At 40.2% G+C, this 576,716-nt stretch overlaps 7 protein-coding genes and 1 pseudogene across 42 annotated transcripts; 5 read left to right on the top strand and 3 right to left on the bottom strand.

Annotated features, from left to right (window-relative positions):
- Nucleotides 1–98,874: 98,874 nt before the first annotated feature.
- NRCAM (neuronal cell adhesion molecule) lies at nucleotides 98,875–170,782 on the top strand (the record flags this gene model as incomplete). Of its 32 annotated transcripts, none has more annotated exons than XM_084229935.1 (30): nucleotides 98,875–98,980; nucleotides 101,067–101,084; nucleotides 104,072–104,177; nucleotides 105,985–106,181; nucleotides 107,253–107,375; nucleotides 112,438–112,608; nucleotides 113,106–113,162; nucleotides 114,959–115,070; nucleotides 118,688–118,872; nucleotides 120,181–120,312; nucleotides 128,193–128,336; nucleotides 129,715–129,826; nucleotides 131,149–131,315; nucleotides 131,410–131,557; nucleotides 133,510–133,634; nucleotides 134,075–134,104; nucleotides 135,888–135,989; nucleotides 137,940–138,137; nucleotides 138,226–138,296; nucleotides 139,635–139,860; nucleotides 140,312–140,427; nucleotides 142,028–142,232; nucleotides 145,293–145,415; nucleotides 146,434–146,610; nucleotides 147,609–147,644; nucleotides 153,669–153,785; nucleotides 155,059–155,211; nucleotides 160,422–160,553; nucleotides 161,392–161,470; nucleotides 170,545–170,782. In XM_084229935.1, 30 exons carry the CDS (start codon nucleotides 98,875–98,877, stop codon nucleotides 170,780–170,782), a joined length of 3,906 nt encoding a protein of 1,301 aa, XP_084086061.1. The 32 variants fall into 32 exon arrangements, with proteins under 32 accessions (XP_084086061.1, XP_084086050.1, XP_084086077.1 ...); XM_084229924.1 differs by having other exon boundaries at nucleotides 146,434–146,619; XM_084229951.1 differs by lacking the exon at nucleotides 113,106–113,162.
- Nucleotides 170,783–188,681: 17,899 nt separating this feature from the next.
- Nucleotides 188,682–275,457, top strand: LAMB4 (laminin subunit beta 4; the record flags this gene model as incomplete). Its single annotated transcript, XM_084230617.1, has 35 exons — nucleotides 188,682–188,816; nucleotides 191,695–191,749; nucleotides 203,852–204,009; nucleotides 207,326–207,461; nucleotides 210,677–210,750; nucleotides 212,011–212,199; nucleotides 213,014–213,077; nucleotides 213,253–213,467; nucleotides 214,820–214,940; nucleotides 216,672–216,860; nucleotides 221,082–221,261; nucleotides 225,210–225,319; nucleotides 227,166–227,245; nucleotides 227,809–227,959; nucleotides 230,905–231,036; nucleotides 235,683–235,868; nucleotides 237,317–237,432; nucleotides 238,228–238,348; nucleotides 241,177–241,354; nucleotides 242,400–242,543; nucleotides 243,949–244,180; nucleotides 244,586–244,743; nucleotides 246,234–246,458; nucleotides 247,226–247,446; nucleotides 250,673–250,769; nucleotides 252,198–252,573; nucleotides 255,503–255,663; nucleotides 258,040–258,245; nucleotides 258,853–259,014; nucleotides 262,499–262,643; nucleotides 264,316–264,523; nucleotides 266,842–266,980; nucleotides 267,966–268,139; nucleotides 270,248–270,401; nucleotides 275,318–275,457. 35 exons carry the CDS (start codon nucleotides 188,682–188,684, stop codon nucleotides 275,455–275,457), a joined length of 5,532 nt encoding a protein of 1,843 aa, XP_084086743.1.
- A 14,181-nt stretch (nucleotides 275,458–289,638) lies between these two features.
- LAMB1 (laminin subunit beta 1) lies at nucleotides 289,639–359,539 on the top strand (the record flags this gene model as incomplete). The annotated part of the gene is made up of 33 exons (XM_084229979.1): nucleotides 289,639–289,675; nucleotides 290,755–290,930; nucleotides 293,394–293,529; nucleotides 296,770–296,843; nucleotides 302,908–303,096; nucleotides 303,195–303,258; nucleotides 305,975–306,177; nucleotides 308,011–308,131; nucleotides 309,928–310,116; nucleotides 310,612–310,791; nucleotides 310,926–311,038; nucleotides 312,423–312,502; nucleotides 320,579–320,714; nucleotides 322,342–322,500; nucleotides 324,473–324,600; nucleotides 324,811–324,934; nucleotides 325,358–325,562; nucleotides 326,260–326,403; nucleotides 326,614–326,845; nucleotides 329,626–329,789; nucleotides 330,776–331,000; nucleotides 331,944–332,158; nucleotides 332,898–332,994; nucleotides 342,025–342,394; nucleotides 348,192–348,376; nucleotides 349,077–349,318; nucleotides 351,568–351,771; nucleotides 352,232–352,376; nucleotides 354,302–354,509; nucleotides 354,680–354,821; nucleotides 357,954–358,130; nucleotides 359,090–359,249; nucleotides 359,403–359,539. 33 exons carry the CDS (start codon nucleotides 289,639–289,641, stop codon nucleotides 359,537–359,539), a joined length of 5,361 nt encoding a protein of 1,786 aa, XP_084086105.1.
- A 2,247-nt stretch (nucleotides 359,540–361,786) lies between these two features.
- On the bottom strand, nucleotides 361,787–379,976 carry DLD (dihydrolipoamide dehydrogenase; the record flags this gene model as incomplete). 3 transcript variants are annotated; one of them, XM_084229921.1, is made up of 14 exons in its annotated part: nucleotides 379,345–379,976; nucleotides 377,822–377,900; nucleotides 373,594–373,673; nucleotides 373,029–373,097; nucleotides 372,469–372,538; nucleotides 370,958–371,058; nucleotides 370,523–370,666; nucleotides 370,013–370,114; nucleotides 364,683–364,873; nucleotides 363,907–364,077; nucleotides 363,081–363,270; nucleotides 362,641–362,778; nucleotides 361,946–362,035; nucleotides 361,787–361,852 (listed from the first exon to the last, which is right to left on the bottom strand). In XM_084229921.1, the coding sequence occupies exons 1-14, from the start codon at nucleotides 379,381–379,383 to the stop codon at nucleotides 361,787–361,789; spliced, it is 1,530 nt and encodes a 509-aa protein (XP_084086047.1). In that variant the 5' UTR covers nucleotides 379,384–379,976. The 3 variants fall into 3 exon arrangements, with proteins under 3 accessions (XP_084086047.1, XP_084086049.1, XP_084086048.1); XM_084229923.1 differs by lacking the exon at nucleotides 370,523–370,666; XM_084229922.1 differs by lacking the exon at nucleotides 373,029–373,097.
- Nucleotides 379,977–453,223: 73,247 nt separating this feature from the next.
- On the top strand, nucleotides 453,224–484,302 carry SLC26A3 (solute carrier family 26 member 3; the record flags this gene model as incomplete). The annotated part of the gene is made up of 20 exons (XM_084229978.1): nucleotides 453,224–453,354; nucleotides 453,862–454,001; nucleotides 455,488–455,598; nucleotides 455,841–456,013; nucleotides 457,611–457,775; nucleotides 459,268–459,420; nucleotides 459,878–459,960; nucleotides 461,717–461,864; nucleotides 461,977–462,090; nucleotides 462,213–462,290; nucleotides 465,143–465,238; nucleotides 466,204–466,310; nucleotides 467,957–468,026; nucleotides 468,118–468,210; nucleotides 469,824–469,919; nucleotides 470,559–470,792; nucleotides 478,888–478,942; nucleotides 482,219–482,361; nucleotides 482,482–482,547; nucleotides 484,279–484,302. 20 exons carry the CDS (start codon nucleotides 453,224–453,226, stop codon nucleotides 484,300–484,302), a joined length of 2,280 nt encoding a protein of 759 aa, XP_084086104.1.
- An 8,071-nt stretch (nucleotides 484,303–492,373) lies between these two features.
- Nucleotides 492,374–506,543, bottom strand: CBLL1 (Cbl proto-oncogene like 1; the record flags this gene model as incomplete). 2 transcript variants are annotated; one of them, XM_084229976.1, is made up of 6 exons in its annotated part: nucleotides 492,374–493,409; nucleotides 495,972–496,045; nucleotides 497,119–497,202; nucleotides 497,571–497,671; nucleotides 500,806–500,973; nucleotides 506,483–506,543. In XM_084229976.1, 6 exons carry the CDS (start codon nucleotides 506,541–506,543, stop codon nucleotides 492,374–492,376), a joined length of 1,524 nt encoding a protein of 507 aa, XP_084086102.1. The 2 variants fall into 2 exon arrangements, with proteins under 2 accessions (XP_084086102.1, XP_084086103.1); XM_084229977.1 differs by having other exon boundaries at nucleotides 497,571–497,668.
- A 24,245-nt stretch (nucleotides 506,544–530,788) lies between these two features.
- Nucleotides 530,789–575,625, bottom strand: SLC26A4 (solute carrier family 26 member 4; the record flags this gene model as incomplete). The annotated part of the gene is made up of 20 exons (XM_084230177.1): nucleotides 575,415–575,625; nucleotides 573,557–573,696; nucleotides 566,130–566,240; nucleotides 564,395–564,579; nucleotides 563,606–563,770; nucleotides 558,472–558,624; nucleotides 558,292–558,374; nucleotides 553,122–553,269; nucleotides 552,158–552,271; nucleotides 547,427–547,504; nucleotides 547,190–547,285; nucleotides 545,498–545,604; nucleotides 543,151–543,220; nucleotides 540,869–540,961; nucleotides 539,997–540,092; nucleotides 538,944–539,174; nucleotides 536,397–536,451; nucleotides 535,178–535,323; nucleotides 532,907–532,990; nucleotides 530,789–530,812 (listed from the first exon to the last, which is right to left on the bottom strand). The coding sequence occupies exons 1-20, from the start codon at nucleotides 575,573–575,575 to the stop codon at nucleotides 530,789–530,791; spliced, it is 2,340 nt and encodes a 779-aa protein (XP_084086303.1). The 5' UTR covers nucleotides 575,576–575,625.
- On the top strand, nucleotides 547,824–548,439 carry LOC311168244 (large ribosomal subunit protein eL15-like; annotated as a pseudogene). Its single transcript has one exon. The product of its transcript is annotated as a large ribosomal subunit protein eL15-like (transcript).
- Nucleotides 575,626–576,716: the final 1,091 nt, after the last annotated feature.

Raw genomic sequence — 576,716 nt, 5'->3', positions numbered from 1 at the left:
TTCTGTGTGTCCTGTGTGTCTCTACTTTTCACTCAGACAGAAATGTCTTCCAATCTGTCATTTCCAATCACCTTGTGTCAAAATGATCGTCCTTCAGGGCGTCCCCGGTGGCACAGTGGTTGAGCGCTGGGTTGCGAAGCTGCCTGCAGCCTCTGCAGCGCCGGTTCGATACCCAGCTGCTCCCCAGCCACTGGAGGAGGGTCCCGCATGGCCCGCAGACCTCTCCTGCCGCCCGCTGCTCCCCTCAGCAGTGTACTTCGGTCCTTCTGCCTGCTCTGCTCCCCGCTCTGGCTCTGGTGAATTCTCTCACCCTCCCGTGCTTTTGACTGTACCCAGTGCTTGTCTGTCTGTCTGTCTGTATGTATGTATAAATAAATAAATCTTTAAAAAAATGATCTTCCTTCAAATTTCATATCAAAGGCCATCCGCCTTCTCTAAACACATCTTTATAGGGTAGCATTTTGTATTTTTCTTATGGCATTCCTGACTTTTCCCTGATTTTATTGTATTATTTGTATGCTGTAATTGTAGAGCATTTACAATGTACTTAGCTCTGATTATTAATACCCTATTCCCATTTCAGCCTCTAAGTTCCATTAAAGGCAAGACACAGTTGCTTCATTCCTGCCATCCACAGGACCTAGCACGTGTTAAATGAATAGATGTATAAATGGAGATGGATGGACTGACAGAGGTGGTTTGATGAATGACTTGATTAGAGGACATGGAGCTATAGAGGAGAGGTAGTCATTCAGCATCTTTCGAAACCTCTAACTTTCTCTCACTCATAAGGTATACAGAACAGTGGATGAGATGAATTGTAATAGAGAATAAATAAAATTTTGCTGTCCAACAGCCAAATCCTGAGCTTACAAACATGTCTCTGTAAGCCTGAAAAACCTGACAGCTTCTGGAATAATTTTTAAACAGTTTTGTGCATTCTATTAAGTCATTTCCCCCATTATAATCCTCCAGCTCCTGGGGTTTTATTATGTCCTCATCCTGGCAGTACTTTCAGACTTTGTCCTTAGGCAGTAATTCCTAACAAAGGCATCTGGCACATTGATGTACCCAGAGGCAGTACTCAGTTGGTTTTGCTAAAAGGGTAAACAAACTCCCCTTGACAGGAGGGAGTGACTTGCAATGTTCAGGGAGTATGCTGATACTGAGGCAAGAGAGGATCTGGCGGTTGTGCAGTCATTGGACATGAAAGCCTGTCTCAGGCTCAAAAGATGAAAGCTTTCAGGAGGGGCTGGGGCATTGTGTTGTGCACAGATTCAAGTGGAATCTATGTGAATATGGATTCAGCATCACCCAATGCTGACGAAGCTTCCATAAGAAACTTACCAACTAAAGCCAACATTTCCCTCGTATCCCTGTTAAAATGTTCTTTTATAAAGGAATACTGGGAAGGTGGATGGCAGTTTTTAAGCCTTTAATAAGAAATGCAGCCAAAGATTGTTTGTCATGGACAAAGGAGTATTTGTGCCTTTCATCCTTTGCTTCATAAGATTTCATATAGAAGATTATTTCCTGAGATTTTGCACAAGTCCATTGGGATGAGCCAGTTCCAATTGATGATGGGATTTCTCCACCCATTCTGCTACAACACTCTCTTCAAGGGGTAGGGGAAACTTGAAAACCAAAGAAATAATGTTTTAGCTTCTTTTTCCCCATTCTCAAATAGGCCACCTTGCAGGGTGAGGAGAAATTACAACTAGAAAAATTTGAATGTTTGTTCAAAATCTCAGAAGTATTTAGATCAAAATACTTAGTGTGTCTGATTTAAACAATAGAAGGTGAGTGATTATTGAATTATATTGGGTATTTTCTGCACTGAATTAAATGAGCATATGATTTTTTTCATGTTTTGATAACATGAATTGGTTTAACATGCCTTCCAGTGTTAAGCCATTTATATATTCCTTGGAAAACCTATTTTATATTTACACATTTTTATGCATTGTTCGATATTTCAGTTCAGCAATATCTATTATCACTGGGAACTAGACTACAGACTGTCTAAAGTAGCTTGTGTCTTGATGGTTCTGTGATCTGTTTCCAAGGATTACCTGATTTATTCTAGACTTTGGGAAGATGTACATGGTACTTTTCCTCAGGGAGGGAAACTTGAACCTGAAATGCTAAGTGACCGCTATTGAATCATACACTGCAAATAGAGTTATGTGAAGTGAGTGTACTTACCTAATGGTTTATGAACCCAGTATTTCTCTGTATAATGGAGATCATACTAATGTATGATGTAGTTATTGGAGATTAAAGGCAATATTGGTTATAAAATACTTTCCTCAGCGCCTAGCATGTGCTGAAGAACTCTTTCATTCATTCATTCAAAAATAATTGTTGTGCACTTGACATGTGTCCTAGAAGCTAGGGAAATACTAAAGAATACGACAGAAGTGGTGCTTGTTTTCAGGAATTTATCTTCTAGTGGTGAGGGACAAAATAAATCCAGGCAAAATAAAAATGAAAATGACTGAAAGACTTGCAGATGGGAGTGCCACGATGTGGCTTTTATTTTAAGGGGGTCACTCTGGTAATCTCTGGAGAGTAGAGAGTGGGGGCCAACGGGGAGGCCCGTTATAGTTACCATGGCAGGAGAGGATGATGTACTGGATAGAGGTGAGCTTGCGCACAGATGAGTAGATTTGGGTTTTATTTAGGAGGCATAATTGACAGAACTTGTTGATGGATTCACCGTATGGGTCAGTGTTAAGGCTTTTTAAGCTTATATTTTATAGTTGTTTGTGGCTATGGAGAAATGGGTACGGGGGAAAAAGAATAATTTATGATGACTCCTGCTTTTTTGTTTTTTAATTGAAAAATTGAGTCATGCTCTTTACTGAAATCAAAATGTTCAGGAGAGGAACAGATTTTTCTCCTCCAAGAGGGAACAAGTGTTGACCTTCAATAAAAATTGGCCACTATTATTCTCAATCTTCAGATTAAATTCTGTACTGCATTGCTTGCTTCTCTTTTGATGAGCCAAACTATTTATAGTTTCATAAAGGATAAAAATCAAATTTGTTTTGGTTAAAAATATAGAATGCAAGTGGAGAGATATTTTTGACAAGATTATATTCTTTATTTTCAATCACATTTTCATAAATGTGCAATATTTTTATAGTGTGTGGGGTTTGCAAAGTGTATAAGTATTTTCACTAAAACAAAATGTTATGTTGGAAACATGTGCCTTTTATAAATTGCTATTTCTTTACCAGGGCATTGCTCCCAAGTGTGACTTATATTCAATGTTGGCACCTGTCAAAAAAAAAAAAATCATTAAATTTTTTTCAAAGTATATAAAAAATTTCTATATATGGTTATTTTTTAGTAATTTCAAGGATGTCACATGAAAATTATATTTCTTTCATAGAACTGTAAATATGAAAACACGACACAAGCAGAACATTCTTTCTGAAGTCCGTACGAACCTGATCATCTTGTATTTACTTACTGTAAGTGGTTCCTCCGATGCAGGCAGGCCAAGTGTCACCTTTGAAGGGAAATTCTCTTTGACTGTAACATGGTACTGTTCAGTAGTTCTGTTATTGGATTATGCATAAAATTTATATGTATGCTACTCACTGGAGATTAAGTAATTAAGATGCTGTTAATATTGCAGGGGAAACATTACATTTCTCATTATTTTAATGGACTGGTGGACTCCAGGGGTTTGATAATAGTATGTAGGATCTTGTATTCCAAGTTAACAAAATTCACAATTTTCACTGTTTGGCAACCTAAATTTAGAAACTTTTGATGATTTGTGTCAAAAGAAGTAGCCTCTGATCCATTCTCAGAGGACAGGCCATTCTTACAAATAATAATAATCCCTGTCATTGTGGCGTTATTTTTAGTGCCACTCAAGCACTAATGACTCCATAGCCAGGGACTGAGTGGTCTTTTAATCTCTGCCTTGAGAGGGGTCCCTGAGGCATTCTTAGGGCAGCAGCCCAGCTGTCTCTGCTTTATGTGAGATTGTGTTTTCGGCACCTCGCTATGGGCAACTAACGGGTTGTACAGTCCACAGAATTGCTCTGCAGTGTATGTACTTGAAATCCAGAAAGACGGATATTTTTCTTTGTGAAACTTATGTTTCCTCTTGTTCCAAATTATCTTAACTTGCTTGTTAAAAACAAAGTGTCACTTGCTCTATAGTCTTGAGGCACAATTTCTGTTTCATCTCTATCAGTCTTTGGTTGATTGCTTATGCCTGTCATTTTAGCAGTCAATCCCTCTGTGGGTTCTCCCCCCACCCTGCCAGTGTCAAAAACTAAAGAGGAAAAAATAGGAGCTATTAGATACTCAATTCTTAAAGTCTACCCAAGATTCGGTACTCAGGGGAGAGATGGCTGATCCACGCAATCCAGTAATGCTGTTGGTTTCTTTCTGGTAGTGAGGAGAACATGCTCTGGCAAGGATTTCCTTCTTCCATCTCCTGAAGAGGAGAAAAGGAAATATAAGAATAAGTACCTGGTGCAGAGCCCATGTCCCGTGTCATGGATGTGAAATGTTCAGGAGGCTATGAAATCACTATTTTTAGCCAGCACAGAAGACAGCTTTGTGTATTGACCACACAAAACTGTCCCCTGTCAGGCTACAGGAGGAAAATCAAGGCTTACAGAAGGCGCTGCCTTCAAACAGATGCAGCACTGAAAGCACCCTGAATCAAGAGGAATAGGAAACCATCCCAATAAATACATTTTGGATAAGAAACAAAACTGTGCTGTTGCTTCTTGCAGCACTGCCCCTTGGCCCTCCACAGTCCGCGATGAAGCTAGTCTACTCTCTAATGACTCCCTTAGGGAGGGAGTAGTGGCTCTTAAAGGGAGTGATACTGTTCCTTCAATGCCATACTTGATTAGGAGTTTTAATTAGCATCTATTCTATGCTGGGCACTGATAAGTATACCAGGAATATAGTGGTGAATTACAAGCAACCCAGACCAGCTTCTGCAGCTAGCATATATCCTATGGGAAGTCACGGTCCACAAGCCAACAGGTAATCTACATAAAGATAACTTAAAAAGAAAGATACTACCATCTAAAGATGGACCAGTCAGCTATTGGAAGGTGATTATAATATCAAATATTTTAAATATAATAAAAAGAGAAAAAGAAAAAAAATTGTTATGTCAAAAGCAGAGTCTGAGCCCAGGATTTGAATACAAGTACTTTATTTGGGAGCTGGTCCCAGGAAACACTAATAAGTGTGGCTGTGTGAACTGGGAAAGAGAGAAAATGAGTCAGGGTGTGATAATGAGCAGCTCACTTCTGTGGGCAACTGAAACCAAATCCCACTGTGTGCTTTAGAAGAGGGTGTGGTCTATGCCTTAGTGTTGTCCCACCAAATGATAAAGAGCCTGGGACATTTATCTTGCAGCTTCCACTGGTCAGTGGCAAAGGTACCAGCTCAGCTAATGTGTGGGCTTTCAGCTCTTCCCATAAGCTGAGTTGCAGATCCTCACTGTAGGAGGCTATCCGTTTGCTTGAAAGGTTGAATGTGAAGAGGATACTGGAGGAATATCAACAGTGCCTGGTATAGTGAACATCTTAGCAATGTTGAACAGTAATTTTAGATGATAAATAACATGAAGGAAGCAAAGTGGTGTAAGGGTCTGGAGGTTGGGGAGGAATGCCATTTTGAAGAGAGGATGGGCATTTGAGAAAGTGGTGTTTGAGCAGAAACATGAATATTAAGGATTGAAGCTTAGGAATACCAAGAGAAGCTGACATAAAGGTCCTGAGATGACAGGGAGCTTGGTGGCCACTGCGGGTGAAACACAGTCAGCAATGGAGTAGTGGTAGGGAGTGCCTTTTGTCAGGTGGATACGACACAATCATGTAGAACCTCAGAGTGATGCTGAGGAATTTGGGTTTCATTTTGAATATGATGAGAAGCTCTTACAGAGTTTTGAGCAGTAAGTATGATCTATTTTTATTTAAACGATTACTGTGACCTCTGTATGGGATTAAGAGTAAAAACAGGAGATTGGTAAGGAGGATATTTTAACAATCCAGGTCAGAGTCTGCTGTGGCATAGAGCAGAGAAATATTTTAAGAGGAAATGTTTCTTCTTCCTCTTCCTAGAGGGAACAGGGGTTGATTTGAAGGAAAATGGGGCCTCAGTGGGCTATAAATGGAAGATTGTTGGTGCTTTTGTGCTGGGGGTACTGTGATAACATACATTTATAGAGGTGTGAAATGATAACCCTAAAACATATAGTTTTGTAAGTCAATGTTATTTCAGTAAACTTACTTCTAAGAAAGAGATGTTTTCATTGTGAGGGGAGTACTACTGTTCATGCAAAATTAGTATCCAATGATTAATAATAAGTAGATGAAATATGTAGCATTGACCTAAAAAATCCATTAGGTCATTGACTAAGGACATGATTTAAAGGCTGGTAAGTACAAATTTAAAGAGCAGTATCAGGGCAGTGACTGAAATGTGCAAAAAGTCAGAAGAGCCAAGAGGCTTAGAGCATCAATAGAAATAAAATACGATCAACCTAAAACCTGATGGATGGGCCAGTGCTGTCCTTGGCCAGTCTCTCGTTCATAGAGTAGCACTTCATTATCCATCAGTCCATTGAAGCTTATGAAAAATAGTACAGGCTGTACTTAGGTTTTTGTGCACGGAGATGCTGCATTACTCTCTCAGTAAACCTTCCCCATGTTGTTTTTTTGCCAGTGCACCCCACCCCCCAACAGATAATTCACACAGCAGGTAACTTCCTTCCCAGTTCTAAACTTCTATGAAGTGTAATTCAAAAATCAAGCTTGAGAAGAATTCCCTCATTTATTATCCCTCGAGACTTCTTGATTACTGTTTTGATCTTTGATCCTCTTCCTCACACTGCCCCTAAAGTGCTCCTGTCCTCTCAGTCCCCCAAATAAAACCTTTCTGACGCTCTTTTTCCTTGCCCATTGATAATAACCAATCTCTTTAGTTGCTTGGTAAGGCTTATTTCCTACTCCTTTCTCAAACCCTGAACCTCAGTTTAACAGTTTGTCATGCTGTGAACATACATTGTTCCTTCTCTTCTCCTCCTCTGGAATTTGACACATACCCACACACCTGCCCTCAAAAAATTACACCTCGGGCCTTCCCTGGTGGCGCAGCAGTTGAGCACTGGGCTGCGAAGCTGTCTGCAGCCTCTGCAGTGCTGGTTTGGTCCCCGGCCGCAGGCGAGGGTCCCACATGGCACACCGACCTCTCCTGCCGCGCCCGCTGCTCCCTTCAGCAGTGTATTTCGTCAGTCTGCCTGCTGTGTTCCCCACTCTGGCTCTGGTGAATTCTGTCACCCTCCTGTGCTTCTGACTGTACCCAGTGCTTATATATATAAAAAAAATTACACCTAAAATCTTATTCTTAAAGCCCAGTAAAGCAAATATAGTAGATCATAAAGTAGTACAGTTACAAGTATTAGCTAAACATTTGAGTGCCTATTACATATTAACCTCTGACCTTGGGGTTCAAAGATGAATAAAGAAGCTGTTGCTGCCTCAGCTTAGTACAGTGGGAGAAATGAATGCATACATATACCCTTGGAGAGTGTGGTGAGTGTAGTGATGGTGGTGTGAACAGGGTATGGGGCTGGGCATGTTGAGGCAGAGCAAATAAGTCAGAAGAAGGCAGAGAGCTGCAACTTACAAGCACAGAAAGCAAAACTGAGCTCCCAGAATGAAGAGATCTCAGTACCAAGGAGAGCGCTTCATGCTCTGACTTTGCATTTCTCACATTTTTGAAAGCAGCTCAAAACTTTGCAAGGCCCTGTCCTGACAAGCAAGAATTTCTTCTGGCTTAAAGGAACTGTCTTCAGATATCTCCTGGATTCCTTTGAGTTAGGAAAATACTACTTCAGTTTACAAACTTGCAGGATTTGAGCACTGAAGATTAGTTGAGGAATTTATATCCTTAGAAGCTCTCTGGGATCAAATCCTCAGGGGATAGTTCTCATTCTGAAATTTGAGACAGACTTTATTTTATTGGGATTTTTTTTCTTAGGCCTGGGGGGATTGGAAACAGATTCCTGGCTAGTTAAGCAGAATTTATCTCCCTGACTTGTTATACCATACACCTGGCAGCTGTGGTGTTATTTATGAATGCCTTACTTCCTCAAATATGTTGTAAGTTTCTAGAGTGACAAAGTCCAATAAAAATAGAAAATAAGCCACATATGTCATTTTAAGCATTCTAGCAGCCACATTAAAAAGTAAAAATAAACAGGTAAGATTACTTTTTAATAATATTTAGCCCAGTAAATATAAAATGTTATTTTAACATGCAGTAAATATTGAATAATTAATTAGACATCCCACATTATGCGTTTTCCATTAAATCTTCAGAATCCAGCATGTGTTCTCAGTAAGCGTGCCTCCTTGCAGAGTAGACACATTTCAGGCGCTTGCTGGTCACCTGGGGCTGGTGGCTGAGTGCTGGGCAGCACAGCTCTCGTGTCACAGAGACTGACTGTGTCTGTGCTGCAACCTTTCTGCTACTTTGTCTTTCCAGCTCTCCTATCTGTTGGCCAGGAAACCATCATCACTCAAAGGAGATAGGAAACCCAGCACCTTTTGTTCTCTAAATGTAATTGAGTAGGAGGTAGGAGGAAAAAAAGTTTGTTTCCTGACAAATTTGTGTATTAAAAAAAAACAACCTAATGGAATTAACCAACTCTGTGTAGTGAGTAGAAAAATAGATTAAGGTATGATGACAAAGTTTTTAGTCTGTACAGAATTGTTTCATAATGAGAAAAATGAATGAGAATAATGTTTCTTTCCCATGAAAAACACTTTAAAGTAAAAAAAAAAGTATCATCTGCTGGGGGAGAGGAAAGGGTTGGAGCCCAGGAAACTTAAATTTTAGTTTTAGTTCTGCCACTAGTTACATTTAGATTCTTTAGCAAGCAAATTAATCCATCTAGATCTCAGTTTCCTCATCCATAAAATAAAGGGATTGGCTTGGATGCCTCTAAATTCCTTCCAATTCTAAGTCATGTTGATGTTGCCTCTTAAGTAAATTCCACAATTGCTGTTTCCTCTCAACTCCACCCCACTGCATAATTTCTTACCTGAACTACCACAGTTAGTGGTAGCTGAGAAGTTAGCAATTCTCAAATCTGTCCTGTCTCCACACTGCCACCAAAGCTTTCTGAGCAAAAATCTCATCATCACATGATTAATGTCCGTCAGTGGTTCCTACAGTCCGTAGCATTGATGTTATTTGCTTTTATTTGACTACTGGCTCCTGCACACACACTCCCTGTTCCAGCTTTATTATACTGGTATAACTGCCAGCATATGACATTGCCTTGGGACTGTCTTTTGTCAGCTATAAGTGACATAGACTCAGCGATTAAACAACAGAAATTTATTTCTCACAGTCTGAATGCTGGGAAGTCAAGATTCATGGATGCTGCTTTCTTTTTTCTTTTTTTTTTTTGTGGGACCCTCGCCGGCGGCCAGGGAACAAACCGGCACTGCAGAAGCCTTGGGCAGCCTCGCAGCCCAGTGCTCAACCGCTGTGCCACCAGGGGAAGCCCGATGCTGCTTTCTTGCTGTATCCTTCTCTTCATCTATCTCATGTCAGTCCTTGTAAGGCTACTAGTCCCGTTCTTGAGGGTGCTCGTGATGACCTAATTACCACCAAAAATCCCCTGAATTGGGGATTATGTCTTCAACATGTGAATTTGAGGAGGATTCAAGCATTCTGTTTTTAGCAGGGAGTCAGTGGATCAATGTGGATGAAAATTTGGGTAATAATTAGAACAACCTCATGGTATCAGTTGCTCACAGGAAAACTGAAACATAATTCACTGTTTTGTAAAGATATGCATGTGATTTTGAAGGGCTTCAATACTTAAGCAAGTTTTTCTTATTTTGAGACAAAACTCCATGGAATTTTGGGAATTTTGTCTTAGATTTAATCTTGGTAATTACTTAAACAGCTCCCTGAATACTGAGGTGACTGTGACCCAGAAAGGAAACTTAGCAGCATCACACAGCTCACTAAGGTGGTAGCTGAACCTGGCTCCCAGGCTTTCATTCTCTCATTCCAGTCGTCTTTTATGTCTTTATAGACTGTAGACAGTAAAATGTTTGGTTTTCCAATTTGGTTTCTCCTCTTTATTCCATTTTTTCCCACCTTATAAAACACCCAATTTATCCGGGAACCCTAAGCTTCACTGCCGTTTCATCAGGGACTGTTAAATTGTTCATTAAAACTCCACTAGATTGAGTCTTATCTATTCAGTCTAATCACCAGATAGAGTCAAAATCAGCCTCCCCTCTCGGCTTCTCCCTCTTTTATCCTTGACTTCATTTTTTTTTTTAATAATAAATTTTATTTTTATATTCCCCATACAATTGCAACCCCCCCATTCTGATCCCAATCCTTCCCCTCCCGCCCCCACCCCCCCAAAAGTGTCTCTGTTTCATAGTTTTTTGTTGATTCTGATTTTCACTTTCTTATAGTTATTCATTTTCCTGGTCCCTATTTAAGTTTTCTAGATTCCTGCTATGAGTGAGACCATCCGGTATTTTTCTTTTTCTTTTTGGCTTATTTCGCTGAGCATGATCCCTTCCAGCGCCTTCCATGTTGCTGCAAATTGCATGTGTTTATCTTTTTTGAATGCTGAGTAATATTCCATGGTGTATATGTACCACATCTTCTTGATCCAGTCATCTATTTTTGGGCATTTGGGTTGTTTCCAAAGCTTAGCTATTGTAAACAGTGCTGCTATAAACATAGGGGTGCAGGTGTTCTTTGGAATTGATGTTTCTGTGTCCTTTGGGTAAATACCTAGGAGTGGAATTGCTGGATCATATGGAAGCTCTATGTTTAGTAGGTCCAGAAATCTCCACACAGCTCTCCATAGTGGTTGGACCAGTTTGCACTCCCACCAACAGTGTAGAAGAGTTCCTTTTTCTCCACACCCTCGCCAACATTTGTTGTTGCTAGTTTTTTTAATATGTGCCATTCTCACTGGTGTAAGATGGTATCTCATGGTAGTTTTGATTTGCATTTCCCTGATGACAAGTGATGTTGAACATTTTTTCATATGCCTGTTGGCCATTTGCATTTCCTCTTCAGAGAAGTTTCTTTTTAGCTCTTCTGCCCATTTTTTGACTGGATTATTTTCTCTGTTTTTGTTGAGTCTCATCAGCTCTTTGCAGATTTTTGTGATCAGTCCTTTATCATTAGTGTTGGGTGCAAAAATGTTCTCCCAGTTGGTGGGGTTTCTCTTTGTTTTTGTTATTGTCTCTTTTGCTGTGCAGAAGCTCTTTAATTTGATGTAGTCCCAGCTGTTTATCTTTGCCTTCACTATCACTGCTTTGGGTGATGTGTCTGTAAAGATGTCTTTGATGTGCAAATCACGTAGTGTTTCACCTATATTTCCTTCTATATATTTCATGGTTTCAGGTCTTATGTCTAGTTCTTTAATCCATTTTGAGTTGATTTTTGTGTGGTGTGAGGTAGTGGTCAAGCTTCATTCTTTTGCATGTAGCGACCTAGTTTTCCCAGCACCATTTATTGAACAAACTTTCTTTGCTCCAATGCATAGTCTTTGCTCCTTTGTCAAAGATTAGTTGACCATAAATCTGTGGGTTTATTTCTGGATTTTCTATTCGATTCCATTGGTCTGTATGTCTGTTCTTGTTCCAATACCATGCAGTTTTGATGATTATGGCTTTGTAGTATAGTTTGAAGTCTGGGAGTGTGATGCCTCCATTCCCTTCTTTTTTTCTTCAGGAGAGCTTTGGCTATTCGGGGTTTTTTGTGATTCCATATGAATTTCATCAATAATTGTTCTATTTCTTTGAAGAATGACATTGAAATTTTGATTGGAATAGCATTGAATCTGTATGTTGCTTTTGGTAGGATGGCCATTTTAATAATGTTTATTCTTCCAATCCATGAGCAGGGGATGTCTTTCCATTTCTTTGTGTCTTCTATTTCTTTTAACAGTGTTTTATAGTTTTCTTTGTATAGGTCCTTTACCTCTTTTGTTAGATTTATTCCCAAATATTTGATTTTTTTTGTTTCAATAATAAAAGGGATGGTTTTTTTGATTTCTTCTTCTTCAGATTTATTGTTTGTGTATAGGAAGGCTACTGACTTTTGCGTGTTGATTTTGTATCCTGCCACTTTACTGAACTGATTGATTAGTTGAATTAGTTTTTCTGTGGAGTTTTTGGGGTTCTCTATGTATATTATCATATCATCTGAAAATAGTGATAGTTTGACTTCTTCTTTTCCTATTTGGATTCCTTGGATGTCTTTCTCTTGTCTTATTGCTCTGGCTTATCCTTGACTTCATTTAATTAAAGACAGCAAGAATGATGGCCTGATTTCTGGCATGTATTTGTATTTAGAAACAAGCCCTTATTACCCATTCTCAGTTTCTGATTGCATCTACTTATATTTTCCTCAATAAGACAAGAAATGTAAGCTGAATAATTTCTGTAGCTTCTCCAACTATAAAATTTCTGTCTGCATCCTATAGCTCCTAAAATGGTGCCTAAAATGGTATACACAATAGTCATTCAAAAACTATTTAGGGAATTGGTATTTAATGGGACAAATTGTCAGTAATAGTAAAGAGCATGAATATTTCCTTGAATTTTACTACTAACTGGTCAGAGCCTCTGCCCCTTTAGAAGAGCAATATGAGTTACGGCTTTCCATGCAGCAAAGAGTCATGAAAACATCAGATGTGTTACTCAGTTTTCCACTATAATATAAAATTTTTAATATTTACTGTTACTTTTTATTAATAATTTATTGGAAAGGCCTTTTAAAAATTGTGTCTTATCTAATTAAACTAAATTAACTAAACTTGCTTCTTAATTTAGAGCAGGATCTATTTGTAGTTATTTAAGAGATATGAAAGTTTTTTTTTTTGATGAATCTAAGTCCATTTCTTCACTTGTGTTTTACAACGTATCTGGAAATTTTAAAAAATGTATCAGGATGATGAGAGTGCTTAAGTTCAGTGGGTCATACATAAGTTCATAAAATCTTTTAGAACACTTCACACTTCTAGTGAACCCTAGAAGGATCTAACAAACTGACTAGCTAGCACATTACTAAGCGCAGATAAGGGCAATTGGGAGTGTTTAGCAACTTAGTATATTTGCAGTCAACATGCAGAATTTTAAAAAATTTCAATCTTTAATATTAATTGGAAGGCAGTTAGTTTTAGTTGTTAATTCCTAAATATGACTGAATCAGCAATTATCTGGTTTGCATCCTTTTAAAAGCCTTCTGTGCTTTTCATTATATTTTTGTAAACACTGCATCCATTCTTCTGGCCACATACAAATGGATATAAACATACCAAATAACAGAAGCTCCGCCATAAAAAGCTTCAAATTGGATTAGACAGCATGGAAGGGGCACTTGGCGAGTGGAAAAAGCTTAAGGTCCTGTCATGGATTTGCCTGCCTCAGTTATGCAAATGAGTTGGGTAGTATTAGACAACCATTTAAATATGAGTAATTAACTATAGAAAATAAAGGAATAAATCTTGAACTAAAGAGAAATTGTTTGAATGAAGCAGAAGCTCACGGACTGCAAACAATTTATATAGACCAAAGCAAAATAGGTCTTGGGGTTGTACTTATATCTAAGTTCATTTCCAGTCAAATCAGTGAAGAGGCATTTCTAGAATTAAGGGTTTTGATTTTAAGGCAGGTAATTAAAAATATGTTTTTGTTCTTGGTGTAAATCCCCATCAATGCTAGCTTTTGTGCTGCTTGAGGAATAAGAATGGGATAAATAAAAATAAAAGGGAAATAGTGGGAGATTAATAGAAAGATATTGGGTCATACAGTCTCCTATGTTTGAACTATAGACTGACACTGTCCAGTTTATAGCAATACTAAGATTTCTGTGTTTCAGCTGGAGACGAAAAAAATTTGAAAAGCCACTAAAATTTATTTTTCAGTCTACAATGTGGCAATTAATTTAAATCTCCAGGTCTTTGGGGATTTCTTTGTGAGATAAGCAGCACAAAACACTTCCCACATCTCAAAGATGGAGGAGAGATCAAAATAGTTAAATCTGAGCTTTCCTGAGCATTCTCAAAATTACTTTTCCTTACTTGGCACTCAGCCAGCAAGTCCCTTGTCTTTGCAGTGAAAGAAAAAAAAAAAAGCTGAGAAAACAGTCATAGGACTTGAACCAGCCAGGTGAGGAACTGAAAGGGGAATTTCTACTTCCTTGCCTTCCATTTATGTTATGAGTGGGAAAAATAGAGACTGTCTTATTGGCCCTGTGAAGGATAATATATCAGTGGTAGAAAGCATTTATTGCTCTAAAGCCAGTTGTGAGTTATGATTTGAATAACATGGTCAACTTGAGGTTAAATACGAATTGATGTAATGACACCGGTGGTTTGAAGGAGTGCACAGTGAACACTAACAGCAAGGTGTGTAACTCACAAATTCCAGTTCCATAGTTCTCTTGCAGTATGACTTGAGTAAAGTTACTTAATTGCTCTAATTCTCTGTGTCCTCTTCTATAAAATGGCAGTAGTAACTGTAAATACATAACTGTGTTATAGTGACGATTGGATTTGTTCATAGATGGACGTATGCCTAAAACAGTGATAGAAGGACTGCATAAATCCCACCGTTTATTACATAACTATATCTTAGTACATAAACAGCAACTCTCCCATTTTCTAATTTGACTTTTCATTTCTCATTCCTTATTTTATATAAAATGTTAAATATATCAGGAGCGTCTCATTTTATCATTCCTTAATTACTCGATGCAATTATATTTTTAAATGGTTGAAAGAAATCTAGTGGGAAAGGTGATGTTTGGTAGTAAATCCCTCATTCAGGTGAGTGTGAGTCACTCACAGGGAGAGCATGTCAGGTGGCTCATGCATCCCTGTCAGTGTCCTCACCTCAGGCAGAACTGGGATCTGACTGTACCTGCTACATCCCAGGCTGATTGTGGATGGTCAGTATCGTAACCATCTCTCTTTCCTGGTCAAACCAAATCATCCCTCCCTTCACTTTGCTGATCCTGTCGTTTGCATCTGGAAGGACCTCTGCTAGTCTTCCCCTGAGATGACCAGCATCTCATCATTTTCCTATTTGTTGTATGGCTATTTCATTATTTTAAAAAGTAGTGGGTTTTAGGGCCTCCCTGGTGGCGCAGATGTTGAGCGCTGGGTTGCGAAGCTGCCCGCAGACTCTGCAGCGCCGGTTGGTTCCCTGGCCGCCAGGCGAGGGTCCCACAAGGAGGCAGACCTTTCCTGCCCCCCCCCCCCCCCCCCCCCCGCTGTTCCCCTCAGAAGTGTGCTTGTCAGTCTGCCTGCTCTGCTCTCCTCTCTGGCTCTGGTGGATTCTCTCACCCTCCCCCACGCTTCTGACTGTACCCAGTGCAGTGCTTGTATAAATAAATAAATAAATCTTAAAAAAAAAAAAGTGGGTTTTAGAAGTGCCAGCTACAACAATCCAGCTTTATATTTGGAGATACGGTAGGAAATTATGGAATCAAGAGAGTGTGTAAGCTTTGCAGGCTTACACATACATATTCAATATATATCTTAGAAGGTATGCGATGAACTTGGAAAGAAAAAAGCTAATGAGTCCTATATAAAGAAAATGCAGGTTTGCAAAATTCCTTCCAGTTTTTTTTTCTAGTCTCTTTATAATTTTATAGTACTGTTTTTCTTTACTAAATAATTATGCCTCCTTTCTATTTTAAATAATAATGAAAAAAGAGAATATGAGGTGGAGAGGTCTTGTAAGTAGAAAGCTCAAGTGATTGTGAAGACACATAATTTTAAAGAATTTGCGGGATATGTAGATTGAGACATAAAGTGGTTGTTAATAGTTAACATTATTATTTATTAATAAATAAGATAATGTTTTTGCTTGTGTTGTAATTTTTCTCCTTGAGAATTTATGAGGTAACTACTATTAGGGCCACTTACAAATGGAAAAAATGAAGTTTGAAAAGGCAAAAAGACCTAAGGGGACAGCATTTGAACTCAGTACTATTTGACCCCGGGGCTCCTGTGAACCCAGAACAAATGAGCTGGAGAAGAAATGGAAATGTGACTGAATAACTGGGAAAGAGGAACTTTCTGTGAGGGAAGAAAAACAATGACAGATGAATTGGTGGAAATGCTGGAATGACTGAGAGACTATTAAAGGAAAGGCAGGAGGTGTAGCAGAACAAGATGTGACAACATGGAAGGAACGGCGTGTAGCCAAGAACTAATTATTGTTGCTAATCAATATGTGAGGAGGTGAAGATGTTTCTATTTATATTTAATGATAATTTTTTCTTGAATTATGTCCAAGTTCTTATATAGAATCTTATGTAGGAGAAAACAGACACTCCTGATTGGTCTAATAGTCAATAAATGCCTACTCTGTGCAAGGTGTAGTACTTGGCATTAAAGTTAACAGAAATCATTTATAATTCATTTATAATCATTTCAACTTGGGAAGAAGCGACAAATCACACTGATAAAAGCTAAGTTGCAAAAAATGTTAATAAGTATGAAATACATGCTAGATGATGATGTTTAAGGGCAGTTCTCTGATGACAGTCCTAAGTTAAATCATCATGATGGCAGGTACACCTGATCTTGTTGATGATGGAAGGGAGAGATTTAAACAAAGGGTGATGTGTGAGGTGCACATTCCAAGAGCGGTATCTGGAAACAGTCAACAGAGCTGCAGAGTTGAAATGGCTCTGTCATGTTTGGAACAAAGATCGTAAACTGGTTCAGATGAAAGAACCTGTGTGGTTTTAAGACTCATGGAACATCAGATTGGAATCATAGGTAGGGGCAGGTTTGTCAAGGAGGTTTGAATAATAGATTAAGGGTTTTAGTCCTTAGGCAATGGAAATCTTTTAACATGTGGAAATCTTTTAGCATGTTAAAAACATGTGATTTTTAACATGCTAAAAATCTTTTAACATCTTTTAACACATGCTAATTGGTGTTTGGAAAGAGTAACATGTCTTACCTCTATTGTCTGGCTGAAATATTTTAAGAAAAAATATTTTAAGAAAAAATTTCCAGTACCACATCACGTAAAGGTTACCAAATTCATTCCTGGTTACAGTGAATGGCACATCCATTTCTATTTATTATAAATGTTTTTTCAAAAATCCTTGGTGTTTTGTGATAAAAATGGGAGCACAGCCTTCAGTGCAAGAGTATGCATTCCCGGGCCTCCCCGGTGGCGCAGCGGTTGAGCGCTGGGTTGCGAGACTGCGCGCGGCCTCTGCGGCGCCGGTTCGATCCCCGGCTGCCCCCCGGCCACCAGAGGAGGGTCCCACATGGCGCGCAGACCTCTCCTGCCGCCCGCTGCTCCCCTCAGCAGTGTACTTCGGTCCTTCTGCCTGCTCTGCTCCCCGCTCTGGCTCTGGTGAATTCTCTCACCCTCCCGCGCTTCTAACTGTACCCAGTGCATGTATAAACAAAACAAACAAACAAACCAGCAAACAAATAAATAAAAGCATGCCTCTATAAAAAAAAAAAAAAAAAGAGTATGCATTCCCTTGAAATTATAATTCTGAATACTGTTACCAATGTGGCATACTGTTAGCTTCAAAAATTAAAAATTTCAATGTAGCAAATTTGCTGAAATTACATACACATACACAAATTCAGACAAGAAGTGTTGTAAGGAAACCCTGATTCACTGAAGATGGGGCGCACTGAAGAATTTTATTATTTTCTATAGTTTTGTCTAAGAAAAGAAAGACAAATGATTAGTAGAATTACCTACTAATCAATTACGTTGAAAGAGGTAAAAATCAGTTAAAAGAGCTGCATTCATCTTTTAGGGACTCTTAACCTGGGTTCTGAACCTCAGATTGAATTTTCTTAGGTTAGCATTCCATAATTTCCACCAGATTCTTAAGGTCAAGGCTTGAACTATTCAAAAAAATGTAAGGAAATTTCATTTTAATTTGTCCCACAAACATCATTATACTAGTAATGAAAGATACTTTATTAAGAAGTATCTTTGTTAAGAATTTTTAAAGAAGAGGTTGTACATTTTTGAATTCAGAAAATATTTGAAGAGTGATTAAAAATATCTCTTCCAAGTAGGGAGATTTGGGTTAATTTTGTTAGCATAGAATTATCAGACTTCTTCTATTTTGGTTTTAAGATTGAATTGCTTCTGCATTATTTAATAGGTTTTAGACGTTGGAAGTCAAGTCATTTTGAAATAAGAACTTGCATTTATTATATTCTTATACAGACATATAGTTAGGGGAGATTGATTACAGAAAAAGTAAGGGTGCGTGTGTGTGTGAAGGGATATGTGAGTGTCTCTGTGTGTGTGTGTGCGTGTGTTTAAAAATCTAATTAAGAAGAGGTAGGAAAAATTAGCTTGATACTCAAAAAACACACCTTAGCAATGTGTGCAACTGTTTGGAAGGGCCTTGCTTATAGCAACTGAAACTTCCAGAAAATGGCAGTAAATTTTGTTTTACAACCAGTGATAGAAATGGAAAATATTTACTCTGAAAACGTTAACTGTATTTCTGTTAAATTTGAATGCTATTGGAGTGGGAAGTCACAAGGAAGTAGTTAGGTTGAGCCATATGAAATTACTGATGTTTGACCAATTATGACCTACAACATGGTAATGTCATAATCCCTCATATGTTTGCTATTCCTTAAAAATGCCTCTTTTTCTCTTTTCATTTCTATCTTTTGTTATATTCTGCCAAATTTTAGTTATGATTACAATGTTGCTACATCATTCTTTGAATTTTCTGATAGACTATCATGTAAATGAAAATTTTCACTAAAACTTTAAATACAAAGAAATTAGATATAAGTTTTAAAAATGCATATTGTGTAATATCTTGACACTACAGCGGAGTAACTATGTAAAAGTGCTGCAAGGATACAGTGTAGGAAAAATTTTGGCCCATTGTAGTACTCATGTTAAAGATGTCTTTTGTTTTGACATTTTTCATTTGCATACTCTTTTCTAACAGAATAATTCTAAGTTGTAACAATACTGGAGTTGTGTTTTTAAAGCAGTGGTTTGTAAAATCAATATATACTCTCAGGTGGGGCAGGAGTAGGAAAGAGATGGGGATTGAGAGAAAAAGAAAGCTGCGAATTAATGGCTGTTTTAGTGTTTTGTTGGTACACAGATTGGGAAGGAAAATAATCTCTACTATTCTCTTGAAATATTTTAAGGTATACCAATTTACCTAACAAATATTTTCTTTCCATCTCAGCATCACAATGCCTATCTAGAATCTTGGCATTTTGTCTATCAGTAAGTTTTGAAAAAGCAGTGAAATGCCAACCTGCTGTGCCATCAAATTATCTGTGGGGTTCTGGGGACCCTGGACTGTATTTACATAAATAGATGGCTTTTGTGACGCTTGCACCAAATGACATGGCACAAAGCTAGTCCCTACCACAGCTCTGAGAGACCTGCCTGTTGATGCCTATGAGCTCGTGGAAGAGCAGAGCCTTTCAGGGAGTAGGAAGAAACGCTTGCTTAGTTCATTTACTCATTAGCAAAATTCTCATTTAGCAAAATTCTCTATCTCACTTTCAACTAGAGAGTTGACATCCTTTTTTCTTCCTATAAAAAATTCAAAAGGAAAGGATTCATTTCTGCACTGGTAAAACCTGTGAAATGTTTCAGGAAAGTGGCAGTGAATATGGCCTTGGACAGATATAAAAGCTTGTGAAATAGGGACAAAATTAAGATCATGAAGGGAAACTGATATAGATCAGGGTGGAATTCTTCCATTCTGGAAGAATGCCTGGATAATTTGCTTATTTTCTCATTCATAGATGATACTTGATTTATTTATTACAAATACTCATAGCCTCACTATGCACTAGGCACTATCCTAAATGATTTACAAATATTGATTCATTTAATCCTCACGAAGCTGTGTGAAGGAAGCATTATATACTTCATTTTATTGAGGCATGGAGGTTGAATATTCCATACATCTATTATGATATTTAGAAATAGAAAATTTGGATAGCTGGTACTTTGAAAATCTAAAAATTTATGATTGTACCCATCTTAACCAAAAATTTGGACCCATAATTTTAGGTTAAATGAAGAAGTATTTCTGTAAAAAAGCATATCTAATATTCTTACGTACTTAAAATGGTATCATGTCATAGCTTGCAGAAAATCACTTTCACACCAAAAGTATATGCCCGGACGACCTGAGAAACTGAACTTGGAAGACAGAAAGCAGATTGTACATTTTGGTGCCTTAAGTTGCCCCACTTGACCTCCAAAGCGAAACTATGTGTTTGAACAGGATGGGTTAAATAAACAGGATGACAAGAGTTAATAACCTGATGTGTTACCATGAAGTAACCAACATTACTTTTCTGAAGACAAGAGTTGCTTTTGTGGAAGAAGTAATAGCCAGTGACTTCAACTTTTCTTCATCAAAATACATTGCAAGGTGGAAGAGTGACTTCAGTGGGCCACTTCTGCCTCACAGTTCCAGTGGCCCTGATTTAAAGTGGGACAAGTACCATTTCTTGCCATAAAATGACAGAATTGATGATGGATTTTGAGGAGCCATTAAACCTACTACTTCTGTTTACTGAAAAATGTTTTGAGTAGCCCACTGAGTAACCACTGTTGAAAAGTAACAGGTCACAGTAGGAGACAGAGCAAGAAATGGGCCTCAGAAGCATTTAGCGTTTAATGGGCCTGTGGCTGTAGTGAAGCAGTGCACTGGAATAATTCTGATTAGGCTCGGTCAGTCAAGCTGCATCATCCGACTCGTCTCTCCTCCATTCAGCACTCACTGTTCAGAACACAATCCCAGTTTAAAGCGCCATTTAAGCAGGCTTTACATTGTTCTTTAAAATACAACCTTTCAGATTGGTGCATGAGCCTGTTGTATGTGGGAATAGCTAATTAGGAATAGCTAACTAGGAAGAGAAAAGTTTATGTTAACATGCTGATTAGAAAAGCAGGCAGATTCAGCTTTCCAATGGGAATGTTTAGAGTTTTAGATTAATTTTTTTTTTTTAAATTCACTCCAAAGGAATGATTGGAAAATACCGAAAGGAATACCAGTGTATATCATGCTTGAGCCTGGTTGGTCGTCACTTCAGACTGGAATGGGTGACCCGGCAACCCAGTGTTTTCTGTTTCCTGTCAGCTGGTACTATGAATAACACAAGTACAGAGCAGGAGATGTCTCATCAGGAGGAGATAACTGTAAAGCCTTTCCTCCTTTACTTCTTTAAAAAGGGCAAAAAAAAGTCAGTAAATTATTTTCTAATTTTTGAAGTTTTTATGAGTGTAGTTCAAAGCTAATTAGCACATAGTAAGCAGGAAATCAGATGTGCAGAGGTAGGACCCAGCCAGAATTGTCTGATGTCTCTACATTTTTGGGCTTGGGCAGGGGGGATCACTTGGCTGTGGTTATTGTTGATCTCCTTCACAATATGCTTTGAAGGAGATTGTGTTACATGTTGGCTGTGCTTTTGTGAAGAAAAGCATTGTTCTAAGCAGGTCTTAAGAAGCGCTGAAAAGAACTTCAAAGCAGTATCCCATCCATTGTTCTTGACAGTCACTAATAAATGAACAGATTTTTAGGTTTGTTCTTAGGAAGTGAATAGCTGTAATTGAAAATATAGTAAATGAAGGCTTTCTAATCTTAAATTATAGCTGGTGAATGACATACAAATCTGCTTCCCTTGAACTTTTTCCAGAAAACCTTGAAGGTTGAAAATAATTTAAAGTTTGAACAAAAGCAAGTAAAGGCTTTGTGACAACTTCCACAATGAGGTGCTACATACATACACACACACACACACACACACACACGTTAGGACACCCTCTATTGCTGTCTTTAGGTCTTCTTCACATGAAATATAACCCTGATGTATTTTATTCTCTAATGAAAATACTATTATTTTTACTTGTGCATTTGTATGCCAATAGTATCTTACAATAGTAATAACAACCAACATTTAAAAGTACAGATTGAACAGGTAAATACTAAATACAATGGGTATTAGGGAAGGTTAAAAAGAAATGAAGTTTAGAAATAAAAATGTAAGGGGAAAGAAACAAAGAAAAACAGTTATGATATTTATTTTTTATAATTTTTCACATTAAATTAATTGAAGCAAATAAGAGTTTCCATGAAAGGAAAAGGCAGAAATGATGCTGGTGAGTCATATGGGCAGGAGATATATATGCTAGTGAAGTAGGTTTCCACGCTGAAACAAACAATCTAGTCCCAAGAGTTACTGTGTTCTGTAAAGAACATTCAAACAGATAGGAATTCTAAAATGCTATTTTGAGTTAATGCCAGGCCCCCAAAAAAATTTAAAAAGAAGAAATTATTTAACATCCTTACATTGCCCACCATGGGTGAAAAAAATGGCACTTTTTTGCAAACAATGATGTTACCAAACCATAACCTATTGTGTGTTTTGCTATATAATTTTGAGCAACTAAATGGATTTTTCTTGCCTCTAAATGGATACGAGGAAATGTTTAACCCCCATTGTATTGCCACAAAGCCAGGGAGGCCCAGGAGAGGCTTGAGCAGCTTTGGATTGGCTGTCCCAGAGGACTTTAACATTTTACAGCACATGGTCCAGCCACAGCAGGCTTCAGCTGCCAGTGCAGTATCTGCAGAAATGTGCTGGGGTAGACCCCTTAAGATGTTCCTTTTGTTACTGGAAGGAGATGGGGAGCTGTAAGATAACTTCATTTGTAAGTTATCTGTACTAACTTCTGTGCAGAGGGAAGTGATGTTTACCACCTCACGAGGGCCAATAGAGTTTTGTTCTACCTCTCAGGTATCATTTTAATGATTTGTTTAAAGCTGAAGCCAAAATTAGAATTGTAATGGTCTGTGGCCTTTGCAATTGCAAAGGCTTGCTGAAGCTTTATGTTCACTGTTCATTGATTTGTTTTTACTTTGTGTGCTAATCTAGTTAGTGGAATTTATATAAAAAATCAGATTCTTTCACATAGCTTGTTAAACATTTAAAAAGAGACTTGGATGGGTAATGACAGTAAAATTTAGTTCAAATAGTTTTATTTATCAAAAGTGAATACTCTAAAGAAAATAAATGCTAGTAGGTTTATGTTTGCTGTAAGGGTACACTAACAGAATGTGTTAACATGTCCTTTCAATACATTTTGTCATTCTCTGTAGAGATATTTGGTATGTATAGTCTCATGGGCTATTTTTATATTAATTTAGAACAACTTCCCAGCCAGGACTTATTCTCCCTTACCTGCTGCATTCCTGTTGTTTTTTGGGAATGCAATGCAGTACTTTTCTGTGTACAGTGTGGTACCTTTTGCCTTTGTTATTAAATGGAGGATTGTATTGTCTAACTTAAGAGTTTCTCCTACATGTTCTGTATTAATTTTGTCTTTTAGAGAGTTCAGTGGTCAAGAGATTGATAAAACCTAGATTAGGGGACATTTTATTCAATGCTATAATTGGATTTGTTATCTTGAGCTCAGGAAGTATCTTCAAAGGCCACCTGTAAGATTATAGTCAATGTTTCTCAGTTTTTGAACTCTTGAAATGAAACATGGTGTGATTAAACTAAAGCAATGATGTTTTTGCATCCCTGAAAAAAAAACATTATCTCAGTTTTATTAGAGCTGGACATAAAGTAAGTGTCTTGAAAGACTGCTATTTTTCCTAGGCAGTTTTATCTTTTGTTCATATCTTCCTTTGACAACAAAATAGCATAAAAATCACCATAAAAATAACTTGTCACATTTCTAATATAGAGCTTTTCAGTTTGCATTATCTAGTTTGGCCCTGTTAACCTCTGTAGGAAGAGCAGGTCTTGTTATTCCTGTTTAAAGGATGAGAAAAGTAAGATTCACCAGAGTCAGTGGTAAACCTAAGCCAGCCAGCTAGGAACTTGCAGAGCTGAATTTTTACTCAGGCCATGGACTAGTGCTCTTTGGAAAACACCCTGTTAGCTCCATGTGCTTGATATTTGCTTTAATGATCAGACTATTTGAACTAAGTTCTTTAATTGAAGACTGGCAACAGCTGGTGTCAGGTTGATTAAAAATAAAATCAAAGCCCTTGGTTCGAAGTTGGAATAATCAAGAGGATAGAAAAGGGAGAAAAGATACTGAAATAACAGTAATGTTAGACAAATTCTATGAGAAGGACGACGTGATTCATGAGTCTTCCTGCTTCCTTCCTTTTCTCTCTTTCAGAACAATACTCTATCCCTTAAGTGCTGCTCTCCCTTCTCCCTGTTTTCTTCTGAGAAGTTTGCTGGGCCTCATCCCCATAGGCCCCTGTCAATTATAAATAGGAATATAGAGCATCTTTCCCAGATTCAACATTACATTTCACTTCCTGAAAATGAACAGTCATATCTATAAATCTTCCCTCTGTATTACATATGACCTATATAATAGGTCTCATGCTTATCTGAAGGATACTGAGAATATTTATTTTTGCTTTTAACAAGTTGCATTCTCTTGCCATGTCTGCCTTCTCTTCATTCTCAATTTCCTTACTGTTTCAATAATCCTGTGCTTAGTTTTTGACTCAGCTGAAATCCTTGCTACCATGTGGTTAGTATAAATAAAATTAGAAGAAAACACTCTAATCTGCCAGCTTTGTCAGTATTCTAAGTGTCCTGATTTTTGGAAAGTCCTTGTTAGCTGCAGATATGTTGGTGCCAACATGCCACTCAAACCACATCTGTTAATCCTGTTATGTATGAGATCTTTAACCATTTAAAATGTAGAATAGGGTCTCCCTGGTGGTGCCAGGGGTTAAGACACAACCTATGAAGCTATCTGCAGTCACTGAAGCACGAGTTCAGTCCCCCACCAGGGAGCTACCCACATGGCACAGCAGACCTCTCCCGTCTCGCCCATTGCTCTCCTCAGCAGTGTATTTCAGTCAGTCTGCCTGTTCTATTCCCCACTCTGTCTCTGGTGAATCCTCTCAACCCCCACACCTCTGTCCTGTACCCCAGTTTTTGTATGCATAAATAAATAAATCTTAAAAAAATGTAGAATAGTTATGTGATACAACTTTTATGCCGACTTTGTATGTTTCACCAAATACATTGTATTTGTGTCATTTTTCACACATTATGTAGTTAATTATTTTGTTTCCTATGTCGTATTTTTAAATTTTTTATTGGTTTATAAATATATAGGTTTCTAGTGCATGAGACAGTAAACAAGGTGAATCAAGAAAATTTGTAATATTGCGTGGTGATTAGTGCTGAGATTCTTATGTAGAAGAGCATGTTCACTGATAAACCTAGAAATGGGTGAGACCCTCAGACTGCATTCTGCTAGGTCATAAAGAGGGGAGCAGTGATTATTTCTCTGATTAGGAAAAAGGCAGAATTTAGGGCATGATGATCTTTTCTTTGATTAGGGAAGGGTTTGAGCAAGGTGTCTCCTCAGCCTCCAGGACTGTCACTATTCGCATGCAAAATAACCTGCATTCTTTTAATAATGGCGACATACCTCCCAGGGCTCACAGGGCCTTGGTTGACTTCTCACTTCCATACTAAGGTGACAAGAGGCCTACTGTGGGCCTATTCAGAAAAGTTTATCTGATCCTTTTGGGGGGACAGACCCTATACCATCATATTTTAAATTGTATCCCCTCATCTTTCCATAATCTCATCCTTTTCCCATACTTAATTTTTTTTCACTCTAACATTTATTTCCTTATTCTTTTTGTTTACTATTCACTCACTAACATATCAGCTACATGACTGCTAAATGACAGCAGGGATTTCTGCTTGTTTCAGTCACTGCCATTTCCAGCACCTAGGACAGTGGCTTGTACACACTTGGCATTCAGTAACTATTTGTCAAATAAATGAACGAACTCTGGAAATTTAATAGGGAAAAGAGAACTTATTTTTCTCTAAAAGTAATGAAATTCTGGGGGTGACACAATAAAAAAACCTTAAAATGAAAGGAGTTTGGTGTCTACACAGCCCATGTCTACTGACAGGCATGTTTCCTGGGTGTGCAAAGTAGTTGATTCAGAAAAAAAGGTCTTGGATGCTTCCAATGTCATATTTTAATGCAAATGATGCTGGGGATAGTAATGAGAATAATGAAAAAGAGAAAGGAGGTGGAAATTGAAAATGGTTGTTTTGCTTCCAAAGTAATGATTTTCAAAGCAAAAGAATTGAATAGGAAATAAATTAACAAAAACTGTCTCTGAAAATGTGAACTTCATTTACATTCTGATCTGTGCTATTTTTCAAGCTCAGTGATCCAAGGTCAGAGGGCACTTGTATTAGCATAGACCTTGCTTTGTTAATTCACCTCTGTCTAAACCTCTGAATTCCTTTTTATGATGGTGGTGCTCCGATGACAATAAAACCAAGCTCTCATAACAGCAGTAACATTTATACAGCACTTAGACAATTCCTAAATGAATTGTCCCCAGAGACCTTAAAAGATAGGTCAGGATTATTAACCCCATTTTGTACACAGGGAGGAAGTAATTTGCCTAATGTCACCTGGTAAGCTATTGAATTCATAATTTGATTGCTTTATTTAGAAATAATGGTTCACTTAATACAGGTCATGTTGCATTAAAAATGACCTCTTTTTTTAAATGGGCAACTTCATATTTGGACTTAACTATAGTCAGTGACCTGGAACTAATGCTATTTATTTTTCTCTAAGACCAGTGTCTCAAAATCTAAAATTGGGAGACTGAGACTGATTTAGAGAGCCGAACTTCCCTCAACCATTTTTGTATTGACTGGGATTAGCCTACTCTGCTCAGATACTATTTAAAGCCATAATTTAAATCCTGTTAGAATTCCTTTGCTTTTCATTTTTTTATGCTCAGAAATTTCCATTTGGTTAAAAAAATCAGTGTAACTAAAATTCAAAGTCAGTGCTTGCATAGACAATTAAAAAATGATGACAAGATCTTAGGAGTTTCTGAATGCCAATCTGTTACGGCAAGTGCAAGATAAATATCACTGAAACTACATCAAAGTTGTATTTGAAGCCCATTTTATCTTCTTTCTGTTATACTTCATTCCATTTTTCCTTCCAGAAAAGTATTATGAAAAGACCTCAAATTCAGCTCAATGAACATGGCAACTACTCAGGAAGCTGGGAAAAAAAATAAAAGTGAGGGGACTACTTGTGAGTTTATGTCAATAACAAGAAGAGGCTAGAAAACCAAAGCATCTCAAAAGAATTTTGAAACAAATATAAGTTGCCAGCTTTAAAAATTGATAGTAAAAAAAAAAGGAAAGAATTGTCTAGTCTTTATTCAAATGTTTGAGTTTTTCAAAACCTCTTCTCATTTCATCTTTATAATGAGGTTTGTTTGCTGCCAATAAAACATGCACAACTTGTACTTTTAATTTTTTTCTGTTCTTCCTTTTATGGGAAATGAATTCACACTCCTTTACTGTGCCTAAATCTGATTTACTTCATTTTTATCCCTTACCTTATAATCTGACATTATTTGTAATTCTGCTAGGAATATGAACTACAGTCTTGATAACAATGGACAATTTAGTTGGGCATTGAAAACTGCTTTAAAAAAAGAAGAATTTTGCACATGAAATTCAAACCATTTTTGTACCCAAGTGTACTAAAATTGGTCATACTAAAGTATAAATTGATAGAACAGTAAAATTAATAGGTTTTAAATTATTAGCATACACTTCTAAATTAAGATACTTATGACTGTCTTTCAAAATGTAGTGATGGTCGAGATTTTGCAAATAAACCATAGTTACAAAACCTATAAAATTAAGGAAGATATGGTAGTTTTTAGTAAAATGCAACTAAATATCCTTTCATGCATCTCTGGCTTTGCATCGTTAAGGTAAATTAAAAAGGAAAATGAATTGACAGGCCTGAATTATGTATAAACAACAATTTGGTAAGAATCATGGGGTTAAGTCTACAAATTTTCTAAACTTGGAGAGCGACTTTAGAAAGTATTGTGTTGTTGTGAGGTCAGATTAGTTCTCTACACAATTAGAAGTTTGTGCTTCCTATTACAGAATTTGAAATGAAGAAATGTTGTCAATTACTGAATGTCTGCATAAATTAAAATAGTGAGCATTTGGCTAACCTGATTATATACAAAATGTGTTTTTTTTTTTTTCTTGTTACTGTATATATCTGCTCTAAGCCCACAGCTTTATACTGAAATTTTTCCTCATTCAACAGGATATGATAAATATGGCAATAACCATATTTTAGGGAAGAAATGATGTATATGTATGCTTGATTCTTTGTTCAGATTCTTAAATATTAATCAAATTAGTGCAGTATTAGTTAGGAGTCCCATTGCCACTGCCACCTATGTGTCAACAAATGATGCTTAAATAAACACATTTGTGAAGTTTAATGCAATTCATTACTTTGATCAAATAATTTCACTGTTTGTCCCCCCTCAAAGTATCCGTTTTAAACAATATTAGTTGTGGATACCTAAATCTACCAGACTTGAAAATTCAGGTACCTCACTTTTAATCAAATTCAGCTTCATCAGTACATTATATAATAGACTGTTTTGATCATCACTAAAGAATTAAAAATCAGAGTGCCATTTATAATTTCTTATCTGATCATGACAATCCTCTGATATGGTAAACATTCCCTTTCATCTGAGAGCTTCAAAGGGTTTCACCTATTTTTATAACTGTTTAGGATTTTGTAGTCCCTTGCCCTCATTTCCAGTTGGTAGTTTCTGAATTGTTAATGCAGCAAAATTAGTTCTGCTGCCCCCCCCCCATCTCATTAAGTTATATCAATGGCTTCCCTTTGCCCTTAAGATAATTACTAGAAGACCTAGAGGACTCTGGTTGGCTGACATTTGTCTGCTTTCCCAGCCTCATTGGGACCAGCCAGCCTTCCCTCTGTTCTGATCTGTCTCTTCCCCAGCCCAGTTCAGTGCAGTTCGGTCAGAGCTTCCTTCTGAACAGTTGAACTCTTTGACTAAGCCAGTGAACCCACCACACACTCTAGGAGTTCCACACATCTCCGCTTTAGTAGTTTTTAAAGTTGAGTTGTAGACCAGAGATGCAGAGGGGTGAGAGGATTCACCAGAAACAGAATGGGGAGCAGAATAGGCAGATCTACTAAAATACGCTGCTGAGGGGAGCAGTAGGTAAGACAGGAGAGGTTTGCTGCGCTATATGTGGGTTAGTTCCCTGGCCGGGGATCCAACTCAGTCCATCATGATGATAATGCTGAGACTTAACCCATAGGCCATTAGGGAGACCCTGAGATTTTAGATTCATTTCTGCCATTATTTGATCAGTATCTGACTCCTTAATTTGATTATAAGCTTCATGAGGACAGGGGAGGGTCAGGTTTGCTGTATTTTCATTATTATTTTTTCACCATTGTATTTCTGATATCTGACATAGAGCTTGGCATAAAAAGTTAATGAATGTTTGTTGAATGTATTAGGGGATGAATAAATAAATGGTCTACAAGCGTATGATTTTTTTTCTATTTTGTTAGCTGCTGTATCTTCAGAACCAAGAACAATCCCCAGGCCATAATACTTCTTTTTTTTTTTTTTAATTTTTTTTTTTTAATAGAGGCATGCTTTATTTATTTGTTTGCTGGTTTGTTTGTTTGTTTTGTTTATACATGCACTGGGTACAGTCAGAAGTGCGGGAGGGAGGGTGAGAGAATTCACCAGAGCCAGAGCGGGGAGCAGAGCAGGCAGAAGGACCGAAGTACACTGCTGAGGGGAGCAGCGGGCGGCAGGAGAGGTCTGCGCGCCATGTGGGACCCTCCTCCGGTGGCCGGGGAGCAGCCGGGGATCAAACCGGCGCCGCAGAGGCCGCGCGCAGTTTCGCAACCCAGCGCTCAACCGCTGCGCCACCGGGGAGGCCCCCATAATACTTCTTCATTAAATATTTGTTGAATAATTTTTTTTAACTTCTGTTACTTTTTTTTTTTAAGATTTATTTTTATTTATTTATTTATGCAAGCACTGGGTACAGTCAGAAGCGGGGGAGGGTGAGAGAATTCACCAGAGCCAGAGCGGGGAGCAGAGCAGGCAGAAGGACCGAGGTACACTGCTGAGGGGAGCAGCTGGTGGCAGGAGAGGTCTGTGCACCATGTGGGACCCTCCTCCGGGGGCCGGGGAGCACCAGGGGATCTAACCGGCGTTGCAGAGGCTGCGGGCAGCTTCGCAACCCAGCGCTCAACAGCTGTGCCACCGGGGAGGCCCATTTGTTGAATAAATTAATTAATGGTTTTCTGACTTTTCAAGTCCACAGAAGGTATTGACGGGAAAGTGTAAATTGAATTTCTCCCGTTAATATCCTATTATATTCATTAACCTCCAAATAAGAAGGAGTCTATAACAGCTTCTAAAAATTGTGGTAAAATATATGTAACATAAAATTTACCATTTTAACTATTTTCAGGAGTTCAGGTCAGTGGTATGACGTATGTCCATAGTGTTGTATAACAATCACCATCATCTATCTCCAGAAATTCCTCTTCATCCCAGACTGAAACTACCCATTAAACAGTAACTCCCTGTTTAGCCATGCGGTTGCATAAAACTTTTTCTTTGCTTGCCTTAGAATCTCTTCTTTGAGCATTTTACTTGGAAGTTCTATATAGAAATAGGTAAATTTGGACTGCTTTTGCTTCTTGAATAGTTTTGTGCTTCTCCTTCCTCTGTGTTGTTCTGTGTCTTGGTTGATGTTAACATTATCTGGAAACCATGTTCATCAACAAGAGTACCTGGGGGAGATCAGGGTACCTGGGGCCACACTGGGATTGATATGCTGACCCCAGGATGGGATCTCATCTCCCCTGTTCAAATCTGGTGGTCATCTTTGTTTCCCCTTCCTCATCACCTCATCCTTGGGTACACATGCACACACACATACGGACACACTTTCATTCTCTTAAGACAGTTGCTTAACAATTTGGGTCATTTCTTCCTTTTCCAGATTCCCAGAGTTTTGTAATGTTAATTAAAAGAGTGTGTTTTACACCCTACAGATGAGAAAGTTTGCTAATTTTACTTTCTTCAAGAAAGAAAATTTAACAACTTGACAAAATAGCATGTCCAGCATTATCCTAGAGACACTATTCACCATGTTGCTTGTGGGTTGGGACCCATGTGGCTGGGACCACCTGCGCCAGAAACCCCTGGGACTACCTGTTAGAAAGTGGACTTCCAGGCCACCTACATCTGTGGCATAGATTTTTTCAGAAATTCTAGTTTCAACTTTCCTCATGTTCTAGATATGTTATTTTATATGCCATTATGTAAACTTTCTGCCTTTGTTTGGTTTAAATTTAATGAAGTTGAAAATTAGTTTCTCACTACTTGCTGCATAAAATTCTTAGGACCTTCATATATTCATTGACAGTATAAGTGCCTTTAAGCTTTTATTTCCTTAGAAGAAGTAAACACTTACTTTAATCTACTATCACTTAATATCCTTCAATTGGGCCTCCCCTGGTGGTGCAGCAGTTGAGCGTTGAGCGCTGGGTTGTGAAGCTGCCCGCAGCCTCTGCAGCGCTGGTTCGATCCCTGGCCACCAGTGAGGGTCCCACATGGCGCGACAGACCTCTCCTGTCTTGCCTGCTGCTCCCCTCAGCAGTGTCTTTCTTCAGTCTGTCTGTTCTGTTCCCTGCTCTGACTCTGGTGAATCCTCTCACCCTTCTGCGCTTCTGACTGTACCCAGAGCTTTTGGAAATAAATAAATAAATAAATAAATAAATAAATAAATAAATAAATAAATCTTGAAAAAAAATTGTAAAAAAAAATCCTTTAATCACTTTTGCTCTACTGCTCTGAATACAATATTTTTTAATTAAATCTATTCCTCTTAGATTATAGACATAGAAAAAGGAAGACAAGATTTAAATGTATAATCTCTGTTATGTTCATGACTTTATTAGCTAGGGCAGAGCTAGCAGTTATAACCCCCAAATTGTTAGAAATTCACCCCGTTAGAATTCCTTTCCCGCTGATCTAACAGTTCAGTGCTGATAATGTAGACCAGTTGTGTGCAAGGAAGGATCTCAGTTTATTGCCTGTCAGGGATCAATGCTGACAGAGGCCATGCTGTGTCACTCCCAGAGTTGCATTGGAAATTGACATCTAGCTAGCAGTAGAGACATAAGAGGTGTGGGAAAGACAGATTTGTTTCTTAAACATCCAAGGCAAAGAAGTGGTATTTATTAGCTCCCTTACATCCCACAGTCTCACACATATCCAAAGGGAATTTGAAATATAGACCCTGGACAGGATGGTTTTCCCCACAGCCACTCTACGAGTTCAAAGCAGGCATGACATTGTGGTTGGCAGCTAGGCATTATTAGTATACACTGGATTTCTAGGTTTCTATTATAGTTATAGTTATTCCTCCTAAGAAACCATGCAACATGTCATGTACTGTGTGCCATGAAATGTTGCAATAACGTATGGATGTGATGACCTCATTGCAGAGAGATGGCATCTATCCAGTGTGCCATAAAGCAATATAAATTACTCATCATTGGATGTTTGCTCTCTAGTCTATAAGGTAGCAAATGATGATATCACTTGAGTTAGTCAAAAGCTTCTGGGAGTGATCATTCTTCAATTAGTTTAATTTCATTTATCAAGGGATCCTTGATTTCATTTCTCTGAAAAGCAAAGCATGATGTACTTTTGTTCAGCTGCGAATTTCTTATCAGAATGGATCTATGCCTTGCTTCCTCCCTGCTTTTTTAAATTGGGTATATCTTATGGTTAGTGTCAAGTCCCAACAAGTTTACTGGTCTGGCAAGAACAGAGTGCATTTGGTGCTAAACTTGATGCCAAAAGCGACGACTCAGTCTCCCCAGACCTAAACCCTCCAGGTGGTGATTGAGGTAGACTCGAAGGTCCCCTTTGGGGGAGTTACTCAGAGAACCTGCTGCTTTCAGACTCTGCTTCCTCCTTCTGGGGAAACACCGTGTTTCATAGGCTGGTGAAGTAGGAAGAACTGGTTTCAAGATGATTTTGGCTTTTTGCCATGCCAAACTGAATTAGGCTGCTAGTTGACAGACATACCCCTGAGAAACCAATGATAAATGCCAATTTTAATAGAGTTGTTTGTTTATCCTTTTCTCTCCAGTTAATAAGTTTGACTGGACTCCAAATTCAGTCCAAGGATCAGGTCAAAGGCAGGAAGTCAAGAAAACTTTATATACATGTAAAGAAGAGTTGGTGATTTTGATATTACTAAAATTCTGTTAAGGCCAAAGATTAAAAATAAATTAAATTTATCTCATTTAAAAAATATTTATTTATGCATACAAGGGCTGGGGTATAGGCCAGAGGCATAGTGGGGAGGATGAGAGGATTCACCAGATATAGAGTGGGGAACAGAACAGGCAGAATGACTGAAATACACTGCTGAGGGGAGCAGTGGGAGAGTCAGGAAAGTTCTGCTGCACCATGTGGGTAGCTCCCTAGCCTGGGATCAAACTCGTGCTGCAGTGGCTGCAGATAGCTTTGTAGGTTGCGTCTTAACCCCTTGCACCACCAGGGAGGCCCAAATTTATCTCATTTTTATAGTGATTAAAAAAGCAAAAACAAACAAACAAAAAAAAGCAAAAACAATTTTCATGCCATACAAATATGTAATAGTTGCAGGTATTAATACATTGTTGCCTGTGAGAATTTAAAAATTAATGTTGTGAGAAGTATTTCTAAGCTATATTTATTTTCAAGAGTGTAAACAGGAAATACAGTTATCACAGTTGAGAACACAATTAACTTGAGGGTTCAAATGTTTGCTGTTTGAATGTAATCTACCATTTGCTATATTGTCAATAAGACCAGTTTTTAAAAATTGGCTTCACAGAAACAGAGTAAGCATTTTTAATGTCCTCACAATCATACCAGAAAATGTAATCCAAATAAGACATTGAATGTTTTTGCTTGCTGATAATTTTTATCTAATAGTGTTTGCAGCAACAGATTTTTCAGTTGTACTGAATATTATGGATTCCCATTTAAAAAAAAAACCTGCAAAAAATTTTTAAAAGATTTATTTATGCAGAACTCTATGGGGACTACACCTGAAGGGGTAGGAGGAAGCATATACTGTTTAAAAATGAACAATGATGTAAAAAATAAAAAATAATGAAGGATTTATTTATGTATGCAAGAACTGGGGTACAGGCCAGAGGTGTGTGGGGGTGAGAGGATTCACTAGAGACAGAGTGGGTAACAGAACAGGCAGACTGACTGAAATGCACTGTTGAGGGGAACAGCAGGTAGGACAGGAGAGGTCTGCTGCACCACGTGGGTTAGCTCCCTGGCCAGGTATCGAACTCATGTTGCAGTGGCAGCCAATAGCTTCATAATGCTGAGACTTAACCCCTTGTACCACCAGGGAGCCCCCCCCAATTTTTTATATCAATCAATAGTTCAGTTTATTTCATAGTGATTAAGAAGTTCATTATTAAATTGTTTTTCCATCAGTGATTAAGGCAAGTGTTCACTTTTTTTAATTATTAAAATTTTTAATGTTATGCTTCTGCACAACTGAATTCCTTTTATTGTTATTGATTTATTGTGTGTGTGTGTACTGTGGCCTTTGGCTTTCTTATATATTTCACCTAGATGTTATTCATCTTTTCTTAAGGCTACTTTTAAATTATACCAGATCTCACCTTGACCTTTTGACTCAGGACTGGTTTTATTTGATAGGATAAGTTGATTGTAGTTTAGTAAAAAAAAAATAAATTGTTACTTTGTTATTGGAAAAATAATTCTTAGCAGTGATGTATTACCCTATTCTGTCGACCTAAATGTGTTTCAGGGTGGTGAAAGCCCATTGACACAGTTGTCAAAGCAAGAGTAATGAATGTAACAAAACTGCATTCCCTGGAAATGCTTGGCATAATTGCTAACATGGTAGTACAATTAATACATAGTCTTTTGGTGGTCCTTGCAAAGGCTTGAGGATTTAAATCATCACAGAGAGGTTAAAAATGTGGCAGTGCCCTATGAATATTATATGTAAGCAAGGATGAAATAATATTCCCACACAATGCCTGTGAAAACCCATACCTAGCCAAAATTATGTATGTGCTCTTTTCAGAGTATTTTTCCCTAAAATTGAATTATACTGAAAATATTTCAAATTTATCAAGTCCTTTCACACATCTTTAAAATTTATGTTGAAAAATCTTTTTATACCATAGTTTTTTTGTACCATACCATACTTTTTTATACCATATATTTCATACCTGTTCCTTATGTGAAACATTATTAATAATAAAACATGCATGGCAAGAGACATAGAAAGATAGTGCAGAAGCTGTCACTGAAAGCTGGGAACTGTGTCCATGGGGATGTGGGTTAGTCTCAGCTCAGGACTGTAGGGCCTCCCTATTGACAGCTGCTGAGTTCTCCATTTGCATCCTTCCTGCGGGTTTGACTCTGTGGACCCCCCTCCTCCTTCCTGACCCCTTTTTCTGTGATTTCCAGCATGCCTCCCTCCTGATCTGACCACTCTTTCTGACATCATCCTCTTCTGTTGTCCTCCTCTTAAATCTCAGTAGCAATCCCACTGCATGTCTGTCCTTGTCCTCTCTGAAAAGCCATAGGGTAATTTAAAAAAAGTACCAGTTTGGAATTAAGACCAGATTATATTCCACATGTATTACTTGCTAGCTTTGTGACTAAGGTCATTTACTTAACCTCTCTTTTTGTACCTGCCTTTGTATCAAAGGAATTGCTGTGTCACCTGTAAAATACATTTTTATTTTTATTTATTTTTATTTTTTTATTTAATTTTTTAAAAAGATTTATTTTATTTATACAAGAGCTGGGATATAGGTCAGATGTGCGGGAGGGTGAGAGGATTCACCAGAGACAGAGTGGGGAACAGAACAGGCAGACTGAGTGAAACACACTGCTGAAGGGAGCAGCAGGCGAGACAGGAGAGGTCTGCTCACCATGTGGGTTGTTCCGAGGCCGGTGGGGATTGAACCGGCACTGCAGAGGCTGCAGACAGCTTCACAGCACTGCGCTCAACCGCCTGCACCACCCGGAGGCCCAAAATACATTTTTATATATAGGGTCTGGGACATAGTAGTAGTCTAGTAAAATATTATCTTACCTCTTCTAGGTAAAAATTACAGTAACATTTAACTTATTTGATGAGTCCTTAGTTGGTTTATGCCCCAGTACTTAATTGTAGCCTCCAGTCATCTGTGATGTACATTTTCAGCAATAGCTTCATAGCAATGTCTTACAGGTGCTTCAGACACAGTGAAGAATGCCAAATAGTTGGGGTTGAATTCTCCTAAAGTACTTGAGCAAACTAAAGCACTCTTAAGGTTTCTGTTGATTTTATTGCACACAGAAATTTCTTTTTTTTTTTAAGATTTATTTATGCATACAAGAACTGAGGTACAGGCCAGAGATGTGGAGGTAAGAGGATTCACCAGAGGCGGAGTGGGAAACAGAACAGGCAGATCAACTGAAATACACTGCTGAGGGGAGCTGTGGGTGAGTCAGGAGAGGTCTGCTGCAACATGTATGTTGGCTCCCTGGTGGGGGATCGAACTCATGTTGCAGTGGCTGTGGATAGCTTCATAGGTTGTGTCTTAACCCCTTGCGCCACCAGAGAGGCTCCAGAAATTTCTTTTAGAAGATACTTTACCAATGAAGGAACAGCTACCCCTTTTGGGTTGTATGTCTGCCTTACTGTGATTATTTAGAGGTAAGGGAATGTGGTATGTTTGACCAGGGAATCCAAGAATGCTTACCTTATGCTCTGCCTTTGAAGTCCTCAAAGGAAATACATGCAAGCAAGTATTCATCCTTTGCCCAAGTGAGTGAGGTTGGTTTGAATGGCCTAGAAGCAAAGTATTCTGTTAGGCAGAGTTCAGTTTCCTTAAACCCCAAACAGGCAGACCTTAACACTGCAATGCAAAGGGAAAAGCTGACCCAAGGCTGTTACTGGATATGTCCAGTAACAGAGGAAGGCATTTCCCTGGTGTCAGTACAACACCAGGCTAAGTAAATTTGCCTCAGGTCCTGAGCAGCGTCAGAAGCACAAAGCTTCTGGGCACAGAGCTTCCCTTGGCAGAGAAATGGCGGAAAGATGTAGAGGGCTAGGTGGAGAAGAGAACAAAAAAGCCTCTTCCACCTGCTGCTTTATCTAGTTCTACTTGTAAAAATTCACTCCCATACTAGGATGACAAAAATTTACAAAATTATTCCATGAATAAAATAAAACATTATGCAATAATATTAGGTATCATGGTTCAGTCTGTGTTCTCAACCCTAAATCAGTGTTCAGCTGCATATCTATATTCATCCTGGGGACACTCAAATGGGTGCTTGCTGCATATGGGCTTTGGGGGGAGGCAGGGGATACCCCTAGAAGCAAGAATCTTGTGTGTTAGTTACTAAAACACCCCTAAGTGGTCCCCTTTCCAATCTCTGTCTTCCCATACTGAATAACTCACACTACTGTTAAGTGTTCTTTCTGCTTGCCTAGAAATTTCAGTAGGACCACATTGTTCTCACAAGTTCAAGTCTAGACACAACAGTTAATTCGTGCTCAGGGACATTTGCTCTTTGGTTCCAGATGACCCCTGTAGCGTCTCCTCTTTGCCTGCCATCATCACTGTACCTATCACTGCTTTGCTTTCCTAGTGGGGACACACCACTCGCTTTGTCATTGCCCCTTCTTTGCTCCTGCCCTTCCCTCAATTCAGAATGCCCTTCCTACCTGCTGTTAACATTCACCTCAAGTATTGTCTTTGTTGATGCTGCCTTGTAGATTAAATTATCCCTTCTTCTATGCTCTCCTAATACTCTGTAAATACTCCGTTTTATAGTGGTTGATGGTAGTTCTGACTTTTTCCCATCGGCATGTGGACTGAGATGCCTTATGATAGGAAACACATCTTGTTTATTTTTATTCTTTTTTTCCTTACTTACATTTATTCAGTATTGACAGATGTATATTAAATGTTTGATATAAATTAGTTGAATTAAGTTATTATAGCTATAGTTTCAAATTCTTGCTCTTTCCTACATAGACCTCTAGAGAATTTTTCAAAAGTAGGAACCAAATGACAAGGAAAGAAAACATTTTAACTTCAAAATTGGCTTCAATTCCAAGGAAAAATTACTAACCTATACAACATTAACATTTTGTCCTGATAAAATGTCATTGCATCAGATTAATAAAAAAATCTATTGAGTCATTTTACATGTAATTAAGATAAAAAGCTTTTTGAAGTTTAGTACAGAAAATATTTTGTAATGCATGTATAAAGATAACATCTGAGATGATTGCATACCATTTTACTAATGGAATGATTTTGTGATTCATAGTTGTCTTAATATTTGAGTGCAGCCGGGATTCTCTGAATTGATGATTGTTTCTCTTCTCTGAAAGGTTTTTCAGAGGTTGATAGTGTGACTTCTGTTTCAAAAAATCCAGAGTCCAAAAAGCCAGAAATCCCCCCTTAGAAAACTGTGGCATCACTGTACTGGTTGTCTAAAAAACCTAATGTTCTCAACTCTGGATTGTTCACTCCCCATTATACCCTCTTTTTCTGGCTGACTTTCAGCTGGAATATTTGCAAAGGAAACACTGAGGCTGAGCAGAGGCGAGTTGGAGACGATCAGACTCTGAGCTGTCCATAGTCTTTGTCAAGCCTTTCACACATGATCAGAAGAATTTCCCCTTTACTTACTAAAATATTAGAATGAGAATTAAGTAATAATATTAATAACTTCAGTGCATGGAAGTATGTCAGCCACACTGTTGTGTGCATTACAAAAAACTCTTCTATTCCCTTTAACTGAAAAGAAGACAGACTTGTCTCTTTTGTTTGGGATTGTGATGGCCACCAGTGTTCTAGTCACCTCTCTGCTGTCACATTTGATTGAAACCAGCAGAGATATGTTTTGGCAAATCTATTCATAATTTGTCTTTCCTTGCAGGGCTCCCCCTGTAATTGTGTTTCCCATCAGGGAGTCAGTGGAGTTAATGTATTGACAATCTGCTGTGATTGAGGACAAATGTCTTGTTAACATTTCCCCCTACTCTTCAACCCACAGAGCAATGCTAAGAAGTTTGGTTTAAAGAATTAAAAGGAAGAGTACTTCTCCAGACAAGACCTTCTTCAGCTTGTCGTTTAAGCTTGTCGTCTTAAACAGTTTGAATTAGTAAGTAGTTAAAGAAGGAAGTTCTACCAAAAGTGATGTGATTATACTATATTATTATCATACTTAATACTTTTCAATCATGAGAGTATGATAAAATGGAGCAGGAGTAGAGATGCAAAAACAGTAATCATTTCATATTGGTTGTCAAAGAGTATAGATCAAATGCATAGGGAAGAAAACGGGCCCTTCATATCCTTTCATAGTAATAAGAATTTTGTTTTCCTAAATTGTGAATTAATAAAGCTCAGAAAATGCACAGTAACATAAAAGCATTGCTAGTAAACTATAAGTTTCTGAAAGAATTAAAGGTTTGAAATTGTAGAGCAATTTATAAAAAAAAGTGTTTTTTTCAATTAATCATGCATCAAAAATCTCCTGAGAACATACCATTTAGACATGATTTTTTTGTCTTGAAAGTCAACATAATACAAAAGGCTATTTGGAAAGTTAAAATATTACTTTGATATGTGATTTCTGCTTTGAAAGTCCCTTTCCTACCCCTCACTTCCCACCCTTACTACCCACCCCGTTCCCATTCATGTGTTTTAGGATTATCAGCTCTAGAATGAACTCTGCCAGGCCTATGATGCCTTCTGAAAGGCCATCTATTATAGTATTGAACTTGATAAAAAATATCTTACTTGGAGATCTGGAACACAGTTCAGAGGATTCTATCTCAACAAATAATGGGTTTCTTAAGGAATTTATGAGAGCGTGATTGTTCAGACATTCAGTCCTCTACCTCTTAGGCTTTACTGAACAAATAAACTGTGAATTTTAATTATGAAAAAAGAACAACAGATTTTATACAAGATTTTGAGGTCATAAACTCCTTCAAGCATATTGTCCCTTGTCCTTGAGAATTCTTAAGTTGATACATTCAGATGTCATTTTGTATTTATCAGGACATGATTCATGCCTCAGTTGAATCTGCTTCCATTGTATTGTATTGAAAATGATTTCATATGACTAACTAGTTATTATGGTGTTTCAGAATACCATCAGAAACCCCCAGACCAGTAGCCTGAAAACTAAAAGTTTGCTTTGTACATCAAATTTTGTTCTGCTTGAGGCGTTCCTTGAAAAGTGAAAATAAGTAAAAACTAGCAAAATGACTGAACTAGGTAATTATGACCAATACCAGAAAAGCTTTAATTTTGTATAAATGGTGGTTTGAATGAAAGCTCCCTTAGATAGTGTAAGCTGGATTATTTTTTAAAGTGTTAATATGCCTATACATAACCCCCCCAACAAGTGCATATTTCATAAAATAAGTAATGTAAGATTAACTTTCATCCATTCCTGCAGGTCTGTAATTACCCATTGTAATTGTTAGGAATTAAGAATTAGTAATGGTGTCAGGTAAGATGGTCCATCAATAAAACATAAGTATCAGCTATATGTTATGCTAAGGTCTTCTGTGGATTATATATTCTGTGAAACCCAGGAAAGATAGAGAGACAGTTAATGGTAGTTCAAGTGAAAGAAGAAAATACATGACAACAAGGCAAGTGACAGGACCGCCAAGAAGGAATGCATGGTGCCCTGTTAAGTCGACAGCAATGGCCAATATGTAGTAGGTTCTTTACACTTTGCTTTTAAAGATTTATTTTTATTTATTTATGCATCCAAGCACTGGGGTGTAGGCCAGAAGTGTGGTGGGTAGGTGAGAGGATTTACCAGAGACCGAGTGGGGAGCGGAGCAGGCAGATCTACTGAAATACACTGCTAAGGGGAGCAGCAGGCGAGACAGGCGAGGTCTGCTGTGCCATATGTGGGTCACCTCCCTGACCATGGGTTGAACTTAGGTTGCAGTGGCTGCTGATAGCTCGATAGCCCTGAGACTTTAACCCCTGTACCACCAGGGAGGCCCCAGTCACTTTCACTTTTAAGGGACACTCAGGTGGTCTCTGAGTGAGATTTCATGACTGGTTGCATTATTTTCCTTTTCTTTCATTGCAAGAGAAGCTTTTGATTTTAAATCTCTTCTGGAGAAACAAGAAAAAAGGTGCCATTCCACCTTTCTCAAAACATACTTCTCATTGATCTTTTTGGCTAGCTTTTTTGTTAAGTGACTAAAGTGAACTTTTCATTTGCCATTCACTGTTAAGCCACTAAAATGTCTCATTTTATCTTTGTGAATTGTTTAATCTGGTTGAAACTAAATACTGAGTGTCTTCCCCGTTTCTTTTCCTTGCTTTACAAAGACTCCCTGAAACTTCCCCAAATTCTAAAGCATACTTGTATTCAGAATGTCCCCAGGCTAATCAAAGAATTCAGCCTCTGACATTAGAATAAGAAAGTTTTTTTGTAGCTCCTTAGAGTTTTCAGTGCTTTTTCCCACGTTCACTAGCATGCTGTGTTTCCAAAAGATGTGAGCAGCTAGAACTTTGGTTGGCAACCCCCACCTCCACCCCCATATCCTTTTCTGTGGATGAAACTGTCCACATTCATCATTAACACTCAAGTGAATGCCCTCCAAAGAAAATACACCCTCTACCTGGTTTGGATATCTTGAGCTTAAAATGTGGTACTGCTGAAGGTGGAATTTCACTAAGCAACCATAGTGAGGAGGGACAGACACTCTCCCCTGAACAACTCTCTGTAGCTAGAGTTCTGCTCTGGCTACAATTGTGTAAGTTTGGTCCATAAGAGTCTGGAGAGAATAAGGGACATGCTACACCTTAAAATGTGTTTCCATTTGGCAAGCTATGTGAAAAGAAAAATCTGGTTATCAGAGTTATTTATTGATGGGTTTTGGTAGTTCTTTCCCTTGGATTTATAACTCTAACTTTAAAAATTATATGCATAGCTTAGGGGAATGACAGTGATATTCTGAGTAGGTATTACGAAGCTGACAACAGTAAAAAAGGTTTTATCTTACACTTATGTTCATTTTTTAATGTGAATTACCATTTTATTACAAAACCCAAATAGGACTACTGTTTTCAATACTACTTGACAGTGAAGAGAGCTATCAAAGTTTTGTTTTAGAGGATCATTTTGAAGCTTGGAAATTTCATCTCATGTTACCTGACAACAGTCAGATCTAGGTGGTGCAAACCATCACAAAAGGAATACTCACATCTCCAAACTAGAGATGAAACACTCATGAATAAAACAGTTATCCAGGAAAGCCTACAACTTTCAGAAATTAAGACAGGAATCTAAATCTAAGGAAAGCATATTCATATCTTTGTTTTATACTAGTTAAGCTGACTAGCTGTTTAGTCAGCAAGAAAACCAGAATAATCTTCTGTTATTAACTTGTTCCCTCTCACCCTGACACATCCCCAAGGTAAGCTCCAGATTTCTGCTCAGAGACATCTCTTGCAAAGTCCCTGCATTGTGATTGTGACAAACCTCTTCACGGAATGACTACTCACCACCCAAGTGCAGCATTCCTGGAAGAGAGTGACAGAGGGACAAGGAACATGTTCTTCCATCACAGTGGCCCAATTTTCCTTTTTGTGTGGAGTCTGTGTTACACCCTAGCCTGAGGGCCAGGCGGAAGCACATCAGACCTCACATGCTATGTCTCTGGAGGGAGGGCGAATTATAATACATTTCCTGATATTATCTCCAAATTATTTTGGCATCTATGATTGAGCTGCCTTTATTGATTAAGCCCTTTCTGTCCCTTGTATTGTGTCCTTGTAATTCTTAGGGAACACAACCATTTTGCTTTGGAAACCACCCTACCCCTCTCCCACGACTCTGGAATGCCCAATGTGGTGGCTGTTTCTGAAATCTTAGAAAGAGCAGTTGAGAGGCATCTAAAGAAGGACATCAACTTCCTTCCCAGAGAGACAGCAGAAGGAGTGAGAGTGATGAGGGTGTTGGCATTACGATTTTGTGGTAGCAACAGTTAGCGCAGAGTCAGAATAAGGAATCCTGAAACTTCCGCATGTCCTCCCCTTTCCTCCCACCATGCTCTAGTGGGAAGAAATACCTGCTTTGAAATTAGAGACAGAAAATTGCCTGAGTCACCCTAGTATAGGAACTGTGTAGCAACTTAGCATTTATACACCGGAGGGCTGATTCAGTGACCTTTGTGGGTACTTAACTAGATATTTCCCCTGTGCTTTTGCCTTGTAGTTTTTAAATGTTTTCTAGAGTCACAGGAATGAGAGCTAGTGATGAGATAAGGCTAAATCGGTGGGCCATGGACTTTAATTTGTAGGTTCATTGAAATGACTACAGTTGTGCCACCGGAGAGGGAAGCCCCTGCTTTGCAACCCTCGCTCCCAGCAAATACAGCCTCTGCTGGAATAAACCCCCCTGAGATGAAGCTTATTTAAAATGACAACTATAAATGATAACCCTTATTCATTCAGAATGATGTTTTTTATGTTCAGCATTCCCATGATCAAAGGCAACACTGATGGAACTTTAATTGTGTACTGTAACTTACTGAGTGAGATACTCTGAATGATGATAACACTGCAAAGCTCAAGTGTTCAGGTCCATGTATACAGGCCCAGAGGTAGAAATGTGTGCCTAGGTTCTAGGGGAGCTTTATCAGATCCTTGCCTTCCAGCATCTGGACATTTCATCCCTGGCTGCTTTTGGAGGGAGTCAAATCCTGACAGGAGGGTTATGTAGGGAACTACCCGGGAGGAAAATGAAACCCTGTGTGGAGCAGGAGGCCAGGCCCAGGCCCCTGCTGGTAATGCAGTATGTCGCTGTCACATCTGACTGCATACACAAATAGATGCTTGGACTTTTTCCCCCTGCTTTATTTTGTTTTGTTTTATTTTGCCTTTCACAACAGCATTCGTTTTGTAAGGCAAAGAAAAATCTCTTGGAAGGATTCAAGTTTTCATATCTGCAGAAGGCATTTCTACAGCTTTTGTCAAACTGAGCTGTTCTATAAAGCGTCTTTGTTTCTGCTTGACTGTTGCAGAAAGCAAGTCCATAAACTAGCACGAATACAGGAGAGAATGATTTCTATTCAGAGAGTCGAGTAGGATATGGTGCATGGGGCCCGTCCTGAAAAGGGTTTTGTTTCTTGCTGCATGGTGGAAATTCACATTCATATTGCTGCCTCATGTTCTTTAGCATGCATGGTTAAACAATGGGACTTGCCAGCCTATGTGGCAGTGTTGATTAATGCATGCTTTGAATGTGTTGATTAATGTGTTCCTGCGATGCCTCCTTGAGCCGAGACTGCACCTGAGGTGTGTAGCATGTGCCTCCTCACTGCTGCTGCGCGGCTCACACGGGCACATTTGCTCACAGGTCTTCTGTGTGTCTATTTCACACCATTGCCTCCATAAATAAAACTACAGATGTAGCAGATGTTTTTCAGAATTTCCTCTCACAAAAGAGTTTTACACTGTAATCTAGCAGGGACCCCTTGAACTATGAAGTTTGTAGAAAGGATGCTCTCTGGCTCTCCAGAAACCCTTGGTGCCATCTGTCCAGGGGAGGATGCTGTCCTGACTTGCATTTCTGTTCTTCTCAAAAAAAAATTTTTTTTTTAAATCTAAAATAAAAGGCTGTAAATACCTATGGAGTTCAGAGTTTACTTGAATAATAAAGGGAGAGAGATGCAAATCGACTGTCTTCTAGCTAGACCCCTGGTGAACTTGGCTTCTTCAGTTGGAAACCCACTCTTCACAGAGCTGGAGGTTCCCAGCAGCTCACCCAGGGTGATTCTGTTTCCAGTCAACTTTATTCAGGCTTGTGACTTTTCTTGCTATTATGAATCCCATTAAACCACACATTTTTTCATAGCCTATTTCCAAAAAGGCTTATCTTGACGTAGGTCTGCCTGGCTAATGGTTTGAAAATGACAAGTGCTTGAGAGTTTTTCTTTGTTCAGTATCTTTTTTGCTTGTTGATTGAGATATAAGAAATTCTACTGCTATGCTTAAAGCTTTCTGAACTTAGGATTCTTAGCAAGAATGCAAAAATGAATGAGAAAGTCATGTTCTCAATAGGTGAAAGAGGGTTTGAGTGTAGAAGAAATGGTTCAGTGTTGCTGGGGTCCTGGGTTATTTGTCCACTGTGCTTTGAGACTCCAGTGATAGCAATTTAACAGAGAAGACCGTCTTATTAGTCCTAATAAGAAAAACTTCTAATGTTGGGAAAAGCAAAGAAAACAAATTTATCCTGAGCAAGAGGAATTACTATATGAAACTATTAAGTCAAGAAGTGGTGAAGTCACCAATATTTATCCCATTTAATTGTTGACATAAAATTAATGGTAAATGATGATATTCTGATATTTTCTAGAATATGGCTTCAGTGAAGAGTTTTATTCCATTTAGACATCAATGTAAAGACAATTCAAAGCTCTACTTTGGAGATTCATAGAATACGTGACTCTTATTAATGATATCTTCCCTCAAACATATTATTTTTAAATGCTTAGTTATGTCTGTCTCACAATATTTAAGAAAAATTGAAAAGTATTGAATTAGTTCTTGGCACTTGGATTTACATAAGCCTCTCTTTTAGAATTCAAAGTACACAGAAAAAGTGTTTAAATCATTATAACACACACTTGATGTGGAAGAAATTTGGGGAAACTAATCTTATTGGATTTTTCAGAGAATCATTAGTTATAGGATATGTTTAGAAGAGAATTGCATCGAAATAACTAGAGGGCGTTCCCATTTGTGATTAGACATGCATTTCCTTGGTTTGCTTGAATTCTGTAAGAATTGAAGGGTAAACAAAGAGAAGCAGTGTACATGATAAATCCATTTTTCCACAAAGCTTTTGCTACTGTACTGAATAAAAGCCTCACTGCAGAAGCCGCTAGCCTGGTAAAGGAAGGGCTGTAGGAACAGGTTACGAAAGGAGGAAAGGGAAGGCAGAGAACAATCCAACATGGAGAAATGGTATCTGATAGTTTCTATTTATTTATTTTTTGTCAATAAACACAGAGAGAATGTAGTTAATGTAGTTTCCTAAATGGCTTTGTTCCCTAGGGCAAAAAAACAACCAAACAACAACAACCAAACCAGAGAATTGGATAAATATACCCAGGCAAAATTATACTTAAATAATTCAAGTGACCTGGAAAATATATCTAAGTTCCAAGTGTCTTGTAAGATATTTCTGCATTATTTCCCCTTTATAGAGAATCTAGCTACAGCTATGCCTTAATAAAATAAAGTCTTTGAATTGATTTGTTGTACAAAATAATAAATTATTGGCTGGAATATGTTTTTACAGATACTTGGAAAACTTTCTTGCCATAGAGGAGTAGGAAAATTAAATAGGCTTTTAGCTGACTTCTTGCACCATCCTGGGCACTTAGTTCATGCTCTATAAATATTTGTTGAATTACATGAATGTTCATTATGTACAAAAGTCAAAAGTCATTCCCAGGGAAAACTTTCCTGCTACATTTTTTTCTGGATCATCCTATGTGCTGCTGACACTTGTCAGCTACCCAGAGTAGCTTTATAATAAACTGATGGATTTGTTTTTGAAAACAGACCTTTGAGCAAAAGGACTTTTCTTCTGTAGGGCAAATCCCCAAGTTCAGTGAGGAAGTGTAGGTATTGAATGCCTACATTACAATGGACTTGCTGAATCTTTGTAGTTTATTTTCATTAATGAAAGTAGCTATTTGACCCAGTAAGTGATCCAGTGGATGCAAAGACCTTTGTTATAAAGAGCAAATAATTGAATTTCTTTTGTAAAGCAGGTTTTCCCTGGCTGTGGGGTCAAACTTGGTTCTTCACAGGTAGAGTGTTCAGCGATCACTGAATGACTGGTAGAGCTATTGCCCATACTTGAACCTAGAACTCACAACTCTGTTGATAACAAATCCATCTTTTTTTCTGGAGTTGTTTGAGTTCTATCAATACAAATAAAATACTAACCTATGGATGTATATATATATAGTGCCTATTGGCGGCCATCCTCATTAATTAATATTATTACTTCTTATCTATGGGGAACTGTAAGAGGTTCATATTCAGTAATTCATATTCAGTAATTCATATTCAGTAATTCATATTCTTTAATTAAGCACATATAAATTGTTTATATACACATGTCTGTAGTAGGTATACACATAAAAGGAAAGCACAGAGCAGCATTATCAAGTGTGAGATGTGTGCTGTGGCCTAAAAGTTCTCCACGACCACTAGGCAGATGATGTGAGACTGACGAAAGATTGATGACTGATTTCAAAGACTTGAACTGGTCACTTAGGAAGATTAATAATAAGCTGGTTCAGAAAAAATTAATTTTTCTGAAATTACAGTGTATTTAATGTGTTACAGTGAAAATATGGAATAGAAGTTACAGAGGGGGATGGCAAACTCTTGAGGGAGGAGGAAAGTAAGTGTGGTGTTTGCATGGCAAAGGAAAAATAAGTAAGCCATTTTAGATAGAATGTAGACCTAAAAAATGGTTGGAAGTAACTTTGGAGAGGTGTTGGTTTGTTCCTTTTTTCATGAATGAATACATACTCATTTATGAATGAGCTGCTACAATTCAGACTTCTTCAAGAGTAGCAAGCAAGCTGTACATAAAATGTGTATGGCACAATAATTACAATATGGTGCAATTAGTTAAAAAAAGTAAAATAATATATGTCAGTATAATATATATGTAATATATATATATATTACACCATATGTAATATGGTGTAATGTGATGTAAAGGCAAATGTGACAATTCCACGTAGTGGCATGAGGGAAACCCTTGAAAAAGAACATCAGAGATGAGTAGGCATCATCCAGGCCAACTTGGAGGATACTTAGCTGTGGGAGAAGGTACTGTTGATTCCATCGGAAGCCTTGCAGTACTTTGAGTACTTTGTGATGACCTAAGGTGGAGACATTGTAGTGTTGTGAAGGCAGCCTGGAGAGTGTTGTCTGTGCCAGGAGTTTCGGGTAGGTTACAGCGTTCCAGTTAAGGTTTTGCGTATGGGAGTCACATGATCAGATCTGAGTTTAAAACAAACACCCTGGGGCCTCCACGTTGGCGCAGTGGTTGAGCGCTGGGCTGCGAGGCTGCCCGTAGCCTCTGCAGTGCTGGTTTGATCCCTGGCCAACGGCGAGGGTCCCACATGGCACGCGGACCTCTCCTGCCACGCCCGCTGCTCCCCTAAGCAGTGTATTTCGTCAGTCTGTCTGTTCTGCTCCCTTCTCTGGCTCTGGTGAGTCCTCTCACCCTCCTGTGCTTGTGACTATACCCAGTGCTTGTATAAATAAATAAATCTTAAAAAAACAACAACACCCTGGAAGATTGGAATATAGCTGAAATGGGAAACTGTAAACTAGTCGAAAGCTAGACTTGACAAGAAAGACCACCCAATACTTGACTTAGGGGTAAGAAAGTTCCTAACAGCGGGACCATGGAGAAGGAGCTCTTTACACTATATTTGAGTGAACCAATTGGGAATAAAGAATGAGGAAAAGCAAGGCTTAACCTCTGCCATTAGAGACTGGTAGGATGGTGATGCTATGGACCAGCATAGAAAATGCAGACAGAGGGCTGCTTTTGAGAGGAAGATATAGATTGTCAAGAATATGTTGAATTTGAAGTATGTCTGACTCTGAATATACTGGACTGAGTTTGAGTTATGTTCAGTTATGAACACACTGAGTTCTTGGGCAAAAGTGTTGTGTGTCCACCAATGTTTTGAGGTTAATTGAATGTCAATATTTTAGCAATGTTCAGTGAAAGCATATTGAAGATGAGAAGGGCCATTAAGAAACTATCATTTAGATAAATGTATGAGTACCGAGAACCCAGAACTAGGCAGAGAATGTGGAATTGGTATGGAGACATGCCAGGAGACAAACAAGCTGCCGCTGGAGAAGACCACCTTTGGTTTTCATCATTATGTTTACATTTAGCCAGAATGTTTGTCCCATCCTGTGAGTATAATCTTGTTTGAGACTTTTGTGTTTTAGTTGAGTTTCATCTCTGGAGCTCAGAGAACAGGGTTAGCAGCAGTGATAACTGGTTATCACAAGTTACCTTTAGAATTAATGCATTTTTTTTAGTCAATGGGATGGTTTCCCAGAGACCACATGCAAGGAGAATGAATGCCATCAATCATATCCAAGAGAAGAGCTGGTCATAGAAACCTAAAGGTCAAAAACTCTTATTAACTGAGGGGCCTAGAATGTACACAGTTCAGACTGAAGTGGCTTCTCAAAGTCATCTGAAAGAACAAAAAGGAAATTTTGCCAAGGGCAAAAATGAAGAAAAACAGTACACAGCTTTCCAAAGGGTCACTGGAAACATTTTTAAAGCAATAACATGGAACAATGTGGCATTATTACTAAGCAGACAAATTTGAGTCTAATGTGAGGGGAAAGAGCTGTCTGTTATATTCATGGTGTTTTCCCCATCCCCTTCCTTGGTCATTATTTGAGAGAGGTGACTAGTAAGATATATATCAAATAATTGAGGTGATACTTCCAGTTTAATAATTTTTTCAGATTTCTAGATGAAAGTCAGCTTAATCCAGGGCATGTGCTAAAATGTCTCACCAGTCTCAATATTGTCCTAAAGTGATGTGTTCACTACAGAGGGAATTCATGTGCAGTTATGGATGAATTCTGGCATAATTAATGCCACCAAATCATAACTTTAAATGCTCAAATTCATAAATTTTTTATTTTGTGCTCCTAGGTATCTCTTAATCAAAACTCATACCGCTGTCCATTCTTATTTTATTCAATCAAATGGCAAAGAACTGTAGTTTTTAAAAAAAATTATCTAATTTTCCTTCTGTATACATAGAGTAAACAGGCAGAGGGGGAATTCCCAATCTAATTTGGTTCTTCTATGGATGGGCTACCAAGGCTAGGTGGGATGGGATAGTAAGCAGTCCTGTGAGTCCATGTGGGCCACTGGAACCTATTTTTTGGAAAATCATCTAATACTTATTTTAATTTCGATAGTTTTTATCTGGTTGGTTTTCCATGTTTTACTTGCATTGTTCTGAATAGGGTTGACATATAACATACTTTGGCATCTCTAATAAAATATTTTTCCTCTGTCAGTAATTTACTTCCTAGAAAACCAAATGGAAATTGTTTATTAGACTATAAAATTGCACTATTTTTAAATTGTTGAAATTATTTTGAATTCTTCATGGATGATGTTAGAGAGTTCATTATAATTTAACATGTTTTTTTAAAAAATCAAGATCATCCTCTCTTGGCATTATGTAGCTGTGCCTTGTATATATTTCATTGTCATAAACTGTTTTACCTCTATGTATCGAATATGGGGAATCCTGTACACTTTCCTTTGTTTTTACAAAGAATAATTTTTTATAGGAATTCATGAGTTAGGGCCTCCCCGGTGGCGCAGTGGTTGAGCGCTGGGTTGCAAAGCTGCCCGCAGCCTCCGCAGCGCCGGTTCCATCCCCGGCTGCTCCCCGGCCACCGGAGGAGGATCTCACATGGCGCGTAGACCCCTCCTGCTGCCCGCTGCTCCCCTCAGCAGTGTGCTTCGGTCCTTCTGCCTGTTCTGCTTCCTGCTCTGGCTCTGGTGAATTCTCTCACCTTCCTGCGCTTCTGACTGTACCCAGTGCTTGTATAAAGAAATAAATCTTAAAAAAAAAAAAAAGCTACACTCATTTAAAAAAAAAAAAGAATTCATGAGTTAGTGAAATCTAATTCTATAGAAACATACATTCAATGTAATATTCCTGAATAAAAAGTAAATCAGAACTTATTTAAAAAAAAATATTTATGCATACAAGAACTGTAGTAGAGGCCAGAGGTGCAAGGGTTGAGAGGATTCATCAGAGAAAGAGTGGGGAACAGAACAGGCAGACTGACTGAAATACACTGCTGAGGGGAGCTGCTGGAGAGACAGGAGAGGTCTGCCCCGCCATGTGGGTTTCTCCCTGGCTGGGGATCAAACTTGTGCTGCAGAGGCTGCGGATAGCTTCAAAGTGCTGTGCTTAACCCCTTGCGCCACCAGGGAGGCCCAGATAAAAAGATTTTCTGTAACTAGTTTGATAGTACTATACTTTGATCAAAAGGATTTGAATTTCAAAACAATCTTTTTCATGAATTAGCTTCTGTTATTTATTTAACACCACAAAATCGGCATCTTGATTTCAATCTTAGAATAAATTATAAACAAAAATGAAGAAGTTCTAGACTGTAAAGGAAATTTTGCCTGATTCTGTTATTAGTATTATTAATTATTAATAACTTACATTTCCTCCTGACCTATGTGCCTCAACCACAGCCATTTTCTTTGGAATTGGGCAATTGGCCCACCCCAGTTGCAGACTTGCCCCTAGTTTGGCACAACATGGAGGCAAGTTAGTTTCTTAAAGGGCCCCAGCTTACCCAGGGATGCATTTATGTAATGCTTCTATGTATTGTTGACTTGTACATATGACATGATGGCCTTTTTTAGAAAACAGGTGTTTATTATCACAAGAGCATCTGGGATCCTCTATGGTTATACTCCATAAAGACAGATTAGTTTAATTTCACATATTTTAATGTCTTCCCATTGGTGATGGCCCTTCTTCAATATTTAATAAGGTAAAATTAACACAGTACTACAATAACAATTGAGAATAATCAAAATATGCCCTAAGCAGTATCTTTTTAATATAAGAGTTTTTTCTCCATTTCTTTTATTAGTCTATGTCTATCAAAAATGTCATCAGCAGTTTGGGGAAGGATTAAACTTGTATGTAGGCAGTAATACTTTAGTAGTGCAATTGACTATTCCCAGAGATATCTATTTTGAAAACCATTACGTCCTCTTGTAATAGCAGCCAACATTTTTGAGGCTTATTACCTTGCAGACATGTTTTAACATTTTATATTTTTATCTCACGTTATCCTCACAATAATCTGTCATTTCCCTCACTTTATAGATGAAGAAACTGAGATACAGAGGTAAATCTATTGCCCATGGACACACAGCTAAGGAAATGATAAGTCAGGGATTCAAACCAAGTTAGTTTTCAGAGGGCATTCCCTTCACTGCCACACCTCTTCGAGTAAAGAACTTGGCCTTGGGAGTTCTGGTCATTGTGCTATATGTACATGATAAATAAGGTCTCATATGGAAGTCAAAGCTATTACCCTGCTGCCTAGTCACATTGCATAATAAATCTAAAAGCTGTCGAGGCTGTTACTCTGCACCTGTGCTTCTAAATATCCACTACACATTTGTGTACATTGTGTACATTCATGGGTGCTCCCAAAGAGGAAAAAGAATTTCTAAGCCAAGCGATATAATATAGTTAGGACTGCCTGCTTGCTGCAAGTGGTATTATGTAGTGTAGAGCATCCTTTTCTCTTGTGTGTTTGATGATACCTGAAAAAAAAAAGTTGGAATTTAGTGACAGCTTGTTTTGCTCACAGGTGCCACCTTTGTCCATATTAAATAGAAATAGTCATCATTAAAACTTCATTTTTTACCTTGTCAGTACCCCCCTCTTCAGCACCATTCTGCTTCTTCCCTCCTAGAACTCTTGCCAAATTTCATTCCCACAGAATTCCCATGATGGTAGCTGCTTCTCAGAAAAAAATAAACCGACCACTGCTTTGGTTGTGACTTTCTACTCTTTCCCAGCCCCTTCCCTATTTTAACCCAGTGTTTGTGCTTTAATAGAGGAATCTGGAAAATAAGTGGTCTTAAAGATCTAAAGAAAGGAAAAATTAAATCCAATCATTAGATTGAAGTAATAGAATTCCACTCAAAGGGTTTATTTGTTTGGGGCCAGTGAGCCCTGACCTCCAAGTCCCTTAAATCACCACATAGTAAAACTCTCTTCTCATAAACCCCTCACTACTTAGATTATAATAATTTCAGTGATGCCTTATAGACAGTTATCATGATAAATATGTATTTTTTTCTTTGATTACATATTTTCATTAGTAGTAGGTATGGTTTTACAGCATGAATTTTATTTAAATGTGTATTTAGTTTTAACAAATCTCTCCATATTACCAAGTGTTTCATTCTGGATATATTACTTTTTCATTATCCTAACTAAGTTTGTATAAAGCCAACCCCTTAGCCTAACCTTACTTTTATTCCTCTCCCCTCACTCTGCGCTTCATATGCTGTCCCCTTGATGTCCTGTAAATAAGCCGGGTACACTTCTGGGACTCACGGCTTTTCCACTGTGCTTCCCTCTGTGAGGAACACTCCTCCTGCATATGTCCCCACAGCTTGTTGCCTGTTCTTCAGGTCTCAAATATCAGTTTTTGGTGAATTCATTCTTGATCCCGTGGTGAATAAACAATGTGTGGGTATACCCACCTTAAAACCCCCATCTCTCTTATTTTATCTCCATAGTTCTTGCGACCTAATAAACAATATAATTTACTATTTATTTTGTTATTATCTCTCTCTGTCTACTAGAATATAAGGTCTATGAGGGCAGGAACTTTTGTCTATTTTGTTCATTAGTGTATCCCAGCACCAAGAGTATTGCCTGGCTTATTTACAGTAGGTGCTTGGTTTTCTTGATGAATGACTGAATGAATGTAGACTTAAAAAAATTTAATGTTTCAATTCTTTGTTAGATATTGTCCTCCCCAAATAAATCTGCCTTACTTTGGTGTAGCATTTTGACTCCCCAGGGTTTAGAACTGTCATACTTTAGAACTCTGCTTACAAGTTCTGCCAGCAGGAGAAAGGGGTTGTGACTTTCCATTGTTAAAAGTGGAGGTGGAGTTGGAAAGCAATCAAAAGAAATAGCGCTCTCATTTTTTGAAGCAAATGCACAAATCTAGCATTTGTTTTTGAGAGAGAACAAATGCTCTTCACAAAGATCAGAAACTGTTTTCCAAATGTTTGAAGTAAGTCACTGATCTTTTAACTAGTAACTGGAAAAGCAAGTGTTTTGGTGACAAATAAGGGCTTTGTTGTGTTGAGGCAAATTGTAAGTTTATAAAGACTGATTGGATTTGGCTTGTGACTAATTCTGACAGTGATAAGGGGAGACTCTCATCTGGCCTAGATACATATATTTAAAGTAAAGGTCCTTGTCCTCAAAGAAATTAGATTTTTTTTTAAACATAGTGCTCTCTTTTGGGTTACCACAATGCATGGCTTGAAATATAACATTAAGAATCTGCCCAAGTTACAACAGTTCTGTAATGGTGTAGGGAAACAGATTATGTGGGGAGAGAGAACATTGTTACTTGCTTTTTAGATAGTTTATTTTTCAATAATTTACTTACTTTTCTAGTTGTAAAACCACCAGAGACCATAAGAAACAGAACAATATTCCTAATGGCTTCCCAATTACTGGTCTCTGCTTTGTGTTATGAAATTGAAGCCAGTGTATTTGCTATCCGTACAATAAAAGTCTTTATCAACCTCTAAGACCTGCCCTTGATGTTACATTCATGTTTGATTTCAGGATTCTGGGATCCCTCCACAGTCCCCCTTCCTAAAACCTAACTCAAGCTATTAGCTAAAACTTAAAATTGTTAGAACTTAGTTTCTTTAATTCAAGTCTTGTATTTATTGAGCTGCTACTGTTTCAATCACATCTTAGACATGGGATTAGCTCCCCTGAGTAGCTTATATACTCTCCTGCATGCCAGGAACTTTAAGCTTTGGTTCCTGTCTAAATGACACTTCCAACATCTCATCTGTAGGAAATACTTGAGTAGCTCCATATTCCCGCTCTTTCCAGGAAAGATGTCAGGATGCTGAATAGAGGAGAAAGGCTAGCTCTTGTGTAAGACAAGGAGCTCAACTGGATAGTACAAAAGAGAAGTTTTCCCAACTTTCAAATTTTACAGTAGCCCAGCCTTGTCTAGATGTCAATTGCTTGAAAGTCTGGCTTTTGTATCCTTCTTAAAACCTTGACGTGTGTGAAAATGTATCAGGTAGAAGTGCAGACTTCTGTCTAAAACCATGTGAAAATAGCCTTTGCTTCTTATTGACAACCTCTGGGCACCCTCCCTGCTCAGGTGCTCCTCTGGCAGGTTCAGTGGAGCTCTTTTCAAATGGCTTCATGTGTAGGAGCTCAGCAGATATGACAGAAGAGAGAAGTTGCTCTGGCGCTCTTCTTCTTGAGCCTCTTCTCAGCCCCTTGAAGAGGTCCTGTCTCACGGTACTCTCCACTGGCTGATCACAGAGGTACTTTGGTGGTTGTCTCAAGTGCTGCTTTCCACTGATGGCAAAAGAGGTGTAAGAACCTTGTTTTTAAGTGCATCAATTCAGGAATGAGCCTCATCAGACAATGTGAGTCCTGGCTTTGCCAATAACAAGGAACATGGAGTAGTAAACTAACCACTGTGGGCCTCATTTTCCTCATCTGTGAAATGGGAAAGCATTCAGTTTTGCAGAGGTGTAAAAAAATTAACATGCAAAGAACCAGGTTCAGAATAAACCCTCAATAAAGAGTAGTTGCTGTTTTTTGTGTTTTTTTTTGTTTGTTTTGTTTTTTAAAGCAAATACAACTCAATCCCAAATGATACTGGGGAGGAAAAGAGAAAATCTGTAGATTTAGTAAGAGCTGAAAAAATTTGACAGTCTAACAATCATTTAATCTCTTTTTTCTCCTACTCTTAACCCCTTTTGTAACAAATAGTTCTGCCCAAATTATGTATGTATAATAATTATGCCCCTTTTTGCTATAGACAAAAGGCTTCTTATGTATGGTGATGCAAATGTGGGTTTAAGGGATGCTAATGTTTTAATGAGCCTGAAATTAATGAACAGGAAACTGAACAAGAATGGGGTAGACAACTTGGCACCAGAGATGGCTTCAGGGCAGGAAGTAAAAACCAACCCTATCCAGAAAAGGGGAAGTAATTCGGAAGACCAGAAGGTGGGCTGGTGGAGGGGCTGCTTCTGGACTGACTGAGAACAGACTAAACAGGGTGCTGAAGGGAAAACACAGGTGCCAATTCCACCCTTACACCAGGCAAGTGATCTTTGTGATGAAGTACTTTCCAGTAACACAGATAGTTTGAGTGCCTTTTACCTCAGCCCTTGGATATATCTATTTTGCCTTGTTCACTATTGTTTCCTAATTCACTGTGAATTAGTTCTATCACCCAATATATTATAAATTTCTTCAGGGCAGGGATAATGTTTTCTATTTTATATCCTTCTTCCAAAGGGTTGCCACATCGCAGGTATGCTTATGTAAGGCAAGAAAATGGAAGCCACTTTAGTTATTTTAAATAAGAGAATATATTGGAAAGGCTGGAGCTACAAACAGAACAGGGAGAAGTGTTGGAAGAGCAAAAAAAAGAAGAGGTGACAACTAAGTAAGAAGAACCTAACATGGGATGAATCCCATGAACTTGCTCCAGATGGTGCAAGAGGTTTGGAGACTCTTATATTTGATTCTGGATCTACTTAGAGGTGCTGTGTCAACTGGGGTTGAAACAAATAAAAAAAGTGCTGACCCTTTCTGGTCTCTTTGTAGTCCAGACTCCAACTAGCCCGACTACTACTGTAGCAACTACTATTAACTGCATCAGTAAGAGTTAGAACTGAGGGTCTCTTTATCATGCTTTCATATTGCTCACTATACCTCCAATTAGCAGAACTAGATGGAAAGACAATTACTAGAGAGGCATGTAAAATTTAGTTTGCAAATTCTTAGCCCCTACAGTACAAAGTACAGTGGGATAGGTATGGGACTGAAAGATAATAGATGGATAATTGGCACCCATTTATAATGGAGAAAGTACTTGATTCAAAATCAGCAGACCTGAAATCAAGCCCATATCTTGTAATCGTGTGATCTACTAGAAGTTTACTTGATTTTTCTGAACCTCAACTTTGTTGTTTGTAAGATGAGAATAATAATAGAACAACCCCACAGAGTTATTGAGAGAACTAAATGAGATAATGCATATGGAAACCATATAGAAACAAAGAGCTGTGTGAATATTAGTTACTTTACATGGACTTGTTAGCAGTTACCAAATTCACTGCTTAGAAGGCAATCATAAAGGCTTTTTTATAAATTAGAAAAGATTTCTGCAAGTCTCGCAATTTACTACATGCACTTAGACATCCTTTATGATACAGGAAAACATTACTAAGTGGGAAGAGTTGTGAAATCAGTAGTATTTGTCAATTTAACAGATTAAAAACATTTTTTTAAGTGTTTGCTTCGGCAGCACATATACTAAAATTGGAACGATACAGAGAAGATTAGCATGGCCCCTGCGCAAGGATGACACGCAAATTCGTGAAGCGTTCCATATTTAAAAAAAAAAAAAATTTAAAATTCTCTTTTGATGGGTCACATCCAAAGATAAGCAGCTGAGCCCTTTTAGCAGCAGGAAGGAAGGGCAGCTAGCCTTGGATTACACAAATGAACTTATTAAGGGGATTTATAAAGCCATCTAGTTAATCAGAAAGGAGGGGAGTGAAAAGAGCCTTTCTTAGCCAAGTCATGATCACCCGCTGGACAATTAGAAGCTCAGTTTTCATTATACTGTTGTAGTCCTCGGTTGGGGTCAGGCATGTGAGCTAGGATACAGCTGGTGGGTGGATGCAGTAAAGCTGTTAATTAATCACAAGGGGGTGGAAATTGAGGATGAGGTGTTCACACCCTTTGATTTCCAATGGTCCTTGTTCCACTGCATTGACCCTCCTTTCCTGAGTTGACCTCTGTTAGATTTCGGTAAATTGTAGCATGTTAGGTCCTCATTTACAAGTTTCCAATGGAGTTGTTTTAGCAAACCATTGATTTTGGTTTTCATTGGATAAATACTGGGTTTAATTTCTTTTAGATATTTTAGAGTAAAATGCTAGTTCAATCAATGTAGGAGATTTGGTGGATTTAGCTAATAACACATCTTACACAAGTAATAATACATCTAATTCTTTTCTGATGTTTTCTCTGTGTTAGATACTGCACTAAGCCCTTTACACCAACTCACTTAACTTTCATAATAAACCTGTGAGGTAGGAACTGTGATTCTTATATTTGCAGATGAAGAAATCGAGGCACTCAACCTTAAGGAATTTGCATAGGGCTGCAGTTAACAAATAGGGAACTGGGCTTTGAACCCAAGCCAAACTGGGGCCAGTGTGTGATCTTGCCATGAGGAGGCAGTACTTTTCAAAATCAAAACTTCTTTCATGTCTCTACTTGTTGGGTGATTGTTCACCTAGTTAGACATGGCATATTTAACAAGATGAACTTCTGTAAATGCATCATACTCCTGTATTGGCAATCAGATCTCAAAAACTTAGATTGCATCAGCATTTTGAGATTACCCTTTCCGACTTTTGCATTATTTCAGCACTGTGATCTACTTGGAATTATAGTTTCTAAGCAACTCCTTCACAAATGAAGAAATTTATTACATAAGCATACTAGAATAGCCAACTGTTGCTAAGGGAGACTTGGACTTGTGTTTTTTTAGGTAAGGAACCAGTCTAGGAGACATCCACAGCTGCTTAGTCACAGAACAAGGTCTAGACGGCAGGTAACCCTTGATGGGTTTCTTTAGCTCCAGGGCCTTGGAACAGCCTAGCCCTTTTAAATTGGTTGCTACCATTTTAAAAACAATTGCTTTCATAGGAATTTGTATTTCTGGCTGCAAAAAATCAATCAATCAATCAATCAATCAATCAATAAATCAGGCTTTCTGGCGGTACTGAACAGCTGCCCAGTAAGCAGGGCCAGCAACTCTGGGCTTCACTGGGCAGATTTTGTTCTTTAACCTCTTGTCTCCCTCAAGTATTGTAGGTTGAGACTACTAATTCACAAGAAAGTCTTCCTAGTTCCAATTAAATCTTTTTTATACCACCACATTATTTTTTTTAGAAATATTATAGCTATAATTCACCTGCTTTAAAAAATGTTTAACATTATAGTCAGATTCCAACCCTTCTTTTTTATATTTTGTATATTTTACATCATTTTTCATTTTTGTACAATGTATGCATTTTCATCTTGGTTATAGTCCCCATACACTTCCCACCCCCCTTGTTTTGATCCTACTCTCTCTTCCCTCTGCTCCCCGTAGTGTGCCTCTGGTTGATTTTGATTTTTACTTCATTATAATTAGTTTTTTTCCTGATCCCTTATTTGGGTCTTCTAAATTCCTGCTATGAGTGAGACCATCCAGTATTTTTCTTTTTCTTTTTGGCTTATTTCACTGAGCATGGTCTAACTCTTCTTAAAGGATGATGATATTGTGTGTCTTTATCACCTTCTCTTTCCTCTCATTTCATTCCTTCTCTCTCCAAGAATTTGTGATGCTATATTACTTCCAGGCAAGGGCAAAAGTAACTGATCACTCTCCTCATGTACATGCAATTAATGCATTCATATATAACAAATACATTTAAAAGCTTGTGATGTGCCACATACAGATGAAAATAAACCTATGAAAAGATGCTCAGCAGCATGCATCATAATGGACATGCAAATTAAAACAGCAGTGAGATACCCCTACTCAACTCTCAGAATGGCAGGACTATAGAACCCCAACAGCACAAATGCAGATAAGGATGTGGAATGAAAAGGTTTCATACATTGCTAGTGGAAATGCAAAAGTGGAAGACAGTTTCGTGGTTTCTTACAAAACTAAACATACTCTTACATATGATTCAGCAATCGTGCTTCTTGATATTTTAGCTAAAGGAGTTGAAAATTTATGTCTACACAGAAACTTGCACAAGGATGTTTATAGCAATTGTATTCACCCAAGATGCCCTTCAATAGGTGAATGTTTAAATAAACTGTGGTATATCAGACAACTGAATGTTAGAGCTAAAAAGAAATGAACTATCAAACCATGAAAACATACAGCAACCTTAAATGCGTATTACTAAGTAAATGAAACCAATCTGAAAATGCTATGTATACTTTTTGATTCCAACTATATTTCATTCTGGAAAAGATAAAATTACGGAGATGGTAAAATATTAGTGGCTTCCACAGGTTGGGATGGGAACGGGATGAATAGGCAGAGCACTGAAAAATTGTAGGGCAGTGAAAATAATCTGAGTATTGTAATGTTGGATACATGTCACTATACATTAGTTCAAACCTATCTACTATACGTTGAGAGTGAACCCTAAGGCGAAATACGGACTTTGGGGGATTATGATGTGTCAGTGTAGGTTCATCAGTTATAATATATGAACCACTCTGTGGGAGATGTTGATAATGGGGGAAACCCATGATATATGGGGCAGGGAGATACAGGAAATATTTGCACCTTCCTCTCAATTTTGCTTTGAACCTAAAACTAGTCTAAAAATTATCTTTAAAAACAATTTTGTAAAACAAAATCCACTGTTACTAGCCAGTCCTTGTGACCCATGTTTAACTGTCAAGAAAGACATATTTGAGAAAGAACAAACTCTTTGGAATCAATCTGTCTTCCTCTATATTGTTTTGCCAGACCTTAAATTGTATTAATCTCTAAGTTTCCAATTATGTACCATCAGGCCTCTGACCTTTAACCATTTTCTTGTTTTCTGGCTTTTTTGAATTAAAAAAAAAATTGCATAATGAAACTAATTCTATTTTCCCTTGAGATAATACCTTTTTAATTACTCAGAAGGGAGTCAAATTAAGTAGTATTTACCCAAAGTAAATGCAGGAGATAAAGTATTTCCATGGCATGTTTAATTCAAAACACTCATGTATACAAATTAATTTGATGTTGGGCTAGTGGTATGTGGAGGAAGGGGTTGCCCAGAATCACAGCTCTTTTCTTGTGAGCTTATGTATTTCATCTGCCAGCAGCTAAGCAGCCAGACTCTGCATTTGCCAGTTTTTTCTGTGGAACCATTGGAAATGTGACTAGTCCCAGGTGGTTTTGTTCCTGTTCATGTACAGACTGCTCACTGAAAGTGCCCAGATGTGAACACTGTAACTCCAGCTTTATAATGCTGTTTATCTGGCAACAGAAGCCCTATTTGCAGGAGTTAGCTATCTTTTCCACATTTACCATGGTCCAGTGAGTGGTAGTGTGGAGCTTTGTGCCTTCACTAGCTCATTGATGACAATCAGCAGATTCTAAAGCCTTTTTAGAACCCTTAAAGAATAGATAATGATGGTGCACAATGCTGAAATGAGGAAAGGAATAATGGATATTCAAATGTTGATGCAATTTAGCCTCCCAAAACCGATTACAGTTCATTTTCTTTGATTAGCTTTTTCAAGTTTTGACTTTAATTCTTTATTGTTTAGCTTCTGTAAGATGACACCCAGGAAAACATCACCATGTGAAATCTGTCAGAAATGTTTAGACAGTTTTAATCACAAAGAGTAGAAATGCCTGCTTTGTTCTGGACTGGCGACCCTGCTCTATCCTGTGCTGATAGTTGCTGATTCGACTTTTTAAGAATATAAATGATTCCTTTTTAGATGTTTGAGGGAAATGGTTTTCAGTTTTTGTATCAGATAGGAATGGTGTACAGCTGGCAGAAACTTGAAGAAAAATGAGTTAAATGTAGTACTATCATTTTGACTCAAAGAAGTCCGTCAGCCTGAGACACTCCACAGATTATAACCAGGAGCAAGATCTTTCTTCCTTTCTGCTCTTCCTTACTTAAGGTGTGGCACTAGTCCTCATTCTTTCAGTTTGCCTGCTGGCGATGCCCATATTCGGGGCAGTAAGATAGGGAAGGACAAAAAGGGTGCATACCTCATGATATATTTTTTCCATCTGAAAAATTGGATTTACTGTTAATCATTTAGACCTTAAGGTGAGGGCCTCCCTGATGGCACAGGGGTTAAGACACAGTGCTATCAAGCTATTGCCAGCTACTGCAACATGAGTTCGATCCCCACCCAGGGAGCAGACCCACATGGCACAGCAGACCTCTCCTGTGGTGCCCATTGCCTCCCTCAGCAGTGTATTTCAGTACATCTGCCTGTTCTGCTCCCCACTCTGTCTCTGGTGAATCTTCCCCCATACCACCACCTCTGGCCTATCGCCCTGTTCTTATATGCATAAATAAATAAATCTTTAAAAAAAAAAGACTTTAAGGTGAAAAAGACCTTTCAGAGTTTGACAGGATCAGTGTGTAAAGCTACCTATTACATTACCTTCCAAGTTTATATTCAGCAACACCATAGACTTGTCCCAATGCAGGGAAATACATCTCTTCCTCTTCATGGGTTTCCTTTTGGGAAAGGAGGAGCCCCCTAATATCATTTTTAGTTATATTTCAATAGGTCTCTGTTGCGAGCCAGCCGCAGCAGTCTGGGTGTCAGGGGTTCCTGAAGGATGGGAAGGCGTCCGCGCAATTGTAGAGAAAATGATAAGGGAAGGGGGAGAGGGAATGAGGAGACGCAGACACTTGATCAGGGTGCTGACATCATACTACTGAGGGTCTCAGCAGTCCTTTATTTATACTAAGCAAATCATGAGTACACAAGCATAAGGTAGGAAGATAACAATTATCACATGTCCTTTTTCAGGAGCCACCAAGGGTCTGTTTGCCTTCCGGCAGAGGTGTAACATTTATTATTCTTTGTCTTAAAGAAGGCACAGTTGCTAAACAAATGTTTTCAAAATAGTTATTTACTTTAAACAATCTAACAGTTATTTTATTACTAGCAAAAAGCGTATGTGTCTACAATTAACATTTCTAAGTTTGCCATGGTGAAGGATTAACTATGGGCTGAGGGAAACAAAGGGCAGGAAGTTACCTGGGGGAAGGGAGACAAAGGAATTTTTTCTAACTAACCTACAAAGTTTAGACCAACTTATAACTAATTGATTAAAGTAAAAAACAGAAGGCTTTTATTTAGAAATTATTATCTATATTGTTTTAGCTCTACCAGTCATAAAATTGCTGTTGACTTATTCTTGAATGCATACTCTAACAGCTGCCATACCAATTGTCACCTCCAGGGGAATCAGCCCTAAACAAACAGGAAGAATTTAGCAGGAGTTAGCTATGGCGCCTCCTGGCTCATCAGGAATTTTCTTACACTTGGAGAATGGATCAAGTCTGCCACCCAACTGCTATCTTTAAAGTAATGGAATTTCCTTATCCAATTAGCTCTTGCCTCAAAGGACCACATCTCCATATTAAAGACTTGGCCAAGGGATGTTTACAGCCTTTAGTTCCCAGAAGTTTTTTCACTTGTTAATGTAAGGCCAAATGTTGACTGCCTTTTGGCAGAGAAAGACTAATTTTATAAAAAATGTAATAATTGTATTATGCAGTGCCATTTGCCATCAAATTGGTTATTGAGTAATTGATCAGTATTTGCAGTTTTACTTTTAAATGCATATTTTTAGCAATGGTAGAAACTAGCCATAAACAAATGAGGAGAATCTTGGAGTCAGCTAACGAGATTCCTGATTTTTCAGAAATCTGCCCCATGCCCGGACTTTTGTCAGACAACATGAGTAGTGTGGCTCCCATTAGGTCTCAAAGTTCATAGTGTATCAGAATCACCTGACTTTTTTGTGGTACAGACTCTAGTCCTGCCCCACAGATTTTTCGGTTCAGTGGGTCTAGGAAAGAACCCAAAACTTTGTGTTTCTAACAGGTTCCTAGGTGATGCTGATACTGGAGGTCTGGAGACCACACTTTGAAAACTACCAGGTTTAGAAGAATTTTATCTACCGCAGGTCAAAATTCCTGCTAGTGAGGAATCTCCAGATAAGGCTCTGAAGCTTTAACTTCTGTGATATATTAGTTGATTGTTTGATTCAACAACCCTTTTTTTAGGGGGGGGAGAAGGGGCTTGTTTGCTGTGTGTGTGCCTGATTCTGACAGACACTGCTAGTCATGAGAAGAGAAAGATGAGTCAGACAAAGTCTTAAAAAGGTTACCAACATTCATCAAGTTCCTAAACACCTAGTTAACTGCACTGAGACAGCAGAGCATCTGTGCTCTCTCTGTTTCTATTGTTTATACTGTTGGTAGTATACATAGGATTTTTAATAGAATGTCAGATTTTTAAAAAATGATACTATTCTGTCAGTTATTCTTCAGTTTTACTTGAAACAAGGGGTTATGTCCTGTGACCTCCCTGAGTCCTAGATACCTTTCGTTTCTGGCAAGTCTCAGCCCAATTCATCTGAAGTATTATTCCAGGCAGACTGATCGTCTCCATCCCTCATCATGCCCCCCAAAAAAACACAAATGAAGGAAAGTCACTGCAATCAGTAGCAGAGACCCAAAGTCTAAATCATTGGCTTTTGAATGACTCGTGTCTCTTTCTGCAGAAGGCAAATAATACACCTGTATCATAGATAAAAATAAGCAAATTCAGTAGTGATGCCCCATATGGTTAGTGTGGCATTTTTTCAGTAAGGGAAAACATTTCCCCTCCTGTTACTGGAAAGACTAATGAAGAACTCCCCCTGGCTCCTGCTGATCCTAATTTATCCTGAGAACATTTAAAGACTGGAGGTTGGATTAGGGACAGGTGTTAATGTAATTTAAACTGCCTGGCAACCTGAGAAAGGATTCATGTATCTATAAAATATACTGTAAAGTCAAGATAGGGGAATACAATAAATGTGTGAATCCATGTAGAGAATTCTAAAAATAGAAGTTTCTTATGAATCTAAACTAATTGGCATGTAGGACACATTCACATTAGCTTACTTACGGCTCTCAAAATGCTGTCCTGATAGGCATTTTCCATGTGCTTTTGTGTAACCAGTGCTGATACATGCATTTTAGTGTGAGAAGTGCACTCGGGATATAAAGCTTGAGTGAACACAATTCTTTTGAATGACTACAAATATTTTTTATTTGGAATTAACTTAGGTTTAAAAACTCACTGTCCTGCAACTTCATTATATAAATAATATATTTATTATATATTATATAACATAATTATGTATAAATAAAATATACATTATTTTATTATACTAAAATAATAAAAATGATTTATCTGATTCATTAGACACCAAAGTAGAGTAGATAGAGTATGGGCCACAGAGCAACACAGACCTGGCTTCAAACGGTGGTGCTGCCATTTCGTAACTGTAGAATGGGGTAAGTAATGCCTCCCGAGGATTTGGGAGGACCGACTAAAATAAGGTCTTAGAAATACACTTGATACATATTAATCACTCAGTAAATACTTTCTTCTACCTTCAATCTTTCCTTTTTTACCCCTTTCTCTCCCTCCTCCTCTTTATCCTTTCCTAACTCTTCCTGCCCATTTTCCTCTTTTTCATTCATTTCCTTTTCCTCTCATTTTTCCTTCCTTCTCTTTCCTTCACCTCCTACCTTTATTTATCATCATTGCTTTACCTCAATGAGTATCATCTTGCTCAAAAGAAGTGCCTCATTGGATTTCTAGTGTCATTTTCACCTATTGAGATTGAATTTGATTTCTGAAATGGCCAGATGTCTTTGGCAACAAACACAGTATCTGTGGATAAGACAGGTGAGTGATGCTCTAGACAGGGGTCTATAAACTCCTGCATGAAAATAATATGAAAGTCAAATTTCAATGTCCATACATATAGTTTTATTGGAGAACAGCCACACGCATTTGTTCAGTTTTGACCGTGGTCACATTCACACAGTAATGCCAGAGTTGAATAGTTGGCCCCAAAGCCTAAACTATATTCTATCTGACCTTTTACAGAAAAAGATTGCTGACCCATGTTCAAAGGAATGGAAAATCTGTGAATTTTAATTTGGTTCTGCAGCCAGTTCTGAAAGGCGAACTCTGTGGTAGGAGCTGCAGTAGCCGGGTTAGAATGAATACTGAGGACCCCACAAGGTGGCTGTGTGGACAAGAACACTGAGGGAGATACATGATCGAGTTCCTGATAAAATTGTCTATACACAGAGACAAAAATCCATCTCTGTTTTCTCTCATCATGCCATTAACTCCATTCACAAAATTTAGTGATTGATAACTATATCCAAAGGAGTTTTGTTACTTGCCTCTGGATGCTTTTAGACCATTTTGTCTCTGAAGCAATCAACACTGATCTGTGAGAGACTGGTACAGTGAGGTTTCACTGAAACAATCCTTGAACAGTCTGGAAGATATCTAAAAACAATGTAACCTCCCCCTCCAACACCTCTCCACCCTCTGCTCCTCCCTGCCCCCCCCATCCCAATTAATCTATTATCCTTGGAAAGTCTGCTGTCTCCCCTGAGCAAGCTGGGGATTCTGTTGTATCTCTTTAGGAGGACTAACCTGATCAGATATCCACCTTAAAACCCATTGTAAAGCTTTTTTTTAGAAACAGATTGAAACTGATCACATATGCCTTGATAATACCCCCTGATGGAGCCAGTGCTGGCATTTGTGAACAAATGCATATTGTTTTTTCAATTAAATGCAAACAGCTATTCCCGGCAGGATTCATAGCGTAGTGTTTTGCTCTAAAGGAATAGAACTGGGTGAATAATAGGGAAGGGTGGGAGGTCGGTTTTTTTCCTGCAGTCATGTGGAAGACACGATGTGATCTAGTTTCTAGTGACCGAGACAGACCGAGGAAGAAAACCATTAGGTGGACTTAAAGCTCAGATGGTCAAGCTTGACAAGCCAGTGAATTTAATGTTAATGAACACCATCTGTCAATTGCAGTAGCGCTCCTGACTCTGCACTATAGCATCTATTCCTCTCTCCTCTCAGAGTCCCACCCAGTCTGTTGTCAAATTGCTGCTTCCTCATTCAATAAGGAGATGAATGAGCCCTTCTTCCACACAACTCTGATTAGCCAGTCACTCATTCAGTTGAGTGCTAATTATGTGCCAGGCGCCGTGCTCAGTGTGTGAGATACAAAACAGAACAAGAAGACAAGAAGTGTTTCCTGCCCTCCCCAGCGAGGCGCTTACAAGTTCCCAGCAGAGACAGGCATGTAAACAAGTGTAGTGAAGTATGGTCGGCTCCTAATCAATGTGTCTCTGAGAGTGAAAATCTCGTCCTGGGGACAGACAAGTGAACTAACAGTTTCAGCTCATTGTAAACCATGAGCTGGGCACAGAGAAAGAGCATCTGACTTGGAGCAGGGAGTCTTGAAAGGCTTCCAGGAAGCAGACTGAGACTTAAGGAATTAGACAGGAGGAGTGCGAACCATGCAGGAGAAGTAATATTTAGGAAGGTATGAATCTTTTTTTTAAAGATTTATTCATTTATTTATGCATATAAGAACTGGGGTACAGGCCAGAGTTGTGGGGGCTGAGAGGATTCACCAGAGACAGAGTGGGGAACAGAACAGGCAGATTGACCGAAATATACTGCTGAGGGGAGCAGAGGGCGAGACAGGAGAGGTCTGCTGCACCATGTGGGTAGCTCCCTGGCCGGGGATTGAACTCATGCTGCAGTGGCTGTGGGTAACTTCATAGTGCTGCGTCTTAACTCCTTGTGCCACCAGGGAGGCCCCAGAAGGTATAAATCTTAAAACAAGTGCAGGTGGGTTGAGATGGCTAGATTCGCAAATATATGTGGGAGAGGATCTAATGAACAGTTAACAGTGAGCAAGTGTCAAGTCATAAGGCCATATGTACTGAGTCTGAATGTTAACTTGGGAATTGTGGAGACGGGAGCCACAGGATCAGAATTTTCTAACGATGCTCTGGAAGCCATGTAGAAGGTATCCATACTAGAGGCGGGAGACCTAGTTAGAGCTAACAGGGTATCCTATTCGTATCCAGATATCCAGGTGGATGGATGCTACCACCTAGAGAAGGTGAAAGAGGTTGGGGAGACTCAACTCAATGGCTTAAGTTAGAGGAGAAAGAGACAGGAAAGTGGATGGCATATAACTTCTAGTTTGGATTCCAAGCACGTGAAAGTTCAAATCTAACATATTTGTAATAGGAAAAATGAAGATAATAGAGTAGAATTCTGGGCCAAGAGATTTTTAAGAAATGTGATAGAATATTTCTTAATGTTCTTAATGTTCGCCTCTCTGGTGGCGCAGGGGTTAAAGATAGTGATGTCAAGCTATTTGCAGCCACTGCAGCACAAGTTTGATCCCCAGCCAGGTTGCTAACCTACATGGCACAGCAGATCTCTCCTGTCTTGCCTGCTGCTTCCCACAGCAGTATATTTCAGTAGTTCCTCCTGTTCTACTCTCCACTCTCTCTGGTGAATCCTCTCACCCCCCTGCACCTCTGGCCTGTGCCCCAGCTCTTGTATGCATAAATGAATAAATCTTAATAAAAAAAAAACACCTCAGTCAGTGGGAAATATATTAAAACAAAACAAAACAAAATAAAAAAAGTGTCACACACAGAAGGGTCAAATGAGATCATGACAAATGTTATCATTCCAGGGCCCAAGAGCTTCCCAGAAGTGATGACTAACACCGCCCTATCCAAATGTATCTCCTTTTTGCTTTCTTTTGCTTCTGCCAAATTGAACCTTGTCCTGTGTATATCCCTCAGTTTGCATCTCCTGCTCCTTTTCCTTAGTGGAATGAAAGCTTCAAAGTCCACTTCAGTTCCATCACCTTCAATTTTGACCATATTGCTACAATTTTTCTCCCTTTTCTTGGCACATATAGTATTTTATCTCTGAGTCTATGTGTCACCTTCCTTCTTCTACCTAATATTATAATTATTCATTTAATTGACCTTTTTATGCTATGTTGCAAGCACACATACCACATCCATAGAATATCTTGAAATTCAAGTATTCAGGTCATACTAAAGACATGCAGTCATCTTTTGTTCATGATTTAAAGAATCCTAGCACAAATCCCCCCAAATTTAGCTCTTAGCAGAAATTTAATGAGTTATGATGCTGTTGCTGGCTGCAACCAGTGGGCCTTGAGTATCTCACTCAAGAATGTAGTGAGGACTTGAGACACCACGTGGAGACAAGAGCATTAGAGTTTATTGGGAGTAATAGAGCAAGAGACAGAGCTCTAGGGAGACTCCCCTACAAGGAAGCTCCCTGGCTAAAGCCTTAACTTGGCTCATATAGTGTTCAAGACCTTTTAGCAAGAAGCATACAAAGCATCACAAACTGGGAGGTTTTCTTCCCAATAATTTTTGGGGCGGAGTTTCTCTGGCACCTGCACAGTTGCTATGCATGCCTCATCATACTTCCAGTATTCAGAAAACAGAAGGCAGACCCCATGCAGAGGCAGGGATTTTAGGTTTGTGATGAGTCCATGGCTATGGGGGGGTTACTTTTGGTCGTTGTTCACATACCTCATAATCTGACTGTCCAGTTTGGGCCCAGACTGCTGCAGCTTCTTCCTTTTGAAAGGGGATCTTAGCTGTAAACATAGTGCAGGAATGCATATATTGCCCCCTCGCAAAAAAAAGTTATTGGTAGTAACAGTGGATCAGAGAAATTCATGATAGGGGCTTTCCTTGCACTGAGCTCCCCCCTGAGAGAAAAGTCACTCTGTGCTTGAGAGGATTTGGGCCAAGGTCTCCTCCTCTGTAACTTCCTCCTGCTGGTAAGGGGCATAGGCCCTGTCTACAGGTATGAGAAGTGATGTTCTGTCTCAACTTGAGAGAGAGAAAGCTGCGGTCTGGGACAGGTTGAAACCCCTGTAATATTATCATTTTTTACCTGTAGTTGTTAAATACATGACACAAAGAGTTTTAAGAGATAAGGTCTCACCACTGGGAGGATAAGAATAACTACCAGTGCCCCCATGAGTGAGAAGACCTAAGCTTGCCATCCTGTAAATCAGCTCCATGGGTTTGTCATCTCTATTTATTTATTTATTTATTTATTTATTTATTTGTTTGTTTGTTTGTTTGTTTGTTTGTTTGTTTTTTACACATGCACTGGGTACAGTCAGAAGCATGGGAGGGTGAGAGAATTCACCAGAGCCAGAGTGGGGAGCAGAGCAGGCAGAAGGACCGAAGTACACTGCTGAGGGGAGCAGTGGGTGGCAGGATAGGTCTGCGCGCCATGTGGGACCCTCCTCCGGTGGCCGGGGAGCAGCTGGGGATCAAACCGGCTCCTCGGGCGCGGGCAGTTTCGCAACCCAGCGCTCAACCGCTGCGCCACCGGGGAGGCCCGGGTTTGTCATCTCTTGAATTACAAGTTCTTGGAAGTTTGATGTCTCTAGCCTTTGGGCAACAAAGGGAACTAAGTAATATAGGAGACAAGGGCCAAAGATCAAAAGAAGAATGGCTGTAACACCAAAAAAGGGTCCCCTCCACGTAAGCCCATTAGAAATGACTTTGTTTATAAGAATCTAGGGCCAAGATTTGGGGCGGGGGGCGAGGTGTGTGTGTGTGTGTGTGTGTCTAAGGTGCCCTGTCTCTCTCTATGTGACCCTTATTCTTCCTCTGTCTTCAGTTTCTAGCCATCCTGGGAGCTCAGCTCAAATCAAATTTAAATTTGATTACAAAAGGTTAGTATTCTAGAGAACCATTTTCAAAGATCAGTTCTCAAACTTGGCTGCCCCTATGGAATCACCTGGGGAGTTTCAAAAACACCGATACTGTGGAATTTTCATACCATCCTAAGAGGCTCTAAGAAACAATAAGGGGTGCAGGTGCCCTTTGGAATTACTGTTTCTGTGTCATTTGGGTAAATACTTAGGAGTGGAATTGCTGGATCATATGGAAGCTCTATGTTTAATAGTTCAAGAAATCTCCACACAGCTCTCCATAGCGGTTGGACCAGTTTGCACTCCCACCAGCAGTATAGGAGAGTTCCTTTTTCTTCACATCCTCGCCAACATTTGTTGTTGCTAGTTTTTTTTTTTTTAAAGATTTATTTATTTATACAAGCACTGGGTACAGTCAGAAGCGCGGGAGGGTGAGAGAATTCACCAGAGCCAGAGCGGGGAGCAGAGCAGGCAGAAGGACCAAAGGACACTGCTGAGGGGAGCAGCGGGCAGCAGGAGAGGTCTGCGCGCCATGTGGGACCCTCCTCCAGTGGCCGGGGAGCAGCCGGGGATCGAACCGGCACTGCAGAGGCTGCGGGCAGCTTCGCAACCCAGCGCTCAACCGCTGCGCCCCCGGGGAGGCCCTGTTGCTAGTTTTTTTAATATGTGCCATTCTCACTGGTGTGAGATGGTATCTCATTGTAGTTTTCATTTGCATTTCTCTGATTACAAGTGATGTTGAACATTTTTTCATATGCCTGTTGGCCATTTGCATTTCTTCTTCAGAGAAGTTTCTTTTTAGCTCTTATAGCAGCACTATTTACAATAGCTAAGCTGTGGAAGCAACGCAAATGCCCAAAAATAGATGACTGGATCAAGAAGATGTGGTACATATACACAATGGAATATTACTCAGCAATCAAAAAAGATAAACACATGCAGTTTGCAGCAACATGGATGGAGCTAGAAGGGATCATACTCAGTGAAATAAGTCAGAAAGAAAAAGAAAAATACCGGATGGTCTCACTCATAGCAGGAATTTAGAAAACCTAAATAAGAGACCAGGAAAAAGACTAATCAATTCAAAGTAAAAATCAAAATCAACAAGCAACTATAAACCAGAGACACACTATGGGGGGAAGGGGCGGGGAAAGGAAGGACTAGAGTCAAAATAAGGGGGGAGGTGTAATTGTATGGTGAATATAACCAAAACGAAAATGCATACATTGTGCAAAGATGAAAAAAGATGTAAGAATTATATAAAATAAAATATTTAAATAAAAACAAAAGAAACAGTAAGGTTTGAGAACTACTGTTTTCAAACTGATTTGCATTTGAAGATTAGATCTGTTATCTGGTGGTGGTTTATTGTTTCTACAGTGAAATTTGTATGGAGTTATAAAGCAGAAATTTCATTAAGTGTACTATGTTCTCTTTCTCTCTGCTCGTAGCCTATGAGATAACAATCCTCAAAAGAAGATTGTGCTTCTCTCTGCAAGGAAAATAATCATCAATTTTGTTTATAAATGTCTTGCTCTGGCCAGTTGCCAACAAGCAACAAAACCTTGAATGTATAAATAATTTCTCTGTCTAACTTGATAGAAAATATATTTATTTGATTTTATGCTGAAATTTTGAGGTGCATTAATATTGTTAGTGGTCAAAAGAGTTTCATGATGCTTACCAGTAACACTTGTTAAACTGGGAAAAAACAACTAGAAAAACAATTTTTGATATTTTGGTGTTTTAATTTATGAAAGATGTATGCAAAGCATAAATATTATGTAGAGAAGTACTCTAAATATACATTTTGAAAAAGACAAAGGAAACTACTTTTCCATTCAATAGTACAGGTTTTAAATTAGAAAATGATGAAAAATATATATAGTTAATGGTATTAAGACCCCCTATTAGCTTTGTTCTTCATAAGTTCCAGCTAAATAGAAATTCCTAATAAAAATGGGTTGATGAATGCTCCTGTCTACATATTAAACATTTCCAGTAATCATGTCTCCAAGGGGAATAAAAAGAGCATTAAGAAAGTTCTTTCTTTAAAGAGAAATGAAAGCGCGTGAACAAGCAGCACTCGGGTATTGATCAGCTCATCCCAGACATTAGTAAAGTAAGCCGGTGTGTTTCAAGGGAGGAATAATTTCCTGTTTATTTCTCTGTTGAAAATTTTAACTGTCATTTCATTGGAAATAATACAGTGATCTCTTTTGTTCTTTATACTATGCCTTGTTCTATTTCTGTGTTTGTGTGTGTATATACTCTTTATAAAAAGAGCCAGCTGTTTAAGAGTACTCAGCAATCACCTTACATGGCTACTTGGTATTTAACATATTTCCATATTTATGTAACCGTGATGTTGAAGAGGCAGGCCGGCAGTGACCAAGCACCTGTAATCCGCCCCCTCCCCTCACCCTGAGCCCTTGCACTTCTGCTCTGTGGAGCCAGTTCTGCTCCTGGAATAAAAGTCCAGATTTATCCACTCACTTTTGTTGAATCAAAAGTCTTCCAGACACTTGTATCCCTGCAACTCTCTCAGTTTGGTCATTTCCTCCCATTTAACTTTATTTGTCAAAACTGCTGACTTCACTTAAAGCCAAAGCTTTGCCCTTTCCCAGCTCCTGCCTACTAGTGTGGGCAGGGTAGCCCCCAAGCCAAGCAGCTGTTTCCTGCTGATCTCCCCAGATTCTCTAGAGACTCCCTCCCTCCCACCGCACAACTGCCAGTGAGGTTCTTACCTGCATTTTCTGGTGGGTGTATCATAGCCCCCTCCCTCAGCCCGTGGGCAGCTAGCTGCACACTTCCCGCATCCTTTCAAATCTTTACCCAGATCCAATTCAAGTATTTCCTGCCCCATGAAACCTTTTTGATTCACAATCTCAAGATGGCTTGCCTTTCCCTGAACTCTCTTGACCTGTGCTATTGCTGTGCCTCTTATCCCTTTATTCCTTGCATTGCAATTATTTATGGTACAGACTCTCTTATCTCCTCTGCAATACTCAAAGTTCCTTGAGAACTCTCATTGTTCGTTTTTTGCGTTGCCCACACACAGTATAGGAAAAACACAGAAACTATTAAAATAAAAATAAAGGCATTTATAAAATGTGTGATTAGGTTATTGTCATATATAAAGTTAATATATGGGTAAGCAAGTACTTAACTGAAGATGTGAGGACATTGCTCAAGGATTTAACTTTGTTCATTTTATCAGGTTTAAGGGGAAGAAACGGACTTACACTTTTATAGTCTTTCACATATTTTAAAATGGAAACACATGCAATCATTTAAATAATTTACCTAAAACAATTGAAGTTGTCCCATGAAGTAATTGTCATATTTATTATGTTACCCAAAGAGTAAACAGTAAATTGTTTATGTCCTTTTGTAAGAAACCCATTTCTAAAGACTGTCAGAATTTTAGAAGGTCAGGTTTTTTTTAAAATCATTTTTAGTTTTTTGTATATTTAATGCCTCTTATGTGAGAGCTTTTAGCACAACAGCCCATTGCTTCCCTGTCTACCGTCCCTGCCTTCAATGCAGAGTGTATATCATTATTTGGTTATCTTTTGACCTGGTATCCAGACCAGACTAAAATGCAACTTATTAAATATTTAAGAAATCATATTAAGGTGGCATTTGTGTCTTCTTTATAACAGCTGCTGACTATATGGTCAGATCTTTTTTATTTCATCATGTAAAATAAAAGAGCATTGTTATTCCCATCGATTTAGTTAAAAATGGACAAAGGTCAAATTATTTCTAAGAGCACCAAAGGGACTAAATATAGGGGTTCTAGATTAATCTCCGTGTGATTTTTTGAGACAATTCAACTTGTGATCTAGAGTTGTGGGCGTTTGTTATTGTTTGGTGGGAGATTTCCCATCCTTTATTTCATTGTGTTTTTTAACTGATTTAATACTAGTTTGCAATACTATTCAAGTTTAAGAGTACAGCTTCACACCATGACAAAAGCATAGACCACATTGTGCCTACCACCATTCAGTCAATGCCCCCTACCCATTCCTCCCACTCCTCACTCCTTACCCCTCTGGTCATTGCCATCCTGTTGTCAGAGTCTCAGGGTTTGTTTTCAGTGGTTCTTTCAAAAAGATAGCGGTAGCACCATTGACTAGGACATTCTGACATGCTGGATGTGCTAGGTGGCCCCTTGGGCATCCCATCAACTCTCCTTGGTTAAAAACGAGCTTTAACACCATATACTAAATGTCTCATTATAGGGCCTCCCCAGTGGCACAGCAGTTGAGCGCTGGGTTGCGAAGCTACCTGCAGCCTCTGCAGTGCCAGTTTGATCCCCAGCTGGCCGACGGGCGAGGGTCCCACACGGCACACAGACCTCTCCTGTGGCCTGCTGCTCCCCTCAGCAGTGTACTTTGTCGGTCTGCCTGTTCTGTTCTCCGCTCTGGCTCTGGTGAATTCTCTCACCCTCCCGCACTTCTCACTGTACCCAGTGCTTGTATAAATAAACAAACAAACAAATAAATAAATAAATAAATAAATAAATAAATAAATAAATAAATAAATCTTTTTAAATAAATGTCTCTATATATCTCTCAGATGAAGCTCTGACCTCTTCCTTGCATATTGCCTGTTTTGGTAAAAGGAGTCAGAATTGCTAAAACTTGAAGGCTCATTAGCTCAGTGGAAAGATAATTTTGTTTTGTACTAGCAAAGGAAAGATAATGTTGCATCTATTGATGTTAAAAGAAGGCCAGTTTTTCAGAGGATGCCATTAGTGTCTTTTCATTCTGTTTTATTATTATTATTATATTTACCATTAAGTTGTTTGGATATAAACAATACCTGTCTTTTGGTGTTGATAGTAAATGTTGGTACTGTTGCTGTAAAGCTGAGCATACAACTGAAAATGTGAGACACCAGTGTCCCATTCTGTCTCAGTGCTCAGGTTACCTACTTCTCCACCCCCTGCTCCACAGTTATCCTGCCGCTAAAGTACAAATAAAACTTTTCTCCTTTAAAAGCATGAAAATGGTGGTTACATAAGTCTTCCCTATCCCCAGTCCCGCAGATCAGATAGAAAAAAAAAAAATTATATATTTACATGTATATACATAGGTATTGTACATTTTAAGATAATTGTTTGAAAGTATATGAAACAAAGCTTAGTAATTGTGAAACATAAGCTATTTGATTTGTAAGTGTAGAAAAATCTCATATTTCGTCCATGTAAGAAATAAAAACAGAATAAAGTTGATTCAAACTATGTTTGACCTCAAGGAGAAACCTACCATATTCACACCTAATTAGTGTTTATCCACTTTTTTTTTTTAAGTCCTGCCACAGTTATTCCAGGAAACCTACACAGGTTAACACCATGTATTATATTACATGGTGTTATATAACACCATGTATTATATTATATGTATTATACTGCACAGGCATTGTGAGTAGATAATTCTCTTCCAAGGTCTTTGCCTCTTGCTTTTATGGCCTTGGTAAAATACCACCACCCTAAACCTTAGTTTCTTCATCTGTAAAATAGGGATGCAAATTCATGGGTCCTTTTCGGAATCTTGGGGCCAGATGAGTTTTAGAATTCAGGATTTTTAAAAATAATTTTTATTTTGGAAACGTAATATAGTGTATATATATATATATTATATGAAAGCAGAATCCTCTAATCAAGCACATCGGTAATTCTGCAGTAAAACATACAAATATTCACATAGTGGAATTAAATGTATAATGAGAACAGATTTGTCACCAGAACTTGCATTTTTCAGAAAGTTTAGATAAAGTTTGAGGATATACTTTGGATATGCTTTGAGGAGGTACATGTTCAACGAATAACAGTTGTTCTACCAATAGCGGCTGTTGTTTTGGTTAATGGCAGGTGATGTGGTTCTCATCTCCTACACAAATTGCAATGTGAATAAAGGAATTCTACTCAACAGACACCTGATTCCCACTGGATTTTATAAAAGGCCATTATAGGATTTTGAAAAATGACAGTGAACCTCACTCCTCAAGAAAATATTCACAAGAGAGCATAAATCCCTTTTTGGATAATTTTAGATCCAGATATGTTACTCTGCTCTGGGATGATTGATAAGATCAGAATTATAGATTTAGAACAGGAAATGAGATTTCCATTACATATAGCTAAAATTAGGACCAAGACATTTTTAGCTTTTTTTTTTTTGCCATAATTCATACATGAGGGGATAAAAATCAATCACTTTACTAGTTCAGCTGGTGTCTGAATACTCTCAAGTGATTTATGTTTTATCTATGCTAAATTTTACCTGCCAGCTTGTTCTTGATGTGACCTTAGCCTGCACACACTGGGGTGCTAGGATCAGCGTGAGGTAACTCACATGAAGTTTTACCACTAATAAAGTGCCATAAACTAATGAAGACTTTGTAAATTATTTAATTCAAACTTAAACAAGTAACAATTTCAGGTTGCCCTGTGGCAATAGCCCTCTCACTTTCTTAGGTTCCAATATATCTTAAGAGAGACAGGGAGGGCCTTGAGTAGGAGTATGTATTAAGTAAATTTTTCCGTCTTTACAGACTGGAGATTTTTTTTTCTTTTAAGAACCTTTTTTCTTTCTTTAATTTTGTGCCGAGTTTTTCTTTCTTTCTTTTTTTTCTTTTCTTTTTAAAGATTTATTTATTTATATAAGAACCGGGGTACAGGCCAGATGCTTGGGAGGGTGAGAGGATTCACCAGAGACAGAGCAAGGAACAGAACAGGCAGATTGATGAAATACTCTGCTGATGGGAGCAGCAGGCAAGACAGGAGAGGTCTGCTGTGCCATGGGGCATTCTTGCCGGCCAGAGGGGATTGAACCTGTGCTGCAGAGGCTGCGGACAGCTTCACATTGCAGTGCTCAACTGCCTGCACCACCAGGGAGGCCCTTAAGAACCTTTTTTCTATCCTGTTAAACTTTTCGCCTAAGAAGAGTTCCTCTCTCTCCTCATCCTACTCCAAAACCTTGCTGCAAAGCCAAACTACGTGAGCTCAGGTCCTGGTGTTGCTACTGACTAACTGTGTGCCACTGGGCAAGTTGCTTATTCTTGCCTCAGTTGCCTCATCTGTAAAGTGGGGCTAAATCAATAATAATACTAGATAAGATTCTTACAAGGACTAAAGTCAACTACTATTTGAAAACCAGTAGAGCAGTGCTGTATGTATTTAAAAGGCGAAAGATTTATACGATCTGAAGAGAAACCAGAGTATAGTGCTGTATGTATTTAAGAAGCAGCATAAAGGAAGATGTGGCTAGATTAGTTCAAGTACTGAATGATTCATCATGGATTGGATTCCAATGTCTGAATTCACCAGATGCCATCAACTAGTTTTTCTCCCATCCACTGTTTTTGCTAAATTTATACTCCTCAGGACAGTCTTACAGCTAATGTGGGTACATGTTTTAAAGGTGAAGGACTTTGCACTTACTTTCTCGTTTCCTTCTCTTGCTCTCTCCTTTTTTTTTTTTTTTTTTTTTTTACTATGATTGCTAGGAAGTTGGTGGAGAATTACGGTCTATAATCAGTCTCAAGTAACTTCATCTTTTAGGCTTTTTGCTCTAGAATGAAACACTTTTTCTGCCCTGCAACACTTTGGGTTGTTTTTTTTTGTGTGCCCCAATGTTGTGCCAACCATCCCTGCATGATGACAGAGTGGCATATGTGTTGCTGAGGCAAGCATAACCTTTTGATTCTCCCCCATTTACTAACTAAGCATAACCTTTTGATTCTCCCCCATTTACTAACAAGTTCTTAGGTAGCCATTCACACACACAGATGATAGGCCTGTCTGTCATTTATATATCTGTCGTCACCAGGATCCCCATTTGTGAGATCCACTGCTGCTTTTCTTGTCTGTGGAGAAACTCATAGCTTTCTGCTAGCATGTACCTGCTATTTTAAATTCCATTCCTAGTGAGTCTACAAAATTTATTGTAGTCTAATCTGGTCTTTATTCATGCCAAAGCACTTTTCTGAAGAGAATTTGTCCCTTCATCTCTGATGGCAAGAGTGTTGTATTTACACATTAAAGGCACAAAGAATAAACAGGAATATTGCTAATTCAAACAGTGAGGAAATACAGTATAAATAAATTTTACTTATTCACGTTATTAATGTGAAAATGGCTAGATAGAAATTTCAATTTTAAAAAGCCTTGATGTGCACTAATTTATTCCCTAAGACTAGGGGCAAATGTGTGAGATAAGCAGGAATTTAATTACCCATATAGATTTCTGGTTAAACAGGTAATATTTTTGCTAAATTTCTATGTATGAAAATAATAACTGCTTTAGGGAAAGTAATGTAACACCATGGAAGAAGTGAGCTTTATCTCCGACTAAATAAATGAATTCTTTCCTAATTTACCCTCCAGCTTTGAATTAGCAATTTTTAGAAAGCGGGCCACTGGAATGCAATTAAGTATTTTCCTTTGATGAGTTCTTTTCATATTTAGTCTGAGATTATATGTAAATGTATGTATCTTTCTGTCTCTGATAAAGAACTCAAATAAGCTAAAATTTAAATGCACTATTCCATCTCAAATAATTAAGTGTAAGAAATGAAAGTGTTTCTCTTTAGGGATGTATGTTTTTTGGTCATACATTAAGATAAAAATTTTGTTAAAATTAGAGCATTTGTACTAAAGCACTAAAATCTTTTTTAAAGTAGGATTCCTGTATGTGGAAAACTATACCTCATAATCTTCATCTTTGGAAGCCATGAGAATCTCAGGGCCCAGAGCCCTGACTGAAAGCATATATGGCTGCCACTTGAGGGAGTGTCGCTGTACTGTGTGGTCACAGGCAGTGTGCCTTTCTGCCACTGCAAGCCACAGCAAAATGTGGCTTTTGTGCTACCACTCCCCCATTCCATGACCATGGCAGCCATGGCTGATCCTTCCTGGCCTTCTCTCTGGAAACACCAGACAACATGCCCAGCCCTGCATGAGGCCACTGCCAACTGGTTCATGATGGCCTGGGGGTCCAAACATATTTGTTTTCTCTCTTTAAATATTTGTGATGATTCACTTGGTTTCAGAATCATAAATCCCACTGAAAAACAAATAATGAGAAGCCTTATAAAGAGTACTTTAAAGTAGCACTTCTCTTACGAAGGAGGAAATATTTGAAAACACATATAGTACATTAATAATTGAAAAATGGAAACTTGCATGAAAACCAGAGTAGATGTATGACAAAGAATTACTTGGATAATTTAAGTAATTCAGAACTATTCTGGTACTTTCACAACCACTGTTTTTCCAATTCACCCGTATTCCCCTCCAACAGATATGCTTTTATTGACTAAACATTGATGATGTGTTCTACTATAAAAAATACTGCAGAGGGCCTCCCTGGTGGTACAAGGGGTTAAGTTTCAGCACTATGAAGCTATCTGTAGCCACTGCAGCATGAGTTCGATCCCCAGCCATGGACCTAACTCACATGGCTGCAGCAGACGTCTCCTATCTCGCCTGCTGCTCCCCTCAGCAGTGTATTTCAGTCAGTCTGAATCTGCCTATTCTGTTCCCCACTCTGTCTCTGGTGAAATCCTCTCACCTCTTACCTCTGGCCTATACCCCAGCTTTTGTGTGCATAAATACAAATAAAATAAATCTTAAAAAAAGATATTGCAAATAAGAAAGGCATAACATAAAGAGAACTTATGTGATCAGCATGCAAATTATGCGTACATATAAATTCTTGAAGAAACTGAGTGCAGTTTTTGTGACGTGTTTGAGAGTTTATATTAACAAAAATTTACTTGTAAGAGGTAGTACCAACTCAGCTGTGAAGATCAAATAAGATCATACATACAAGTTTCTTAGCAGAGACAGAGCCTGACACATAGTAAATGTTGGCTGTCATTATAGAGAGGGAACAGGTTAAAACATGAGTATTTTGAACATTAGTTTTCAGAAGAAAGCCAAATTATACTGTATAATTAGAAAGCATAAAATAGAGGTCAGGTATGAGCCTATTTTTAGGAGGTGATGGGAAAAAGTAAGGGATCCTCTGCTTACTTTTAAGTTGGATGGAATTAGGATAGGTCTCCACAGAGATGTGCTGTGAAATCATCTATGTCTTGCAGAGGTACATTGGAACACATCTACAAAGTGGCCTGCCGTCACCACTGAATCAAGGATGAGGGCACTGGTGAGACCTTCCACCAGGGGCAGGAATATTCCAGTATCCTATATCCCAAAACTCTAGTGTTTACTACAGGGTCCTGGAGAACTATGAAAAGCACCAAGATTCTGCCAATAATAAAAGAAGGGACAAGTGAGAGTCATATAGGTTTACTTTACAAATGCAGGTCTGGCCCTAAAGCTCTGTGTGAGCCTTGACTGCTTTGAGCACCTTTCCAAAGGTGGGCCTGAGGTGAATCTTGCACTGTCAGAGGCTCCACAGTGCTGCCATTGCTCCTGGGACCACCTGATAGAGCTTCAGCCCCAGGTGTCCCAGCTCCTTTTGAGCAAATGAAAGGTTGATGCTTGTTCTGTGTCTGAGAGTAGCCCCTCATTGTTTATGTGCTGTTGGAAATGTTGCTTTTCCATCATAGCTTGCCCAGAGAAGAGAAAACAACTTCCCCCTAAAACCTTGTAGAATTAGAAACCTAGGAACTGAATGAAGTCTTGGTCAGTTATAAAGACTGGAAACAGACTCTGATTTTTGATTAGGAAAGAACCACCCAGGAAAAAAAAGAGGTAAACATGTTTGTTATGGATCAGAGAAATGGCCTTTGTTTTTAGCCCTAACTCTGGAGAGAAGACTATCAGAAGCAGTGGGTATAAAAAATACTATAAAAAATACTGCAGAGGGCCTCCCTGGTGGTACAAGGGGTTAAGTTTCAGCACTATGAAGCTATCTGTAGCCACTGCAGCATGAGTTCAATCCCCAGCCATGGACCTAACTCACATGGCTGCAGCAGACGTCTCCTATCTCGCCTGCTGCTCCCCTCAGCAGTGTATTTCAGTCAGTCTGAATCTGCCTATTCTGTTCCCCACTCTGTCTCTGGTGAAATCCTCTCACCTCTGGCCTATACCCCAGCTTTTGTGTGCATAAATACAAATAAAATAAATCTTAAAAAAAGATATTGCAAATAAGAAAGGCATAACATAAAGAGAACTTATGTGATCAGCATGCAAATTATGCGTACATATAAATTCTTGAAGAAACTGAGTGCAGTTTTGGTGACATTCGAAGGCTGATAAGGATGACTATTGTATGAACAGTTGGAGCCTGTTACAGTTAAATGCTGCATCAGTCTGTATGGAGAATGAACATGTGTCTGAAATCAGTTTGTTACAGTGATTGGGCCAATTTTGGAGTGATCATCTCAACTAAAGACAGAAGAATAATGCTGGCTTTGGTGACACCGAGTGGCCTTAAAGTCCTTATGTTCCCAGTTGTGCATTATCTTTTTTAATTAAGCTAAAAATCATGTGGTTCCATTTTTTAGAAAATGTAAGTGTAACATGAAATAAAGCAGCATTCGGTGTCTTCAGTGAAAAATGAAAAGAGAGCTTTCCAAAGAAGTAGTGAAAAAGATGTTAAGTCATATTATGTTTTCATACACATAGAATTACTCAGTAGTACTATTATGGTATGTTTTAGAAGCAACAGGCAAAGCAATATGGAAAGGCTTCTAGGAAGATCTGCATATATTAAGGTAAATAATACATGCAGGTAAGGTATATAATATATATAATAATATATATCCCTGGATGGTTCTTAAATAAATTTCAGGAATCCTTCAGGCTGCTGGGATCATCTGAAGTCTGGCTCAGGCTGTTTCTGGCTGTCTAATATGTATTCCTCACCGACGGCATCCACCCAACATGAAAATGAGCTTTTCTGATAAAGTCATCCCCACGCCTCCGAGCCCAGCTCTCTGGAGTGGGTCACTTATGAAGATGCACGACATCTAGTTTCCTACATGGTTTCTGGGTGATGTGCTCATGGCTGGGGTGAAGTCTTCAGAGAAAGGTCCCATGACTTGAAGCAGTGACACAGTCTGGTTCATGGGTGGGAAGTGCCTTCACTTGCCAGATGGTGCTGGTGGAAAGAGGCTCTCGGGGGCCCTGTTTCTGCCCTGCCTGATGAGGAAGCTCAGAGGTGAGCAAAGCTGTGCAATCGGCTCTTCTGCTGCTTTGCACCTGTTAGTGGAGAGGCCAGGCTATGTGAGTCACTCGTGCACAGAGGGATTCTTTTAACCTTTGGAGTTGGTGTCACTCTCATCCTCACAGATGGGAAGAAAGGGCATTAGTTCTCATTTCTATCAAAAAAAAAAAGGAAGGAAAGTAATGAAATTCTCTTCTGTGAAGCTGTTCAATGAACAAAGTGAAATGAGGCAAACACATAGAGTAATATTATTCAGTTATTCTTCCCGAAGTCTAGTGTTTGAGAGGAAATTAAGGTTTCTGGCCACAGGGCATCAAAGTAGTTCCTGAGAGAGTGAGAGTGCTTATACCATTTGGAAGATGAGGGTCTGCATGGGCTGTGATATTCACACTGCCTTCCAGTGTGTGTTCACAAGTCAACCTGGTAGCCAAACTTGAGAAGTTGAAGATGTTTAAGAAATGCATCTGTAAACGGTGATGTAAAAACTTCTGCATAGAATGAAAAAATTGCGCCAAAGGAGTCAGTCTGTAGTTGTGTTTCCAGTGAGGCAAAGGAAAATAAAAACTGACCTGAAAGGATTTATGATGAAAGAATATGACCCAGAAGAAGCAGAGAAGAGGAAAAAATTCTAGGCAATGAAATATAAAGAATTTTTACATGTGAGGGTCAATATGAGCCGCCAGGTATCTTGTGTTCCCAAAGTAGAAAAGCCCAGCAAAAGAGAGAAAGTACATTAATAGAGATACACTTCTTGCTTGAAACTTGTCCTATCAGTCTTCACAGAGGATTAGGCACTCCAGGCTTGAAGTAATAAGACTTACGTATTCTTGAAAGAGTGCTAAAGAAAGATTATGGACTTGGAACCCATAGGACTGGGTTCAAATCCTAGTTTGAATTCTCCATGTGAGACCTTGAATGAGTTATCTGGCTTCTGTGAACCTGTTTCCTCATTGTATAAAATTAGAATGAGAAAATTAAAGCAAGCCTAGGCACATGGTGCAAGGGAGTACTGGTTTCTGTTTTCCTTGGCCTAGGGTTGAAGAGTGAGTCAAATCACAGCAGGAGAGAGGTCCCTAATAGGGGTTGAGGGTTAGGTATACCCAGGAGCCAGTCATGGGTGTTACTATACTTGTGGAGCATAAATTCAACCTGTGAGACTTTGGAAATCCAATCTAAGACTGCCTCCCACTTGTCTTATCTTAGAGTTCCCCAGAAGTTGAGCCAGAGACCCAAACTTGTGCAAACATAGTTTAGTTGGAAATGTCATTTCAGAGAGGAGAAATGTAGGACTGGGTGGGAGGTTGCGAAACAAAGAGGTAAAGCCAACAAAAGGATGCATGATGATATTGTTGGATCCCACCCCAGGCCCCTACGGGGCATATGAAATACATTTCAGGACTACTTTACAGGTTGCAAAACAGGGATGTATTCATTCTTGGGCTCCAGATCCCCATTGGTCAAGAGTGGCCCCACAGCCTTGTTGGGTTGCACATATCTGAGTATAGATTCATGGGCTATTGAGCCACAGATTAGGTATCCAGTACAGGGAGCATGGGATCCTTATGAGGGTCAAGGTGAGGTCAGCATCTAGGTGTACCTGTGCAAAGGTACTCAAAGCCTGCAGGGAAACAGGCCCCTAACAGTTTTGGCTGAAATATGAGAAGCAACTGAGAGGAGTTTGAAGTGGTACTTAAAAGAGCTCCAATACCTTTTGGAGATAATTTTTGGTCCTTCTTCCTGGTGCAGTTTGTTTTCAATCTGTTGTCCACTAGTCCACACTTACTCCTTCTGCATCGCAGTCACCCATTGGCAACTTAGTGCCCCACTGGACGGCTCAGATACTTCTGTCAATCAGTTCATTTTTATTAATGTTTATCATGTACTCAGAAACTTGTCAGCAGTTGAGTGTGTGAACACCCCAGATTGTAAAGCTTCCCCAAATGTCTTTTTCTGTGGTTTCCAAGTTCCACCCACGATTGCTACATAATTTGAAAGATTAATTTATTTAATTGTGCCTGATATCTTTCATGCCTCACTTCAGAGCCTCTTGTCTGCCCCATATCTTGTTCCAGCCCTGTGTGGACTCTGACCAGCTTTGCACCAGTTCACCTCTCACCTCCCACCCAAGTCTCCTGTGTTGACTCCATTAGTGCCCATGCCTTGGAGTGCACCATCCAGAGATGCAGGGGCACACTTTTGACCAAGCAGAGCCTGAGACATCTTTTTCTTCCTTTCACCACCCCATCCTAGGGCTGGTTCTGAGTTGCAGTTGATATAGCTTCTTGGTAGTGTGGCCTGTGAATTGAAGAGACTGTCATAGTCAGCAGCTTAGTAGACTTTCCAGTCCTGGATCTTCTCAGTTTCACCCACCTTGTACCTCATTCTTCCCTAAGATTCTATTTCTCGATAAAATAATAGCTCACTCATTTCTTCAACAGATATTTGGACAGCACACACTATGCACCTCAGTTGCTACAAATAGAGAGGTATTTTATAGCTAAGATTCAATGGTTTATCCAGCATCAAATATTTTCCCAGAACTAATATTGTATAATTCCCTTTCTTGGAATGCAAGAAATCCTGGCCACATGATCTGAGCTGGGTTTGCCTGAATGGGTTAAGGACACAGAGGAATCAGAAGCAAATGTAATCCCACAAAAGAACGCAATGACAAGTAGAGGAGGGAAGCCAGGGACAGCCCCGCAGGAGCAGGGTACATGCAGTAGCCCATCTGGGGAAACATGTATCAGAGAGGCAGGAGGTCAGGAGCCAAGGAAGTTGGGAACTGAATTAAGAAGGATTAGGAGTGGACTGAGAAATGGAGTAGGAGACAAAACAAGGCAAAAATAGTCAGGACCTACTCCTGAAAACAAGAATACCAGGAGCTTCTTCATGGGTCTGTATCTTGGGTACTTAGTGCCCCACTGGATGGCTTAGATATTGCTGTTCTGTCAGTCATATTTCAAATTCAGTTAATTTTTATTCAATTTATTAATGTAACTTATTATTGCAGATAATTAGAAAGATTTTTCAAGGCATTTCAACCGATCACCCAATAACCCATTTGTCAAATTCTCAGCTCGTTGGGGTGCTACTTCAGAAGGAAGTAGAGGAAAATAATCAGCAATCACAGCACAAAGTGATGAGTGCTTTTATAAAAGTGTGTGTAGGTTCTTTGGGAGACTTTTTCTGCAGATCTGCCTTGGGCAGTCGAGCTTTCTGTGCCAATGAATGTATTCTGTTCTGCGCTGTCCAACACAGGGGCCACCGGCCGGCCACATGTAGCTAGTGGGCACTCAAAATGTGGTTAGTGTCACTGAGGAACTGAATTTTTAAAAATTAATTTTAATTCATTCTAACTTAGTCACATATGGTTAGTGACTACTGGGTAGGCAGCATAGTCCTAGAGGATGACATCTTAGCTGAGTCTCCAGGAATAAGTCAGTGTTCTCCAGGCCAGGAGGAAGCCGGGATCAAAGAGGGTGAGTGGAAAGTGCTGCAGGCACAGGGAGCATCCGTGGAAGGCGTGGGAAGAGTGTGTCTGTCCACTGGTCTAGAGACGGAGCAAGTGATGAGAAAGGAGGCTGGGAGAGTGCCCACAGGCGCAGTGTGTGACAGGCCTTGGAATTTTAACAGTCACCATGTATGGGACCCACTAAGCTCCTGAAATGTTCCTGTGCACATTACTTATTTATATCACTATCCTTTCTACGGCCCTGGAGGTAGGTAAATTAGCCCCATTTACCAGTGAGAAGACTTGACACAAAAAGTTTTATTTTACATGACCAATGCAGCATAGCTTCTAAGTGGCACAGCTGGGATTTGAACTAGGGTCTCACTGCATAGCCCATTTTTCTTTCCACCCCATCACTTTGCCCTACAGTGTGTCCCACATGGGGAGCTTGGACTTTGCGTCATTATAGCGAAGACTGTTGGGGTTTTTCCTTGATGGGCATGAGTCTAAAATTAAGGAGCAAAAGGAGTTGAGAGGACTGAAAAGTAAGAGTGGTCTGTGAGATAAAGGCTGGAAAGAGAAGGAAAAAGAGATTAGGGAATTCTTGAAGAGTGGGAGAAATATGAGGCTGAAGAGCGGGGACTGGAAATAAGAAAAAGACCTTCAGGGAGGGACTTTGTGGTCAGAGGGGATTATTGCCATTTTAGCAGATTTTCAGACGAAGGACTACCAGTGGGTATTCTCAACCCTGGAGCTGAGGGTGTTAATTGGTGAAGACAGCTTTGGCCAACTGCCCATTCACCACACAGATTAACTCCTTCTCCAGGTCAAAGCTCAGCTTCCTCTTCTATGTGGGGGCACAGATTCCCCAAAAATGAGTCTGAGTTTAATTATTTTAATATTTACTTTTGGTGCTTTTTTTTTTTTTTAGCTCAGTGAGATAGAAATAAATAGCATTTTACTTTTAAAAATGTTTATAACCACAGCATGCTAAGCTACATAGAGGTGAGGAGGCTACATTGTGTATGTAAAAAGGGGGCATATGCCCTTACCTGAGATTCTTGACAAAATAGATCCTCTCTTCCTGACTTGGATTTTTGTATGTTATATGCCTTAATGACATACTAAAGCGAATATGAGGTTTAAAATGATTTTGATTGAAATTGGGGTTACATAGACATGAGTCAGCATACCATAAAAATCATTTTGAGAAATGCTGAAATTTTTCCTAAACTAATTGGCACATGGTGCTAGAAATACTTCTTCATGAAAATTAAAATGTGACTTATTTTCGTTGGCATATTGATTTTAGTTAGACTAGGTTCCTAGCTACATGTCTCCTCTCAAAATTACTCCTTCAATAATTCAGTTAGACTTATAAATGAACATATTATTTGCCATTTCTCTCAGTTATGTTTAACTTTTAAGAAGTTACCAAACTGTTTCCAAAGAGGCTATAACTTTTTGCATTTCCATAGCAGTGTATGAGATTCCAGTTTCTCCCATCTTCACAAACACTTGATATCATTTTTTTTTTTAATGTGGCTATTTGAGTGGATCTGAACTGGTATCTCATTGTGGGGTTTTGACTGCATTTCCCTAATGATTACTTTACAGTATATATTTGAAATTATATTATTGATACAAATTTTATTGAATAGCATTTCATGTATTTATTAGTCATTTCTATGTCTTCTTTGGGAAAGTATCCAAATCTTTTACCCATTTTTTTGTATTGAGTTGTGTTATTTTTTCAGTTGTAAGAGTTTTTCTATATGGCTATGAATATGTCTTTCATTAGCTAAATGATTTATAAATATCCTTCTTTTAGTCTGTGACCTGTCTGAATTTTCTTACTGGTATCTTAAAAAAAATGTTAAAGTAAAATTGATGTATAGCACAGAGGTTTCAAATAGATCATTATAAACTAACGCCTCCATATACTGTGTTATGCTCCCCACAGAAAGTCTAATTCCACCCTTTACAGTATCACTGACCCCTTTTACCTGACTTCCTATCCCCTTTCCCCTTGATTGCTGGTAATGAATTGGTTTTATAATCGAAAGCTTATTTTTGTTATATTTAATTCAATTGTGTATTTTGTTTCTTTATGTACCACTTATGAGTGAAATCATGTGTGTTTCTCTCTATCAGACTAATTTCTCTAAGCATAATTTCCTCTAGGTCTGTCCATGTTCTTGCAGATGGCAGGATTTTGTCTTCAAAAAATATATGGCTCAGCCATATATATATATATATGCTCTCTCTCTCTCTCTCTCTATATATATATATATATATATATATATATAGTAGTGTTGAGTAGTGTTTCATTGTGTACATACACAGCATCTTCTTTGTCCAATCATGGTGATAACCCTTAGATTGTTTCCAGCTCTTGGCTCTTGTGAATAATGTTGCAATGTAGACAGAGATGTATATATTTCTTTGAATTAGTATTTTTATATTCTTTGGGTAAATACCCAGAAGTGGGACAACAAGATCATATGGAATTTCTATTTTTATTTTTTTGAGAAATTTCCATACTGATTTCCATAGCTGCACCAATTTACATTCTCAGCTTATTGGTGAATTTTGAAGAACATGTTTTTAATTTTGACGATGTTCAATTTATCATTTTTTTCTTTTATGGGTCATAGTCTTAGTATCGTATCTACAAAATCCTCCTAATCCGAGGCCACAGAGCTATTCTTTTACACTTTATGTCAAAGGTGAAAATATTATTGACATTCATTCCTTTAAAAATGGCCAGGAGTGATCTGGATGCCACAAGAGTAATTTGGCAATCTCTGCTGGTTTTATGGTTTAGTGGTTGTGGTCATAATAGGGGTCAGGAAACCAGGTGTACTGTTGTTATTTTACATAATTATAACTTGGCTCCAGCAGCCTTATATTTTCTCTTCTGCTGAGCACTACACTCAAAAATTCCCTTCTACCTAGTTTCAGCCTGTCTTCTCTCTGACCACCCCCAGCATCAGGCAATCATTGATCTGTACATAATTGATTCTCAGATGATTGAGTTAAATTTAATTGAATCCTCTAAAATTCCCTGCACATTTTACTCTTTGCAAGAGTAGGCTCTTGATACTTCTTTTGAGAGAAAAGCACTTCTCTCAAGTGTACCCAGCTTAGTACTTTGAAACTCATCAAATATCATAATAAAATCAAAACTCAATAACACCGCATTTAAGTTCATTCAGCCTGGCACCAACTTGCTGTTCCTCCCTCTCCCCTCCCCCAGATGTTGTCCTTCAACCTCACCTGGGCATTTGCCAGACACATGATGTCATTCCCTTGGTGCCTCAGTGACTTGGCTCCAGCTTCCCTCTTCTCCACCTGGAGTAAGCATTCTTGTTACCTTTCCAAGCAGCATTACCATCTCACCTCCTGAAGTCTCTCTTCTTCCCTTACAAGCAGAGTTGGTTGTCCTTGGTGCACCCATTTGGCTTGGGTCCTGCTGCTGCTGCAGCATTTACTACATTGTTTTTACAATTAGTACTTATAATAGAGTTCATTTCCCTCTCCCAAATTCGTATTTGAGCAATTCAGGGGCACCAACTATGTTGAATTCACCTTTGAATTTTTCCCCAGAGTAGCTGAAATTTAATGGGTATGCGATGAATGCTTTATTAAAATGTTTACAACCAATCCTACAAAAGAATATCAAAGTGCACTTAGAGCTCTAATGCTGCAGTTTTAAAGCTTCTAGGTAAAAGTGAGTACTCTCCCATTTAAGCTCCTTTAAGTAAGTACTCTCCCATTTAAAATGCCCAGCCTGGCAGACTTCTTTGGGCATCATTGCCTCTGTGCCACTAGCGTGAGCTTTGTTTTCAATTTTATAGACTTATCCTCCAGTTAGAATTTTTAGCATCCAAGTGTAGATTACTATCTCTTATGTCCTCATCTTGAGCAAAATATACTCAGAAATGCAGCTGGGAGGAAGGCAGAAGAGGTGGCTGCACCTACACAGCCTTACCCCACTCCATCATCCTGCAGAATGCCACTTCTGAAAGCCTTTCCAGAAAAAACACCTTCATATTTACAGTAAATTAGAGCATACTCTTTTGCAGAGGTAATCATGCCCAGTAAATATCCCATAGGCACCTGGCATTTCCCAGACTCCCTTATGGGTAGAGTCATTGCTTCTGGTCAATGGGATGTAAGCAAATGATGTGTGTGTTGCCTCTGGCTGGAGACAGTTAAGAGCAGATCATGGGGCAATGGGGAGTCATATATTCAGATGGTAACATCGCAAAACGGTGGAGCCTCTGTCTTTCGGAAGCAGAGCCCCCTGCCTACCCACCTTGGACATTAATGTGAGTGAGGTATAAACTGTATTGTGCTAAGCAGTAAGATCTCTGGGTTAATTTCTTGCTGCAATATAGGCTAATTTTCTTTCCTGCCCCCCTTTTTTTAAATTTTTTTTAAAGATTTATTTATTTATACAAGCACTGGGCACAGTCAGAAGTGCGGGAAGATGAGAAAATTCACCAGAGCCAGAGCGGGGAACAGAACAGGCAGACTGATGAAGTACACTGCTGAGGAGAGCAGCGGGCGTGGCAGGAGAGGTCTGCGCGCCATGTGGGACCCTCGCTGGCAGCCGGGGATCGAACCTGCACTGCAGATGCTGGCGGGCAGCTTCGCAGCCTAGTGCTCAACCACTGTGCCACCAGGGGAGGCCCCTTCTGCCCCTGCTTATCCCTGAACCCCATCTTCCCCATTTCATCACCATTAGGAGAAGACCACACACTGAGATTTTAATCCATGCCCTGCCTCTCCACCTTTTATAGTTTTTACCATTTAGCCAGAATGAGAGTTTGTAAATCCTGGATTCTTATCTTTGAAATGTGACCCAACGATTTTTGTTCTTTTTTTTAAGGGAGTAGTCTGCCAGGCATTCCAAAATACTACTATCTGCCATTAAATGACTGCCGTTAGCCATGTGTTGTTTACTTGACAAATGGAAAAGGTGTACCGCATTTACAAACCACTAATCTCCCCTATGTTTTTTTTTCCTCCAGTAGGTCTTAATAAACAATTTCTGATCCTTAGATATTTTTAGTGATATTTGTAGTTATCTCAGCTTGCAAGAGAATAAATAGAGCCAGAGCTTATTTCAGTGACTCTACAAATGTTCCTGAAGGTTACTATTATGGCCATATTCAGAATTAAATTTCCATTTCTCAGACTTTACCTTTAAAGATTTTATTTTATTTTATTTTTTTACTTTTATTTTTTTAAATTGAGCTTTGTTTCTTTTTTATAATCAGAAAGAAATCAACCGGGAAGTAATCCTTGTAATGAAGACCTAGACCAGTTTTTATTCCTTGGCTTCTGCCTTCTTCTCCTCTTCTTCTGATTCCCTGTTTGGTACGTGAGTGAATGGATCTAACTAGAAGCCAGGGCTGAGCTCAGTTAGAATTTTGGTCTGTTTCATATACATGTGAGGAAGGAGAGAATAGACAGACAACCAGACAGACAACTTAGTGGAAGGTTTGTATTTGCTTCTTTGCATTAGAAATAAATTGGTGTTGATGCTTAAGATTCTAAATTAGGGCTACTCCACAATTATTTTAGTGTAAACAAATTTGTTTGACACCAGTTGTAACCATGTTCTATTCATTCATTGTGTTAGAAATGTAACAGTGTGCCCTGAGGCTGCACTAAAACATGGTGGAAGAAATGTGTCTAGAAGAAAACAAAACGATAAATCATTTTTTAGGGGAAATTCACATACCAGACAGCATTAAGAATTTCTCTATTTCTAACCATGCTTTCTTAAGGAAATCTGTGTATTTGAACCATCCTCTTTTTAAAAATATTTTCCTAATTCTTTTCTTTAATATTATTTTTAAATTTTTTTCATCATTGTTCATTTTTAAACAATATTTGCTTCCCCCCACCCCCTCAGGTGTAGTCCTCATAGAGTTTCCTTCACCAGTGCACCCGTGTACCATCACCTCAGTCCCCTGTGCTCCTCCCTCCTTACCTCCCTCTCATTCATTTCCCTCCTCCTCCCCTGCAGCATGTCTCTGATTTATAATTGTCCATTTTTGCTTTGTTGTGTTTTGTACTGTTACTTTTTTACACTGATATCTTATTGGGTTCCCCTATATTCTTGCTATAAGTGAAACCATCCAATATTTTTCTTTTTCCTTCTGGATTATTTCACTGAGCATAATTCCTTCAAGTTCCATCCACATTGCTGCAAATGTCATGAGTTTATCTTTTTTGATTGCTGAATAATATTCCATTGTGTATATGTGCCACATCTTCTTGATCCAGTCATCTGTTTTTGGGCATTTGGGTTGTTTCCAGGTTTTACCTGTTGTAAATAGTGCTGCAATAAACATAGGGGTACAGGTGTTCTTTTGAATCAATGTTTTTGTGTCCTTTGGGTAGATAGATCCCTAGTAGTGGAATTGCTGGGTCATATGGTAGCTCCATTTTTAGCAGGTTAAGGAATCTCCACACAGCTTTCCACAGTGTGAACCATTCTCTTAAATGTGCATATTTGGGTCTTTCTGGTTGGTTATAAGCCAATCTCTATTTTAATTAATTGTTTCACATATCTGTGTAACAGATCACAACCAAATTTTGTAGACTGAAAACAACAATATTTTTCAAAATGGTCACCCTCAAGTTAACCATGCGAGGATAACTCAGAGTGACTCTCTGTTTCTACTGCTCCTAGTGCTGTCTACCAGCTTCCCTCTACCCTTGACACCTCACAGCCTCTGCGTTCTCATGGTTTCCCATGCTCCTTACATCTTTGTGACCTTTGGCCTTTGATCCTGCTCCAAATTGTTGACCTACTAGCCTCTGCCTCTTATTCACCCTCCACAGGGGAAAGGAATGTGTTACTACTTCATTGGTGACTCTTCAGTTCTCTTCAACAGCCAGTCCTTTCTGAAGCTCTGCATGATGCTGCCTTAGATCAAACACTCACCCTTGATTCTTCCTGCCTTGTTCAAGGTGTTGGAGTCAATGCCAAGAAACAGATCATGAGCATAGCAGACATTCAGAGTGGAATGGTCTCTCTCCATTCTCTTTAGCCAATTGAGGCTGCATTTGAAAGTGGGAGTGAAGAAGGTTTTTTCCTTCCTTTAAAAACCACTATTCTTTCTCTCTTACTCTACTCATTCTTCCTTTTTCAATTAGTTCTCTCACCCCTGAAGCTGATCCTGATTACTGTCATTGGGTAACTGGACAAGTGTGGAACAGATGACATCCTTGGTCAGTGTCACTACCAGTCTCACCCATAGAGACTTTTCATTAACCATTCGTAAATCATTTGTTTTAGATCTCTTAATTATATCATTGTCTCATATTATCCTACTTCCTTTCTTGCAGTTGCTGTACTAAATAAAAGAAGTGTGAAAAGCCAATATCCAAATAATTTAATGAGACATTGGTATTTTTGATGATCAGATTTCAATTTCAAAAAGATCTAACCTTTCTAAATAGAAGAGGTTCTTAAAATATAATATGTATTTGGGGGAGGGGAAATATAGATATTATAATATACATGTTTATATACAATATACTTTGCATATATTATATATATTAAATATACTTCTCTACGAGTGAAACATCCCTAGAAGGATTCACAAAACTTGGTAATAATAACCCTCTCAAAGGAGAAACTAGGTTGCTTACTTTTTAATTATGTTCTTTTGTACCTTACACTACATAAGGTACATATATTGCCTACTTTTAAAGTTAACATTTTAAAATATGTCTTGTCTACACTGACCTAATTGGCAGTTCCTTTGCAAGGCCAGGGCCAGCATGTGGTACATTTTAGGCTGGCACCACTCACATGGAACCCAACGTGAACAGGCCCTTGAAATTGTGCTGTGGGCAACACTGTCAGGACCTTCTGCAGACATTTTAGAACACATTAGCTTCTCACTTTTTTAATATCAGTGACTGAATTTGGTAATTCTGTTTGCTTATTGGCTAAGTGCAAAATGAGGAGATGTCATATGGAGGCAGTGTGAGGAGACCAGAAGCGCAACACTTTTCTTAACTGGGGCTGTCAATCTGTCCTTGAGCCAGTGACTGCCATCCTGCATCTTGGAATCCTTATAAGTGAATTTGGAAATGTAGTAGAATTTACCTTTTAAGATTAATAATAAGACAGATGACCTAAGTTAATGCATGGAGGAAACTCACTAGGATCCCTGGCACATGGTAGGTACTCAATGAACAGTATTAATGATTTTTTTTCCTCATCTGTTAAATAGATGTAATACCTTTTTTCCTGTTTTCTTGGATTTTTATGAATCTCAAATAAGATGACCAGTTATTGTCTATGAGGAATGGAGATTTGAGCTATTATCAATGTGCTAACATTTGAGCTAGTATCTGTTATTTAGGTAAAAGCCACAGGTTAGTTACCATTCCCGAGGTTCTATTACAAGTTCTGACTCCAAGATTCCTTAGAGAAACCCTGGTATAGAACTTCTTTGAACCAAGATAAATCATAAAGTTTGCCTTGTTATTTGAAGAGATTGTTAGAATCTTTACAGTCACATACCCCAGACTACATTTTTCTGCAGTTGTTGCTGCTTGCTGGAGTTGTGTGTTTGCATCAGCTGTGATGGTGTTGAAATCCAGTCTCCATTTCTTTTAAACCTTCTTCCTGGAGTCTCAGACTTAAGTTTTGTGGTTGAAAAACACAGGCATGGACAAGAAATTAATTAATATTCTTAAACTTTATGATAGATATTTTAAAAACTATAAAAAGTGACCATCGCTGAGTTGAAAAACCCCTTTCGCAGCCAAGGTGGTTTTTATGCTGGGTTAGCTATCAGTCAGTGAGGCCAGCCACATGGGTCCACTGAGCAGTAATTAGTGTGTCAAAGGGCATCCAGACACATAAGCATATTTGTTTAATGACTTAGAGAGTAGATCATGTTACATTGTGCCATCAGCAAAGGACCACTTGAGCTGGGATGCCAAAAAGCACAGAGTAGAATCAGGTGGTAAGTAATGCATGACCTTCCAGTTCTGGCAGAGCTGATAAAAATTTTTAAATTAAAATAATTTCATCTTTTACTTGAGAGTAAAACATAGATTTTATATTCTTTCTAATGAGAAGAATTTTAAAGTAAGTCATCAGAGAGCTTAATTTCTCAGAGTTAATGTAAATCTTTTTTCAAATTTTAGATTTTGCTTTGAAATAATATGGTAAATAATGCAGGGAAATGTTTGCTCTATGATTAAAATCAATTTTAGGCCAAAAACGAAAGTGAAGGAGCCTTGAATTTTTCCTTTCCTGTTTCAGAGATGCTGTTGGAATATTTGAAAAGTTGTTTTGGATGGAGTTAAATGAACTAAAATATTAAAAGACTTTATAGTGTCTCACTGCTCTGAGTCATTCTAACAGTATGTGTACTTTTGGATACCGGGGTGATTCATACTGGAAAGGTGAAGCTGCTATCTGTCTTGCTCAAACCTGCTTTGAAATGGCTGTGGCAAATATTTTTGCAAACTACAAACCATATTGCACTAACATGCTTTTTAGCCTTGCCTAATTGTGATGCTGTTACTTCAACTTGGGGCTTTATTCGTTTAAGTGTAATTGTATAAACACTTTTCAGCTTAGTCATGATCCTCTCTTACAAGTGAATGACCATCATTTTTGAGGGTAAACTGCAAGGCAGGATGTTCATTCGATATTGAGTGCAGCGGTGGTTTTTCTTTGTGAGATGTGCAGAACACATTGCTCTTCCTGAAAGAAAGCTCAGTTTTCTGTAGCTGTATTGGATCTTCCAGTTGGACTAGGTACAGGGATCTGATGCTGTATTGGGTGGTTCACCTGTGATGGCACACGAAGGAGGAGAGGGTGATTTTCCACAGGCAGGATTCGAGGATAGGCCGGACCTTGGTTTTGTCCTCGCAAACAGAACCCATGCTAGAGACAGTTTTGTAGCAGCTAGCTTACAATTTCTGAGAAGAGGCTACATCTTCAATTGTAGTTCATGACCTCTGCTCACTTTGAAGATTTACTAGTGTCTCATTAAGTAAGGGCTTTCTCAGTTTTTCTTCAAATCTTTAATTTTTATCTACATCAAACACTGCTAAAATGTGTAGTATTTTATTCCTTATACTCTGAAAAGGTAAGCAAGTTGAATGGTGCTTTCTTGTACATGAAGTTGTTCAACAGCTTTCTCTATTTTAAATAGTTGAGGCATCCAGGCAAAACAAATAATAAATGAAGAGCTAACAGAAATTGTATGTGTGTGTTTAAGATCTTATAGACATTACAATTTATTAGTATATGTTTTAGAAAGTTTATTAGTTCTCAAGTACCTATTCAGAGAGCTAGGCACTTAAATCAAATAAACTCAATTAGCTTGACACATAGAACAGTCAAACAGCCATTTGTTTTCTCAATGATTGTGGCTGTAGGGTATAACATCTCAATGATTTGTAGTATGTAACATCAACTTGTTTCAATGTCATTTGTTTTTATTTTCTCTGAAGTTTATTTGTAAATTCAGAATTTAGACTTCTCAACAGAGAAATCATGAGGGACCCAAGTAAATTTAATTAAATGGTGTAGGTATGTTTTGTACTCAAAGTCAGTCTGATTTACATTTTAGTTAGAAATTTTATGTGCTTCTATACCTGCCGCTCCATGTTTAATGGACATGATAGTTTATGTGTTAGAATATAGAGGGACAAATTTCCTGCCTCTTAAATGAAACCATGTAGTATGGATGTTTCATTTGCAAACAATAAATTTATATACCTATAAGGTCTATGTTTAACATACTGAGTCCTTTCTTTATATTTGTTTAGCAGTAATTGTCCAATTACAGCTTTAATTGGGTTTAAATCAGCACTTAATTGTTAGTGAAACACATTAGCAGCATTGTTTCATTTTCCTTTTATATATTTAAATTCTAATCCACTTACAGATATTACAACTAATTTAACCCTACTGATTAGAGTTAGCTTTTTTGAACCAAGTCTACTATAAATAGTCTTAAAATAGACTATGCCTATCTGAATGCATCTACATCCTCAAAGATTTTTTTTTTAAAGATAGATTTATTTATTTTTTTATTTTATTTATACAAGCACTGGGTATAGTTAGAAGCGCAGGAGGGTGAGAGAATTCACCAGAGCCAGAGCGGGGAGCAGAGCAGGCAGAAGGACCAAAGTACACTGCTGAGGGGAGCAGCGGGTGGCAGGAGAGGTCTTAGCGCCATGTGGGCCCCTCCTCCAGTGGCCGGGGAGCAGCCAGGGATTGAACCAGCACTGCAGAGGCTACGGGTAGCTTCACAACCCAGCGCTCAACCGCTGCGCCACTGGGGAGGTCCCTACATCCTCAAAGATTTTAAGTCTCCATTTCTTTTCCCTTCCCTCACTTCATTTTTTCCCCTACCAATATTTATTTATTCCCTACCATGTGCCAGGCACCATGATGGACTCTGAGGACACACTGAAAAAAATGAAAAACACAGCCCTTACCCTGAGGATATTTTCATTTAGTGAGAAACACACAAATGATAAAATTTACACAAATAATTTAGTGATCAATCTGTGGGAGCTACCTGTATTTGTAATAATAGCATCCTGCCACCTTCTTGAGAGAGCCATTGATCACCTGCACCTCTCTGCATTAATGAGAAGTCTTGTTTATATCTATCATTCCAAGTAGGAGGTTTCACTGGGATACAGGTCTATTTTCTGTTTGTGTCCATGCTTTCCTATGTACAGAAAACACTTCATGTTTTGCATGCCATGCAAAGCAAGGCATACTATACATAGGTGATGGAGATGACACAATCTTTGCCAGGAGGAGAAGACATGCATACCAAAAAAAAAAAAAATCCCATCTACTTATCCATGTATCAAGGTACATAGTATATTGGATTAAAACAAAGAATTTCAGAAATTCTTAGGGCATGGAATGAGTACTAGCTTGGACTTATAGCAACTGTTTTGATTTTGAATGACCTATAAAGAAATAAATTGAACTTTGCTGAGAAAATATGATAGAGAAGGAATTCCAGGTAAAAGAATAAAAAAGGGCAGGAAAAGTACAAGAAATATTTATATGGATATAAAAGATAAGGTCAATAGGCTAAATTGAGGCCAGAGCATGGGGAATTTTTTAATACCTGTTTGAGGATATATTGGGCTTTATTTGGTAGAGACCACCCATATAACTACTCCCAATATTTAATCAAAGAAGACCCAGTAGAAAAAAATAATCAGTACTATTCAGGAAGGTAATTGCAGTGAGGAAGGCCTGCAACTCCATGCCCTGGCATGTCTGTTGCCAGCGTCAAGGTAAATCAGTATTTGGGTTTGAAGCAAATTTGGAATAATCTCCTGAACTTTCCCAGAGATAATCTGTAGAATGGAGACACCATTACATCTCCCCATTAAAGTCACATTCTACCATTTTATAAGTCAAGTTTTCCTGAGCTATTAGGAAAGACCCTAGTAACCTCTGATATAAATGCAGATATTTGAAATGGAAAAAATCATAAGGATGGTAAAGTAGGTGGAATTTTCTTGACATCACTACAAATATTCCTGACCTGATTTTAGCTGATTTATGAATAAGTGATTATCCCAGCCTTGAGAGTTAAATATTTAAAAGTCAGCTTCAATTTAGAGTTCATGTATAATACAGAACTGATTTTCTGTACTGCAGACTTCCACTCTTCATTTCCTCCCTTCTAATGTGCTATCATTCTTATTCTGTCCTTTTTCAGTTCCCTGTGTGAAAATTATTTAAACATTGCACGCAAAGCTTTTGTGGAAGAAGAAAAGGAAATTCAGTTTGTGGGTCTCAGCAGGAGTTAAGCTAATGCAGCTTAAAATAATGCCGAAAAAGAAGTGCTTATCTGCAGGCAGAGTGCCCCTGGTTCTTTTCCTGTGCCAGATGATTAGTGCACTGGAAGTACCCCTTGATCGTAAGTATTAACATTTAAAAGCTATTAGGACCGGGATTCAAGCCTCCCTGGCAGTTACCATCACTCCGAACTGTGTGAATGGAAGGTGTCTGTGTGATACTGAAAAGCTAATCAAAATTAATTTGGGTTTTACCTTTAGCACCTGGTGTTTATAAAGCATCACACCCTAGAAAATGTCCATTGAAATGGTCAGACACATTATCCTCCCTATCATTATCTTCCCACCAGATGCCTTTTGTGAACCATGGAAAAGATTCCCTGAGAGGGACTTGTGGACTGCCCTGATCCTCCCAACAGGGGACTCTTTACAAAGCTGGCCTACAAGAAAACGATATGAATCCCACTTTACAACAGTCAGGGAGACTTCCCCACTGGTCCCTCTTTGTTTCTCCATTCTCTCCCTTCACAAGCTGAGTGCCCTTGAAATGATGGGGGATGGTCTCTCAGCCAACCCTCTGTATCCCCAAATACCCATAATTTATTTCTCATGATACAGACAAGGCAATTGACTCTCAAATTTTGAATCTTAAATATGCATCTGAATCTAGGAAAGGTATTTCATGTAAAGCCTACTGAGTGGTCTTTGTTTGTTTAAAAAGCACAAAGATCAAGATATAAACTTGCAAGAGAGCTATTTAAAAGGTACCACGTAACTGCCTATGTTAGCCCACTTATTTGCTGATAGAAAAGCTTATGCTGTGCTCGCCCAGGTCTGAATGGCCCATTTGTGAAAAGTAAAGATAATGCTAGATTCCAACTTGTCTCTTCTTCCTGCAATGGAAAGCAGAATATCAAATCTGGACAATTACTGTACTTCAGAATTGATTTATCCTTTATCCCTAATCTGCATGACCTCTTTAAATCCATTAGCTTCCTGAATAGAACATCTGTTTGGCAGGCTTTCCAAGGTGCAAAGAAGATAGCACTTTCTCTGGGCTGTTCAGTTGTTGAGATGTCAGTTTTTGCCAAGGAAGTTGCAACTACCAGTAGGGTGACATTAAGAAGAGATGTGGTTTGCACCACACTTTGTTGATTCCAGTCTAAAGCACACAAAAAAACAATTTATTTCCTTATTTAAAAAAATATTCAGTGACCTTAATTTCAGCTTTCAGAAAGAAGATAGGATTGCTTTAGCCAGTAGAGTGAAAAGGTCTACGTAAGCATTTGCCTTAAGATATACAAAAGAGAGAAAAGCACTTGAGAGAAATGTTATTGTTCTCTCTTGTGTTAAATATATTCCCCCTTAATCTGACTGCTCAATCTAACAATCAGAGGAAAACAGTCACCTACGGCTAACTCAATTATCGCTGCTAATGGAGAAGAGGCATAACCATGATGAAAAGAAAGTCACGAATAACCCAGGCACTTCTGCATTAACCTTTGCAAGTAGTAATGGCAAGCAGCACTGCAGAATCCTTTGAACTACATGCTAATGTAATTTCTTCCCTGCCCTTTTTCCTCTTACCCCTTCTATATGAATTGCTCCTTGGTGTGGGTACTAGCAACCCTGGGTAATTGAGGAATTTTGCACCAGAAATATGCTAACAGTCTGAAAAATTCAATTGCTGACTTGGGGATTAACTGTGGAAATATAAAAACCAAAAACCAATGTTGGACTTGCCTTGTGTGGAGCCTTGTCATTGTAGCAGTGTCCTATTTTAGGTGTTATTACCATGGGCATTGTGATGTCTGGGATAATAGCATCAGACATGACACAGAATGTGACAACTCAGATTAATTGCAGATTTCAGCTATTTTTCAAATTGAACATAATTACTTGTCCGGCACAACTCATATGGAATGGAATTATTCATTCCTGTTCCCGAGGAATCATTTTTTGCCTACAGCATTCCTTTTGTTCTTCCATATGCTCATGTGGGGTAGGTGCTACAGGAATAAACAAAACCAATAATGGGACATTCTCTTGCAACTTCACAATTTCAGTCTTTGCTATAATGTATTTTTAGGGCAAATGAAATAGAAAAATGCCCCTTTTATCTTCAGGGTTCTAGCGTTCTTATTACTAACATCTGGTTTTCTTTAATCCTGTTTGCCCACTCACCTGCTGATATTGATGGGGGAAAAGCAAAACTTCTTGAAGACTGTAAGTGTCTTTCTGTACTTACTAGGCGGTGTGAGCATTTGACTGTGTCTTTGTTTTTGAATTAATACTATGACTTAAATGCATAATGTTATGTTTTGTGACTAATGTCTTTTTAAGCATGTGTAACATTCCTGTGACTAAACAGTACATTTAAATTCCAAGAAGAACATATAATATATTCCCTGCATGCATTCTGGAGACTTGGGTGTTAGTCTTTTTCTTTACCAATATTCTGCTCTACTAACTTCTAAGCTTGATTCACATCTGATGTAACTCAATGAGAAAATTCACAAAATTTGGAGAGAATCACTAAATGCTATTAAATGCTTGCTGGAATGAAGACACCTCTTTCCGTGTTTTTAAGCAGGTGGGTGGTTGGCAGCTATATGCCGTCTTACTCCCATTCAGCCTGCCGGACTATGCAGACTAATGTTTCTAGGTGTCACCACTGTAATGGCCTAGCAGATCTGAGCACTGTTAAAGTGTGCCAAAAAACAAGTCAGCAGCCCCACTCACATCTTTTCTGAGTGGTTTGCTCTCAGTGGAAACTTCAGCTGCCTCTCACAGTTGGGCAGCTTCTGCTGTCTAACAAAAACAGTTTCCAGGCATTAGATTGTTCAGGGAATTTGTGTGAAATACCCTTGTTCTAGATTACATCAAATTATTTGTTAGTTGCCAGGTGACCTAAGCACTGTTCAAAGAGGTGTGGATGTACAGTGAATCCGAGCAGTTAGGAGGGGCAGGTGCTCTGTTGCAGACACATGAAAGAGAGATCTTTGGGTTCTGTCTCTGAAACCTCCAGACTTGCATCTCTTTCACTTGCAGAAAAGCAGAAGGAAATAGACTGAATCAGTCCTAAGAATCCCCTCGCCCATCACCTGTGTCCACCATGTGTCCACCATGTGTCCACCATTACCTGGATATGGAATTCCATATCTGGGCTTTTCTCCCTTCACCCCAAACTCTATACTCCCGGAGTCTAAAGGATCACTCAGAGGTGAAGGTGGCCTAAATATAAATGAATATGATATTAATTAAAAACAGCTAACATCTGTGAACCATTGTGGCATTGCAATGTATAGGAATTTTACGTAAATTGTTTTTAGCTAACCTTTCTAGTGATGTTAGGTGGTAGATAACTACTTGTTAATCCCGAAAGTAGGGTTCACAGAAGTCAAGAAATGTGCTAAAATCTTCCAGCTGGTAAGAAAAAAAATAAACAGACTAGTTCTTAACCATTATACCAAACTGCCAGCTAGCACTGGGAACTGACAGGGCTGGAACCAAGGATGAGGTTCTCTGTATGTGGTGGGAACTGGGGGGGGTGTATCTTGCTGAAGTAGGGCAGTTGCTACTGTCCAATATCATTGTATGTGACAGGTGCACCATAAGTGATGAAAATAATGTATTTAGTTTTTGATCTATATTTTAGGTGTTACTTGGATGTTAGTAAGAGATGTCTGGTGGACACCAATAAGACTGGAGACAAGGCAAGAGAACAAGCCATGTTTGCAGATGTATAAAACACTGGACATGGAAGTGGTAAATTTAGTATCAGCAATGAACTAGAGTAAAGAAAGACAAGCTCAGAGGGCAAATATTAAACTTTGGAAAGGCTTGGCTGGCAGGTATAAGAGGTTTCACAAAGAAAGCACGTGGGAGAAGAGCAAAGGGAAGATCCAAAAGATGAAACCCTTAACTAATCCAGAGCAGGAAAGAGCAAGAAAGGGAAGTGAGAGTCTAAGAGAAACTTGGGGTCAGTTGCATGATGCAGACAGAGCAAAGCACCTGAGCAGGGCTACTGCCTTGCACTACTCTAGGGTACCATTCACATCAATTCTGGGCCAGGTTTCTCAGCTTCAGTGCTGCACATTTGGGCCCAGTTCAGTGTTTGGGGAGCTGTCCTGTACATTGTAAGATAGTTAGCAGCATCTTCAGCCTCTACCTATTGGACACCAGCACCACCCCCCACCCTCAGTGGTGACAATCAAAATCTTTTCTAGATACGGTCAGATGTCCCCTAAGGGGTGGGAGCAAATTGCCCCTGGTTGAGAGCTACCCATCTACCTGGGCAGCTTTCTCTGGAGTTGTACAAGGCAATGGCTTCTACCAGGCAGTTTAGTTCTCCTCTTTGCCTTCTTCCTCCCTCGTCAAGCCATTTTGCTGCCCTGAGTAAGAAAAGGAGACCCTTTCTCTTATGTACAACCCTATGATTCTGTGATTCTGATTTCACAGGAAGAACATGGTGATCTTAGAATGATTGAACCTTGCATGTTCAGCTGTTCCGATTAAATTGTTCTTCTTCAGACAGTTTCTCCACATAATTTAATAATAAATGGTCAGACACTATTTTGAAGAGTGTCTCCTTTAGTAGAAAACTTCCCAATTCTACTTATCTTCTAAATAAGATGGTTTTATCTGTTCCTACTAGCTACCCACCTCCTGGCTCTACTAAGACATGTTAAATCTCTGTCTTTTAGAAATAAGTTTTTCAGATTTATTTGTTCTCTTTCTCTCTCTCTCTCTCTCTCTCTCTCTATATATATATATATATATATATATATACACAATTATATGAGCACACTCATCCTATAAGTCAGTTACTCTCACATATTTAGCTCATAATTTTAATTTCATTGAAAGGCTCATTTGAATCAAAGGAATCCAAGAAATTTCTCATTGTTACATCAGAAAAGAAGCTCTCTTTATATTAGACTTACAATAGTAATTATTTTCCCAAACTTGTAGTGCGGGAAAATTGGCTTTGTGAGTGCATATAAAGGCACCAAAAGGAAATTGTATCTCAATTTTGAATTTTTAGAAAAATTTTAGTTAAAAATCTACTGAGGTATGTACAGCCACAATAGAAATTACTGAAAGTATTTGGAGCATATTTAGTTTAGGGTCAGGTATTTTGACATAGAAAAAATGATTGCTATTATGATATAAATTATTTATTTCTTTACATTCTTCTTTCTACAATGAAGTGGTACAACCTCCAACCATTACTCAACAGTCTCCAAAAGATTATATTATTGACCCCCGGGAGAATATTGTCATTCAGTGTGAGGCCAAAGGGAAACCTCCTCCAAGGTGGGTGTGCTTTCTGTTTTGTTACAGGACTAAAAGTAATCACTGATACTAATTTTGAAATTAATTTCAGGTCCCACATATCTCTTTTTGTCTTTCTGCTTGATTAAAGTGCATTTGTGCTTCTCGAAGCCAACATTCTTGCATTTCTGTACTCCGACCCTTCTGTGAAATGCTCAAACATTGTAGAGGAATATGAAAAAAAGCCTTCTAATGGTCTGTGATATGGGAAAATTCCTTTTCTCAATTTCTCTATCTGTAAAATAAAGAAGTTGAATTTGATGACATCCAAGATCCCTACTGGCTCTAGAGAAGTGTAAGAGTCCTACCTAAATGCTTTTCCAAACTTGGCAGACTTCAGTACTAAGGGGTCTTCATATGGATCTTGGCAGCACATTAGAGATTAACTGGTCCAGCCAATTTATGTTAGAGGTGAACACCTGGTGCCCAGCAGCGCTGCTTTCCAAGTTTCCACAGCTAATTACATGACCTGTCACATGTCCAGTAATAGAAGGGTGTTTGGGAGAGTTGGATTTTTATTAAAATCCATAATGTGGACTTTTAAGGAATAAAGAAGTGAGAGTTCCTACATAGTTTATTTCTCAGTTTATCTATTAGTAGCCTATTCAAACTGTCACAGACTGGTACCTCAGAAAAAAAAAAGTACTAAATCCAGTATGTCAGACATTTCCATCAAAGGTTTGAATCAAAACATTATTAGAAACACTGTTTCTAGTAGAGTTTCCACTAGGGTTTCCACTCAAACACTTTGGTGCTTTCCTCTGATGGAATTTCCCTTAAGTTTTACCCTTAAATACTACTGAACACTCTGTAAGGCAGGGTTTCTCTACCCCACCACAATTGATATTTTTGAGCGGGGTAATTTTTTGTGTGTGGACAGGAGTTGTCTTATGCATTGTAAGATAGTCAGCAACATCCCTGGTTTCTACCTATTATGTGCCAGTAGCACCAACTACTACCTCTCACCGTAGCAGTTGTGAACAACCACCGCTGTAAGGCCACAGAGTGGGAAGAAATATCTAACCGGGTCTAAACACAGTACAGTTTGGAGATCCCTGCCATTGTATGAGCATGGTCCTTGTTGACTTGGGACCAGTTTTAAAGTATTTAATTATACGAGCCCTATGACTTTTATAGAATTCAATCTTTTGTATAAATAAAACAGAGCATTTCAGTTGAGATTTTGAAATATTTCCTAGGAAATTCATAACTCTAGAATTAAAAATTTAAAAAATATATTTCATATGAAATTACTACTTTTAATAACCAACATTTAAAACACCTTTGAACTCACATTTCTTCCCTTCCTCCTGGCATACACTTTGCATTTTGATAATTTGAAACTTGCCTGATCGCTTGTAAACATAAACTTACATAGTACTCTTGGGGAATTTTCTTGTCATATTTTAGTCCAGAGCAGATTTTTATAGACAGGTTTTCAACTCTTTGGACAATGGAGTTCACAATAAAAATGCTAATCAGTCTCCAAGAGTATGTGACTGGGAGATCACTTCCTGTGTTTTCCTAGAAATATGATGGGCAATCGGTTTGCCAAGTTGATTTCATATCTTGACTTGTTCCCATAAAGGCTTGTACCTTAAGATGTATGACTTTTCTAAGTCATGACTCAATGACCCTTTTAGGTATGGTGCCTACTACTTTTTTACTGAATATTAAAATCTAACAACTATTTCTAGAAACCCATAAAACTGCTGGGAATTTGTTAAAGAGTAAGCCATCTTGTTCTTCTGAACCTTCAACAAATTTAATTCTTAATTGTGTTGCGCAGTTTCTCATGGACCCGAAATGGGACCCATTTTGACATAGATAAAGACCCTCTTGTCACGATGAAGCCTGGCTCAGGAACCCTCATAATAAACATCATGAGTGAAGGGAAAGCAGAGGCCTATGAAGGGGTCTATCAGTGTACAGCCAGGAATGAACGCGGAGCTGCAATTTCCAACAACATTGTTGTCCGACCATCTAGTAAGTAGGACTCGTCGGCCAAACAAAAATCCTTTTTCAGATTTTGCTCCAAGACTCAGCATCTATTAATTATCCAAATGCTATTACAAAAAAGCAATGACATTGGTTCCAATACTCTTTGTTTTGCATGAAAATTAATGATCCTTTCCACTTTACCAAACATGTTTGTCAGCCTAATGGTTTTCCAATCCGATGTGTCTTTTATACAAGTCTGTAATAATTGATCTAATTATTTCTCACCATCTTGTATACAAATGAACATTCTATAGCCAGATAATTGAGGTGTAAGTATTGTTTTAAACATTTTTGTTTAAAAATTTCACTGGTGATACAGTGACCTCACCACCTTGTTGTTAATGACTCTCTTTGCAGTGGTCAGCACCCAAATCTTCTCGATGACTTCCAGAGTATGTCCTTAAAGAAAAGTGATTATTTACAGCTCTGGTCATTGTTAAAAATGTTTTTTTTACTTGTATAACATGTTCATTATAGAAAAAATTATTTAAAAATAAACAAAATCGAAATATAAAAATTACTTGTGAACTCTTCTATTCAAAGAAATAAGTACTGCCCAGATACTCGTTCCATTTTTTTCTAGGTAGATCTGTATCTATGTAAGTATGTGCTTAAAACAAGCTTATTCTGAATTACAATTTTATAATCTTTCCTGACTTATCAACATGTCGTGTTTTCTGTCTTCTTAGTCTTATAAATAAGTATACATATATGTAATACTCTGCTATTCAAAGCTATAGGCATACATTTATTTGTTTATTTTCCATTATTTTATGAAGAACATACTTGTAAAAATACTATGTCTCTTCTTAATTATCTGTTTAACATTAGTTCTTAGACATGGTTCACTGACTCTGAATTTATGCTATTACTGTCAGTGCATGAAAGTTGCCATTTTTTTTAATTTCACACTGTATTTAAGAATTATTTTCTCATTATTTTAACATACACATGTCCTGAGTTACCATTTGCCCCAAAGCTGTTTGCCTTTCTTTCTAGTGCTTTCAGTTTTTTTTAATACGGCATTAACTTAGAAGATACTGTTTTATATCACAGGATCACCATTGTGGACCAAAGAAAAACTTGAACCAATAATACTTCAAAATGGCCACTCTTTAGTACTTCCTTGCAGACCCCCAATTGGATTACCACCACCTATAATATTCTGGATGGATAATTGTAAGTTTTGAAAGTATAAACTTTCTTTCTTCATAAGTCTTATGTTATTTGCCATCATAATAACATTACTTCTTGTGATTCAAGAAATGTTTGTGAAATGTTTTACACATGCCTGGGGAAATGAATGCTTACTGAATGAAATAACATTTACTTTCATTAATTCACTTGATTTAATTGAGCACCTGCAATGTACCAGGCACTGGTCTAAATGAACCAAATCCCCCTTCTCATTGAACTTACATTCTTTGCAGTCAAGTAAATAGGGGTGGAGGATGAGGTGAGGAAGATTAAGTGAATTTGGAAAATAGGTGTCCATTGGCAAAAGTGCTATGAAAAAAAATAAAGCAGAGTTTTGAGCAGAGTCCTAAAGGAATAAGAGAGTAAGGCATGCCCCTAAATATCTGGGGGCAAGAGAACACTGGTGCCTTCACACATGGCAGGAACACCCTGGTGTGTGCACAGACCTGCAGGGAGACCATGTGTGCAGACCAGGTAAACCTGGTTTGACCTTTGCTCTGAGACATTAAACAGTGACTTTACTGGAAATTTAGTGGATAGTATAACATCACTTCAGTTCTTGTGAGTACACTCTAGAGAAGAAGGGGATGAAGACCCAGTAGGAAGCTACTGCTATGCAAGAGTTGATGGTCATTCGAACTTGGCAAGTGGGTAAAAAATGCCCAGATTCCACATCTATCTTGAAAGCAGATTCTCCAGAATTTTTTGGAGTAGGGATGGTGGTGGGAGGGTGAGGGGGGGGGGGCGGAATGAAACAGAGGAATTACAGAGAATTATGAATTATAAGTCTGGAGAATAAACAAGTGGTAAAATGAAATTTCTGTTTTCTGAAACAGCAGAAACTCCATAGAAGGGAGGACTCCAAGTGTTTTGAAGGTGTTATATTTTTCCATGCTGATTTTTTTATTTTTTAATCTCAACAACAGGTAACATTTATTGGACATTTGCTAAGTGCTAGTCTCTTTGCAGAGGACTTTGTATAGGTTATGCCATTAGTTTTTAACAGCAAGCCTCTGAAGCATGCCCAACTGCCCCTTCCACATTTTAGATAAGGAAACCAAAGCACAGGGAACTGATACATTAGCTATTGTGCCATTTGTCCACACTGTCCCCATTCTTTTTTTTTTTTTTTTTTAAGATTTATTTATTTATACAAGAACTGGGATATAGGCCAGACCAGACGCAGGGGAGAATGAGAGGATTCACCAGAGACAGAGCAGGGAACAGAACAGGCAGACTGACGAAATACACTGCTGAGGGGAGCAGCAGGCGCAACAGGAGAGGTCTGCCACGCCATGTGGGACCCTCTCCGGCGGCCGGGGATTGAACCAGAGCCGCAGAGGCTGTGGACAGCTCCACAGTGCTATGCTCAACTGCCTGCACCGCCAGGGGAGGCCCCCGTCCCCATTCTTGAGGGAAGTGTTTCTCTGCCTCTTCCACCCTGCATTTGTTCCCCCAAAGCTCCTGGGCTAGTAGGTTAGCATGTTTCCTTAGAAGTAGCACATGGTTCTGCTTAGAGACGAGGAAACTGGGGGCTTGGGTGTGAGAGGGCTGTGGACGTTGATGTGGAGTTCCCAGCAGGCGTCAGAGCTGTATTAAGGCAGACTCTGGGCTCTGTCAGCACTGATGAGTATCTGTGCTTAGATGCTTTTGAGAGGCAGGATGAGGGAGTGGAGAAAGAGAGTACAAGAGGAAAGAAGCAGAGCCTGGGGAGCTGAGGCCAGGATTTCTGGAGACTCAGCACTTAGGGAGAAAACAGCTAAGGATGTGAGAAGGAACAGGCCCTGAGGTAAGAAAAGAACAAATTGAGAGGGGTGCCCCCGGGAGGAAGTGAATAGAGTGTCAAAAGGACAGAACAATCAAGTGTTTCAAATGCTGCTGAGAGGTCAGACAACTTGAAAATTAGAAATGACATGGAATTTGGCCACATGGAAGTCACATGTGGCCACATGGAATGGTGGTAATGAATGCAAAATATTTGTAGGGAATGTATTCTATTCTCGGTGATACATATTTCTCTAAAATCACAGGCTATACTTACTATTAAACATAAAATTTATCTGTAATGTTTAATTTCCATTTTTGACATTTGTATGAAAGTATTCAGAGAAAATATCACAATATAGAAAATAAATATGTAAATGAATAAAGGCACAAGCCTATTTTCCTATGATTACATCACAGCTTTTGCAGAATCTGTAAGAATAAGTAACAAAATGTAAATGAGTACAAGTAAAATGTATGGCTTCAAAAATAACAATCTGCAAATGTCACTGCTAAAATGAGACCCAGTTTGGTTCTTTGTTCTTACTCAGAAATGATTACCTTTCCACTTAATAAAGAGACGTCTACATATAAAAATCTCAAAATCATCCGATATGTGATTTTTCCCACATTGCACTGCTGGCTATGCCATTTACATAATTGGAGGCTGTTGACAAAGCATCTGGACCTTTTGAATAATATTGCATCTGGAATATGAGAAAAAATTCAAATCTCTAACTCTGAAGTCATTTTCTTCTTGCAAAATGATTTTTATAAAGTTATTACTATCTGCATATATTATTTTTACAAATATACAAAGGAACTCAGAGAGCAAAGCATTATCATCCTCGTGAAGTCCCATTCACTTTCATTTGCTCTCCTATCACCCATCAATAATAAAATACAACGGGGGCCTCCCTGGTGGCCTAGGGTGTTGAGTCTCAGCCTTGTCACCACTATATCTTGAGTTCGATATCCAGCTAGGGAGCTAACCCACATGGTGCAGCAGACCTCTCCTGCCTTGCCCACTGCTCCCTTCAGCAGTGTAAATCTACCTGTTCTGCTCTGTCCCTGGTGAATCCTCTCACTCCATATCTCTGGCCTACATCCTAATTCTTCTACACATACAAACATAATAATAATAGTAATAATAAAATGCAACAGATGAAATGGGAGAAATAAATGTATGCTTATCTTTAACCTCTTGTAGTCATTAAATAAATGTACATTATTTTTTGAGCTGGTTTTTAAAACGACCTTTGTCCCAGGCATTACCAGCTTAAAACCACAAATTTACAACTGCCAACCAAACCCCCATCTTGATTAAGAACTTGGTAACATGTCTAAGCAATGGTCTTTCAAGCTCTGGCTCCATATTTCCTGACCTTTTCTTGCGTTAGGGAGCTACTAGCTTTTACCTATAGTCTTGCATCTTGTGACATGGTAGCTAAGACACCTTCTGTAGAAGGAGCACAATGCAGACCTCCAGGAGACAAAGGCCCCTGTGATGGTTACTTTTCCTAGCTTTCACTTCAGAGCTGAAGAACTCTCCCAGGGTAGACTCTGTGAACTGAGTCAGAAGCTTCACCATGGGTGTTCAACAGCCCAGGGGAAATCCACCATACATCGGTGGTCCCCCCACCCCACCCTTGCTCCCTGTGTAGAAAATCCTCTCTCCATCCCTGAACTGGACCCAAGAGGAAGTAAATTGTCAGGCATAAAACTGGAAAGTGAGAGCATAATTATCAAGGAAAAAGGAGAAAAGAGATCAAGAGAGAACAAAGCATAAGTGAACGTATATTTGATAAAATAGCTTCTAAAATAAGACATGCTGAAAATATAAAGAGGTAGAAAATTGGAAATCATTCTGAAAAACTGAAGATATTAGTAGTGGAATATGATAACATGATATAGTGTTTCCTTAAAGTCTTCCTTCCATGTGTCTTTATAATTCAAGTTTTATAGTGGTGTTTGTTATTTTATTTACACAGACCCAACATAGCGCTATTTGTATTATCTTTAAGGTGCTACTGAGATCTGTAAAAAGATCTTCAAGACTCTATGTCTTGAAGTTTTGTCAAGAACTTTTGAACGTATTTACCTTTTATGATGTTTTATGGCTGTATATTAACCTTCAATACAATGCACAAATCCTTAATAAAAAAAAGAAACTGGAAGTTCAGTGTGCTGATAATTATTCATTTAATCTTCCAATGAATATTTATGGAGCTCCTGGTAAGGGCCTAGTGTGGCTCCAGTGCCACAACAGTAGAGAAAGCAGGTGTCACTCTTCTGTCCTCCTGGAACTTGAATTCTAGTCAGTGTGGCATAGAAAATACATTGCATAGTAGAAGGTGACAACTCAGAAAAGAAAAGCCTGGGTGGTGAGGGAGGCCTCTGCGGGACACGTCGCAGCACTCTGTAGCTCTGCCCTGTCACTGTGTCACTGTGCCTTGTCCACATAGAACACTTGCTGCCTGGTTCTTCAGTTAGATCATGAACTGAGCTCGACAGGGACCCTCAATGCCCTATGCCTAGCACAGGCCTCAGCTGACTGTTAGGTACTCCCAGGTATTTGGTTTCTGACCACATGTGTAGAGGCAGCCTGCATTAACATGTTTCCTTAACACAGTTTCTGAGAGGAGGGATCTGTGAGTGATTAACAATTGGAGGCTAATTTAAATTGTTGGAAAATAGCGCTGCAATAAACAAGGGATCAGGAAAAAAATAATTATAATAAATTAAAAAACAATTAACAAGCAATTATAAATCAGAGACATTCTGCAGGGGAGGGGGAGGAAGAGGGATCAAAACAGGGCAGGAAAGAGCACAAGGGACTATGGTGGTGGTGCAAAGGCAAATTGGTGGTGGGAATTGTATGGGAACTACACCTGAGAGGAGAAAGCATGCATTGTACAAAAAGGAAGAATGATGTAAAATAAAATAAATTCTAGGAAAAGTCACAAATTGAGATTGAATTCATGTGTAGCATTTTTTGGATTATACTTGCTTAATAAAACTTTTCACTGCACAACACACCAATCTCATCTCTTTCCCCACCCCAGAGAAATTGGGTTCAGGGCAGGCTCACTTGGCGTTTTAATGTGTTGTTTTTTGTTTTTTTTTTTTTTTCCTTTCAGTTGTTTGCTTTTGCTGAGAGAATTTTATAGAGAAAAAAAGTGCATCTCACACAACTATTCATAGATGCATTTGTCTTGCTAAGTTAGAAAGTGGCCATTCTATGCTGGAATGACCTAGATATCTTTCTGCCTTTCTCTAGCCTTTCAAAGACTCCCACAAAGTGAGAGGGTTTCCCAAGGTCTGAATGGAGACTTATATTTTTCCAATGTTCTCCCAGAGGACACCCGTGAAGACTATATCTGTTATGCCAGATTTAATCACACCCAAACCATACAGCAGAAGCAACCTATTTCTGTGAAGGTGATTTCAGGTAAGAGTTCAGCTTCCTGAATCTCTCTTTCAGTGATGTTTAGAAATATGTGCAAGATATGTTACCTATTAAATACTGTTCACTTTGAAGTAAACAGGTTTATTGATCTGGAAACTACCTGTGAATAGTTGCTAATGTGTTGGCATGTGTTATAAAGAACACACACACCTTAAATGCATTATTTTACCTTTTTTGCTGTTAGTGCCCTTACTGTTTTCATGATAATTTTCTGAATCTGCTTGGTGTTCTGAGCATTTGCCTGTGTTTTATGCCGTCATTGGTAGTTCTGCAGCTTGAGTTTATATGCTCACATCTTACTGGTTGGGGGTGGCTGCGTGAATTATGAGTTAGGCAAGTACAATGTAAAGCACTGTTTTTTACTTGATCAGGTTGACAATTGGTCAGCCTTGCTGTATACGTTTGCTTTTGTTGCCCAGTACTTTTTGATCTTTCTCCCCTACTTTTGTGCATTCTTCATATTATTCTGTTTATTTCAGTGGATGAATTGAATGACACTATAGCTGCTAATTTGAGTGACACTGAGTTTTATGGTGGTGAGTTATGGTGATTGTAACTGATATTTCCTTCCTCATTGTAGAATTTAGTTCACTAACTTCACCTCCATGGCTATTTAACCTTATTTCCTTATGAAATTCCTAATTATATGTTTAATACCATGAAAATAAATGTATGTTTCTTATAAAATTTGAGACTTCAAATATGTCACTAAACATTTATATGTTGTGTGTATAATAATAAAAATTATATAAGAACTGTTCTCATGTATAGAATCATCTCACATAGTTTGGAATAATCTTTTATGTATGTTCAGAATTGTATATTTCATTATTTTGTCTTGTTCATAAACTTGTCTCATGAACTAAATAAGAATTGGCAAGATACATTAAGCTGCTGTAATGCTAATTCATCAAAGCTTTAGTAGCGTTTAGCAACTAACATTAAGTGAATTTTGATAGTAAATCATCACACTTCCCATTTATTTTCACATGACATTATCTATATAATTAATAATAGTATTTTTCCTAGTTTTGTTAAAAATTGAGTCACTATCTTAAATGGGGGTAATCTTTTTAAAACTAGAGCATTTAACATCAATTTTTTAAAAAGAAAAGAATTTGATTTCCTTAAGGAAAATATGGCTCTCAATATAGAATCTATCAATGCATGTAATGGGTTCTGGATATGGGGTGCTCTTAATTATCTCTAATGCAGAATTTTGCTCTATTAATTTTTCACCCTTGAGATATGAAATAAAAATTTTAAGGTTCCATCAAGAATCTGGGTAGACAGCCACAGCCCCTGCCCCTATTTATTTTACCTTAATATAATCTTGAGGAATATGGACCTCAAAGCCATTCCTTAAGTGATTTCAGAGAGGTAAGCTTCCTTCCCCATCTCTATAATCTTAGGAAAATTCTAGTTTCTCTTAAGTAATACCTTGTCTGGTATTTTTCTTCTAATAAGTGAAAATAATTCATGCCTTACCTTTTCAGTCAGTTTTTGTGAGCATCCAATAGGTAATGCATTGAAGTACTGAAAGCAGCCAGCCTATTGAACCTTGGACAGTATCATTTCTACTTAAGCTTTTTGAGAGGCCAAGAAGATAAGGGCACATTTTGGAAAGGTTTCTATAAAAAAAGAAGCTTGCCTGTGTAAATTTCCCTAGATCTTTGACTTGAGCCCTCTTTATTTTTTCACTGAGGAAACCAATTTCAACTTATTTAACTCCACCATTATTCTTCATTTGTGGCCTATAATTGGGCAACCTGTGTCAGTAACTCTCTTGTGTTTTCCATAAACCTTGCATTTGGGTATCTTGAGGTGTTAGCCATGCACCTCAGATTTACTTACATGATTAATCAATGGAATTGGCTTGATGTGTAAACCTAGTATAAACCAAAGTACCCCTTTCATAATCATATCTTTCAGAAAACCTTAACGTCTTCCAGAAGATAGCTAATTTTGGCTTTGACCTGAGCACTAATCTTAAAGGATGGGTAGTTTGATAAAATGATTTTTCTTTCTCTATCTGCATTTTGAAATCATGCCAACATACTGAACATTCATGAAAACCTAATCCAAATTAAGGAAATGTGCAAAAAGCAAACTCACCCTCCCTTTTAGTGCTTATGTGACCAAAATTGTTTCTGTTCCTGGCTAATGGAGTGAATGATGGCTGTGTGTGAGACAAAGTGTGTATGTGTAGTTTGACAAATTTCACAATCAATGTTAAATGGTTTTGAAAAGGGATTAGATTTTTAGACAGTAAACTGTGTTCTAGAAATGCATATTCATAATGTTTAATGCATATTGATTTTCTTATTTGCAGCTAAATCAAATAGAGAACGGCCACCAACATTTTTAACTCCAGAAGGCAATGCAAGTAACAAAGAGGAATTAAGAGGAAATGTCCTTTCACTCGAGTGCATTGCAGAAGGACTGTGAGTCAACACTTACTGTCATGATATATGTTTCTTACAAAGACATAGTAGATTGGTAGAGAGGCATGAGTATCATAGGAAGAGTCATTGTCTTACACTGGTTCCATCAAGCATTAAGAAAAAGTTTATAATTATTTCCAAAATAGGCCATATGACTCTCATATTATTGTTAAATATTTTGTTAATGTAATGTGTTCATTTTGAAATAAGTATCAGTATTAACAAGGATGTAAAACAATGGCACCTCATTAATAAAAAAATTTAAAACAAATAAGTATTAGTAATCATCTTATGATTTGCTGTGATTATACTTAGGATGCATTATGTTGCTACTATTGTGTAACAAGTATACCTCAAAACTTAGCAGCTTAAACACAGCACAAGTGCCCATTTATTGACAAATGAATAAAGATGTGGGATAGATATGCACATAAATACACTCACATGGAATGGAGTGGAATACTATTCAGCTATAAAAAAGATGACTCGTGTTATTTGCAACAACATGGGTGGACCTGGAGGAAATTATGCTTAATGAAATAAGCCAGAGAAAGAGAAACACCATATGATTTCACTCCTGTGTGATATACAGAGAAAACAAACATGAACTATATAAATAAAAAATAACTATTTAGGGCCTCCCCAGTGGCGCAGCGGTTGAGCGTTGGGTTGCGAAGCTGCCCGCAGCCTCTGCGGCGCCGCTTCGATCCCCGGCTGCTCCCCGGCCACCGGAGGAGGGTCCCACATGGCGCACAGACCTCTCCTGCCGCCCGCTGTTCCCCTCAGCAGTGTACTTCGGTCCTTCTGCCTGCTCTGCTCCCCGCTCTGGCTCTGGTGAATTCTCTCACCCTCCCGCGCTTCTGACTGTACCCAGTGCATGTAAAAACAAAACAAACAAACAAATAAAATAAATAAATAAAACATGCCTCTATTAAAAATATATATATATATATATATAAAAAAAACAAAACTATGTAGACTGTAAGACCAGTTAGGGTTATAAGAAGGACAGCGGAAGATGGTGGACAAATTGGGAAAAAGGGAACTATGGTGATAAAGATTTGAACTTTCAGTGGTAATATACATACATTAAAGTAATATATGTACATGTTCATTCTCAATGATTGATACCATTATATTTAACCTACATAATGTTTTACTGCAATGTTATTTCAATAAAGGGGAGAAAGAATTTAGAATAACACAGTCATATGGTAAAGATAAAAAATAAACTTAGCAGCTTAAAAACAACAACTATTATCAATCAGTTGTCCATAGGTCTGCAAGGCAGTTGTGCTATCGTGGACTCATTCCAGTTGCACTGCCAGGGGCCTCAGTTGTGGGTTCACAGTGTGACATCCGTTGTGTTAGCTGGGCAGATCATGAGCTCTCATATCCTTCTAGTGATCTAATTCTGGCCTTTCTCCTAGCATCAGAAGCAAACATGGCCTCTGAGGGCCTACACTTAGCCATGGAGCTGACACTGTCCCTTACATTACTTCCTATTGGAAAGTCACATGGCCAAGTCCCTCTTCTTTGCAGATATCTCCTATGTGCACATATCCAAATGGATGTCATCCCCAGCAGCCCTGTGCCCTTGACAGGAGTTTTAGGAATGCCTGGCTCAGATACAAGAACAACTATTACGTTAGTTACCCATGAGAGGCAAGCTTCTACTTAGTTCCCTCTTATGCCTGGCACAGAACAAGTACTATTGGTACTTTTCCTCTGCTGCAAACATTGAATGACATCTCAGAAACACTTTGCCTCTTAAGTTGTGATCTGTGCTACCCTTGCCATGGTTACTCACATTCCTTCTCAGAATTAGCCTCAAGGAGTATCTTTGTCTCAAGAGGCAACTGGAGCCCTCTCTTGGCCATGTTGGGAAATCACACTACATGCCCTTGAGTTTACCAAGTAACTGAAAATGAGCAAAATCTCCTTAAAGACTTTTTAAATATCCATCTCCCCCACCAGAAAATATAACACCACCAACAAAAAAACACCTGCAACTTTCACCTTCATTGTATGGAAAACTGGCTTACTCTACTAACTTCTAACCTTTTTGAAAGTAAAGATATTTGTTCTCACAATTAGTGATTCCCTCTCCACGAATGACATATTAGATAAAAAATTAAAATATGGTTGGTGTTTGAAAATTGCATAAATATTGTAAAACTAAGAATGAGGCTCTATCACATACGAGGCAATAAGTATGAGACTCGTAGAATCAGTGTATTTCTAATCCTTAACTACTGCTCAGTGGATTAGTCAGCCTCCCAAACAATTTATGACTTAGTCATTTGTAAGCAATGATGTTAAGTTCCTATCCCCACTCACCTTCAGAGCCTATGAGGTGTGGATTTATCTGACTGTAAGGAAGCACTATATCATGCTATCATGGTCCGCTGATAATATCTTTAGTTTTTTGAAATGATTTCACATTTTCTATTTTTTTTCTCAGCATTTTTTGTTTTAGAAGGTTTTCATCAAATATATGTTCACTTATTTTAATGCAATCAAAGAAATCAAAGAATTCCACAATTACTTAATCCCACTTGCATTTCTAATGGCAAATATTGTGATTTCTTGAGCGCCTGGGCCATTCTTTTTTCATTTATCCCTTCCCAATCCACAACTCAGTGCTTGGTTTATATTCAGTGCTTGATAAATGTTTGCACTGAATCGATATTTATTACCCTCAGGAAAATATTCTAAAGTCATTAGATCAAGACAAACATTATTATCCCTATTAAGTCTGCTAAGGAAACTGAGGTCCACAGAGGTCAGGGAGCCAAGGTCAGAGAGCAAACAGGTTCAGTACAGGGCTGGGAATTTGAAGCAGTTCTTTTCACTACAAGTCTTTTCACTTCTAGTTTTTCATCTGGCTCTTTATGTTATAATTTAATAAGAAAAACAAGTAGGTAAGAAATGGTATGAGTAACACATGAGTTTTATCTATTCTTATCAACTAGTATAATATTTTAAGATATTATTAATAATACAATTTTAAAAAGAATGCTATTCCTTTCAGTTATTTCATTCTCATTGTCAAATGCCCTGTTATAAAATAGAAAAAAACTTCCAGTTAATATGGAAATGTGATTAGTGTTAAATTTCACCGGCACAAATATATACATATATATACACATACAAACATATATGTATTAGCTCCTTTTCTATACATTTTTAACTCTAGCCAATAAAAATTAACTATCATTCATTTCAGGGTAATTCTTTTGATTGACATAGTGCCTTCTTGTAGAATTCCCAAAAATTCCCCATAGATAACAACTTTGAAGAAAATATTAGGTCCCGTTGGCAAAGTAACTCATGCCAGAATTTTCACTGCATCTCACTACAGTTCTCACATCTCTGAAGTCAGTGTTTATGGTGTAGTATGAATTAGTGCAATTCTGATGATGTGAAAATGGTAGCTTACCAATTTAAATATAAGATTCTGAGCTTTGAAATAAAAGTCTGATGCTAGTTAACGTATCTATGTTTCTCATGATCTTTATATAAAGAATTGTTATAAATTTGCATAAAATTCACCCTTAATAGCAGTCACACAGAAACTTTTTTTAGGTAATATCATTTTTTATTTATCCTATCAGGCCTACCCCTATTATTTACTGGATAAAAGAAGATGGAACGCTGCCAGCCAACCGAACATTTTATAGGAACTTTAAGAAAACTCTGCAGATCACTCAGGTTTCAGAAGCAGACTCTGGAAATTACCAGTGTATAGCAAAAAATGCATTAGGAGCCATCCATCATACCATTTCTGTCACAGTTAAAGGTATATCATTGTTTAAAGTGCATTGTTCTTGGCTTAATGAGCAATTTAACTAAATCTTCAGTTAAATATGCTTTTGATGATATTGTTCGATAATAATAAATGTCAATTTATGTCAACATTCAAGGAACCTTTATTCTGTTCTCTTTGCTATTTGTAATATATCTAAATTAGGCTGAAAATTTGCTCCCTTAAATCTTCTGTGTAGAATCTCAAAACATATAGAAGGAATGCGGGAAATAGAAAATCACCTTTTGACTCCCTGGCTGCTGTAGGAAAGATCCACTATGAATGCTAAAATTAGTGGGTGAAACTTTAAGAAAGAATAGGATATTTGCATAGTCTCAAAGAACCCCTCTCCCAAGAAAATTAGTGGGGCAGTTTTAATATAAATTCACAAATTCTTCCTACCCCTCCTTCATAGAGATGGAACTTGACTATGGGCTGGACTTAGTAACTCACTTCTAATGACTATATTATGGAGACAGGAAATAGTGACTTTGCAGTGAAGAATTTTGGCAGATAGCACCTTAACCAAGTGATTGAGGTTAACATAACCAGTAATAAGTCATATGATACCATGTAATCCCTGATATGATGCAATCAGAAAGGTCCATCACTCAAAACCTCAGTCTAACCATGAGAAAACATCAAATAAACTGAACCTGAAAGATATTCTACCTATTGGGCAATACTCTTTAAAAATTTCAAAGTCATGAAAGACAAGAGAACAGAAAGAAACTACAAGATTGGAGGAAACTTAGGAAGGAGACTTGACACATAAACACAGTGTGGTCATGGGGCAGAAATAAGAGAGTGGGAAAATGGGGAAATTCAAATAATGTATGTTGCAAATTTAATGTTAACTTCTTGTTTTGCTAACTGTGTATCATGGTGAAGATGTTAATATTAGAAAAGTTTGGGTGAAAGGGCTTAGGGGACACTATACTAACTTTGCAACCTTTCACAAATGAAGCTTTTTAAAAATGCTTCCTAATTTTATAATTGTATGTGTTCTATGGGGTTGAGATTTTAAATGCATGTTTGTTAACCCTATCTATACCTGTAAATTACTCTAAACCTCAGATACACCTGTTATTTTTTTGCTGTCTGATTAATTTTATGTAAAACAAGACAAATTTAAGGGTCTAAAAAATACACATGTATGTCAACTAGTCTTTTTAAACATCCTTTTGCAAATATAAAGCAAATGTTCTACAAAATATTATTTTTATTTTTAAAATAACTTGATATATGAAATTAGCTAGAATACTTAATTTTGATTCAGATTGTTTTCTTTCCTCAATTAAGCGGCCCCATACTGGATCATGGCACCTCAAAATCTTGTGCTGTCCCCAGGAGAGGATGGGACACTGATCTGCAGAGCTAATGGCAACCCCAAGCCCAGAATTAGCTGGTTATCGAATGGAGTCCCAATAGAAAGTAAGTTTCTGTGATTGGCTTTGTTACAGTATATTTTTAGAATATAGCTACATGGGAGCGCAGTGGGGAAACTTGCCTATCCCTCGGGGTTCTTCTTGGGCTGATCAAGCAAACAAATTGACAAAAATTAATAGAAAAAAAGACCAATTTAAATGGCATTTATGAAGAATTTACATAACTTTAAATTCCCAATTCAGTAGACAGACCGAGGGTTTATGTCCTGAACTAAAGAGTAAGATAGCTGCCTGGTGCAAGAGGAGAGGGGGCGTCTCACATGATGAAGAGAAGGTAACTCATGACAAAACCTTAGATGATCTAGATGTTTGTCCTGTCATAAGATAGATTTTTCCATATAGAAATGAACCTAAATCTGGGTACTCTTCATTCTCAAAGGTAATGATAGCAGTTTGTCTCAGAGCCCAGGGGACCTGCATTTGCCTTAGTTCCACAAGAGACACAGGTGTCTGCCAAGGAGACACAGGTTTCTGCTCTGGACATGTTAGGAAAAGCTTCTCTGACTATTTTGGGAAGGCATATCCTGCAGCTATAGCTCAACAGGGATCAAATGGTGATAACATAATTTGGGTTAAGGAAGGAAGTAGTATATAAGCTAAACAGAGACACCAAATTCCCTGTAGATTTCTATTTTATTGCCTTAGGTATTTATTATGACTGAATAGTTGATGCTGTTAACCTAATGGTATGTGTTGACTGGGAGCTGGCAATATTTTCTGCATCTATTACAGAAAGAATGACAAGCAGGGTGAGAAATAAACATCACTGAAAAGTTTAGACTATCTTCATTGTTTGAAATGTCAAGAGATTTATGGAAACATCATAGCAGACAGAGGAGATGGGTGGGAAGATTAGTGAGGGAACCAGCAAATATGACAAGAATAAGAAACAGCATTGTTTCAATGTAAAGAGTTTTTTCATTTCTAAGCACAGCCCAACTGTTCCCAAGTTTTCCAGTCTTCAGAGAGCATGGCCCCATTTAATACCCAAATAAGAATGTGTCCCCTTACTGGGGTCTTATCAGGACACTCAGTCTAGCCTGTTTTCCCTCCCCGCGTATAGCTGAGATCATCCTTGAGCAATGCTGACAAAGCCCACTCTGCCTGTGTCACTTCATCCAGCCACCTCCCTAACCCACTCCTGGCTCCCTCTTTCAGTCTGCTTCTCCATGCTGCCCAGAACACATGCCCAAACTGTGGCCATGGACCCTTCCGTTAATCTTCTAAATCACAGCAAAGACCATTTTCACAAAGCTTGGTTAAAAGTTTGGGAATAATAGAAGGGAATTACAACAAAGCAAAGAATAAAACCTTAAGATGGATAACACACCCCCTGCTCCCAGATGCCTAAGCCATGGCCACCCACAGAGGACCTGCTAGCTCTCATTTTTCTCAATTCATCCCTCCACCAGCTGCTGCCCACAGCAAATGGAACAATTTCCCTTTCTTGGGGCTCAGAGCTTCTGGTAGACCAGAGAGAGAAAATCAATTTCTCTTTAAAACCCAGCCTCAGGGTCACACTCCAGTCAATACCATAATAATCTGCAAAGATAGTCTTTACTCACAATAAAGATGACCTGTAAGCTCATGATGTAGAGCAGCTTGGCTTCTTATTGCCTCCAAGCCAGAATCAAATATTGGTTCTACGTTTGAATAACTAAAAGGCCCATTAAACTGGCTTCCCCAAAACAATCTTCTCCTAAAATGGACCTGAAAACTGCTGGCACATTTAAAATGGTACCTGCCCCCACTTCTCACCATATCATGGGTCTAGACAGAGAACTAGTGTCCTGTTCCCTGAGTATTTATTAAGTATTAGTTTGTGTCGCACACACAGTAGTTATCAGATACTTGAAACAGACAGCCTGTATTTACTGGAAAAGGGAATGTATTCCTGGGAGAAAATACTGTAAAGCAAATGGAGTTTGGATATTTCCCCTCCCAGCCTTAACCATGATTGGATCAGGAAGAACTGCAGAGTACTTAGAGGCTGTGCGGGAAGCTGCTGCCATCCTCAGAGGCATAGGAATAAAAACAGAGAAAAAAGTGGAAGAAAGCCTAGAACTAAAGAAAGTTTTATGCTACAACATCTGATTTTCTCAGGAATGCAAACAGCATGGGAATGAAGGGTGGTGCCCAGCACTTTGGCACTGTATTTTACAGCTCAGAGGTGCTGTGCCCATTTAAAGAAGGCTGAACAGTGGAAGACTGCATGTACCTGAGATGATGACAGCGAAACTGACAAGTGGGAGGAATCACCAGTTGACCTACTCAGCAGAAGAACCCAGGAGCCAGGGCTTGTTGAAAAGAGAAATCCTTTAACTCTGCAGCCAGAGCACAATCATAAGCAGGGAAAATTGAGATGTAGTTGAGGGGTACAAGAACCAGGGGAGATTAAATAATGAAGCTGATCTTTCCTCCTTGTTTGTTGGCTTATTGTCCTTCCCAACCTGGCCGGCAGTGCCTCTTGGGGAATCTCCTAACTACAGTTGTATTAAGAGCTTTGAAAATGCACTCATAGATGCTCTCCTTTTGGTGATATTTTGGAAGGATGGTCACTGAAAGAGGCCTGTTTGAATAGGGGGCTGCTGAAGAATGGTTCTGGAAAACAAGTTAGGCCCTTCTACTCTAACTCCTAACCATCTGATTAGGTCCAGAGCAGAAAGAGTTAGAACAAAATCTCTCAATTACGTTTCCAAATCAATTCATTGCCTTCATCCCAAAAGTATTAGTTAAGTCCCCACTGAAAGGAAAAAAGGAGGCTGAGCAAAGGTAGACTCTGGATTCTACAATGCCTACAGGTCCAGGGTGGCTCACCTCTGGCATATCTTAGAACAGCCCCACCAGCAATTTCTCTCCAGGAGAGAAACACTGCAGCCTGCCAGCAAAGCAGAGGGGGCCCGGCCTGCCAGGCTGCCCCATGATGCTGGTGCTGTGTGTTTACACCACAATGCTGTGAAGTGGCCAAGATAAACGTTCACTGATCACTGAGGGGATATACTTGAGGCACCTGGCAGGCACCCTCATGGCTCCCTGCAGGGTGATACTGCAAGGGCACAGCTGTTCTCCACCCCTGCCCTCAGCAGCTGGCTCATCTACAGCTTCTGCCGAGAGACTCTTGGCTAAACACTCAGTCTAAATAGCTAAGTTCAAAGTGAACCAGACACATCTGCAGCTTGTGTTAAACTCCCCTGATCCAACGTAAAGAGTAAATGAGGAAGAAAACTGTCAGAAAAGAAAAAAAAAAAAAAACAACAGTAAAAGCAGGAGGAGTCTCGTGCCTCATGCCTCTCCCCTTTCTTCCCTGTTTGATAGTTGCCTCATGAATTCATGGGCCCTTAAGCATAACTGCCCTTGAGATTTGGGGACCACTCTGGAATTTGGACTGGAATTTGTTTCTCATCTGCAGTTTGCTGAGTTGTGTGCCCCACAGATGCTTCCAGCAGTGATAGGGGCGGGGGGTGGGGTGGGTGGGAGAATGGCACAGTGGCAGAGGGAGGCACAAGAGAGCAAGAAGTATAGCATCCAGCAGCACAGAATTGGCTAGGTCAGGGTTCCTAAGCTCAAGGGGCCGGGAGGAGGTCCCAGAAGCTAGCTAGCTGCAGGCATGAACTGGCTAGCTGGCCGTGCCACCATACAAGGAGCTCCTGAGGGGAGGGCTGGGGAACAACTGTGCTTCTGTGGCATAACTGTGCAGGGAACTGGACAGCACCCCCACCAGGTGCCACACGACAGAGATGGTACCAGGGAATCGTTGCCAGATACCCAGCCTCCTCACTCCTAACTTGTTGGAGATCACCTAAGGACAGGGATGCATCCTTCTGCCTCTGCAGCCACTGTGCCAAGTGCACATAAAACCTGTAAAATGAGAAGCAGCGTCAGGGAGAAGGGCGGGGCAAGATGGATTTTGTCAGCAAAATACAGTCATTGATATGTGGCTGTGTATTTCAGATCTGGAACCTACTGTTTCACAAAACTAGAAAAAGTAACTCAAAAAGTGTCTGGGCTCCCATCTCAAGGTCTTCCAAAGCTCTGTTCTCCCAGGACTGGCCAGGTTACTTTAAATTTTCCTTGAAGCAAAACCAGTTTGTATTAAATGTGGAATTTTCCCAAAACCACATAAAATATTTTAAACACAACCTACAGAAGTCAGGTAAAAGAACACAGCTTCAGAGAGCTGGTGCCAGAATAGAACTTTAGCTTTATCATGTTACCTGCAACATTTGAGAGTGTGTGGGGGTAGAATGAAAATGGCTAAGGTCAAGGTCATGGGTATTGTGATTACTGGCTCTGTCTTAGAAGACCTCTTGTCATCCTTTAATTGTCCCACATGTGAATGGCTGTAGAGCTCTCAGATTCTTCCACAAGGAGCACATGTGCAACCATTACTATGTTAAGGGAGATGAGGTGAATGGAGGCAGAAGACAGCCTCCTGTCTCGGTTATATATTCACTCTCATTGGAGGGAGAGATTGGCACATGATAAACAGCCAGGAGGATGGAGTCATCATCCAGGATAGTCCCAAGATTCTAAGGCATCTCTTTCCTTTTCTCAAAAATGAAGGACTCTGTTAGCATTCCCTTAGAGAAGATTGAAGATGAAGCCCTTCATCCAGAGATTTGTTGTATATTATTGCCCAAATGTCCAGATTTCAGCAGATGTTTAGAAGTCAACTAACTCAGAAAATCCAAGCATCAATCTCATGCACTGTGAAGTGCTCCAGTCTCTAGTGTCTCATCTCAGCATGCATATACACTATTTCACAAAGTCTTTTTTAAAATAAAATGGTGCAATACATTTAAATTTTTTTAAACATTCAATAGGACTCTTTTCATGTCAGGTAGCACTAGTTATTATTATTACTGTTCTCATTATTTAAATGCTGAAAATATTTGTAGTTTTATCCAACCATATGTCAGGAGAGTTAGGTAGAAAGAAAGTCTTGTCAGAAAGCTGTCATTCCAGTTCTGGACCTCACCTTTGGGGCTTTACTTTGTCTGTGGCGAGTGTATGTTCTTGAATTTTTCTTTCTTCAGTGCTCATTTATAGCAAATGAAGATGATTGGTCTCAGAATTATTATTCTTTTGGATAATGTGGATGCTGGAGTTACTCTCACCCAGCAACCAGTGTGGAGTCCAAAGGCTTCGAGTATCTACACTGCTGATTCCATTCTCTGTCCAGGCACCAACTGAGCTCCATATGTCACCATGACTGACCCAGGGCTTGTTTGAGCTTCCTTAGTAAGTGCTTGAGGAAAATGTAGCCCTAGCCCCCATGAGAGAGATCTGCTTATTCTCTACTCTTCCTTAAAGGTTTTATTTTACTTCTAAATATCTTGCCAAAAGTAATATTTGAAAACTGCTCCAGTTAACAGAAAAATGGCAGATACAATCAGATGCCTTTTGGGTAAAGAATAACATTGAAGGGTCTCCCCTGGCGGCACAGCGGTTGAGTGCTGGGCTGCGAAGCTGCCCACAGCCTCTGCAGCACCAGTTCGATCCCCGGCCGCCGGCGAGGGTCCCACATGGCGTGACAGACCTCTCCTGCCACGCCTGCTGCTCCCCTCAGCAGTGTACTTCTTCAGTCTGCCTGTTCTGCTCCCCGCTCTGGCTCTGGTGAATTCTCTCACCCTCCCATACTCCTGACTGTACCCAGTGCTTGTATAAATTAATAAATCTTTAAAAAAAAAAAAAAGAATAACATTGAAGAGTAGAGAACAAAGGAAAATGCAACCGTGAGAGACATAAAGGTGTTTTTTTTTTTTAATGATTTGTGTTGTGATTAATGAGTCCTCACTAGGGTAGGATTATCTTAGTAATTTTGTTAATCGCACTGGACTTCCATAGTCATGGTGATGACACTTGTTTTTATTATGGTTAAAAACATATCATAAAATTCACCATTCTAACCATTTTTAAATGTACAGTTCAGTGGAGTTAACTATGGTCACATAGTTATGAAATCAGAATATTTTAATCTTGCAACACTGAAACTCTATACCCACTTAACAGCACAAAGTGGTGTCATTTTTAAGAGCTCAATGCAGTTAAGGAATTTGAGGAGCTTTTTTGCATAGTCAACTCCCACCCAGGGAGATTGAACCCAGATCTCTGCCTATGCTCTATACTTATGGCCATCTCCTGCCTGGCATGTCCACAGAGGCAGAGTGGACTCCTGGTGGACACTGAGAGTCCTCTGTGGGGTCTTAACACTGAGCACCCATGTGCTGGTCCACAAGTGCTGAGAACAGTAACAGGAAAGGAGACTCCGGAAAATGTGGCTCTTTCATGCTTTGCCGAGGCAGTGGGTGGGGGTTACTGAGAGCAGGTGAGTCACAGAGGTCCTGTGATCCTAGACTTGGGATCTGAGGCCAGGAACATGGGGAGCCCTGAGGTACATCACATTCCCAGGGAGCTGGCTGCCTGTCACAGCTGTGCTTTACTTCCTATGCCAGGTTGACATTTCTGTCCTCTGCTGTCATTCATGGTTGAAGTGTATAACCTGCTAATGTAATTAGAAATTATTTTTGTCTTCTTGTTAGAAGAATAAGTTCCTTAAGGCAATTTTGACATTATTAGAGTCATAAAGAGCAGGGATGAGCCCAGGTGCCAAATCGATATCTCAGCACGCCCCTACCTCTAGTTAAACTCGCTGGAATATCTCTGCTGATTTAATAAATTAGCTATTGATTGTGGTTGAACAACTACATGCAGAATTGTGTGATAGTAAATTTGTGTGGTCTCAAGCCACTCAGATTGTAATGACTTATTGCAGCAGTTTTGAAAATTAACACAGGATGAGTGTGCATGATACTTTGAATATGTGTAATAAAACAAGGATAGATAACTATGGTTTGGCTTATTTTTTATTGTAATGAATTGATAATTCGCAGGTGAATTAACTATTTCATATTTTAAAGTGATAAGGGAATCTGAATGAAGTGATAAGTCTTACATGCATTTCCTGTTATGAAAGAGATAGAATGGTTTAGAATGAAAGCAAAGGTTACTTAACGTGGTTCAAGTTGCAAGAGTAGTTTAAGAGAAAGGGTGCTGTTATTTAACTTTGATTTTGATCAACATGCTGAGACAGATACCTATTACCTCCTTTAGTGTACTTTTAAAACTACATTAAGGTCACAGCCTAATCTCTAGCATTCACTAAAGGGAATTTATCTCTAATAGCACAGCAGTTTCAAATTCTCACATTTATTACCCAACCAGTTCCATTCTGCTTTCTAAGGGGACAATCCTGGCTTTAACATGTTTTTAAGTGCTTGAGAGAGTTAGTTGAAAACACTGCCTTAAAGGAAAATTTCCACAGTTTATGTCTACTTTAACCTCAGGAGTTTTTAGAGCTGGAAAATAAATACTGTCACGTTTGCTTGTTAACTCTATATTTACATATGCACTTATTTATGTACCTGTTCAATAAGAGATTTTTAAAAGATGCCCTGTTTGAATATTTTTGGACTAGCTTTTGCTCTCTCCTCTTGATAATTAACTTGCCTCCTCAAAAGTAACCACAGCTTCTTTGTGAACAAGACAATGTTTTCCTGAATTTGTTGCAGCATTTTCAACTAACTTGTGCTTTTGTTTAGTGCATTTCTCAAAATAATACTTAGTCTTATAAGAATCAATCCACTTAAAGCTAAATGAATATTGAGCACATATCCATGCAACTGGTAACCAGACTCTGAGGAAGAAAAACTGTCACCACCTAGGTGCTTCATATATTCTACTATATTCATAAACTTCATATATTTTACTTCTTTTTGTACCTTAGAGCTCAGACTTCACAAGTTTAATATACATTTTTAAACAAAAAGGAATAAATATGTATTTTTCATTTTTACAACCAAACAGTTGCCCCTGATGACCCCAGCAGGAAAATTGATGGCGATACCATTATTTTTTCAAATGTTCAAGAAAGATCAAGTGCGGTCTATCAGTGCAATGCCTCCAATGAATATGGATATTTACTGGCAAATGCATTTGTAAATGTGCTGGGTAAGCTCTCCTTTCTCTAAAGACATGGCAAATGAAATCAATGAGTGCCTGAAAGATTTCCCATTCGGCAGATGTGTATTGAACATCTCTTGTGTGCAGCGTGCTGTACTGGGAGCTGTTAGGATATACAGAAATGGGTAAGATACAGACTTTGTCCTAAAGGGGATTACACTCTGGTCACAATGTTCTTTCATCAAATTTTTATAATCACAAATTCTTCCAGAAATAATCTAGTAGACGGCTCCATTTGTGGATGGTGAGAGTATCAAACCCCTCTGATGGATAATAGTGTTTTCTGCTATTGGTAATTGAATATTGCTGTGGTACAACCTTAGAAACTGAGAAGTTGAATAAGAATTTCATAATTCTGATATTTTGAAAATAATTCATTAATTATAATGTTTGACCTCCATTCAAGTCACTTGTTCTTATTAACTCACAATATGTTTAGAGAACTATGATTTACTCAAGCATATTTTTTTTGAGGTGACTTCAGGAAGTGAAGTCTGCTTATGCTGCTGGTGTAGTATCAGCATTTACTAAACTCTTACTATGCTGAACACTTGACATAATGTAAACTTTATGTTCACCTTAATTTTAGAGGTGACATTTTTGTCAAGCATATTCTCAAGTGGTTGGTCTTTGGGGATGTATTTTTGTATTGGACAAAACTACCTGGTTGCCAAATTTGTTAACTTACGTGAGAATTGTTTTTATGGTGCCAAGGAATTTTGTTTCCATTCTTGAGGTGTAATAGGCTCTCTTTTCAAGCAAAATTAAAGTCAAGGAGCCAACAAATACTTGGCATTTTTTTTTCATGCTTGAAATGACAAGAAATCACATGAGGAGTTGAAAAGTTTAGATCTTAATGGATGTTTAGAAAACAGTTTTGAGTTCTTGTTCTGCTTTTTAGTCATTAGCCCTCTGCTATATTCTACTGACTTGTGTGTTCCCCATAATTCCCACTTACCCTCCCCCATGATACCCCTGATTATGATGGACCAGTCATTCAACAAAAATATACTTGACCATTATTTTTGTGGCAGATACTATGCTAGTTTCTGGGGAGAAAACCATCAAATTTCCCATTCCCTGCCTATAAGAACTCACAATGTAGTAGGAAATATAGGCAAATAAATCATTTGTTAAAATACTGTTCCTGGGAGAGATGGGGTCCTGAGACAAAGGATACAAGCTTGCATTTTTTTCTACATTGAGTGACTGGTAGTGCGGTCTGATAGAGAATATATGGGAAGAGCCATATTGGTTGTGGTTTATCGTAAACTCTAATGGCCTTAAAACAACATGCAGTAAAATAAAGGGTAGGCCTAAATGTTTATTTTACCTTAATATTTACTTTTCTCTAAAATGTTTTTAGCTGAGCCACCACGAATCCTTACTGCAACAAACACTCTCTATCAGGTCATTGCAAACAGGCCTGCTTTACTAGATTGTGCCTTCTTTGGGTCTCCCCTGCCTACCATTGAGTGGTAAGTAATGGCTGTATTTGTTCTGAATATTTACCTTCAATAAAGCCTTCAAATTTCTCAATATATTGGGTTTTAGTCAGAGAACAGAGAGGGAAAAGGTAGGGCAGAGACCATCATACTATAAATCATTAAATTCATTCAGTTATTTATTAGCTACTATTTTCACAAGTATAATCTATTTAGCAGCACACTTCATCAATCTCAGAAGTATATGTGAATATTTTTTAAACTTCAGGTTGCTGTATTTGTGCTGTCGTTATCACCTGGGACTTCATGCGTGGTGGTCAGAGAGATGAGTTGGGGGATATTCTTGGATAATAAAACATCATTTGGGGTGGGGGAGAACTTCTGTAAGCTCAAAACCAAAACCTGTTATTACCAGTATCCATCTCTGTTACCTCTCCCACCTGAGCTAAATGCAGGCTTAGACCCAGCCTGCCTCTGCGTTTTCACCTGCCACGTTAGTCCATGCCTTCTCCTGTCCCACTCCTACTGATATACCCTCCTAATATAAATCCTGTTCATCTTCCTAGCTTGTTTACCTCAGCATGAGCTGGAGCAAGGCTAGGAGAGGCAGAGGCTTAAAACAAATGAGTGAAAGAAAATCAGAACACTCATTTATGAATGAATGACACCACCAGGTGTCAGACACTGTGCGGGGCTCATGTGAAATTAAAGCTAGTTTTAGGATAAAGAACAATATTGCAGGTCTCCATCTTTACCACAGAGAAGAGAAACGCTGGTGCTAGTGCAAATGACTTCTTGTGAAGGGGTTAACTCTTAGTCTAGGTTGACTTTGCCTCACCACTTCTAATCCATCCTTACTTTTTTTGTCTGACACATGACATACATGCTTTAATTTTACTCTTTCCTGAATATTTTCCTATTGATACTTTCAAAAATAAAACCCTTTAACCTTGAAATCAAAATCTCTTTAGCATTGTAGCTTGCAGTTATAAATACATCACACTAGAAGGAAATGTCAAAAAAGTAGTTTCATTTTACTTACTTTAATAATTTATTTAGTGACAGCATATGTAATTATTGTGTTTTTAGTTTTAAATTGCTAATAATGAAAACTGCAATTTAAGTATTTGTACTGCCACCCTAATTCTCAAGCACCATTTATATTTGAATTCTCTGGTTTTACAATCTGTCTTTATGGACTCCCCTAACTTAAAAACTTGTGCAGATACCAAATGGCTGTGAACTTGATGCTATAATGCCAGGTCAGTAGTTGTGTTGACTTTGAGCATGGCATTTTATGTCTGACTTCAAATTCTGATGTTTTTGTTCTCGTTGTAATCATTTCTATAATGAAGGTTTAAAGGAGCTAAAGATAGTGCTCTTCATGAAGATATTTATGTTTTACATGAAAATGGAACTTTGGAAATTCCTGTGGCTCAGAAGGACAGTACAGGAACGTATATGTGTATTGCAACGAACAAGTTAGGAATGGCAAAGAATGAAGTCCACTTAGAAATCAAAGGTAAGGTAGAGGTGACAAAATATTTTTAAGTATGGTGTGACTTGGAGCAAATTCTCAGGATTTGGTAGTGGATAACAATAACTTTACCATTCAGATCCAACGAGGATCATAAAACAGCCTGAATATGCAGTTGTGCAAAGAGGGAGCACAGTGTCCTTTGAATGCAAAGTGAAGCACGACCACACCTTGATCCCCACTGTCACGTGGCTGAAGGACAGCAGCGAGCTGCTCAGTGATGGACGGTATGGAAGCCGATGTCTTTCTTGTCTCTTCCTTCTCTCTTTAAGCAGCTGTTGAACTGAAGGTTTATCGTATAGTGATTTAATGGCAATGTTTTTAACTTCTCTGACTGACATCTGCTGTCCCCAAAATATAGACATGCATTTTCTCCTTCCTGTAAAATACTCAGACCTAAAAAGGTATTGAGCTACTGAAATCAGACCCTGAGAATGTTTGTGTATCTTTGTGTGTCAGTCTCCCATGTAATTCAGGACAGGAAAAACCTTTCAGGCCTTGGCTATTGTCCATTGTTTTTTACCTTGTACAGTGACATCTCAAAAGATGTTTTCATTATCATTCTACAAATAAGCAGAAATATGATCTCTTTAATCGCCAGAGTGCACCTGAATCTTTGTCATTATTTTAAAGAACACTGGTATTTATTTGGACAGGGACTTTTCTTTTGATTTTACCTAACACTGATAGAAAGGGAAGGAAAGCTAGACCAGGTAAAGCATTTATAAGCTTTCTGTATGCGCTTATGCTGACTTGTAACTAGCACAGCACTGGGGTATGCCTGCATGGTTCCATGTGTCTCTGAGCATGTTGTAGTCCTTTAGTTTAAAATGCAAAAGCAGTCAAATCAATATCCCAGATGACACCCTCAGTGTAACAAAGTCCAGAGTTGAGTGTGTGACTTTTAGCTACATGGCTGCAAGCGTCATCACCTATGGAAGGAATGCTGTGTGCTGGTGAAAATCATTCCTGTTGTTGATGGCCATGGTGCCTACAGTGGCGCCCTGTTGCTTGTTCATAGCTCCCAAAAGCACTGTGTGGCCTTCCCTTCTATATGCACAGTTTCCCTGTAGGTCTGGGCTTGAACTGGTCAGTTTTATTGTGGGATCTGAGTTGATAAAGATGAGAAGGAACTATGAAGAAATGACTGTCAGGTTAAGTTAGCTAAAGCTTTAGCTTGGAAATTCTAGTGAAGACAGTGATTTATGCAACCTCATTAAAACCTTACATGAATCCTATTTACATGGATTTTTGACCCACTGAGTAATTTTTCAAGCCCACAAGCTACATCATAAAAACTCTTTGTGATGATTGCGGATCTAAATTTCCTGTTTCTACTGATAAACCCGATTACTATTCTCATTTACTTTCTGCTGAGAGTTCAATTGCAAGTGACAAAAATGGCACACAATTTTGCAGTCAGTGAGAAATTGTTTTAAAATACACACTTTGTTATAAAGTGAGTTGAAGCAGAAGCCTGAGGAAACTCCTCTAGACAGGCTAACTGGAGCTGCCTCCTCCTCACCTCAGATGCTCCTGATCTGTACGGAAGCACCTGAAGCTCCAGAGGATGGTAGAGGCTCACTGGACCAGATGATGATGGCCCTTCTCACCCCAGTTTCTAATTCAGTCTAATTGTTTTCCAACTTTAATCATTATCAAAGAAATACACATTCTTAATCATTTTAGCTCTATGTGAAATTAAGGGAAGAGGGGGCCCAATGGACTATGTTGGAGGATGATGGGTGTGTGGCATGGTCACATGCATCTGAAGAGGTGTGAACACCTCTCCATACAATGCTGTAAACCAACATTACTTAAAAAAAGAAAGGTTACACTATAAACCAGAGACATACTACGGGAGGGTGGGGAGAAGGAGGGAGTAGAATCAAAACAGGGGGAGGGGGGTGGGAATTGTATGGGGACTATAACCAAGATGAAAATGCATACATTGTGCAAAAATGAAAAATGATGTAAAAAATACGTAAAATTAAAAAAATTATAAAAAAGGTTACAAAATAAGTAGTAATTAAATCACTAATCTCTGAAAAAAAAATCATATGCAAAAGCCCTGAAAGAAAAATTTAGTTCTAATATGCTACAAATCTTTATCATCTTTCCCTTTTGTCAGTTTGGTTAGATGTGCATTGCAGCTGCTCTGAATGTGTTGCATTCACAGGTTCACTGTTGACAAGGACCATTTGGCGATAGTGGATGTGAACGATGATGATGGTGGGACTTACACCTGCGTGGCCAACACGACCCTGGACATGGTCTCTGCCAGTGCCGTGCTTAGCGTCGTGGGTAAGGACGAGAATGCATACTGCAAAAGTGGCTGCTCCGGATTAGGTTGAAAAGAAACTGTCCATATTAAATGTTTGCTTGTTATATATAGTTTTACCATTTTATAGGTGAATCTAACACCCAGGCTTTTCTTCTTTAAAAGCTGCTTCGAGGCAGTCATTTCTGTGTAGGTGTATTCTGTAGCAACCCTGGGGAAAAATGGAAGTTATAGATATTAGTGATATTTTTATAAGAAAATCAGGGGAAATAATCTCCTTTTACTCAAAGTTGAAGTTTTTTTCCCCTAAATTGTTACTGCATGTTTATCAATGCTGTGCCTCACAGCTAAGTATAAGGCTTAGTTTTATAATCTTAGTCATGTTCAATCTGTCTTCTTGTGCATCTTATATCTTTCCATTACTAATTTTGATTAAAATCCTTTATATTAATGTTCTTTCTAGCTCCTACTCCAACTCCAGCTCCCATTTACGGTAAACTAATATGAGTCTTCTTTTCTATTGTCTGTCAAATAATTCCATGCTTGCAGAAAAAAATGTCTTTCTTTTCTCTATCACATCATTTTCCTTACCAAAAAAAGCTTTGTCAAATGTTCTGTTTTGTTGCCCATTTACTGCTGTAAATCATGTCTTCATCACAACCCTGGACCATCTCACTGAATATATTACCATTCATTTCTAAATATTTCATGTGTTACATAAATTCCTTTCATTTGATAAAAGTCCCTCTTTCAAAAACCATCATCCACATTTTACAAAACGAAAACACTATTTATACCAGCATTCTACAAATTAGGGGTGTTTTTTTTTTTGGTCTATTAGTTGTTTGCAAAAACAAATACTGTTTTGGGATTCCATTTTTAAGAAATTTACACAGGAAAACTGCAGTTTTAGAACATTTGACCTTTATATCAGGGAAAACCGACTCACTGTGTGTTAACAAAAACAAGTCACTAAAGAAAGACCAAAATGGGACACTCCAATTTGTCTGATTTTTCTGAGTTTGGAAAATAAATCAGAAATTAGATCAGAAATCATTTTGATTACAGAACCCTCATGTTTATTCATTACATAAATACAAAAATTAATTTTACGGCATAAACTTGGCTTGATTTCACAAAATATCATTAATTATGCTGTAAAATGCCAGTCCTTTGTAGACTTTTACTGCTTCTTTACTGATAAGAAGGAAGTGTCCATATTTTTATATGGCCTCTGGTTTCCCAAGAACCAGAGTTACCCCCAGCAGCAAAGTCAGGAAAAGGCTCAGGGGGAACACTGAGTCTCTGAATCTCAGAAGGACCATTAGAAGGGACAGACAGGCTTCTGGGATCCCTTTGTCCCCAGAAGTGTCTGGGCCCTGGTGCCACATGGGAGTAAACATACCTCCCCATTTGCCTGTCTTACTTCGCATCTGCTTAAGGTGTGCATGATTGAGGGCAACCTAAACGTCACCAAGTTTCGAATTCCCTTAAAATTATAAACATCCTTCAGAAGGCTCCAAATCTATAAGTTAGCATGTTTCATAAAAAAAAAAATTTGAGGGCCTCCCCGGTGGCACAGCGGTTGAGCGCTGGGTTGCGAAGCTGCCCGCGGCCTCTGTGGCGTCGGTTCGATCCCCGGCTGCTCCCCGGCCACCAGAGGAGGGTCCCACGTGGTGCGCAGACCTCTCCTGCCGCCCGCTGCTCCCCTCAGCAGTGTACTTCGGTCCTTCTGCCTGTTCTGGTCCCCGCTCTGGCTCTGGTGAATTCTCTCACCCTCCCGCGCTTCTGACTGTACCCAGTGCATGTATAAACAAAACAAACAAACAAACAAATAAAAAAAAAAAAAAGTATTTAAAAAAAAAAAAATTTGAGTCTTCTTGCAACAGTATATTTTTTTATCTTTATTTGTTTTTCAATGTTTGCTATTCTGTTTCCCACTTATTAGATACTATTTTTTCTGTTTGTGCTCATTTATGTTTCTGAGAAGATACTGAGAGTGCTGGTGAACCAATTATGCCCACTTCACTGGTTTGGTTATGAATGATTTAGTTTCCCTTGAAAAAAAGACAGCAGCACTCATTGATGGGTTACCTGGGGTGTGCCTGTGTGTTCCCAGCACTCTCACTTGACACCTTGTCCTTTCAGTTGCATGCTCATTGGCCACTAAGTGTACAGTGTCTTTAATTTGCCTCATCTTCTGCAAATAGCATCAGAGTAAAGGAGAGCCTCATAAGGATGGATGGTTAATTATGATGTGTGTGTTTCCTCTGCAGATGTCCCGAATCCACCCTTTGATTTAGAATTGACAGATCAGCTTGATAAAAGTGTTCAGTTGTCATGGACCCCAGGCGATGACAACAATAGCCCTATTACAAGTACGTGGTGTCACTTGCTTTATCGCTTATAAACTTCATGACCATTTTGAAGCACCTTATCATATGCAATTGAAACTCCTCACTGAGGTATTTGCTGGCATTCTCCCCTTTGTTACTGATATAACAAAACTATTTGGGGCTCACTGCAGTGCTGGAGTTATTTCTGGTTATAGATTCTTTTGTGGGATATTCCTACGTGATTGCTAAAAATGTTAATTAAGCAAGTACACTATCATTTTGTGCTCAAGATCTATAAGAATCACTTTAAATATCCACCACATGGTAGAATGCATGATAGATTAGTTTTTTTTTGTTTTGCCCACTAAGATAGGAGAGAAGGATGGTGAATCAAGTGCTGGAATACCCAGTCTGTATATTAGATAGTTGAGACTTGGTGAGTAGATTGGATTTTCAAACCCACAGTTGGTAACAGAATTAGGTGCAGATGTCAGGGCTGTGAAGTTCCAATTCAGGTCTCTTTCTTCCAATAGTTCCTAATGGTTCTTCTATTGAAAAGTCTGTAGAAACACAAGAAGTGAAGTAGAAGGGAGCACATAGCATCACTTCTCAAAATGTGCATTGAAATACTTTGTGGAACTTCAGAAAACTCACTGTGATTTTTTTTTTAATTTTTTGACCTTTAAACTTGATACTTAAAAAACAGTGATATCTGGGAGATACCACATGAAATATTAGCTTGAGGTGGTGTACATTTCAAGGTGTTATTACTATGTATTTTGTGACGATGTCATATCTCTGCAAAACCTTTCCTGTGATAAAAAGCAATATCATGTGAAACTCAGAGAGAAAAAGGAAGTTAGGACTGTGGTATCTAATCTGTTTACAAAGTTTGAGAAGTACAGGATTTCAGTTGTTAAAACATTGAATACTCATTACGTTGTAGAGATTTAACTACTTACATGGAAATGGCAAATATTCCTTTTGCCCATAGGGAGCCATGAAAAAAAATAACTCAGACAGTAAGTAGACTATGAACTGAGAAAAATTGCAGAACCTGTGTATTAGTTTATGCATGAATTCTTACAAAATATCATGATGGCTTGGAATAAGCTGAGAAGGATGAGGTGCTGAGAAAGGTCAGATTTGTATATATTTTAAAGCTACAGCCGACAAGACCTTTGAAGGTATGAAAGGAAAGAAGCCAAGATCAACTTTGAGGTTTTGACCTGAGTTATCACTATCAGCTAGGGAGGAAGTCAGGGGTCAGTCTTGGTCATACCCAGAATGAGATTGACAAGTGAGAGATAGCTGACTGTCCAAGTCTGCCCTGCAAGGAAGAGTTAGCAGGCTCAGACATCACCATGAGCATTTAGAACCGGAGGTCACCAGCAAATTAATATAGACTGAAAGAGAACTGTGAGTATTTAACACTGGAGAACTGCAACACATAATACTTCTACTTCCTTTGTTTCTATAATTCATACAAATTCATGGCACAAACTAGGCAATTAATAAGTATCTAAATACCAATTTTTTACAAGAGTAAAACATGTACATACTACATTTCAGTAGAGATAGGAGTAGTATGCACTGAAAAGTAAATCTTTCTCCCACCCCTGACTTGCAGTTCTTCTGGCAACACCAATATTATCAGTGTATCTCCTTCGAGAGGGAATGCATGTCTATTTAACTGTATAAGTTATCTCTGTGTTGTAGTAAATCTTTCTACATTTACATAAGTGTAGTATCAAGTAACTAAGCATGCTAGAGAGAGAATACCAATATTACTGCTTGTGCTTAAGTATTGAGGATGATGATAGAACTCTGAAATGAAAATATTCTAGTGAAATTTTTTGAAAGTGAAATAATTCATGTTTAACTACTCTTATTAGATTATTCTATTATTGACCTAGCAACTTTCCCCTTGGGTGACTGAATTCACTGTTTTGGGGTCTTTATTGTGTGTGTGTATGTGTATGTTATGGCCAGAATTCATCATTGAATATGAAGATGCAATGCACGAGGCTGGGCTTTGGCATTACCAAACGGAAGTTTCTGGAACACAGACCACAGCCCAGTTGAAGCTGTCCCCTTACGTGAACTACTCCTTCAGAGTGATGGCAGTGAACAGCCTGGGGAGGAGCTTGCCCAGCGAGGCATCTGAACAGTATTTGACTAAAGCTGCAGGTAAAGTGACTCTTTATTCACAGTTCTATGAATGAAATAAATCAGAAAAGGGTCCCAAACTTACAGTATGTGACTGCTTAATTTCTAGAACCAGATAAAAATCCCACGACTATCGAAGGACTAGGATCAGAACCTGATAATTTGGTGATTACATGGAAGGTAAGCTATATATGAAATCTTCAATTTTAGACTGGGAAAAAAAGTTATTTTTAAATAATACCTATGTTAAAATATTATTTTATCCATTTTATGGGAAAATAGATATTATTTATCTTAAATTAAAAGGCAATATTAGGTAGTAGTGAGAAGCTTGAGACTTGGAACCAAAATGAATGGGAGCAAACCCCAACTTTGTACTTAGTGACTGTGGAACTTTAAGCCAGTTATTTAACATCACTATTGTGAAATACCTCTGTGAGGGAAATAATAACAGAACTGACCTCATAGGATTAAAAAAGTTAATATATGTATATGTTCAGTGAGTGCTGGCTAGTATTATCATTATCCTAGAGAACCATCCCAAGCACACTCCATGTGATTCCCAGCTACTACTACATCTGCTTCTTCTCTTCTCTTCCTTCCTGTCCCTTCTTCCTCCACCACCTCTTTTTTGGCTTATCTATATTTTCTGGGCTTGGAAAATTAACGTGTATTTACTTACATAATTTAAAGTCAATTTTTTTTTTTAAGATTTTTTTATTTATGTAAGAACTGGGGTACAGGCCAGATGTGTGGGGGGAGAGGGTGAGAAGATTCATCAGAGACAGTGGGGAAGAGAACAGACAGACTGACTGAAATACACTGCTGAGGGGAGCAGCGGGCCTGACAGGAGAGGTCTGCCTCGCCATGTGGGTTGCTCCGCGGCCAGCGGGGATTGAACCGGCACTGCAGAGCCTGTGCACAGCTTCACAGCACTGCGCTCCACTGCCTGCGCCACTAGGAAGGCCCTAAAGTCAATTTTAGATAGATCTATATGGCCATATTTAGATGCTTACATATTTCTATATACTTAAATACATTTGCACATGTAGAAACAAGATAGAGAAACAAGCCAGCTTTTTTTTTTTTTTAAGAAACACAGCACAGCTTTCACTCCAAGTAAAAATTGATAATGAGGTACCAGCACACAAATGGGAATATATATATATATACATACATATATATATATATATATATATATATATAAAGGAAACTATATGACTGAAAAGTTTTAAGAGTCTCCTACCTCCCACCCTTCATTGTGAGGCCAGGGTTTGAGGGACTTCTGTGGCATTTACAACTTCAAAGGAGAAATTAACAACCTATGAAATGTTGATCCCAAACTAGCTTTGACTCATACCATAAATGAAAAAAGATCTTGTCCACTGGAGAAATGTTAAAAGCTTGCATTTTAGTTTCAGTGTTCACTTTCTTTAAGTCCGGGAATTGAATTTGCTGTTCCAATGACAGGTTGTCCAATCTGTTTTATAAGCTCTGATTATTTGGCTTTTCTTGTAGCCCTTGAATGGTTTCCAATCAAATGGGCCAGGCCTTCAATACAAAGTCAGCTGGCGCCAGAAAGATGGTGACGATGAATGGACGTCAGTGGTGGTGGCAAATGTGTCCAAATACATTGTCTCAGGCACTCCAACCTTTGTTCCCTACTTGATCAAAGTTCAAGCCCTGAACGATGTGGGGTTTGCTCCAGAGCCAGCCGTAGTCATGGGGCACTCTGGAGAAGACCGTAAGTGTCTGATGCTGTTTCTTTGTATTTTATCTTATACAGAATAAACTTTATTCTATACTATATTCTCTATACTAAAGTTTATATTTTTCCCCAGCAAAACAAACTTACTTACTCAAGCCAAAGGCTGTCTCCAGAGGTGCTAAGATTGAGAGGAAGGTAGATCAATCATTTTGTTCAGCATTTCCAAATTTAAACAGCCTACTCTGTAACTTGTAGGTTCAGAATGTTAAACATTATTATAAATGTCATGCTTTAAAAAAAAAAAGATATATTGTTCTCACAAAATCAAGTAAACAAAATCTATCCCCCCAAATCTCCTCTCAATCTTTGATATCCCCTAGAAGAAAGCTAGGACATTCTTAAGTCAAAAGTATTGACAGTAACATTATTGCATAAAATTCAAAATAGTGTTGATGTTTCTTCCCCCACCCACTCTGTTTTCCCCTAGTTCCAATGGTGGCTCCTGGGAATGTTCGAGTGAGTGTGGTGAACAGCACGTTGGCAGAGGTGCACTGGGACTCTGTGCCCCTGAAGAGCATCCGAGGACACCTGCAAGGCTATCGGGCAAGTGAAGGGAACTTTCAGCTTCTTCCATTAGTGAGAGCCCATCAGCCAATGCCAGGGACTCGTCCTTTGGTTAGAGCAGGCCTTGACCTCCCTCATCCTGTCTGGTTTATCACCTTAGGCAAGCCACTGATAAAAATCTCAGCTAGAAGTAAATCAGAACCTCTCTGCATCCAGAGTGAGGGGGAAACACACACACACACCCTGACATATTTTCATTCTCAATTCTTCCCACAGATTTCCATTTGACATTTACAGTTAACATTCTTCCAGTGAAACAGTTCACATATGCATAAAATGGAGGGAAATAATGTTTAAAAGCTGAGAATATAACAAAATGCACCTAGTTTTAAAGTGATACTGATCACAGTGTAAAACACGCACAATTATCCTAAAAATAATTTAGACATTTAAAATTTGAATTCAGATTATACTTGGAAAAAGCACTAAAATGAGCTTTTCAAGATTGTTTAGATACAACCTACCTATTTTTAAGAACATCAATTAACTTGGTTATTAGGAGGCACACAAAGAAGTGATTCATAGAGATTTTTGATAGGAGTGCTAAGAACTGTTTTGTGCCCACAAAAGTCACTACTCTGATTTGTTAAGCCTGACCCCTAGAGGTCAGGTTTTTACACTGCATCATGTTCAATTCCACCTCCCACCCCCCCCACCTCATCTTTGCCAGATTGTGTATATTAGTTAATTCCTTTTAAAACTGACTTTAAATTCCTAAAAGGAGTTTTAAAAGGATTTAACAAACAATTCTGGATTTTTAACCAAAGCTAATCATTTTGCTTTTATCCATGCTATAACTTAATACAAAAAAATAAGTATGCCTTACTAAGTGATACAGTTTAACTTAGTGCAAAAGCCCTAGACTTGAGTGGAGGGTCCCATCCACTATACAGCAGCCACTCCATAGCCCAGGGAGTCATATATGCTTTAAAAGTAATAATAACAAAAACTTCATTGCTTTAAGAGTAAATTGTAATATATTGTACATGAAGATGTATTAACTCTGGAAAAGTTTGTAAATTATAAGTAGTAATTTTTTACTTGAGAATAATTTATTCACATAAAAGACACTTAATCTCTCCTATAGTTTCCACTTCCTGGTGTTCTGGAGAAAACTTTATGGCTCTCATGCTATTCCATATATTTTACTCACACAGTAAGTCCTCATTTAACACTGACTCCAGGATTAGATTCTTGGAAAATTTGACTTTAGGTGCCACAGTGTATAACAAAAACAGGTCATTGAATAAGGTCATTTTGTTCAACATCAGCTTGGATTTTTCTTCTCATCAACTTCATATGAAGACGATGCTGAACAAAATGACCTTATTAGAGGATCTGCTCTACTTCTTCAACAAAGTAGCTAGTACTGCTCATCACACATTCATAATTTAATGTCGTTATTTGTCTGCTTCTACTCTCTTGCCATAGAAATCAGTATTTATCAGTTTTGCCAGTAATCTTCTAAACTGTACCAAGGGAATGTTCTGGTAATAAACAACAAAACTTTAATATTGGGAGTGTGAGGAATCTAGTTTACTAGCTCTTATGTCCCTGACTTTCATTCTTGCCATTTCAGATTTACTACTGGAAGGAACAGGAGTCATCTAAAAGAAACAGACGCCACATTGAGAAAAAGATCCTCACTTTCCAGGGCAGCAGGACCCATGGCATGTTGCCCGGGCTGGAGCCCTTTAGCCACTATGCACTGAATGTCCGAGTGGTCAATGGCAAAGGGGAGGGCCCCGCCAGCCCCGACAGAGTCTTCAACACTCCGGAAGGAGGTATGGGACAACTGGGTCTCCAAGTCTTAGGAACTCATGGCCCAGCCTTGAATGAATGCTTTGTATGAAGCCAGATGAGATTGCCCCATAGACAAACACAGGACACACTAAGTGGCAAAGCATCAGCTCATATTAAGCCCAAGACTTCAGAATATTAAATATTGCCCTAAACCCCCTCTCTTTTAACATTTTTTCCCCACACTTTAGTCACACTGTCACAAACCTTGAGAATTTGATGCTTGATACATTAATTTTCTGACCTGAAACAAGTTGTATCACTTCTCTAAGCCTCAGCTGCCTCATCAGAAAAGCATGAAAGCTGAATGTGATTAGCTTAAGACAAACACCTGCAAAGGAATCTATTTCTCTAAGTTGTAGTTTACTTCTATGGCTGTGTTCTGTGTGTGCCTTCATAGTTGAAGTTGCACTGAGTTAGAAGATTGGAAGTCTTGATGAAAGGGTTTGGAAAGAGTTATTGGAAGTATCGCTTCAAGAGGAATCTAGAGGGGGGACCAGTATGACACTGATAAGGAGGAGCAGGTTGGTTAGAGCAAAGGGACATGGGAGCTGAACAGGGGAGGGAGACAGGAGCCAAATAGCCAGAAAGACTGGGATTTGAAAAAGCATGAAAATGGGCTTTACTTATTTTGAATTTTGCATCAAGCCAGTATTAAAGATTAACTGGTTACCTTCTATGGATTCCTTAGATCTTTTTGATAAAAGGACTTCAAAGATGAACATTGTCCTTGCTCCTGTTTGAAAGGCTCATGATCTTGTTAGCTGCCCAGCAGCCTCTGGGAGTCACCCCAGGCTCCAATTCCCGCCTCTCAGCAATTGCTTATCCTCAGTTTCACTGACCTTTAGACATGAAGGACTCCTTCCACTGAGGCTTGCTCTACTGAGATGCCACACTGGTCCTTTAGGTGGCTCAGGGGATGGTGTCATAAAAGAGATGATCAAGGGATGCAAGGAAGAATTAGTAGGTCTGAAGGTACAAAGGTGTGGAACAGCATGGCTCCTTTAGGGAACTGCAAGTCACATAATCAGGAATAGTGAGAAAAGATAGAAAGGTCAGCTGGGGGGACCTTGAATGGCCTTGAGCGCTGTGGATATTAACCTGTAGGAAGACTTTTAATCTGGGGACTATAGTCTGTTAAAGGATCAGTAAGTGGGTTTAAGAAGTTCTATGAACTCCCTAAGATTATGTCAAATGTGTACATTTTTCTGGGGAGAGTTTATGGCTCTCATCAGGTTTTCAGAGGGGTTTGTAATCTCCAAAAGTCAGAAACCACTTATTGGCTTGGGGAAGTTTACAAATATAAGCCAGGACTGTTGTAGGCCCAGGCAAAGGCCCCTGAGGTGTTGAGGTGGGCGGTGGCTGAGGGAGAGAAAGGAATGGATATGGTTGAGATTAGCAAAGTGTCCCAGCAAATGGTACTTCTGAGGCATATCATCAGAAAATGAAGCAGACATTGACACCCTGGTTTCTCTCTAGAGCAACAGAGGAAACTGTTGCTATCACTGAGTGCAGGGGGCACAACAGGATGGTAGAGGCAGCAACCACCATGAGGGAGCTGCCACAACCTTCATTTTCATGAGGAAGTAACTAGAAGAAGACCAGGCATGTTTCCTCTGGTACTTGGCCAGCCTCTGCCATAGAGAGCCTGATACCCACAGGCCTTCCCCAGAGCCAGGGATTGCCAACACTGGGGCTTTTGTCCACCGCTGCGATCTGGGCCTCTCTCAGCTCTCTGGATAAGAAGCGCTCTGCACCTGGACAGGCTGGCTCAGGCCCAGAGCCCAGCAGGCAGGGCGTTCTGACTGGAGACGCCTGGTTTGTTGGGGGAAAACAGTCCTGAATAACCTAGAACACAGCCTCTTCTATTCAAAGGTCTGGTTAGAATGGTTTCCCTTAGTCACTGGTTTGTTTTTTTTTTTTTTTTTTTTTTTTTTAGTTACCATGACATACGTATTCTGTCTCTTTTTAAGTTTGGTTTGCCAGTCAACATCTTGAGGGCCTGAGATTAGGAGGAAGGGGAGGGACAGAAACAAGGAACACAAGGGACAGTGGTGGGGAAAAAATAAGATACAAAAAAAATATAATGATGTGCACCTGAGAAAGAACATCTAATGTGTTGTTATAAAACAGTTATTTTTTAATAGCTCACACACAGAGCTTCTAAAAAATCATGAACTTTTCAATATAGATGGCCGTCATATATATTTTTACCCTGAATTATTTTGATCTGAAGTCACATAATGTGTGTTATTTGACTTAGAGCATCCAAAATGTAAGTTTATATTTGCACTTTTACTAAATAAGAGATTAAAAAGAACCAGCTAGTGTTAACACACTTCTCTGAGATCCCCAGGAAGCCATATGATTCTCTGAGTTTGTTTTATCTCCAGAGTAAAGCTTGCCTGCCTGGGCCAGCTGAACTTCAAGTGTAAAGAGACACCATTCTCATTATTATCATAAGGATAAATACATGTAATAGAAATAAATATTATTACCATCATTCTTATTAAGATTCTGGATTTTTAATCTTTTACTGAAACATAAATCCTCAGTTTGGCATTCAAAGTCTTCCATACACACTCCTAACCCATGTTTCTAGTCGTTTCCCACCACCCCCCTTACCCATAACCTGTAATGGGCAAATCTCCACACCAGCCTTACCTTATCCTTATCCCATGCCCATCCTTTTTTCCTGCCATGTCTTTGCCCATGCCTTTCTGCTCAGAATCCCTCTCTATGCCTCATCATTGCCCGTTCACATCCCCCCAAATACACACACACACACACACACACACACACACAGAGGTTTGGGTCCTTATAAAGGCAGAAACTTCATGTATTTTGGTTCTACATGGAAATGGTAGAAAGAAAATAGCTGAACATATCTATCACAGACTTCTATTAATGAGTTTTCAGCTGAATTATAAGTTACAGAAAACAAAAATCTCAATGAATTGTGCAAACATCATGAAATATGTCATTTTTGTAATTTTTGAAACTTTCAAAAGCCTTTATGTTGACTCTGTGTTCTTGTTAACAAGTCCCCAGTGCTCCTTCCTCTTTGAAGATTGTTAACCCAACACTGGATTCTCTCACATTGGAATGGGATCCACCAATCCATCCAAATGGCATTTTGACGGAATACACCTTAAAATATCAGCCAAGTGAGTTCTTGGGAGAAGGGGTGAGGGAGTGGAAATATGGCTTTAAAGGGAAAAAAAAAAACTATATTCTTAAAATACAAAATGAATATTTCTTTTTTTTAAGATTTATTTATTTATGCGTACAAGAACTGGGGTACAGGCCAGAGGTGTGGGGGGGGGGATGAGAGGATTCACCAGAGACAGAGTGGGGAACAGAACAGGCAGATCAACTGAAATACACTGCTGAGGGGAGCAGCGGCGAGACAGGAGAGGTCTGCTGCGCCGTGTAGGTTGCTCCCTGGCCAGGGATCCAACTCATGATGCAGTGGCTGCGGACAGCTCCATAGGTTGTGTCTTACCCCTTGTGCCACCAAGGAGGCCCACAAACTGATTATTTCCTATAGCCATAGAATATATGCATTTACTTTCAAGCATTATTCTAGAAGGAACTTCAATGATACTTTTTAAAGGAAAATGACATTTGAAAATAAAGCTATCTGTAGAATAATACAGACATCTGAGCAGCAGGTTTGTAGTGTGCTGTGGTGATTAGGTAGACATCTTCTATAACTCGAAACTGGAAAAGAGGAGTTCCTTTGGCACAAAGTTTCTGAAGACAGGGTTTGTGATTAGTTAACAATATATGACTCCACCTGCAAACACTGAGACAAATGCTTCTGTGATTCAGTATAACAATCTCCTAATTTATGGGCCCATGGAGAATACATTTCCCCTTGTTATGCTATATTATAGAAGCTGTAATATTATGTCAGGTAAAAAATGAGTAGGGTTAGGGCCTCCCTGCTGGTGCAAGAGGTTAAGACGCAACCTATGAAGCTTACCACAGCCACTGCAGCTCGAGTTCAATCCCCAGCTAGGGAGCAACCCACACGGCACAGCAGACCTCTCCTGAGGTCTTAAAAAGAAAAGAGCAGGGTTACAAAAGCCAGTGTAATCTGAGTTTGACTTTTTTGGTTGACACATTTATTTATAATAATATTCTGTAGCAACTAATGGGGAATTAATTTTTTCTTCACAGTTAACAATACACATGAATTAGGTCCGCTGGTAGATTTAAAAATTCCTGCCAATAAGACACGCTGGACTTTAAAAAATTTAAATTTCAGCACTCGATATAAGTTTTACTTCTATGCACAAACATCAGCAGGATCAGGAAGTCAAATAACGGAGGAAGCAATAACAACAGTGGATGAAGGTAAGATGGGTATGTATAAAATCCATCTAAATATGAGTATCCTGGAACACAAATCTTAAGTGTGTGCTTTCTCTTTTCTTCTTACAATGGAATTTCCATCTAACCCAATTAATGCAAATGCTTATTTGTAATTTCTCATTCTGATATATATAATATATAATATGAATAATTTAATTCATATTAGAATAAGTATTTGATATTTTTTCATGTCCATTTAAATTTTGCAACATATTGACATACTGAGGTGAGAGTGGAAAATTAGAATATTTTACCACTCTAGAGTATGAAGTTCAAGACAATGTTTTTTTCTACCAACAAATACAAACATACATACATAAATATATTTATACACACAGAGACGTACATACATAAATAAACATGTAATTCCAGTTTTGATATAAAGCAGAAAATAATGTGCTAATCCACATACTGATTTAGGTTTTCTAGTAAGAAAATTGAAACTGTTATTAAATAGTGTGTTTACATTGTGTATTGAAATGGGACTTCGTATTTTGGTATGCCATCTGCTGCAGAAAAAAGCAAAATAGCCCCATTAAAGTATCTAAGAAGGATTTAGCACTTTCTTTCATACTCTTAAAAATAATTTTGAAAATGTTTGAGTCAATGAAAATGATCTAATATGCTGTAGAAGATTTTCTGTGTTTGCATGTCTATACATTGTAGAATTACTTAAGAGTTATTTATTGGTTATCTGCCATAGCATAAGAAGTTGACATTTCTACCTAAAAGTTGATTTGAAATATCTTAAGGCTTCCTACTTTGTAGCTAGTTATGTATAATACACCTTAAGTAATGTGTGGATTTGATTACTAGGTAAGTGTGGGGACAGCAACAAACGTTGTCCCCTGTACCTGATATGGAACACTTCATTCTTGCATGCTTTAGCATGTTAATAAGTGTTTTTTATCGCTTAACATGCTCATGGGTGTGTTACATCTAACTATATAGTGTCCTATTTCTGTTTCCCTTCATTAAAGCTGGTATTCTTCCACCTGATGTAGGTGCAGGCAAAGGTAAAATAATTCATCTGCATGATTTTATACCTGTGTGAAATTTGCAATGTTAAACATGGGGAAGTGCAGCATGGGTTAAAAAAAAAAAAAAAAGACGGAAAAGAAGCCTTGAAACACCAAAAGAAAGAGAAGATCTTCAAAGATCTTGGCTTTAAAATTAATTTCTAGTCTTTTTTTTTTTTTGCAAGTAGAAAGCCACATATAGAATTCTCCCAAAACTTTTCCTCAAGATTATATTCCTTGTCCAAATACTAATCTTAGCTTTTAATGATATGATTGTGGCTGGATCAGGCAGGACCGAAACCGTGGATTTGTCACAGACCCTCTCTGTGGCCATGCCACTTTTTAAGGGTTCAGTAATACTCATCCTGTGATGAAAACATCCTGTGAAAAAGTGGATCAATCAAGCTCCTCATTCTAATCTGATTTAGCTATGCTCCTGGTAGATACAGCACACACTTTGCTGGCATCACACCACATGTCCATGTGGAATCCCAACTTAGCAGTACCCTCCAGCTAGCCTGGACTAGAAGCATCCTCAGAGGGAACCCCTCCAAGCAAGTCAGCCTGCATGCTGTGCTCAGTTGTGTTATTCCATCCTGTCTTCACCAAACAGCTCAAGTCTCCTTCTCCTGGATAGCCAACAATCCACAATGGATTACTTTTTCATCCTCCTTTATTTTTCACAGTTCTCTGAGTGAGAAAGCTTTGCTGGGAGAATGATGCTTGAATAAATTGTGATATGTCTTCCTCCTGAAATCCCCCAGTCTTTGGCCCTTGGCTAATGGTTAATCTGTTAACTTTGTAGAGAGAGAATCCCTGCCACAGAGCACTGTTTTCATATGGGGTACCCATGACCAGGGGTTTTCTTGGAGTTAGACTAAATGAGTACAAGTGGGAATGAAGAAAAAGAAGACCAAGAGAAATATGTTTTGCCCTAAATTATTCTAATTTTGTCAACTTAATCTTAATACATATCTTCTGCTTTTTAGAAATCTGTTTATATTTAAAGCCTTGATAAGTTATAGAATGTAGATCTGATTTTGCACTAACTGAATAAGAACCATAGCCACTTTCAGTTATCTTAACCATGGCATGTGTGTGTTTTTAGACTTCAAAAAATGAATTGTGACTATTCCAAAATTCTACATACAATATTGTAGGAAGATGGAAACCTCTTTTTGATATATACCCCCTTTTCTAGGATAATGAGACATCAGTTACAATTCTTGGTTGTTTTACAATTATTTACTGCTGTGTTCCACTCTTACCATTTACATGAAGCATTGTAGGGAAAGCCTGGCCTGGACCTGTGCAGTAACACATCCCTGTGGCCCTGTCTCCTCAGTAGCAGAATAATTTGGCTGCAGGGTGGGCATTCAAGTGTCCCATTGGCTGGTTGTGGTAGAACAGGACATGCATTCTGCTTCGCACATCACCCCCTGTTTGTAATGAATTAAAACCAGAAGAAATTAAGTGGCAGGATAACTTAGTGAATAAAACTAAAAGAAATTGTTATTAAAAGCCTTTAGGTCTTTCCATTTAATGTTTCTAAATTGAATTTTGAATTCCTTATGATTATGGAGTTAAGCAAAAATGAAATGACAGAAGGTGCATGGCCTCCCCCATCTGTGTCAAAAACTGATGGATCTCAGATAAGAAGGGAAATTGTGTTTAGAAATTTTCAAGCTAAATAATGTAGCTTAAATAATAATTCCTAATTTCTATATTTTTTCTCTTAACAGGGCAGCAATAATTAAACATTGCTTGCATAAAATATTTTACCATAAAACTTTAAGCTGCTTAAGAATAATTTATTATTCCTTGAAATACTTTTTTTTATCTAAGAATTAATACTATCCTCTTTTATATTTTTCCTTCTCCATGTGAAGTTTAGATAGTCTCTGAAAGGTAGAAAAATAATTCTCCACAATCCTTCCAATTTTGATATTTTATCTATCCTTATATATTTTAGTTTAGAACAAGATGAAAGAAAATAAAAATATAAGAATCATTGTGAGAAAGTTTGTGTGATACCCTTAGCTATAGAAGCACCAGCCTCTACTGATTTTAATTTACCTCTGATCACAGGAGGGAGAAAGTGATATAACTAAGCTTACATCTTTAAATTTTCTTAAGATTTTAAGAAATGTTAATGAAACCCAAGCTTTCAAATATATAATTACAAAAGGGTTATTTAAACCATGAAGTAGAAACCAGGATAATTCAATTAAGTTTATTATAACCTACCAAGCCTTTTCCTTATCATCCTCATCAATATAACTAAGATGGGCATGGAAATAATCTTGTTATTTTTAAGGAGTCACTTATTTTGATTCATGCCCTTGTTTAGTTAAAACCCTCCATATCTATGTAATTGTTATAGTTGTTTGACTACATTTGTTCAGTTTCTATGCTTCTTTAGATATTTCTTGGGTCTGAATTCTGGAAAATAGGCCAATGAAGGCTTTTATAGAAATGAACCCAAAACATGAAGATGATAGCCCCAGTGTTGCTGATGGATCAATACTCCTTTTTCTCTAGTATTTTACTGCCTTGTCCTTGGGACCAACCATCAGAACACTTCTGTGAGGGGACGAGCTGGTGTATAGGAGCAGGGAGGAACTAAAGTAGTAAGGCAGGCACTGAACCTGGCTCTTGCTGATCGTGGTCAACCAATTATAACTGAGTGCCCTGAAATGGCACTGAGAAATGGTGACAAATCCCCTACGGTCACACTCTCACTATTATAACTATTGTTATACTGGAGTCAGGCCCACTGCTGCCCAATTAGGTCAAGAAACATGGAAAAGCTAAAGACCCAGTAAGTAAAAATCAGCTTTATTTGGTTTGAATGACAATGAGGTTGTTAAACAGAAGATTCAGTCAGTTCAACAGTGAATATCTATCTGCTCATAAAATACATGGCCATTTTTTAAAATTTTATTTTATATATTTTTTACATTTTTCATTTTTGCACAGTGTATGCGTTTTCATCTTGGTCATAGTACCCATGCAATTCTCACCCCTCTTATTTTGACCCTAATCCCTCCTCCCCCCCATCATAGTGTATCTCTGGTTTATAGTTGCTTATTGATTTTGATTTTTACTTTATTATAATTAGTCTTTTTCCTGGTCCCTTATTTTGTTTTTCTAAATTCCTGGTATGAGTGAGACCATCCAGTATTTTTCTTTTTCTTTCTGGCTTATTTCGCTGAGCATGATCCCTTCCAGCTTCATCAAAAATACATGGCCATTTTTAAGGCACAAAGTGCCAACATAGTAAGATGGACCTTGCCTTTGATATAGTTAATATCTGGGAGGTAATTTTAAAAAAGGAGTAAAAAGAGATATTACCCTAGTAATTTGAGCAGAGCAGAGGAGCAAACTTTTTATTTTTCCAAATAGGATCAGGAAAAACTTCACAAAGAAAGTAATTGGGCCTTAAAGAACAAATAGAATTTTTGCCCTCTGAGTCAGAGGGTTGAGGTGTGTGAATCTTTGGTAGGGGGCATTAGCAGAGGCATGGGATTCGAAACTCCAAAGGATATTTGGGCTATACCTGGCAGTTCAGTTTGGCAGAAATGTAGAGTGTGGGAGCGAAGAGTACCTGAACCGCAAATGACCCAGAGGCAGATGAAGCCAGAGGTGAGCAATCCTTAATGTCCATGAGTGCCTTGCTAAGGAATTTGCGTTTACCTGTGGGCAGAGGTAAGCCCTCCCAGTTTTAAACAGTGAAGTTACAAGATCAGATATTTAATCTCGGGAGCTAATATGTAGGTAGCTACACTGGTGGAATCTACAGACAAGACTTACGGTTGCAGGTTGACAGCTGAGAATGCCCATATGAGAAATAGCACTGCAGTTCCCTTGTCTGGCATATCACGGGTACTCAGTGGGTGTTTAAATTTTCTTAAGGGCCTCCCTGGTGGCGCAGCGGTTGAGCGCTGGGTTGCGAAGCTGCCCACGGCCTCTGCAGCGCCGGTTCGATCCCCGGCTGCTCCGGCCACCAGAGGAGGGTCCCACATGGCGCGCAGACCTCTCCTGCCGCCTGCTGCTCCCCTCAGCAGTGTACTTTGGTCCTTCTGCCTGCTCTGCTCCCCGCTCTGGCTCTGGTGAATTCTGTCACCCTCCCGCGCTTCTGACTGTACCCAGTGCTTGTGTAAATAAATAAAGATAAATCTTTAAAAAAATAAATAAATAAATTTTCTTAAGATTTTAAGAAATGTTAATGAAACCCAAGTTTTCAAATATATAATTACAAAAGGCACTGAGAAATGGTGACAAATCCCCCATGGTCACACTCTCACTATTATAACTATTGTTATACTGGAGTCAGGTCCACTGCTGCCCAATTAGGTCAAGAAACATGGAAAGAGTGAGAAAGTGAACATGGATGAGTGGGGAGTAAAAGGAAGGAGAATTAAAATTTGTATGATAAAATGGAGAAATAGTAACCTTGGGGAAATTGTAATATCTTCTCTTGATGTCTTTAAGAATAAGCTGAAGGCCCCTGTTGGAAGTATTTCACTTTGGTTCTGCCTGAAACATCTTCCATAATTACTCCCAGGCCAAATTTCTCAGTTCCATAATTCTGAAGTCTTTTAAAGAAAGTTAATGTTTTACCTCAGTTCTTTTCACTGATGTTCTACACACAGGTACATATTTGCTCTCTCTGTTGATTGATCATATTCCTATCATTGCCTATTCCCTTAAGAGGAGAATATCAGACAGCTAACATTATTGTCTCTTCACAATTCAATAGTCAGGTTTGCTGCCCTTGTCAACAGAGAGGACCACAACACACAGGTGATTGGGAATTATATCTCAGCGGTCAAATGCCTTACTTATTTCATTTACTTCTTTATTTGATCCTTAAAATACCACATTTCATTAAATTTGTTTCAGTGAAAAAAATTTAGCTTCTAAATTTGTTAACAAATTAGCTGTTAGCTTCTAAATTATATAACATTTTAGAATTCAATCTTAGAGTCTGAGTAAACCCATTGGCACTTTCTGTTTTAATCTAAGAAGATTTCTCTGTGGTCATCTATTGATCTTATCATTTTTCAACTATTCAAGTTAATGTATCTGTAAATATCTCATGTTCAGTTAGTCTGCTGAGGTAAGGCTGATAGAATTGTCAGCCTCGGAGAATAAATAACATCATTGAATGCCTGTAGATGTCCTCGGGACTCAAGTGTAGAGCTTTATGTGGTCTCTATAGTTAGGTGCCTTAAGAAACTATTCAAATTGCTCTATGATTGTTCAGAACAGTATATATAGCAAACACACAGCAGGTAAGATTGTCTCCCTCTCTGGAGCTTGTCAAGTGAAGTAGTTCTCATTGTTTTTATTTTTCTTTCTTAACTTCTGATAAGCATATTTTGCGATTCTTTTTTGCAGCTTCTCTTCCAGATACCTTAATCATTTACTGTTCTCCAAAGCAGTGTTCCTCACCTGGGTTCCCTGAAATCCCCAGAGGCACATTCTTCTCAAGGAAGTTTTTGACTCAAAACAGGTCAAAAACCACTATTCTAAGGACCATTCTTTCTCATCATAATACAAATTCTTTAAAGACCCACATGAGATGATAAACAGAATTGAAAAGCAGCTGCCTGCAAGTTACCTTGCAGTCTCTGATGTTCTGTAATCTCTGCCCACGGCATTGCTTATCAGTCCCTCACCCCACTGATAGAAATAAATTAAGACTGATGTTTCCTGAGTCTGTATTTAATGGACAACAGTTTCCATTATTCAGGACCCATACAATAGAATGCATATATTGTAATATTCTGCCTCAGTATTTCTGATTGTTAATTTATTTTCATAGTGCAGTTTCATAAGTGAAAAACCTTTCTGTAATGAAAGGAAAGTCTGAATGAACCCTAACATTCTGCAGTAAATTCTAATTTTATTTGCACAATTTCAGAGTACTTAAATCTATTTTATATCTGTGTGTTTGGTGCTGTAATGTGATTGTTTGTTTGTTTGATTTTTCTATTATATATTTATTTCAAGCAGTAAATCCCAGGATCAGCAATCTTACTACTGCAGCTGCTGAGACCTATGCCAATATCAGTTGGGAATATGAGGGACCAGAGCTTGTGAACTTTTATATTGAATATGGTGTAGCTGGCAGTAAGAAACAATTTCATTACCTGGTTTTTAATTTGGGGGATACATTTTAAGAGCTTAAGAACATTTTGAAAGATTTAGTTTGGATCATCTTGAAAAAAACAAAAAACTTGATCCAATTAAATGAATCAGATTTATCCAAAAACTGTAAGTGAATAGTCAGCCTTTCTATTTTACATATAAATAGAAATTTCTATTTTTATGTTGCTAATAACAGAAGACATTAGAGATTCCATGGCATATGTTATTTTCATATCATGGACTTAAAACTGTTCTGTACCCACCTATGTAAGCAAGAGTAATAATGAATGATTGTATTTGTTAGTATAAGTGGAAAGAAGAAAAGTTTCTTCAAATTGGACTTTGAAATAGCAGAAATCAAATTGACTTGAAAATACTCATTTTGCCTGTACTAGACAACAGAATTTTATCAGAAGTTGTGGAAAATTAACACTTAGAGGGGACATCCATTGTGTTTCCATGTTTAATGTATTCCCAAATCAGATGTTCTGTTTACGTCGTAGCTGATGTTACTGGGAGATGAAGCAACTTTAATTATCAGTAGTTTGTGAAGACTGCTCACTCCCTCCTCAGCGCAGTGTGCCCTGCACGGATTAAACTGGGTGGCCAGTAAATGTTTGTAAGAAAATGTTGGACATAGACTAGCTTCCTGTTAAGGCCTTTATCATGCAAACAAATATTTTTTAGAAATAACTATTTCTTTAGGGAAACCAGTGCTCTATAACTTGAATAAATTTGAATCTGTAGGAAATAGGGAAAGGTTGAATCTGTAATTTGGATAAATTTGAAGACATTTAAGTTTACCAAAAGATTCTGATTGTGACTCTCATGGAATATTTCACTTAAGCTATTTAATGTGTAGCAGTTCTTTTTATAAACATCATCAGAGAAACTCAATAGTTTCACAAGCAAGGAACAGATAAGAAGCTTCTTTTATTGAGAAAATGTACACCTGAAGTCTACACAGTGTTCTTAATGTTACCTAAAAAAAAGAAACAAATATTTAATACAATGGGAATATAAATATGCAATCTGGATATCACTCAATTTTTCTTTGAGTACATTGTCATGTAGTTCTTTTAACTGATTTATTTGACATGGCTTGACTTACGATAATCTGAAGTGATAAACCCTGTGAATCCTAGATTTTGTCTTTAGCTTATTAACTTATAAATAATTTTCCTTTCTTAAAGCATTGAGTGATTTCTGGCCCCATGAAATATTTAAATGTGTTGTTTTTACAAAATTTCCATAGGCAAAGAAGAATGGAGGAAAGAAATTGTAAATGGTTCTCGGAGCTTCTTTGGGTTAAAGGGTCTAATGCCAGGAACAGCATACAAAGTTCGAGTTGGTGCTGAGGGGGACTCTGGTTTTGTGAGTTCAGAGGATGTGTTTGAGACAGGCCCAGGTGAGGCACACACCACACCAGTTCTGACTCACCCCAGAGGTGAAGCCACCGTGTGCTCCAGTCGAGACCGGGGCTGGTGGAGCTGTGTGATGGGTAGGGCCCTCGATTCTTTCTGTGGGAACCAGTGGGCATGGAGTTTGAATTTTTTATTGTTCTTGACTTTATATCAAATGAAGTACAGAATTGAGTAAATCGTCTAACTGGGGCTACTGCCCATGGCCATTACAAAAACTGATGAAAATTATTCCCAACCTACGTAAATGATGTAATTTAATTTTTCACATCATTTACATTTATGAAATCTCCTTCAGAGTTAGAATGGAGCTTTTGAAATGTTTTTGAAGCTGCAATAACCTACTTTTTATAAGTAAGGTCTGAAACTTTTTATATCCAAATGTCTGCACCCAGTAGAACCCTGCAGTTTGGTTAGACAACTGTTGTAAATATTATTAAACTCCTATAGAACAACACGTTGTTATCACACCAAATTTGACTGCTAGCATATGTTTTCGTTATTTTAACATCAGAATATACAATAAAAATTAATGTTTCTAAAACAAAGAAAAATGTTCATATAAAATGCATTCATATTCGTTTAAACTGGAGAAATGAAAAACAACCCCTTGCTTAAATTTAAAGAAGGGTTTTGTGGTATGTGTTCATGTTGTGAGTCATACATCCATGTCATGTTCAGTCACTTCATGGATTTTTGAGGAAATCTTGCATTTCCTGTAAGCAAAGTATCTTTTGTGTCTTGTACACAAACATTATGATTTTTAGTCATTTCTTATTATTTAGAAAAACATATTCATGATTTTTAAAAAATATATACCAAAGGTAATATTCAATAACTTACTTAATTGTATTTTTAAGCATCCATGTGCTGAAATCATAATGTTTAAAGAAGCAAATTTTTTTCTGTTATTCTGTTTGTTGTATTTCCATAGTCATTTATGTAGAATTTTAGGAAAATGCTGTATTAATATCTAATATCTAGAGATAGAATGCTAATAATAGTAACAACACTGGTATTTAATCTTCCTTATACTGGGAGAATAGCTTTCCTGGCTTTTCTCATTCAGCCCTCACAACAATCCTGTGAAGTAGGCACTGTTATTACCCACTTACACATCATGTCGATACTCTGAGAGGGGGATCGCCTACCCAAATTACCCAGCCAGAATGTTGTAGAGCTGTAGTGAGAGGCTCAGCTTCCCAACACTGGAAGAGAGGCTCTCCTTATACCCACCGTAGAGCCACTGGGGCCCATACTTGGAAGGGGAACAGGATGTCCCAGAAATGACCACTTTATTTAGAATTTGCTATGTCTTTCCAGATATTCTGGACTCCTCAGTGCTCCTTATAGTCCCAGGTCTAGGTAGAATTAGGTTCCATGCACAGAAATTGAGTTACGGCATTTTTTTTACTCCTTTTATGGGACAAAAGGCAAACCCTTTAGGAAAAAATTATTTTTCTTCAGTTTTGATATACCTGCAACTGGTAGGTAATTCCAGGTGAGCTATGGTTATGGGTCAGCCATTTTTGTGTGCCACGGATAGATAATGATGATGAAGATGATAGGTAGGTAGGTAGGTAGACAAATACATTAATCATGGCAATGACCAGTTTTTGCCACCTCTTACATGTAAATATAACTATTACAAAGAATAAATATTGAGTCAACTGTGATGCCTTTAGTTAGCATATTACCTCTAGGAGCAAATGCTGATCAATCCAGCTCTCTTGTTCTCCCAGTTTACAGAATTGTCCTTTGGGGTACCAGATTGACTCCAGTTTGGAAGCATTTTTTTTTGCTTCTGCTTCCTGTTGCTAGGCTTTGAGATGTGACTGTCAGTAATAGACATGGAAACATACCATTCCGGCTAATGTTTTAAATTCTCTGTGTTAAGGAGTTGCTTTTCTCTGAGTACTTCTCATTTTAGGAACCTAGACTAACTTTCATCTCTTTGTTTCATAAACTTCTTAACTTCACACAATGTCTGTTTTTTATAGTCAGGATTCTTAAGGTATATTTCTTAGTTTTTTGTCCTATGGCATAAACTGAAAATCAAGTAAGACTATAGATGGTATCCCAATGGTGAGCTTCTCATCAACACTTTTGTTGGTACCTCACATTAAGACCATCCACCTCCTTCTCTTCCTTTCTCGGCTCTTACCCTCAATTACCAAGTTTCTTCTCTCATTTTGCGAAAGATAAAAAGCAGATTTGCTTTACTGAATCCAACACTTTTTTCATCAGCTCTCTCCAAACTTTGCACAAGGTAATTTTTTCCCCTCTCTTTAAATGTTTTAAATTCTCTTTATTGAACAGGACATTTTGATACATAATGGATAATACTAGTACACAACAAATAGCCATTTATCTCACCCTGTCTCTTCTACATTTAATCTATCATCCTAAGTACTGAAGATCATTTTCCTCCAAGACCAACTACCACAGAGCACACATTACCTATGACCAAACAAGCAATGTGATATAGAGGACTGTTGCTAAAACTAACTTCCAGGAAACAAAGTAAATTTTATCACTCTGGCTTATTTTGTTTTTCCATATTCTTTGTATTAGTTTGATTGATTATTGCTTTCGGTATTACTCAAGTACTACATGACTATAATTTTACTGTAAACATTTCCGATAAGGTGAAAATTCTTTTTCACTTTCCTGCCCAATCCTGCTAACACCCATCCACTGAAACGTGGATTCAGGAAGCCCACAGGGTGACATGAAGCATGAGGGTGGCTCTGACTTGGGTTTATATGCTATAGTTAGAATGATATTAGAGGGTCCTGAAAGACTTGAAACCCCTCATAGTTATTCAGGCCTTTAAGCCCTTATTATAAGGACAGAAAGTCAACATACATTATTTTCACTTACAAAATTTTTGTTTTGTAAAACTTCTGATGCACTTGTGTGTGTGTTTGTGTATGTGTATGTGTGAGAGAACATGCCCACACATGCACCTGTTCGCATATTGTGTTGCCTAATCTTAATGGATGTGAAATATCTGCTACTTTTTCTTTATTTATATATATAGGCAACAAATTCAAAGTAAACTTGGATATTTGTTTATCATATGTCAAAAAAAAGGTCCACTTTTTGCATAATTGCACAGTTGCAAGCTGCCAGCTTATGGCTCAGTCATGGCACTTACCATCGTTGTAAGACATCTGTGCTAGGACTTGCATAACTTATTGCATTTTTCTTTTATGTGTTTAACTAGATGAACTATAAATGGAGATACTAATTATGACAAGGCTATGAATCATTAAGCAATCTAAAAATGATGAAGACTCATTACTTTCAATCAAATGTTCCAAGGACCATTTAGTTTCTGGTTTTGAAGAAAAAGCCCATAAAGACCACATATAAATTGATAGAAATATATTGCCAGAGTATGAACTTTTTACCTGTCTCAGAGTGGAAATTCCCCCATAACATTTTATTCTTTGTAAAAACCTCTGTGGATTTAATACTGTCTGGACATATTTTCAAGAATGCATTATAACAGCAGAGCATAACAATAGCAGATCTTTGGAATCAGACAGCAGTGAGTCAAATTCCAACTCTTGGGCAAGATCTTTACCCTCTCTGGTCTACCCTCCTGGTGTCTACTTCAAAGGATTGTTTTGAAAATAAAATGAGATTTTGCCCTCAGCACAGTAAAGGTTTGAACAATGGTTATAGGGGTTAGTCTCAATATCCTTGTCTTCATCTTCATCATTTTCACGGTGACTGTGGTACATGTTTGGAAGGGGACACTACCTGTTCTCATGTGTCAGTTGTGTCTAGGTACCATGTCAGTCAAAACCCCTATAACCAGTGAGGCACAAAGTGCTGTTGGGAAAAGACTACTGGCACTTGATTTATATTCCAGATAGTGCATTTCCACTTCTTGCTTTATTTCCTAAACACACAGCCACATAATTTTCATATTCTTCTTCATGTTTAGTTTTAAACATTTCATTTTTATCCCTAGAGTTCATGTGGAGAAAAAAAGCCAATGAGGTTCTATTTTTGCAACATTTAACAGAACCTGGCCTATGTGTAGTCATGCTTATTTCTGCATCCTGAGATCACATACACCTAACCCAGTCATGTTAAATATACTCAGAAGAAATTTTAAAAAATTAAAAGCGTGATAGAGGTATGCTCATAAAGTCAAAAGAAGAAAACCTTGTTTTTGGACAAAAGTGAAAAAAATTAAGGTCTTTTAAAAAAGGATTCATACCAATTTATTTAAATAAATCCTCATGGGCGTGTCTGAATAGCCGTTAATGCTGCACTTTGTCCCATTTGACTGACACTTTGAGTAATACCAGAAATGCTAATTATTCTGTGATTTTTCTTAGGAGATTTGCATACTGTGACTATTTGGATTGAGGCCTTCACATTTATTTAATGAAACAGATTAAAACGAAAAGAATACGTATACATGTGAATGAGTATTTTCTCTTTAAAATGGCCAGTTATTTCAGTAATGATTCCACTGTTCAAGAAGTATTTCAAAGTCTTTTGAATAGATCTGAAATAGTATTGAATATTATATTGAATTTTTTGGAAATTTTTAAAAATCATTCAGAACAAACGCTTCCAAATGAGATGAATAACAAATCTAAGTGTATTTAGGGGGCAAATTGAGGTGTTATACAAAATAATAAAATTGGTTATCTTACGTGGAAGGTTTCTTATGTGGGAAGTTTTCTTTCTTGGCAGAGATATAAAAAAAATTTTAATGGCAGCATTATTTCAATTTTCCATTTTAGTCTCCAAAAATGGTTTATTTGAAGGAAAAATACTCCATTAGATGTATACATTCTGTTCTATTTAAAATTCAGTCTTATATTTGTATCATTGGACTTGATATACAACTTATAAATAGTAATTATTTTTCTAATTGGTTTGGGACTATGTTTATTTTGGGAATATGCAGTTAAAATAATTTTGAATATAATGTTCAACAGGTTTTGTTAGCAATAATGGTATTAGCTCTCAGACTTCTCTAGTTAAATTTTTTTAGTTAAGATTTTTCAAAGTTAACGCCTGATTGATAATCATCAGATTACAATTTGGGGGTCATGTGTAAAATATACAAAAGCCCATAACTGTGGAAAATGTTTAATGTAAGAGACTGCAACAGTGCTCCTCTCTCCTTAACCCACCCCACCGACACCGCTGATTTGTCTTCCAGCAATGGCAAGTCGGCAGGTGGATATCGCCACTCAGGGCTGGTTCATTGGGCTGATGTGTGCTGTTGCTCTCCTTATCTTGATTTTACTGATCGTTTGCTTCATCAGAAGGAACAAGGGTGGTAAATACCCAGGTAAGAAAGAAAAATTAAAATTGCTTTGTGACTCTGCATAATTATTCATTAAACTAACAAGAATTCAGGAGGATGATCATGTAGAATGCAGTAAAGATATCTTCCCAGAGCCATAAATTTGGATTTCCTGATCAAACAATTTTTGATCCCTTTTTATATAATGGCAAACTAACTGCTGTCAAGGATCAGAAGGCATTTGGGGAAATAAATCAGTTCTCTGAAGACAGTAGTGACTTTTCCTTTAGGCTACAAATAAATCATGGTTGCAGAAATAGCATCTGAAGCCAACGAGCAGAGGGAAGGATCTGTGGGGTTTCCGAAGCAAGTAAGGCCATGAAACATTGTTTTCTCTGTATAGTTAATGTTTTGTTCAATTTAGTGGGCCCAGTGGCATGGGGTTGGGTGGGAAATATGTATGTCTGTGAGCCTGGAAGTTTACTCTTCAGTGACAAGTAAAAAATCTGCAGAAGAATAGATTTACAAAAACAGCTTGTAGGTATGAATATAGTTAATAAACAGATTGGTAAATTAAGGAAGACCATTCAGAAGCTTAAAACTTATTCTATCAAGTGAGTAAGACACTTGTTACACAAAATGCTTCCATGAAGTCAACTTAATGTGTTAATATGTTCATTCCATAAGGTTATTAGGTTGTCTCAAAGTCACTAAAACTTCAGAATATATATACATGACCACATCATGCATCTATGTGGTTGTATCACACCACAATGTGTAGAATTATTTTCTACTGTTACGTATCTGAAAGGTTGCTCTTTTACAAGCTTTGAATAAAGAAACATAGGATCAATAGATAATAATGTCATTTTGTAATTTGTAGTTAAAGAAAAGGAAGATGCTCATGCTGACCCTGAGATCCAGCCCATGAAGGAGGACGATGGCACTTTTGGAGAATACAGGTGAGCCTCTGCTCCTCATGAGCCCCTTGCCTTCCTGCCCTGCACACACACTGAGCTCTGTCTCCTGAGAATAAGAGTCTGCCTGGTATTTCATGTTTCCCTCAAATATTAGTTTAGAAGCACTTTTTTTGTCTAAATGTTCATACATCCCTCACTATGAAATAATTTCATTTTCATCAAAAAATAAATTTCCATTTTAGTCATAGGTTTGTCTTGCACTCTATCATATTTTCCAAAAGACTTCGCTATATTGATCAACTTAGCAAAGCTGGTGTTTTACAAAAAGAGTTAAAACAACATTAAAGACCTGAACTTTCTCAGTCTTGCTTTTGTAAAGCCAGTGTTACTCTTCTTAATCTTGGATTTGAAGCTAGTTTTTCTAAACAAATATCTATACCCTTTCTCATTAATCATGATGTTGTTTTAGCAGCTATTAATTATTAAGGGTTATCACATAACTTTGATAATATATTCTTGGCATGGCTCCATTATTAAGGACAAATTTTAACATAATCTGTATGCTAAATACTAAAGTTTTAATATATGTAAATAGTTATTCCAGCCTAGGTTTAGTAGGTCTTTCTAAAGGAGAGAAAGGATTATTTCAGATATGTTTAAAAAACAAAAAAAAATATTCATCTAAAAGATTTGATTTTGGTGTTCTGTTTATAAAATGCTTTTATCTTGGTATTTTTCTGCAAGTCTCTTGATTATATAAAAAATAATCTTTTAAATATGCACTGAACCCATTTTATGATTTTTTTTTTTTGCCAGAAGAACAGACTATTAGGTGAAGTGAAATATTTCACAATTGTGATTATCAGATAATTTTTGTAGATATTTGTATCATTTTTGGTATTTCCATGTTAGTATCATAAGGAGAAAATTAATTTGAATTACTAAGAAATCTAGAACTAACTGATAAAAGCCATATGTTTTTGACAAAATTGGTTTCATACTACTTTCCATGCAGACACAAGTACCTCCCTTCCCAGCATCTAAGCTGTCATATTCTGATCTCTTCAACAGAGATAACAGTAGTTTCTAAAACTTGCCAGAAATTATGTATCTTATGATACAGAAAAATGCCTAGTGAGGGTTGTGTTTGATGTTAAAAGTTGACTCTGGACTGAAAGTATGAAAACCTCATTCAGCATCCACACCCAATCTACCCAAGAGGTTTTCCCAACACCTTAGAACAGCCTGCAAACCACCCCAGCCCAGGGCAGCCAAGTCATACCTGCATCAGTCGAAATCTTTAACTCACTTTCAACACATTTATTCAGTAAAGCAGGTGAGCTGATCATTACTACATAACTTATTTTTAGAGTTCTTATCTCTGGAATTCTACACAGGATATGCATACCACTCCTTATTTTTTGTGATGAAGCTAAATCTTCAATATAGCCTGAAAAAAAATTATGTATTTGCATGAGTTGAAAATAAACTGTCGCACTTCATACATTCTTCACATGGTGATGGATTCCTGTTCTACATTATCACACTTAAATGAATCTATCGATGTACTGTTCACCTTGTGGGTCTTCAATGTCAACTTGCTATTACAGTGATGTGAAACCATGATCTGATGTAATGTGACTTTTGTAATAACTATGCTGATTACTTTATTATAACATGATTGAAATTGAAGTTGAATGTGAACTAACTTGGAATCAAGAGACTGTTAGTTTTGGGGTCAATTCAACCATTACCCTTGATTCCTGTAGATATGTCACTTAATTTGTCTATATTTCCATTTTTTTCCACTTATAATATGATACAGTTGTTCAGGTAGTAGATGATCTCCATAAGTTTCTAGTTCTATGGTTTCTCAGTTCACATATGAGCTATCTACTAACAACTTGTTAAATATGATTTTGGGTTCCAGAGCAGTATATAGCAAGTATATATTAGCCTCATTGTCACAGTATTTACATTTATTTGATCATATTTCTTTGTCTTGGTGTTATTATATGTGATATGTTTGTGAAACGTTTTCAAATGACTGTCTTTAGTTTATTTCTTGAGTTTCTTAGAGGAGAAAGACTTTTCCTTGGATCTATTTTGTACAAATTCATTGGTTCCTGGGTAAAGACAAAAACATTTGTCATACATGTAATTATGGTGATTGGAGAGTCCAAGGGAGATAAAGTTCTGATGGGTGTCTTAAACTTGAAACACAACTCAGAGATTTTTTTTTAATTGAATTTGAAAATTCACAGGACAATCTCACATGTGAGATCTCTTCCCCAAACACTCAACACCCTTCGCTAGAGATGTGGCATTGTCCTGTGACTTCCTGACACTACCTCAGAATTTTTCCCTTCGGTTTCTTTTTTACAGAAAAAAAGAAAACAAACAAAAGATCTTTAGTTCCTTAGATGTCACAATTAATGAAAACGGTTCCAACTGTTTATTAGAGTTTTTTTTTTTTTAAATAATACATCTAAGTGTCATTCTCCTCCCCAGATCACTAGGGTCCCTTCTCTGCTTTGCACATTCTGGACTTTTGAGCTCTATATTACTTACTAATTTTTCCTAAAATTAAATGATGATGCTAATCAGATAGAGACATGCAAAATTAGGGCTATTGCCTAACTGTAAATTAATTCTGCTTATGATTTGCTCATTCTCCAGCTTAAAGATGAAACAGTTTCCGTATGGTCGGCTCTGAGCCAGAGGATATTTCCTAGTGCAAAGAGGGATGGAACTTTAATGGCCAAACTTGATTTTTTTTCCATTTGCCCCATGCCCTCACTCCAGTACCCACCCCCCAAGCAATTACCCTCTGGTGGAAGCCTGCAAGCTTTGTTTGTTTGTTTCTTTAATTATACAGACAGTAGGATCTGCATCCTTACTAGCATATAGAAAAATCAGAGAAACAATGCAACCAACTGTGTAAGTATTTTTTTTTATTCTTTAGATTCATCTTTTAAAACCAGAATGAACCTAGGTCGTAAACTATATGACCATGGTACTTGAACGCATAGATAAGCAGAGACTCATGGCACAGGAAACTTGTCATTTGTGTGAACATAGTCCTGTTGCAAGCATACTAACCCATGCTTATGAACTTGAATGATGTGAAGATATGTCGCATTTGCTATATTCTTTAGATTCACTCTGCTCACACACAAAATCTTGTTTGGGAGCAGATTAACAATGATTAATTAATAATGATGGACTATTAGAGAGAGTATTTGGAAAGAGTGTTTGGGTCATGAGTGTCTATAGCGTTCTAAACTACATCATTGTACAGCATCATTCTAAATTATAGCATGGTTTAACCATGGTAGATTGTGATCACTGGAAAATTAGACCAGGGATCACTAGTTTTTCTGTTGTTGCTAACTTGTGCTGAGTAGGCAAATAAAAGGTACCTTGTGAATGCACAACCCTGAATGAACTGCTGTTGAAAAAAATTGAACTCCTGAAATTCATTCTTTGAGTAAAAGAAAGGAAAGACTATATTTCAGTGCTTTGTCTGACACCATAAAATTAAGAAAGAATGAAAACATTTTCATGTTAGGAGAGTTTGTAAATTGAACACTGTCTCCTCTATTATTATTTTACAGTGAGTTCATGCAGCTAGTATTTATTAGAAGCGTGCTATATACCATGCAGTGGGATATTAAAACCAATAGAGTGTGATCCCACTAGCATATAATCTAGTGAAGGATGCAGTCAAGTAAAAGAACAATTTAAGTCTAGTGTGAAAAGTGCTATGAAAGGGATGTAGCTAAGGTATAAAGGAAGCAGGGACAGGAAGCCAACACCTTGTAGGGGGCATAAATAAGGATAGTACAAGAGACTTCTCAGAGAAAGTAACACAAGAACTGAATTATGATATTGTGATGCAAACATTTCTTTCCATTGTACAACTTTTGTATTCATGGATATAAGTTTCAAAAATATATTTTGCAACTGTATATGCTGTGCCTATTTGATCACTGAACTTAAAATTTAATCTTTGACATTCTAGGCTGAGTTAACACCTCATATCTTCTGTATTTAAAAGTTCTCTTTAAAAAGTGGATGATTATGTTAAGCTTTGAATACTGTGTAGGTATATGGCTACATGACTTATAAATCACCTGCTGTAACTTATATTCCTCTAATTTGGGAAACCACCCATTTACACTTAACTTGATAAAGCAGCTTCACTGCGTACAATGTCAAAAGCAGTTTATTTACTATTTCATTGTTGAATTCATCATTGTGCTGAGAAGGCAGGCATTAATACAGTAGTTCAACACAGACTCATAACACCTGTCACATCTAAAAAGTTCTAAGTGTGAGTGTTACTCAAGGTATTTCTTAGAAAAAAAATCTTTCTGATATTGGCCAACATCTGTGCTGGTGTCTTATGTAACTTTTTCCCATTTAACCAGACTGTTTACGGTTAGACCATCCCTCTTCCTTCTTTCCTTTCAAGCACAGCCTGTGTTGCTGTAGATTTTCTCTCACCCACTAGGACTATTAATCTGGGATGGGTGCTCCCAGGCGCCCTCTCTTGGCTCATCATTATTCATAACTCATGATTGTGTGTGTAAAAATCCAAATGAATTTGCAGAAAGATAATAGAATTAATAAGATTACGTAGTAACACCACTTGACACAAAATTAACAGTCAATTCTGTCTGTGTAATGGCAAATAGTTGGAAAATAGGATTTAAAAAATTATTCCATTATGAGGGAGCATAAAAATTTAGTGTAGGAGGGCCTCCCTACAGTGCAGCAGGTTGAGCACAGTGCCATGGATCTGTTCGCAGCCTCTGCAGCACGGGTTCGATTCCCAGCCGGCCAGGGCGATGCCCACATGGTGTGGCAGACCTCTCTTGTTATGGCTGCTGCTCCCCTCAGCAGTGTCTTTGGTCTGTCTGCCTGTTCTGTTCTCTAACTCTGGTAAATTCTCTCACACCCGCACCTCTGGCCTATACCCCAGTTCTTGTATAAATAAATAAATCTTTAAAAAAAATTAGTGTAGGAATTAAGCCAACAAAGAGATGTCCCAACTATTTTAAGATCTAGTATTCTATTCCACTGACCCATTTGTCTATCTGAGCACCAACTGTCTTACTAATATAGCATTAAATAAATTTTGATAGCTACTAAGTCAGCCCTCCAACTTTGTTAATATTCAAGAGTTTTTAGATTCTCTTTGCCCTTTTCATTTACATATACATGTTAGAATAAGCTTGCCAAGAGCTACATAAAAATCTGCTGGATTTTTTTTTTAAATTAAATCGAAAGAACAATATGTAGATTAATGTTTACTGTATTTGAGTCTTCCTGTTCATAGTATGGTGTGTTTCTCTATTTATTGAGTTCTTCCTTAATAACTCTGAATAAAGGTTTCATTTTCTTCAGAGAGATAAACAATTTTTGTTGCATTTGTTCTTATATACTTAAATTTTTATGGTAAAAATTGAATCATTTAAAAATTTTATTTTCCAATTGTTTGCAATTACATATGTAAAAAGTAGTTTTATGCTAACAAACTCATTATACATTCTCTTTTTATTCTGTTTACCTGTAAATTCTTCTGGAATTTTATTTTTTTTACATTTTAAAATGACAGGTTTATTAGGAAAAGGAGAAAGAAAAAGGTTCCTGCATAGTTATAGGCAGATAGGAAAGTCTTTTGGATTTCTTTTTTAAAGATTTACTTATTTATACAAGAACCAGGGTACAGGCCAGATGTGTGGGAGGGTGAGAGGATTTGCAAGAGACAGAGCGGGGAACAGAACAGGCAGACTCGAAACACACTGCTTAGGAGCAGCGGGCGAGACAGGACAGGTCTGCTTCACCACGTGGGATTCTCGCCGGCTGGCCGGGATCAAACCCACACTACAGAGGCTGCAGACAGCTTCAGAGTGCGGGGCTCAACTGCCTGTTCCGTCAGGGAAGCCCCTTTTGGATTTTTTACATATAATCATATCAGTTATGAATAACATTTTCCTTTCTTAATACATATGCCTTCTCTTTCTGTCATCATTTTGCTTAGTATTTCGAATGCAGATTTGATGAGACATGATAATAGCAGGCATCTCTACTGTTATTTGGATGTCAAACAGAAGTTTTCAACAATCACCATAAAGGATTACATTTACTGTAGGTTTCTTATAGATGTCCTTAATTGCATTATTGAGGATTCTTTCTGTTTGAAGTGTATTAATTTTGGAATATTGAATGTCTCTTGAATTTAACCATAAATCTTCTAAATCTACTGAAATGATCATAGATCTTTTTCTTTTCTTATGCTACAATAGTGAATTATTATAAATTGTTGTCTTAATGCTAAAATGAACATGCATTCCTAGAATAAACCAAACCTGGTCATGATAGATTATCTTTTAATGGGCTGATAAATCTGTTCATGATTTATTTGGGATTTTTATCATCTGTGTTCACAAATTAGATTATCCTGTGTTGTTTCTTTTTAAGATTCATTTTTATTTATGCATGCAAAGCTGGGGTACAGGCCAGAGGTGCAGAGGGTGAGAGGATTCACCAGAGACAGAGCGGGGAACAGAACAGGCAGACTGACTAAAGTACACTGCTAAGGGGAGCAGCGGGTGAGTCAGGAGAGGTCTGCTGCACCATGTGGGCAGCTCCCTGGCTGGGGGTTGAACTCGTGCTGCAGTGGCTGCGGATATCTTCATAGGCTGCATCCTAACCCTTTGCGCCACCAGGGAGGCCCTATCCTGTGGTTTTTACTTTCTCAAAGTATTTGTGGTGGTTTAGCTATCATTATTATAGTAGACTTATGAAATGATTAAAAGATAGGTTCCTCTGACATTCAAAACTTTAACAAAACTGAAGTGCTGATATTCCACCCCAAATATACTAGATGCCATAGCAAGGGTAATTCCATTGTTCCTGTTGCTCAAACTGAAAAATGATGGAGTCACTTTTTTCTCTATTCTTCCATATCCAATCCTTCCAGAGAATCCTATTGATGCTACCTTCAAAATATGTCTATAATCTGACTCTCTGTGCCCCCCTCGATGTTCCACTCTGGCCCAAGTCATAGTAATCTCACTCCAGGTTATTGCAATAATTCCCCTGACTCCCTAAAGCAGGCATTGGCAAACTTTTTCTGGAAAGGAAATTTTGTACTTTACAGACTGTATGATGTCTGGTGCAGCTTTGTAGTTCTGCTATTAAAGAGCAAGAGCAGGCATAGATAATACATAGATCAGGGTTTTATTATATTTTGTTCATCCTGTGTCTTCAATGGCTAGATTAGTATCTGTCCTAGAGTAGGTACTCAATAAATGTTTATTAAACATGTGAGTGGCTGGCTGGATGGATTGATGGTTATGTGGATGGATGTCTATGTGGGTGGATGGATGGATGGATGGATGGTCAAAGAACAAGCTAGAGTTTCTTGTAGTGCATTCATTGGAAGACTAGTTCTATAAAGCAAAATAAGACTAAAAGTTGGAATCCAGGTAACAGAATTCTGCTCATGATGGAACTCTTCAATGAAATTAAGTGTCTCACCAATCCATGAGCAATCCAAGGATTAAATCCCAAATATATGCAAGTTATTCTTACAGCAGATTGAAGACTGGATGCTGTGTCCCCTGCCTCTAACATAGGCTACTGCAAGGTCTGTGACACTTCCCAGTGTTTATTAGCAATGACAATAGTCGTTTATGAAGTTTGTGACCAGAACATGAAGGTTGTTGAAGCAAATAATTTTCAATAGCACATTCCACTGTCCTTTTAAGATAGTATTGTTTTCTGGTCTTGAGATATTCCTTTTTTGGCGAGAAATTGAAACCCCTAGTAGGAATTGTTGGCCAAAGAGACAGAATATTAGTGTATCTTGTTAATATTTGTATGTTGGCTAGAAAAATGTCACTCTCAGAAACAAGGAGCAATAAAGCACTAGCACCAACTGCTAGAGGAAACACTGCAGCTAATGAGACCTTTATGTTTAAGTCTTTTTATTTTTTGCTGATACTGTGTTTCCTATTTTGCCTTGCATTTTTGTTCTTTGAAAGAAAAAAGATGCCATTGCCCTTTTTTCCCTAGTTTTTAACCACATTACCTACTAAGCTATAGGTCAGTTTACATACCTAGTTACATAACCACATGGGTAGATGTAAAATATGATTACTTCAGATATTGTAGCTAGGGGCTCGACAGAGAAATAAGAAAGAAAATGTATCCTATAAAGTTTTATTAAATTATATTTCTTACATTCCCACCCAACATGGAGTAGAGTGCATAATACATGTGAGAAGGGAGGAGAGGGGTAAAGATGGGTATAGGAAATGTTTGCTTTTGCGGTTTTGGAATCACTCACACTCCTCAGAATATATTTAACTGCTATTAATGTACAAACATAGTGAGTTTAAGTTAAATTGTGTCTTTCCAAATTAATAAGTTTTTACCCATTAATTAAAATTCTTGCCAAAAAAAAAATACTGTATACTATCAGTATAAGGATTTTGCTTTTCTTCTTAGGCTATTTTCATTTGTTTCTTCTGCATCCTTTTAATGGGATTTGTAGGTCTCTTGAAAGGTAAGGTTAAAGTTTTCAAATCTGACCTGCACTTAAAAACACAATTATTTGAAATGCAGGATTTTGCTTTCTCCCTCTTGCGCAGGAAAAAAATCCATATTTCACACTTAACCCAAGTCATTCTCCATTCATATCCAAGGAATCAGAGATATTACGCAGTTTAACATACTAACTCCTTTACTTGCCATCAGCTTTTACCCCCTCTTGATTCAAAATGGTGATGATTTTCAACTTTTCTCCACTCTTCCTTTTTTTAATGCTTGTGATTATTTCTGAATTGTTTCCAAGTCAGGAGTCAGAATCTGTCATTGATATTGACATACAATAAGAAGCCATTCTGTTGAAGACTTCATGATTAAACCATTTCTGCACCTGATTTTCATTCCAACTACATCCCAGTCCGTGGAGTCAACCTGAAGAGTAGACTGATAGAAGCTCAGGACTCCATTTACTTAATCTTAGTTTGCATGCATGATCTTACAGAACATTTCACGTAAATGCCAGTCTTGATGAAAGTATTTTTTTTTTTCCCCAGTGATGCAGAAGACCACAAGCCTTTGAAAAAAGGCAGTCGAACACCTTCAGACAGGACTGTGAAAAAAGAAGATAGTGATGATAGCCTAGTTGACTATGGAGAGGGAGTGAATGGCCAGTTCAATGAGGACGGCTCCTTTATTGGACAATACAGTGGTAAGAAAGAGAAAGAGCCGGCTGAAGGAAATGAAAGCTCAGAGGCACCTTCTCCTGTCAACGCCATGAATTCCTTTGTTTAATTTTAAGTTCTTTGCCAATAGCCCATTTCTCTAGAAACTGTAAGTACTTGCTTGCCAGCCTTCTCATACTATGAACATAAAGGCAGAAAGTCTATTTTCTGCTGCGTGTTAATATTATGAGAACAGTTAGAGCAAGATCATAACTCAGTCAAATGATATATGTTGATATGAACTGCAGTGCGAAGTTCTGCATCCTTTGTCATCCAAACTAGGTATTCTTGATTTGTTCAGAACTGATAAAAAAAAATGTAACCTCATCAACAGATCATGTTATTTCCTCTTCAAGATACAGTTTAATATGATGCATGAAAATGCTACACATTTAAAGGACATACCTGTGTATGTTATTAAAACATGATTTGATACCTTGTTTATACTGTCTTCAGCTGAACCCCTAAATATGAATTCTGTTTTCATTGTCAAGAGTGTTACTGTAGTATTCTCTAGGACTTCAATGTCTTTGTGGACATTGTTGTGAAATTGGTGACTCTATGTCTAGCTGTTGTTAGTCTTTTTGGGAGACTGTTAGGAACAGTATGTACAGTATATACTTGCTTAAATGAGTTCATTATGACAGTTGCATTTGCTGATGCTTACTGAGACTCTGTCACCTGCTCTTCGCTCCTGTTACTTCACAACCTTCTTAATCTTCCAGGTATTACAGCAGTACAGTGTTCTACTTTTTGCATCACCTCTATGTTCAGTTGTTTTTAGGCATAAATGATGTGTATTGCTATGCATTTGGACACTTGTGCCATCCTGAAAGAATTAAAAACAAATGATTCAAATGAAATTTAAAACATTATTCCGGAAAGCACAGGGCAAGACACATGCAGTGCCTTCAGCTGATCGGCATTCCATAACACACTGCCTTCCGCAGTCGGTGTGGTCAACACAGAGTCTACATTACTGTCATTGTCTAAAAGTAACTTTTAAAAAGCAGAGATAAGGAAAACTGCAATGCTGAAAAAAAAAGGAAATGTGAAAATAAAATTAATAAGACATTTCACTTTAAGGAGCATTTTTCCCATATGTATAAAAAGAAAAGCTTTATCACCAATTGAAGTGCATGATGATTTTGTGGTCTCTTAAGGTTTCTGTTAAAATAAGTTACAATAAATAAGAAAGATGTCAACTTGATAGAAAATTTTTTTCAAGAAACAAATTATTCTAAAACAAAAAACATGTAAAAGCATGCCAATTTATTCTCAAAGTCTTTACTTATGTGGCAGCTTTTGAAACTCTGCAGCATTAAATAATGTATATGCACATTGCTATATACCCATTTCAGAATCTAAGAAATCTGACAAGTGCTAACAAGGCCAACAGTTGAAGGGTTATATCTGCAGTTCCAAAAATAAACACATATATTCTATTATATTCGTAAACAATATCTAACATGGTTTACCTCCAAGTATGAAATTCTATAACAACCTATGGTTGAAGGAATGCTCAGTTTCATTTGCCAATAAATTGGTTTCTCATAACTTGCATCAAGTTTAATTTTAAGTAAAGCCTTTTATATGTAGATATTTTGTTGAATTTGTAAATATACTTAAAGTGTAGATGCTATATGCTTATAGGTGTTACATACGAATAAACATGCAGTGTGTATGTTGTACCGTATAAGAAGTAAGCTAATTACTGCAGTGCACGGGATTGGGAAGTGTCTGCTTAACTACCTTTTGAATATTTTCCCCCTTTTTGCTGTGAAACTGAAATAGTGAACTATTCTACATATTGATGCAGGTTTCTAGATGAACTCTTCTGAGATTTGCCTATTCAGCACAAGGGCCTAGTCATTAGGTCATTTCGATACAGTAGGTAAAGCACGGTGTGAAGTAATCCCAAGTAAAGATGGCCCTCAATCCTTTCATGTCTCCGTATTTGCTTCTCACAGGTCAACCTTTCTGTTGGAATAGAAATATACAAAACAGGCTTGCCTTGGCGTCAGAGAGCACAGAGATAAAAGTTACTTTATATTTGCCAGTGTTTTAGGGTAACAATAAAACCACAGTTTTACTCTTCCATATGGTAGATGCTAAATTATCTGTGCATGAAGGGGTCACTTCGGTAATAGTGCAACAGATTTTGTATTAAAATTAAATGTGGTTTCAAAATCCCTCATTCTTTTGTATTTATCATGCCCTGGTGGAGTGTGAATGTCCAGGTAATGGTATATGTAATAGTGCAGGCAGATGGCATGGGATTTCCATCAAAAAGTGACTATTAATCTTGATATCTTTGATTTTTAACTTTTTCAAACATATTTCCTAATGTTTTAAAATAGCTTTTAAAACCACAAAACTGTATACACCTCAGCTTTGATTTTTGCTTTTAAAGGCTTTTATATGCAGAGAAAAAAACCCACAAAACTTAGTGTGATTAAAACAGCTAATAAAATAAGGGCATATCAAAAAATTTTCATTAAAAAAAAAACAGGAATAGATATTAACCTTTGAGGAAAAAAAAAGTTCAAGGAATCAGGTCCTGTTTCCTTTGTTGGAGCTTGAGCTGCTCAGCTCTGGGTCCCTGGAGCCTGCTGTCAGCCTCTCTTCTGCTTACCTGGCCTCCACCCTCCCACCACCAGTGACTCCAAGTGCTTAGCCTCTCCTGCTTGACAAGACAGTCTGGGCATTTGCAAGTGCTCTAGGTATGTCCTCCACTCTCACTCACCAGCCCTGCTCTTCTAACGATTGTCTCAAACCCAACTGGTCTGCAAACACCCAAGGCCCAGCTTGTGCCTCTGTTCCACCACCTTCCCTTCTTCACTTGCCTGGTCTCAGCTTTCCACCTGCCACAGATTATGCTGGCACAGAGCTCACACCTGTCCCTTACCCTACTATTATACACACACACTCTCTCTCTCTCTCTCTCTCTCTTATCTGGATAACAACATACCATATAAGTCAATTGCAAAATACTATATACACCTCAGCATTTCTACCACAGAGAGTACCTGCTTCTGAACAGCAAATGAGGATGGCCCGGTGGCACACCTCAGGCCAGATTCATAGGCTACAGCCTCAGGCCGCATCGTCAGTCACAGTGATATAGCAAGAAGGGCCAGCAAATCTTAAGCCTGACCACAGAGCGCACTGATGCATTACAGCCTTCTTTTTCCAATGGTTTATAGTCTCCCTGGTTTACACTGAATGGCTGATTCTGGAAATGGCTTGTGGACACAAGGGAAAGAAATACCAAGCACTGAGAATTCTCACCACAAGCAAATTTCTCCCTCTCCAGGGATTTTTTTCCTAATGACCACCAGGGGGCTCCCGCACAAAAGAAACATTTCCTCAGGAAGAAAAAGCCTCTGGAGAAAAGGAGTAAGCCACTTGTGATCATCAGACTGTGGTCTAAGTGCAGAAAATGATTGCCTTCTGCAGTCGGGGAAAGTGGGGTTCGCAACTTGGAAGAGTTCACAGCTCCCAGGGAGTAAGTTTGTGTTAATCTTCCTCTTACTGATTGTGGGCAGGTGGCTGATTAGGAGACAGGGAAGCAAGGGGACCATGATGCCACCAGGCACTAACCACTGCTGCAAGTTGATGGGGGTGAGGAGGAGCATGTCTTTAACATTATCCCCCCCCCCTTTTCTCTATCTGCGCCATTTCATCTGCCACCAATGGTTTAATGTTTTGTGATTGGATGACTCAGAAAGGACAGCAAGCTTTTATTTTTCACTTTAAGAAAGCAGCAGGACAGAATAATAGCAGAGTATTTATATTAAATGAACAAACAAATAGTTTGAGGGAGAAAGAGACTGGGACTTAAGCACTCGAGGTCTTCCTGTGTGACCATGCGTAATGGAACCCCTCTGACCTCCCACCTCCCCAGGCCTCCATTTCCTTACTAAAGTGACAGAAAGCAGATGGCTTCTAAATATCCCTTTCTGCTGAAATCCTGTGGTTCCTATTCCTATGGTTCCCAATTTTTTTTGAGCACTCACAACCATTTATTTTGTCAGGTGGAGAGGGAAGAAGGAGAGCAAAACCAGATGTAGTTCCTGTTCTCATGGTGCCTGGAATCTGGTGTGAGATGATAGGTTTTAATCCAATGGCCACTGATAATGAACACCAAATCTAAACTGAGATCGCTGAGAAGGGAAGGCATGCCCAGCTCTGAGAGCAAATAATAGAGCTGACCTGGGTCCAGTGGTCGAGAAGGCTTCCCAGATGAAGTGTCACTGAGAGCTGGGAATTGGGGCATGGGGGTGCTGGGGGTAGGTGGGACCAAGGAGGGCAAGAGAAGATCACAGCTGCTGCAGAGTGAAGGTCAGGGTGCCTAGGGTAGATGTTGGTGGGGGGGGGGCAGGCCAAGCTGGGTCTTGAAGAGTTTATTAAAGGAGCAATGCAAAGTGGGGAGCAATTGAAGTGGTTGAAGCAAAGGATTGTATGACCAGTTTGTGTTTAGGGAGGGGAAGAATTCACAGAATTTAGTATGAGGAAAGGAGGCGAGAAGGACCAGAGAGGTTGCTGAGAAGGCACTGGGATGCCTGCAGCAGTTTACACAAGAAATGATAGAAGTTGGGTCTGTAATTATGCCACTGGAGATGGAGAAAAGTAGCTGGATTCTAAAGATACTTCAGAAGCAATGGAGTAATGGACTAGATATGAGAGGTAGAGAGAAAGGGAGATATGTCAAAGATGGCTTTCAGATTTCTGACTTGTCTGATCAAACTTGAGGTTCAATTAAGTGGGAACACCAGGAATGAACCAGATTTGGGGGTAAGTTGTGCCCCAAATCACTCAAGGTAATGAGTGATTTTGACAAGCCTCTGAGACATCTGAGTGTAGAGGGACTGGCCATTTGGGCTTAAAATTTAGGTGTGGTGAGTGCAGCCCCGTGGAGATGCCACTTCAGCTCCTGATTGCTCAAGAAGTCACCCCCAGACCAGTGGTTCTCAGGGTGGTCCCCAGAACAGCAGCATCAGCATGACTTGTTAGAAGTGCAAATTCTTGACCCAACCCAGTTTACTGAATCAGATACTCTGAAGGTTGATAGCAGCTTCTGCGCTTCATAAGCGCTCGTGAGCGTTCTGACGACACATGTGGGAAACACTGCGCTCTGTCCATAGCCAGCCCTCTGCTCCCCGCCCGTAAGAGCAGGTGGGTTTGGTCTATTGAGATTAAAAGCAAAAACTAGACAGGCTAAAACACTTGCAATAACCCGAATGCCCGTGTACAGATAAGTGGATGAGCAAATCTTGGTGTAAATCAACAATAAAAAGTAAAACTATTGATATCGGTAACGTTCTACCAAATAAAGAGATTTTATTTATATGAAACACTAGAACTGAATGAAGTTAGGAACAGTGCACCCTAAGCCCGGTTATCAATCTAAACAATTAGTGGGAGCCAGGAGGGCGCCCCACCTGAGACCAGGAGTCCTAAACCCATCTATTACAGAGAAACAACCGATGGAAGTTGGGGTGTCTCCCCCAACCCAGTAAAGAGTGGAATGTTCAGAACATCAACACAGTAACACAGTGTTAAAGCAACAGACCACAGCTAGCTTGGGAAAGGCAAGTCCAGCAACGTGGGACACTCAGTGGGCCTCAGTAACCTAGGAGATGCCGATCAGCACCTGACCGCTGAACCCCACTTCTTGCCCACAATACCTCTATAAACTACTGCTTTTTGGCCCCTTAGCAGTACCCACTTGGGACCCTTCTCTGTTCAGAGAGCTTTCCTGTCCTTCTGCTTATCTGTCAATAAACCTCTTACTTTTCTGTAACCTTGGTCTCGACGTTGAATTCTTTCCTTCCCAAAGACCAGAACCAAGAAAGAGCCAACCCGGGTTCCTCGGGCTCCAGGCCTGCTTCCAAAACCCCAATTCAGAACAGGCTAAACTCAGGTAACGTGACAGAAATCCTATCAGCGACTGCCTGGCACTGGGGGTGGGGATGTGAGGACTCTCCCACAAAGACACCGAGGGAACTTGTAGGGAGAACAGGAATGGTCAATGTCTTCGTTATGGTGGTGTTTATAGCAGTGTGTTCATTTTTCAGGACTCAAAACTATCCTTAAAATGATTAAGTTTTATTGTATGTAAGTTATCTCTCAATAAAGTTGGTATTAAAAGAAAAAACTGGGCATAAATGACTCCTCTTGTTGGTTTTTTCTCTCTGGTCTAATTGCCCAAAGAGGGGGCATGGGACCGTTTCACTCTGGGGACATTTCACTCTGCTCCTCTTCCATGTGAACACAGGGGTCAGGACCCAGGCCTGCCTTTAAGGAAAAGTCCCCCACCCTCTGGGGTCATGGGGTTGGCGACTATAAGGCATCTGTATATGTGCGTCACTTGTAACACACGCCTCGACCTCCTCGGTGAGTCTGAGTCAGTCCTTCCTGAGTTACGTCCTGGGACAAGTCCTCATTTGGGGCCTTTCTGAAAGCTTAGCTTCAGTGTCTCCAACTTGGCATCCCCAGCTGAGCCCCTTATGCCATCCCGCTTCGCCCTTTTCTCTCTCGGGCTTTCAGATACCTCCTTCCTGGTATCTCTCACTTCTGCTCTCCTTGGCCTAAGCAGCCAGTTTCCCAGCTTTCAGTTCTCCATCCTAATGAGGTCTAATTAACATCTCAGAGTCACACTGTTCAAAATACAGACCTTGATATGTTCGCCCTTTGTAACGCTTGGCTTCCCAGTGCATCCAGGCTCAGTAATGATGCCAGTTTGGCTCAAGGCAAAGCCCTGGGAGTCATTGCTCTGCCACTTCTCATCTTAGTGAAGGGATCTGTCACTTTGTGGAAAATGGCTCCTGTGTAAGGTGTTTAGTATCGGTGGACACGTGAGTAACAACAGTAGGAATTGGGGATTTTGCTATTTTCCCTGTGTGGGCGCTCCAGATAGCCTTGCCTTGTCTGAGAAAATTGTTCCTTAGCCACTGCCCAGACCAAGCTACCGGGTCTTGAGCAGTGGCCCAGCAGTCTGTGAATATGTGGATCTGTGCAATTGTCGAGGCTGGAAGGGGCACAGTGCAGGATCTCCATGACCCAAGCAAACGGGTAAAGGAGGAGTCCTGGAGGCCTTGTGTAGGGTATGGTAAAAATGTATCAGGCATTTCTGCCCTCCCGCCATCAGGATGGATGATGGATCCTTGTGGTCCTGAATGCATGCCTGATGGCGGGCACCTGTGCTGGGAGACTGGGCATGCGTAAGTGGGTACACCTGGGCGAAGGCTGGGCTTACAAGGGCGGTGTCACGGGGACACCAGTAGAGCAGAGAAGCAGAACGAGAGCCAAAGAGAGAGCAAAAGAGAAGCAGAGATCACCGAGAATGGTAGAGAGCCTGGAAAGAGTGAAGACTCGCTGGGGGTTGGGAGGCCTGCTAGCCTTTCGGCCCCCCAGCACCCCTGCCTGCCCTGTACCTGATCAATCCCAGTAAAAGCCTGCAAAAGCCCCTGAGGGCTCCAGGACTCTCCTCCTTTACCCCGTCTGCTCGGGTCATAGAGAATCTGCACTGTGCCCATTCCCGCCACTACACCTTTTGCAGGCTTTTGCAGGCTTTTATTGGGATTTACCAGGTACACGGGAGGCAGGGGTGCTGGGGGCCGGGAGGCTGGCAGGCCTCCCAGCCCCTGGCAAGTCTTCACTCTCTGGGCTCTCCGGCCTTCTCTCATGGCCTCTGCCTCTTTTGCTCTGCTGTTCTGTTCTCTCTCTTCTGAATCTGTTATAGGACAGGGAGAGGGGCAGCCCAAACCCCGCAAACCTGCCTATTCTACATGGGTTCTGCCATCCGCCGCATCAACACAAAACATAGGAGACTTTAATGGGAAGGAACTTTAATAAAACTAGGAAACAATACAGGTAAGGCAAAGAGTCTAGTTTCTAAATGAAGCATCCAGAGTTACCCGTCCCCTCGTGGGTAAAAGTCCATCCAAATGGGATTGGCCCAGAACAAGGCCCCAAAGCCTGCCATGAGTCTAAAGCATCTTCCAGTGGGGACCCACAGAAAAGGGTCACAAACAACTGGACAAGCCCGGAAGGAAAAGAGCAAAATCAACATCAAGATAAAAGCTGCCATTGTCACCTCCCCACGGGTCTCACCCACATCTGTGTCACCCAGTCCACGACCAAAAGACAAGCGCAGTTTCTTCACGTGTCTCTAGGTTCCATGCGCCTCCTCCAGGTCTCCTTCTGGCTCCATCCTGCTCCTTCCTTCCTCAGTCTCTTCTTCAGCTTCTCCTCTTCCTGCTCAGCTCCACCCTCCCTTGGGTGGGGCAGGGAACCTCCCCCTTTCCTGGGGACCACCCTGTTACAGTTCTGCTGGCGTCCCCGTGACGCCACCCCTATAATCCCAGTCTCTCAGCCCAGGTGTACCCACTAACGCATGCCCACACCCCACTCCAGATGGATCAGGACCGCGGGGATCCATCATCCGTCCTGATGGCGGGAGGGCAGAAAAGCCTGACGCTTTACGTACCCTCAGCAAGGCCCTGCGTTCTGACTTTCTCAGGGGCCAGGGGAACAGCTATTTGTTCTCCCGTTTGGGCCAAGCCAGAACTGGAGAGGAGCCCGAGGCGGGGAGGGCTGCTGGCCCCCAAGCTCGCTGCTCTGGGTACTAAGGTGGTGCTGCCAGCGGGGAAGAGCCGGGACTCCCCGTCCGTCAGAGGCTGTTGGTCCCAAGCTGCTCCCTGCTTTGCAGCCCTCCCAGCCGGTGTCCTCTTCACCGGCTCTACAGTGCCAGAGGACACAAGCCAGCAGGGAGCCAGCAGCTTGCGCCCCCTCCCCCAGGGTGACTCTGCCCTTTGAGCCCCTCCTGTCCGGGCACAGGTGTGCACACTTGCACATGCGCACACACCCGTGCTCCAGGTGTCCACAATCAGGCACGTGTGCCCCACACCCACGCGACCCGAGGCCATAGGTGATACCACAGAGGCTCGCAGTGTAAACACCCTGATTAACTCATTTACCCTGCACAGCGCAAATAGCCTGAGGGGGAAGAAGGCTGCTGCTCTCGCTTCCTTAAGACTCTGCCAAGGAGCGTGGTGGAGGCCATATTTTCTGTTTGGAAAGGCCTTGAACAGCAGGCGCAGCTCCCTCCAGAAGGCAGCGTTGGCATCTCACCCAAGGGATGTCAGTGACCCTGCAGCTGTGCTGAGGCATCTGTAACTGAGGGCGTTACGGGGACTTGGGTGTGGAGTAGGACCAGGTCGGGACACATCAGGATCTTGGTTTCTGAAACAGCGCGACAAGAGGCCAAAAGCCGGAGCTCAAGGAGAATAGATCAGGTTGCCCCTGGGGGATTGGTGCTTAGTGCAAAACCCCAGGGAAAGCCAGGAAGACCCAAGTTTGGTCCAAGCCTGCAGGAGGCGTGGTCAGGTGTGGCCAAGGACTCCACTCCAAACACGGAGCCAGAGGGGACGAAAGGTAATGCTTGTTGGTGCCCGCTGGGCAGCTTCCAGGCGCGCTGTTGGGCTTCACCCCCATGACCTGCTTGTGATTGCAGGTAGAGGGCAAAGAATCCGTGAGAGAGGATGATGTGTTGCATTTTCCATGAAAGACCTAGTGTGTGTTATGCCTGTATCAGGCCGAGTGTGGCCGGCTTAGAGGGCGGTTTAATGGTGAGTAATTGATGTTAGACTATGAGGAATTTCGTGGTCCTTAGAGAATCAGATGCTGACCGGACACTTGAGAGCTGAGGCTGGACATTGGACCTTGAAAGGGTAGCCGCCCAGCCAATTGGGGTAGGTGGTCTGTGAGGGTGTGCAGAGGTGAGCAGCTGCTGCCAGTGGTGCTGAGGCTGGAGTGCCGCGCTTGACTAGAGGCTGCCCAAGGCCATGCCCACATTGATGTAAGAGCAGAGACCACGTCTAACTCCTTTCAGATTTGAGCATCTAGAGCACAGCGTCAGGACCCCCAGTTTTCAAGAATCATCTGGCTCTGCTGGCTGTGAGACTGCCAGATGCTCTGGAAGGCAGAACCAAAACTTGTTCCATGTCCCCCATGCTTGCAGGTGCTTCGTAAAATGCCTTAAACTCTGTTGGGACTTGTTGGATGTTGTCAGGCATGTGTCATGATTGTTATTTTCCATGGAGACTGGAAGGACACAGTGAGAATAGGAGAGACATGCCTAACTGCTCAGCAGCTCTGGTCTGGGGAGCAGGCTCATGGGCACCAATAACTTTGGAATCCAGTTCTGCTCAGCCAAGCTCACTCTTACCTCTGTCTCAAGTGAGCAAAGAGGGAGAAAAAAGGGCAAATTTGAAGGTCTGGGTTCACTGCTCTGCCTCACCAGTATCCACTCCCTGTAAGAATGAATCCTTCCATCAGCAATTTTTACGTCTTTGGGTGTATGAACAGAACCAAGTGTTTTAGGAGAACTGAGGGGTGTTAACAGTGGTCTCTGTACTCAAGGCACCTTCAGAGCAATTGGAGAAACTAGGTGGCTTCATGTCCAGACGTGCAATAGTATCCAGACTGTAATTACAAAGACAGATGTCACTATGGGCTGAAGATGGAGGAGTCCCAGAGGAGGATCATGAAAGGAGAATGGAATTCAGACAGGATGCCGCAGAGAGGCTTGGTAGTCAGAATAATGACCCTCTAAAGATGTCCACACCCTGATCCCTAAAACCTGTAAATATGTTACGTGACAAGTTAAAAATGATTTTGCAAATATGATTAAGGATCTTGAGATGGGGCGCTGAACCCTGGATTATCCGGGTGGGTGCAATCTAATTGCACAGCTCCTTAGGGGAGGGAGGGAGTTCGGAGTGTCAGGGTTAGCAGTAAGAGATGTGACAATGGAAATGAGATTGAGTGGTGCAAGGAAGGGCTTGCGGCAGGGAGTATCCTCCCAAAACTGACAAAGGCAAGGAAATGGCATTTGCCCTCAGAGCCTCAAGAACCTTGAACTTTAGGCTGAGACTGATTCTGACCTTCTGATGTAAAATGGCAAATTTGTGTTGACGGAAGTCTCTCCATTTGTGGTAATTTGTTGTAGCAGCAAGAGAAAACTAATACGGAGAAGCATTCAATTTGGAAAAGCAACAATATTCACAAGTTCAAAAGGCAGGGACTGCTAAGTGACAGTAAACTCACAACCCCCATATTGGGGTTAGGGAGAGAGATGAAAGGGTGATGCCATGAGACATTAGTTTGCTAGGGCTCCACCGCAAAGCCCCACAAGCTGAGTGGCTTAAATAACAAAATTATTTTCTTAAAGTTCTGGAGGCTAAAAGCCTAAGATCAAGTTGCTGGGAGGGCTGTGCTCCCTCTGAAGGGGTAAGGGGCGGAGCAGCCGCAAGCCTGTCTCCTGGCTTCTGGTGGTTTCTTGGCATGTGGCAGCAAACTCCAGCTTTCCCGTGGTTTTTCTGTTCAAGCATAACTCTCTATGTCCAGACTCCCTGCTTAATAAAACACCAGTCAGATTGGATTCGGGCACCTACCCTACTCCAACATGACCTCATCTCAACAATTACTTCCGCAGTGACCCCACTCCCAAATGTGGTCAAATGCCGAAGTCCTAGGGGTGAGGACTTCAACATAGGAATCTGCAGAAAGAGAAGGGACACAATTCAGCCTGTAACACACATGTGAATGGGAAGTTCCTTCCGCCAGTGCCAACCGCTCATGGGGCTTCCACAATACGGGACGTACTGAGTGGTGCCCAGTTCCACCTTGTCTCAGCAGGTAGAGAATTCCTAGGTCAACTGGGTGATGACAAATCCTGTAATAGGACAAGGTGACACATCCACACTGGAAGAATGAGAATCAACAGATTCTGGAAAGTCTCTGCCAGGGTTGGGGTCACTTAGAACAGTGCAACACTGAGCTCTTGGGCAAAGCCTAGACTTTTCTGCAAATCTTGTCCTCATCCATATTTTCATCCTTGAAACTGTTTTAGTGACTTAACTCCTGTAGTCATTATTGAACATGACCCGTTAGTTCTTATCACTAATAGTGCCACCAGGAATTGAAAATTCAGAGCAGGAAGAGGTGGGAGAAAAAAAAAATTAGTATTGAACTCTGTGGAGTGTTTAGCTCAGACACATCGAATAATCCAGGATGCCCTAGGGAAAAGCTCCTTGACAAGGCAAGAAGAAGCAGTAAAACCAAAGAGCTGGTGCAGTTGAAAGGACTAGTTGGAGGAGCTTTGAGACACATGGATAAGTAGATAAGTGGAAGACATGGAGCCATCCCGACAGAAGTGGTGCAACCCTGCTGGTCCTGCCCGAGCCAGCAGTGAGCTGCAGCTGCCCACTTTCCAAAGACTCCGTAAACCCGTGCTCTCACTGGGCTGTCCCACCTTCTCAGCTCAGCCACCGGTGTTAGGCCACAAGCTGGTCTTCACTGCTTCTGCCTCCCCTGCCTCCTTGATGCATCTATCATTTCATTTCAGAATTGAAAGAAATGCTGATTTCTGTCATTTTATTTTCAAAAATAGGTTGAGAGCCACGTGTGACATACTTGTTCAGAAAATTTAGGATGGAGGCATCACAAGACCAGAAACTGGAGGTGGGGGTAGGAATGATTAACATAGTTGTTAAACCAGCTATAGAAATGGAAACTCCATAGGTGCCAACTGCTACCACAAGTATCAGATTCTATAGAAAGTATCAGGAGGCACAGACCAGAGGTGGGGATATGGAGACTGAGGACCATTCTAGACAATCATTGGTCCTTACAAATCAACCTCTTCACACCTTAAAAGTGATTAACTTAACAATAGATCACAATTCCAGGAAGGAATGAGCCCCTCCCAAATAGAGCACTGTATCAGGACAATTTTTGCTCTTAAAACGCAGCTCCCTGCCGGCCTGGGACTCTGCCACTCTGGCATTCCAATGCTCTTGTTATTCAGGACAGGGGGAGAGAATGATTACCTGAGCAAATATTGAGTGCCCATCATGTGCTAGACACTATTTAAGGCATTGGGGAGGGCAGGTGTGGACAAGATGCTATCCGTGTCCTCAGGGGGTTTACACACTAGGAATGAAGGCAAGTGAACCAGACAAGAGAGTCAAAGATCACGGTTTATGACTGCTAGTGTAGACACAGGGTGGTAGGTTCCCAGCATGGGGGAGCCAACCCAGGCAAGTGTTAGGAAGTGTCCCGGGGATATGCTGAGACAGTGGTGGCATTAAGCAGATCACAGGAGTCTTAGACCATTTGGGCTGCTAGAATCAAGTTCTATGGGCCGGGTGACTTACGAACAACACAACTGTACTTTGCACAATTCTAAGGTTGGGAGTCCAAGATCAGGGTGCCAGCCTGGTTGGGTTCTGGTGCCGGCCCTCTTCCTGGCTGCAGCTGCCCTCTTCTCCTTACGTCCTCACAGAGGAAGGATCTGGGGAGCTCTGTGGGGATCTCTCTTCTAGGGGCCAATAATCCTGTGAGGGCGCCACCCTCATGACCTAGCACATCCCGAAGACCCCACCCCCTAATACCACCATCTTTTGTGGTGGGAGCAGAAGGCCTGCACAAATGTTCAGACCATAGTAAGGGGTTAACAAACTTTTTTCTATAAAGGCGTGATAATTAATATTGAAAAGGCGTGATAGTTAATATTGTTTGACTTTTCAGGTGGTATTGATGTCGGTTTCATGAGGTGTGGGGTTTGGTGAGTGGGGTCCTTGGGTTACCTCTGAGAAAAGTTTTGCAGAGTTCCCCTTTCAGCACCACATGCTGAGTTTACCCAGGAGACAGAGCTGTTTGCACAGGCAAAAGGACAAGTTTATTAGGGAAAGGAGAAAGAAAAATTGCTCCACCGGCAGAGTCCCAGGCCGGCAGGGAGCTGCGTTTTAAGAGCAAAAATTGTCCTGATACAGTGCTCTATTTGGGAGGGGCTCATTCCTTCGTGGAATTGTGATCAATTGTTAAGTTAATCACTTTTAAGGTGTGAAGAGGTTGATTCGTAAGGACCAATGATTGTCTAGAATGGTCCTCAGTCTCCATATCCCCACCTCTGGTCTGTGCCTCCTGATACTTTCTATAGAATCTGATACTTGTGGTAGCAGTTGGCACCTATGGAGTTTCCATTTCTATAGCTGGTTTAACAACTATGTTAATCATTCCTACCCCCACCTCCAGTTTCTGGTCTTGTGATGCCTCCATCCTAAATTTTCTACTCTTAGCCTTCATCATTATGACCTCTCACAACTCCTCATCCCTGTCTTGGTGTATGTAGACTCTGAAACCAGAGGCAACAGATAAACAAATGAATTTGTCCTTAAGTAATGCATTTAACCAATTGTGAGCACTTAAACATTTCATTTTTTTTCTTTTTTTAAAAAAGATTTATTTATTTATGCATACAAGAACTGGGGTGTAAGCCAGAGGTGCCAGAGGTAAGAGGAATTCATCAGAGAGAATGGGGAACAAAACAGGCAGATCTACTGAAATACACTGCTGAGGGGAGCAGCGGGCGAGACAGGAGAAATCTGCTGAGCCATGTGGGTTGCTCCCTGGCCGGCCGGGAATTGAATTTGTGCTGCAGTGGCTGGCGATAGCTTGATAGTGCTGTCTTTAACCTCTGCGCCACCAGGGAGGCCCCTAAACATTTCATTTTTTTTTTCTTTTTGAATTTAACAGCTCAAGGGTAATGAAATTTTTTTTTTTAAGATTTATTTTATTTATACAAGTGCTGAGGTACAGGCCAGATGTGCGGGAGGGTGAGAGGATTCACCAGAGACAGAGTGGGGAGCAGATCAGGCAGAGTGATGAAACACACTGCTGAGGGGAGCAGTGGGCGAGACAGGAGAGGTCAGCCACGCCATGTGGGATTCTCCCCTGGCCGGCCGGGATTGAACCCGCGCTGCAGAGGCTGTGGACAGCTTCACAGCGCGGCGCTCAACCGCCTGCACCACCAGGGAGGCCCCCTAAACATTTCATTTTTAAAACAACAACAATGTCATTTTATTTCATAATCATATACTTCATATCATTGTCACGTGTCATAAAATATAGCTGGTTGCAGACTGCTGACCACTGAACTAGATCTAAAGAAGGGAGCAAATATATGACATGAAGCGCAAATGGCACAAGAGAGGCACACAGGCCATCAGGATCAACAAGCAGTTGTGAAAGATTAAATTTTAAAAGATGAAATGACAGCTTCCTTATGCATATAAAACAAACCTCTGCAAAGATTTTACTTAATGAGAGAACCAGTAAAATGTTATAACCAGCTCAAAGGGGGAAACATCTAGACACACATATAAAAGCCATCAGAAATGCTGAAATCAACTGGTCATTATCATCAGCTGTATCTTCACAGGACACAGTTTACATCTTTATGAGCAAAAGTCATTTGCATTCTCAGTACTACTCTATGAGCTACAAAGTTATAAATAGCTCAAAGACCAGTAGTCCAAGTAATCAGGAAGGATGCTCTATTCAGGACACCAGAAATTGTTTGGCTCATTTCAAAGATTTTCACAATTTCTCCAGCACAATTGAGTATGATTGGAGGGAAGGGCTTTCAGGGGTCAGTGCTGTCACTGATACCGCCCATGGTGGTCCCAAGGCCTGGTCTTCATTATTTCTGCTTCTCCTGCTCCCTTGCTATATCATTGCATTTCAGGGAAAATTAAAAGAAATGTTGAATCTGTGTAACCATAGCCAAGTGACTTAACTTCTTTGTGCCTCAGTTTCCTCATCTGTAAAATGAGAATAACTACCTAACTCACAGGGGTGATGTGGGAATTAAATGACTCACCATTTAATGAGGCGTACGCCCCATCTCCCTACAAAACACTTCCATTTCTGGGGACTCACCGAAACTTTCAGTTGTGCTAGTGTGACTCTTTGCCACAAATTCATCACACCAAAGAAAAAATCAGAGAAACCTGGCCATCCACGAAGGCTGTTAGAGTGGAAAAGATGACTATGGGCTAGTGTGGCTTTAGCTGAGTCACTTAACTCTCAAGATGTTAGTTCTTCGTCTTGAGGGCAAAGAGTTCTAACTATAACTATTTATGACTGTTTAAAAATTTTACATAGAAATGTCATCACTCTCATACAGTTGTCAACAACTTAAAACTGGGTGCATTTTAAACTTTTTATAAGGATTGAGGTACATTTTAAAATTCTGATAAGAATTACAAAAATTCATCAATGCACTTGAGCCCCCGGCTCCCTCTTAAATGCCCTGTGAGCTCCTTTTACCTCACTCTGGTCAGTAGGGCTCCAAGCAGGTCTGAGGTGGTAGGAGGCAGGATCGCCTGAGGCACAGGTCACAAAGGGTCCTATGGATCCTCTAGTCTTCCTCTGTAAGGGGAGGAACTTATAAAATTGCTTATAAAAGAAACCAAAGGGTAAATCTAAGAGGGTTCTTTGCGGTTGTCAACAGATTCTCTGCCTGGGGTTACTCTGAGGTAACACTGGAAGGTTGACATCAGCCCCGCCAGGGGAGGATTTTAGCTTCCTTACAGCCTGAGGACTTTGTAGGCAGGCCCACGCCCTTGTCCTTTCAGAGCTTGGCAGCCTGTGTCAGCTCCATTAAGCATTGTGAGCTCAGCTTCATTCAGGTTCACTGAATCTTATTAAAGGCTGATTAGCTGTCTCAGCATTTCTGAGACTTAATAATCCTCCACACACCCTGTCAGGACTTGTAAGTCTCCTTGGGCCGAAAGAAGACTCCTTAGCCCTTGAATGTCCCTGAGTCTAGGCAAGTCTCCCTAGGTGCCGCTTCGTCAGCTGGGGGCCACACCCCACTCATGAGCAATTCAGGCTGAGATAAGAGGAGTTCTTCTTCCCAGGCCACCTTCTGAGGAAATGCTCTGTCTTAGGGATATGAAATGTTTGTTCTACTTTTGTGCTCAAATAAATGCACTGAATTGTGCACTTAAAATAAATGAATTTTTTACAGTTTGTGAATTATACCTAATAGGAGCTGTCAGTTTTGAAGGTTTTGTGACTAAAGAAATAGCAGGATTCCACACTTCTAAGGCTGGAGACTTGGCCCTGACCTGCGGCCTGTCTGTCTCTAGTTCTGAGCAGTGAACATGCACAGAGAGCACAAATGGAGACTGGAAATATGTTCAGCAAAAGATTGTCGGCTGTCAGGTGATTTTTATTTTCATCAGACTTTTTATAATGTCTGGTTTCGGTAAATAAGCATGTTATTATTTTTTCAGGAAAAAAATAAATATTTTTCTGTTGGAAATGAGAAAAGCTGAGACCCTGGTTTAAGAAGAGCTGTGCAGAGAGATGGCGAACAATGAACTGGGGACTCAAACTTTTGCTCAACAGGTAAATTATTTTTCTTGAAAATGCCTCCTGTCTGATAATAACCCAGGCCTTACTCCTAGGAAGCAGTCTCCTGATACGGGGCGAGGCTGCCAGAAAGGACCCCTGGACCGTGCTGCAGAATGGGCCAATGGAAGGGAATAGAAAGTCTGAGCGGCGGCGGAGGTATGCTGCCCCCTGGTGGGCACTGTAATACCCTGTGCTAGTCCTGCAAGCACCAGCCCTTGAGTCTGGGGATAAAGAATAAGAGCCGAGAGGACACAGTTCACCTGTTGGAACTTACATGTTGGCATCTAGGCACAGGAGACATAAGTAGCCCTGCTTCTGAGTCAGAGGAAGAGAGGTAAAGATGGGCTTTCTCTGTGGGCCTTGCGTCACGTTGCCCGGAGTAGAGGGAGGGAGGCTGACACCAGCATGTCACTGCACTAGAAAACCTGTCACCCCGTCTCCGTACTTCTAAAGAACAGGAACAGCCAACTCTGCCTGCAGAGTTCAAAGAAAGCATGGTGAAAGGAGGGTGCTACAGGGAATGGAGAACAGCGCCCAGAGAGGAATGCCCTGTGCTAAGGACTGAGTCGCAACAGGGCAAGAAGTGTCTGGGCGGAGAGTGAGAAGGACAAGGCTCTCAGCACTGTGAACACGTTGGTGCCGCACTGAGAGGCTTTAATCTTGTAGGTAAAAGGGAGCCAGCGAGGTTTGTAAGCATGGGCATGACCAGCGCAAATCTGGGATCTCTGAAGACAGGGAGAATGAGAGCTCAGAAGGAGCTAGAAGGAGATTTAGGAAGTAACCTAGTGACTGTGTTGGAAAAGATGACAGCCCCAGCTAGACCATGGGTGGTAAGGCTACGGAGAATAAATGGAGTAGAAACCAACGACAGCCTTTGGAATCCGGGGGATTTCCTTCTTAGTAATGTTTAATGATCTCATCTTGGGAAAAGCTTCCACAAAACACTAAAGTTAGCCTTCCTAACCTAAATAAAGCAGTTTAGTCAATCTCATTTAGCCTTTCTCTCCAGCACGCCTCTAAGATCACACTGTCCTGAATGGATTGTAGGAGTGAGCGAGCCGGTGAAAGGTAAGACTCCATGAGCAATGTTGCGGAGAAGAGGCGAGACACAGGTGCTGCTTCAAAAGATCAGGAACATTTTCATATGCCTGTTGGCCATTTGCATTTCCTCTTCAGAGAAGTTTCTTTTTAGCTCTTCTGCCCATTTTTTGACAGGATTATTTTCTTTGTTTTTGTTGTGTCTCATCTGCTCTTTGCAGATTTTTGTGATCAGTCCTTTATCATTAGTGTTGTGTGCAAAAATGTTCTCCCAGTTGGTGGGGTTTCTCTTTGTTTTTGTTATTGTCTCTTTTGCTGTGCTGAAGCTCTTTAATTTGATGTAGTCCCAGCACCCCTATGTTTATAGCAGCACTGTTTACAATAGCTAAGCTTTGGAAACAACCCAAATGCCCAAAAATAGATGACTCGATCAAGAAGATGTGGTACATATACACAATGGAATATTATTCAGCAATCAAAAAAGATAAACACATGCAATTTGCAGCAACGTGGATGGCGCTGGAAGGGATCATGCTCAGCGAAATAAGCCAGAAAGAAAAAGAAAAATACCCGATGGTCTCACTCATAGCAGGAATCTAGAAAACTTAAATAAGGGACCAGGAAAATGAATAACTATAAGAAAGTAAAAATCAAAATCAACAAACAACTATGAACCAGAGACACTCTATGGGGGATAGGGGCCGGGGAGGGGAGGGATTGGGGTCAAAATAAGCGGGTTGCAATTATATGGGGAATATAAAAATAAAATTATATATATATATATACATATAAAAGATCAGGAACATGGAAGGAACACTGAGGAAGGAGCGTTTAGGTCTGCCCCTTGGGTGGTGCTCGGAGACTCAGTCTGAGCCCTGAAACTTCCCTCTGAAAGGATGGGGGTGGTGTCCCTGTCCGGCAAATGAAGACCCAAGGGAAGCCACCAGCCTCATCCATGCCGAGGGCAAGGGCAGCATCCCCCGGGAGGCAGCAGAGAAACAGCCAACGCCACTCCCTCTTCGTCCCTGGACCCCATCGGTGGTTCAGGGAGGCGGGGCTCAGCGATTTTGATTGTATGTCTCAGGGGAACGGAAGAGGAAGAAAGAAATTAAGCATAACTGGGATCCCTGGCTTGAATGAATAAGTGAATAAAGATGCCAATAACCGAGGTGGGATGGAAATGAGGACAATGAACAGGTTTGAACAAAAACAGAGTTCACCTGCGGACGCAGTGTGTTTGAGGTGCTGGTGACTCATCCACATGGAGGTGCCAGCAGATAGCTGAGCTATGGAGCCAATCTCAGGTGGGGTTGGAGAAAGGGGAAGAAGTGGTTTAAGTCATTTAACTATCTGGGTTTGCCTGAGGAATATGCACAGAGAGAGACAGGGAGTGCCGAGGCATAACGCCCGGAGGAGACACCAATGTTGGAGGGGAGGATCGAAGAATAGAATATTTTCCATTTCATCCTTTCGGTCTGTGAAAACTGGACATGTTGCTTGGTGACTTCCTGATATATTCTGATGCAATTCAACAATGGAGCAGTAAGTCTATGGCTCCCCATCTAGAAGGTACTTCATAGCACTCCTGGAGCTATTCTATTCAAGCCCCCACCACCAGAGCCTCTGAGTAGGGGAACAACGGAGAGAAGTTTTTCAGCTTCTGAGGCTGAACACATTGAGTGTGGGCGGCGGTGACAGGCACGGACTGCAAAGTCCACAGCTCAGCCCCGAGCTTGCCGCCAGCACTTCTTTTTAATTGTACGTTATTTCACTGCGGTAACGTTGGTTGCGACACTGCATATGATTCAGAGGGGTAGGTCAGGCCTCTTCAGATGTACGTCACCACACCACACCCACCACCTCAAATCCTGGACCATAGTCCATTGGGAGTCCTCTCCCTCCTGGATCTTTAATTGATTGTTTTTGGAGTTCAGAATGAGCCATGTCTTCTCATTGACAGATGTCAATAGAAATCAGTGAAATGGGTTAGTTTACTTTGTGTTAGTGTTTTATTTATAAAGACGTTTACCACACAAATTCTAGGAGTCAGCACATTCCACAGACACGGATTCTTTTTCTCTTTACCACCTGAATCTTGGTTTCCTGAAGGCAAAGTTGGATGCTCAAGCTAGAAGACTCTACAGGTTAGTGAATAACAAAAAGGTCTGTGTGCCAACCGCTCTTTTCCAGGTCGTAAAGCACTGTTATTGCAAGTCATAAGGAAAAATTCTTTGAACATGTCCTGATCATTTATTCAAGCAAACTTCCAACATCTCCCCCAACTAACATTATGTTCAAGCATAATGTTCAAGGGTGTAGACCTGAGCTGCCCTTGTGCGCACAGAGCAAACCCTAGGTTCTTTGCAAGTCTTCCTCCAAAGGTCACACTCTTGCGCCAGCTGCAAGTATGAATTGGAGGGGAATGTTGCAGTTCATTGCTGCAGCCCTGATCTCAACTCATCGTCAATGCCTTCAGAAACTTGGCGCGTAAGTGAACATGTGTTGTAGAATCCAACTCTCTTTGCAAGTGTTTGTGTAAGTCAAAACCTAAAGCAAGCAACCTCACAAATCACCTTTTGGGACAGGTTTTGGAACACCTCTCATCTTTTTTTCCTACCCTTAGGTGCCTCGGGGAAAACATTTTCTACTTAAATTGACTCTCACTTTCAGGTGTGCCTTTACACGCCCTGTGTGCGGCTGCACCTCTCCACAGACTCCCATGCAGGTAAGCCTCTCCTCGCTCTCACGGGCAAGTTTGCATTTTTTAAATGAGGTAAAAGTATCAGCAAGTCCAGAATTTTTGGTACGTGGGACCCAGTCTAGAGTATAATTACTTTTACAAAACTATAAATAACCGGGCAACATTTATACATGAGACGTGTACACACCACTCAGTATCCGACAGGAAAAACTGATGCTTAGTGCCAATGACTTGGGCTTTTCTGTACCTTGAAGGAAGTTTCAAATGATGTAGTCCTGAAAGACATGCTTTTTAATTGTCTATAAGGTGAAAACTGAACTTATTAAGTGAAACAATTTGTGACAAGTTAGAAAACGTTAACAATTTGATAGAATTCTCTAATCCTCCAAATGCTTCTGTGAGCATCCTAGGTATGTGTACTTACTAAGGTTGCAGGAAAACACGATGCCTGCTGTATTGGAAGGAAAAGTCCGCTTTCTAGCTTTGCATTCTGCATGCATTGTGATGCAATTTAGGCAGAACAGTTGAAATGTCTGATTCCTGATGTCATGTAAAAAAAATCCTTAGACAAATAAAGGTAAGTTAGAGAAAAATTTCTATGGGAACTGTCATTTTCACATGTATACAATTTCCCATGAGAAGTGTGCCAGGAAAAGAATGAAGGGCTACTGTAGTGTATTGATTCTCATGAGCCCCTGTGCTAGCACTACTACACAGTTTGCAGTAGAAAGAGCAAGGGTGTGAGCCTCAGTGGGCCACATCCCCTCCTACAGCGAGACTCTCTATCAAACTTGCCTGCACCTGTGGGGCTAGGCGCTGGGTGACTTGGCATCCTATCGTGCCCTCATGTGTTTCATCCAAATTGTCTTGACACAAAAGAAATTATGACAAAAGCTGGCATAAGCTCTGTCTTTCAGTGAGAGCAAGTGGGGCGATATTAGTGTGCAGGCAGTAAGTTAAAATCGATTAGCAATGCCAGTTTAATGTATTTTACTGCAACACTTCTGTTTAACACGTATATTTATTGCAACACTTAATACCCTTAAGACCAGCAGCTTAGCTCACAGTATTCATAAGCAACTTCCAAAATGCAGCCAGGGACTTTATTAAATCCATTTACATGCTTTTCACCCAAAAAAGGAGTTATTTTATGTTTATTAGTCCCAATTAATTTTAATAAATCACTTAAAGTCACCTTAAAGTCACCGATAATTCAGCAAGAAAACAATTTCACGTGCCCCCCCCCCACCCCCCACCCCGTAAGGCTTTGCAAATGTCAGCGCTGGTCAACCAGCCAGAACAGACGCCAGTTGACTGTACAGCTTCAGGGGAAAGGTCCGAGCATGGTTTCCACAGCTCCTGCAATGGGCTGTCTGTGCTGCTGTAGCTTTCACAGTGCCTGCGGAGGATTTCAGCTCAGAGCACATCTAAAAAGTCTAAAAGCTGCCAGACTTACTGTAACACTCACCTAAGCAGCTTAACTCAGCAAAAATGTGAAACAGAAGAGTGAGACTGGACTGAAGCAACTTCTGGAGCCCCAGGTTGGGACACGAGGCCCCCGCTAAGAGCCCAGAAGCCACTGTGGATATTTTGGGCTGAATCATTCTTCGTTTGGGGTTGGAGGCCGACCTGTGCATTGCAGAATGATTAGCAGCATTCCTGGCCGCACCCACTAGATGCCAGCAGCATCCCCCTCCAGGCTGCAATGGCGAGAAAAGTCTGCAGGCATTGCTAGATGTTCTCCGGGGGTAAACTCCAGCCATTGAGAACCACCGCTGAGTGAGAAGCAGGAAAGCTGATATGTGCCTCAGCATTTCAGCGTTATGACAGGGATCAGCTATAATCCATCTTCACTGCAAAGGAAAATTTTATTTCAGGAGGAAGAATTGAGTGAAGGGAGATATAAGAAATTAATTGGTAATAGAAAGTCAAGAGTCCATCTGCAAGATGACAGAGAAGAAAATTTGGGATGATTTAAGTTCATTTCTAACATTGTATTGGATCATTTCAGAGAGAATATATTTTTAGTTATCTGGTATAGCCAGAATCAGTTCATCTCTTCATTCCCTCTGCCTCTGGGCTGCTTGAAGGATTTTAAATCCGAAGGTTGGCCATCTTTTGGCGCTACTTCCTTTAATTGGGTAGAGGAAAGGAATCAGGGGACCCCAGCCTGTTTTCCACATCTTGGGCCCTGAACAGCCCATAGTAGCTGCTTTCGGCCACAGGCCACTTCTTCCACCTAAAAACTGTAATGCCTTCACAGAGCAAGACCCAGAATAGGTGTGTTTCACAAGGCGTGGCTCCAAGAACAGTTTTCAAATATTGACAGGGACTGAGAATAAATGGCCTCAAGTAGAGTTTCTTCCAGCTCTGACATGAGCAGATGTAGGCCTGCTGGTGAGTGCTCACATCCAGGGCCCGCTCTACCTCCCAGGGGCCTCCTGTGACCATGGTTCAGCCTTCGGGTTTAAAGACAGCGCTAGGTTTACACTGGGCTTGGGCAGGGAAGACTTTCTGGAGATGGGAGGAAGGTCAGGACAAGGGAGTCACAGGATGTAAGAATAAGCAACCCAGACAAGACTGCGGTGGGGGCAGAGAAAGGGAAAGATCGGGGTTGGCACAGGAAACCAGGATCTTGAAACCGAGGCCAGAACAGCCCCCGCACCAGCCAGGCCTTTAAGGGAGGGCAGGTGAGGTGATGTTGATGGAATAACCAGTAAATAAAAATCAAGCCTGAATGCTGTGCCGAGAATCAGTGCGAAGGCCAGACACGGAAGTATTTTAACACAAAAACTGCAAACCACACCGAAGTCGACAAATGTTTTTGATATTTTTCTAAGTACTTCCAAAGCCAAAAGATGAGTTTGCTTCCAGTGTTTACCATGTGTTCGGAAGATTTAGATGAGGTTGTAAAGATTTTCTTTTTAAGTTGCATGTTTCCACTTCCAAGCATCTACCCAAAAGAAATGAAAATTACTCTTCCATATAAAACTTTTTACCTCCGTGTTCAGAACAGCAATATTTCTAATAACCAGAAAATGGGGTGGGAGTGGGAAGACCAGAAAACAATGTGTTCTGTCCTTACAATAGGAAGCTATCAATAAAAGGGAAGCAGGCTGGGCCTCTCTGGTGGTCTAGGGGTAAAGTCTCAGCACTCTCACCTCTATAGCCTGAGTTCGATCCCTGGCCAGGGAGCTAACCTACATAGGACATGACAGACCTCTCCTGTCTCGCCTGCTGCTCCCCTCAGCAGTGTATTTCAGTGGATCCACCTGTTCTGCTCCCTACTCTGTCTCTGGTGAATCCTCTCACCCCCTGCACCTCTGGCCTGCACCCCAATTCTTCTACACAAAAATAAATAAAATCCTTAAAAGAAAAAAAAAAGAGGTAATAAGAGCTGTGGAGATGAGAAATCCCCCCTTCAGCAAGATGAGAAGTTTTAGGAGAGCGCTCATAGATAAAAGAAAGAAAGCTCTTTTTTTTCCATTCCCCCCTCCCAGATATTTATTAATAAATACTTCTAAGCTAATGGGAACTTCACTTTTGGATGCCGAGGAGCCAGAAAAAGAAGCCCTTTACTGAGCGAGTTCTAAGAAGAATATGCACACCCAGACATGGGTCTGTGTAAAACCGAGCTCAAAAGGGTGCCCCCTGCACTCTGCTCACCCCACATCACAACCCAGACCTGCAGGGTGTAACTGGGGGTCACACAGACAGCAAGGATGCAACACAGGATAAGTTCCCCTTAGGTGGCAGCTGCCGTCCCCGGGAGCAGCTGCAGCTCCGACCATTACAGTGGACGTGGGGCTGCTCAGGACAGTGCCTGGAGTCCACACCACAGTCGCCTGGAAAGCTTGTGATGCAGAGTGCTGGGCCCAACCTCTAGATTTCCTCACTCAATAGGTTCTAAGCTGGGACCTGATAATTTGCATTTTTAGCCAGTTCCCAAGGGATATTGAGGATGCTGGTCCAGTAGGGTGACCCCAGATTCATGGGGCTTCCCAGGACCTCAGGATTTTCTGTGCTAAACCAGAAAATTCCCTGGCAAATCAGGATGAATTAAGCCCATGGGTCATACTCCAAGGACCACTCTTTAAGGAGATAACCTCAAATTTATATTTGAAGAGTGAAAGAAGAAGAAATCTAGGATGGCCCTCGTGTTTCTGGCTACACAAATTGGTCCATGGTTATGTCAGTGAGCCCCAAACTTTGCTCCACATAGAATTGCATGGAATAGTTTTTTTTTTAAGCCTATACCAGGACTCCCTGCCCCAAATATTCTGATTTAATTGGTATGAAATATCATATAGGAAGCATGATTAAAAAAACAAATAACTCCCCAGGTGATTTTAATGTGCAGCAAAGATTAGGAACCATTGGGTTATGCCCTTAGAAGGGAATCCAGGATGAGAGTGGGTATATGGGGCGAATTGGTGAGTCTAGGTGTTTGCAGGTCGTCAGTATTAATACCCTGGTTACATGTTACAATTCTCTGGAACATCTTAAACACACTGACACCTGAGTCCCACCCCCAGGGATTCTGATCGAATTGGTCTAGGTTGGGTCTGAGCACTAGTGGTTTTAAAACCTCTCCTGGCCCATGCAATATGACTCAATCTCGGGAGGGAAGAACATTCTGATGCATGCTACATGAACCTTGAAGACATTCTATTAAATGAAGCCAGTCACAAAGACAAATATTGGAGAATTTCAATTAAGTACCTGGAGTAGTCAGATTCATAGAGACAAAGTCTCAAACTCGCTCTAAGAAATAAAGCACATTTTCAGACGGAGGTGCTGCAGGAGGGAACTGCTTCTCAGTGAGTCTGTTTCTCACAATGCAGGTTGTGTCAAGAGCTTGGATCGCAGGGCGGGAAATTTGCTGAAACCCTGGCATTTCAAAACACTCTAGAAAGACTTCATAAGGAGGTTGGCATTTGAATTTAGGGGTGGGGAAATGGCAATCAAGGCAAAGGGAAGAGCATGAGAAGCAGGTTCTGAAAGCAGGAAATGGTGTGCAGGGAATGTAAGATTAGAGGGATTAGGCTGTGGGATTAGTAGGACAAACAAAGAATTCGGTAGGAAAAATCTTGAAGGAGAGAAGATCAAGAATAATACTTATCTGTAAATACATGAAAAATATTTTATACTCACTGCTATTCAAATAAAAGCATTAAACAAATAACGATGCGGTGTCAATTTTTTCACTTTTTAAGTTGATAAATCTTCAAAACTGAATAATACTTAATGTTGACAAGTGCTCAGGTCAACAGTTGTTCCCATAAGCTGTTGATGAGATTGTAAATTAGGACAGATGTTTCTTTGCATGGTAATTTGACAATAACATCAAACACACACACACACACACACACGCATACACACAGAGTGTGTGTGCTTGTATATGTGCTCTATATACAAGTCTGTATGTCTGTACGTACACATATGCACATTTCTTCTTTGATCCACTACTTCCACATCTCATTTAATATATCCTGAGGAGGGCCTTCCTGGTGGTGCAAGGGGTTAAGATGCAACCCATGAAACTCCACAGCCACTGCAGCACGAGTTCAATCCCCAGCCAGGGAGCTACCCACATGGAGCAGCAGACTCTCCTGACTCACCCGCTGCTCCCTGCAGCAGTGTATTTCAGTCAGTTTGCCTGTTTTGTCCCCCACTCTGTCTCTGGTGAATCCTCTCACCCCCCACAACTCTGTACCCCAATTCTTGTATGTATAAATAAATAAATAAATAAACCTTAAAAAAAATATCCTGAGGAGTAATTTATAATATGAACAAAGATTTAGAAACAATACTTGCAACGGGAAAATATATGAAACAAAAAGCACATCAACCAATAGGGGATTTGTTGAATAAATTCTGGTTCTTGCATTCAGAGGAATACTATCTAGCAATTAAAAATACAAGACAGCGGGCCTCCCCTGGTGGTGCAGCGGTTGAGCGCTGGGCTGCGAGGCTGCCTGCAGCCTCTGCAGCGCTGGTTCATTCCTGGCCTCCGGCAAGGGTCCCACACACAAAAAAAAAAAATACAACAAAGCATTTCCCTTCGCTCCTCCCAACCTACTGAGCTGCATGTATCTGCCCATCTATATAAAAGCTCCCCCAAAGAGTAACTGGGTGTCCTTAACTAGAGAGCATAGCAAAATCCACAAAGGGGACAAAGGTGCTGAGACTTAAGTCCTTGTGCCACCAGCGAGGCCCCCTATACAAATTTTATACACTATTTTTTAAAAGAAATTGGACAGGGAGGGTATATCTATGTCCCTTTAAGAAACATCAGACAGATTTTTAAATCACTGAAAATTGATGGCAGTTATTGACTTTATTGGTGATTGACTTTAACCTTTTGTTTGTCCTAGCAAAATTGATTTTAATCATTTCCTGATAAAAGAATGCACTTCCAACTGATCCTATTTTGGAACCTTGGTGAGTATTCAAAATTCATTTTCTACTTCTAAAGAATTGTTTTAAAGTAATTAGTAGAAGAAGTTTTAAAATATACTTCTGTCTTTTTTCTATGCTACTCTCTTTGATCCTGATTTTGCAAGACTCTTCTGTTACATAATTGTATCAGGCAACTAGAAAATTCTACCCAACATGTTTATTTTCCACCCCATAATTATTTGTCACTCTTTAGTGGGATGTTAGCAGCAGATAGGTAATAGAGAAAGTAGAATACTTTCAGATTCCTAATTTACAAATATGATGCATTTTCTTTTTTTTTTAAAGATTTATTTATTCATACAAGAGCTGGGGTACAGGCCAGAGATGTGGGGGGTGAGAGGATTCACCAGAGACAGAGTGGGGAACAGAACAGGCAGATTGACCAAAGTACACTGCTGAGGGGAGCAGCGGGCAAGTCAGGAGAGGTCTGCTGCGCCATGTGTGTTGCTCCCTGGCAGGCTGGGGATTGATCTCGGGCTGCAGAGGCTGCATGTTGCTTCATAGTGCAGTGCTTAACATCTTGAGCCACCAGGGAGGCCTGATGCATTTTCATTTTTAAAAATAGCTCAGCATTGAATGTAGCACTCATCCCAGTGATGGGGTCTTGTGAAGAATTTATAGACAAAATTCCCACTATTAAGGAAGCAGCAGCTCTGAGCAAACAGGCCAAATTCTCCATATCTCTGCTGTCTTTAATAAGCTGCTATCAATAATAATTTGCTTTAGTCATAGAGAAAATATTTCCAATAATTACTCTCTTTGATCCTGATTTTGCTCTAGCAGCTCTGCTTTTGCTTACTGAGTGCTAACCAAATTGTTCAGAATCTTCTCTTCTGACATTCATGCCGAATTTCTTCATGGCAGCAAACTCTTACACTCTCATCTTTTCCTTTTGCACTTCTCAAACCCTGAGGTAATTTCCCAGTTAGATTTGATTATAATGAAGGAAAGAAAAATGTCTCTAGATGGTAAGCGCTCACCAGTTCTCTGTGGAAAACTGTGTGCCTCAGACAGGTGAACTTCAAACGAGGGAGCTTGAGACTCTTTGTACTGCACCCCCAGGACTATGAAGCATAGAAGTGACCTCCGATAGTCAGAGATGAATTATTTTAATCTACATCTCCCTGGAATGCTCTCTTTGGGACTAACCCAGTACTAACAACGAGAAGCAACGATTAAGGATCGCGGCGCCTTTTCCACACCTCTTGGTTTTGCAAGAACCAGACCCTGCTAAAGTTCTGAATAACACCACGGTTACTCAGAGGGTCCTGCTTAATCAGGACACCATTCTCTTTGGAGGAAAGATCTTCAAAACTAACTTAGCCTGGGCAGAGAAGACCTCACTGCTATAGATCCAGATTTCTAAAACTAAGCTTTTCCTGATCATACTTAAAACTACAGGGCTGCCTACGGCCGAACCACATTAACCACTTCATCAGCTTGGACATTTTCTAGTTTGTAGTTCAACCACTGGCATTTTCATAAATACCATAGCCTTTAAAAATATTTTATCTTGTATTCTGACAAAGGAAAATGAGGAAAAAGCATCAAAAAACACATTGACCCCAGGTTTTGGGAACAGGATCTTAAGTACAAATCTTATCTAATGTGTATTTCCTTGTATGTTTTCCCACCCATAATCAATACTGTGTGGGAGCATATAAATGTGTTTATAGCCTTTAAACTGTGAAGTGGCCTCTAAAGTATATAAAGGTGTTTCACATGCTTAAGTGAATTATAACATACAAGAATATTAGAGAAATCGTATAAGCTATTCTTCAAAATGATCCTTCACTTTATAGAAAATTTGGTGAGCATTTTCTTTAAATCACCAGGTCTCCTGAAGTTCATTTTGAGTGAGATTCTATCTTCAAGTTGTATGTCATGTTTGAGGAACACATTAATTGTCTAAAGACATGAACATTTGAATTCTCTGAATCAATTCCAAACCATTGCTGTGTTAAGCTGGCAGTTGAAGTCTTCAACCAAGGAAGGATATTGCTGAATTTATGTTCAGACATGAAGCTTTTACTTATGTTTCTAGTCACTTTTTTGCCAAATATTTGAGACCAGAAGTTCATATTGCACTTATACTATTACCTGAAAAGTAGTTCAATTTCCTAAGTCCTGGAATACTTTTATTTCTGAAAAACTCATCTGATCAAAACAAGTTTGGCCAAGCCAGGTTATAAAACATGTTAGATCGCTAAGGCAACAATTCCAATAAAAGAAATCATGATGGAACTTGTCTAAAAGAGTAAATCCCTGGAAGGGAAGTCTTAATCTACATACAGCATTAGCAGAGATTTTATATCTGACTTTATTTTTAGAAACCTCTGTCTATTGGAGTCCAAACTTATGATTGGTTATTTATCATAGGTGCCCATTCTAGGTAATAAAAAGAGATCTGGATTTATTGGGAGAATAAAAAGAAAAATTAATTTTAACCAATCTAGGATTATGATATAATGAGTTAATGAGTATGTGATGAAGATAATTTCTTCATATAGCTACCTCAAAGAAAAAAGAAATGTTGTATTTTAGAATAGTAATATTTGCAGTGAGGATGATGATAGAAAATTCCCTGTTTAAATTGACGTTTGATAACCAGTGAGAAAGGAAACATTATGTATAATATACTTAGCTGTAGAATTTCACTAATTTATGTTTAACACCTGATGATGATTGGAAAAGGACCAGGTACATGGAATAGTTCTTGTGGGGAATGTGTACATAGGAGAAATAACATTATTTTTCAATAGACTAAAAAAGTCTTTGTATATATACAATTGAAAAAAACTAAGGATTAACCCAGCTCATTTCATAGAATGACAATTTTTCATTAGAGACCCATCCCTTTCACTCCTGTCTGCTGAAATCAGGGTACAAATTTTCATGTCTCAGGGGAAAAGTATCTAAGAGAAGTTGGAACTTGTCCTGTGTGTATTATTTACAATATGGAATTTGCTTGACTCACCATCCTAAAACTAATGGCATGATTTGGAAAGGAGAGAATTGTTTAGGTTTTTTATTTTGTATTTTGAGATCATTACAGTTTTTCTGCAGTTGTAAGAAATAATACAGAAAGTTCCCATATATCCTTGACTGAATTTCCCCTGGTGTCATCTAGTATGACTATCCCATCATATCACAACCTGGAAATTGACATTGATATAATTCACTGGCCTTATTCAAATTTCACCAATTTTACATGTACTCATTTCTGTGTGTGTATTTAATTCATGCAGTTGTCCACCTGTAAAGATTCATGTGACCTTTGCCACAGACAAAGATACAGACTAGTTGTATCACCTCAGTGAGCCCTAGTGCTTTTCATACTTAATCCCCCTAATGCTGCTTCCTGCCTCTCTAGCCCCTGACAGCTACTAATCAGTTCTCCATTTCTAAAATTCTGTCATTCCAAAACTGGAATTATGCAGAATATGACCTTTTGAGATTGACTTTTCTTTTACTCAGTATGATCCTTCTCAGATTCATCCAAGTTGCTGCATGTGTCAATGATCTGTTCCTTTTAATTGCTAAAGACTGCTCCCTGGAGTGGATGTACCATACGTGGTTAAGCGTTCACCCACTGAAGGGTATTTAGGTTGTCCCCAGTTTTGGCCTATTATAAATAAAGAGCTATGGACATTTGTGTACAGGTTTTTGGTGTAAATCAAAGTTGTAATTCTCTGGGATAAATGCCTGAGAGTCAATTGCTGGATTGTATGGTAAGAGCATGCTTAGTTTTGTAGGAAACTACCGTGGTTTCCCAGAGTGGCTGTGCCATTTGGATTCCCACCAGCAGTGAATTGGTGATCCAGTTACTCACACCATGTCCAACACCTGGTGTGGTCACTATGTTTTGTCTTAGCCATTCAGCTGGGTATGCAGTGCTGTCTCTTGATTTTGATTTGCATTGCCCTAATGGCTTAGGATGTTTTGTTTTTATTTTTGCTGTACAATAATTTCTGTTTTTTATTTTTTATTATTTTTTAATGTTATATATTTTTTACATAATTTTTCATTTTTGCACAATGTATGCATTTTCATCTTGGTTATAATCCCCATATAATTCCCACCCCCCTTGTTTTGATCCTTTTCCCTCTTCTCCCCCCCATAGTGTATCTCTGGTTTATAGTTGCTTATTGATTTTGATTTTTACTTTATTATAATTAGTCTTTTTCCTGGTCCCTTATTTAGGTTTTCTAAATTCCTGCTATGAGTGAGACCATCTGGAATTTTTCTTTTTCTTTCTGGCTTATTTTGCTGAGCACGATCCCTTCCAGCTCCATCCATGTTGCTGCAAATTGCATGTGTTTATCTTTTTTGAATGCTGAGTAATATTCCATGGTGTATATGTACCACATCTTCTTGATCCAGTAATCTATTTTTGGGCATTTGGGTTGTTTCCGTAGCTTAGCTATTGTAAATAGTGCTGCTATAAACATAGGAGTGCAGGTGCCCTTTTGAATGAACGTTTCTGTGTCTTTTGGGTAAATACCTAGGAGTGGAATTGCTGGATCATATGGAAGCTCCAATTTTAGCAGGTTGAGGAATCTCCACACAGCCTTCCATAGTGGTTGGACAAGTTTGCACTCCCACCAGCAGTGCAGGAAAGTTCCTTTTTCTCCAATTGGCTTAAGATGCTGAACATCTTTTCAGGAGCTTATTTGCATCTGCCTGTCTTCCTCAGTGAAATATCTGTTTGTGCCATTGTCATTTGAATGTTGAGTTTTGAGAGTTCATTGTATGTCTTAGATCAGGATTTTTGTCAGCTCTGTGATTTGCAACTGTATTCTTCCAGTCTGTGGCTTGCTGTTTCACCTACCTCTTCACAAGCCTTTTCTTGGAACAAAAGTTTTAAATTTTGTTAAGATTCAATTTACCAGTTTTTCTTTTTATGGGTCATATTCTCGTCAATCCTTAAAATCCTTCACTTAGCCCTAAAATGCAAAGATTTTCTCCTGTGTTTTCTAGCTATGTAACTTCTTACATAATATTTAATATTCAAGATCCATTTTGGTTAATATTTGTATAAGGTTTAAGATTTTGGTTATTACATTTTTTTTCTTTTGCCTACGGATAACCAATTGCTCCAGCACATTTTACAGAGAAGGCTACCCTTACCTCCACTGAGGTAACACAGCCTTGGTGTTTCAAAAATCAATTGAGTGTATGGACGGGGTTTATTTCTGGATTCTCTACTCTGTTCTGTTGATCCTTCCACCAAGATTACTCTCTCGTGATTGCTTTATGTCCCTCCATGTAGGGACATAAACACATGTGCCTTGCCTCCCAGGGTAAAAGATCTCCTTCAAGTTGGGGGTGCTAACAGCATCTGCCACTGGATAATATGATCAAAAGAACTGGCATTAAAATTAAAAGGACTGGGCAGCAGCTCCCCTGCCTGCCTATGACAGGGCAAGTGTCTCTTTTAACAAACCTGTCCCTTTCAGGGGCAACTCTTACTGCCTGCTTGTGCCAGCATGCTTTCCTTCCCTTCTCCTCCCTTTTTATAATAAACCTGCCCTCTTGGATAGTAAATAAATAAATAAATAAATAAATAGGCTGGTAGCCTTCCAGTTTAAAGAACCACAGGCTTCTTTAGGCCTGTGCTGTTCTTAAGCTCCCTCCAATGGAGCTGTTTCTATTGTTTTCAAGGGCTGCTCAGTTGCATAAAAGCTCAGGATGGATGCAGCAGCGGTGTCTGCCACCCCACCACTGGCAACCTCCTAGTGGGCCGCAATGCACAGCTGTCAGCTTCCTCTACCTGTGGGCTGAATGGAGCCCAGAAATATTGCATCCTCAGCTACCTCGAGGTGGGTTGATTCTTTGTTTACTTGTTGGGACATTATTTAATCAATTCTTTAGATATATCCAATACATCTGGGTGGAGGGAGAGGGTGTCCAGTGAACACTAAAGAAGGAGACACCATTCCTTCCTCAACATTGGAGACATCAATGACACAATTAAAATCTAGGAAACCTTGACTGATAAGAAAACAGGGTGAGCTGTTTCATCTGTTTCTTCTTACCTTTAGTATTAGACATTAAAAGCTTTTTGGTTCAGTCTTTGAAAGGAATTGCTCTAAAATGTGCTGTTCTACTTAGTTGACTTAGTGATTCCCATAGAGTGGACATAATTGATTTGTTCAGAGATCAAAGGTCCCGCAGGGCCTCTAGGGCATTATACTAAACATGAGTTCTCACTGTTTTACCTTAGACAAAAGAAGAGGGGGTGTGGAACTTTGCATTGATCATATACCAGCCTCATGATGGCATTTGGAAATTGCATTGTCTGAAAACCATAAAATTCAACATGATCATGTTTTTGTGTCCATTTTCCTAAAGACTGATTTTATAAAATGACCCATTGCTTTACTGTTTTTCCTCCCCTGAGCTCTGGAAGCAGAACAAGGTCATCTAAATATCATACCTGCTGAAACCAATGCAATCACACCAGCCCCTTAAATGAGAGGATGTGCAGCTTTGAAGGAAGTTGGACATAAGCCCAATATTAGTGGTCCAGGCTTTTCCATGTATTGTTCATCTAAAGCAACCCCTGGAGGTCTCTGGGAAATGCTTTGTATTCTATTTGATTTCTAGTAAAAGAGGATGATTATAAATAAGTGGAGACAATACTTGGGTGCTTAGCAGCTTAACATGGTTCTGGTTTGGGAAATACAAATTCCTACATACATAAGAATGCAAATTCCTACATATGTAAGGAAATTACACAGGAGAAGTTTTGTTCAACTCTTAAATCAGATGGGTAGATATCCCTTCAAGTGACTTTACAAAGCCCAAGTCCTCTGGACAAAGAAGTGTTTCTCAACTCTAATACTAGAATTTTCCAACACTTATATAATCTACCTTGCTCTTCAACCTCTGACATTTACTTACATGTTAGAATGAGTCAACATACTCTGACAATAATAAGAAATTTATGTTCCTGTATCTCAAAGCGACACCACTAAATATAGAAGTAAATCAAACCTTGGAGTCTTCTTTGGTCTAGAAAGTGACAGAAATCTTAAAAATTGTAGAGCTGGGGCAAAAAGTTCTCAAAATATCTTCAGGTAGGTAAAGTATTACAGGCAGTGCTAAAGAAATAATTTACATGAACATTGAATAGTATGGGGGATGATTATTCTGCCATCCAGCATCTAACAAAGATCTACCAAGCAAAAACATTCTTTTCAAAAGATTCAAGTCAACAGTGGCCTGTAATGTTTAGACTTCCCCATCTGTCTGCCACAACTAAATATCTTCTGTGGCCAACCCCACCAAAAAGTGTGATTCTAAAATGTTTATAGAAAAAGAGCCCATAAGCCCTGAAGTTACTCTTTAAAAAAAAAAAAAAAAAGATTATTCATGCATACAAGAACCGGGGTACAGGCCAGATATGCGGGAGGGTGAGAGGATTCACCAGAGACAGAGTGGGGAGCAGAACAGGCAGACTGACTGAAATACACTGTTGAGGGGAGCAGCGGGAAAGACAGGAGAGGTCTGCTGTACCATGTGGGTATCTCGCCAGCTGGCCGGGCTCAAACCCGCACTGCAGAGGCTGCCAACAGCTTCACAGCGCTGCGCTCAACAACTGCCTGCACCACCAGGGGAGGCCCTGAAGTGGCTCTTCTTCCCTGATAATTTCCATAGCATTATTGGAAATACTTTGAAGTCTTGAACTCTTCTGGGGGAATCATAGAGCTTCTGCTGGTAGTGTAGGAAAGGTCTAGGGCAAGCTTCTCCAATTGCAGAATTGATCAAACTGATTCAAAGGGAATCTTGGTTGTTTGTTTTTTTCCCAAGTAACACTTATGGTGAACATCAAGTATAAAAAGATTATACAGATCTCTTGAAAGAGGTTTTCTTTGACTGATTATTGCTGAGAAAATCATTATAATCATCGTTCATTCACTCAACAAATTTTATGGAGCATCCATGACAATAATAAACAAAGTCCATGCACTTATTCAGTTGAAGTCTAATGATGGACACTGACAAGAATCCAATAACGCATGGTGTCATCTTAAATAGTGATGAGAGCTTAGAAAATGTACAAAGCAGAATAAAAGATGAGAGTGGTAGAAGCCTGTAAGGGTGGAGAAGTGGTAGTTGAGATGGTAGCTGAAAGAATGCATGGTGAGGGGACAACTTTCATCAACACTCCAGGTATTCTTGGTGAGCTCAAGTAACAGCAAGGATGAAATACGATTAGTGCTGAGTTACTCCAGGGAAGACAGGTAGAGCAGGCCCGGGTAAGCCATGGTCAGGCGATAGTGATATTCATTGAATATCCACTAGTGTATTTGCTGTCGCAGGTAATTTCACCACAGAGGATTGTGATAAACAGCCCCTGTTTTCTGAAAGCCTTGCAAAATGTTTCCTTCAAAGTCCTGCAAGTGCTAAGCAGGAACAACTGTACAGGCCGTTGCAGTCCTTTGGAAATCTTGGCAATTTCCTTAGATGTGTTCAGTACAGATATATGTGGATATTAAGCAAACTCGAAAGCCAACTTGACTGTTGTAACCTTTGAAAATCCATCCTAGGAAAAGCTACTTCTAATTCACTAATAAGAATGTCTAGTCTATAAGACAAGAGGATATGTCTTTCTGCTCTGAGTTTAATGAAAATCAAAATAATTCTCATGTGCGACATAAAGGTTTTGGTCATGAAAACTTTTCTACCAAAAATTATGTCTAAGAGAGAAAAGATAATGGTTGCAGATAGCCTAGTGGCCAATTGTTTCATTAATTTCTTGCCAAATATTTTTTTTCACTAAGGAAGTCATACCAACACAATACAACACAAAGAATACATTCTAATTATTGCTCTATAACTTAAAATCATTTTTAAGTCAGCTGACTCTTATATGAGAAAGAAATTGCAGTTAAGTTTGCATTTTTTGTCCAAATGCATATATTTTTAAAACTTATAAGTCGTATTTTAGTTTATTTGCTATTGTATTTAAGCACCTATTGATGGAAAAATTGATGTCTTGTTATTTCCTCTGCTTTTTATTTTTAGCCAGATTGAAATACAAATATAGTAAGTACAGCTTGTTTTTAAATTCACATCAACAATAACTAATTACCATTCTTTATTTTTAATGTTAATGATGGTGTTGTCCAGGGGGAACAAAAATGCTTCATCTGTGACTCCAGATTTCCATATGACCCATATACCCAGCCCAACAGCCATGCCATTGAGAATGTAATTACAAGGTTTGAACCAGACAGAGAAAAGAAATGGTGGCAATCTGAAAATGGTATGATTATGTTTATTTCCAACTTTTTTTCTTCACATTTCTAATAAGGCAACTTTTTCTCTGTCACTGCAAGGAAATATATGGGAACAAAATGGTATCTGCCAAGAATATGGAGCCCCTCTTACGAATAAAATCATTTTCATTTTTTTAAAGATTTATTTATTTATGCATACAAGAACTGGGGTACAGGCCAGAGGTATGAGGGTAAGAGGATTCACCAGAGACAGTGTAGGGAACAGAACAAGCAGATTGACTGAAACACACTGCTGAGGGGAGCAGCAGGCGAGTCAGGAAAGGTCTGCTGCGCCATGTGGGTTGCTCCCAGGCCAGGGATCAAACTTGTGCTGCAGTGGCTGCAGATTGCTTCATAGGTTGCGTCTTAACCCCTTGCGCCACCAGGGAGTTCCTAAAACCATTTTCATTTTTAAAAAAGATTATTTTTCTCTAGAGAAACTATAGTATATCTTAAGCATATAACTCAGAATATTTCATTCTTCAACCCTGTGGGGGAAGAAAACAGCTTTGCATCATTTCATTCTTTGTAAAAAAAAAATAACATTAATGAGGTGTTGGTAAATTAAGCCTAATATAAAACATATTGATATAAACTGACCTAATAATGCCAGTGGAAGTCTGGCATTATTAGTTAGCACTATGTGCTTTTTCTTTCTTCGGTACATGAAGGGGATGAACAAAAGTTCATTTTGTTTCATGCTGCAAGCCAGGGATTTTAACATAAAAATTGAGTGGAAAGGCTAGTTGGCTATTGACTGAAGTTCTTTCCTTCCTGGAGCTGTGCCCTTCTCTGTTTAGGAACAATTGTGACATTGAAGCTCACACTGGCCCTGGCCAACCATATTTCCTAGCTGCCCTGATTGGTTTGGAACTGACCAGGGATTGCACGTGTCCCAGCCCCAACCCTGTGCCTTATGTGCCTAAGTATATTTTCATCCATCCTGGGGCTCCCCAGTGTAGGCTGAATCACGCCCAGCGACCCCTCCCCCGCACTGCTCTGGAATCCCTTCATTTCACCTTAGACCACCTGCCCCCCAAACAAACTGATTCTGCTGGCCACATCTTAGTATGTAGCTACAACCCCTCGATTCTCTCTGGACATCTACATGTATTTCCTTGTGGGACTCCTTGTCCATTCGAGGGGAGTGTGGAAATGAGTGTACCACAGAAAAATAGTTTAGGGCGAGAATAATGTCAGGCTATATTTCTATGTCATCCATTGGACAAGCACATGATTGGTGTCTACTAAATGCCAATTTCCTTTGAATACTAATTTGTAATCTCTAGTTGATCTCTTCCTAATGAATGTACAGTGGTTTTCACTGCAGTTATTTGTGTTGACTGATAAGGCGGTGCCATGTTTGCTTACTAGCTGCATGGCCCACCTTTGTCCCACCTATCCTCACAGAAGGGCTTTCCCTCTGTTAAAGCTGATTACACGGAACAAATGCTCTCAACCAAAAACTGTAGAGAGGGGAGGGTGGCTCTTCTTTCTAGAAAGGGTTAGCCGTCCTTGACAGAGAGCCTGGGGTGTGGCTGCCCTCTCAGCAGCAAGCCCTTCCCTGAGCCTTTCACCCAAGAACTCCAAACTGAATCCATTCACTGCGTCCAGCCACTGTTCTCTCCAGTTCCGTGTGCACTATTGGAGCTTCTTACAACATGTGGCTACTCAGCACTTAAAACATGCCTAATCCAAACTGAGATGTGCTGTAAGTGTGAAAGCGTCTGGATTTCTCAGACTTTCTTGGGTGGGGGATGTGTAATAAAGCATCATTGATTATATGCTGAAATGAGAAATGATACTTGGATTAAATATATTAAAATCAAGTTCAGCTGTTTTTACTTTTTAAAAGGTGGCTACTAAAAAATTGTGAATCACATGCGTGACTCATATTTCTATTGGACATCTAGAGAGAGCAGGGCTTCCCTCATAACCAGACAGGGCCAATCCTCCACATCCACACGAGATGGTCATCGGCTAATCACTCAGTGCGACACCCTGGTCAGGACGTTTATCTTTGTCACAGAGGAGCCCATGGATCTTCACTCTGGGGGAAATATTCCAAGTTGTGTCTAATTTTGACTGAAATTTATTGAATTATAAAATAATACTATACATTCACATAAGAACTATTATAAAATCATTACCACTGTGAAGAAAAGTCGAAGTTTCGTAGGGAAGAAACCTATTAAAATGGTTATTCAGAGCGAAACTGAGGGTACAGGGCCAGGAGACCAACATCTGAATCACAGTTCCCACCCCCATCCTTGGGTTTTGGGCCTTGGTTTATGCCATAAGTTACACACTGATAAAGAATATGTGATTGGTTTTTTTCCTTCACGAAGGAAAGAAGACATCTACTAAATTCCTAACATTTTTTGTTAACTAAAGGCGGTTGATTTCTAACAGACTTGGTTAATTGATAAAGGAGGAACACTCTCCATAACTTCTGAGCAGTCCTTTGACCTTACACAGCTCATTTAGCCAGAGCTGTGTTTGGGAAGATGTAAGCCGCAAAGGTTGTCCCAGCCTCTTATCCTAAAGATAACTCCAGAGATGTGAGAGCTTTTGTCTCCTGCTGCTCCTTCCAGCAATTTGTAACCGTGAGTGGGAGGGCGGCTCCGACTCCTGGGACGTCACCTTTGCTTTTCACCGCGAGGTTCTTCACAGCAAGACAAAAACTATTGTCCTGTTGGCTTCAGCCACTCCCAAGGCCACCCTGCCAGCGCAGAGATTGACATTTTCCAGCAGATCCAAACAGAATTTTCTTTTTTGGTCCACATAATAGAATTCTAGTTCAAATAATTGTTAGCAGCTGCTGGGAGAAAAGGGTGTGTTGATTTTAACCAATTTCTGACTTGCTAGCTTGTGTGTAGTCAAGATTTCAGTTCAAGGAAATGAACCCTCTCTCCCCACCCGTGGGAAATGCCCGGATACCCTTGGTGGTATGAACACCCCCACGCAGTGGCCATCTGTGCTGCCACCAAAGCGTGGCTGTGGGCACAGGCAGGATAAAGCCTATCTTGTTCCCACACAGGCCTTCTCCTTGGCACGGAAAACCATCCCAACCCACCAGGAAAGTGTATTGATAACCAGTTATGTGACTTTAAAGGTTTTATTATAAGCAAGACACAATGAGGGGTTAATGTACTGGAAGTCTCTTAAAATCACTGATTTTCTTTTCTGAATTTTTCTTTAGGTCTTCACCATGTCAGCATCAGACTGGACCTAGAGACATTATTTCAGTTCAGCCATCTTATTCTGACCTTTAAGGTACAGACCTATAGATTTCCTGCGCCCTTTATCCTCTTCAGAATTCCCGGATTCCCTGGAATTTCACTTTCTTTGCAGAGAACAAAGAACTTTATAAATCCACACTCTAATTTTGTCATCTTGGTTTTGTTTACAAAAAATACCATAGCTCATCAATGACTTATGTGGTGAAAAGCAACAAAAAAATTCTTAGAAGACACAGCAAAAAAAAAAAAAAAACCTTAAGTGATAGGAACCACAAAAACTAGAAAGATACTTTTCAGAAGAAAAGTGGCAAGTATTTAAGGGAATATGGATAGATTGTGATCAAGAGAGAAATAAAAATTAAAGAGTCTTTACTAAGGTTAGTTGGATGCCAGAGCAAATCATGTACTACAGTCTTTCTTTTATCATTCATCAAAGTTCTTATTTTTTTAAAGATTTATTTATTTATACAAGAACCGGGGTATAGGCCAGATGTGCAGGAGGATGAGAGGCTTCACCAGAGACAGAACGGGGATCAGAACAGGCAGACTGACTGAAACACACTGCTGAGGGGAGCAGCAGGTGAGCCAGGAGAGGTCTGCTCTCCATGTGGGTATCTCCCCCGCCAGCTGGGGATCGAGCCAGCACTGCAGAGGCTGCAGACAGCTTCACAGCGCTGCGCTCAACGGCCTGTGCCACCAGGGAGGACCAAAATTCTAAGTTTGATGGGAAGCCTGGTACTAAGCTTTGGTAATAAAAAATGAACAGGAGACCAGTCTTTACCCTCAAAAGAGCTCACGGTCTAGCTTTACAAATTTATATAGAAATAAATTCTAATACCAAGTGATAAGTGCAGAAATAAGCATATAAATAGACTGCTGGGGAGTTAGGTGGGAGGTGAAATCTGCCTTGGGGTCTCAGGGAAGACTTCATGGGAGATTTTGAAGAATGTACGAGGGTTACCATAGACAAGCATTCTAGGGAAAGAAAGACACATGCAAATTGCTATAAAATACTAGTTACATTAGCTTTTAAAATTACATGTCATCTTTTTTTCAATTAATCCACACAGCCATAACATTTTAAAAACTGATTTAGATTCTGAGGACAAAGTATGTGTCATAAATACTGGCCGACTTACTAGAAGAAGATTTTAGCTTGTTCGTTGTATAGTAGATATTAAAAGATGCACATAAATTTTGAAAAAATAGAATTCAGAAAATAATATATATTCCATTGGAAGTGGGCAATAAAATCTACCTCTGTAATGATTACCAGTTTAACTCATTTTCCTAGACTTTTCGACCTGCTGCCATGCTAATCGAGCGCTCCTCAGACTATGGGCACACCTGGAGAGTGTTCAGATACTTCGCCGAAGACTGTGCTGCCTCCTTCCCCGGGGTCGAATCCGGCCAGGCCCAGGGAGTGGGAGATATTGTCTGTGACTCCAAATATTCAGATATTGAACCCTCAACTGGTGGTGAGGTAGCATTTCCTTTCTTGGATTTCTCTGATATAAATTAAACCTTTTTTAAAAAATGTGGTCAACTGAGATGAAAACAGTTCAGGTAGCACTCGCCCAACTATACGTTTTGTTGTTGGTTGCTTAAGAATGAAAGTGTCTAAACTGAAATGAGTCCTGAATTCATCTCAAATTTAGGTGAATGATAATAATCCTATACAGAAGTGCCTGTGGAAGGTGAGTGGGGGCTAACATCTGGGCTGGGCTCTGTGACATCAGGTACCCGGAGGACCTTTGACCTGTGCCTCAAAGGAACTATCTAAGCTAACGGCAGCCCTGGAATTGCTGTTTCACTTCCATGCTCTGTAAACCACCACCCTGGTGGAATCTTCCAGGAAGTTCCTCAGGGCGAAGCTGATGACTGGCAGCAGTCAGAGTAGGATGGGCTCAGGAGGGATTATTTGACTAGGTAGAGTAGTAAGGATTGGTGACAGAGGACACATCAAAGTCTGCTAGATCCATGTTGATGCTGACTCACTAACTGTGACCCCATCACTCCACCCCACCCATAACAGGTGCCCTTTCCAGGGATGCTGTCACCACTTCCATCTGTATGGACCACTTGCGCACAAGGAGCCAGAATGATCATTTAGTGTTATTCCTTTTCATTCTTAGCACTTTCATTCAAATGAGAACCTAAATGATAATTTGTATCCTACACCAACTGAGAAGCAATGGCTTAGCTTTCCTGTAAGGGCAGGATCGTTCTTTAAATGTATATTTGGCAATGATGTTTTTGGTTAAAATAATATAAATTTACCTACTTTTGCTTTACAGGTTGTCTTTAAAGTTTTGGATCCCAGCTTTGAAATAGAAAACCCCTATAGCCCCTACATCCAAGGTAGGAAGGCCTTTATATTTGTCACAACAGCTCCATTTTTCAAAATGTCACTTAGGGGTATTCCTTGTTGCATTTCTATAGTACCTTAAGGGGGTGCCGGTGAATCAGCATGCCTTGAACAGATGCAACATAAATGTACTTGGATTGGTAGTTTTTATTGTTTTCCTTTCTCCAGATCTGGTGACATTAACAAATTTGAGGATAAACTTTACCAAGCTCCACACCCTCGGGGATACGTTGTTTGGGAGCAGGCAAAACGGTTCCCTCGACAAATACTACTATGCTCTGTATGAGATGGTGGTTCGGGGAAGCTGTTTTTGTAACGGCCATGCCAGTGGATGTGGCCCGAAGCACTCAGGGCGGGGGGATGTTTTCAGCCCTCCTGGAATGGTGAGTTTCTAATCCAAAAGAGTAGCCAGCTCTCCACGTTTCCTTCCCCGTCCTGGTGTTGATGTAGATTAGCCTCTTTGGGGGGATCAACCACTGAACTTCCAGCTTTGTGTAGGGGATAGGTTTCATTCCACCAGTCTTACAGGTATCTGGGGAGCCTTCAGGTGTCTAGCTAGAGGTTCTCGTTGGTTCTGCCACACACACACACGCCACATAATTTCAAGATAGCTCATTTTGCTCTCTTGTTGTTTATTTTTTAGGGAATGGAGATTTGGTGGGAAGGGCCTATAATTTCACATGCATTTCCCCTCACGTGATTAAGGAAGGTCCCCTGTGTGAGAGAGCCCCTGCTCGTGTCTCAGTGATGCGATACTGTAGATACCCCCTCCACGGCCCCTCTCTGATGGCTGTAACTTCAAAGTGCAGAACTTTTTTATTCTGGGGGCCAGTCTTAAAAGAGTGATGTGGTAAAACTGTATTCTTATGCAGAGTCCAGAGATCCACCCTGGGGCGTGTCTAGTAAATAATTTTAAACTGTTCATTATCCTACCAGGCTGAATGTTGAGGTTCTTATGCCTTTCCTTTCAGCTCCCTCTGTGTTTCACTGCAAGTAGAGCTTTTCTTTTTAAACTTGGGCATTTGGGGCATTTTGGATAACACCAATAAAATCACATCCCTTTCTCTAGTTTCTTTGTTTTCTATTTCCCTATTTTTCTTTATGCTCTTCATGCTCCCACCTCCCCCACCATATACACACAAAACGCACCACATACACACTCGTCTTACCCCTTAATGCACCGTGGGCTACCCTGTGTTGCCCTGAAACTAGAATTCAGAAATCCCAAATAATTTATTGTAACTATTCACTGAACACCTTAAATTTAAAAAAAATGTAGAAGCCAGTTAAGCTAATACCGAAAGGTAGTCAGGATCGGTGCCATAACTCACTCGTGGGCCTGAGGACGCAGGGGCTGTCTGGTGAGTGTTGTATTTTCTGGCCAAAGAAAGTCCTCTTTTAAAAATACTGGATGGTCACTCATAGCAGGTATTTAGAAAACCTAAATAAGGGACCAGGAAAAAGACTAATTATAATAAAGAAAAAATCAAAATCAACAAGCAACTATAAACCAGAGACACACTACTGGGGGTGTCTCTACCGGGGGTACGGGAGGAGGAGAGGAGGGATTAGGGTTAAAATAAGGGGGGGTGGGAATTGTGGGGAATATAACCAAAATGAAAATGCATACATTGTGCAAAAATGAAAAATGATGTAAGAATTATATAAAAAATTTTTAAAAAGTGAAAAAAAAGAAAGCCCTCTTTTAACACTGTCCACATATCCCTCATTGCAGGTTCATGGCCATTGCGTCTGTCAGCACAACACAGATGGTCCAAACTGTGAGAGGTGCAAGGACTTCTTCCACGATGTTCCTTGGAGGCCAGCTGCAGGCCTCGGGGACAGCGGTTGCAGAGGTGGGTGAAGAGAAGTTCTGAGCATTCCCGAGTGTGTTCAGATTTCCTTATGGTGAAAAATATTTAGTTCATTTCTGTGGAGTTGTCGACACCAAAGGTGGTGAACCTCACCTTCCAGTTTCAGCTGTGGGTTATCCAGATACCTCCCTTTATCCCAGCAACTTCTCAAACCCTCACAGCAAAAAATTAACATTAATTGAACAAATGCAGCAATACGCGTGTTGCACAGTCCTTTCCCTGAGGAGAGGCTGAGCCAATGCAAGAACATTGGGGGCAGAGCCACCCTGGGAAATAGGGGAGCACTAGATTTGGTAGAGATCCCAACCATTTTCCTGAACATGACCTTCAACCCAAGAGTTGGGTAATAAGAGAAATGAGGTCTAAAATAGAGTTTGGCAGGCTATTGTATTTTTATTAAATATTTAGGCTAATAGGATGGGGTGGGTTGTAATTTGTTTGCTGCCTCCAAAGTTTGATGAACTTCCAAACAAACTTGTTACTCAGTTTTTTCCCCAAACTTGGAAAAAGAAGAATTTGACAGTGTGAAAAGTCACTTAGAAGAACTTCGAGAAAGCCCCAACTCTAAGCATCACAGTGTCCAAGACGCAGCAAAATTCAGTCTAAACTTATGCTGTTTACAGGGGAAACCAACAGGACCAAAAGCCAAGATTTACTACCAAGACAAACAAATTCCTCCAAACAGATTATCTTCCCTCTGTTGCTCTCACTGAGGTCCAGATGGGTAACAATGAACTGCAGCCCATAGGGCAGAAGAGGGACACAGGGTGGGGGGCTGAAGGATGGGGAGCAGCTCCAGCCTCTTAGCAGAGAAGTCTTGGTATATATAGAACATTGGATGGCAAAAACTCAAATGTCAAAGTCAGGAAAAGTATTCTTTTTAACCCCAAAACTGTATATTTAAAATTACTGTGAAAGAGACCACACCAGAAATGATCAAACCAAAAGGACCCCCAACAGAACAACCAGACCCCCAAAAATTAATGCCCCAATGTTAGGAAATTGCTATAAAACATGATTCATGTTTTTCTTTTTTTTTTTTTTTTTGGTTTTTTAAAATATTTATTTTTATACAAGAACTGGGGTACAGGCTAGAGGCTCAGGAGGTGAGAGGATTCACCAGAGACAGAGTGGGGAACAGAACAGGCAGATGGACCGAAGTACACTGCCGAGGGGAGCAGCGGGTGAGACAGGAGAGGTCTACTGCACCATGTGGGTATCTCCCTGACCGGCTGGGAATAGAACTGGTGCTGCAGAGGCTGCAGACAGCTTCACAGTGCAGCGCTCAATCTGCTGCGCCACCGGGGAGGCCCAGATTCATGTTTTTCAACAACATTTTTTATAACCTTGCTAACTCAATTATTCATACTGACTCAGTAAACTGTGGGGTGCTTTCAGACTAGATGAGTCAGTAAACACATCTTTACTGAACAACATGAAGATGACACCACTGGGGTCAAGATCACCCCAATGGTTTTGTTTTATTTATTTCACTTAAAAATTCTAGATATTAATAGTTTGGGGAACACGTTCTGTAAAGAATATATTATAGAATCAGGATGCTGGAAAGATCCTTTGAAAGCACCTAATGTTTTGTATACTTGGTGTATCTGTAGCTCTAAAAACGGCCAAAGGGAGCAAGGAAGCCCGCGTGCAGGGGTGGGTAGGCGCTGCCCCACCTTCCTGTGCCCAGTGCCTCCTCTCTTCCTGCAGCTTGTCACTGTAACAGCCACTCAGACCGCTGTCACTTTGACATGACGGTGTACCTGGCCAGCGGCGGCCTCAGCGGGGGCGTGTGTGAAGACTGCCAGCACAACACCGAGGGGCAGCACTGTGATCGCTGCAGCCCCCTCTTCTACCGGAATCCGCTCAAGGCCATCTCAGATCCCTATGCCTGCCTGCGTGAGTACCAGCCTCTGACCCGTCACTTCCACCTATTTGAGCCAATGCTGATGGATCCCTGGCTGCCCACTGGTGAATCTGAAATGGTCTGGGTTCAACCAGGAGGGGGCAGTAAAATTGGCTACAACATTTGCCCAGTGGTAGACAATTCAACTTTGCTACTAAGGCACAGGGGCTGTTCTTACCTTACTTCGTTTTTCTTATAGTAGCCCTCAGAATTCGTTCATCCTATTTTTATTCTCAACTTTTTAAGAAGAAATATTTCGAGCATTTACAAAAGAGCAGAGAATCATATAAACAATCTGATACCCACCACCAGATTTGTCAAAACTATTATCTTATCCTATCACCTTCTGGAGTTCCATTAATAAAACATTTCAGATGTTATTATTGTCCCAGGTGCACATCTGCCTACCCTCTTCTCTCTTCCACATGTGTTTATCATTTATAAACATATACATATATATATTTATCATGATATCATTTATCATTACCATGTTTGTTTTTATACTTTCACACGCTTTTGATCTACAAACAATATGGCGTGCTTTCAGACTTGATAAATATGTTGCCCAGTATCCTTGAGTATTTTGGTCAGCATTATATTTTTGAGTTTTGTCTATATCAGTGGCCTTAGTCCTCCACTTTTAATAGATTTCCTTCCTATAAATATGACAAAATCTGTTTGTCCATTTCTTTCTGGATGCTGCAGTAAACATTCTCATTTATGTGACCTTGTGCACTGGAGCAAAGGCCACCCCTACACCCCACACCTAGGAGTGAAACTAAAGGGCCATGGAGTGTGAGCTGCTTCAAATTGATTAGGTGATAGTGAACTGTGTCCTCAGTCGCAGAGAGTGCCTGCGCTCTACCCTACTCTCTGGCCAACACTTGGTGTTGTCATACTTGAATTTAAATTTGAATTTCCCTGTAGGAGTGAGACTTGAGTGAGGCAAACAATTCATGTAGCTCCCCAAATTTAAGGAAACAGTCACTCTCAGGGTCATGCAAGCCAGGTTGACATCTGCCCTTGCAGTAACCTGGCAGGAAGTACTCCTTAAGCTTTGCATTTTAACCACCTTGCTTACCTCACTCATCCAGCACCGCTGTTGGTTATTTCCTAGATAAATATTCCAACCCAGCTTCAAATACCCAGTGCTGGGAACTGGGTCTTAAGTCATGCACTACTTCAAACTATCAAGTTAGGTTGTTCTTGTTTCATGGATGCTGGCAGGAGATTTGAAACTCCTGGGTCAAAGATGAATGACTATTATTCATGGGACAGCAAATAACCAGATGTTGTTGGTGGTGTGTGTTCCCAGGTGTCTGAGCCCCAACACCCACTGGAGCAACACAAAGGATACCAGATGCATCCTGTAATGATTAATGGGTTTAGGTCACAGCCAAAGAATATGGAGCTTGAGGATTCATTGATTTTATCAGTGGAAGCAAGCCTCCTTTCTGTCCAGGGGAAGATGCCACCTCATTCCCAAAGGTGGCTTGCTGTTACCACAGTCCCAAAGAAACAGCCTGGGTAAAGAGTAACTGGGACCTTGCAATGTTGTCACACTCAGAAAAAAATGTTCCAATTCCCAGGGCCCATGGGATAGCTTCTCCCAGTACCCAGAAATCCAGCTTCTTTGGCTGTCACAAAATATTTCACATTATATTTCAAAAGGACCTACTATGACACTAGAATCTCAAACTCTGTCTAATCAGAATACAGAAAAATGAAGTCTTCTGCACATGTAATTCACTGGCCACCTGAATGTATACTGTATCTTAGATTTCAAACTTTAAATCAATACAATGTAGAATAAGCATAAATGAAGATTTTTTGCTCAGGTAGGCACTTGATACGTAGAATTTTACCAACATGATTTCTTTATTATTGATACAAAGAACTGGATTCCCAGGAAATATATTTTATTAAATCAGTGCCCCACTAGAATTGGCAAATGCCTACATGCAAATTTTATTAAGGTTTTAAAAGCTATGTATTTATAAAAGAAGATGAAATTGCTCTCCTGGAAAATACTGTGTTTTCAAACAAATAGCCTAGGAATCTGGAAAGAGATCTGGAAATAACTAAACCAAATGTTTTGAAGCCAGAGTCTTATTCCTTAAGAACCACTTAACAGGATCTTGATGTTGCATTTAAAGGAAACCATGGAAAGAAAACTAATACCCCTGATAGGAAGTTAAGAAGACATTATCTGTAAATAAGGAGAGATGAGGAGCTGGTCAAAACCACCATTACGAGGCTCCCAGTTCCTCCCAGCTTACCTACCCTGTGTGTGTGTGTATGTGTGTGCGCGCGTGCATGCGTGCGTGCGTGTACACAAATGACGTGTGTTAAGATCGACTAACTTTCTAGTGCAAATGTTCTCTAAGTTGTCCTGGTTTGATCATAAATATTTACATAAACAGATTCTAGGCATAAGAGTTAACTAATTTTAAGTTTTCTATTGATTAAAACTCAGAGGTACTACAGGAAAAACCAAGATTTGGTAGACTCAACCTCTGTGCTGAATTAAATTGTGTGATACCAAGAAATTTTATTGAACATCTAGACTAAAGGACATGACATAGGGTTATTTCAAAGTAAAGTTACTATCTGCTGTCACCCACCTCTCTTTCCCAAAGGCTACTTCCTAACATAATTAAATTATACCCTGGAACTCAGTACTAAACCTTTGGAGAGCCTCCCAAAAAAGTTGAACTTTTTTCTTTTGACTTATAAAATGAATCCAGTCTGTTCCTTCCTTTCCAGAAACAACTGACTTTAATAAGAAGAAAATTGTGTTTATTCCAATCGAAACAGAACCCAATCCTGTTTTTCCAAAATAAGATTTTATCGAGAGTCACAACCCAATAACAAACCATCAAAAACTGAAAAAAACTCTGTCAGACAGGCAAGTGTTTGCTTCAATGACACCAAACAACTGGTTTAACTGGATTTGTTCCACTAAACTCACTAACCTTAATGGTTATTTATTAGAGTTGAGGGTTGTTTTTCTCAATCCACAACAAAGATGTATAAATGTGAACATAGTTGTTTCTCAGAACCAGGGGAATCATTTTTTATTTTTACTTGCCTCCTGCACAGTGAAATCCCTGGGAAACACAGCACCACAGAACAAGAGATGGGGTGGTCAGCTCGCGAATACCAACACTTGTTCTCTCTACCCACACCTCAGTAGTGCCGTTCCAGCCTCTGCCTCTGCACCCTAATAAATAGGGGGTCACACGTCTATGGGGCAGAGAGTCCTTTCCGCACTCAAGCAAGCTCTGGCTTTTCTAACGTCTACCCTCTGGAATTATTCAGGCTGTCAGCTTCCTTTTCTACGGGACACTCCTTCCTTGACTTGTTCAAGTTTCTGCTGAGAAGGAGAGGCAGGGAGGAGGTTGTTAGCTTTGTTGTTCCTTTGCTGCAGGTGACTACCTCGTTTCCCGGAATCTCTTCATCCAAGCTTTTGCTCCACCAGCATACTTTCAAAAGGAAAGCAAGGACATGAGTATTTCTTGCTTTCCCCTTCTTTTCTCATATGTGCTCCTTCCAGGAAGAGTCAAAAAGAATAATAGTCCTCATCCTTGCAACATATTTTCTAAGATGGGGAAGAACAGGCTGATTTTCTTAACCACATTTCAGAAATTTGGTAAACATTTTATGTAATTCCCCATCTTTCTGATGTCCCTTGATTCTTTAATATATAGATATACACATACATATATGTATATATATATATATATATATATATATATATATTCACTGCAATACCCCACCTCTATAATATTTGTAACTATCTATTGAGGTGAAATTCACATCATATATAAAAGTAACCATTTTCAAGTGAACAATAATTCGTGGGCAAAATGTTGTGTAACCCCTGCTACATAGCTCCAAAACATTTTCATCTCCCTCCCAAATAATCTGTTCTTCTAGTTTCCATGATAGCAGTTTTCCTCTGGCCCTTTGACTTCAAATTCATTTAAAAGTGTTTGTAAAAGCAAAACGTATGGAGTTACTCAACATTTCCCAAGACCAGAGACTGTCAGATAGTTCCATGCAGCCTTTGGCCAACTGTCTAATCATGTCAACATATTTAATGATTGGAAACAATAGCTATTAAAGAGTTAAAGTGGGGGGGAAATGCTTTATTTACAGTTCAGTTTTCCCATGACTTGCATGAACTGACATCGTGGTGTCTGTGTCTCCAGCTTGTGAATGTGACCCTGACGGGTCCATATCAGGTGGCATTTGTGTGAGCCACTCAGACCCCGCCGTGGGCTCTGTGGCGGGCCAGTGCCTGTGCAAGGAGAACGTGGAAGGAGCCAAGTGTGACCAGTGCAAACCCAACCACTATGGACTCAGCGCCTCTGATCCCCTGGGCTGTCAGCGTAAGTCAACGGCGGCTGGGCTGCCAGCTTGCGTATTTTAAAGTTTGGGACTATCTTCATCAGCCATAACGTTCGGTGATTGTAAATACGTGAGTCCTGCCAGCCTCCGAGTTTTTAAAAAACAATACAAATCCTCTCCCAGCTATTAGCAGAGAGCTTTTCTCAGAGGCCTGATGAGTTTGTCATAAAGGACCAGCAGGGGGCGCTCGTATTTTCCCCGCTGGAGCAAACTCCAGGGCAGGTCCAACAAATGTAATTCCAAGTTGTGAAACTAAAAATAAGTAAAATTGTATGGGGAATATAAAAATAAAATTTAAATTAAAAAATAAAAATAAAATAAAAATAAATAAAAATAAGAATAAGTAAATGCATAAGTAAACGAATGAATGTCTCCAGAAGGACTCTTCTGCACACATTCATGAAATTATATTATACATTTATGATAGATTTATGACCGAGAAGGCAATTTTCTAGTGTGGGTTTCTTTTTTCAAATTCCTTTCTCCCTTTCTCCTCACACTCCTCCTAGCCTTGCTCCTCTGTTCTCTGAGACAGAGAAGGAAAAAATTGAAGAACCAAGGGAGGGATTGTAAGGAAATAGAAAGGACCTGGGAGTTTTCTGTGGTCAAATGGGGAGGCCCTTGGCTCTAAGATCACAGAAATTTAGAGCCTCCTGTGGTCTCATAAAGCTGCAGATTCCTCAGGGAATCTGGGTAAATAATTGTTCTTTTGTCACAGTGTTGTGTTCTATATTTTTGCCCATATAAGGGAGTGTGAATTATTTGCATGTTTAGAGAGCTGCATGCTGTATTTTTCTGTAGAAAAATGCTCTTTTTCTTGGACTTGATGGCACAATTAAATTTCAGGATAATGAATTACAGTCTAGCCAGTTTCCCATCACACTGTTCAGTACTCCTGGTTCACTAACTAAACCTTGTTTTTTGTCTTGGGTGTTTGCTCTTTTGTAACAACTTTACTAAGATATAGTTCACATACTGTATAACTCACCCTGTATTGTGTAAATTTTTTTTAAGATTTATTTATGTATACAAGAACTGGGGTGCAGGCCAGAGGTGTGGGGGTGAGAGGATCCACCAGAGACAAAGTGGGGAACAGAACAGGCAGACTGACTGAAATACACTGCTGAGGGGAGCAGCGGGCGAGTCAGGAGAGGTCTGCTGCGCCACGTGGGCAGCTCCCTGGCCAGGGATCGAACTCCTTCAGTGGCTGTGGACAGCCCCATAAGTTGCGTCCCAACCCCTTGAGCCACCAGGGAGGCCCACAATTTAATATTTTTAGTATATGTGTTGTGTAACTAGCACTGCGATCAATTTTAAAACATTTTCATCACCCCACCTAGAAACCCCATTCCCCGCATCCGAGAATACACCCAAAATACTGCAAGCTGGATCATAGCATCAGTCTTCATGGTGGCCAAAAAGGCGGAAGCCATGCAAATGTCCAGCGACAGATGAATGGAGAAGCAAAATGTGACACACACAATGGGCCATTATCCAGACTTGAAAAGGGAGGAAATTCTGACACATGCTGAACTTGAATGATCTTGAAAATATTGTGCTAACTGAAATAAGTCAGACATAAAAGGGCAAATATTGTATGATTCCTTTTAAAACAAGTACTGAGCATAGTTATTCCATAAAAACCAAAAGGTGGTTGTCACCCTTCACCAGCGGGGGAGGGTGAAGATTAAAGGGAGGGATCTTGCTTAATGGATATAGAGTTTAATTTTTTCAGATGAAAATAATCCTGGAGATTGGATGCACAACATTGGGAGTGTAATTCAACCCTAAATTATCCCTTTAAAATGATTAAGATGGTAACTTTTATGTTGTATGTATTTTACTGCAAAAGAGAATGGAAACCCATGCACTTTTTTAAATGCATTTTCATTCTGAGGTTACATTTCTGCTTCTCCACATGTGCACATTTTCCACTCAGCCTCCACCAAACCACCCGTGCCAACGCCACGTCTGCCTTCCTCCTCCACCCCTCTGCCCTCCCCCTTGTTTCCTCTGGTAACCATTAATTTCTTTCATTTTGTCCAAGATTTATTACTTCTGTATTTTTCCTGTGTATATTTTTGGGTTATTTATATTCCACAGATGAGTGAAACCATCTGATATCTTTCACTTTGTGATTTACTTCATTGAACATGTCTTGAGGTCCATCCCTTTTGTCCCTAAGGACACTGCTTTATCTTTCCAAACAGCTGTGTGGTGTTCCATTGAAGATATAGTCTATATGTTCTTTATCCATTCATCTGCTGAATGGCACGCAGGGTGATCCCTTGATTTGGCAATTGTGGACAGTGCTGCTATGAACACGGGCAACGTGAAATCTCTCCATGTTGGGTTTTCATATTTTTACTAGAAATATCTTATAAAGGTATTGCTGGATCATACAGAATTTCCATTTTTATTTATTTAAGAAACTTTCAGACCGTTTTCCATAGAAGCTGCACCAATTTATGTTCTCAACAGTGGATGAGAGAACACTTTCACCACATCCTCACCAACATTTATTGTTTCCATTCTTTTTGATTCTCACACGGTGAAGTGATATCTCAGGGTGGTTTGGATTTGCATTCTCCATAAAAAGAGATGTTGAACAATTTTTCATGTCTGTAGGCTGTCTAAGCATCTTTAGAAAAGTGTCTACTTAGGGCTTGTGCCAATTTTTGATTGGGTGGTCTTTTTTTGTTGGTGGTTTGTATGAGTACTTTGTATATTTTGGAAATTAGCCCCTTGTCAGATGTGTGATATGCAAATATTTTTTCCCATTCTCTAGGTTGCCTTTTGTTTTTGTGATGGTTTCTTCTGAGGCAGAAAAAAAATGTTAGTTTGATGCAGTCCCACTTGTTAATTTTTGCTTCAGTTTTGGTCCTTGCCATTAGTGTTGAGTCCCCAAATATATCTTGTGATAGCTGTTCTGCAGTGTGTCCCCTATGTTTTCTTTCAAGTATTTTATAGTTTCCCTTCTTATATCCAGATCTTTAATTCATTTTGAATTAATTTTTATGTGTGCACTTAAATATGGGTCCAGTTTTCTGTTTTTACATGTAGCTCTCCATGTTTCCCACCCCATACCCTCTCTTTAGCTCCTATTCCCCCAGCCCTAGGCAAATACTAATCTACTTCCTGCTCCTATAGATCTGCCTAATCCATACAAATGGAATCATGGACATGGTCTTGCATGACTGACTGCTTTCACTTAGCATAATTGTTTCAATTTGATGAAATAATATTCATGTATAGCATGTATCAGCACTTCATTTCTTTTTATTGCTGAATAATATTCCATTGTATAGTTATACCATATTTTATTTATGTGTTCACTAGCTGGTGGACATATGGATTGTTTCCATGAACAATGGTTATTCCTGCTGGGGAGTAACTGGGGATAATATATATCTTGCTTTGGAGGCATCATTTGTTCACCTTCACAATATAGGAAAGACTCAGAAATGTCTATGGGTAGAAGAAAAAGAGGAGGGAGAAAATAAAAAGCAGAAATAACAAGGCAGCAAGAAAAAGAGTGGAGAGAAGGGGAAATGATAGATACCTCTTCCAGAGAAGGGGCTGTCATAATCACCATGTCACCCAAGAATCCTTGTCCCTGGTCACCCAGCCTAGCCAGCATCTTTGAGATTACTGTGCAGCATTCAAGCTTGCATGAATCCTCCACTTTGTTGTCCCTTCCTGCTTGCCATCCAGTAGAACTGCACAAGGGCTCTGGGAGTGCAGGCACTGGATTTCTGGGGCAGGCTGCATGCAGCACAGTGATCGTGCAGCCAGCCAGCCAGTGCACTGGCCAGAGCAGTCTGCTCTATGTCCTCGTGGCCAGGCATCTTATTCAGTGTGAGCTATTAAGGACATTTATAGGAATGGGGAAATAAAAGTAAGAATGACTGTGTATGCTATGCTTTTAGCCTGCAACTGTAACCCCTTCGGGAGCCTGCCACTCTCAGCCTGCGATGTGGACACAGGCCAGTGCTTGTGCAGACCTTCGGTCACCGGACCACACTGTGAAAAATGTGCTGTATGTATTGTCCACACCTTCCCTTTCACATAAGGGTGCAGATCCCTACTGCCATTGCCTAGAAAAGACTAGGTCTTATTCATTGTTTTCCTTATCCTGTTGTATTGCAATACTCCTGTTGTATTGCCATCCCTACCATTTCTTGCCAAGAAATATTTTGGATAAGCTCATTTAAAATTGAAAAAAAAACAAACCTTAGGTTTAAAGGTACTGTGGGAAATAAACTCTTGGACTTTTCACTAACTCCACTAAATATATGAGCATGTATGTCATGACAGTAAAATAAGAAATGTGTCGTACAGTTCAGGAGTTCCAACCCAACTCTTACTTTTTTTGTTCTCCAGTCTTGGCAGTCCACGATGACATTTTAGAAAGAAAAAACAAAATCTTAACCTAATAAAAGAACAGTGACCTTGATGTGTCTGAAGAAATGTCGCTGATAAATAAGAAACATATGCCTATTGGGACATAGTTTTGTACTAATATTTTAGGTCATTTTACTGAAAACATATGAGGATGAGGCGGGGGAGAAGAAGCCAGAAATTTCGAAGCAGGAACTCTCTGTCCCATATGTCAGGGCAGCTAGAAGTTTTACGCGTGAGGGTGGGTCACCCCAGCTCAGCAGCCACGCATGAGCATCACGAATGAGCGCGCTTTGCGAAGCACTCCATCAGCTCATTCCAGACAAACCTTGGATTCAGGCTGACCTTTTTACTGGCAGGTTAATTGCCATTGTCCAGTTAACTTGATTTGTTGAGCAGGGACCTGCCCATGGGGAAATTGTCCAGTGTGGCTGAGCCAACACACCCACCAGATGGGTCTCCCCATCCATCTGATGTCCCCAAGACCTCTGCTGAGATGGCCAACGCGAGAGCATGACCTGGCGGGAGGGAGTTTTTGCAACCACATTCTGAATGAAACAGCTCATTTTGCATTGTTTTCCTAAATTGAAATTTAGTTTTTGGGGAATACAGCAAAAGTGCCTTGCCATGTCTTGTAACAAATTATGTCGACTTTGAATTTAAAATAGATCTTTTTGAGTGAAATCAGGTGTAAAATTTCACCCAGATAACAACAAAAAAATCCTTAATACACACATTTCAAACAAGAGTCTCATGCCTGTAAGATATAAATTTTATCTCAGCATGCTAAATTGAGATTTGAGAGGGAAGATTTTTTTCTGACCATTTCATAGTAAATACTATTAGATTTAGGAAATAGTTGTTTGTAGCTCACCAGCTGTTTATAGTGAATAAAGGTCAAGATGTTGTAATGATGAAAAAGTCTAGTACAGCAGAGCTGACTCTTGCACAGGCCCTTCCTTATGCCAAGACAACTTATTTGAAAATGAATGACTGCTAAACTGGGATATTCGCATAAGATCTCAAAATTAGCTTGATAGAGGTTTTTTTTTTTTTCCCAAAACATTTCAATATTGTGTAAGTAAAATCTTTAGGGATTTGCTGGAAAGGAAAGCTATTGGCTTTATAAAAGCAGTTGCAACTCGACTTGCAGAGGAGCTTCTCAGACTAGCCTTAAACAACGCAGCTTGAGGTTAAATTGGTGCTGCCCAAGGCCCTGAGTGCTGCCCAAGACCCATTGCATTTCCACTTGAGGAATACTCTAACAACCCTCCTGTTCCCTCCACTTCAAGTCCTGGGGATGAGGAGTTATGTGTCCATCTGAGATCATTCCCAAGTACACAGGGAAGAAAGGCTTCTGTATGATTGTTTGGGCTCTCTGGCTATTTGATCTGCATCCATTAAATTATAGTGATTTTATTATTATGCTTCGGAGCAGCAAATATCCTCCTAGCTGGAATCCACTGAACATTTTCTCTTTATAGGTTGGATACTGGGGATTGGAAAATTATCTCCATGAATGTTCGCCCTGTGACTGTGATATTGGAGGTGCTTATGCAAATGTGTAAGTCAGTAAAATGAATGACAATGTTGTGTCAAAATTCCTCACTCATATCCACTTTATAAAAACACCTTTTATTCTGATCTGCTCATGGTCACAGGTGAAGGATTTTATTTCATGACAAGCAAAGGACATTGAAAAGCAGTGCTCTTGAGACTTTAACTGCAGCCCAACTGACTAATTATACTTCAAATATTTCCAAGAGTGAGAAAAACAATTCTCTTGACTGGATATCCCAAGAGGCGGCGGGGTAGATGCCTAGAAATGTGCAATCTGAACTGCCTCAGACGTCAACTCTTTGCCATACTGTAAAGGTCCTATACACTGCTTCTACCAACTGTTAGGGCAGCTGAGGAGAGAGCAGCTCCCTGGGTTTCATGGCTGTGCATTGGCTTTTCAGGACAGGACAGGAGGATCCATAGCGACTCACATCCCCCACAAGACAGCTGATCCATGGATTTAGACATTTGGAACAAACTCAGAGATCACTTGGCCCAGTATCCCCTGGCCTGCATTCTGCACTCACCCGCTCTGTGCTTCTTCACAATGGGTTGGTTTCTCCCTAGGTGCTCACCCGCAGATGGGCAGTGTGAATGTCGCCCGCACGTCACTGGCCGCAGCTGCACTGCACCAGCCCCTGGCTACTTCTTTGCGCCTTTGAATTTTTATCTCTATGAAGCAGAGGAGGCCACACCACTCCAGGGACTTGTGCCTTTGGTTGGTATTTTATTTACTCTTTTCTTAGATTTCATCTGATGCGGTGTCTGTAGCTACACACAGAATGCCCTTGAGATCTTGGTTAAGGTCTCTGGAAAATAATGATTTTGCCTACAAATGCATGTAGAGTTTTATGCTATCATGGAACTAAGGATCATTTTGTTTACCTTTGTATCCTGATTCGAGCAGAGCTTGGCACATAAGTATAAGCGGTACAGCACTGTGATGAAATGGACTTGACTTTTGCCTTTTCAATGCACCAATCAGACAGAATGTGTTAATTGAGCAGCTTAATGGCTTGTCTGTCTCCACCAGGATGCTCCAAACCATGAGCAGGAAGGGAGATCTTATGCCATCCACTAGTGTTCCAGGACATAGCCACGTACCAGACGTGTAGTGGGAACTTCACTCATCTCTGATAATGAGCGAATTCGGTGCATTACAGAGTGTAAGCCGTGCTCTCTGGCCTCCTGAGACTGAGCTTAGATTAGCAGTTCTCGCTGACGGCAGGGATGTGGAAGGAGTGCGTGATTACAAGTGCCGCTTGCACTCTACTTCATTTCCGAGGAGTCATAGTCCTGCAGGCTGTTTTCCCTAAAAATGTGTTCTGAAGACTTGTCAGAAGAGCAGACACAGATGTGTCATGACCAGAGGACATACAAGTTAGACTCCTGTAACCTTCTCCAGCGTTACAGCAGCCTTAGACAGCGATAGGACAGAGGAGAGGCAAAGTAAGGCCAAAGTCTTGAAGGGGAGCAGCATGTGGAGGCCAGTGCTGAAGACAGGATTTGATTAGAAAACAGGGGACTCATGCCAGCTTCCCAGGACTAAGTCAGTCCCGGATATCTTTTCCTTTTCTGGATTCTGTTGGTAGGAGGGGCAAAACTTGCTCTTTCACTGATTGGATTTGGTAGGGGAGATTTTCACTGTCTGTACTCAGACTTACAACTGTGGTAGGTAGAATAAAAATGAAATAGTCCTATGTCTAGATTCTTCTTCATGGAATTTAATATTGATGGTGACTTAAAAAAATTTTTTGAAAGGAATACTGCAACTTATGCTATAACAATTATAAATTATCTATATATATGTGCACATGTGCACTCATTGTCTTGTCCCCTGGTTCCTGGAGTAGAGCCATTAAAATCTTTCTACGTTTCTAAGTGATAAGAGCATTAGGTGCATATTTTGTTTTAATATGTGGTCTTTGACCCTGGTTCCTGACACAGAGCACCTAAATCCCTTGGAATTTCCTGAGTGATAGCAGTGTCTTTTGTTCTAATAAGGCAATGTTTGGTGGGCTCCTCATGGGAGCTGGTCACCAGGAAGACCAAGGCATGATTGTAAGCTTGAAGTTTCACCCCTACCCTCACCTCTCATTCCATAAGAAGTAGAGATGGGCTAGAGATTGAGATAATAGTCAATCAGACCAAGATGATGAATGCACCATAAAAATTCCAAAAGTGTGCCATAAAAATCTCAAAAGCTCAGGGTACAGGGAGCTTCCAGATTGCTGAACTCATCCATGTGACAGGAGAGTGGTGCACTCTAACTCTTCAGGACCAGAAGTTCTACTTAGAGAGCCTCCCAGTTATCACCCTATGTGTCTCTTCATTTGATTGTTAATATCCTGTATTATATACTTTACCACTAAACATAACTTTCCCTGAGTTGTCGGAACCATTCTAGCAAATGGAACCCAAATATGTGATCATGGGAACCCCAATGTATAGCCACTCCATCATGACTACAGAACCTGGACTTCTGATTGGTTGGGAGATGGGCACAATCTTTCAGGGCTCAGCTCTTTGCATCAGATCCCACAGTGTAACTGCAGACAAAGAGCATCACCTGGGAATTTATTAGACTTGGAGAATCTCAGCCCTCCCCATACCTGCAGAATCTGATAGGCACGGTGATTGCTATGCAGTTTGGAAAACACTGATTTGTTTAGAAGTTACCTATGGTCACAAGAAATTAATATTGATTTAATTTTGCATAGTATAGGTTTTAAAATGGTATAAAGTTAATTCCATAATATGTTTTCTGTATAAAATTAGTTAAATAGTTTATAATTTTGTGTTAGAAGATGAACATAATTGGCAAGGGGGAATAAAGAACAACTAAACATCACTCCAGTGTGGCCTGTCTAAAAGGTTCTCATCACAGAGAGGTCAGGGGGCAGGTCAGAAAGCTTGACTGAGAATCTGAATAGTAAACACCAGAATAAAGGGGATCACCAAAGGAGGTCACAGCTGACCGCAGGGCTGAGTGCTCAAGATGAACAAGGACTGTGAAATTGACAACCTTGTTTGTTAAACTAGCAATAAAACACCAACTAAGCAAACATCTATGACCAGGGTAAAGTGAAAATTTAGAAACAGGAGTAATTGGAGATTATAACTCCAATTTGGATCCAATTAAATGACTAAGAAGACAATGTTATAAAAGCCCATGAAAATCAGGACTCTAAAGAAACTGGATTCATGTAAATGTGGTTCCTCTACTTTAGTTTGACTGGTAGAATTTGTCTATACTGGCAGAGCCTCTTGTAGGAACTTGTCAGACCAACTCCTATAAACTGAGAGCTAAGAGAAATGGATCTGGAACCTATCAAAAATTACAATTATTCCATACCTATTACTGAATTTCTGCCAATTTCTCCTTGAAATTTCACACTAAAACATAGCATTTGTATTTTTTAATGCCATAAAATCAACCGGTAAGAGCAAATGTTTGGCCAGTTTAGAATTTCACCAATATAGCATCCTTTAAAAAGTTAATCGAATACACGGTCTTATAGCCACCATTTCATAGAGAAACAAAAATACAAACCATCTCTATGAGTTCTTCCTGAGGTTATTAAATGAGGATCATGTTAACTTTTAATCTATGGTACAACTGGAACTTCTTTTAATAACTTACAATAATGTTTCTTTTTTAAGATGTTAACAACAGCTTTGCCTTCATGTGATGTGTATTTCCAGCAACAAGGAAATGATTTCATAATTGACAAGGGAAATATACTGCTGAAGAGAAATCAGAAGCAAAGCTTACAAGTTGACCAGCAGAGCAAGGTAAACCATTTCTTAACCACCATGTTCTGCCCTGCCATCAATGAATAATCTGGGTAATGCATTCAGAACCATGCCTGGCCTGTGTAAACACTCAGTGTAAGCTCTTATTCTCAAGAATGAAATGGAGGAAAGGAAGAACTAAGCTCAAAGTAATTAGAGCCCTTGAGGGAAACTTCAATTGCTTTATTTCTTTTTAAAATGAAAATTTCTGGGAAACTGCATTCCAGAGAGCTGTAGAGTCAAACACTTGTTTTTAAAAAAAATTTCTTGGGGGCCTCCCCAGTGGCGCAGCGTTTGAGCGCTGGGTTGCGAGGCTGCCTGCAGCCTCTGCAGTGCAGGTTCGATCCCAGGCTGCATCCCGGCCACTGGAGGAGGATCCCACATGGTGTGCAGACCTCTCCTGCCACCCGCTGCTCCCCTCAGCAGTGTACTTCGGTCCTTCTGCCTGCTCTGCTCCCCGCTCTGGTGAATTTTCTCACCCTCCCGTGCTTCTGACTGTACCCAGTGCTTGTATAAATAAATAAAAAATAAATCTAAAAAAAAAAAAATTTCTTGGGCCTCCCCTGGTGGCGCAGCGGTTGAGCACTGGGTTGCGAGGCTGCCCACAGCCTCTGCAGCGCCAGTTCAATCCCCGGCCACCAGCGAGGGTCCCACAAAAAAAAAAAAAAAAAAAAATTCTTGAAGTCCCATTGGTTTACATCATTGTTAGTATTTGGAGGTAAGGATCTCACCCTTCAGGTGGAGCCATCTTAGTGCACCCACTACCAAAACACCCATAGTCCTCCACCATAGGAAAGCCATCATTATTTGCAGATGGCACCATAATATACATAGGGAACCCTAAAGACTCCACTGAAAAACTAGTTAAAACAATAAGCAGTTCAGCATACTGGCAGGTTAGAGTCTGACACTTTGAATTCTTGTTACTTTAGTAACAATTTAGTATTTAGTAACAATTTCTTATTACTTTAGTAAGGAAAGATACAGTACTTATTACTTTAGTTTATTTCTTATTACTTTAGTAAGGAAAGATTGGAGAAAAAAGGACACGTGAGTATCGCTCGGGATGGTGCATGGCTATTCCCTCATTTCTGAAGCAGAGCTAGGTCAGTGCCAGGCAAGTGCCAGAATGGTACTGATCCCCCATGGTCCTCTGCCCAATAACTCTGGAAAGCTGGAGAAGACCCAAAGGTGTTGTAGCCATCCAACCAGCATTCATTAGAAGTCACGGCCACTTTTGGCCTGCTTGTTCATTCATTCTTTACCCTGGGGTCTTTATTCAGTGTACCTGAGTGCCTGTGCATGGACGGGCATGTTGGAAAAGCAAATGAAAGCAGATGTCGGCTGTCTGTTCACAAACCCAGCCCCTGAAAAACTGTTCCTTGCATATAAAAGGCTTTCTTAAGTGAATGAATGGTTGAATGAATGACAACAGAAATAATTAGACATATGTGCTGCCCTTAAGACTATGGTGGGGGAAAGAACCATGTACACAGAGAAGGACCACCTGACAGGATGGGCAGGAATCAGGAAAGAGGTGCAAGGGATGTACGATGGACTTCAGATAAAAAACCTACCACTGGTTGAGGGGGTCAGAAGAGACTTTGCAGCAGCATTTCTCCTTGTGTGCCAGTCATGAGGCTTTTGGCTTTCTCTTCCGCTGATTTCTGTTCCCGCACCACGTGCCCATGAAACCTCTGCTTCTCCAGCCTTCTCGGTCTGAAACCCACCTGAAAAAGAAGAGCAGGAGAATGAGTCACTGTTCCTTCCTCTCCCTCCTGGTAGCATAGGCAAATTTTACCATATGTGGTATTGCCCAAGGAGTTCATGCAGAATGCAGATTCCAGGACCTTCCCTTCCAGATGCTGTGGCAGGGGTTCCAGAGCTACCAGAAATCTGCCTGCTTGCCAACTACCTTGAGGTGATTCTCATTTGGGTGGTCCAGGACAGCACTTTGAGAAACACTGCTCTAAGCCTCCAAGCTGAGGGGCAAACTGAGTATACCCTTCTCACTCCTATCCTGCCTAAAAACATGCCTCTGTCTTATTGAATCACTGAACTTCTACTCATCCTTTAAGACCCAGTTCTGATTTATCTTTCTCTGACAATTCCTGCACTGACAGATGGACCTAATTAGTCACTTCCATCTCTGGGGGTCCCATAGATTAGTATTTTTTTTTAAGATTTATTTTTATTTATTTACTTATTTATACAAGCACTGGGTACAGTCAGAAGCGCGGGAGGGTGAGAGAATTCACCAGAGCCAGAGCGGGAAGCAGAGCAGGCAGAGGGACCGAAATACACTGCTGAGGGGAGCAGCGGGCGGCAGGAGAGGTCTGCGCGCCATGTGGGACCCTCCTCCGGTGGCCGGGGAGCAGCCGGGGATCGAACCGGCGCTACAGAGGCTGCTAGCAGCTTCGCAACCCAGCGCTCAACCGCTGCGCCACCGGGGAGGCCCTAGATTAGTATTTTTCAAGTTGCAGGTCATGCCTGTTGGTAAGTAGGGCATGCTATCAATTTACTGGGTCAGCATAGTGCATGGAATACAAAATAAGGGTATATATTTTTGGTGAAAATTTTGTTTCAGTGTTATATAAATGTGTGTGTATGTGTGTGTGAGCATGCACATGCATGCTTAGCCAGTGTTTTAGGGTGGGTTTCCTGGAAGCAGGCATTATAAGAGTGATTCCGTTTATTGGCTTTGTTAGGGTTCATCAGGAGGAAACTGTCAAGGAACCTTGGTAGAGCTGGGAGGAAAAGTGAGGCGAGGATGAGCTCTGGGAGGTGCCTAGCTGTGATCTAATCCCCCGAAAACTCTGAGGCATAATTTGTCCATCAGGTTGTCCCCTGCAGACTCAAGGGTCAGCCTCTTGTAGTCCCGTGTTGGTCAGTCCAGGCTGTAGCTGCCAGGGCAGGTGCCGATAACTCCCTGGCAATGTGACTCCCCTCATCCAAGGCAATTCCCAGTGGAGAGCCACAGCAGCTGCCAGTCACCGGAGCTGCAGGCTGACTGGCACAGCTGGCAAAGGAGGGCTGACAATACACCAACAGTATCCTCCAGAGTCCGCTCCCTGTGAGCTCAGGCCAACACACAGGTCCAGGGCAAAATAGAAGTACCAGGGCCCCTTGCTCAAAAATTAGGGGAAGTAGACACTGAAGGTACTAAGACATAAAACATTTAACTTTCTTCTGTAGTCTCTCTCCCAGAGTGCCAAAGAGTTTTTATTTGCTATTTAACATCATATAGTCTAGCTACTGGGGGCCTTGCATCACATCATGCTCTTCAGAAAAACTTTAAGACAAGAGGAAAGAGTAGAATAGGGTGAGGTCTCAGGTAAAACAAACCCCGGCTGGATCCACAGAGGAACCCAGAAGCCTGAGCTGCAACAAAGTTGTCCCGCCTGGTATCAGGCTGGTCATTGGCCGTGAGCTGGAGGGCTGGGGTGGGGTAGGAAGGCAACTCTCTGGAGAGGGGAGGCAACTGTGAGCTGCTGGAAGCCATACAGCAACTGGGAGTAAAAAAGGGGGGGGGGGCGGGCACCAGCCTGGAAAAGACGAGCTGGGAGGGGCATGTGTGGTTTCTACTGCAGTTGGAAGAGCATTTTTACATGTTTGTAAAACATTTCCTACAGAGGAGCTTACATCTCCTCTAGCTATTGAAACCTCCTCTGGCAAGATGGTTTCTTCCTTACATTTCTATCTTCTGTGCGGGACTCCAAAGGCCAGTGTGGCAGGGGCTCTGTCCTAGTCATCTTTGCGTTCTAGTTCCCAAGCTGGCTCTGAGTTACTACTAAGTAAACAGTCTTCAAATGAAGAGCATTTGGGGGTAGATCACAAAGTAACTTGAACTGCAGGCTAAGTAATTTGGGTGTGATTCTGTTGGCAGCCGAAAAGAGCTTGAAATACTTGTTGGCGGCAGCAGCATGCAATGTGTGCTGCGCTAGGGAGACAACGGAGGGAACAGCCAGAGGCCTGTGGCAGCAATACAGGCGAGAGGCAACAAGAGGGAAAATTCCGGGGGAGGCTGTGAGTGTGGAGAGGCAGATGCAAAAAAGTCATCAAGGAAGTGTTATCTGCAGGGTCCAGATGGTGCCAGTTGACATGCTGTATAGACTGCAGGGATCCTAACTAAGTGTGTGAAGAATTTTGTCCTCTGTGCTCCCCGAGCAGATGGAAGAAGAGCATTTCTCTGATTTGCATGGAAGAAATAGCTGAAAAATAAATCCATATGGATTTTCTCATTGTCATGCACATTTAGGCAAAACCCATGATGTAGGCATGGGAATATTTTCTTTTCCTCCATATTCTGGCCAGAAGTCCACAGGCATATCAGAGAAAACCCGAGGTCATCAAAATGGAATTTGCTTAGTTCATTAGCACATGGGGTACTTAAAATTAAAGTGGTTTCCAGAGACAGAGCTTTCAAATCAATCATTCTCTTCAGTAATACAGGTCCCAAGGCTGCAGATTCAGCACATTATTGCCCCTGTATTCTGGACTGCATCCTGGTAGAATAATCACCCCTGCCGCAGATGGCTCATACACAGCAGGAAATACGTATCATTGGGGGCGAGGGTGGGGGCTGTTCTGTAAAGTCTAGGTTTTGACTGTAAGGCAAAGCTATGTATGTTTTTCTCCAATTTTAGGGCTCTGTGGGTTTGGGCCAGACGCCCACCGTTCACATTGTTTTCCGAGAGCCAGTCCCTGGGACCCCGGTTACATGGACTGGACCTGGGTTTGCCCAGCTTCTCCCAGGGGCTGGCCTGAGATTTGCTGTCAACAACATTCCCTTTCCCATGGACTTCGCCATTGCCCTCCGCTATGAAACTCAGGTACTTTAGCTTCCTCTACTCTAACTTCGTCGGTGGTAAAAAGCTGAAATGCGTTCTCCAACCGAGTGTTTCCATTCCACTCTTGCTAGATAGCTTCATCGTAAACTGATTTGCAAAAAGTAGAACATCTGGAGAGCATTATAAACCAATGGGTCTTCCAAAGAGATTAAAGCAGCACAAGTGAGCCTCACACACACACGCTTTATTCCACAGACAGAAGCTCAAGGCGCAGTTATAGATTTAAGTTAGTAGATTTAAGGAAGTGGTGATGGAATGTTTGTATAAGAACAATAAATAACTGAAACAACACAAATCCTGTTCTCCTGGGAATTTGTTTGCCCTGAATATTTATAAACTAACAGATTTAGACTCACAGAGATGCAAAAGAGACATCTATTACATTTGGATTTTTCCTTGAAATGAGAAAAACTAAAAGCAGACTGCAACTCCTGCCACCCACAGCCTGGCTACCCCTCCCCCACCTTTTGAGAAAAATCCAAGACAGGAAACAAATTAGAAAATATTTCATCTAGTGCGGTAGTTCCTCGCCCTTTCTTTGCATGACATTAAAAAAAACATATAATCTGAAATCTCACAGACGGTCTCTTCTGAAAATATTTTACACAGCTGGGGGTGAGAGGGGCCTGTCTTAGAGCCCCTGGCGTCCCTCCAGGGAGCACATTCTGGAAGCACTCCCTGTGTATTGCATGACCGTAGCTGCCCTGAAACTCTTGATATGACATAATTCTCCATTTTTCACTAACAAATGAAAGCTTAGGGACTTCAGTGAACTTTGACCTGGTGAGGGTGATAAGAAAGCCATCAAAATAGATTTATATACATATTGATTCCTCCACAGAAAAGACATGTCTCTGAAAGCTTTAAAAAGCTTTTCCAAATTGTAAGCTTTTTAGAATATATCTAATTAGAATATTCTGTAATTTTTTTTAAATATGAAAGTATTTATGGAAAAATAACAAATTTTAAATGATTCAACAAATTGTTAAATAATACTCAATATAATTTATATGATATCTTTAACACTATAGAAAAAGTATATATCCTATTCTAAAGGATTCCAATTTTTTTCTTTGTTCTGTAATCCAGGAACACAAAGCATTGTTTCTTTGGGAGACAGGGATTGAAGACAAGATGTGTCAGGAATGCTAGGGAGTTTCCAGGCCTATGAGCTATAGTGGTAACTAGAAACAATATTCTTCCTACCTGGACCACAAATCAGACACCAAAAAGTTGGGCCTCTTCTTCCCCTTGAGGGAAGAACCTCTAGGAAGAACCTCTAAGACTTCTTTCAGTTCCCAAATTCTGGTTTCTGAGAGGACCTTGGGATCTAAATTTGGTCACATATTGCCCATGAGGTGCATGTTTGTGTGTGTGAAACAGATCCCCACGTGCTCACAGTGACATGCTGTTCTGTCATGCTTGTCTAGTCCACAGGTGACTGGGCCGTCCAGACTGTGGTCAACCCCCCTGGAGGGAGGGAGCACTGCACACACAGGACCCCACAGCCAAAGCCTCAATCTTTTGCCTTGCCAGCGGCATCCAGGTATGCATGGGAACTGTCTTGAACACTGAAGATCTCTTAGAATTTCATTCCTATATCAACAATTTGTATCCAGGAGCTAAGGGGAAGAAGAGGTATATTGAAGGAGACTATAATATTTATTAAGTGCTTTCTGTGTGATGGACTATGTTTTACATTTAATATATTTTTAATCTTCCCAGCAACTCAGTGAGGTATAATTTATTATCAGATGACTAGGAAATTGAGAACGAGAATGCTTGGTGGATTTGCCCAAGTCTCATAACTAGTGTGAAGTAGAACCAGGATTCCAGTCCTGACTCTAAATCTTGAGAATGTTCCTTTCCATTGCCCATATGGCCTTGGGATGTGGGCAAATGAAATGCTACAAGAATAAGAGTAAAATATTCAGCTTGAGTGATCTCAACAGCTGAGCAAAGACCTACTAATTGGGAGGCCACAAATTTTGCTTCATCAGAGATTTGTGGAAAAATTAAACAGGGATCTTGTTGATCTCTGTTTAAGGTCCCATGGGATGGGAAGACCTTTGTTCCATCCTTTCCCCAAAGCCAACCCATAGCCGGTAGTTTCTAAGGCTTTGCTATTTGGCACAATCTGACGGAAAAGCCATGGGGACCCCAAGTGTGGTTTACTGTCCACTCTGTACCCACCCACCTGAGCTGGTCTAGACCAAGTGCTTGCCTTACCCCATGCAGGACCCACTTCACGGCATGGATGGGACACTACCAAAACGATGGCCATCAGGTTAAATAACTCTACTTTTGCCACTGAATTTTTGCTTTATTTCTCATAATACAGAATCGTGCTGCTTCCCACACCCATCTGCTTAGAACCAGACGTACAATATTCCATAGATGTCTATTTTTCTCAGCCTTTGGAAGGAGGGTCCCACGCTCATTCACACATCCTGGTTGATTCTGTAAGTATCACAGAACTTTGTGGGTGCTTCCTTGTAACTGAGCTCCATTACAATTCTATTTTTAGAATCTCTGGTAAAATGTTTCTTGAGAAGTATAAATGTGCTTGCTTCATTATAAAAGTCACCTAATAGCAATTGCAAATCTTCTAGAAGAGTATGTGCCAGTCACGGTTTGGGGTGTTTTGCATGTTCTGTTATTTGGTCAATAAGCTTTTGAGGTAGTACTGTCATTATCCCCATCTTAACAGACAGCAGAACTGAGGCACAGGGTTGCAATGCTAGTGAGTGAGGAATGGGGAATTGGCAGACTTCCTGATTCCAGAGTCCTGCTCTGAGCCACTGCAGCATACTGGCTTTTCAGAAAGTTTGGGGAGAAATGCCACCACTTTTTATACTATCATCTTGCTAGTTGCTGTTTTCTATATACTTAAACTTGCATGTCATTGTAAGCAGAATGCTCATCCAAGTCTGTGTGTGGATTTTTTCCTCATATGCCTTTTCTTGTGGTGCTTATGTAGTCTTCTTATAATTTTTAGAAGTAATGCATATTATTTCCATAAGTGATTTTGCAGGCTCTTTCCCTCAGCTTGAGCCATAGTTGTAGCTTCCAAAGCTGTCACTGCACAAATTCAGGTCCAGGCTTCTTACTGGGTAGAGTTTGGACACTGAGCGAATTCACTTGTACGCTTGTCTCTTTTTTTTTTTTTAAATATTTATTTATTTATTTTAATAGAGGCATGTTTTATTTATTTATTTATTTGTTTGTTTGTTTATACATGCACTGGGTACAGTCAGAAGCGCGGGAGGGTGAGAGAATTCACCAGAGCCAGAGTGGGGAGCAGAGCAGGCAGAAGGACCGAAGTACACTGCTGAGGGGAGCAGCGGGCGGCAGGAGAGGTCTGCGCGCCATGTGGGACCCTCCTCCGGTGGCCGGGGAGCAGCCGGGGATTGAACCGGCACCGCAGAGGCTGCGGGCAGCTTCGCAACCCAGCGCTCAACCGCTGCGCCACCTGGGAGGCCCTGTACGCTTGTCTCTTGCCCTACCTCAGAGTCATCTCAATTGTTTCTCTTTTTCTTTTTCTTTTTTTTTTTTAAGATTTATTTATTTCTTATTTATACAAGCACTGGGTACAGTCAGAAGCGTGGGAAGGTAAGAGAATTCACCAGAGCCAGAGCGGGGAGCAGAGCAGGCAGAAGGACCGAAGTACACTGCTGAGGGGGAGCAGCGGGCGGCAGGAGAGGTCTGCGCGCCATGTGGGACCCTCCTCCGGTGGCTGGGGAGCAGCCAGGGATCGAACCGGTGCTGCAGAGGCTGAGGGCAGCTTCGCAACCCAGCGCTCAACCACTGTGCCACCGGGGAGGCCCTTGTTTCTCTTTTTCACTATGTATACTTGGTACTTATTTTTTAAGTGTTTTACAATATAGTCCTATATAAGGTGTTGTGGCTCTTGAAATAATTTGTCAAGTTATTTTCTGGAAAGTATCCTCCCATTCATTTTCAGGATCATCAGTAATGAACCAGTTCTATCCCACCTTCAATGGAATTGTGTGGGATTTTTATCTTTCACTTATTTTTTTCTGTTTGCTCAATGTGCACTTATTTTTTAGTAACATGTTATTGATTTATGAAAGTGTATAAATGTGGGGGTACATCTTCACCTCAGTGTGAGTGTAAGCCTCACCTCTCCCACCACCAAAGTTCTAGGGGAACTTCCTCCTATCAGGTTCTGTGAGATTATTAAAAAGTGGCTTTGTGGATAACAACCAAATGTTCTGTTAAAATTCCATTTTTAATTTGTGAGTATCTTCTAGTATCATGGTTGAATTTCAAACTACAGCTCTGCAAAGTTTTGTTAGAATACAGTCATGCCCGTTTGTTTACATACTTTCAAAGTACAAAGGCAGAGCTCTTAGTTGCTGCAGAGACCTATGGCCACAAAGCCAGAAATATTTACCATCTGGCCTTGTACAGAAAATTTAATTGACCCCTGATTTAATCAGATGTATATCTGTATTCAGAATTGTGTCTTCACAAAGTTCAATTTTTAACCATCAGTACATTTTAAAGGTATGCCCTGGAATTTTGTGATTTCATTATATGCTATATAATTCCATTTGAGGCAGACAGACCTAGGATTTTATTCAGCAAATTCAGCTCCTGTAACAGCAAAGAAAAGTCATAGGTTATGTTTCCTATAGTAGGATTACATGATTTAGCAGAAGGGAAAGTAAGAAAAAGAAGGGAGAGAGAGAGGAAGAGAAGGAAGAATAGAAGGGGATACCCAGTTAAGTTGGAATTTCAGAAAACCAATGAATATCTTATTACACTTAATATAATCATTAACTGGAAACACTTTCTTAAAAAGATTTATTTATTTATACAAGCACTGGGGTATAGGCCAGAGGCGCGGGAGGGTGAGAGAATTCACCAGAGACGGAGCAGGGAGCTGAACAGGCAGAAGGACTGAAATACACTGCTGAGGGGAGCAGCAGACGGCAGGAGAGGTCTGCCCTGCCATGTGGGAATCTCCCCGGCTGGCTGGGAAAGAACTGGTGCCACGGAGGCTGCGGACAGCTTCAGAGCACTGTGCTGAGCTCAACCCGCTCTGCCCCTGGGGAGGCCCATTAACTGTAAATATTTAAAGATTTCTTAAGTAAATTGAAAGCCTTAAAATCTTCATTCCTTCCAAGGCAATTTAAAGGGATTGAATTAAATCTCTTTTTAACATTAGTCTCATAGATCTATTTTTTTTTTTTTTTTTGGTAACTAGAATCTAGAACAGGAAACAGTAATGAACATAAATTTTCTTTTCTCATTATTTCAAAAGCTTGGTCTTATTCCCCAAATCAATTCATTGGAGAATTTCTTCAGCAAGCAGGACTTAGATGAATATCAGCTGAACAATTGTGTTGAAATCGCCTTGGGAGTAAGCCCTGAGGTGCTCCCCAGCGTGTGTGAGAAGCTCCTGGTCAGCATGTCCGCCAGGCTGCACAACGGGGCAGTGCGTGAGTATCTGTGTAATGGGCTCCACTGAAGCACCGCTCTCGCCAAGTGCGTTTTGGAATGTAAGTGCTTCTGTTTAATTGATCTTAACATCTACTCCAAACAACCTGATGGGAATGCCAGTCACCCAGTGAGTAGATCCACACAGCAGCCTGTGATGTGTTGGAATCATAATGTAGTACAGTAAGTGGACAACAGAGAAGCCTTGCAGTGACTTTGCAGTGCTACACTACAGGAACAGTGGTCCTAAAACACTTATTTGAAGTTCTGGAATTTTAAGGCTGGGATGAACTCAAAACAACGTTTTCATCCCCAAATCTTCAGTCAATAAATGAAACTATGGGAGTCCAAAGACTCGGTAACTTGTCCATTTCACCTAGCCATAGAGCAGAGTTTCTTAGCCTCAGCACTGCTGAAATTCAGGGCTGGATAATATGTTATTGGGGCAGGTGAGGTTGTCCTGTTCATTATAGGATGTTAGTAGCACCCCTACCTCTGCCCACCTGATACCAGTAGCTCCCTCCCTCCCCCAAGTCTCCAAACTTTGTCAAATATCTCATGGGGATAGAAGGACAGCTACAATGAGAGCCAGGCTCCCTGACTTCTGGGCAAGTGCTTTTCCCATTATATTGCGGGACTGTGAATTTAGGGTGCCCTCAATCTCATGAAAGATAGTAGAGAGGAAAACTCAAAGATAGAGTCCAGCACCAAAACAGTTCATGAGGAATTAAATAATAATGCTCATAATAATAGCTACATTAGATGAGTAATTAAAACGGTTTATTGAAATATTTCATTTTTTGTGGTGTTTGCAAAGTAATTTTTATTGAGCACACACTATGTACCAAATAGCATTCTGAGTTCTTCACTGGCATTGTCTGTAATCCCTGTAATCACATGAGGTGAATCCTGTGTTGTCCCCATTTAGCAGATGAGGTAATTAAGGATCAGAGCGGAGCCTAATGAAAGAGATGAGCCAAAGTCACTAACAGGACAAGACACGCCTCTCACTTCCTTCTCCTGTCTTCCTTCTTTTGTTCCCTGCAGCCTGCCAGTGCCACCCCCAGGGCTCGGTGGGCCCCAGCTGCAGCCCTCTGAGAGGCCAGTGTCCGTGCAAACCGCGGGTGACCGGGCGCTGCTGTGACAGGTGCTCCGCGGGAAGCTACGGTCTGGGTCCCCACGGCTGTCACTGTGAGTCGTCAAGAGCAAATGGGGGGCTCACTTGGTCACTGCCTTGGAGATTTGAAGGCAGGAAAGTGGATGTGGGGGGCTGAAAGGGGGGAGGGGTAAGGAATTTGACACCGCCATTCACACTTCTATGTGGGCAAATGTCTATGAGATTTCTACTGTATTTCATTCAGCCATTCAATGGGCACCAGCTTTTACAGGGACTCTTGAGGAAGTGTGAGCGATGGTAAAGGTGTGGTCCTTGCTTTGGGGGTTTTCAGTCTGTGTCAAATAGATGTCATCTAGGTAGGACATGGGAAGGTCATGAGGACTGGCACACTGTGAGGCTGACGCGCTTGCCCAGGGGCTAGAGACACAGCGTTGAGGAAGTGGGTGACGCTGACCCCAGGTTGTTGCCCTTCCTGATGCTGGGGTCACAAACAGCTCAGAACTCATTTTTTCAAGCTGTGCATTCATAGTTCATTCACAGATAGTAAGTCAGTCCTAAGCCTGTCATGTTCAGGATACAGAGTTGTTTGTCCACAATGTAAGCCGTTAGTGAAAATACTGTTCTCCGCGGAACCTGCCTGAGGAGGAACCAGGCAGGAATCACCTGAGGAATCACCTCCAAGCAGACTAATTCTTCTTTCAGGTCGGGGAACGTATCTAGCCAGTCAGTGGTCAGAGACATGGGCATCTTCCTGGTCATTGCCTGCCTGGTACACCATGCTTAGGTCTGTCATTACCTGTTTTTCCTTTTCCTTAAAAAAAATTTTGATGTGGGCCTCCCCTGGTGGCGCAGCGGTTGAGTGCTGGGTTGCGAGGCTGCCTGCAGCCTCTGCAGCACCAGTTCGATCCCCGGTCACCGGCGAGGGTCCCACAAAAAAAAAAAAAAAAAAAAAAAAAAAAAAAAAAAAAAAAATTTGATGTGCTTGAGATTGCAAAGGAAGACACATCAAAAGAACAAACATTTGTTTCTTGAATCACCCTGTCAAAGAACAATGCCATATTTTTGTGTGGGGAAGATTAGCTCAAAGGATTCAACAACTTATCAGAAAAGGATTGATTCTCTACTGTCTCAGTGAGGACAAAGAACAATCTAACCATCTTGAGAAGGGTCTTATCTTCTTTATTGTCTCAAAGTTTGATGCCCAAGATATATGGAGCCAGTTCAAAAAACATTACTTGTTCAGTCATAAACATTTACAAGACCAGTTGTCTAAAACAAACGGTTCATTGATTGAATGCATGGATTGTTTCTTAACAGACATTTGTCTGGCTCAGAACACACCAGGCTCACTTCACACATGCGCTTTCTCCACCCTGACTGGGAGGCTGGGGCAGGTTAGGGAGGACAAAAGCAGAACAGGGACTTTTTCACCACCTGACCACTTGCCCCCTCCCCAACTTGCTTCTCTGCTTCATCTAGCATGTCACTGCCACCCTCGCGGCTCAAAGAACACTGTATGTGACCAAATAACAGGACAGTGCCCCTGCCATGGAGAGGTGGCTGGCCAACACTGTGACCAGTGCCTGCCGGGCTATTTTGGATTTCCTGACTGTCATCCTTGCCTTTGTAATGGGTTCTCTGAACGTTGTGACCCAGAGACAGGGTCCTGCTTCAATTGCAGAGGTTTCACAACAGGAAGAAACTGTGAAAGGTATGCCGTTCTTGTGCACTTTTATTTGTAATTTCTTTCTTGTGTTCTGATCTCACAACATTCCCTGAAGGGCCGCTGAGTAGAGACTCAACAATATTTAAACGCAGAAAGATTGCTATGGGTGGGGGACACACAGCATCATTCCACCATCCTTCAGCATCTTTTTACGAACCAGACAGTGTCTGATTAAATCAACAACGGGCACAGTTGCCCGGCAACTTATTTTTCTTGTTCCTGAAATTTGACATGTAAATTCAGTTCTCTTATTCTGAGTACAGAACAAATGAGCATCTTGTAAAATATTGAGATTTGAAATGTGCAATGTCCTAAAGCACAGCATATCCGCATTGGCTAATGTGAGCTTTTCCCAGGAACATTTTAGTAAAAAAGAAATTGCCTTGACAGATGCATCGATGGTTACTATGGAAATCCTTCTTCAGGACAGTCCTGCCGTCCTTGTCAGTGTCCAGATGTTCCCTCAAGCAATCAGTATTTTGCCCACTCCTGTCATCAGAATCCTTGGGGCTCAGATGTAATCTGCAATTGTCTTCAGGGTTACACAGGTATGAAGTATAGTTCACGATGGTTTTGTCTTCTACCCCACACTGCTATCTGAAAAATGACCACATGTTCATAATGTATCTGCCTTGGGCAAATGCATTGTGCAGAATCTAATCTAATGTCCTTTAAGAAGACAGAGTTTGATAAATTGCTGTTTTACCTAACAAAGTTAAACAAAAACCAATGATAATTAAAATTTTGTTCCACTGAGCTATAACTATTTTTTTTTTATAGAGGCATGTTTTTTTTTATTTATTTATTTTATTTGTTTGTTTGTTTTTGTTTTTACATGCACTGGGTACAGTCAGAAGCGCGGGAGGGTGAGAGAACTCACCAGAGCCAGAGTGGGGAGCAGAGCAGGCAGAAGGACCGAAGTACACTGCTGAGGGGAGCAGCGGGCGGCAGGAGAGGTCTGCGCGCCATGTGGGACCCTCCTCCGGTGGCCGGGGAACAGCCGGGGATTGAACCGGCACCGCAGAGGCCGCGGGCAGCCTCGCAACCCAGCGCTCAACCGCTGCGCCACCGGGGAGGCCCTGAGCTATAACTATTTTTAAATAATGGTCTGGGAAACTAAATGACCAAGTGAATTCAAATCAAATTAATTTATTTAAAGTAAAATCATCACACGTTACATAAGATCTATATGTGATTAAGTAACACAGATAAAATAAGCAATTAAAAAGTAAAAATTTTTATGAGTCAAATGGCTTTCTTGGTGCAATTCCAGGCAATTAATTTAACTAGAATTTCACAGATATAACTAATTTTGGAGTTGTCTTGAAGTCCGGATCTGAACGTTGTACAGAGACTGCATAAATCAATTCAGTATTTGTGGCTCAATCAAAAAATTTTATTTTGAAGAATTTAGGCATGAATACAAACATATAGAATGCAAGCAAGGAAAAGTTTATGAAGTCTACTTGATTTAGTCACACTTAGAATACATGGGTCTATTGTCATGACGATAATAAATTACATGACTAACTTTTTTCATCATCGTTACCTCTGAGGTCACTTATGTTTCTGGTTAATTCTCCTCTCTTCCTTTCAACCTTTTCTTGATTTACTTAGTGGCTTGGTTGGTCAGTTTTGAAGAACTAAGACCATGATTGAACAAGAAGAGTATTTCTCAGTGGGAGGAGCCCAGATGCAGAGGGGATCCACAGTTTGGCACTTAAGCAACTGCAGCACATGGTGTAAATGAGGACCCAGAAATCCTGTACTCACCGCTGCACTGTTTTAAAGGAAAGATTAGAATCCATTCTTCACCAAGGTCTTATTATGCTCAGAATAATCTTTTCCCTCTCTGAATGGAGAATACATTTTAATGAGAGTTTTGTTTTCGCTCGGAACACTTTTCCTTATTCATTCCCCGTGCGTGACCTCTCATTACCCCTAGAGGAGCCTGGTTATTCTCTAGTTACATCGGTCTCCATGTCCCGTCCCCCACCTGCACCCCCTCTAGTCTCCCTTTTCCTCTCCCTTCTTTCAGGTGTGCATTGTGGAGAATGCGCTCCTGGTTTCTATGGAGATCCCAGGATTTCGGGAGCGCCTTGCCGGCCCTGCGCCTGCAACAACAATATCGATGCGAGGGACCCGGGGTCCTGCAGCCGGCGCACAGGGGAATGTCTGAGATGCCTGCACAACACGCAGGGGCCCCACTGCCAGTTCTGCAAACCTGGTTACTTTGGCTCAGCCCTCAATCAGACCTGCAGGAGTAAGTTCACTGGCTCCTCTTGGGGGCGGGGGGAGGGCGAACCTGGGCCGGTGGAGGTCAGCTTGGAAACATGACAGCCCCCGTGATCATTTCAGTTAGGCCAGAAACGGCAGCTCCACTGGGTGATAAGGCTGTTGCACTGAACTCAGCGGCAGAAATGGGCACAGTGTCACTGCAGGTATTTCAGATGCAGCCACAGTGGATTTCCTGGTGGTGTGAGTTTGCCTCTAACACCTGCCCTGATGTATTTGGAGACTTCACGGCTGCTCAGAATGTGGTCCACAGGCAATGTGCCACAATCACCTGGGAGCAGGCATGGGTGTGGGCATGCAGATTCCCGGGCCGTGCCTCAGAGCCCAGGAATTGAATCTCTGGGAGTGAGGCCCAAGAATGTGCATTGTGTTGAGCACACCAAGTGACTTTAACATAAATATAAGAACTGCTGATGTAGAAGATGAGGGCTTGACTCCATGATGAGGACTTTTCAGAATGGCATGAGATAAAGATGAGACTTCCAGTCATTCTAGTTGTGAGCTTTTCGGACATAGTCGGCACAACCATATGTACTTGCTCTTTGAAAAGATCAGAATGGGTCAAATGGGTTTGACCTACTCAGCTTTTTTGATAAATCCTGTACTTCTGTAAAGTGTTGCTTTCTTGGGCCCTTGGAGAAATGATGCACCCAGGTCTAGAAAGCTCTCTGTGTGGTTTGTTGAATGCCAGTATTGTCACTGAATTTACCTCCTGCTGCGGCTCTGTTATCCCAGGATGCTCCTGCCATCCTTCTGGTGTGAGTCCGGCTGAATGTCCCCCAGACGAGGGAGCTTGCAGCTGTGACCCTGTCACTGGCACGTGCCCTTGTCTGCCGAATGTCACAGGTCAGACCTGTGACCGGTGTGCTGAAGGATCCTGGAATCTGGTCCCCGGCAGAGGATGTGAGCCATGTGATTGCAACCCCCGGACCTCCCACAGCAGCCACTGTGACCAGGCAAGGCACCTGCCTCATGTACTAGTGAGAAATGGCGACTGGGAGTTCCCAAATATGTGAAATTGTCTATTATGTCCTGTTATGTAGTGGTAGTGGAGTCAGCATTTATCAAGGAATGAAAACTCCGAGAGATAGCGAAAGAGAGAGAGAGAATATTTCAGTTTTCTCTAACCTTCTCTGTGTATGACTAGAAAGGTTGAATTCACACACAGCCTTCTCTTTCCCTACTTTATACATAACATGTAGAGAATACTCAAATCAGCCATCATTAATTAAATTCAATTATGAGTCAAAGCCTTCAGAAACCACAATTCCTTTTTTTGAAAAATTGGGCTGTCATTCCTAGTGTTCATATGGTGTCTTTATAACATACCAGCCTCAGCTGTTTCTAAAGAATGTCCATAATTCATTATTTCCTTGTTTTTTAATCTGATATCCTTTATCTGTTCCAAGGCTCCACCGCAATATCACATTACTTTTGTCATCATGTAGCCTTAGGTTGGTCTCGTTTGTGATCATTTCTCAGACTTCCCTCATTTTTGATGACCTTATCTGTTTTGAGGGTTTTTTTTTATAAAATGTCCCTCAATGCAAATTTTTCTGGTGTTGTTCTGAAGATAAACTTGAATTCTGGTTTTAAAAGAGTCATGGAGGTATTCTCATCATATATTAGAGTCTATAATATTTGTATGACTTATCACTGTTGACATGAATCTTGAGTCTATAATATTTGTATGACTTATCACTGTTGACATGAATCTTGATCACTCAGCTGAAATCATGTTTGTTGGGTTTCTACTCTACAAAGTTGTTTTTCTTCCTCCTTCCCATTCTGTACTCTTTGGAGAAAATTACTATGTACACTCTACCTGAAAGGAGTGGGAGCAATGCTCTACCTTCTTGAGGGCAAAATATCTCCATAAATTGTTGGAATTCTTTGGTATTGCAGATTTATTTGTCTGTTCTACCCCCATTTATTCACTTGTTTAGATCAGTCTGGACTTATGGATCCTTTATTGAGTTATGATCTAATACTACTTTATTTTGTTGTTCAAATTGTTCCAGCTTTGGTCACTGGGAGCTCTTTTGGTTGGTCTCTATGTCCCTTTAACCTTCCAGTATTTTGGGTATTTTTTAAAGTACTCTTGCCCTCTTGGTCCTACAAGATGCTCTAAGATCATCTTGTGTTTCCTGCCACCATCCTAGAATCCGCCATTTCTTCAAGGAGCTCTGGTTAACATTATTGGAGAATTTCATTAGAAACCAAGATCTGGGCTTGAGATTACTTTGAATGTTTCGGATGCTCCCTCCAGTCCTCATCTGCAGCCACCAGCCATGGGGCACATGACTACTTGTTTCATAACTCATGAGAGATTCCTAATGTTTGTGATATCATGGGCTGACATGCTTCTGAGAGCTTTAAGAAAACTTATTTGTGCAGCACTCAGCAAAGACGTGGTGGCTAAGGGCAACCTATGAACATGAAAATCAAATGGTATTGTTTAGCCGAAGAGCCCTCATGACAAGGTTTTGGGGGTTCTCTGGTCCGTAGGGAATTCCTGAGGAAGTGTACTCTTTACAATTAGGGTACACTTTTACTGGAGTACAGAGGAGACATATGGATATTAGATTCCCCTCTGTTTAAACAACAGCTGATAAATGTCTCTATGTCAGCCAGCAGGTGGTCCCTAGTGCCTTTTTACAGAGATAGACATATGCTGGCCAGTGTTCTCATCAACAGTGAGATGGAGTTGGAGAAACATGCTAATCAAATTTGCAGATATTAAAAAGTTGTAAGGTGATATGGTAAAGGAAGCACAAGAGACAAGATATCCTCATAGGCTGTCTTATTGGTTGGAAACAAGAAGATGAAATGTTAAAAGTGTGAAAGTAAAGTCTTACAATTGGATTTTAAAAATCCACTGCTTAAATACAGGTTGGGAAATAACTTGGCACCAGCTCACGTGAAAAACATCTGAGGATTTTTGTTGTATTCTTCAAGTGGGCCAGCTGTGTGTCTGGGCAGCCAAAGAGGTAATACCCATTCAGCTAGAATAGGGGAGTGCCCCTGCAAGCTTCAGCACAGTCGTTGTCCTACTGTCCACTGTGCTGCTCAGGTAACTTCAGGAGCATTATTGTCATTTCTGAGTGCCATAGTTAAACACAAACTAACCTGTGTCCAATAGATAGTGGGCAGAACTGACGATGCTTTTCTTTGACGAAGACAAAAGAATGACATAGGAGTGGCCAATTTAAAGAAGGGAGCAAACATGAGTTGAGATGGCCATCTCTAGCTGGGAGAGGGACTAGAGAAAGAAGGGAAGCTACCTGTCTTTTTCATACCATAAAAGGACAGTGGGAACAAGTTACAAGGAGCAGTATCAATGCAAGAAAGCACCACCTAACGATCAAGGACAAAAAGCAACATGATAGATGTCAGGAGTGACAGGTTCCATATAATCCCCTGCATTTGAACAGAAACTAGAGGGAACTCCAAAGCTGGGTAGGAGTTCTGTAGAGCCATCTCTATATGAACCCAGCTATTTCGTTGCTGGAAGCATACTTATGAAGTTATTGTTTAGGCACATTTCGTTAAGTATAACCTACAACCACAACACTGGTTTGCTTTTATATTTTTCTTCTGTTAATTTTCCAACCTCCTTGGATTTCAGAAAAGCTGGTCAGGAATCTAATTGGTAGGATATAGAAAAGCTCAACTCTACCCCCACAACAGTTAAATAACTGTCATTAAATGGTAAATCCTCAAATACAAAAGAAAAAATGTTCTGTTGAGCAAAGCACAAGCTCAATTGGATGAAACACCATCACGCATTCCATAGCGAAAATATTATTTGCCAGATTAATTGATGAATGCTAGTCCACTGTCTATTACAGGCAAACTCCCATAACTGTGGAGGAAAAGAATGTGGCCCATTTCCTAATATGTGTTTTGTTTTCATTTATATCTGTGTATGTTTCCCAGTTTGGGGCCACCTGTCTCTGAACAGCTGGAAGCAGGCGGTATAGTCAAGAGCCTTAACCCAAAACACATTAACTCCGGATCCCGAGTATTGTCAGGGGTGGCCAGTGCCGTGGGAATCATCCTGCCCTGTCTTCGCACAGCTGTATGTTCTAAATCACTGGACAGAAAATGGTTTTGTATTAAAATGCATTCTTTTTTCAGATCATAAAGCTTGTTGATTTCTCACCCTGACTGTTCTCACAGCTTACAGGCCAGTGTCCGTGTAAATTAGGCTATGGTGGGAAACGCTGCAATGAGTGCAAGGAAAATTACTATGGCGATCCACACAGGCAATGCACACGTAAGTGTTAACAACTAAAAAACATGAGTACAGTCAGCCCGGCCCTACCTCAGCCATGCTATGTACCAATGGAACTTTGAACTCCTTTATTTTATTTGGTTGTTACTTTTAACAATGTGGACTTAATTAGAAAATTCAATAATTCCAGTTTTGGAAGAAAATCTTTATCATCCTATTAAAAATTTTTGTTCTTCTATATAAAAACTTTGGGCTACATTAAATGTTATCAATATTATTAATAAAATGTAGTTTATGTTAAAATTCCTTAATCATGACAAGGTCATGACTGGTAGCCATGTTCCTCGCTTAGGTGCAGAACCCACATGTAAACTCAAACGGTAAAAATGACATATGAGGGCCTCCCTGGTGGCGCAGCGGTTGAGAGCTGGGTTGCGAAGCTGCCCGCAGCCTCAGCAGCGCCGGTTCAATCCCTGGCTGCTCCCCGGCCACCGGAGGAGGGTCCCACATGGCGCGCAGACCTCTTCTGCCGCCCGCTGCTCCCCTCAGCAGTGTACTTCGGTCCTTCTGCCTGCTCTGCTCCCTGCTCTGGCTCTGGTGAATTCTCTCACCTTCCAGCGCTTCTGACTGTGCCCAGTGCTTATATAAATAAATAAATAAATCTTTAAAAAAAAAAAAAAGAACTCTTGGGCCTCCCTGGTGGCACAGGGGTTAAAGTCTCAGGGCTATCAAGCTATCTGCAGCCACTGCTGCCTGACTGTGATCCCCAGCCAGGAAGCTAACTCTTCTGCAGCCCTCTTCTGTCTCACCGACTGCTCCCCTCAGCAGTGTATTTCAATGGATCTGCATGTTCTGGTTCCCACTCTGTCTCTGGTGAATCCTCTCACCCCCTGCACCTCTGGTCTGGACCCCAGTTCTTGAATGCATAAATAAATAAACATAAATCTTTAAAAACATGAACTCTTTCCATTCACAACAGCATGGAGCCGGAGGGGTTATGTTAAGTACAATGAACCAGAAGGAGAGAGACTAATGACCTTGAACATATTTGTTCTTATTTGGAATATAGAGAAACAAAGAGTCAGAGAAAGCCAAATCAGAAACAAACCCTAGAGATCTGACCGTAAAACTGAGGCCTCCAGTGAGGGTGGGGGGTGGGGTAAAAGAGGGAGCAGCCCAGTGGACCGTGGAAGAGGAGATGGTGCCTTGGTGGTGGGTGTGTTGTGGTAACACTTGAAGGATGGGTTCCTGGATTTCTGAATCCTATGCAGTGTAGCAAACCAGTATTAGCTTCATAAAAATTGTCAACATCAAGCAATTAAAATCACCAGACCATTAAAAAAAAATGTTGATCTTAGAAGTGAGAGTTGGGGAGATTCTCAGCAGAGGAGCGAGGACTTTATCCTGAGCTAGTTATAAGCGAAGAACCAGGTGACTGACTTTCTGTGCTCCTTCTCTCTTCCTCTTTAGCATGTGACTGCAGCAGGGAAGGTACCCAGACGCCCATCTGTGACCAGGACACAGGCATGTGTCGCTGTCGCGAGGGTGTCAGCGGCCCACGATGTGACCGCTGTGCCCGGGGTCATGGCCAGCAGTTCCCTGCTTGTCTTCGGTGCCACTTGTGCTTTGATCAGTGGGACCACGCGGTCTCGTCCCTCTCCAAAGCGGTGCAAGGGTTAATGAGGCTGGCTGCTAACATGGAAGATGAAAGAGAGACCCTGCCTATCTGTGAGGCCGACTTCAAAGGCCTCAGAGAGAACATGTCTGAAATAGAAAGGATTTTGAAACATCCTGTTTTCTCATCTGGGGAATTCTTAAAAGTCAAGGATTATCAAGACTCTGTTCGGTAAGATTCGTGCTCAAGTAATAGATAGCTAATATCGTGGCTTACCTTAACTCCTACTGACCTTTACCAGCCTTCCTTTTAGAAATGTACCTACGCTAATATTAGGAAAAATGATCATTATTCAGATAATCCTGTTTGTCTCTGTCCTAGTTAGGATTCCATGAGATTTTTTCACATGTCCCTATTATAACAAAAATGTGATCATCAGGAGGTTAATTGGGAAGTACAAACCCAGCTGAAAAATTGGAAGCATTCCAGTAATTTCTACTGCAAATAATATACATGTTTCAACCATGCATTCAGAGAATATTTGCTAAATCTTCTCAAACTCATCAATTATTTATAAGCCTATACATTCAGTGTGAAGTCTTAAAACAAGTACGATAATTCCTTCAAAATGCAATGTCATTTTTATTAAATATTATTGAATCCTTTTTCATTTGTCATGCATTTTGAGAGATTTTGTTTGTGCCACACCACTCATCAGCAAACCACAGCCTACAGGTAAAACCCGACACAGCACCTGTTTCTGTAAATAAAGTCTCCCTGGAACACAACCATGCCCATTTATTTACATACTCTTTGTGACTGCTTTCCCTCTAGAAAGGCAGGTTGAGTAGTTGTGACAAAGACTCTGGCCCAGACCTAATGTGGTTACTGTCTTGCCTTTTACAGAAAAAGTGTGCCAGCTGCTCTGATTTACCTTTACTCCTACTGAGCTGTAACCGCCTTCCAGATAGCAGTGCCACAGTGCCAGGGCAGTGATAATCATTCCATTGTTAAGCAGAACTGGTTATTAACTATGAAAGACCAGAATAAGTTCTGTATAGTTTTCACCCTCCGAGGTGTACCCAGGCTACTACGAAACCAAAAAGATTGTGGTTATATAGCAAAGCATACTCCTGTCCCCAATAAAAAGATCCTGCCAAGGAATAGTTAAAGCTGAAGTTTTTTTTTGTTATACATAACACAAGTGTAAATATAAGTAATTCATTATCTGTAAGCCGATACACCAGAAGTGGATAGTAATTGCTTCAAAGTTACACAAGGAAGAAAATGCAAGCTGCCTGCATGGTTCAGAGGCAGAGCCACCCACATCACAAACAGAGCTGCAGGGCCCAGGGAGTCACGTGGTCGAGGCCAGTTGGCCAGCAAGAACAGGCACATCTGTGCCCTGGTGGGGACTGTTGCCGTGCAGGATTGGAGCCCTGTGTTCCCAGATCTCACCAATTTCAAGGGATGGGAGACATCCAGATTTTTTTGAAAATGCTCCCCCACTTTCAAATATAAGAAGCTAATCCAGTAAATGCTTTTAAACTGCATTTATACCAAAGAAAACATGTCTGGATATGAGCTTTGGCCCATGGCTCCTGGACTGTAGTTGTAGAAAATGGCAGGTAAAATGGAGCTGAAAAAGCAGGATGAGCCCACAGTGGATGTTCTAGACAAAGATACTGCAAGAACCTCAAGCAGAGCCAGAGAGAAGAGAGTAAGAGATGAAGAGCCCCAGGGCCAGAGCTGAAGTGATGAGGAAAGTAGGGGCTACCTAGCCTTCTTCAACCAGAAGCCAAAGTGCCTAATCTTCTCCCCGCTGACCCCCATCTACCTGATGGACTCCCGTTCCTCTGTAACAGCACCCACACACCCCCTCCTCTCTGAAGCCTCCTCTGACCTCAGAGAAAGGCAGTTGTTACCTTCTCCATCTGCGCACTTTTTCGTGCTAATTACTCGCACCTCGCTGCAGGACCCCTTGGGCAGGGACACCTGTATAGTGCTTGGATTCCCTGGGCCTGGTGTGACTAGATAATAAACATCGGCTGGGTGGATTACAAGTCGACGGGGAGAAGGAAAACAAAAAACCCAGGATGTGATGAGCATAGATGTGAAGTCAAACAACCTTGGTTCAAATCTACTTATAACTGTGTGGCCTTGGGAAAGTCATTTAGCTTCCCCACACTTCCGTTTTTTCATCATTAAGGGTGATCTTTATTTCATTGGATTCTTATGAGAATTACTTGAGACAAGCTATTGAGCATAGTAAGTGCTCAAAGAGTACCAATTATAATAATAGTAATTGCTAGTATTGTTGTTGTTATTATTATTAGCCTGAAGAATTATAGCCCTGACAGATGGGGCCTGCAGCAAAAGTCTAGATTAGAAGAGAGAGTTAGAGCAGAAAATGTTAGCAAACATTAGTGAATGCTTTGCACTGGTGCCAAGAGAAATTAGTCCCATAATTTCACATTCTAATTTCCCTCAACTGTACTCTTCAAGCTTTCCACCCAATTTCCCCATCATGAGGGACATACTAATTACTCACTTGAATCCACCGTGTGTGCTAAAACCCAGCAAACTGAAGCAGAACAAAGGTGTGCCCCATCAAAGAAGAAAGTGGTAGAAATGAATGCCCCTAGGAATACACTTGCCAATCAGGAAACCTTGGTGTCACTTGCGGAAATTCAAAGTGAAGACCCTCTACAGCAGTGGCTCTAAAAGAACCTTACTAGAAGCAGATGTATTCTAAAGAAAGAACTGATTTTTACCTTCGTTCTGTGTTGAAAACCCCAGATAGACCAGCTCTCTTTAAATGAACCATGTCTGAGTACAGATTTTTGAAAACCCAAAGCAGAAGGAGACAGAGAAAACACAAACAATTGAAATAGATATTTGAAAGCCTTTATTCTACTAGACTTTGTATACTGATCACATTTGAAGTAAATACAAAATATTCCAGGAAACTTAATGAGAAAGAGATAAGACAAAGAATTATAAACTGTCAAATGAAAATTGGGAAGCGGGACACTGTCCTAATGTTTAGGAAATGTAATAATGAGTGTAAGTGTGAGTGAGTGTGAGAGAGTGTGAGTGTGTTTGCACCAGTCCAATGTAATACAAGCTAGACTCCTTTTACTCTCACTTTCCCCCACAGGAAACAAATTCTGCAGCTAAATGAGCAACTGAAAACAGTGTATGAGTTTCAAAATCTGACCAAAACAATAGTACAAATGAGCAAGACAGCAAACGCCTTAGTTGAAAGTCTTCAGGAAGAAATTGATTTGCACTCCACAGCCCGTAATACAAGCATCATGGGTAAGAGAAAATGCATTTCAACTGTGTTTCCATACAAAGGTTGATGAAATGCACAGGGCATTCCATGAATGAGTCACCCTGTTCTCACCTCCTTAGCGCACAAGCACTTTGAACATGAAAACACTCCCATTCAAGGTATTATTTGTACATGAATATTTCAACTTTTACGCATTGAAGAACCTGAATAGCATTTACTCAAAATAACACATAAAGTTAACAATGTCTCATACAAAATAAATATAAAAACCAAAACAATCTTCTAATTCTAAACCATGCAAGGGATCAACAACTTAGAAATTCTAATATGACCATGAGGAATTGAGACACATTTCTAGGCCTGAGTATCAGCCACTATATTTCTAACCACCATAAATGCAAAGGAATGTGAGACAAAAGGATTTGAACACATTTCTCATAACAACCAGGTAGGGATTTGGAGTCATGTAACATAGTAGTAGCCTTTAATCCATATTACATAATTCCTAAAAATAAATAGGAGCCAGGTCCCACTTCCCAAATTTCATTCAAAGCCAAGGTCAACTTGCAGGAGAAATGGAACACTAAGCAAAATGTCAGTTAGCTCACTGAGATGAGCTCACTGAGATGCCAGTTACCTTTGCAAAGAGACTATTTGTTACTCTCAGGAGAGGCAGCACTGAGCTGATTCACATCTACCATTCATTCTAAGCGAGAGGTAGAGAGGAAATACGAATGAAATCCACTTCAAGATTAAATATTGTCTGCTTTTCCTTATCCTGTGTTTATACTTCAAGTTTTTATCTAATCTGGACCTAAAAGAGGGGGAAAAAAATGATCCTAATGGAACAGCTAAATTGATAAAATAACTTGATCATACTCAATACATGCTATGTAAAATTAGGGGAGTTACTCTGATTCCTAATCTGGAAGTAGGCACCCCCAGAATAAAACAGAAAATCCATCAGGGGTCACCTAAGCCAGGTAGAAGAAAGTAAAACTGGCCCATACTAATCCTCAAACTTTGCAGTGCAACAGTAGTTTTCTTCAAGGGCTGACATTGTGCTGGCCACCAGAGAGGGGGAAATGAACACAGTGAGTCCTTACCTGAGGTTATTTCAGTCCGGTGGGGGAGACAGACATATAAAAAACCCCCAAGCAAGAAACAGACTGTGTTAGAGCATCTTTAAGCTGCTTCCGGGAATAGAGAAGCAGGTAAAGAATTCCCCTTGGGTTTATTAAGAAAGGCTGAGAGGCGTAGGTGACGATTGAATTGGGCTTCATGGGATAAATATAAATTTGCCAGATAAAGACAAAAAAATCATTCCAAGCAGTAGGAATGTGTATGTGTGTTTCTACAATAAATTAAAGCCATGATATATCAAGAGTATGTCAGTGTAAGAACCAGGAAGTTATAAAAGATAAGGTATGGTTGTCTCATGCTTGGATTATGGTTAAGAAAAATCAGGACCCTTGGCCTCTGGTTCCTAAGATGTGGAGTTACAGTTTAAAGCCTTGATATGCTATCACTGATGTGAAAACATGACATTATTTTATGCATTTATATTTTAATTAAAATATGGAAAATACAGAAAAGTGCTAGAGAACACAGGCTCGAGAGTCAAACTACTGGGGTTCAGTGAACCTCAGTGGCAGATATTTGTCAAGCCTCACTGGCAGATATTTGTAAAATGAAGGTGATCACACGAGTGTGCACCTCACAGCATTTGTGAAGATTAAGGAAGGAAACAGATGGGGCACACAGATACACAGAAAAGTCAGGATGTCAGCTGTGTCCTCAGCCTCAAATCAAGGGCCTGCACACTACACCCCCACAGTGTTTTTGCAATAAAGTCTCACCTGTTTATGTCTGTATGTGTTCCTGGGGACTGCTTTCACTCTACAATGGCAGCATTGATTGCTGTGATGGAAATGCTAAGGCCCACAAAGCCTAAAATATTTATTCTCTGGCTCTTTGCAGAAAGAGCTGTCAACTTCCCAGTTAGCTGGATGTAGTTGATGTGTCCTATCAGGGTCCATTTAAGTAGGTCGCAATTTGCACCTTCCATGTGTGGGATATTTTACAGAGCATTTTTATATTGTCTCTCTTAATCCTCACACATTAGTGTCACCAATTTACAGATAAGGAAACACAGTCTAAGAGATTAATTGATTTGCTCAAGCTTATACCCAGACAGTAAAGACTTATATCTCAAAACTCTGTCTCTCTTATATTACCTCTAATCCTTCCCCATTAACTTCAAATTCAAAGAGGACATTAAATGTTTCTATTAACCACTGAGATTAAGAGAGTAGTCAAAGAATCACATTACCTTGATTGCTGATACATTATTTCATTTGTTTTCACAAAATTTATCTTCTCAATTTGTGTCAACATAGATTTCGTAAAGAACATCAGGAACTATTATCAGAGATCATCATCTACTGAAAAAAAAACTAATGATGCCATTTCCATCATCAATAACTCTCAAGAAACAAGGAATGACTTACTTACCATCTTTGATGCACTATCCTCAAGAGGAAACTTGTCATTGGAAAAATTAAAGCAGATTCAGATACCAGATATCCAAATATTGAATGAAAAGGTAAATTATCTTGATGATGTAGCGTCTGTAGTTCCTACGTGCCATGCAGACCTCCTCATCTGCATTTCCCTCTCTTACATGTTCTTTCTTTGTGATTATATGTAATATATAATATATATATAAATATATATAATACATATAAGATACAAAGAACAGACATATCTCCATATTTTACTTTAGAAGTTATAGTTTGACAGAAAACAAAAAAGTAAAAATTATGACTTGATTTTATTATTTTATATTATTTCCTGTTTCCAAAATGGTACATCTTGGAATAATGCTCCCCCTGCCTCACTCTAGGTGAGAGCTAAACTCTATATTTAAAAAGCAAAAATAACATGAGGCTTCTGCACATATGAGCATTTTTCCCCAAAAAAACCTATAAATATAAAAATGGCTTTGGTTGGCACACTGCTGATAACAAATAATTTAGTTATTTATTCAATTACCTGGAAACTTAGAATGTGTCACCCGTGTGTACTAAACACCAACAGCCACTGGGACGCACGTATGCATGGTGCATTGAGCTGTGCCTCATGAGTCTGATAAATTAGAGAAAAGTCTGCCAACAAGTTGCTTTTTTGAGACAAATCTTTTCTCCTGTAAGGTGTGCGGAGGAGGAGGGGACATGCCATGCGTGACCCCGTCCTGCCGAGGCCGGGGCTGCCAGGGCTCCCTGACCCTCTCCAGGAATGCCCTCCAGAAAGCCCAAGAAGCAGAAACCTTGGTTCATAACTTCAACCGCCACGTTCAAGGGTTAAAGAATCAGGTAAATATCTTCTCTTGTTTTATTTGTAAAGTTGTTGGAAATCTTAAGAATTGCCATGTAACATGTGGATAGATTCTAGATAGTAGGTGTTCTTATGCCTAAAATACAAGATGGAAGTATAGATTTGGATATAAATCTAGATTTAGAAGTAAATGTGGATACTGATATGTTTTCTGTTATACATTACATATTGTGTCGTGTGTGCATCGAAGGAAAGAGAGAAAGATCTCAAAATATCTGTATGGACATGTTTCACTTATAGCTAACACTACATAGAAATGTGAAGACTTCTAGCCTTGAAAACTATAGATCTCTCAAAGTAATGAATAATTTTTCATAAATTCTGGGGTATATTTGGAATTCTACTAAGCATATAATTTTTAGTGTCAGGATTTAATTTTAGAAAATATTTTAATGGTAATATAGCTTTATGCCTTGAATTCCTTCCTATGTTGATAGACATGACAAGGCAGTTGTAATATTTAAGCACCTGATCACAGAATCTCTAATAATTTTATTATTTTTTTAAAAGATTTATTTATTTATGTATGCAAGAACTGGGATAGAGGCCAGTGGGGGGTGAGAGGATACAGGTGTAGGGGGTGAGAGGATTCACCAGAGACAGAGTGGGGAACAGAGCAGGCAGATTGACCGAAGTACACTGCTGAGGAGAGCAGCAGGAGACAGGAAGGGTCTGCCACGCCATGTGGGTACCTCCCCTGGCCTGGGATTGAACCCGCGCTGCAGAGGCTGCAGACAGCTTCACAGGTTGTGTCTTAAACCCTTGCGCCACCAGGGAGGCCCTCTAATAATTTTAAATGATTTCATTTACATCTCTGGTCATATTGATAAATGAGTATAATGTTTAATCACATCATTTTCTGTAGGATTTTTGCTGAATAACTCACATCCATCTTGAAAACAGATGATAATGTGCTCCCTAGTTTGTTCCTTTTTTTTTTTAAATGAAACTCTTTTTTTTTAAAAGGTTTATTTATTTATACAAGAACTGGGGTACAGGCCAGATGTGCAGGAGGGTGAGAGGATTCATCAGAGACAGAGTGGGGAACAGAACAGGCAGACTGATGAAATAATACACTGCTGAGGGGAGCAGCAGGCGAGACAGGAGAGGTCTGCTGTGCCATGTGGGATTCTTGCCTGCTGGCCGGGATCGAACCCATGCTGCAGATGCTGCAGACAACTTCACAGTGCAGGGCTCAACCCACTGCGCCACCAGGGAGGCCCTAGTTTGTTCCTTTTTTGACAATATTCATAGGGCCTTTGGTGAAGAAGGAAAAGCTTTTAAACATTTGGGTTTTTTGTTTTTGTTTTTGTTTTGTTTTTTACTAATGTAAGTTAAATATTGTTTTTTTTTTTGTAAGTTAAATATTGTATCAGTCAAAATTACTGTTTATAAGCATCAGAGACCAACTTCTGAGCAGAGAAAATGTATGCAAAGAATTTGGGTCTCAGAATTGAGGTAAGTGAGGTAGGGGGCCAGACTTGGGCAGAACATGAGAACCACAGCTAGAACACAATATGCACACACAGACACACAGCAACAGTCTGATCCCTGAACCTCACCTCCTTGGTCCTGTCCCCTGCCACACTCTGTCCTTGTTCCATTTTGCTCCAGGGGAATCCCAGTTCGGGGGTAAACCTCGGATTAATAAAGCTGGAGAATATTCATATTCATGCAGAATGGTGAAAATTTTTTATTTATGTAGTCTAAATTCTATATTGCTTCCCTATACATTATTCTTCACTGCTTTAACAAAAATTCATTGAGTACCCACGGTGTGCCAGACATTTATCTAACTGTTGGTCCTACAACAGCGAATATAACAAATGCAAATCCTGATCTTCCATCCCAGTAGTTAACACAATTCTTAATTCTTTAATGTCATTTTAAACTATTAGATCGCCCTTCCTCCACCAAGAAAAAATGTATACCACTTAAATAAGCAATATGTTAAGCTCTTACTTTCAAAAAATGACCCTTGAAGTACATGTTAGCAGAATCTGGTTTAATCGGATCATAAATGGAGAAGTGGTAAGGGATGAAGGGCAGGTTGCGATGTGGATAAAGTGGTGTGCTATTTTCCTCTCGATTAGGAGGAGGAAGAGTGCCAGGAGAGATTGTGAGAGAATTTTCAGGAGTCACTTGTGACAGAGGATGGATTACAGAGGGATGTTTTCAGAGTGAAGTAATTGAGCAATCTCTTGCTCTCCGAATATGGCCTCCACTAACCTACACTGAGATTTCATTTGTGTCTTTTGGTGCTTTCCTGTCCCGAGGGTTTATATCTGGATTTCTCATTTTATTGCTATGCATTTCTTACTACTCCTACTTCCCATTTTATTTTTTGATGGAATATCCACAATGTTCATTTTACGTGTGCAGTGTAATGATTACATATGTATGTACGTCATGTGTGTATATTGCAAAATTGTGGATTACCACAATCCATTCATAAAAGGTTCATCACTATAGTCAGTTTTTTTCCCTTGAAATGAAAACTTTTCAGGTCTCTTATCTTAGCAACTGCTACCCATTTTAAAGTTTAAAAAGTTCTAGAGACTTATGAAACAACTCTCAAAATTAATATACATGTTTTCAATCATGTAAATATTTCCCTTTTGTTTCATTTGCCAATGACTAGAGTTAAATCCTTCCCCACAGAATCTATATACCTCAAATTCAAAAGCTTCCTTTAGTGGGGAAATAAAAGATCCCCTCCCAATTATGTTTACTCCTAATTAGCCCTACGTCTGTGACAATTAGTTTATTTAATACTGTTTAGTATGGGAGTGACATTGTCCTGTTTGCAGTTTTTTTTCTTTCTCTAATTTGTCGAAATCCGAAGGAAAAGTCCATGGCCTTTCTCAAGTCACGCAATTAAGAACTTGCTCTTCTAGGTTGCAAGCTTTTCAGTCCTATCATTCCTGCACCAGGAGCACAATGTGCTTGGAATTTATCTTTGCTGTCTGCTTGCAATTCAAACCCATTTATTAAAAGGAAGAATGCTTCCTTTTTAGTTTCAAAGAAAGTACATCACTTGAATGTGAGGAATGTTCAGAAGGGTAACTATTTTAATTCATATAAAAGCAAATGTTCTCATCCTATTAAACATGACCACCACTATAAGTAAATAGTCCTAAGTAATTTCTGTGGAAGTTGGTGGTTTAATAGAATGCTAAAGTTACATTGAAATTTATGTTATAGATTTGTATCTGGAAATTTGCAGTATTATTTTCAAACAATAATTTTGATCACTCATAATGTTTTAAAAGATAAATTCAAGGTATTATAATACATGATAATGAAGCAAATAATCATCTTTTAAGAATCCTTTAAATGAATCTATTGTTTAGTTATCTAGACCTCTGTTTTGAGACAGTCTTATTTAGTTATGCTATGTAATTAAATATCGCAGAATGTGCCTAATTGTCTGTATCCCTTGTTGTTTCTTTCTTATTCTAGGTCAAAAATATAAGTGAACTGGCAGAAGTCTCCAAAAATAATGCCTTTCAAATAAGGGAGAAACTGAAGAATATGAAAAACCAAAGTCAATCTCAAGAAGAAAATATGAATCTTTTAATCAAAATAATAAAAAAGTTTTTGTTAGGTAATTTTCTTTAATATCAGAACTAGTTTTCTCCCCTTTTAAATGTATAATCAAATATCATAACTGATTCCAAGCATCATTAATTGAAAATGACATGCATTAGCCAGAAGTGTGATGTACCCTTTGATTTAATATTTCTTAATGACAACAATCCCCAAATATGAACTCTGTGGCCAAAAAAAAAAAAAATCTCTCTGAGATTAATTTAGTGATAAATCTTAGAATTTAATTAAAATTCTGAACAGATGAATCCAGCATAAGAGTCAAATCAAAACTAAACTAATAACAAACTCAAGAGATTTGAGAGTAGAATTGAGGTTTCAGGGGAGGGTGGAAAGCAAAGTGTGGAGGGAGCCCAAAAACATCCAGAAAAAAAAATATTCCCTTTATATTCAAAATAGCTAAAGCAAAAGTGATCACCAAAAGATATGTATTTATGTCGGGTCACTCGGATGCCAAAATCCGTCTGCAGCTCCACTGCCTCTGGAGCAAAGTCCAGATTCCTCAGTCTCACCCTTATGGGCTGCCCGATCCTCGCCCAGCCTTTCTGGATGAATCTGGCTCCTTCCAGCACTTCTCTCCCACCAAAAGGGATCCCTGCACTCTTTGTATTTCACCTTGAGCCCTTGCTTCAGTGGTTCCTTCATTTTAAAATACCTTATACTTACCCTTTCATCCCACATCTCCACAAATTTCATCTCTGCTGTCCTCCAAAGCCCAGTTGTGATGCTTTTGTAAAAGTTTTTCCAAAAATATTTTCTCCTCCCTCTGAACACCTTATTTTACCTTATGTTTGCTCTTTCTGTTCTTATGTAAGTTATTCATATAGGGTGACTTATTTTTCCCTCCTTGATGGTAAAACCCATGAATATCAGCTCTGTTGTCTAATTCAGCTCTGGCTTCTCCCATGACTTAGCATCCTGCCTCAGTAGGTATCACTTCCCCAAATGCTAACACTGCATCTTCCACTTTAGATATCAAGAAGGACAATTTTATTTTTCTGAGTATCCGGGCATAGATGTGTTTTAAAGTTTCTTTGTAATAGTCATACAGTTCTTAACCCTGTTTTGTTGCATTTCCTTCTCTAAATAGGTCTTTAAGTGGTACTATTAGGTACAGTCACCCATTATGCAGATAAGCATAGTGAACCTTTTTAATGTCATGGAGTTTTAGCTTCAAGTTTCGTTGAGTCCAAATCCAGTGCTTTCTCATTGTCTTATTCATTGTGTTGTCTTACTTACTGTAATGTTATTTGTCTAACTGTTATTTGTCAGTTAATTTAATTGTCTAAATTTACTATAGTGAGGAATACATTGTCTTAGTGATGGGCCTTTAGCAATTGTAATTGCCCTTTGAATTTATTTTATAATTAATAGTTCTAGGGAGGATATTTGGTAGAACATCCAGAGTATTCCAATCTGTGGCTTCCCATTTTTCCAACAAGCATCTGTGCAGCATGTGTTCAGAATGATGTGAGCAATATTTCTTTCAGAGAGAAGAAAGAAATTGAGCATGAAGAACAATCTATGAGACATCTGTAATCTAATCCCTGTATTCTAGGGACACATAATCAAATGCAAATGCATTTGACTTAGAATTTATTGTGGTCATACGTACCAGATAATGTGTTTCATTGAGACACAATTACCTGAGACCCATTTTCTTATTTAAGAGGAAAATGTGCCTCCAGAGGACATAGAGAAAGTTGCAAATCGTGTACTGGACATCCACCTACCAATAACATCACAAAATCTAACCCATGAATTTGACAAAATATGGAAACTTACACAACTCTGTGAGGACTTCAGGACAGATGAGAGCAAGCTAAATAAAGCAGCAGGTGAAGCCCAAAAGATTTTGATGATGGCAGAAGTAACTGAGTAAGTACAGTGTTAATAGTCTTGCTGCTCTAAAAGGCCATCTGCTAGAAGGTCATCTGAAAAATATTGGCCGAAGGGGCTATGATGTCCACGTGAAATCACCCTCCAATAGTTCAGTGCCTAACTGAGGGCTAATCTGTCTTTGGAAGAAGACCTTGCCCTGAGAAGCTGGGAAATTGGGAGACAGTGTGCAGGGACCCTTGTTTCCCAGTTTTCCTCAGATTCAAGATGCCTTCCTAGGGGCCTCTTTCCTCTTCTTACTAATATATACCAACAAATGCCATAAACTAACTCATATGCCAATGTCTTGATAAGTAGTGGAGATATTGATATTTTTCCTTTGTACTGTTTTTAGTAATTTCTAAATGTACCATAATAAGCAGAACTAAAAATCTAAATTAACAAAAAAGACTACACAAAAAGATATGATGAGGAGGAATAGGAGAAATGAACACTAGTATCTCAGGAATAATGCAAGAGTGTAATAATATATGGTTCACAGAGTTACCCCTTGCTTCCTTTTATCCTTGATGACTTTGTCAAGATAAAAGGAAATACCAGAATGATGTTTTTAAGACCTCAGGGTATTGTGGGTCAAGGTCATGGGATCCACTGGATGGTGGTGACATCATCAAAATCCATCACTATTTTGGATGGATAAGAGTTGAGACCCAAGCTATCCTCACTGTTTCTTCATTCACTTACTCAACTGAAAGCCCAGCCCCTTTCAGTTTTGACATTTAACATTAAATTAACTGCAGTATAATCATAGCTATTAAAAATGTTGATGAAGAATTTTAATAACATGCAGAGATTCTTAACAATGTAATGTTAATGTTTCTAAAACAAGATTTTACATGGAGGATCTCAATCATGAAAAATATTTTTAGGATGAAATTGCTAGAATATATCAATATCTTAAATTATGTGATTATTGGTAACTTTCCCCTACCTTATATTTTTCTCTTTTATTTTTGTGCTTTCTAAATTTGCTGTCATGAGTAGTATATCAAAAAATCTAAAGGAAAGAATACAGTAAAAAGATCTGATAGAGGGGAGGTGATGTGAGGAGGGAAGTCTCCCAGACCCTCACTGCAACTCCAGGAAAGGAACATATAGAGAATGCCATATACTGTATGATCCCAACTATAGGAAATTCTGGAACAGACAAAAGTAAGGAGAAAGTAAAAAAGAGCAGTGGTTTCCAGAGGTCGAGGGGAGGGATGACTAGGCCAAGCTTAGAGGAATTTTAAGATGGTGAGAATATTCTATACGGTACCATAATGATGGATACATGTCGTCACACATTTGTCAGACCTGCAATAGCAAGAGTGAGCCATAATATACACTGTAGACTTTGGGGGATTATGATGTGTCAGTGTGGGTTCATCAGAGGTAACCAGTGAGCTGCTCTGGTGGGTGATGCTGATGACGGGGTGAGGGAGTGGAGGAGGGTATGTACCATGGGGCTGGGGATAATTCTCTATCTTCCTCTTAATTTTGCTGTGAACCTAAAATGGCTTTTTAAAAATTGAAAGAGGGGGGAATGAATATGGGCTGGATGACTCGATGCGGACTGGGATGTATTGAAAGTGAGCTATTGTTCTAGGCACAAGCATTTCTAATTTTATGCCTACAAATGTGTCTGATATTTCATTTACTTGACACATTCTTCCAAAGATAGTTTTAAGCCCATAGATCTAAATATTTGGTAAATGTTGACTTGAGGTGAGCTCATTTCTGTAAAATTGACCATATCACTTGGAATGCTTGTGATTTTAACCTCTGACTGGGCCCCTGAGTGACTGGAATGTCAGTGAGGCTTAAATAAACCTGAATAAACACTGTCTGAAAAAGCAGGGTGAGAGAATATTCTCACCGTCTTAGTCTCTCTTTGCTCTCTGGGGAACCTCTTCATCTCTGACCCCTCCTCCAATAAGGGTTAAGAGAGTGTTACTTAAGTTTTAAAGTTAGGCAACTGGAATGGACAGAGGTTAGTTTTTGTTGTTGTTGTTGTTCAAAGACTGGTAGTTATATCTGCCAAATCTCTGTCCAAGACAAATTAAGAAGAAGCAAGACCTGTAGCTTTGATTTCCATATCTGACCAAATCTTTACCTACCAGATGTGTGTTGGGAGAGCACGTGCATATACCTGTTTCTCAAACTGAAGACTTCAGCACTCGACCTTGCTTAGAAGCAATTCAATTTCCTTTATAAGTTATTTGGTGAAGTTTTTGGTTGGGCTGAGTGACCTCTCAAGGTGAAATAAATGAATAATTTGTCTTTATCTAATCTGATATGTTAATATCTTACCTTAGAAAAGCAGCAAATGTTCTACCAAATCTTGACAAGATGTTGAAAAAGTTGCAACAAGTTCAGATCACTCAAGGACGGGCAAATTCTACCATCACAAAGCTGACTGCCAAGATAACAAAAATTAAAATGAATGTTCTGCAGGTATTTCTTTATCTTTTTTGAAACTAACCTTAAATAGGATTTGAGTGTGGAAACCATCCGAATTTATGTATGCCAGTGTCATGCTTGCCTTACCTGCCTGAGAGGATTGCTACAAGGATAAAAATAAGATGATGGCTGCAGTGAGCATTTAATTCATGTTCTACAGAGCTCTCCCAACATCATTTCATTTCATTGTTGATGAATCCTGGGATGGAAAACTGCTACCATTGCTAGTTTATAAATGAAGAAGTAAAGACTCAGGGAGGTTAAATGAGTTGTGGCCTATTGCCACACAGCTAATTAATGGTCAATTTGAGGCCAGAGTTTATCTTTTATGATACCAGGGCCATTAATAGATTTTTTGAAGCTCACAAATGAAAAAAATAAAGTCATCATTGCAAGATATTTGTAACTAAATTTGCATGAAATCTCATTAGAATATCCTCAAAAGAATGCTTTCCCCAAAAGAAAGTGTTCCAGTCAGAGTTTGGCAGGAATAAGGGCCTGTGGGCTCAGGAGAAAGGAGCCAGGTAATTATAGGACAGGTCAGGACCAATTTGGAGGATGTATGAAGTGTCTTCCTCCAAAGCTCTGTCCTGTAGCTCATCCCTTCCCAAGAGACTGCAAGTTACTTGGTCTGTGTTCTGCAATTATAGAATGTGTGTGTGTGTATGTGTGTGTGTAAATGCATGCATTTTAAAAAGAAAAGCCGAAAGCAAGATAACAAAAAGTAGTACACCAGGAAATAAAAGGGTTAGATATGAAGAGGTTTGTATATACGATAGCAAAAAACAACAAAGGCCTCCTCCAGGTTTTCCCCTTCTAGACATACATTCTAGAACAGAGGTTGGCAAAATATAGCTCTTAGGCCAGATGCACTCACTCACTCACTGTTTTGTATCCAGAATAACAAAGCTTTATTGAAATGTTTGTTTCTTATTATATAAAGAGACTTTCTCCTCTCTGGTCTTTCAATCAATGACAGGTTGAAAATCAAACCAAGGAGACTAAGAATCAACTGGACTTAGCAAAGCAACCATCAGAACTGGAGGATGGACTTTCCCAGCTAAGATCGAAATTGCAAAGGAATCGAGACAAAGCCATCAACGCAAAAGCTCAGGCTGAATCGGCCCAGCGTCAGCTTGGGGGCCTGGAGCAGGTTGTTAGTCCTACTGTGGCCACCAGAGCAGACAAATAATGCTCCTTTAGATTATCCTAAAGAAGTCCAGATTTTTGTGCCTTGATCATCATCTCCTTCAGTGCTGGTTCACGCTCAGTGGAGTTTATTGTTGGGATCCCAGTGGGCATGACGGCTCCTCTCCAGGTCAGGCTGTCTGTGGGAAAGATAGAAGTCTGCTGGCCAAACCATGGTGAAGCATGCACCCCCCATCAACCCATGCTAATATTCTCAGTGGGACTCTGGTTAGATTTTCCTGAACGTCCAAACTTCCACAATTTATGTCATTGGTCTATGTTATATGTATTTGCCCTTTACTCTAATTCATTCAACATAACCTACAAAAAGAAGACATGAAAGTTACTTGTCAAAGAAAATAGATCAAGTCACAAAAATCAGAGCAAGTTAATTAAACAGTTGTGGAAAGTGGTCCTTTAATTTATGTTGCTGAAAGAACCTATCAACTCCTTTTCTTAGCAGGAAATCATTAGTTGGTCGCATTAAGATAATAGTTTAAACAAATGCAAAATGTTAAAAGTGCTTAACACTTTTTCATAATTGGTCTACTCGCTTGTATGTAATTCCTAATGTGCTGGCTAAAATTTCCACTGACTTGGGAGCTGGGAACATTTTCTATGGAACAGAGGTCGAGAAAGGTGCTTCCTGCCCACCTTCGCCCGCTTCCATTCCTAGCTCTGGTGTTTATTCACCCACTTAACCTTCTAGGTTGTCAACCACATAGGCTGACCCCAAAGATTCCCATTCTAATTCCAAGAGAGATACTCATACTCACAGTTATACTTTTCTTTCTCTCTCCAGTCTCCCTTCCTACTGCATTTCTCTCTTACTGTTTGCCAACCAGATAATGTGTCCTTGCTGCTTCTAAGTCCTCACTGTTCCTTCATCTTTTACATAAAACTGTCTCACCCAAAGGAAGCAAAGTTATGTCAAGGACAGGATAGTTCAGTTCTGTCTTCTGTATCTCTCCCTTTAATATCAGGAGGACAGTTGTTTGTCCTGAATAACTAAGAAACTACCCAACCCTAAATAACTACCTTAACATGCAAGGATAATTGATACTTTGTAACAAAGAAGTTTTGTTTTTAATTAACTGAAAACGAGACTTTATTTTTTCCTTTCACTTTTTTTCAATATATATTTTATATCATTTTTCCTTTCTGTACAATGTATGCTTTCTCCTCCCAGGTGTAGTCCCCATATAATTCCCACCACCAATTCACTCATGCACCATCACCATAGTCACTTGTGCTCTTCCCTCCCGTTTTGATCTCTCTCCCTCCCCTTTCCCTGCAGAATGTCTTGTTTTAATTTATTATAATTATTTTTTCCTACCCCTTGTTTATTTCCCCTACATTCCTCCTATTAGTGAAACCATCTGATGTTTTTCTTTTAATTTCTGGCTTCTTTGACTGAGCATCGTCCCTTCCAACTCCATCTGTGTTGCTGTGAATGGCATGAGTTCATCTTTTTTGATTGCTGAGTAGTATTCCATTGTAGTACTCCATTGTGTCTATATACACATCTTCTTGATCCAGTCATCTATTTTTGGGCATTTGGGTTGTGTCCATATCTTATTGTAAATAGTCCTGCAGTAAACATAGGGGTGCAGGTACCCCTTTGAATTAATGCTTTTGTGTCCTTTGGGTAGATACCTAGGAGTGGATTTGCTGGGTCATATGGTAACTCCATTTTTAGTAGTCTAAGGAATCTCCACACAGCTTTCTATAGTGGTTGGACCAGTTTGTATTCCCACCAGCAGTGCAGTAGAGTTCCTTTTTCACCAATATTTTTTGTTTACTGTTTTTTTAACACATGCCATTCTCACTGGTGTAAGGTGGTATCTCATTGTGGTTTTGATCTGCATTTTGAAAATGATATTTTTTCCAGCCTGAAAAAATAAATCTATGCCAGCCACAGCCCTATTGGAAACATCAGGTCGACTCAGGCATGGTGGCTGGGTGATGGTTTCCTCTTCCTCCTGCCTTTCATGAATGGTGTCAGGTGATCATCATGCATGTGTGCATTCTCTCTAAATATTTTCAGCTGATGGGAATGCTGCTCTGTTACAGGAGTTTGTTAAGCTGAAAAGTCACTATGCTGTTCTGCAAGATAAGACACATGCTACAGGCCTGACGAAAGAAACAGTAGGGAAAGTGAAACAGCTAAAGGATGCAGCAGAAAAACTGGCTGGAGATACCGAGGACAAGATCAGAAGGATAGCAGGTATCTATTCTTGTTCCCAGCTTTGTTGAGAATAACTGACAGATAGAATTGTATATAATCAAAGTACACATGTAATGATTGGATATCCATTATGATATGATTAAAACAACTAAATTAATTGGCAGATGTCCTCACAGGTTTTCTCCTGTGGTGAGAATGCTTAAGTTCCATCTGGGTAGACAGTGCAGTGTTGTTAACTATGCAGTAGAGCCCTAGAATTGATTCATCTTATTAGTAGAAGTTTATATCCTTTGATTAACATCTCCCCCCTTTTCTCGCTCCCAGCTCTAGACATATACCATTCTTCTCTCTGTTTATGTGACTGCAACATAAAAAAAAAAAAAAACACTCCACATATTAGTGAATCCATATAGTTTTTTTAAAAAGATTTGTTTATTTATGAATACAAGAACAAGAGTACAGGCCAGAGGTGGGGGGAGTTGAGAGGATTCACCAGTGACAGAGTGGGGAGCAGGACAGGTGGATCCACTGAAATACACAGCTGAGAGGAGCAGTGGGTGAGACAGGAGAGGTCTGTTGTGCCATGTAGGTAGCTCCCTGGCCGGGGAACGAACTCAGGCTGCAGTGGCTGCAGATAGCTTCATAGTACTGCGACTTGACCCCCTGTGCCACTAGGGAGGCCCCCACATAGTTTTTGTCTTTCTCTGTCTGGCTTATTTTATTTGGCATAATGTCCTCCAGGTTCACCCCTGTTGTTACAAAAGGTAGGATTTCCTTCTTTTTCATGGCTGAATAATGTGTGTGTGTGTGCGTGTGTGTGATCACATTTTCTTTTGCCGTTTATCTGTTGACACTCAGGTTGCTTCCATATCTCGTGTACTATAATAAATGCCACAATGAACATGGAGTTCAGACATCAATTTGAGACAGTAATTTCACATCCTTAGAATCTTATACCCAAAGTGAGACGCCTGGGTAACATGGTAGTTCTATCCTTTCACCCACTCCACCAACTTGACACTAGTATTAGAATATTCCACTTTTCTGGTAGAATTTTTCCCAACTTCAGTTTATCATTGACATGGCTTAACCACCTGAGTCCACTGAGAGAGAAGTAGGAACTGGACTTATGCTTTGGAATCTGCAACGTAACAAGCCTCTTTGTGGTTTCATTTAAGAGGGTATTAAGGAACATCCACTCTGTGTTAATCACAAAACTGAGATGCCCTTGGGCCACCTTGAAATGCCCTTTTCCCAACAAAATGGTTTTCAAGCAGAGGTGATTTTACTCCTGTCCCTGGGACAAAAACTTCTGTAGACATTTCTACCTGTAATAACTAGGGGGTTCAACTAGCATCTAGTGGATGGGGGCTGGGGATGTTGACAACATCCTACAATGCATAGGACATACCCTCCACCATAAACAACTGTTCTCCTAAAGTGTCATAAGGCTGAGGCTGAGGGACCTGTCCTAATCTGTGCTGCTTATTTTCTCCTTTCATGCAGATGTCTCTTTTGGAGTCATGTGACCTAGATTCTAGGCACTAGGTCATCTGGCATAGATATGTAAGTAGCAATCCAGAAGAAATCATATCTTGCACAAGGATTTTGATCAAAACAGACTTTAGATGCATGCAAAGTGTAGTAAGTATATACAATCAGAACAGTATACATACAATCAGAAGGTTAATCAGAATCTTTTTTCCAATTGAGGCTCATGAATTTTCTGGACAATCATTTTATCTCTAAATCACAAAAATTCCAGTGATAGTGGTTCACTTTTACTCTTAGTTATACTTATTTGTTTTCCAAATTTGTTAATTAATCACATTTATTTGGAATATAAAGTAACCCTCATTGTATAAAAATAAACAGAACTCCTCACTTGTAAATGCTTCTTTGTTATAAAATGTCTTTGACCTCATAACCATTTATTTCCCCACTGACATAAAAAATTTTTTTTTAAATGCAACATTTGTGTGGGCCAAAGTCAGGAGAAATACATACCAAACATTAGTTATCATTAGTTTCCTCTGGGGAGGGCGGGGGTGAAGAGGAAAACACTGCTTTTTACATTTTACAAAAATGTTTAAAAATAGTGGGCTTGTGGGTAATTTTCTCCCTTTTCAGTACTTTTTTAGTAGTTCTTTAAAGGAAATATTTGGAGAAGAAAATCAGAAAAACAGATTAGTGTTTACCTTACACGCCGTAAGTATTTCCGTGAAAATCAGTTTCTATTATTCCCAGAACCTGGCCCTTACATACAAGCAGAAACATGGGGGAGAATATGTTCTGCTGTGTGTTTCATGTCACAGTCCAAATTGACTGTCCCCACAGAGTGGAACTTGCATAGTTCTTGAAATTTGCCTGGAAGAGAAGTTTCAGTTGGGGAGCTACTCGGTGAAGTCTGAAATAAATGCATTCCTGTCTTTTTTTTCTCCCTGTCAGACTTTTCATGACTCAACAAGAAAGGAAAGTAAGACATTGACTTGGTCATTTTCCCCCCTTTGGGAAGGGGCTGACTCACAAGGACTCTTCCATCCCATCTATTAAGAAGAATGTCCCTGGGGCCTTGGGAAGGAGCCCTTACTTCCCTTGGCAGGATCAGGAGAGGGAGGAGAATAGGTCCCTTTCCCTGCGTAGTGCTTTGGGGCAGGCAGGGTCCCAGCAAGACAAAGAAAGCATACTGAGATGTAATTCTGAATCATGTCATTGCAAGTGGAGTTGTCCCAATTATCTCTACATTGCATAAGAAAACAGCCCCAAAAGCTGAGGGCTTACAACAGCGACCATGTATTATTTGCCGATGGGTTGTCTGGGGGGTGGTTCTGCAGATCTGCCAGGATTGCTCAAGCAGCGGTGTTCAGCTGGTGGAGCAGCTGGCAGGAGTGGGAGGCCAGGATTGGTTGAGGTGCTGACCTCTCTCTTGTGTCCTTCACTCCTGGTAGCTTTACAGCATGGGGGTTCCATGACCAAAAGCCACCAGGCTCTTGAAGCCCGGCAACATCATTTCTTTCACTTGTTATTGGTCAAAATACCTCAAAAAGCCAGACCAGCTGTTAAGGGAGATGGCAAATATACTTCTTGATGGGAGGAAAGACAAAGACTGCACAAGAATTAAGAGAATCAGGCCTCTCCAGTGGCGCAGTGGGTTGAGCACAGTGCTTTGAAGCTGTCTGCAGCCTCTGCAGTGCGGGTTCGATTCCCAGCCAGGCAGGGAGATTCCCACATGGCGTGTCAGACCTCTCCTATTGCGCCTGCTGCTCCCCTCAGCAGTGCTTTTGGTCTGTCTGCCTGTTCTGTTCCCTGCTCTGTCTCTGGTGAATCCTCTCACCCTCCTGCGCCTCTGACCTTTACCCCAGCTCTTGTATAAATAAAGTAAATAAATAAATAAATCTTAAAAAAAAAAAGAATTAAGAGAATCAACTAAGGGTGTGCAGGTCCTGGATGTCAGCAGTAGCAAGAAGCTGTTGCAATCCCTGGGCCTGAAGGAGGCGCGGAGCAGGGCCTGAGAATGCTGTGCCTTGGCACCATGTGAGCTAGAGGGAGGGGAGGGGGCCACCCTGCAGGGGCTGGAGTGGAGAGATGGAAGAGCTGCCAGAACCCTGCTGCTGAGCAGGACAGAGTCTTGTGGCTCTCCCGCCTGCCAGCACTTCTCAGAACTGTCCGGTGGGCACGTGTGAATGAAAGCCAGAGGTCAAGGAGCCAGGCGATGTCCCCCCTGGAAGCCAGCCCTCCAGGACACAGCAGGCCCTGGTGTGGCGAGTCACCAGCCTGATCTTGGTATCTTACCTGGTAGAAACACAGGGCTTCTTTTCATATAAATATACGTCCAAGGCTGAATCCCCTTTTCAATCCCAAATAACATACATTTGAAAGTTTCTGGAGACAGAATGCTTACCACTTTCCTAGCAATTCTTTAGTCTTTGAGCAGGTATGGTGACTAGAAAGTTCTTTCTATTCAGACAAAATCTTCCTTCCTGAAGCTTTCACCTGCTGGTTTTTGTTCTATGTCCCTAAGATCGCAGAAAACACATTTACTCTACTTTCCTGAGCTGGCCCTCAAAATACTTGAAAAAAACTCGGGCTCGTGCCACGAATCTTTCCTCTCTATGAAACATCACCAGTGAATTCAACATTTATTCATAGGACAGTGTCAGATTTCTTCAGCAATCTGTTTCCTTCCTTTAAACCTGTGCTACATGCCAGTTTAACAATTTACTACAAGCTAAGTCTGTGTCCAGGCCCAATCTGACCAAATAAAGTGGGACATTTACCTATCTTCTTTTAGAAATTCTCCTTCAAGATAAGGTTAGTTTCTTTTCTAAACGCCACCTCACACTGTTCACTGTAATTCTCTATACCACCTTCACCTCAACTCTGCGGGCTCCCTGTTAGGGTTTGCTATCATCCCCAGGTACTGGCTGAATGAGATGAATAAATGAATGTGTGAGTGGGTAGATGGATGGATGCATAAAAGTGAAGCCAGGAAAGATTGTCATTTTGCTTTTACCATTCAGAGACTTTATTATCAGCAGAGGAGAAAGAAGAAATTAAAATGTCAGTTCTTTTTACTAAAAGATTGGAAATCCCTAAAGTGAAGAACATGTAAAAAAGTGAGGTTAAAATAGCAAGAACAAACTTCTGAAAATATAGCACTTGGCCAAATCCAATCACAGCCTATCATCTCTCTTTTCATTTCTAATGAATTATAACTAGCTGTAGTCTCACACTGATAAATGCCTTTAGAGATAAAACTTTTCAGACCAAAATATCAATCTCTCTGCTCTGATTTATGTGAAAATCTTGAGAAGTCTGGTGAAAATAAATGTATTATCCACTGAAGCAACACACAAAACTAAATCTTCAAGATGCATAAATCCCCATGTTTGGTATAATATGGGACTCCAGGAGGAATCTATCAAATGAAATGATGTCACTTCATTTTCTTTTAGATTTAGAAAAGAAGATTCAAGATTTGAATTTAAGTAAACAAGAAAAGGCTGATCAACTAAAACAGCTGGAAGATCAAGTCATTGCCATTAAAAATGAAATTGTTGAACAAGAAATTAAATATTCCACCTGCTATACTTAGGCGGAGTTAAAGAACAAATGCCTGCATCTTCCTTTCTGGCTTCAGATGAGCAAATCTGAGCAGCTGGATCCTGAGACACAGGCGTTCAGCCCTTCTGCCTCCCCTCCCCCGGCCTCTCCTTCTGTAGTGGTGCTGGGCAGGGAATCGGTTCAAGGAGATGGGTGTCATATGGAATAGGAAGGGGAGTGAAGAGATGGTGTCCAGTTTCAGAGATATTTCCTCCTGTCATCCGTTCCCTTTCGTAACTTAAAAGTAATTAGTTGCTTATGACAAGTGCAAAACTAAATATGTATTCTGTTTCATACTCTTCATCTCAATTGAACCTAAGGGTTAAATAAATTGCCAGATGCTGGGGGTGAGGGAGAGGGAAATGCAGTTATAATCAACAAGCATAAAGTTTCAGTTAAGCAAGAAGTTCTAGAGATCTGTACAGCAAAGAACTGAACAGTCAGCAACACTGTTCCAAACACTCAAAAATGTGTTGGGATCATTTTTAAAATGTTCTTACCACAAAAAAAAAAAAAAACACACAAATTAAAATCAATGCGTATCTCAAGCAAGGGAAGAATATAAATGACATGTACTAGAATTGTTCCATATTTTATTATTATTGGGATTTTCTTTATTTGTAAACTTTTATATTGTTAATAAAAGGTATACAATTCAAAGTGTAGCTTCCTGTTACATCCACTTTCCTGCATATCCTGTCTACCAAAGGATTCTGTTTTTACCAAACATATTCAGAAAGATAAATATTGAACGGTTTTTTTATAATTTATCTGCAGGCAACATGCTACCTGCTACAAAATCTATTCTTAAAAGGCTAGCAACTGAGTTGTTATTTTTTTGTATCAAATATCAGATTGTCTCATTTCAAAATGGATGTGATTTCACATTAACTTTTTTGCTTGTAAGATATACAATAGAGCACATTGTTTCTGTTTATGAACGTTTTTCTTTCAGGGATTGTCTTAAAGGAATTTTGCCTTTATTTTAAAATCAGAAAAATATACATCAACAATGATGTAGGCAAGAGGAATGATAGCTGGAGCCATTCATCAGGAAACAAGTGACTACAAGGTCACTACAAGGTAGCAGCTGTGGTCCATTAAGGAGACAATTCTAGATCTTTTCTAAACTAGAAATCAGTCCCAGGTAAAGGCCAGTTCAGGGCTGTTAATGAATGCAGTTAGCCAAAAGCACAAAGGTGGCAGAAAAAAAGAAAAACTGGAAACAGATTCTGGCAAGAACAGTGAAACTGAAGGGGCACAGGCTAGAAATTTCTACCCAATGTCCATGCTCCCAATCTTTCTTTTGGTAATTGAATTCCAATTTTAAGCGGGCACGTAGTTGCTTAGAGGGACTATATTTCTCAACCTCCTTTGCAGTTCACTGTGACCATGTGACTAAATTCTGGCCAACAGGACATCAGTGATGGTGTTGTATAGCTTCTGGGGCACAACCTTAAAAGGAAGTTGTTTTCCCTGTGTGGTGTGCAGAATGATACCCTCCCCCCCAACCCATCCAAATCTCCTAACCATGAAATTGTTCTACATGGCAGAGGGACAGTAAGATCACAGATGGAATATCAGTACTAATCAGCTGGCCTGAGTAGGAGTGAGTCCCCTGGGTTATTCAGGTGAGTTCAATTAACCCTATTGGCCTTTAAGAGTAGAAGGCTGCAGTAGAGACCTCCAGAAAGGTGTCCGACCAAGGATGCGGTTGGCTTTGAAGCTGGAGGAGGAGGCCATGAAGCAAACAAGGTAATTGAAACTGGAAAACAGTTTCCTAGAAACTGGAAAAACAGAAAGGTGTTCTCATCTACTGACCCCAGGAAAGAACACAGCCCACCAAATGCTGAGCTCAGTGAGACCCGTGGGGAGCTTCTAACCTGTAGGCCTCAGAAACCAGATTGTGGCAATTAAAACTGCTTTGCTGTGATTGTTCAGAGGGGCAGTCAGACTAGCACAGCTTCCTTTGTTTAGACTCCTTTCAGTTCGGCTGGAATATCTGAATCAGCCATATTCATGTAGAAGTACATAATGTTTGTGAATCCAGGCAGCAGAAACCTAGGTCCCTGGTTGACCGCACTTGTTAGGGTCTCCGCAGGAGACAGGTTGTGAGCTGGGAACTACTCATGAAGCTGTGGGCAGGATGGAGGAAAGCCATGCAGGATGGGACTATCTCCCAGAGCCAGTGTCATGCAGGGAGTCATTCCCACCTTTGGCCAGGGGTGAGGAAAGAGGTGACAACCGCAAACTGGAGACATGCTATGCGGGAGGTTACTTTACAGGAGGCATGAGCTAGGGTCGGGGCGGCCAGCTGTGACACTCCGGCAGGGGATTTGGGGGATAAGCATCCTGAGGCTTCTCTCCCTCCCCCACCCCCCAGTTCCATCTCTTGTCGATGCCACAGCAGTTTGGCCTCCTGGGGCACAGGGGAGAGAGAGGCAAGTCTATCTGGAATAGCTCCATGATGGGAGACTTAGTTGTGTCCACTACCCTGAACAGCCTGCCTGCTTTAATTTGTAGGTGACAGAAAAACAAACCTCTCCTAGTCTGATCTGTTAAAGCAGCTAACCAACATTCTCATTAGTGTCTTTGGGGCACTAAGGGGATCCAAACCTTGCAGTCTCCTTGCTTCCTACCAACAGTTACCCCCCCAACAGTGGGCCAAGAGTCAGGTGATAAGTACAATTTTGGCTTGGCCCCTACATGACCTTAGGCAATTCAAAGCCTCTCTGAATCTTGGTCCTCATTTCCTTCAGCTGTAAAATGCCAATAAACACACCTGGCCAAGACTCGGGCCCTGAGCCAATTCATGTGACAGGGCTTTGAGAAGAGAGAGGTGTTATGGAAGGATGGAAATCCTTCCGGAGGCATTACTGTCACATTGTCTCACATCTGCATTTCCCTTCTGTGCCGTTCCTCCCGCTGTCTTGCCTTCTTGGGAATCCCAACTACTATTTCTCCAAATTTAACCTTTTCTTAAGGAAAACCCCACCGCCCACTATACTCGCTCAAAGCCCCTTCTCTGTGGGTAACTTGGTGGATGTGGGGTGGTAACATACATCTGGAGAGGTGTGAACCTGTACCCCAAAATAAACTGTCGTAAATCAACATTACCTCAATGAAGTGGTTTAAAATTTTTTTTCAAAGGTTGTTCTGACTTCTGTGTTGTGTCAGTTGGCTGAGAGCATCATACCTGCCCAACCTGATAACTTACATAAGGACGCAGAGCATGTCATTTGCATGGCCTTTCTAGAACCTGGCTCAGTGCAGAACACTCTAAATATTTGTTTACTTACAAATTAGTTGCATAAATTAACTCCAATTTGTTGCAAGGGAGGCAATCCTGAGGCCATCAGTGAATTAAAACTTTTTCAACTGTACTGTGATGAAAATCAACTTGCCACATTTCAGCCTCTAAAGATGAAATTGAGAATAATTCAATTCTGTACTTCAGTATATAAAGGTAAATGTCAAATTGAAAGAGTCCATGCCTAACACACGTCCTTTTTCCTACTTTGCCCTCTCTCCATAACTAGCCGCTTGCTTAGCAGCTGTTGAAATGCCTTTGCTCTGTCAACTCCTCCCACAAACCAGGCTCACACAACCCTCCACTCTTTCCTCTCATAAGAAATAGTCTCTTTGTGTGTGATCACTCTTCCTTTTCCTCTGCCATGTCTGTCTGTTGATATTTTCCGAATCATCTGGCCAGACATGTGGGAGAGTCACTTCCACACAAAGATCATGCCTCACACATAGGCCACGGCTACATTCCCCAGCAGAGCCCAGGGAGCCACAGTCCAGGAGAACCAACCTTTCCTTTCCGAACATTAAGGCTTTGTCTAAGAAAAAGTGGCCACATTCAGTAGTAGCTAAGTATGAAGTAGCCAAGGACACATTGGAACCATTTGTATACTTACGTGCTTATGTAAAGATTAATATATATTGATAGTTGCTTAAGATTTACACACTCTATATAAATGCAACTCTAATTTGCAGGTTTCACTGTAATCCTTAACCATTAAACAGGTTTGTTTAATCAAACCCTCCTGTGCACAGCACCCTCTCCCCCCACCCAACTCCTGTTCCTCCTGCTCCCTTCAGCCCTCAACCCATCCTACCCACCCCTAGCTTGAATAGAACTTCTTCTCATTCACTTTATATTTCTAACCAAAGTATTCTTCTCAAATCTGATTCTTGTGCCTCAGAGCAGTGAAGAATTTAACTTTGGTGGCCAAAGTTCTCACAGGCTTTTCCCATTATAAGCTTGAAGGCTTTTAGCAATGGGGCTGCCTGCTTACAATTTACCACAAAACAGTCCTGTTCTTTTGTTTTCTGCCCTCAGCTCTCTGTTTCTTCTCTCCCCATGTAAGAGAAAAGAAGGAACTGTTTCCCCTCTTCAGCATAAAGCCGCCTAAGCAAAACTTCTGTGTAGGGTAAAGAAAATGTCAGGCTTTTCTGCCCTTTCGCCATCAGGATAGATGATGGATCCTTGTCCTGAATGCATGCCTGATGGCGGGCACCTGGAATAGGGTGTGGGCATAGGTAGATGGGATTCAGCTGAGTTAAGACTGGGCTTTTAAGGGCGGCGTCACGGGGATGCCAGCAGCAGAAGCAGCAGCAGCAGAAGCAGAAGTAGAAGCTGAAAGAGAAGCCGAGAAGCAGCAGAACGAACCCCAGAGAGCCCAGATAGAGTGAAGACTTGCTGGGGGCTGGGAGGCCTGCCAGAAGAGAAGGCTGGCAATAAGGCTGGCAGGCCTCCCAGCCTCCCAGCCAGCACCCCTGCCTGCCATATGCCTGGTGAACCCCAATAAAAGACCTGCAAAAACCCACTAAGGACTCTGACTCCTCCTTTACCCGGTCTGCATGGGATCAGAAAACCTGCACTGTGCCCAGTCCTGCCCCTACACTTCTGCCTTAACAACCGCTCATCAATCGGCCCCTAGCTTTTCTCTTCTGGAATAACTCAAACTACAGATAATCTCCAGCTTTACTCACTAGTACTGGGCAGACAGTCTAGGCAGCTTCTGCCACACCAACTGCTTCTGATTCAGCCTGCCAAACGAGCAACCTTTTGGTTACATAGCAGCAGCTTACCACAATTGATATTAGACATGTTAATCAGAACATGCAGGGTTTCTAAACAGGTTGAAATGTCTCATATTTGTGTAAGTTGTGATTTTTTTTTTTAAGTCAAGGGTCTGAGTCATAGCAATACCAGACATAGTTCTACATGCAACCATAGTTTTCCTTGAAGACGAACAAGGCGAGGGAAGAGGTAGCAGGCTGCACTTAACCTTCTGGTCACCGAGTAAGAGATGAAGTATACTGTCTGAGAGCTCTCTCCCAACTTGATTCCAAGAATTAAAATATAACCTTTAATACTGTTACTTCTCTACCTATAGTGAAGACTTTGAAATATTTAGCCCACAAAACATTCAAAGTAAACATTAAAATAGACCAGTTGAGGTTATTAGCCTTGATGGGCAATGGTCTAAAATTACGGGGTCAGAAAAGTACTAACTACAGCTAGACAGACTCTTATTAGAGATATGAGTGCAGGTATCTCAGGAGGTCTGACCCTTATTGATTTTGCTACTCTCTTTCAGGAAAGAGGCTTAAGAGATCTAAAACGAAAAAATCAAAAAGGTAAGAGATTTCAAAGAATACCCTCGTTCTAAGTCTCATCTTCTCAATCTTCTTAACTTAGCCAGGGTCACACAGATAGTTGGCAGGCCAGCAGAGGCAGGCGTGATTGAGTGCGATCACCAGATATCAAACTTTCATTCACACCTGATTTCAAGACAGCTTATTCTGTCAACGTGATATTGGGTTCTATTAAATGGACCATCAAAGACAGCAGACCATTTTCTGAAAATTGACCTGTTCCTTATACAAATGGCTCGTTTTATTAGTATTTTGAACATCCTATAAACGTTTCACAGAAAGCAATCTGCTTGAAAGAAAACAAAGGTTAAAGTAGCTAACCAAATAAGACTTCATCCGTAAGATGTTACTGAACAAAAAATGTACTATCTCTTGGGATTCATGTCTTGAAATAGTCAACCAAGCAAGAATACAGATGTAATTATATGCATTCATAAGAATTATTTTGAGTTCTTGTAACTTTTCCTGTGTTTTTTTTAAAGCACGATTAAAATATAACTTACAAACAACATGGCAGGCAACTATATTACCCAAAAATTTGTATATTCAAAAAAATTCACTTGATTATGTAGGAAAACAAACAATAAACCTACTGAAAGAACTCCTTGGCTGGGAACATTAGTGCTATATGACATACGACCTATTTCTAGGACTCTAGAAACCAAACAGGTTATTACCTCTATTAAACTGAATATCCAATTTAACCCAATTTTTTTCCCTGACTCTCAGATAATTGAGCCTATTAAAGGGATCACCAGGTTGTGAATTTTGTAAAAAGGAGTAGAAATTAGAATTAAATGGAGCCTGAAAATCTAACAGCCAAACTATCCTTTGAGGATTCCAGAGATTGGTGCCATGGGAAGAAGTTCAAGCTTGGAAAGCTATATAAACATTCCGTATCTAAAGATAAACATTTGGGGATCTTTATGACGTTTGGGTTAGCTTTGTGTTGGCCATGCTGAAGTATGACTCATCTGGGGCAGGCAGAAACCAAATGGAAAGATAAAATATGCAAAAGATTAAAAGAACAATTGAGGATTAAAAGAACACTGTTTACATTTGGAAAAGGAGGTCTAACCTTTCTTAGAAACAAATACCAAAAAAATTTAGATCTCAACCCTTCAGCCCAGCACCACACATTCTATACAGGTGATAGGTAGAAATATATATATAATCCCAAATTTCTCCTTCACAAACTCAAATTTTTTTCCAAACTACTTTGGGGGGCAATTCTTATAGACAATTGAAAAAGTTGTAAATATATGCATAAATATATTTCTCTAAGAAAATAAACAGTTTTCAACTCTGTATGGTTTACCATATTTTGACTGGGACACAGGAGCAAGCCTGATTGAAGAAAAGCTGACCGTGGGTGCGATATAGCTCTGCATTCAACCCCAAGTAGAGTGAACACGTCCCACTCACTCAGGCTCTGGTTTCTATCAAGTATCTGTATTTAAAGGGATGTCGGCAGGCTTGGTTTGCCGTTAGCCAGGAGACAGGCTGTCTTAGAGATGTGAACATGCCCAGTAGCTCATCTATGTCGCAGGCTGTTAAAGGGAATTTCACTTTTGAAAATATAACGACAAGAAATGATCTTAATTTTTCAGTATTTTTTAAAAAATGGATTATAATGTTCACTATGGGAAAAGAAATCATAAAATTAAACAATGGCTGTCATAAAGTATTTGGGAATGTATGCACACAATTCCTGGACAGTCTCCCTTTTTAATTCCTAAAAAAAGTATAATGTACATGCATTATTAGTTGGAATCTGCCAGTCCTCCTTCCAGTTATAGAAAGAGATCTCTTTTCAGGCAACTTTAGTATTCCAGTATGTGGTACTAGCACAAGTACTGAATTCCCTACTAGTGATTATTCAGGTTATTTCCAGGTATATTTCCAGATATTCAGGTTATTCAGATTATTTCCATTAACGCTATAAACGATAGTATCAACATCTTTACTTGCAGAATTTGGCATATTTCCCCCAAATTCAGTTTATATACTTAAAATTTTAATGTATATATTTCAGATTGCCTTCTCCAAAAGGCACCACTTTATAATCACTTTATGCTTGTGTCCTCAGGACATTTATTGCAGACAAGGCATTAAGACTTGGGGACATTGACTTACCATTATATCATTACCATCTCACAGTTTCTTACTGGTTGTGAAAACAGTCACTTCTTGATAATGCTTATGTATATTGCACTCTCCTCCTTACAATAGAGCAGTGTCACTAAGCAAGTTTTTGTTGAATGAATAGAGAATATATTCATTATTATTTCACATGTCTAAATCACAGCTTATGTTAATATTTTTCTGTTTCCCATGGAAAACATATGAAATGTGCTATATGCTTCTTAAAGTTCTAGTATGTTTTGGGTATGACTTGTTCTGGCTAACGAATTACCTGTGAACGATTTCCCCCAGAAAGCACATTTGGCATATTTCCAGGCATTTATTAAATGAACACATTTAACAAATACCTGAGCTCTGTGCTCAGTGTTGCGGACGTTTGGATGTTCTCAGGGCACTGGCAATGTAGTACACATGCAGTCTATCTGTACACTAGCCATTTATTTGGTGAATACTCTCTGTACCTACAAAGTGCTCTCTTGCTATGCTGGTGTTGGGGATACAACAGTCAGAGGCAAGATGCCTGGTCTGGGTGTAGCATATCTGTTCTAGAATGATCTAGAGAGACTTTCTCTAAATACTTGGGTTTGAGTATATGGTACCTGAACAGTGGGGTTGAGAGGGTTCCACATGTGAATTGTCATCACAGCTCTGCTTAAACAGCAGGAAAATTCAACTTGGCGGAGAGGAGGGAAAGGCATTCCAAGCAGAAGAAAATGGATGAATCAAAACACAAGTGAGAGCCTGGTGAGGGTGGAAGAGGAAGCTCAGGGTAGATAGGCTAAGAATGCAGAGATTGTGTAGGAGCCAAACTTCAAAGAGCCTCTGGACTTTGAACTTTGGGATCTGAACTTCTTACTTGCTTTACAAATAAGGAAACTGAAGCCCTCAGAGGTGACATGGCTTAAAGGGATCCCAATTTGTTCAGTACTGCCATCTCCATGAGGAAAGTAAATCTACTTGGCAACTATAAATAATGAGTTTTAATTTCATAGGTCTTTGTATTTCAGTGTAAGAATGCAGCATTAGCCAGCTCTATTCCAAGTGTAAATAGTGCAGACACACTAAACTTTTGGTTAGAATGTTGTGTTTTTAATTATACCAGTCAGTCATAAATAAATACATTCTCCTAATTAAAAAAAAATACAGATAAGGCAAGAGTTTCCTTTAAGCCCCACCAAAACACAATACCTGTACCTTGCACCAAGTACCCATAACTATCTCTTTGCTATACCTCCTTTCTGAACTTCATCATTATTTACTCATTATAAGCAAGTTTATAAAAATAGAAAATTGTGATATTCTTTCCTCATCTTAGACTTTAACCCTTGCTGATCTTTACCACCAATATATACATTTAACATAACCCTGCCTTCTCTCAATGTGTACTGTGTACCATTTGTGCCTAGTAGTACTTAACACATAGTAAGTACTCAAGAAATGTTTATTAAAGAATGTGAGATGTTAATGCCAAGGCTTAAGTAATAAAATACTGGGTGTTGCCAAAGTCAAAAAGATAGTAGCAACTATTACCAGTTGGATTAAAATCCTGTGAGCAAATGACTGAATTATCTCCATATTCCATGATTTCCAAATAGGACCACTGAGAAGTCACTGAGTCCTATATTTTCACTAGGATGGAGGTTAAGAGCAGCATTTCATCAGCCATCTTGAAAAGAGCAAACACTATAACTTCATCTGGCAAACTGCCCACTATGTGAAATAACACGTCATATGGAGTGAGACCTAGTGCCAACTTGTTTCTGATGTGATAAAAACAGCTCCTCGGCTCTGGGTGGGCTGGCCTTCATAAATCTGATTAACAGCCTTGGCAGCAGCAGGCAGAACAGTAGTGATGAAATACATGTTCTCTTTCCAGAAGAGCAGGCTTATTCTTTCAGAGGAACTGCAGTTGAAGAGTTAATTCTTCCAGAAGACCAAGACAACATTGTGGTGGGAGGAGGTAAGGCAATACTATTCTTTGAGAGTGGGGATAGATTTTACTAGCCTCTCTCCCTCCCTTCTGAAATGTGTTCCTATCAAAGATCCATTTTCCCAGGGTGAAAATACTGAATTGAGGATTAGCTAGTGGAGTGGAGCATTTAACTTTCTAATTAAATCCAGTTCTCTGGATCACCCTTGGTAATAATTAACAACCCAGAAGGATGAGCTAGGTTGTAGCAAGAGAGTAGATTAGACTACCATTTTAAGCCTCTGGTACAAATTGCCTGAACCTTTATAGGTTCAAAATATTGTTTAAATAAGAAGTACGTTTTCATTCAATAAACATTTCTGGAGGCTCTACAGTGAGAAACCCATAGGAACTCATGGGGAAAAGTGACAAGGTCTTGAGGGACCCACTGGGATCTGAAAATGAACTTTCAAATGGAGAAAGACAGAAGGGGGAAGCAGAGTAAAGATTTAAAAAATTACAATACTAGAACGAAAACCTTTCTGCTGTCTCTGGTCATTACTGAATTTCAGCATCCCTACAAAACTGGGGGAAGGAACACCATCTGAAATAAAAATCCAAGACCTTTGAAATAAAATTTTAAGTAGATATTATAAGAAATGAACTAAGTTTAAACTTAAAGATTTTTCTAAATCTTAAATGACCAAGCACTGCCTGTTCAGGTAGCATGGGGATTGTTCAGGTGTGGAAAATGAGAGAGGGTAATGTAGGCAGAGTGAAGTTTCAACAGATTTTAACAAAATTGACTCTTTCCTTCTAAATTGTAATATCTTCATAAACCGGATGAACTATAACCAGAAGAATTAGCTTGTGAGTGAAATTTGGAAGTATTCCTAAAATGAACTCAAGCCTGGTGGTAGCTCTTCTGTTCCTTGGCTAGAAAGACATTGATGTTAGATAAAAGGTGCACATTTAAGAATGTTTTTAAAATATGGAGACTAGCCTTTATTTTCATTCAAGAAACATTTATTGAGCACCTAATATGTGCTTCATGTCACATTAGGCAATGCTTATGCACAAATGAATGTTACACAATATGTGTCCTTGAATTGCAGAGATAAGGGCATAAACAAATAGTTACAGCATTATGTCACTTATGCTGCAACAGGCTTTTACAAGACGCTGGTAGAGTTGAGTGGAGAGAGGAAGAAGTTATTTAAATGGAGTACTTAGAGATGTGTCTAGTTCACTAACTTGAGAGATGAAAAAGGGTCTCTATGGCAGAACAAAGAAACAAAGGTATAAAAAGCATGTCATGTATAGGAGACAGCTCAGAGGGGCAAAGAGAAACAAAGGTTTTTGAACGAGGCAATGACATGATCAAAATTGTGCCTCTAAAAAAATCCTTTTGTTAGTGCTATGCAAGATTCGAGAAAGGAAGAGTTTGTAAGTTGGAATACCAGCAAATGCTCAGACCAGACAGGGGAGACTGAACAAAGACAGGGGCAATGAGCTTAGAGCAATGGGGACATGATGGCTAGTGGCTAGTAAAGTAGAAATAACAGGACCTGGTGATGGGGTGGGAAGAGGTAAAGGAGCAGGAAATACCCAGCATGATTGCCAGGCTGGCCTGGCTTCAGGGCATATTCAGGGTATATGCAGTCTCGGTGCCCCTGCACTCTGAAGGGTCTTGGTCTTGGTTGAATGATCTATCACTGTCATGAAATTGTGTTTGAGTAAGAAGTCCCACCTGCTCATTTTATTTTGCACTGGGCTTTGCAACTCATAGAACCAGTCTTGTTTTCAGGTTTCTTTCTTGAGCTAAATGGTGGATTGTGGTGCCAATACTTGAAATTGCAATTAGAAGAAAATGTTCTAGAATGGGTGGGTGAGGAGGTTGTTCTGTGTATAACACATGTGCCTGTGGTCCTCAAAGTGGAGATATTCCACAGGCTGTTAGAAAATGATGTAAATCCCAAGCAAGTTTGTCTAGACATACATGTGGGAGGCGGTGGTATTAAGACTGAGGTGGGAGAGACTCTGGATGTGGATGAGCATATGTAGAGGAAAAGCTGGTAACCTTCGGAGTACCAATGTTTAAGGGACCATAAGGGCCAGATGGCAGAAGAGAAGCGACAGATCTGTGGGAAAACTTTAGAGGGAATTGCCCTGTAAACCAAGGAGTCAGGAGAAAGGGGCATATGCCATAAAGATGAAATAAGGCAACAGTGGGAAGATGTCCATTACGTTTGGCAATTAGACCAAAGATAAGAGGACAGTCACGCCATAATGCGATGAAGGAGAACAGAATGGGAAATAAAGGACATATTATCCTTCTAGGACCTGAGTTAGGAAGTCAAAGGGAGGAAGGAGTAAAGTAGAGGGGATGTGGAATTTTGCTTGTTCCCTTAAGGGGGCTGGAAGAAATCATTGCTCTCAGGAGGTGAGAGGACAGACACTTCCAAAAGCGCAAATGATAAAGGCTGAGATGGAGACAAGTTTATAAATGGCGTTTTATAAATACACACCCCTGAACAAACACTTGTAAATATTTTTTAAAAATCTCTAATTTTCACTGTATTATTTACTATTAAGCAGATAGTCAGGAAAGCAGCAGAGGCTTTAGAGGACAGTTGAAGTTGAACGACTCTTAGCATCTAGGGGAGGACACTGAGCAGGGAGAGCTCAGCTGTGTCGAGAGCTGAAGCAAACCCTGAACCAAGCTTCAAAAGTTCGTTTTTAGCTGTGGCCCAGGGTAGTACAAAGGGAAAAGATTTACCTTTTAATATATATTTTTTAATTAGACCCTCAACCCCCTCTGATGAAATATCTATTCCTCAGAGCAGCACTTGCTTTCTGGGTGCCCCGGGCTGCCCAGCCAGCACCAAGGAGTCTGAGCATCAGTTAAAGGCAAAAATCTCAAGTGCTGATTTGGTGAATAACTTAATGTCTCACCAAGACCTGAGGCTTCCACCTCCCTCAGTAAAAGGATGTTTATAAACTCACAAGGCAGTTTATGCTGTGGTCTAATGATTAAACTTTCTCATGTTCTATTTCACTGCAGCTAAGTTAAAAACTGACCAACTAGCCACTTAAGCCCTTTTTCCCTTGGGGTAATTAATTAAAAAAACAAGTAAAATATCCTGACTGGTCTAACTCCACTCCCCTGGTTCAGGGCACTGTTGACGGAAGCTCCTCTTTGCTTCCATCCATTGCTAAAGCCACACAACGCGGCTAATTGGCAGAATTGGGGACACAGACCCAGGAGTCTCTCCTCCTCCAGCTCCCAGAAAATGGCTGTTTGAAACCCTTTCGTGGAAGCCCAACTTCACCATTTCATACCCGGAGGTCTCTGTAGAACGGTTGTGCTCTGTGGAATTCGTGGGGAAGGGTGTCTTATAAGACACCTCCAGGTCTGTGCCTAAGTGAGCCCCGTCCCGGTGAGATATGGGGAGTCACTAAGCGTCCCTAGAGAAATTCCCTGGATTAGTGATTCAGGGAATCACTTATTTGGATGCGATTTTAAACAGAATCCAATGGGCAATTCAATGCTAGCACCACCTGGGTGGCAGGAGCTACAGGCAGTCCTGAATATGGTGCGCGCCAAGAAAGCAAAGGCAGCAAACAGCAGCTTGGGTCCTCGGTGTACAGATGGTCTGGCTGTCACGCCCCGCCCGAAGGTGGACCCGGGCGTCTGCAGGTTTGCAGGTTTGGGGAAGCAATGCTGACAGGTCCACCTTCCTTCAGAAGGGTTATCTCCTCTTCCCACGCTCCCAGCGAGAATCTTAGCCTTGGGCACCTTCTCGTGACTCACTCCTTACGAATGTAAATGCACGAGTCCGCGGGAGGTCCCAGACCTGCCCCCAGCCGCCTGGGCTCTCCGAGCACCTACCTGGGAGACCAGCCCAAAGGCGTCCTGCCCCTGCTGGACCTCCCAGCCCCGCGCCCCGCCTGGAGCGCTTCCCCAGGCGGCCCCGCCGCCCCTAGCTGGGAAGCGCCAGAGCTAAACCCCCCCGCAGGCAGCCACCATCCAGGCGGCCTTAAAACAAAAGCCAGTCTCAGGAGGGTGGGACCCCCCTCCAGGCCAAGTGGTGGCCTCTCGCCTGCCCGCCCCCTCGCCCCTGCTCTCGTGTGTGCGCATGAGCGGAGGCGCCTCCTTCGGTTCCTCCCAAGGCTAAACTTTCTAATTCCCTTCTTTGGGCTCGGGGCTGCCGGCCGCCAGGAGAGCGTCCCCCGCGGGGTAGGGAGAACAAAGTGGCTGCGCGATTCCCCCCTCCCCACCTTCCACCCCGCGCTTCCGTGGGAGCGGCAGGAAATGGAAGGGCCCCTCTCCTTTCTCAGAGCATTTGCCTTTTTTTCCCCCTCTCCAGAAAGGAAGACGGGAAAAAGGTCTGGCGGCTTGGCGGGCGTGTTCTCCTCTCTGCCGCGTCCTTTCGGCCTCAGGGACCGGACATGGGGCTGCTGCAGGTGTTCGCTTTCGGTTTCTTAGGTAATTCGGAGGTGGCGGGGCTTGGGGGTGGGGGCGCTTGGGGGTGGGGGGAGGGAACGGAAAGGTCCTTGGTCCCAGCTTCGAGGGAGTCTACGGGTTGGTAGAGGGAGGGCATGGAAATCATGCCTTGGGATTAAACACCAGCGCCCTGGGGGGCAGATCGAGACCTCGCGCTCTTGCGCACGGACCGCCATGGAGCAGCAGCATCTGGGCTCTGCGTCCAGAGCTGGGGGTCCTGCGGGCTCCCACTGTCATTTTGGGGCTTTCCATCTTCGGTCTGTTCAGGATGGGGCTCTCCACCGTGGGAGGCAGGCTCTCTCGGGTGCAGAGACTTGTCCCCGAGGGCTCGCCGGCAGCCGGTTTCCCAGGAAAGTGCCCGAGCTGAGCGCAGGCTTGGTCCTGGGAACAGATTGGGGCCATGAGGCTTTAATTAGCCGTTTCTGTTTGCTGTGGGGGGTGGGGGCACCAGAAACAGCTGGACGTGGAGCTTCCCAGGAATGGTGTGTTGAAGTCACTCCAAAGCCGTGGGGATTTCCCATTTGCCCCTGGTCCTGGAAAGCGGCGTCTCCCGCAACCTGGGGGCTGTGTGTGCGCGCGTGTGCGCGAGCGCCCTTCTGCCTTCACACTCACGTATTGCCACGCTCACACACTAGGATTGATGGTTGCTGCGTGCACAAGGGTTTGCTTACAGACTATGCCCAAGGATGCGCGGCTTTTGATCTAAAGTCTGTTTGCGCCTAGGTTTAGCCAGGCACGTCCAAGTGGTCAGTCTTAATATCCACTGAATGCGGTCGGAGCTGGTCCCCTTGAGTACATCTGGGTGGGTGAGAATGTCAGTGGGTTTCCCCTGGAGTGATGCTCTTGGCTCCTGGACAAATCTAACGTGGTGTCTGTGTTTCTTTCCGAATCCTCTCAACCTTCCTGCCTCTTCTTCATCGTGCCATTGTCTTTTCTGTGGATTCTGTTGTCTTCGGAATCTTCTCTACCCCCCCCCCCCCACCCTGCCTGTTTCCTTTCGCTCGCCTGCCTTGTCCTTGTGTTCCCCCACCCCCGCCCCGGCATCACCTGGCCCTACACAGCCCTGTGCAGAACTGGAGCACGAGCTCAAGAGCCGGAATTCAGCTACGGCTGCGCAGAGGGCAGCTGCTACCCTGCCACTGGAGACCTTCTCATTGGTCGATCACAGAAGCTCTCTGTGACCTCCACCTGCGGGCTGCACAAGCCTGAGCCATACTGCATCGTCAGCCACCTCCAGGTGAGGGCAGCGCACAGGGTTGGAGGCTCTGAGTGTGCCTCCTGGAGTCCAGACCTAAGGGGGCATGCCCAGGGGATCCCACACCCTGCCCTCTATCCAGATAGAAATTGGCCATCCAGGGAGTCCAGGGACTAGGCTGGTAGCTCACCCTTGCACTCCATCTCAGTTTGCACAGTTGCATCCGCTAAACATTTCCTGCAGCCACCAGGACCACATAGTCTGCCCGGAAAGACAGACCTGGCCCCTGCCTGGTGCCTTGACCCAGGGGCTCTGAAATTCCAGGGAGTTTTATTGTTTTGTTTTTTAAAGTCTTTCCTCTTTGGAAATGTGTAAAAAAAGGAAGTTTATCCTTCTTTCATACTGAGTAGTGATCTTGTGTTTTACTGAAATCCTTCTTTTGGGTAAAGATATGCCAACAATGACTGTTTCCTTGCAAGGTCACTCTGACCACGAATCTGTTTTTCTCTCCTCCCTTGGTGCTGCTCCCTCTACCTCCTTCAGATATCAGGGTCAGATACTTCCTTTTTCAAAATGCTCTGGTACCCCACTAGAGGAAGACCAAAATGAAATTTCAGGATATGTTTATAAAAACTAGACCAGATTACAGAGATCGCATTGTTACAAAGTCAAAACTAATTTTAAAAGAAAACACAATGGTAAACTACCCAATCAGAGTCTCTTCCTTGATTTTTCAAAAGGAGTCCAATATCCCTGGCTTCCAGGCAGAAGTGCTTGTTCAAGCTACTTGCCCTAGTGTGGGTCATTACACCCACCTGTGGCCTTCAGGAGCATAGGATGGTGTGTGGTTTGCACAGCAGATGCCTTAAAGTGGCGTCACTTGAAGGAAGCAGAAAGAGAGCCCATTCTGGAGACCTGATCAATTAAACCAAGGAATGTGGTAAAGTGGATTCCATTCATTTGCTTCCAGGTTTATACAGAGATGTCTAGACTGCTTCCTCCTGATTAGGAGGGAGGCTATAATTAACCTTTTTTCCCCTTTAAGTTCTGGTAATTGTTCTCCAGTGTTAGTTTCCTCCATGTTAATGAAGATAGTTGATGTTACTTTTCTAATATTAGCATATTTTACCTAAAATAATGTGCTAACATTTACTTCAGAGGCCAGGACATCCTGTAAATGAATCACCAGATTCTGAAACCAACTTCAGCCAGAATGAGAATTGGATTATTCCTCTTAAAAGCAAGTAGAGCCAAACTTCTGGTGTGTGTGATTGGCTGTGAAACTGTAGGGTGTTCTTCACAGATATGAGAGCCTACAGTAAGGGACTGGATATGAGCTTGTCTCAGACATTTAGTGGGCGTGAAAATTGAGGCAGAGAGCTTAAGTGATTCATCCAGGGTTCCTTTGCAGCCCTGACTTCTAATCTCTAATTTTAGAGACTTCATCTTACCAGTCTCTAAATCCTTTTGGGAGGAAGGTGATAACTAATAGCTAACCAAATAAATATTAATGTAAAAATAGTTGGTTGATTTAATGCTTATAATAGTAACACCTTTGCTTAAATGTTGTATGTAAGATGTATACAGATCTGTTTCAGGTCCTAGTGTCATTTTCAGACTTAAGAGAAATCTGCATTTTGGAAAATTTCGGCACAGAGCAAACAAAGCTACATGTGGAATAGGGAGTATTAAAGTTACACTGTGATTTGACATGCTGGAGTACAAAGAGGGTTCTTTGAAGTCTCCTGACCCACCTACCAGGGTAACTAGCCTTCACCTCCCCATTTTAGAGAGAAGGAAAAAGAAAAGAGAGAATTTCAGAGCTACTCTAAAACCTAATATATCCCTTAATTCCTGGTAGGTTCATTTTGGGGTTCTTTGAATAGTCCCTGTTTACAGTGCTCCCCATACAGCAGAACAGCCTGGCACCCTCCCTTGCCAGATGTTCTGAGCAGTTTGTGGGTTAGCTGCATGCCTCCACCTCGGATTACTGTTTGGGCAAAGGAGAAACTAAGCAATCTTGCTTTGTCATTCTCAAAGCCTCTTAATACTTTTGCTCAAATCATGGTTTCTGCCTTAGGTAAGTTTTAGAAAATCAGGCCAAGTGTATTATCTCTTATTTTTTCTTTTTCACTTTGCTTTATGTCAGCGAAAATTCTCTAATAAAACTTCTGCATTTTACTTTAAAAGCAAGCTTCTCTAGCTATTTATTGAGATTAAGTCTTAAGCCTAGAAATTTCATTTTGATTAAGAGCTTGTGGAAACAATGCTGCCTTTGCTTTCACCTTTGAATTTGCAAGAAAGGAAGAAATTTTCGGGAGTATTTCATACTCAGTAAGTTAAAAATGAAAGGCAGGTATATGTCATTTAAGTAAGTTTGCGTACTTTTCTTGAAACAAGTAGATATAATTTTTATATGGTGTGACTTTGTTTTGTGTGTGTATGTGCACGTACATGTGTGTATGTGATTGCTTCCTAGACTCATAAAACTAATTTTGCTTTCAGGAGGACAAAAAATGCTTCATATGCAATTCACAAGATCCTTATCATGAGACCCTCAATCCTGATAGTCATCTCATTGAAAATGTGGTCACTACATTTGCTCCAAACCGCCTTAAGATTTGGTGGCAATCTGAAAATGGTATGTGGTTGGTATGGGAACAAGTTCCATGGAGTGTGACTGGTTACTTGGAAGGGGGGTACAGACTCCTAGATGTTTGTAATTACTATTGGCTTCTCTGTCCTGTAATTGTGACCTTTGACAGATTTCCTGCCTGAAGCACTAATTTCTCTTGGTAAAATCTGATCCTTCCTCCTGAAGCATGTACTTCCTACAAGAAAGTGGTGTTTCATGCGAGACCAAAGGAGTATTTTGTGGTTGTTATCCTAAGGAGGACCAGAAGGCTTGAGAAGGCCCTTTGTGCTCTTAGGTTCTTGTTCTACAAAACAGTGTCTCTTGATTGACTCCAAGGGAAAGGGCAGAATCCGTCCCACCACTGCTGCTACTGCTATACTTCCAGCTCAAAAATATTTAATAATAGTACTGTGAACAAACACTAGACATACTCTTGCTGTGACCCCAAATTAATTTTCTCAGTGACTATGTGAATCCAACTTTGTTTTCTTTCCTTGCCGTTTGGGTTTTAGTTTAGTAAAGTCACCAAACAGGATATTGTTATTGCTGTGAAACTAAGTCCAAATAAGTTTTGCATTTGCTTCCTTTGGGGAATGAAGTTTTGCATTTGGGGAATGAAGTTATGCTTTTCAGTTAACAGTATACCATGAAGTCTTTTTTTAAAAAAAGTATGAGAAAGCTCTCTTGAAGTAAACCTAGGCCTGACCAGAGAAAGCATGGGCACTACTAGATGTCTAGTATATACTATTATCCAGCCTAAATCTGGGCTGCTTTTGGATGCTTGAGTCCATTTATCATTTTTGTAAAGAGCTCCCTTACTCGATTACCTTGTCATTGATTATGAAATTACACATGCTTCTAGAAGACTGCTGGCTCTAGGGTTGGGTCAGTTAATCATTGGTTGGCCTTGGGGCGCTATTGGTTACCCACGTGATCAAGATGGACTGGTGTCAGAAAGTGTGTCAGTTTGAGTCTTACCAATATTAATAAGAGGATATCCTGGCTGACAGTTCATTGTGAAAGAGAAGTTTCTATAAATCTGTGCTCGAATCAGGGCTTCTGAAATAGCATAGAACTTATTAAGTGCAGGCACCAGGAGCATTTCCTGACTGCCTGTGTTCTTTAGGGACACGCAAGGACACTTAGGAGGACACCTCAACGTGAGGTTGAGACTGCTACCATTTTCAGCCATCAGCAGTGACAGAGTTTATCCCTGCTATTGTTCTAGAGGAAGGTTTTTCTTGGTTGAATCAGGAGCTAATCAGTTTCTATAATTTGGAATTTGTGGGACAAGAGAGGCCAAATGCCAAAAAAGAGACGGTTTCAAATAGAGGGTCATTCCTTTGCCAGAGATTAGATTAGATTAGACCTATTTTTACCACCCCCCCTATATATCTCTCTGTTGTCTGATAGTTCCTGATGAAAGACTTTCTTTTTGAATGCAACTTTATCAATTTTGTGTGGTTTGTCCCAGCTAAGCTTTACCTGGCCCTGTTGCATTATCAGTACTTAGATTCAGAAAGAGGCTAGAAGAAGTACAGCTACTTTTAATGAACCTTCATGGTCATCTATTTGGACGTCTGACAGAAATCAAATACACTGTAGAAGAATGTGCCTGTTTCTTTTCTCCATGGCGTTTTCTTCCCATATTAAAAGTAGTTCTTTATCAGGTTATAAATCTAAAATGGAATGTGCTTTGGGGGTGTGCATTGCAGTATATGTTCTTAGGTTTCAGAAGTAGTACTAGTGTAGTTTGTACTTTACATTGTTTCATTATCTATTAATTTTGAACAAATATTGCAGGTTTTCAAAAACATGAGAAAGGAGGGACTTATGGTTGCTTAGCTAGCATTTTACTCATGCACAAAAGTCCACAGTAGGTTTGTAATAGGGTTCTTTGTAGTAGGATAAGGTTAGTTAGTATGATTATAATGTTTTTCTTTAACATTCCAACAAATTCATATCCGTTCCAGAGACCACTTCCCCCCTCCCCCCAAATGACCTGGCAGTTTTCCAGGGGAAGCGTTTATTTCAAAAGTCCTATTTCCTGAAAATTCACTGGCCTGTGATAGGATTCATTCTGACACATTCCTGTCTTCCTGCATTTAAGACGTCTTTTGCTCTGGATGATGGACCCCAAAAGTACTCTCAAGCAAGGAAAGGCGGAAAGGTCCCCTTTACTAGGAGGCTGGCCTGGGGCAGGAGGAGGTGCTTTCCATCCCTGGAATTCAGTGGCCTTTTGGGCAGGCTGTCCAGGACCCTAGGGCAGGGTGCAAAGGCTTGTTTGTTTGTTCAGACTTTCCCCTGAAAGGGAAGATGTTAGTATTTGCTCTGGGCCAGTTTATTTATTTGACTGAGTCTTTGTCTCTTTGGCATTATTTTTCAGTTGTGGAAATGCATCCAAAGGCTTCCCCATCAGGGATGGGTTTTTCTAAATTAGAGTATTACTAACATATGTGGTAGATTGTTATTTATTTTCTTTGCTGCTGTAGAGAAAAAAGGAGTACTTGTGTTTCTCCTGGAGGAGGATCATGTCCCTGTGCTTCAGATTGAAGCTGAACCCCTACTGTGCACAGGAAATGCCCCTTCTTCTTTCCTGTTTGAGAGTACTTGGCATGGAGGTTTGGAAAGATGTTTCACTTTTTCCCAAGCAAAAGCTGTCTTTCTTGACAGCAACCAGAGGTATCTTGGCAGATGGTAACACACTGTGCAGACTCTAGATGTTGAGCCCCAGAGTGGCCCATGTCCTGAAGACAGAAGGATCATTCCGATGGATCCTTTACTGCCAAATAGAGACAGGAGTTTATTTTTATTTTTATTTTTTAAAAATATTCATTTATTTATACAAGAACTGGGGTACAGGCCAGATGCGGGAGGGTAGGAGGAGGATTCACCAGAGACAGAGCAGGGAACAGAACAGGCAGACTGATGAAATACACTGCTGAGGGGAGCAGTGGGCAAGACAGGAGAGGTCTGCTGCACCATGTGGGACCCTCCCCAGCCGTCTTGGATCGAACAGGTACTGCAGAGGCTGCGGACCCCTTCGCAGTGAAGCATTCAACCGCCTGCGCCACGAGGGAAGGCCTGAGACAGGAGTTTGTTGTTAATATCTTAGCTTCAGTTTAAGATAAAATAATGCAAAGAGGATTTCTATAAAGAAAGTTTAAGAAGATAGTGTCAAGTCTTCAGATTCGTATCAAGCTTGTCCCTTTACCTTACTGCTTGCTTTCTTTTAATCTCTTCTAGGCGTGGAAAATGTAACTATCCAACTGGACTTAGAGGCAGAATTCCATTTTACTCATCTCATAATGACCTTCAAGGTAAGGAGTCCATAACTTTCTCATAAATGGCACAAGAGTGCTGTGTCATTTCCCTTTCAAGATGGACGTCTGTTGCAAGTTGGCCTGAATGGGAACCTAAAAGTTATTGTTACCATCAGTTGAGGTAATGAACAGCTTCTTAAATGTGGACCTGAATAACAACATTTAACAAATACTCATCTTCGAGGCAGTAAGTAGAAAGAACCACTATTCTAAGGTAATTCAACTGTAAACTTTTAATTAGGTATCTCTCTTATTTCCCCGTGGGAGCGAGGAGGCTTTGACACTCTCCCAAACCACAATAAAACATCTGGAGGGTAAATCCCTGATCCTTTGTGTTTATATTTTAATGTTGAGTTTGGTGACTGCACAGGAAGTATATTATCCTTAGTCTTCAAAGTTTTGAAAATTTGTGGAACAGTTCGAGAGTTCCTAAGCAATGTGTGTGCCTTCTTAAATGTGGATTTTTCTCATCCTTTTCTCTTAAAGATGTAAGCTGACTCCAGGACTAGGGAATGTCTCCATACAAAGTCCCTTTGTTTCTGTTTAAGCAGCTGCCTGGAAATGACAGACTTCACATGGCTTAAAGTACATGTTGGTGCACATAAAACCCATAATTTACTTATTGCTTCTCAGATTAAAATCACTTTTGAATAGTTTTCAGTTGGAGTTGGGGGCCTTATCTATATCCTCTCAGGTTAGGAAAAAATCTCCAGGGATAGGTTTACCGTGTGGACAGGTAGACATGAAAGGCTCGCCTGCACCTCCTCTGAAGCCGGGAGGCCAAGGAGCAAGGGTCAGAATGTGCCTGGGAGGCACGTTGGGCAGCCGGTTCCCAGGCCTGTGCCCTGCACCTCCTTCCCCTCCCCAGGAAGCTGCTGGTGGAGCGGGGGAGGAAGGTTTACACTGCGACACATGATCCCCTGAGAGGGTGAGAGGGCTTTCGCCAGCCACTCCTCACTCCTTGTCTCAACTCGGCGATTAGACACGAAACTCAACTGTGCAAGACGATGTTCCCTTCTCGTTACGTGAGCCCTAAAAATATTCAACATTGTCTTCATTCATGTTTATGTTCCTGTCTTTTACATTGGAGAGCGCATCTGTGTGCATGGGTAGCTCTGACTTTGTTTCTAGCCAAAGATCCTTTGGGCACATACTCTGTAGCTGATGCTCAGTCAGCTCATACTCAGTCATACTCATAAGTGAACACCGTGGACCGCAGGTGACATCCTGCTCCTGAGTGCAGAAGGTCAGACAGAGGACACGGTCATGGTGTTCAGGCGTGAAGAATGGGTTTGTGTTGCCAGCTTTTAGCTTGTGGGGGAAAACTCATCCTATGAGTTCATGTGTGAAAAGCAGTATCTGTGGATTAGACAGACTTGGGTGTGACTCCCCCTTCCACCCCTTACTGTGGCCAGAACTTGACTTCTTCATTGGTAAAATGGGAAGAAGGATAACACCATTTCAGGGTGGTGTGACTACCCTTCTGCTCTGGGAACACAGGTGTTCTTGCCTGGCATGTAGTGGGAACGGGATGGTTGGTAGGTGCTGGGGCTTGGCATGTAGAAATTGCTCAACAAACAAACACTGATCGAGTGACGGAGCAAGTGGGTGAATTTGTTTCGACCATCTTCTGTGCGTCAGAGCTCTCCTAGACTCTACAAGCAGCTATTAAAAAGAGCGTGACACTGTGCTCTGGGGTTTTCCAGTCTTCTAAGGTCAGAAGGATGCAGAATGTGCTCATTGCTCTAGCAGAAGTCCAGACAATGTCCACTAGCATGGGGAGGGGGGTAAGAAATTTAGTTTGGGATGAAGGAGAAAACTTGAGGAGGAGGCTGAGTCTTCGCCCGACCTGGGCCAGGAAGAGGGAGCAGGATTTCAGGGGGAGGAGGTGGAAGAAAAGCCATTCTTAGCAGAAGAAGCAGTCTGAGAGCAAAGCTCCAGTGGGGGGAATGGCTGGGGGCAGGGTAGGGGGGCTGGTGCTCAGCTCCTACTACGTAACTTTGCCTGAAGCTTGGGGTAGAGGAAGGGAATGGACAATTACTGTCAGGAGCTGGACTCCTTGCTAAGGAGTGTAGACTGGAGGAAAATAGGGGCCCACTGATAAGGAAATGAGAGCTGTGTTTCAGGAAGGGAGCCCAAGAGGAAATCCCAAGGAGGGCCTGAGACAGCGCCGTGGGAGTCTGTTGTTGAGGTCAGCATTCTCGGAGGGCTGAGGTGGCACAGTGCTGTGTGACTGCAAAGGCTGGCCGTGAGTCTCAAGTAGGAGGAAGCCTCTTTCTGCAACCCAGGAGTCCTGGAAGTATTACTTAAAAGCTTTTTCAAATTACGCTCACTGCCATACTCTGATACCCGCTGCTCCGACCGCCTTGAGAACTGTGACTAAGAGGAGGAGCCCCGGAAATTTAAGGGAGTCAGGGACCCTTTAGGATCTGAGGTTAAACCATGAATTGGAAAAGATAAAAGACAGAACAGTGGAGAAGAAGAGTAAGGAAAGGAATGAATCAGAGCTGATGTCCATGCTGAGTAACTAGGCAGTGGTGATGCTGGTACCAGCAGGGGAGGGAAGGGATGAGGCTGAGGGCTCATTCATTCTTACCGAGTTTGTCTCAGAGATTGCTGATTGCAAAGTAGATTGGATTTTCTTAGCAGTACTCACTTAGCATTCACATGGTGGTTTGCATATAGCCAGATGTTTCCGGGCCCATAGGTCTTTAGGATAAATTTGGAAGCAACTGTGCTGCCATATGCTACTTGAGAAGGTTGATGATTAAGCAAAGAACATGGGAAGGCTTCCTTTCTGGAGGTAAATATGTTGTTCTGGTTTCCAGCAGTGTCTTAATTCCACAGGAAATTGGTTTACTCATCAATGGCCCTTTGGGACTCAGGAGTTTCCAGAAGGGGAGGAGGAGGAAGCATAACCTGCACTGGTTATAAGGCTTTTCTTCTCTGCTCCTTGTGTCACAGACATTAGACGAGGCCCTAGAAACTAGGCAAACTAGTCTTTCTCCAAATATCAAGTATCAACCAGGAGCCAGAATCCTAGTTTAGTTGGTTATTGGCCCCCTGTTTTAAAATTCTTTGTTTAATGTTCTTTTGTGTTTAACTATCATTTTCTCATATTCCTAAATAAGTGAAAACATAAGTAAGTCAACGGATCTGTCAGAATGTGACCTTCCATTTCCCAACACTTTTATCAGTGAGAAAGAGCATCAGAATTATTGAGGGAGGCAAAGGGAGGTCTAGGCAGGTACTTGTTTTCCCCATTAGCTCTCACCCAGATTTCTGGCAAGCGCGGGTTTTAATTCAGAAGAACGTGCTCAGGTTCTGTTTGCCGGATTGGCTAAGTTTCATTGGCTCTTCCCGCATGGTAATGACTCCCTACCCTCCCCACCCGCCCCCGCCATGGACTTAACTCTGCATCAGTGTTGAAGCTTTTGTCCATATTGGTGCTCATTCTGCTTCATCTTATTTCCAGTTTACTGTGTTTATCACACCTTCCTAAAGCTCTGTCCTGCCTCAGTTTCCAAGATTCTTGCGTTTTCTCCTTCCCCTCTGACATCCTCTCTGAAGACTGACATTGTTCAGTCTTCCCTTAAGGCTTCAGCCAGTGAGGAAGAAAGATAGATTTTGGTCTTACTCAGCCTGAATTGAGCTCTGCCCACAGTCTGAACCTCAGTTCTCATTCGTAAGACAAATATGCTGTGAAGGTGATTCATTTCCTAGGGCTGCCGGTCAGAGCGCCGCAGATGGGTGGCTACACAACAGAGTGGATTCTCTCTTCTGGAGCCTGGAAGGCTCAGCTCAGCTTGTTTCTTCTGAGGCTGCTTTTCTTGGCTTGCATGACTGCCCGGAGTCTTCACAAGGTCTCACTACACATGTCTACAACAAGTTCCATCTTAAGGACATCAGACTTACTGGATTAGAGTCCATTCTGATAGCCTCATCTTGCTTAAATTGCTCCTTAAAGACCCTGTCTCCAAAGGTGCTTAGGTCTTCCACATTGGATTTGGGGGACACACTTTAGTCCAGACTGAATGTTAAATGAAATAATGTAATTAAGGTCCCCGGGACCACACTTTCCTAGCCCTTTGTTCGTGTTTTCTGAGAGCACTGACCTTGGCTCTCTTATTATGCCCTTTGCAAGAAGTATAGAGGTTTCAAATATTGGGTGTCTACAATAACTCCCAAATCTGTGTTTCAAGCTTCATTCCTGCAGCTGTGCACCAGAATGCTGTTTTCACTTGTCCCGTGGGCGTCTCCATGTGGATACCTCACTTGCAGTCAGTCCAAGAGCAGATGTCCTCACTTCTCTTCTGTCTTTGTTATTAGGAGCATGGTCCCCTGCTACCCAAGATCGGGTGCCTGAGTTTCCTTTCCTTGAAACTTCAATATCTTTTTCACTAAATTTTCAGAGCAATTAATCCATCCCTTTCTTTCCATCAGGAGTCATGGCCTGAGTTAAAATAATTGTTTTTTTTTTATCACTTGGTTTCCTTGTCTCTTGTTTTTTCCCATATTTAGTCACTCTGCAACAGTTATTTTTCTGAAGTTCAATCTGATCATTTCTTTCTGTCCAGTTAAATCTTTTAGTTTTCCGCTGTCATTGCACAAAGATAAATTTCTCAGCAGAGCAAACAAATTCCTTCCTATCCTGCCCAACCAACCCTACCACCCCCTATAGACAACTTCACCCCCTGCCTGGCAAATACCAAGTTACCCTTTGAAGATCCAGTTTGATGTTACCTTCTTTCTGAAGCATACCATTTTTGTATATAATGAAACATGCATCGGTTTTGCTCGCTTCACCATTTCTAAGCATTCAATTCAGAGACATGATGTAGAGTCAAAACATTGTGCAACCATCACGATTATATTTCTAGAACTTGTTTCATCACCCCAAACAGAAACTTGACCCACGAAACAGTAACTCCCCATTGTTCTTTCCCCCAGTCCCTGGTAAACTATGATAAACTTTCTATCTTTATATACAAAACTTATTCAGAGCATTTCATATAAATGGAACATATATGTTGGTCCTTTTGTGTCTGATTTGATTTAGCATAATATTTTCAAGCTTGATCCATGTTGTGGGAAGTATCAGCATTCAGTACCTTTTTATGGCTAAATAATATTCCATGGGCCTCCCCGGTGGCACAAAGGGTTGGGCGCTGTGCTGTGAAGCTGTCCGCAGCCTCTGCAGTGCTGGTTCCATTCCCGACCAGGGAGCAACCCATATGGTATGGCAGACCTCTCCTACCTCGCCCGCTGCTCCCCTCAGCAGTGTCTTTGTTCTGTCTGCCTGTTCTGCTCCCCGCTCTCTGCAGTAAATTCTCTCACTCTCCCACACCTCTGACCTGTACCCCAGTTCTTGTATAAATAAATCTTTAAAAAAAATATTCCATATTTTGTTTACCTACTCATCTGTTGACAAGCACTTGGGTTTTTTCCACTTTCAGGCTATCAAATAATACCACTGTGAATTCATGTACTAGTCTCATTTGAATCCCTGTTTTCAGTTCTTTTGGGTATTGTAGGATTTCCCAGCTTCTTGGGTTAGTAATTCCTTTTATCACCCCCAAAGTGTACCACATGTTTGACATGCTATAAATGACTGATACACAAGTTTGTGCCTCATTAGACTGTCTGTAGACAGTGGCCTATAGACCACTCTTGGGTACCAAGGAACAGTCATTACACATTTATGGAATGATTACATGAATGAATAAAAGAGCCATCGTTCGTACTTCCAGTCATATGGGCATGGTGACTATAACAAAACTTATTTGCTATTACGGCCTGTTTAGAATTAGCTTCTAAAGGAAAACAGCTTACTAATCTCTGGTAGGGTGGGAGAAAGTGCAAAATTTAGAGGCTAGATACTTCCCTTGTAAGTAAGGCGTCATAGAACAGCTTGAAGTATTTGAAACCCAGCCATGGTCTGAAACACCAACCACATGCAGTCAGGACTGTGGCACACAGCGGAGTGATAGTTTCATCTGAGATACTGAAAGATTGCTTATTGCTAATAGAAACCATCAAATGAACCTTTTTCTCCCTTTAGACATTCCGTCCAGCCGCTATGCTGATAGAACGATCCTCCGACTTTGGGAAAACCTGGGGCGTGTACAGATACTTTGCCTATGACTGTGAGAGCTCATTTCCAGGCATCTCAACTGGTCCCATGAAAAAAGTTGATGACATAATTTGTGATTCCCGATATTCTGACATCGAACCCTCAACAGAAGGGGAGGTTTGTTTGCTTTTTATGTTTGATAGTCCACTTGTGAATCTATTTTTTGGTCATTGCCAAAAAAAAAAAATACCAATTGTGCTTATATCTACTTTTAGGTGATATTTCGTGCTTTAGATCCTGCTTTCAAAATAGAAGATCCTTATAGTCCAAGGATACAGAGTAAGCCTGTTTTCAAATAAAGTTTTGATGGAAAATAGCAATCACAGAGGAATTCTTACTCCAGCACAGAATCTAATACTGTTAAATTCAGCCTCTTTATGTTCTTCCTTTCTCTGCGCTGACTACCTGAAGCTCTTAAAATTAGTGGTCATCAAGGATCTTACTGATGGGAACATGTTTTGCGCGTAGTGAAAGATTTATGTCATAAGTATTCAGACAGTTATGCTGATCATAATATTAATACCTTTATTGCTCAGTATATTACAGATTAAGTATATTACAGATGCTGTTGTAACAAAGCATCCCAAAATATACAGTGACTCAAATAGAACCAAAGTTTATTTCTCTCATTTAACGTTACTCAGAGGAATTCCCAGAGAAGCAACGATGTAGCTCAGTTGCCACAAGTGGGCTTACTAGATAAAACACTGGATGACACCCTGTTAGATGTGACTTTGAGCAAGTAATTTACTTAGAACTTTTTTGAGCCTCTGTTTTGTTCTGATTTTTAATCTCTAAATGGAGAAAGTAATACTGAGCCTCAGGCTGTTAGGAGGAAAATGAATTAAGAATGTATGTATATTTTACCGACAAAGTGACTGACACATAGAAAGCATTCCATGAATTGGAGTTGCCGTTGCCACAGGCTATGGCTTAGGTCTTCGGTGAGCCTGGCCCCGACGTCAGAGAGAGAGGATGGTGCTCCCTCTCCAGCTCCAGGCACAGGCAGTCGATCAGAGGCAGGGCTTATTCTTGCTGATCTTTCCCAGCTGTGCATGGCCCTATGTGTAACCAAGGCCCCGCGGAACTTCCAGCTTGAAGCATGGAAAAGTAGAATGGAAGAAGTCCAGGGAATAGTGCCAGAAAAGTGCTATTTCCTCACTCAAATTAATTTGCTATGTGGTGCAGACTGTCTCTGGTCTGTAATTTACTCATTCATTCTGTTGTAAAATGCTTAATGGCATGTCCAGTCCTGTTCCGTTCCTGCGTGAGCTCCGAGACTGCCCTCTCTGCTCTCAGAATCCAGTTGTGAGAAATGTCCTCGTGGCCTGTGTGATAAACATTTCCTAAGTTCCCAAGAGGACTCACTGTCTGCTCCCCGTAGGTGTCATTTTTGGGATTTGGGGAACGTGTTTCCCTTATCATTGTCTCGTGTTGTTAGATGGCATCAGAAAATCTATTTATTAACGAACCATTCTTCAGAGCGGCTGTGCTCTTGATTTGCTCTGTGATCGAGGGAACACTATGTTTTTCATTGTCCCCATGGTTGAGACCACAGAGACTCATTTCAAAAGTGATTTTGCCTGTAGAGCAGCAGTCAATATGAGAGTTGGTTGTCGTTAAATGTGGTAGGAGAGAGCGGAGGAAGCCTATTTGTTCTTCTGAGGGCTTGCAGAGATCAGTTCAAGGGTTTCAAAATACTCCAGCTGCTCTTCAAGTTTGTTGTTTGGCCTCTAGTCAATAGGCGCTTGTGCTCACTCTGTGCAGGAGCATTTGTGCAGGAGGAAATGTTGGCATTCAGAAATTCCATTCAGCTCAGTGGCACCACAGTTTCTCTGTTTAGTTTTGGATTTTACAAAGAGCCTAAGTTTAATACTTGGACTTTCTTTTTCAAGTCACGTTATTTCTATAGTCTTTGTTGAAAGCTAAGCTATGCATGTAAGTATTTCAAATTGTGTTTGGGCTTTGAAAGGATCTGTTGCACTGGGTGGGCCAATACCCTGTAGTCTAGGGATATAAATTAGAAGAATGCATTGGCAGAAATCAAGGTAAAACTGATGAGAAATGAAAGACTACAGAGCGGGGTCCACTTCAGCAAGAGCAACTTAACAAGTGATGAATTACCGGTGGAGAAGGTTGATTTGGCTCTTGGTTTGTCAAGTCACTATAGAAAGTAATTGATAGCCCAGCTTCTGGTATAAGCATAGGCCTACAGACCCAAGAAACAGAAGGAAAAAATGCAAGAAATTGATCTACAAGTGAAAAATAATTTGCCCCAACATCCTAGCACTAAGCTCCTTTATCCTTGTACCACTATATTATATTGGTAAGTTATATTACAAAACTGGGACAAAAGGTTGTAGGTTAATTTGTTGTTTAAAAACCTAGATGAGAGTCTCTTCCCCATTTGACTTCTATACGGATGTGAAATTTGGTTACTTGGATTTCATTTATTATAAATGGGAGAGATTTCAGATAGTGGTTTCCTCTTCAACTATAATACACAAAAAATTAATGTTTCTTTCGAACTGTCTTATCATAGTAGTGAGAAATGGAGTACTCTGAACTGGAATGCTTTGATAAACCCTTTCCCACCTCAGTGGAACTTTTGATGTTGAGCCCAACACTTACTGCTGTGGGAGCAAGTAGTTTTGCATCTTCGATTACTATGTGCACGGGGGTTCTGACAGTCTTGCAAATACACTCTTCAATATTGCTGCTTTCTCACTACCCAAAACATCACTTTGCAAACAAATCCCTCACAGAATAGATACCCTCATTAAGCTGATGAAAAGGCAGTAACTTTTCTTCTAGGGACCGTCCCTTTAAGTTCTGCTTTACTTTTCTGGTCACCTAGACCATACAGAGGGAGGAAACTGGACTGAAGCCATTTTAATTTGCCATGCCTTTCTGTAAAGAGAACTGATGTTAGATAATTGCAACAGGAGACTTGCTTGTTTGATCAGACTTTTCATCTTCTTGGTGGCTTTCACAGATCTCTTAAAAATCACCAACTTGAGAATAAAGTTTGTAAAACTACACACTTTGGGAGATAACCTTTTGGATTCCAGAATGGAAATCAGAGAAAAGTATTACTATGCAGTTTATGATATGGTGGTTCGAGGGAATTGCTTCTGCTATGGCCATGCCAGTGAGTGCGCCCCCGTGGATGGATTCGATGAAGAAGTAGAAGGAATGGTAAGCGCATGCTCAGTGAGCCTTTCTCTTTTATACAGCCGATTATAAAATGCAAATGGGGGCTAGTCTTAATGCCTTTCACATTTTCTAGGACAGTTGTTTTCCAGCTATCCATTGAACCTCTGCACATTACCTGTGGTTGATTGTTGATTTTCTCTGAGCTTCTTGAACTAAGAGAATATAAGGGCAGCTCATATCATAGACACTGAATTAGTTTTGAGGGAATTGATGCTGCGGGCTGCTGCTTAAGTAGATATTTTAGTAAACGAGGATTAAAAAGTCCAAATAACAATCACGTTTTTCTTTACATTAGGAAAGATTAAAAACCACAAGCATTCCAGTCTTTATGCTAGAAGGCATAAATTGATCCCTGCCCAAAGAAACTGGAAATTTGAACCTAGAACCAGAACCACAAGCTATCATTTAGGAATCAAATTAACTTATTTCTTTATACCTTCTATTTTTGTTCTTTTCCCACTCTGATGCGATGTTGTGTATTCAAATCGTGTACTTCTAAGAATTTTGAATTTGGATGATTTGCCCAGTGGATCAAATTGGGGTATTTACTAGTTTCTAGGTGAACCAGTAATTTTTTTAGACCCATAGATTTTAAAGACTGAATTTACTAAACCTTATTAAAAGAGACCAGGGATTAAGTAATTTGCCAAAGGATGTAACAAAGAAACACAACTCTGGCTCTCCCTTTCCCCAGCATCCCTTCCACTAACCTGTGGGCCTCCCTTTATGATGAAGGGCGAGACTTGCTTACTGTTTGCCTTTGCAAAGATAGTTAATTCTCATTCAAGAGGGTGTACGGGATTGAGAATACTCGGCACCCTAAATTTGCCTTCTCTTTATTAAGTACTTAGAATATGTATTGTATGTTGAATTTTTCAGAGCCTGAACAGAGGATGTGTCCCTTGAATCTTGTTGCTACAGCTTTCCGAGAATCCTGGGTAGCTCAGTGCAATGAGTCGGGTGTGTGGTCAATGCCACTGCTGTTCTGTGTCTCAAAGTACCTTGCCCTATTTATTCAGACGCTGTATGTTTCTGTGGTGTATGCTTCGGAACTGTTTTTCAGTCTGTGTAAAACCACCTGTAATGGGAGAATTTTAATCTGCTAACTGCACTCCTGTCAAGATGGACCAAGGATGACCTGTCTGCCAGTTCCTGAACTCTATTCAATGCAATGTAGATCAGTATAGCATATCAAAGGCCCCTTTGTAAAGGAAATTTAAATTTATCTTCTTTGGAGATGTTATATTTTCCCTACTCAAAGGGGTGAAAATTAATGTAAATGTAGTAAATGGTTAATTTTTTCGATCTCATTTTGTTTGGAAAAAATTAAGTGCCAGACTTGCAATCAAAAGAGAAACAAACATGATGTGGTGGCAGAACTTGCAGTGATGTAAGTTGTTTCCTAAGTGGTGTGTGCCTTCAGTTCTGAATTATAACTTTTGTTTATTTCTATTATAGCAGATCTTTTTGAACTTGTTTTTTTTTTTCTTTTTTAATTCTGAAGAAGCTGGTTTTTAAAAAAATTCTAAAGTGACTAATTTTGTTCATTTGGGTTCTTCTCATAGATACTTCGGTAACATATTTATTGAGCATCCATTATGTAATAGGAACTATTCCTACAGGTGGGAGTTGTAGCCATCAACAAGACAGATAGAACTCACTAGGAGGAAGGACAAGGTAAAAACAAAGTAACCCTTACTGTGGTGAGCTAGAGATTAGTATGAAAAGGGGTTTGTATTTTCCATTGATTGTGACAAAAATCTAGTCACGAGTTTTGCTCTTACTTTGCTCTTTTCTGCTTTTATAACCTTCAAGGTTCATGGACACTGCATGTGCAGGCATAACACCAAGGGCTTAAACTGTGAACTGTGCATGGATTTCTATCATGATTTACCTTGGAGACCTGCTGAAGGTCGAAACAGCAATGCCTGCAAAAGTAAGTCTTCGTCTAAAGGACATTTTGAATCCATTTGGACTCCAATATTCATTTCTAACTAGAGGTACTATAATAGTGCACTTTAAAAAAAAAAGATTTATTTATATAAGAACCGGGGTATAGGTTAGATGCGTGGGAGGGTGAGAGGATTCACCAGAGACAGAGCGGGGAACAGAACAGGCTGACTGACGAAATACACTGCTGAGAGGAGCAGCGGGCAAGACAGGGGAGGTCTGCTGTGCCATGTGGGATTCTCGCCGGCCAGCCAGGATTGAACCGGCACTGCAGAGGCTGCGGACAGCTTCACAGTGCGGTGCTCAACCACCTGCACCACCAGGGAGGCCCTAATAGTACATTCTTGCAGAAGGAAAAGTTACTCTTCTTTGCCCAGCTTTACTCATACTCCCAGAAAACTGACAATACCCATTCAATTCAACTAATTTGGTTGTATTTACTGAGCAGTGTATATGTCTTTGGCAGATTTAATAGAAGTCTGACATGTTATCCCTGACCTTGTAACTGTTTTTAAAACAAAATGACCATGACAGAACAACATGGCATAAAAGATGGTCTCAGCTGTGGAACAGAGGTTCCAGCCTTGTTTCTTGTTTCTACCCACCTTGAGCCCCTGGCATTTTCCCATCCATCCATCCATCCATCCATCCATCCATCCATCCATCCATCCATCATCTCAGGAATTTTTTGGATAGAGGTGTAGTTTGAAACACCACCTCTCCTCCCCTCCACACACACTGATCGTGGTAAATTACCTCCCTTCCTCCTTGCAAAGAATAGGCCTGCCCCTGCCCCAATAGAAGGATGATGCTAAGCAGTGGAGACAACAGAGAGGTCCAGCATAGCCAAAGCTTGGCTAGTAATACAACTGCTGGCCCCTGATAGATGGATAAGATTGCTCAGGTAAAGAGAGAGAGGGAGGTGGGAGTTCAGGAAAGGAGAGCAACATGAAACCGCAAAAGTGTGTCATGGCCACAGGAGTCTGTACTAGGAATTGGTTCCAAGGTTTAATTCAGCCACCATATCAAGGGCAGTCCTTGCTAGGCACTGAGGATACAGCAGTGTAGAAGGCCCAGTCCCTCTTTGCAGGCATTGTGTTGCCAGGGTGGAGTGTCTGTAGATGCTCTACAGTCCAGCCCCTGACAGCCATGCCTGGTAAGAAGACAAAAGGAATTGATTTGAACTGTTGAGCATCAGAGTGAGATGTTTAAAATTGGGTGGGACCAAGTCTCTGCCAAATAGGAGAGACAGATTGCACTCAAGGCTGGGCTGTTTAACAGGCCCTAATCCTGAAGACTCCAGCCTAGCGTGGCAGGAATAGGGAGGAGAAGGAGGTCTTCACACTATCTTCCCCAAAGCCGGGAACCTGAATAGGCTTTTCCAAGAATAGCTTGCCTAGAAAACCCTCTGGAAGGCTGTGCTTCATCCAGGTCCACGCCCAGCAAGATCCAAAGGTGACCTCCATGGCAGCCTTCCTTTCAATAAGCATCTACGGGAACTTTCTCCAACAGTTTTCAACTTCTTATAGCCCATTCTCTTTCAGAGAGGGCAGATTCCTGCATTTTTTACATAAAGTACACACTTTGAAAGCCGTTTCCACGACTGAGGATTTAAACTGACGACCTGAGCCGACATGTCCTTTGTCCCCGCCAGCACTGTCTTACTGCTGTCTTGCTTGAGCTTCATCCGCAGTTTCTGAAATGGGCTGCCTGCCTACATCCCCATGCTCCCTTGGTAAACAGACTTATAATGCTTTCCTTGACACTGGTCTTGTCACACAGAGTGTAACTGCAACGAACATTCCAGCTCATGCCACTTTGACATGGCGGTGTACTTGGCCACGGGAAACGTCAGTGGTGGCGTATGTGACGACTGTCAGCACAACACCATGGGCCGCAGCTGTGAGCAGTGCAAGCCCTTTTACTATCAGCATCCAGAGAGGGACATCCGGGATCCGAACGTCTGTGAACGTAAGTGGGGCAGGGCACCTAGTAGGGCCACTCAGAGGTTGTAGTGTGACCGTCAGACCCAGCACTGTTGTTTTTTTAATTTATTTTTTTAAAGATTTATTTATTTGTGCATACAAGAACTGGGGTGTAAGCCGGAGGTGCGGGTAGTGGGGTATGAGAAGATTCACCAGAGACAGAGTGGGGAACAGAACAGGCAGATTGACTGAAATACACTGCTGAGGGGAGCAGCGGGCGAGTCAGGAGAGGTCTGCTGCACCATGTGGGTTTCTCCCTGGCCAACCGGGGATCCAACTCATGCTGCAGTGGCTGGTGATTGCTTGATAGTGCTCTCTTTAACCCCTGCACCATGAGGGAGGCCCCTCAGGACTGTTATTTTAGTAGCTGCACAGGATACCAGTAGTAGAATTGTCTTTATTTCTGTGAGATTTAGAGGGATGAAGAAAATGTGTATTTATACAAACATACATTCTTTTTCCTGGTGCTTTTCACTCCTAGACTGTACCTGTGACCCTGCTGGCTCTCAGAATGGGGGAATTTGTGACAGTTACACTGATTTTTCTGCTGGTCTCATTGCCGGTCAGTGTCGGTGTAAGTTACATGTGGAAGGAGAACAGTGTGATGTTTGCAAAGAAGGCTTCTATGGTTTGAGTGCTGAAGATCCATTTGGATGTCAATGTAAGTGTGTTTGCTAACAAGTTTGGGGGTTCTCATATGTTCCCAAATGTTCACATTATGTTTTGTAATTCTGCATCCTGACAACAACTTTGGACTCCATTGGTTTGTGTTTTTCCATTTTATGTTTAATGAAGCTTGTGCTTGCAATCCTTTGGGAACAATTCCGGGCGGGAATCCTTGTGATTCGGAAACTGGCTACTGTTACTGTAAGCGTCTGGTGACAGGACAGCGTTGTGACCAATGTCTGGTAGGTAAATCCTGACTCTCTAGGGCAGGGAGTGTGTTTTAATAGAGGATGCTTTTTCCAATTGTAGAGTCTCCCATCACCTTTATTTGTAATATTTAAAGACATTAGTAGACAGTTCACAGAAGAGGAATTATTAATGAATAGTGTTGACAAGATAGTCACTATAGCTGCTAATAGAATTGTAAAATAAAACCACCGTGAAATATCATTTTTCAGACAAAGTTGACAAAATTTTTTAAAATGGGAATGCTTGGTATTAGTACACAAAGGGGAGCAGATGCTTGTTTGCTGCTGATGGAAATGCTAAGTGGTGCACACATATTGAGAAGCATTTTGGAGATAGGTGTCAGTAGCTTGTCAAACTCGGCATATCCTTTAACTCAGTGGTCCTATTTCTGGGAATCTATCCTAATGAAACGAGAGAAATGAGCAAGGATGTACTCAGGAGAAGACTCATTACGTCTTTTATTAATCATAGCAAAAAATACTTGGACGTGGCAATGGGGAAAATCACTAAGTAAATGTTGGAACTTTTATATCATGTGATATTTGGGTGTCATGAAAATGACAACAGTCAAGAAATGTTGATATTTAAAAAACACAGGATGTAAACAGCATCTTGATTATGTAGGAGGGATGTCATTCATAAAAAATAAAATCCAGAAGGAAATACACAAAAAGTTAATGAGTGATTCTGGGGGTAGCAATTCTGAGAATAATTGAAAAAAATTTTCTCAATCTTTGCTAACATTCTTGTGATTATTTTTATAATGGGGGGGGGCAGCCACTGCCCCTAGACTATGTTTATGGCCATTAAATAATACATATTTGCATGTATCCTGATAGATTCTTAAATTTCAGAAAGTCTGATTTAGTGAATCTGCTAATTAGGAAATATTCCATTTATTTCTATTTTCTTCTCCAATGCTTTAAGAATCAGTGATCTTCTTATTTTTCAGTTGTGAAAATTATCCTTGTTTTATCCTGCTTCACCATAGATAAAAAAGAACTTTCCTCGTGGAATTTATGACAGTCTGGGAATGTTTAAAAGCCTATCAAATATTTACAAACACTCTTACTGCTAGAGTAATTCTAATGAAGCAAATTGGCATTCTTTACTGCTTGCTCACGTTAATCACAGGTCGAAGGACTGAGACTCCAATGTGGTGCATTAGATGATTAGTATAACCCTTTCCTGCTCCAGTGACCTGCAGCTTGGGACTCTCTTATTTCAGAATTCCCAGAGCTTCCTTTTGTTGGCTTTTTCTCTCGTGAAAATGAATGCTTGGTGAAACAATCAAGACAGGCCATAACTTGTCTCTTGCTCAGTCTGTTGTGCAATGACAGGAACCCACCTTTAGATGTTTAATCTTTTGTTCTGCAGCCAGAGCATTGGGGCTTAAGCAATGATTTGGAAGGATGTCGACCCTGTGATTGTGACCTTGGGGGAGCATTAAACAATAGGTGAGTGGAGCTTCACTAACTCTTGTACTCAGTCACCTGGGAAAACCCTCAGGACCTCAGGGGGAGTGTGACATTCTCCGTCTCTTAAGGATATATGCAAAGTGTATTCACCTTGGATTTGAATGCAAGATAATCACTTTTACCTGGAGTCTCAATATTTTCAAAGCTTTATTCATTCAAAGTTAGCTTTGAAGCTTTCTAGTGTATGTTTCTTAGGCTTTAATTTAGTTGTTTTCTTACAGTTATTTTGCAATATTTTCTAAATTATGGAAATAGTAGTATGCCCATAGTTCAAAAAATTCAAACAATTGATACAGGTGCCTACCCTTTCTCCCTGTGTCCCACAGCCTAGAAGTGCCACTAGGACAGTTTCTAATCTCTCTCTGCAAATTAATAATGAGGGCCTCCCTGCTGGCCTAGAGGTTAAGTCTCAGTGCTATCACCACCGACAACCTGTATTCAATCCCAGACAGGGAGCTACCCACATGGCGTAGCAGACCTCTCCTGTCTTGTTCACTGCTCCCCTCAGCAGTATATTTCAGTAGATCCACCTGTCCTGCTCCCCACTCTGTCTCTGGTGAATTCTCTCACTGCCCTCCCTACCCACATTTCTGACCTATACCCCAGTTCTTCTACACACACACACACACACACACACAGAGAGAGAGAGAGAGAGAGAGAGAGAGAGAGAGAGAGAAATCAGTAACGGTGCTCAGAATACCCATTAAAAATGATCATTTCCTTTTAAATAACATGTTAGATGTTTTCAACAAGCAAGTACAAAGGAAAAAACCAGTCGACATTTTCCCACTGGGCTTTACTGATGTATTTTGAAAATCAGTATAACAAATCTATGGAAACTATTCTGCAACTTGCTGTTTTGAATCTAGAGATTTTTTTTATAGCAGTATGTCTTTTTTCACCTCTTTTTAAAATAGCTTTTTGCTATTCTCTATGTGAACGTGGATGATTTGTTTATGTGCAGATTTTTTACTTCTTAAAAATGTTGCAATGACTGTCCTCATAGATACATCTTGAGGACTGTTGCTGGAGATACCTATAGGTTAGGTTCCCAGTAATGGTGCAGTATGTCCCTTATTTCTTTTTTTTTTTTTTTTTTTATTTATTTTTTTTTAATAGAGGCATGTTTTTTTATTTATTTATTTGTTTGTTTGTTTGTTTTGTTTATACATGCACTGGGTACAGTCAGAAGCACGGGAGGGTGAGAGAATTCACCAGAGCCAGGGCGGGGAGCAGAGCAGGCAGAAGGACCAAAGCACACTACTAAGGGGAGCAGCGGGCGGCAGGAGAGGTCTGCGCGCCATGTGGGACCCTCCTCCGGTGGCCGGAGAGCAGCCGGGGATCGAACCGGCGCCGCAGAGGCCACGGGCAGCTTCGCAACCCAGCGCTCAACCGCTGCGCCACCGGGGAGGCCCATGTCCCTTATTTCAATAGAAAATGTCAGATTGCTCTCCAGACAGACTATGCTAGTTCATTTTCCTACCAGTCAATTACAAAAATAGCTTCTTCCCATTCCTATGAACAGTTGGCATCATCAATCATTTCATTTTTTGCTAGAGGATGGAAAATGGCCTCCCATTTGTACTTGTATAAAGAATCTTTTTGCCTTTTATTTTTTCAACATCCAATTCTATTGTAGAAAATTACATATAGTCATTTTAGCAACTTCAATGTGTTAGTAACTCCTTGAATAGCTGAAATGTGAAGCTCTAAAAATTTTCAGATTACACATTTGGCAAGATGTTAAATTTGTGGGAGTTGTATTAATCACCTTTGAGTCAAAGAGAATTTTGCTCTCTGTTTGTTCCTGGATCTGATTCAGAACATCTGGTAAAGAGAGTGCAAGTGACTGCTGAGAGAATAGACAGATGTTTCCTTGTGGCCCTAAATCTTCCCTGAGAGAACACACGGAATTCACTGAGCAAGCTTCGTCGACTCAGAAATGACTCTTACAAGCTGATTTCCCAACCCCATAGTAGTTGACTGGCAAGAGTAAGGCTTTAGGACGCAAGAACATGTTCTGTTTGGCCTCCGTATCTGGACTTGTTCTCTTCCAGATTGTTCAGTTAAACTCAGTCCAGCATGTAGCACCTGACACTTAGTGAATTTCTGTTCTTAGAAAACCTCCAGAGGGCAGGAAGCAAGGGCAATTCCATAAAGGCCAGGAAGGAAGACATACTCCTAGTCTGCTTATGGGACCAATTCTTAACTTTTCCTTTGTGACTCCCAGAACACATGTTGATTCCTTTAGTAACTGATTCCTCAATTCAAAGCTGTCATCACTTCTAAAACCTCTTTTTTTTTTTTAAGATTTATTTATTTATGTGTACAAGAACTGGGGTACAGGCCAGAGGTGTGGGGGTGAGAGGATTCACTGGACACAGAGAGGGGAACAGAACAGGAGGAATGACTGATATACACTGCCGAGGAGAGCAGCGGGCAAATCAGGAGAGGTCTGCTGTGCCATGTGGGTAGCTCCTTGGCCAACTCGTGCTGCAGTGGCTACAGATAGCTTCACAGGTTGTGTCTTAACCCCTTTGGCCCCAGGGAGGGCCCCTAAAGCCTTTCTTGATTAGATGAATACAGCATACATCGCTCTCCAAATGATGTCATGAACTCAGGAATGTCCTCTGTTCCTTTATCCTGCATGGTTTCTGTTTCCTACACTCTCTCTTATTTCTGTTTCACACATTCTTCCTGTCTGTAAATCCACCCATGGCCCATCTCTGGCCCACCCTTAGTCTTGCCTGCAAAAAAGTATAAAAACCAGAGTGTGCTAATCAAGAGTTTGTGAAGCAAAAAATGTTAGTGAAGATTTTAAAGTCAGTAATCTGACAAGATTAATGACTGGTGAGATGCCCTCTCTTTTGGCGTCATTAACACCTGCACAAAGAAAAACTTTTTAAAGATGCCCTAGTCCTGTGACTCTTGGGGTTTGTGGTGATCCCTTTAAACGTCATCCCCCATACGAGTCTTTCTCCAGGAGGCATGTGAGGGTGATAGAGGCTGGGCCTTCGGGAGCCCCTTTTCTACTGGAGAATGCCTGACGCATAGCAGGCACTCAGGGAATACTTGCTGAATGATTCGTTGTAACTACACATACATATCTCCTATATGATAATATTCCTTTGCTTTGCCTTAGACACATAGTAGATATTGAATAAATATTAAGTGAAAGAATTTGAAAAATAAAAGATTAAATTGTAAAGATTAAATATGTGCTCCTTAGGCTCTGCAGTCTCTTAATATGGTCCCTAATATTCCTTAGGCCAGAAATTGTGTAAAAATTATTTGAAGTGGGAACAAATTTTTAAATGTTTTAAATAATGAGTCAAGTGGATTTTTATAGAATAATAAAAGTTTAGTAATCTGTGTCTGTTTACAGCTAATATGAAATCTGGAGTATTTTAAAGTAAGACTTACTTGATTTCAGTAGGCCAACTTAATGACGTTTTGTCTAGTAGATAACCTACTTTCATGAATAAAGATGAATTAGTGGCAGTAGTTGCTACGTTAATGCTTAAAAAATATTGAAAATACAAACTTCTTAACAGAATTTTTCAAAATCACTTATCGATTATATTTAGAACCTTGATTATCTGGCTTGAAACCCACCACTTTTTTTGAAGACCTCTGCTTCCTACATTGAAGTCCCCAAACTTCCCTTGATGTCTCAAAACATCTTATTTGTGCACCTTTTTTCTCCCCCGCATCTCTTTTAGCATTTATTTTATTTTGCTTTGTATTACAGCTTTTTATATTCAGAAGATCTTTTTGGGCAGGGTTCATGTCTTATTTATTTTTCAATCTCCCTTTGTACCCAGTGCAGTGGGCCTTGTTGGTACTCAGTAAATGAGGAACTGAGATTTGTTCTAGTTCGAAACCAGGGCAGGAGTAGATGGACACTTTCATCAGTACTTGGAATCATTATGATGTATCTATCCCCTTAATCACTGGCCATAAAGGGTTATGGAACACCACCCCTTGCTTTAAGGAAGCTCACTGGTTGGAAGAGTGAGAGGAGGGAGGGTGCCCGGAATTAAATAGCTGATGCTTGTCAATGTGGAACCCACTCCTATTTGTAATCAGAATTATGGAGGCGATGTCAGTGTTGAGCAGAGTGGTAGATCTTAGGAATGATGGTTTTAATCCCTTAATGCTTAGTTCAATTTCTTAGTAATAAAGTTGAGACTGTACCGTATTTTCTGTTTATCACTATTTAAGTACAATAGAATTTTCCTTCCAATACAACTTTTAAAAATGTTCTAATTATGAGGAATCCATGCTTTTAAGAAATAATCTTGACCATCACCCATTGAGAAAAAATAGGGCCTGTCTTAGTTTTCTGTTGCTGCCTCAATAGATAACCATTGCTTCGTGGCCTAAAACAATTTAAATTTATTTTCTTAGCAGTTATTTATGCTAGACATGGTCTCACTGGGCTAAATATGTAACTAGTGCTGCATTTCTACCTGAAGACCCTAGGGTAGAGTCTGTTTTCTGCTCATTTGAGTTGTTGGCAGAATTCAGTTCCTTTCAGTTGTGGGAACTAGCTGTCAGCTTCTAGAATTCTCTCACAGTCCATGACTCATGGCCTCCTTCCTCTGTCCACAAAGTCAGCAGTGGTAGGTCACATCCTTCCAAGTCATCCCTAGCCCAATTTTCATCACGAATTTTAAAAATTCATGTGATGAGATTGAGCATAACCTGGAATCAAGGTTAACCCCCCCATCTCCAGGCCTTTATGCCATGTTAGCAAAGTGTCTTCTGCCACAAGAGGTAACAATCCATAATTTTGGGAATGAGGACAGGAGCATCTTTGGGGGATGGTTTATTTTGTCTTATGTTATTGTTCTGTCTTATGGATTTCATGAATTGAATCTGCATGTAGTTACAGGGAAGTTTGTGCGGGAACATACAAACTGATGAAGTGTCCCTTTTCTATCAGATGTGTTCACTTGAACACAGGGAAGAATAATTTGCAGGTACTGAATTTTTTATGTCAATGTGGAGGAGGTAGGATTTGACCTTGGTCTTTGGAAGCTGAATGAGATTTGAAAGATGTGGCAGCTGGGCAGAAAGGCCTTATAGCTGAAAGGAAAAAGACCTGTGAGTGCAGAGAAATGAGAGTGAGTGTGGTAAGTTCAAGAGCTGTCTGACCTTGACCATCCCCTCCTGGCTCTGGTCATTCCTGTCTTGGTCGATGAAAATTCTCTGCAACATTCAGAGCCACCTCTTTCCTGGTGCCCCATTCAGTCTCCTCAATCACTTAGACAATGTCTATACTCATACTTCTTTGCACACAGCTCTATGGCTCTTACTCTATTTTGATTTGTTATATTGTGTAATTGTTTTATTGTTTATCTACCTGATGGTAAGTTCTTTCAAACAAGGACTATTCTCTGGTTGTACATTTTTCTTTATCATTTAGCCAGATATAGTGGACTCACCAAGGAAGTAAGGATGAAGTCAGAAGAAAGTTGACAATAGGCTGAAATGTTGAGGTTATTGACACCAGGAAGCATAGCTTCCAGGAGCAATATTTGCTCAGTAAATATTTTTGGAAAAGCTGGAGGAGTGTGGCTCATCTGAAAGTGGCACCAGAGAGACGATGGCCTGTGGAGGCTGCTGGAGACCGGGGACGGTGACTTGATATGAGAAGAAACATCTTGGGTTTTTGTGAAATGATCAAAGAAGCACTAGGGGAAGGTTGGCTGGGATTGGCTTGGAAGTGAGAGATGGACTAGATTGGGGAGCAGGGGAGGGAAGGCTGGGAAAGTGAGTTCACTGAAAGAGTAGGTGTTGAATTGGAGCCCTGCCTATCAATGACAGCACTTAAGTCTGTGGACACAAAGAGGCAGGTGATTGCCAGGACTGGGAGAAGGCAGTTCTTTACTCATGATCAGCCTGTCCTGAGTTGTTTCCTTAGAAATCTGCTGCAAGCCCAAGGCAGCCTCAGGAACCTGCCCCCTGCTGCCTTCAACACCACCTTCATCTGCGTGCTCTCCGGGGCAGTGTGCGAGGGAGCGGGTCATTTTCTTCCTCTGTGGTTTGTGTTTTGGTCACAAACATCTGGAAAGGAAAGATTTTCTTTTGTCTATATGATGTAATGTCTGATGCCTGGATTTCAGAAAATGGCTGTTGTTGGTAGACTGTGCCAAAAGTTGGCTAGGTCCTAATTGGAACAAGATTTCTGCCTCTGGGAATTGGCTGTGGGATGTTAAGAATTCATACTCCTTTAGGGAAAAAATGGTTTATATGGTATACAGGAAGAAGCCTTCAGCTAGGCCATGATGGCTGTTGGGGACATTTTCCATAAACCTCTGAGGGTTCAGTTTTCCTATGAGTAAATTCCTTTAGGTACTTGATTTAAAATGAATGTGGGAATGAGAAAAAATAATTAACTCTGAATGGATTTAAAGTAACACTTCTTGACTTGAACAAAAAAATGGATGCATGTGGTTTGGTTTTACCTTGTACATAATAAATCACGATGCTCAGGACAGAAGAGACAGGCAGAGGACAAAATGAATATATTATAGTTGGTCCAGAGCCTTTATTATGAAACCAGTAATGACTAATAAAAGTTTATTATTTACATTAAATCTCTTTTTTTCCACTTACTCAGAATGCCTACACTTCATGCATTTATTTGTTCAATCAGTGTTGAGTGGGCTTCCTTTACATCAGGCCGTGCCCTGGGGCATGGGAATGGGGTAACTCCCTGGGTGAATAAGACACAAGCCAGGCCCTCAAGGAGTTTACAGACCAGTGGTAGGGCTAGATAGGCCTGTCAGTTGTGTTACAAGAAAATGACACATGTCTTAACAATACAGATAAAGGCCAAGTAAGGTCTTAGAAAACACCACTTGAAAAAGGTGGAGGGAAGGAAAGAAACAAGTTTCATAAAAGGGGTGAAATTTGACCGGGGCTTTGAAAAATAAGTAGGATTTGAAGCTACAGTGCCTCAACTGTACTCCTACGTGCCGGTGTTGTAGCTCTTGTGAAAAAGAGGGCATCACCTCCTGCAGGGAGGTGGTGTCCAAAGGGTGGTTCATTCTTTAGGATGAGGAGGGGTCATGGGGAAGTGCCACAGCAGGCATCATTGTGAGCTCACTCTCAAAAGAATAGATGGCTCCTTGCTGGGTAACTAAGGAAGAGAAGGACAATCAGGATCCAGAAAGAGCCTAAGCAAACAGAAGGGGAAGTGAACCACCCTGTGCACTTGAGAAATAGTACGTAGTTCACTAGGTTTGGAGAAACAAGGAGAGAAAGCTTCAGGGGCAAAGAATGACCAGACTGTGGAAGGCCTGCAGTATCTCCCCAAGGGCCGGTGTGCATGGAGGAGATCAGGTTCATGCATCTTAGAGAGGCCACTTGGGCAGCTATGTGGAGGGACAGTGGCTGGGGCTGGGAAGTTGGAACAAGACTCATAAGTGGGATTCCAAATAGAAGACTAACGGTGCGTGTGAAGGCTGAAGAAAGGCATGGCATGGAGGGCTGGTAGGAAGGGAGAAGAGATACTCAAGGTGCCAGCAGGTAAAGCCATGGTATTTGGTTCCTGATTGAATGACAAGAAGGAATTTAGAGAATAAGTTTCCAACTTGGTGACTCAGTGGATGGTGGTGTCTTACCCCAAGAGAGCACGTGGGTGGAATTGAGTGCCGCCCCCTTGGTTCTGTGGGTTTGGACCACCACTGGGACAGAGGAGCTGGAGCTGTTTTTCAGGAACTTAGATGTTTGTGTCTCAGGCCTGGGAAGGGTTTGTAGTTGGAAATAAGGCAACAGATAAAAGATTAAAGCAAGAATGTGTTACGTATAGAAACCTCAATGTGTGGATGAAACACAAGTGATGAGAGAGGACAAGAGACCCAAGTCTTCGCGAGCTTTCAGCTTTGGAGTTTGGCAATATTTTTTCCATGTACTTAATTTCTAAAGGAACTAAAAAAAAATCTTCATGAGTGTTTCACCCCATTGTATGTTTAATGGCAAGCATAGATCTACGTGCAATGGTCTATAAGTGAGCACAGCTGACACGCTCCGCTCCCCTTGCAGTTGCTCCGCCGAGTCAGGCCAGTGCTCGTGTCGACCTCACATGATCGGGCGTCAGTGCAATGAAGTGGAATCTGGTTATTACTTTACCACTTTGGATCACTACCTCTATGAAGCAGAAGATGCCAACTTTGGGCCTGTAAGTAAGGGAGTGCTTGCCAGGTTGGTAAAGCAGTGTTTGGGGGGCAGTGATGACATTTGCACATTATACAAAGAGGCTACTGAAGCATTTTTCATTTCAGCATAATGAGTGGTAAACACACCACAGAGACTGGATACTTGATAATGAAAGGGATACATTTGGAGAAATGCATTTGTTGGGTGATTTTGTCATTATGTGGACATCATAAGGTGCAATTGTCCATATCGAGGTGGTAGGGCCTACTACCCACCCCTGCTATGTGGGATAGCCTATTGGGATCAGGCTTGTATATGTGATCCTTCATTGAGATGGTGACCGGTGATTGTATGACACTATAATGGTGTAGTATGAGAAATACCGCATCAATGGCAACCATATGGTAGTATATTAGCATATCAAAGTAGCATGCTATACACATTACATTTGCTAAGTGTAACACGTCAAATTTATCAAAAATAAAAGGATCATTTTTGTAATTCTTTTTGTGACTATAAAGATCAGAACCATGCCTTCTGGTCATGTTTAAAACTAGATAAACCTAAAACCCACAGAGACTTAGGAGCATTCACTAATAAGGTTTTTGATGTTGGGATTTTTTTTTACTTTTTCTTTCATTCTTTTTTAGATTTATGCTCCATTGTTGATTCTGGGAGAGATATTCAGAATATTGCTTCAGTTTTCTTTTGTTGCATAATAGATCTTCTCAAAATTCAGGAACTTAAAATATATATCTGGCACTGGAATGGGGGTGGCTGAACCAGCTGGGGAGTCACAGGGCATTTTTCCCCAGGTGATATCTCCCAGCAGCTCTGGGGGGACACCTCACATCATGGTGGGGTCAGCTTAGTGAACTGCTACATGACCTCTGACTTCCCAGAAGGGGGAATGAGAACCTGCCGGTCTCTGGCTCAGAAGTCCCAGAATGTCATTTCCTTGTGTTGTGTTGGACATGGATGCCAGGGCCAGAGCAGATTCAGGGGTGGGTGACACAGATTTCACTTCTTGATAGGAAAAGCTGTACACACATCCATCCAAGGAACGGAGGACTCCATCTTTGACAATGACTAATCACAGATCTTGTGTAATAATCCTGAGAACACAAACGCATGAGTTTAGCCACTCAAATCGATCAAGTCTCAGTCAGGGACAGTCGGAGCGAATTCCTCAGCAGTGACATTCATGCATTTGTCATGTATCCCCACTCATTCTTGGAGCTTGAAACAAATGCCAGTGAGACACATAAATCCATTAGCTACTCTACTAGCCTGTCAGAAGATCTGGGAGATGGCTCACCACTCCTAGACTGGTCTCTTGTTCCTTTACCCTCCTTCCTCTGGTTATAGCAGGTAATGTCCACCCTGAGATTTTGAGTCTGATCTCTGGGCTCCCAGGCTACTTCAACTACATAACTAATAAACCAATTTCCTGTTTATATATCAAAAACTTTGTATAGTCTAGTGGGAAAACTGACTTGGAAAAAAAGGCACTATCTCTACAGTTTGGGACCTTTGGGGCCTTTGAATTTCTTTGGCCTTTACATTTAAGTGAATTCCATTTCAAGTCAAGCCTAGCCTTTAACTGGATTCCTTTGGAGTAACCTGCCTGCCTGTCTCCTTGTCCTCAGGGCGTCAGCATAGTGGAGCGGCAGTATGTCCAGGACCGGATTCCTTCCTGGACTGGAGCCGGCTTTGTCCGAGTACCCGAAGGGGCTTATTTAGAGTTTTTTATTGACAACATACCATATTCCATGGAGTACGAGATCATAATTCGCTATGAGCCTCAGGTAAAGAAACCCTGTGTGGATGGACTATGGGGGTGAGGGGAGAGGGATTAGTAGAAAAATCTTTCTTCTAATAGACCTAGTCTCTGTAAAGTTTGGAAGCTTATTAGATTAGATCAACCTGATTTTCTACTTCCATGTAAATTAAAAGGCATCTTTTTCTTTAGTATTTAGTGTGAGCTCTTGTTCCAAGTGTGGCACTTGAACTTGCTGGGGACTGACGTAGTGATGAGTGTATCTGATACGCTCTTTCCCTCAGGGCTGCACTGCCCGCAGATGGAAACTTGCTCCTAGCTGTAGTAAAGGGCTATAGGTGGAAAGTAGAAGAGCAGAAATACAAAACAGTGGTAAAAAATGGAGATATTTATACCAGACAGGCTGGGCCAGGGGGTGCCAAAATGTTTCAGAAAGACTCAGATGTATGGAAAACAGTAGGGAGGTTTCTCAAACTATTAACAATTGATCAATTTTTAGATTTTTAGGCGATATATAATCCAGCAATCCCACTCATAGGTATCTATTCGGAGAATGCAAAAACACTAATTTGAAGAGATACATGCACACTTCAGCACTGGTTACAGCAGCCAATTTATGGAAGCAACCTAAGTGCCCAAGGGTGGGGGAGTGGATTAAGAGGATGTGGTATCTAGACACAGAGGAATACTACTCAGTTATTAAAAAGAGATGAAATCTTGCCATTTTCAACCTGGATGAAACTGGAGGGGAAAATACTAAGTGAAATAAGTTCCAAGGAGGAGAAGATGAATACCAATAGCTTCCCTTATATGTGGAACATAGAGAAACAAAGCAAAGGGTCAGACAAAAGCAAACCTATAAAAAAAACTTTAGAAATCTGACTTGGCAATTGAAGTTACAGTATGGGGGGGGGAGGGATTTCAGTGGACTCTGGGGAGGATGGAGGGTGTCTTGGTGATGGTCTTGTGTGATGACAGGCAACTGAGGAGGTGTGATCCTTTTTCTCTGAAAAAGTGTACAGTACTGTAAACCAGTGTTAAAAAGTGTACAGTGACTGTAAGCCAATGAAAAATGAACTAGTTGGGGGGATAAAGAATCAGACCTAGATTTTGAAGCATTGATTGGAATTTTGACTTAAAAGAAAGTTAAGGAATACCTTGAGCAGAGAGGAGAACTACTTGGAAAGGCCTTTCACATAGCCAGGTAAGGGCTGGAGTTGGAGATGTTAGGAAGAATGCTGGGGTCAAGAAGAGAACTTGGACTCTACAGTGACAGGAAGCTAGTCAGGGCTTGGTTTTTTAAAATCTGTTTATCGAGGTAATGTTGGTTTACATCACTGTATGGACATTACAAAAGTAGATTGTCACACCATACCCACTACCAAAGCCCCAGTAACCCTCCAGCCTCCCCCTCTTTCTCTGGTAATCTCAATTCTGAGTCAGGTTTCTAGGGTTGGCTTGTGTCTGTTCATATATTCCACATATGAGTGATGAAATCATCCAGTGTTTGTCTTTCTCCTTCTGACTTAACACAATCCTCTTAGTTCCATCCAGATATCACAAATGGCAAAATTTCATCTTTTTTATAGCTCAGTAGTATTACATTGTGTGTATATAGTGAATCTTAATCCACTCATCTGCCTTTGGTCACTCAAGTAGTTTCTATGACTTGGCTATTGTAAATAGTGCTGCAATGAACATAAGAGTGCATGTATCCCTTTGCATTAGTGTTTAATAAAGGGTTTTGAAAGGGATTTATCTTGAGTTATGCTTTAAGATGGCCTGGAAGGGACATCACAGGGGGCTGGGAGAGCAGGTGGAGACTGTTAGGTGTGCAGGTGATTAGGGCTGGTATTAGGCAGTAGCAGTGGAAATGGAAGAGGGAAGGGAAACCAGGCATTTTTCTACTTAAACTTAATGACCAATGAGGAGAGGTTGTTCTCAAGACAGGCAGCAATGGGCCAGCACAAATGGGCCTTTTTGATTGTTTCTTATTCTAGCTCCCCGACCACTGGGAGAAAGCTGTCATCACGGTGCAGCGACCTGGAAAGATTCCAACCAGCAGCAGATGTGGTAATACCGTTCCTGATGATGACAACCAGGTGGTGTCCTTATCTCCAGGCTCCAGGTCAGTGTGACTGCGCTTTGCAGGTCAACAGAACTAATGGGCAAATTAACTTTTTTCCTTATCTCTTGTATAGCAACTTGTAGAGTCACCATTTCTGAACTAGAGCCAAACATTGGCTATCTACTTACTTTCTTTGGGGGTGGTGAACATGGAGCTTTGATGGATTGATTGGGTGCTGACTGTTTAATTTTGTTTTTTGTTTGGGGGCAGGTATGTGGTGCTTCCACGCCCTGTGTGTTTGGAGAAGGGCGTGAACTACACGGTGAGGCTGGAGCTGCCCCAGTATACCTCCTCGGACAGCGGCGTGGACAGCCCCTACACGCTCATCGATTCTGTGAGTGGTGGATGGTTTCTGACCTTGCAGGGAAACCTGGGCAAAATAGTATCCCAGGTCCCCTGCAGGGTTTGAGGAGGGGTGATACTGAGTAAGCAGAATCCATCATTCTTGCCTCTGAGGTTGCTTTGCTTTCTTACTTGAATACCACACCTTCTGGGAGGGATTGACGCAAGGTGATTCATTCTGAAAATATGAAGTGCTTTAAAACTGACATCTCAAAAGCCATGAAGCTCTGTAAGGTCTACCTAAACTTTTCTGGCAAGAATATTTAAGAGTGAGGTTTTCATTTTATTCAGTCTAATTTGTTACTTATCAAGAGTCAAAGAAGCATTTTTGGTTTTGTCTTTTTTTCATTCTTCATTGCCTTCCTTGATGACACAGGAGCCTTAAGAGTATTTTGCTGTTCTCATTTCTTCATAGCTTGTTCTCATGCCATTCTGCAAATCACTGGACATCTTCACTGTGGGAGGTTCTGGAGATGGGCTAGTTACCAACAGTGTCTGGGAAACCTTCCAGAGGTACCGATGTCTGGAAAACAGCAGAAGCGTGGTAAAAACGCCGATGACTGACGTTTGCCGAAACATAATCTTTAGCATTTCTGCCCTGCTACACCAGACAGGCCTGGGTAGGTACTGCATCCTTTCCTTCTTGGCAGCTAGGGGTGCATCTGACATCATGTGGACGCTGGAATGTAAGCCCTAGAGTTTGGGTTAGGCAGTCAGCGCAAAAGAAATTGTGTCTTAACTAGTTTGCTTTATTTTTTATATTGGGGACTATTTTAATGATAGAGTTAGTGATCGAAAGTGGAATCAGGTTCCAAAGAATAATAGTTTAGCACTGTGGACTATGAAAATGGATTCAGTATTCACGCAATACACAAAAATCAGGTGACCAGGGGACAAGTCCAGGAAGATACAGCATTTCCATACAAGGGTGGGGAGTTTGAGTGGAATCCAAGGAGCATCATATAAATGACATTTGTTTTTCTGAAGGGTCAGGCCAACAACCCCCACCCCCCAAAGGTCACTGGGCATTTATCTGACATCTTCTGATATTTGATCTTTGAAGGCAAAGGGAGATCCTTTCTACACAATTTGCTATCATCTGCCAACTCTGTCTCCTCATCCTTCCTTCCCAGTCATCACAGGGGTGATGCTGTTTTAAATAAAGATTCTGATAAGCCAAGGTAGCAAGGGCTGTAGGAGCAGGGAGAGTCCAAGGAAAGGACCCACCAGTTCAGAACCGGGCGTGACACGCTGCACTCGTCTTTCTGGAGAGAAGTGACTGCTCTGTATCACAGGCCCCATCTCTTTCCTCTGCAGCTTGTGAATGTGACCCTCAAGGCTCATTAAGTTCCGTCTGTGACCCCAACGGAGGCCAGTGCCAATGCCGGCCCAATGTGGTTGGAAGAACCTGCGACAGATGTGCTCCTGGCACCTTTGGCTTTGGCCCCAGCGGATGCAAACGTAGGTTCATCAGGAGAACTGTAATGGGTTCATTCAGATTAACTGAGAAATGCTGGCTTGGGTGGCACAGCCTCAGAAGCTGGGCCATCCTCAGGAATTGATCCCGCCAGCCCGTAAATGTTGCAAGCCGGGCACAAGGGTGCTCACATCTCACGTGTGTTTGCATTTCTTCCCGTCTCACGGTGGTTTCTCGGTTGCCTTTTCCTTCAGCTTGTGAGTGCCACATGCAGGGATCGATCAATGCTTTCTGCCATCCCATCACCGGCCAGTGCCACTGTTTTCAGGGTGTGTACGCTCGGCAGTGTGACCAGTGCCTGCCCGGGTACTGGGGCTTTCCGAGTTGCCAGCCCTGCCAGTGCAATGGCCACGCCGAGGACTGCGACTCGGTGACGGGCGAGTGCGTGAACTGCCAGGACTACACCACGGGCCACAACTGTGAGAGGTGAGTGGACATGGCCTCAAGGGAGAGAGGAATGACATTTTGGGCTGAGCAACAGCATCGTAGCCAGATGAGCATGAATGTCTACCAGGCTCCAGATGGCTCCTTCCTTGCTGACCATCTCAGTAGCTTCTAGGAATTCATTCATTTATCCAGTGCATGGATACATTTTGTTTATTTTGTTTGCACCTTCTCTGTGCCAGGGGTGGTTCTGGTGGTAGGGATGCAGCAGAGCACAAAAGCCACTTGAATGTACCCTTTTTGGGGTGTCACCCAGGAGTCACCATAGATCTGTGTAGAAATCATCTCCTGTCACCACAGGTTCTGGCCTAGGATGAGAGTTGTGAAATCTTAATGCTTAATTTGGGTCAAAGCAGAAGCCAAATCCAAACAGGATTAGTCATTTTAAATGACTTTGTTTTTTGAAGCATTACAAGCGGCCAGTTTCCAGGAGACCACATGAAAAGTGTAAAGTAGCAGGTTAGTGTGTGCTGATAGAATAATTACTATAGATACGAAGCTCTGCACTGGATGCAATAGGAAGAGGACACAGATTGTGCCTCTGAGAACATGACAGCTGAGCCCAGTGGAATAGAAATAATTCATCTGAGGAAATGACCTGCCGAGATACACTGTTGATTACCAATTCAGAGAGACAGACATGGCTTGAGAACTTGCTCATTTGGAGTCCTAAGACATTGAATAAATGTCCTCTCTTCTAATAACTCCCTTACTTTACATGGGATTTTTGTTTTAAAATTTTCAGCAAGTGCTTCAGTCAGTGAAAAAGCTGCTCATCAGATGGAAGAGAAATTGTGGGTGAAAACTGAATATGGGTTTAACTTACAGTTTGAAGATGTACGTGGAAGCAAAGAAGTAGCTTTTGGCTACATGCTAAGATGGTATTCAAGAGTTTGGAGGTTCCAGTGGCAACTCCTTTGAGTAAAAGCTTTTTCTTCTAACCATAAAATTATGTGATAAAAAGAGAACAAGGAAACAGTTACACAAGGCTGCAAGGAAGAAATTAATATGTTGCTGTCAGTTTTTCTTTCCTGTTGTTTGTCACTGTTCTTTCAATGGGGAATGGAGAAAACATTTGGAAGAGATACCCAGAGAAGAAAGTCACATTAAAATGAAGAGGAGTGGGGTAGAAAACCCAGATGAACAGGGGGTGGTATCCACAGGGCTGCTGTGGCAGCGGGGGCATCCTGAGCTGTGTTGAGACCATCCTGTGAGAATGGCCTGGCCTGCTTGATAATATTTATGACAGTTTCTAGATTTTATTCATAAGATGTTTCTTACAAGTGAATGAGAAAAGGCCTGATCAGGGGAGGAAAATTTTTAACCCTAGATTTAGATGACATTATTGAAGCCTGTGGTCTTCTGCTAGCTAGAGCCGATTTGTCATCATTCTTTTCTTCACTCCAAGATTATTGGCGTTTCAATCCCAGGAATTTATAAAGAAGCTCTAGACTCAGAGTATTCCCAAGGGAGAAAGCAAAAGGGGCGGGGTTGAGAGGCAGGAAATGAACAGTCAGTTTCTGTCATGTCTTTGGATTTATTTCACCTAGTTTTCTCTGAGGCTTTACTTTCTCAGAAATCATTGTACAAAATTATTTCATCACTACCGATTTCCCCAGCACTTAATTCGGGAACATGTTCTTGTAATATGTCTGTGTCTAATTAAATAGAAGGTTAATTTCCTCTGAAGAGCTTCCTCCTATTTCTTCATCATTGCCCCATTAAGAAAAAACAAAAAACAAAACAAAACAAAACAAAACAAAAAAGCAAAAAAAAACTGCCTCAGAAACAAACATGAAAAACAAACTAAATTAGAAATCCTTAGACACATGTTCCAGGCCCATTTCTGCTTCTAACTTGCTTTATAACCTTGAGTGAGCTCACCGCCCCAATATCCAACTTTCTGTAAGTGGAAAATTGGAGCGGATTAGATGATCTCCAAAGTTCTTGTAAGTTCTTATGCTACAGAATTTAAAAAAAGTAGCCTCATCACCATTCGTGTGATGTGCGTGTCCTAGTGAAAGAATTCCCTACTAGAGGTCAGGAAGCCAAATTCATATCCCAGTGCATTAATGGCTAGTTGTGAAAGACTTGTCCATAATTTAAACTCCATGGAGTCTTTATCTGTAAGGAGAGGAAAATGGGAACTTTTGGGTTTGGAGTTGATAAATAACATCCTTCATCCCTGCCCAAGTTGAAACCACCTGAGCGACAGACGCAAGACTATGTAGCCAGAGAGCATCTCTATCTGCTTCCATAACTGTAAAGGCCGGAGAGGGTGTTAGACCTGTGGCCACCACGGAAGTGCTAACACATCACTCCTCCAGGTGCAGGCAGAGACACAACCACAATCTGTCTTCCAAGGACAGACTCCTTCCTGCAAGGAGAAACCAACTAGAAGCTCAGAGCAGGCAAGCAGCTGGTGGGACAGTGATGACCTTTTCCTCTGGGAGGGATGTGAGGGACCAGTTAAGGCCAGGGTAAGGGGAGTCCTCATCAGTGGTCCTCACTTTGTGATCAGCTAAAGCAAGAACCTACTGAAACAGTAGCTAGGGAAGAACATGGCAATCTATCTCATCACAAGCCCTCCAGGAAATTCTGGTTGGAGGGAACTTTGAGGATCCTTGCTGAGCCGAAAGTCCTCCCTGTGGAAACTTGAAGAATGTGGAATGAATGTTCTCAGAATGCAATTTCTAAGACTTTTCCTTGTAACAGGAGTGTACCAGGTGAGGCTCATAACTCTCTCCCTTTGGCTGATGTAGGTGCTTGGCTGGTTACTATGGTGATCCCATCATTGGCTCAGGAGATCATTGCCGACCTTGTCCTTGCCCAGATGGTCCTGAGAGTGGACGCCAGTTTGCCAGTAGCTGTTACCAGGATCCGGTTACTTTACAGCTCGAGTGTGTCTGTAGTCCTGGATACATTGGTAAATAATGTGCAGACCCTGGAGGAAAGGTGTTGCTGTATGAGTTGCTGGTTAGTGAAGAAAGCAGATGAAGTGGTCCAGTTTAGTTTTACCTTTCAATTCTTAATTAAAATTGAAGGGGATCTAAAATATAAAAGCTCTTTTCCTATGTGGCATGGAGGGTTGAGTCAACCCTTGGGTCTCTATGATGATAATGTCGGACACAGAGCAGGGTCGCAAGCTCATGCAGATTCATGAGCAAATTCCTTTGAACACTCTCCTGTTATTAAGCTGAAGAAAGATTAATTTACATTTTATTTCTCCCTTCCCTTACTCAGCTTCCAGCAGAAGAGTCTCAAACAAGTGACCAAGTGGTGAGAGGAAAAGCATATTTCCCAGGGAGTCCCCAGACAGCTGTGTCTGTCAAAGCTAGATATATTTTTCAGTGTTTGTTAAACTCACGTTTTCTGTCAACACTCAATGAGTGTAGTTCAACTTCAGCCTTTTATTTCTTGCTGCCACTGTTGCAGATACTGTTTCTTTGTATCTCTGGCTCTGTAGAGGAAACGTTGGCACATAATTTCAGGATTTCTTACAAGGAGACGTTGGTCATCACTCAGGACCCCATTTTTCAGGTTGCTCGCGTAGCAGCGGTGTTTTTTCAGTCCTGCTGAAATTCTTGGACAGGATTTTAATATCAGGTTGACTTTGTATTGTTAGATGGTTAGCTCCTAATCTGCCCCAGCCCTGAGTAACAAGACACTAAAGACGCCTGAGCGGGAGCACATGTAACAACTGCCTGTGCCCACTGCGGCCCCCTGATCCATGCAGCAGGTCACCGGCTGCAAAGTACTATTCTGCCCTTGCACATCAAGATCCCCCTGAAGATGTGGTCACCTGGGGTTCGGGAGGAGCACAGCACTGCCGGGGTTGGAATGGGGGTGGAGGGGACGGGTCCTTTCAGACAGCAAGCTAAAGGTGTGATGCTTGGTTTTATTGGCTAACAGGCTCCAGATGTGAAGATTGTGCCTCAGGCTACTTCGGCAATCCCTCGGATGTTGGGGGGTCATGCCAACCTTGCCATTGTCACCACAACATTGACACAGCAGACCCAGAGGCCTGTGACAAGGAGACCGGGAGGTGCCTCAAGTGCCTGTACCACACGGAGGGGGAGCACTGCCAGCGCTGCCGGTTCGGGTACTATGGGGACGCCCTCCGGCAGGACTGTCGAAGTAAGATGCCCGCTCCTTATGCCCACTCATTAAAATGCTTTCTGTCCCCTATCTCGCCAGGAGATTTTCTGCTTAGGGTATTGATGTCATTTGCAAAACCACTTGTACAGAGAGGTAGAATTTCACTTTTGACCTGAGGAGGGGAACAATGCTTTGTTTTTTCTTTACAGCCTCATTTTTTGACACAAGTGATGCAGGGCCTAAGACCGCCTAAAGGCAGCTGTCACGGTGATAAATCCCACCCAATAAAAGGCATTGATTTTTTTTTTCTGTTATGCCTGTGAACTTGCTGGTTCATTAGGCCTTCTAAATCCTAAATACTCACTTTGGTCCACACCTCTTCTCAAGTCACGATGAAGTAGAGCCTTTCCAATTAAGGGAAAGAAAGCAGTAATATCTCTAGTCTTTCTTTCAAAACTCAGTAATTCTCTTATCTAAAGATCAGCCAGTGCCGGCTCCTGCTGCCCCAAGCCCCATCTTTGTTTATGCAAACACGTGTGGAATGCTGTGCCCAAGCAGGGCTGGATTCCTGAAGGCCTTACTGGCTGAGCGGGCTTCTACCTGTTGTCGGACACATTCATTACTGCTGTGCCCTGCCAAGAGCTTGAAATGATTAGGTAGCTCAGTTCCCATGGCATATGTATTATTTCCACCCTAAAAGCCTCCATTTAAAAATTATTCACCATCACTTTATTAAATCTGAGGATTTGGAAAACACTGCTCAGGCGAAATGTGTCTTGTGCACATGTCTGGGAAATGCCAGAACTCTGGAAAGCATCATAAAAACTTCTGAAGAATACCAGTTTCTGATTTTTTAAATGTTGCCTCCACCTCTTCCCCTACTGGCTTGCATCTCCAGGTCCCAATCTGGACGTGGCTGCCGTTGGCACAGTGCCCTGTCTTTGTCGCTGTCATTAGACTCAGCTGTGCCGTTCTTTTCCAGAGTGTGTCTGCAACTACCTGGGCACTGTGCAGAACCACTGCAATGGCTCTGACTGCCAGTGCGACGAGACCACCGGGCAGTGCTTGTGCCTTCCAAATGTCATCGGGCAGAACTGTGACCGCTGTGCGCCCAACACCTGGCAGCTGGCCAGCGGGACAGGGTGTGAGCCGTGCCTCTGTGATGCAGCGCACTCCTTCGGGCCATCTTGTAATGAGGTGAGGCTGTCATGGCCCGGTGGCTGTCACAGTGTAAGCAAAGATCCCTTTGAGACCCAGTGACAGCAAATCCATCAGTGGGTTCGGTCCTAGTAGAGAAAGGCAACTCTGGCACTCACAGCCTTGCGCCGGGCACATGGGCTGGCACACAAGGCCCAGGGTGGGTATCTGCCCTCACCTGGCCTTCCCCAGCTGGGCCCACATAACCCCACACAGAGGCTCTAGCGAATATACCCATAGCATTTCAGTGCCCACCTGCAGGCCCAGACTCGCATTAGAAGGACTAGGATATGCCAGTTTTTTTCCCCTGGTACCTGGCTGCTGAGTCAGACGTTTTATTCTTAGCTACATAGCCTGAAAGAAGCTGTGTGGCTCTATCCAGCATTGTAAAAAATGCTGCTAGTTCCTGCCACTGAGAATAAAGGCATCCCACCCACCCACCCCACAGCAGATGGGTCACAGGTGGCCTGGGCTTGTTAGTATTTTTTGAGGATAGGAGGGAGGAAATGTAATAAAGTGTAACATGCCCTGGCCCTTTCCAACCCCTTCTGCAGGAGAGCACTTGGGACATGCTGCCTGGGGCCCTGGGCCAGGCATGGAAGTTAGATTCCTCTTTTCTAGTCAGGGCGTGGAAGCCTTCTCAGTTCAGCCCCACTTGCCCTAACTGGCAGCTGAAAATTCACACTGGCTTCTGCCCTCCTGCTGGCCCACTTGACCATGGTCTGTTTTCTGGCTGCAGTTCACAGGGCAGTGCCAGTGCATGCCTGGATTCGGAGGCCGCACCTGCAGCAAATGCCAGGAGCTTTTCTGGGGGGACCCCAATGTGGAGTGCCGAGGTGAGTGGGGGTAACCTCTGAGCAGGGTGGAGGGAGCAGATGTAAGAGCTTTCTGTAAACTCTAAAATGTAGTACAGATGAATTTGTCCATGATAGCTATTGCATTACAAAAGAAATTTATGTGTATTGCTTAAAAAAAATCCTAACAAATCCTGTCCAGTGAGCATGTAGGTGGTTAAAGCAGACCTGCTCATGTCTCCAGCTCTATCCTCCAGCAGTGGTATCTGTCTCTGAACAGCACCCCCATACATACACGCCACAGTGCACACTGAATTGCCTTTTTAAATGCTTCTAACTAAATTGAACTCATATTAACTATAGATTTCTGCAAATCTTTCTTTGTTCCCCTCCAAAGAGTATTTTGTGTTCAGCGTTGTTATCAGTTCCTGCACAGTCTGGTAAGATCGTTTGAGTCCATGTAGCAAGTAGGCGCTGCTGACAGTGAAGCCCTTGGCGTGGGTACGCCAGTCATGTCCCCGCCAGTGGGAACAGGAGGGCGACGTGGTAGCACCTTGGCTCACAGTGAAGGGAGGTCTCAGGAGCTCGAAGCCTGTCGCATGTGAATAAACCCCAGATTCCCACTCAGGTTTATGATCAAATGGGACCATGAGAGAAGGCTTGACATTTTCTTAAGAGCAGAGTGCTCGCTTCGGCAGCACATATACATTTTCTTAAGAGCAGAACTTGCTTAAGATCATGTGAATCCTTTAAGCATTGCTTCATTTCTATGCTGTTGCAATGTGGGGTTTTTTTTTTTTTTTGTTCACCTGCCAGATTATTTTTCAAATCTTAAAAGTATTTATGAAAAAGATTTGATTGTTTCTACTGTTTTCTTATTTTTTCTTTCCTGCTTGAGTTTTTTCCCTTATGTTTGAAGAGAATAACTAAATGAGTATTTTCTGCAGTTGCTTATTTGTTCTTTGACATATTTTTCTTTATTACGCATATGAAATAATAGGTCCTCATTAAACTAAATAAAAAGTGCTTTGCTTTTTAGGGGGACAATTATAGCAAGAATTGATACAGATTGTCAAGTTAGCAGTTGTTTAGTATCTCCCATAAGGGTCAGAAACCTAGAAAGCTGTGTTCCTTCAGAGTGAGCCATCTGTTCCTTAATGCTGTAAAACGTCAGTGGACAAGACCAAAACAAGTGGGATGTGATTTGTTTTTTCAATGGGGGCTTATGCCAAGAGGCTTTATACCAACAGCCTTGATTGGAGTAGGGCTTGTTCCAGAAATGATGTGGGTGGTTTTGATAAACAAGTGCTTCTTCATTCCCCATTCTTCACTCCCAGATGGTTCTTCATGGGACCTGGTTCTCTCATTTCATTTAGAAGGGTCAGGACATTCAGTAGCCCACTTGTCCAAGATATCTTTGCAAGTAAATCCTTACTGAAAATCTGGTTTCTCCAGGGCTCTCATCACTATTCTGTTAAATTCCTCCATCTTGTCATGCCCTGAGGGCTTGATTTTCTCCAGATAATAGTTCCACGTTGCTTATAATCTGATTCTATCAGCATGTGTCACTGGCAAAATAGCTCAGCTGCCAGAGCTGCCTGACCTTTTGCTCCATCTAAGCTTTGTTAGCACGAAAAGCCTGTAACCCAGCGTCTGAGTCAATCAGAGAATTGTTCATTTAGGGCCCGGACCTTAACCCCTTCCCCTTTTATCTTTTCTTCAAACATTCAGCTCTAAATCTGCCAGAGAAACTTGGCTTGTAGGAACTGTATCAACTTGTTTAGGTCAAAAGTTGGATCATGTTTTAAAAACTTTACAAAGAGGGAAACCCATGGCCTCCCTGTTAGCCGACTCCTCTGCTCCTTTTATCCAGAAGAAAGGTCAGCCCATTGCCTAAGAAACTGATAGTCAAGAAAAACAAGCAAGCAATACAAAACAAAAGCTAAGTATTCCGCATGAAGCATGGTTTGTATGAGGGGAATGTATAGAAATCAGCTGCATACCATACTTCTTCTTTCTGCTTCTCTCTTGGTATTTCTTCATTCTCTTTGGGATAATCACAGAATTTTAGTTAATAAAAGAACTACTGAGACCATCCAGCTTCATAATTTTCACATCAGCCTCCCTGGGAATTAGTGGCTTAAGGGTGGCAGGGAGGCAGGCAGGTGAAGAGATCCTGAAGTGGAGAAGAGGTTCTGGAGCCAGACCTCAGTTGCTCTAGGTTCTTGGTGTCCAGGGGGCCAAGGATGCTAAATGTCTTGTAATGCTCCAGACAAGTTTTCACAGAATGTGTTGGGCCCCAAATGTTTTCAACACCCTGTGGTGAAAGCTCCTGACTAACAGAGCAGCCAGAGAGAGTGAGAGTTGACTACAATGGCGAGCCGCAGGGTCTTGGACATAAAGGATGGGGCAGGAGCAGGACCAAGTGACCTGGTGAAGGCCGGGACAGGAGTGCAGAGGAGACAAAGCTCAGGGCTCTAGATGGACCGGGTTGGAGTCACAAATGGAAACGGGAGGACGAGAGCTTGAAGGGATGGAATCCAGAGATCAGCGAGGACAAGGAGTGGTGTCATCTGAAGCGAGATGAAACTGGGAAAAGAAGGCAACCTCTTTTCTCAAGTTGTGTAATTGCCAAAGATGTCTTCAGCCTCAAGTCTTTGAGTTGAAAGGGTTTGTTGGAGGGCACAAATTTAGATTTTCTGTTGCTGTCTATTTAACAATATGCTTATAGAAAGACTTGGGTCACAGCTAAGAATTCTCCTTATGGAAAAAAATGCAGTTATGTAAAAGACAAATGAGTTGAGCCTTGAACTTATAAGTCGTTGAATGTGCTTATTGTCCAGGCGGGTTGGGGCTCTTGGCCGATCGTGCCAACTCTGAACAAGCCCATCACTGTGCTGGGTGGGGGGAGAGTCTCATCCACCCACCACTGAACGTGCCTGAGAAAACCCCCGCTTGGGGCTCTCTGCGCTGTGCCCCTCAGGAGTCAAAGGGTCACATGCAGAATCTTTCTGTTGATTCATAGATAGCAAAGGGAGGGTGAGGTTTCCATGTGGGACTCTGGCTCCTGGAAAAGACCAATCTCTCAAACTCAGCAAACTGGAGATCTGGGGCATGGGTGAGAGGCTGCACAGTGGCTATTCTCCCATCATGCTTTCTTCACAGTTCTTTTTTTTTTTTTTTTTTTGGTAGGAAAATTAAAGACATTTCTCTGCTTAGACATGCATTTTTTGAATGCTTGTATTCTTTGTCAGGCTGGGATTCGTTTACAATCATCTACCCTATTCTTTATTTTTTCTAGTGTGACTCAGGACATCAGATTTAATTTGGTTCTTTAGAGAAACACGGGCTCTCTTGTTAGTAAAGGAAGTCTTCTCTCATATAATCACAGACAGTGTGTCCCCTGCAGGGGTGGCCAGACTAGAGGCAGGCAAACTGCGGCCCGTGAGCCAGCCCCAGGCTGAGGTCTGCCTGCATACAGGGGAGCACAGCCCCTCTGGTCACATGTGGGCCATGGCTTTTCGTGCTCTTATGTCAGTTGAATGGCTGTGACATAGACCACACAGGTCCGCAAAGCTCACTGTGTCTAATATCTAAGCTGTTATAGAAAAAGTTCTTTAAAGACAGCTTGCTTATTTCTGCAGGGAAATCATAGTCATTCTCCAACTTTCGTTACAAAACTGAAGTCCTGTTTCTTAGTCCCAAGTATCTGCAGCTAAAGAAGGAAGAGAATTTAAAGAAGCACAAAACCACATTTAAGAAATGAAAAAAGTATTTAGATTTCCCTAGCTTTTATAGTAAGGATGCCTAGGTAAAGTATCAATAATCCTTTTGGCAATATAGCAGATCCTGGAGTCCTGCGGTACTTTGCGGCAAGGCCCATGGCAGAAGAAAATAAGCTAATTTTAGGGTACAGTGCTCTGTCCCAGCCAGACTCAAGTTTCAAAAGCACAAGTGAGTAACCAGTGCAGCACTGAGTGACTGCGCGTTGGCATCTAGTGGGGAGCAGTGCCACAGAGGCGGCTCTGGGGGGAACGGTCACACACAGGTAACGTGATGGCAAGAGGCAGGGCTGGCACAGGCCTCTCCAACTGCTGGGAGAAGCAAGACCGGTCAGAACCAGCATCCTTCAGCAAGGTTTCATGGGGAAGCTTACCTCTAGTGCCTCCATACAAACTCTGCTGCTGCAGGAGCACTTTCAGGGATATGACATATTATTGATTTTATCCTTACAACAAACTACCTATGAGGGTAAATGTAGTTTCCATTTCACAGTCGATAAATGTCAGATGCAGGGAGGTTTAGTGACTTGCTCATACAGCAAGGGGAAGCAAAGCTGGGATTTGAACCAGCCTGTTACAGTGTTCCTGCTTTTTCTGCAGGCTTCTCAGATCCTTGATGACAGTTGATATTTAGAGAGAAGGAATTATTCTGTCTAAAGGATACTCTGCAACAACAAGACTACTAGGGACGGGTACTCTGAGGAAACTGTCCTAGTGGAAGGCAGTGGAGAACTTTGGTTTCACCAGATTGTGAAAAGTCTTGAATGCCAAGCCATTGAGGGTGGACTGTCTTCAATGACAGAGGAGACCTGGAAGAAGAGAAGGAGGCTATAGGGAAAGCAGGAAAAAAAGTCCTAGCTACTAGAAGGAGGTCCACGGGCTAATGTTTCCCATTCTGGTGTTGATGGTGTTTCCCTCTGTGCCTCAATATCTACCAGATGAGTGTAATATTCCTTTGCCAACCTCTTGAGAAAACTTAGTGGAAATAGAACATACTGATCACATAACCAAGAGTATATGTATAGATGTAGGTGGAATTCTCATAGCTCATTAAAATGATTACTATCTCATTTTTAAAATGTTATTCATCTTCATGTTCCTCTTAAAGATCAAGCAGCATCTTTTGCTGTACACACTCTTTTTTCCAAAGGAAGGCTTTAATCCTCTGCCAAATCTCATGTCTTAAAAGAAGCCGAGAGGCAGGTCCACCTATTCCTTTCTCTTAAGAGAGGCGGTAACTCATCCAATCTTGTCAACAGCAGTCTGCTCTATAGTTAGTTAATGATTTTTTAGATCCTAGTGAGTAGGAGAGATGATTGGAGAGTTCCTTTCATAATTTAAGCTTCCATGAAGTTTTAGGTTGTCAAGTAAGACCCAAACTTTCTGCTTCAGCAGAGAATAGTCTGGGAGGATCTTTCTTCAAGGTTGCAAATGTGAGCTTTCTAGTATTTACTCCCATTAGAGAAGCAATTCTGGAGACACAGCACGCAAGGAAGGAAGCACATGTCCACAGGAATGTTAGCCTTTTCCCAGCTTCGGCTTGAAATTAAAACCTGATCCACTTTAGAATAGTAATTTGATGCCCTTGGAAAGAAAGTCTAGGATCTGACTTTTTCAAAGACAAAATTGCCATCTCAGCATCTGAAACTTGACTCTTTGTTTACCAAATGGAGGAAAGGAATGTTGGTCAGTTCAGCCTAACTAGTTCTTGTCTGCTAGAGAGAACTAAGCTCTGTTGGCCCTTTGAAATGCTGGCCTGGGAAAACCTTGCCAACATTTTCTCCCTCAAAGATGCTCATGGTAGAATGAGAAAGACATGGCTTCACTGATTAGGGAAGTTAAAAATAGATTCAACATATGCACACAATCTCTTGCTCTAGAATGAGTCCAGCAAAAGCCTGTAGGACTGAGCTAAAGTGTACCTTTGCATTATCTGCAGGAAAGAGTTTCTAAGCAAACTAAAAGCATGTGCAGCATCTGCCTCAGCTGTTCCAAGCCTAAGGGATCTTTTGGGCTCCCAGCCAACCACTGAGTAGAGTCTGCAAGGCCCGAGCAAGCTGAACATTCTCGTTTATTCCAAATGGCAGCCTTTATTCCCCTGGCTGTGCAGGCCCTCGTTGTGCAGTGGATTACACTGGTGAACTTGTAAAGTCACTTCTGTACGCCACCCTTTGAAGAGGAAACATGCACGCAATGCACAAAGAGTGGAGAAAGACTGAACAGTTGGGGGGAAAAAAATATGGTACTACCCAAAATGGGGTTTTGACCTTCCACATTAGTTGGCAGCTGTTAGAAATACAGATTCTCATTTCTCTCGTGCAGAAAATCTCTGGGGGTGGCAGAGCAGGGAAGTACCTTGTGTTTCATGAACCCTCCAGTTGACTCCGATGCACACCAGGCTTGAGGGGCTAGGACCTGGGTGACCCACACCACTTTCAGCTTTCTGGGTGACTTTTACTGAGTGATAGGAATTCTTGGTCTCACTCATAGCAGGAATCTAGAAAACTTAAATAAGGGACCAGGAAAATGAATATAAGAAAGTGAAAATCAAAATCAACAAAAAACTATGAACCAGAGACACTTTTTGGGGGGTGGGGGGCGGGAGGGGAAGGATTGGGGTCAGAATGGGGCGTTTGCAATTGTATGGGGGAATATAAAAATAAAATTTATTATTTAAAAAAAAAATAAAATCCAAACCCCAAGCTCTTCAGGTTAAGCATTAAATTATTCCTGTTCTGATCTCAGAAACTGATGAGGCAGTGGGTTTCCCACGCCTTTCCCGTTCTCTGGGGTGTCCTGTCACTGTGTTTGGGATACTATTGGGTGCAAACAATGGGAAGTTTTTTCTTGCAAAACTTCTCTTAGTCTTTAATGTGCTGATGTTGGCTTTGGATCTTCATGAGGAAGGCGTCAAATTTCCTGAACATACTTATTCATGAAACCCTTGTTCCAGGAACATCTAGAACTAATGATCTAGGGAACAGAATTATCCACAGCTCACTAAGCAGCTTCCTGCTTCCTGAGAAAGCTACAAAAATTGCACAGGAAAATGAAGCCTGTCAGAAGTGGCTGGAAAGAACAGTGTGCGTTAGGGAATAAAGGTTTAGTTTTGAAAATCCAAGGCATCCTGGGAATAGTATGTTTTAAATCCAAAATGGTGACAACTAGAATAGTGGAAATTGAAAATTTTTTTAAAGATAGATTTATCTATCTATCTATTTATTTATTTATACAAGAACAGGGGTACAGGCCAGATGTGCGGGAGGGTGACAGGACTCACCAGAGACAGAGTGGGGAACGGAACAGGCAGACTGACGAAATACACTGCTGAGGGGAGCAGCGGGAGAGACAGGAGAGGTCTGCCATGCCATGTGGGACCCTTGCTGGCTGGCCAGGATGGAACCGGTGCTGCAGAGGCTGCGGACAGCTTCACAGCACTGCACTCAACCACCTGTGCCACCAGGGGAGGCCCAGAAATTGAAATTTTTGAATAAACTGTCATGTTATTGGCAAAGACGAAGCCATGGCAACTTTTGTTTTCCACTGTCTGATGGAAATCTGATCAGGCATCACCCTGGATAGACCACCAGACAAAGCTGGGACCCAGGAAGTGGTTAGAAAAACACTCATCAAGTGCTTTCTCTTATGCAGATGCTCCTCTAATCACTATAGAAGTGAGTTCTATAGTGGGGTGTGGGGGCAGAGCACAAGCAGCATTCACAGGGGGGGCAGCCTGAGTCCAGGCCCAAAGCTGCTGCTCAAGAGCCTGGGGTGCTGCTGGTAGCCAAGGGCAATGAGAAGATCATGCAACACAGGCAGGTGGTGAGGGTCAATGAACTGTGAAGGCCACAGACACTCTCAGGGTCTAGAGCATGGAGGTGTTGCGAGCAGCTGTGAGGACCATCAGAGAAACTGGCTCTGAACATGCTCCATCAGCAAGTCAGAAGCAGATTGTAGCTGGAGACCCAAGAATTTATAAAAAAAAATTCCTGAGGGTATGAGTCTGTTGTGTCGTACCACGGTCGGCATTGCTTTTGAGAAAGATTACATTCTTCCTTGGGGTGTTATCAGTGTCCCTTGATACCTATACCAAAAGTAAGGTTAGCATTTCACTTGGCCAAGCTTATTGAACTCATTGCAGATTAACTATGTACAGATGCAGATTAACCCTGTGCGCAGTCATGTAATTGGAAAAATGGTTGAAGAGAAATCCCTGCCTTTGGAGCCTTCAGTCCAGTTAGAGAAGTAATATTTATTTGGCCTTGAAAAATGTTTTGTCCCCACCTTTTCCCAGAAAGGATCTATGGTATATGGACAGGCCTTTTGGATAAACACTATGCAAATATTGTTGAGATGTCAAGTGTTGGTATGAGTGCATTAGTCACCGGGGCTTTGGGACTCAGGCAGGGTTTAATGGCACAGGCACTGTGGGAAGTCATCTCAGCCACAGTCCATTGGTCAAGAATGCTGGTTTTATACCTATACCAGTTAGGCCCTGCCTACGATGGCACCTCTGTGTGCCAGTGACAGGCTGGGCCTGAAACCTGAATGGTTCACATAGTCCTTCTATCACTCCTGACATTTTATGGGCCAATGTCCTTAGTGTTGGGGGTATTTATCACATGGACAGACCCCCACAAGTGAGATTATACTTAGTTGAAAGCCTTTAAACTAGATACTTAGTATTCCCATGGCTGCTTTGTGATTGTTCTTCATCAAGTATTCACTGTGCTGTTTTGTGCCCAGGCAGGGGCAGAAATGGGGGGCACTTTTTAGTGTCTTAGGCTAGGTGCCTCTCTTCATCAGTGTCACCTACGTGTGTGACAGCATCTGCTGGGAAGGACAAAGAGGGAAGCAGAGGCAGGGCAGAGCACAGGAGCAGAGGGTGGCCTGCAAAGTGCTGAAGACAGTCCTGGCTCTGCCATTTCCTTACAGGAAGACTTGGGCAGGTCACATAATCTCACAGAAGGTCACTTTCCACATCTGTATATAGTGATTATTGTAATACCTGCCCCATAGGGTCACTGTGAGAAGGAGGGTAGTGCCTGGCACAGCAAGGGTTGACTTTGGAAAGTATCATTCATTACTACTACCGTTGAGTGGTTAGGGAGGGTCGAGGCAATGCCAGTGCTAGAGGAGGGGGCTGCTGCAGTTTCTGTGGGAGTCACTGGTAAATTGTTGATAGCTGACATCTTCTTGTTGTAACAGCAACTGAGGACTCTAAATGCTGAGTCTTGTCACTGAGACTTGTGATCTAGTAGATGAGCTAGCACCCCTGTTTCCCTTCTAGCCTGTGACTGTGACCCCAGGGGCATTGAGACACCGCAGTGTGACCAGTCCACCGGCCAGTGTGTCTGCATTGAGGGTGTCGAGGGGCCACGCTGTGACAAGTGCACACGAGGATACTCGGGAGTCTTCCCGGACTGCACCCCCTGCCACCAGTGCTTTGCCCTCTGGGATGTGATCATTGCTGAGTTGACCAACAGGACCCAGAAGTTCCTGGAGAAAGCCAAGGCCTTGAAGATCAGCGGTGTGCTTGGGCCTTACCGGGAGACTATGGACTCGGTGGAGAAGAAAATCAACGAAATTAAAGACATCCTGGCCCAGAACCCAGCTGCAGAGCCCCTGAAAAACATTGGGCATCTCTTTGAGGAAGCAGAGTAAGTAGTTAATAAGCCAGAGTGAAAACTCACAATATTGTTTCAACTTTTATAAACGGCAGATACTCCTGGTAGGGTGCTGCCATCAGGTCAGGATAGGCCTGTGAGTGCACACAGGTACTGGGTCATTTGTTTTCCAGCGGTGCTTAGTCTGGGTATTTGGGTGGGTGAATGGTGACATGTCGCTGGGGACAAAACTCCGGAGATTGCAATACAGGCTGTATTTTATGTTCAGCGCTTCTCCTTGCAGTCAGTGCTGTACGGCCGCGCACTGCATTTAAGGACAAGGATGTATACCTGGGTCTTAGCTATGTGCTGGGCTTGTGAGCCTGGCTGACTCACTTACTCCTGAGCATCTCTTTTCTCTCCTGTGGATAAAGCGAAGCTATCTGCCTTTACCTTGATGGAGTAAAAGGATTGATCCGTGAGCTGATAATGTAATTGCAAAAAACATTAATATACATTGTTGTTTTGTGTTTTGCAAATGCCAGGGAAATTCCATTACCACAAATAAGATTCCTTATTTCCAAGTGATTTCCGTTGCTCAGCCATTGGCCCAAAAGAGCAAATCCTGCATTCATCTAATTATAACAGATTCTCTGCGAAGATAGTTTTCTTAGCCCTTGTCTGGGTAATTACTTGATTTATTTTCCAGTCAAAATAAGGAGAATTGAGCTGATATGCAGAACTTCTCGGGGATCATTTTTCTACCCTTCTAGTCATATTTCTCCTACTCCCAAACATTCCAACGTTTGAAAAAAGAATCCCCTGTGTAGCAGAGTAAGATCTAGGCAGCAGGACAAAACAAGAAAGGATATGAAGCATTTGGGTTTCTCCAAATGCTATGTTTGTCTTTGTTTTCTGGCGGATTCCCCAGTCAGTCACAAGTGAGATGAAAATGTCATCGCTAGATCTTGTGCATGGTGACTTTACATTGTAACAGAGTTACAGTAACCTTTCTCCCGTTGCTGGACTTAAAGCAGCATTTCTAAGAAACCAGATGGAGATTCATCTCAATACTATGTATGAGAAGCAGGAAGGGAAAGCTGGTCTTAGCTCAGGTACCTGTCAGAAGGTCAAGTAAGTGCCTTGGAGAAGGTCCTTCCTAGATTTTCTAGACTTAAAGTTAACCAGCTGATCATTTCTAGGTGCTCAGGCTTAGCGCCCAAGGCCATTAGGCTGACCAGGATGTGAGGAAATGGCATATGTGGGATGATCATGCATTGAATGAGGAATCCTGCCTTCTTAAAAAAAGACCACTGTGCGGCTTAGCTTCCTAACAGCAATAATGAGCCTTGAAAGGACATGGCCGAGTACAAGCCCATTTAGGAATGACTCCTGACCTTGGTCTCATGTACCTAAAGGAGGAGGAGGAAAATCTGGTGTCGAGAGCCTGCCAGAAAAGATTACATTCCTGAAACAGCTGTTTCTGCCCTGTTAATTTAACTAGAAAGATTATAATCATCTCAGGAAAAACTAATTACATTACTCTTTTTCAACACACTATCTGAGGATGCATATGATAGGATATAATTAAAAAATGCACAGATTTGCTTTGATTTTTTAATATTAACACTATATGAGACCTGAGAAGAAATGAAAGTCTTCTGTGAATCAACAGATTTAAACAAAGGAAAAGGCTGGGGGAAAAAATTTAAAACTACGTATATTATAACAATATCAGGAAAAAAAAGTCATTAGGTTTTTAAAACATAATTTTTTTTCACATTTTATTTATTTGAATTTTATTTTTATATTCCCCATACAATTACAACCCCCTTATTTTGACCCCAAGCCCTCCTTTCCCCGCCTCCCCACACCCCATAGAGTGTCTCTGGTTCATAGTTGTTTGTTGATTTTGATATTTTCTTTCTTATATTCTTTTTCCTGGTCCCTTATTTAAGTTTTCTAGATTCCTGCTATGAGTGTGACCATCCGGTATTTTTCTTTTTCTTTCTGGCTTATTTCGCTGAGCATGATCCCTTCCAGCGCCATCCATGTTGCTGCAAATTGCATGTGTTTATCTTTTTTGAATGCTGAGTAATATTCCATGGTATATATGTACCACAACTTCTTGATCCAGTCATCTATTTTTGGGCATTTGGGTTGTTTCCAAAGCTTAGCTGTTGTAAACAGTGCTGCTATAAACATAGGGGTGCAGGTGCTCTTTGGAATTGATGTTTCTGTGCCCTTTGGGTAAATACCTAGGAGTGGAATTGCTGGATCATATGGAAGCTCTATCTTTAGTAGGTCAAGAAATCTCCACACAGCTCTCCATAGTGGTTGGACCAGTTTGCACTCCCACCAACAGTGCAGGAGACTTCTTTTTTCTCCACATCCTCGCCAACATTTGTTGTTGCTAGTTCTTTTAATATGTGCCATTCTCACTGGTGTAAGATGGTATCTTATGGTAGTTTTGATTTGTATTTCCCTGATTACAAGTGATGTTGAACATTTTTTCATATGCCTGTTGGCCATTTGCATTTCCTCTTCAGAGAAGTTTCTTTTTAGCTCTTCTGCTTTTTTGACTGGATTATTTTGTTTTTGTTGAGTCTCATCAGCTCTTTGTAGATTTTTGTGATCAGTCCTTTATCATTAGTGTTGTATGCAAAAATGCTCTCCCAGTTGGTGGGGTTTCTCTTTGTTTTTGTTATTGTCTCTTGCTGTGCAGAAGCTCTTTAATTTGATGTAGTCCCAGCTGTTGATCTTTGCCTTCACTATCACTGCTTTGGGTGATGTGTCTGTAAAGATGTCTTTGATGTGCATGTCATGTAGTGTTTTGCCTGTATTTCCTTCTATGTATTTTATGGTTTCAGGTCTTATGTCTAGTTCTTTAATCCATTTTGAGTTGGTTTTTGTGCGTGGTGTTAGGTAGTAGTCAAGCTTCATTCTTTTCATGTAGCGACCCAGTTTTCCCAGCACCATTTATTGAACAAATTTCTTTGCTCCAATGCATATTCTTTGCTCCTTTGTCAAAGATTAGTTGACCATATATCTGTTGGTTTATTTCTGGATTTTCTATTCGATTCCATTGGTCTGTGTGTCTGTTCTTGTTCCAATACCATGCAGTTTTGATGATTATGGCTTTGTAGTATAGTTTGAAGTTTGGGAATGTGATGCCTCCATTCCCTTTTTTTTTTTTTTCCCAGGAGAGCTTTGGCTATTCCAGGTTTTTGGTGATTCCATATGAATTTCATCAATAATTGTCCTATTTCTTTGAAGAATGACATTGAAATTTTTATTGAAATAGCATTGAATCTGTATATTGCTTTTGGTAGGATGGCCATTTTAATAATGTTTATTCTTCCAATCCATGAGCAGGGGATGTCTTTCCATTTCTTTGTGTCTTCTATTTCTTTTAACAGTGTTTTATAGTTTTCTTTGTATAGGTCCTTTACCTCTTTTGTTAGATTTATTCCCAAGTATTTGGATTTTTTTGTTTCAATAATAAAAGGGATGTTTTTTTTTAATTTCTTCTTCTTCAGATTTATTGTTTGTGTATAGGAAGGCTACTGATTTTTGCGTGTTGATTTTGTATCCTGCCACTTTACTGAATTGATTGATGAGTTGAATTAGTTTTTCTGTGGAGTTTTTGGGGTTCTCTATGTATATTATCATATCATCTGCAAATATTGATAGTTTGACTTCTTTTCCTATTTGGATTCCTTGTATGTCTTTCTCTTGTCTTATTGCTCTGGCTAGGACTTCCAGTATTATATTGAAAAGCACTGGTGAGCGTGGACATCCTTGTCTTATTCCAGATCTTAATGGGAATGCTATCAGCTTTTCACCATTGAGAATGATACTGGCTGTTGGCTTATCATATATGGCCTTTATGATGTTGAGGTATGTTCCTTGTATCCCAAGAATTTCAAGGGCTTTTATCATGAATGGGTGTTGTACTTTGTCGAAAGCTTTCTCAGCATCTATTGATATTATCATATGGTTTTTATATTTCTTTTTGTTGATGTGTTGGATAACAATTGATTTTCGGATGTTGAACCATCCTTGTGTTCCTGGAATGAATCCTACTTGGTAGTGGTGAATTATCTTATGGATACATTGTTGGATTCTGATAGCTAAAATTTTATTGAGGATTTTTGCATCAGTGTTCATTAGGGAGATTGGCCTGTAGTTTTCTTTTTTGTGTGTTGTCCTTGTTCAGTTTTGGTATTAGTGTAATGTTGGCTTCCTACAACGTGTTCGATATTGTCCCTTCCTTCTCAATTTTTTGGAAGAGTTTGTGAAGGATGGGCACTAATTCGTTTCTGAACGTTTGGTAGAATTCATCTGTAAATCCATCAGGTCCTGGGCTTTTGTTTTTGGGGAGGTTTTTGATTACCATTTCAATTTTGCTGCTTGTAATTGGTCTGTTTAGGTGTTCTATTTCTTCTTTATCTAGCTTTGGGTGATCGTAGAATTGTAGGAATTTGTCCATCTCCTCTAGATTGTTGAACTTGTTTCCATATAACTGTTCATAGTAGTTTCTCATTATTCTTTTGATTTCTGCTGTGTCCATTGTGATTTCTCCTCTTTCATTTATGATCCTGTTTAAAACATAATTTTAACCTTTCATGTCCTTTTAAGTACTTTTTCTTTAAATTGGGTCATGGTGGTATTTTGGCTTTAAATATTTTCTAATTGTTCCCAACTTTTCAGCATCTCTACATTTTGACAATTTTCTATACAATTGGATTCCTGAGATCACAATTATATTCAATTAGGTGACCCAATAATACCCAGAGCTAAGGTCTTGTCAGCTATTGGTTTCTTTGTGAGATACACATACATACAGGTTTGTACAGTGATGGACAGATGTCTAAGATACAGCTTTAGAGATATGACGTTATAAAACAGAGTTTAGTTGGGTTTAGATTCCCAGCTGAAATTGTGTGAAAATTAAATGTTTACCATACATATTCCATTCTCAATAGAGTACATTCTTTCTTAAGAAAGGAGGAGGGGGCCTCCCTGGTGGCGCAGCGGTTGAGCACTGGGCTGCGAAGCTGCCTGCAGCCTTTGCAGTGCCGGTTCAATCCCCAGCTGCTGGGTGAGGGTTCCACATGGCGCGCAGACCTCTCCTGCCACCCGCTGCTCCCCTCAGCAGTGTGCTTCGGTCCTTCTGCCTGCTCTGCTCCCCGCTCTGGCTCTGGTGAATTCTCTCACCCTCCCGCGCTTCTGACTGTACCCAGTGCTTGTATAAATAAGTAAATAAATCTTTAAAAAAAAAAAAAAAAGGAGGAGAACTGTTGGTAGAAGGCTCCTTTTTGTGGGATCTAGCTTGAAAGGGCGAGTGTGTGAAAAACTCCTTTGGGTGTCTCCCGTTGTGTTCCTGTGGCTGTGAGGCTTCCTCTCTGCATGTCCCATCTTGACAGAGATCACTGAGGTTCAGATAAGAGCATTTTTGGCAGGAGATAGAATTCTACACTGGAATCATTTAAAATGTCTCTGGAGTTTGTGTGGGCCTGAAGCTGCTCACGTGCAAGGCTGGAACTCCACGCTGTGGCGCTGCACTCATATTACAGCAGGTTATCAGAAGCCCTCAGAGGGCCATCCGCTACAACACAGCTGAGTGGCACTTCTGTGTTTTTCTTCAGTCTTCAAAGAAATGATTGTTAGATTTCATAGTCTCAGTGATAAGAATAAAACCAGTACTTAGAGATAAATTGGTATAAATTACTGAGTTGTTTGAAGTTAGAGTAACTGATAAGTATTACTAGAAAACATAAAAAATGAGACTTCAAAATTATCCTTTGCTTATATTTTACTTAGGTTAAACTTACCCTTCTCTTTACAGGAAACTAACCAAAGATGTTACAGAAAAGATGGCTGAAGTAGAAGTGAAGTTATCTGACACAGCTTCACAAAGCAATAGCACAGGCAAAGAACTAGATGTTCTCCAGAAAGAAGCAGAAAGCCTAGACAACACAGTGAAGGAACTTGCTGAACAACTGGAATTTATCAAAAACTCAGATATTCGAGGTATGTTATTGTGCAAATAATCCTGGATGAGGGATTTAATCCTCCACCTAACCTTTTAATATAGCTTTTTTTTTTTTACAAGATTTATTTATTTATGCATACAGGAACTGGGGTACAGGCCAGAGGTGTGGGCGGTTTCCAAGTCCTACATATCAGAGACCATAGATAGGGTTTGGGTTTCCAAGTCCTACATATCAGAGACCATAGATAGGCTGCTCCCCACAAAAAGCAAAAAAAAAGTAGTAGTAGTTCTGATTACACTATTGATGATTTATGTATGATGGCTTATTTTTGGCTAGATCATTAAAGCTAAAACATGTCACACTGTTCTACAACTGTTAACAGTAGTGATTTGAGTGAGGATAAGTAAGTGACTGAGAAGAGCGAAAACTATCTGCATGTACTCTATAGGCAACCTGACACCAGCTATTTATAAAAACTGAATGCTTGTCTGTATGTAGAAGCAATGCCACATGAGTGAATTTTTCATCCAGCTATTTGGCAACTTCCAGAACCAGAGGAAGTGCTAATAGGACAGAGTAGATTCATTGAGAAAAGTGTTGTACTTCCTATTTTATTTCTTGAATTTTGAAACAAAACCAGACAGTAAATTCAGGGGTGGATGACACAAAATGAGAATTACTGCTTGATGAGCTCATGTACAAGGGGGTTAGCTATGCAATTTCATTTCATGTACTAGGTGCTTTGGACAGCATTACCAAGTACTTCCAGATGTCTCTTGAGGCAGAAGAGAGGGTGAATGCATCCACCACAGACCCCAACAGCACAGTTGAGCAGTCAGCTCTCACTCGGGACAAAGTAGAAGACCTCATGTTGGAGCGAGAGTCCCTGTTCAAGGAAAAACAAGAGGAACAAGCCCGCCTTCTGGATGAACTGGCAGGCAAACTACAGAGTCTAGACCTTTCAGCTGCTGCAGAAATGGTAAGATTTGAAGGTTTGACCTTAAGATTATGGTGGTGTCGGAAGGAAAAACCAGTGTTTCATCTTTTCAGTTGTTCACCTTACAAATGGATGAGGAGTGATATTCCCAGGCTTAGATCCTTGGACCACAGAATGTGGGCCAGGCCAGATTAAAAAAACAAGCATGTGTGTTCCCAACTGAATGAATCATGGCTACTTTCCTATGTTGTTGTGTCGCCTGGGACTTCTTATTTAAACTTGATCCTTTTTATATTCTATGCATTTTTCACTTTGTTCTGATTTGAAGTGCAGGTAAGCAATTTAGAATCAAAGGGATTTCCTAAAAAATTAAAGAGAACAAAATTTTTTTCATATTAGTTAAAAATGTTCCTTTGTTCCAGTAACTTTACCAGGTAAAGTTAACCATAAGACCAGACTATAAAATCATTTTCCTAGAAGCTTTTAAATAACAACTCTTGAGCCAAATGAAATTGAGTAGTGAGTTTAATGAAAATCAGGCAGAAGGCCAAAACAAAAAAAGCCAAACTAAACCTGTTTCTTCCTCTTGATTTTTGTTTTTCATGGAAGGGTGTCGTCATAGAATTTGGAAGTTGTTTTTTATAGATTAAGGGTTTGTGCTCTTAGCCTAGAAACCCAGAGCAGTAAAAGTAGAGGAAAGATGGCTACAGAAAAGACTGAAGAGTTGAGAGTTCATTACATTTTCTTTGTGATAGTTCTTCACTGTCTATCCGCCTCCCCACCCACCTCCCTCACTTGCTTTCTCTGAAATAGAACACTGTACTCTATTGTGACCAATTTGATATATGCCTACAAAATTATATATTCATGCCTCCAGTGAAAATAGGGAGTCAGAAGAACTGTCACCATTAATACAATGTGTAAATCCTACCTCACAGGAGCTGGGCATTTATGTATAGGCACAAATGCCAATTCTCACTCTTTCAATACTAATTCCTGCTTTAGAAATGCCAATAAAAATCAGCATGCACAAAAATCTCTGTACTGTAGTAAAAGCAGGTAAGCATGCTAAGAAAGGGCATTTGCAACAGGTATTTTGGGAGTGGGTGGCGAGTGGGATCTGGAGCCCCATGAAGGTGTACTTGCTTTTCACTCTGGTAAGCCGCCAAAGGGTTAGCCAGTTAACTATCCTAAGAGAACTCGTAGATTCCATATGGCCAATGAGCAGAGATATTTTTTTGCTCCTTTGTATTTTTCAAATATCTTCAGTTGTCTGTGTACATTGAGCTAGAACCATGCTGTTTTTCTGATGTTGGCCCAGTCTTTCGAAAAAAGAGATCTTTTAGGGTAGTGTCAGAATTTTTCCAGAAAGCATCCCTGAGATCTTTTGCTTTTTTTTTTTTTAAATTGAGGTAACATGGGTATTTATATCACAGTTTATATTCCGTAGGCACAGGATACCCCCCTTCCAGGACATGCTTCCCTTAAGACAAATGTTCTTCCATAGCACACTGAACAAACTTTATTTTCTGAGGGTTTTTATGTATTGTAAACCAGACACATGAAACCATTATTTTATTAATTTGAAATGTAATGGGATTATAGCTATAAAACTAGGCTAAAGAGTTGGTTGTATTTATTCCAAAACTATTTTACTACTTAAAAAGAATTCTTTACTTGTTTGGGAATATTCTGTTCACTGCTTTTCATTGCAGTTTGTTTTGCCTCTTTACATTATGAGCATGTTCCACAAAAGAGCAGTTAGAAAAGCTCTACATAACCTTTTCTATCATATAGCAAACTTACTACAACCTTCAGTGGTCTCTCCTTTGTCTGCCTTCGTTCTCACATCTGAACTGTTCTGGGCTGTTTTCTATAGAGTGAACTTGTTCGTAGATGCTAAGTTACTAAAAGACTAGACAATGGACTTATTCACCAGAACAGTTAAGATGGTATTAGGCCTAAAGAAGGTTCTCAAAACTGAAAATATAACTGGTCAGAATAAAAAGGAAGCACTCTTTAGCTCTATCGATAGACTTCGGCTTGATATAGCTAACAGCGTTTGTACACTGGGCAGAGCCCACCTGATATTGCAACTCATTAGAAGTTATTAATGATTGTAAATTTTCATTGTTTCCTTGGACATAATAGGTTAGCTTAAGGTTAGTTCTTAGCTGTCTGCATCCTGGACACTGTGTTTTCAGCACCCTTACTGCGGACCACCCAGGCTTGCACAGCTGTTATACTGAGAACTCTCTGAACCCTTGTGCCTGTTCTTTGGCTTGTTACAGACCTGTGGAACACCTCCAGGGGCCTCCTGTTCTGAGACTGAGTGTGGTGGCCCAAACTGCAGGACTGACGAAGGAGAGAAGAAGTGTGGGGGGCCTGGTTGTGGTGGTCTGATCACTGTTGCACACAGTGCCTGGCAGAAAGCGATGGATTTTGACAGAGATGTCCTGAGTGCCCTGGCTGAGGTGGAACAGCTCTCTAAGATGGTAACTCCACAGAAACAGATGGTTGTTTTATTCATAGATAGCTGAAGAATTGGCTTTCTTCTCCTGGGTGATAATCTGATCTCAGATAATCCTTTCCATGGGTTATGAGTATATCCAGCTGTACTACAGAAATTCTGCATTAACTGCTAAAGTGATAGTTAGCTGAAGTATTTGTTAGTACTTGAAAAAAAGATGAAACAGTATTCCATAAGCCACCAAATGTTTTAGAAGAGTTAAAACCACTTGACAAAGTTTTTATATGCTGGCCCTATCAATGTAAAAATACTGTATAGGAATCTCTACTAAATACTTCTAGTCTAGAAATACTGTTGGATGGGAGCAATTTTTTCTAAGTCATTTCAAATACTTCGTTCAGAAAATTACATAGAAAACTGTAATAATCTGGTGGTCTTTGAAAAGCATGGAAATGTTCCATGGGTAATTTATTTCTTATCTCTAGGTCTCTGAAGCAAAACTGAGGGCAGATGAGGCAAAACAGAATGCCCAAGATGTTCTGTTGAAAACTAATGCTACCAAAGAAAAAGTAGACAAGAGCAATGAGGACCTGAGAAATCTGATCAAGCAAATCAGAAACTTTCTGACCCGTAAGTTGTTTTAATTTTCTTTCACTTTCAGAGGTTTTTTCCTATTTTGGAATATAAATTCGTTAAAATAAGATTGTGTTTGAGAGGCCATAATTCAAATCAGCACTTTAGATAACTACAGTAACAGTTCTAAATAAGAATTTCTATGTTAAGAAATGTTTCCATTTCTTAGGTTCATGTATATGTAAATAACCTATACTATACAGATACAATCATACTGTTATGGGATACCCAAACAGTAAGTCACTAGTTAAACATATACTGTGAAAATTAAAATTTTAATTTATATTAATCATTACTAATGACTGAGGTCATTAAAACCTTAAAGAAGTGTTTTGCATTGCCCCCAAAGCATTATAATCCAATTATTTACAGGATGTTATGCCATATGGTTAGCTTTTATACCTTAAGTATTGTGTAGAGAAAAAGATCAGCAGAATTTGTGGTCCACCTCACAAGTGTTGCTGGCCATGGTCTCAGGGTTATTAGTAAGGATGGCTTTGATAGCAGCTTTGTTCTCAGGCTAGTTCTTCCTGCTTACAAAGTGGCTGCCAAAATCCCAGACATCACATGAAAACTCAGTAACTAATATCTAATGGAAGATGGTTCTACCTAGTACCTTTGTTGTTTGTTTTTTAAAGGGAAGAAATCATCCCCAGATGCCTCTGAACTGTCATCTCCATTGATCTCATTGGCCAGAAATGATAAATGTCACTGTCAAGTGGAATGTGATTATCCTAATTGGCAGATCAATCAGGGTTTAACTATAGTTGATACATTTACATTACCCTTAGAAGAATATGCCTAAACAAAATCCTGTTAGCAAGGATAAAAGGGAGACTAGTAAGGAGCTGATGGTATTTGCTACAGCTATCTTACAGAGTATCATTTGAAAATCATTTAATCATATTTTCTTGTGCTTAAATCCTTAGGGGTACATTTCTATAGTGTTTTGACAGTTTTGTTTTTTTTTTTAAACTTAAAAAATTTACATGTTGTGAAGTTTAACCCCTTTGGTTTGTTTTTTTTTTTTTTTTTAAGATTTATTTATTTATTTATACAAGCACTGGGTACAGTCAGAAGCGCGGGAGGGTGAGAGAATTCACCAGAGTCCGGGAGCAGAGCAGGCAGAAGGGCCGAAGTACACTGCTGAGGGGAGCAACAGGCGGCAGGAGAGGTCTGCGCGCCATGCGGGACCCTCCTCTGGTGGCCAGGGAGCAGCCGGGGATCGAACCGGCGCCGCAGAGGCTGTGGGCAGCTTCATAACCCAGCGCTCAACTGCTGCGTCACCAGGAAGGCCCCTCTTTGGCATTTTTAAAATTACCTTTCACATTTGAAACTCCTTGCCTCCTTTGATGATACACTATTCCCTGATACTTCTTTGACTGGAATTTCTCCTCCTCTTTAATTCCCTAGGTCCAAATAATTAGACAGGGAATTATCAACTCCTTATACCTGCATTTAGAATAGTTTCCTAGATATTCTTCCAACTTTAACTCAAAGTTATCATTGCCTTTTAAGTACAAGTCCCAGCTTTATGCCCTGGCCTCTGTTACCTATATTCCAAACATTCACTCTGCTGTGCTTTCAGATAACATGCCATCCTCCCCACACTTTCTCTCCATCTGGAGATGTCCCTCTCTCAAAACACTGAGAGATGTCCCTCTCTCAAAATCCTTTAAGACCTCTTCTCTGGCTATTCAGCCACACAACAAGACCAAGTAGTACTCATTGTTGGCAGTCACTTTTTATGTGTGTAGGTCTCATTTCCCCCACTCAATTAGACTGTAAACTCTTAAGAAGTGTTTAAAGAAGTATCTTGTACCCCACACTACTCTTTACCTACCAGATAACCAGCAAGTGGTTGAATTGAAAGAACCATCTATGATTTTCACCATTTTATGAGATATCTTTACTTTTAACAGAGGATAGTGCTGATCTGGACAGTATTGAAGCAGTTGCTAATGAAGTATTGAAAATGGAAATGCCCAGCACCCCAGAGCAGTTACAGAACTTGACAGAAGATATTCGTGAACGAGTTGAAAGCCTTTCTCAAGTAGAGGTTATTCTACAGCAAAGTGCTGCTGACATTGCCAGAGCTGAGATGTTGTTAGAAGAAGCTAAAAGAGCCAGGTATCCGAAGGCATTATACATTTATGGTGCTTATTTTGTGTACGTAGCATGAAGTAATACAGTATTTCTTTAACCAATGAAATTTCTAAGACTGACCTTTATGAGTCTTTGGGTCCCTTCAAGAACAGTAGTACTTTTTTTCACGTTCATATATTATTTCATTTACTCAGCAAAAGTGCAACAGATGTAAAAGTCACAGCAGATATGGTAAAGGAAGCTCTGGAAGAAGCAGAAAAAGCCCAGATTGCAGCAGAGAAGGCAATTAAACAAGCAGATGAGGATATCCAAGGAACGCAAAACCTGCTAACTTCAGTAAGATACTGAAATTTTTTTTACACAAAAGTGCATTTGATAGTTATGCAGTCTTTTAAAATGGGACCTGAAAGGATTCCTTTAATTTAAATAAATCTGAGTTATTCCCTTAGCTTAGATGGTAAAGGTGGTATTTTTAAGGAAAACTTAGAATTCTGAACACAGTGGAACATTAAGGCTGCCTTCATTTTCACCCCCTATAAAAAGCCTAAGAAAGATTAAAATAGTCTCCTGTACTTTCAAGGAAGAGCAAAGACTTGATTATGAGGTTTTGGTTTCAAAACCTACTTTTAGAAAACTACTTATTATTGGTGATCAAGTAGCCCAAAAGCAAAATATATGTGGCTGGCTAGTCTCTCAAAATTTTTAAGATGGTCATTCACAAAGGCCAAAGTGTCTGATTTCAATGCCCAGTTAGTTCCTAGAGGAACCCAATAGAGAAACCTTCCAGCTAAACGGTCTGTATTCAAAATGTATTGAATTTATAAACAAAATTGCATTTTTAGAGACTACCAGATATTCAAGGTATATGCTAAGAATTTTTCACGATTTAGTACTTCTACAGATCTGCTTATCTCTTAAAATTGATGCAAATACTGTAATTTTGCCTTTCATTTTTCAAAATTGGGTGTATTTTTAATCAGCTGAAAACATTGGTTTAAAGGTAAAACCAAACACTGCTCCCCCTCAGCTTTGAGTTCTTTTGCTTCCATGTTGTTCCGCTCATGATGAGCTCCCGCTTGTTTTCAGTTCTTTCAAGTTGATGTTTCCAACATGTTTCTTAAACCTGGTCTCATGGGGAGGGGGGAAGGGGGGGAGCAGAGACAGACGTGGGGGGTGGGGGGAGGAGGAGACACACATGAAGGAAGAGTGAACATTACTGAATTACACCACTAAGGGGAGTAGTGGGCAAGAGGAGAGGCCCACTGCACCTTACGTGGGGTTGGCTCCCTGGGCCAGGTATCGAACTCAGGCTGTAGCAGCAGCAGAGGTAGCACTGAGCCTTAACCCGCTAGGGCGCTGGGGAGGCCCTTCTCACTACCTGGCTTTAAGGCTACTAGTAAGTCTCTGGTGGGAGCGGGTCTGCTTTGGCAATGGTGCGGTGATGTAAATGCCTCATTAACTCAGCACCTGCAGGTGTAGCCCATGTCCTGAGAGGGCTAAACAACGCAGTCTGGCATCTGCTCATTGGAGCGCATGTACTCAAGTGGGCCTCAAGTTTACAGTCCATGTGGCCCGTAACCGCTGCCAGCAGGTGCTAATATGCACTGGGGGTGCCGACTCGCGTGCATAGCCAGGAACAGCCGTACAGTCTTCCTTCTGTGGCAGGGCCTGGAGACAAGCGTGCACACGATTTAAAGATACAATGTTATATTTCTCTTTTTTCCCAAAAACACATTCTGGTTGGCTTGGTCTGGTGCCCACCCCGGCGGCCTCGCATGGACGGTGGGCTGGACCGGATAGCCTGACGGCCGCAGCCCCCACCCCCCCAAAGCCCCCAGGGACCACTGCAAGGCGAACCCGAGGGGCCCGCTCCCTCAAAATCAGGTTTTTTAAAAAATTTATGTATGCATGCAAGAACTGGGGTATAGGGCAGAGATGAAGGGGTCGGGTGAGAGGACTCACTAGAGACAGGGGGGAGCAGTGGGCAAGGCAGGAGAGGTCTGCTGTGCCATGTGGGTCAACTCCCTGGCCAGGGATTGAATTCATTGTTGCAGTGGCTGGCGACAACTTGATAGCACTGAGACTTAACCCCTGTACCACTAGGCAGGCCTCAAAAATCAGGTCTATGAGTAAACTTTTCCCCCCAATTTTAAGGAAAGTTCAGCTGTTTTATAAAACTAGCTTAAGAATTAATGATTCATCCAATGTCTACCCATCTTCTCAGCATATACTTTGAAATTAGATTATTTCACTGCTTTATGTGGGCAGCCTTCTCAGGCCAACAACGCTTTAGCACTTAAAACCTGGAAGATCTTTTCAACTTCTTTTGTCCTACCAGTCAAGCCTTTCCTCCCCTAGTCTACTGTTCTCAAAGTGTTCACTTTTCCCTCTAAAATTCTGACCTTATATAGATGCTCCCTTCTTTAAAGTACTTATTCAAAAAATTAAAATTTTCCTGAATGTAATAAGTATTTTTTAGCAGACTATGTTCTAACCCTTTTAATATGGATTTTCCTAGGTTTTAAATTTTTTTCTTCTATTAAAACTTTAAGTTCATCCTGGTGGGTTACATTAAACTTATTAAGCCAATTAGAAAATAGTATAGGTGAGCAATTTTTGTTTTGGGGAAATGGGATAGAAAATGTTTTAGGTTAGTTAACAATTCTTTAATTGTGTTAATGATAGTAGTTAAATTCTTAGAAGATAAGCTAAGAATCCTTTGTTTTGAAATACTTAAACCAATGGGTCATTATAGACATATCCTAAAAATTTTTAAGTATGACATTGTTAAAGTCTATGGAATAGACCCATTCTTGAAGATCTTTTTTTTTTTTTTTTTAAGAGAAAACAAGTGCTTAGTGAAGCTGGTTCTTCAGCTTTGGCTACCTTTTAAAAATCAGGTTAATGATTATACTTGAAAAGAGATTAAATGTGAATTTCTGCCAGTTGCAATATTTTTCCCTAAAATAACAGATTTATACATTTCAGAGATCTGAAATATTCCTGATCTCCATGTCTTCAATCATTAGCTAGAAACAAATCACATTAACTGCGTTTAAACATTTAGAGTTGATAGAAAAAACTAAAATTGGAGTTTATTTGGAAATGTGGAATTCCCTCGTCACATCTGCTTATTTGTGAACATTGTTAAGGCAAAGTTTGTGCTGTCCTTAAAATGGTTTCTCAAAACAATGAGTTGCCTGGGTATGGTTCTTAGATCATAAGGGAAAAATATGAATTTCAGCCTAGATTATATCTCATATATTAACTTCTAAAAAAGACACAGCAGACAAAGTTGGACAAAATGTAAGTTCAAGAAAGTTTTGTGTATTTTCAGTAATTTCTATTTTTGTCCTATCACAAAATGGCTAGTAGACTTTTAAAATCTTCCCTTAAACCATATCTGTAGCACTTCCTACCACTTCTTATATTATTGGCTTCCTGAATGACCGACATTCTACCTTTTAGATCGAGTCTGAAACTGCAGCTTCTGAAGAAACCTTGTTCAACGCCTCCCAGCGTATCAGTGAGCTAGAGAGGAATGTGGAAGAACTCAAGCGGAAGGCTGCCCAGAATTCTGAGGAGGCAGAATATATTGAAAAAGTAGCATATGATGTGAAGCAAAGTGCAGACAATGCTAAGAAGGTAAGTTATAACTTCACAGCTATGCCACTGATATCATTTCTTCCTTGGAATTCACAAGGGACATGGACCTTACATGGCTATTTATCGGAGTCATCCCAAATGACCTCCTATGAAACAGTCTTTAGAGACACAGACAAAAAAGAATGGGAGTGGATATGAAAGCATCCAATAAGCATGACCTTAGGCCCTCAAATTCAAATCTGGATAAGTATTTAGAAAATGAACTTAGAGGTAGAAGTCTTAAAAGAAGCTGGTGGTCCTGTAATTCAGATAGGAAGATATCTGCATACAGTAATTACTTGGTCAGTTGCAAAAACTTTAAGCTTTTTCTATCTTATTTCAGAGAACAGGGAATCAGATATCACTTTCTGCACATGTCAAATTGTTTTCACTTTTGATTGGAAGATGTATTTTTGCACAGATAATCACACACACAGTTTCTAAATTTGTGTGGACCAGGGTGTATTGAAGCTGTTACATTAACTTCCATAACTCCCTATTACTTAGGAAACAAAATTTTAGGCATTAAACAAGAGTGACATCCCTCTATCTCTGGGTTGGGGAAAGAAAACAAAACTTGAGTTCTTTGTCTATCTTTTCCACTATGGTTTGTAGTTTCCTGAAATAGCATTCTTATAGAGCATTCTGTGTAACTGTAACATTTAACTATAAAGGATTAGAACCACTAGACATGACGATCCTATTTTTTTAGTTAAAGAATCACTTGCAGCTATCTTTCCAAACTGACACCAAATCCTTACTCCTCACCCACCTATAAATATTCTACAGTATTACCTATCTTCCTTTCATTAGATCTGCCAAAATTTTAGCTCTGCTTAAGATCCAGATAATCCCCCTCCTTTAGAATATGTGCAAGTTAATATTCATGATCAAGCTTGCCATGATTATGAAACAGCTCTAACATTATTACCTCTTTGTGTCTGAATTTGGAACTGCAGTCTGTGGATGATGTACTTCATGGAAAGTATAAGAACGTAGAAAATTTAATTGCAATAAAAACTGAAGAGTCAGCTGGTGCCAGAAAGAAAGCTGAGATGCTACAAAATGAAGCAAAAACACTTTTGGCTCAAGCAAATAGCAAGCTACAACTGCTGCAAGGTATGTATGCTTTTTCACTTAGGCTCATATTTTCATAATTATTCACTGTGTCTCAGGCACTTAAATAGGACCCTATAGACACAAAAGATCAGTATTAGATTTTGAGATGATCATACTCTAAATATGTCAACTTTTTATTTTGATCTCCCACAGATTTAGAAAGAAAATATGAAGACAATCAAAAATATTTAGAGGACAGAGCTGAAGAATTAGTAAGACTGGAAGGAGAAGTCCGTTCACTCCTAAAAGATATAAGCCAGAAAGTTGCTGTTTACAGTACCTGCTTGTAACAAAGGAGGAAGGGCTTATGAAATGGCTGAAGTAACCAAAGTAAAACTGCTACCTTTAAAAAACTTAATACTCTGAAACTCATATTTAATATTTTTAATCACTTTTTATACTAAATAAAGTGCTTTTGTTATATATTTAGTATAGTTCTTAACTTCATTGTTACTTTTGCTGATTTAGTGTTTATAAGTTCTTTTAACAAAAAAATTATTTATACTGCAGAGATTGAGTTGATAAATGTATTGCCTCCATAGACACCAAAATTTCCATTGTACCTATAAATATGCTATTACTCATGTGTTGCTAGGTCAAAAATCTCCGCAAATCATCCCTGAAAATCAGTGGGATTCCCAACTGGAGATTAAAAGGAGGAAGAACATAGTCTCATATACCTTCATTATATCAACAACTGCTTCAATCTCCAAAACTCCTTGCTCTAGGAAAAAAACAAAAAAGCAGCAATTTCTAGAAAATCTAAGGGGAGTAAAAGTTGTGGTTTTTAACTGTTCCTACCTAGAATAGGGTACTGGATAGAAAGGTTTACATTAAATTCGGCCAGAATTTATGGACATTCCCTTTCCAACTGAGCAGTCCAAGTACAGAATGATTCTCTATTTTATTTCACAAGTAAAGATTCTCTATGATCTGTTAGGTAAGACCAAAATAATCATAATTTAAGCTACAGGTTGGTGACAGTAGGCCTGGCAATATATTTTAGCTATTGTTTGTTTTTTTTTTTTTTACATATTCTTAAGGCAAGGAGATACTGTATACTACTTCACCATAACCCACACTCCAACACAGCTACATTTGAAGCTGGACCTGAGCAAGTTATGTAAACAGCTGAAATTTCAATAAGGGAAACTTATACTTCCCTTTGGTCCAAGGCAACTGTCACTTAGGCAGGAATCCGAAGAAGTAGCAAAATGGCTTATGTAGATATTTAAACAAGTTTGATCAGGTAAGTGAAATGGACAAATAATTTAGCACCACCCCTTCACAGGCCAAGAAAATACTTACTGTCATTAACTGAACAAATGAAACTTGTTTTATACCTAGAACATCATTCCTACCCATACATACGTATTTGCATTCTCTTAACTATTTCACTATTCCCTAAAGTAGGGAATATATTTGAGGTTTAAGTAAACTAACATTTAATAGGATACTGGAATTTCAGATTTAAAGAACTGCAACAGTCATGCAGCACATATCAGACCAATTCTCTTAACAATTACAGACTCCGAACAAAATATGTACTTTTAAAAAACAAAGTACTGGAGAATAACCATAGTCATGAAGAAAATGTTTCAAGAAATGATCATTTTAAATATCAATAAATACAATTTTATAGTACTCTCTAAAGAAAGAAGTTATTTTCCCAGTCAAGGATACAGTGGAAATCCATACAGGAAAAGATTCCTTTATGTTTCTTAAAAAGCATGTGCTGAAACACTTAGTATATATCACCAAAACAGAAATGCCTTAATGTACTGATGTTGAAAACACTTAACCTGGGCTGGTAAGAGCAATTAATAAAGGGTAATTATATACACTAGAGGTAGTCATAATAGAATTAGGGCCATCATCCTCTCAGAAGAACCAGTAAATGAATATTTAACACATGATTATTTCTGAATCTTCATTCCTCACAGTAATACACATGAGTCTCCATTTAATATTTGACTTTTGCAACTATACCTCCTTAATTTGGGTAACTGTAGAAACTTTAAAAATCTGAACTAATTCTACTTTAAACTGCAAGAATCTGGGGATTAAATAAAACAAGTGAGAGACCATCATTTTTATTTACATCAGTTCAGTTTATACATATTTGAATCTTATTCTAATTAGACTGACATCCAAGTTTAAAATAACTTGATCACCCTGCTTCAAACCCAGCTGTTCACCTATCACACTCCAGCTCCATCCATGTACATAAATCCAACTTGACATGAGAGAGAAAAGCTACTTAACGTAAATTTCATGAACTTGAACCTTCTGTCAACTGCATGAAAATAAGGGTTAATTTTCTGGGATGCTACCATAAGTAGCATTTTTCTGTACTATTAATGCATTGAAATAATAAATTTAAAACATAGATGAGATTATTCCATTCTGTCCAAACCTATTAAATACCTTCCAAGTTTCATAATTCAGTCCTAGAAACTCTTGCAGCTGTGAGCATTTCTGTTCAGAAATGTGACCTCTACAAAAGCTCGCAGGAAATTTCAGAGAAGTCTTCTAATTTAAAAGTTGATTGGTTTGCCAAATGATGCTGCCAGATTTGCTTCTCTAAAAGCTTCTGATAAGGTCTGCAAGAGAAGAAATTTAAAATTAAACCAAATTATTTGTGAGCCTGAAGGAAATTTAGATAGCCATTTATTGTGTATGCTGCTGTTAATTACCGGATGTGCATGACAGACTCTAGCTATGTCCTCACAGGATGCTCCATATTCCAAGGCAAGAGCAGCTTCATTTACCATTTCACCAGCACCCTTTAAAATAATAAATCAAGAACTAATTTTGTTTCCATGGCAATAAAACAACTGTACCCTATTAGACTGTGTTGGCTGTTGGGCGAAATTAACAGCCTCCAATCAGGAAAATTGTAAGAAGAAAGGTGGCAGTTGGTCTGGATTCAAATCCTATACCTCAAACACTAACTGGAGGGCACAGGGTAGATTTAGTGGTAGAAAAGGCTTTTTTTCTTAGGAGACATCTGAAGGAAGATCTGAAAAATAGGGAGCCAGACATGCAAAAATCTGGAGACATTTTAGGCAGGCATTTTAGGTACAATAAGTGCAAAAACCCTAAAATGGAAACAAGTTTGGCCTACGATGGACTGAATTGAGATCAGAAAGGTAGTCGAGAAAGACTTAGTGGGGGCCTGCAGAGCTGAAAAGCAAAAAGAACCACTGAAAAGTTTTAAGCATGCATAGGGTCTCGCGTATGTTTTAATCTTAGTTGGACTATGGAAAGTAAATGATAGGGTAGGTAACACAGTGCTGTTGGTACACGACTAAAAATTACAAACTTGAATTGACATAAATAGCAGTGCTTTCCAAAAACCCACATGGACTTCTGGTTTTACAATACTCACCGGTCCCAGAATATGTGCTCCCAATACTCTGTCTGTAGATTTCTGCCCAAGAATCTTCACCATGCCATCCGTGTCAGCATTTGTCTTAGCTCTGCTGTTAGCAGCAAATGGGAATTTCCCAACTTTGTACTCAATACCCTGTGAGAGACAGAAAAGCTCTGAAAAAGTTCATTCACACTGGTGAAATCGTACGCCACTTACATAGAAAATAAATCCTAAGATGGTGTTTCTTCACATCAAGACCAAAGTGCTTGGTAATGAAATATTTGGGATATAAACATAAGCAACTATTGACACATATGGATATATTTCAAAACCAAATATAGAAGTTTTGGAATAGTCTTTGAATACAGGCAAAAATGCCATAGTAAAATGACTCAGTACTAGTGTCATTAGCTCAATTAACACACTGAAGTAAAACCACCCTCATTCAGAATTACCTCCTCTTTCAACTGCTCTTCAGATTTGCCAACCCATGCAACTTCAGGGTGTGTATAAATCACTGATGGTACACAATTATAGTCGATGTGTACAGCGCCACCCGCCATTCCTTCAACACAGATAATGCCTTCATCCTCTGCTTTGTGTGCCAACATTGGACCAGCAACCACATCACCAATTGCATAAATACTACCAGAGATCAAAAGAAACAAAGTTGAACTTCTAAAATCACATACTCTCATTCAGTTATGCTGTCATAACAAAAATATATTTCTTTATGATGATTTATTCACTAGAAATTTATATTTAAATTTCATCTTTGGGTAATGAAAAAACTCCTAAGTTTTGTTTTGTTTCTAGTCTTTTTCTCAGAGGTGTGAGGTGGTATTTCAATGTGGTTTTGAGTTTGTTATTCTTCCCCAAAGCTAATGCAGTTTTTTCAGCATAACAAAAGTCTTTTTTCGGGCCTCCCCTGTGACGCAGGCAGTTGAGCACAGTGCTGTGAAGCTGTCTGCAGCCTCTGCAGTGCCGGTTCAATCCCCGACGGCCTCAGAGCAACCCACATGGCACAGCAGACCTCTCCTGTCTCACCCGCTGCTCCCCTCAGCAGTGTATTTCGTCAGTCTGCCTGTTCTGTTCCCCACTCTGTCTCTGGTGAATTCTCTCACCCTCCCACACATCTGGCCTATACCCTGGTTCTTGTATAAATAAACAAATCTTAAAAAAAAAAAGTGGTCAATTCAGTATTTAAAAAAAAAGTCTCTTTTTCAAAATATTATTTGAAATTTTAAAATTATTGAAAACACAGGTAATTGTTCAACTTACTTTGGAATTTTAGTTTGGAATCTGGTATTAACTGGAATTCTACCTCTAGGATCCAATTCAATTCCAAGTTGTTCTAGTCCCAAATTCTGAGTAAAGGGTCGTCGGCCAATGCAAACCAAGAGTACATCACAAGTGATAACTTCAGCTTTATCACCAGAAGCAGCTTCAATACTAGACAATTAACAGTACAACTGTTAAACACACCTCAACATAAACATACATCTATATAAATATTTGCTAGACTTAGAAATTTAAGACCTGACATTTCTCAAGTGCTAGTGATACTTGTAACAATGTTTATTTTCCTATAAACATAAAGGTCAGGCGATGACAAAAATATACATAGCTTCTAGAACTCTATCATGAAAAATTCACAAAAAAGGCAGATAACATGAATTAAGAGCAAAGGTCTTAGGATCAAAAAGATTCGTTCAAGTCACCAGTTGTGTGACCTTAAAATTGTATAATTACTTCAAGTATTAGTAGTGTTCCAAGTACATAATGAGCAACCTAATATCACGAATTTCCCCATATCTTCCTAAAAATATTTTAAATTTTCTGTATGTTGGGAGTGTAAATTTTTTCTGAATGTATACAATGACAGAGGACATTATAAAAATGAGAACAATGGGTTAATTTTTCTAGCATCCACTTAATCCTTAGTTATATGAAGCAGTAAGTTACTCTTTTTTTCAGTCACAAAAAAAAAAAAATCTTCGCATGTTTTCCTCAACACACAAACAAGGATATATCAACAATAAATATAGCATACTTACGAAACATCAATTTTTCCATCTGACTTCTTGGTGGCACCAGTAACTTTTGTATTCAATTTAAATTTAAATCCTTGTTTCTGAAGGATGCGTTGAAAGTTTTTAGATATCTCCATATCAATTCCAACTCCACCAACATGACCCAAAAATTCAACTGCTGTCACATCTGCACCAAGTCTTTGCCAAACTGATCCCTATAAATAACAATTAGGAAATTTTAATAAAAATTTTAAGTAAATGTTTCCTAAATCACCTTAAATTTAGTTAAGATATTGTCAATATGCTCCTCTGAGAAGCTTTGAGATGTAAAATTAACACTGGTTAATATGTGTAACTTCATATATTTACTCATTCATTCCAACACTTATTGAGTATCTGCAATATCCTAGGTACCACTATCAGTGCTAGGCACACATTACTGAACAAAACAGTGCCCTTGAAGACTTGAAATTCTGATAGAGGAGACAGATAAAAATGAAAATGCACAGGACAACAAAGTACTACAAGAAAATTAAAGCAGGAATTAGAACCAGAACTACTGAAATAAGAGTAACTATAATTTTACATAGTGTGGTCAGGGGAAGGCCTCACTAGAGGAATGACATGTGTACAAAGACTTGGAGAAAATGAACTATACAGGCAACTGGGGGACACTGGTCCAGGAGTAAGAAGGCAGCAGTGGGAAAGAAGGTCCAGAGGGAAAGAAGTAACCATTAATATTATGAAATATTTATTTTTTCATTCAAATTATTATTTAAACTGAACTTTTTTAACAGTTAAATTCTAACTGTATACAGTTAAATATGAAAAACGCTGAATATTATCACTTGCAAAAATTTATATTAAAAACATCTGGTAATTTAAAATTTACCATAAGAATTTACCTTTCCTATTTGTTAGATCTGTGCATTCATTTAAAAAGTTTCATGAATTTCTTGAAAGCTAACATAACTAGAGTCAGTAGAATGACACTAAAAATTCATCTAACAAGTTTATACAACTTAATTTAAATTGGATCATGAACCTAAATGTAAAGCCCAAGATTATAACCATTTCAGAAGTGTTATTAAATCAACTCTCTTATACTCACATGAGTGAATCTTTTTGTGACACTGCATTACGCAAAAATTTCTCCTATACAAAGCCAAAAGCAGAAACCGTGAAGGAAAAAAGATAAACTGGACTGCATCAAAAATAAAAACTTCTCCGCGCAGACCTCTCCTGCCGCCCGCTGCTCCCCTCAGCAGTGTACTTCATCAGTCTGCCTGCTCTGCTCTCCCCTCTGGCTCTGGTGAATTCTGCACCCTCCAGCGCTTCCGACTGTACCCAGTGCTTGTATAAATAAATAAATAAATCGGGAAAAAAAATTTAAAAAAAAGTGGCCCTCCCCAGTGGCACAGCGGTTGAGCGCTGGGTTGCAAAGCTGCCCACAGCCTCTGCAGTGCCGGTTTGATACCCGGTCGCCAGGCGAGGGTCCCACATGGTGCGCATACCTCTCCTGCCTCCCGCTGCTCCCCTCAGCAGTGTACTTAGTCAGTCTGCCTGCTCTGCTCTCTGCTCTGGCAAATTCTCGCACCATCCCGTGCTTCCGACTGTACCCAGTGCTTGCATAAATAAATAAATAAATAAATAGGGAAAAAATTTAAAAAAATAAAAACTTCTCTTCAAAAAATTATTAAAAAGAAAAAGATGTCATAGACTGGGAAAATACATTACTTAAGAATTCACAAAAGTAAACAAGCACAATAAAAACAAAATATTTAAACAGGCATTTCATCAAAGGAGATAAAGAGATAGCAAAGAAGCAAATAAAAGACACTTAACATTGCAAGCCACTCAGAGAAAAGCAAATTACAACCACAAGACTACAAGAAACCAATTTTAAATTAAACAGCTCAAATTAGAAAAGTCAACACCACCAACCACTGGCGAGGAAGCAGAGCAAATGAAACTTAAACTGCTGGTGGGATTGTAAAATAGTACAGCCACTCTGAAAGACTTCCTCGAAAGGCTTAACAGAATTTACCATTTGACCTAACAAACTTGTAGGTATATACTCCAGAGAAGTGAAAATGGATGTCCACACAAAAACTTGTACACAAATATTTGTAGCATTATTCATAACGGTCCCAAAGTAAAAACAATCCAAGTGCCCATCAACTGATGGATGAATAAACAAAATGCACTATATCCACAGAATGAAATATTTACCCACAAAAAGAAATGAAGTATTTAACATCAAGAAAAAAAGCTCAGAGCTTCAAGAAATGAAGCTACCTTGAGAATGTTATCCTAAATGAAAGAAGCAAGACACGAATGGCACATATTTATTATATGATTCTATTTGTATGAAATGTTCAGAATAGGCAAATCCTATTAAACTCTGGGAGATTAGTGGTTTCCCAGAACAAGGGGAAAGGACAATGTGGAGTGAGTGCTATGGGCACGGGATTTCTTTTGGGGGTAACAAAAACTTTCTGGAATTAGACAGTGATGACAGCTGCACACCATTGTGAATACACTAAAAAAATCACTGAATTTTAAACTTTAAAAGTATGAACTACATGACATGTGAATTACATCTCAAAAAGTTGAAAAAACCTGAATTGGGATTTTCAGAAATAGTTAAGAATATGTATGTAAGCAGCATTATCTTAAAGTCTATAATTCAAACTAGGAATGCAATACAGTGCCCTACTCTTGGAAAATTGGTTTCAAAATCCTTAGACTTTAGATGTAATCTTTAGACTTCAAAAATAGCTACCATTTATGCAAATATATTAGATGCCAGACACTATGTTATGTGTTTTAAATATACTACCTTCATAAATTCAAAAAATAATGCTGTAAGGCTGCTTTTCCTAATCCCATGTTTATGATCAATCAGCTAGTTCAGAGAGACTCAATTTGATAATGACAAAGTCTTTAAGAGACAAAACTGAAAATCAAATTTAAACGTCATTCTGAAAACCTATGTTCTTTAGCACCACATGAAATTGGAATGGAAGAAGGTAAACTGCAAAAATAAAGTTATGTGACTAGCCTTTCTAAAAGACATTTATGACTGCACAGTAAGTTCTCTAATAAGCTTATATATTTAAAAACACATGTAAAAACTAAATACAATATATATATATATTTAGGAAACCTAAATAAGGGACCAGGAAAAGAATTATAATAAAGTAAAAATCAAAATCAAAAACAAGCAACTATAAACCAGGACACACTATGGTGGGGGGGGGGGGAGGGCAGGAATGGGAGGAGGAAGTAGGATATCAAAACAAGGGGGTGGGAATTGTATGGGGACTATAACCAAGATGAAAATGCATATATTGTGCAAAAATGAAAAATGATGTAAAAAATATATAAAAAAACCTAAATACAGTAATAGACAACTAAAAATTATACAATTTCAATATGTTTGAAATTACCCAAGGCTTGTTAAAAAAAAAGTATAAGTTTTCCTTTTTTCTTCTGTGTTTTATCTATGAGAACATATTTCAAAATGTAATAGAGAAAATATCACTAAGAAGTAAGAGGTGATGCCCAAGATAAGAACAACTAGTTCTTAGTTATATTGATGAGTTAACTACTCAAGCAGATTAGATGACAGAATTTGATAACATTGACACACACTGTCCATGCAAGCTGGAACTTAATTAGCCTAAGAGAACAGCCAAAGGTGGGAGATCGCAAATATGACTTAAATTAACAAAAACGGAATGGATTCTGAAATGTGCAACAGACATCAATCCCTGCTAAATACTCTAGGAGAGTGTTGAACCTTAAACACTCCATTTGACAGTCATTGAACACTACAAGTGTTCCAAAGGGTCATGTAAACTACTCTGATTTTATTTTCTGAACTGGCAAATGTAGTATAAATTATCAATAGGTGTTCAAAAAATTTTTTCTACGATGTCCTTGTAGATAAGATGGAGAAACAGAGATGGATCAATGGAGATTCAAAGATGTTATTAACAGGTTCAATATTGTCATGCCAGTTGGCATTCAATACTTTCTACTAACAAAATGAATGATACCAGAGAAAGCTTAAGAAATTTTAGGTCAGATCACATGAAGGGACCAAATGCCTTCATTAACATACTCCCCAAAATCTGAGGTACACAAAGAAAGAAAAACCAGATAAATATAAGAATGAAGAATCAAGATTAAAAAAATAGATTGAGGGCCTCCACTGGTGGCACAGTGGTTGAGCGTTGGGTTGCAAGGCTGCCTGCAGCCTCCGCAGCGCCGGTTTGTTTCCCAGCCACCGGCGAGGGTCCCACCAAAAAAAAAAAAAAAATGAAATAATGGGTGCAAAGAAGATCAAGTTCAGTAATAATTAAGGTTCAAAATCCTTTTTGTAGATTTAAAAACATCAGAATTCCTCAAACAAAAGATGTGAGGTTTTTAAGTGACCACAAGCTCAATGTGTACTTTTTCAAAAGGAGGGGAGAAGAACCTTGATTTTAATCATAAGAGAGTAAAAGTAAATTATGCATAGCAAAAGAGGTACTCTCCTCAATGAGCAATATTATGTTTAGCTTCAAATAACACAAGTGTTTCTGATAGAATGGACACAATCAAAAGTCTCATGATAAAATGGATTTAGCTCGGTATGAGACCTAATACTAAGCATTAAGAAAAGCAATGGAGATTCAAATATAAATAAAACACCATCTCTGCCTTCCAGGAGCTTATAGTCTTGCAGGAAAGAAAGATATAAGAAAATGCAATATTTTGCTATTAATAGGTACTACAAAAAAGTACACATTATTCTAACAACTCAAAGCAGAAAAGACTAACTTTCTTATGTCTTCACTGAAAATAAAACTTCTAGGCTGACGTTTTAAGCTGATTTTTGAAAGGTATTTATTTTATCAACAAGTGTTTATTAAGTAGTAGTAGTAACAAGCTAATAAGTGAGAACACATATCAGCCACCAAGCTAGATGCTGATGACAGAAATGAAACAGCCATAATCTCTGCCCTCAAGGAGTCTGATTTAATTAGAGACAAGTGAACAAGTAGTATCAAGAAAGTGTGATAAATACTATAACAAGACATACAAGATAAAAATACAACATTTAAAAAAAATTTCATCTAGTTCTAAGGAACAGGAAGGGTAGAAAACACAGGAAAGCAGATTTCAAAATAAGAGAACATTCTAATGACTGAAGTGGGTTGGTGTTGCAAATTCTGTTATTACTATAAGTGTTTAAGGAAAACTAAATACCAATGTGCCTATAATGTTATTCAAAGAATCAGAGGATACCATTAAGTTCCTTCCAATTCCAAGGAGATAATAAAAGAGAAGCAACCATCACTTACCAATTCTACACCTATTACTCCTGCACCAATGACAACCATCTTTTCAGGAACTTTTTTTAAAGATAAAGCTCCTGTAGACGATACAATTGTATCTTCATCAATCTGTAATAAAAGCCCCCAAAATTATTTAGGAAAACCTTTATAAACTGATCTCACTCAGCATAAGCACTAAAAATACTGTCATTTATTTATTTTGAAGTATCTATGACTTCTATCCAATTTCATCAAATCCCATTAAAAATGTTAAGATTTATCACTCAGCATTTCAAAAGGAAATGGTCAATTTTAACTTGATATTGAACTCAATTATATCTTAATATCAAGTGTTACCTTTCTAGTAAAATAAATAAATAAATAAATCACTGCAGAATAAAGACAAGCAACTTCCCAAACCTCAATGACTGACAATGGAGTGTATCAGTGAGAAATCTACTTGCAAGTAGCATGAATAAAGTAGTTTCTAAAATGTACTTCCAAAGGAAGGCTGTAACAATTGTAAAAAGTCAATACCGTGATTCCAGGAAAAGGAGTAACTTCTGAACCGGTAGCTATAAGAATATTCTTTGTGTCAATAACTTGAGTGCCGCCATCAGCTTTTGTAGCAGTGACCTGATTTTTGCCGGTTATCTTCCCAAATCCATTTACGTGAACAACCTTCATAAAATGTTTACAAAGTTACAAACTTTAAAACATTTTGGATAAACAAATATTATTAGAGGAAAAATACTCAACAATATATACAATATAAAGTACTTCCATATTTAGTAATGCTACAGATGGAGCAGCAAAAATTTTGTTACATACGTCAGCAAAATCTATCTTAGGTTAGCATCCTGTTTTAGATTAATTATCTCCCACCAGTCAAGTTATAATAGCAAAACTCCTTCAGCATGAGGCAATGTTTAATGTGTTTATGAAATAAAGCAGAATTCTGAAGTAACTAACCTTATTCTGTTTGAATAAGTGAGCAATTCCACCCGTTAAAGCTTTCACTGCGGTACTCTTCTGCTCCATCATTTTCTCTAAATTCAAGCGAACTTCAGACACTGTAATTTATTAAATAAATCTTTAGCATTAGTAAATTCATGAAGTACTTGTATAATGTTTCACTAATCTGATCTGGAAATTGTAAGCCTAATGCTTACAAAACTATATAAAAGACTATTAAAATTTTTTAATTTAATAACTAATATAAAAAGTCCACTTCAGGAAAAGTGCAGTCCAAACTAAAACATTGTATCCCAATTTAACAACATATTCACCAAGTATCTTGTGATGACTATATGCCTGGAAGAGGTTTAAGTAGAAATAGTTAAGTAAAACATCACCTGCAATTTTTTTTTTGAGATGGGAATTGTCATCTTTATTCTCTTTTGTTTTCTTTCTAAAGATTTATTTATTTATGCATACAAGAACTGGGGTACAAGCCAGAGGTGTGGGGGTGAGAGGATTCACTAGAGACGGAGTGAGAAGCAGAACAGGTAGATTGACTGAAATACACTGCTGAGGGAGCAGCGATCATCTGCAATTTTAAATAAAGGGAGGTGCTAAACTTCATGAAGCAAAAACTGATAAAATTATACCCCTGAACATTTCAAATACAGAAGCTTAATGTGCGAGTCAATCAATTAGATTTTAATCACCCATTTAACTCAGAAGAGAATCTAAAGGCACAATAAAAAAAAATCATCTCAATAATAAACTTTAGAAGAAAGGTATCTTACTACTAATGAGCTCAAGCCACCAATACTTATCTTAGAGATGAAGAAACGGACTCAGATTTTGATTTACTTAAAAATCAGAGTCTTATTTACAATGTAGATCTTCTGACTAACCCTCCATCTTCTTTTCTTACTAAGAAAAGTGGACTTCGTTTCAACTTTTCACCTAGTTCAATATAGTAACTGCTTTAGTCTATATATACCACCTTTTCCCACAGGTTGGCCTACCCTACAGCCTACTATTTTAGAAACCTACTGCTATAAAGAAATAAAGGAAAATTAACAGCCAGTCTTCCTACCAATACCATTCTGGATGTGTCTGTCAGCAACAACAATTAAAGAGAAAGGATGAAATAAAAACAGCCCAAAAAGAAAGGCAAGAGACAAAACAAACCAAATCAAAATGTTACGAAATGTCCTTTTCTGCTATGCCAAATTCCTATCTACATGGCAATTTCCACAATCAACAACTTACACAGACCTTCCTACCTTTCTTATTATCTACCCATAGCACTCAGGAATCCAGCCTCCTACCCTCAAGTGATCTTGATGTTTCATGATTCCTCTCTTTTACACACACACACACTCACTCACTCCTCTCTCTTTCTCTCCCCCCCCATCCTTTCCACCCCCTCCCCCCACACACACTCAAAGTAGATTTCAGGCAAAACTGGCAAAGGAAGAATAGTTAAGTATGACTGGTAATATTGCTAAATTTAAGAAAAGTATACTTACTTTCAATTCCCCTAGATGCAAAATCTTTTCCATGGGCCATATGGTAATAATGAGAATTATTTAACAAAGCCTAAAGGAAATAAAAAGATGTTAATAAACACACTACAGACAAGCAAAAAACACTTATAAAATTACATTATCTACATAGAATATTCTATATGGCTACAACTTTTTATGTCATTAACGTAAAACGACGACATAAAAAACATTCAACAAACAAGAATGAAAAACAAAACATCTTTCTTTAAAATAGTAGGTACACATTTTAAGGGTGGCAGGTGAAAAAGGCAGTCATTTTTGTATACATAAAGAACCTAAATGAAAAACTTACTACCTATCATTTTTTTTTTTACTGGTAAAAGAAAGCTAAAGAGAAAAAAATGGAACATCAAAGTCTGTATGAATGGAAAGGCTAGATATTCTGAAACAAGGAAAGTAATTTTTTTTAATCATCCATGGGTTATTTTTTGATAACTACTGGTCTAATATCTTAATATCAATACATCTTTCTAGTTGGTGGCTAGTGAAATAATCTCTGCCTGTACAGATTATATGCTCACCTTAGAAGGAATACAACCAACATTCAAGCATGTTCCACCCAGTGTTTCATTTTTCTCAACGCAGACTGTCTACAACCAAAAAAAACATAATTTAACTGAATATAACCTGCAATGTTTCATTCCACTAAAATTTCAAATTAAGACATTTCTTCTATAAAAGAAGTTGTTCAAGATGTGTTTATAAAAATGAAATATAGTCCTTTATAACTTACCATTTGAATAAACTCAAGCTAACCCACCAAGAAGTACATTATTCTAAAAAAAATTTTTTTTGGGGGGGTTAACATTACCAAGTACATGCTTTTAATTCTATTACTATATCTTCACAAAGTGTGGCTTAGAAGTGAAACATAAAATATACTGAAAGGAGGCGACAAGTAAAGAACTTCACTTTCCGTTTCGTAAGAATACTACAGCTGAATGCACCCTTTCTTCACCTCAGGCTTAAATACAATTTGTAGAATTAAGAAATTTACATCATTTACCTACAAAGTATTTTGTGAAAAATGATTTAACTCTTCCCAAATAAAAATGAATCAAAACCTACTTTGAATCTGAACCTTACCTTGAAGCCTAACTGGGCAGCTTTAATAGCAGCAACATATCCTCCAGGACCAGAACCTATCACTGTTACATCAGCATCAACTACAATAAAAGCAAATTGATTTGTATATGCTTAATATTGACCAAAAACAGTACATTATAAAACTTATAATTTTTAAAACTTCCCAGAAAATGCACATAACCAGCATTTTCTGCACAGCACTATTTTATTCCTGGTGCTTAATGTTCTTTGCTCTAACTGAAATGGCAGAAATGGTACAGATTTTTAAATTTCATTTTCTCTTTGTTCATTTAGCACATGGAAATACACTTTAGCTCTGTATACACGGACCTTGTTAATAAATAAGTCTGATTACTCCCAATCTCCTCAACCCAAGTGCAAATAAATTAAAAAGACTTTTACAAGTTAGGAGACTCTCCCTTCTCCCCTCCACTGTCCTCACAACCCAACTACTCTAGCACTTAGCAGTATAACAGTTTCATATAGTTTCATGTCAGATTCTCAAAACTTCCTGTGAGGAAGGTAAGGATGATGTATGCATACCTGACATTTCATATACAAAACCAAGGTTCAGAGAGGTTAACTTGCCCAAGGTAATCCAGCAAGCAAGCAGGAGAGACAAAAGTAAAGCTTATTGTCTCTACTTCTGGTTGTCTTTCCATTATTCAATATGATTCTATTCCTTAACTTTAACTATCATAAACTAAAATCCCCAAGAGCAATAATCAAGTTTTATGTTTACTTTATTGTTGGCAATTTTCATTTCTTATCTCTCCTCCCTCCAAAAAACACTAGGGAAAGAGTACTACTATCATAAAAACCTTTCTTTGCCTGCCTGAGCAGAATCATAGAACCTCTGTTAGAAAATGTGTTAGAAAATAAAGAAATTATCCAACTTAATTACCTACAAAGCCTAAAGATTCATCTTATTGAGTAAATGAAAGAACTGATTCTCCTTGGTTATATCAGATGATACACAAGACTACTTGGTATGTGAAAAAAGGATTGCTTCAATTGTACTGATCCATTTGTGCCTATTGGCCATACTGCCTAACTCACTGATCATATTCAGAATTAAGCATATAATAAAATGTATTTCTATTTTCAAATGAGCTACACAATGTCTCTTACTTTGGTTCTAATTTTAATTTGTTATATACACATGCATATAAAATGTGTGTGTACATACACACAGTAAAATCTAAAGATTATATAGTAATTTGGGAAATAAACCCCAAGTTTTCCCACTTTATTTAAATTTTTCAATAAACATGTGTTTAATGAGAGATGATAAAATTTCAGCCAAAAAACGTTTTTTAGCATTTTCTCATTAAAATAAATAGGTGTATTGAAAAAATTTAAACAGAAAAATGGGAAAACTTGATTTTTATTTTCCAAATTACTATATAATCTGTTATTTTTTTAACTAGAGAAAAATACCAAAAACTCAAAATGAGTCACCTCTCACTGAAGGTACATTTAGTACCGGTGTACCATCCCATCAGAATACTGCTGTAGTGCTAGAAAGCACAAAAATGAAGTAGCCTTCCTATATGCAAACAATCAGTCTGAAGAGGAAGAAGAAGGTATTAAGAAAACCATCCCATTTGTAACTGTCCTCACCCCCCCCCAAATGAAATAACTAGGAATAAACCTAACAAAGGAGATAAAAGATTTATACAAGGAAAAAAAAAAAATTGTTAAAAGAAATAGATTTGACAGCTAAAAACACAGGAGGTTGTTATCCAGTGAAAAACCTTCAAAAATAAGCAGTATTTAGGGGAAGTATACCTATGTGCACAATTTACTTTGAAATACACAAAAAATTATCTGTTGGATGTTTGTCTTCACCAAATGGATTGTACAATCTATACAAGCTACACCTTGTTTTGTTCATTGCTGATTCCAACAAACTAGCTCAACAACTAGCACTTACTAGATATTCTGCATCTTTGCAATTATGAGTGAATAAACATAAAAAGAATGAGTAAATGGATGAATGTGGAAGATGAATGATTAAGCACTATAAATCTGGTCTTATGAACTGGAAGGACAGCAATAATAACACACAGTCTTTTTGAAATCTTGATGAACTTTGATCATGATATTCAAACATCTCCCAGATGTTGTAATAAGATCTATATCATAACTCCTCAAGTTGGCCAACTAATACTCACCCAAGAAAGCAGACCAAAAAGAACATTAAAAGCGGGCTTTAGAATGAGAATTTTCTATGCTGTGATTACTGGAAAACTTCTTCAGGACTCAACTTCTCGATTTAAAAAATGGTGAAAATAGCAGCACATGTCTTATAGGATGGCCACACAGATTAATCACAAAGTGCCTGAGACAGAGCAAGCCTTCATTGTATCAGTTCTTGCAGCTGTTGGGGACTTATTTTGTATCGGGCAACATACTGAATGCTTGTGAGATAGAGTACTAACTCAGACAGACATGGTACCAAGGTTCTTCATTTATTAATAATATGTACAAAATATCTGTTGTACCATTTTGGGCACTACATAGCCACAGTTCTTACCCTAATGAAGTATGCATTCTTTGAAGAAAAGACAGGCATTAAATAAATACTTTGGGTGAGTATGTTTGTAAAATGCATGGTACTTTATCCAACCAAAGACTTTACTACACCCTGCATCTACATGGGTACCAAGAGATTTACAATTTACTCGAAGTCAAGGGATCACTAAAGCTGTTTGATTCATAAGCACTTGACTAGTCTTGTTCCACTAAAATTTAACTTCTTACTCAGGAACTAGCTGGCAAACAGAAGGCACTGAATAAATTTTTCCTGAATGATTCCAAAGGTTCAGATTTAGCCTTCAACAGTCTTTAATTATATACACTTTTTCTGTTGTGTGAGTTGAGAAGAATTCTAATACTCCCAGTCAACAAAAGAGGCAAAGGATTTAATGTTAATTATTATCACAACAATTATTATCTCAACTTTGTCTCTTTAAAGAGAGACTAAAACATTCAAGGATTTCTAGGACTAAAATATTCAAAATGTTATAGTTATACGTCCTTGGTACTCAAAGGTCACCATTAACTTCCTGCTTTAAATAATTAAAAAAAAAAAACCACATATCCTTTATAGAAATTTCAAGAACTTAAAAGAGTATAAAGAAGAAAATACCCCCAATTCATAACCTAATTTCAGGTGCATCCTTCAGGACTTTAAAGATCATCAAGATTTTCATTCAGGATTTCAAAAAGGTCACCTCACCATTCTAAACAATGTTAAGCAGTCAATATACTCAACTGACCCAGCAGACAGAATTAACTTTATATTTATTTATTTTTATATAGAGAGGCATGTTTTTTATTTATTTATTTGTTTGTTTGTTTTGTTTATACATGCACTGGGTACAGTCAGAAGCGCGGGATGGTGAGAGAATTCACCAGAGCCAGAGCGGGGAGCAGAGCAGGCAGAACGACCGAAGTATACTGCCGAGGGGAGCAGCGGGCGGCAGGAGAGGTCTGCGCGCCATGTGGGACCCTCCTCCGGGGGCCGGGGAGCAGCCGGGGATCGAACCGGCGCCACAGAGGCCGCGGGCAGCTTCGCAACCCAGCGCTCAACCACTGCGCCACCGGGGAGGCCCCCAGAATTAACTTTATAAATGTAAACATGTGAAATCATTCCCTACTCAAAACCCTTCAGTGGTTTCCTATCAAACCTGGAACAAAATACAAATTCCTTGGGTTGGCTTATAAAACCATTCATAATCTGACCTCTATCTCTGATTTTACATTCTGTATGTCTCTGCCCAAGCCACATCAACCTTCTTGCAAATTCCTTAAAACTCACAATTCTTACCTCAGACCTTTCTCACTGCTGTTTCCTCTGCCTGAAATAACCTTCTCATTCCCTCACTTCACTCAGGTCTTTCCTAAAACATGTCAGAAAAGATTTGACACCCTATCTAAAATGTCTCTTTTCCTCCCACTTACCTCTTTTCAATTATTTCCCAATATATTTACCTGTTTGTCTTTTATCACCAGACTATAAGTTCCATAAGAGCAGGGTTTTGCCTTGTTCACCGCCTGGAACACACTAGTGCTCATAAACATTTAAGTGACTATAAAAACAAATGAATACTAACAAAGGTTACTTTACCATTAGTTACTATAATATTCACTTGCTATGACACTCAAACACAAAGGAACTATGAACTAATTTGAGAAAAAAACTGTTTTACTATTTACTTACTTGGTTGATCGGCATAAGTTCTCAGAGGCACTGCAGAAACTCCTTGTAGGCCATGAGATATTCGATTAAAATGGCCCCTCTGGAAGAAAGAGAATGTTCCTATTATGTAAAGCATGGAAATGAAAAAGGTGACTGTGGGCAAATGTCTTAAGCACTGATTATGAATGTATCTTCTGTTGTCCCAGGTAGGTTACATGTAAATTCTTCCACTTTGGTAACAATTATTTTAACTTTCCAACTTCAGTTTGCTACACTATCTTTTTATTAGGAATACTCAACAAACCATGTCATATTTAACCTAATAAAAAATGGATTCAATGGCGTTCATTAAATTTTCAGAAAGCATGGCCAATTTTCAGTGCCAGGGATCATTTTAATGTCATAATTAAAGCTCTTAAAAGTTCTAACTTAAACTAGAATCTGTATCATGACAATCCTTTCGTTTGTAATTATTGTTTCCCATCTCTTTTCTACCATGCACGATCTATGAACTTGTACTGAGCCTTAACTAGGAACAGCAAACTAGACAAGGTAACTTAGGGAAATATATCTGATAGCTCACAGTCAAGTATCACAGCTTTATAAACTGCATCCTATCTTTACAACCACCTCTAAATAGCCGTATTTCATAAGTACAGTGAAGCACAAAGAAACAAAGCAGGCAGCTATCAAAGCAGAGAAATGGAAGGCAGTTACAATGTGCATTGTACATAATCTCTATTCCAAGGCAATTCTTGCACATGAGGTCAGACAGAACAAAACGCGGCAGATTAAATGTCAGTCCTGAGTTCCAGCTCTCCCTCTCACTTCTGGCATGTTGTATTAACTCTCGGGACCACAAGTTCCTCATCTTTAAATGAAAGGTGTCTGATGGCTGCATTATCTATTAGGTCGTCAACAATACGTGGCCCAGCCACGATTCCACACACACGCAATCTGGCTGTATTTTAGTAAGTAGGTGAAGAGGGAAAGTAGTCTTCACGCTAACCTGCCGCAATTAAAAATACAAGCCTCTAAGAGCAAAAACAAAGGACATGAGCTTGTATCTACCGAACACTGACGGGACCTTAGAAGAATTCCTAGGGCTACCAGTTGGGCCTGACTGTTCTGAATCTTTCAAACGCGGGGCCCAAGGTTACCTGCCTACTGCACACGGTTCGGTCACTCAGGTGAAGGGAGTGAGATAAGAACCAGACCCCAGAGCACAGGAGCGGCTGACACTTCCTCCACCAGGGTGGAGAGGCCTAAGTATGACCCGCATGCCCCGCGGCCCCGGTCTGGAAGTGGAGTGTGTGTGACTGCTGGCAGGCCGTTATGCAGCCGCACCGGCTCTCCACAGCCGGGGTCTTTACTTCCGAGCCGCGGCCTGGGCCGAGCGGGTTCCGCGGCGCAGCCTGGGGTGGTCCCCGTAAGGCCTCCGGCCTCTCCCACCCCACCCGGTAGGCCGCGTCCCGGGCGCTGTCAGCCGTCGGCCCGCCCCTGTGACTCCGGCTCAGCACGACCCCTCCCCGGTCGGCCCTCACCTTGGCCAGGGAGCAGTACACGCGACTCCAGCTCTGCATCTCGCCGCTCTCCTCTCCTTTCCGCCAAAGCTTTCACCTCCGCCTAGCGCCTCCGCCGCCTCGCCAAGGTCTCCCCGCCCTGCGCATGCACAGCGCCGCTGACGTAATAGGCCGCGACCAGAGCGATTGGCCCGCGCGACCCCACGGAAGAGGCGTTCCCGGCCTACTCGGCGTCGTACGCGGTCGTAAAGAGCCCGGCGCTTTGCGGCAGCTGGGCTTGAGGGACTGTTTAAGTGGGTGATTTGAAAGTGTTCGAACCTATTTTTTTAATTATTTATTTATTTTGTACATTTTTATATATTTTTAATTTTTATATATTTTTATTTTAATATATATTTATATTTTTTAATTTTTATATATTGTTCATTTTTAAACAATATATGCTTCCCCCCTCAGGTGTAGTCCCCATCGTTTCCTTCACCAAATAAAATAATTATACAAGTTAGTTTTAAGTATGGAGTCTCAGCTATATTAAGATACAATTTTATTAGTATTCTATACACATATCTTGTAACTTACATCATCTCCATTCTTAAACTTACACCTGGAATTTTTTAATAGATGCTTTTGACTCGGGGAAAAAAAAGTGTTCGAAACTGGTGTGGTTTTGTTATTTGGAAGACGAGCTAGATCAGGGAGACTGTCATTTGTTTAATGCATGCTGTAAAAAATAAAGCTTGAGGAGTCCTTGACTGTGCCCAGCTGAGGAAGCTCAGCACTTTCTGGGCATTATCTCACATCTTTATTACAACTATTGAAAGGATGAAGAGCATTTTGCATTTCTGGGATGAGGCCTTGGGGCCTCATGAAAGAAAACTGCAGCTCTAATGCAGCCCTAATGAAGTGGGTGTGCGCTGTTAGGGTGATTGCAGCAGCAGCTGCTGCTTTCACCCGATAACCCTTAAACCACCACCAGTTCTTGTCCCACGAAACCGCAAAAGTGAATTCATAGACAAGCCCTCAAATAAATAAGTGGAGAGAAGTAAATATTTATTTAGAGAGTGAAGAAAATTATAATTTAGAGGAAAAGTGAAGACTCCCAGGCAGCGACGCAAGTAGGGGCAAAGTGTTCGTATGGGCCCATGTCTACGGATATTTAAACCTTTTTTCTCTATTTGAAAACTTCATTTTCTCTCTGTGATGGGCTCTCTCTCTCTCAGTGGTGTACTTCCTTGGGCAGCTGTGTCCAGCTTACAGCTCTTACCTTAGTCTGCCCCTATCCAAGATCTCTGAAAATTTACTGCCCTTGTTAGCCTTAAATTTACTGTCCTCATTAGCCCTGGATTTCTCTGCCCTTATCTCAGAGGCCTCTTTAACTCTCCCAAAGTCCCTGCCTGCAATGTCCCTGAAGCTGCCTATTAGCCCTAACTTGCCTTAGGACTCACTACAGTCAGAGCACTTGTCTTAACTGCTTTGTAATCTCCCCTCAAATGCCATTCAAGGGAAGGAACCCTAGATCTTTGCACCACCAGCGTACTGCTCTAACTGGCAATATATAAAAAGCACACAGTCTACCTCCTAGCTTGGGAAACACGCCACCTTAGTAGAGCAAATTAGAGTGTATGAAGTGGTAGATGAGATTTTAGGTTTTCATAAGTGTACAGTGCAGGACTGGACGCGGTGCAGGTTTTCTGATCCCATGCAGACCGGGTAAAGGAGGAGTCAGAGTCCTCAGTAGTTTTGCAGGTTTTTTATTTGGGGTTCACCAGGCATATGGCAGGCAGGGGTGCTGGCAGGCTGGCAGGCCTCCCAGCCCCCAGCAAGTCTTCACTCTATCTGGGCACTCTAGCGTTCGTTCTGCTGCTTCTCGGCTTCTCTTTCGGCTTCTGCTGCTGCTTCTACTGCTGCTACTGGTGGTGCTGGCGTCCCCATGATGCCGCCCTTAAAAGCACAGTCTTAACTCAGCTGAATCCCATCTACCTATGCCCACACCCTATTCCAGGTGCCCGCCATCAGGCATGCATTCAGGACAAGGATCCATCATCTATCCTGATGGCGGAAGGGCAGAAAAGCCTGACATTTTCTTTACCCTACAATAAGAGATTGAAAAACACTGTCTTCAAGATGGAGCGTGGAGGTATAAGGTCTGATTTTTGCTTCGCAGTAATTCCAGACAGTGTAGTTCTAAACTTAGTTCTACATTTTTTGAAAGTTCACTGCACAGGCACTGTTCTGGGCTTTGGATTTAAAACACTACTTAGGGCCTCCCCGGTGGCGCAGCGGTTGAGCGCTGGGTTGCGAAGCTCCCTGCCACCTCTGTGGCGCCGGTTCGATCCCCGGCTGCTCCCCGGCCACCGGAGGAGGGTCCCGCATGGCGCGCAGACCTCTCCTGCCGCCCACTGCTCCCCTCAGCAGTGTACTTCGGTCGTTCTGCCTGCTCTGCTCCCCGCTCTGGCTCTGGTGAATTCTCTCACCCTCCCGCGCTTCTGACTGTACCCAGTGCATGTATAAACAAACAAATAAATAAAATACGTGCCTCTTTAAAAATAAATAAATAAATAATAAAACACTACTTAGAAATCACTCCTAGCTGTGCTGTTTCAGGGACAAGCATCTGAGTGTAATGAGTCAATTCCGTTTCAGTGGCCCCTGGTGGCAACAGCAAGAATCTGTTATAGGACAGGGAGAGGGGCAGCCCAAACCCCGCAAACCTGCCTATTCTAAATGGGTTCGGCCATCCGCCGCATCAACACAAAACACATGAGACTAATGGGAAGGATCTTTAATAAAACTAGGAAACAATACAGGTAAGGCAAAGAGTCTAGTTTCTAAATCAAGCACCCAAAGTTACCCATCCCCTCGTGGGTAAAAGTCCATCCAAATGGGACTGGCCCAGAGCAAGGCCCCAAAGCCTGCCACAAGTCTAAAGCATCTTCCAATGGGGACCCACAGCAAAGGGTCAGAAACAATCAGACAAGCCCAGAAGGAAAAGAGCAAAATCAACATCAAGATAAAAGCTGCCATTGTCACCTCCCCACGGGTCTCACCCACATCTGTGTCGCCCAGTCCACGACCAAAAGACAAGCGCAGTTTTTTCACGTGTCTCTAGGCTCCACGCGCCTCCTCCAGGTCTCCTGGCTCCATCCTGCTTCCTTCCTTAGTCTCTTCTGCAGCTTTTTCTCTCCCTGCTCAGCTCCACCCTCCCTTGGGTGGGGCAGGGAACCTTCCCCTTTCCTGGGGACCACACTGTTGCAGTCCTACTGAGCTTGGTCTGTGGAAAATCTCAGCTGAGGCTATATTTAGCTTTCTACTAATTAGCAAACCTGTCTCCAATATTGGTTCTGTGGCCATCCAATAAGTTTCTTTTTGCAGAAGAAGTGAACAAGAGATAATTTCTCAGAGATTGTTTGCAATCCTGAATCATGAGTGACTACCTGTAAAGCAACCAACCCATTCCGAGCAGGTTTATGAACGGTTCTAGCAGCCACATGCTCTTCGCCGTGGTTTGTAGTCGCCGCACTCCTCTGTACACTCCACTCCTCCACCCTTAACACCGCACTACCACCGCACCGCACTCTGCTGCACCACCCTTATAAGTCAGTCTCTTAGCTCAGGTGGACCCACTTCAGGTGCCCGCCATCAGGCATGCACCCAGGATCACAGGGCTCCCTCATCTATCCTGATGGCGGAAGGGCAGAAAAGCCTGATACCTCTTACCTTACCCTACAGTCCACCCCCTCAGGGTTTTCTGCCATACAGTCCACGTATATACAATTTTTAAGCAAACATAAACAGAGCAGCCATGGACCACAAAAGCAAATACATCACAAAATGACTAAACTTAATTTTCCTAGGGGCGGAAAGACAGAGAAGTTACCGGTACCAGCAATGGGAGATCCCTCCCATCGGGCAATATACATGCCAATTTGGCATCTGAGGACAATATTGTCGCTGGCATCGGTGGCCTTCCAGGGCGTGAGTACCACACTCGCTTTGCCACTGAAGAGGCATCAGTGGGTTCTACATGCAGCAGGAGTGGAGAGCTCATAATTGGCCACAGAGTTATTACAAATGTCCCCTTGAGGATATCCCGCTGATCTGCCACTCCAGGGTGGGTAACACACACCCGTGGCGGCCACTGCGCACTCACCCATGATTTTATCTGTAAATCGGCCTCCAGGCCACGACCCCAAGGGGCTATCAGAGCCACCCACCGCATGTGAGGAGCCTTCACTGTCCAGGGCCATTCCCAGTCCACAGTCTGCCCTGGGTCCACTCCAGTTGGGGCTGGCAATAGGATGTTGCCCTGCTGTCCAAGTCCCGGTTTTAATAAGATGTCTGAAGTCTTTATTTGTAATTGGATGGGAGCAGTGGCACGATGTAGCAATGTCTCCACTGGAGCCAGGCCGCCTCTCCTGCTCTTCTCAATGTCTGCAACACCTCCCATAGACGTCGGCTCCACCCGGCCAGTGTCTGAGTGGGGGCAGTGGCTCTTAGTCCTTGCTTCAGTAGGCCATTATACCTCTCTATAATCCTTGCAGCTTTGGGATTATAGGGAGTGTGAAACTTCCATTCAACACCCATGTTCTTGGCCCACTGCTGCACCCGGGCTCCTGTAAAATGAATCCCTTGATCGCTCTCCACAACCAGCGGACGTCCATATGCAGCACATAGGTGTGCCAGTGCTGCCAAAACTGCCTTTTGGTCCGCATGTGGAGCAGGGTAAGTTGCTAATAACCTGGTAGCAGTGTCCACACAGGTGACAGCATATTGTTTCCATCGGAGCGAGGTAGTGGTCCAATGATGTCAATCTGCCAGCGTGTCAGGGGTACCTGCCCCCGCAACACCTGGCCTGTAGATGCAAAAGGTCTCCGGGGGTAAGTCCTAGAACATACTATACATGTTTCACATGCAGTCTGGATTTCTTTTAAAGTTACAGGTAGACCCCAGGCACGCACAGTGGCCCACATTGTCTTCTGCCCTGCGTGGAGCAAGCATCTGTGTAGCCACTGCACAACATCCCACCCTGGAGCAGTTTCAAGCCATCGAACCCGGGCTAGGGTATCTGCCTCATCGTTGCCTGGTGAGGCTAATGGGGCATGTCCTGTGACATGATAAACAGTCACCTGCTTCTGATGCCCCAGATCCCATAGATCTTTCCATAGGGCCTGGCCCCACAATGGCCGATGCATAACTGTCCAGTCATTTAGATTCCACGTGGAAATCCACAGTGTCAGACCCCTGTACACAGCCCAACTGTCAGTACAGATTACTAGAGGGGAAGGCTCATGGGCCACCACCATCCATACTGCTCACAGTTCAGCCCATTGGCTGCTCTGTCCTGTCCCGGTTTCAAACCAAATAGTGTCTGTTTCTGTGTGTACAGCCACTGCTGTCCAAGAGGCTGGCTGGCCCCGGCTGGAGCTGTCCGTATACCAGGCCTCTGCTGGAATCGGTGCTCGACCCTCATTGTAGGGACTAGCTTCAGGTTCGGCTTCTATACAGGCTTCTGAAGTTGGTTCCATACTAATATATGTCACAGGACCAAGAACCCCCTGCAACTCCACCCTTAAGGGGCTAGTTGACAGGGTGCAGCGCTGTTCTAAGTATGCCCCCCACTTCACCAAAGTGGGCATTTGAGCAGTGCCACTATGGGGCTTTGTTGTCCAGTCCCATACCCATCCAGCTATTGGGTAAGTGGTTCTCACTGAGACAGGGGCTGTGGCAGTTATACTTTCTGTGGCTAGTAAGGCTGCATATACCTCAGCTAACTGTTTCTCAATTAAGGAATACCTAACCTCAGCCCCCTTCCAGAGTTGGGACCAGAACCCAATAGGCTGTCGTAGCCTCTCTGATTTCTGCCAGAGTCCCCACCCGAACCCTTCCTGAGTAACATGCACATTAAGCTCACAGGGTCGGGCTGGGTCAAAAACCTGCAAGGCCTGAGCAGTCTTTATAGTTCGTTTGGCCGTGGCAAATGCTGTGTCTGCCTCAGCTGACCCATCCCACCTGGCTCCCTTACGTATTAACATATACAAGGGTCATAAGAGCTGGGCCATGTGAGGTATAAATGCCCTCCAGTAACCCAGCAGACCCAGAAAGGCTTGCAGCTGCTTCACTGTGGTTGGAGTGGGGTAAGCTTGAACTTTATCTATCACAGCTTCAGGGATAACCTTTGTCTTACCCAACCAAACAACTCCCAGGAACTTAACTGACAGTCCAGGCCCCTGCAGTTTGCTTTCATTGATTGCCCAGCCGCATGTTTTCAGGTGTGTTAATAAGAGAGGTACTGCCTTTTCCAGATCTGTAAGAGAGTCACTTGTCAATAAAATATCATCAATATAGTGGTATAAACGCACCGAAGATGGCCTTTCCCACCGGGCCAAATCTGCTGCCACCAGCCCGTGACACAGAGTAGGGCTGTGCAGGTATCCCTGTGGCAGCACAGTAAATGTCCAAAAGCCGGCCTTCCCAGGTGAAGGCGAACTGGTCTTGATTTCCTGGGGCTATATCTATCAAAAAAAAAAGCATTTGCCAGATCAGCTACAAAATGGTACATTCCCAGCTCGTGGCTCAGGCGATCCATCAAATCTGCCACTGAAGGCACTGCAGCATGCAAGGGGGGAACTACCTTATTCAATTCACGGTAATCTACTGTCATTCGCCAAGAGCCATCGGGCTTCTTCACTGGCCACACTGGCGAATTGTAGGGGCTGTGGGCAGTACGCACAATGCCCACTTTCTCCAGCTCTGATATTGTGCCTGTAATTTCTTTGTAGCCTCCGGGCAACCGATATTGCTTGGTATTAGTCACTCGCCTAGGGACTGGCAGTTGTAGGGGCGGATGTTTAGCGTGTCCTCTCACCACTGCCTTTACCACACGCACTCTCAGGCGAAACTCTCTGACTGTGGTCTCTAGCCATAAGCCACGTAGTACATCCACCCCCAGGATGTACTCCGGGATGGGCGATACATATACTTTATACTCTTTCGGGGGTAATCACCCAATCCCCAGAGATAGTTTTACTGCTGTCACCTTGACACTCTGGCCTCCATAGCCATCAATATTACAAGTAGACCCATGAAATCCTTCTGGATTTCCATAGAGCAGAGTACATTCTGCTCCTGTGTCTACTAGAGCTAAAACCCCTTGTACATTAGTCGGGGACCAGTGGATGGCAAGCTCCACATGTGGCCTCCGGTCCCCGCCCGTCCCCTGTGGACGGGTTCCTGGGCCCTCACCCTATTCAAAGGATATCAGGCCATCACCCGAGGACGGGGCTGGCAGCAAGTGGTCTTCCAGGTGCAGGGCGCACGTCTTAGGCCTGGCAATATGATGTTGCCCTGAGCAGCAGTCCTTCTCATGGGTGTGAACCTCTGGTCTTCTCGCAGCTGCTGCCATAATTCCAATAAATATGCATTGGGCTGCGCATCTATTTTAGTGCCATCTACCCCTGCTCTTATTAAATCCATCCACATTTGGTTACGGGTGACTTTTATAGGTTCTGTGATGCCAAGAGGCCTCCTTGCCCTCCTTGGCATTCCTTTTGACCTTTCAGAATTCCTTTCTGAGAGCGCCGGCTCTCAACTTCTCTCAAGCTGGCTATCATTGTGGTGACATCATGTATCTGACGTCCCACATAGGGTGCTAGTACTGCCATGAGAGATCCAAATGTAGATGAGGGGGCATTCTTTAATACCAAGTCTCTCATCCCTGCTGTGAAACGCTCGTTGTCAGGACCACGCATATTCACATTAAACATGGCCTGCCGCATCACCAATTCCTGAAGTACCTGCACCAGCTCTGCGTACGTCTGCCATCCGCTTACTGTCTCTGGCACATCTCCTGCATCAGCCCATACTGTCCATATGGCAGCCATTATCCACTCCAGGAGGGTGTGGTCGCCCTGGCCATACCACCGGCTGTTCTGCAGCCTCTGTTGCAAGGATGGGTGTGAAGTCACAGAGGCCAGTCTCTCCATCTCTTGAGCCGTGCAAATAATCCCATCCACCCCCAGGTCCCATAAACGTGCAGCCAGGCTGCCAAGGGTTCCCCTGGTTTCTGGCGGAACTGTTTGCCCAAGTCCACCAGTTCCGCCTGGGTGTAAGGTCGGTAGGTAGTAAATTCCATCACCTGTGGTGGTCCCGCAGCCAGACCCCCTGGGGCCATGGGTCGCTGCTGCTTCATTTTCTGAGTCACCACCGGGCGGGCCCGGAGCATGGGACCAGCCTCCTCCTCCTCTCCAGAGGAGTCTTGCATCTCCGGGGTCGCAGGTTGATTTGCCACCGCCGGTTGGGACTCAGGCAAAGGTTCAGCCTCCCTCTCCTCCTCTCCTGAGCAGGGGTCAGGCATCTCTGGAGTCGCAGGCTGGTTTGCCACCACCGGCTGTGATTCGGGCAAAGGGCCAGCCTCCCTCTCCTTCCTTCCTGAGACGGAGTTTGGCATCTCCGGAGGGGTGGGTCGGTTTCTCTGAACTTCTTTCTCCAGAATCCTCAAATGTTGCTGTATCCGCATCTCTTCTCGCATCTCATCCAGTACTTGCTGGACTCTAGATTGCTCTTTCTGCCTGGACTCTCGCAGAGCTGTGAGAAACACCCATCCCAGGGCTCCTGCCGCCTCGCGGGCACTGCATCCACTCAGGGTTTCTTCTATTTCATACAGGGCCTGTTCCAACTGCCCAGGGGATCCATCTACCTCTGGCCATTCCTGGGGAGGTGCCCACTGGGTGAGGAGGTCGGCCACCGAGTACCATCTGCTCGTGGCCAGCCATCCGGGGATCCCTCTCCAGATTTCAAAGGGTTTCGTCTGCGTAGAGCTGTCCTGTCTCGAACCACCCTGCCGACTACGCCAGTTGTAAAGCAACCAACCCATTCCGAGCAGGTTTATGAACGGTTCTAGCAGCCACATGCTCTTTGCCGTGGTTTGTAGTCGCCGCACTCCTCCGTACACTCCACTCCTCCACCCTAAACACTGCACTACCACCGCACCGCACTCTGCTGCACCACCCTTATAAGTCAGTCTCTTAGCTCAGGTGGACCCACTTCAGGTGCCCGCCATCAGGCATGCACCCAGGATCACAGGGCTCCCTCATCTATCCTGATGGCGGAAGGGCAGAAAAGCCTGATAACTTTTACCTTACCCTACACTACCATTTATTGAAAAACTACCATGTACCAGGCATTTTAAGTGAACTTTAAAAGAAAAACTTTGTAACACTACATGACAGGTAATTATTAACCCTGTTTTGTTTTGTTTTTTAAAGATTTATTTATTTATACAAGCACTGGGTACAGTCAGAAGCACGGGAGGGTGAGAGAATCCACCGGAGCCAGAGCAGAGAGCAGAGCAGGCAGAAGGACCGAAGTGCACTGCTGAGGGAAGCAGCGGGCGTGGCAGGAGAGGTCTGCGCGCCATGTGGGACCCTCGCTGGGTGCCCGGGGATCAAGCTGGTGCTGCAGAGGCTGCAGGCAGCTTTGTAGCCGTGGGAGCGTAAGAGAATTCACCAGAGCCAGAAACGAAACAGGCAGAGGGACGCGGCAGGAGAAGTGTGCATGCCATGTGGGACCATCGCCGGTGGCCAGGGATCGAGCTGGCGCTACAAAGGCTACAGGAAGCTTCGCAGCCCAGTGCTCAACCGCTGCGCCACCAGGGGAGGGCCCTTAACCCTGTTTTTAAAGAAAGGCTACAGAAGCTCAGTTTCATAAAATTAAGGCCATAAAGACAACAACAAACTTCAGTTTGCCCTTGCCTGATCCACAATTCTATGCTACACCTGTTCATGCCAGACATGGTACAAATTATTAAGGAATAGAGTTTCTTGGCTCTTTCTACCACATCATACTTTTATAGAGGAAGACTTTTCCTCTGGCATTGGACTGCCTTGATATTTTAACCCATGTTTACTGGTGGTGAATTTCCCTATCTATTATGAGACAAACTAGCTCAAATAGTCTCAATTATTACCATACAGCCTTCTCCTTCGGATATTTTATGGTTTTGTTGAGGGAATAACTATACTTGATTTGCTAATCATTTTCTTTGTTCCTGAGATGTCATTTTCTTAAGCAATAACAACAAAAATATATAAAAATGCTAGCCTTAGCATTTATAGTTGATTGAGTAAAAACAGTAAGTTACATTGTAGCTAGCTGTATTTAAGTCAACTGAGAATAAGTTAGAGTCAAAAACTGCTGTTAGTACCTGCCCAGAGGGGATAGTGGTCTCTCATTATGCTATTTACAATGTGGTTCCTTCTGAAAAAGCAGGAAACTCCATAAAAGAAAGGAATGTGTTGGGGTAGGGATGGAGGAATCATCATTAAAGTTTCAAAATTATTTTAAATACAAAACAATTAGGCCAATGATATGCAAAATCAATAAATCAAAAATTACCAAGTGTTTGCTGAGCACCTATTAGGTACAAAAGACTGTGTGGTACACTGGAAGCATGCAAATAACATTATCAGCAAATCTCCCTCATCTCAGAATGCGAACATGGAATTGAGGCGCTCCAGGCAGACAATTATGAGACTACACGCAGCTCAGGCTGGGCCCTCTGGTCACACACAGTGCCTTCTGCCCACCCACATCCAACCCCACTACCAGTGAAGCAGTCTCTTCCCTCCTTTAAATCTTCACTCAAGCCACTTTCTCTGTAAAGCCGATCCTGACCACCCTGATTAAAATCTCAATACAAGCATCTCTACTCTTCATTCTCCTTCTCATTTTTTGCCCCCAAGGAATTTATAGTCCTCTAATATACTATAAAATTGCTGTTTATTTTATAAAGTTTTTTTTTTCCCAGCAATCTAAACTCCATGAGGGCTAAGATTTCTGTTTTGTTCACCGGCATACCCAAAATCTATGACAATTTGCACCTAGTAGATTCTCCAAAAAAATGTTGAATGCATGAAAATCAGTATAAAAGAGAGCAGTTGCTATAGGAATTTGGAGATGAAGAGACCCTAATGGTCCTGGGACCTAGGAAGTCTTCATGCAAGACATAATTATTTAAATTGGTTTCCTGAAAGTGGATATGATTAAAAAGAGGGGGAGAAAAGCAAGGTGAATAGGATTTCTAAGGCATGGAGACATCTGGGCAGGTAGAAACAAAGGGCAAAAGCATGGTAGAGAAGAAAGGCATGGATTTTTACAGTCATGAATTCTGCGATTCTTTTGCTTGCACCTCTGGACAAGTTTGCTAAACAAATTTCTAAATTGTTTCCTCGCTTAGAAGATGGATAGAATTATATCTATCTTGAAGAGTATAAAGAGGATTTTTTGAAAACTTAAATGATGCACCTGGAACACAGTAAGCCCTTAAAAGGAAAATTATACTACTGGGATACTTATCAATCAAGTTAGCTGAATTCACATTCAAAATAAATTTTGGATCAGTTGATGTGTCTGCAACTGTTCTTATTATTAGGGTGGTAGACATGCATCTATGAGGATCTATAAGAATGAGTATATGAGTTTGGAGTGTCTTCCTACTTGCTAGATTAAATGGGACGCTGCCTAATCCATCAATTCTTGAATAAAGTCAATTATGTCACTCTAAGAAAAAGGAATGAATATATGAATGGCACTTTACAGTTCACACAATTTTGTCACACACACACACACTATCATGCATCTACATAGTGGCCCTGACATCAATATTATTAGTATCATGAATTTCTGATGATGAAGAAATTTCTGCTTTAGTGAGATAAAGTTACTTGTCTAAGCTCACAAGTCTACTAGATAATTAAGACTGGGCTCATATCCAGGATTTCTGGCTCCAACTCCATCGCTTTTTCATGAAATGATGCTCTGCTTCTAACCATTTTTATGGATTTGAACGACACAATTCTATTGCTGATCTGTTCAATCAACTGAAAAATTCCGGAAGCTTCTCAAATCCTTAACTGCCTTGACTCTCTTCAGTTTCTCACTCAGTCACTGAGGAGGAGATAAGAGGAAATGGAGAACTGGAGTGTTGCTCTCAAAGCCACTTTCTGCCAGCTTCTGAGCGATTTCCTCTTCAGTCTTTGTCCTCTCAGAATTTAAACCCCTTCAGGTGGAAATGGCACTTGAGAGGAAATGAGTTGGAAATACCCCTTTCTTTATCGCATTCAACACATTTCATTTAACATTTCCAGTAAAAAAGGAATTCATCCTAGTTATTAAGAAACTGAAAAAGAAATCAAATGACCAAAACACGTAGGAGTTATGAATAAATATACATTCAGTTGAAAGGCTTGTCTCTATATCCAAGGATTAATAGAATAAGAAATAAAGGAGGAGAAAATCATACCAGGCTATTAGAGAATCCATTAGGCAGGGAGGAAATAGACCTTGTTCTTAACATGACAGGGTGTGAAGAGGGACACAGGGGCAGGTTTCTGAATGAGCTTGATGTGATGGGATTAGAGGAATACGAATGAAAGAGGCAACTAGTGTAGAAATAGAGCTATCCTGATGATTCAGTGGGTTCTCTTAATCATAGATATGAATAGACTATACGAAGCAGCATAATCACGCTGCACAAATCAGACATTTCCTTGATTCCTGTCCATAGCCCAAATAGATAGTTTCTTCATTTATTCACTAGAATTGAGAAGAAAAATGCCCCAAAATCAAAATAAAGTTTATCATAAAACTTATTTTAAAAGATGCTCAAAAAGTAATCTCTGTGATACATTCTTTCTATATCTCAAAAAATTATACATTTTTCCTGTGGTATTACAGTGGTATTACACTTTATTATTATTTTTCTGACAAAATGAGCCTTATTTGTTAAACTAAAACATCCTCCCATCAAACACTTTTCTTGAAGCATATGCAATTAATTCTTTAAAGTTCATGTTTTGAAAATGATAATATACTGTCTCTAAAACTGCCAAAATTCTATCCTTTGGTAGCAATTAACTGATGATTCAAGGTGTGCTACCCACAGTATATTGAGCACTGCACTAGTGCTATGAGGAATACAAAAACTTGTTATTTAAAATTTGATTTCCATGGAAATTTTCAGATAGACAAAAGAGTATAATGAATTTCACATGTTCATCAATCAGCTTCAACATTAATCAACTCATGGCCAATATTGTTTTACTTACATCACTGCTCAATTTCTTCACTATTTCAGCATGTAGCTCTAAAATACAAGAAATTTCCACATGAGTATTTAAAAGTAGAACACAGACACACAAATCAATGGAACAGAGTCAAGAACCCAGAAATAAATCCACACATAGTTTATGACAAAGGAGAGACAATCAAGTGATGGAGAAAGGAAAATCTCTTCAACAAGTGGCACTGAGAATATATCAGGACAGCTGCATATAAAAAAAATGACACTGGATCACTCTAACTCCACACACAAAAATAAATTCAAAGTGAATTAGACTTGGATATAAGACCCTAAGCTACAAAATACATAGAAGAAAACATAGGTAATAAGTCCCATGACATAAATTATAGAGATGTCTTTAGGGACTCAACCCCAACTGCAAGGGAAACGAAAGCAAAAATAAAAAAATTGGAGCTACAACCAATTAAAAAGTTTTTGCACACTGAAAGAAAGTTATCAGAATATTAAAAAGAGCCTACTGAATGGGAGAAGATATTTGCACATTGCACAACCAATAAGGGGTTAACAGTCAAGATATATAAACAAACCACAAAATCTAACAACAACAAAACAATTTAAACAATGGCAGAAGGTTTGAATGAACATTTTTTTTGAAGAAGATATGCAGATGGTGAACAGAGAGACAAATGTTCCTCATCACTTTTTATTAGGAAAATGCAAACCAAACTATAATAAATTATTTCACAGCTGGGAGAATGGCTTAAATCAAAACAACTGCTGACAAGTGTTGGCAAGGATATAGGAAAAAAGGGAACTTTTATACTGCTGGTGGGAATGTAAATTCTTGCAGCCATTTTGGAAAATGCAATGGACCTTCCTCAAAAAAACTAAAAATAGGACCTATCATATGATCCAGCAATCCCACTTCTGGGTATCTAACTGAAGAATGTGAAATTATCAGCATGTATGCACCACAATGCCTACTGCAGCATTATTTACCATAACCAAGATATTTAAGTAACCTAAGTGCCTACTGATAGAAGATCAGATAAAGAATATGTGGTATTTATACAAGAAGGAATTCTGTTCAACTATATGGAAAGATGGAATTTTGCCATTTGCAGCAAAACAGAAGGAACTCACAAGTGTCACAAAGCAACACTATTCAGAAAAATGAAAACAAAGACTGGATGATTTCATCTATAATGTGCAATAGAAGGAAATAAAATAAATTAGCAGGCCAAACAAAATAAAAATGAAGTAGTGAACATTGATAACTGAGGTTACCAGAGACAAAGGTGAAATTAATTCCTTAATATCATCAAATACCAATGATAGTCACTGATTTCTGATAAAGACTCGTATTATGAACAATATATACAGAGCTCTTCATATATGTCAGTCACTGAGTCAAGAACTTAGCAAAACATGCACAACTTGATCTTTACATGGATACTGTGAAGAAGCTAACATTATCCTACAATTTACAACCGAAGAAACTAAGGATTAGAGGTGATAACAAATTTGTTCGGGTCACTGCCTTCAGAAGTTGTACAAGTTAGCAAGAGAAATAACCCGCATAAACAGAAAGCAAGAACAATTGCAGTCGATTATTGACATGGGTAATAGAGTTTAAAAGAGGGAGAAATATACATGTGCTCCAATAGAAAAAAAACATTCTGGAAAACATAAGTATTAAGTATTAAGACTTTCTATGCTCTGGTATTGATGGGAATGCCAAAGGAATGCTATTTTAAGATACAATTGAGGTGTGTTAGAAATGCCAAGGACTCACAAATGCTCAAAACCTGTTCAGTTTATGTGACTGCAATAGGTGTTACAACCAAGAGGTGGCAGCAATATGCAAGCAAAATGAAATGTCACCAATTCTACCCTTGATCTAAACAGCAACAAACCAATCTTACACTCTCCATTGCTCAAATATATTTCAGCAGATTTGCTACAACCCCACTTTAAAATGTGATTTAAGGAACATAAAAGAAATAAAGTATCCCATAGAACAGCATTTCCCTCACTAATTTTTATAGCCACTACCTTTCCCCTTTTAGTATCACTGCTTGGAAGTCTTGCTAAAATGCTGATTTTGAAGATAGTATAAGAAAAGAATATAAAATATTTCATTAGTAATTGTTTATGTTGATTAATGTTGAAATGATAATAGTTTAGATATACTGGGTTTAATAAAATATCATTAAATTTAATTTCTCCTGTTATCTTTGACTTTTTACATTTGAAATATTTTATTTTATATAGTTCTTACATCATTTTTCATTTTTGCAGTGTATGCAAATGCATGCATTTTCCTTATGGTTATATTCCCCATAAAATTGCACCCCCCCTTATTTTGACCCACTTCTTCTCCCCGCCCTCCCTCCACACGGGTAGTGTGTCTCTGGTTTATAGTTGCTTATTGATTTTGATTTTTACTTTATTATAATTAGTCTTTTTCCTGGTCCCTTATTTAGGTTTTCTAAATTCCTGCTATGAGTGAGATGGGATCATGCTCAGCGAAATAAGCCAGAAAGAAAAAGAAAAATACTGGATGGTATCTTTGACGTTTTTAAATGTGATTATTAGATTGCTTAAAATTACATAAGTGGCTCACACGAGTGATACTTCCCAGGGCCACAGTCATTGGTTCAAGGACTTAGGACACAATTGAAAAGTGAAATGCATTCTCATTAGCTGGAGAGTCCATGGACGTAGCAACTGGAGACATTACAACTGTCTTGGTCCCACGGATGGTCCTAAAATGGAGCAAATACCAAGGACTTAGAGCCAATCAGAGGAGAGAAATTACATCTTGGTGATATTTGGGGGAAAGGGAGTCCTGAATGAAGTCATGCCTACAATTAGTTCTACTCTTGAACTGCTTAGTTATTTGAGCTACTATACTCTTTTTTTTATTTGAATCAGCTTGGGTTCAAGTTTCTGTTATGTGAAACAGGAAGATTCCTAATTGTTAGAGCTTTGCATTTGGAACTGGTGATACTGGAGAGCAAATTTGGTTAAAAATAAGTAGAAGCTATATATCAAGGCATTGAAAATGGAGTGGATAGAAATGAAAATTTGACATTTTTTCTTAAGTAGACCAGGGTTTGTTCAAAGGAGGAATGGGTTAAGGGTAGTGGGTTCTCTCTCTCTCACTCACACTCACTCTGTGTGTGTGTGTGTGTGTGTGTGTGTGTGTGTTTTGATTTGGTTTGAGGAGAACTGGAATATCCTCACTTTTCTTGCTTTGGGGTCAACAAGAACAGGGAGACTTCTACCATCACTCTCTGGAGTGTAGGCTTAAATCCTAGGCTTTTCTCACCCTGAAAGAAAAACTGTTTAAATAATGCAAGCAACGAATGAGGAATGTCTGAAATGTGTTAATAGAGGTAGAAAGAAAAATAGAGATTGAGGAAAGAGTAGGGATATAATTTAAAGGGCTAGTGGTAAACTAGTGGTAACAGATTGAGAACCAAAAGATAACAATGACCCTCAGTTTCCTGGTTTGGGACACTTGGTGGTTGGAAGTGGTGCCTTTTACCTACAAGGGAAGCTCAGGAAAGGGAGCAGATATGATGGGAGACAGTGGGGTCAGATGTGCTAATTTAGTTCTATGCTCTCCAAGGACCACAAGAAACTGGGGTGAGGATGCCCTTAATCTTTTGCTCATGGTCACACTCCAGACCCTTCTTGCCTGAACAAAGAGCTACTCCTCTGACTGTGGAAGGCTCAGACATCAGTCTCCATGACACAGGAAATCCTTCACCCTCAGCAGACATTCAACAAGTTCTCCTAAAATGCTCAGCTAACCGTCCACACATAACACAAGAGAGAAGTGCACACTGGCTGCCTAGCTGGTCTCCAGTGTCTGAGAGTTATTTTCTTGGATAGCTATAGCACATTGGCAGGAATGAGGTTAGGAAGAATCGTCCCTAAAGAATAGAAAGATAAACTCACCAACACAGATTAAGAATTTCTGACTCCTATCCCGCCCCTCTTTTATCTCCCCTTTCCCAGGCCTTTTGTTATTTAGAGGGTGACTAGTGTGGGGTCTGTGGTTGAAGGCTATCAGGCTCCTTAGGCTGCCTCTGATAACTCAAATTATAAACGTATATCTATTAATATGTATTGAAAGACCTTTCTTGCTGGAGACTGTGTGAACCAGCAGAAGGCTCACCAAGGAGACAGAGGTAAGCTGGGAGGCTTGCCCATGCTGGGCGCCTTCTAGCCTGCAGTTCCAGCCCAGAGGGGAGCAGCACCCACCGCTGGGGCAGACCGGGCGTGCAGGGGAGCTCGTTCCCGCATCGCCATTTTGCAGCAGGACCTTTCTTGCTGGAGACTGTGTGAACCAGCAGAAGGCTCACCAAGGAGACAGAGGTAAGCTGGGAGGCTTGCCCATGCTGGGCGCCTTCTAGCCTGCAGTTCCAGCCCAGAGGGGAGCAGCACCCACCGCTGGGGCAGACCGGGCGTGCAGGGGAGCTCGTTCCCGCATCGCCATTTTGCAGCAGGACCTTTCTTGCTGGAGACTGTGTGAACCAGCAGAAGGCTCACCAAGGAGACAGAGGTAAGCTGGGAGGCTTGCCCATGCTGGGCGCCTTCTAGCCTGCAGTTCCAGCCCAGAGGGGAGCAGCACCCACCGCTGGGGCAGACCGGGCGTGCAGGGGAGCTCGTTCCCGCATCGCCATTTTGCAGCAGGACCTTTCTTGCTGGAGACTGTGTGAACCAGCAGAAGGCTCACCGAGGAGACAGAGGTAAGCTGGGAGGCTTGCCCATGCTGGGCGCCTTCTAGCCTGCAGTTCCAGCCCAGAGGGGAGCAGCACCCACCGCTGGGGCAGACCGGGCGTGCAGGGGAGCGCGTCGCCGGCACCGGCATTTTGCAGCAGGGACCCTTCTTGCTGGAGACTGAGTGAACCCAGCAGAAGGCTCACCGAGGAGACAGAGGTTAAGCTGGGAGGCTTGCCCACACCGGGCACCTTCTAGCCTGCAGTTCCAGCCCAGAGGGGAGCAGCACCCACCGCTGGGGCAGACCGGGCGTGCAGGGGAGCTCGTTCCCGCATCGCCATTTTGCAGCAGGACCTTTCTTGCTGGAGACTGTGTGAACCAGCAAAAGGCTCACCGAGGAGACAGAGGTAAGCTGGGAGGCTTGCCCATGCTGGGCGCCTTCTAGCCTGCAGTTCCAGCCCAGAGGGGAGCAGCACCCACCGCTGGGGCAGACCGGGAGTGCAGGGGAGCGTGTCGCCGGCACCGGCATTTTGCAGCAGGGACCCTTCTTGCTGGAGACTGAGTGAACCCAGCAGAAGGCTCACCGAGGAGACAGAGGTTAAGCTGGGAGGCTTGCCCACACCGGGCACCTTCTAGCCTGCAGTTCCAGCCCAGAGGGGAGCAGCACCCACCGCTGGGGCAGACCGGGCGTGCAGGGGAGCGCGTCGCCGGCACCGGCATTTTGCAGCAGGGACCCTTCTTGCTGGAGACTGTGTGAACCCAGCAGAAGGCTCACCGAGGAGACAGAGGTTAAGCTGGGAGGCTTGCCCACACCGGGCACCTTCTAGCCTGCAGTTCCAGCCCAGAGGGGAGCAGCACCCACCGCTGGGGCAGACCGGGTGTGCAGGGGAGCGCGTCCCCGGCACTGGCATTTTGCAGCAGGGACCCTTCTTGCTGGAGACTGTGTGAACCCAGCAGAAGGCTCACCGAGGAGACAGAGCAGGGACCTGTCTTTGCTGGAGACTTGTGAACCCAGCAGAAGTTCCCCAGAGGAGCCAGTGGTGAGCTGGGAAGGTCGCCCAAGATGCCGGCCAGTACCAGCAACACAGTGTCACAAGGAATACGGCAAATTAGAAAACAGGCAGTAGGGAGTAGAAAAACAACATGCAACCCAGCAACTCCTCAGCAAAATAGCACACCACAAAAAGAAAACCATCTACCAGATTGCAACGACAGTAACTTGGAAGAACTTCTGAGCCTTCCAGATAGAGAATTTAAAATTGCTGTGATTAAAAAACTGACAGAAGTCATAAAGGAAAACAATGATAAGGGGAAAATAATTAATGACCAGAAGAATGAAATTGAGTCCCTAAAGAGGGAAGTAAAAGAAATGCAGGAGATCAAAGAATTAATGGAGACGCTAAAGAACTCTGGGAAAAGCAGTGAAAGCAGAATAGATGAAATGGAAGAACGAATAAGTACTCTTGAAGACACAGAAATAAAAAGAACAAAAACAGAAAAAGAAGGAGAAGTACGAAGGAAAAAGACCGAAGAAAGACTTCGGGAACTATCTGACTCCATGAGGAAAGGAAATATAAGAGTTATAGGAATCCCAGAAGGAGAGGAGAGAGATGTAGGAACAGAGAAAATATTCATGGATATAATTGAAGAGAACTTCCCAAACGCTAAGAAGGATCTGAAAATTGATATACAAGAAGCAAGAAGAACACCAAACTTCCATGACAAAAGGAAAAATACAGCAAGACACATAATAGTAAAGCTCCCAAGAATCCAAGACAAAGAAAAAATAATGAAACTAACAAGAGGGAAGAAACAGATAACATTCAAAGGGAAACCGATCAGACTGACATCAGACTTCTCTGAAGAAACACTACGGGCAAGGAGAGAGTGGAGGGACATAGTCAACAGACTCCAAGAAAACAGATGCCAACCAAGAATACTCTATCCCGCAAAGCTCTCCTTCCTCTTTGAAGAAAGAATATGGACCTTCCCAGACAAACAGAAACTCCGGAATTTCATTGCGACTAAACCCCCACTCCAAAAAATACTACAAGGAGTCCTAAAGCCAGAACCTCAGAGGGACGAATAACAACAAAAGAAGGCCAAAGAAAGTTATTAAAAGAATAAATAAATAAAATCAAAGGAAAGACAAACACAATGGCAAATACAGATGCTAACATATCAATACTAACTCTAAATGTAAATGGACTAAACTCTCCAATAAAAAGACACAGAGTTGCAGGCTGGATTAAGAAACAAAACCCAACCTTTTGCTGTCTCCAGGAAACACATTTAGCTGCAAAAGATAAAAATAGACTCAAAGTTAAAGGATGGAAAACAATTCTACAAGCAAATGGACCAAAAAAGAAGGCAGGAACAGCTATACTCATATCAGATAAAACAGATTTCAAACTTAAAAAGATAAAAAGAGACCCCAGTGGTCATTACATTATGATCAAGGGGATAATACTTCAAGAAGAAATAACACTCATTAACATATATTCACCAAACGAAGGAGCACCAAAATATATCAGACAACTATTGGCATCTCTGAAAACAGACATCAGAGAAAACACATACGTAGTGGGAGACTTCAACACACCACTATCAACAATGGATAGATCAACAAGACAAAAAATAAAGACACTAAAGCTCTAAATAAGGATCTAGAGTGCTTAGGCTTAACAGACATATATAGAACACTAAACCCAAAAAAATCTGAGTATACATTTTTCTCAAGCGCACACGGATCATTCTCTAGGATCGATCATATACTGGGGCACAAGACAAACATCAACAGATACACCAAGATTGAAATCATACCAACCATCTTTTCTGACCATGAAGGCATCAAACTAGAAATAAACCATAAAGAGAAGGCAAGGTATTCTCCTACCTCGTGGAGATTGAAACCCACACTACTGGAAGTCCACTGGACTAACGAGGAGATAAAAGAAGAAATTAAAAAATTCTTTGAATTGAATGACAAGGAGGACACAAATTTCCTAAATGTATGGGATGCAGCAAAAGCAGTAATAAGAGGAAAATATATAGCAATAGATGCTCACATCAAGAAACAAGAAAGAACTCAAAGAAACAACCTAATCTCGAAACTCAAAGATCTAGAAAAAGAACAACAAAAAAGCCCCAAAACCAGTAGAAGAAAAGAAATAATAAAAACCAAAGCAGAAATAAATGAAATCGAAACTAAAAAAACAATCCAAAAGATCAATGAAACCAAGAGCTGGTTCTTCGAAAAAATAAATAAAATAGATAAACCCCTTGCCAGGCTCACAAGGGCAAAAAGGGAGAAAGCACAAATAAATAGGATAATAAATGAAAGAGGAGAAATCACAACGGACACAGCAGAAATCAAAAGAATTATTAATAACTACTATGAACAGTTATATGGAAACAAGTTTAACAATCTAGAGGAGATGGACAAATTCTTACAACTCTACAATCACCCAAAGCTAGATAAAGAAGAAATAGAACACCTAAACAGACCAATTACAATTAGCGAAATTGAAATGGTAATCAAAAACCTCCCCAAAAAGAAAAGCCCAGGACCTGATGGATTTACAAATGAATTCTACCAAACATTCAGAGACGAATTGGTACCTATCCTTCACAAACTCTTCCAAAAAATTGAGAAGGAAGGTATAATACCTAACACGTTCTATGAAGCCAACATTACACTAATACCAAAACCGAACAAGGACAACACAAAAAAAGAAAACTATAGGCCAATCTCCCTAATGAACACTGATGCAAAAATCCTCAATAAAATTTTAGCTATCAGAATCCAACAGTGTATCCATAAGGTAATTCACCACGACAAAGTAGGAATCATTCCAGGGACACAAGGATGGTTTAACATCCGAAAATCAATCAACGTTATCCAACACATCAACAAAAAGAAATATAAAAACCATATGATAATATCAATAGATGCTGAGAAAGCTTTCGACAAAGTGCAACACCCATTCATGATAAAAGCCCTTGAAATTCTTGGGATACAAGGAACGTACCTCAACATCATAAAGGCCATATATGACAAGCCAACAGCCAGTATCATTCTCAATGGTGAAAAGCTGAAAGCAATTCCATTAAGATCTGGAACAAGACAAGGATGTCCACTTTCACCACTGCTTTTCAATATAATACTGGAAGTCCTAGCCAGAGCAATAAGACAAGAGAAAGACATCCAAGGAATACAAATAGGAAAAGAAGAAGTCAAAATATCACTCTTTGCAGATGATATGATAATATACATAGAGAACCCCAAAAACTCCACAGAAAAACTAATTCAACTCATCAATCAGTTCAGTAAAGTGGCAGGATACAAAATCAACACGCAAAAGTCAGTAGCCTTCCTATATACAAACAATAAATCTGAAGAAGAAGAAATCAAAAAAACCATCCCTTTTATTATTGAAACAAAAAAAATCAAATATTTGGGAATAAATCTAACAAAAGAGGTAAAGGACCTATACAAAGAAAACTATAAAACACTGTTAAAAGAAATAGAAGAAGACACAAAGAAATGGAAAGACATCCCCTGCTCATGGATTGGGAGAATAAACATTATTAAAATGGCCATCCTACCAAAAGCAATATACAGATTCAATGCTATTCCAATCAAAATTTCAATGTTATTCTTCAAAGAAATAGAACAATTATTGATGAAATTCATATGGAATCACAAAAAACCCCGAATAGCCAAAGCGCTCCTGAAAAAAAAAGAAGGGAATGGAGGCATCACACTCCCAGACTTCAAACTCTACTACAAAGCCATAATCATCAAAACTGCATGGTATTGGAACAAGAACAGACATACAGACCAATGGAATCGAATAGAAAATCCAGAAATAAACCCACAGATTTATGGTCAACTAATCTTTGACAAAGGAGCAAAGAATATGCATTGGAGCAAAGAAAGTTTGTTCAATAAATGGTGCTGGGAAAACTGGGTCGCTACATGCAAAAGAATGAAGCTTGACCACTACCTCACACCATATAAAAAATCAACTCAAAATGGATTAAAGAACTAGACATAAGACCTGAAACCATAAAATACATAGAAGGAAATATAGGCGAAACACTACGTGATTTGCATATCAAAGACATCTTTACAGACACATCACCCAAAGCAGTGATAGTGAAGGCAAAGATCAACAGTTGGGACTACATCAAATTAAAGAGCTTCTGCACAGCAAAAGAGACAATAACAAAAACAAAGAGAAACCCCACCAACTGGGAGAACATTTTTGCACACAACACTAATGATAAAGGACTGATCACAAAAATCTGCAAAGAGCTGATGAGACTCAACAACAACAAAGAAAATAATCCAGTCAAAAAATGGACAGAGGAACTAAAAAGAAACTTCTCTGAAGAGGAAATGCGAATGGCCAACAGGCATATGAAAAAATGTTCAACATCACTTGCAATCAGGGAAATGCAAATCAAAACTACCATGAGATACCATCTTACACCAGTGAGAATGGCACATATTAAAAAAACTAGCAACAACAAATGTTGGCGAGGTTGTGGAGAAAAAGGAACTCTTCTGCACTGTTGGTGGGAGTGCAAACTGGTCCAACCACTATGGAGAGCTGTGTGGAGATTTCTGGACCTACTAAACATAGAGCTTCCACAGGATCCAGCAATTCCACTCCTAGGTATTTACCCAAAGAACACAGAAACATCAATTCCAAAGAACACCTGCACCCCTATGTTTATAGCAGCACTGTTTACAATAGCTAAGCTTTGGAAACAGCCCAAATGCCCAAAAATAGATGACTGGATCAAGAAGATGTGGTACATATATACCATGGAATATTACTCAGCATTCAAAAAAGATAAACACATGCAATTTGCAGCAACATGGATGACGCTGGAAGGGATCATGCTCAGTGAAATAAGCCAAAAAGAAAAAGAAAAATACCGGATGGTCTCACTCATAGCAGGGATCTAGAAAACTTAAATAAGGGACCAGGAAAATGAATAACTGTAAGAAAGTGAAAATCAAAATCAACAAAAACTATGAACCAGAGACACTTTTTGGGGGGTGGGGGGCGGGAGGGGAGGGATTGGGGTCAGAATGGGGGGATTGCAATTGTATGGGGAATATAAAAATAAAATTTATTAATTAAAAAAAAAATATATGTATTGAAAGATATTTGAAAGGTTATTTACAGAATGCTAATACTCCTACATCACTCTTTTAAAAAATGTTCCTTTGGAAATAAGATTTAAATATACTAAGTATTTGAAGAAAAATAGGTGCAATGTGTGAAGGTATTCTAAAGCCTGTACAACTGAAAAACTGCTTCCGTTCACTGTCTTCCTTTCCCCTATTCCTTCCCTTTTTGCTTTAAAAAAAAATTAAATCAGGGCCTCCCCAGTGGCGCAGCGGTTGAGCACTGGGTTGCGAAGCTGCCCGCAGCCTCTGCAGCGCCGGTTCGATCCCCGGTTGCTCCCCGGCCACCACAGGAGGGTCCCACATGGCGCGCAGACCTCTCCTCCCGCCCGCAGCTCCCCTCAGTAGTGTACTTTGGTCCTTCTGCCTGCTCTGCTCCCCGCTCTGGCTCTGGTGAATTCCCTCCCCCCCCCACTTCTGACTGTACCCAGTGCATGAATAAATAAACAAATCTTTAAAAAAAAATTAAATCAGATTAATTTACAATGGTTTCAACCGGGAAGCAAAAGGAAACAGAGGTAATAGCCAGGATCCCCTGTACCCTTTTACATCTGTGTTTGACTTTTATTTAATTAGGAAAAAAAATCTTCTGGAAAAAAAGTCAAGAGTCAGGGAAAGGCCAAAGATGATGTTACATAAGTTACAGCACAATGTCATTTTATGTTTACTATAAAGTTGATATATTCCTAAAAAAAGATAAGCATTCATCAAAAAAAGTAATTCTCCTATTATTCTCCTATTATGCCCCTAAATACACAAAGGCTTATTATATAAAACACAATGTTGTTTTTAAAGGAAGCAAGAGTTCTGAACATTTTTTTTTCTTTTGAGTCAATCTAGGCCAAAAGGAATTCAAAACAAATGAGAAATTTCTTTTCCTGATGAAAGCTCAAGAATGGGTTTAGAATATAGACAAACAAACAGGCAGCCCTCAGGCCAGACCCAACCCATACAGCTGTTTTTCCAAAAAATCAAATTCGAGATTCTTTTAAAAAATCTTTTCAATTTGAATTTCCAGTGGCGACAATCAGGTGAGGCTAAGTTGCTTTCCTGGGGCGGGGGAAGTAGTGGAAGAGATTGCTGAGCATTAAAATCTGAGCAAATTTCACTGATTTGTATTTTTCTTATGACTCCAGCATACTTCCTTTATTGACATTGCTTGGTTCTTGTAAGTTTTCAATTCTGAAATACCCACCTCAAAATAGAAATCAAAATGCCCTAGTTTAACACCATCAGACAGGTGTGAGGTCAGGACACAGCAGTGTGGTTGTACCTATCGCTTACGCCCACTGACTGTTCTCATTGGTCAGTTCTCACATTGCACCAGTTATTTGATATTTTGAATATAATACTTGCCTGAAATCCCTCTGATCACATCCTTAAATTTGGAATGTATATTTTTTCAGTTGACAAATGTATATTTTTTCATTTTTCAGAAAAATGTATATTTTTTCTTTCAGAATGAGTCAGCTTAATCTTGTTCATACATATCAAGATGGTAAAAAACCATTACTTTAGGGGATAACTGATAACTCAATCTTGAAGCTCAAGCTTATAAACACAAAATATTTGCAGTCATATACAATAGTTTTACCTAGTAACTCGGTTTCATTTTTGTGACAAAACACTTTTTTTTTAAAAAAGATTTATTTATTTATACATAAAAGAATTGGGGTGTAGGCCAGAGGTGTGGGGGGAGGGTGAGAGTATTCACCAGAGAGGGGAGCAGACATGCAGATCTACTGAAATACACTGATGAGGGGAGCAGCAGGCAACACAAGAGAGATCTGCTGCACCATGTGGGTCAGCTCCCTAGCCTAGGATGGAGCTCAGGCTTCCATGGCTGGCGATAGCTTAAAAGCACTGAGACTTTAACCCCTGCACCACCAGGGAGGCCCCAAGACATAAAACTTGTTTCATAATCAATAAATTTGTACCATTGTCCTGTATCTTTATAAACGAGCTGATAAGTGAGTTATACACCAAGTCCTTGCAGAATTAATTGGTTTTAAAGGCGTAGATATTCTCAGCACTATGAGAGGTTATCAACATAATTGGAAGTTTCAAAATGAATCACAATAAAAGAAATTTTAAACAAAATAACACAAAAGAACCTCATACGATTCCCTTTCCAAATCATCCCACTTCTTTGGGAGCCACAACTGCCCTAAGATGTTTGGGTAATCTGTTCTTTTAGAGGGGAGACAAGAATAAGTGGCTCTGTGAATGGCCTCAGTGGCTGCTGGGGTCTTAGCCCTCTTCCTCTTTCCAGCCTGGTCAACGAGGAAGTTTGATCATTCTCCTTTTCCTGTTCTGTCTTGTGAAAGGGTGTAAGCAACTCAGGGTGGAGGTTTGGGTCCATTTCTAAATGGGTGCAATCGTTGAAATGGAGTATTATAAATGGAAGGAGCCTTTACAATTTTATAAATCAGTTTCATTTAATTTACAGTGAAGGAAACAGAGGCTCAGAAACATGAGGTGAGTGACTTGAGGTCTCACAAACAGTGAAATACAATCAGAGTTGAACTTATCCCTGTCATTTTATGTGAGCATATTGGTAGCATTATCTTTTTTTTTTTTAGTCTTTTTTTTTAATAGAGGCATGTTTTATTTATTTATTTATTTATTTATTTTATTTGTTTGTTTATACATGCACTGGGTACAGTCAGAAGCGCGGGAGGGTGAGAGAATTCACCAGAGCCAGAGCGGGGAGCAGAGCAGGCACAAGGACCGAAGTACACTGCTGAGGGGAGCAGCGGGCGGCCGGAGAGGTCTGCGCACCATGCGGGACCCTCCTGTGGTGGCCGGGGAGCAGCCGGGGATCGAACCGGCACCGCAGAGGCCGCGGGCAGCTTCGCAACCCAGCGCTCAACTGCTGCGCCACTGGGGAGGCCCGGTAGCATTATTTTGACTTATGGCATCAGTATAGGGAAATTTTATAATAGTAAATATACCATATTTCAGAAAAGCTCTGTATTTTACTCTAGGATTTCATGTGTCACTGCCCTACTAAGTAACATGAAAACATTTCTTAAATTACAGAATTCTAGTTAATACTGTGCTCAGCTTTAAATTTGAAAGTCAAAACTTTTGGAGAGATTTAGCAGAAATGCCAATATCTGCACAGGGTGAAGTGAAGAGGAAAATGGGAGCACACTAGCTGGTTATGGTCAGCGAGAGAGCTATGCTAAGAATAGCTCACAAAGAAAACATATTTCCTTTCTTGAAGTTTTCCTCAAGAAATCATGCACTGGTTTCTCACCTAGGCTTCAGACTCAGATCTTTCACCACATACTAGACATTTCTATTTGCACAATCCCTTTAAAATACCAAAGTGCTCAGGCACGTCTCAAACCTACCATCATCTCATCAAACTTTATTCTACTGAATCATATACAGTATGGTAAACCAACGTTACCTTAATTTGAAAAATTATAACCAGAAAAACACAAAATATATTCTTACTTTCTGATAAGCTAATGTCCCCAAAACACATGAAACAGAACATATACTCCTACCCAATCTCACTTCCCCCTTACGAATCTCACCCATCTCAGTGAATCATAATCATAATACCAGCCCCCCAACAGCTTAAGCCCCAAACCTAGATATATTCTAGATCCTAGATTTCCCCTCTGTCTTCAGTCCTTCAGAACATCCTGGGAAATCTAGTTCCAAATATATCTCAAAGTCACCTGCCAGCCTGCCCCATCTTAAGCCATTCCACCTCTCTTTTACCTAAATTATGACTGCAAAATCCTCCTAAACATTCTGCTATCATTCTTGTCTCTCTCCCATTCACCAAGAATGACTTTCTCCAAACACAAATTAAATCAAGTTATTATTTTGCATAAAACTCTTTCCCTGGGTTCTCATTGTGTTCAGAATAAAGTCAATATGAAACTATTTGCTGTGACCTTGAATGAAACATACTTCAAGCCTGTCTTCCCCTGGCCCAGCACTCCCCAACTCATTGGTCTCCTGTCACTTCCTGAACATGCCCAGCTCATTTTAGCTCAGGGTCTTTGCATATGCTGTGGACTTGACCTGGAACTGTCTTTCCCTTCACCATTCCCGTTGTTGGCGACTTCTCATCTTCAAGTCATGGCTTAAATGACAGTTTCTCAAGAAACTTTCTCTACCCACCTTTTAAAAAGTGTGATTCCCCTATTGCACCCTACCTCAACACTGTGTTTCCTTTGCAGATTTTTATGACAACTTATAATTACTTTTTAATTGGTTTCCTTGTTTTCTGTTAAGTGTAAGAAATCTGGGACCTTGACCCTCTTGTCTGTCTTTTTATCTCTAATTTCAAGCATTGGGGTGGAGTTCAATGGCCTCTCTCCCAGGAAGGACTCACTAAATATGTATTGAATGAATGAAAGCTTGTTTCTGTCTGTGCAGCCACATCCCACCCATGACCCTATAAATTCTATTAGAGTGAAAATTCTATCCTCTGATCTCTACAAGAGTGACACTTTTTTTAAAGATTTATTTATTTATGCATACAAGAACTGGGGTATAGCCCAGAGGTGTGGGAGTGAGAGGATTCACCAGAAACAGAGTGGGAAACAGAGGGGAGCAGTGGGCGAGGCAGGAGAGGTCTGCTATGCCATATGGGTCACCTCCCTGGCCGTGGATCAAACTCGTGCTGCAGTGGCTGTGGATAAGAGTGACACTTCTATCCTTTGATCAACATGCCTATATGCACAGTCTAGCACTGTGCCTGGAAAGCAGTGAATACACAATGTATATTTGTTGAATTAAAACATAGGAGACCAGAGAAGAATCTGGACTGGAGAATGGATTTGAAAGATGGACGGGAAAATGGAAAGTGGAGGGCATGGGCCAGCACTTATTACTAGGAGGTCACCCCTTGTATTGGTTTTGCCCTTCTGCAGCACTGCTTCATACACACCCCCAGAACTAGCAGAGCTACAGTCTCAGAAGAAGCTACATGGACATTTACAGCTATGCCTTATTTTAGAATAATTATTTTTCACAACAGACCTCAGTAGGATTATCCTGTAGGCTAAAGCTAGTGCTGATTCTAGAACATAGGTGCCTATAGCACCATACCAAATAGAACCATGAAGCACAAACTTTACATGCATCGTAACTGAGACAATTATTTCTTTAAACTTCATGGTCCTGTGATGTGTGCCTTAAGTTTTGTAGCCTCAGGAATCTTCGTTAGGCAGGAACGAATTACAACCTTACCTCATGTCTGTGCTTCTCAGCAGCCCCTATCAAATTAATCTCTTCAAGGTGGGAAAGGTCCCTGGATGTGTTTAGCTGTTGTAACTGTTTGAGTATCCAGTTCAATACATTGGCACAAGTGCACAAAATTGTAGGCCCCAAGATATTCTCTACAGCAACCCTTTAAATGTCCACAGTGGGGGGCATTGATCCAGACCTGCAATGCTAAACCAGTGTGGTCAGTCTTGGTTGAAGATATCTGCTGATTTAAAGGGCACCAAGACATTGTATTTGTAGTAAATATAAATAGCAAGATGGAGAACAGTATTTGTTCCCACTTCTATAATTTAAAATATGTGTGTGGGGTCTCCCCTGGTGGCGCAGTGGTTGAGCGCTAGGCTGCGAAGCTGCCCGCAGCCTCTGCAGCGCTGGTTCAATCCCCAGCCAGCGGCGAGGGTCCCACATGGTGCCACAGACCTCTCCTGCCACACCCACTGCTCCCCTCAGCAGTGTGTTCTGTCAGTCTGCCTGTTCTGTTCCCCGCTCTGGCTCTGGTGAATTCTCTCACCCTCCCGCGCTTCTGACTATATCCAGTGCTTATATGAATAAATAAATCTTTTAAAAAAAATATGTGTGTGTATTAATTTCAGTAGCCTCAGGACACTGTTAATATTTGCCCTAGGGAAGGAGACAAGACTGGAAGGCAGAAGGGAGATCTACATCTTAATAGATCCTTTCTTATTATTTAAGGGCTGGGATTTGTTGGGATTGTTTTTGTTTTTGGTTACTTGTTTTTGTTATCTTCCATGTATTGTTTTTTCAACAAAAAAAATACTAGTTTATTTTTAATTTTTTTAAAGATTTATTTTCATTTATTTATACATACAAGAACTGGGGTGCAGGCCGGAGCTGAAGAGGGTGAGAGGATTCACCAGAGACAGAGTAGGGAGCAGAACAGGCAGACTGACTGAAATACACTGCTGAGGGGAGCAGCGGGCAAGCCAGGAGAGGTCTGCTGTGCCATGTGGGTCACTTCCCTGGCCAAGGATCAAACTCAGGCCTTTGTGGTAGCGCTGAGACTTAACCACTAGGCCATCAGGTAGGCCCCTAGTTTATTTTTTTAATTGTGATATATTCTCTTATGGATTATAGATTTTAATTTTAATGAAGCTAGAGTAACTCACAGATGTTATCCACTCATAATTAAAATAATAATACTGTTATAGAAGTACTTTTCAGTTACCAAATAACTTTCATATACATTATTTCATAATAAACCTACTGAATAAATACATCAGATATAGCAGTAGTCACATTTTATAAATGAAGCAACATTCAAGGTAAGCAGTAAGTTGTGGATTCAGGATTCAGGCGAGGCCTTTGAAAATTAAATGCCATATCTTTCCTCTAAACCCAACTGTACCTCTGTTCCTCTATTTACTGTATCATTTCCAAAAGGATAAATTTCTACCTCCAGTTAAAATTATACATGTAATCATTGGAATGTTGGCTATCTCTTTAAAACTCTATTAATAAATTTCAAGTTTCAAATTATCCCTGATCTGCCTGATGAAAATAATTCAAGTTCAGGGCCTCCCTGGTGGCACAGGAGTTAAAGTCTCAGTGCTATCAAGCTGTTGCCAACCACTGCGGCCTGAGTTCGATCCACGCCAGGGAGCTAACCCACATGGCCCACTGTTCCTCTCAGCAGTGTTTTTCAGTAGATTGGCCTGTTCTGCTCCCCACTTTGGCCCTGGTGAATCCTTTCTCTCCCCCACCCCACACCCCTGGCCTACACCCCGGTTCTTGTATGCATAAATTAAAAAAATAATAATTCTAGTACAGATTGATGCTAATCTCCGTTTTATGAGAGAAAGCATGTGAATGATTTGAGAATCTTCCCCCCTAATACACCTCAATCCAATATCAACATTTTATAGACAGGAATTTCCTGGGGGCTAAGGTGTGGGATAAGGGGCATAATCCTGATGTTGACCCCAGACAATTACTGCTTCCTATGAGCCTTTGTTATAGCCCTGCCAGAACCAGAGAAGTAAGAATGGACTCTTGACAGAGAACATTCTCATCCCAGTGATAGAAAATAGGGGAGAGGGCACTTTTCCGGGCCACCTGTTACTACACAGGTGTTTCTTTTCAGGAAGCTTTTCTCTTTGCAAAGTTGGAGCAGCAGCTCTTTCTGCCCTCTAGTGTCTCTTCCTTTCCTTTCCCTAATAAAACTGTCCTTACAGGGCCTTCCCGGTGGCGCAGTGGTTGAGCGCTGGTTTGCAAAGCTGCCCGCAGCCTCTACAGTGCCGGTTCGATCCCCGGCCACCGGGCAAGGGTCCCAAATGGAGTGCAGACCTCTCCTGTTGCCCACTGCTCCCCTCAGCAGTATATTTCGTCAATCTGCCTGTTCTGTTCCCTGCTCCCTGCTCTGGCTCTGGTGAATTCTCTCACCCTCCCACGCTTCTGACTGTACCCAGTGCTTATATAAATAAAATAAATTAAAAAAAAAAAACCTGCCCTTATAAAATGTAAAAAAAAAAAAAAAAAAAAAGGGGAGCAAGTGCCCAGGATCCGCCTCTTCCATGTTGGCCTATGCAACCTGAGAGAGGTGTTTTATTTATTTATTTTTATGAGCTCTGCCACAATTACCAGGAATGGGGCCTCTTCCTCTCCTCGCAACCCTCTTTGAACACTGGAGTCATCTAAAGAACTTTAAAAAATGCTGGTGCCTGGGCCCAACCCCCAGAGATTTATGAGTCAACCATTCTGAGCTAGTGTCTGGACATTGATATTTTTAAATCTCTGTAGGTGATGAAGTATTAATAGGTTCAAATTGTCTGGAGTGGCTGACTCCCTCTGGTCTCTCAGAATGCATCCTTCAAGCAAATACCCCCCCAAGCCTCACCGAGGTCTTTTATTGGCCCTCAGTGGTCTTGTCTGGCACCATCTCACCCACTTGCAGAGACGCTGAAATCTGGGATTCCTGCTAAGCATTGCTGACAGTTGACCCCATTCCTGACAGCCTCTTAATAAACCACTAGCCCTGCCTGTGTCCTCCCACTGTACCTCTGGATAGTGTGAGAAGGTTCCAGATTCAGGCAAGAGTTCAGGTCTCTTTATTTTTCACAGAAGATATAACATTTACCTAATGGCAGGCCAGGAATTTAGATGGGTCTATTCTGAATCAATAACAGGTCTTCAATACTTCAGGACCTGCTAAAGAATACAGGCTGGAACTGTCTGTTCTCCAGGGCCTGAGTAAAAGTCTGCTAAAATCTTAAAGTTCAAGGAATCACCCCTTCATGTAGATCCTATGTGTTCCATATTCCTACATGGAGCTAGCCAGATAAAGCCACATCTGTTCTCCATTACTTAGATTTTTTATATAATGTCATTGCAATGGTAACATTTAATATTACAGCCTTGGCTTTTTATGGTGAGTTAATGAAAGGAATAGCCATGTACCAGCCCTGCAATTTTAAGTAAAACTACCATAGAGTTGAAGGCAGCAGCCCCTGGTTTACACAGTGGACAAAATATCAACTATTTTGCTCACACTATTCAATCCACAAACATTCATTTAAGCACCTTCTTTGGACAGATAGGTCCTGGCCCTATAGAGATAAGTCAGACAAATGTCTACATTTCTAAGAATTCACAGACTAGTGTAGAAAACGAACATAAACAATTACAACACAATGAGCTGGGTGCAATAAAAGGTTTTAGTACAAGGTGCACAGAGGGGCCCGGTTCCAGGTTGGGCTGGGCAGTCAAAGGAGGCCTGTTAAGGGATAAGAGAGTTTCAACAGGTGGGCATGATTTCTCTAAGGAAAAGATTCATGTTTCAATGTTAGAAAGATAATTCTGGAAGCACTAGGAGATAGATCTATTTAACAAACACACTTATATAGTTTTAATCATGACCTAAGGACTATTGTAAGTGCTTACATATGTAACTCAGTTAATCCCCATAACAATTTTTAGAGGCAGGAACTGCCATCATCCTCAATTTATACACAAGGAAACAGGCACACAGAGATTATGCAACTTGATTGAGGTTGTAGGGCTATTAGGGAACAAAGCCAAGATTTAAACCCAGATGGTTTGGCTCCAGAGTCCATGCACTTTGCCATTATGTTCGACTGCCTAAGGGACAGAGACCAGGAAGGAGAGGATGGTGGATTAGTTACCAGGCTCTTGTGACAGTCAGGGAAACAACAAAAAATAGATTGAATCTCATCCCCTGATTTCTATCTTGGGAGAATGTATAAGCTTTTAGATGAGTTTAGGAATGCTAGGATTAAAAGTTTCAGAGATATAGACTAAGAGGTGGCGGAAAGGGGAAATAACATTTAGAACACATGTTCTAAGCACTTTAAAAATGTATTAGATCAGCTATCATGTTTAATTCTTGTAACTCAGAAGTAGATACTGAATATGAGAAAACTAAGATTCGGAGAAGTTAAGTAGGGTCGCACATGGTAGTGGATATTAGTTGGTTTGGGCAGCCTGAAACCCTAAGACCACCCTGGTTTTCTTTGGAGAAATCATGCCCCTCCCATTGCATGTAGTCTTGGTGGGAGTGTCAGTCTAGGGATCTACCTTCCAATAAGATTCAAGGAACTATGTTATTCCTTTTTCTGGTTATTGGTGTAGTCAAAGAGTAGGCAGAGCTGATTTTGGTTGCTTGCAACTAGGAAATCCTAAACTGAAAGCCACAGCCTGGGGAAAAGCAAAATCCAAACCCCAGTCCACCTACTGCTCAGCCCATACTCTCCTACTATCCCAGCTGCTCCCAAGGGTTCAGTACACAAGACATACACTGTTCCCAAGATTCAATAGGAGAGCCCTTTCACAAGCTATTAGATCCTTATTCCAGGGTAAGTGCAGGTTTTTGTCAGGTAATTAAATAAAATCAGGTCGATTGAGGTATGATTTATTTAGGAAAAAGCTCTTCCTATTTAGTGACCATGTCTACGATTTTAACAAACATACAGTTGTGTAAGTATCATCAAAATCAAGATATAGAATGGTTCTACTATCTCCTAAAAAGATAAAGTTTTCTTGTGGCTCTATAGTGAACCTCTATTACCTCAACCCATCTCCTGGTAACTACTGCTCTTTTATTATTTTAAATCCCCATAGTTGTCCCTTTATCAGAACATATGTAAGTGGAACTTGACAATAAATAGTCTTTGAGCCTGAGTATCTTTCACTCCACATAATGCATTTGAGAGTCATCCACGCTGTTCCATGATCATTAGTCCAACAGGTAAATGCTCCTGAATATTAAATTTTATGTTATCAGACATTAATAATTTGCTAGATGAAGCCACTGTCCCAGGTAATGGGGTACACAGTGACTGAAAGAATCTGAGTCCTTACCTCCAATGAGTGTTGAGTAGGGACACAAGCAAATGATAAACACATGAACAGACCTTTTAGAATTACATAATTTCAAGTATTTGTAAGTGCTCTAATAGGCTAGAATGGCAGAGGTGGGTAGCTAGGGTGCAGATCTCTTTAAAGAGGTGTGAAATGAGACCTAGATGATGATTGGGAGCCGTTATGCAAAAGTCTGGGAAAAGGAAAATAGCAGAGGAACAGCAGATGCAAAGGCTCAGAAATGGTACCAAGATTGGTGGGGTGTAGGGACAGAAAAAAAGACTGAGGAACTGGAGTCACGCAGCAGGGAGGGAGCTGTGGGAAGCTTGAGAGAGCCAGGCAGGAGCCTGGTCATGTGGGTTTGGGAGGCCAAGGCCAGGCTTTGTTCTAATGATAAGGGGAAGCCTGTGGAGAGTTTTAAATCAGACAGTGATGTGATCTGATTTACATTCCATAGAGCCACCTCTCCCTGCTATGTGGTGGGTGCACTGTGCTAGGTGGGTTACAGGGAAGAGCAGAGGCAGGGAGATACTCTAGAAGCTTCCTCAGCGTTTGGGAGACAGTGGCAGTGACTTGAAGCAGGGTTGTAGCAAAGCAGTGCAGAGAAGTATTGGAGGTTTCTACTTCAGTGTGATGGCAGGAAAAGAGAAAAACAATCCCCAATATTGTAAACTGCAGTCTTTATTTTGGACAAATTGACTTTAAAAATCTCACACAAGCACCATAGTCTCTATGTGCTCACGTGACCCCCAAATTCAGAAAACTGTTTATGTGAGTTGAATGCCAAAAAGTTGGGTGAGGGTCTCCCTGGTGGCGCAGGGGTTAAAAGTCTCAGCATTATCAAGCTATCTCCAGCCATTGCAGCATGAGATCAATCCCTGGCCAGTGGACCTCATCTGTCTTGTTGGCTACTCCCCTCAGCAGTGTATCTCAGTAGGTCTGCCTGTTCTGCTCCCCACTCTGTCCCTGGTGAATTCTCTCGCTCCCCTCCCCCACACCACTGGCCTACACCCCAGTTCTTGGATGCATAAATAAGTCTTTAAAAAAAGACAGGAAAAAAAACAAGTTGGATGAGGCTCATTGTGGAGGGTGAGCCTCATCAATCCTGCAGCACAGCCACCCTCTGGCCTGCAGGAAAAATGATAAAGTTGAGCCACAGACACAGGGAGCCTCTAACCAGAGCTAACTTAAACAATTCATGCTTTTGAAGGTTTTCAGCTTTTTTCCTCCATTCTATCAGGACATTAGAAAACACTTGGTGCTGTGATGAGAGGATCATTTGGGGGTTATCATTTTGATCTACATTTGACCTCCATTTTTCCAGCCCAAACCAGCCTCCCTGGTAAATAAAGATGTCAGTTCAGGGGATAAGAAGGAATACACCTTAATGGAGTGTTTTGCTCCTTTAGCTGTTCAAAGGATTTAAGGGACCTTGTTTGTTTTGAAACAAGTAACCAGCTTTCTCCAACCTGGCACTCCTGACCTCCCAGCCTAAGGGAAGTCAGGCCTGAAGAAGGGGGTTACTCTCTGTTCTGCCTGCCTCTGGCCTGCTTTTTGTTGCCTCGTTTGGCTTTCACCCACCTGAGGGTATCTGCTGACCCTCAGACTTTCTGTTCAGGTAAAATATCCAGCAAGAGTTGGCCAGAGAGGCGATCCCAAACAGGGTCCAGATGCGCTATTTTGACTAGGTACTCACTGAGCCAGGAGGCAGGGAAGCGGGGGATGGATACAGGTGCCTCCTCTTCCCTGGAACTGGAGTGGACCCCAGAAAAACCCCTGTGAGGCTTAGGAAGACCCTGGAAGAGGACTTCCCAGAAAAGAGAGCAAATGGAGGGCAGGATGGTACAGCCTCTCCTATTCTTCCAGATACCTGGATACAGATGTTCTCTCCATGTCCCCAGCTCCTAAGCCCCCACCACAAAAATTAGTAGGGTCTCCTGGAAGCCAGTGCACAGTAAAAAATTCATTCCAGTGAAAACTTTTCACACCTTAGGAAGCTTCTTTTGTATTGTAAAAAAAAAAAAAACAAGGATATTTAAAAAAACAAACAAACAGGAAATATCTTTTGAAAGGTAAAGTCACAGCCACTAACATGGTAGCCACCACTAGCATGGTAGCCACCACTAGCATGGTAGCCACCACTAGCATGGTAGCCACCGCTAATCGTCTTTCTAAGTATTAAATGACCCAGCTGAGGATGAGTGGAACTAGAGAGAGAGATCAAAAGAAGACAGGAAACAGAGAAGAAGGGGATTAAGGACTAGAGCCATTTTTTCCTCAGGGATGACTGAGCCACACTATTCAAAAATATTTTGTGAGCAACTCTTGGTATATATTCACATATTCATTAAATAAGCACCACTTTTGCACCTGACAATGTAATACAGCCTTTGGCACACTATAGGTACTCGATCAATGTCAGTTATGAACATCATTACTATCACGGTATCGTGTTGCCCTTGCTATCACTGCATGTCATGGAAGGCACGGTGCTGGGTTCTGGGGGCAGAGAGGAGCAAAACGTAGTCACTGTCTTCAGCAAACCTATGGTGTAGAAGAAAGGACAGGCCATCACATAGTGTCACCAGGATGGAGCCAGGGTAGATCAGATTCTAAGGGAGTCCAGAGGAGAAGCACTGACTAGGGGTATCAGGGATGTTGCTGGGGGAAGTTGTAACTAAAAAGTGTTGTGAAACACAAATTTGAGCTATAGTGTTCAGAATTTTAAATGCATGTAAGGGAAACCGTCTCTGAACAGAATCTATGGAAAGGACATCTGTTCACAATACCACCCCCCACCCCCAGTTCCACCCCAGCCAGGAGAGAGAGCCTTCCTGCCCTGCTTCTTGGTAGCATTACTTCCAGATTCCACGTTCCAGAGCTGCAGTTGCTGGACCAAGGCGAGGCTAGCTGCCCACACTTTGGGTGCCAGGGGAGCTGGCAAATTGAGTATTGGGTTTTTTCAAAGTCTGCAGAGGAAAACAGGTGCTGCTTCCTAACAAGATTCTAAGGTAAGGAATGTCCTCACAGGTGGGAAGAGGATCCAGAGGCAAACTCCTGCACCATTGGTAGGAATGTAAATGGTGCAAGCCACTACAGAAACAGTATGGAAGGTCCTCAAAGGATGAAAAATGGAACAACCATATGATCCAGTAATTACACCTCTGGGTATTTATCCAAAGGAAATGAAAACACTAAATAAAAAGATATCTGCACCCTCAAGTTCATCACAGCATTATTTATAATAACCAAGACATGGAAGCAACCTAAGTATCCACTGCTGGATGAATCGATAAAGAAAGTTGTGTGTTTGTGTGTGTGTGTGTGTATGTGTGTGTGTGTGTGTGTGTGAGAGTACATACAAAATGGAATCTGACAAAAGCATTCTTGCCATTTATGAAAACATGTATAAACCACCTCCAGGGCATTATGCCAAGAGAAATAAACCACACAGAAAAAGAATACCACAAGATCTCACTTAAATGTGAAATCCAAACAAAAAAAGAGAAACAACCAAACACTTAAATACAGAGAACATATTGATGACTGCATGGGATGGGGTGGGGGCTGTTAAATGGGCAAAGGGGGTCAAAAGTTGCAAACTTCCAGTTATTAAATAACTAAGTCATGGAATGTAAGGCTCAACATAGTTAGTAATATTGTTTCACACATTTGAAAATTGCTGAGTTGATCTTAAAAGTTCTTATCACAAGAAAAAATTTTAACTATATGTGGCAATATTAACTAGATTTATTGTGATCACATTATATATAAATATAATATATATATAATACACACACATATTCCTGAAGCTAATATAATGTTAACTGTTAATTATATCTCAACTTAAAAGGGAAATTCTCAGTGATAAATAAATTCTTAATCACTGAGGGAAAAAAATTAACCACCCCACATCTCTGACACTTTTCATAGCATCATTCACAACAGCCAAAATACCAAAATATCCACCAACAGATGAGCAGACAAGTAAAATGTATATATTTATACAATGGACTAGTACTCAGCCTTTGAAAGGAAATTCTGACACATACTACAACATAGATGAACCCTGAAAACACACACCAAGTGAAATAAGCCAGATACAAGTGGACAGATTTGTATAATTCTACTTATATGAGGAATATATGGAAGTCAAATCCATACAGACAGAAAGCAGAATGGTGCTGGCTAGGGCACAGGTGGATGGGAAGTTATTTTTTCATGAGTAGTTTCTGTTAGGGATGATGAAAAGTTCTAGAGATGGATGGTAATGGCCACAGAACTATGTGAATGGATTCAATGCCACTACATTATATACTTTAAATTAATTTAAAAACTAAATCTTTTCTGGTGATGGATATTTCACCATAAATTAAAGACAAAACCAGAAATGAGATTCCTAGCCCATGGCCCCTTTCTCTGTTGCTCAAGATCACCTTTTCCTCATCAGGGTCTTTGCATTCTCTTCTCTTGCTGGAATACTATTTACCAGCACTCCACATAACTGGTTCCTTTTTGACATTCAGAAGTCAGTTCAAGTTTCTCCTCCAGTTTGTCTTCCCTGACTAAAACGCAGGCTTGGGCCTCCCTGGTGGCGCAGGTGGTTGAGTGCCACACTGTGAAGCTGTCCGCAGCCTCTGAAGCGCGGGTTTTATCCCCACTGGCCAGCTGGCGAGAATCCCACACGACAAAGCAGACCTCTCCTGTCTCACCCGCTGCTCCCCTCAGCAGTGTATTTCCTCATTCTGCCTGTTGTTCCCCACTCTGTCTCTGGTGAATCCTCTCACCCTCCCACGCATCTGGCCTGTACCCGGTTCTTGTATAAAAATAAATAAATCTTTAAAAAATAAAAATAAAATGCAGGCTTCCAAGAAAATTGTCTGTTTTGTTCCCTAGTACTTAGGACAGAGTCTTCCCTAAGTTGGTGCTCAATAAACTTTCATTAAGTGACCAAAGGACTGAACCAAAGAGTGACACTGAGAGCATTACTGTATGTCCTCTACACATGGATCTTGTTTGAAATCAATAGGCTGTGCTCTATTTCTGGTGTCTGCATATTCTTTATACATTTTTCTTCCAGTCTCCCCTCCCAATTTCCAAACCTTAATTTCAGTTTGATATCATATGAGTAACACCAAGCCTCTGAAACCTCACCCATGTTAAAGTCCACCTGGTCCACAACCCCCACGCTGCCCTGCCCACACCGGAAAGGCTGGGACTTGGGAGGAGAGAAGTGATTTGAAAGGAGGCAAAGTCAAATACCCCAGTACATGGTACCTTGGGCCTGATTCTAGAGGGAAAGGAAGAAACAGAAAGTCTTCCTCCCGTAGCCATGTTTTACTGTATTTGTCAGCAAGTAGGAGTCTCATTTCTACTTGTGATGGGTTAAGGAAGCCATTTGGCAGAAAAAAAACAGGAGCCAGCTGAAATGGTCTCCATTCTAGGGTAGTTTCTGTTGCCCGGAGATGACGCCTTCAGGCGATGACGCCTACAGATGTGTTTGCATCTCCAGAGCAGCCAGTGCAGCACTAAGCACCCGCTTTCATGGCCACAGATGAGCCTGATAACTGGGGGCTGGCTGTGGAAGACTAGGGAGTCAAAGAAGTCTGTGTTATTGGGAAATATTTTTGTCACATGAACTCATGTTTAACCTTTCCATTATCACTGACAGAGAGTTGCATTTATCTATTGCCAGCAGCTATTAATCCAAATAATCACATTCCCCAGGTACCCTACTCAAGGTCAAAGAAATAGATCTGATTTGCTATCAGTGATCACTGGTATACAGTACACCTTTTTCTGATATAGGGATTTTACTTGACTTCATCTAATTTACTATGATTTTTACTTAATTCTCTAACTACAGACTATAAGTCATCTCTGGGCAACCATGCTAAAACTACAAGTTCTTTGTCACATTGAGCATTGGGGAAAATATGAATTTAAGTGCATCTCTCTTGGAAAAACTATGCAAGGTACAGATTAGAAGAAGGAATAGACAATATTTTTGCTAGAATAGTAAAATAATGGTGCATGAGGAAAATTATATGTGTTTTTGTATGACTTTGCCCTATCTATGATGAGGGATTGCTTAATGAGTTTTGTCACATAAACACTACCTCATCTCCTTGACTTTTCTTTGTTTTCTCTATAAATCAGGTTGCTGTGACTATCAAAATAAGTAGAAGCTTCTTTGAAGTTTTGTTCAAGCAGTTGAAGAGCTAGAAACGATCAAACACAGTGAAAATAAAATAAAGTGCTGCTCATCTCCAGCAACTCCAACTGAGTCTCTTCTGTGTCTGTGAGCTGGGAGATTCTACTCCCCAATGATAGTCAACCAAGCCCCCTCAAGTGCAATACCAATGAAAATAGTTCACTGTTATATTCCCAGTTTTAAAGAAATAAGCATAAGTGTGTATGTGTGTGTGCACATGCAGAACTGTGAGTACTTATGTCTACAGGTATATCATGACAGGATATCACAAGAGGAGTGTTTCCACTTTCCTCAGTGGAGTTATATAGAAAAACAACAACAAATCTTTGAGCCTGGTATTGTTTCACTTGAGTGGCCAGTAAAGTTTGTGTTTCAAGCATTATTTCAAGTAGCTATTTTAAGTATTTCAATGATTGAGTTATTTAATTGGTAAATACAATAAAATTATTATTTCTTAAAATTTATCTAACAAGAGGTGTTGAGTTAAAACTATCAGTTATTTATGAAAATGTGGGTATTATTTTCATTTTTGATTAACATATAGGCTTTGGATGCAGGTATCTGCATCTATATAGTAAGATAAATCCTTTATTCTCATATTCAGTCTTCCATTTGAATGGATTTTGAATTGCTCATGTGGTAGGCATAGCAATGGCTCCCTCAAAGTTTCCACATCTTCATCCCCATAGTCTATGAATATATTACCTTATATGGCATAAGTACTTTGTAGATGTCATTAAGGTTAAAGAGCTTAAGAGGAGATGATCCTGGATTATCAATCCAAGTAGGTCAAATTTAATCACGTAAGTTATTAGAAGTGAGAGAAGGCAGAAAAGTGGGTCAGAGAGATGTGACAGGAGAAGGGCTCAAACCACTATTGATGGTTTTGAAAGTGGAGGAAGGATCTTGTGTCAAGGAATCTGGGAGGTCTCTAGAAACTAAATGTTTTCATTCAGTGAGACCCGCGCAGGACCTTTGACTTACAGAACTATAAGATAATAAATTTGTGCTGTTTTAAGTCACTAAGTTTATAATTTGCACAGCAAAAAAATAAAATGCAAGGAGTCATCCAAAATCATTCATTGAACCATTTTTCCTTATTTGTGATTTAAAAATTATGGCCCACATATCACTTTGTAACCTAGTTGTGTAGACAAATTATGGCAATTTGATGTCTACTGTATTTCTAATATCCACCCTGCCCCCAAAAAACTGGCTTATGTAGCACTAGGTAAAGGTAAGTTGGGTTATATTCCTATTCATTTGATTAGTAAGGCAATACAAATTGTATGGCAACCCCAGACACCCAGTTTAGGAGATCAGATAGGAGATGTTTCAATGTATTCCAGATGTGTGTCCAGAGTCATGTGGCTGTCAGGTTAGAGACAGCACAGCTGAATTCTGAAGTTGCCAAAATCTACTCCCCAGTTTCATGTACTCATATAGGATATGTCTAGTCAGATTCCCTGCCAGGTTGGCACCCAGACTTACAAACCATACCAGTATTTAGGGGTTGCCCAAGGCAGAAGCAAAGGACTGCTAGTTCCTACCATTTGCTCTCAGGTTGTGACTTGGTTGTATTTCTTCTACTGCTATTCACATAATATATTACATTCTCTACTCATATCCAAACAACATAGAGGGAAATCTAGTAGTGAATATTGTATATCTTATTAAGAGAGCTAGAAAAGAAATCTTAAATATCTTCAACACAAAACAAAATAAATTTGTGCTAACTGGATGTACTCCAGTGCTAACTGGAATTTTCATAAATTGGTGGTTGGAAGTGGCACACTTTGAAATATAGTTTAAAATATTCTGTAAATACTACCATATGACCCAATAATTCCACTCTGAAGTATTTAACCTAGAGAAGTAAAAAATGTATATTCACATACACACACACACAAAGATGTAAATACTGATAGTAACTTTATTCATCATTGCCAAAAACCAGAAACAACCTAATGACTTTCATGTGGTGAATGTGCAAACTGGCACATCCACATTAAGGAACATTATCCAGCAGTAGAAAAGAGTAATGGATCAATACACACAATGTGAATGAATCTGTAATGTGGAATACTAAGGGAAAGAAGTCAGATTCAAAAAATTTATGTAATGCATGATTTTATTTATATGTGGTTATTTATATTTTATTTATATGTGGCAAAGTCAAGAACTATAGAGATATGTAAGCCTCAAGATAACCAAAAAGCAAAACCAATAGTAGACACACAAAAGAGAAAGAGAAAGGCATCACAGCATACCACTGTAGAAAGTCATCAAATCGCAAAAGAAGAAATGAGAAGAATGGCACAAAGGCATTATAAAATAGCCAGAAAACCACTAACAAAATGGCAGTAAGTGCAAACCCACCAATAGTTACATTATATGTAAAACTTCTAAATACTTCCATCACAAGACAGAGTAGCTGAAAGGATTAATAATAATTTTAAAAGACTCAACTATATGGTGCCCATAAGAGATGCACTTCAGATGTAAGGATACACACAACCTGAAAGTGAAGAGATGGAAAAGATACTCCACACAAACGTAAATCAAAGGAAAGCTGGGATAACTAGCCTTATGTCAAACAAAATAGATTTTAGGGCAAAGACTTTAGTAAGAGACAGAGAAGGTCTTTTTTCAGAGGAGCTTATAAAGGAAGCAATCTAATAAGGGGTTACAATATTTGTAAAAATTCATGCATAGGAGCACCTAAACAGATATTAACAGACCTAAAGGGAGAAACAGATGGCCATACAATAATAGCAGGGGACTCTGATAACTCATTTTCATCAACAGGTAAATCATTCAGACAGAAGATGAATATAGAAACACAGCCTTCAATATCACCTCAGGCCAAATGGAACTTAACAGCAACAGAACACACATTCATCACAAGTATACATGCAACTGCTCCAGGACAGATCATATATTAGGCCACAAAACAAGTCTTAATACAGTAAGAAGATTGAAATGTCAAGTATCTTTTCCAATCATGAAATTTGAAATTAATTACAAGAAGAAAATTGGAAAAATCACAAATATGTGGAGATTAAACAACATGCTACTGAACCAATGGTTTAAAGAAACCAAAAGAGAAATCAGAAAATATCTTTTGACAAATGAAAATGGAAATAAAACATATATAATAATATAACATATATATAACTCATGGTATACAGGAAAAATGTTCTAAGCAGGACGTTCATGGTGATAAATGACAAGAAAGAAACTAGAAAGATCTCCAATGAACAACCTATTTTATACCTCAAGGAACTAGTAAAAGAAGAATAAGTGAAATTCAAAGTTAGTAGAAGGAAATATCAAAGATTAGAGTGGAAACAAATCAGAGACTTAAAAGGCAGTAGATATAAGGTCAAGGAAACCAAGAGCTGGATTTCTGAAATGATAAACAAAACAGACAAACATTTAATTACAGTCACCCAGAAAAGAAGAGAGGACTCAAAATCAGAAATGACAGAATAAATGTTCTATGACCCACAGAAATACAAAGGGTCATAAGAGACCACTGTGAACAATTACATGACATCAAATTCAAAACCTAGAAGATACAAGTTCCTCGAAGCATGCAACCTACCAAAATTGAATCATGAATAGAAAAAAATGAAGAGACTAATTGCTAGTAAGAAGATTCATCAGAATTTAAAAAAAACTCCCAACAAACAAAAATCCAGGACCAGATGGCTTCACTGATGAATTCTATAAACATTTGAAGAATGAAGATCAAGCCTTCTCAAACGCTTCCAAAAATTAGAGACGGGAACACTTCCAAACTCATTTTATGAAGCCAGCATTAACTTGCTACCAAAATCAGACATGAACACAATAAGAAAAGAAAACCACAGGCTACAAATCCTATTTAACACAGATACAAATTGCCAGCAAATCAAGTAATCAAGTACAACAATACATTACAAGGATCATGCACCAAGATAATCCCAAGGGGAATATCCTTAGGATGATTCAGTATCTGCAAGGATGATTCAGTATCTGCAAGTCAATCAACAGAATACACCTTATTAACAAAATGAAGGATGAAAACAATAGGATCATGTCAATAGATGCAGAAGAAGCATTTGTCCAAATTCAACATACAATATGATAAAATTTCTCAACAAAGTGTACACAGGGGAACATACCTCAACAATAGGATAAGCCCACAGCTAACAGCAGACTCAGTGGTAAAAAAAAAAAAAAAAGCTGAAAGCTTTTCATTTAAGACCAGGAACAAGACAAGGATGACCACAGTTTTTATTCAACATTGTAGTCGGGTCCTCATTGTAGTTTTTGCAATTAAGAGAAGAATAAGAAGTAAAGGCATACAAATCAGAAAGGAAGAAGCAAAATTATCTGTATTTGCAGATGCCATGATATTATATATAAAAACTCCAAAGACTCCACAAAAATTAGATCTTAGTTAGATCTAGTAAACAAATTCAATAAATTTGCAGGATCAAAATCAATATACAAAAATCAGTTGTGCTTCCACATATTAATAGCAAGCTATCGGAAAGCAAAATTAAGAAACAACTATGTTTACTTACAAAAAATAGATTAAAATATCTAGGAGTTAATTAAAACAAAACTAAGTTGGGATTGAAGAGGCAGTAATTACAAAAGGGAATTTTTCTGGATGATGGAACCAGATCTTGACCATGGTGGTAGCTACACAACTGTAATGCTTGTCAAAATTGTCCACTAAAATTGATGAATGATATGTAAATACAACCCAATTAACTCAGAAAATAAGTGGTATTCCCTCTTCATAAGAGAAAAAAGGCACTACAAGGGGCAGGGTGGAGGGAGTCAATGGACTGTCTGTCGAGGAGGACAGTTAGTGCTTTGGAGGTAGGCATGGTGTGGTGACATACATTGGAAGCGGTGTGAACCCGTCCTCCTAAAACATATACAATGTTATAGGCCAATGCTCCCTCAATTAAAAATAAAAGGAGCAAACTTCATGTGTGATCCATAGAACCAAAGGAACGCTGCCCCTTGTTAGTGTTTTTATGAAACAATTGGTAGAGGGCAAGCACGTCATTCCACATTTGTTCACTGCACTCTGCTCACCAAGCTGGTGCAATCTAGACACCCCGCCGCCTTCCCACCAGCACCCCCTCCAGACACGTGCTTCCCTCTGCTGGGGATGCTTTTCTGCAGCATCTCCTCCGAGTGGCTCCTTCAGATGCTGCAGGTGTCTGCTTAAACACCCCCTCTTCAGACAGGCTCAACCCCAATGTCCCTAATTAGGCTGAATGCCACTCTCACCCTCTCATTCCCCATTGTTTTACTTCATTAGTTATGACCTTTCCATTTTTAGTGTTTCTTATATATTGGAACATAGTGGTGCTACGTGTGGGCTCATACCTTGGCCCTATACCCTATAAAATGCCATACCTCTAAAACATGAAAGAATCTCGTTTGATCAATACACTATACAAGACCTTCTCAAAGTCCATAAATTATTAATTAATGAGTTAAAGCTTTTCCGAATGAACCAGTGATTTAAAAAGATAATTTCTTACGTCAACCATAGTCCAAGATTCAAATATTGATTTCCATTCTGGTAATGACAGGCCAAATGTTTAAATTGTAGGCTTATATATTAACTAACAATTTATCCTTCTTAATCGAAACCTCAGTCTGCAGAAGTCAGCAAACAACATTTCTTATTCAGGGTTTTCTTAGCCATGTGTCATTAATTTCTCATACTGGCATCTTTGTACCTGGTATTCTCTTTCTGAAAAACTCCTCCCCCACATCCTCCAGGGTTACTCCTTCACCTCCCTAGAAACCTGACTCAGAGTTCACCATATCGATAAGTCCATCGCTGACCACCCAATTTAAAATGGCATCCATCATCCTCCCCACCCTGGACTCTGCATTCTCCCTCTGCACAGCACTTATCTCCGTCTGCCGACCCGTAAACGTGACAACTTTACTGCGTTTCTTGCATGTCTCTCCTCAGCAGAATATAAGCTCGATAGTACTTTTTTAAAAATTCTTTTACTTACTATGTCTTTTACTTATTATATCCCCATGGCCCACAATAGTACCTGGCACATAGTAGGTGATCAATAAACACGTGTTCGCTATTAAATTGATGCAATTTATTACAGCAAGCATTTCCCAATTTCCCTCTAAGTAGCTGGCACTTGGTTTTTTAGTTGGTGGTTATTGGGATGTGGAATCCAAAGCTCAGGCGCTGCAAGGTGTAAGGGGGATCTGATACATTTCTTTGAAATCTCAGCATAAACCATGCAAGTAGCAGATGGGGGCATCATAAGAGGAAGACCTCAGTCCTGGACGCATGAAAGCCATAGTTTCAGGTAAGTCCCCTATTTAACAGTCTGCACCTCAATTGCCTCCACTGTAAAATGGAGACAAAACTTGGGCCTCCCTGCTGGCACAAGGGGTTGGAATGCAACCTATGAAGCTATTCACAGCCACTGCAGCAAGGGTTCGATCCCCAGCCAGGGAGCTACCTACATGGCACATCAGACCTCTCCTGTCTCACCCACTGTTCCCCTCAGCAGTGTATTTCAGTCACTCTGCCTGTTCTGTTCCCCACTCTGTCTCTGGTGAATCCTCTCACCCCTCTACCTCTGGCCTACACCCCAGCTGTTGTGTACATAAATAAGTCTTAAAAAAAAAATGGAGACAAAACTTGCTATGCCTCCGTCATCAGGCTTAAATATGGGTGAAATGAAAACCCCTACCCTGTCACTTCACCTTATCCTCAGAGCCCCGTTGTATTGTAGAAATCTGACAAATGAACCAAGACTAATGGGTATTAATGTGTTAATGTGCCCGAGTTTTAACGGACGCTTTAGGAAGTCTTTGTAATCTTGAAGAATCATTTCAGATTAAACCAACTAGGGAAGAAATTTCAGCTAAAGTGCAGAGGTGAAAGTGAAATGTTTTGGAACCAATACTCCTTTGTCAAGGCCTAAATTAGATTTCAAAGTGATCTAGGGAGCAATAGCTGCAGGCTCTGGTGAATTACTTACTGGATTCTGCAATTCAGCAAAATGTCGTGAGCACCATTATGTCCCTGGAACTCCCTGAGCAAGACGCTCCACCCATTCACCCGTCTTAGTTACACACGTGCTTTCTAATGACACCTGTCCTAGGCTTTACAATCCTTTATTTTCCTGCTGCAAAGCAACCAATCAGAGAACACCTTGAGAGAGAATCTTCCTTGCCCTCTCTAGCTGTATACTTTTGTCTCTCACCCTGAGGAGTATTGCTGCTGCTCCGGTACATCTAAAGAGACACTGGTTAAAATTTACTTACTGGCTTCTACATTCCTGTCCTTTGTGTCACATCAACCTCCTGCTTTCCTTCTGACTACTGTCCTCCCTTCCCTTTGTTTGAATCTAGGTCAGTAGTTGATTGACACTGGGAGATGTGAGTGGCAATGGTGGCAGAGGGGGCATTTAAAATCATTGTTCAGGGGCCTCTCTGGTGGTGCAAGGGGTTAAGACGCAACCGATGAAGCTGTCCGCAGCCACTGCAGCATGAGTTCGATCCTTGGCCAGGGAGCAACCCACATGGTACAGCAGACCTCTCCTGACTTGCCTGCTGCTATCCCCTCAGCAGTGCATTTCCGTCAGTCTGCCTGTTCTGTTCCCCACTCTGTCTATGGTGAGTCCTCTCACCCCCCACACCTCTGGCCTGTACCCCAGTTCTTGTATATGTAAATAAATCAATCTTAAAAAAAATTTAAAAAAATAAAAGCATTGTCAAAGCTTCACTGCGCATTTGTTAAAATCTTGGGATCCCTGTGTGATGTTGGGCTTATGCGTTCTTGAACAGTTCAGTCTGTGCTTCACAAGGAATGTGCTTCATCTGGGCCTGTGATATGTATCTTTGACCTTTATTAATTCTCTACAGAATAACTAGGACCCAATCTTCCAAGACCTCCCCAGAGAGAATGGTCTAGAGGGGAAAAACACATGTCTCCTTTCTGGGCCTCTTTGCTGATGGGCAAAAAAATTTTTTAGCTATACATCCCACTTTCTATCCAGACTTTCTGACTGACACATGTAAAAACAAGTACCCTCAATGTAGAGAGCTGCAAAACCCAAGTTGTCTCATTTCACAAAGATTAATTGAGGTCTTATTGTGCTGCAGATAAAAGTGATTGAGATGGAATGAAGGCCAAAGAGCTGGGGCAAAGGGGAGAGTTGTAGTTGGGGGAGCAGTGCAGGGTCAGGTGAGGTCACATTGACGGACTTTCTAAAGCACCCCCAAGCTGTCACTGCATCCAACTTCCTCCCAGGGCCTTTAGGCCCCTATATTTTCAGGGGACCATTGAGCTCTTCCTGGCAAATAAAGTCCTCATGTGACTCATTAACTTGGTGGGGGAAGAGAAGAGAGCAGGATACAAAAACATGGGAGATGTGCAAGAGGCATTTCTATGTATGAGGCTGAATCAGCAGCTCACTTACATTTTGAAGGTGTTTAAACCAAAAACACTGTGGGCTCCAGGGAATTAGTGATGTGCCCCAGTGTTTCTAACCAACACTGAGTCAACTGAATTTCTCCCTTTCTGCTCCCTCAGGCTCTTTCCACACTTGAAACAAATATTGCTTTCTTTTTTCCCTCTGACTGCATCTTATCCCTCAATGTGGTGTCAGGAGTGCATCTAAAGTTGGTGTGTCCTGCTGAGGTCAAGGCCCTAAAAACATGACAATGCGCTTCCCCCAACCCCAAGTGGCCTTAGGATCTCACCAGGAGAGAAGCAGAAGCTAACCTGCAGAGAGAGGTGACACTCCAGCTGAGCCAAAGACTCACTACACAGCAGCTGTCCTACCTCCTGGGACTGCGCAGGTGTCTCTTTAAACAAACCTGTCCCTTTTAGGGGAACTCTTCCTGCTGCTGATGTCTGTGCAGGCATCCTTTCCCTTTTCTTATATAATAAACCTGCCCTTTTGGACATTAAAAAAAAAAAAAGACTTCACTAGACGAGCTGGGTGTCCAAAACAGAGAGGCAACTGTACAACACCCACCATCTCCCACACCCTAGTTTGGACTTGGCAAGAGTTAGCAACACTCCTCCCTGGGCTTTATCACCAGAAAATGTTGTTCAGGATTCCTCGCCCTTGGGCAGCTCTGGCTTCCATATATTAGATGAAAGAGGCAGAGAAAAACAGGCAGAGAATTACTAATAAAGTTTAATCAGTAATTCCAAGCTAATCGACATGTGACCTTGACAGCAGTTCATCAAGGATAACCTAGGACACAGTAAACACTTTAAAAAGATAGCCACATCCTGATAAAGCAATGTGGCGAACACATTGTTCCATTTATGATAAACTTGGATTTCTCTTGCACATTGGAAAAACTGTCCATCTCTTCCAGGGTGGGCAAAAACTTTCCGCACAGTTGGCCTGGTGTTTGGCCTTAACCCTGAGCTACTGAAAACAATAGCACCTATTTATTGGCCACTTATCATGAATCGGAGCCTGGGCGGACCACTTCACTCAGTTATCTCACTTCCTCCCTGCAGAAGCCCTATGAGGTGGGTACTATCACTGTCTCTGTGGCAGAGATGAGGAAAAACAAGGCAAGGAGAATGTATGAAATGATGCAGTTTATACTCCCAGTAAGTGGCAGATGTGGAAATTAAACTCATGGCGTTGGAGGGAGGAGTCGTGTGCCCCTGCCCTGTAGTCTGAAATTACTTAGTTTCATCAATATCTGCTGTCAAGTGTGTGGTTTCTTACAGTGCCCCGAGAAGGGCAGCAGGAAACAAGTGGGAAGTCACAGGAGACCACAGGCACCTGATGACTGGGAGAACCAGAGGAAAGGGTCTTTTGTGCCCCCGCCCCTTATTGCAGGAATGAAATCACCAGGCAGAGCTCTCCACATTCATTTGTGGATGTTAATTCACCCAAGATTTATGGTTGCCCAGCTTTTGATTTTCAGGTTGCAAGAAATACGGAAATGTCACTGCCTTTTTTTTTTTTTTTTAGTCATAAGGTTTAGTTCATGCAGCTAATGAATTGGATGAAAAGAAAGCGTGTATGTGTGTTTGTGCGTGTGTTGTACATACCTCCCTTTGTAGAAAAGGGTGAAAAACACTTGCCTGGCTATTTTACTCCACGTTCTGTACTCCACACACAGGAGGATGAATACTGCAGCGACTCTCCAGTTACTGAGCTTTAACAGTATTGATTTTTATTTTTGTTCTCTTAGATCTCTCTTCCAGGTTATTGTTTTAATCAAAATACCATGCATATGCCAAGTGCACTTTCCAGAAGTACGGAGCTTTTGAAGTTGCTGCAAAGTTAACTATGAAATTATTAGACCATTTGTAACCACTTACGATTGCGTTAGTAAAGTAACCTATTACAACCCGCCTCCCAGGTGGGGGCCAACCTTTTGGTCCAGAGACAAGGTGGACCAGGCAATGGGATTTGAGGGGAGGGTTGGAAAAGCCTGGTTCAAGTGGGCATGGAAGAGGAGGGCATGGGACCTGGATCTGCCCTTAAACAACATGAGTTTGAGTTCCACATTTACCACTTATTGGGAGCATAATTTGCACAGGTTTTACTGTTAAGAGTAGTCATTCTGGGCCTCCCTGGTGGTGCAGCAGTTGAGCGCCGGGTTGCAAAGCTGCCCCACAGCCTCTGCAGCGCCAGTTCAATCCCCAGCCGGGCGAGGGTCCCACATGGTACACAGACCTCTCCTGCTGCCCGCTGCTCCCCTCTGCAGTGTACTTCGTCAGTCTGCCTGTTCTACTCTCTGCTCTGGCTCTGGTGAATTCTCTCACCCTCCCGTGCTTCTGACTGTACCCAGTGCTTGTATAAATAAACAAAAAAAATAAATCTTAAAAAAAAAATGAAAATAAAAATAAAAAAAGAATAGTCATTCTACCATCAGCTCCTTCTGGGGCACCTGAGGAGTTAAGAGAAGGGAAAGTGATTCACAGTTTATGAGGCCTCTATAAACCAGGCACTGGTGGAAAAACTAGGAGCTTTTCCAAATACTTTACAGTCTAATTGTTACAACTGTATACTAATAGCTAACATTATCAATCCTACTGTTCTAAGAGCTTTACAAATATTAACTCTTTTCAAGTCACAACTCAATAGAGCAGATTCTATTATTTCTCCCTACCTTAAAACATGAAGTCATCAAGAGGTCAAGCAACTTGCCCAGGGTCATGCAATTTGTATGTGTCAGAATCAGAATTTAAACCCAGCTCCACAGACACACGGTTCTGTGCCATACCACTCTCCAGAGCAGACAAACGAAGCTCAATGACATCTGCTGGCCCAAGGTCACATACACGACGAGAAAGGCAGAGCCAGGGCTCAGAGCCTGGCCTGTCTGGCATCAGAATGCAAGCTGGCTACTACACCTCACTGCTGCCCTGATCCTGTGATTGCTGAAAAGATTCCATCCTACCCTTTAAGAACAAATTCAGATAAACTGCTTCCTCTCCTTTTTCTCTGTTCTCTTCTTTAATTGCAGTCCCTATTCTTTCTTCTCCCCTTTTATTTTCTTCTCCTGTCTTCTAACCTTTTATCTTTCTTTCCTTCCCTTACTCATACTTTCAGTCTGCCAGTAACAATCAGAAATGGCCATTTTATATGGACACAAGTCACCAAGCCCTGACCTCATTAATTTAAGCATGACATGTATAGCTTAAGACTAATCGACAATCTGACTGTACTCCTGTTAATAACTGAAAAATTAAGTGCTTATCTCAAGAAATGATTACATGATTAATTGGCCCAATTGTTGTTATAACAAAGGGGTATTTTGATTTTCACTGTGGTCAGTCTATTGACCAATTTGATCTAATCATTTTGTTCTCACTGGATTAATTATTCAATGACTTAATCAAGACTTGGTTATTGACATGCATGTTCAAATTACACAGCCTATCTTTAGGTTAACCAAATTACACAGCCTTATCTTTAGGCCAGATCCTAGAAGCTAGCACGCATAGATGTATCAGCTGCCAACCAAGTTTCCAGTCTGGTCTGAAGACAACTTGAGTTTCTAAAACACCCCAAAGTCCTACAAATAAGGGCATGTAGCAAAGCCATCCACGCTTCAGAAACTCCAGAAAACTCATTCATGTCTACAACCCTTTTTGGTATATTACACAGCTTGTACTTCTATTCAAGTTCTAGTACTGTCGAAGGCTCTGACCTTGTCTTCTCTTATTTATGTGCTTGCTCATTCCCTGTCATGCCTTCAAACCCCATCTCTGGCAGATAACTTCCAAACTGCATCTCTAGAACAGATTTTCAACTTATTTCTAGCCTTCTCCCCAAATTCTCTGCTTGGCTATCCCACGTTACCTTAAATTCAATGAGATCTAAATACCTAGATCTTTCCCCATTCAATTCTAATACTGATATTTACTCTAAAACTACACAAATTAAAACCTTTGACTCATCCTATGTCCTACCTCACCTACACTCCACATAAAGTAGGTCTGCAAGATCAGTTTGTATCAAGGAGGTATCCTCTGAATATCTCCACTTCTTTATCCCTACTACCACTGCTTTTGTCTATTTCTCTTACAGGATTATTGATACAGCCTCATAATGAGTATCTTTGATAAAGTATTTATGATCCCATTTGCTTTCCCTCTTAATCTCTAAGCTCCTGAAGGGCAAAAACTTATTCATCTTGGATACAGTTACTAGCAGAACTGCATTGGTCTCTCCTCACTTCAGTTTATTATTCATGTTGCTACTGAACTTCACTTTCTGTAAACAAGGCGCCCTATTTTTTTTTTAAGATTTATTCTTTTATGCATACATGAACTGGGGTACAGGCCAGAGATGTGGGGGTGAGACTATTCACCAGAGACAGAATGGGGAGCAGAACAGGCAGACTGACTGAGATGCACTGCTGAGGGGAGCAGCAGCAGAGTCAGAAGAGGTCTGCTGCGCCATGTGGGTCACCTCCCCGGCTGGCAGGGGGACTCGAACTCATGCTGTAGTGGCTGCGCACAGCTTCATAGGTTGTATCTTAACCCCTTGCACCACCAGGGAGGCCCCTGTCCCTATATTTTCATTAGTTTCCTACCACTCAAAGAATAAAGGTTAAACATACTAACATGGTATGCAAGAGCTTTCATGGTCTGGTCACAATTTAATTCTCTACCTCCTTATTCCCATCATTCTCTGTCTACCTGACACTCCAGCTGAATCCCATGTTCCCGCTCGATGAAAAGGCCATGCTGTGTGTCCCCTGCCTTTACATACACTGCTCTTCCTGCCAGGTATGACCTCTGCACACATCTGCCCTAGCTCTGCATAGAAAATTGTTGCTTATCTTTGAAAACCCAGCTCAATGTCTCCACTACTCGGACACTTTCCAAGACACTTTCCAGACAGCTCTTTCCTCTGCAAACATACCCCACCTTGATTCTTATCTCCATGTTGTTTTACAAAGATTTATTTACTTGTATCACAGTCCTTTACAGACAAAGTATGCTAGACCCTGTTATAGGTGACAACCTATATCACCTTCTTAGAGATATATGGTTGTATATCTAAATATCATTTTAGAATTATATAATAGGTCTGTATTAGTCACAAAATCACAATCTTATGTATATTTTGCAGGAGCTTAGGAAATCTGTTAATTGGATTGTCCAATTATGCAAAAATTATGCAAAAATCTGGACTGTCCACTAAAAGCTCCCACAATAACTAGATTACCTTCACATATACAGAAGAATGTTTCTATGTAAGGTTATAGCGGCCTGCATACTTATATACACTTATGTACCAGCCAAGCTACAGTCAAAGATTATAATAGATGGTGCTGCTTGGGTCTCACTTTCTTCTTCTTCTCTTTTCCTCCCTCTCTCCCTCCCTACTGCCTTTTTAATTTTTTCCCTTTCTTTCCAATCTAGCTTCTTCATAACTCAAAGAAGGGAATAAATACCTCCACATGATGTAGGTGTCCCTGGATATTCTGAAATATTTTGCACAATATGCCAAGAATTGGGAGAAACTGATAAGAAACAAAATGCTGGTAGTGGTTTAAGAAGTCTTAGAGCAACATTTTCTCACAATATCAACTTAATTCAATTTAATTCTGAGCATACAATCATTCAAATGGCTAAGTCAAGAACAACATATTTAGAATCATAAACATGCATGTTCACAGGGCAAGTGTTAACACCAGGTGAGTATGTAAACGGGATTGGGATGTATATGATAGACATATATGTTAATAATATAATGATGAATATGTATGGAACACGCATAAAGCACTCCAACAAGTGCTTTATACAGATTACCTCATTTTACCCTCACAACAAATCTATCTGGTAGATTCTACCGTTTTCTCTGTGTAACAAATGAAATCTAAGGTTAGAAAGAGATGTTGGTTTGCCCAGGTAGACATACTAATAGCAGAAACAGGATTCTAAACAAAGCTTGTCCAAGTCCTGGGGTAACCTTACTAAATCCAACTGTGTTTGCCCCCCCACACACACACACACTCACATATTTTCATCTTATATAGTTTCCTCTCAGATGTGTACAAATATTTCCCTAGAGTACCTAAGGCATACTGGGAATTTGGATGAGCTTGGGAGGGGATGAGGTTGTGACTTTCAAATTGTAACAGGCATGGAAAAAGAGAGTTAATATTCACCCTCTGACATTCAAAATAGAATTTTTGATTCCTTAGCAAGACAATAGGATTACAAGCCAGACTTTGTCAATAGAGAAAAGGATTTTTCTAAATTCTCTTCTCCTTTTTTTGTCCATATTAACAAACCTATCTGTTGAAATAGAAGACACAAAAAAATGTAAAAATTTCCAATGCTCATGTGTTAGAAAACTGAATATTGTTAAAATGGCCATATTGCTGATAATGAATAGAATCCAAGCAGTCCTTATTGAAATTCCAATGATTTTCTTCACAGAAATAGACCCAAAAATCATGAAATTTATTTGGAGTAACAAAAGAACCTGAGTAGCCAAAACCATGTTAAGAATGGGCAAAAATGGAGGTATCATGCTCCCTCACTTCAAATTTTTTTTTAAAGATTTATTTATTTATTTATTTTTATTTTTAAATTTATTTATGCAAGCACTGGGTACAGTCAGAAGCACGGGAGGGTGAGAGAATTCACCAGAGCCAGAGCGGGGAGCAGAGCAGGCAGAAGGACCGAAGTACACTGCTGAGGGGAGCAGCGGGCGGCAGGAGAGGTCTGCGAGCCATGTGGGACCCTCCTCCGGTGGCCGGGGAACAGCCGGGGAACAGCCGGGGATCGAACCGGCGCTGCAGAGGCTGTGGGCAGCTTCGCAACCCAGCGCTCAACCACTGCGCCACCAGGGAGGCCCTCCCTCACTTCAAATTAAACTATAAAGTGGTAGTAATCAAAACAGCATGGTTCTTCTCTGAGACATAATGCAGGGAGAAGATGACCATCTATGACCCAGGAAGAAAGAAAAAAATAAGTTGAGAAAAGGATGAGATGCTGATTTCTGTTCTATGAACCAATCATCTTGCAGCTTGTCCCCCTGAGTCTCAAAATAGATATGGGAATGCCACTTTACATTCTAGGATATCAAACTTTCCCCTTTACAGACACAAAGGGAAAAATTTCCAAGAACTTGAATATGAGGAAATGAATTTTCTCAAATTAATGAAAGAAAGGATAAGGACCAAAAATGAACATGGCAGGTAGAAAAAGTTTCACAAAATAGTCTTACACTTCATTGGGAACTTGATCTCACTTGGTATCTGAAGAGCATGCTCTGGAAGAGGGACTATATAGTATAAACTTACTGGCAACATTGTTTTGGTGAGAAGGCAAACCAATGGACCAAACACAATTTGTAGAGGTTTCAAGGCTCTATAAATGTGGAAAGAATTAGAAGATGACATTTGGTATTAATAAGTAATATAAATTAAATCTAAGATAATGACTGTATGAGCTAACAATTGCATTGCTAAGGTATGCAGGATTAAAAATAGCTTGTCCTTTGATCTTGGCTATCTTTCCTTGCTGAGTTAGCTTGGATCAGAAAGGAGTCATGGTAAAATATTTTTTAGTGCTACTGGAACAAAAGAGAAAAGCCAATGGGAATCCTGTTTCCCACTTATAAACAGAGCAACACTGTTCTAACAGAAAATACCCCAAAGCCAATTAATTATTTATTAGTATTAGTGCTTTGTCAAGAAAACATCTCCCTTTACAATATAGGAAGTTGTTTTTCCTTCCCTTTCATATAAAACTGCCCATCATTTATATGTTCTTTCCTTCTCTGCTTCTAAAATTTTGATTACATGGTAAAGAATTCGAGTTGGCAGTACTTTCCTATTAAGTTGGCAGGACTTACCTGTTCAATCTCTTCATATGAATTCAAAAAACACCCAGGGATTATGAATAGAAATAATACTAGGACAATCAATTCTTAGACTTACATTGGGTTGCATTACTCAAAAAATATAATAAATCAAAAGGCTGTAAGTTAAACCTGATTTTCTCATGGGAACAATGCTGTCATAGGGTGTTATGTTGTAACCAAATGCCCGATACTTTCCTCTTTTTTTTTTTTTTAAAGAAATGACTACACCATCACATCTAATCAATCCTAAATTAAATGCCTACATAGTATAAAATAACATGCACTTTAATGTGTATATAAAATCAATTGCCAATGCAGTCCAATAACCAAGTCCAAGAATTGTATTTAAGAGGGTCTATGGAGAATTTTGACAAGATGAGCAGCGAGGCTCTGAGGAAAGAGTTGAGCATGCCTCGAAATGAGTGTTTGGGACTCAGAGCTGTTCCTGGGAAATGACCCTATGCAGAAGAAAGAGAAGCTCCAAAAGGTCAAAGAGAGCTAAGGTAAGACTCACACGGGAGGGCCAGAGGGTGGATCATGAGGAGAGAAGGGAGAACCTAAGGTTTTAAATACCTGGTCACACCAGACAGTTTTCCCTTTTACCCAAGTTTGATTGCTTCTGGGAATCGTCTTTTCAAGGCTTATCTGCTTTGCTCATTTTCCTATTATTTACTTCTAGTGTCTCTGCCAATGGACATAGCAATGTAGGCCTGTTCTATGAGCACATCCAGAAGAGAAATGGAATTTTTGCCTTGCATCTACCAAACCCTTTGAAAATCTTCAAAGGTCAGTGCTATTTAAAGAAATACAAAAGGTAAACAATTGTTATACTTTTCCTTCTCATCTAAATCTATGAACTCAACCAAATATTCTATTTTGACTACTTCTTGATTAGCTTTCTTGTTGACAAGTAAAACTGGGGTAGTTGAAGGGACTTTCACTTTTACTCTGCATAATTTCATAAAGTTTAATACTTTTTTTTTTTTTACAACAAGCATGTGTAACTTTGGTACCAAAACAAGTAAAAATAGAAAATATGGAAATATTTTACGGAAGAATAGAAAATATGGAAAAGACAAAATAGAATTGGGTTGCTTTAAGTCAAATTAAGGCAAAATAGAAAAGTTTCTTCCAGGAAAAAAAGTGAAAATTATAACATGTTGCACCAAGAACTAGGAAAGTGCTCCCAAAAAGCCATTTGGTTTGGTAGAGAAATGAAACTGGGTTAGTTCATTCTTATTATTATCCATATTATGGATAACATTTTTGTTAGAAATCTTTACTAAGTATTTAATAAAAAAATATAGCATGATGAGGCTGGTGGCAAACCCAGTCAACTCTTTACACTCTCCCAACAATGAAACTGGCTCACTTCTAAAATGTTTTTTTTTTTTTAATGTTGGCAATAAAATGGAAGGTCGTTACAAAGTGACCAGTCTGGCCATCCCATTCCAATGTACTCTGAGAACCCATTATTTTACTGGGAGTCCCACCTCTGCAATGAAGACTCCAGCAATGGGAGGGAGGCCTGGAATGATGAGAACAAAGGGTTAGAATGTTATATTTAAACATATAAAATGTAACCCTTCATTCCAATACTGCTGTAAGAAAGCTTATCAAACCACTGTGTGTAATAAAACAAATTGAAATAAGCAGCAATAAAAGAATTGTGACTTAGGCTTTGAATGAGAATCATGAGCCCCAAATGACTGTTTTTAAGATTGTACAAAGTGTACTTCCTGCTAATGTTTCAACATCATCTCTAACTTCCTCCCTCAACCAAACCCCACTCCACTATATTGCACATTCCAGGATGACTTCAACTCCACTAGGTCGCTCTAATCCAAGTTCTTCCAAAGAAAGGGTTTGACTGCATCCTATAGACTGCATCCATAGGATTATTTTTTTTAAGATTTATTTATTTATGCACACAGGAGCTGGGGTACAGGCCAGAGGTGTGGGGGGTGTGTGTGTGAGAGGATTCACCAGAGACAGAGTGGAGAGCAGAACAGGCAGAGCTAATGAAATACACTGCTGAGGGGAGCAGTGGGTGAGACAGGAGAGGTCTGCTGTGCCATGTGGGTAGCTCCCTGGCTGGGGATCGAACTTGTGCTGCAGTGGCTGTGGACAGCCCATAGGTTGTGTCTTAACTCCTTGTGCCACCAGGGAGGCCCCAAAGAATTATTTTCTATTTTCCCTTGTACTCTTTTAAAATCAAGATTCGAGTCTGGCCAAAATAAGAAACACCAGAAAGTTTAACTTGTCTCTGATTAGTGATTACTGCTTTGTTTTACTCTTTTCTCTCCATTCTAAAATTTGAGTTTCCATGTGATGTGTCTGCCCTCATATTGACACTAAAAGGGATTAACAGAGACTCATGTTCAACTAGGGAATCTCCCTTTATTCTATATTTTCTTTAAGTGGTTAGACTCCTGGGGGGAAGGGTCAATCTTCATGAATTGCATAAGAAAACTGTCTCATTTCCTAATTTCTCAAGGAAGGAAACAAACAACAACAACAAAAAGATGCACTGCATGGGCATATTGGTCTTGAAATAGGCAGCCTGGGGTCAATTAGAAAAATCAGTATGATTTGAAGTAAAAACATGACAGCATATGTAGGGGAGGTAAAGTTATTTTTTCCCCTTTATGACCCAGCGATTTGCCCCTTGCAAATAATTCCTGCCCATTTTGTCAATGATCAGGGGAAGCAAGTTATCGAGTTAAACAACATTAATTATCTAATTGTTATACATAAATTGTCATAACTGACAAGTCAATGTAGCCACATATTATATGTTAACTCTGCTCTATAGCTTTTCATATTTCTTGGGTTTTGGAATCTAATGAAAGCTAAAAGCCATCTTTCCTGAAAAATACACACTTGCACACTCATCACGCACATTTTTGTACAGCTTTAACAGAGCCCTTGAATTCTAACCCAGACCTCTGAGGATACCCAAGTAAGCACTTATATTTTCTTTAAATTGAGTTTGAGTCATGAAAATTTCATCTAAAGGGTCTTAGTTCTATTTTTGCACCCAACACTAATGATAAAGGACTGATCACAAAAATCTGCAAAGAGCTGATGAGACTCAGCAACAACAAAGAAAATAATCCAGTCAAAAAATGGGCAGAAGAGCTAAAAAGAAACTTCTCTGAAGAGGAAATGCAAATGGCCAACAGACATATGAAAAAATGTTCAACATCACTTGTAATCAGGGAAATGCAAATCAAAACTACCATGAGATACCATCTCACACCAGTGAGAATGGCACATATTAAAAAAACTAGCAACAACAAATGTTGGCGAGGGTGTGGAGAAAAAGGAACTCTTCTGCACTGTTGGTGGGAGTGCAAACTGGTCCAACCACTATGGAGAGCTGTGTGGAGATTTCTGGACCTACTAAACATAGAGCTTCCATATGATCCAGCAATTCCACTCCTAGGTATTTACCCAAAGGACACAGAAACATCAATTCCAAAGAGCACCTGCACCCCTATGTTTATAGCAGCACTGTTTACAATAGCTAAGCTTTGGAAACAACCCAAATGCCCAAAAATAGATGACTGGATCAAGAAGATGTGGTACATATATACCATGGAATATTACTCAGCATTCAAAAAAGATAAACACATGCAATTTGCAGCAACATGGATGGCGCTGGAAGGGATCATGCTCAGCGAAATAAGCCAAAAAGAAAAAGAAAAATACCGGATGGTCTCACTCATAGCAGGAATCTAGAAAACTTAAATAAGGGACCAGGAAAATGAATATAAGAAAGTGAAAATCAAAATCAACAGAAAACTATGAACCAGAGACACTTTTTGGGGGGTGGGGGGCGGGAGGGGAAGGATTGGGGTCAGAATGGGGCGTTTGCAATTGTATGGGGGAATATAAAAATAAAATTTATTATTTAAAAAAAAAAAAGGGTCTTAGTTCTAATAGAAGTACATTTGTGAGGGCCTCCCCGGTGGTGCAGCGGTTGAGTGCTGGGTTGCGAAGCTGCCCGCGGCCTCTGCGGTTCCGGTTCGATCCCCGGCAGCTCCCCTGCCACTGGAAGAGGGTCCCACATGGTGCGCAGACCTCTCCTGCCGCCCGCTGCTCCCCTCAGCAGTGTACTTCGGTCCTTCTGCCTGCTCTGCTCCCCGCTCTGGCTCTGGTGAATTCTCTCACCCTCCCGTGCTTCTGACTGTACCCAGTGCACGTATAAACAAAACAAACAAACAAACAAATAAATAAAACATGCCTTTAAAAAAAAAAAAAAGAAGTACATTTGTGAGCCTATGCCTTTCCCTGTTATAGATTAAGGCATGCCATGCTAATGAATTCAAAAGTCCCCATCTCAAAGTGCTGTAAGATGTGATAGTATATCTAAAACAACCTTGTGGATTGGAAACTTGGTGGCTTAGGTGAACATGGAAATCAAAAATCACTGATTTTTAGAAAACTATAAAATTATGGGTTTCTAGTCTTTCATATCCATGCTTTGAATGGATATGCTTATTTGTTTAGTGACTCAATTGAGCACTAGTTATACTCCTGGCACTGAGTTGGGCACTGGGAATAGAAAGATAAATAAATAAAACATAGCCCATCTTTAATAATTGGGAAAATATTGAGTAAATTAGAGAAGTATTAAATTTAAGCCATCCTATCAATTATGAGGATAAAATTTAACACCAGAATTTTTTTTCCTAAAATATGTACATAAATCAATTTGTTATATAAGGATTCAACTGTTATTAACCTTTTAAGAGTATTTCTAAGTAATATTATACAATGGCATTAAAAATAGTTTGCCAAAGTTTTTACTCCATGCAACTTGGGCTAATCTTTTGAGAAACATTCCTTATTTTGTTTTTAAGGGAAAAGTTTTGATTCTTTTTTCCTAAAAGAAATAAAACAAAATTCATCTAATGGCTAAAACCAAAAAGATCAATAATATCAAGTATTGGCAAATATGGAGAGTGTAACTGTAATTCTCATACATTCATGGTGGGAATTCAAATTAGTAAAAATCACTTTTGGAAAACAATTTGGCAGTTTCATATAAAGTTAAACACATTTCTATCTTATGACCCAGCAATTTTTCTAGGTGTTTACCCAATAGAAATGGAAGTGAAAACATCTATAAAAAGAAAGACTTGAACAAGAAAATTTAAAATATTCCCAGAATAAAAACAATACAAATATCTATCAACAAGAGAATGTATGAACACATCTTGGTATATTCATACAATGAAATACTATTCAATAAAAAAAAATGGACAAATGATATACAGGTAACAATATAAATGAACTTCAAAAATATTATGCTCTGAGACAGAAGCCATAAACAATAGAGGACATACTGTATATCCCATTTATATGAAGTTCTAGAACAGGACAAACTAATTAAAGATGATATAAATCAGAACACAAATGGCCCCTGGGGGGTTGGCTGGGATTGACTAAGAAGGAACTGAGAGTAGGGGAGCTGAAAATATTCTGTCCTTTGAGTGTGGTAGGCAGAATGATGGCCCCCAAAGACACCTAAATCCTAATGCTCCAAGCATAATTATGTTATCTTATATGGCACAAAGAGTCAGTCAGCAGTTGTGATTAAGGTTAAGGAAGACCTCAAAATGGGGAGAGCCCAAGCTAATCATATGAATCTTTCAACGCAAAGATTTCCAGGTTGTGGTCAGAGAGAAAGGATGAAAGAAGAAAGGGCAAAGCTTTGAGGATGGGAGTAAAAAGTTATGAGCCAAGGACTGTGGGTGGTCTCTAATGTTGAAAATGCAAAGACATAGATTCTTCCCTACAGCCCTCATAAAGAACACAGCCCAAAAGAATTTAGTCCAGTGAGGCCCATGTCAGTCTTCTGACTTATGGAAGTCTAAGATAACACATCTGTGGTATTCTAAGCCACTAAGTTGTGGCAATTTGTTACAGGATCAGTTGAAAACTAATACAAATGAGTATACGAATTTGTCAAAACTCATCAAAATATACACTTACGATCCATATATTTCACTACATGTAATTTATATCTTATTATGGATTGAATTGTGTGCTTCCTTCCCCCTTCTGCCCCCTAAGATATGTTAAAGTTGGAACTGCTAGTACTTCAAAATGACCTATCTGAAAACAGGGTGATAGCAGACAGAATTAGTTAAGATGAAGCTGTACTGAAGAAGGATGTATATAATACAGGGAATTAGACTTTGACACTGATTTTGGACTTCTGGCCTCTGACATTGTGGGAGAATAAATTTCTATTGCTTTTTAGCCACCTAGTCTGTAGTGTTTTGTGATACCCTAGAAAACTAACAGATACCTCAGATTTGGAAAGGGGGGTTGGGGGAGAGAGAGAGAGGTTGGGAGATAGAGAAATTCTCAGTAAGAAAAAGAAATAAAATATTACAGATAGAACTGAAGCTTCCTTCATAGTCCTCCCCAGTGAATTTCCTCCCTCTCTCCTCAGAGCTAACCACTTCTCTTAATTTCTTGTTTACCATTAACGTTCCATTGCTTGTTTTTATACATTTGCTATAAATCTATGAATCAAAAGCATTTTGCATGCTTTAACACTTTCTGTAAACTGAGTCATATTATATTTGTTCTTTTATATTTTTTTCACTCAATTTGTGATTGTCAGGTGAGTTCAAGTCATTATGTACAGCTCTGATACACTGATTTCTTTATTGTATGGCATTCCTCTTTCAGAACACACTCCTTTCTCTACTCCGTTGTCTTCTTAATGGACATTCAAGATATTTCCTTCTCCCACCCCTTAGCAATAACAAATATTCCTGCTATTTACCTTCTTGAACACGTCGACATCTCTTAAGGATATATAATTTAAAGAGGAATTACATGTAAGATGCGATTTTTCAACTTGACAAGAGATTACCAAGTTGTTTTCTGAAATGATTGCCCCAATTTACACTCATAACACAATCCAAAAGATCAACATCCTGTGGCACTTGGCATTTTCAGGCATTTTATTTTTACAATTTGATGGCCAAAGGCAAATTTACCAGGAAACAAATGAACCTCCAGTGTCAGGACCCTTCATTTGCTTGGGTCCCTTCAAAAGTCCTCTAAACATAGCGAATTTCACTTCTCTTAAATGAGACTGAGAAATTGTATGCACTTCAAGTTCTGCCATGTCTACTTCCATCCTTACTGATGATAGGTGCAAAACATATCTCTCTGTGGTTTTAATTTGCCTTTTCCTGATTACTACTGAAATGGAACATCTTTTCATGTGTTAATTAGCACTTCAAGTTTTCTGTAAATTGACAGTTAATACTGAATCTTTGCCTTTTGTCTTATTGATAAGTGGGATTTCTTTATATAGTCTAAACATTAATACTTTTGAATACTGAATTCAGACAAATAGTTGTTCAGTTTGGAGCTTGTCCTCACTTTTGACATAGTGTCTTTCATATTTTAATTTGAATGAAGCAGGGGTTATTAACCTTTTCATTCACGATGTGCATATTTTGTGACTTATTTTAAAAATAAGGTCTTTGGTCAACTTGAGAAGTGTTTTGTGTGTCTGGTATGAAAATGGATCCCAATTTAATTGTCCCATGTGGACAGCCAGTCCTCTCAGCAACATTTATTGAATAGTCCATCCTTTCTCTACTGTTCTGCAACCTTTAGCATGTATCAGATTTCAATATATGTTTCTGGGCCTTCTATTTTGTTCCATTGGTATATTTGTATTCAGTAGCACAAACAGCACTGTGATAATTACTATAGCTTTATAATAAACCCTGGGAAAGCAGGGTTTGTATGTTCCACCACTTTTTCTTCTTCAAAATTGTCTTTACTTTCTTGGTCCTTCCACACAAGTTCCAGGACAAGTTTTTCGAGTTCTAAGTTCTTTATTGCAAGAGTACTTAATGTATAGATTAATTTGGGGAAGATATCGTTATATTGACCCTTACATCCATAAAGAGATATGGTTTTCTATTTTCTCAGGGGTTTTTCTGTACCTTAATGATGTCCAGCAATTTTCTCTATAATGTTCCTACATGTCTCTAGATAAAACTCAGGAGTGCAAACAGGCCTCTTGCTGGAGTTGGGAGAGTCTCCTTACAAGGACTTGAATCACACCATGAGTTAACTCAGCACCACTCTTTTACAGCTCCTGAGAGTTCCATGGAGTTATCCCACTAGAAAGCAACAGCTGTGAACTCCATTTAACTGCTAAGTAAAATGTCAAGGACCCTGGCTGAGATTTTTTTTTTTCACTTCCATGTGCACAGCTGCTGTGCAAATCTCTGCAAAGCAATGAAATATACACACAAGTGCAATGAGGGTATAATCTCACAAGGAACTTGAGGAAGCTGTTGTCATCATCCCTTCTGCTGATTGGAGACTCAAAGGTCAAGACCACATTGGAGTCTTTGTTGTAAAAGTTAATGAAAGTTAATTATTAAAGTTGACAGAGAGGTAATTTCCCCACTGCCTTATATAACCCACATAGAGACATCTCTATACATATGGACATGTTCAGAGCCTATAGACCTAAGTGGAAGGACACTGTCTCTTACAACTGGTTACTTTATCTCAACTTACACTGTTGCTGGAGTGCATCACTGAGTGTGTATCAGGTAGGAACCAAATTTATGACCATTTTATTCCAGTTGGCTTTCTTTCTTAAATATGGGACATTTTCTGATCAAACCTATCTTGTTTCATTCCATGAGCAGACATATTTCGAATGATTCCACAAACAGTAGGTTTAAAATGTATGTCTAGAACCTTAGCAATGTGAATAAAATATTTGAGTTGCTTTTAATTTGATCATGTAAGTGGTTGTATGTATTAAGGTTTAAATAGCCTCTCCAAAGATAACAGATGTCTTGCCTTGTTCAGATAATTGCTTGAAATCTGCACCCAATTCTGTCTTGATAGGCAAATCATCTGTTCTGAAGGTTGGCACATAAAATAAGCTTTCAGAAAAGAGGTATTTCTAAGAGACAGAATCAACTGCTAGAAGGTAAGATCCAGAAGTAAGGGATTTATCTGCCAGACCCCCCAGATTGTCTAAGAAGGGACAGGGGGAGAGACGGAAAGGGAATAGAAATAAGCTAGACGGTGAAAAAGGAAGAGAGGGGGAAAAAAATCATTGGAAAATAGGAAAGTACCTCTGCTGTGAGTGATAATATTATACTGGGCACATATATATATCAAGCGGAGTACAAGTTTTAACATGGTAAAATCTATTTCATCCTTTAAAATGTCAGGAAAAGATAGCACATACTTTAAATGTGCACGCTGAGAAACAACTTACTAAATCATTAGACTAAATAGTTGTCTTTTCCAGTATAAATCTGTCATTGAAAGAAAGAGTTTAGTGAAATTTGGTCATCACACAAAGATCATTCCTACTAAGAAGTTAGGGAGCAACTATTTGATATCAGAAACAGATTATAGTGGGTGAACCACACCTTGCCTCTTCTCTCTGGATGATATGAGTAAGTATATTTAAAAATGAACAAATGCACAAATACCTGCTAGATAGTTCTTGGTTGACAGACTAAACAGCTCACAAAATAAGAATGATATTTTTTAATTACTGGAATAAATAAGTTAAAACTCTCTATAAGGTCTTTGGGTCTCCAAACAAAGAGAAAAGAGCCTCCTCTGGCTTCTATTTCATTTTGTTGGGGGAACAAAAGGAAGAATAAAACAGTTCACTTCAAGGAGACTGAATTCCAGCTACCCAGGCTCATATTTTGTGGATGTGATGCTGAGAACAGCGCATGGAGAGAGGGGCTCTTAGCTTCAAGGGCAATGACACTGTGGGGACCTTATCTGGTCCTGGTCTCCTTGGGGAACCAGGGCTAATGGGTCTTCACATCAACACAGCAGAAGAGAGTATACTGGAAAGAATCATTCAGAAGACCTGACTTCCAGTCCTGGCTCTCTCACTTGTGACCTGTGAGCACTGGGAAAGCCATTTATCTTTTATGAGCTCAACTTCTTCATCTGTAAGTTGACAGTAGTCATGTGCTCCAGAGAGAAAAGTAAAAGTGCAAAGTCTTATAAAAAGTCAAAGGGTTCTCTTCATTCTTTTTTGAGCCTACCAGACCTGAAAATCGTTGCTATAACTCATCTTAGTTTTTCTCTCGATGTTAGCCTTTTGGCTCACAAAGCTTTCTGTTCCACTTTTGGGACCCCCATCCTCTGAATACGAGTTCTCCCTCCACACTGCTTTCCCAGCACCTCTCCCCAGTGTACCTATTCTTGAAGGTCTAGCTCAAGACCACAGTTCCTTCATGAAACCATCAACTCTAATCCATATTCACAGCCTTACAATTTATTATCTGGACCCATCATTTGGGACACTCCTCCTGTGTATGTAAAGTCTGGAGTTTAGGACCACATAATTTATCATTTATATCTCTTTTGTTCATAATTTGGTTTATTTTAACAAATCTTCCAGAGCAATCTATATGCTACAGGCAGTATACAAAAGGGGAAAAATGATTAAGACTTGGATATTATCCTTGGAGAACTGAATCTGGGAAGAAAAATATGTCAACAAATAATGATAATATAGTATTATATAGGATAGAAATATATTCAAGGTATGTACAAGAAAGAAATGGTTAACTTCTTCGGGGAAATTCTAAGACAACTTTACGGCATCTTTGTATCTTATACAACTATGTTAGGAACAGAATTCCTGACAGACAACAGGCCGACAAAAACCTGTTTCTGTGCTCAGAAACCAGGGGACGAATCAGTGATCAGGGACACATAGGTATTTTCATGGATGAATTGGAATTTACCAGCTGTTGGGGAAGAGCACAGATAAAGGAAACAATGTGTGCAAAGACATGGAGATATAAAATATCATGGTGAGTGAGGAGACTGCTACAGTTGTGGTGAAGGAGGAGTCAGAATGAATAAGTGTGTGAGCTAGGCCAGAGCCAAAATACCAAGGCCCTGGGAGGCCATGGTAAGATATTGAGGCAGGTAGATGTTTGAAAATTATGTTCAAATGAATGAGTTCTGATTCTGGATAAATTCTCAGACTACACAGGAAGTCAAGGAAAAATTGGCAGCACTAGCATTGTATACAGTTTACCATTGACTTTTGTCATGAAAACAGTTATAAATGGGGTCTATACCATCAATATTAAACTCAGCCCTGAGGTATTAACTTCCACAATTAAAGCGGCGAAGTCTCTCAGACAGTACATTACTCTCAGTCTTGACAAAGGCCATAGCAGGAAGGTAATGGTACCCGATCTACCACTAGAAAGACTAAGGCTTGAACTGCTTGTCCATAGCAACAGAGTTAAACAAAGGCAAAGCAAGGATTTGGAGTCACGTCTACTCAACTGCCAAATCCTCACTCCTGAGTTTTTCCACAGCCTGGCCAATAATAAATGCCAATAAAATGAATTGTCAATAAGTGTAGTGTCTGAGCTAAAATCGCGGTAAGTTCCTAGAAGATGCTATAAGATCACTATAAAGAAAATAAGCAAGGTGCTTGTTAGCCATCTTGCCTTGGGACTGTCTGAAGGAACTGACCCCACACTCTCTGGAGCCTCATCTCAGTCCCATCACCTTTAATAGGCCTTCAATGTCATCAGATCCCCTCTCTCCAGAGAAAGACTCTGGCTTCAAAAACACAATCTAGAAGGGTTTTTGAGACACTGATAACTTTCAAAGGACATCACTACAAGCTAGGGAAAACCGTGGCTTCCATGCTCTAAATGACAATAAACCTATTTCTTTCCTCCAAGGAAATAGCTGCTCCATTCAGGTTTACCTTTATAACATAGTTTCATTCATTAACTACCCTGCTGTATTTCAAAACCTTTCTAAGCACACAGGAATGACAGCATTTAACTAGAAATTATTGCCTGCCCAGCCTCCGACCCCTCTGACCTCTAGTCTTTAACATCAGCACTGATACCCTCCTATCTCCCCCACCCTCGCCCACTCCCGCCCAGGTAAGTCCTAATCACCACTCAGGCCTGCTCTGCTTCTGACGCAATCATCTCTCTGCTTCCATGCAGCTTGATGCCAACCAGAAAGTGGGGTTTTTATGTGCCTTTGAGTTCTGGTTTCTCTTGAGCTGCTGTTGGGGTCCTTTTTTATTATTATTTTATATAATTCTTACATCATTTTTCATCCTTGCATTTTCATTTTGGTTATATTCCCCATACAATTGCACCCCCCCTTATTTTGACTCTAGTTCTTCCTCTCCCTGCTCCTCCCTCCCCCCCACCCCGCAGTGTGTCTCTGGTTTATAGAAAACCTAAATAAGAGACCAGGAAAAAGACTAATCTATACAAAGTAATAATCAAAATCAACAAGCAACTGTTGGGGTCCTTTTGAAGGTGCTCACTGGAGCAATTAGTCCACTGGCTCTCCCACCCCCTCCCTCCCCCAGCATAGTTATCAAAGCCCTGAGGTATTTCCCATTGTCCGGAGACGGATTTAGGAAAGAAGAGTTGGCTTACCTCCGGCCTTCCACGCCCTGGCACAGGGATCTTTGAGATCCCACTGAGAGTTGGTGTCTTCGAGAACTCCAGCCCACCGCAGAAGAGGAGCGGAAATAAATCCCGCGCCTGGAGGGGGGCCTCAAACGTTGGCCACGCCCTCTTGCCGCCTGGTTTCCAATTACCACTAATTAAGGAAGAATAATTGCTTTGCTTCTGAATACCTTGGTTCAAATTAGTGGTTTCCCAGCAGAAAGGGCAGGTCCTGGAAAGACTAGAATACCCAACAGATCAATGTGGAAGAGGGTAAAGGTCAGGGCTGCAGGATACCTCTCAGTGGAGTGGGGTAGGAAGTGTGGGGCCACCCAGATAACTGGGGGCCAGTAGGTGGTACTGAATGCTTGGATTGAGTGTGAAAATGGGTGGAACTTGGGGTAGGGGACAGAAAATGGTATAAGCATGACCACACCTAATTCTTAGAAATAATAATAAACCAGGATAGTTAGGGGCCTCCCTGGTGGCGCAAGGGCTTAAGCACTGAACTATGAAGCAATCCGCAGACTCTGCAGCACGAGTTAGATCGCAGTCCAGGGAGCTACCCACATGGCGCAGCAGACCTCTCCTCTCTTGCCTGCTGCTCCCCTCAGCAGTGTATTTCAGTCAATCTGCCTTTCTGTTCCCTACTCTATCTTTGGTAGATCCTCTCACCCCCTCGCATCTCTGGCCTGTGCCCCAGCTCCTGTATGCATAAATAAATAAATCTTTTTAAAAAATAAACCAGGATAGTTAAGCTGAAAAGTACTAAACATCAGAAATTAATCTCGGGATTGAATTTCTGCTCAGAAAATAGAAAAAAAAAAAAAGGCAGAGAAAAGCAAATGTGTATGATTAATCTCTAGGACCAGAGTATGTAGATGTATATATGTACATATATATGCATGTATGTGTGTAAATATGTATAGATAGAAAAAGATATAGTATATAGTCTTTTAAATCTTATATATACCATTTATGTATATATGGATGTACTGTATGTGTATGTGTTCCTTTAAGTTTTAAATATATAGATCTATTGATATCATACAGGCCAAACATTTAAAATAGTACATTACAGGAAAGGAAGTAAAAAGTAGACATGTACACAAAGCTTAGCATTCTAAAATTATAAGAATGAAAGACCCCTGACAATGTATTTCACTCCCCCAAATGTCACTGGCACGCTAAGGAACTCAGAAAAATTTGAGTCAGGAGGCTAAGTCAGAAGATGAAAAAGGCTTCTGTTAACATGGGTGTAATCTTCGAAACTGAAATTTTGATTGTAGGAACCAAGAAAATTTTTACCAAGAATATCTGGAGGAAACAAAAATAAAAACTTAAGAAAACCACTCTGGAATTCCTAAATAAAGCAGGTCATTCTCAAGAATCCCAGAAATGAAATGGAGATGACATTAATTTATGACCACCGAGAGCTTCTCTCGTCAGAGGCTCCAGCTTGATTGACTAAGTGGTTCATGTCATTTGTTACACCTGGGACATGAAGCAGGAGTTTTGAGAGCAGGGATGGCAGCAGGCACAGAAAACAAGAACTCAGGTTCTCTCCCTAAATTCTGGAAAGATTTCTTAAACTTCCTGATTCCTGCCCTTGAACACTCCTTTTGGGGTATTTTAATTTTTATTTATTTATTTTTTTGGTGGGGGTGTTACAAGGAGAGGGCATTTCCAGTCTGTGGCAGGATGGCCAGGTTTCTAGTCCTTGATCCAGCTGGATGTGTAATAGAGCTCACCAAAGAGTCAGTCATGGTCCTCTTCAGGGAGGGAAGCTTAATAGCAATGAAGTTATTTCTGCCATCATTGTCATGGGCCAAAAAAAAAAAAATTAGACATGACTTAGCAGGAAGAAAGCATATTATACAGCAGCAGAAGGAAGAACAGTGCACCCAGGGTCTATACTTTAGGAAGAGAATTAATGGACAACTTGGTGAAAATATCACTAAAGCATCAAAATAATGTAATCTCTTCTTTTCTGTCCACTGAATCTGACAGAAACAAAATGCACAGTGCTAGGATCTTCTTTATGCTAAGATTGGCTAGAATGGATACCTCACAGGATTAAGGCTGTTCTTGAAAGACAATCCAGACAACCTTTGCAAAAGCTCTAAGGTGTCAAGAGTCATTGACATGGATTAGATCACAAGTGTGATACTCCAACACATTGTTGGTAACTGAAAAATAAGGACAAAAATCCATGCTCTATGGGCCTCTGTGGTGGCACAAGGGGTTAAGTCTCAGCACTATGACGCTATAAGCAGCCACTACAGCTCCAGTTAGATCCCCAGCCAGGAGCTGACTCACATAGCTCACATAGTTCGGTAGACCTCGCCTGTCTCACCCATTGCTCCCCTCAGCAGTGTATTTCAGTCAATCTGCCTGTTCTGCTCCCCACTCTGTCTCTGGTGAATCCTCTCATACATCTCCCTCTGGCTTACGTCCCAGTTCTTGTAAGCATAAATAAATAAAATCTTCAAAAAAAATTCCATGCTATGCACAGCAAGACTAAGCCAGCTTCTCTGCCCGTGCAAGTTCTTTCTAACAGGAGGCATTATAGCGTTAGAGGAATAGGACACCTGGAACTGGGGGTGGAACAGCGGAAGATAGAGAGATGGGGAGGAAGGCAAGCAGCTCAGAAAGAATGGTGAAAGAGGTTAACAGTCCTAACAAACCTCAAAGGGACTCAAATTCTGGAGGTCAAGCAGGGGTAGTGCAGAGGCATTATCTTGATCAAAAAAGCTCATAGGGAGGACATTAAAAGAAGCTAGAGTACAGGGTGGAGGAGAGGAATGGGTAGCCAGGTGGGTCCAGAAGTTGAGGCTAGTTTCTAATTCCCAGTTATAATATGAGCCCCACAAACATGCTGAGAATCTCTTGAGCACCATGTAACAATGTGCAATCTAGTGCAAATTAATTCAATTGATAACCACAATTGAGCTCAGGGAACAAAATTCTGGACATTATGAGTGTAATATAGAGCCAAGATTAGGGGGGAAAGATGCTAGAAGTTGGAATGTTCTTCAATTATGTTCACATTAGACAATAGAAATCTGTGTCTTGTAGAAGAAATAGAAATCTGAAAACAGAAGTTGCCTTTTTGACATTATGCTGCCTGTATAACCTGAGAAAAATACTTAGACATTTGGGAGGAAGGGATGGGGCGTGCTGTTATTTTCTCATTTGCAAGAAGAGGACAAAAACAAAAATAGTAAGTGCCTCAAAGAATTATGAGGGCTAAGTAGGTAATATGCATTAAAAGATTTTTGCAAAAGTGATCTTTCAAGTATAAAACAAACAAGATTGAGATAAGAATGAAAAACTTCAAACATCTTGTGCAGGTGATGCTGATGTTAGAATAACTACCATTTAGTGAATGTTTATAATGTAGGTTCAGTGCTGGATGCTTCAAAAGTATTCTCATTTAATAGGACTATTCCACTGACATAAATGGGACTCAGAGAGGTTAAGTGATTTGCCGCAATTCTTAAGATCTTATCACTAGTGAACTAAGTAACCAAATAGCTTTTTGTGCCAAATTCTCAACTATAAATTTTAAATCTCCCTTTTAACTCCAAAAACAATAGGAAAATTACTTAAATGGGTATTGCCTTTGATTATCACAAATTTAAAATGTAGGGTATTATATACATCCTGATGATTCACATGGAACATCCTTGACTGGAGTTAGGGACAATAAAAGACTTTAAACCTAATCTGCCCCAGCACTCCGAAGCCTTAACTTTGGAAATGTTTCTAGTGGGAAAAAAAATTAAGTAAATTCCTTTTCTGGATGAGATCTTACTTTACAAGTAAAAAAAAAAAGCAACAGATGACTCACTGCTCAGTAAACTGAGTCAATTTTTATTGTTTTTTGGTGACCTTTCAAAATAAATATAAGCCCTTGTTTACTTACCCAAATGAGTTGTGTCCAGTTCAGCGGAGTAAAAAGTGATGTTACTGTCACAAAACACAATCTAGGTCCCTTAATCCTGTCTCTTTTGATCTCAAAAGGTGGTAACATTCAGTTCAGAGCTCACTCATCTGTAAATTGCATCACATTATCTCCGAGTTATTTAAGAAGCAAGCTCTGTTTGGTTTCAGGCATTTTAACCTGCTAAAGGCAAGAAGAAGAGTTTGCCACATAGTTCCAAAGGTCTTCCACTTACCACAGCAGCGAAAAAAGGCAAAATGATCGAACCCATTGGGAATCAGTACATTGAGGCCAGGCCAGTATATTCTGTAAATGCTTTCGGGGAAGAATATAAAAAGAAACAGCGACATCATAAGACAATTCTGGATCACCTCAGAGAGTACTGTAGGTAAGTATTTTTTACAGTGCTGTCATTAAGAATAAATGAAGCACTTTCTCCTGTATTTTCAAGCTTTCAATCTCTCCTTTCTGGCTCTATCCCACAGCCTTCAGAGTCTTTTCATCTCTGGTTTCCAAACTTCTTACTCCCTGCCAGAGTTGGAAAAGTCATCTCAAAATTGAACATCATCTCAGCTATTAACAAGTACCTCCCATCTCTGGGACGAATAGATAAGAATAGAGGGAAATTCTAGATTGAAATATTGTACATTTAAGCTGAGGGTGACAAACTCTGTTGCAGCTAAAGAAAAATGGCATTTTTCTTACAAAAAAAAAAAAAAAAAAAAAACAAATCCTTGGTGGTGGCCAGGGGTAAGAGCTTGGATATTAAAGGGAAAGCTGGTGAAAGTACAAGTTCATTCTTTAATATATGATCATCCTTACCAGTTTTTCACCTACAATTAGTAAACTTAAAATTTGATATTATTAACTAATTTGTTGCTTTCAATATTTTCAGCTGTTCGGCACAAAAGGTGAAGAGAATTGCCCTTTCCTTGTTCCCCATAGCATCTTGGTTACCAGCATATCGGCTAAAGGAATGGCTACTCAGTGACATCGTTTCTGGAATCAGTACTGGGCTGGTGGCTGTACTGCAAGGTAACTTATTTTAAGATGTAATTCGTGTATCATGAAAGTTACCCTTTGGAAATGCACAATTCAGTGGGGTTTGTATGTGTGTATTCACAAGGTTGTCACTGTCACCACTATCTAATTCCAAAATATTTTCTCCATCATCCCCCCGCCAAAAAAAAATTTCTTGCCTATAACCAGTCACTTCGATCCACCCACTTCAATCCCCATAACTTTTCTATCTTAGTGGATTTGTCCTTTCTGGATATTATCAGCAGACTCATAAAATTTGTGGTCTTTTTTGTCTGCTTTCTTTCACTCACCATGTTTTCAAGATCCATCCACATTATAGCTTGTATACACTTTATTTTTTTTTTAAAGATTTATTTATTTATTTATTTGTACTAGCACTGGGTACAGTCAGAAGCGCCGGAGGGTGAGAGAATTCACCAGAGCCAGAGCGGGGAGCAGAGCAGGCAGAGTGACGAAGAAATACACTGCTGAGGGGAGCAGCGGGCGGCAGGAGAGGTCTGAGCGCCATTTGGGACCTGTGCCCAAGGGCCAGGGATCTACCCGCGCTGCAGAGGCTACTGGCAGCTTCACAACCCAGCGCTCAACCGCTGCGCCACCGGGGAGGCCCCTTGTACACATACTTTATTGCTATTTGTGGATAAATGCTATTTTATTGTATGGATAAGCCACATTCTGTTTCTCCATCCATCACATGATGGACTTTGGGTTGTTTCTACTTTGTGACTATTTTGAGTAATGCTTCTATGAACACTGGCATGTAAGTTTTTGAGGGTCCATACATTTCCATTCTCTTGGGTATGTACCTGGAGTACATCACTGGGCCATGAGCCCAGCGTAAGGGGATTCAGATCTGTTTACATGTTTGGAGCACTTGTTATTGTCTGACTTTTTAATTTTAAATTAAAGTTCAAATTTGAAATGCTATCTCATTGTAGTTTTGATTTCTATTTCTCTAATGACGTGATGTTAGGTATCTTTCCATGGAATTTTACTTGTCATTTATATGTTTTTGGAGAACTGTCTAGTTTAAGTCTTTGCACATTTAAAAATTAGGTTACTTTTTCTTGTTGCTGAGTTGCAAGTGTTAGTCACATATTCCAGATACTAGACCCTTAGCCATGTAAGATGTGCAAATAATTTCCCCCATTCTGTGGGGTGTCACTTCAGTTTTCTTGCTGGTATCTTTTAAAGCATACATTTTTTTAAAAAAAATTATGAAACTTAGTTTTTCTGTTTTTAATTTTGTTGCTTATGATGTAGATATCATTTTTGAGAAACCACTGCTTTATCCAAGATTATGAAGATTTACACCTATGCTCTCCTCTAAGAATTTTGGCTCTTGTCTTTACATCTTTGATAAATCTGAGTTAATAAAGTTACTTATTTTTGAGGTTGAATCTTAAATATTTGAGGACGTTAATGTGAACTTTTCTGATTCCTTTTGCACAAAATAAGAACCCTGATGTTTATATATTTACAGGCTTAGCATTTGCCCTGCTGGTCAATGTCCCCCCAAGCTATGGCTTGTATGCAGCTTTTTTTCCAGTAATAGTCTACTTTTTCCTGGGCACTTCTAGACACATATCTGTGGGTAAGTGAATTACAGGACAAATTAATCCTAATGTTGCTTTTTCTTTATTAGCCATACATTGTATCAGTTGCAAATAATGCATAACTGAGGAGAAGAAATTGTTTCTTGTAAGAATTAGGACTGGGACTTGGAGAGGGAGGACAAAGCTGCAGATACGATTTTTTATATGCTGCATTATGGTTGAAAGACAGTTATGATTTAGGGAGGCAAATACTGACCACAGTTCACCCTCTGTTAATTAGGTCCATTTCCAGTTCTGAGTATGATGGTTGGAGCAGTAGTTTCCAGATTAGTCCCAGAGGAAAGTACAACTATTTTGAACTCTCTTAGCTCAATGAATAATAATACTTCGCTACTAGATGAGAGGAAGGTGATGGTGGCTGCAGCAGTGACAGTCCTTTCTGGAATCATCCAGGTGAGTACTTTCTCGTGCATTCTGTCTTCTCCAACCTACTTGTCCTGACTGGTACACATCTTTCTGATTTTTCTTCTTCCTGCCACCTGCCCCAACTCTTTCCTTTAGTTTGCATCTCTCCTTCAATGACCCATGGGAAATAATTTAAGAAAGATAATTCACCTTAATCAGAAGTGAAGGGGCAGTCTACCTTACAAAGACAAGTGAATGTGCATCTTACAGAAAAATTGGAAAAGGGAGTCATATGAAAAATTGGAACAGGGAGTCACATGTTATGAGGAGTGATATTCTTTATTCAATAAAACACCTAGAACTGAGGTCAGCATTAAACCTAACAATATACAAGTAATAGAGACACCGGAGGCTTTGAAACTTTTTTCTTTCTAGTTCCAAGGGATTGTGATTTAGTTGGAAGGGATTTGGTCTTAACACCTTTTTTTTTTAAAGATTTATTTATTTATGCATACAAGAGCTGGGGTACAGGCCAGAGATGCAGGAGGTGAAAGGATCCACCAGAGGCAGAGTGGGAAACAGAACAGGCAGAATGACTGAAATACACTACTGAGGAGAGCAGCAGGTGAGGCAGAAGAGGTGTGCTGCACTATGTGGGTTGCTCCCTGGTCAGCCGGGGATCGAACTTGTGCTGCAGAGGCTGTGATTGCTTCATAGTGCAGTGCTTTACCCCTTGCACCAACAGGGAGGCCCCTGGTCTTAACACTTTCAACATTCCATAGCAAAGATATGGGGAGAGTTGAAGAAGATTCTGGAGGGGCCTACAGTCTTACTCTCAAGTCACATCCTTGACCCCATTGCTGAATAGTGGAAAATGTCATGGACTCAAGATGTTGTCTAAGTTTATGGTTAGTGATATTATTGGTTAAGACCATTCTTTAAGGGAAAAAAGATCAGTGTACACATGATTTTAAGAAGTGAGTCCTACTGACAAACAGCATGATCAGTTCCTTCTTATATTTATCTAACCTTAGTGCTTTGCAATGTCCATCTCTCTGGTTGCATTATGGTGATGTGAGTGGAAAGACAGGGCAGGTATCCAAAGGAGGGAGAATCCACCTATTCACTGTATTGTAATATACTGACACTTTGGGGGAATTGAAACATTTACCCCCAGTTAAAACCAAACATTTCAGATGTGCACTACTCAGTTATGTATTTTTGAAATGAAAGTCAAGCACTTGTTTGAGGAACTAGGAATGGATGCACTCACCCAAGTATATGGCAGTAGCTAGAAAGTGTAACCTGAAAATTTATGGGGGCTCACGCTAGATAAGACTGCTATGAAAGTCTGTGGGTGAGTCTTCTAAAGATACTGCACCTTAAAGGAGGGGTGGGGAAGCCCATTACTCCTTGGGGCTGTACTAGACTCACATACTCTTTAAACTCCTTGCAATTTCCCACTGTTGGGGGGTGGGAGAGGAGAGGTGTTCCAGGGGGCAATGCGCTTGCTTCTCTAGGATAATTACATACAGGCTGAACTTTTATATTTCATTTAATCATTTCAATTGTTGGCCCTTTTATTTGCTAAGGTGTTCTCCTAATCTGCAATAACAAAGGCCTTTCTTTGTCCTTCTCTTTCCAGCTGATCATGGGAGCGCTACAGTTTGGATTTGTGGTGATTTATCTATCTGATTCCTTAATCAGCGGCTTTACCACAGCTGCTGCTGTGCATGTTTTAGTTTCCCAGCTTAAATTTATGCTCCAACTGCCAGTCCCTCCACACTCAGATCCATTTTCACTTTTCAAAGTAAGTGTTCTTTTTCAATAAAAAATATCGAAATACATAAAATTCATTATCATGTTTCATTTAATGCCTTTGTCAGGGGTTTACCTGCAATTTCTAAGAAATTAATGGTTGTGAAATTGATTAACATTAACAAAAATTTAGTGGCAAAGAAAACAATGAAAATCAACCACATCTAACTCACAGTTAATGTGAACAACAGATATTACATACTACTTCTCTTAGATTTGAATCGAGTATTATTTATTTATTTATTTTTTAAGATTTATTTATTTATTTTATACAAGAGCTGTGGTACAGGTCAGAGATGCGGGGTGGGGGTGTGCTGAGAGGCTTCACCAGAGACAGTGGGGAGCAGAACAGGCAGACTGACCGAAGTACACACTGCTGAGGTGAGCAGCGGACGAGTCAGGAGAGGTCTGCTGTGCCATGTGGGTTGCTCCCTGGATGGCCGGGGATGGAACTCGTGCTGCAGAGGCTGTGGATTGCTTCATAGTGCAGTGCTTAACCCCTTCTGCCACCAAGGAGGTCCTGAATCGAGTATTTTTTAACAAAAAAATATTTACGTGCATTATTACAAGCTTTCCTATTTTGTCCCAAGTTTTAACATTTTTCTCAAAATCTTTGTTTGAAAGATATTTGTTAATTGAGTTGTAATGCTTTTATACTTTCTGAAAAATGGATCCTGTTCTTTTAGAACTAAAGTTCTTCTGAGTCCTTTGTGCCTCCCAGCTTATAAAGCAAAAGGAAAGTGGCTAATAGGCAAATAGGACTGTGGTTCTTTAGGCCCCTAGAGGAGGGTCTGGAAAAAAACAAAACTTGCTTCAAATTGGAACTGATACTTTCTCACTCCCTTCTAGAGCTACTTCAAAAGTAGAATGCTGTAGAAATATTTGAGATCTAGTTTGGGCCTGCTTGAGCTATCCTGGTCCCACATATCTGAAACCCAGCTGGCTTCAGGAATTAAGATCATGCACCGTTCAGTTACCAGGAAACTTCCAAAATTAAATGGTCACTTAGTTAACTAAGAAATGTGAGAGGTTTTAACCTACCTAAAGAAGACCAGGAATTAAAGCCAGAGATACAGGCTAAGCAAAACTATCAGGGATCTAAGGTAATTCCCTGGACAAAGCAATAGGGATAATTGTGAAACTTAACAGGATTGCCAAAGACACTTAAGAGTAGAAGAGACTGGTTGTGAAAAGTGTCTTAAAAAAATTTGACAATAGCCAAAGATACCAAAATTACTCAGCAAAAATACCAAAAGCACCCCTAAACTGGGCTGGTGACTTCACTGTATTCACTGACCCTCTCAAGTCTGCATGCTGGTCTCTGCTATTGTACTTTCTTGCTTGGTGGCAGCAAAGCAGAACTGTCAGTTGACATCAGTACTTTTGCATCAATGTCTATTTTTATCTCTTTGAAAAATAATTGTGTTGTATTCAAATGAGCCATTCATATAGGACTTAGGTATCTTTTGTTTTTGTAATTTTAGGTACTAATTTCCATATTCACACAAATACAAAATACTAATATCGCGGACCTTGTGACATCCTTGATTATCCTATTGGTTGTATTTGTGGTTAAAGAAATAAATCAGCGCTACAAAGCAAAACTTCCAGTGCCTATTCCAATTGAACTCATCATGGTAAATGATCATCCTGGGACTTTCTTTCATAATTTATTAGTCTAGTGAATTTATGTTGAAACCCCTTCACCATGTGTAAATCAGGAGATTTTAGGGGGGCAGATGCCATCTCTGAAGTTTCTGTTCATAATATTTAGTACGGTTTTCTTTTCATTCAGAATGTAATAGCTTCCTCCTATGATGCTGAGTTTATTCTTTCGATGTAAGACAAGAAAAGAACAGAGAGCAAGACCTCTGAGCTTGGGGTGATCAAGCCATTTAATGAGAGCTGTGGTTCTCGCTGTTGGTGGCATGTTACAATTGCATCCAGACTTAATAAAAAAAGTTGCAAAGTGGGTTTGTGATTCCCATGTCCGGGCAAGGGGTGGTATTGGCAATGGTGTTTTTTTCTGTTTTTCAAAGCAAGACTCTTAATTTTCTCTCACATTCCTAACTTCAACACTTTGCAACTTTGCAGACTGTGATCGCAACAGGTGTTTCCTATGGCTTTAATTTCAAAGAGAAGTTTAACGTGACCGTGGTTGGAGAGATGCCAAGTGGGTAAGCATGTCTTTAGGATGGCACCACCAAGTGCTGATTAGAGAAAGCAGTAGTTACGGAAGAATGCAAGATGAATAATTGCACCAGCACCAATCAGAAACATCCCTGCCTCTGGTACCCATGAAGGCCTTGCTGCTCTGCCCCTAGAAGGACCCACAAAGGATATAAGGACCTGAAGTTCCTAATACCAGCAAGTTTCTCCTTGTGGAAGAACTTACAAACCAGATGAGCAGGGAGTCACACATGCAAGTAAAAGTGAACCAGTAAAGGCAGAAAAATTGGCAAATTAAACCTGCTTCTTATAAAAGAAAAAACAAATTAAAGCACATTTCTTTGTCCACAAGTTACTATAAACAATAGGGAGTGTTTTCTTTGAGGAGACTGGAGCCAAGTTCTTGACAGTTCAAAAGGTCCTTCCTCATGGTCAAATTCAAAACAAAATCAAATTAATTCTTACCCCTGCAAAAAAGATGGGAGGCCTGATTTATGATGCCTTCCTATAAGATAATAATACTTCAAAATTAGTTTTGGAAAATTATTAACATGAACAGTAATTAGCAGAATTAAGGAGGCTCATTAACCCACTTCTAGTTTTAGGTCAGAAACCATTGTTCAAAGAACTAAGCATTTTAGTAAGTTGATGTTTGATTTGACGGACTTGAGTTTGAGTTTGGTATAATACAATTAGTAATATTATTTAGCTGCTGTAAATTCATAAAGCATATGTATAGAATTATCCTCTGTGAGTTGGAAGCTTTTCTCACACTTTATCACTTTCAATGGAAACTCACTCTCCCTCAGGGCCACAGTTGGCACTAGCATTTCTTTGGTAGTCCAGGGCAGAGTCCAGGGCCCACTTGTTTGCTAAGGGGTTTCCATGAAAGGTTATTGCTATCAATGGAGGGGAGATTTCCTTGCTCTCTTTGTCTCTGAATTGTTTTTGCTCAAAGAGTCTTCATCTGGATAACTCTTGGAGGCATTGTGGGCGATGCTTTGCAGCCCAGTGGAACAATGCCAGGGGGATCTAAAACATTTTGCCTGAAGCTTATAGGGATATGTGCACATTAGAATGTGGCTAAGCTGGAAAATCATATCAGATGTTCCATTATCATCGAACTGGATTTACAATCTCGTATCAAATTTAGACAACATAGCTTTCCAACAATAAGACAATAGATTCCAAAGTTTTCAGTGGTGCTAACTTCCTGCTAGTCACACTCCAAAGTGAGACATGTCAGCCAAGGTTGCATTCATTCATTGCAATTCATCCATTCCCCAACAATTATTGATCACCTAATATAGACTGTAAAGTGTAATCAGACCTGGTCAAGGTGTAGTGAACCGGTATTGTTCCTGTTCTGTGTCTGAGTAGATAGTGGGGAGGGGCAGGAACTGCTGGAAGGGAGAGGGGATCAAGAGCCAGGGAAGTGCAGAGAATCTCCCCAACCCTAACTTTGTTGGTCAGAGAAGAATTTCTGGAAGCAGGATGTGGTGAGAGGAATGCTTTAAGTAGAGGGAACGGAAAATTAGATGCTGCCAAGGTGAAAGAAAGGGTGACACCTTCAAGAAACAAACCAAAAGAGCTTGGCATGACCAGTGCATAAATTCTGGTTACTGGTGGTAATACTGCAGGAGAGGGTGGAAGAGGTACATCAGGGTCTTGCTCATGAATTTGGAATTTTTGAGAACACATGGATGCTACTGAAGGTTTACAAGCAAACTGGTGACATTCAGACTTGTGTCATTTCAATTTCAGGTTTCAGCTCCCTATCGCCCCTGACGTGCAGACTTTCCAAGACACCATTGGAGATTGCTTTGGCATTGCGATAGTGGGCTTTGCAGTGGCCTATTCAGTTGCCAGCGTCTATTCTCTCAAATACGATTATCCCATCGATGGCAATCAGGTAAGTATACAACAAGTGCAGGGTCTCATTAGGCAACTTTAAATGATATTTTGTATTTATCAATGGCAATGGTGCCTCTTCTAAGGACTATTCCTCCTTGTTCCCCCTTCAGGAATTAATAGCCTTGGGGCTGGCTAACATACTCACTGGCTCATTCAAAGGATTTGCCGGGAGTACTGCCCTCTCCAGATCGGGAGTTCAGGAGAGCACAGGAGGCAAAACTCAGGTATTTTAGTATCTATGCTACAAGGTCCCATCCTAGCATTAGTAGCTGGAAAACCTGAGCTGGTGGGGGTTGGGGGGAGGGAAAAAGGTGAGTTTGTAATGAAAATGCTTTTATCTTCCCAGATTGCTGGGCTTCTCTCTGCTATCATAGTGCTGATTGTCATCCTAGCCATTGGATTTCTCCTGGAACCACTACAAAAAGTAAGACTCCTCTGTCCTTGAGTGATTCATCAAGGACCAGGGTTCATAAACTCTTTCAGCATAAACTGAACTAGGGAAAATGAGGTCATTGCAGACTCCTAAGTACTTCTCTTAGCCAGTATTCTATGGGCCAAAAAATATTTATTTTTCCCTTGGCAACATTTTATGAATGTTAGGAATGCAGATACCCAAACCACCTTATCTGCTCTACTCTCTGCCTGTTCATAGCCCAAATATAATTAATGTTTAGACAGGAGGACTCTCTGGCACAGCAACTGCCATAGAGATGGACTGAAGTAAAGATTTTCTTAAAGGTTGAGGGAATCAGGGCCTCTATCTAATTCAGAGAATGGTGCTACCAGCCACACAACTTGTTTTTAGGAATACGCCCTACAGCTCCCAGAGTTGGCGCGGACTCCAAGACCAAAACTGGCAGATTGTAGGGTGAGAGTGAGCCACAAACACAGACCTCACACCTTCACCCTCTTGCGTCTCCTGAAATGGATCTCTCTCTCCTGACATGTAATTTTTGAGGATTTAGCTTAATGCTCTATAAACTGCTCCAGTACCCAGATTTAAAGGGAAAAAAGCATAAGCGCCTGGAAAACAGCAGCTCTAGGAAATCGGAAGGTGGTAAATACATTGTTTTTTTGCGGCGTTTGAAGTCATTTTGCAGTGACTGCCGCTTCTTATCTGTGTGCTTTTTTACTTAACCTCTTTGAACTTCAAATTCTCCATTTGTAAAATTAGAAGAATAAGCGTGCCCACCTCCCAGAGTTGCTGCAACAATTCAACAAAATAGTGCAGGTGAACTGCTTAGCCCAGCGTGTGGCTTATGGTAAACACTTAAACGACAGTCAGTCATCATTGTTACTATTATTGTTGCTGTTGTTATTCTCCAAACATTCTGTTATACTCTGACTACATAGGGCATGGCTCACCCAGTTGATGGTTAGGTCTTTTTCCTTGTTTGTTGGGAACTGAACTGGGATGTGAATTCGGTGCCAAATTTCTGGACTTCAGTGTGGTCATCCCCAAAAGTCTCCCTAGTCAAATCTGTCTTCAAGCAGATTTTTACCACTTGCCAAAAATAAGTGTTCTCCATACTCTTGCTTACTGATATCCAAAGGAATAACATAAAAACAGTCAAGAGGTCACCACCAAAGAAATAGAAGAAATGTATATTAGTAAAAATAAATACACACATCCTCCTCGCAACACATAGAGAATTCTACCCTGCTGGCTTCCTCCCAGGGGTACACTTGGCCTCTTGAGTGCTTATGAAGCATCAGCAGAGTTCTAAACACCTTGCATGTATTCAGTTCTTTAAAAACTGCATGTGGCTCCCAGGTTCCTGATAAAGTGACCCCCCTTTTCCTTGTTTCTTGATGCTCAGTTGTCTTTATTTTTTTGTTGTGTATTTCATTGCAAATTGTTTCAGTTTGTTCTTCCAATTGAGAAATCAGCTCAGTGAATAGAAAAATTATATGTCTCTTCTGCAGTTGGCACCTGACATCTCTCATACTAAAGTCCCCCAAGGGAGGTGGCTTGTTGTACATGGCCCCATGACCCTCTCGCCTAGCTGCCACAGAGGTGATGTCTTAGCTCCAGTGCACTGTCAAAACCAGTACACTGACATTGGTGCTGTGCTATTGACCAGACCACAGACCTCATTCAGTTGTCCTCATTTTTAAACTGTTCATTTGGGTAGTATTTCCTTTTTAAAGTCACTTAAGATCATCTTTAATTTTCCAAAGAATCGTCTCTAGCCTCACAATGAGTAAAGTGAACTGGCTAGAGATTAAATTCTTGATGTAATATATAAGAATAAAAAATGCCCAAATCGGTGAAACTATCTTTGAGATAGGAAAGTAAAACAGTAAAACTTTGTTTTTTCTTTTTACACTGTGCTTTTATGGCATGAAAGTAATCAGTATACAAATTCCATAGTCCATTCAGAATGGAACAGTCTGAATTGGGAGTGGAGATTGGGAACATGTTCCTAACATTGTGTTAAAATTCAAATAAGGGCGAGAACACACTTGGCTATTCAGCATTTTCCACTGTAATGATCATAATTCCTATAGGACGAGTGTCGTCATTTTGCCATGTGAAGAACCCCAAAGTGTTGCTGTGACAGAACTGAGTGTCCCAGAGCACTCTAAGTGAATCCACCCTGCAGTGGTATCCACACCAGGGTTTCTTGGAAGAGAATCTGTTCCTCAGTGTTAGTCCTGGCCTGAGAGATAACTCATCTCTCACCCGTGGAATAATTATTAAGCACTGTCTACATGCTATTGTCACGGGAGGTGCTGGGGATTTTCAGGAAACAAGAATGGAATAGTTCATCTGTCCCAGAGAGTCTGCCTCAAATTTTTCTTCACCTTTCTGTGATCTTCAGCTTCCTCTTACCAGATAGCCAGTCATCTCAACGGTCTGAATTCTGACTCCAGGATCCTAAGTTCTCGAATTGTTTGTCTTTTTTTTTTTTTTAACAAAAAGTAACCCATCTTCCATGTCCAATAAATAGACACATCAGATCATCTCTGACTAGGAATAATTAATTTCAGTCATAGGTCTTAAAATCTGCCTTTTTCTGGCACAAGGGAAAGTAAGAAGTACCATCAGGTCATCTTTGGCATAACCAAAGAGCAGTTCAGCCCCGTCAAGACAAAGTCACCAGTGGAAGCACTGGGTCGGGCGTGTCTCCGTGGCTGCCTCCGGAAGAGGGTGTGCCCTTTGATATGCGCTCAGGCCCTTTGAAGGGCCCACTTATCCACAACCTTCACCTTTGCTTCCTTATCGTTTATGTGATTATCTTAAAGTACTTTTGCTGTTTATGTTTTTCACAGTCTGTCCTAGCCGCTTTGGCGCTTGGAAACTTAAAGGGAATGCTGATGCAGTTCACTGAAATAGGAAGACTGTGGAGAAAGGATAAGTATGACTGTGTAAGTGGAGACAATGGTATTTGCAAGAGAGATGTCACGATGGCATCTTAGTGCTGATGTAAAGAAAGTGCATATTTATATTGTAAATTAAGTGAAATTTTTTTTGTATGTGGTCAAATAACCTTAGTGTGTTTTATTACCCTCTTTAAACTGTCACTCTAATGATTATTCTCTGGAATTTTAATTGAAAAGGATGAGCTACTTGCAAATAGGAAATGTCCCGTGAAATATTAGGAGAGAAATTGCTGAAATCTCCTTAAAATGCTTGTGCTCATCCCAAATGCCAAAGAAGCTCTAAATTTTAGGGTCTGCCTTGCTTCCATTTTTCATTACATCAAATGTTACTTTTTGGAAACTCTAAGAACTTAAATTCAAAACATTCCTTTCAAAAATATACATTTTCCCCTTGCTCTCTCAACATGCCTTGCTGTGAGAAGCAGAGTCCATAAATCTATCAGGGCCAAAGTCTGTGGCATAAAAAATGATTACTCACATATCTTCTGGTGCTTGCAGTAGGTTAGGAGTAATGAGCTATACTTGGTTGACTTTCGTTCCTGATTGATAATTGTTGAGGAATTAAATACCCTTTCCTTTTGCTGTGTGAAAATTCCTATAAAAGATTAATGAAACTGTACCAATTAATTTGCTGATTTTAATGAACAGTAGCCAGTTCTGGAATTTTTGCCATGACAGGCTCAATCATCTCCATAAGTGATTCGAGGATAAGATTGGAAATAGATACACCCTTTTGGAATGTCTTTTTTTTTTTTTTTAATATTTGCTTGTGTTTCTGTGACTCAGAATCTGGGTCTGCAGAAAAGACCTCTCCATCTGGCTCCTTCTCCTGTATATAGCCACCCTCTGCTTTTGGCCTTAGAAGTTCATGCTTTCTCATACTGCTGGGCCTAAGACATTGTATTTTAATCAGAGGACATGGTAATGTTTGTGTTGCCTTCTTTTTACAGCTAATTTGGATCATGACCTTCATCTTTGCTGTTGTCCTGGGACTTGGGTTAGGCCTGGCAGCTAGCGTGGCATTCCAGCTCCTGACCATTGTGTTCAGGACCCAATTGTGAGTGCCCATGCCCTCCCTCTTTGCAGACTTTGACCTGCTCAAGTTGGGGGAGAAAAATGATTGTCACTCATTTAGGGAAAAATAGGTTAGTCAGTAGGCATTGCCTATCTATCAAGATTGACCAGCATGGTCTTCCTCAGTCAGGCTGTTCACCTCAAAGCCTGATGGGACATAGAATGGCCCAAGCTTGGAACTTCAGCCCAGGTCTCCCCAGCTGTTGGGCTGCTTATGGCTTTGACACCTATTCAAAGAAGTCATACAAATCTGTAAGTCTGCTTACCCATCTATAAATTGGAAGCAAATACATTCTGAGCAGGTTGAGTTCCTTTGCCTTAGATTTGTTCAACTTGGTATTATGTTACTGAAAAGTCTGTGAAATTCTTTATGTCTGGTGGTAGGTGGTTAGATCATACTCCCACTTAAAAATACAGAGTGATCCCTTCCAGCTCCATCCATGTTGCTGCAAATTGCATGTGTTTATCTTTTTTGAATGCTGAGTAATATTCCATGGTGTATATGTACCACATCTTCTTGATCCAGTCATCTATTATTGGGCATTTGGGTTGTTTCCAAAGCTTAGCTATTGTAAACAGTGCTGCTATAAACATAGGGGTGCAGGTGCTCTTTGGAATTGATGTATCTGTGTCGTTTGAGTAAATACCTAGGAGTGGAATTGCTGGATCATATGGAAGCTCTATGTTCGGTAGGTCAAGAAATCTCCACACAGCTCATGAAATAAGCCAGAAAGAAAAAGAAAAATACTGGATGGTCTCACTCATAGCAGGAATCTAGAAACCTTAAATAAGGGACCAGGAAAAAGAATAACTATAAGAAAGAAAATATCAAAATCGACAAACAACTATGAACCAGACACACTCTATGGCGGGTGGGGGGTGGGGAAAGGAGGGCCTGGGGTCAAAATAAGGGGGTTGTAATTGTATGGGGAATATAAAAAATAAAATTTAAATAAAAAATAAATAAAAAATAAAAATACAGAGTGGTCCTAAAATTCCTAATAGAATTCTTGATTCTTAGCAGTCATCCAGTCCAAGAATCTTTTTGAATCTTACATCTCTGCCATATAATATGGCCACTGTGTGGTCACTCAACCTATGTTGGGTCGTATGGCATGACAGAGAAATATGGTTAGCTGGGGTTCTAGAATAAGCTTTATCATAGTTGAAGGTAATCCTTGACTGATGGAATACATCATTTGATGGAACATCAATATGTTCCTGCATCCTTTTATTCTTTTCTATTTCCTTTCACTTCTTGGGGATCTCATCAAACATAGACAAACTGAGTGGTGACAGGCGAGTCATTTCTCCATGTCCTTGTCTATACAACTGGGCAGTCATATCTGTCTTACTTCACTGAATAATGATACTCAGAAAAACATGACAATAACATATGGAAATATTTTGTACATTGGAATGTGGTAGATGGGAGGCACTATTCTAGGAACTATGGGAGGATAAGTAAAACAAGGTGCTCTTCAGGGTCTCCAATCACATGATGGTTCCCAGCCTTTCAATTTTGAAAAGTGAGTCTGCTTTGGTATGTTAGGGGGAAAATCAATGTTAACTGTACAGGCCTAACAAATATGCATAAATGACTCATTCGGTGTTGATTTTTCCCTGCAGTCCAAAATGCAGCTCACTGGCTATGATTGGAAGGAGCAACATTTATAAGAATAAAAAGGATTACTCTGATGTAAGAAACACTCATTTTTTACTTTCACATCCTAAATAATAGTAACATGAAGTTAGTGGGCACCAACTAATATAACTTCTCTGCCTTACAGATTTATGAGCCAGAAGGAGTGAAAATTTTCAGATGCCCATCTCCTATCTATTTTGCAAACATTAATTTCTTCAAGCAGAAACTTATTGATGCTGTAAGGTTTGGGGTTATTCAATTTTTGTTTGTACTTTCACTGAATATCTGGGAATGAAATGTTTGTGCTCTAATAGTAGGGTCGTTGGTTTCACATACAATGAAGTTGGGTTGCATTAGCTTTTTGGTGTCCCACATCCCAGAATAGGTGAAACTGACTTATAAGGATCCATTGACATGTTGGGAAATAAGAATCTTTGGGTGAAATCCAATATAAAGTTGTATTTTATTTATTTCAGTTGTGGAGCAAAATGACTTACCACAAGATTTTATGCTATTGGTTTTTAGTAGATATATATTTTTAAAGATTTATTTATTTATGCATACAAGAACTGGGGTACAGGCCAGAGGTGTGGGGAGGATGAGAGGATTCATCAGAGACAGAGTGGGAAACAGAACAGGCAGATCTACTGATATACACTACTGAGGGGAGCAGCGGGCAAGTCAGGAGAAGTCTGCTGTGCCATGTGGGTAGCTCCCTGGCCGGGGATTGAACTCGTGCCACAGTGGCTGCGGATAGCTTCATAGGTTGCATCTTAACCCCTTGCACCACCATGGAGGCCCTAGTTTTTAGTAGCTATTTTTTGATGATTTCTATGGGCATCAAACTCAGACACGGAAATATTTAATATTTCATTTCATTATTGAAGAGATTCAGGATATCAGATGAATATTTATAATATGATAATAAATATAATACAAATGAATATTTCATGCTAAATAACAGCTGAGTGTCCCTGATCTACAGGAGAGGTGGCAAAGAGTCAGACTTTACGATTAAGAAACAAAATTCAGCACTTACTCTTGAACATGCCTTTTGGTCTACTCTTGCTTAAGTCCTATTTTTATTAGGTTGGTATTCATCAAATGTTTTTCTACCCAACTATTATTTTTTTTGTAAAAAAAATATTATTTTTTGTAAAAAAAAAAAAAATAACCTTTTTACCTAATCTAGGATCTTTTCATACAACTACATTTTTGGGGCAAAGATTATTTTATTACATAATTTGATCCTCCTTATTACTCTGGAGCTAAGTATTGTTACAGTAAGAATGCATTTGTTTTGAAAAGGGGGAAATGAGGTCACTCTCAGATTTAGTACTAAAGTCATAAAACAATTACATAAAGAGGTACTATTAAATGTAATCATATAAGTGTTAATTGGATAAAAATTACATAAAAGCAGAATACTCATTATGTTTGTCACCTGCATTAAACAGATTCAAAAAGCATTTAGACTGGGCCTCCCCTGGTGGCACAGTGGTTGAGCGCTGGGTTGCGAGGCTGCCCGCCAGTTCAAGCCCCGCCACCGGCGAGGATCCTCCCACCACACACACACACACACACACTCACACACAAAGCATTTAGACCTATTCATGGATAATATATGCATAAGCCTTGAAGAGGACAAGTTTTTGAATGTCAAAAACTGCATACAAGCTGGCCATGTCATCGGCCTGCCACAATATTGTTTAAACCACTTTACAATTTTATAAAAAATATCTTCTTGATGTGCCCCAATCCCTCAAACCAACCCATTTAGAGTTATTAGAATTATGTTCTATGAGCAGCAGAATACTCAGCACTCTTGTGACACAGAAATGGATTTTTCAGGTTGGCTTTAGTCCACTTCGAGTTCTACGCAAGCGTAACAAAGCTTTGAAAAAAATCCGAAAACTGCAGAAGAAAGGCCTGCTACAAGTGACACCAGTAAGTAGTTTTTTTTTTTTTTTTACCACATTTCTGTGTATTATAACTAAAAGCTTAATGTAGTTCAAGGTGTTGATTCCATTCCCTTAAGTGAAATGCCAGATAAACACCATATCTAGTATGCCAATTAATGTCATATTTTTAAATGGCATTTTTGAGGGTCTCCTTAAAATTTTCATTCTTTTGGGAAAAATTTTATTTGCCAAAGAAAGAGTTTATAATCCCATTTGTTTCACCCAACTTGAAGCCTGGGCTTCAGAAACTCACTGGTGATCGTTAGCTTTAACAACATTTATCTTGGTCAGATTTATTATGTTTTTTTAAAAAAAAATTTTTATACTTTTTTTTAAAAAGATTTATTTATTTATACAAGAACCGGGGTACAGGCCAGATGTGTGGGAGGGTGAGAGGATTCACCAGAGACAGAGCAGGGAACAGAACAGGCAGACTGACTGAAATACACTGCTGAGGGGAGCAGCGGGGAGACAGAAGAGGTCTGCTGCGCCATGTGGGTGGCTCCCTGGCCAGTCGGGAATCGAACCCGTGCTACAGAGATTGCAGACAGCTTCGCAGTGCTGCTCAACCCGCTGCACCATGGGGGAGGCCCAAATTTATAATGTGTATTAACTTCTCTCACAGAAAGGATTTATATGCACGGTTGATAGTTTTAAAGATTCTGATGATGAGCTGGACAACAATCATATAGAAGAACTGGATCAGCCAATCAACACCACAGACCTTCCTTTCCAGATAGACTGGAATGCTGACCTTCCTCTCAACATCGAGGTCCCTAAAGTCAGCGTGCATAGCCTTATTCTTGATTTTTCAGCAGTGTCATTTCTTGACGTTTCTTCAATGAGGGGTCTCAAAACGGTAATTACTTTTTTCTTAATGAAAATGCCAATCAGTGATTAGAGGCAATATATATATATATATTTGTGGAAGGATGTGCCTTTAGGTAACATACACTTAAGTGGAAGTAAATTATAATCTTAGGCTCTTCCTTGGAGAGGGTGGGTTGTGTTCAGTGAACTCTTTATAAGTGCATTTCCCATAATTTTGAAGGCAACCAAACCTACATACCTAATGTTTGCAGAACCTAACCCTATCTCACACTTCTCTCAAATTCCAACTCGACAGGGTCCTGGCATGCTTGCAGGCATTGTGCCTAAACTGTGCTGGCATCAGAGATTTGGAAAGGTCTTGGAAAAGTGGACTAGTGGATCCGCTTTATCCTCATCCATTATAAGCTGATGAAATTTCACTTGGCTATACAATAATGTTTCCCAATAAAAGCACATATACATGAGAAAATAAATGTCACATGGGATTTAAAACAGGACTGAAACAATCTTGTTTCAATCTGTCTTTTTTCCCTAGTTATAGTAACTGTTTCCATAGTAATAGTAGCTTAGTTTCTAAGAGAAATGCAGGAACAGATGTAAATAAAATATAAGCCATTCCACATTGCCCCCTTTGACTTGGTTTTTCATAGAAATCTGCCTACATCAGATCTAAGATAACATCTATTAAGTATAGGTAAACTGTGTATAAGATTAAAAAATAAGATTGACATTATTTCCTTCAAATTTATCTTTTAAAAAAGTTTAGCATCACATAATAACTCCCAATACTGCATACTTTTTCTTTCTTTTTGGCTTTGGGCAAAAATAAATGCACAAACAAAATATACTTCTCTGACCCTAGGAATGAAGTGCAAAAAACAGGGACTCTTCCTTACGTTTTTTAAAGCATTGATTCTTGGTTCAGTGAGTAGTAGAAAAATATTTATTAATGATAATAATGATATTAATGGTTACTTTAATTGTTAAAGGTGCAAGCTGCTTTTTTTTTTAAGGTATTTTTATTTATTTATATAAGCACTGGGAACAGTCAGAAGCGCGGGGGGGTGAGGGAATCCACCAGAGCCAGAGCGGGGAGCAGAGCAGGCAGAAGGACCGAAGTACACTGCTGAGGGGAGCAGCGGGCGGTGGCCGGGGAGCAGCCGGGGATTGAACCGGCGCTGCAGAGGCTGCGGGCAGCTTCACAACCCAGCGCTCAACCGCTGCGCCACCGGGGAGGCCCTGCTTTTTTTTTTTTTTAACCTCTATGTCCTTACTCATCTTGCTACTAGTATTTGTTCTGAGCCTGGAGAGTAGGAAAATGGATTACGTCATTACTGTGGACAAGAAAAATGAACAACTTATAAACCACGGGTTTTCTTTTTTTTTTTTTTTCTTTTTTTTTTTTTGCACTTTTTTTTTATTTTTTTTTTTATAAATTTAATTGTTATATTCCCCATACAATTGCAGCCCCCCATTCTGACCCCAATCCCTCCCCTCCCGCCCCCGCCCCCCTAAAAGTGTCTCTGGTTCATAGTTTTTTGTTGATTTTGATTTTCACTTTCTTATAGTTATTCATTTTCCTGGTCCCTTATTTAAGTTTTCTAGATTCCTGCTATGAGTGAGACCATCCGGTATTTTTCTTTTTCTTTTTGGCTTATTTCGCTGAGCATGATCCCTTCCAGCGCCATCCATGTTGCAGCAAATTGCATGTGTTTATCTTTTTTGAATGCTGAGTAATATTCCATGGTATATATGTACCACATCTTCTTGATCCAGTCATCTATTTTTGGGCATTTGGGTTGTTTCCAAAGCTTAGCTATTGTAAACAGTGCTGCTATAAACATAGGGGTGCAGGTGCTCTTTGGAATTGATGTTTCTGTGTCCTTTGGGTAAATACCTAGGAGTGGAATTGCTGGGTCATATGGAAGCTCTATGTTTAGTAGGTCCAGAAATCTCCACACAGCTTTCCACAGTGGTTGGACCAGTTTGCACTCCCACCAACAGTGCAGAAGAGTTCCTTTTTCTCCACACCCTCGCCAACATTTGTTGTTGCTAGTTTTTTTAATATGTGCCATTCTCACTGGTGTAAGATGGTATCTCATGGTAGTTTTGATTTGCATTTCCCTGATGACAAGTGATGTTGAACATTTTTTCATATGCCTGTTGGCCATTTGCATTTCCTCTTCAGAGAAGTTTCTTTTAAGCTCTTCTGCCCATTTTTTGACTGTATTATTTTCTTTGTTGTTGTTGAGTCTCATCAGCTCTTTGCAGATTTTTGTGATCAGTCCTTTATCATTAGTGTTGGGTGCAAAAATGTTCTCCCAGTTGGTGGGGTTTCTCTTTGTTTTTGTTATTGTCTCTTTTGCTGTGCAAAAGCTCTTTAATTTGATGTAGTCCCAGCTGTTTATCTTTGCCTTCACTATCACTGCTTTGGGTGATGTGTCTGTAAAGATGTCTTTGATGTGCAAATCACGTAGTGTTTCGCCTATATTTCCTTCTATATATTTTATGGTTTCAGGTCTTATGTCTAGTTCTTTAATCCATTTTGAGTTGATTTTTGTGTATGGTGTGAGGTGGTGGTCAAGCTTCATTCTTTTGCATGTAGCGACCCAGTTTTCCCAGCACCATTTATTGAACAAACTTTCTTTGCTCCAATGCATATTCTTTGCTCCTTTGTCAAAGATTAGTTGACCATAAATCTGTGGGTTTATTTCTGGATTTTCTATTCGATTCCATTGGTCTGTATGTCTGTTCTTGTTCCAATACCATGCAGTTTTGATGATTATGGCTTTGTAGTAGAGTTTGAAGTCTGGGAGTCTGATGCCTCCATTCCCTTCTTTTTTTTTCAGGAGAGCTTTGGCTATTCGGGGTTTTTTGTGATTCCATATGAATTTCATCAATAATTGTTCTATTTCTTTGAAGAATGACATTGAAATTTTGATTGGAATAGCATTGAATCTGTATATTGCTTTTGGAAGGATGGCCATTTTAATAATGTTTATTCTTCCAATCCATGAGCAGGGGATGTCTCTCCATTTCTTTGTGTCTTCTTCTATTTCTTTTAACAGTGTTTTATAGTTTTCTTTGTATAGGTCCTTTACCTCTTTTGTTAGATTTATTCCCAAATATTTGATTTTTTTTGTTTCAATAACAAAAGGGATGGTCTTTTTGATTTCTTCTTCTTCAGATTTATTGTTTGTGTATAGGAAGGCTACTGACTTTTGCGTGTTGATTTTGTATCCTGCCACTTTACTGAACTGATTGATGAGTTGAATTAGCTTTTCTGTGGAGTTTTTGGGGTTCTCTATGTATAATATCATATCGTCTGCAAATAGTGATAGTTTGACTTCTTCTTTTCCTATTTGGATTCCTTGGATGTCTTTCTCTTGTCTTATTGCCCTGGCTAGGACTTCCAGTATTATATTGAAAAGCAATGGTGAGAGTAGACATCCTTGTCTTGTTCCAGATCTTAATGGAATTGCTTTCAGCTTTTCACCATTGAGAATGATACTGGCTGTTGGCTTGTCATAGATGGCCTTTATGATGTTGAGGTATGTTCCTTGTATTCCAAGAATTTCAAGGGCTTTTATCATGAATGGGTGTTGCACTTTGTCGAAAGCTTTCTCAGCATCTATTGATATTATCATATGGTTTTTATATTTCTTTTTGTTGATGTGTTGGATAACGTTGATTGATTTTCGGATGTTAAACCATCCTTGTGCCCCTGGAATGAATCCAACTTGGTCGTGGTGAATTATCTTATGGATACATTGTTGGATTCTGATAGCTAAAATTTTATTGAGGATTTTTGCATCAGTGTTCATTAGGGAGATTGGCCTGTAGTTTTCCTTTTTTGTGTTGTCCTTGTTCGCTTTTGGTATTAGTGTAATGTTGGCTTCATAGAACGTGTTTGGTATTGTCCCTTCCTTCTCAATTTTTTGGAAGAGTTTGTGAAGGATAGGCACTAATTCGTCTCTGAATGTTTGGTAGAATTCATTTGTAAATCCATCAGGTCCTGGGCTTTTGTTTTTGGGGAGGTTTTTGATTACCATTTCAATTTCGCTAATTGTAATTGGTCTGTTTAGGTGTTCTATTTCTTCTTTATCTAGCTTTGGGTGATTGTAGAGTTGTAGGAATTTGTCCATCTCCTCTAGATTGTTAAACTTGTTTCCATATAACTGTTCATAGTAGTTACTGATTATTCTTTTGATTTCTGCTGTGTCCGTTGTGATTTCTCCTCTTTCATTGATGATCCTGTTTATTTGTGCTTTATCCCTTTTTTCCTTTGTGAGCCTGGCTAGGGGTTTGTCTATTTTATTGATTTTTTCAAAGAACCAGCTCTTGGTTTCATTGATCTTTTGGATTGTTTTTTTAGTTTCAATTTCATTTATTTCTGCTTTGGTTTTTATTATTTCTTTTCTTCTACTGGTTTTGGGGTTTTTCTGTTGTTCTTTTTCTAGATCTTTGAGCTTCGAGATTAGGTTGTTTCTTTGCGTTCTTTCTTGTTTCTTGATGTGAGCTTCTATTGCTATATATTTTCCTCTTATTACTGCTTTTGCTGCATCCCATACATTTAGGATATTGGTGTCCTCCTTGTCGTTCAATTCAAAAAATTTTTTAATTTCTTCTTTGATCTCCTCATTAGTCCAATGGTCTTCCAGTAGTGTGGTTTTTAATCTCCATGAGGTAGGAAAGTTCCTTGCCTTCTTTTTATGGTTTATTTCTAGTTTGATGCCTTCATGGTCAGAAAAGATGGTTGATATGATTTCAATCTTGGTGTATCTGTTGATGTTTGTCTTGTGCCCCAGTATGTGATCGATCCTGGAGAATGATCCGTGTGCGCTTGAGAAAAATGTGTACTCCGTTTTTTTGGGGTTTAGTGTTCTATAGATGTCTGTTAAGCCCAATTGCTCTAGGTCTTTATTTAGAGCTTTGGTTTCTTTACTTATTTTTTGTCTTGTTGATCTATCCATTGTTGATAGTGGTGTGTTGAAGTCTCCCACTACGTATGTGTTTTCTCTGATGTCTGTTTTCAAAGAGGACAACAGTTGTCTGATATATTTTGGTGCTCCTTCGTTTGGTGAGTATATGTTAATGAGTGTTATTTCTTCTTGAAGTATTGTCCCCTTGATCATAATGTAGTGACCATTGGGGTCTCTTTTTATCTTTTTGTGTTTGAAATCTGTTTTATCTGATATAAGTATAGCTGTTCCTGCTTTCTTTTTTGGTCCATTTGCTTGTAGGATTGTTTTCCATCCTTTAACTTTGAGCCTATTTTTATCTTTTGTAGCTAAATGTGTTTCCTGGAGACAGCAAAAGGTTGGGTTTTGTTTCTTAATCCAGGCTGCAACTCTGTGTCTTTTTATTGAAGAGTTTAGTCCATTTACATTTAGAGTTAATATTGATATGTTAACATCTGTATTTGCCATTGTGTTTGTCTTTCCTTTGATTTTATTTATTTATTCTTTTAATAACTTTTTTTTTTTTTGGCCTTCTTTCATTGTTATTCGTCGCTCTGAGGTTCTGGCTTTAGGACTCCTTGTAGTATTTTTTGGAGTGGGGGTTTAGTTGCAATGAAATTCCGGAGTTTCTGTTTGTCTGGGAAGGTCCATATTCTTTCTTCAAAGAGGAAGGAGAGCTTTGCGGGATAGAGTATTCTTGGTTGGCATCTGTTTTCTTGGAGTCTGTTGACTATGTCCCTCCACTCTCTCCTTGCCCGTAGTGTTTCTTCGGAGAAGTCTGATGTCAGCCTGATTGGTTTTCCTTTGAATGTTATCTGTTTCTTCCCTCTTGCCAGCTTCATTATTTTTTCCTTGTCCTGGATTCTTGGGAGCTTTACTATTATGTGTCTTGCTGTATTTTTCCTTTCGTCGTGGAAGTTTGGTGTTCTTCTTGCTTCTTGTATATCAATTTTCAGCTCCTTCTTCACATTTGGGAAGTTCTCTTCAATTATCTCTTTGAATATTTTCTCTGTTCCTACATCTCTCTCCTCTCCTTCTGGTATTCCTATAACTCTTATATTTCCTTTCCTCATGGAGTCAGATAGTTCCCGAAGTCTTTCTTCGTTCTTTTTCCTTCGTACTTCTCTTTCCTTTTCTGTTTTGGTTCTTTTTATTTCTGTGTCTTCAAGATTACTTATTCGTTCTTCCATTTCATCTATTCTGCTTTCATTGCTTTTCCCAGAATTCTTTAGTTCTTCCATTAATTCTTTGATCTCCTGCATTTCTTTTACTTCCCTCTTTAGGGACTCAATTTCTTTCTTCTGACCATTGTTTTCCCTCTCTAGGGACTCAATTGCATTCTTCTGATCGTTGATTATTTTTCCCTTATCATTGTTTTCCTTTATGACTTCTGTCAGTTTTTTAATCACGGCAATTTTAAATTCTCTTTCTGGAAGGCTCAGAAATTCTTCCAAGTTATTGTCGTTGCAATCTGGGGGCTGGCTTTCTTTTTGTGGTGTGCTTTTTCTCTGGAGAGTTGCTAGGTTGCGTGTGGTTCTTCTCCTCCCTACTGTCTGTTTTCTAATTTGCCGTATGCGTTGGGACACTGTGTTGTTGGGACTGGCCGGCATCTTGGGTGGGCTTCTCTGTTCCCCTCTGGTTCTTCCAGGAGTCATCTGTCAGTTTCAAGCAGCCTTTACTGGAGAAAGGTCCCTGTTCTAAAATGCCGATGTGGGGACACACTCCCCTGTGCGCCTGGTCTGCCCCGGCGGTGGGTTCCTGCTCCCCTCTGGGCTTGGACTGCAGGCCAGAGGGGGTCTGGCGTGGGCGAACTTCCCCCGCTCACCTCTGGCTCCTGAGGAAGCCTTCTGCAGGTAGTCTTTACTGAAGAAATGTCCCTGTTCTAAAATGGTGATGTGGGACACACTCCCTGCGCTTCTGGTCTCAGGCACACTCTTCTGCGCGCCTGGTCTGCCCCGGCTGTGGGTGCTCGCTCTCCCTGTGGGCTCAGACTACTTGTTCGGAAGGGGCCCGGAGTGGGCTAACTCCCCAGCTGGCCACTAGCTCCTTCAGTAGCCTGTGCTGGGGTCAAGTCGCTAGGTGGCGCCAGAGATCTCTCCTAGAGCCCTTGGGGAGCTGATTTTCCACCCCGTGGGACAGGGAGCAGAGCGGGGATGGTAGGGTACACCTCAACGGCTTTGGGGTGCTGTGTCTGCCTTGTGCCCCACCGTCGTGGGGAACCCACGCCCCTAATTTCGTGCCCCGGGTCTCAGTTCCAAAGCCCTCAGTTCCAGGATGCGGGCTGTAGCCCAGATCAGTGGCGCGGGAATGGCGCCTTTTGAATCCCGCTCCCCTGCCTGGGCGCCTTGTTCCTGCTCACTCAGGGAGGGCCTCCGCCGTCTCCCCGCAAGCCTAGGTCGCAGGCGCGGGGACCTGGGCAGCTGCAATCCGAGCACTGCTTTCGCGCAAGCTTACCGGGCGGCTGGGGCTGTGTGCTGGTGCTGGCCTCCTCCTGGGGGGCGGGGCTCTCTTTAATGGCGCCTGGAGCTCACCTCCGCGGTGGATCCTGCAGGGTTCGCCTCAGCTCCCGTTCACGGGGTGTGGTGGCTGAAATAGTTCCTTTCCACTCACAGTCCCACTTGCTGCGTCCGTTTTTCTTGTTGGGCGTTTTGGTTTGTTGTTTTCCTCCTCTCTGCCGGTCGGAGAGTGCCGCCTCTGTGGGCGGGGGAGGGGAGCAGGGTTCTGCGCTTCCCTCCCTTCTCGTCCTCTTTTATGGCAACTTTCTTCTTTGGGCAGTTTGCTGGAGTCGTCCGTTTATCTTCCGTGTCCCAGTTCTCACTGGGACCTGCCGCTTTTCCTCCCTATTAACTTTTTTTAATGGGAGATCTTACTCGCAGTGTCTCCTCGCCGCCATGTTGCTCCGCCCATCTCCCGGGTTTTCTTTTTTTATGTAGATAGAAAGCGCTAGTCAGGAGCATCCCACAGAAAACAATGTTTCAATATTAAATCAGAGTTCATCTTGTGAGTTAAGGCAGAACTTTTTTTCCATCATACTTCCCTCAAAAATGATCCTTTTAACTTCTTAGTGAAGAGGAGAGAGCTCTTTGGATGTATTCTTTCTGTCAGTCTTGTTTTTAAATTTAGAGTATTTTGTTATGTGAAAATGTATTTTCTTTTTAATAGATGTTGCAAGAATTTATCAGGATCAAGGTAGATGTGTACATTGTTGGAGCTGATGGTAAGTTGTTTTATCTGTACTTTCATGTTCTGACAACTACTTTGGGGGTCACTGCCAATTCTCAACTGAGTCTACCTTTCCAAAGAACAGATATTTTTTATGAAGACCAAAAAGGAAATCCACTTTGTGTCTGAGTCAATAGAAATCCCCAGGAATATATCATTTTCATAGTTGTATCAATATGTAGTTCAATTAATTTTAAATTTGAACCCACATTTAACTAGGCAATAAAGAAGTGAATATGTAATCATTTTTACCTTGGTATTCCCAAAGGAGTAGACTTGTTTTTTCTCTTTCTTGGCTTTTTTGATTCCTTAGCCCATAACAGCCTCATTTCTGCTTCACCTTGCTGCTGAAGCTGCCCTTGTCAAGGTCATCGGTGATGTCCAGACGGTTAACCACAAATTGCCTCCATCCCAGCCTCATTTTCACTTCAGCATTTGTCTCTGCTTCTGCCTCCCAATCCCACCCCACAAGACTTTTCTGTTTGTTTTTGAGGTAACTGGTTTACAACACTGTGTATATTACTACACAATGCCCACCACTAAAGTACCAATAATCCTTTACCATAGCCCACTGGGCCCTCTCTCCCTTTCTTCCTCACCTCCCTGTCTCCCCTCTGGGGCTTCAACTCTACAGTCAGATTTCTAGGATTTGTTTTGGTTTTGTCTGTTCCTTTGCTTTGTTTCTTTATACTCCATGACAGCTGGTCTTCCCCAAGATTTAGCTCTAATTCCATGGGCTTTTTCTAGTCAATCTATTACTTATGAATTTCAAGTACATCTTTATGCTAATAAAGCCCCAAACTACACCTCCAGACATTTCTTCTGGGGTGCAGACCCATGTACTCAACTGTCTGGATGTACCCCAGGCTCTTTGGATACAAATGTTCAAAACTAAATGCCTTCTCTTCCTCCAAACTCCTCCTCCTCCACCTTTCCTATCTCAATCACTGCACCACCATTCACTCTCAGAGTCATCTTTAATTTCTCCTTTTCCCTTTGCCTCTATATGTGGTGAGGCATTAAGACCTAAAACTATGTGCTCTTGAATCAGTCTATTCCTCCCCATTTCTACAACCTAATTCAGATCCTTATCATTTCTTATCTTGGCCCTTGGAAAGAACTTTCCATCTAGTACCCTTGTCCATACCTAGAATGTCCTCCCACCCTACATTCTGATGAGAAAACTCCTTCAATAACTGTGAGAACTTCTTGCTTCCCCAAGCAGAGCACCATGGTCCTTCAACTGCTTGCCTCTGCAGAATACATACGCCTCGTATTATTCTTCAATGCTGTGTCTGTGTCCCCACTAGTCTCTCTTCCAGGGAAGGAATTGATCTTGTTTGCCTTCTTATTCCCTATCTCTTATCAAATTCCCAGGACATGAAAGACATTCAATAAAGGCTCACAGAGCACTGTGTTCTGGGTGCTGCGGATACAGCAGTGAATAAAACAAACTCCTGCACTCATGAAATTTATGGCCCAGTGGCAAGTCACATTATGAGCAAATAAAGACATATTTTATGTAATGAGAAGTGTTGTGAAGAAACAGCAGAGTTAAGAGACATGGTGCAGGGCCTCCCCAGTGGCGCAGCGGGTTGAGCACAGCACTGTGAAGCTGTCCGCAGCCTCTGCAGCACGGGTTCAATTCCCAGCTGGACAGGGAGATGCCCACATGGCCCGGCAGACCTCTCCTGCCTCGCCTGCTGCTCCCCTCAGCAGTGCTTTCAGTCTGTCTGCCTGTTATGCTCCCCACTCTGTCTCTAGTGAATCCTCTCACCCTCCCACGCCTCTGGCCTATACCCCAGCTATTGCATAAAAAATAAATCTTAAAAAAAGTTAAAAAAAAAGAGAGAGAGACATGGAGCAATTAGACAGGCAATCAAGGATATCCACTGGTGTGACATCTGAACAGAGACTGAAATGATGTGAGGAAGTCAACCTTGACAGTATCTTGGGGAAAATATTTAGGGACAAGTTTCACAAGTACACAGATCCTGAGGAAGATGTGAAATTAGCATATTTAATTTTCCCTCTCTTCTGGCTCCTAACCCTAAAATCTACAGCTATCTCTTCATTTCAAGGTGTTAAATTAAATAAAAAAATATCCTCTTGCTCTCAGTAACCCCTTAATCTACTAAACAATTTTACTCCTTCCCCATCACCCCAGATCTTGTGGCAGTGTCTTTTGTACCCCTCTTAATTAAGGACTTAATTAATCACCTTCCTTCCCATTACATGCCACCCAGTCTATCCCAGGTTCTGGCAACCACAGTGGCCTCAGCCACTGCTAGGTTCTGACAATTTTAAAGCTTGCTTGTAAACAGACTTTCCCATCTCCACACTTTTCTGCCTGCACTTCCTCCATCTTTCTACAAATCATAGACATTCTTTTAACTAGTACCTGTTTGGTCAAATTTCCCTAGGTACGTACTAAGAAAACTATCCTTACCCTACATTCCCTGAATTTTCATAGCACATGATCTGCAACTCTATGATTTATGCAACAAAAATGTGAGAACCTACTATGTGTTGGGCATTGTTTTTAAAACTAAGAAAACACTAAAGAAAAAGATCAGATTGCACCCCGCCTTCATTATTCTGCAACTCTTTCCCTTTCATTACTGTACTTTATATATTCTCTTTTTCTTGAGGATGATGTTTAATCAATCCTTTGATCCTTCATATTACCCAGACACAGTTGAATGATCTGTGCAAACAAGTGCTGGCTAGTGCCTTCAAGAATAGGGTTCCTCAAAGGTGCTGAGGAAGACATTTTCTGATGGAACCCAGCAACTTTGGGGAAATGGACTATAGAAAGGAATTGGTAAATGAAAGGTCTGGAAATTGAGAACTACAGCATTATCACTGGGATGAGCAAATGTTCTATTTTGGCAGAATCACATTTTTTAATAATTAGTCACAATTAAAGCTTTAATCATTAAATAGGGAGATTAATTCACTAGCTTCCTGCCTAAAGAACTGGACTGATTTTTCATCTAGGGATTACTAAAGTTTTTCTCACTTGAATCTCTTCTTTCCTTTTTACTTGAGGACATTGGTTATATATTTTCATTAGAAAGATATTCTTTAGCTCTTGAAAATGCTAATGGTACTAATGGTACTCTGGTTTTGTAATGTTGCAACCCACAAAGATTTAATGAAACATCTATGAAATGCCCATGTACACAGGGAAGTTCAGGTCACCAGCTTCAAGGAGAAATCATAGCCATTTATTTCTTCCTAAGTGTTATTCTTTCTTTTTTCTCTTCAGATGACTTCATTGAGAAGCTTAAACGGTGTGAATTTTTTGATGATGAAGTGAAGGACTCAATATTTTTCTTAACAATCCATGATGCCGTATTGCATATTTTGATAAAGAAGGATTACAATACTTCAAAATTTAATTCCAGTCAGGTACCAGTTCTTGAGTGATCTTTTACATTTGTGTCACCATCTGCTCTTCTCAAATTTCCCATTATTTTTCAACATAAAAAATTGTTTTCCTAATCCATAATTTCATCCTGTTTTTCTCAGGAAAAAGAAAAAAATACCGATTTTACCATAAATACAAACGGAGGATTACGTATTCGGGAATGTCAGGTAAGATTTTTCAACAGGTGTATCTTTATCAGACATCACAACAAAAATCTAAAGAGTAATGAGTGTTCTCCAGGCATGCTGCAGAAAAGTCCTTGAAAATGAAGCAGTGTCAGTGAATCTCACTGAGACGTTCAGGAAGAATAAACTCAGACTGGCACAAAGAAGGATGGAAAATAGTGACACTAGATCTCTATGAATGTGACATTGAGCATACAGAAAGAGAACATTTTGTTTCCAAAGTTCCTAAAAACCAGATTGTATTCTGGTCTTATAATAATCATCAAGGCAGGAATGGATTGCTGGTTCCATTTACAGATGAATTAGTGATGGAGCTGAGGAGTTAATACTCACTTCCTAACTCCCAGCTCCATGGAAAGCTCATAGCACTGTGCCAACCTACCCTAGCGATGAAAGTGAGGTTCCTTTCTGTCCTTCCGGGAAGATTGCAAAGTCATCATTTAATTGGCTGGTTCCACTTGAGAACATTCATTTCTTGAATATTCGGTGCATTCAGAAAAGGCAGAATCACAAATCAGATACAGTATCTGCTGTAGGCCAGGTACATGGTTGGTGCACTACATTCATTATCTCAATACAATACACAAAGAAGAAACCTTACTTCACAAGTGAAGAAATGAGAAAGGGCTCAGGGAGATTAATTAATTTACTTACAGTCACAGACCAAAGTTACAGCAACAGGATTTGAAGATCTGTTCTGTGACATAGACCTGTACCCCAGTCCCTCTACTATACTGCCTCTATCCTTTGTTGAAAGACTAATGGAACTGAGGGTCCTGAGAAAGAATGTAAGGATTGCCTGCAAGTGGGAGAAGTGGCTGGGGGCATTTCTCTTAGTTGAAGAAATATATAAGCATAGCAAAACAGAATGTAGATTAGAAATGAGGAGGAAATAGATGATGTTAAGATAACCCCGGACCATTATTAATTATGTCAGAGAGGAGAAGATTATGAAAAGTTCAGTGCTCTTTATTAAACATCAAAAAGGTAGACAAATCTGAGATGAAAGGAGAGTCTAGAAGAGCAGCATGGTGATGACTGTTTCCCACGGGTGATTTCCTGAGAAACCAAGCCTGGCACCTGGCCTGATCTCCCTATTAAGAAAACCTTACCAGAAATCCTTTCCCCAGTAGGTGGATTCAGAATTGTCACCAAACTTTAAAGGATATTAAACATAATTTAAACCTGATGTATAAGCAAAACTTTAGACCCAACTAACAAAAAGTAGTCAGCACCATCCATCCAGTACTTCAGTTTTCTCATTAAAAGAGAAAGAAATAAAGAAACATTTAATGCCAGCTTGCATTACTTAAGGAAGATGAATCAGCAGTCATAGGCAGACCACCAGTGGTGATTCAAGTAAGTGCTGGTGTGTCTGGCCAGGACATATAGTCTGCTGGAGTTACTGTGGCCCCAAAACAAGTATGAAGACATATATTGCTACAACATGCTGTATTGCTATTTTCAGTTAAATTAGTCCTTTGAAAGATACACTTATATTAACAATATGCTATCACACAACTCTTTGTTCACCAAGCAGCCATGGGAGGTATTAAATAATTAAAAATTTAAGACAAAGAATTTGTTGATGACTCTGGCAAATTCTAATTTCTAATTTCAGATTAACCATGCTTAGACTTTATAAATATATGATTACTGAAGGGGATGGAAATTAACTACATATTTTAAAACAAGAACTTTGTCTTCTTTCAGGTACCAGTTGAAACACAATTCTAATCAAAATATAATTCAGAAGGACCCTTAGCTGACCGTCATGTAAAGAACAACTTTATACCCAGAAAGTTATAGATAAGTTCATACATTGTATGAAGAATATTTTTATTTGATGGAATTATGTTTCAAACTTTGGAACGAGATTGTTCTAGCATGGTATATTTTTCACATATCTAGTAAAAAATTATGTAAATATTTTTAATTTTATACCTTGTAGATTTATCAAAAAAGAAAAGTGTTTGTATGTATTTTTATAGCACTGACAAGACTTCCATCCAAGTCACTACTTTCATGCATGTGTTTCAGTGTATTTACACCACTACCTTGAATCTCGTAATTTATACAGTTCCTACTAAAGTATCCCTATTTTAAAAAATTCAACTGTATGCTGAATGTGTCTTGTTTTGTTAAATTTCTCATTAGCTCTCTGAAACATGCTTTCTGTAGGTCTGGTTGGAAACTTGCAGGGAGACTCCTTTTTCCTAACTTGCAGGGAGACTCCTTTGCCCCTATTTCATGGTGACCTACGCATCACTCTACTTTTTAAAGCATCCGACCTGCTATCCAGATTCAGACACAGTTCTTCTAATACCTTACTTGTAACTGTAACTAGACTTTGAGATGAATCCTTTTTTCCACCTCACTATGAAAACTACATAAGCAAATTGTATGAGCTAATGGAAGATGTAAAATCAAAACACAAGAAGTTGAAAACTAAAGAGAAAACCTGATGGGAAGCTGGTGTTTCCTGCTCTTAAGCAAAGAAGATTGCAGGAGAAAGTCTGACCCTTTCTTCGCTGCTGGTCATCATCTGGCACTCACAGGGCAGAATAACAGCTGTAGAGCAAGTTCAATTTAGGTGAACGAGATTCTACAAACCTTTTCTTTTTCATTGGCACTGTTCTTGGCAAATGTCTACTTATTTTACGAGATAGTTAACAGAAAAAAATTCAGTGCCTTCTAACACATATCAAACCATTTTTTCATGAGGAAAGTTGTCACAAGTGGTTTAGATCTCACCTCTAAACATTATTGTCAAATTTCCTTCCATTCTTCACTACTACAGTGTCATTCCTGAGGGGGCACTGTCTATTGAACTTAAAAAGCAATTACAGAAAGGTAAAACAAAGGTTTATTCACATAGCTACTTTTAATTAAAAAGTAGCCTATCAGGCCTCCCCTGGTGGCGCAGCGGTTGAGTGCTGGGCTGCGAAGATGCCCACAGCCTCTGCAGCTCCAGTTCGATCCCTGGCCACCGGCGAGGGTCCCACATGGCACAACAGACCCCTCCTGCCACGCCCACTGCTCCCCTCAGCAGTGTATTTCATCAGTCTGCCTGTTCTGTTCCCTGCTCTGGCTCTGGTGAATTCTCTCACCCTCCCGTGCTTCTGACTGTACCCAGTGCTTGTATAAATAAATAAATCTTAAAAAAAAAAAAAAGTAGTCTATCATTACTTTGTTTTTAAGATTTATTTATTTTTATACAAGAGCTGGGGCACAGGCCAGGGGCGCAGGAGGGTAAGAATTCACCAGAGACAGAGTGGGGAGCAGAACAAGCAGACAACCGGGCGTGACAGGAGAGGTCTGAATCTCCCGGGCCGGCTGGGAATTGAACCCGCACTGCAGAGGCTGCAGACAACCTCCCAGGGCTGCTGCACCCCCGGGGGCGGGGGGGGGGGGTTGTTTCATTACTCTTTATAGCAATGTTTCTTAAACATTTGGGGACATGGACACTTTATAGAGCCCTATGGAATACATACACCTTATAGAATTTCAAGGGAAAAAATACACCTAACACATACATTTATTTATGATATCCTGTCTATCTCTGGTTAAGAATTACTGCCTTTATAAAGGGCAACGTAGAACTGAAAATTCTATTAATTCTATTTAATTGATCACCTGACTTGGGAGTGGGGCAAAAGACATGTAAAGTATTATCACTGATGTCTGCATCTTCCCAAATAAAGGTACCTTCCACACCCTCTTGCCAACCAAAATAACAGAGCAGAATCAAGCACTCTGATAACAGTGCCCTCATCACAGCTCATTCATCCTTGCCCTTAAATGATTTTTCCTTTTAGGTCTCTAATTTAGATATGCTTTGGTGCAAAGACTGGGCATCTATTTGTCTGCCTCAGAGCAAATATTGAAAATTCAGTAAAAATTTAAAAGACTGTGTTGGAAGATAAAAATAAAATTTCTATAAACCAGAGCAGGCATTGAAGGGGAGAGGATACCCCATATTGCAACTGGGGGACAGAATGTGAAGACACAGACACACTACTAAAATTAAGGAACGTTGAAGCTAACACATGTTGAGTTGTAATCTTTAAAATAATTTTCTAATAATTAAGCATTTGATACCTATTCTTGTTTAAACACAGTAACTTACCACTTAGAAAATGCAAATGCAATGTTTTAAATCCAAGTTTGACTTTATGCTGCATAAACAAGACTAGAGAAAAGGAATATTTAATTCATTTTTCTGCCATCTTTATCTGGACTTTTACATGTCAAAACTAATCTACTGATCATTTCCCCAATTTGTCTATTATTACCTTTTCCCCTCAGTTAATGACAACTCCATTCTTCCAGTGAGTCAGGCTGAACCATCTGTCATGGAATTCTATTGATTGTACCTTTAGAAAAAATATATCTGGTAGCAATTGATTTTATCTCAAAATAGCCCCCACAAGGTACGTATTGTTTTCTTCCATTTTTTTAGAAAAGCAAAATAAATGAAGGTTCCAAGAGGATAATCAGTCCATAGTTGCAGATAGTAGAGCCAGAATCAGCCTTGGCAGCCCAATTCCAGAGCCCAGTCTCTTAGTCATTAGGAAAATTACCTCCCCCCTAAACTAAAACCTTTTCTAAAACTGGTCTTTTACACAGCAGGACTAACCTTAGAAACAATATAGGTACAATCTACAGATTTGCCCTGGTCAGTAATTTAGCCTTGCACAATTAAATGTACCCAGAAAATCTATTTGAACATAATTAATGTTCAGAATTAAACTATTTCTCATTACGGTTATGTGTTTGTGTGTTTTGGTAATACATTTTTAAATGTAATTATTTTTTCTGGGCCACTACCCTTTGCAAAAGAATGTAGGAAGTTTTTTGAGAAAAATTTAAGGATGACTGTTAACAATTCCCAGGTAAGTTAGGATAAAAGCTGCTAAAGAGCTGGGACTATATCCCCTATTTATTACATACACTTGACTAGCATATAATTGGTGCTTTTTATATATAGTCTATATAATTTATATATTTATGTCAAATATATATACTTCCACACATCACCCACTATTTGATCCCTACAATCATCAGTTCTTGTGTAAAATATTAACATCCCCTGACTGGTCTTTGTTCCTTGGTCTTTTCTCAACACACCCAGAATAAATCCTTTTTTAAAAAGAACATTATTCCACTTTGCTCAGGACCACTACGGCCTCTTATGTCAGAGAAATGTCAGCCTTTATGATGTGCTAAGACCTGTGATCTCCCCACTGTTATTGCCTCTCTGACCTCCTTCTTACTCTCATCTCACTCATTCCACCTGTCCCTGTTTTCCTCAAATATGCCAGATGCCATGCCACTTTAAGATCTATGTAAAACTGTGTCCCGTCTACCAAGTTCTGCCTTATGTTATCTATGTGGCTACAACTCACCTACTCAAATCTTTGTTCAAATGTCATCTTTTCTGAGTTCCACCTTGACCACTCCATTTAAATTCCAAACCTATTAACCTTCTTCCCTACATGGGATTTTTTAAAAAAATATTTATTTATTTATTTATACAAGAGCTGGGGTACAGGCCAGATGCACGGGAGGGTGAGAGGATTCACCAGAGACAGACCAGGGAACAGAACAGGCAGACTGATGAAATACACTGCTGAGGGGAGCAGCGGGCGAGACAGGAGAGGTCTGCCGCCCCATGTGGGACCCTCGCCGGCCAACCGGGATCGAACTGCCGTTGCAGAGGCTGTGGACAGCTTCACAGCGTGGTGCTCAACCGCCTGCGCTACCAGGGGAGGCCCCCTACATAGGATTTTGCCACACTTCTAACATGTTCTATAATTTGATGAAATGCATTATCTGTCTCTAGAGTCTTGTGCATCTCCAGTGCTTAATGTTACCTAGCATACAAATATCTGAATGAATAAATGAATCTTTATTTCCCACATGGTCAGTGTTCAGTATATATTTATTAGTATAGGTCATGAAGTACATGGGATTAGAGTGCTTAACTAGAGCATGAGCCTATTTAGTCGCTAGCTCTGTAACTAAAATGAATAGCTAGATATCCACACCAAAGTTACAATAGTACTTCTCCTTGGGAGGAAACTGTTAATTGCAATAGTGGCAAAAGGGATCTCTATCTTTATTTCTAAGATTTAACATTTTTTCCCAAAAAGATTAGTTGTATAATTGAAATGAGGACAAATTTTGAAACAAAAATTAGGTTTCAAAAGAGGAAGTAAAAAGGAACAGAAGTTTTTAAATTTTTGGAAGACAAAGAGAGAACAATTTAAAGACACAGTAATAGAAAAAGAACTTAAATAAAGCTATATGAAACTTGGTGCTTACAACTGTTTAGAGTACAAATAGGGTATTCTTAGGTCACATCATACATTAACATTTTAAAATGCTAGATTTTTAAAAAAACAAATGGCCTTGCCCAAGTGAGAGATAAAACCACTACCTACCATCATTCATGTCAGTCCTGTGATTCTGCAATACTTACAGATTGATGATCCTTAAAGATAGGCAGATGAGAAAAACAAAAAAGTTTTAACATTTAACATTTTTTCCCTTAATATGGAAAATTGAAGGGGTATGAACCAAAACAAAAAAAAAAAATTGGAAAATCCAGTTTTTATTAATACCACTCCCAAGTAATTTAACTGCTTCGCTGTCCCCTCTATTAAACACAGTACTGCATTATTAGTTTGTGTATATGTTGTCACAAGTAAATTCTGCTGTTTCTAGGTCACAATTTAATAGGTTACGAGCCAGTGAAGAAAAATTCATTTCAATCAGAATATATTATGTTTGAGTATGTTTATGTCAAACTTCAATTAACATCAACATATCAGCTTAGTATCTAACCACTACAAAAGTATATTTTTACTTTAGGTTTTCCCCACGTACTTACAGGGCTTTTTCAAAAAAGAAAAAAATTATGAAAGGTAGGATATGGCTCTTTTCTAAAATGATGAAAGAGTCTCTTCCAGCATGTTAGAACAAAGCCTAAAGCAGTTCTGTGTAATTCATACAGTAGTTATTTACTGTGAATTTAAAAACGTTGAAATCTTTTCTATTTCAGTGGTATCTAGTTATTTACACAATGATTTTGAGTAAGTGGTTTTTACAGGGTAAAATATATATAGTTTCTTATGGTCTTTACAACTGATACTTCCCCAAATACAATATGATACTCTGAACAAGCAAGCCACTAAAGAAATATTAACAACTATCGGTTTTAATCTCAAAAAGAGTCTAATTTTACTGTAAAAGGTATAACAACATAAACATGGAAATTTTGCATTCTCTCATGTGTCATGATTAGGTAAAAATTCATCTAGGCAAAATAGTATTTATGCTTCCATTTTATTGTTTTTAAGAATTAAACTGCCACCTCAGTAGTCTTAAGAGCAATATAATGAAACATACATACATATAGACTTATGTCCATCATAGCTTCAAAGGCTTCCCTGAAATAAGGCTGGGGATTCACATCTTTTTCTTAAGGAAAGGAACACTAACAGTAATTTTGTTACTCTTCTACCCACCCACCCTCATTCAAACAATAACTGGATGAATTCAAGTCTAACACCATTTAAAAATTTTGTCCGCTACAACACATTCATCTGATCTGCCTCCCTGCGTAACATGTATTTCTTAAGCCTAAACGAAAATTATCATTTCTGTAAGACTAAAACTCTCTTTCAACATGTTGGAATTTTATCATGATACTATTTTTTTTTTTGTCCAATACATAGGCTAAGTGGTTTCATACCACATTCAACGCTAGTTAATTTCAATAAAAACAGAAGAGCTCTTCATAGTCGAGAAGCTCTAGAATGAATTTGGCTATTTTCTTATTACATGAAACAAAGAATGGTATTGAGTTTTCAACAGTAATATTTTAACATCTCCAAAGAAAGGAGCATGAAAGGGAATCAAGTTTGTACCAGTCCAAGTACCTACAGTAAGATGATAGAAGCACTCACCACCAGCATTTCACACTATTTCACTCCCATGCTTCTAATAACAAGAATTTCTCACTAGAAATATTGCATTAACACTGGACTCTCAGATTGCTAGGTGTGAAAAAAATCACTTAACTTAAAAATATTGTGTTAGTTATTTTCGGCTAGTCAAGACTGAAATGGCCATTTATATTACTTTTAACTTCAGCTCTAAGGTCATAGATGACTTCCTATCTCGATAGCCAAGATGAGAAATTTTTTTTGCCTGAACCTGACAGAATTAAATGGTAAATTAGCAATCAGTTCACCCTTTGTCAAAAAGAAATGTTCTAAATTTACACTACAAACTATTTAATAAATGATATCTGCATACTACACATTTCATGTTTATATTATGCACCATTTTAGAGGGGAGGAAATACTTCACAGGGGTTTATTCAAAGGATATATAATAATATCCTAAGAATGATTTTATACATATGAATTCTGTATAAACTGTAAGTGGTCATCTTAGCTGGACTGTAACAAGCCCCTATAATGCAAAAACTGACTCTAAAGGCACCTTATATAGCATTGAAATTCACAATTTTGTCATTACTTTTCTCCAATACAAAATCATCTGGTAGTTTTCACTGTAGACTCCATGCTAAAATATTCCAAGTTTTAGACTGTTTAACCAATAAAAGGAATAGGATATAACTGTTTTTATACTTCAAGTTAGAGAAAAAACCCTTATCACACAGTAATGAAACCTGAGCAATGCAAGCTTGTGATTACAAGAATGTCCTTCATTAATACAGTATTTAAATCCTCCACGGCATTTAAATTAATAGTTTAAACCCAACAAACAAGAACCCACTTAAATACAGGAACAAACTCTACTATGAAATGAGGAATTACATAAAGCCTATTCAGCTCTAAATGTTTAGTTTAAGACAATGAGCAGAGTAGAACAAATGTCATCTAAATAACACCATTTAAACAGCTCTATAAAATAATGTTATTCAAGATTATTGAGTGTGGTGCATCATGTGATTCCAACCATTCGGTAAAAAAGCATTAATGAGTAATAGCATCCCTCAACAGCATGGAGCATGTAGAGTTGATTACTTTGGCCATATCTTTCTAAATAATTAGTAATGCCTTTTAAGATTACAAACATAAATATGTCCTAGTACTGGAATTCCAATGTATTTTGGTGCTCCTGAGGTTGCCTAAAAATGAAAAGGCATCCAAGTGAAGTGCTTTATATTCTAATATACCTCAAAATTTCAGTGCCTAAAATGTGAAATAATTCTTTACCATTTAACAGTCTGCCTTACAGTAAAATCTAGTAGATTTTTACTTTTAGGGATTTTATTGTAACTTTGGGAAATTAGTGGTAAAACATATGGTTTTAAAAAACAGTATGTGGCTGCACTTAAATTCACATAAAAATAGCATTTTTACAACCATATTGAAATTTAATCCTTTTACACAGGTTAACAAAATGTATCACAAGAAAAACTAAACATTGGGTTTAACAAAAGCAGTACTTTGGAAAGTGAAACAATGAAATTTTTTTTTCAAATTTTTTTTACAAATGGTCACCTCTGGGTCAATTTACCACACTGGGGGAATAAAGTTGTTAAAATATAGCTGTGCTCAACTGAGCCACTTATCTGCACTACAGTATAGTACGTGAAATCAATTCTAAGGTCAAGATTTAAAACCATTTTAAGAGACAAGACCCTAAGTGTTTTATAGTCACCTCAGTAAGAGGTGCATTTCCTTCCCAAAGCAGTCAAAGCTTAATTAAAAGATTGACTATACATAAGTTTTTTTTCTCATCGTCTCTTCAGTTCAAAATACTATTATCATTGGTAATACGGTCTATATCTTGTCTGATCTGGATGATGTGGTCCAGGAAGTGGGGTCTGAGAAGGCGGACCCTGCATTCGTGGAGGAGGAGGCGGCCCTCTTGGTGCAGGCCATATACCAGGACTCATTCCCCCTGGTTGTGTAAATGGAGGGCTCAGAGTTCCTTGATCTTCAGTGAACTGGGGTAAAGAGCTAGGATTATAATGGTGAGGAGGGGGTGCAGTTACAGGTGGACCACCATGTTGAGGTGGGGGAGGTCCTGGAGGAGGATGATTCATATAAGGTGGCATCTGGGCAATAATATGTCCAGGGGGAGGGGTTATTGGTGGTGGAGCAGAGGTCATTGGTGGAGGTGGAGCTTGGCTATAAACCAAGTGAGGAGTACCTGCGGCCTGGGGAGGATGTGGCATTGGATGGCTTATTGGTGGTGGAGGAGGTGGGGGTGGTGCATAATGTTGCTGTGGAGGCATAATATGATGAGGGTGCGATACCACTGGTTGACCCTGATATTCAGGATGGTGGTGAGCAGGTGCTGGGGCAGGAGGTGGTGGTTCTCTAGCACCTGAATTTGAGTCATCCTGAATAGGGACAGTTATCAAATTGCTGTGTTTTCTTGTTGAAATACGAAAGGTTTCCTGACTGACCGAACGAGGTGGAGGTGGAGCCATGGACAATTCTGCTGGAGGAGCACGGATATCCTCATGAGGCTGATTATAGTGCTCATGTGGCACATGTTGCAAAGGAGGTGGTGGCATCATGATGTGCTGCTTTGGCGGAATATGGCTCATATGGTGCTTGTCTGGCGGCATTATAAAACGATCAGGGATTTCACTTGGTGGTGGGGCAATAGGAGGATGAACATTTTCAAGTGAAGCACGGGTAACAGGTTTTCCAGCTCTCATGTGGCGGTGGTTGATATGAGCCTGTAAGTCTCTCTGAGACAAATACGTTCTCTTGCACCCTTGAACAATGCTACACATGAAGAGAGAACCTCGTGTACACTGCTCAATGCGCTGCACAGGATCACTACAGCTAAATTAAAAGGGAAAAAATTTGATTTACTGAAAATAGCCTATAAAAATAATGCACTTAATTTCATAGATATGCTTACTTTTAACCATTGTTTGCTATGGAAAACACCGAATACTCACAACTAAAAGTTACAGTTATTGTACATGAACCTTACCGCTCCCCCTTTGTTGTCTATTCACTATTAAACACCACCATTTCTATCAATCTCAAAAATTCTGAATAAAAGAAAAAAATTAGTTTATCAAATAAAATGTTTTCAGAAAAGACGTTATTCTTCCCAAGATCTGACTTTCTCAAACAATTCTATGCTTTGCATCCATTTGCAAAAAGTTCCAGAAAGAGCAAGCCATAGATCTGTCACAATCATGCAATTCAAATTTGTACAGTATTTATTGAGCAGTTAGTATCTGCTGAGCACTAATACGAAGGAGAAGACAGTAAGTGGAAGATGCTGTGCAGACTACAAAAATGAGAACGGTCAGCATAATCATCAGATTTTATAACATAAAACAACATAAATAGCTTAACTGTCAAGCATCAAAAAAGGAAATCTTTCTGAACTGTCTGGCAAATTTACTAAGAAGATTATACACTCCTACCTTAACTCAACATTTTAATGACTGAGGGTCAAAATTTTAACTATTTCTCATTATGTTTAATCCACTGTGCACTTAGAGTCTTTTGGAAATAGCAGAAAGAAGAATGAATAGGAATGAGAAGAGGGATCTGGTATTGGCTCTAGAAGTTTGGAGAAGTAATTTAATCTTCTGTGTGATTCTTCATGTGTATTTTTGTATATACATTTCCCTACTTACAAGTTGACAGTATTAAATCACTAATTAAGCACAGGGATTCATCAACAATGGGCTATTATCACTGAATATGTGCCAGTAACTTGACACCACAGTAAATGGTTCTGTAGTCTTGATTTTGAATTGTGTCAATTTTTCCATCCTTGCTCTAAGGGTGGATATCTTTGCTGATACTTGTACGTTTCTCTCAGTGACCTTTGACACTTATTTTCTTCTAAGTGACTGTTAGCTTAGAAATAGCTCCACAATAACAAGGTATGAGACACTTAAAAGCAGTCAGTAATACATAATATTTACATTAACTTGAGTGGCCATCCTTCACTTGCTGATGTGACCTGTTAATCTAGAACTTATGCTCTAAAATAGCTGAGGGCGAACAGATCAGGTGCATACTGAAAAACTAAGTTCCCTTTTAAATACTAATATTAGAACACTTACATAAAAGAGGAAACCTTTTAGTGTTCTCTACATAGTGTTTTATAACATCAAAAATCCTTTTTCTCAAGGAATCAATCAGATTCCTAAAGTGTACGCTGCAATGGAAAATTAAGCATTTTTTTTAGGAAAGATTCTTTAAACTCACAGAACAGATTTTATAATCTGTTACTTTAAAGGCCTAATTTAAAATATGCCATGATAATTAGTTGTTACTAGCATGTGAATAAATCATCCTTTTCTCAGTGTTGCCAATTCCTACAAGGGAATCATCCATACCTTTGTCATCAACAAAAACTACAAATCTTGGGACTTCCTTAAACAACGGTTATAAGTAATCTAGGAATCCTACAGTTATTCCAATGAACTTTCTCTCAAAGCTTTTCTTAAGCCTTCTATCAGGGATTTTATGATTCAATACCAATCAAGACTTCCAGTTCATAACTTGTTTGAATCTATGCCATGATGGTATTCTAAGATATACTCAAGAGTAATAATCAGACTTCAAAGTAATAGTCTTATACAAATACACAAACTTATACAGTACTTACAATATGCTAGGTTACACACACACACACACACACACACACACACACTCTTCTTGTCCTTTACCCTCACAGCTATTCTGCTGAATTCCATTTTTCTTCAAACACAAAAGTTAAAACTATCATTTTTTAAAAGGAGAATATGGCAAAAATACTATAAAATTGGGTTGTATTGCATTTTAAAAAATGATTGGCTACTCCACAATAGACATATATGCATAAAAAATATATAATATACATTATATAATATACTACCAAAATACAGTTAGGTTGCATTTTAAAAAAGATTAGAACTCAATTCTCAAAAATCGTGTTATTTCACTTATACGGCAAAATATACATACATATACTCATTCTAACAATAACCGAGGTAGGCACTATTATTAGCTGCATTTTATAGAGGAACAAACAGCATATATCACACAGCTAATAAATGGAAAAACATGGTTTGGACCCAAGATAACTGATTCTAGCGTTTTTGCTTTCAATCACTATACTGTACTCTCTCTCTCCAGTGTCCCATTAAAAAAAGGAAATAACCATTTTCTATGATAGCACATATATTTTGTCATGTTGGCCGAACTGAATTAATAACTACTTGACCACAACCTAAGGAGATGGCTATGGTCAACTCTGGGGTCACAAAGAAAAGATTAGCTAGCTCTACACATATGATTATCATGTAGTAAGTTTATATCACATTTTGACCTTTAACAAATTATAAATTATTACATCATAAACTTTATTATTTAAAAATATGATGATCTTACCCTGGACACATCTTATCTCCTTTTTTTTCATGTAAAATAGCACAATCATAGCAAAATACATGCTTGCATGGAATCTGAAGAGAGACATAATATAGTTAAGCATACCAGAACAATTTAAAAATATTTCCATAAAAAAATAACAGAAAGTGAAGTGACCTAGACACAGACGGCACTTGAGAACAGTTGTTAAAACTCACACTTGCTACGTACTACTTATGTAAAAGTAATAAATCTTGTTCAGCTGCAAAGTCCTTTGAGAATGTGATAAAAGTGGGCCCTTTCTCTAATAAATGTATATATACACACAACTGCTTACAGTCTCTGGAGGTATAAGCCTTATTAATTTCATTCATGCTCCTGGCTGATGAAAAGATACTGAAGATTACTCTGTTTCATCTTATCCTGTTCCTCTTAAAACTATTCCAAAGCACTAAAATAACAAATATTTCCAACATTCCAGTAGCATTTTTCCCTGGTAGTTTTAATGAACATCTAAAAATCTAAAAATAAATTAGAAGGGCACAGAAAAATGATGCTAAATCATTTTAAAACTCATAGCCCATTAGTTATTTTTTTATATTATCTAGCAACACAATAGGGCACAATCCCTGCACTCTAGCACCAGAGATATATTACTGAATTCAATTGTTTTTCAAACACAAATGTAAAACTATCATTTTCTAAAAGGAAGACTACGCCAAAAATACTGTAAAATTATAGGTGGGTTGCAACTTTTTAAAAATAATCAGAACTCAAATTTTCAGAAATTATAAATATTAAATAATATTTAATAATAATAATATTCAGTTTTTTACTAAAAACTGTAACTGACAGAAATGAATAACTGATCTTATGTTAAATTTTAAAAACTGTCCTTAATAAATTAGAATAAATGTAAACTAATAGATGTCAAATAGGCCAAAGGAATTATTTCATTTTCAGAAGTTAGGTTTCTTAGCAAATATCAATAATTTACAAGTAGTTCAAGAATTTGTGAAGAAAATTCCATTAGATTCTTAATATTATCCCAAAATTTCTTATACTCATTTAAAATGTCACCAGTTTAGTCAATTAATAAACCTATCTATTTAAATCCTACTTCACTGTATTTACATTAAGAAACACAGAATTTAATTTAGTTACTTACCATTCGTCCATAGATTTTAATAGGCAATCCACATTTGTCACAGAAATGAACTGGCGTATCATCTTTTTCACCTAAGATGTTTATCTGTTGAAATATAATTATTTTTTTCTTTGTAAGTATTTCTAAAATTTATATCAACAGATTATACAATGAAAAGGCTAGTTTTGTATAAAAGCTTTGAACAATTAGAAATAAAGGTTTCTTAGCATAATTCCCTCATGTTCCACACCATTAGCTATGCCATCACTGGTAGTTTGCTTTTTTTTAACAAATAGTGTCAATGGTTACTATTTTATTGAGCTTTACTGAAAATCATTTCAACTGATTTTTGGAAACAGGGCATTAATAAACAAATGATACGTGTGTGCTAAAAGGCACAGCTATAATAAAAGTTCTTACCACTCTATATATTCTGCATGGTTCTGATACATTTTTTCAATTTTTTGTTATACCTGAAAGTCCCAAAAAAGATGTCCAGGAAATCTTCGCTGATTTCCAAACAGTTCACCACCTTTACAGTCATATCGTTCTTCTTCATTATAATCAAATCCTTCTGAGAAAAGAAAGTGTTAACTATTAACTTTTCAAAGCTCAAATTTAATTTTGGAATTACATGTACACAGCAAAACAGACCTATTCACTGGAAGTCCATCTGACGCCTTTCAAATTTCTTCCAAACATGACTAGTTTAAAACATCAATTATAAGTGATCTTGACAATCTACTGGTTCAACTTTCTCACTTCATAGTTGAGAACAGTGCAACATGTAGATCCATACTAATTCAACATAGAGAACAACAGAAGCAGGGCCAGAAACAGACCTGATTTCTTTACTCCTATTCAACTGCTTTTATTAATTCAACAGATTCTATTACAAAAATATATTAATAATAATAATGCTTATTCAGATTTTTTAGATATTCTCCATCACTTATTCTAAAAGTAGCACGATTCAAGAGGTTCATTTTTTATTAGCAAAAGAATATAATGAAATCAATTCTCCAGTATTTTCTTCACATGACTTTTTCAACCTTAAGCTAATATTAATTTTAAAAACACTAATATATATTCATACTGCATCCTTTCAATTAAAACCTTTCAGTGGTTAATCAAACAGCAGTTACTATGACATATCTATTACAAGTATCCTCCCCTACGCTGCATATATCAATATGAACAAACACAAGACAATATGAAGATCAAATGAGATCAAATTTTCTAACCTAGTTAAAAAGTTGATGGGAATCCTCTCATCTCATACAAAAAAAAAAAAAAAAAAAAAAAAAAAACCAGAAAACCAGCGAACAGTCTTGATGGGATTCTAGTAGAATCCAATTACCTAGAGTAAAGCTGAGAAGACAAATCTATCCTTCCAAGGTGCCAGGCTTCTCACAACTCTTTTGGCCCTAGAACTGGTAAAAAGAGTAGCCAAAGCACACAAGTTTTAACTTTACCCATATGGCTAAAGTACATCACCTGTGTAAGGACAGATGGGAATACACACACACACACACCCCACCCCCCCAACACCACCCCCAGAGATGCAAGAATTTTTTGAAGCTGACATAAATACTTCAATGTACTGCTGTCTAATTATGTCCTATACAAATGCAGAGTTCAAAGTGTTCTTATAAGTTACATCTGAGTGATGCTTGGCTCTTAAATGGACCATTTAAACTTTATAAAAGAGCTAGTGTCATCTAAATCTCAAAATAAGGAAAATAAATTTTTCTTATTTATCTAAAATGCAGAAAATCATTTAGCAAAACAACAGCCAAGGATTAAGAGCACATGATCATCTTTCATAGTAGTTCAATCTGCACAGCCATCATTCAACTATACACATACAGACACACACATACTTGTATAGATAGCATACTGGCACCCACAACTTTTAATTAATGTCTAGGGGGAAAAAAAAACCAGTCACCATTTTTACCCCAAATTAGGTGAATCTAAAGTATAACAAAAGTGCCTTCAGTTTGCTCTATTTAAGAGACCAGAACTCCCTCTAAAAAATGGTATGGACTGGGGAGTCAGGGTTTGGGGTGGGGGTACCCGAGAAGGGAGATTTTATTTACCTTTTTTACACTGTTTGCCTTATTACACGATTTTGTATATTAAAAAAAAACAAAACAGTCAAAGGTGGGGACTGGAGGTTATAGATACTGCAGCAGTAGCTCTAAACTGTTATACTACGATTAGTAACATTTGACTTCAAATGTAATTGTTTAAAATGGGGAGAGAAACTACAATATAAAGAGCCATAACATATGGTATAATTAAAACAATCTGATTCTACAAGAAGAAACACAAACATAGCAAGAGCAGAATAGAAAATCTAGAAATTGACACAAATACTTGCAAACCTTAATATATAGTAAAAGTAGGATTCTTACTCAGCGAGAAAAGACAGTTATTCAAAGACTGAGAAAAACAGCTAGCTGTTTTGGAGAAAAAAATAAAGTCAGACTCCACATTTTTTTTTTAAATAACCAAGTACATATCCATAAATGTTCCAAAGCAGGCACAAGCATACTTTTTTCTGAAAGAGGCCAAATAAGCAAATATTTTAGGGTGTGTAGGCCATGTGCTCTCTGTCTCTCAGCTACCCAACTGTGACATTTACAGTGTGGAAGCAGTCACAAACAATATTGAAAGGAATGGGCATAACTGTGTTCCAAAGAAACTTTCTTTACAAAACTAGGTCTGGAATTAGCCTACAGGTCATTTGGGAACCCTGTATTAAAGGGTAAGATAGAAGTACTGTTTTATATTCAGGTAATATGGTAAAAGTCTTTCTAAGAATGTCATAAAACCCAGAAGTCATAACAGAAAAGACTAGATTATGTGACTGCATAGAATTAAGTTTCTCTACAAAAAATTTTTATATAGCAAGTTCAAAAGATAAAATGGAAATATGCACGATATATGATAAAAGGGTCAATTTTATTAATTTACAAGGAACTTCTAAAAATCATGAAAAAGACAACTAAATAGAAAAATGGGGAAATGATATAAACAGGCTGATTCTAGGCAAAAGAAATGGCCAATATTATGAAAAGATATACAACCCACTCACAACTAAAGAAATTTACATCAGAACAGTAATTTTGAAAAGTATCAATACTGATATGTGGAGGTACAAACTGATGTACTTTTTTTAAAGAGCCATTTTAGAATATCTGTCAAATTCTAAGATGTACAATATCCATCAAGTGCTAACATGTTCAAATTGATGCAAAATATAAAATCTCCAGTACACATACTAAGGCTATATGTACAAGGATATGTACTGCAACATTGTTTTTAATCCACAAAAATTGTTACAGTATATCCATAAGTGAAACACCCAAGTCTAATTTTTTAATTAGGTACATTTTACATACTGAGAAGGCAAAAATCTCAACTGCAAATTACATGAAAAAGGGCAGTTATACATTAAAAAGTAACTATAATAATGATGTAGTAGAAATTATCCTCAGGAAGAAGGAATACTAAACAAGAAAACCTCTAACAGGCGAGAAAAGTACAACTTGCCAAAAGGTGATGTCCAAACAAAACAGGAGAGTATGAAAGATTTTTTTTTTTTTAAAGGTAGCTACAGGTAAATAAGATCACATGGACTATTTGGTGGAGTCAGATATCACAGAAAGACTTTTGGACCCCTTTGTTTAAACAAATTACCTTCATCACCAGGTGGAGCCTTTGCAGGCATCCTGTTTATAGTCCTTGCAGTTCGAGGTGCAGCTTTGGCTTTGTTCCCTTGTTTGGAGATGAGCTTTATAGGAATTCGTCTTCGAACATCAAGACCACCCAATGATCCAGAACTATTAGTGCCTTGTAACTCATTGTCTATATTAGAATAAAAAATTAATTTTAGTTTTTATTTGAAAATTAGTCTGCCATAGTATTAAAGCAACAGAATCTGGGTTCTCACTTTAAATATTATTTGATATAAGTGTAAGTGCTAATTTTCTTGATTTTAGATAAACCCTTAAAGCAATCAATACTTTTGAAATATATTAACATTTTGAAAAGTTGATAAAAGTTACAGAACCTATCCCTAAAAAAAGGGACAATAAAATTTTTCATATAATTTCAAAGGGGTTTAAAGAACTATACAACCCTTCATAAATCCAAGATAAGAACCTGTCTTGAATTAATTATATATTTTGGGGAAAAAAAGAAATCTAACCCTATTTTGATCAGCATGCAAAATAAGCACTCAATAAACTTTGTAAACTGAATCTACAGCAGTACAAAAAAAAAAAACCACACACACACAAAACATGAGAAACAAACTAACATGGACAATGACAAATTAAATAATGCATTTGAAAATGAAGTCAGTTTAATGAAGGTGAGTCTCCCTTGCACTGTAATAGAAAACTTTAAGGTTTCCCTACTTCAAATAGTTCTAAACAACCTATACTTTTCTAAGTCCTGCTTGTTATTAGCAATGAAATAAATTAATTCAAGTCCAGTGAGTAATGGGAGGGCTATTTAACAGAAATTATTCCATTTAAAGTTTAAAAGTCACCTTTCTTTCAAGTATGTGAAAAAGTTACAATACAGAAAATACTCATTTTTACTATTAAAGACAGAAAGAAAAGGAAATGTCCTAACAAAGGAAATGCAGATTTCTTGAAAAACAGTAATGTTTTAAACATGACAACTTAAAGAACAAGCCTGGAGAGCTGCCTCTGCAGAAACACAGTTCAGTTGAAATAGCAAAACTGTCTAATTCACTAAGTCAAATTTTGAAGCAGTAACTTCCAAGGTTTCTAGGATCACAGACAAGTTCAATTCACAGTGATTTGCACTCTTTGTAAATAACAATATATAGAACAAAATTCAAAATAAGTTCTTAACAACTAAATTTCTTTCAGTTTACTTTCTATTTTCACTTTTATAAAAGCTAATCCTCAAAAAAAGTTTCATGGAAAAGGAATTACAAAAGCTAAAATCATGAGTTAAAATAAATCCAATATGACCAATTTTCAATACTTGGCTAGATGCAGTAACACGTTAAATAATGTAATTCATCTGCTTTCACTTTAGTTACTTATCTATGCAAAAATACCTAACGGACAAAAGACACAGATGACAGAATAACTTTCTTTTTTTCCTCAAATGATATTTCTGATTTTTCAATAAACTAAAAAAGGCAGGGCAGTTCAATGCTGTCTTTTCAGGCATTAAAAGAAGTGTAACTGTTTTACCTTGGTGAATGATCATACCAGCACTTCATTATAACAAGTGCTTTTCACAATACCCTGAAGCCTTGAAGTCACTTCTGTTCCCTACAGTGCCTACTGCCACTTTCAAGAATCAGTGGTCTGCCTCATGGATTTTAAGATCATAAAGTATAGCATTTAGTAGCCACATCGTTCTGGCTTTGTCTTGAGGTTTTTTGTTTTTTGGGGGTTTTTTTAATTAAAAATCAATACATATAGCACAATTTCCTTCCAAATATGCAATATCAGGACATACAGCACCATTTCCTTTTGAAAATGCCAAGCAAAAACAAAGTCCAAACAACCTAAGTCCTTGGATTTTACAAAGAAAATAAGAACTAAGGATAACAGGTTATTTAAGGTGAATCCACTTTAAAAAGGAATAACACTTCCATGTTACATAGTCTAAAAGACTTATTTAGAATCTTGAAGTAACCAAGAGTTGTTTGACAAAATTTAAGTTGCCGTTAATAATTAGAATGACCAAAGAAAGAATCAAGTATTAACTGGGAATTTCCTGGAGTGACTTTTCTGGCAAAATTTTATTAGACCACCACAGGACAGTCTTCATTTTGTTTGACTTTTTCAACCTGATCATAAAAATTAGTAATTTCTACTTAACATAAGATCAAGAGTTCCACTGATATCCCCAAGGGCCACTCTTAATCCCTTGCTTTTAAAATCATTCTTTTGAAATGCCTGTTCTGTCATAAGACCTGTCTTCCATTTACTGACTGCCTGGCCTTTTCTAACTTGCCAATATTTTATTTGTGACTTTAAATAGTTTTCACATTTATGAATTTCAGGGAAATCTGTATCTTCCATCAGGTCTGTAATCATAATCAATGTACAGCATCTGGTATCTTTTCATGATAGGAATTCAAGGATATTAACTTACAATGAAGCTTAAATAGAAAAGAGGCTAGCTCTCAGCAGAAGGGATAACTGACTAGCATCTTTTTAAGTGGTCAGCTCATTCACGTACATTTTCATGTGAAGATGAGTTTTAATTTCTTAGGTAACTTTGAGAGTGAAATTAAAACGCACACCCACTTACATTAGAGTTTGATAACATAACATCCTCTATACTATGAAAAAGGCTTGACTCCCAAGCCCAATAATAGGCTTCTATGAGAAACATTCTGCTAACACAGAAGATCTGCTATTCTAACATGAAGATCTCTGTTTCAATTCTATAAAACTTCCAAACACTAGTCTGGATCTAGGTCCTCTTTTATATTCACTTTCTATAAGTGATTTCATTCCTCCTCATGCTTTGAAGTGATGTGGTACTAAGTCCCAGATACTCTCTTTCAGTGCAGATCTTTCCATTGTTCTGCACCTGATTTTTAATCTCCCCTTGTACATCTCTCAATATACATTTCATACTGCAGCATACAAAACCTTGTACCCAAATTCCTGTCTCACCTCCATCTCTTAAAAAAAAAGTCCTTTTTCTCCCAAGTTTCCCCCAGCTCAGATTATTAGCTCTACTGTCCATACTAGAAACCTAGGTTTCTCTCCTTTCTCTTACATACCTCCAAACCAATCCATCAGTACCTGTATGAGTTCTATACAAAAAATACTTACCTTCCCACTCTTTTTCACTAAGCCACACCTCCCTTTTGGTTCCACAACCACCTCCTAAATTGTCTGTTTTCTATTACTCTAGCCTCTTCCCCTTACACCATTCTCCAGACAACTTACTGTATTTTTAGAAAAGATTATCTTTCTCTACTGTTCAGTACTAGACTTAAAATTCAAATCTTTACCAGGGCCTTGAAAGTCTTGGAGGACCTGTTTCCTGCCTTCCTTCCCAATCTCCTCTTTGGGCTCTTCGCAGCTAACTAAGCTGCAGCCAACTAACCTTATCTGTTTTCTTACCTTGGTCTTTGTACTTGCTGGAAATGCTTTTCTCCTTATTTATTGCATGGCTAGATTCTCTTTCTCCATCAGATCTGAGCTTAAATGTTACCTTTCCACAAAAAGCTTCCCTGATCGTTCTAATGCTTCCCATGTGTCTTTACCACACCACTCATCATAATCTGTAAGCATTTAGGTCTTTCAGTTTTTGTTTATTGTTTTTCCCCAATAGGACGTAACTTCCACACGCATGGGAACTCAATCCGTCTTTTTTATACCATTCCATATTTTGCAAACAATTCCTGGCTTCCCTCTAGCAGGCGTAAAGATATCTGGAATATGCAATATATAACTATATAACTAAGGAATCTGATGGCTGAGGACATCTTAGTACTTAAGAGAGTAAAGAGACTTCCTCCACTTGTGATATGGTTGATACAATTGCGGTGCACTAACTCAAGGCGCAGTCATGCAATATTCAAAAACCACAAGGAAGCACAAATCAAATACACAACCAAGAGTGGAGGCATTTTTGCGTGGAGAGAAGAATGGGAATGTCTTGCTTTTAAGCTCTCCTTTGTAAATGCCCCCAAACGATGAATCAGGACCAGCGGCCAAAACGCGCGGCAAGACTTGGGCTTAGGTAGGAAAAAGGCTGCTCCGCGCTTAATTCCGAAAATCACATTCCACTCCATTCTCCCACCTCTAGTCCCTAAAGGACCAGAAAAGAAAGAACGACAAGAAGTGACCACCGCAGCACCCGCCCAAAGCAGACTGGGGCAGCAGGAAGTCTCCAACCCACTCTCGCCCAACCACAGCCGGCGGAACGAGGCTTCCCCGACTCCGAGACGGGAATCTACCCGCCAGTCCTCCTAACGTAGCGCACAGCAGAGGGATGAGCGGGGCAAAGAGTGGGCGCTCTCCCCTCCCCAGGCCGGCACCGTCGGCCGTCCCAGGTCCGAGCTCAGCAGAACCAGCAAAGAAGCGGCTGTTGCCGGCACCAAGGCTGCAGGTACCACACCGGAGGCTAGGCCGGGAAGCAGTAGGCCCTTGCCGGGCACCGGGAGAGGCCCGTGAGAGTCCTTTCTCACCGCCGCACCCCGCTGCTGTAGGGCGAGCGTAACCCCTCTATGCCCGCTGGGCGACCAGTCCCTGGCCGGCCAAGGGGGCATGGAACAGGGACCCCCACTGCCTCCGCCTCCTTACCAGTGTGATCCATGATTCTGCTCGCAGGGCACTGTGGGAGCGGAAGTCAACCGCCCCGGAGTCGCTCGGCGCGCGTGCGCGCTGCCTTCCGGCGCCCGGGAGGCGGAAGTGCGACAGGATTGCCCTGACTTTGGCCTCCAAGGACTCCCTTCTCTTGCGGCCACTGCCCAACTCCGATGAAGAAGTCAGGCATAGTTCCGGCGGGGGAAAAATAGAGCGAGTACGCGAGACGCTTCGGCGTCGAGTTTGCTAAGCTTCTTCTCATGTGCTTCAAGAAAAAGTTTTTTTTAACTGTGGACAGGACACCGACGGGAACGGGGTAGGGGAGCGGTGGTAGCCGGAGAATAAGCTTGCGGCAGGTAAGGCGGCCTCCCGCCCCCGCGGAGCGTTGCCTTCTGGGATTTGTAGTGCGCCGGGACTCTGGCCGCGGCCGGGCCCACTGCGCATGCTCGGCCGTTGGCTGGCCCCACCCCGACGGGCGGAGTAACGGTTTGGAATCCCCCCGAGTCCGCCAGTGTCTGTCTCCACCCGGTCTAGGGAAAGTGTAAACACGCGCGCTCCGGAAGGCGTCCTCCACTGGGAGGGTGCCCGGGGAATGGGTGAGCCGTGTGGAGCTCCCAGCAGGAGAGAAAGGCTCTGTGCTTTGTCTAAATTTTGCTTGGTCGTGACGAACCGCATAGACCCACGCAGAGCAGACTTGGTAGAGGGCCCCCCGCTTCCCCGCCCCCCAGCCCCCCTGTTCCCTCCTCGTAAGTTTCCAACAGTTTGCAACACATTTATAATGCTTGACACCACTCATTTTCTAAAGAAAACGCTTGTGGCGCTAGGACCCCCCCCACACACACGCATCACCTCTCCTAAGGACTGGACGGAGCGCTCGGTGGAGGGCGATCGCAGCGCCGCTGCCTGGAATTGGGGGGCCCCGGCGATGCTGTGCGGAGTGGAGCTGAAGGAGAGGGGGTGCCCCTCGGAGCCAGGTGGAGGGAGCGTTAGGGCTGGCCGGAGGGGAGAGGTTAAAAGGGAAAGGCCCGGAATGATGAAGGGAGAGTTACCACAACAGGCTGTATCTAGTTCCAGCTCTTGGTCCCAGGGGTTTGTGGGCGCTGCTGCCTTCATCTTCCTCGGCCAAACAAAACAGAAAGTGCCAAAGGGTGATGGTGATTCCTGAGGCCCCTCAGTGCAGTGTCCACCTCGCGGGCTTGGCTCATTTGTGTCCACTCCCGTCTCCAAGCTTTACTCTTCTTGATGCTCTCGGATGAGTAGAAAGGAGCACAATTAGTGGAAAACACAAGCTTGGGAGTCAAGGGATTTGGGTTCTATTCTTGTCGTCCCTTGGTGACGACATCATTACCTTGAGTTATTCACGCTTTCGGTGCCAGAGTTCCTAGATCAACAGGAGATTATTTTATTGACCTCTTATGGAAAATGGCTTCACGGTGCTGAGTTCTAAATAAAGTGTGTGTGGCGATGTGGTATGTCTAGATAGCTACACAGTAACAGCTTTAAATAATGCGATCATCAGTGCTGTCAGTGTTCGGTGTCACTTGGTTAATGTTTTACTGGGATCTTTTTTAAATGGTTCCCTATTATATCTGCAGCTTTATAAACAGTTTCTTGAGTCCCTTCACAACTAGGGGCATTAACGAGTCAGAGTTACCACTGCTTATGTTAAAATGTAAAGCTCAGTATTCCTAACTGGTTTTCAAGATGCTTTCGATTGCTGGCATTGTTTGTTTTGGAGGTAGGAGGAAGCTTTCTTGACTCCCATACCTCCCTGGCTTTCTAAATACATTGCTAATATGGTCAGGAGGCATTTTTCACCAGTTTGGGTACAAAAGAAGGTAATTTTCTCATAGTAAGTTCTCTTTTCATTTCCCCCGCCCCCCTGATATTTAGCCTGTCAGCTACATTCAAATTGATGCAAACCAAGGATCAGAATAATAATATTGGTATCTGCTGAGAAACAGAGTAAAAAAGAGCCTTCAAACTGTATTTTGCAATCTATGTAAGTCAGAAGTTCTGTCAACATTTTACGGTGGCACATTCGATTATGAAGTTATATTGAAGGAACAATCTTACATTGCCTCTTGATAAAATGCTAGATAAATGTTAGACTTCACATCTTTTGCTTTGAATTATGTTAGTATCTCTGCTTTATATTCATTTCCCCCACAATTGTAGCTGTGTTCCTTTACCAGTTCAGTCTAACAAATTACCTCTTTTGATAGGTGAAACTATATATAGACATATATTATTACTGCTCTTTGGTATTTTGTATTGATGACTTGTTTGCTGTAAGCAGTCACAATTTCTTTATTGAAAGTTCACATTCAGGGATCTCCCTAGTGGTGCAAGGGGTTAAGTCTCAGCACTATGAAGCTATCAGCAGCCACTGCAGCACAAGTTCGATCCCCGCCCAGGGAGCTAACCCACATGGTGCCTCAAACCTCTCCTGTCTTGCCCATTGCTCCCCTCAGCAGTGTATTTCAGTACATCCACCTGTTCTGCTCCCCACTTTATTGCTGGTGAATCCTCTCACCCACCCCCGCACCTCTGACCTATACCCCAGTTTTTTGATGCATAAATAAATTAAATAAATTAATTAATAAATCTTTTTTTTTAAGTTCACGTTTATTTTATAGCATGATACTGTTCTAAGCTTTATAAAATGAAAGGTCATGTAAAAATGGGCAATCTGAAACACTGAGATTTCCATATTTTCATCTTACTGGGAGACATCTGCTAGCCTCTGGATATAGGCTAATGTTATTCAAGATGTTTTTCATTTACACTGACTGTGTTATGAGAAAAACAGGATGGATACCATAGATCTTGTTTTAGAAGGTTCAGATAGTAATCTTCATCTCCTAATGCTCTTAACAACTGTGTCACAGGGCCTCCGTGGTGGCACAAGGGGTTAAGCACCGCACTGTGAAGCAGTTCGCAGCCTCTGCAGCACAAGTTCAATCCCTGGCTGGCCAGGGAGAAACCCACATGGCGCGGAAGACCTCTCCTGTCTTGCCTGCTGCTCCCCTCAGCAGTGTATTTCAGTCAATCTGCCTGTTCTGTTCCCCACTCTGTCTCTAGTGGATCCTCTCACCCCCTGCATCTCTGGCCTCTACACCAGCTCTTGTATGCATAAATAAATAAATCTTAAAAAAAAAAAAAAACCCAGCTGTATCACAGTGTACTGCCTAAGAGTGGGGAAGGCAAGATTAATATAAAAAATGGCCCCTACTTCAAGAGCCATACAGGCCAGCCGTTATAGAACTAGAGATACATATATTTAACTTCTAAGTGTTTAGAGAGAATGAAGTGCTAATTTACGTTCAGAGAAAATAATGAGCAATAGGACTGAGAGTGGTTCGAGTTTGTGGAGGGAGGGATTTAAGCCGAGACCTGATGAATGGATAGGATATGGGGACAAGGAGAGCAATGAACAGGACATCAAATAGGAAAGAGTGAGGGCATAGATGTGAGAATTGTTAATGCTTCTACACAGGACAGGGATCAGCTTGACTTGTTCTGTTGATTCATGTTTGGGAGTACTAAAAAATTAAATATAGAGAGCCTTAAAAAAGTAGGATTTCAGAATAACAGTTAAAGAGCAAAGCAACAAAACCTGGCATGTTCATATTAACAACATTATCCAGGAAGATACATTAAAAAACAAGCAATCAAATTTGGAGGAAAAAAGTGAATCAATACTATAATTTAAGAGAAGAATAATTAACCAAAAGCCAGGGACTCCTGTGATGACCTAAATGCCAGCACGTATGAATGAACTATCACAGAACTGATCAGGGTAAATCATGTCCACTGCACATTTACAAGTTTGGTAAGTGAAACAGGTAGGATAGGCAGAAAATGAAATGATTAGCTATATGGTCTTTGGAGATAAAGATTGTGGTTGCAAGCCCAGATTTGCCATTTATAGCCATGAGACTCTTTTAGGCAGATTATCTAATCTCTATGGCTGACTTCATTTGTAAAATAGGAATAATAATAATAATTAGGGTGGTTGTGAGAATTAAATGTTATTGCCTATCTAAAGCACCGAGCATTTTCTAGCACACAGAAAGCCCTCACTAAGTGATAGTTATTGTTACCAGGGTAATAACTATTAGCTGGTTAGTTACTATGTTCAGTGCTTCTTGAGGTGATAGTGATGGTTAAATGAGATGATAGAATAGCACCTGGCACTTTATTATGATTGTTAAAAAGTTAGTTACATTGTTGTTATTGTTGTCTATAAAAATGAATTTGAGATAGGTTTTGAATGTAGGGTCCTTAGGACTGCTTTAGATCTGGCAGCATACTGCTGCACACACAAAGCAAATCTGAACACTATCAACTTCTGGACATTGGGGTATTTGCTTTCCCCTCAAGTGATCTGCCCTTAGTCTGGGTTAGCTGGTTTAACTCCAACCTCACACAATACCAGCTTCCTCCTTCCCCCACCAGCACTTAAAAGTGAACCCCAACATAGTACCATAGCAAGCCCCATCAAGGATGGCAGCCAGTTTCCAAACCACCAAAAATTGCACAAGAGACAGGGAATAAAAAGAAATAAAGATTTTAAAGACTGAACAATGCCGATTGGAGGTGTTCCCCCAGTCATATCTTTATAGAAATTACATCCTTTGAGGCCAGGCAATATATGTTTCTGTTTGGAAGAGAACACTTTGATTTAGAGAGAGCCCACGATCGCTCTCTTCTAAGAAGGAACATTTTGCAATGAGTGTCAGTGGACTGGGTAGGCCTGCTCCTCCCTACAGCTTCTCTGACAGATAATTGCCTTGTTTTTTTTCTCTCCATTTCTCTTCAGCTCACTTCCAGAAAAATGCTTAAGGTATTCAACTGCTCTCCAGCTATGCCATGTCTGTAAGCAAGCAATCTGTGAGGCTTGTTTCCTAGACTTGAGAAAGCTTTGTCTAAGAGCTCCCTGCCCCTGATGCCAGCTCCCATTCTTGCCAGTTGGAAGGGGCTTTCATGCTTGGTTTGTAAATAGACCTTGTTACTGTTTAAATAAATGTCTGTCACTATGATAAATATATTTTACTTCATAATCCAGTGCATAAGCACAGACACATACATATGTTAGGAAACTAGACTTACCTTATTATATGCGATGTTTCCTGCTATTTCTATTATGTCCCTCTAAAAAAAGGTGGGGGGGGGATAGTGATGGTTATTACTCACTAAAATGTCAAAGTATATGAATGGCTTGGAATTTAAGTTTGAAAGCCACTGCTTAATATCTACCATGGTGTTTTGGAAAGTTTATACCATTCTAGAAAATGTTTGAGAGAAAGGACAAATCTTAGCACTGGGAGGACTTATTCCTTGTCTAGCTATGCAAAGGCGTGATGGGGAAGAAGATAGATTTCCCAGACCAAAGAATGCCAGGAAACAAGAACAAATCTAGTTGGAGTTTCTTTCCTGTAAATGGCAATAGCTATCTCCAGAACTGGGTCTTCAAAAGAACAAAAACAATTTCTTGACAGTAGATTTAACACCCACCTGTTCATCAGTTGAGAAAAATATTAGACCAGAATAGGATATGCAATTCTTACTCCCACCTTAAACCTACCTACCCATCAAGACATCTGTTCATATGCCACTTTCTCCATCAAGCCTTTTCTGATTCACTTTCAACAGGTAATACAGTATAATAGAGAAAGAGTATGAGCTTTGGAGTCGGGCAGAACTGAATTCCAATCTCAGCTCTCCCTGTGTGATATTGGACAATTACTTAAGCTCGATTTTTGTATAAGTGAAATGGGATTAATGATAACTTCTCACAGCGTTATCCTAAGATCAAAGAAGATAATGTCTGGAAGGCTTTTTATTGCTTGCCAAATAGTAAATAGGTCTTTAATAAATGTTCATTTCCTTCATTCCTCTTGGTAATTACCGCCCCTTCACAACTTTCAGGTGCTGTGGTTTGTTGCTTTTTTGTTTTTGTTTTTTTTAAGACATCATTTTCTATCTTATATTTTAGCAACATGCTTCTTCTAGCCATCCTACAAGACAAGTCCCTTGGGGTTAGGGTCCATTTGTATAATACAAGTACTTAACTGAAGGTGCTTCCAGAATGTGTTGACTTAGTGAGGAATGTCATGAAAGCAAATGTCACCATGTCAAAGTAAAAAAAATATTTAAATTTTTACACACGAATGTAGCAAACAACTGGATTAACAGAATAAAACAAGACTTATGAGGGGAGGACACGGATCACTAAATTACAGTTAATGAGCTTCCGCATGTCATGTTTTTTGGTTGAACATGTGGAGGTGCTGTGCCCTTTCCCCCCACCTCCACCTGTGCACCTCTTCCTTCTAGCTGTTCCTAAGTAATGGATTTGTAATAAATAGTGATCTAGTGAGTTTAAAAAGTGAATGACAGGGCCTCCCCTGGTGGTGCAGCGGTTGAGCGCTGGGCTGCGAAGCTGTTCGCAGCCTCTGCAGCACCCGTTCGATCCCCGGCCAATGGCGAGGGTCCCACGTGGCGCGCAGACCTCTCCTGCTGCACCCGCTGCTCCCCTCAGCAGTGTATCTTGTCAGTCTGCCTGTTCTGTTCCCTGCTCTGGCTCTGGTGAATTCTCTCACCCGCCCGTGTTTCTGACTGTACCCAGTGCTTCTATAAATAAATAAATCTTTAAAAAAATAAAAAATAAAGTGAATGACAATTTATTACACCACTATTAAAATTCATTCTGTTACATGACAAGAGCATTAAATGCTCAACAATGCTGACAATTAAATGTACCTGTGTGTGTTTGCTTATATATATATACACACACACACCAATAAAACCCAGCCACTTAAGAGAGAAAATTAAAAACTAAGAAAGTGAGTAACTGATCAAATAATTTATACAAGTATTTATGAAACAATTGTAAGGGCAGCAATGACATGGAGCAGGATCTTTATGACCTAAGCAGACAGGTGAAGGAGCAGAGAGTTCTGGAGACCAAGGTGGGTTTTGCAAGCTTTTATTGGGATTTACCAGGCACACAGCAGGCAGGGGTGCTGGGGCCTCCCAGCCCCCCAGCAAGTCTTTACTCTTTCTGGGCTCTCCGGCCTTCTCTTGCATACTCTCTCTTCTCTCGTGGTTCTGCTTCTCTTTCAGCTTCTGCTGGCATGTCCTTGACACCGTCTGTATGGGCAGGAATGGACATGGTGAGGTTTTCTATGATCCAGCAGACCGGATAAAGGAGGAGTCAGAGTCCTGGAGCCCTCAGTGGCTTTTCAGGTTTTTATTGGGATTTACCCGGTACACAGCAGGCAGGGGGGCTTGCCCCCAGCAAGTCTTCACTCTTTCTGGGCTCTCCGGAGTTCTCCCTGCTCCTCTGCTTCTTTCTCGGGCTCTGCTGGCGTCCCCGTGATGCCGCCCTTATAAACTGTCTCTCAGCCCATGTGTACCCACTTCAGGTGCCCACCATCAGGCATGCATTCAGGACCACAGGGTTTCCTTATCTATCCTAATGGCAGGAGGGCCGAAAAGCCTGACACTTTTTCCTTACCCTACAGTCCACCCCCTCAGGGTTTTCTGCCATACAATCTACACAAGTCACATACGTTTCTCTTGGCCATAGAACACTGCAGCCATGGCTCACAAAAACCAATAATATACGGCACAATAGAACAACAAAATACATAAAATACAACAGAACACAAATAAGTCCAGGCAAGGCACCAACCTAGTGGCAAAAGACAATTATTGGTACCAGCCGATGAGCCACCAAATCTGCTGCCAAAGGCACTGCTCATACGAGGAAGGGGAACCACTCGCGGCATCTGCCCTAACACGCCAGGAGCCATCAGGCTTCCTGGCCTTCTCTGGCTGTAGTCTCGGCTACAAGCCACACACAGCATCCACCCCCAGGATGCACTAGCTCTGGGATTAGCGATTCTATTCTGTTGGGGGTAATCGCCACCCCTCAGGGTTTCTGTCTGCAGTCGCTCCAACACTCGGCCTTCATAGCCACCAATGCGACTCACAGACCCCTGCACTCAGGCCAACCCACTGCACAAGCACATGGGTCGGGATCCTTGGATACAAACTCTACATTCAGCTTGGGCTCCACCCCCAAGCCACGTTCCCCACCCGTCCCCCAAGGACGGGTTCCCCAGCTCCTCACCCTCACTCGAGAATAAGCAGGGCGTCACCCACAGGTGATTTTACGAGACTCACTGTCCTTCCTCAGCTTACTTAGTGCTTAACAGCCACTCAGGGCTTCCCAAACTCAACATCAGCACCAGCTTTTGCCTTCTCAGTTGGCTTTTCTCCTCTGCCTAGCTGCTGGGCACACACAGGCTGCTTTGGGCCACTGAGGCCCACTGGCCACCCCCAGATTCCCATCTCCGGGGGTGTACAAACAATAGCATCCTCCCCCAGGGTTCCAAAAACTTAACTTGCCAAAGTTCCTCTGCCTTCTGGTGGGATTGTCAGTCCAAGTCCATCAGTCCAAGTTCATTAGGCCTCTCCCTGCCATCAGCACTGGCGAGCTCCGAATCATGGTCCTTTCTTTCCCCAAGGATTCTGCTGCCTCAGGGGTCGTTGGCTGGTCCTCTCGGGCGTCTCCTTCATGCGAGGTCTCCTCCCGCAGCTCCTGGACCTTGTCCATCTCCTGTGCCGCTATGACACCTCCAGCGTCGTCACAGGCTAACACAGTCTGTTACTCCTTAGTCCCTCCAGGTCTTCGGAGGGCTCCATACCCATCTGCATGGATCATCCTGCCAACTTACGCCAATTGTATGGGCAGGAAGGACACAGTGCAGGTTTTCTATGATCCAGCAGACGGGGTAAAGGAGGAGTCAGAGTCCTGGAGTCCTCAGTGGCTTTTCAGGTTTTTATTGGGATTTACCCGGTACACAGCAGGCAGGGGTGCTGGGGGGCCGGGAGGCTGGCAGGCCTTCCAGCCCCCAGCAAGTCTTCACTCTCTCTGGCTCTCCGGAGTTCTCCCTGCTCCTCTGCTTCTTTCTCGGGCTCTGCTGGCGTCCCCGTGACATCGCCCTTAAAACTGTCACTCAGCCCATGTGTACTCAGCCCATGCCATCAGGCATGCATTCAGGACCGCAGGGTTCCCTCATCTATCCTAATGGTAGGAGGGCAGAAAAGCCTGATACTTTTTCCTTACCCTACACCGCCCTTAAAAGCCCAGTCTTCGCCCAGGTGAATCCCATCTACATATGCCCACAGCCTATTCCAGGCGCGCCATCAGGCATGCATTTGGGACCACAGAGTTCTATCATCTATCCTAATGGCGGGAGGGCAGAAAAGCCTAATACCTTTTACCTGACCCTACACAATCCATCTTGCCTGTGTGAAACTTACATTCTGCTGACACAGCTGATTTACGTATGTAACTGAGCACCTATGGAAATTTTTGCTAAAGAATAGAATATGAATCAGATAAACTTGGACAAATTAAATATAAAATACCTGGAATGTGAAGAGAAAGCATGTGAGTACTAATTGTTCATGAGTTGTCTATCTTTACTATCTAGCATTAAAAAGCTAAGAACAACAGCTTCAATTTCTGAGAGGTTTTCATACTTTCTCAACCTGGAAAGAAATTTTAGAAAGTCATATCCCTTACATTAAAGAAAAGTATTTTCTACCTTATGTTCTTTTGTTGTATCAAAATCAAGTAAAACTAATTAAAATCAGGACATCTTAACTAAAAATAGCATCTTCAGGGTCTAGTAGGAAAGTCCTTCAAGTATTTCCAGTGAGGGAGCTTAATGCAGGGATTTGCTTATACAGGTAATGGAAGGGCTAAGAAGACAAATGTGGCAGTGAGGTAACCCTTGAGTAGTAAGAATCAGAAGCCACATAGCCCTAGGCTGAAGGGACAGAGAGAAAGCGGTATTGTCAGGATAGTAGGGAGCCAGAAAAGCACAACTGCAGTAAAGAACATACCCCTGGCTTTTCCCGTTCTCGAACCCTCATGTTTCCCATCAGTTTCTTACTGATGGATCCAAACCAGATTCAGCTGACTCAGGAACCAGGCAAATGCAGTTTGCAGGCAGCAAACAGCAGATAGAACAGAGGCAGGGCGAGAAGGCACAAAAACCTTGCTAAATATAGAGTATCATGTTATTTTTTTATAAAAGTATTGCTGTTTACCTATATAGATAGAGGTATAGAGAGAATTGGGGGTGCTGTTCCCTAGTGTAATAGACGTTTCTGGATAGATTGGTGCTGACCCACCATGAAGCTGAAAATCCAGGCATAATTTTTGACTACCCCAAAACTTAACTACGAATGGCCTCCTTTTGACCAGAAACCTTACCCAAAAACATAAATAATCTAGACATTCAATGAACACATATTTTGTAAGTTACAAGTACCATATACCATATTCTTATGATGAAGTAAGCTAGGGGAAAGAAAATTTTATTAAGAAAGTCAAAGGAGGGCCTCCCCGGTGGCGCAGCGGTTGAGCGCTGGGTTGCGAAGCTGCCTGCGGCCTCTGCGGCGCCGGTTCGATCCCCGGCTGCTCCCTGGCCACCGGAGGAGGGTCCCACATGGTGTGCAGACCTCTCCTGCCGCCCGCTGCTCCCCTCAGCAGTGTACTTCGGTCCTTCTGCCTGCTCTGCTCCCTGCTCTGGCTCTGGTGAATTCTCTCACCCTCCCGCGCTTCTGACTGTACCCAGTGCATGTATAAACCAAACAAACAAACAAATAATAAATAAGACATGCCTCTAGAAAATTAAAAAAAAAATAAAAAGAAAGTCAAATGAAATTTTTAGCACTATACTGTATTTGTGGATAACTAAGTTCACATTGTCTATTTACAAGAAAATCTGAATGTAAGTTGATACATGCAGTTCAAACCCTTGTTAAGCATCAACTGTACCATATATTATAAAATGTTTGGAAAAAAACAAGACTGTACAGAACCATTTGCAATAAAAGCAAATGTAAATATGGAAGTTAAAATAAACACAATTGGGCCTCCCCGGTGGCGCAGTGGTTGACCGCTGGGCTGTGAAGCTGCCCGCAGCAGCCTCTGCAGCACCGATTCGATCCCCGGCAGCCAGCGAGGTTCCCACATGGCGCAACAGACCTCTCCTGCCATGCCCGCTGCTCCCCTCAGCAGTGTATTTTGTCAGTCAGTCTGTTCTGCTCCCTGCTTTGGCTCTGGTGAATTCTCTCACCCTCCCGTGCTTCTGACTGTACCCAGTGCTTGTATAAATAAATAAATACATCTATAAAAATAAAAAATAAACACTATTATATATCTGGGCTGTTGTGTGTCCTCTCTAAATTCGTGTGTTGAAGCGAAGCCCTAACTGCCAGTGTGATGGTGTTTGGAGATGGGGCCTTTAGAAAGTTAGGATTAGGTAAAGTTGTGGGTGTGGGGCTCTCCAGATAAAATTAGGGCCCTTATCTGAGGAGACATCAAAGAATTTTTTCCCTCTTCCTGCACATGCACCGAGGAAAGTCCCTGTGCGCATACAGCAAGAGGTCAGACAGGAAGAGCACTCTCACAGAACTGACGATACTGACACTTTGATCTTGGACTTCCAGTTTCCAAAAATGGGAAGAAAAATTTCTATTGTGTAAACCACCCAGTCTATGGTATTTTGTTACAGCAGCCTGAATTAAGCCATCTGGGAATGACTTAATTTTCCTAAGTTACACAGAAAATCCTTTTCAGGCCAATGAAGATAGCTCTAAGCTCTACTAGACAGGAAAGATGGGTAGTTGAGTGTAATGAACTTCTTATTGAAGGCTAGAGAATGATATGCTTTTCCTTTGTCAGGATAAACATTCCAGATTCTCAGGATAGAGTCTGAGCTTTCTTACTTATTGTGGGGGAGAGGGACAGTGTCAGTCTTCACCTTACTTTAACTGCCCTATTATTGTGAAGGTTTGTGTATCTCCTGCAACAAAAGATAGTGAAGAGGCTAAAGATGACCTGGTCCACCTTCATCCTTGCCTAGCGTACCAGAGGAATTCAGAGCGAATCATATCTGTAGTGTTCAGTACAGGATATTTTCTGTTTTATGGCCCCTTAGTCCCCCAGGGAACAACTGAACTGCCTCCTGGGAACCAGCTTAACAGCTGTCTGCCTCCCAGGTACTAAACCGCCCCGACAGCATCCACTCATTTCCAATGTACAAACGCACTGTGCTGAATTCTTTTATTAGTTGAATTGACTCAGTATGTGGGCATAGCAGTTAGGGGCTCGGGCTCTGGAATTTTCCCTCTGCTACTCATTTCCTGAATGGTTTTAGGTTTTAGTGTGCTGCTCAAACTTTACTCATTCAGTTTTCATTTTCTGAAAAATGATGATAGTTGTCCCCACTTCTAAGTGTTGCTTTAGAGATTAATTCCTCCAATGAATTTAAATAGAATAACATCACATCTAACACATGCCTAACAAATAATAAGCTGCTAATGAATGTTGTTGGCCAACTTTATCCTTGTCATCACCTGGCCAGGCTGAGAAAAACCCTAAATTCAAAGCTGTGTAAGAGATGATGTCCACTAGGTGGCACTGGCCACAGGTAAATAAAATCTCTCCCGAACATGCTGTATTTCATCAGTTTAGAAGTTTTATGAAGAGATGCATAAAACTGCGATGGTAATAAGGTGATGACATATATATCATTTCAGATGTATATTTTTATACACACACATATACAGTAACTCCTAAACTAAGCACTTGATCCATTATAATTACCTAAAGCATGCCTAAAATAATTAGAACTCAAACATGATCTGGGTTGATTCCCAGACCTTGGGATGTTTGGACATGACACAGGGGTACAGCAGGGAAACTTTGAGATACCTAGCTATTCTATGACAAGGTGGTGGTGATGGGGTGCTTGGTCTGGTTTAACTAAACCACTGGGACTTCTATTTCACAGAAATCTGTTTCTCCAGTTTAGTTTGTTGAACAGAGTGGGATTTGGAGAAGGACCCTACTAAAGGGGACTTTTCTGGGCTGTGGGAGAAGTTTTGTGGGAAACAGAAAAGGGAACAGACAACTTATTTGAAGACAGAAAATTGTTTGGAAATGTTGATCAGCTAAATTGGGATTTTTAGCAAAATTTTCTATGTGGTAAGTAATGCCAACAATACTTTTATAATTAGTTATGTTTTTCTAGCAGTTAAGAAAATATTTCAGGGGAGAACAAGAACATAATGGGTTGGGCATTTGAGTTACAATACTTCCTTTCTTTCTTGTGATTACCTTCTATTTTTCCTAAGTCTTCAAGTAAAATCTACTTAAGCATAGTTATATTTTAGGTAAATAAGGGAGAACTTTGTGTCCGTCTTCAGGCACAATTATTATACCAGTTGGAACTGAATTACAGAGTGAGGTGATAATGTTTATGAAATGTGAAAACACTATATGGCAATCCAGGAAACTGGCCACATAATATGCTGTGACATATGAAGGTCTAAGGACCGTGGATGCATCCAAGACACAGAGTTAACAGAAAAATAAGCATAGCAGGACAAAAGTCAAAAGCCAATGTAGGGCCTCCCTGGTGGCACAAAGGGTTAAGCACCACACTATGAAGCAATCCACAGTCTCTGCAGCAATCCACAGCCTCTGCAGCACGAGTTCGATCCCCGGCCAGGGACGTGACCCACATGGTGCAGCAGACCTCTCCTGGCTTGCCCGCTGCTCCCCTCAGCACTATATTTCAGTCAGTCTGCCTGTTCTGTTCCCCACTCTGTCTCTGGTGAATCCTCTCACCCTCCACACCTCTGGCCTGTACCCCAGCTCTTGTATGCATAAATAAATAAATCTTTAAAAAAAAAGCCAATGTAAACAAATATGGAACAAAATTAAATTGGTTAAGAGGACAAATTGAAAAAAACAATTTGGAAAGTCATGAGTCTGAGCTTTCTATTTAGAAGGTAAACAGAAGCTGGTGGCAGGCTCACTACTCCCTCCCCACCCCCACCCCAACTCATCTTTACCTCACTATACCAGAGAAAAGGGAATTCTTTGTTCTCGTTCTGCCCACATACAGTTATTCCCTATCCTGCAATCAGTTCTTTCATCATTGACTCTGTTCCCTAAACACATTTTAAAAATGTTGAGGTTCCCTCCTTTCAGAGCAAAACTTTCTCTTAGTTTCACATTATATTTCATCATAATTTCACATTATACTTAATCTATAATTATTTTCTCTTTATATCTTATAATTATTGTCTTGTTTTTCCTCCCTTTACAGCCCAGCTTCTCAAAAGAGTAGTTTCCCTGACCCACTTCCTCTCTTCTGTTCCTTCTTCACCTCCCTGCAGTCTGCCCATTTTGCTAATATCCAGTAGCAAATGCTCCCACCGAGGTTACCAGTGAACTTCCTCATGTTAAAGTCTCTGGATGGTTTTCAGCCTGAATCTAACTAAGCTGGAGGCAACATCTGCAACTATTAAAATTTATTCAATAATTTTCAAGCACCCACTGTCTGACACTGTTTAGATATTGTGATATATACTGATAGATAGATCAGCTTGTGCTTCAAGAGTGCAGCCTTGTTATATCAGAGAACTGGCCTGGAGCCAGGACAAGGGGGACTGTGAGCCCCACAACTTTGGTTGATGGGACAACAAGCACGTAAAGGGTGCCTACCTTCACTAACATCTCTGCTTGCATTGCCGTCTGAGTTTCCGTCTGCTTGTTCAACTGTTGTTGTCATCATATCATTAAAAATTCTCTTAGCAATTTACTGAAAATGTGATACTCGGGAGGATGTGTCCACTCATGATCCTCAACCTAATCCCTTCCCCAACTAAACTGTCCTTATAGCCTCTTGGAGCTCATTTTTGAACCTGGTAAAACTCACAGTCTACATGCAAACAAACCACCTGCGAGAATTTAAATGCTATGAAGGAAGGAGCAAGGCAGTGTAATAAGCTGTGAATGTGCCTCGCTCCCTCCAAAGTCATCCTGACCTCCCCGGTGACAGTGTTAGGGAGGTGATAAGCTCATGAAAACTAGTGCCTTATTAAAGAGGCCCCACAGAGCTCTCTTGCCTCCCCCTCCCCACTCCCACCACATGAAGACTCAGTAAAAGGCACCATCTATGGGCCTGGAAGCAAACTCTTACTAGACACCTCACTGGCTAGAGCCATCATCTTTGAGTTCCCAGGCTCCAGAACGCTGAGAAATAAATGGATGTTGTTTGGAAGCCACTCAGTTTATCTCGTCTTTGTTATAGTAACCCAAATAGACTGAGACAAGGCCCCATGGCACTGGGGTAGAGGTGGAGAACTCATTACAAATACAAAGAAACTGCTTGGGAAAGATGATATTTAAGCTGAGATTTACAGGATGAGTAAGAATTCATATTTTAAAAACTTGGGGAAAAGCCTGCCAGGTAGAAGGAAAAGTGCAAAGGACTGAAGGACTTGGCGTGTGGGAGGAACTGAAAGGAGACCCACGCACCTGGAGCTCTGTGATTGGACAGTGGTTGCAAAGGAGGATGGAAGAGGCAGGCCTTGCTGTATAAGATGGGAGATGACAGCTGTCACTCGGACATGGTTAAGTGCTGATAGGGATGATTCGGCAGAGAAAGAGCAATTGAGATACTGAAGGGAAGGGGGCCCGATGTATAAATGAAGGTCAGTGCACGCTGATTCCAGCCTGATGTGTTCCCTTCCTGCCCTCGTTATTCCTCATCATCGCCCTGCATGTGTCGCCTTTAAGTTTCCACAAGTTGTTACTGTCTATTTACTGAGAGTCGCTTGTGTTATTGACCATCTCCCAACTTAGATTACAGGCCCCAGAGCAGAGTCTGTCTCACTGTGTGCTAGTTAGTTGTGTCTCTATCACAAAATAGGTGCACAGCAAACACTTGAACAGGTGCATAAGGAAAGAGAGAAAAAACTAGTGTCCTATGGGCACGGGCAGGGGGAGGGGGCGCATCAAGATAGTTGATCAAACTGAAAAAAGAAACTGGCCTCACTAAGCAGGCAAAGTTGGCCTCCATATTGTTTCTCCCTGAGGGCAGATTTCCATCCTGAGTGCTCTCACACTGTGTGGCTGTGTGTTTTTTGCCAGAGCACTTGTTTTCCAGAGCTTGTGTTATGTCAGACATTTAATAAATGGCTTAAGCAGAAATATTAAGCAATCACCCTTTCCTTTGTCTTAGAGACCAAAAGTTCTTCTTTTTACAAGCAAGTCAAACCAGAAACAGTGACTCTCACATAGAAACATCAACATGTTTATAGGGAAATCTTAACTCCACAATTTCATATCTGTATCTACTTCTGCCTGAAATGTTTTAATACAACACATATTTTTCTCATAAAAATTCCACTTCATATAATCATAGATGAGTGAATACTAATGTTGTATTAAAAGGATAAACTGGGGAAATAAAATCTCATGCATGGAACAGGCTTTTTGCTTTTAAATCACAGAAGCTAATATGTCTGCTTTCATCTCTTACTCTCCCCTTGGAAACTCAGCAACAAAAGCTTCATTCATCTCTGCTTTAATTTCACCTTCTCATTTTATTTCTAGGTATCCAGGTCAGCTGATTGGATTAGCAAGGTAATATAAACCGGCCATTTTGCCTTTATCTCTTACCAGAGTCGAGGATAAAATCCAAGCTCCTTAATGTAGTATACAGGGTCCTTCATAATCTGGCTCCAGCCCATCTTCCAGCCTCATTTCTCACTACTTCCTTCCCTTACCTCCTTCATTGGGAGCTTACTAGACAAAGGTCTTGGGTTCACAAGTGTGTTCTGATGATCCAGACCTCCTAGTTACCCTGAATACTTCTGTGCCAGGCTATAGAAAGATGCCCAGAGCTCCTTTTGTACGTGGTAGAGGTTTAGAGGCAGGGGTTAAGGATCCTGTTGTGCTAGATTCACTCTATGTTAATGAGCTAGAAAGTAAATTCACATGGAAGGGTAGGGTTGACTACTTCAATCCACATGCAGAGATAAGAACCTGTCCTAAAAGGTACGATAGTGGACTAAAAGTGCCCCACTCAATTCTTATATTGAAACATAATTTCAGTGTAATAGTTTTTTGAGATGTGGCCTTTTTGGGAGGTGATCAGGTTGTGGAGATGGAGACCTCATGGGTGGGATCAGTATCCTTCCAAGATACAGGCTGAGAGAGCATGGCAATGAGAGCTGGCAATGCAAGCACAGCATGGAGATGGACCTCTGTAAATGAAAAAGAGGGCATTCACCAAGAACCCAACCATGATGGCTCCCTGATCATAGACTTCCAGCCTCCAGAACTATGAGAAATAAATGGTTGCTGTTTAAGCCCTGCAGTGCATGGTAATTAATTACAGTGGCTGGAACTGATAAAAACAACAGCCATACCTGATGTCCTTTCTGAAAAGTCTCCACCACTTTGCAGTGCTGGGTTGGTCAAGGACTGTACCATTCTTTTACATGCACAGGATGACCTTTCGATTCTCCTTCTAGGCCTATAAGGCCTAGAGCTCCTCATGACTGGGATACCAGTGTGTAGGAATGAAATTGCAGAGGAAAGGGTGTCTTCATTGGAGGCTTATTGGAAGTTATTGTAAACCAATTCTACAATGCAATACTAGGTAAGCAACTTATCATAGCTGTAGGAAGTGTATCAGTGATGCTCCTCCCTCCCTGGATGTCCTTGTTCAGCCACAAGTCTGGTGTTGGTGTCATATGGTGACATGTATCTGCACTTGGAGTGCTTTTTAAATAGGACCCTCAGAAGGAGTCTTGTGCTGAAGGCACAATTAAGCATCTTGATTGTGGTGGAGTTTAATGAAGTTAATATGAGATAAAATTGCATAGACCTACACATCTACATAGACGAGTATATGTATAACAGGTGAAATGGGAGTAAATTCTGTGGTTTGTACCAGTGCCAATTCCCTGGTTTTTATATTGTACTATAGTTGTGCAAGACATTAACACTGGGCGAGGCTGGATGAGGGCTGCATGGGAATCTCACCGTCATTTCTTTGCAATTTCCTGTGAATCTATAATTATTTTAAAATAAAAAGTTTAAGTAGGAGGTGTGAACTCAGCACTTGATCTAAAGCAGCACATCAGGGATGGCCTTAAGCTAGAGAGCTTATGAAAGAACAATGCCTCTGTGTCCAGGTCCAAAGATTTTCCTTAAAAAAGAATGAGTTGGGACTGTTAATCAGCAGTTATAAAAATAAGTATGGAGTCCAGGCAGACCTTCAGCTTCTTGAAGCTCTGTGAGCAAACAAGTGAATTCTCAGCCCCTTTTCTGAGCCCTGTAGGCAGAGCAGGCAGACAGGCAGGTGGAGTTGGAGCAGGCTGCAGGAATAGCCTGACAGTTCAGGGGCAACTATGTGTCTTACACACGTCAATGACTGCTGTTCTCAAGCTGTGGTGGCCTTATTTGGCATCACAGCACCTTAATTCAGCCTCCCAACCATGTTGGGAGCACCTACTGTGTGAAAGGCACTTTTCACTCTTCTAGTGTTTGGGCTACATCCAGAAACAAAACAAAGAACACTGCCCTGGCAGAGCTTACGTTCTCCCATAGGAGAGAAAAAAATAAACAGAAATAAGTAAATTATAGAGCATATAGAAGGTGATAACTTCTGGTGAAGGGGGAGAGAAACAGGAAATTGGGACCTAGAATTCAGGGGATGGTGTTGTGTTGGGAAAGGATGTGATATTAAATTCTCCAAGTTCTCAATTATGTGATTGTATTGAGATCAATCCTTTACTCGAATATTTTTCCCACTACCAAGTTCACTTCCTTATCATTGCTTTCTAGTTTTTCCTGATTTCCTCACTCTTTTCTCCATCTTTTAGCATCCCCCTTTTTGGTCTTTCTTCAGTTAATTCCTCCTCCTTTTTTCTCTCTCTTCCTTAATGTCATTTTCTTCATCAGTGGGTCTTTCTCCTTTTTCTTTCTCTTTACTCCTTTTAAAACTCCTTTCTTCCCCCTCCCCATTATTTTAATTTTTCTCTCTCCAATTCTAGCCCTATGTTATTATGTGCCCCCCCCCTTTTTTTTTTTTTTTTTTGTGGAACCCTCGCCGGTGGCCGGGGATTGAACTGGCGCTGCAGAGGCTGCGGGCAGCCTCACAACCCAGAGCTCAACCGCTACGCCACCAGGGGAGGCCCTATGTGGCCTTTTTCATAGAATAGAATTTCATTTGATTAAAGTTCATATGGCTTTTGTTACATTGCTGGTAATATTGTTCGCATGATAGATATTTCCTATTCTTCAGGAACATAGCCTGACACAAGTGGAGAATAGCCTTAACTTTTTGATTCTCATCTGATCACATGGTTCTAAATCCTAGAAAGAGGACACCCTTAAGTATTTCTGGAAGTTCCAAAGAGGGGGTTTCCCTGGTGGTGCAAGGGTTAAAGATGCAACCTGTGGGGCAATCAGCAGCCACTGCAGCAGATTCCTGATTCCCAGCCTGCTAGGGAACAGCCCACAAGGCACAGCAGACCTCTCCTGGCTTGTTCTGCTGCTCCCCTCAGCAGTGTACTTCAATCTGCCTGTTTGTTCCCCACTCTGTCTCTGGTGAATCCTCTCACCACCCCCACCTCTGGCCTGTACCCCAGCTCTTGTATGCATAAATAAATAAATCTTAAAAAAGTTCCAAAGAGGGTCCCACATGTATTCATAAACAAGCCATTTTCCCAAGGACTGCTCTCCTCTATGCCATCTCACAGGGCACAAAACTAAGATCTGAGGTGTCTCTGAAACTGTAGCTATGGCTGCAGATGTGGGCAGAATCCTTTCCTCTACCTCTGTGGTTATGTCATTATAATTGTCACCAAACATGTTCCATATGCTCCATCCTTTTACAACATCTCAGCAAAGCAGCTCTCTTGAATAATGTTTGCACTTCTTTTTTAATAGGACCCAAACAAGAATTCATGAATGTGGCTCCAGAACATACCAGAGTGACAGGTACTATAATACTCCCAATCACTACTGCCCACCAACAACTAAGCCTTATTACTTTGTCAGCTCTCTAAGTCTGCTCCTTCTGGATTTGGAATGAATTGTGTCTCTCCCAGAAGGCTTCTCTGTCATTAAGAGACTTCTGTTTAGCCTGGTCTGTCAGGGGCAGTACCTGGACACATTTCAATTCCAAGTAGACACACAGTTTGACACCAACCCCGGAGTCCTACCTTTAAATTTATGAAGTACATCAGGTGTTTATTTTTATTTACTTCCATAAACTGTAAGATAATTTATATTTCTAACTTGAAAAAACAAACACAAAACTCAACTTGCTTTTGTACTGTATATCATTTAATAAGAAATAACCATGATTAATTTTAGTGGGCTTCAATATCATTTCATTTGTTATAAAGCATTATGTAAGATTTCGTGGGTCATTGGCCCCCAATAAAATTTTTTGCTTATTCTGGGACATATATTATTAAAAGTTAAATTTACAGACTAGTGTAAAATGTATATGGAAATGCAGAAAGCTAAGTATAGCTATAATAGGAAAATAATGCACTAGAGGAATGATACTTCTAAATATGTAGAGCTACTGAAATCTATAGTAACTAAGAGTAATCTATAGTAAGTAAGGGATTAGTGCAAGAATAGAAAAACAGGCTAGAGGAACAGAGTGTGGAGTCTAGAAACAGACCCAAATATATATAGTTAACTGATTTATAATAAAAGTGACATTGCACTGAATAAGGGCAGAGTATGGTGTGTGTCAATGAAATGTACTAGGCCACTGGATCTCCATCTCTATCTTCACTTTGCCTCACATCAAAGACAGGTATAACAAATATCTAAATATCGACTATCTAAAACAATGTTTGCAGGAAAAAACATAGGACAATTTTAGAAGACAAGATCTATATTATCTCAGAGAGGCAATGATTTCTTAAACTACATACCCCTCCCCAAAGTCAACAATTAAGCAGAAAAATGATCCATTGAACTACATTAACTTAAGAATTCTGGTCATCAGAACACTACTTAAGAATGCAAAAGCAGGGCCTCCCCAGTGGCGCAGCGGTTGAGCGCTGGGTTGCGAAGCGCCCGCGGCCTCTGCGGCGCCGGTTCGATCCCCGGCTGCTCCCTGGCCACAGGAGGAGGGTCCCACATGGTGCGCAGACCTCTCCTGCCACCCGCTGCTCCCCTCAGCAGTGTACTTCGCTCCTTCTGCCTGCTCTGCTCCCTGCTCTGGCTCTGGTGAATTCTCTCACCCTCCCGCGCTTCTGACTGTACCCAGTGCATGTACAAACAAACAAACAAATAAATAAATAAAAATACATGCCTCTTAAAAAAAAAAAAGAATAAAAAAAAAGAATGCAAAAGCAGCCCACAGAACTGAATAAGATGTTATTTAATCTTATAGAGTAAGATACAATATGTACTTCCTTGCAAAGGATTTGCATTTGTTATACAAACTCTTACAAGTCACTAAGAAATAAGTAGATGATCCAAAAGAAAAATAGGCAAATAACTTGAGCAGATGATTCACTAGAAGATATTTAAATAACAAATACCTGAGAAGGTGCTCAACTTCTTTTAGTCATCAGAGAAATGCAAATCAAAACCACAGTGTGCTACTACTGCACATCTAGAAGAGTTCAAATGAAAAAGACACACAAAACAAGTGTTGGCAACAATATGCAGCAACTGGAACTCTAACTTACAGGTAAGAGATGTATAAATTGGTGTGTTCACTTTGGAAAAGAGTCCACTGTAGCTACTAGACATGTTTTGCAGTATTTAATGAAGCAGAATAAACTTATTTGACTCAGCAAATCCACCCCAAGTATATACTTCACAAAATTGTGTGAACATGTTTAAACTTACACACAAATGAACAAGAATATTCACAGTGTCATTAACCATGAAAACCAAAAACAACACAAATATCTACAAATAGTAAGGTAGATAAACAAGTGACTCTAAGTTCAGATAATGAAATACTATACAGCACTGAGAATTAATGAATTATTGCTATAGGCAATAACCTAGATGAATCTCACAATTGTAATGTGTGAAGGAAGACAGATGCAAAAGAGAAAAAAAATAACCTTTCTGATTCCATTCATAAATATTCAAAAGAAGGTATTAGAAGTCAGCACAGCAATTCCCCTTTGGAACCATTACTAAGAGAACCATAAGAGTAATCTGGGAAGGGATCATGCTCAGCGAAATAAGCCAGAAAGAAGAAGAAAAATACCAGATGGTCTCACTCATAACAGGAATCTAGAAAACCTAAATAAGGGACCAGGAAAAAGAATAACTATAAGAAAGAAAAAAATCAGAATCAACAAACAACTATGAACTAGAGACATACTTTGAAGAGGGGGGTGGGGAAAGGAGGGATTGGGGTCAAAATCAGGGGGTTGCAATTGTATGGGGAATATATAAAAAGAGTAATCTGGGGTGCTGGCTATGTTCTGCTTGTTGATCTGGGAGCTAGCTATACTGGTGTGCTTGCTTTGTGGAAATTCTTTAAGTACAGTATTATGCATTGAGTTCCTTTGATGATGATGCATGCACCAACATGAAATGTTTGATTAAAATAATGAAAGCCATTATGCAAAATAAACTGGAAATATATAAGTAAGAATGACAAAAGTTAACAGATATTTGTGAATAACATTGTTTATTGCATTGATGTCTTTATGAAAAGAAAATGCACAAAAACAAGTGGAAGTGAAAAATACAAGGACAGAGCAATGGCAAACTTAAAATGTAGCATTTTTATTACATTTAATGGTTTTGTTCAAAAAGGATACAAAAAGGATACATTGGTGTAGTTTGCAAGGCAACCTTAGGTATAATAAAAAATATATGCAGATATTTCCCAATGTACATGATTTGATTTTTTGCCTTGTCATTGAAATACATGTACAATACTGGAATCTTATCCAGGAAGTTAGAAACAGAAAAAGACAGCTTTAATTTCAAGTAAATTTCCCATTGACAATACAGAATAACAAGTGTGGTTACTATAATCACAAGATGCCTAAAAAAGACAGTATTCCTAGAATGTGGTGGGAAAGTCAAACCGGGAAGCATTTGGAAAGTCAAACTCACATACTCACAAATGAATCCAAGATTTTACAAAACTTTATTCTTATTGTAAAATATAACTTTGGTAGTTTCTTCAAGAAAAAAATTAGCAGTGCATATTTCCTCTATTGAACAGAGGTATTCATTCATTTTCTGCAAGACTATTCTATTCACTCTTTGGAAATCAATTTGTTGCCTCTCTAGGCAGGTGTCATTGTGAAGATGAGATAACTAGAATCCTGGTGAAGCTTTATCTAATATGAGGAGAAATCTGTTCTAAGTCAATAAAAAACAGTATAACTCATGCGCATGAAAGAATATGACAACATCATTACATTACAGCTCAAATTCCAGTACACAGCATGGGGGTGGGAAGATGATGATGATGATGCTTTTAGTCAACCAATTTGATATTCCTTCAGAGGTAGATACCTTATTTCTGATTATATTTAAGAAGAAAAACAGATAAGATATGCTGCCTTTAGATAGCCAGACGCATGTACTAGGTAATTCTCAAGCAAGCAAAAGTCTTGGTGGGGGACCTGAGTATTTTCTCTAGAAATGAAGCACAACTTCATTTACGCCAGTGTGAAATACATGGGAATAGTCCATAGGACCAAAGCCTATATTCTATATAATACCTAGAAAATTGTTGGCACTGAGAAAATAATTAAGTTCAAGTAAAAATATAAATAATATTTCTTGGCTTAACATATAGATCTCTTTAAAATCAATATACAGATGGCTCCCGACTTTCAATGGTTAGACTTTACTCTAGTGTGAAAACAATATATACTAAGTAAAAACCACACCTCAAAATTTGACTTTGATACTGTCCCAGGCTAGGGACATAATGGTATAATACTCTCTTGAGATGCCGGGCAGTGGCAGCAAGCTGCGTCTCAGTTGGCCGTGTGATCAAAAGGGCAAATAGTCACTACTCTGCAGTATATGATGCTGACAGCGTTGTATGGATATTGTGTTTTGTGTCTTCCCATCCCATCATATCCACAAAATATCTATCTGAGTCTGATTATTATAGAGTAGGCTTTGTGTTAGATGATTTTGCCCAATTACAGGCTAATGTAAGTGTTCTGAGTATATTTAATGAAGGCTAGTCTGTACATAAGTTCAGTGTATCAGATGCATTTCTGACTTACAATGGTGAATTACCAGGACATATTTGCAATATTAGTGCAGGAAGATCTGCATTTTCAATTTTTTTCTTTTGATACTGAGTACATTTGGAATGTATTATCTTAATAATTATGAACACAGATGTATATATAGGCAGTTCAGTTCCTAGACTTTTTCTGAAAAGTGGTCAAAATTAAGTTAAAGATCAATTTACATCTTGCTAATTTTTTTAGAGGAAAAGAAAGCCTTCTATTTTAATGCTTATTCAATAAGGTTCTTTTTCTCTTCAAGAAAGACCTATAAATTTGTTTTATTTGCCACAATCTTATATACATATCAAAATTGGTTTTTGTTAAAAAAAATAAACAGATTTATTTATGCTAGATTTATTATGCTAGATTTTTAAATAGATCATACTTAGATATAAAAAATGATCATTTCTATAAACAATGATAAAAATCCATTTTTAAGCTAGAGAGTGTTGTATATTTTATTTGATCTGAATTGCGATCTATGATTATCATCAGAGGGAAATGTGATTTCTATAAACCAAAACAATCTTCTTACTGCTTTACTTCTCTAAGCCAAAGTTTCTAAAACATATGAGCCCAGTTCTGTCGCTTTCAAATGAATTATTTCCTGATTCCGAATTCTGGTCACATATAATAGTACTTCATTATTACACACTAATCAAATTTACATTAAAAGCAATTTTTTGATATACTTGTTCAAAAGTGATTTTTGAAGGTTTCTATTGATCAATGCACTAATTATTATATTTCAGAATTTACTCAATGTGACCTGACACATGGCCAGAACAGCTCACAGGTATCAAGGTCAATCAGACTCACCTGCCCTCAGAGGCTGTACCCCAACACAACAGAGATACACCAGTACCTTCACGAACAGTATTAGCCAAGTCTGTAGGGGATTAGCAGCATAATATCAGCAGATCCAGGATAACACTAAATCACTGTAAGTCTCCTCACCATTTCACACATTTCTAATGTAAGCTATTTATTTTATAAAGTCTCGAAACAATCTTTGTGCTTCCGTTTCAATAGCTAAGAGGTCTGTTGTTTTAAATCAAACATAAATAATCTAATGGGAAAAGAATGAATGTTTTGAGAAATAGTCAATGCAGAAAATATTTGCATAGAATTACATTGATGGGTACATTTTGCCTTGCAGTCCTTGCTTATAGGGACCTCCTGAGCCACTTTCAGGAAGCGAGTGTACGCATCGCCTGTGAAAGCAAAGGGGAAACAGCGTTAATGCAACAGAATTCTCCTGAAGTCTATGTTACCTTTACTACAAATACATTTTATAGAGTTGGTTTTTTATGTTTACTTGTATTAGGTGTGTTCCATCACCAAAAACACTGAGTAAAAACTCAATTTTGGACATCATAATTTTAATGGAGTATTGATAAGCGGTAACTGCCATTTATTGAGCACTTGCTATTTATTACAAGATACTGTTCTTACATGCATCCTTTCATTTCCACCACTCTGTGAGGAATTTTTTTTTATTTTACATGAAGAGACTAAAATGAAGACCAAGTAAGTAGCTTGCCTTGGGCGACACAGTTAGTAAGCAGCAGAATCTGGGCAGCACTCAAGTGTCTGGTTCTAGAACCCTGCCTTGAAACCACTCTGCCATCACTATTACAGGAACCCTCCTGAGCAATTCTTTTTTGTGACAATCAAAAATATTCACATAATTTGGCAACTTCTTAAGTTCCAATTTTGATATATGATGAGTTCTGGCTCATTACAGCCAGCCCTAGAGCCGAAGTCCTACTGAAGCCAAAAGCCTGCAGAGCTCACTAGGACATTCCTGGCCAACCAAGCTGGGGGCTAAAATGTGGGACCTCTGATTTTCACTCTAGCAGTGTCTCCCCTCCATGAAAGTCTTCTCTGCCTGTCACCCTCACTACCCGCTTCTACCATAGGGGATTGAATGTTATTCTTTTCATCATTTTTATCAGGACCTGAAATAGGATGAGAAGGCATGCCGGTCAGATTTGCATGTGACACCGGTAAGGATGGACAGTTAATATGCTGGATGATAGGTTGAGAATTCAAAGTGTCAATAATTCAAAATGTTCATAAACCAGAACCAACAAGAAGTAATCCAGCAGAAATATGTGTAGTTCTGCATTAGGGTCAAAAGCCAATTATATATGTATAAATGGGGAGCCCAGCTAAACTATAGTCTTCAGATCACCCTTTTGCTTCAATAGAAATATAGATATTGATGTAGCTATTATGAAAACAAGCATATTTTAAAGCCATAGTAATAGAAATATTTTGAGATCAAGGTAGGTCATGTTTGCATAATCTCCAGGCTGGCTTGACCCCTCTGGGGTTTTGTGTCCCCCTCTTGGCCAGGAAGCACTGGCAAAAATTCATGTCTATGGAGGAACGTTAAAGGGAATTGGAAGAATCTTACCTGGAGTGCAGTCTGGGGAAGATGTGAGAGCTATTCTCAAATATTTAAGGACTGTTCAGTGGGGAGATTTGTGGTGTTAGAGAGTGCAGATCCCAGCCCACTGGGTGGTTATGATAGAAGACCAAACCTAGTTTTGTAAGCACAACAAATGTCTGCAAACTTCCAGCCCTGTAACAAACTTCCTGGGAAAGATACTAGTTGCCAGTGTCTGGGAATGTTCACACAGAAGCTGAGTGAGTATCATCAGGGATGGTATAGGAGAGATTTCTGCTCAGACTAGGATGTGGCAACCACTTGACATCTAAGACAAGTTTCAACTTTAAAATCCTATGATTGTCCTTTTTCACTCAGTGGTTGAAACACAAAATTCATTCAGACACTACAAGTTTTCCTCAAGTTTTCTAGGAATAGTCTGATGTCCCAAGAGCATAAGAAATACATGTAATCAGTCTTGAATGCAGGGAGTGTCTTTTTTTATGCCTCAATGGTCAGGTGAGGAAAGGTCAGGGGTTTCCTGCTCCTAGAATACTGTTCCTGGAGCTTATGAAACTCCTGGGTTAGAAATTCCCTCTACTCACTTTCCCTCTATCTCACTGATCTTAGCCTCTGGGAGAGGCTTAGGTAAAAATCAGCACCGATGTGATGATATAATGGCTGCTTCCAGTTACCCTTCATATCTATAAGCCTGAGGCAAAAGATCCCTAAGTACTTGTCCTCTAGGAAGAATTCTGGTTTTGTACTTTGCCTTTTCTATGAAGTTATCCCTTTATTTAATTAAAAAAATATTTTCCCTGGATACTTTTAACCAGACATGGTCACAGTTTTTATTATCCTGTTTATTCAATATTTGATCCAAAATTTTCTTGAAAGGAAATAAACATCATACCTCATCCTGGACATCAAGTTCTTCTTCAATCAACTCTGTTTCCATTAATTCAAGAGGATCTTTACAGTCTTGCATAAGGGTGATCTTAGCAAAGAGAACACAGAGAATATTTATTGAAAATATAATAGCATCAACAGATACTCCACTGAAAGTGATCTGAGGTTTTGCTGGTGCTTCTCACCTACAATCTACATACTTCAAAATTCATTTTAACTTTCTTGTTCTTCTATATTTCCAACCTGAGAATTTTCTCTATACTATTTTTTTTTTTCACATTCAAGTGTGAACAGGCTTAGTTCTCTACTGCTCAGCCTTTTCAGGTCTCTTTTCCAACCCCTGAAGTGTATGCCTCTTAACAAGTCACTCCATCTACCTAAATGATTCAACAGTGTTTTTATTTCCTTGGTGAAGCTAAGAGCACTTAGTACAGCATTGAGCATGCAGTGAATACCTAGTAAAGGGTTTGTGACTGATGACAAAAAACAATCCCAAGTTGGACCCCATGGAAAGTAATTTAGTTGGAAATTCCTATTGCCTATTGATGTCATAGCCACACTGCTTGAGCACTACAGGAGCAATAACAAGTTATGATGACCCCAGCTCCTCTTCCAGTCTTGAATTCTGGTGCCAGTAAAATGGAGAAGTGCTGTTTGGAGAATAACATAACTCTATGAGGGCCTCCCTGGTGGTGCAAGGGGCTGAAACACAGCCTATGAAGCTGTCCGCAGCCACTGTGGCGCAAGTTCAATCCCCGGCCAGGGAGCTACCCATATGGTGCAGCAGACCTCTCCTGTCTCACTCGCTGCTCCCCTCAGCAATGTATTTCGGTCTGTCTGCCTGTTCTGTTCCCTGCTCTGTCTCTGGTGAATCCTCTCACCCTCCACACCTTTGGCCTGTACCCCAGTTCTTGTATGTGCAAATAAATCTTTTTAAAAAATAGCTCTATGATGTTCACAAAACAAAGAAGTCACCTAAAGATGAATTTCTCAGAACTTATCCCCATTGTTCAGTGACACATGACCAAATAGGTCTTGGCTCTGGACACGAAGGGTACACAGAAGCACAAGTTTCCTGACCTGACGGGCAGGCAACTATCCAGTGAATCAGTAAGTGTATATTGCAAGCACTTTGTTATCTTTGGTCTAACTTTGGTCATGCTCAAAAAATCCACCCCAGTCATTCATGATGCGTCTCTGATTGTAAGCAAGCTTGAGGCTAACCCTGGGGGGCACTCTTGGTTAGTGTTTTGTGTGACATCATGGCTTAAGATCTTGGATCAGAACAGGGAGTAAAAAAGTAACAAAATAACTATTTTCATGTTGGGAAAGAATTTGACACTTTGGTTTTCTTTTACTTTCAATGCAGGAGCATTATTGGAAACTTTATATAACCTTGCTTTGCTGTTTTACTTATGGGTTAGAAGGTTAAGTCAAAGATTTATGAGGTTTTAAAGATGAGAATCTTGCATATAACCTTTTTTTTTCTTTTTTTGAGCTCTGTGGTTGTATTACTTTTTCCTCTTTTGTATTTAAGATTCACAAGTTGTAACTAGGGCTAGTATTTTCCCCAACAGCATGAAGCAGAACAATCTCTGCGCTAACAATTGCTAAAAAGAACAATGTTCTATTGTTTTCTAAATTAGTTTTACTTTAAACATTAAATTCCAATCTAGAATAAGAATCTATTTGTACTAATTTTAGAAAAATAGAAAAGCAATTTCAAATACAGTAGACTCTTTTACTGGAACAATTACTATCGGTGCTATTTTTTTTTTACAAGCATTTGTTTTCGTTTCCCAAATTCACTGTGAGCAGTTCCATGGAAGACAAGTTTCTTATATCAGATTCACCAGTGTGCCACATCTGATGACCTAGACCAGAATGCTCAACTCACCTTTGTATTTGACAGGAGAATTGTTAGAATGAGGCCCAATGGAAAAAGAGGATCTATTTTATTTTGCAGGAAATAATTAACTTTGGGCCAATTAATGACTTTTAATTTTTCCCTCTTTTTCAAATATCACTTATGACCTAATGGATCCTATATATGACATTAAGAGTTTCCAGACCTCTGACAATTTAAATAACATTTGTATACACAAATCACAAAGAAACAAAGATTTAGTACCTACATTCTAAAAAGGCATTACAATTAATGCCATCTTTTGTTAGTAAACCCACACATTGTAGAATTAAAATGCACTAGTACTACCAAGTGTAAAACTCATGCTAGTTTAGGAAAAATACATGTATAGGAAAGTAGAATGTTTACCGTTTCTAAAATGGAATCCTGAACATCTCGGGACTTAATCTGGTTCTGTAGGTGGAGGACAGCATCGTGGACCGTCAGAAAGAATATGTCCATCTTAATGCTATCATTAAAGAAACCACACTTCTCCAGCTTTTCTATTACAGAATCTTCAAAAGAAAGAGATACTCTTTAATTCATCTCTAGGAGAATATATTTTGTAATACCAACCAATATTAAGTTTTTGTAGCTCTTCCTTTTATAATAATATTTTTGTTCTGTAACCCTGCCCTAAAGTGATGGAGCTTCTTTTCTAGTAGCACAGGTTATACCAACACTGTTATAGTAGCAGCATTGTTTCCTGATTGTTTCCTCTTTTTGGGGGTACCTATGCCAGCTGCTCGAATTATTAATGGTTCACAGCTATGCTTTCCTATGGGGAATTTTCCTTAGCCAAGAGTTACACCCATAACCTTGAACAGTCTGCAGCCATTGACTCACTGATCTGGGGGCAAAAAGGCCGGCCCTCTTGCCTCAAGGAGGTTAACTATCTGGCGATTTTCCTGCTGTGCGCTCCCTATGAAATCATGTTAAGGTGGACTTCTGAAACCACATGTTTGTCCAGCTTCTTCCCCTGCCCTGTCCTACACCCCTCATTCCTTGTGAATTTTTCCAGAGAATACACTCTCAATAAATCACTGTGCAAGAATCAGCTCAGGCTCTGCTTCTGGAGAACTCAGCGTCAACATTAGTATTTCCCCACACATATATACACACACACTCACACATAGATACAAACTCATACCCTGGAAGACCATCTAATTCTAAGGGATCCAACTCATCTCCAGCTCTGTTTTCCCCATGCTAATTTCTCCCCATTGATCCTGAGCCATTATCAGGATTTAGGTTTCCATGAATTGCCAGCTTTATGGTAACTGGAAGGAATATCTTTCTAGGTTCAAACGAGCTCTCAGAGTGACTGCTTAGTGAGTAGAGTTCCTATTTATGGTGCTGAGAAATTTTGGAAGTAGATAGTTGTAATGAGTGCCACACAACTTTGTCAATGTACTTAATGCCACCGAATTGAATACTGGAATGTGACTAATATGATAGATTTATATCATGTATCTTTTACCACAATACAAAAAATAGTAGTAAAGCATTTGGACATCATGTACCCACATTACAAGGTAGGAGAAAGGGCTTGGGGGAAAGTTAAAGAAATGTGCATATGTGTATTTACCTTGAAGTGATGCAAAATACACATTTACATCAATTCTTTGGAATTCCTTGACAATCTAGAAATTTAAAAAGAATTCATCATGAGTTACTTTATCTGTTCATAATTCAGTAGCATCCAGTTATTTGTTCAGGAGAAACTTCAGCACCTACATGGCTAATGAGGACTTTAAGAAAGGTTTCTTTTTTTCTTTCTTTTTTTTTTTTTTAAAAACCAGTGGAGTACAAGTCAGAATGTTGGGTCTTTTTTTTTTTTTTAATAGAGGCATGTTTTATTTATTTATTTGTTTGTTTTGTTTGTTCTGTTTATACATGCACTGGGTACAGTCAGAAGCGCGGGAGGGTGAGAGAATTCACCAGAGCCAGAGCGGGGAGCAGAGCAGGCAGAAGGACCGAAGGACACTGCTGAGGGGAGCAGCGGGCGGCAGGAGAGGTCTGCGCGCCATGTGGGACCCTCCTCTGGTGGCCGGGGAGCAGCCGGGGATTGAACCGGCGCCGCAGAGGCCGCAGTCAGCATCGCAAGCCAGCGCTCAACCACTGCGCCACCGGGGAGGCCCCCAAGAAAGGTTTCTTATTGGAAAATTCCATTATTTGAAAACAGAGGTTTTCAGGCCACAGTTAAAGCATGATAAGGGATGAGGTATCTCAGGAGGAAGCAACCCCCAGCACTCAGTAGCACAGCAGTCTACTGTAGCACAGAGGTGCTCAAAAATATTTGTGGAAGGAAGGAAAGAAAGGAGCCCAGGAGGCACCCTAATATAACCCCTGCTGATTACAGACAAGAGTCTATATTTTGGAATGGAAGCAATATGGATGTGAATATGTGGTCACTAGATTCCAAGTGAAAACACTATCCCTTATTGCTTGCTTTCAGATTCCATTTCTTTTATATTTTCAGAAAAATAAACATAATACATGTCAATATTTGCTGAGGGGCGACTATGCGCCAGACACTCTTCTAAACCAGATGATGATGATGATAGATAGATAGATAGATAGATAGATAGATAGATATAGATAGATATTATTTGCTAATTTAATTCTCAAAACAATAAGTAGTAAGTGAATTATTGTAAGCCTACAGCATACAATATCAATATTCCAAAATCAATTTTGTTTTTTGGGATGAACTTGTTAATATTAATTTCTCAGTCATTTCCATATCTATATAACACTGGGGGGTATATTTTCATAGCTCCATTTGTGCACACACTTTAGTTATCCTCCACAAAACCCCTGCACCTATATCCTATTCCCTTCTTTCCCCTATTCTTTTCTCCCTACTTCTGTCTCATCCCCTCTGGTAACCAGTATATTTTTCACAGAGTCTAAGAATTATTTTTGTTGTGCTTTTCCAGTATATGTTCTTTGTTTCTTTATATTACACAAATAAGTGAAACCATCTGGTATCTGTCTTTCACTTTCTGACTTCATTTAGCACAGTCATCTTAAGATCCACCCATTTTGTCCTGAAAGGCACTAGTTCATCTTTTTATTTATTTATTTTTATTTATTTATTTAAATATTTTATTTTATATAATTCTTACATCTTTTTTCATCTTTGCACAATGTATGCATTTTCATTTTGGTTATATTCCCCACACAATTGCACCTCCCCCCTAATTTTGACTCATAGATAGTAATATTATCTGGCAAGTAAAGACTGCTTTGCCTTTCCTTTTCCAATATGAATGTTCTTATTTATTTATTTATAGTTCCTAGTTTTCCTGATTAGAACTTCCAATATAATGTTGAATAGAAGTCGTAAGAGTGGATATCTTTGTCTTATCCCTGATCTTAGGGGAGGGAAAAGATTTAGTCTATACCATTAATTGTGATGTTAATTGTACATTTTTGGTTGATTCCACTTACTAGGTTAAGAAAGTTACCATCTTCTACTAGTTTCTTATCAGTTGGTTTTTTCAGATCAGAAGAAATTTTAGATTTTGTTAAGTGCTTTTTCCATAGTTATTAAGATAATCAACTAATTTCTTCTTTGACTCATTGGTTAGTTACAAATGTATTATTTAGTTTACAATTATTTGAAGATTTTCCAAATATCTGTTATTGATTTATAATATACTTCTACCATAGTCAGATAATACACTTATTATATGGCTTGAATCTTTTTTTTAATGTATTGAGACTTATTTTATGAGTCAGAGAATGATTTATCTTAGTAAATCTTCCATGTGCACTTGCAAAAAAATGTATATTTTACTATTAAGTGGACTGATTCATAAATGCCAGTCAGCTAAAAAAAAAAACCAATATGAAGTAGAGACCATCATTCTCTCTGTATTATAGATGAAGAAATTGAGGCACAGATAGATGAAGCATTGTACCCCATTGTCATGCTGTCACTAAGTGGTAGACTGCAGGTAGTTTGGCTCCATAACCTATACTTTAAACAGACTGCACTCTATTGCAAGAACATTCTCTGAGAAAAATAAAAAGCCCATGCAATCACATTTCTGCAAGACTTGGTAACCCATATCATTTTACTACTGTCAAAACTCCAAATCTATAACTCAAAACATTAGAACCTTACCGCTCGCAGTGATCTCACTCCAACCACATCCAAGAAAGACACAGCTCCACAATCAATCACGAGGCTGTGGATTGGCACTTTAGGAACATTCACTTTGACTGGAAGCTCAGAGTTCCAATCCACTTGAATCTCTATTTCCTTGGTTGGGATATCAAATTCTTCAGGATCTTCAATATCTTCATCAGGCTCAAAAGCATTATTTGATGAACCAATATCACTGATAATGCCATTCTAAACAGAGGAAACACTGCCAAGTTAATTATCAATGATTTGGGATGTCTTTTGCCAGTATACGACAAGCCTATAGCTAGCATCATCCTCAGCGGTGAAAAATTGAGCGCTTTTCCACTAAGATCTAGTAAAAGAGAAGGCAGTCCCCTTTCACCACTACTATTCAACATAGTATTGGAAGTCCTACTAGAGAAATTAGGATAGAAGATATAAAAGGAATCCAAATTGAGAAAGAAGAAGCAAAGTTGTCATCATTTGCAGACAACATAATAATATACATAAATAACTTTAAAGTTCTACACATTCTTCCTTGGTAAGCAAAACATCGATAGGGGGAGCTCTTAAGGAATGAGGTTTATTGATCTCAGCCCAAACTTTGATATTCTCTAAGAAGAAAAATGGAAGAGCAGAGGAACCAGGAAGCTCTTGATTTCTGGAAGATTGTGGAATTTGGCCCAAAGATACATTGGCAGGGCAAATTAAATAAAAGTTAGAGCTCTAAAAGTTTATGAGCTTACTGCCGTCTGTTGTGAGTAACTTTCTGGCATTGAATTAGTACTTGTTTTGTTCCTTTCAGTAAAAAGAAGGTTTATATCATGATAGAAAAAAAATCACACCCTGTGTTTCCAGGGAGCTCTGCTGATTTCATTTCATCCCCTCCCATTGCCTCTTGCCTACGAAAACAACTCAGCTGTTCAATATGCATATGGCATCTGCTTATACACATCTGGGTACCAAGTGGGTAGATTTAATTTTAGACTAACTGCTTTCATTCTCATCTGAGGTAGAATTTAAGAGGGTGGAGGGAAGATGTTGCCTTACCTTCGTTGCTCTCAATTTCCCTTTCTTGATGAGTTTCTGTATTTTCCTCAGTGCTTTCAACCTCTTATTATATACTCTAATGGCATCAAATCCAACCTTTGGAAATAAATGTCAAGTTACTTAGAGGTCTCAACTGTTAGGTCACACTTCCCTGCCCACCCAGAGATTCAGGGAAGACAGTAATATATCAAAGGCTCTAAGACAACATAAAACAGAACAACAAAATAATGACAACCTCTTCAGCTTTAAGTCTGTGTTTTCCAAATTTTGTTCACATCACAGAGCCCTTTTGTTATTGTAAAATCTATAAACATTCCTCTGAACCAGTTTGTCCTGGAGTTCACTTAGGAAATCACTGTTCTAGAGGCAAACCCCAACTTTGAAGCATAGTATGACATAGAGGGCCAAAATTCCCTGCTTGTGTTTTCTACTTCAACCATTTACCCTTCACTCCAAATGGACAACCCTGTCCCCTAATATGTGATCCCACCTTTTCTTCTCAGTTCACATAGTTCCCAAATACCTGACCTCCTCTCCTTCCTTCTGCCCAACTGCAATCCAAAGTGTAATCCATCCAACTACTGCCCTTCCACGAACTCTTGCCACTGTCTACACTACCCATGCAGGACTCACATTCTGCCTGGAAATGTTGCTAGTGTTTCTGACTGGCATATTTATTGCTGCCTGGATTTTAATGTTTCTGTTACTTTGTATTTTTCCTGTCCCCAAAGAGGTGGTAAGGTATTTGAAAGCAAGGATGCTGTTATTCTGAATGCCTACCACAGGAGGATAGGTTATAGTACCCTCTGCCCAGTTTGAGCTCAATAAATACCTGTAAAATGAATGAAATCTCAAAAATTATAAATACTTACTGTGGCCTTGATACATTTTTTAAAACCATCGACATTGCCATAAAAAATAGGACTAGAAAATCTAAGAATCTTCACTCCTTTTGGTTCTTCAATCTAGCATTAAAAAAAAAAAATCAGTGAGGTAAACAACTTCAGATCTCAAATAGTCAATTAATTTTCTGGCTATTCAACTAGAACTCAGTCACAGAGGAGCAGGGTAGCAGCCTTCAACTTTCCTTGAAAGGGAGGTTGAGAGGCAATAGGTCACTAAAATCCCTGGACCTGCAACATTCACTTGAAAGTGTAAGTAGGAAGGGCCTTGGGAAGCAGTTATTCAATCTTTTGATTTCTAGATGAAGAAATTGAGACTCAGAATGGTGACATGATTTGCCTTGAGTTCATTCCACTGTTCATACCCTACATTTTTTGCTGATTTTTTTTTAAATAGGAAAAAAATGAAGGGAGGTTGCAGGTACTGGAGTCTGTGCTTGCTCTTACTCAGACACACAGTGGGCAGACCAAGGGAGAAGCACAGCATCAGAGAACTGTGGGCTTTTCTAATTTTTAGGAATCATGTTAATCTTAGTCCAGTTTCTCCCAATGAGAATATTGAGGCTGAGTAACTTAGGCAAAGTATCCCCAAGCCAGAGCCAAGAATACAGAACTCCCAAACATAGCTTAGGTTTCCCTGCCGCAGAGTCAAGGTTCCATAATGAGAACAACCAAGGTTCTACACAGTGAGAATTACTGTAGAAATAAATTAAGTAGTGATCATTGAAATTTCAGGTTCAGTGTCCAACATTTTTTTAACATTAAAATAAAATTAGGGGGGGCCTCCCCGGTGGCGCAGCGGTTGAGCGCTGGGTTGCGAAACTGCGCGCGGCCTCTGCGGCACCGGTTCGATCCCCGGCTGCTCCCCGGCCACCAGAGGAGGGTCCCACATGGCGTGCAGACCTCTCCTGCCGCCCGCTGCTCCCCTCAGCAGTGTACTTCGGTCCTTCTGCCTGCTCTGCTCCCCGCTCTGGCTCTGGTGAATTCTCTCACCCTCCCGCGCTTCTGACTGTACCCAGTGCATGTATAAACCAAACAAACAAACAAAACCAGCAAACAAATAAATAAAGCATGCCTCTATAAAAAAAAAATAAATAAAATAAAATAAAATAAAATTAGGGGTCACCTTAATAGAAATATTTTTTGCCATTAAAAACTATTTTTTTCCTAAGTTAGTGTTAGCTTAATTTTCTTTCTCAGCTTTTCATCTCTTTTCTGCTAGTGCTCATAAGCAATTTTATTTGTAGGCAATACAAACCCATCAGTGGCACATTTATTTTCTTGGTTGATTTCCTGTATTATATATTATTTCTTCCAGTTCAGACAGAGCAAATGTTAAGGTCCTCGGTGATAACAGAACATGAACGTCTCATGTTAGAATTGAATGTGGAAAATCATAAGGATTTTGGTTTCATAGAGGTTAAGAATTTGATTACAGAGAAATAGATTTTTGCTTTTACTATTTAAATCACTTTAAATATTTATGTGTACATGAATTGGGCTCAGTGGGCATTTTGGATTTGTACATCATGTTTTTCATCAAGTTTGGGAGAATTTTGATATTTATCCAAATACTGTGTCTGTCATTTTCTCTCTTATTTTCTTTCGGGACTCACATTACATGTGTTGATGTAATTTATTTTGTTCTAGAGGTCTCTGAGGCTCTGTCCATTTCTTAACATGGAGATACAGCTGACATCTAACTATTATTAAAGTGTACAGCATAGAAATGATTCAAATGATATTTGTTTATATTGCAAAGTGATAACCACAGACGTCTAGGCAACATCTGTCACAATACATTGTTATAAACTTTTTCCTGTGATGAGATCTAGTATTCTTAGTAACTGATAATGTGCAATAACAGTATTATTACCTATAAATGCCATGCTGTACATGCAGCCCCGGATTTATTCACTGTGTAACTTTAACTTCTGACCCGTTTACCCTGAGAAATAGGATTTTGAATCTACTTTCAGATGTAATCGAATTACCTATTTAAAAAATTTACCTCTTAAAATGGCTTTACATAGATATTAAACTAACATGGACAGAATTCATATAAACCATGGACATCAGAGGGCACATGACGTCAAAAGTATTCATGACACTCCCACTGGACTTCTAGACTTTCCTGACAAAAGCCCTCCTTTGGCTACTTTGTACTTAATAGGCTAAAAGAAAAATGTTCACCCCCTCAAAATGCAGGCCAGCAGACCCAAATTTAATAAGTGTCTCCCAAAGGCACTTACATTTTTGTAGTTCTTGGTACTTTTATAAATGTCTGTGCTAGGGATGCTTCCAAGGCTATTCCATGAGGGACTGAAAGAGGAAAAATCAAGATCAGAATTTTTTTGGAACAGATATGCTTTGGAATAAAAAGTTAGAAGACATAACAGATACGAAAGAGCCCATCATTCTGATGTGTGGACTCGTCTTTATTGCAGATGACATTTTCCTGTAGCTAACTATGAAATGAACAGCTGGTGTTTGTGTGGAACTGGAAGAGAAAGGGAGAACTGTGACTCTTTTCTGATGACTAAGAAACCATGTGCATCATACACTCCCGGGTGTGGAGGATGAACAATGAACGACCATACATGTTAATCTTCAGCATAACCCTAGGAGGTCAGCAGGATTACCCTCATTTGGCAGAGGCCAGGACAGACAGAGGCTCAGAAATGAGGAATGGTCTGGAAACAAGAGGCAGCACAATGTCTTTGTTTAACCCATGGGTCTTCAGTGCCTGGCACATACTTGTGAGCGACAACTACTTTCTGAAGAAGTATGGAGAGTGCAGTGGTCTAATTATTCTCATTTATAGAAATAGGAGCCTGGGAGAGACAGAAATGGGTCCTTCTCATTATCTAGAATGTTGATTTCCCATTTCTGATGCCATCAAATAATTGCTTGATTCTTCAAGTGTGACTAGGGACGCATGCTAAGTACAATTCCTGAAGAAAGAGTATCTGTTTGGGGTACTCTCAGCAATGTGCTCTTGGATCAGCCTAAATTACAGGAAATTAAATGCTGTGGAGGGTAACTGCTTTTCCTTGGCTAACAGCCTGTTTACAAAATCAGTGGCAAAAATGTGCCATTGATTTCTCCTTGGCTTACTTTGCCTTGCTGATTTTTTGTTTTTTTTTTTAAAGATTAATCTATTCATACAAGCACTGGGGTACAGGTCAGAGGTGCAGGAGGGCAAGAGAATTCATCAGAGACAGAGCGGGGAGCAGAACAGGCAGACTGACTGAAATACACTGCTGAGGGGAGCAGTGGGCGAGACAGGAGAGGTCTCCTGCACCATGTGGGTATCTCCCTGGCTAGCCGGGAATTGAACCAGCACCGCAGAGGCTGCGGACAGCTTCACAGCGCTGTGCTCAACCCGCTGCGCCACCCACTGCACCACTGGGGAGGCCCACCATGCTGATTTTTTAATTGAAATCTCCTAAGCTCTATGGTGTCTGCAAGGTCCTCGCTCTTGCCATACCCACACCAGGAAAGGCAGACACAGAGGCCCACAGAACACTCCCAAGCAGCATCTTCTGAGGACAGTTTCTGAGTTGTTTCCCAGCAGCGAATTGGGCAATTTGGAAGCTTGTGAACTCTTCAGGCCCTTGAGCAACCATTTATGGCCCCCGAGGCAATAAACACCTTTTGCGTAGGTTCCAACATGCCAGGGTAGGGAGGGAGAAAAGAACAGGTTGCTAAAACAGGAAAGGTGTGCTCACGCTAAGTTGAGGACATTAATGTTTTTCCAGATTTCTTGTTCCTTCACGGACCAAGCACAAGCAGAGAAGGGATCAGAAGTCTAGAAAGGTAACAAATATTTTGAGGAGGGAGAGCATCTCAGTTCCCTTGTGGGCCCGGGAGGGTACTACCTCAAGTTTTGTAAGAGTCAAAACAAAACCAACAAGGAAATACACTTTCAGGCTCCCTCACAGTACTTTCCATTACTTCAAACTAGGTCTTAGCTACCTTTACTCTGCAGATGATGTAATTATGTCCACATCACATAATTGTCTTATTGGGCACTTGCCTTATTGGGCAAATTTGAATGAAATTTGGCCACATCAACTGTTTTGTAAAATCTCTCACTCCTTATATAACTTCTGGAAAGAAGTTGAAAATGAGCTATAATCTAATATATTTAACAACTATGTCTCACTTCCTTCATTTCATTTACAGAAGAAACTACAAAGTAACCTTAGTCTTTTGCTAAATCATCTACTTTTAGTTTTATCATGACTAGAAGGAAAACACAGAAGTAGAACTTGTGACTGAGTGTATAGATTTGGGGGTGAGATACATCTGGTGTATGCATTCAGACCTGCCACTCACTAGCTTTGGTATTTGGGGCAGGCCCTTAATCTTTCTGAGCTTCAATTTTTCTTACCTGTAGAATGAGAATAACAAAACCTATTCACAGGATTTTTTTTAAGATTAAATATAATAATGTGTGTAAAGCAAAACTTGCTTAATTCAAAGGCACACTCAACATATAATAACTTTTCTGAAAGGGAGTGGTTTTAATATATCTATCAAAAATAGTATAAGAAATCCCATGTGTTTAAGAAACCCATGTCATAAATTACTCACAACTGAATTCTCAGGACAACAGTCAGCAATCCAAATAAAAGGCCAGCTAGTAAACCCAGGTCTAGCCCCAGAATGATGGATGCTATGCATGTAAACACCCAGATAACCTAGGAAAAAATGGAAATGAAAGAATTATATTAATTCATCAGGTACTATCAGGTAAAAGACTATCTATGAAAAATAAGATCAATTGTCCACAAACATAGCTTTTAAAAAATATATGACTTTGGGCCTCCCCTGGTGGCGCAGGCGGTTGAGCGCAGCGCTGTGAAGCTGTCCGCAGCCTCTGCAGTGTGGGTTTGATCCCGGCCAACCAGTGAGCATCCCACATGTCGCAACAGACCTCTCCTGACTTGCCCGCTGCTCCCATCAGCAGTGTATTTCGGTCCTTCTGCCTGTTCTGGTCCCCGCTCTGTCTCTGGTGAATCCTCTCACACTCCTGTACATCTGGCCTGTACCCCGGTTCTTGTATGCATGTATAAAATAATCTTTAAAAAAATAAAAAAAAAGTCTGACTTTGTTTAATATTTTAGTGGAAGTGGAAACTGGATGTCCCAGTAAATACCAACTGTGATTACTATTCATCACAAATACCAAATACCAAAGTGATTACTATTAATATTAAGGTATACAGTGAAAAATCTTGCCTGCAGTCCTCTATCTCTCCACTAGTTGTCAACTAATAAATTCTTTTATTTCTCTCTCTCTTTCTCTCTCTCTCTGTGTGTGTGTGTGTGTATGTACATGCACATTTCCCCCTGGCATTTCTTTTTGCAAACACAAGTAAATATGGCTACACGGTCCTACTTTAATTTACTGTATTTTACACATTCTGTTCTCCTTGGTCTCTTTTTCACTTAACTCGTCTTGGATATGGTTCCATACCAATATGTGGAAAGTTTTCTCATTCTTTTTAACCACCCAGATTTAAATCAGAGCAGAACTACAATGGATTTAGCTTCTAGTGTTCAAAATCCTTTGAACAGTTGTGAAGGTTTACTTAGGTCAGACTTTTGTAATCAGCATGGGTTTTTGTATTTTGTGATTTTGTTTGTTTTGTTTTCTCTTTCATTTGTTCTTCTAAAATGGAGTTTTCGGGGCCTCCTCGGTGGCGCAGCGGTTGAGCGCTGGGTTGCAAAGCTGCCCGCAGCCTCTGCAGCACTGGTTCGATCCCCGGCTGCTCCCCGGCCACCGGAGGAGGGTCCCACATAGCGCACAGACCTCTCCTGCCGCCCACTGCTCCCCTCAGCAGTGTACTTCGGTCCTTCTGCCTGCTCTGCTCCCCGCTCTGGCTCTAGTGGATTCTCTTGCCCTCCCGTGCTTCTGACTGTACCCAGTGCTTGTATAAATAAATAAAAATAAAAATAAATCTTTTAAAAAAATAAATAAAATAAAATAAAATGGAGTTTTCAAATTTTTTTCAGTTTGGTTTTGGACTCCAGAAGTCCAAGTGTCCAAGAATGAGCTTATAGGAGATTCTGCTATAAATGGATCTTCCCAGAAAAACAGCTCCTTCTCAAAACACAGTTCACCTAAACTTCACAGTTTGGCTTATCCACATAATTCTAATTTCTACTCTAGGGTTTCTAATTTACAAGTAAAACTTAAGCAATGAGGGGATGTAGTGATGTGGCTGGAATCATAGGAGAACCAAAAGTAATTTTCGAGAAGGAAGAGAGGTGCGTGACTTACAGCATCAATCTTGTTCTGCCTCCATAGACGAGGAATGTCACACACCTGCATAAACATCCCTTTCAGGTTGGCGATTACAACAGCTGCCAAGACCGACTGCCAAGAGAGACAGGTAAGGCTGTGTTATTCAGGGGAATGGTTTTCTATGTGATGACTTTTATATCTCCTGTTATTTCTCGGGTGGAAGAGCAGTGGTGAGAAATTATGCAACCAAAGTGCCAAGAAGCAGGATAATACCTTCTGCAAGGGTTCGAGCAGCTTCCCCAGGGCAACAATGGCGATCAGCACAATCCCAGCAGAGATGATGCCGGCAACCTGAAAGACACACCTCCAGTGACCTGGGTCATCTTCCCTGCAGCTCCCAGCTCAGAGTGTGTAGTGCACTTGATGCTTCCCGACCTCCCCCCTTTTACTCAATACTGTTGAAAGAACTGAGAATTATTTGCTAAAACACTATAAAACTAAAGAAAAATGGAAAACATATATATAGAGAGATAGATAGTATCTATGGCTGAAAAATCAATGAAAATGTGAAGGCTGAGTCTGCTAAAGGACAGCCAGTATGAGCCCATAGGGGACTGTGGGTAAAGGGCTCTTTCCTTTCCTTCTGGCAGCAGCCATCAGGTAAGCCAAAATGGGCGCTTACAAACACATCCAGGAACTATGGAGGAAGAAGCAGTCTGATGTGATGTGCTTTCTTCTCAAGGTGCGCTGCTGGCAGTATCGCCAGCTGTCAGCCCTCCACAGGGCACCCCGCCCCACCCGGCAGGATAATCGCGAGAGAAGACTGGGATACAAGGCCAAGCAAGGTTATGTCATATATCGGTTTCGTGTGCACCGTGGTGGCCACAAACGTCCAGTTTCAATGGGTGTAACCTATGGCAAGCCTGTCCACCATGGTCTTAATCAGCTGAAGTTTGCTAGAATCCTTCAGTCTGTTGCTGAAGAGCAAGCTGGATGCCACTGTGGAGCTGAGAGTCCTGAATTCTTACTGGGTTGGTGAAGATTCCACATACAAATTTTTTGAGGCTATCCCCATCGACCCATTCCATAAAGCTGTCAGAAGAAATCCTGACACCCAGTGGATCACTAAACCAGTCCATAAGCACAGGGAGATGCGGGGACTAACATCTGCAGGCTGCAAAAGCCCTGGTTTTGGAAAGAGCCACAAGTTCCACCACACTATTGGTGGTTCTCGCTGTGCAGCTTGGGGAAGGTGCAGTACTCTCCAGCTCTACCGTTATTGCTAATAAGTAACGTTTGTAAAATTCTTTTTTTTTTTTTAAAGATTTATTTATTCATACAAACACTGAAGGGTGAGAGAATTCACCAGAGCCAGAGTGGGGAGCAGAGCAGGCAGAAGGACCAACGTACACTGCTGAGGGGAGCAGGGGGCGGCAGGAGAGGTCTGCGCGCCATGCGGGACCCTCCTCCGGTGGCCGGGGAGCAGCCGGGGATCGAACCGGGGATCGAACCGGCGCCGTGGAGGCTGCGGGCAGCTTCACAACCCAGCGCTCAACCGCTGCGCCACCCTTACCAAATAAACAATTTAGGACAGTTAAAAAAAAAAAAAAAAGGAAAGCCAGTATGACCTAGATTTCATGTGGACCTGTAGTTTGGGTGTCAATTCAGGACAAAGGAATACCAGGAATCGTGGACCACCTCTCCTTCCCCAACCCCAGATGACTGTAAGGTTCCTGAGAAATGAAATTTGATGGCACTTTTCTCATTTCTCTGTATTACTGATTCATCAGTAGTAACAGCAATTCTGATAACAGTTTGAACTTGTAGCACATGGCGCCCACAAAGTATCAGGGAAAAAAAGATATCAGTCCTGTTGCAAATTCAAAATGTGCATGAACTATCAAGAGGCAAGGCCTTATCTCCTGGTTCCTCTGAGTGCCACAGAGACAGGCTCCAAGTTTAGCCTGCCAGCAGTCTGGGTGATGACAGAGTACATAGCAGGGGTGCAGGACCTCAGAAACTTTACCTTAGCTGGCAAGAAAGTTCTGCTAAGATCCAAAAGAGTTAGGAGAGAGGCTGAGGGGGTGGGACTATTCTCTGGTTTGAGTAGATGACCAGTGAATTCTCTGTTGAGACATCTGGGGCATGCTCAAGGTGAAGACTAGAAACTCTGAAACAAAGAATAAAAAAGGGGACAGGGAAGCAGAAGCAAATCAGAGAAGCAATCAGAGAGGAAGCAACAGGGAAGATTGTGTTGGGTACAAGGACTGCCTGGTGCAAGAGGTTTGAGTTCAGGAGACAGATCAAGTCAATACGAAAGAAAATCTACAAACATAAGGAAATTTCATAGTCACACTCTTTCACTCCACTTGGCAAACTGATCATTCACATCCTGATTAAATTTAGGTCAGCCAGAGGCAATATTAATGCACATAACTGAAGAAGAAACTTGCTTTCTACCTGAGCCCTTTTTCTTTTTTCCTTCTGGAATCACTCCTCCAGGCTCCCAGTTCTTTGGGGGAGCTTTCCTCTCTTCTATCTAAGCAGACAAGCTAATATGTTTTTTCCCCTTCCATCTACCCCTCCTTTCTTCCATGCAATTTCTTAACTAGCATTCATGGTCGATTATGAGCCACTTGCATCTCTGTGGATGAAAGCTATTGTGAATTGGCAAGAGAAGTGGAAATTTGAGGACAGGGACCATGGTCCTACTCACAGCAAGCATATGTAATAATTAGCCTCTAATTATAGAGGTCAAGTCTTATTTTAGTAAAATCTGCCAGGATCCCCTGCTGCTTACTTTGTAAGGTTAGTTAGTGGGAGATGCTATAGATTTTAAATCTATGAGAAGACTCGAGTATTAGAAAATTAATTCTTCTGTTAAGTGAAAGTGTAGTCACAGAGAATAGTTTGTGATCAGAATTACTTTTTCATGAGTCAGTAGGAGTCAGACGAGGGTAAGAGAAAAAAACAGATTGTACTGTTGATCTTTACTACAATCTGTTAATGTGCTAAAAACAGATAATTCCAATGTCACTCACTGTTTATCTTTCAGCAAGTACATGCTGGATGCTTCTTGTGTCAGGCACAGTCTATATGTCATGGACACCAAGCACTGCCCCACTTTGGGAAGTGCATGACTGGAGCAACAAGAATTACAAGTATGTGCCAGGACTTCACAAACATCTTATTTAATCCTCTCAATAGCCCTCCCTATGAGGTGGATGCAAGTTCCATTTTATAGATGCTGAAACTGAGGTTCCCATATAAGCAAAAACATGAGAAGCCAAGAGAGGGTCTGTTAGTTTATTTGGTTATGAGTCCTTGGATGTCTGGCCAGGCAGTTAGACTTTTAACCCTAGAACTTAGTATACATTTCAGTAATTAAGTATCAAGTCATTCTGTGCTTGTTTTATTCTTCAATAGTGAAGTCCTGGCATCCTTCATTCCTAAACATAATACACACTTGTGTGTGGCAGGACATATCAGCTTACCAGAACACCATTATCCCCAAGCTCTCTGCCAAGGCATCACTTACATGGGCATTCCTACTGGGACAGCCAGCCAGCACCTCATTCGAGCCTAGAGCTAACAGCAGGAAGGTGGACATCAGCACCGGGGATCTGCCTGCACCCACTTAGGCCGTGTACCTTGGAGAGCTTGTCAATGCCCCATCACAAACAGCAACACTCTGGTCACTCACAGCTGCCCCCTGAACACAAATGCAACTTCTGAAACCACCTCTGACTTCTTCCCCAGGGTCCCAGATCTTTGGTTATACTTCCTGGTGTGGACTATATTGTCTTACCTGCTTCTTCAGTGTTAAAAGTATTGGGTGGGGGGGAGTAAACTCAATTCTAAAAAGAAAAATTCTGAAAGTTAAAATTAAATTTTTGTTCAAGAAATTGGAAGCTAATTGGAGCCAAGAATTTGGAAGATACCCATTCTTACAACCTGCCATAAATATCCATTATAATAAGAAAAGAAGATCATGGACAAGCCACTTTTGCTGCCTTCAGTTTTCTCAGTTACTCTTTTATACTAATTTGTATCTCTGCCTTAATAATAAAACTCTATTCAAAGAGTGTATAAGTGGTGTGGGGGTGTGTGTGTGATGTACATGGGTGGTGGTGGGGTGTGTGTGTTAAACTATTTACTTTGTTCTCCTTTATAGTCTCAGTGTCCTTTTTCCTCTTCAATAATAGCTTAATCTCTGGAGAAGAAAACCCTCCAGGTATAACAGAACACAGATCCTGAGCCTGCCCTTCCTCCATTCACTTGGGTTGGCATATCTGACTCTGTGTCCGACTGGAATGTATGGCCTCAGAGAATGGCTCCTGAGTTCCTTGAAGGAAGGCTTATCCAGAGATTAACTGGAATCCTGGTTTCCTGGTGTAAAGACAATAACTTAAAACCACATTCAAAAGAAAAAGATTAAACCCACACTGAGAAGTTCAGGAACAAAACCTTACTCGGGAAGACATGCCAAAATGTCACAATAAAAATTTTCTTGGCTAGCAAACAGTTGTTCTGTTGGATCTGGAGTTAGTTCCTGCTTCTTACAAATGACAGGTAAATAGATGCTCTTCATCCTGAAAATATAATAACTCACTAAGCCATGAAGTACTGTTACAAGGCCTTTTCCATGCCTAGATAAATTGATAAAAATCAGTATTCTTCATTACTGATTACTTGGCAATCTCTATTGTTCCTGGATAAAGTAGGTAAGTGTAATTATCTGTGTCTTAGCTATCCTGCAGCTAACTTGAGCAGTGATACAAAGAGATCTGAGATTTGCTGCATCAGAAAACCATCAATATTGCTTAAGAGTGAGGGGTGGAGCAAGGAAATGGATGGATGCAGCTGGAATCAGATCAAGAAGAAAAAGTCTCTCCTTTATCAAAGCATGATCATCCTGCTCCATTCTTGTGTAAGCCTTCTGAGCCGCCATCCACCTGATCAGTTTTCCACAACAGAAAGATATTGTCATAGTCTTTTCCATACCTGCGTCTTTCCCCCAGTGCTCTCTTGGACAGCAGTGCGTGACAGGGCAGTGGTGGCCACAAAACAAGAGAAGAATCCCGAGAAGATGTTGCTGATCCCAAAGGCAATAAATTCCTAAGGGAGAGACTGGATGACAGGGATAGTGCAAATCGTTTTTGCAAGACCCCCCCCCCTCCGAATAATAGCTGCCCATTAGAACCAATTTCATTTTTACCCATTAAAGGTGTTTGTGGACCTTGAAGGAGATGTCAGGACTTTGAGCTCCATAGGGCTCAGAGAGCCTGTCTGCTCTCAGTCATTTTTAAGATGAGTAACTGATCTTTTGCAAAATGTCTATTTCCTTTCCTGATGAGTGACATATCTGTAGCTCTCACAGGAAGCGTTTTTTGGTGTTTGAATATTCCTATAAAGCATATTATGACTAGGAGAGCTATTATTCTGCTGCTACTAATCAGCTGCTGTAATTGCTATGCTGTTTTTCAGAAACATATCACACTTCCAGACTTGCAAGCAGTATAGGATCGGCTCGCTTGGCCATGTTTCCATGTCTACAAAAACTGCCCTGTGTACAGTCATGGCCCAGCGAAGCACCTTAATTTAAAGTGGTCACAGTCACTGTCAATGGTGTTCATTGCACTGTTTAGCCATTTTATAACCACCAAACCAGTTGAAAACCAGTTATCAGAAAATACCACATTACATGAAGAATTCTTATTCTGACATAATGTGTTAACTCTTTAGAATTCAAAAGAGTGAACTATTAAAATTAGGATTACTTCCACTTGTTTCTTAAAATGTAAAGTGATGCAGCATGCATTTTCAGAATAATTTCTACTTAGCATGCATATGAGAGAGACCAACTCAATAAGGACTGGTGGAAGAAACCAATCCCTTGTTTAGCAGACACAAAAGCTTCCCCACAATTTTCACCCCACAAAAGCCACGCAGCTGAAGTTCCTTGTACCTGGTTCCCATCGATGGTGTAATCATACTTGGTGGCATACACTTTTCCTACAGATACCGCGATAGCATAAGCCACCACAGCGATGGAGAAGGACGCAGGCAGCATCTTCGAGAACAAGGACACAGATGGAGTTGCAGGAGGCAAAAACCTAGTGAGTTTTGAAATAAAAAAATGGTGTGAAGATTTGACCATAATTCTCTTTTCCCACCTCATCCAATGTTTGTCAAGCCAGTAATGACAGCATCTGCTTTTACACGTTTTAATCAGGAATCAGTGAAACTCACTGGCTGGTTTCTTTTTGTCTTCTCTGAGAGCCCACAGATGCTGCCTTATCTACAACAAATAAATATGTTCCTTCTGGTTCTTTCCTATCATACAACCCCATGCCATTTCACACATTAGTGTTCTTCCTTATACAACTGCACCTAATTGAGAAGATAGCCAAGCCATAAAGTGAGATTTACCCTGTGTGAAAGAGGTGTCAGGTCTGTTTAAAAGACAAAAGCTATGTGAGATGGTGAAAGAGCTATGTGGAAAGTCCACATTTTAAGAGTCATGATATTTTAAATCTTTTTTTTTTTAACTTTTTTTTTAAGATTTATTTATTTATTTATACAAGCACTGGGTACAGTCAGAAGTGCGGGAGGGTGAGAGAATTCACCAGAGCCAGAGTGGGGAACAGAACAGGCAGAAGGAGCAAGGTACACTGCTGAGGGGAGCAGTGGGCGCGCAGGAGAGATCTGAGCGTCATGTGGGACCCTTGCCGGTGGCCGGGGATCGAACCAGCACTGCAGAGGCTGCGGGTAGCTTCGCAGCCCAGCGCTCAACCGCTGTGCCACCAGGGGAGGCCCTATTTTAAATCTTCTTGAGTCCATAAACAGGTTAAATTTATGTCACCATCAGAATGTCCCGGAGTCACAATGCTTACAATATGCTGTAGATCATGTGGTCAAATGATTAATGCTTGACAAAACTAGAGCTACTCCCTAAGTCACATAAAGAAATAAACCAACATGTTACTTTCATCATGCAGTTGTTCCCCAATATGAAAAACCTGGGGGATGACCTTTATGTCCTTGATGACTATCCATATGGTATAATTCCTGAGATCCCTAGCTCCAAAATAAAAATATCCCCACCTACTTACTTATGCCTGAAGTTTTTAATAGGTAACCTCATTTCCCCCCTAATATCCTATTATCCTAACTAACACCCTAATCTAATATCTTAGGTATTATTGAATCTACCTCTCTTATTTTGTTGATAAGGGAAATGAGACTTGTGGGAGGTCACTAAGTAGGTCCAGTATGATTGTTAGATGATTTTCTAGCTATCAAGATCTGTCCACTTATCTCCCCATGTGGTCTTTTTCTCCCTATAGGTGAGGTTAATTTTCAGACTCCTTTTCTCCCACATCCCATCCTTTTCTCCCATATCCCATCCCATGCCGGCTGGAGATTGGGTGTAATCTGCAGGCAGACAGGATGTTAGCAACCAGACCCAGCACTCCTGTGACTCAGATCACATCACCTTTGAGTCTGCAGGTAACCAGGGCCCTCACTTCTTAGAAACAGTGCTTCTGACCTGTTCGGAGCCCCATCAGCCCTGTTTCAGGTAATGAGTTTGTCAGGACAATTTTCCAATACTGCGAAGAATTTAGTTCTGATAATAACCTACTGTGCCCTGCCTGCCTGGCTCCTAGTTCTCCAAATCCAGATCCTGATTCCCCAAGGTTACAAAGTATAAAGTACAAAGCCTGGAAATCAAAGGCTCAGAATATTGGCTCCATCACACAGTAACTTTAAGACTTTGGGCACATTATGTAAACTCACCAAGACCTAGTTTCTTCAACTGTTAAATGGGGATTACATACTCATCCAGGAAGGTTATTGGAAGGATTAGATGAGGTGCTATGTGTGTAAGCAATTAGAGCCTCTACACATAGGTACTCAGTAACGGTTGGGAGAATCTAAATCTGCCAGGCTCCTGACATGCATCTGTATTGTCTTCCTGGATCTTAATGGTGCCAGTACTTGCCCTAAGCCACTCAACTTGGGGCCCTAGCTGGACACCTCCTGATGACATCTGAATAAGCTTTCCCCCTAGTTTCTGCCCTCCTTCAGTGGATATAACTCAGCAAGATTTATGCTCTGTGTCCCCGTTTGACTACAACCAACCTTCCCTACCTGCCCTGATCCTGCAGTAACACTATCAAAGGCTATGAGAGCATGAAGACACACTTTTCTGAAAAGATGATGGGGAGTGGAGAATCCCTAAAGGGCCAAAGATCATGCACAGGAGAGCCAGGCATGATAAAAATGATGGCAACTGTGCATTTTACATCAGTTTGGTCCTGAGCAGTTTGGCAAACGTACTCCAGCCAGAGGGTAAATTGGTCCTCACAAAGCAGTCAGAAAACCTTTGGGATTTCGTTGGCCTCTTCCTACACCCATGGTTCTCCCTGATGCCAAACTTTCAAGTACAAGTGCAGAACACATCACCCTAAAAACAACAGTGACAAATATGATGACAAGAGGACCTGTGGCACCAGGGAGGAGGACCAGACACCCGCGTGCTCAGAGACAAGGTAGGAGAGAGTTAGGATGAGGATTAAAACCTAGAGGGAAAAGCAGTCATCTTGCTGGTACAGTTAAAAGAAATGGGGTAAGGAAAGGCTAAGCTGTGGTGGGCGAGGAGCGGGACACATTAGGAGCTGCATGAGAGGGCCTCATGATGCAGTGGGTTGAGGGCAGCGCTGTGAAGCTGTCCGCAGCCACTAAAGCACGGGTTCGATTGCTGGCCGGCCAGGGAGATTTCCCACATGGCGTGGCACACCTCTCCTGTTGTGCCCGCTGCTCCCCTCAGCAGTGTATTTTGACAGACTGCCTGTTCTGTTCCCTGCTCTGTCTCTGGTGAATCCTCTCATCCACCCACGCCTCTGGCCTATACCCAGCTCTTGTATAAAATGAATGAATGAATGAATGAACAAATAAATAAATAAATAAATAAATAAATAAATAAATAAATATTAATTTAAAAAAAGAGCTGCAGAATAAAGAGCAGTTGCATGGGGAGAAAGGCAAATTGTCACTTGCCTCTTTCCATCTGCCACTGAAAAAAAACAAACCCTAGTGAGTGTCTGAGAACTCCTGGTTTGGGTGAATCCTACTGGGAGATGCAGATACTGACTGGCAGGAAGAAATGGTTTATTTTGCCAGGAGAGAGAGTAGGAAAGAACAGCAGAGACTCAGTTCTTGGCTGTACCATGGCACACGCTTATTGAGTGCCAAGCAATCCTAGCAAAGGGTATTGACCCAAATAGGACAGGCAAGAACTTTTACTCCATTATTGGAGGCTGGAAGCAGGAGACAGAAAGGTAGACTAGCTACACTTTCCTTTTGTTCTTCCACTTTAACACACAACTTCCTATACTCTTTTCAATCTCCTTATACCACCCTTTCTTTTCAAGTTTATTAATGTCAAACTTGTTTTTACACTCCCAAGTGAGCCCAGACTCTGGAAGGCTTGCTGGTTGCTTTCTTACACTGCTATAAGCTTCTGTGTTTTAATGTCTTCAACAAATACTTCCTGAAATCACACTATGGGATAGGTGTCATGCTGGGAAAGCAGAGCTGAATGACACAAATGGCTCCTGCCCTCAGGGAACCAGGCAGGTTAGCTTGGCTGACCCATCACTCCAAGTATCAGAGGATTCAAGAGCAAGAGGCTGGAGAGTCATTGTCAGGAGGACAACAGCCAGGAAAGCTCTAGATATGACCAAGAAGATAACCTAGGGCAACAAAAATGAGTTTCCCAAATCAACTAATGGAATCTGAACTTAGGGGACAGGACATTTGCTATGGACCATCTCTAAATGTTTACATCTCAGGATGCCTGATAAAAAGGACACATAAAATATAGTTTTATATAGTTTATTACTACCCAAATAATCTAATTGGTAGAGTGAATATATCAGAACTCAAGTTTTTATTTTTATATTCCTCCTACTGTTAGAATTCACCATGAAAATGTTAGTTCTTTAATGAAGAGTTTCCCAAATTTACCTGGTCATAACAATTACTTGAAGCATCTTTAAAAAATATTAATTGCTAGGCCTCTACTCTAAAAGACTTGGGCTGTGAACCAGGAAATCTGTATTAACAAGGGCCTCCTGTGATGCTTACAAAAAGGGAAGTTGGAGAAACACTATAATAAATAAAATGTAAATGAAGTCCCAGGTAGCCTGTTGTCATTTTCCAAATATTTCTTGAACAAATATTAGAAGAAATCGTAAGACTAGTCAGGTGGAAAGACTGAAGTTCCTTGTGAAACAAGCACTGGAACTTAGCTAGACAGAGGAGTTACTATTAAGAAAATGCAGAACCAAAGACTGGTACAAATTCTTCGGCTAGTTTTAAGGAAAGGGAAGCTAGTATTGACTGTGTAGCAGCAAATCTAGTCCAAAATGTTACATATCTAATAACCATCTGGGTTCTTTTCTAACCCTGTGAAATAAAATTATAGCACCAGACTCCTGGTATATACTCATGCATTTTATGAGAGATCTCATTGGTGTTTCACCAGCACAAGGTTTAGCAGTTGTCATTACCCTTGTTTTGTCAGACAATCTTCCTTTCCCAAGCCCACAGAACTAGACAGTGACAGAGATGGACAAAGGGTCTCACTGCTTTACTCTTCTAATTCCCCAGCTACTAAAAATATATAAAACTTCCCTTGAAGATAATGCATTTTATTTAAGAAACAACTTATATAATTATTATCTAAGATTGATTAAACTAAATGGTGGAAAATTTAGGCCAGATGTCCCTGATTCCTTTAGCAGATTGTTCTCAGTGCAATAAATGTGAGTAACCATGATTCTATTTATATGACATTATAATTATGCATATAAGTTTAAATCAGGAGTCTGGTGTTAACTGTACCTCTCCTGCCACATTTTAAGAAAATGAAGAAAAAAGAGAGATTGCTTCTAAACAAATGGCTTGAACTTTATCTGATAGTGAGCACAAATGAGTGTTTCTTTAAGATGGCACACAAATAAGACTATTGAAGGGACACCAATGAAATAAAATTTATAATAAAAGTTTTCATTTAAATAGAAAGTACTGGCTTAATTTGTTAGTATTGCCTAAGAGAATGCCATACTCACCCACTTGGGATGGATTTAACAATGCCAGCATTGTATTTTTTTTCCAGGTTGACTCCATATGAAATGGCAGTAGCAATTATTGTCTGAAATAAAACAAAAGATGTAAAAAAAAAACAAAACAAAGCTCCATTTGTTTTAACAATTACTTTTTGTCAAACTAATGCTGAATATTTTACTTACCACAATTACTTCTATAGGAATAGGAACTGGGATTTTGTGTTTAAATCGATCATTTACTTCCTTAACTGCCATACAGATAATAATGGTGAGTATTCCAGCAGTGAAATCAGCAAGATTGGTGCTACCAATATTTGCAAAAATCTCAATAAGGGTCTGTAAAAAGAAAATAATTTCATATAGTCCTCATAGGAAAAATCATCATCAAACAGCACTTAGGAATTTCATATAAAATGTGTGACTAATTCAGAGACCATTTAATATATCCAGTCTCTTGCAGTGTGTGTGTGTGTGTGTGTGTACCAAGTTACTAATGAAAGTTAGCTTGGAGTGGTAAAACTATGGATGATTTCTATTTTCTTACCTATATTTTTTACCAAAAAATTAGATCATTTTTAAAAAATACATCATCATATACATCTTTTACTTGGAGAAAAGTTTTAAAAATTTATAGCTTAAAGTGGTTTTATAGGTGCTAGTATGTGGTCTAATTTTCACCCTATTGATATGGTATTATTGAGACTAAATGAAAAAGCCTCAATTAGTATTTTAGGAAAGCTAGTTCTTAAATAGGAAAGATATAGATGATAATAATAAATACTTAAAATACTTCATCTAGGGGCCTCCCTGGTGGCACAAGGGGTTAAGACACATCCTATGAGGCCAGCCGCAACCACTGCAGCATGAGTTCAATCCCTGGCTGGGGAGCTACCCACATGGTACAGCAGACCTCTCCTGACTCGCCCGCTGCACCCCTCAGCAGTGTATTTCAGTCAATCCACCTGTTCTGTTCCCCACTCTGTCTCTGGTGAATCCTCTCACCCCCCACAACTCTGGCCTGTACCTCAATTCTTGTATGTATAAATAAATCTTAAAAAAATAAAATTTAAAAAAATAAAATACTTTATCCATACTTAATACACTTGGACTGATCCTTTCCTTATGGCAAAGAAAAATGATTGAGTTGATATATAAGATCAAGCATACATTTTTGGAAATTAATTTGATACTAAGTTTAAAATTAAACTAAGATGATATTAAAAATAACTATTTCCAAGTAGAGAGGCAAACCAGCTTAAGAAAAACTAGTTTTGTTTTACAAATAGATTTCTAGGAATCAAAGGAGATTAGCATGGGAAAATCCCAGGAAATAACACTAATATCTTTGTTTTATCAACTTCAGTTCAGTAGAGGGCATGACTTGAAAAGGTATTCCTCAATACTTGAACACAAAATATCAACCAGTGAATATTACTTTTTAAAAATTTGTCCATATATATATATATATTATATGTTGAAAAAGGAGTGGAACATTTTATAATTTGCAATGTATTTATAGATCAATTATCCTTAAAATAAGTATAATGACAATCCAGTAACAACTGCATAAAATGGACATTAATATTCTAGGAGTCATTTAGCAAACAGCCTCAGCTCTTTGGGCAGCATTCAAGAGTAAGGAAATGAGGGGGAAAGTTAGTATACAAGGAAAATACATTCCACGAATGCTGAGTTAGAGTTCAAGCATTTGACTTGTAGGAAGGCTCTTGAACCTTCCCTCAGAGAGTATTTTCGCTTTTTTTTTTCTTAAAAAAAATATTTATATTTATTTATGTGTACAAGAACTGGGGCATAAGGTGCAGGTGGTGAGAGGATTCACCAGAGACAGAGTGGGGAGCAAAACAGGCAAATCTACTGAATTACACTGCTGAGGGGAACAGCGGGTGAAACAGGAGAGGTCTGCTGCGACATGTGTGGGTTAGCTCCATGGCTGGGGATCGAACTCATTCGCACCAGCACAAGCTGGTGAGCTTGATAGTGCTGAGAATTACTTTAAATCCAGTATTAACAAGTTTACTTGTCTATTTTCAGAGTCATATATTGCTAAATCCATATACTTTGATGCAAGTGACAGCAGAGTGAAAAGTGAAAAATGGAAAAACTACCAAACTCAGACATTATAACTCAAGAACTTAGGACATTTGACATAGAAACAAACAACCCTATATATCTGAATTTTGAAGGGATTGCAGTCTGGCCCTTTCCAGAAACAACTCTCTGATGACACTTATTCATTCATGAGCTAAATATAATATTTCAATGAATCATATATACAATAAAGGTTTAGTTTCAACTCAAGTTGGGAAAATCTAGACTTAAAAACAAACCATTGGAATGATTATAACAATTAAAAATATTTATCTTATAAAAGTGATCACTACAGGCAGGATTCCCATTTAACCTCTGAGAGTCACTTTGACCTTTGGGAAAAAATCACCTCTGGTGTAATAAAAATGTAATATGAGTGGCGAAAATTAAAATCAATTTGTTACACAATGCATCCCCAGCATATGCATATGTACTGTTGTCTATATTTTGTATGATCATTTGGGAATTCTTATGAGAAGTTCTACAACACCACGTTGAACCTATGTGAACAAAGAAAACTCACCCATATAAACTGAAGTTGTCAGACCATACTCAAAGTTATAGAAATGAGACTCCAAGAAGACACTGCAAAGTGATTCTAATTTAAAATATTTACTAAAATATGTTTAAAATATGTATGTGCATATGACTCTATATCTCAGCCTAGTGTTTTGAATAGTCCAAATTATGATAATGAGATTTTATTCAGTCAGGGGAAACATTTTACTTTATTTCCTACCATGCTTAGAGAATTTTAGAAACATTTTGCTGAGATCATTTTTTTCTTTCATGCTCAGTATGGATATATGAAGCCCAAGAGGAAAAAAATATATACCTGATATTATGTATGAGGAAATTTATTGTTTTTTCTTCTCTCCCCCCAACATTTCCTCCTATTCTTTGTATCCTTTATTTCCTTTGGGGAGGGAGGGAGAGAGGGATGAGGGAGACAATTCAAAGTACAACCTTCTAACAAAAGGGATGTTAACTACATTCCAAGGAAAGTATCTTACAACAATCTTGCAGTCTTTCATGGAGGTATCCACTACCTCTCTGCATCTGTGGAAGGATTCTTTCATGAATGATTGCAACAGATAATATCACAAGCAAAATTCCCTGTTCAGGTACTGAGTGACTCACTCAACCCTTCCTCAATCATATCCAGACTTGTTGATTCCTTCTTTTCAGAACAGCAAGCTTATATTCACCATCACATAGGGATGACTGAAATCATAATTCAAGAATAATTCTCAATAGGACATCAGTCAAGTCACATAATGATTCTGTTTGGTTTTAAAAACTATTTTTGACCTTGTCTAGTGTTTCCTGCTCTCTTTTGTCCCTGGGAAAGATGGGATCATATGCACCAAGCTTATCTTAAACATAGTGCTAAGAAACCACAACTATTTTAGACCCCTGTCTGCTGAGATCCTACAGCAATGACCTACACCAATCTGTGTGGATGTAGGCCGAGCAATGCGCATGCAAGGCAGTGGACACACTCATCAAGGGATGTCTTGGTGGATTCAGAAGTCATTGAATTTTTAAGGAAGTGACTGGTGCCTGGCACATGGTCCAAAGTCAATAGATAATCAGTGAATTGATGAATTGAATGAACAACAATGGAGGAATAAAAGAATGAACTGCAGACAGGGAAAGTATGAAAGCAATATAAAGCAGGATGTATCAGGGGCTGAAAAAGTGAGAGAGTCTATCAGAAAAAGGTAGTCCAAAGGTTTCAAAGTGAGCAAAGGAAAAAAACAGCAATGACAAACACAGTGCTGAGTCAACAAAAGCCTGGGTTAAGGTCTTCCACAGACTGCGTCCCTGGGACATGAACAGTATGTTCCATGAATCATTTCTCATAATAAGGAAGATAATAAACTGAGTTCTTACTTTGTGTTAGATATTGTGCTAACTGCTTTACACCAGTTTTCTTTTTTAATCCTTACAACTCTTAGAGGTAGCTGCTATTATTACTCCCCATTTTACAATTGAGAACACTGAGGCTTAGGGAAGTTATATAATAGCCCCAAATCACATAGGTGGTAAGGAGTGAAAATAAGACTCCTACTCATGTCTATTGACGTTCAAAGCCCATATCTTAGTCACTATGCTATACCGCCTCTTTCACCTATTCCCCCAACTAAAGCAAAATACCTAGCTTGTAATTAGGCACTCAGTAATATTTGTTGAATGGATGGAGTAACGTGGGATTATGGCACTGTTGTGAAATCGACCAAATGCATGATCACCTCACTAATTGCATGACCTTACACTGTTTTAGGTTTAAAAGACTCTAATGCCACTGTTAATGCTGGCACATTATTTTTGCATAGTATCATTTTACCCAAACTGGGGTGACATCATGTTACTATTATCACCATTTTTTAAGCATCAACAACATGCTTTATATAGAACATTTATTTAGATCCAAGAACTTTTTCAAATCTAATTAGTGTGATCTACATCCTTCTTTTGCATCTCTTTTGCATGTTGAATCATCTCTGAATCTAATGTTCCCTTTCATCTATAATTGCTCAGACATTTACATTATGCATTTGATGGACTCAGAGTTAGAAGGGAGCTACATTTCCAATCATTTCATTTTACAAATAGAAAAGAAGCCTTGAGATGTGAAATAATAATTTCAAAATAACTACTTTTTTTGAGTACTTGTCATATGCCAAACTCTGGTCCAAGTGCTTCCTATCTATCCTCATTTAACTTATTTGATAGATACTATCACCAACTCCATTTTGCAGAAGGAAACCAAAGCATGGTGATTTGCTCAAATGGCCAATAAATAGTAGAATCAGGACCTAAATCTAGGTCATCCAGGTCCATCTTGCTCTTTCAGCCACTATTTTACATAATGTGCCTAAGTTCATTTAGTTTGACAGAGGCAAAGTTGAGACTAGAACTCAACTCTGTTATAGTCAAGACCAGATTTCACTGGACTTTGTTTTCATTAATACTTTTAAATAGAGTGACACTTCTGAATCCACTGGACCAGTTGAGAACAATGATTTGTGAAATCTGCCTTCTTAGATGTTAGTTCTGATGTATTTGCTTCTTTCAGAGAAAGTTTTCAACGGTTCCCAAAAAATACAACTACAGGAAAATCTAAGCTCTCCAGACTCAGGTTAAGAAGGAAAAGAATTCATTTTCCTTAGTAAGCATTCTTGGGGAAGGAAGCAACACTTACATAGATAATGGAGAGAACTCCATTATAGTTTTGGGTTGAAACATTGAGGACAATCTTTAGCTGTGAGACCAGCACTTGGAAGGCAGCAGCTGTTGTGAATCCACCAACCAAAGGATCTGCCAAGTACCTCACTATAAATCCAATCTGCAATCCTCCAAAGATCAACTAGAACAAGAAGAAAGAAGGGGAAATGAAAAGTCTGCCTGGGAAAAGAACCAACTCTCTTGAAATATTAATCAGTTAAATTTAACACCAATTTAAGCTCTGGTAATCTGCCTATAACATAACAACTCGTAGAAGATACATGTGATTTCTCTAATACACTATCTCACTCCTCTACCACTCTAAAATTTAAAAACCATATTTAATGGTTTTCCCTTATTTCATCATTTCAAGGTATTTTACAATACCTGGAAGTATCCTAGATTATGTACTAAGAAAAGCAAATATCATGTGGATCATTTCTATGATGTTCTGATCCCATGGTTCAGCTCACCAGAATATATTTTTCTCCTTTATGGGTTCTTCCCTCATCCTCATTTGAATCACACATGTTTTTCTCCCTTTTTTTTCCCTGTCTCTGACTCATGACAAATGAGTCTTAATAAGGAGGGTCAAGCTGACTATATTAGCATCTGATCTAAAATAATATAATTTTGAAAATAACTTTTGGGCCCAGGAAATTGCTTTGTTTTCCTTTTAAATGAATCATTGAGCAAACAGGATTTTCAGTGAGGTTATTTCAAGTAAAAATCACACCAATCCATATTTTACCTATAAGTCCATTACCTGTATGACTCCAACCAAAACAGTAAGTGTGCTTGCAATTACAACTCGGGCTGCTTCTCTAGCCGCAAAGTCTATGGTGGTAGCATTCAATGCTGTTCCATTGCTGCTGGATATGACAAAGTCTTCATCGGGGGCCAAACTCAGAACAACCGATCCCACCATTAAACTGACCACTGGGAAAGGTCCTGGGGGGAAAGTTTCTATCAATTAATAATTACTTATCACAAAGGTTTAGGTTTGTATCTACATAGAATTAGAAAGATGTGTGGAATGCTTAGGTGTGATTAGGAAATACATTGTTTATTGCCCAGAGACTCTAAAACATGAATGTTTCACGGCATTTGTGACTCCAAAATGGAATAAGAGAACCATGTAGGTAGACAATTATAATACAGCATTCAGGATGCTTTGTGAGTACACAGGAAGGTTATCTAATCTATCTTCATGTTATCTTCACACATATGGGTTTCGGGGAGGGATAGCAGGGGGTGGTTGTCAGGGAAGGTTTCCTGGTGGAGGTGGCACACAATCTGTGTCTTCACTTGATCCATCTTGTTTTATTTCACATACACTCATTTCCTAGAACATACAATGTCTTAATGTCTATGTAAATAAATGCTTTGATCAATATCACGGTGTTCAAATTAAGATAAAGAAATTGCGAAGAAAATGTATAGTTTCTTTTTCTCTGTAAGATTCTAGGTTTAAAAAGTAGTCCTCTGCTTCCAACAACTACTCTGCTCAGGTATGTTTTTTTATCCATCATGATGATGATTCTAATCTTTGGTCATGGAAGTTTTTTTGGTTGAGAAGACTTAGTACCAAAATCCAGTAACCTGCAGTGTCTCAATGTATAGAATAGCAATCAGCTTCTGTGTTCCTGACTTTTCCAAGCATTGGATAGTAATCAATTCTCCCAAGTAGGAAGTCCTTTCAATCAATAACCTCTCTTTGGTTGCCTTCTAATGACATAGCAATACGCTAGATACTAAGGGAGATACAAGTAAGGACAAGGGTTGGGGATAGAGTAGATGACTGTATTTGTTTCAAGAGGATTGTCCAGGTAAACACGTCTAGCCAGCAGATGGATGTAGGCGCAAAATTATCTCTAGTATAAATGTCAAAGTCACAAAATAGCATTAAAACATTCACTTGCTAGAACATTCTAGCAAAAGAGAATTCAAATTTTAAGAAAGACAGGAAATAAACCTATTTTGAGCCATACTAAGAAACAAAGCCAAGCTTACTGTCTAAATTGTTTTGGCAGGATTTTGCCAGCCTTCCAATATTAGTGACTTAAAATAAGTGTGTTCTTTAATGAAATAATGAATATGTATTTGATTAACATAATTCAGTAAAATGCTGTTAGTCTAGTAAGACAGTACCTTCAAAGACCTCTTGAAGATTTTCTTCCAATGTCCCTTTTTATTTTGGAAGAGAACACTTTTCTAAATATGGAGTCAAATTACATTAAAAAAATCAAAACATGCTAAAATTTGAAGGTAGGCCATAATTTAAAAATCTTCCCATTTTTTTCTGCTTCTTAAAAAAAAGTTAAGTATAAAGCTAAGAAATGGCATAGTATTTTAAAAGCTGAAAAGAACCATTGCATCATTGAATAGAAGAAGCAGGCAAAGGACTGAGGCCTGATTTCCTTGGAAGACACTAACCAAGATATAAAAACATAATTCACATAAGCCAAAACATATTAAACATGAATAAACACAATAATTACCAACGGAGATGTGTCTTGATGTTCCAAAGAAAAAGTATGTCAGGATAGGGAAAAAGGCAGAATAGAGACCAAATCCCACAGGAACTGCTGCTAGCAGAGCATACGCCATGCCTGAAAATACATCGAGAATGATGAAACTCACAAACAAGTCACGGTATCTTTCCAGTGTGCAAACAAAGACCTTTTAGTACATATTTTCAGTTCGCAGCTTGTCCTGAGTGGCTCTGCTAAGATGTAGAATATGATCCCAATCAGGTGGGGTAGTGATTGCATCTACATGCATCATCTGCTCAAATGAATTGACTCAGTTGATCCGTAAGTCAATCATCTGCTGATCAGACAAGTGGAAAAATGTCAAGGCAGTTGCTGATTAAAAATTTCGTAAGTTCCTGAGGGTGAAAGGTGGGGCCAGAACAAAGCGGGAGGGAGCACCAGGGACCGTGGTGGGAGTATGGTGGGTGCTCTGATGGTGGATGAGATATATGGCAACAATGCCTCAAAGTGTGGGGGGTTGAAAGAACCTACACTTCTAACATAAGCAACGACATAAACCAATGTTACCTCAATAAAAGTTAAAGAAAAATATTTAGTCAGTTCAGTCCAGAGGCTCAGACCAGTTTTGTGCAATGACAGTTCCGTCTGTCTTGTTTCTTTATGTTCTAAGGAACACCGTCATTCCTGAATTGCCTTTCTCCTTGGGCAAGAGACATTAGATTCAAACAGAAAAGTATATGTGGGGCCTCCCCGGTGGCGCAAGGGGTTAAGCAGCGCACTATGAAGCTGTCCGCAGTCTCTGCAGCACAAGTTCGATCCCCGGCCAGCCAGGGAGAAACCCACATGGCATAGCAGACCTCTCCTGTCTTGCCCGCTGCTCCCCTCAGCAGTTTCAGTCCATCTGCCTGTTCTGCTTCCCACTCTGTCTCTGGTGAGTCTTCTCACCCCCTGCGCCTCTGGCCTGTACCCCAGTTCTTATATGCATAAATGGATGAATCTTTAAACAAAAAAAAAGAGAGTGTGAAAATCCAGCCCTTTGACCCTTGCATCATTAATAAAGGATCACATTTATAACAGTTTTAAAAAAATCTGGCAACAACCTAATTATAGTGGCCATAGGTGCCCCAAATTATTTACTGAATGAATGTCTCAAAAGAGAAAAGGTTAACTAAATTTTACTTTATACCTTGTGATTCTGTAAAATAAATTGATGTCATGGATAGAAGTATGTTTACTAATTTGGACAGATCTGAGGTAAAAGGGAAAAAGTGAAAAAAAGAATTCAAAACCGTGGTAAGTATACACATTCTTACTTTCATAAAAATAAATATATGTATTGCATGCATAAAAATTTGGAAAGAGTTTTCATATAAGTCAGATATATAAGAAACTAAATATAGTAAATGCCCCATGTATCTATGTTGTACAACCATCCCAGGCTGGGTAGGCTCACCATGGGTTCTAACAGTTTAAAACAGAACTTGGGAGCCCTTGGCGTCTGCTTCACAGGTTTAGTGGTGCACAGAGGAAACAAGCTAGCAGGGAGATAGCAGCGTGAGCCCCCTCCCACGGTGACGCTGCCTTTTATCCCCTCCCGCCTGCACACAGGTGTGCACACTTGCACATGCGGATACACCCATGCTTAGGTATCCACAATCAGGCACGTGTGCCCTACACCAATGCGCCCTCTGCGTTAACATAATCAAGACCATGGGTGGTACCACAGAGGCTAGTGGTGAAAAAAGCCCGATTAAATAACTTCTCCTACAATCCACCCTCCAGTTAACAAAATAGAATGCCAGCGCAGTTGAAACTCTCTGTATACTCTTCCTAAGTCGCATCCTCTTTCTTCCCTCCATTCTCAGAAGGCAATTGCTATCCTAAATCTGTAGTTGGTCATCCACAGACATTTCTTTATATTTTTATGAAGATATGCATTTATGTCTCTAGTAGGGTATTTGCTAAGAAATTAATGGGTGTAGGGTAAGTAAATGATAATCAGCCTTTTCTGCCCTCCCGCCATTAGGATTGATGAGGGATCCCTGTGGTCCCGAATGCATGCCTGATGGCGGACACCTGGAATAGGGTGTGGCAAGCAGAAGTGGGTACACCTGGGCTAAGACTGGGCTTACAAGGGCGGCGTCATGGGGATGCCAGCAGAAGCAGAACCACGAGAGAGGAGAGCAGAGAAGAATCATGAGAGCAGAAGAGAAGCAGAGATCACCAGAGAATGCCGGGGGGCCCACAAAGAGTGAAGACTTGCTGGGGGCCAAGTCTTCCCGGGAGGCTGCCAGCCTCCCGGCCCCCAGCACCCCTTGCCAGTCGTGTGCCTGGTAAATCCCAATAAAAGCCTGAAAAGCCACCGAGGGCTCCAGGACTCCTCCTTTACTCTGTCAGCTCGAATCATAGAGATCCTGCTCCATGTCCTCCTGCCCCTACAATGGGTTATCTATATGGCAAGATAAAAGGTGATGTCTAGTTTGCACAGGAAGTATTTTTTTCATGTTCCTTATATGTAGTTTCAAGTTTTCTACAATGAGTATGCATTTATTCATTCATTTAACAACTATTGATTATGTTCCATGAATTATTCTAGGTTGGAAGAATACAGGAATGAACAAAACGAAGTCTCTGCCCTGACAGAGTTTGCAGTCTAGAAAAATATGTATTAGTAACACAATTGTTTTAATGTATCAGTTACAAGGAACTGCAATAATCAGTGTTTCCAGAATACAGAATGGGAAGATGACTCACAAAGATAAGAAAAATAAAGGAGTAGAGAATGAAAGCACACCTATTTTCCATACACTTTTTTCAAACTTCCACATCCCTAACCTGGGATCTGCAGTACTTAGAGCCATGGAAAATGGGGACTTTTCCAGTTTTCACACCGTGTCCTACTTAGGGACAATTGCTACTGAAATATATGTAATCACCTTTACTTTAAAGGAACTTTGTTATAACTGTTTTTAAATTATACAATTTGCAAAGAAATCTAAGCCATTGGTTTGAATCACGGAACCTCTGTGTTGATATCTTTAATGTGTAGGGTGGTGACATATGCTGATAAAGTTGGTGCTAATAAACATTTGGAAGTATCTAGAAGGCAAAAGTGGAGAGCAGGCTCCCCATAACTGTGAATAAAAAAATAGCACTGAAGAGCTGTGCTTATCTTTTGCTGTGTGATGAGATTTTTTTTTAATAATAAGAGTCATAAAAATTCCAATTTTCTTAGCAGCAACCAATTTCACAGTGACTTGAGCCTCTCTTCTCTGTTCAGTTCCACCCCTAACTCCATAGCTGCCCAATCAGTGGTTATAACACAGACTATGCCATCACTAAAATTCCAGGACTGCCTCTAAAATCTCTATTTTGGGCTTTCCTCTCTCAACCACAGCCCCTTAGTCTTTTAGCTCACCTCCTCTGGAATCCTTACTAGAACATTCTTTGTCCTCAGGAGGCTTCTAATCCACTAGCCAATCCACTTTCTTCTGTCTCCAGTCTTCCTTGCCTCCTTATCCTTGGAATTACACAGATGTTCTAAACTCCCTTGATTCTCTCTCTCCTCTTTTCTTGTCTGGCAAAACCCTCATCTGGCAGAACCCAAACATCCATCATTTCCATGACAGCATCTGAGCTGGTCTATAACATGAAGGAGGAACATCCACATTGGGACTGACAAGTTTCATGTAAAATTCATGATCAGGAGCCCCAGCTGGACTCTGCATGTCAGTCCAATTACATTTTCTCATAAGTATGATTTTCTTTCTCTGACACAACTCTAACTTCCCCTGCTCTCCTCAAATTGTGCATATTCCTTTTCTACACAGACCAGATTTAAAAAAAAAGAATCTTAGACTTCATCCAAAAATAGAAGAAATGCCCCTGATTTGTTTGTTCACCAACATTTCAAACCTCTCTATACATCATTTGTCTGTCTTTCTTCCTTTGAAAATGGAAGAAATATCCCGCCTGCTTAAGGAGCAACCCTTCCATTTCTGACCTTGAACCTATGCATCTGGGCTCCTCACAACCTTTAGTTGCTTCTCCACCTCTTGGACCACAAATCTATTTTCTACTAGATAATTCCCATTAGTACACAAATATGTTCCAGTATCTCCTATATGTACAGCAGTCAACCTTCATCCCTTATCTTCCCCCAGTTACAGCCATTTTCTACACTTCCTCATAGCAAGCCTAAAAGTATTGCCTGTATTCCATCACTGTGCGCTCCCCTTCAAGAGAATTTGACACTATTGGTCCCTCCATCCTTTTCATTTTTATATATTTTTTAAGGATTTATTTTTATTTATACAAGAACTGGGGTATAGATCAGAGGTGTGGAAGGGTGAGAGAATTCACCAGAGACAGAGCGGGGAGCAGAACAAGCAGATGGACCGAAGACACTACTGAGGGGAGCAGTGGGCAAGGCAGGAGAGGTCTGCCACACCATGTGGGTTTCTCCCTGGCTGGCTGGGAATCGAACCGGTGCTGCAGAGCCTGCAGACAGCTTCACAACATGGTGCTCAACCCGCTGCGCCGCCAGGAAGACCTTCCATCCTTTTTAAAAAATACCTCCTCTCCACTTCTGATGCCTCATCTCTCCAATTGCTCTTTTGCTCTAATTTCCAGAGCCCACTATCAGGTGACAGTTCACCTGGGGGTTTCTGTATGGCCCCCTTACCTCCCAGACCTCTAAGTACTCCAGCTCTTGCCTGCCGGACTGCCCTTCCTGCTGAGGAAAGCACAGGCATTCCACTGCTTTGCAAAGCCCCTACACAGAAAGCTTCCTTACCTCACAGCTCTCTCTGTCCCAGACCTCTCTCTGACATTCACATTTATGGTAGCTCCACCTCAACTTTTGGCATCACTACTCAGATGTCTCACACACACCTCAGACTTAGCATGTTCAAAATGAAATACTTGGTTACCATCCCAAACCTGTTCCTCAGCTAGTCTTTGTCTTTGTAATAAATAATATAACTAGTTGCTCAAGCCAAAACCCTCAGAGTCATCTGTGATTTTCATCTACAGTATGCTATCAGTATGGATCAGCGATGCTTGCTCCAAAATTTACCTCTGCAGACCTCCCTACCTCCTGTTGGATCTGGTTCAAACTGATAACCTGTCCTCAGGCCTGGGACTTAGGTGAGGCATGTGAGGTGCCTAGGGCCCTGCTAGCTCTATCTGTTTGTCTCCCCTCCCTTAGCTGCTCCCCACCCACAATGGAATTCCTCCCATTCCACCATAAACACTCTAACCTTTTCTTCGCCTCAGGGTCCTTGCACTTTTAGTGTGGTCTCTTGTCTGTTCATTATGTGGCTGTCTCCTCGTCCTTTGGTCTCTAACAAAATTTCACTCTTCCTTGATCATTCTATCTAAAACTGACCCTCCCTCCCCAAATGAATCCCTGTTATAGCATGTTTGATTCACTACAATGAATACCACAATCTGTAAATATCTATTTTTTTATTTAATTCCACTGTCCACCCTTGAAATGAACTCCATGAAACCAGTACCTGTGCCTGTCAATTAACTGCTGAATCCCCATAACTAACGGCTGACAAACAGAGCTGCTCTATAAATATTTTTAAAACAATGACAGATGATGAATGAGTATATGAATGAGCCTGGTTAATCTTCCAGAAATTCACCTTACAGAGATGTATTAAAGATATAAAGATATCATGCAGATAATTTTTTGGGAAAACATATTACTCATAGAGTAAGGAGCTACATGGTGTATAAATTAAGATCCTAGGATTTAGACTCTGGGTTCAAATTCCATCTCTGCTACCAGCTCCATGAGCTTGGGCAATATTTAATAGACTTTATTGAAATGGATATAATAGTTGTTGTGAGGATTAAATGAGATAAAAGTCCAAAGTCATGAGCATAGTGTCTGATATTTCATAAACAAGACTAAAATTAAAATTATTTCTTCTAAGATATTTATCCATGAAATCTTGGGAGACATAGAGCTTGAATTTTTTCATATGTAAAGATGATTCATTATCAGGCAGCAACTCAATCCTTTTCACTAAATGTTTATGGGACCATCTATTTTGTGCCAAACTCTGGGCTAGGCATGAGCTAAACAAACATGAACTAGATACTTCCACTAGGAGTGTCACCAGGAGTCACAGAGTGTTGCCACATCAAAGCTGAGAGCTCCATGTGCACACGGATACTTGCATCATTTAATTTATGAACTTCACAGTCCTACCCTCCTCTCTCATCCTTCTTTGTGATAGAAAACATGGCAGATCGGGCTGATGTTCAACATGGGGGTCATATAGCACCTTCCTCTGGGTAATCTCGCTAACTTGCTCTGAATAATCTTGAGAACTCCATAAGCAAATTTTGCCATTTCTCAACAATTACTACTAACTTCTGAAATAGTCTATTTCAGGCTATCTTTCTACATACATTCCCACCACACCCTAACCTACAGAGAAACTCAGTTTTGATACCTCAACCTCCAGATAATGATTTCTAATACCCTACGGCTGGGTTGAGTCCTGCTTGAACTCCTTTACCAAGCTATGCTACCCTTGCCACCACTGTTATGTTGAATTATTATTATCTAGTTCCTCTGTTGAATTACAAGTGCTTTGAAAGCAGGTAGTGTACCTTATGTCAACATACCTAGAGCCTGACATACCAGGTGCTACATAAAATTATAGTAAATTTAATGATTTTTCTGTTTTCCTGGTCCAGAGGCTTTGTGGAGTCAGGGGAGGAGGAGAAACAAGATGAAGGGCAGAGGAGAATGCCCATATTGCTATTCACCAACAACGTAACGAATTTCCAAGATTCTTATGAAATGTGGCATAAAACCAGCTAAAAAAAAAAACACCAATGATGGGACATCTTGCCAGAAGATTAAAATAAGAGAAGGAGCAGAAAAAATACTTAGGTGTAGTCCAGGTTCAAGTACTTTTTGCAGTTGCCCATAAGTCAGTTTCAAGCTATAGATCAAGATCATGCATGGGATGTAAAGTATTTTAGGACTACAATCATAATTGAAATGTATAAATAGGAAAGAATAGAATAGTAAATATCAGAATGTATCTCTTATAGTGAGGATAAACATTAGTTCACAAAACATGAGATATGTATTTACAGAGTATGATGCAATACACATTTGTCACTGTGAATTGTGATCAGTTAAAGTTGGGAAGCCGGTGGTTAGATGATAGGGCTCTAGTTGGAGACAGGTATCTAGAGAAGAGCAGGGCTTATTGGGAAGAGAAGCTAAGGAGGAGGAACAAAAAGGTTAATCTCTCCACATGAGGCTGTGGAGAAAAGATGAAGGCCTTGGAGTGTGAGCAAGCATTTAGTGTAAACTGACAGGAGGCCGGGGGAGTTAAGAACTGCGATTGGAAACTGTGACTCTCAATCACTTGGGAGCCAATTCACCAATATCTTACCTTGCAGCGTACCCACTAGCCCAGTACTAACTCCCGAAATGATGTCACTAAGCAGCCATTCCTTGACTCGGTATTTGGGGAGCCAGTCCAAGATGGGCAGAAGAGTCTTCAACACACCAATGGCTTTCCTTCTTGAGCAACTGTCAAAAGGCAAGAGAACTTGGTTTCCAATCCAGGCTCGTTCACAACCATACACAGATTACGAGTGTTTGAACTAAATTCTGCTAATGTTTGTAACTATTTAGGAAAAAAAAGAATTGCATAGAAAATGCTAACTCTAAAGTGCTTACTATGCTTTTGCCAAGAACTCTATCTACTCTACAAAATGCACTGTACTAGAAAACACAGGATTAAGTGTTCCCTTCCCTCTCCCACCTTTTTAATCCTCTGAGAAAATATCCCTACACAAGAACTCATTTTCTGGTCCAGCCACAGATTGATCAATGTGGAGACTCTAAATGGAGATTAATTTTCAGACTTCTAACCCAGGCGCCTTCTTCTACTTCTTCTCTTTTTCTTTAAAGAAAAACAAACATGTTCTGTATATTTTGGCAATACAAACTGCTTGGAGCCAGTTTTTACAAAAATCTTAAAACCATGAATGTATACCTTGTTGTACTTTGCTACTTAATATTTTATTTAATTTAATAACCTATAGATTAAAAAATATATGTAGTAGGTGGACATTATTTGAATCCTCATTCAAATAAATTCTTTTAAATTATATTAACGAAGCCATTGGACATTTTACTGTTCATTCAATTTTTGACATAAAGGATTAACTTTATAGTCATAAATAATGAAAATGATACACTATATGAGATTTGCTTTAAAAAATAGTGGAGCAGGACAACTAGATTGCGATAAATTAAACAAGACTTACTTTGAGTAGGTCTTTGCTGAAGTTGGGTGATGGACAAAAACATGGTGGGGGGGGTTCATTGTATTACTGTGTGTACTTTTGCATAGTATTAGAAATGTTCTATGGTAGAAAGTTGTTGTTTTAAGAAAGAAAATCGGGCAAAACTTGCAGTTCTCGGGCCTCCCCGGTGGCGCAGCGGTTGAGCGCTGGGTTGCGAAGCTACCCACAGCCTCTGCAGCGCTGGTTCGATCCCCGGCTGCTCCCCGGCCACCGGAGGAGGGTCCCACATGGCGCGCAGACCTCTCCTGCCGCCCGCTGCTCCCCTCAGCAGTGTACTTCGGTCCTTCTGCCTGCTCTGCTCCCCGCTCTGGCTCTGGTGAATTCTCTCACCCTCCCGCGCTTCTGACTGTACCCAATGCTTGTATAAATAAATAAATAAATAAATAAATAAATCTTTAAAAAAAAAAAAAAACTTGCAGTTCTCTAGTTCTTTTGGCTGTGGTATCTAAGTCCCCCCTAGTAATCCCACTGTCTAGGAAGAAAGAACGGGGAGCACACTACACCCCTGAGTTCTAGCTTGCCGTCTGCATCTCTGTGACCTGTCTAGACGAGCTCCGGGTTTTCAAAGACTTCTGATCCGGTAATGGATTTACCCATCACCTTTTTAATCGAGTCCCTTTCTTCCCCAATTTTCTTTGCCTGGCCTTCACTAGACGGCAGCAGAAACCCACTCTGCAAGACGCACTCCGGCTTTCCTAAGGACAGGAACAAAACCAGATGGGATTCCCGGAACACCGTCTCCCCAAAGATGAGACTAGAATAACTTCGTCCCGAGAAAACTTGGAGCCACCCCCGGGGTAGGAAGGACAGCGCTGGGGATTGCGGAGCCGGGAGTCCTGCTTGGCTGGAAGTCCCAGCGGCCCCGCCCGGCCCGCCCGGCGCGCTCCCAGACGGCGGGTTCCACTACTCCCGGCGCGCGACCAGGGCGGCCGCTACCTGCAGCCTTTGGACAGACGATCCCTCAGCGTCTTGCGCTCCTGCAGGCGCTGCTCGTATTGCTGCTGGAAGGCCAGCTCGCTGTAGACAGGACGCGACACCACATAGTCGCAGCTGTACTCGTGGTGCGGCGCTTCGGTCCTACCGCCCGGCGCTGCCATGACCTGAGAGGCGGAGGACAGCGAAAAGGTCGGAGATGGAGCGAGGGAAGAGAAAAGAAGAGACAGAAAGAGGCGAACGCTCCTTCGCTGCTTTCTGGCCCCACCTGTTGCAGTGGATCTCCGAGAACCTGGTCTGCGCGCGGCGTCCCTTGGCGCCCGGGACGCACCGCCTCGGGGCGCGCACCAGCCTGCACCCGGAGCTCTGGGGGCCTTCAGGTCTGGTAAACCTGCACTTGTTGCCCCCGCCGGTCCCGGACTCGGAAGGGAGTGAGCGCCGCGTTGGGGGCTTCTGGAGCTTGACCCAGTCCCCTCTGGCCGGCGGACAGGGCGCTGTCCGCGTTCTGAAACCTGCCCAAATCCTGCCGGGGGCGCTGAGCGAGCGCTGTGCATGCAGGCTGAGGAGAAGCACGAGCCCCCAGCCGGGATGTGACCCTCAGGCCACGCTCCCTGGTCCCCAGGCAAAGTTCAGCAGCGGGTCGAGCTCTCCCAGGTGCAGAACTTTGGGTGCATGGAGTAGATTTCTTCCCTGGGCTTGCTTTCCTAGCTTCCTTTCTTGCTCTCAGTTTCTCAGAAAAAAAGATTGTACTGCCCCCTGGCAGCGCGCTCTTTGGCTCGACTCTAATCCCGTCCCCAACTGGAGATGCCTCCCAGAGAGTTTAGCCAGCCCGGGTGGGGTGGGCTGCATCTTCAGTGGCGCTCTCACCTGCTCTGGCTCGTGCCCCGCCGGGAATGCCCCGGGGACAGTCGTTCCTCTACCTTTATAGCGCTCGTGCGCAGAAGGCAGTGAGACGTTTTATTTATGAAGCAACAGAGGCACCTTAGTCGATAAGAGGGACACACAAGCAGCTATCTAACCCCACCTCCCTACCTATCCTATCCGGAAGGAAGACTTACCCCTCCCGCAAGCTTTCCTTTTCCCCGAACGAGGAAGGCTGTGAATTTTACTGGCTGTCTGGCAGGGGCCACCCAGATCCTCCCAATTACTAATGCGGGATCCAGGTCAGGGGCGGGACAGGCCCTGGGGAAATTTGTTACAGGCGAGCAGAACCTGGCGTGGAAGGAGAGGTCATTGATCGCCAGTAGATTTGACCTTGACCCCTTGGTTGTGTGAATCAGGAAACTGCAGTCTGACACAAGGCTC

Source organism: Talpa europaea (genome assembly GCF_964194135.1).
Source record: "Talpa europaea genome assembly, chromosome: 3".
In the NCBI taxonomy this organism is placed as follows: domain Eukaryota; kingdom Metazoa; phylum Chordata; class Mammalia; order Eulipotyphla; family Talpidae; genus Talpa; species Talpa europaea.
Note: the sequence above shows the minus strand (reverse complement) of the source record. Positions and strands in the feature narration are given on the sequence as shown.